General features: G+C 38.8%; 3 long non-coding RNA genes and 1 pseudogene across 8 annotated transcripts; all 4 read left to right on the top strand.

Annotated features, from left to right (window-relative positions):
• The first annotated feature begins 12,870 nt into the window (after positions 1-12,870).
• LOC111748921 (uncharacterized) lies at positions 12,871-65,353 on the top strand. Of its 3 annotated transcripts, XR_010322698.1 has the most exons (5): positions 12,871-17,302; positions 24,324-24,354; positions 27,609-27,689; positions 47,877-47,931; positions 57,361-65,353. It is a non-coding gene; the product is annotated as an uncharacterized LOC111748921 (long non-coding RNA). The 3 variants fall into 3 exon arrangements; XR_010322697.1 differs by having other exon boundaries at positions 12,880-27,689; positions 57,361-57,507; positions 58,651-65,353; XR_010322696.1 differs by having other exon boundaries at positions 12,880-27,689.
• A 34,026-nt stretch (positions 65,354-99,379) lies between these two features.
• LOC135232239 (uncharacterized) lies at positions 99,380-127,030 on the top strand. Its single transcript, XR_010322695.1, has 3 exons — positions 99,380-109,803; positions 116,830-125,018; positions 126,343-127,030. It is a non-coding gene; the product is annotated as an uncharacterized LOC135232239 (long non-coding RNA).
• An 18,840-nt stretch (positions 127,031-145,870) lies between these two features.
• LOC111748926 (uncharacterized) lies at positions 145,871-541,040 on the top strand. 4 transcript variants are annotated; one of them, XR_010322691.1, is made up of 3 exons: positions 146,927-171,266; positions 181,630-181,768; positions 540,828-541,040. It is a non-coding gene; the product is annotated as an uncharacterized LOC111748926 (long non-coding RNA). The 4 variants fall into 4 exon arrangements; XR_010322688.1 differs by lacking the exon at positions 540,828-541,040 and adding an exon at positions 253,019-257,397; XR_010322692.1 differs by lacking the exon at positions 540,828-541,040 and having other exon boundaries at positions 148,560-158,940; positions 159,571-171,266; positions 181,630-184,665.
• On the top strand, positions 531,796-533,201 carry LOC100674114 (large ribosomal subunit protein uL6-like; annotated as a pseudogene).
• Positions 541,041-576,716: the final 35,676 nt, after the last annotated feature.

The following is a 576,716-nucleotide window of genomic DNA, read 5'->3' as shown; positions in this document are numbered from 1 at the left end:
CACCTAAATTCATTAAGTAATTTGCTTAATTCTACTCACCTCGTTAATAGCAAAGTCTGAACTTGAACCCATGCACTCAGCTACTGATGATTCTGCTGTGCCCGCTCAAGTGCTCAAAGCCACAGTCAAGAAGTAGGAAGAGTTAAGTTCTAGAATTTTTAGTGCGTGGGATTGCAAGCAGGTCATTTTGATTCCGTGCTACTGTTTTTTCTAACCCAATATCATAAGTCCAACAATACATCGGAAACACTAGGTACATAGAAGACTTGTTGAAGTACTAGGCTGCTGTCTAAATGAGGCATTTATAGAAACAAAATATTTTAAGCCAAATTTTAGTCCAAAAATTATTTCTCATTTATATCAAGTGTTATAATTTACAAAGTGCTTTCATACGTAATAACTAATTGCATTCTCACAACTATTGAGTTCATAGGCTGTATATCATTATCTGGCTTTACTGCAGAGGATTTATGTTTGAGAAATTTTAGGCAACTTCCATCAAATCACATAGCAGGTAAGTGTCTAAGAATTAGCTCCTTTTCCAGAATATCTCAATATTTATTAATACCTCAACGTATATGTGTCTTCATTAGCAACACCCCACTCAACTGTTAGTAATGTTGTTGTTAGGTGCTGTTGAGTGAGTTCCGACTCATAGCAACAGAACGAAACACTGCTTGGTCCTGAGCCATCCTCACAATTGTTTCTATGTTTTAGCACATTGTTGCAGCCACTGTGTTAATCCATCTCATTGAGGGTCTTCCTCGTTTTTGCTGACCCTTTACTTTACCAAAGATGATGTCCTTCTCCAGAGACTGATCCCTCCTGATAACATGTCCAAAGAAAGTTAGATGAAGCCTCACCGTTCTTTCTTCTAAGGAGCATTCCAACTGTACTTCTTCCAAGACCAATTTATTTTAATTCTGGCAAAACCAAAAACCGAATTCCTTGCCTTTGTGTGGATTCCGACTCATAGTGACCATATAGGACAGAGTAGAACTGTCCCATAGGCATTCTTCTGGCAGCCCATGGTATATTCAATATTCTTCACCAACACCATAATTAAAGGGCATTGATTCTTCTTAGGTTTCCTTGTTCATTATCCATGTATTTGTAATACATGTCTCAAATTTATTAATAACAATAATAACAGCTTTATCGCTTTCACACGTAAGTTGAGCAAATAAATTATCATTCAAATCAGGACACCTTGAGAATAACAAATGCCAAATTAGTTGGAAAGCTGGGATGACAAGAGTAAATTGGGACTAAACCAAAACCATTGCCATCCAGTTGACTTTGACTCATAGTGACCCAATAGGACACAGTGGAATTGCTCCATACAGTTTCCAAGGACCAGCTGGTGGATTTGAACTGTCAAACTTTTGGTTAGCAGCTGAGTTCTTAACCACTGTGCCACCAAAGCTTCAGAAAATGGAACTGTTGCGTTGTTGTTGTTAGGTGCTGTCAGGCCTGTTCCAACTCATAGTGACCCTAAGCACAACAGAATGAAACATTGCCCGGTCCTGAGCCATTCCTACAATCGTTGTGCTTGAGCTCATAGTTGCAGCCACTGTGTCAATCCACCTCATTGAGGGTCTTCCTCTTTTCCACTGACCATGTACTCTGCCAAGCATGATGTCCTTCTCCAGGGACTGAACCCTCCTGACAATATGTCCAAAGTATGTAAGACACAGTCTCGCCATCCTTGCTTCTAAGGAGCATTCTGGTTGTACTCCTCCTGAGACAGATTTGTTCTTTCTTTTGGCAGTCCATGGTATATTCAATATTCTTTGCCAACACCACAATTCAAAGGTGTCAACTTTTCTTCGGTCTCCCTTAATCATTGTCCAGCTTTCACATGCATATGATGCAATTGAAAAGACCATGGCTTGGGTCAGGCGTACCTTACTATTCAGGGTGACATCTTTGCTCTTCAACACTTTGAAGAGGTCCTTTCCAGCAGATTTGCCCAAGGCAATGCATCTTTTGATTTCTTGACTGCTGCTTTCATGGCTGTTGATTGTGGATCCAAGTAAAATGAAATCCTTCACAACTTCAATGTTTTCTTCATTTATCATGATGTTGCTCATTGGTCCAGTTGTGCGGATTTTTGTTTTCTTTATGTTGAGGTGTAATCCATACTGAAGGCTGTGGTCTTTGATCTTCATTAGTAAGTGCTTCAAGTCCTCTTCACTTTCAGCAAGCAAGGTTGTGTCATCTGCATAACGCAGGTTGTTAATGAGTCTTCCTCCAATCCTGATGCCCCGTTCTTCTTCATATAGCCCAGCTTCTCGTATTATTTGTTCAGCATACAGATTAAATAGGTATGGTGAAAGAACACAACCCTGACACACACCTTTCCTGATTTTAAACCAATCAGTATCCCCTTGTTCTGTCCGAACAACTGCCTCTTGATCTATGTAAAGGTTCCTCATGAGCACAATTAAGTGTTCTGGAATTCCCATTCTTCGCAGTGTTATCCATAGTTTGTTATGATCCACAGAGTCGAATGCTTTTGCATAGTCAATAAAACACAGGTAAACATCCTTCTGGTATTCTCTGCTCTCAGACAGGAGGATCCATCTGACATCAGCAATGATATCCCTGGTTCCACGTCCTCTTCTGAAACCAGCCTGAATTTCTGGCAGTTCCCTGTCAATATGCTGCTGCAGCCGTTTTTGAACAATCTTCAGCAAAATTTTGTTTGTGTGTGTTATTAGTGATACTGTTCTATAATTTCCACATTCAGTCGGATCACCTTTCTTGGGAATAGGCATAAATATGGATCTCTTCCAGTCAGTTGGCCAGGAAGCTGCCTTCCATATGTGAGCACGTCCAGCACTGCATCTGTTTGTTGAAAGATCTCAGTTGATATTCCATCAATTCCTGGAGCCTTGTTTTTCGCCAATGCCTTCAGAACAGCTTGGACTTCTTCCTTCAGTACCATCGGTTTGTGATCATATGCCACGTCTTGAAATGGTTGAACATCGACTAATTCTTTTTGGTATAATGACTGTGTATTCCTTCCATCTTCTTTTGATGCTTCCTGTGTCATTTAATATTTTCCGCATGGAATCCTTCACTATTGCAACTCGAGGCTAGAATTTTTTCTTCAGTTCTTTCAGCTTGGGAAATGCTGAGCGTGTTCTTCCCTTTTGGTTTTCCATCTTCAGCTCATCGCACATGTCATTATAATACTTTACTTTGTCTTCTTGAAACGCCCTTTGAAATCTTCTGTTCGATTCTTTTACTTCATCAATTCTTCCTTTTGCTTTAGCTGCTCGATGCTCAAGGGCAGGTTTCAGTCTCCTCTGACATCCATCTTGGTCTTTTCTTTCTTTCCTGTCTTTTCAGTGACCTCTTGCTTTCTTCATGGATGATGTCCTTGATGTCATTCCACAACTCGTCTGGTCTTCAGTCACCAGCATTCAATGTGTCAAATCTATTCTTCAAATGGTCTCTAAGTTCAGGTGGGATATACTCAAGGTCATATTTTGGCTCTCATGGAGTTGGTCTGATTTTCTTCAGTTTCAGCTTGAACTTGCATATGAGCAATTGATGGTCTGTTCCACAGTCGGCACCTGGCCTTGTTCTAACCGATGATACTGAGCTTTTCCATCTTCCTTTTCCACAGATGTTGTCAATTCGATTTCCGTGTGTTCCATCTGGTGAGGTCCATGTGTATAGTCGCCGTTTATGTTGGTGAAAGAAGGTATTTGAAACGAAGGAGTCATTCGTCTTGCAAAATTCTATCATTCAATCTCCAGCATTGTTTCTATCACCAAGGACATATTTTCCAACTACTGATCCTTCTTCTCTGTTTCCAACTTTTGCATTCCAATCGCCAGTAATTATCAATGCATCTTGATCGCATGTTCGATCAATTTCAGACTGCAGCAGCTTATAAAAATCTTCTATTTCTTCATCTTTGGTCCTAGTGGTTGGTGCGTGTATTTGAATAATAGTCGTATTAACTGGTCTTCCTTGTAGGCATATGGATATTATCCTATCAGTGACAGCGTTGTACTTCGGGATAGATCTCAAAACGTTCATTTTGATGATGAATGCAACACCATTCCTCTTTAAGTTGTCATTCCCAGCATAGTAGACTATATGATTGTCTGATTCAAAATGGCCAGTACCAGTCCATTTCAGCTCACTAATGCCTAGGATATTGATGTTTGTGCATTCCATTTCATTTTTGATGATTTCCGGTTGTCCCAGATTCATACTTCCTACATTCCAGGCTCCGATGATTAATGGATGTTTGCAGGTGTTTCTTCTCATTTTGAGTTGTGCCACATCAGTGAATGAAGGTCCCGAAAGCTTTACTGCATCCATGTCATTAAGGTCAACTCTACTTTGAGGAGGCAGCTCTTCCTCAGTCATCTTTTGAGTGCCTTCCAACCTGGGGGGCTCATCTTCCAGCACTATATCAGACAATGTTCCGCTGCTATTCATAAGGTTTTCACTGGCTAATGCTTTTCAGAAGTAGACTGCTGGGTCCTTCTTCCTAGTCTGTCTTAGTGTGAAAGCTCAGCTGATACCTGTTGTCCATGGGTGACCCTGCTGGTATCTGAATACTGGTGGCATAGCTTCCAGCATCACAGCAACACGCAAGCCCCCACAGTATGACAAACTGACAGACATGTGGGGGAAAATTGAGACTAGTCCAGGCAAATTGGGACATATGATCCCTGAACTTAAAATAGCACCTGTGATGTTCTAGGCTGAACTCTAAGCTTTTTATATGACTTAACTCTCAAACCTTATGAAATAGGTGTTATCACCATTTTTTCAGATGAGGATTTTATAATGATTAGCCCATTTATAGATTATTTTTAGTACACTGTGCTCTGCTAAGCCTCTTTACTTGTCTAGTATATGGAAAGGGAGCATAAGGACCAAGAAGATAAGGGTTTGGGAAAAGGCAGACAATGGTTATCAGAATTTAGTTGTCTAAAAAAGTATCTAGCTGCTTTCTGATGCCAATACCAAACGTAAGAAGATATAAGTTTTCAGGAGGCAATGGCCACTCTATATTAAGGAAGCATAGATAACTATCTAGCAGTCTTACTTGTTAACTTTCCACCCTTACACACTTTAGGTCAATCTAGTGATTTTGATATACTTGGTATCCCTTGAAAATTATTTGAAGATCTGTGTACAATTAGCTAGCTGGAACTTTTAGTAGATGATTTTTGTTTGTGTCAAGGTAAATTGTGTGAACCAAAAAACATTAATTTATTAGCACCAATTGGATCAAACCTAGGATAGATTCCAGTTTCATTCTGTGGAAAGATCTTGGGCTTGCCCTGCATCGGCTAAGGCTAACCTTTGTTTTTTCTAAGTGGATGTCATCTGTGTGAAGGCCAGGACAGGTTCTTTAAGTGCATTTCTTTTCTTCTCTGTTCTATCCTCTCTTAGTTTGTTGAGAGAAGGTTGTTGGCAGTCCAATTCACTTATCAGGCCTCATATAAAAACAAAGATTAGAGATTTACAAGTGAAAACAAATATTTCAACAAACAATGCCTGGCATTTTCAATCTGGTCTCTTCACAAACAAGTGGATGCTTTCTCTATTGTGCAAATGACCTCATCAAGGAAAGTAGATTAAGCTCCCGGATCACTGAGAGCCATCTTCCAGCACTTCTCTAACCATGAGCCTATTCTCCTGGTCTATTCTTCCCTTGAAACAACAAGGACAACTCTAAACAACATGTATTCCATCATAATAAAAATGGGTAAATATTTATACGTCAAATGGTTAATTGTAAAAATACTCTTCTTAAAAAAAAAATTTTTTTTTTTTTTAAGTGTGATAAATTACCTTCACAGCTGACTTTTAAGCAACCTCTATTTTGGGCAGGCATTAATGCTAGGACCTCTTTCTTATCTTGTTTAGTTCTTACAACATTCTGCTTTTCTCATTTTATAGATAAGAAAACTATGGATCAGAGAGATTACATAACTTGCCCAAGGACAATAGTAATCTCCTCAAGAGACAAATATGTTGATGTGGTTTCTACCAAAAACAATTTTTTTCTTTGAAAAAACTGTGCAAGAATATTTATACTTCTCTTTAATAATATAATCATTTGGCTTATCATTTTTTGTGTGTTTGTCATATGCCAATCATTATGCTAAGCACCTTTCATGCATTTTCATGTTTTAGTTTTGCCACAACCTTAGGAAAAATGCACTATTATCTTCATTTTACAGATAAGAAAATAGTGGCTAAATAATTTATCCAAGTTCATTAATAAGTAGCAGAGCTGAAATTGAAACCCAGGTCTATCTAACATCAAAGAAATCTTGGTTACGCTAAATTATTACCATTAAAGCAAGTGTAATCCTTTAATAAAGTTTTGATTATGTGCATTATCGATAGGCTTTTACAAGTTTGAGCTTTTTTTTTTTTTTACAAGATTTTTATACAAGTTAGTGTCCTGAAAATTTGTATTTGGGATTCTTAAATATTTTTACCATATAATAATTTTTGATGTCATTTAGGCTCAAAAAATATTTTAGGTATCTAAGGAAATGACTTCAGAAATGTGAGATTTGTCAATATTGTATAGGTTCTAAATAAAACATCTCCTCACTTGGCCGACAGTGCTCATTCCATCCCATTTGAGTTACAAATGGTTTCTATGACCATTAGTTTTGTGGAGTAAGCAATGATTATTATCTCTAGCACTTTTTGGTAGCCCTGCTGGCACAGTGATTAAGAGCTATGGCGAGCTATGGCTGCTAACCAAAAGGTCGGCTGTTCAAATCCACCAGCTGCTCCTTGGAAACCTTATGGGGCAGTTCTACTCTGTCCTATAGGGTCGATATGAGTCAGAATCAACTCCACGGCAATGGGTAGCTCTTATTGTATGTATTATATGGTTCTTTATATGTTTTATCTCATTTAAATCTCACAATAAGCTTGTGAGGCTGGTATTAATATAATTCACATTCTACAATTAATTTCTTCATTAAATTTGGAGGGTCACAACAGCTTATAAATTGAAGTCAGTCGACGTCAGAGCTAGGACTCTTAACCTCCATACTGTAATTTCTCTACAGGACATGCTTATCTCTCAGTCTTGCTGGTTCTTCATAACAAACGAACAGACAAACAAACAAAAAAGCCCAAACTCATTGCCGTAGTGTCAATTTTGACTTATAGTGACCCTGTAGGACAGTGTAGAACTGCCTCAAAGGGTTTCCAAGGCTGTCTTTATGGAAGCAGACTGCCATAACTTTCTCCTGTGGAGTGGCTGGTGGATTCGAACAGCTGACCTTTAGGTTAACATCAAAGTGTTTAACCACTGAGTCGCCAGGGTTCCCCTTCTCCATTACAAGTGGCCCTTAACTTGCCCCCAGCCTCAGCTCCTAGTATCAATTCTGTTCTGCAGCTGGGGAGATTTCAAGTCATCTCTGCTGCTAGAATGGCATTGATCTAGTATCTCAGTTCTCACTCATGGCTTCTGCCTTGTTCCTGAGACCTCCCAACCCTCCCTCACATCTTCACTCCTTTCCCCAGTTACTCTGTCACTGCGGGTCTCCTCTTCTAGTAGCTGGTAGTACCTCATCCTGCCGATGGAGACTTCTGGGAATTGATTGTTGTGAACTCCTACTCACTTCCTTGTCTAGTCTGGGCACTAACTAACTTTTGGCTTCTGTTGGAGTCACCATTTACTGCCTGCAGTTTCTTACTATGGAGCATATTTAGCCCTACTATTGAGCTATGAGTCCGAATTGACTTGATGGCAACAGGTTTTGTTCTGGGGTTTTATTGAGCTATGGGAAAACTTGGTGATGTAGTGGTTAAGAGCTATGGCTGCTAACCAAAAAGTTGGCAGTTCAGATCAACCAGGCGCTCCTTGGAAATCTTAAGGGGTAGTTCTACTCTGTCCTATAGGGTTGCTATGAGTCGGAATGCACTCGACAGAACCGAGTTTGGTTTTGGATTAGTATTGAGCTATAGGAGCCCTAGTGGCACAGTGGTTAAGAGCTCAGCTGCTAACCAAAAGGCTGGCAGTTCGAATCCACCAGCTCCTCCTTGGAAACCCTATGGGGCAGTTCTACTCTGTCCTATAGCGTCACTATGACTTGGAATCAACTCGTCGGCAATGGGTTATTGAGCTATAAGATTCTATTTTCAATGTATAAATTGGAAATCACTGAAGTTGGATACCTTTTTGTGAAAATGGTTGACTCATCACATTGGATGAGTCAGAATGTGTCACAGGAGTTACCATGTTAAAAGTTAATTACTTCTTTGGAATTGACCCTTTGTGGGAGATGACTGTTAACTAGAGTTAACACATCATTAAGTTCTGCTGCCAAAAAACCTGACTGCTGAGAATTTGTTTTAGAAGAATTTTGGCCTTAAATGTATTAGTGATTTTTTTTAAAAAATTGGTAAAGATGACTATGATTTCCTGAAATTATGTTTCTAGGAGAAACCTAAGCACATTTGTAAATCCAAGAAAACAAATGTTCAGATATTTCAGGAAATCCAAACTAAGCTTATCTATTAAAGAACGTTTTTGAAGTGATGATCTTAAAGTTCTTTAATAAAGAGAAATCTTTATTTGTCATCTTTCAGTGTCTCAAAAAAAATCTGTTAAGTGGAAAATAACTGAAGAGGCTCGCTGCTGTAAATCTTGTTCTAATAACCGAGGAATTCAGATTCAGAAATTCAAAGTGATCTCAAGCTGCTTGTGGCACAGGTGCAGAAGGAAGAGAGATAGATAATAAAAATCTATTGTACACTTTTCTGCAAGATTTTTGATCAATAAATCTCAACGTGTTTCTGACCTAGAAATACAGCCTGTGAAGCATGCCAAGGTTGTGTGTTATTAAGAAGTATCATCAGGTCATACAGAAGGAAATTTGTGGAAAACCACCAGGTCCCTTTCAGTGAGTGTTTCAAATGAATCCTGTTGTGCCTGGTCAACACTGATAACTTGTGAAAAGGAAAAGCCATCCATCCTGCTATTATTAAACACTGAGGACCTGGAAAGAGCATATACAGATGAGGGCAGAGATGTTTGTTTTGAGCATAAGGCAGTTATACTTATCTGTAGAAATATACATTAGTTGAGTACTTTCGTTTGTCAGTGTACTTGTTAAATGTAGAGGGCTACAGTAAGGTAGGTCATAAATGTGGGAACCAGGTCAAGAGAAGTTCACACTCCCCATGGATGAATAAGAGAGTAAAAATCTGCACATAATGAGAATATTCATGGGTTTTTTTTTTGACCACCTTTTTTTTTTTGACAACCTTTTTTTTTTTTTACTCTGCTTTAAGTGAAAGTTTACAAATCAAGTCAGTCTCTCATACAAAATATACTCCTAGTTATAATCCTAGTTGCTCTCTGCCTAATGAGACGGCACACTCCTTTCCACTCTCTATTTTTGTGTCTATTCAGCCAGCTTCTGTCCCCCTCTGCCCTCTCATCTCCCCTCCAGACAGGAGCTGCTCACATAGTCTCATGTGTCTACTTGGCCCAAGAAGCTCACTCCTCACCAGTATCATTTTCTATCCCATAGTCCAGCCCAATCCCTGTCTGAAGAGTTGGCTTTGGGAATGGTTCCTGTCTTGTGCTAACAGAAGGTCTGGGGACCATGACCTCCGGGGTCCTTCTAGTCTCAGTCAGGCCATTAAGTCTGGTCTTTTTACAAGAATTTAGGGTCTGCATCCCATTGCTCTCCTGCTCCCTCAGGGGTTCTCTGTTGTGTTCCCTGTCAGGGAAGTCATCCGTTGTAGCTGGGCACCATCTAGTTCTTCTAGTCTCAGGCTAATGTAGTCTCTGATTTATGTGGCCCTTTCTGTCTCCTGGGCTTGTAATTACCTTGTATCTTTGGTGTTCTTCATTTTCCTTTGCTCCAGGTGGGTTGAGACCAATTGATGCATCTTAGATGGCTGCATGCTAGCATTTAAGACCCCAAATGCCACTCTCCAAAGTGGGATGCAGAATATTTTCTTAATAGATTTTACTATGCCAAATGACATAGACGTCTCCTGAAACCGTGGTCCCCAAAGCCCTGCCCCTGCTACTCTGGCCTTCGAAGCATTCAGTTTATTCAGGAATGGTTTAGTCCAGTTGTGCTGACCTCTCCTGTATTGTATGCTGTCTTTCCCTTCACCTAAAATAGTTCTTATCTACTATCTAATTAGTGAATACGCCTCTCCCTCACTCCCCCCTCCCTCTTCCCACCTCTCGTAACCATCAAAGAATATTTTCTTCTCTGTTTAAACTATTTCTCACGTTCTTATAATTGTGGTCTTATACAGTATTTGTCCTTTTGCAACTAACTAATTTCACTCAGCATGATGCCTTCCAGATCCCTCCATGTTATGAAATGTTTCACGGATTTGTCACTGTTCTTTATCGATGCATAGTATTCCATTGTGTGAATATACCATAATTTATTTCTCCATTCATCCATTGATGAACACCTTGGTTGCTTCCAACTTTTTTGAGCAGGGTATTGTTCAGTTTCCAAGTCTGATTTCTTTTCCCTGCTTTTCCTGTTATTGATTTCTACTTTTATGGCTTTATGGTAAGGGAAGATGCTTTGTAATATTTCAGTGTTTTGGATTCTGCTAAGGGTTGCTTTATGACCTAATCTGTGGTCTATTCTAGAGAATGTTCCACGTGCACTAGAAAAGAAAGTACACTAGGCTGCTGTTGGGTAGAGTGTTCTGTATATGTCTATGAGGTCAAGTTGGCTGATTGTGGCATTTAGATCTTCTGTACCTTTATTGAACTTCTTTCTGGATGTTCTGTCCTTCACCAAAAGTTGTGTGTTGAAGTCTCCTACCATAATTGTGGAGCTGTCTATCTCACTTTTCAATGTTGATAGAGTTTGTTTTATGTATCTTGGAGCCCTGTCATTGGGGGTATAAGTATTTAATATGGTTATATCCTCCTGGAATATTGTCCCTTTAATCATTATGTAGTGTCCTTCCTTATCCTTTGTGGTGGATTTAACTTTAAAGTCTATTTTGTCAGAAATAAATATTGCCACTCCTGCTCTTTTTTGCTTATTGTTTGCTTGATATATTTTTTCCATCCTTTGAGTTTTTTTTTTTTTTTTTGAGTTTTTGTTTGTGCCTCTAAGTCTAATGTGTGTCTCTTGTAGGCAACGTATAGACAGATCATGCTTTTTTATCCATTCTGCCACTCTCTGTCTCTTTATTGGTGCATTTAGTCCATTTACATTCAGTGTAATTATGGATAGGTATGAGTTTAGTGCTGTCATTTTGATGTCTTTTGTTGTGTGTTGTTGACAATTTCTTTTTCCCACTTAATTTTTTGTGCTGAGTAGTTTATATGTCTTTTCCTCTTATTTGTTGTTGTCAATTTTGTTTCTGCTGAGTCTCTGTTTTTTTTTTTTTTTTTTGTATTTTATTTTGATGAGTAGGATTGTTAGTCTCCTTTGTGGTTACCTTAATATTCACTCCTATTTTTTGTGTGTTTAAACCTAGCTTTTATTTCTTTATATCACCTTGTCTTCCTCTCCATATGAAAGATCTAAGAGTGCATTTCTTAGTACCTCTTTGTTGTTTTAATGTCTTCTTTTACATAATAACATCACCGTTTCCCTCTTTTGAGCATTTTTTTTTATCTTGATTTATTTTTGTGATCTCCCTATCTGGGTTGACATCTGGTTGCTCTGTCCTGTGTTCCAGTCTTGAGTCGATATCTGATATTATTGATTTTCTAACCAGAGAACCCTTTAGTATTTCTTGTAGTTTTGGTTCAGTTTTTACAAATTCCCTAAACTTCCATTTATCTGGAAATGTCCTAATTTCACCTTCATATGTGAGAGACAGTTTTCCTGGATATATGATTCTTGGCTGGCAATTCTTTTCCTTCAATGCTTTATATAAATCATCCCATTACCTTCTTGCCTGCATGGTTTCTGCCAAGTAGTCCAAGCTTATTTTATCGACTCTCCTTTGTAGGCGACTTTTCGTTTATCCCTAGCTGCTCTTAAAATTCTCTCTTTATCTTTGGTTTTGGCAAGTTTGATTATGTCTTGGTGACTTTCTTTTAAGATCTACCTTACGTGGAGTTCGATGAGCATCTTGGATAGATATCTTCTCATCTTTCACCATATCAGGGAAGTTTTTTGCCAACAAATCTTCAGCAATTCTCTCTGTATTTTCTGTTATCCCTCCCTGTCCTGGTACTCAGATCACTTGTAGGTTATTTCTCTTGATAGAGTCCCACATGATTCTTAGGGTTTCTTCATTTTTTTTAATTCTTTTATCTGATTTTTCTTCAAATATATTAGTGCCAAGTGCTTTATCTTCAATCACCCTAATTCTGCCTTCCACTTGCTCAATTCTGCTCCTCTGACTTTCTATTGATTCAGCTGTGAGGATTTTTGTTTTCTTTATGTTGAGGCATAATTCATACTGAAGGCTTTAGTCTTTGAAGTTCATCAGTAAGTGCAGCAAGTCCTTTTGACCTTCAGCAAGCAAGGTTGTGTCATCTGCATAATACAGATTGTTGATGAGTCTTCTTCCAATTTTGATGCCGTGTTTTTCTTCATATAGTCCAGCTTCTCTGATTAGTTGCTCAGCATACAGACTGAATAGGTACGGTGAAAGGATATAACCCTGACACACATCTTTTCTGACTTTAAACCACGTAGCATCTTGTTCTGTTTGAACAACTGCCTTTTTATCTATGTACAGGTTCCTCATGAACAGAATTAAGTGTTCCAGAATTCTTATTCTTCACAATGTTATCCATAATTTGTTATAATCCACACAGTCTGATGCCTTTGCATAGTCAGAAAACACAGGTAAATATTTTTCTGGTATTCTCTGCTTTCAGCCAGGATCCATCTGACATCAGCAATGATGCTCCTCATTCCATGTCCTCTTCTTAATCTGACTTGAATTTCTGGCTATTCCCTGTAGATGTACTGTTGCAACTGTTTTTGAGCTATCTTCAGCAAAATTTTCCTTGGGTGAGATATTAATGTAATTGTTCAATAGTTTCTGCATTTGGGTGGATCACCTTTCTTTGGAATAGGCCTAAATATGGATCTCTTCTGGTTGGCTGGCCAGGTAGCTGTCTTCCAAATTTTTTTGCATCGACAAGTGAGCACTTCCATCACTACATCAGTTTGTTGAAACCTCTCAGCTGGTATCCTGTCGGTTCCTGGAGCCTTGTTTTACACCAGTGTCTTCAGTGTAGCTTAGGCTTCTTCCTTCAGTACTGCTGGTTCTTGATAATATGCTACCTCCTGAAATGGTTGAACATCCACCAGTTCTTTTGGTACAGTGACTGTGTATTCCTTCTATCTGCTTTCGATGCTTCCTGAGTCGTTCAGTATTTTGCCCATAGAGTCATTTACTATTGAAACTTGAGGCTTGAATTTTTTCTTCAGTTCTTTCAGCTTGAGAAATGCCATTTGGTTTTCTTACTCCAGGTCTTTGCACATGTCATTATAATACTTTACTTTGCCTTCTTGAGATAGCCTTTGAAATTTGCTGTTCAGCTCTTTTACTTCATCATCTCGTCATCATTCTGACTCACAGCCAGTCTAAAACAGTCTAAAATTTACCCCTGACTTTTTTGTAAGAAAATAATTTATGCTGTAGGGAATAAACTCAACCTCGGCACTATGGACAGTTTAGACCAAATAATTTTTTGTTGTGGGTGGCTCTGCTGTTCCTTTTGGGATGTTGAGCATTATCCCTGCCCCTATCAACTAGATGGCATTAGTACACTCCCCACAGTGGTGACAATCGAAAGTGTCTCCAGATATTCTCAAATATCCCTGGAGTGGGGGGAGGGAAAAAATTGCCCAGGTTGAATGAAAAACACAGCTCTTGGAGGACTTGATGAGGCAAAACTGCCTAAAAAAACAGATTTCCTGTGTCTGTAGAGGTTTTTTTTTTCTCCTTGTGGTGTTTTATCTTCAAGTGCCGAGGAACCGATTGAGCATGTGATTTTCAGATGTTAAAGGAGTCCATTTATAGCTAATCAGTTAGCTTTAATGTGATTCGAACAATGCAGGTTCTTGTATCACAAAGGAGTTAAAGACATCAAATGACACACAATTGTACCATTAACTCCACCCTCTACCAGATTATCTGGCAAAGTATGCCATTTAAAGGATTAGGGGCACAAGTTTCCTGGGGGAGCTGCCTTATATTTTGTTCTTATTGGCAATGAAAGAGGAAATGTACCTTGTCCCAAAACACTGGCAGTTCGAATTCACCAACTGCTCCTTGGAAATCCTATGGGGCAGTTCTACTCTGTCCTATAGGGTTGCTCTGAGTTGGAATTCTTTTAAAACACTATCTTACACACATGATTTTCAAACTTTTTTTTTGTTTGTTTGTTTAAGCAGAAGTCTTTTTTTCCTTAACTGTTGCAAAAATTCCTAGCATAAAAGAGACTAAAAAAATTATTGATATTGTTTTTGTAAAGTCAAATTTATAGTATTATAATAAACTTATCCTAAAGTCAACAAATCTTAATAGAGACTTTTCCTATGAACATTGGTGTTTAAAATCAAGAGTTAGGGGAGATAGTTGCCGGGTTACATATGGTAAGTTTTGTCATCCAATTTATTTCTGTATTTTTTTTTTCTCTTTTTGAGCGACACAGTTTCAAGAAAAGTCATAATTCATACTGATGGGGTTTAGTATTCTGAATTTATACTTCTAGATATGAAGACAGAAGCAGTCCTGAGTCTAAAAAAAAAAAAAAAATTAGAGCTATACGATATTATTATATTAGAGCTATATTAACAAGTGATACATTTACAGTAAATTCAAATATCTATGTAAGAATGGTAAAAGAAATTAGCCGCTCAAGTTAACATGTTTATGTTTTCCTATTTTGTATAGGATATATTTCAGTGTGATCCCTGGTGGTGCAGTGGTTAAGACCTTGGCTGCTAACCAGAACGTCAGCAGTTTGAATCCACCAGCTGCTCCTTAGAAACCCAATGGGGCAGTTCTACTCTGTCCTGTAGGGTTGCTATGAGTCCGAATCCACTCCATGGCAATGGGTTCGGTTTTTTTGGTACCCAAAGATCCTTCTGGAGTCTCTAGAATGTTGGTCAAGGAAAGACTGCCCTTGACTCTGTACACTGTGTCCTGTCAGTAGCAGGAGTGCTTTTGGGTGACACTGAAGCTTGGGAAACTCATCTGTCATCAAGGTGGTAGAGAAACTGTTGAAAGAAATACCCTTATGACATTCCAGTGAGCCAATTTGTATCATTGAATTACTGTCAGCATTTCTCAAAAGTGAGCTAAGAAACTACTTCCCAATGATTCAAAGGGTGTGTGACTCTCACTGACCCATAGTGACTAGAGGAGAATTTGCTGGGTAGCTTTGTTGAAAGGCAGCTTAAGTCAGCTCTAAACCCCCACTCGGTGTTGGTCTCTGAAGGTCTCATAGGTATTGCCATGTAGAGGTTTTTCAGGCAGTGTTAGCTGGCTAGTGCTCTCATGTGCTCCAAGGAGTTCTGAAATGAAACAAAATTGGCTTAATACTAAATTGTAAATGAGCTAGTGCTCTGATGTTTGCACTTGCCTTGAAAAACAGGTTTAAAAGATGTGGAAATCTGTCCATCAAGATCACCGAAGAAAGAAATTCAAAAGAATATGTCATTATCTCAGATAGTTCTGCCAATCCCTATCTTTGGAAGTGAACAAAAGCTTGTTTGGCTTTTGTCTGGTCTTCCCCGTTTTTCAAAGCCCAGTTTAAGTTCTGTTTTGTCTAAGAAAGTTTCCTGGGTTGCTTCAGACTGTCTCACCTCCCCTTTACCGCTGCTTCCCCTTCATCTGGCAACTTGCCTGTTATAATGATTGCCTTTGCAATGGTCATTCCTTGTAATCCTTACCAAGAGGTAAGTATTATTACAACATTTTATAGATAAGCTGATACAGGCTAACAGTGGTGTATTTTTAACTGTGGGATTAGCATTACATCACTCCTTCCTACCTAACCTATAAGCCTCACAAGAACTGGAATCGGGTTTCTTATCTCTTGGTATTTCAACTTTCCCCGTATACTCAAAGGAACAAGTTGTTGATGATAATGATTGATGTTACCTTCTATCTACTCCATGAAGGTGAGGGCCTTCTGGGTCAGTGGTAGAATTCTCACCTCTCATGCAGGAGACCTGGATTTGATTCCCAGCCAGCGCACCTCATACTCAGCCAACACCCCAGCTACCAACCGTCTGTTAGTGGAGGTTTGCATGTTGCTATGATGCTATACAGGTTTTAGCGGGGCTTCCAGACTAAGACAGACTAGGAAGAAAGACCTGGTAATCTACTTCTGAAAATCTGAAAATCAACGGTCCAATCCCCAGCCTATCATGGGGACGGTGCAGGACTGGACAGTGTTTTGTTCTATTGTCCGTGGGGTTGCCATGAACAGAGAAGGCTGACTCCACGGCCAAGAACAACAGCAAACTCTGTGAAGACAGGGTTCTTAACTTAAATACATATAAATGCTACGGAGGTCATCTTTTAAGCTGTGACAGCCATATGAAGTCAGGAAAATATATTAAGTGTGAAGAGAAGAAATGCTAAATATGTGGGACTTGACCATTTTGAGAGTCCATCAATGTTGCTTTTGAAACTCAGGAAACTTTGCTCAGCATTTTGTTTAAAAGAGGAAGAAAATGTTTAAAAAGTGAGGCACATTGTGACTATTTGTATATTCTCTGGTTGATTTCCTGCATTACATCTTTGAAAGTTTCCTGATTTTCATAGATATTCTGGTACTGAGTGGTATTTCCTGTTTCAGCCCAGAAAATAGGATTTGATTCTTACGGGAAGCATCAGTACCAGCATCAGCTGCAATGACAAAGATGTTGAAAGGGTGACTAGTACATGGAAACACATTTGAATATTGATCTTAAAATAAACCACACACACTGAGTAAATACATAAATCTTTATGAATAACTATGACCTCATCATAAATTTAAGTCTGATTTTTATTGTCAAGAATGTTCCTTTTAAAGTTAATTCTTGCCTTGAAGAGTTGGCCAAAGATCATTTTTGTATTTTCTGTTCTTGAATACTTGAATTGTTAGATATTGTGTGTGAAAAGGCCATTCAAGGCAGAATCATGGAAATTACAGACGGAAAATTAGGTCATTTTCCTTCTTTTTCAGTACAGGTTGCTTCCTTATAGAATACTCTCAAATGCCTTTGTCCATCCTTGTTTAAAATTACACGAATGGTGAGACCATTACCAGTTCCCCTGGGAGATTATTCCATCGGCTAATGGGCCTTGCTGGCTGCAGGTATGTTTTTTCTCTGATTTTCAACCTCAAATTTCTTTTGCTCAATTTCATCCCATTACCGTTTGGACCACCTATGCAGTTCCTCATAGAAGATTGCAAGGCGTTCTTTTTGTAGGAAAAGGAAGCCTCTGTCAAAGTCCGTTAAAGAAAAAAAAAATCACACGGAGTCTCATGTTGACCGTAGCTACAGAAGATAGTTCAGAAGACTAAATTCTCAGGCTCTAATTGCCTAGTAATAACTAATCTTTTATTTTAAATTCAGTTGAATGATTTTTTTTTCCCCAAATAATTGGGGGAATTCTGGTTTCCTTAAAGGAGTGGGATGTGTGTATGTATGCGTGTTGGAGCTCCATGAATAAAATAAGGAGATATTGAAGATTTCCCCTACTCTTTGGCCTAGTGCTCCTTCTAACTTATTTATTTTGGGCTTATTAGCCCTCACATCCTTTCCCATCATCGAGATAGCGAGAACAACAGGAAGCTATCCACACATACCTCTCCACATTTCAACACGGAATGCTCAGGAGATCAATTATGAGGAACTGGGTCCTTTTACATTTGGAGTGCATAATCCTGCTTTATTATGTGTGTGTATATCGAAATCTCATAATGTGGTATTATGATAGTGGGCATTTCCTAAACATAATCACAAAACTGGATTAGAAAAGGCTCATACATTCGTCTTTAAGTAGGTGGAAGAAATATTGGGCCCCTTCCCTTGGGCACACATGAGGGCTCTCATTCATGGGGAAATGAAATAAGCGATTTGACCGGTTTGGTGTTGGGTTGTCTAGAATTCATTCCCCAGTGAGTTAGACTTGTGTCAGTGTGTCCAGTTCAGACTTGTATTTCTATCCATAACCTGGGCCTTGTGAGTCTGCCACATCTCAGAGTATGAGCTACTCAAGGCACAAGCTATGTCTTAATTGGTGTTCATTACCCAGGGGTAGGCCCAGTGCCTGGCAGATATCAGGGGCTTAATGTATGTTTGGGGATAAGGAATTATGAGACATGTACAAATTAGAAAAAGCAGAGAAGAACAGTCATTTAGTATTTTTAACATTCAATGCTGATAATTTTTAATATCCCTAAATGAAAAAAGTGGTTCAATAATTATGATATGAAATGAATAATAATAATAGAAAAACATAGATAACATTTTATTAAATTTGTTATTTATAATCATGCATGTAAATAAATTTAACATAAAACTAAAATAACTATTATAGAACAAGACATTTTAATTACATAGATACAAATTAATATACAATGCATTAATCCATTTCTCGAGAAAAGGGGAAATTTTTATATTGCAGTGTTCTCTGTTCCATTATTTTAAACTTTTAAACACAACTCCAAGTGGTCACACAGAAAGGCAGGATTGCAGTAACTCAAGATCTCTTTCCTTGTCTTCACAATCGTCATTTATTTTGAATCCACTGTTTTAGATGTAGGAATATGTAATGCCCAGGGGGTTGGAAACACAAACTGTACTCTGGCGAGCTCAAAGGATTCTGAATCATTTTGAACTTTCAAAATGAGTGGGTATAGCTGAGGCTCTGGGCATACAAATAGGAGTCCTTTGACTTAATTTTCCATGTAAAGCCCAATGTTTATTTTAGAATAATCTTTATATATTTGAAGCTTGCATATATTTTATTAAAACTCAATAGTAACTGCAGCAATTGTTTAGAACTCGGACCAACAAAAGGTTTTTGGGGTGGGTGAGTATTTTATTATTGACATTGTTTAGAATTGATAGCTCATGGTGAAGACAAAAAGCAGACTGACTTAGTTGCTTTTATTATTTTTTTTTATGTTCTCTACAGACAATGTATTGCTTGCCACTGGGGCAGACCATGCCCTTCAGCCTGTTCTTGGAACACCATTGTGGAAGAGATTAATTTTGTTTTGAACATAATTTTTGAAAAACAAATGTTTGAAAACTCAAGTTATGCAGTATAGTATACTGTATTTTATGCAAATAACTTATGCCTTCTATGTTTGTTTGCCAACTGCTCCCTCTCCCCTGCCAGATATTTTCATAAGCGCTGCTATGCCATTTTTTTTTAAGTGTTGCTGTAAAGAAAAATTAGCATAGTACTTTCGAAAATACCTGGGGGGGGGGGGGTGGAGTTAGGTGGGGTAGGGAGTGGTTGGCAAATGTAGAAGGGGCACATTATTTGTGTAAAAATATGTTTTTTTGGCTTCTACAATTAATTAATAGGTATTTAATAAATGTTTTTTGAATGTCTAACTAGAGGAGAACATAGAGTTTGGATGAGATCCCTCAGAAAGAGGCAGACAAAAAGTAGCGTGCCAGTAGTAGGGCACGAGGGCAGAGTAGGAAGGGCATCAGCAGTTTGGAAAGGGAAGTGAGCAGTAAATCAAAGAACAAATGTTAAGTTCAGTTGATGATTGTCCTGGGGTGTATGTGAGAAGAAGAGAAGCAAGTCCATTTTTCTAGGCTTAACTTCCCATCTCATACTTTTGATTTCTACCTTTGACCAGAGTTAGCCATACATGCTTTCCCCATTCTGCTGCCCAGTTTCTGGAAGTCCCCTCCCACTCTTCCTTCTGCAGCTTATCTGCTTCTGTCAGGCAATTCCATGATGAAACTGTGTAAAACGGGGAAGCACTAAAGTGTATCTCAGCGTCATCCACCAAACACAGTGCTAGAAGTAGGGAGTACTTTGTATTAAAGTTTTTCTGACCCTCTGCTCAGCCTGAGTTTGCACTTGGTGAGCTGGAGCTGGCAGGGGAAATCACCACCCTTTACAGACTTTTTTGTACACTTCCTCTCCAGGTGGAGCAAGGGTTCCAGTTACTGTCGAGTTGATTCCAACTCACGGTGACCCCATGTGTGTCCAAGTTGAACTTTGCTCCATATGGTTTTCAATGGCTGATCTTTTGGAATTAGATCACCAGGCCTTTCTTCTAAGGCACCCCTTGGTGAATTCAAACCTCCAGCTTCTGGGTTAGCAGCCACGTGGATTAACTCTTTGTACCATCCAGGGACTCCATGGATCAAGGATAGATACGTACAATTTTTGAGCTAGCTCATTCTGTTGTAGTCCTCTCCATCTTACTCAAGAACAATCTAACACAAATACATGAGAATGCTCTGTGACCTGTTTAAATCTCAGTACCTCCATTTCCTACTCACTAATTAAAAAAAAAAGGAAATCAACTTTGATTGTTTTTTGTCACTATTAATATACAATAACAAAGAACTATTTAAGGGGAGGAGCCCTGGTGACACAATGGTTAAGAGCTCAGCTACTAACCAAAAGGTTGGTGGTTCAAAACCACCAGCCACTCCACGGGGGAAAGATGTGACAGCCTATTTTCGTAAAGATTTACAGCCTTGGAACTCTATGGGGCAGTTGTATTCTGTCCTATAGGCTTGCTATGAGTTGGAATCAAGTTGATGGCAACAGGTTTGGTTTGAGTTTATAGTCTGTTGTTTATGGCCTACATGATCTTAATCTTCATAGACAAGTTTTGGAATAATGCCTGGTGTTAGGGGTGGTTCAAATAGAACATGTTGTTGAGGGATGTCACTTTATTCTTTCCAAGTCAGAAAGAGCCAATGGAAGAACAGATCGGGTCATGAAACAACCACCATTATCTAATTGGAGGTGCACTCTGAGACCAAGTGTTTACATCCCAAGCTCACCATTATTGTATTTAATGATTGGAATGTTCACTGTCTTCAGCTCCTGCCACACCTTGTTTGGGTTACTCATGTGCAAAGTGACTTTCAACAAAATGAAGTAAGCGACACTGGGCAAAATTAGATGATATGTGAATTAAAAGTAGTTTTAAAAAACAGAGATCATCAAAAAGTATAATGCAATATCTACCTATTGACATTTAGGTTACCAGGTGTGATGGTTAAGGTTGTGTTTCAACTTGGCTGGGCCATGATTCTCAGTGGTTTGGCAGTTATGTAATGATGTAGTTTGGTAGTTATGTAATGATGTAATCATCCTCCATGATATGACCAGCTGATCAGTTGTAAGGGGATTTTCTTTGGGCATGTGGCCTGCATCCAATATATATATGGACGTCCTGGTAAAGCTCCCTTTCTTGCTCTGGATCTTGCATCTGGTTCATCATCATCTGACCTCAGGTTCTTGGGACTTGAGCCAGTTGCCTGCTGTATTGCCTGCCTATCTTCGTATTCGTAGGCCTCCAAAGCCTGTGAACCAACAGTCTGCTGCCTTACCTGCCGATCTTGGATTTGTCAGCCTTTGTAACCCATGAGCCAGTGGCCTGCCATCTGACCCGCTGATCATGGGTTTGTCAGCGCCTGCAGCTACATTAGTCAGGAGAATCCTTCAGCCTGATGCCAGCCTCTAAAACTGTATGAGCCATTTCCTTGAGATAAATCTCTCTCTCTCTATATATATATATACACGCTTCACTGGTTTTGCTTCCCTAGAGAACTGAGCCTAAGACATCAGACTAGAGTTAGCATGGGTTATTAGGAAAAGAAAGCTGTGATTACCATGGAGACTATTTGGCAATAAGAAATAACAATAATGATGTTTGATTTAAGCCTTTTCTCCTCAGGGCTCACATATGCAATAATTTCTTTTCATAATATACTGAGAGTGTAGGGAGGAACGGGTATCATTATCTCCATTTAATAGAAGGTGAAACTGAGGCACAGAGAAAGGATTTGTATGTGAGCAGAGTGACTCATTGGTAGGATTGGAAATAGAAAAATATCTTCTAGATTTCTGGTCCTGGGGCCTCTGACTATAAATTCCCTTCTGCTGATACTGGGCAGCAAAAAAAAAAACAAAAAACCAAAAATGAAACCTGCTGCCGTCGTGTTGTTTCTGAGTCATAGAGGCCCTATACGACAGAGTAGAACTGCCCCATGGAGTTTCCAAGGAGCACCTGGTGGATTCAAACTGCCAACCTTTTGGTTAGCAGCCTGAACCACTATGCCACCAGGGTTTCCACTGGGCAGCAAAAGGGTACCCCAAGTCCTCAAAAAACAGTAGGAGTTAGCTCATCTCTTGAGCTTTCCAAACAGATGCCGTGCAGAGGTGATGGCTAAATAACATAGGCGTTGGTTGGAGAGCCACAGTTTTCTAAGGTATTTACTTCATTGTTTCTAACTTCATTAGGTCAAGAAAAGAGAAAATTATAATTTCCGTGAGCTTTGTTTTCTTGGCTTAGAAGCCACGAGCCCCAGTTAAAAGGCTCCCTGAATAAGTGGCTCCTCTGTGTTCAGGCGGAGACCACCCCCTGACCCAGAGATGTGCTTTCGCAACATTCAGATGGAGATTTTCAGAGGTCCTAAATAAGACAGACAACACAATCCCATAGTCAAAAGTCAGACCTATTTTAATCTCTGAGTGAGGCTATTACTCTAGGACAAGGCCCTTCTTGTCTGATTCCCTGCTATTTTCAGTGATTCACAAGCCTAAATCTCTTTCATCTGAGAGTACGGAGCTACATCCCTCTTTCAGATTTGTTTGTGAGTTAAAATAGTTCCCATCCTCACTGTTCTTGAAGTGTCTTCTTATAGTCAAACAATTCCTCTGGCTGTGAGCCTAGATGAGCCCCTGGGGAGGGAGAGCCAGGGCCCACTTGGAAGGCAACACCAGGGAAGAATCCAGAGAGTGGCCGGAAGTTGGGTTGCTGCTTGCTGGGATGGTCCCACGGAGGCTCTGAGCCAATAACCCAGCATGGTTGGGGGATTGACTTCTTTTAGAGAAGGCCGGTGCTCTGGACAGCTTCAGCATCACAGTCACGCACGTGCTGGTCTTCTACTATCTGCTGAAGCATACACATGCCAGTGTTTTGGTCCAAGTCCCATCATTCTAGTACCCAGTGGAGTTAGGATGAAAGACTCTCTTAGTTTCTTGCTGACACATGCCCCATATTCAGTCATAACTGGTCCACTTGGATCGACTGTATTCATATTTATGGGTTATTTTTCCAAAGTGAATGCTGAACTATCAAAGACTTTATCCAGTTTTCATATATCCTAGAGTTTTTGAAAGGAACCCTGGTGGCACAATGGTTAAGTGCTGGGCCACTAACTGACAGGTTAGCGCTTTGAACTCATCAGCTGCTCCATAGGAGAAAGATGTGGCAGTCTACTTCCAGAAAGATTATAGCTTTGGTGTTTTTGAGTTTGCTAGTTTTCTGCTTTTTTCTTATATCTATGTCTATGGTTGAATTGGAAACCCTGGTGGCATAGAGGTTAAGAGCTGCGGCTGCCAGCCAAAAGGTCGGCAGTTTGAATCCACCAGGAGTTCCTTGGAAACCCTATGGGGCAGTTCTACTCTGTCCTATAGGGTCGCTATGAGTTGGAATCGACTTGGCGGCAGTGGGTTTGGTTTGGCTTTTGGTTATGGTTGGATTCTCTGAAGTCACTGTTTTTAATTGTTTAATACTTCAATTTGTTGGAGGCAGAGAAGGGTTTGAGAAATGTGGCCTGAGCTAGGCTTCAGAGGATCTGAATAGAGTAATAATGACTTACCATCTATTGAGTGCTTGTTCCTTGCTAGGCACTGTGCAAGAGCATTACATGTACAATGAAGCCAGGACCTGTATAAGGCGGAGGCCTGTCAGGGAAGGGCAACTCAAATATTTCCCACTAAAATGGGTGATAGAAAAGTGATAACCCTGCACCCTGTCAAAGGTAGAAAACTTGCGAGATCCAGAAAAACAAGGCAGTCCTGTAGAATTCTGGCTGTCGCAGGTTTCACAGTATTACCTAACTTAATTGTCATAAGAATCCCATGGGATCATTTACAGATAATAAAATGAAGGTTTAGGGGTGTTAGGTAATATTTGCCAAGTGCCACAATTAGCTTGTGGATACAATCAGGATTTCATCTCAGGTGTTCAAGCTGCTATACACAGTATACATCCAATTTTGTTGCAACTTTGAAAATAAATGTTTGACTCTCCATCCAATGCCAATGTCTTGGTGAAGCTCATAAAATAAAATATTTTCTCTTTTCTTTCTTTACTCTCTCTGTCTCTAAAGAAAAGGTCCCCGAAGTCAGCGAGAAACTCTGGTGAGTTGCCCTTTTCTTTTGTTTATAGGAGGAAATGTGAACTTCATGGTTGTTCCACACATTCTTGCCACTTCCCCAAATCAAAGAAAAAAGCATGGTTCTGATGCATGTTTTCATATCAAAAGGTCAAAACCAAAGGTCCTTTAGCTTGCCACGAGGAAACAGTGGGAAGAGAGCATTGTCACAAAAATACCAGGAGCTGCAAAAAATTTTTAAAAAGTTTTGTGGGGGATAACATTTTGTTTCTGAGTTCTGGTCCAAATCTAATGTTTTCAGAAGTAGCAATTCAGCAGGAGACTGAAGGCGTTTGGATTTTTTTGTTGAGTCAACATCCTACCCACATAATGAAACGAAGAATTGATTACCACTACCCCTCCCCTCATCTCTCCTGACAAGTAAACAAAAAGTAAGCACTGTTTTTGCTGTAGGGTATGTCTACATCCTAGAGCAAGACGGAGAGTTAAGCCAATACTAATCCAAAATTTCAAGTCAAAGAAAAAGTGATTTGCCTTTAATTATCTAATAAAAATGTTATGGAAGCCTGAATTATCTACATACACTCTTCTCTTTGCTTGGTATAAACATAGTGACTTTGTGTTTGGGTCATTTTACTTTACAATTATTCCTCAAGATTTTCTAGTTACTAGAGAAGTTGGAAACCCTGGTGGTATAGTGGTTAAGTGCTATGGCTGCTAACCAAAAGGTCAGTAGTTCAAATCCACCAGGCGCTCCTTGGAAAATCTATGGGAGGCAGTTCTACTCTGTCCCATAGAGTCGATATGAGTCAGAATCAACTCGATATCAATGGGATCTGGTTTGGTTGGTTTTTTTACACAAGCTCAGCTGCTAACCAAAAGATCAGTTCGAATCCACCAGCCACTCTTTGGAAACCCTATGGGGCAGTTCTGCTCTGTCCTATATGATTGTGATGAGGCAGAATCGACAGCAATCGGTTTAGTTTTGATTTTTTAGACTTAGCTCAAGGAGCCCTGGTGGCACAGTGGTTAAGCACTCTACTGCTAACGGAAAGGTCGGCAGTTCAAACCCACTAGCTGCTCTGTGGGAGAGAGATGTGACGATCTGCTTCCTTAAAGATTGCAGCCTTGGAAACTCTTTGGACAGCTCTACTCCGTCCGGTAGGGTCGGTATGAGTTAGAATTGATTCGGCAGGCAATGGGTTTGGTTTGGTTTGGTTTAGACTAAGCCCGTGTGAGGAGAGGTAGCTTCAAGTTCTATTCACAGGGAAGGGCTGGGATCTAAGGTTTGGTTTTTAGGTCACCGCCAATGCTGGGGAAGGATGCAAACAGGTGTTCTCAGTGCCAACTTCACATGAGCATCACCTGCGGAGCTTTTAAAAAAGCAGACTGTTGGCTCTGGCCCCCTCTCAGGCCAACAGGGTCAGGATCTCTGGGAATGGAGCACAGGCAAGGCTGTTTCCTAAAATTCCCTACTGATTCAGAGACAGTAATCTTTGAGAATCAGTGGATTGTATCATCACCCTGGTGGTGGGACATATAACAAAGCTGGAGAATACTTCATTCAACTCACTTGTCTGAATGGTCTGCAGACTTTTGGCTTTTAAGAATATTGAAAAGAGATGAGGCCTTTTTTTAATAGCATTGTGACCTTTCATATCAGTCTAAAAAGAAAATGCCTTTCAGTTCTCCAACCTAGTTATAAAATCAAATTCTAAAACACAAAAGTTCCTTTACGAAACTGAAAAATGAAAAATCTGTATGTTCTTGTAAGTACTGCCGAAGAGAGAACAATGCAGATAAAAAAAGTATTTAAAATTATTCATGAGTTGCTTTCACTAAGTCCTTTGATTTTACACTTGGATAACTATTTACACAGCTACAACCATCTACCATATCCATTTGATGATTTAAAATAGTGGTTCTCATGCATCAAAATTACAGTTGGCTTGGGAAACCACGGATTAAACCATTTGCCGTCAAGTCAGCTCCAACTCATACAGACCCCATGTGTGTCAGAGTAGAATTGTGCTCCATAGGATTTTCAATGGCTGATTTTTTGGAAGTAGATCACCAGCCCTTTCTTCCAAGGCACCTCTGGGTGGACTTAAACTAGCAAACTTCAGTTAGCACTCAATAGCTTCACAATTTGCTCACGGGTGGATTAACGAGTACACACAGGTTTATATTAAGCAAGGTACACATGGGCTTACTTGTGTTTACTCACTAATCTGTAGTGCACAACTTTACACGAGTTTTACCACATCTTAGAAATTCTGCACTACAGATTAGTCAGTAAACACAAGTAAGCCTGTGCATATCTTGTTTATTGGGTAATCCATCTCTGCCTTTGCACCACACAGGGACACCAAAACACAGATTGCTGGGCTGCATTCCAGAGTTCCTGATTTAGTGGGTCAGGGGTAGGACTGAGTAATTTGCATTTCTAACAAGTTCCCAGATGATGCTGATGCTGCTGGTCCTGAGACCACAGAAGACCAAGGAAGAGCTTGAACACCTCTCCCAAAACAGCTCATCATATCTTAAATTGTGGGGAACAAATGTGAATATTACTTTAATATTATTTTTTCACTCCAAAAAGAATTTGAAACAATTCTCTAAAAGTATATATAATATATTAAAATTTTAAAATAAAAAAGGTGAGGTAATTTTGATGAAAAGTAATGACTGAATAAAAAAAAAGCCAAAAAACTAAACCCATTGCCGATGAGTTGATTCCGACCCATAGCGACCCTACAGAACAGAGTAGAACTGACTTGTAGGGTTTCTGAAGAGCGGCTGGTGGATTTGAACTGCCAACTTTTTGGTTAGCAGCAGTAACTCTTAACCACTACATCACCAGGGCTCCAAAGGTTGAATAGTAGAATAAAATTGGGTAGCACATTTATATAGTATATCAATTTTAAGAAAAAGTAAGATAAAGATTAAGTGTATTTCACATTTAACTGAAATATACATTAGAGAGAATCAATTCTATAAAACAAATCATTTTATACTGAGCTTTTTCTAATTTTTGAACTGCTTTGAAACTTGAGAGATAACATTTAACCGCTCTAAAACAAAGTAAAAATGGAAAATTGCCTGGCTCACCCAAGGGATAACTGCCAATGGTGTGAAATCCTGTTCTGCTCTTCCTTATGTATGTATGTAGCTTGCTTTCAAACAGAATGCAGTAACATAGTGAGTGATGACAGGCCTGGTTTATTTAATAAAACTGTGTATAGTATATAACTGAACTGAAAACTTATCTACTTGAAGGCTTGAAACTTCAGACTGATTATCTACATGGGAGCAGAAAGTCGAAAGCAGAAAGTAGTCCTAGCAAATGAAGCAGGTAAGGTGGAGTCTTGGGTCCACCTTGTTTAAAGGGTGGCGGGGGGTAGGTGTCTATGGACTGATGTTGTCAGATAGTCGATTTTTTTGAGAGAAACCATACATTGGATTTTTATACAAAATGTCACGAATATTAAGTATTGGCAACAAATTCAATTAAAAAAATATTACTTGGATCAAACAAAACACTTGTGGGCTCGATTTGAACCTGATCATTTGTAAACTCCAGTCTTCAGGGGTTAATTTAACCTAATTAATTGCCAACTCCTCTTTGCACGCTGGCAAGGTTTCAACCCAGGTGACTAATCAAACCAGAGCCAGACTTTGATTTGTGTGGTTTTTCTTTAGACCAGCAGTTCTCAAAGTGTGACTCAAATCACGTGAGCTTCTTAGAAATGCAAATTACCTGGCCTGTCCTAGACCTACTGAATCAGAAATGCTGGGTACGGAGCCAGAAATCCGTGTTTTAACAAGCCCTTCCAAGGGGTCCTGATGCCCCCTGAAGTTTGAGAAGCACTAATTTACTTGAAGAAAACTTAGGGCAGCCCCATCAAATCAGAACAGATCTGCTGGGCAGGTAAGAAGAGAGCTCCTTATTGGCATCCCAGAGCCAGAGCTCTCTGGTTATGTGACATTCCAAATGGTCCTGGGTGTTATTACTCCACTGATAAATATTTTGACTTGTCTCTCTTAAAAATATATATAATTCCTAAGTAGCATGGGGAATCTCAGCTAAAGAAGAGCTGTCAGTTTAGGGATTGGTATCAATGTCTATTTATTCATTCTTCAGAGGTTGTGGTTGTTGTGAGCTGAAACCATTCAGCCATTTCCTCTCTCAGCCTCACCCACATTTAGAGGACTTTGAGAGCAGCCCTAGCGTAGTCTTTGAAGATCATTAGAATGTGGGTATAGATTACAATAGACCCTTGCAGCTACTCTGTAATGGAAAAATAGCTTCAAATATACAAATGAGAGTCAAGGTATGCTTACAGGAGGGCTGGAAGAAAAAAGAATTCAGTCTTAAATCAGTACCGTATGTTTTCCATTATTCAGATCTTTGGCACCAAATACCAGCTTCAACTAAGCATGCTATTTTCACCAATATATTTGGCCTCTTATTGTTAAAGGGGAGCATTGAATGGTATAAGAAGCACTAGTTGGCACTGAAGGCAGTTGGTTTCTTGTCCTGTGTTTGTCCCTATCCATCTGTGTGCTCTTGGACTGGTCACTTGAAACCCTCTTTTTCTCAGTCTGTAAAATGAAGGACTTGCACCGAATGATCCCCAAGATGTTTTCAGCTCTGAAAACATCCTGTGATATTAAAGGCTTAGTGTCATGTAAGCTATGAGTCTTAGCTGATTCTCCTTCAGTTGTCTGGCTATTTGTGGATTGTGTATTCACATGCATTCCATTTAAGTCACATGGCATGAGCTCATTTACTTAAACTTTTATATAGTAATACTTAGGCATTTATATATTGCTTTTCATCTTCAAAGCACTTCACATACTTATGAACACTCCCAGCAACACTTTGAGGTAAAAAAAAAAAAAAAAGAGGTAGCTAAGTATTATTAAAAACAGAAAGAGAGAGAGGAGAAAGGTGGGAGAGAGAGGAGTGAGGCAGAGAGAGAGAGTGTTGTGGCGAAACCCAAGTGAAATTGGTCACTACAGATTAGTAAATTAGCACAAGTAAACCTGTGCTTACCTTGCCTAGTGGATAATCCACCCCTGAGCAGAGTGAGAACTATTTTGAGGGATTTCATGATTTGCCTCTGGCTAAAGGAAGAGACTATACAGAGCCAGAATAAAAACTGCTTCCCTGCTTCATATTAGACTTTGGTAGCAAAACTTCTTTACCTTAAACATTTTTAGGGTTAAATTAAACTGCTCCTTCCAGCTCTACTCCATGATTATTCTTTATAGGAGGAAGACATTTTGGTGTTGTCTGTGTCCTTTGAAGGTGGAGACCCAAGGGTGGATCATCCAATTGGCAAGGTAAGCACAGTGCTTACCTTGCTTACCAGGTCATCTGTAGTGAACAATTTCATATTTTTTTCACCACATCAAAGATTCCGTTTCTGGGTATGGCCAGTTTTGTCTCTCTCCCAAGCTCAAAGCACCTTCCTACAAAATCGAAGCCTCTGTTCTCCTTTACTATCCCTGACGGGGGGGCAGATTACCCAACAAGCAAGGTACTCATGGGCTTACTTCCTGTTACTGACTAATCTGTCGTGACCAATTTCACATGGGTTTCACCACAGGAGACTCAATCTTGCCTGAGCACAGGCCCAGGTCACAACTGAAGTGTGCTGTTGGTGATGGTATAAGTCCTTTCCTATTTTAATCTGGTCCAACCAAAATTAGAAGTTAGTATACCTATTGGCTAGAGCCCTGGTGGTGCAGTGGTTAAGAGCCAGGCTGCCAATCAAAAAGTCAGCAGTTCGAATCCACCAGCCACTCTTTGGAAACACCATGGGCCAGTTCTACTCTGTCCTATAGGGTCGCAATGAGTCACACTCGAAGGCAATGGGTTTTAAGCACACTGGAAGAGATATATTCATTGTAAGAAAGTGAAGATTTCTACCGAAAAATCAAAACCAAAACCAAACCCATTGCTGTTGAGTCGATGCCAACTCATTGCGACCCTATAGGACAGAGCAGAACTGCCCCATAGGGTTTCCAAAGAAGTGCTGGTGGATTCGAACTGCTGATCTTTGGATTAGCAGCCAAGATCTTAACCACTGCCTGCAGTTAACTTATCAGAGAACAACGTCTTTTAAAGAAATGCCAAACACATGTTGAACTTTGGTAAACTTTGCTCTTTAATAAAAATGTAACTATGAAGAGGGCCTATAACCAGAGTTCAGAGTCCAAACAATGAAACTATTGCTTAAAAATTTAAAGATTAGCATGAGGATTCTTAACACTGACACTGAAAGAACAATGTGGATGGAGTGACCATGCAGAGGAACGGCTGGGAGCAAAGGATGAAGGGGCGGAGAAGGTGGACCAGGTCTTTAGAGGAGACTTGGGGCAACCATGTAAAAATTTCACTTGGGAAGTATCCATCCATTGACCTAGAGCCCTCCAGATAGTCAAAGACTAGAAGGTTGGTACTGAGAGGTAAATGTCAAATGTACCGATATGAATGATTATGTTTCCCTAAATTACAGCTCCTCTACCATACTGCTATACATTTTACTTTAAAAGTTAGTTCAGATTAGATCATTTTTTTTTGATATCTGCTTAATACAAGAATTCATTTCTTTGTAAACTCCCAATTCAGTATATTACAATTTTAGAAGAGTTTCATGATCATAGAAATTTGTGAAATGGCTGCTTAAGCTACAAAGTAGTTATATATAATGTTATATATTCAGATAAAAACAAACGAAAAACCCCTGAAACTAGTTGATTAATATTTAATGATTGGCTGGGAAAAATGCAGCTTTGCCTGACTGTTTTCAAGTTGTACAGTTTTCTCTTAGCAAATATTTTAGATTGCCTGCCCTGGGACTTGTTATACCTTTCTATGCAGTATTGTGAAAACATGCATTTGTCTTAGAAAATACTTTCCTGCTTTTACGTTTATCAGCTCCCCAAATTTTTATTTCCCCAAACTACTAAAATTTGCTGTTGGAGAGAAACATGTTTTAGAGGAGGTGGTTAGAAAGTGGCCTCCTGTTTGTTTCCAGCTGAGCTGATCCTGCCGCCTGCACTTTCGTGAAGTCCCAGCAAGCCCTGGACGTGGTGCTCATCTTTACAGGTTCTAAAATTTGATGGTTTCTGTTAATACAGGGCTGATAAAGCTTTGAAATGACTAACTCACTCATGTTAATCTACTTGTGAGAGGTTGGCTTATAGACACAGAACACTTATTAGTAATTTGTAGTGTGAGGAAAAACAAAAAGAGCCCTGGTGATGCAGCGGCTTCCGCTCAGTTTCTAATAATGTTGTAACTGATAATGTTGTAATTCAATGTAGAAAGACTTTTCAAAACAATTGTGTTGTTAGTATTCATATAATCTAAGAAATGCTACATTTAAGCAATTTACAACTATCTCACATGTTACTCTACGATTAAAATTGATAATAAATGTACAGTTATAACAATTATTGATTCTATAACTCTGATAACTAGAGGAATTGACAGTTTAAAACATGAAGTAAGGGAAATGCTATGTTTCCTGATACATGTTTAGAAATATTACTTAAATCTTAAATTCAGTTTTTAAAAAATTTTAGCCTTTTTAAAATTTTCTTTAAAAACATCACTGTCTTGCAATTATATATCTGATTTTAATAAAATTTTCAGGGTTTAAGTTTGAATTATGGTTTTAAAAAACAGTGACACATTAATATTTTAATTTTTTCAGTTGTTTATGTCACTACTATTGCCATTACATTCAATGATATAAGGGAATTACGATCTAAGAGTAACATTAGTACAAAAAACATTACTAAGTATTCCGCGTGGCCTGGATGAGAGGAGGTCCATGGGGTGGGGGGCAGGGGTGACATTGTGAGCTACTGCACTGGATGATACCAATCTTAGAGTCATCACCAGTTCAGGGCCCATATATTTCAATGGACATGTTTCATTGGGATTTTGCTTGGCAGCATTTTGAGATGCAATACGAACTTAGCCCACACTATTTCTCTACAGTGAGTTTTAAAAGGGAAAAGGAATAAAAATGTCTAAGATTCTACTTATCTTAATACCAAGTAGGCTTTGGAAACTAATTTAACTAACCCGCTTTCCTAATTCTGCTTAACTTCACTGACCCTTTAAATTGTCACTTCTTTTTGTATTAAAAATATTTGAATAGGTAATACAGTTCCATGGTTCAAAAACCAAAAGGTATAGAAACTATTCAGAGATAATCTCTAATCCTTATGCTTTGTCCCCTCGGTCTTCCCATCCTTCTCTTTTTTTCTCTGAATAATATTTTTTGGACACTTTTTCATATTCATTCATAGTTTCCTCATTCTTTTATAACTATACAGCAATTGATTGTAAGGATGTACCGTAATTAATGTAGAAGGCCATTGAAAGAGAGGAAGACCCTCAACAAGGTGGATTGGCACAGTGGCTGCAACAATGGGCTCAAGCCTAACAATGATTATAAGGATGGCACAAGACCGGGCAGTGTTTTGCTCTATTGTACATAGGATCACTGAGTCGAAACCGACTTGATGGCATCTAACAACAATGACACCATAATTAATATAAACAGTCCCCTACTGGTATGTATTTAGGTAGTTTCCAATGTTTTCATCTTATAAACAATGATTTAATGGATAAATTTGTACAAAATGTCATTTTGCAAATAGGCAAATATGTATGTAGAATAAATCCTCCAAAGTGGAATCGCTGTAACATTTCTGCATGCATTTATTGATTTGTTGATATTGCCAAATTTCTATCATAGAAGTCCAAATTTATACTCCTACCAGCAATATGGAAACCCTGGTGGTGTAGTGGTTAAGTGCTATGGCTGCTAACCAAAGGGCAGCCGTTCGAATCCAGCAGGTGCTCCTTGGAAACTCTGTTGGGCAGTTCTACTCTGTTCTATAGGGCCACTATATATATATATATATATATATATATATATATATATATATATATAAACCCCAGTACCATTGAGTCGATTCCGACTCAGAGCGGCCCTATAGGACAGAGTAGAACTGCCACATAGACTTTCCAAGGAGCTCCTGGCAGATTCGAACTGCCGACCATTTGGTTAGCAGCCGTAGCACTACAGGGTTAAAATATATGAGGTGCGTATTTCCCCACAAGTATATTTCCAGATTTTTGCTAATCTCCTATATGCAAAAATAATATCTCAATGTAGGTTTAATTTGCATCTTTCTTATGAGTGAGGCCAGTGTCTATTTATATGTTTGAGTGGAATTTATATTTCCACTTGTTGAACTGTCTGTTTATATACTTTGTCCACTTTTCTGAAGGGTGATTGGTCTTTATTAGTGATTTTTAGGAGCTTTTTATATATTAAAAAAATTAGTTCTTTGAGATTTAAGTTGTAAATATTTTTTGCCAGTTTGTCATTTGTCATGTGTGCACCTATGTGTGTTTCAGAAGTTTTTAAAATGTTGAATTTATCAACTTTTGTGGCTTCTAAATTTTGAGTCATATTTAGAAAAGGTTTCTCTACTCCAAGGCTATAAAGGATTCTATTATGTTTTCTTGTAAATCTTCTATGTTTTTGTTTTTCATGTTTAAATCTTTGATCCCTTTGAAATTTATCTTGGTGTAAAGTGTAAGACAGAGATTAATAAATTATCTTTTGACACTGTCATAGTTATTAAGTACTGCTATAACAGAAATACCACGAGTGGATGGCTTTAACAAACAAATTTATTCTCTCACAGCTTAGGCAGCTAAAAGTCTGAATTCAGGGCACCAGCTTTAGGGGAAGACTTTCTCTCTCCGTTGGCTCTAGGGGAAGGTCCTTGTCTCCAGCATTCCTTGGAGATCTCCATGTGTCTTGGCATAGCAGGTTACAATTCAAGATCAGAAATGACTCAGTCAGTATACAGTTCGTTGGTCAGGACAGCTTCTGAGCCATGCCTGAAGGCAGGCCTCTCTGTCTCTCTTAGCCCTTAGCCCCTCAGCTCCTCAGTCTCTTGGCCTGGCCTGGCCTCTGCATTGCTCAGTCAAGTGTTACAAAGCTCTTTAGGCCCACTGATAAATGCCCACAGGCACTCCACTCTGCCAGTAAGCCTCGGCCTGAAGGCGTGCTCAGCTCTCTCACTCTGTGGGTCGGCACACCCACTTAGCCATCTCCTGCTGGTCTTCTTACCATCTTATGCCATCTCTGGTGTTACAGCTCTCTGTCTCCTGGGCCTGGAAGGTTCTTATCCCAAGGATCCTGGATCCAGAGTATGCACTCCATTCCCAGCTCTTCTTTTGTGGTGGCAGTGAGGTCCTCTCTCTCTCTCTCTCTTTATCTCTTGTAAAGGTATGACTTGAGTAAGCGTAAAAATGTGACTTGAGTCACACTTTCTTGTAGGGTGAGGACTCAAGATACACCTCACTCTAATCCTGACTCATTAACATATAGAGATTAGGATTTATAACACATCACAAAATGAAGGATAATTAGATCACAAAATGGAGGACAATTGCACAGTACTGGAAATCATGGCCTACCCAAGTTGACACATATGTTTCAGCGGTACAGTTCAATCTGTAACAGACAAGATCAGAAAAACTAGTAACAAATATTTCTATCATTTGGAATAAAAATGGAATATATCTATTAGCATGAATGACTCAGATTGGTTGTCTATGGTTATTCAACCAAAAATTCTCTTCACTTTATATTACCTTTATATCTTTCAGTGTTCACAAACTTAAGATTCTAAGTTTGAATCAACAAAGAGGAGTAACTCCTCATAAGTTACTCACAAGTCCAGTTAATCATCATTAGTGTAATTTAGCATGTAAGAGCACATTTAAATGTCTGCAACTAGACACTATGAAGTACTTAGCCTAAGTTCAACATTCAAGATTTTAATAGCATAGTGTGGTGGCAAGACCAGGTCTTCCAGAAGTGAATACAGGATGAAGACTGCCATATAATTTAAATACGGTACAAAGGTCAAAAGAAAAGCATAATCAGTAGATAGATGGTTCTAGTTTACCTGGGAGAGGTTATTGAGGATGTAAATTTTGACATTACTTCTGAAGAGAAAAGGTTAAAGGAGCGAAAAACAGCAGCACGAAAGGGGCTTGGTAACAGCGTGAGCTTCTTGAAGTCCCCGGACAGATTTTTTATTGGAGAGGACAAAAAACAGGTGTGAGATGTTGACAGAGTTTGCCATCACTTTTAAAGGCCTACTTAGGGAAACCAAGTGTGAAAGAGCCCATATGTTCCTAAGATAAGACTGTACAATGAAGTTGTTGCTAGAGTCCTCTGTCTCACCCAAGATAACAGGCACTTGAAGATGACCAGGCCAACAAGAGCGGATGAGAAAGGGCAAGCCTTATGCAATCCCCAATTCCACACCACCCAGTTAACATCAGGAGGGTTGGCTCCAGGGCAGTGTGATCAGTAGTGACCACAGTAAGTAAAAGGAATTTTATGGATTATTACTAGCCTGTGAGTTGCCCTCAGCATATAAGGACAAATTAGTTCGACTGTAGTCATGGCGTAAATTGCTTTTGGGGTTGTCCTAAATATCACCATACAATATGCTGTGTAGATGTCTACATTGGTCATTTAAGGCGCTCTAAAAATATGGAGAAAATTCTGTATGACAAAAGAAATGAAATTTAATTCTGGTCTATCTAAATGTGTAAACTTCGGCAAATCGCTTATTCTTTTTGGTCTTGTGTTCTTTGTTAATCAGCTTTGCTCTAATAGTGAACAACAATAAAACCTCGGTGGCTTACTACAACCAAGAATAAACAAGGTTGTTTTTCACTTTTAGTACATGTGAGAAAATGGGTCAAATGTATGTTTACTCTGTGTATATCCTTCATCCCGAGATATATACTGAAGGGGCATCTCTCCCTGGAACATGTGAGCCTATTATAGAGTGAAAGGAAGAGGGCTGGTAAAACCACATGATGACTGTTGAAGCTTCGGCCTGGCCGTCCATATGCAATGTCCACTCACACTTTGGCTAATGGCCAAAGCAAGGCACATGAACAAGCCCAATGTCAACGGGGTGGAGCCATAAACTCCTCATATAAGAGACACTGCATGTTACATGGCAATAGGTGGGACTCATTAATCCTTTTATAGAAAAGGGCATAAATGTTTGTGATATTAAATCTACCCAGTTTTAATCATAACTCTATCACTGTTTCCTGAGTTGAAAAAGATACTCTCTCTGATCTTTAGTTACTAAATGGGGCTTGGCTTAATCATTTCTATTGCCTTTTCTGTTATGAAGTTCTGTGATTCTGGGAAATAAATACTCATTTCAGCTTGTTGTGAATGCTGCTTCTGAACTGTGATTGCCTAAAAGTAGGACTCCGCTTTCTATTTCTGGTCGTATGAGTACTTAGGAGAAAATGAATGACAAATATAACTGATTACACAGTTAATTAAATTATATCATTTTACGTAGGTAGTAAAGTTAGTCATGGATTTTGGATTAAAACCCAAGCTTATTGAATTCTCCAGCACAAATGGTCTTGTACCTCTAGCTTTACTTTTTCAAATTCACTTTTAATGTTAGAACATATTTATGGGACAGCAACTGAAGGTCATGAGAAATAAAATAGGCTTGGGCTAGCAGAGAAATCATGAAATGGTTTCTTTAAAAAAAATTAACTAAAATTAGAAATGACTAATATTTTGTTTATATAAAAATATATACAATTAACATTCAATAACATTACAAATATACGTTGAAATTGTAAAATAAGACACCTAACATAGGGTAAGTATAGCCTGAGCAGCAATGGTAGATCTTACACACATAAGGTGTCTGCATCTCATTGTCCCTCAAGTGACTTTTTGACACTCTCACTCATTGTTTTAAAAGGAAAATTATCACAAAAAATTAAAACAGCTACATCTATGCATTTTTTAACTTCTGTTCTCTAGAGTCATTTTAGAAGAAATGTTACGAATGATAAGAGGGCTGCTTTATTTTGTTTAGTATTCTCACCTTTGTTTCTTCCCCTCCTACCATGAATAGAACTGACTTGTATAAACAGTGGGATATCGAAGAAATGATAATGTTCAATTTCTGAGGCTAGATCACAAAACATATTGTGTTTTCACCTTGCTCCCTTTGATCACTCAGTTAGGGAAACCAGCTGCCATGTTGTAAGGAGACTTAAGCAGTCCTATGGAGAGGTCCATATGGTGGGGAGTTAAGGATTCCTGCCAATAACCAGGTCTGTGAGTGAGCCATCTTGGAAGTGAATTTTGAGCCCATAAAGCCTTCAGATGAGCGTAACTCTGAAAGATCCTGAGGGAGAACTTCCCAGATTTCTGACCTGCAAAAATTGTGAAAGATAATAAATATTTATTGTTGCTTTAACCTGCTAAATTTGAGGTAATTTGATATGTAGGTACTAATACAGAGTACTAAGATCCCTGAGGATCTTGCCTTAAAATACACATCTATAAGACAAAGCAAATCTTTCCTGGTCTTAACTAACCCCAAGCTGCAATTTTCAAGCAAATGTTATGCCCCTTTGGATCTGCTTCCTTGTTCCATTCATGACTCTCTACCTAGAATCTCATTTCAATATTTCTCATCTGGCAAATTCTTTACCAGACGTAGCTTAAAGAATCCTCCTCTGTCGCTAAAGGTTGACTGCATGGGACTGAAGAATCACAATTAGAAATGACTTAAAAGAGAAGGTTGGTTATTGTTGTCCTTTATGTAAAAGAATACTGGAAGTAGGCAGTTCACTCTGGTGTGATGAATCAATTACAAAAAGTCTTGATGGACACAATTCCTTCTAGCTGATGGCTCTGAACATGGCTCTCTTCCTCATGGTCCAAGATGACAGCCAGAGCACCAGCCTTCACAACTGATTTCCAGGTGACAAATGGAGGTTGGAGGGGGAGGGGTTTAAAGTATGTGCACCAGGTATTTTAAAATAAATTTTGTGGAAGCTGCCACTCGACGTTTCCAGTTACATCTCACTTGTCATGAACTAATCACATAGTCACAGTTCATCTGTAAAGGAGACTGGCAAATAAATTCTATTCTGGTTGGCCCTGGGCCTGGCTAAAATCCTACTGTTGCTAAGGAACAGGTGGTCAGAGTCACTGTGGTATAGATGTGATATTAGAATAGACATCATCCTTGGCCATATCTTGCCTGTGTTCCTTCAGGTTCATTGCATCCTCTACTAGGTTTCCACTACCTGCAAATGCCTCAGTTATGACAATAATTTTCCTTTAGATTAAAGGACATAGTAGATTTTTAACAAATGTGTGTTGAATGATTGTAGAACAAAAATGGTGTGTCAGCTAAGGATTGAGGCTTAACTTCTCACTTCTTTGTACTTCTTAGTGGATTGGTCTCTATTTCTCTAGAATTTTCACAAAGCAGTCCAAAAACATGCCTTGTTTTCAGCTAGTCAGTCATTGATCTTAAATCTTATTTATGGTGAACTTCCTAGGATGCTTGCTTTTGGCCTGGGGAGCTCTTTGATCTTCTCGTAGGCCAAAACGTGGTAGCAAATATTCACTCTGCTAAATCATATTACCTTAGTCATATCTGGTCACAAAAAATATAATTCAGCATTTGAACTTTATATGAAAAAAGAAAGTGCAACACTACAAGATCTACATAAACTGCTAGAGGCATGCTGTTTTGGAAGGCAATGATAGTATATGGGAATCATAAAAATATTCTTTCTCTTTGACCCAATCATTCCCACCCTGCCAATTCACCCTAAAACAAATAACTCGTTAGGAAGAAAACAAAATAAACAAACAAAAACCCTCGTGCGTGAGATATTCCTCGCTGTATTATTTATAGTATGTTAGCTATCAGTTGGAAGCAAATAGCCTAAATATCCAAAAATAGACAATTGGTTTAGTAACGAGTTTTACTTCAATACAGTGTAACATAGAAATAATTATGAAAGCATGGCAAAAGAGTCATGATTGTTCGCTAAGTAAAAAAAAAAAAGAGCCCTGTCACTATGATTACAATCATGTAAAATATGTATTGAGAAAAACCATAATAGAACAGAAATTGGGAATGGTTTGGTAGGGTGGTGAGATTGTGGGTGATTTGTAAAGGAAATTTCCTTTAATGTTCTTTTGTTGTCTTAACATAAACATATAGTAAAAATTCTGAGCAAATGACAACGGAGTCCTGCAACAAGCTAATGTGTAACACCACCTCTTTAAAGGTCCCTCTTGTGCTTTTGGTGGCTGGAACAAGTTTAAACTAAAAAAGTATATGGCCATGACTGTGGCTCTTCTATTCTTATATTTCTCCATCAATCAAATAGGAAATAGTCTCATCATTGGTCATTGTGGAAATGTGTGAATAGAAGTGGGTGTCAGGTCTGGCAACACCATCTGGTGAAGTACAGGTTTTTTGGGAATGATGAGATGAACTATTAGTTAACTTTTGTCCTCTCTTCCGTGGAGATCAAAATACAGGTTGACTTTAGATCTCACAGCTGCAGCCCTACAGTGTGTAGGTAGTATCATAGGCTCAGCACATCTACCCTATTCCCTTTTTTAGCATTGCTTAGAGTAAAACCAAATTATATTTTCCCCAGGATTTAAATGATGAAAAACTAAATTTAATAAGGGTTTTGGATTAATTTGACTAGAATTAGCTCCTTCCTTTTCACTGAAATCATGAGGTTTATACTTGTGAATATCTCATTAAAGGGTGTTTTACTAGAATGAAAGGGACGTTGTTTTGGAATTATTCTGAAAGTTGACAGGATTTTAGAACTCTGCTAGGAATTGAGCAGTTGGTTACCTGACAGCAGGTAGATGACCCTTCAACATGTTCTTCAGTTGTCTGATACTACTTAAGATGCGCATAGGTGAGAAGTGTTACTTATGAAAGCTAGAGCTTCACAGTATGGCTTATTTTAATATAGTACTTATATATAATTATTAAATTATAATAATTACTAAATTATTGTTAAAACATAAATGTTTTAATAACAGTGTTATTGAGATTCAATTTACATATATGAATTCATACCTTTTAGTATACTCACAATTGTGCAAACAGCACCACTATCTAATATTAGAATATTTTCATTACCTCAAAAACATCCCATAGCCATTAATAGTCACTTCTCATTCCGCCCAACTCTTAGCCCCACTTATTTACTTTCTATCTCTACGAAATGTGAACACTGACATAGCCACTGGATTGATAATTAAAATTTGTGTACACATACATATAAACGTATAAAGACTGTGTGAGTGAGGCTCTTTTGGATTGCAAGAGATAGAGACACAGTCAGGCATCTTTAGGTATTAACAATTTATTATAAATATAAAAGTGGAAGTAGGGAAGAACAGGAAATCATCTTTGTAGGCCACAGAGGACTGAAAAGTCACTGGGAGGCATATGGTAAGTCGTCAAGTCGTGGGTGTTGGAATGCGCCTACCTGGCTTTGAATCCTGGTATTTTCATTTACTCCATGTGTGATCTTTGGCAAGTTATTTAATTACTTTGCTCCTTGTACTGGGTTGAATGGTGTCCCCCCAAATTCAAGTCTTTCCCAAAACCTCAGAATGTGACTTTATTTGGAAATAGAGTTGTTGCAGATGTAATTAATTAAGATGAGGTGATACTGGAGTAGCAAAAAAACAAACAAACCCATTGCCATTGAGTCGATTCCGACTCATAGTGACCCTAAAGGACAGAGTAGAATTGCCCCATAGTTGTTTCCAAAGAGCAGCTGGTAGATTTGAACTGCTGACCTTTTGGTTAGCAGCTGAGCTCTTAACCACTGTGCCACCAGGGCTCCATACTGGAGTAAAGTGGGTGGTTGATCCAGTAAAATACGTGTCCTTAGAAGAGAAGAGACACAGAGACATAGGGAGGACACCATGTGATGGCTAAGGCAGGAACTGGAGTGATGTGTCTACGAGCCAAAGGATGCCAAGGATTTCTGGCAATACCAGAGGCTATGAAAAAGCTTGGGAAAGATTCTTCCCTAATGCCTTCAGAGATAGCATGGACCTGCCAACTCCTTTATTTTGGACATCTATACTGCAGAACCACGAGAGAACGAATTTCTGTTGTTTTAAGCCATCTAGTTTGTGGTAATTTGTTACAGAAATTACTACAGTCCTGTATTTTCCAATTTTTTTTTAAGTGGTGATGATGGTAGAACCCACACCATAGGACTGATAGGAGGGTTAGACAAAATAATACACGTAAAGAACATAGAACAATGTGCTGTTTAAATGTTAGCTATTGTTACTAAGGATGTATCTCTACTGGCTCAATGACTTGATTATTTTTTGCAAGCAGCAGACTCTTGGCTCTGTTAGTGGTTTATACATTAAGGTAACCTGGCTTAATCTCAGTGAGCCACAGTTTCTCTGTACCTTCTACTTCATGAGCTCTGTTGCTAACAGTTTCTGCTTTATTGCCTTTTATGTGGTCTTTCTCCTTCCTTATCACTCCACCAACCACCAACTCTTACCTTCTATAATCTCTAGCAGAAAATCTGATAAATTGGACACATTCTAATACAATATAGAGTGTGTATTGAGCACAAGATCCCCCGTTTTTATGAATCAGTCTATGGTAGCAGAATCATATACATTACACCACAGAGCCTGACTGCACGCGTGTGTGTGCGTGCGTACATACATGCATATACTGTCTCTCTCTCTCCCACACACATACACACACAGGGAGAGGTGCGGGCTTGGTGAAAGCTCTTTGGCTTTTGAAAAGAGGGAGGTAAAATTTTCAGGCACTTTGCATAGAATGTCCAATATACAGTTATGGCATAGGAAGATAGTTGTGATATTATGTTAAGAGAAAAGCAGAATACAAACTTAAACATTACATTTAAAATGATAGAGGAAAATTCACAATTAAAAAAAAATGTGACTTAGGCAGTGAGTCAGGGCTGTTATTCTTTTTTAACCTTGCGTTCAACCAAATTTTCTTTAATGTGCAGTACTGGTTTATACAATGTACTTTATATTTTCTAATGTCTAAATAAAAGCATTCCTTAAAATGTACCATGTCTTTATCTATAAACTATACACAAGACAAGCAGAGAGCCGTAGTAATTATTTAGATAATTTAGGCTGGGGATTTTATAAATGAGGAAGAAAAAAGCACTTTAGAAAGGATTTCTCGCGTTGTTTAGTCCTGCACCTCTTTGCCTAACAGACACAATTATATCATCCTCATCTTATTTATTTTCATGAACATGAAGCCCATGTAAAGTCCTTGATCCATCCTGCTTGCTCTGAACATGCTGATGTTTCAAAAGAGAGTTAAAAAAAAAAATCTATGTACTTGGAGAAGTCTGTGACATATGGCTCATAGTTTACTTTCCAGCTGTTTTCTGTTAACCTTGACTCTATGGGAATTTTTTCCCCAAATAATTTCTATATTAAGGCAGGATGCCGGTCAGTGGGGATTGGGTTTTGGATGTGAGTACGTTAAAGCACAGCACATGCAGAGAGAACAGGATTATTTCAACAGATTATAGACGAGTGCCTGTTTATAAATCTTAATTCCTTCTCCTTCTCCCACACTTTTCCTTCAGTCTTTCCTCTTTTGTCTTTCTCAAACTTCTTCAGATGCCCTGTTTTGCCCCCAGCTGACTGACTTTTGTCTCGGGAGTAATCCTAAACCTTTCTGGTTTTAGGTGAGAGGGGAGAGCGGCACCCCTTTAAAGTCACAGGATCATAGAAGCAATTAATTAAAAACAGCAGGTTCTTACCTGATGTCTTCAGGATGACTTTTAATTACGCTAAATGCCCTACTTTTCTTAATGAGGACGTTCTGTAAAGCCTGCACATGGCTTTCCCATACTGCCCTTGCAGACAAACCCCACGTCCAGCAGGGCTGCTGTTGCTTGCCAGACCAATTCCTTTCTCTGCAACAAAGCCTGCCATTGTGTCGTCCATGCAGCCCCACTGATCATTCCCAAAGGGCCTTTTAGAACATGTGCACACTTATTTCCATTCCCTGATGCACTGAACACAATAGTAGCCAGAGAACCATGGTAACTTGCCTTCACCCTGGACTGAGACTCAACGGTGTCTAGCATTCTCTGAAAGCCATATCTGGCAGCTGGACTCTGTGTGTATGTGTGTGTTTGTGTCTGGTGGGGGGAGGGCAATCTCTGGAGCTTTTGTTGGAGGGTAAGGGTGGGATAAAGAGCCGAGGAAGTGACAAGGTGTCAGTGTCCTCATTGCTTCAGCTGTTCAGGGGCCTAATCCCAGCCCACAACTGGATGTCCAAGGGATTGTCGGAAAACTTTCCTCCTGGCTAATTTCCAACTCTTTCCAAATGCACTTGAAAAAGTTCCATGTGATTTTTTTTTCATGTAGCACCTGCTCAAAAAATCTAAAAGCAGCTTTTTTCTTTCTCCATTATACTGTACATCTGTTATTTGGCTGACATGGAAGCTAGCATAACAATTAGATTCATTACTTGCCCAATAAGTTGATTCCAGTTAAGTTTAAAAGACCTCTCAGTGTATCCTTTGAGTGTTTATCCAGTGAGAGAACAAATTGAGAAACCCTGTCTATAAAGGCTTCTTGGGGTTAGATCAGTGACATGTCATTAATATAAGCTTGTTTCATCTCAAGGTGGTAAGGAGATAAAATGAGAAAGCCTGAGTGACGGTTAAGGCAATGAGAGGGGCCCGGGAATCATTTTTATTTTATTTTCTGTAAAAACGTATTTTGGGAAGGTTTTAAAAAAAAAAAGCTCCTAAGTTTTCTGTCTGCAGAACAATTTTAACAAATGGAAACCTTGATGGGGCCACATTGCTTTTTTTTTTTTTTTCCATTTCTTATTTCTTCCTCATGAAGAAAACAAAGAAGTTCCTCTTTAGAACTAAATGTTTTCTTGGAATTAAAAGAAAGTCTACTGTACTATACTCTGGTGGGGTGGAGATGAGTAAAGAAGGGAGGCAATTTGAAAACACTCCTGGAAGCATACCACGTGGTGTAGCCTCAGATGCTGTCTTTGTGTGGGGCTGTGTGGTGGAGTTTCACAGAACAGCTTCTGAAAGACAGAGAGAGCAAATAGACTGGGTAAAGAGGAGCTATGGCTGGAGATGCCAAGCCCCTAAAAGGGATGCTGGTAATGGGGATGAAGAAAGTTTTCATCCCCAGTTGGAAATCTGAATTGACAGGATAAACTTGTAGACGCTAAATACATGTCTGAATTAGGTATGAATTCTGTTGAAAACGTTTGTTTCAAAGCTGGTTAAAAAAAAGAACAAAAATTGGTGAAGGTTTTTTTTTCCCATAGAAATTACATGTATATCCTCTACATAGAGAAACCCTGGTGGCATAGTGGTTAAGATCTATGGCTGCTAACCAAAAGGTCAGCAGTTCGAATCCACCAGGCACTCCTTGGAAATGCTATGGGGCAGCTCTACTCTGTCCTATATAAGGTCGCTATAAATTGGAATCGACTCGATCGCAACAGACTGGTTGGTTGGTTCCTCTATGTATACATGAATACTTTTTAATGCAAAATCATGAGCTTATTAATGAAGGGGAGAAATTTACAAGGAATGGTTTGTTTTGCAGGGTTCTTGGAAAAATCTCCGGTGTATTTTGCCATTGCAGTTATGAAACACTTAGAAATTTGGGAGTTATTTGTGAATTTTTGAAATATTTATCTGACACATTCTTTCACCAAATATCTGTCGAGCGCCTATAAGTCATGTCCAGGTTTATATTCTAACTATCATGGAGCTAAAGTTCTAGTGGTGAGAGATGATATACAAATGAACAAGTAAATATATGGTATGTCAGATGTCGATAAGATGTACAGAGAAAACTTAATTAGGTAAGGAGGGGAGGGTAGAGGGTAGTGTTTTATAAAGGTATCCATGTAGATTTCACATTGGAACAGGCACATGAAGTCAGTGAGCGAACAAGCCATGCAAATATCTGAAGAAAGGGCATTCTAAGCCACAGGAACAGCAAGTACAAAGGCCCTGAGGCAGGAGTATGTCTGGAGTTGTGAGGAACACCTTGGAGACCAGTACGGCTGGAATAGAGTGAGCCAAGGGGAGAGTAGTAGCAGATTGAGATCAGAGAATTTTGTGGGTAGCTGTAGATCTTGTAGGCGTTTTAAAGTCTTTGTAAGAACTTAGGCTTTTACTCTGAGTGCAATGGAGACATTGGATGATCTTAAACAAGGAAACAAAAAATTGATCTTAAACAAGGAAACAAAAAATTGATCTTAAACAAAGGAGTGGCATAATGCGATTTACATTACTTAGATGAGGTCGATTTGGGCCAGGGTGAAGTAGGTGTTGTCTAGATTATTTTGAATAGGATTTACCGATGGATCGGAAGTGGAGAATGAGAGAAAAAGAGGCAAGAATAACTCAGATTTGGGGCTTAAACACAAGGAAGGGAGGAGGAAAGGATGGGAACAGTGGGGAAGCCATAAACTAAAGCTGAACTATAACCTCCGAGGTTAACCAAAAGTTTCTCAGGCACTCTATGAGATGTGGCAGTTTTTCCAAGGAGTGGTGCTGGCCAGATTCTCCGGCACTTCATAAACTGCCAGCCTGGCCCCCTCATGCCGCTGCGGCAATAGCACCCAAAGGACTGACAGTTCTTGAGAAGAAAAGCTGAAACAGCCTTCATACAGGGCTTCGCTTATGATGGAGGAGACCAATTCCATTTTGAATTTTTAGTTACTTTTTTTTTTTTTTTTTTTTACATCTGTGGGTTAGCAGTCCAGAAAGTTTCATTAATATGAAATTTATTTTCTAGTGGAGTCCCTGGGTGGTGTAAGAGGTTAACACATTCAGCTGCTAACCAAAAGTTTGGAAGTTTGAGCCTACCCAGAGGCACCTAGGAAGAAAGTCTTGGCAATCTACTTCTGAAAAACCAACCATTTAAAATCCTACAGAGAACAGCTCTACTCTGACACACATGGAGTCACCATGGTTGGCAGCCTAGTACTTTAACCACTGCGCCACCAGGGCTCTTTATAAATATATTTAATATAAAATGATTTATTTCACTAAATATATCTAAAAAACTATCATTTCAACATCTAATCAATATAAAATTCATACTGAGATATTTTACATTTTCTTTTTCTTACTAAATCTTCAAAAATCACTGTGCATTTAATACTTAGAGTTTTATATTTATTCGGACTAGCCATATTTCAAGTGCTTCATAGCCACATATTGCTGCTGACGTTGCTAGGTGCCCTTGAGTCGATTTCGACTCATAGTGACCCCATGTGACAGAGTAGAACTACCCCATAGGGTCTTCTAGGGTTTAGAGCACCGGGTCCTTCTCCCTCGGAACTACTGGGTGAGTTAGAATCACCAAGCTTTTGGTTAGCAGCCAAGTGCTTAACCGTTTCACCACCAGTCTTCCTTATTGCTAGTGGTTATCATATTGGACAAGGCAGACTTAGCCGTTCACAAATTTGGGGCCAGTTCTTCTGCATTTAGAAACTACAAAGAATAGCAACGACCCAACTCTTCTTAGATCTGGAGAAGTTATCCTTAGGTCATGTATATATAAAAATATACCATCTATAAAGTTTAGATATATAATGTTTAGGTAGAAATCAACAGCACCGCATTGTCCCATCAGAGATATGGCAAATTGGACGGTCTCTAGAAAACAACCCAATAGAAAAAAATCCTTTCCCTCCTTCACCTTTCTATTTTTAGGAATAAAAAAAAAAGGAATGTATACTGTAAATTATAAAGGAGGAAGGATGTGTCATTTCAGGGTTAATGTGTGTATGTGTGTGCGCGCACACATTCGAGCATGCATTTAACACTTGTGTGTTTATTAACACTTGTGTGTTTATGTGTCTCCGTATTCTTTGAAAGATGGGTGGCCTCATTATTTAATGGAAGTCATAATGCCATGGAAGCATCAGTAAAATTTCCGGCCCAAGGATGTAGCAGAGTAGGCCTTCCTGACTGCCATCCCGGGGTGGTGACATCAGGAAAATTATCTATGTTAAATAAAAGCTACAGTACATTCCTGAATTTTATGAGGATATATTCCTTCTGAAAAAGAATGAGTCTTGAAGCTCTATGACCATAATCATTACCTATTAAAAATTATTTGAAGCCAAGGATTTTTTTTTTTTGGCACAGAGGATACTTAATACAATAGAATTATTAGCCTTAAAAATGAACTTAAGACAATACTTAGTCTGAGAGTATGTAAGTATGTAGGATCTAGGAAAGTGGGTGGGATGAGTGAAATGGAAAAACCCAAATGTGAGAAGGCATTCAGAGAGGGAAGGGACACCAAAGGCCATCTTATCCCATTTTGCTATTTTGCTCAAGATCAGTCCTACCCCAGAGAGCCCCTCCCCTCAGGCAGAGGAGCCCTGCAGCTCCCAAGCCTCCCTCTCCCAGCAGGGAAGGCGGTGAGTGGATAAGAGGAAATGCCTCCTAGCTTATTTCCCACCAACTAGAAAGTTACTATGATTCTTTTAGAGCAAATATATTGTACTGAAGCCCATTACTCTTGTTAATTAGGTAAGCAAACTGCCAGGCGAAGAAGTGGAGAGCAAACACTTGGAGCCTACTCTGCACCAGGTACTTTACACATATGCTGTCTCAATTAATCATCACGTTATTTATTTATATTTGCTTTAAAATGTTTTTAATTACAAAGATAATACATGTATACATGATCCATGTAAAAAGAAATTAAATATGACTAAGATTATGGAAAGGAATCCTGGTGGCTCAGAAGGTTAAGCACTTACTGCTAAATGAAAGGTTGGTGGTTCAGATCCACCTAGTGGTTCTGCGGAAGAAAGCCCTGGCAATCCACTTCTGTAAAGATTACAGTCTAGATAACTCTATGGGGCAGTTCTTCTCTGGATTGAGGTTGCTTGAGTCGAAATCAACTTGATGGCACCTAACAACAACAACAATTTTACATATTTGACCACTGAAATTCAGAGGGGTTGAATAACTTGGGAGGGGATAGATGTTGGATTTGAAAGGAAGCTTAATCACCTTATCATAAGAACATAGACAAGCTATTGGTATTTTAATTTGGGGTGAAAGAAAGGTGTGGAATTAGAGCTACTATTTTTATTGTAGAATGGTGACACTGTGGGGTGGGCAAAGGGCAAAGGAGGAATAGGAGCATAACTGACGCACACATAAGACGTGTGGCACTAAATACTGATTGCCTGTCTTCCTGAATCTCGGTTTCATTGGGTGTAAGTCCCAGTAACAATTCTTGCTTGTTTGTGCCCTGATAAGATAACAGAAAGGGTCGTAAAGTAGCATCCATTAATATGGCTAATAATAATGTATTGTGTCTTAAAATCTCTAAGAATGAAGAACGAAAGTGAAGCCTTTGGACAGATATTGAGCAGTGTATAATTGATATCTCAAGGAGGAGAGGGAAAACACCCGTAAGATTGAGGGGTGCAGTGAAGGAAGTTGGGGGTTGTCAAAGATTTGCATCCCATTCCTAATGGCATTGACCCAGCCCCCACCATTTATCCTTTAAGGTATTCACCAAATTTTCATTGAGTGCTTCTCGAGTCAGATACGAAGTAGTGACTGGGGTACCAAGATGATAAGTAGTGATCCTTGTCCTGGGATTAGAAAGACAGCCCCCTGGGCAGCAGGGGCTTTTGTGCTACAGCGTAGTCCTGGGAGGCAGGGGCTGGCTGGACCCAGAGAGCAGGTGCTGTACAATTTAAATCACTGGTCAAGGACACAGGATAGTACGTGCGAGTCATTCACACCATGAAAATCAAGTAAGCTTTAAAAAAAACACAAGTGACCCCTTTTAAAGAAAACAAAACAAAGCAAGACAGAGTATGTAAATAGAGCTTTCAAAAGAGTACAATTGGAGAGTACTTATTTATATTTTAAAGGACATCTTTGCTTTACTTAAAAGAATTCAACAAAGAGTTCCTTTGAATATAGAGCCATCACAATGCTCTGAAACGTATGTTCATAGATGATGAACCACTTGATTGAGAGCCAGATGGGAACAGCCCACCATGTAGGATTCCCTGCTGAGAGAAGGATTTCCATGAAGACAATTTAAGCCAGTGGGGGCTATTGTGATACAATTTGCAAATGGAAAACTTTTGTCAAGTTTCAGGAATTTGTTTCTTCAGTGAAAACGAGTTAGCCTCTAATCAGATACTTATAGATATGAGTATGTATTTATGGCACTCTGGAAGAATTTTGAAAAAAAATTAATGTATACAATTACAGTTTTCTCTACTGTGAGATATAACTACCTCTATAGAATTCTTCATGTATTTAAAAGCCTCTCACATCTTGCAAAAAATACATTTGACCTTTGGAATTTGCATTAGGTGTCTCTGGGTGGTACAAAGGGTTAAGTGCTCGACGACCAACAGAAAGATTAGCAATTGGAACACACCTAGTGGCACCTTGGAAGAAAGGCCTGGTGTGCAGCTTCCAAAAAGTCATAGCCTGGAAAATTCTATGCAGTTCAAGTCTACTTTGCAACACATGGGGTTGCCATGGGTCGGAATTGACTCTGGCAACTGGTTTTAGAGTTTTTCTTGTATTTAATAACCTCTTACATCTTGCAAAAAATATTTTTGACCCTTGGAATTTGCATTAATCCTACCGATTTAAGCTACTCTTTCCAGTTCCTGGCCATGTGTCATAGCTTCATTTTTAAAGAAATACATCAGATCGCAAAGCCTTGCCACTGAACTGGGACAATCGACGTGGTCAATTAGAAAGAGACTCAAGATGACAACAGGAAAACTTGGGTCTCATCCCAGCTCTACTGCAATTTTGGCAATTTATTTATTTCCCCTAAATTAAAACAAGAGTATGGGATTTTATAATTTCTAATGATCTCAGGCAATTTCAAAATTTTAACCTGCCAGTTGCTTTTCAAGATGATTGTGAATTGCTTAATATTTATATATTTAAGCATAGAACCCTCTCCTTTCAAGCACGTTCCTGAGGAAATCCAAATGAAAAAGGGCAAATAGGAACAGAGGTGGAGTTTTCGGGTTTCCTTTTCTTTTCTTTCTTTGTTATTTTGCCTGATTTCTCAATTTCACTCTGATTTCTTTGAGGCTTGGTGTGTGTTGTTCTTGCTGCCATGTATACTTATTGTGAACCCCTTCATTATTTCACTGGAAAACATATTTATCAAGGACCTCCATGCCTTCCACAGCCTCTTTGATGAGACTAGCCGATTTTACCACATTTTCCAAACTGACAGCCGTGCTCCTCAAGGTTCCAGGTCTTTGAATGTGCTGTGTCCTTTCCTGGATGTTCTCTACAACTCCTTCCACCCTTTAAGACCCATCTCAAGTATCACTTCCTCTGCAAAACCGGCCCTAGAGAACTTCCACTTTTGCGTTTGTCACATTGCACTGTAATTGTTTGTTTACACATCTGTTTCCTCAGTCAGACTCAGAGCTCCCTGAGGTTGGAAATCTTGTCTTTTTCAACTTTGCAGTTTCCTGTTGGCTGCAGGGAAGTCCAGAGCCAGATTGGTGGCCCACCCTAAACAAGTATGTGACCCTTCAGGGAAGGAGTTTTCCTGCCTCCACATTTGCCCCCTCCCTTGGCCTTATCTGTCTTATCTACTTCTAATTCCTATTATCTGGCAGCATTGTTTATATCTTCATAAATCATCTGAAAACAAAAATGTTAAACAATTCAGAGAGTTCAATATGGAAAATATTCATTTATGTGTTCCTAGGACTTAACACAGTGCCTGGAAGATACTGAGATGCTAAATAAATGTATGTTTCCTAAATGACACAATAATAACAGAACATTAGAATGTTTCTATGGACTAGGCGCTGTCCTGTGCAGTTTATACGTATTAACTCATTTAACTTTTCCAGTTTTGGAGCAGAAACGATTATCCCCATTATATAGAGAAGGAAAGTAAGGCTCAGGAAGCTTAAGTAAGGAGCGCAGATTACACAGTGTGTAAGTGGCAGAGTCAGCATCCGATAAGAGGTGATGCACAGGAAAAGGCTAATTTATTTACCAGTTGAATCACCTCCAGTACTTCACAGATGAAAGTTGTGCATGTTAATTTAATATGAGAGGACCATGGATCAGGTACAATTTTAGTTTCACATACAGGTTGATGTGTGGTGGTTTTATTCTTAAATTCACAAATGTATATTTTAGAGACGCTTATTGGGGAAAATATCACTGAAGGGCTGCTACATTCCTCTCACGTCTCTGGTGAATACTGAGAACACAAGGCACAGCCTAGCAGCACATATGCCAGCCGGTCTCCTGTGATACACTTGTCGAAGGTATCATGAGAATCCTGTGGACGGTACAAATTCTCTAACCCTCATCTCTAACCCAGGGCTGAGCAACAGAAAAGAAGCGCCTTCAGTTATTTCTTAACGGACTGAATCTTTTCAAGAATCCTGAGTTCCAGGTCCCTAAGCAAAGTGGGTCTTGCTATGAGGGAGAGGCAAGAGGAAGAATTTTGATTCCCTTTCTTGCCCTCTGGGTTAGCTTCCTTGTTTTCCAAAGCCTCATTGCCCTTTCTTCCACTTTGTTGTAGGGGAAAAAAAATCACAAAGTTTAGTAAAGCAAAAAGAAAGTTTTATTCGGCGTATATTCAAAAAGGCAAAAGAGGGAAGCTGACAAGCACGCTGCCACAGCCATGTCTGCCCGAATCCGAGGCAATATTACAGAATAAGCAAGAATGGGAAAATGGGTAAGCACGCTGCCACAGCCATGTCAGCCCGAGTCCAAGGAAGGTTACAGAGTATATGTCAACATTACAAATAGGCAAAACCATTGATAGCTTCAACCTTTTCACAGATTGGCTAGAAACCGTGATCTTACATTTTGAGTCATCTTTCTTAACAATCATTGGAACAGGTTTCAGGAGGGTCTTCATTGGTCTAGTCATTAAATGCTAATAAAAGAAGATAAGAGTGAAAGTCTTGCATTCTGACTTATGGGGAAAATTTTATTTATTTATTTTTTTATGGGAAAGGTTCCCTAAAAGACATTTTCCAAGATTATTCTATTGTCTTTATCTCAGGGCCCAGTTGATGTGTCCTTGTGAGCCCTGTGAGCCCTGTGAGCCCAGCTCCAGCTGGGTCACATTCTCTATGCTCAAGGACAGGAAATAATGACTCCAATATTATTTCCTAAATCAACTTCTAAATCTGACTCCTGTTTCAAGCCAATGTCACTACTACACCAGCTCAGTGCCTCAGTTTCCTTCTCTGTAAAATGAAGATGATAATAGTAATTTTACCTCACAAGGCGGAAACAAGCACAAGATGTGAAGTGAGTCATGTGTGGGAGTGGGTGGTACACCCAAGGAAGGTAAGAGGAGTTGGAGAGGCTGATCTGAAGCTCAAAGGGTAAATGTGAGTAAACCAGATCACATATGAGGGAGGGGAGATAAAAAAAAATAGGCTATTTCAAATAAGATCTCTGACTCCAAAGACAGCAAGGACCCACATTCCAAGGCCGATGCTCTTTATCAAGCAGCAAATGGACAGCGCAACTCCTGTGAGCCTGATGTGAGCCTACCTTGGAGGCTGCCAAGGCAGCTGCTGGTAGTGGGCTGGGGGAGGGGGAAACAGCCATAATCCCCATGGTCAGCTAACAACCAGATTGTTACCCCTACTGTATAAAACCCACAGCCACGGAGTTGATTCTGATTCACAACGACCCTATAGGACAGAGTAGAATTGCCCCATGGGGTTTCCAAGGTTGTAATCTTTAGGGAAGCAGACTGCCACATTTCCTCCCTCTGATGGGCTGGTGGGTTCTAACTGCTGACCTTTCAGTTAGCAGCCAAGTGCTTAACCACTGCACCACCAGGGCTCCTCCCCTGCTGCCTTCCCACTGCCGTGGAGTTGACTCTGATTCATGGCGACCCCATAGGGTTTCTGAAGCTGTAAATCTCTCAGGAAGTAGACTGCCATGTCTTTCTCCCAAGGAGCCACTGTTGGTTTCGAACTGCCAACCTTTCAGTTAGTAGATTGCTTTCACCACTGCCTCTCCAGAGCTTTTCCCCTACTGTATAGACCCTTTGAAAGTGCCACTGGCACAATTTTATCATTATATTGTACAAGTTTGAATTACCCATTGGTTATTTTTCTATGATGAACATAGATTCTAATCTGTGTGTTTGTATATCCAATATTGTACTCTTCAAAAGGGATGGATGGCCCCATCACCCTAAATAAAGAAAGCAGAATGGCCCTGTCACCCTTGGGTGGGGCAATGTTGACTAATTTGTCATAGCCCTGATGAGACTTTCCCTGCAGTAAAAGTCATAAACCCAGGAAGGACCTTGGGACCCATATAATCCCTTTTCTGGTTTCTCAACCGTCTCAGAAAGATAAGCAGATTAAAGCCCAGGAGTGATATGAGGAGTTGAACAAAGGGGTTTAGAGTCTGTTTCCATTTCCAGCCTTGTCATTTACCATTAGCTGACTAACTGACCATGGATTGGTCAATCTTTTAACCTATAAAACACTGAAGTGGTACTTTCTGAGTTCCAGGAAGTTAAAAAAACTTTTAATCTCCCATCCCTGCTATGTAATCAGTGGAAGACACAAACACATGCTTACAAATGGCTTTGCCATGTCTCCACTGAGAAGAATGTTCTAAGTGATCATCTTCAGGCCAAGCAGGCTGTTTGTAGACAAGCCTGACTACATTATCCATCTCAGTGTCAGTCATGAAGGAACTCCAAGGGAAAGATGGATGGTGACAGCCTTAGTCACAGACATAGTTTACCGTGGTTACATTTGTATCAGATGGAAAAGCCTGTCTGACCAAAACCACCTGGGATAAATCCAGTCCCCAGAGATTCATTCCTTTGTGTTAATGAGCTAATCTTCTCAGATAGAACTATCTCTGAGAATATTAACTCACTATTTTTTATAGCCCTATCAATCTTCAGTGTGACTTTGTTGAATGCAGATAATGAGAACATCCCATCTGAGAAAAGCCTGAGTCGGGATCTGACTGCAAAGGGTCTGTCCTCCCTAAGAGTATTCAGAGGAAGCCCTTCATTATTCCAGGGAAAGGAAAGCAAGATTAAGGGGAAAAAATTAGAGAAGAAGAAGAATGGCAAAATTGAGTTATTTCATTAGTTCGTAAAGATAAAGGTAGGATTATTGAGCTAGAGAAGAAGAAATATCTTATAATTATATACTTTTTTTTTAGTTTCCTCCTTCTCCTTCTCTTAGTTAGCTCCTGAAAGATTAAAGACAATTTTTCTAAGGAAACTCCCTGAGTCTCCAGTGACAAAACGCTTTGCTTTGCCCGAAAACATGGACAGAGAAAGTCAATTATGAGCTCTCTCTACTGACAACAAAGACATTTGTTGGGGCCTTTTTCACACATAAATAATTGGAATTTTTTTTCTATTTCAAATAGAGAGCTAAAAAAGAAAACAAACCATTTTTTTCTCAGGGGAACTCTATGACTTACCTCTTGCTCACAAATATGAATCTGAAAAGAAAATAAATATATAGGAATAAAAAGATCAATTGCAAAGACCACTAAAATGGGCACTTCTATAAATGAGCAGCAACTTGTTAACTGGTCTCAGGAGCCTCCATCTGTAGCCAGGTGCCTTGTGGCTCCGCGGGGCCTTACAGGTCCCAGGCTCCCTCAGCACCACCTTCCTGGAAATGTTGCCCGAGGGTCATTTCCACAAAGCAAATAAGTGTCCTAAAGGTGAGAGTTTCTCATAGCTTCTCTTCAGGCAGGTTATCTAGTAAAGTTCTAACCTAACCAGTTGCCATTGAGAGTTGATTCTGACTCATAGACACCCTAGAGGCCATAGTGTTTCCAAGGAGCTTCTGGTGGATTCAAACTGCTGACTTTTTGGTTAGCAGCTGAGCTCTGAACTACTGTGCCACCAGGGCTCCAGCTCTTAACTAGAGTGTTAAGAGTTCTCTGCATTTATCTTTAGAAAATAATGAAATAACTCGATTTTGCCATTCTTCTTCTTCTCTAATCTTTTTCCCTTAACTATCTGGGAAATGAAGTCCAATTAGAGACACCTGAGTGAAGATTACAACCCAGAACAGGAAAGAACAAATCTAATCTTGGATGAGAGAGATAAATAGGTGGGTATGAAGCAGAGGGTGTGTGTGTCCCTGTATGGCTCAAACGAGCACTGAGCTACTAAATGAAAGGTTAGTGGTTTGAACCCACCCAGAGATGACTCAGAAGAAAGTCCTGGTGACCTCCTTCTGAAAGTTCACAACCATTAAAATACCTCTGGAACTCAGCTCTACTCTGAGTCGACTCTCCATGAGTCAGAATTGACAACGATCAACTGATCGATTGGAGCCAAGTGTTCCTCCCAGAGGCTTGCAGCTTGCAGAAGATGATCTGGTCAAGGTTCAGGAAAGTATTGCATGTTTGAAAGTGTGACATGAAAATGACACTGTGATTAGAGGGGACCACCCCTGTCTTCTCCACCATCTGAACCTTGTCTCAAGTTTCCTCTCAGCTTCTCCTTGTCCACTAACCCCACTGACTCTCCAAACTCGTTGCCGTCGAGTTGATTCCAGCTCAGTGACCCTATAGGACAGAGTAGAACTGACCCATAGGGTTTCCAAGGAGTGGCTAGTGGATTCGAACTGCGGACATTTTTGGTTAGCAGCTACACCTGCAGGGCCCTGTGAAGGGATTAGTCTGCCATTATCTGGACATCATTTATTTGGCTCTTCTTAGTATGTGGTACTGCTTATTTTCTTCTTTAACTTTTCATGTATATGTTTTGTTTCACCTGATGAAATCATAAAGCCCACAATAGGAGGGACCTGTCTTATAATCTTGGTACCCTCGCCATGCCTATGATATCTGATTCACTCTTAACTGGGAGTTTTTATCGGAATCTTTTGGTGAGCTGTTTTTCAGAATAGGATTGCCCAGACCATATCACATGGATTCCAATTTAGAATTTTGAGAAAGTTCTCCAGATGATTTGGATGAGCTCTTCCCTGGCTAAGAATTGTTCTATTACATGGTACTATTATTCAGATTGTTGATTGCCACTGACAAACATTATCTCAAGCTTCCTTGCTTTAAGATTTCACAATAGTGTAATTTTTTGTTTTGTCTAACTTTTTGGTTAAAAATAGTAATAGCTAACAATTCCCAAGCACTTTTCAGCAGCTGTCTTAAAGTGCTTAAAGTAAGCAATCTCTGGAGTCCCTGGGTGGCATAAATGGTTAAGCACTTGATTACTAGCCAGAAGGCTGACTGTTTCAACCCACCCAGAGGTGCCTCAGAAGACAGGCCTGGCAATCTGCTTCTGAAAGGTCACAGCCTTGAAAACCGTATGGAGCAGTTTTCTACACACGTGGGGTTGCCATGAGTTGGAATTTATTCCAAGGCAACTAACAACAACTTAATTCCCACAATGAGCCTGAAAGGAAGGTACCATTAGTATCTACCTGTTACAGCTAAGGAAACTGAGCTTGGAACTTTTCAGTAACCTGCTTGCCCAATGTCATGTGCTGATAAATGCCAGAGCCAGGGTTCCAACCTAGGCCCACCTTTCCTCCTGTGTCAAGACGCTGAGCCAGGAGGGCAGATGTGAGGTGAACACTTCAGGTGGCCCCAGTCTAAACACCTGCTGTGGAAAGTTTGCTAGCACTGAGATGTGTATCTATAAAGCTCAGAGCCAGACCAGTGCTGACATGCTGTTTTTCCTGTCCTCTGTAAAAACCCGTTGCTGTCAAGTTGTTTCCAACTCATAATGACCCTATAGGACAGAGTAGAACTGGCCCATCGAGTTTCCAAGGAGCGCCTGATGGATTCGAACTGCCGAACTTTTGGTTAACAGCCATAGCACTTAACCACTATGCCACCAGGGTCTCCTCCTGCCCTTCAGTGGCTTTCAATCCAGGTGGAGAGAGTGGCCTAATATCTATAATATGAGGCAGGTGCTCTAATAAAATAAAGATAAGAGGTAATACCCCGTTTTCACTAAGTTGGTTCTGACTCCCTGTGACCCTATAGGACCAGGTAGAGCTGCCCCATCAGGTCTCTGAGGCTGCAGACTGCCACATCTTTCTCCTGCAGAGCGGCTGGTGGATTCGAGCCACTGACCTTTCGATTACCAGCTGAGCGCTTAACCACTGTGTCACCAGGACTGCTTGATAACAGGTAAACAATGTCAAAAAAAGGGAAAATTTAGAAAGGTGTATATGGGTCATAGGACCTAAAAACAATATCTTCCTTGAACCTGATGTACTCCAATAAGTGCTCTAATGAAACTACCAATACAGTAAATTGGGAGAAATTTGACACTCTAATAACAAGTTTTTGGCCCAGGTATAATGACCTGCAATTAAAAACAGACCAGGTTAAAAGGATATACACTTTGAAAATCCATCTTTTAAAAAAAAAAAAAGGCAGATTTTGTAATTCGATGCTTCATACTTTAGTAAATGAGGCAGCGGCGGTTCAGTGGTAGAACCCTAGCCCTCCATGCCGGAGACCCAGGCACAATTCCTGACCATTGCAGCTCGTGCACAACGACCCCCTGTCTGTCAGGCTTGTGTATTACCAGGACAAATTACCCAACAAGCAAGGTAAGCATAGGCTTACGGCATCAACAAAACAGCGGCACCAGTTCTTGAAAGCAAAGATCCATAGATGCCAAGATACAGGACACAAGGAAAAGTGAGCACCGAGGTGGAAGGGAACTGGCAGGGCACTAAATGAAACTGATACCAGCTCCAGTGCTTGAGAATATGCCGGCCAGAAATAAAGTTCACGCAGGGTCAAGAGAGTGCCCGTGCACAGGGTTGTTTAAGCTATGAGGCTCCTACCACTTCAACACCTTTGTTGACATCTGTCTGCTATGCACTATCATCCTATGTAATTGAAACTCCTTATCCTGGTGGATCTCTTGGGAGTGTACTATTTCCAATAAACAAGAGATGGAGGTGGGCTGCCAAGTATAACTCTTGTTTCATTCACTCAATATGCAATTGGATCCAACATGAGTGGTTACCGGGCAAGGGTGAATTAGATTAATAGACAATAGGTCTCTGATCCGTTTTTAGAGGACTGTCTTATACGTCCACGTCTGCTGATCCAGCAACTCCAGCCAGGAGGGCCAGCAATGCTCTTTACCAGGATACAAACACAAGGTTGTGCTCTCGCACACATCCTGGTGAACAACCAGTGGGAATTCCAGTCCCAGATGACACTCAAAAGCGAGTGTCTTAGTCATCTAGTACTGTTATAACAGAAATACTGCAAGTGGATGGCTTTAACAAAAAAAAATTTATTTTCTCACAGTCTAATAGGCTAGCAGTCCAAATTAAGGCATCAGCTCCAGCAGAAGCCTTTCTCTCTCTCTGTCGGCTCTGGAGGAAGGTCTTTCTTGTCAATCTTCCCCTGGACTAGGAGCTTCTCTGCGCAGGAACCCCAGGCCTAAAGGATGTGCTCTGCTCCTGGTGCTTCTTTCGTGGTGATATGAGGTTCCATCTCTGCTTGCTTTTCTTTGCTTTTTTTCTCTTGAGAGATAAAAGGTGGTACAGGCCACACACTAGGGAAACTCCCTTTACATGGGCTTAGGGATGTGACCTGGGTAAGGGTGGTGTTACAATCCCACCCTGATTCTCTTTAATATAAAATTACAATCACAAAATAGAGGACAACCACACAATACCGGGAATCATGGCCTGGCCAAATTGATACACACATTTTTGGGGGGATATAATTCAGTCCATGAAAAAAAAGGACAGGGGGGTAATTCGAATAAGTTGACCGTTGCAATGAATTCAATCAAGCTGCTTTTTAACTGTATAGAATTTATGTAGAGTTATGTCACAAGTTCTATAAACGATAATACTTATAACTTTAAAATGTTTGTCAAAAGATAAGTGGTAATTTTGGTGAAGGGTAAGACAGTACACAATACTGGGAAGCCAGCACAACCTGTACAAGGCAAGGCCATGGTAGCTCCATAGACACATCCAAACTCCCTGAGGAACTGAATTGCTGGGTTGAGGGCTATGGGGACCATGGATGGTCTCAGGGAACATCTGGCTCAATTGGCATAACGGAGCTTATAAAGAAAATGTTCTACATTCTACTTTGGTGAGTAGCATCTGGGGTCTTAAAAGCCTGTGAGCAGCCATCAAGGATATTTCACTGGTCTCACCTCTTCAGGAGCAAAAAGAATGAAGAAAACTAAAGACAGAAGGGAAAGATTAGTCCAAAGGACTAAGGGACCGCATCTACCATGGCTTCCGCCAGACTGAGTCCAGTACAATCAGATTGTGCCCAGTTACCACCACTGACTGCTCTGACAGGGACTACAATAGAGGGTCCCAGACAGAGGTGGAGAAAAATGTAGAACAAAATTCTAACTCAAAAAGAAAGACCAGGCTTGCTGGCCTGACAGAGACTGGAGAAACCCTGAGAGCATGGCCCCTGGACACCCCTTCAGCTCAGTAATGAGGCCACTCCTGAGGTTTACCCTTCAGACAAAGATTGAACAGGCCCATGGAACAATACAAGACTAAAGGGGCGCACCAGCCCTGGGGCAGGGACTGGAAGGCAAGAGGGAACAGGAAAAACTGGTAATAGGGAACCCAGGGTTGAGATGGGAGAGTGTTGACATGTCATGGGGTTGTTAATCAATGTCATACAACAATGTGTGTACTAATTGTTTGATGAGATACTAGTTTGTTCTGTAAACCTTCATCTAAAGTTCAATCAAAAAATACTGAAAATATGTTTGTCATAAATGTGGATGCAATTTAGCGTGCATTTAATATAATACCAACATGGGTAATAATTTAATGTAATACTAACATGGCAAATGTCCAAAAATACTGGAAATATTAATATTTATCTAACATGAAAGTTTGAATTTATGCATCAAGCAAGTTTCCTTTTTTATTGTCTGTTGTGGGGGACGCAGTGCTTGATATTACTCTAGATATGCTAATAAACAAGGTATTAGTCTCATTAAAAGGACACAAAATTCAATATTTATTGTGCAAAGTATGTTCCTGTTTTGCAACAATAAGTATGTTTCTGAATTTGTCTTCCAAGAAAGCAACAAAGGGCATGAATATACTTGATGAATTCATGAAAGAATCCAAGAAATTAGTGCAGGCTTATCCCAATGAGTTAAATATAACCCTTTACAGAGAAGTACGACAATCTCATTCTCACATGAGAGCTAAGTTTATAGATTCGGGAAAGACAAATTTTACTCATGTAGGCACGTATGATTCCATAATAGAAGATAAAACACAATGCATAGTTCCCAATGTTGAAAATGCTTTACACGTATTCCTGACTAATGATCACCAACTGCACAACAGAATGCTCATTTTCATTCCTAAAGAGACTCAGAAAGCCTCAGCATACAACAAAGATTCAAGAAAGACTCTATTCATTATCCTTATTATGTATGGAAATAGATATTGTTTGGCAGCTTAAATGTGATGAAATCATTGTAGAATTTGTAAAAGCAAAGAATAGAAAGGAACATTTTTAATTATAACGTGTGAGAGATGAGAGATCTATTTAAAAATAAAATATAGTAATTTGTTGCAATATTTGTTTTCTGACCATTAAATTTTCTTTTATGGCATTTTTTCATTTGTTCATTTATAATCATAGCATGTAGCATGAAACAAGCATCAAAATTGAAGTAAGACCCATTTAAAACAAAATTGGTGAAAGAAAATTTTTTGTTCTGGAAGATCAACAGAATTTTATATTGATTGTTGAAACAACTAAGTTCACTGACTTGTTTTCCTTGTCATAGACTATGTCGAATATTCTTTTTGTAGAAAATGTGGTATATAGTAAAAACCTTAGTATCCCACATCCACTAAAAATTTTATAACCCAGTTCATCTCATTGTGCTAAAGTGGCATATTCCACTTCTGTGTTCAATTGCTGATATTATAGTTGCATTTTAAAAAGAAGTTACATCGTGGATAGCTAAGACACACACATACAAGCATATATACACGTGTATATATAGCATGCCTGACTTGAATGGGTGAGTAAGCAGAGGAGGGGATAAACAATTATCAGTGTTTAGGGGCCTTACATGCCTTAATCTGTCCCTGTGTGTTGCTCTCATGCTGAACAGATTTCAGCGGAGCTTCTAAACTAAGATGGACTAGGAAGAAAGGTCTGGCAAGCTACTTCCAAAAATTAGCCAGTGAAAACCCTATGGGTCACAGTAGTCTGATCTGCAACTGATCATGGGGCCAGCATTTTTTTCCATTCTGTATGGGGTTGCCATGAGTTGGGACCTGACTCCATGGCAGCTTACTACAACATACTGTAGTAACTGCTGAGCTGGGGGACCTTCAGTGTCTGCAGTAGCTACGAGGAAACAATGCTTGCCCCACACCCTAGAGCAAATACACTGGTCCTCCCAATTAGTCTGTTTACTTGGAACACTTGAAGCCAAGTTTGCCGGCAGCTAACTAAAGCCTTGTTCGCTTGAGGGCTGTGCACCTCTCTATGAGAGATGTCAATTACCACTTGACAAATTGTATCAACTTCTTGGCCAAATGGCAGGCAGCTGTCAATGTGGACACAAGAAGAGTCACATAATTCAAGAAAAGCAGAGGTATTTGCAAAAGCAAATCTCTTAGGAGCTTAGCAAGCCTGCAAGCATTACAGCTTCCTTCATCTTTCACTTCAGCAGAGTACACGATGCTCAAGAAAGATACAAACTATTTTCAGGTCCCATGACCCATATACACCTTTCTAAATTTTTTTTTTTTGGACATGGTTTACCTCTTTAAAAAGTGGTAAAGCATAAATGTTATTGCATAGAGCACTTTTACTTGTGAAGGTACTTTTAAATTATGTTTGTTACTACATTTACTTTTGTTGCTGTTATGATATTTAACCTTGAATTCAGAATCCAGGAATGAGAAAAGAAACAATCAATTCATGATAGGTATTAAATGTTAACCTAAAATGATTAGTATACAACCAGTGCTTCTCAAAGTGTGGACCAAAATCTGTTTTGTAAAAACAAAACAAAAAAACAAATTCCACTTCTCATCTCTTAGGTGTGGGGCGCACATAGTGACTGCCTTCCAAAGAGTACAGTGCAGAAAAGGAAGGGGGAAGAAAAAGTAACTTTACAGCAGCGAAACCTCACGAACACTACCACAGCCAGGTGATCAAGGTCGACATCAGCAGTCATAAATCATGTTGATAGTATGTAACCTTGATATGATATGATGAAAATGACACTTTACCTTTGTGGTTTTCCTTCCAGTAACCCATAAACCTAATCTAATTATGAGAAAAAAATCAGAAAAAGTCCCATAGTGGGGCATCCTGCAAAATATCTGAGCAGTACTCATAAAAATGTCAATGTCATAAAAAACAAGAGAAGTCTGAGAAATAGTCACAGCCAAGATGACTCTAAGTAGACATGATGACTAAATATAATGTGGCATCCTGGATGGGACCCTGGAACAGAAAAAGGACATTAGACAAATACTAAGGGAATCTGAATAAAGTATAAAACCAAAACACGAAACCCACTGCCCTTGAGTTGGTTCCGACTCATAGCGACCCTGTAGGATAGAGTAGAACTGCCCTGTGGGCTTTCGAAGGAGCGCCTGGCGGATTTGAACTGCCAATGTTTTGGTTAACAGCCATAGCACTTAACCACTATGCCACCAGGGTTTCCCAAATAAAGTATATATATAAAAAAAAACAACCCAGTGCTTCAGTTAATAAAGAAACCCTGGTGGCGTGGTGGTTAAAGCTATGGCCGCTAGCCAAAAGGTTGGCAGTTCAAATCCACCAGGTGCTTCTTGGAAACCCTATGGGGCAGTTCTACTCTGTCCTATAGGGTCGCTATGAGTCGGAATCAATTCAACGGGAACAGGTTTGCTTTTAACGGGTTAGATAATAATATATCATTATCGGTTTATTAATTGTGACAAGTGTACCATAATAATGTAAGATGTTAATGATAGGAGAAACTGGGTGTGGGGTATTTGGGACTCTCTTGTACTATCTCCTCAATTTTTTTGTAAATCTAAAATTGTCTTAAAAATGGCCTATTAAAAAAAAAAAGATTCCTTTCTTCATTCAAGACCAACTGAACTCATATCTCTTGGAGTAGAGTGCAGTTATCTATATTTTTTATTAGCTTGCCATGATTCAGCAGTTTCTTGTAGATCTCTATCCTCTACCTGGGGCCCTGGTGGAGCAATGTTTAAGAGCTCAGCTGCCAACCAAAAGATCAGCAGTTGGAATGTACCAGCTGCTCTTTGGAAACTCTATGGGGCAGTTCTACTCTGTCCTATACGGTTGCTATGAGTTGGGATTGACTAGAAGGCAACGGGTTTGTTGTGGTAGAAGATTAGTCCTGGGCCCTGAGGGTTTGAGGTCTTTAATACCAGTACCAGTTGCCATCAAGTCGACTCTAACTTATGGCATCAGAGTAGGACTCTGCTCTATAGGATTTTCAATGGCTGATTTTTCAGAAGTAGAGTGCCAGGCTTTTCTTTCAAGGTACCTCTGCGTGGACTTGAACCTCCAACCTTTCAGTAGCAGCCAAGTGTGTTAACCATTAACACCACCCAGGGACTCTGAGGTCTGAATTAAAAAAAAAAATTTTTTTTTTTTAGGAGTGTAAAAATAAACAGTAAGTGCATCTGTTTTTAAATTCTCCCTATAGCTTCCCCATTGCAGAATTCATACCAAAGGGCCTCAGATGTGGGTGCCTCATGCAATTAAGTGAATGAAGTATTGAGAACCCAGAGGTTCTGTGTTGTGTGTAGACACTTTGGTCTGCTCACACTCAGCTCAGATCATGGTGCAGAGTGAATGTGGTTCCTTCAGTGTGACTCCAACTGTTCCCCTGTAAGTGACCCCTCTTAGATGGCCTCCTGATGGTGGGCCGTTCACCTGGAGTGATGAAGGCACACTGAAGTGGGAGTCAGGAAACAGGCTCCCTGATCTTGGTCCCACTGCTACTACTGACCCCTATGTCACAAGGACAGCTTCCTCTTAATCCCTTGGACTTGGGTTCCTCACCTAGAACCAAAAGGGTTCTATTAGGTGATATGTGTATTTAGTGATCTTTCAAATCTCTTTTATATCAGATGACCTTAGATATTAGATTATCATTCAAATCTCTTTTAGGTGTGACAATCGATTCTGAGATTTTCCTACAAGGAAGCAGGGAGAGTCTTTGTTCACGAAGCACTGAAAAGTGCCAAAGGAGCCTTGTCTAGAAACATGTATTCCTCACCCTACAGAGAAGAGGCTAGAAAAGTGTGACTTTGTAGTCTGGAGCGTAGCAGCCATCACTGCCAAAGGCAAGCTGAGAAAACCCTCCCTGTGACAGGTCCAATTCCAACTTAGTTCAGGCTCTCTGGGTAAGAGAGAGGCGCAGAGCTAACAATCTTCCCGTTGTCTGTGGGGTGGGTCATGGTCCCGCCTGATCCACACCCTTTCGGCACCACCTTCAACACACAGAGAGCAGCACCCTTGGATGGGGGAGGATACGATTATAGAGCAGACACCAGTTGCTTACATTGGATTTCAGCAGTTAAATTGCTGGGTGTTCTCATAATGTGTTGTTTACTCTAAGGCACTTTATCTGTGTTTATAAACCATCTACTTGGTTTTCCTGCCAACTTCAGTGTGGGATAACTGCAATTAAAAAAAAAAAGAAACCAAGAGCCAAAAGTCTAAAGTTGTCATTTATTAAACAAAAAGAATACCTGACTTTCTAAGCTAACGTATGTTCTAGCTAATGCAATTATTTTTTAAAGCATAACCAAAATGAGAAAATGTCTTCTAATTGCCAAAAAAATTGTACAGTCGATAGACTATAACTGTATAAAATCTTATGGTGAAAATTTCATTAATATTTTCTTTTTACATTGTTACTGCATACACACATTTTTATACAAATAACGTGCACCTTCTATGTTTGTTTGCCAACTCCTTGTTCCCCCCGTGAGGTATTTTTGTAAATACTGCTATGCCAATTTTTTTTTTTACCTGTTGCTGTAAAAAGAAACTAGCATAGCATGCATACAAAAATACCTGGTGTGGGAAGGGAGCAGTTGGCAAAAAAATGTAGAAGGTGCACGTTATTTGTGTAAAATATGGTATATACATGTGTGTATACATGCACATATACATAAATATATTACACAGTCTGTGGAATGTGGGCAATCAAAATTATACTAAAACAAGAAAAAAAAGTTTTGAATGTATTTTACCTGTGAATTTTCAGCATCTACACTTTTGCATTAAAATCTTTCCAAAATCCCATGTTGAACGTTCTTTTTTTTCTCCACAAGTAAGATCAAGTCATTTTTCTCCATGATAGGCTTCTTTAACCTACTTGTTTTTATAAATTAAGTTCAGTGATTTTGTTCTTATTCATGGTCTTCACAATTTATAATCCAGTTTGATCTTCTATTTTATTTCTTAGTTTTTACCCTCGTGTCTGCCTTTGGGAATTATTTTCATATATATATATGTATATATGCTGTTATTCTTGTGTGCCGTTAAGTCAGTTCTGACTCATAGCAACCCTACAGGACAAAGTAGAACTACCCCATAGGGTTTCCTAGGCTGTAATCTTTATGGAGGAACCCTGGTGGTGCAGTGGTTAAGCACTCAGCTGCTAAGCAAAAGGTTGGTGGTTCGAACCTTCCAGCCGCTCCATGGGAGGAAGATGTGGTAGCCTGCTTCTGTAAAGATTTATAGCCTTGGAAGCCCTGTGGGGCAGTTCTACTCTTTTCTATAGGCCATTATCAGTCACAATTGACTCAATGGCAGTGGGTTTGTTTTTTTTGGTTTAATCTTTTTGGGAGCAAATTGCCAGGTCTTTTTTCTGGTGCAGCTACTGGTGGGTTCAAACTGCTGACCTTTCAGTTAGCAGCTGAGCGTTTAACCATTGTGCAATCAGGGCTATGTGATACGTATATAGATATAGATATATAAGTGGAGCCTTGGTGGCACAGTGGTTGAGCACTCAGCTGCTAACCAAGGGGAAAAGGTCAGTGGTTCAGACTCACCAGACATGGGAAAAAGATGTCTGCTTCTGTAATTACAGCCTTGGAAACTCTATAGGACATTTCTACTCGGTCCTACAGGGCTGCTATGAGTTGGAATCGATTAGATGGCAATGGGTTTAGATAGATAAGGATAACCCATTGCTGTCTAGTTGATACCAACTCATAGTGACCTGTAGGACAGAGTAGAGCTGCCTAATAGGGTTTCCAAGAAGCACCTAGTGGTTTCGAACTGCCAACCTTTTCATTAGCAGCTGAGCTCTTAACCACTGCCCCATATCTATATATCTATCTATATATAAATGTGTGTGTATATATATACATGTGAGGGTGGTGTAGGACCGAGGAGTTGTACACAGGGTCACTATGAGTTGGAATTGACTCAATGGCACCTAACAATAATAGCAACATACATACACACATTATATATTTTTCCCTTTCGTACTTTATTTGTATATTACTCATAGACAACTGAACTGAACTGAACCCACTGCTGGCGAGTCGATTCTGACTCATAGCAACCGTACAGAACAGAGTAGAACTGCCCCATAGAGTTTCCAAGGAGCGCCTGGTGGATTCCAACTGCTGACCTCTTGGTTAGCAGCTACAGTATTTAACAACTATGCCACCAGGGTTTCTACTCATAGACAAGGTAGGTGTAATTTATACGCCCAGCAGACTCTTTCTTACATCTCTGTAATGCTAATCTCAATACTTTTCTGCAGTTCCGCTTTGCTCGTTAGCCAGTCCGGTGTTTGGCTGACCTAGATTGTAAGCTCCTCAGAGCAGGGATCTTGTATTATGAATCTGTGAGTGAGTGTATAATCTGCAGATAACATTCTAGAGCTAGGTCAGGGTATGGTCAAGTAGCACAAATAGCCAGAGGTGGGGAAAATAATTAAGCAAACTGAAAGCTGGAGATAAATTTCTTAAGAGGACAAGAGAACCCAAACGTCTTGCAGTATGGCTATAGCCCCAAAGAGAAGTTGCACGTTGTCTATGCAGCCCTGGAGAAAATTTGCCTTGTAAGTAGCATGTCAAGTAGGCTAAACAAGAACATAAGAACTTTCATTGCTGCTTATCTGTGGCTTGTTGGAAACCGGAAAAGAAAAAATCCTCCCGGGGACAGAAAGCCAATAATGTTTGAAAAACATGGTGGTAATACACTGTCCCTCCTGGAAGCTGGTCTGACTATGTTGTGATCCAACCGAACTTCTTTTCTGCCTCAATATTATTGTGACTAATTGCCAAGTCTCTTAGGAGCTTGGAAAATAAGAAGTTAGAAACAGAAATTTAGAGACAGTCCTCTATTTAGTGTCTGCTCACTTCTGGTCACTTTCTTGGGGGCTTTATTAAATCAACTAAATAACTGTTCTCAAAATCCCCCTTAGGTATTTTGGGAACAATATTCATAAATATCAAAAGAAGGCTTCCCCACTCCCCCTTAAAAAACAAAACAAGATAAAAGAATAAAAAGTTCTCAAAAATTGGGAAGAGTAAAGAGTCGAGAAATTAAAAAATATGGTTTATGAAAGAAAGAAGGCCTTATCCATGGAGGTTACTCATGGGGACTGCAGCTTCTGGGAAGCTTCTTTCCAATTATTGCCTCTGGGCTGTTGCTGCAGCCACCCCACGGGAGCTGTGGTGTGGAGTGTGGGCCTACATCAAATTTCCCTGTCATTGAGAGAACGAAGTATAAAAGCGCTATTCACACACTGGGACTGTGATGCCAAGGCAAAGCTAAGTAGCATGGAATTTGACTGTGTAAGTGTTCTGAATCTTGGTCTCTCCGGGGAGTGTCATGCTCACAAAGAATCACAGCACAGGGTGTGGAGGAGCTAACGCTGAGTTGACTCGGGCAGCAGAAGAGCAAGTGACCCCTCACAGTACATGAGACCTCCCAGGGAGGGGTGTTCACAGCCTCTGCTGAGGTCCAGGGAAGTCTTCCGTCTGGAGGAGCAACGGGCAGATTAAAGGATGCTAACTTTTCAGCTTTCCAGGCACGCTTTCTGGGGTGACAGAGTTAGATGAGCTTCACTAAGCAGGTCTGGCAAATCTCCATATGCTAGGCCTTTAGGGCTTTAGACCACTTTTAATGGTGGCCTAAAATAAAATAAAAATAATGTAAGTTATGCCCAGAGCTCTCTGGGAAAATGTTCAGTTATACTTCTGGGTAGTTCCTGGAAGGAAGGGTGAGGAGCTAGCACTTTTTAACCTTTGAGAACAAAATGTGCATTTTCTAGTATTAAATAGACATTAAAATCAAGGAAACCCTGATTTAATATTTTCTTTCCTGTTTATATTGTCTTTATTAATTCTACCTATTGTTCAAAATAGTCCTTAAAAAATCATGAGGAATTTGCACTCTGAAGACGTTACCTGGTGTCTTGGTCATCTAGTGCTGCCATAACAGAAATAACACAAGTGGATGGCTTTAACGAAGAGAAATTTATTTTCTCACAGCCTAGTAGGTTACGAGTCCAAATTCAGGGCGTCGGCTCCAGGGGAAGGCTTTCTCTCTCTGTCAGCTGTAGAGGAAAGTGTTTGTCCTCAATCTTTCCCTGGTCGAGGGGCTTCTCAGGCTCAGGGACCCTGTGTCCAAAGGACGCGCTCTGCTCCTGGTGCTGCTTTCTTGGTAATATGAGGTCCCCAACTCTCTGCTTGTTTCCCTTTCCTTTTATCTCTTGAGAGATAAAAGGTGGTGCAGGCCACATCCCAGGGAAACTCCCTTTACCTTGGATCAGGGAGGTGACCTGAATAAGTGTGGTGTTAAAATCTCACCCTAATCCTCTGAACATAAAATAATAATCAAAATGGAGGACAACCACACATGGCCTAACCAAGTTGATACACACATTTTTGTACATAATATATATGATGTTCTATTCAAAGGGCGTCTCGAGAAGACGAAGTATTATAATGACGTGTGCAAAGAGCTGGAGATGGAAAACCAAAACGGAAGAACACACTCCATGTTTCGCAAGCTGAAAGAACTGAAGAAAAAATTCAAGCCTCGAGTTGCAATAGTGAAGGATTCTATGGGGAAAATATTAAACGACACAGCAAGCATCAAAAGAAGATGGAAGAAATACACACAGTCATTATACTGAAAAGAATTATGTGGCATATGATCAAGAACCGATGGTACTGAAGGAAGAAGTCCAAACTGCTCTGAAGGCATTGGCGAAAAACAAGGCTCCAGGAATTGATGGAATATCAATTGAGATGTTTCAACAAACAGATGCAGCGCTGGAGGTGCTCACTCATCTATGCAAAGAAATATGGAAGATAGCTTCCCGGCCAACTGATTGGAAGAGATCCACATTTATACCTATTCCCCAGAAAGGTGATCCAACCAAATGTGGAAATTATAGAACAATATCATTAATATTATGCACAAGCAAAATTTTGCTGAAGATCGTTCAAAAGTGGCTGCAGCAGTATATCAACAGGGAACTGCCGGAAATTCAGGCCGATTTCAGAAGAGGACGTGGAACCGGGGATATCATTGCTGATGTCAGATGGATCCTGGCTGAAAGCAGAGAATACCAGAAGGATGTTTACCTGTGTTTTATTGACTATGCAAAGACATTTGACTGTGTGGATCATAACAAATTATGGATGACATTGCAAAGAATGGGAATTCCAGAACACTTAATTGTGCTCATTCAGAACCTTTACATAGATCAAGAGGTAGTTGTTTAGACAGAACAAGGGGATACTGATTGGTTTAAAGTCAGGAAAGGTGTGCGTCAAGGTTGTATTCTTTCACCATACCTATTCAATCTGTATGCTGAACAAATAATATGAGAAGCTGGACTATATGAAGAAGAACAGGGCATCAGGATTGGAAGAAGACTCACTAACAACGTGCATTATGCAGATGACACAATCTTGCTTGCTGAAAGTGAAGAGGACCTGAAGCACTTACTAACGAAGATCAAAGACCACAGCCTTCAGTATGGATTACACCTCAACATAAAGAAAATAAAAATCCTCACAACTGGACCAATGAGCAACATCATGATAAATGGAGAAAAGATTGAAGTTGTCAAGGATTTCATTTTACTTGGATCCACAATCAACAGCCATGGAAGCAGCAGTCAAGAAATCAAAAGACGCATTGCATTGGGTAAATCTGCTGCAAAGGACCTCTTTAAAGTGTTGAAGGGCAAAGATGTCACTTTGAAGACTAAGGTGCGCCTGACCCAAGCCATGGTCTTTTCAATTGCATCATATGCATGTGAAAGCTGGACAATGAATGAGGAAGACCAAAGAAGAAGTGACACCTTTGAATTGTGAAGGTGAAGAATATTGAATATACCATGGACTGCCAAAAGAACGAAAAAATCTGTCTTAGAAGTACAGCCAGAATGCTCCTTAGAGGCAAGGATGGTGAGACTGCGTCTCAGATACTTTGGACATGTTGTCAGGAGGGATCAGTCCCTGGAGAAGGACATCATGCTTGGCAGAGTGCATGGTCAATGGAAAAGAGGAAGACCCTCAACAAGGTGGCTTGACACAGTGGCTGCAACAATGAGCTCAGGCATAACAGCGATTGTAAGGATGGCTCAGGACTGGGCAGTGTTTCGGTCTGTTGTGCATAGGGACGCTATGAATTGGAACCTACTCGACGGCACCTAACAACATCAACAATAACTAGAACATCAAAAATGTCAGACAAACGGGAACAGTTTTCCCTTATGATAATAAGGCTTTGTTCTCTCATATCAAATATTGCTAGTTAAAAAAATTTTTCTTGCCAGATATATATAATTGTTTGTTACAAAATTTATTTCTTATAAAACAATCCACAAAGCCCACGACTGATTTGGTATTGCTTTACGTCCTTGAAGAGAAGTCTAAGCCGTTCTAGTTTAAAATTCTCTAAATCTTAACTGTTAAAATTGAGATTAAACACACTCATCTCAAGTGACTATAAATAGAAATTAATAAAATTAGAGATGTTTTAAGATTTAATACCAATAACAGGTCTAAGAAATAGCCATCACAATTCGTATAGCTCAATTTCTGCCCAAGATACTTTGAAATTTTTGACATTTATTACATCCTTCATAATTTGAGGTGGCCCTAGTAGGTCAGATTGTTATCCCTATTGGAAAGTCTATTTGAAATTTATGTCACTAAAAGGTAAATCTTTTTGTCTTTGTTATTTAAAGAAATTCCTTCACAGGTGTTTCTAAAAGAACCAGAAGGAATACTCTTTATCACACAACTTTGCTATTTTCTTTGTGTGCACCTGGTTTTAGATTGGGCAGAATTTAGAAAACTGTAAGCCTGAGAATCTAAACTACACAAGGAGGTTTGAAGTGCTGAAGTGATACTTGCAGGATTGCCACCTGTGTACTAAAGGTATATATTGATGTTTATGTATATGTATAAAAGTATATATGTATGTGTGTATATATATATACACATACATACATATGCTATTACATAAATTTTCTTTATATAATTAGGATTTCTTTTAAACTTCTCTTCACGGATGTGTTGTGAACTTGATTACATATTTCTTCTCTGGGATCCCATGGAGTATAAAGTGTATAAGAGTTGAGCAAGAAGCTTTTTGGGGTCTCTATTTGGTGATGGATCCTTGGGATAAATGCATATTTGGAGTTCCTCAATTGTACAGAACCAGCAAACTTCCCACATTACCTTTACAATTAATATCGACCTTATTCAGGGGTCAAGATGTTATATATCTATGTTCCAGTGGGTCTAGGTTCATGTTCCTGACTAATCTCATCCCTTGGAAACAACTCATTCTTTTTCATCCCCTCAGTATTTATAACCAATCTCCAACTGGATTTAGCCACATTTCAACCGTTGTAGTATGGTTTTGTTCCCACCACTCCCTGAACATGGTTCTTTTCAAAATAACAAACCACCAATATTCTTGTCACCAGTTCCAATAAACACTTGTCAGTCAGTATCTTGGCTGTTGAGAAGTTGTCAGTGCTCTTGATTACTCACTGAATCCCCTTGGCTCCTGTACTTACATTCAGTGTTTGTTTACCTCTTAACCCTACGGATGCTCCTCTGTCTCTAACCCTTTCATATCGGGTTGCCTCCCAAATGTGCCCTTCATTCAAATTTTTCTATCTCAGTTAGTGACAAGATCCATCCATCCAGGAGGTATGATACCACTGTCTGATAGATAAGGCAGCATATTTTGGAGTTAAACATGCCTGGCCCCAAAACCTCTCTTTGCCACTTTGTATATTTTTGTGAAAATTACTTCTCTGACTCTAAGCTTCTTTTGAGGCTGAAGTAATAATAATGTCACGGTGGTATTACGAAGGTTAAACAAGGTCATGGATTTATGCACAACTAGGCCGCACAATGCCTGCTACATAGAAAGCACTTAATACGTTTTGGGTTCTCTTTTCTTAATGCGTTCCTAATTGTTTCAGCCAGCAGCTTGGAGCCATCCTAGGCTCATCTCTCTCTATCAAGAAACTCCATGATACAACAGTTCATGAAGAGCTGTTGATTGAACTTCCTAAATTTTCTAAAATTTATTGTCTGCTATCTATTCTCATGGCCTCGTTTATTGACTGGATCATTGCCAATGCCTCCCTTATCCACTTAAACCAACTCCCACAGTGCAGCTATAATAGGTTTCTAAAATGCAAATCTGATCTTGAATGGGCCAGCTTTAAATCTTTCTGTGGCTCTCAACCCAGTTCACAGCCAAGTCCATCTCTATAGTAGGGTGCATAGAGCACTTCATGGCCAGCCCCTCAACTATGCCTTCAGATTTCACTCCTGCTACTCCCCAACACTTCCCACGTTGTCTATCAGTTTGTCATACTGTGGTGGATTTCGTATTGCTCTGATGCTGGCAGCTATGCCACTGGTATTTCAAATACCAGTAGGGTCACTTGTGGTAGACAGGATTCAGAGAGCTTCCAGACTAAGACAGACTAAGAAGAAAGGCCTGGAAATCTACTTCCAAAAATTAGCCAGTGAAAACTCTGTGGATCATAACAGAATTAATAATCATTGTTTAATTACCAATGATCATGAAGATGGCTCAAAACTGGGCAACGTTTTGTTCTGTTATACACAGGGTTATCCTGAATCAGAGCAGACTCCATGGCAACTAGCAATGACAACTCCCCACCGCAAATTGCACTTGCATTTTTTTGAAAGTCTCTTAGTCCCCAAACCTCCCCATTCTCTTCAGTTTACCTAGTTAAGTCCTAGAATTCCTTCAAAATCAGCTCCGGCTTTAACTCCTAGGGGAAGGCTGCCCTGACGAGCCAGCCTGGTTTAAGTTCTCTTGCTTCCTCCGTGCTTCCCATCGCCTTGTGCTTTTTGTGGCCATAATATGAATTACACCATATTTTTCCTGATTGATTTAATTATCTAACTTTCTCACTAGACTAGTGGGGCAGTGGTTAAGAGCTCGGCTGCTAACCAAAAAGACTGGCAGTTCGAATCCACCAGCTGCTCCTTGGAAACCCTTAGGGGCGGTTTTACTCTGTACTATAGGGTCACTGGAAAACCTGGTGGTGTAGTGTTTAAGTGCTATGGCTGCTAACCAACAAGTCAGCAGTTCGGATCCACCAGGTGCTCCTTGGAAACTCTATAGTGCAGTTCTACTCTGTCCTATAGGGTCACTATGAGTCGGAATCGGCTTGACGGCAATGGGTTTGGTTTGGTTTTTTTATGGGGTCACTATGAGTTGGAAAAAAAAAATTTTTTTTTTAATTTTTTTATGAGTTGGAATTGACTCAACAGCCATGGGGTTTTCACTAGACTAGAAGCCCTTGGGTATGTGTTATACCACCTGGATACAATATATGTTTTATACATAATATGCCTTAATACACGAATGTTCAATGAATGGATAAATGAGTGAATGAGTGAGTAGATGAATGAATGGCTAGATGCAATCTAAATGGGCCATGCTGGCAGGCAACCAGTTCTTTTCAGAGATAGTGTTCAATATCTGTGTCCCCTTTTCTGAACCTGCCTCACTTTTATCTTCCACTTTCTAGTTAGATGTACAGCCTCTGAAACCACTTGGCACCCCATACATGTCTCCACATTAACACGGGCCTATATAGTTCCTAACAAAGGATTGAAATAAATTAATGTCATTGTCTCATGTCACTAGAGTTTAAAGTCTAGTCTTCATAGTGAGTTCTAGGGCCATGGCCTTGTGTGATTTGTCAACTGTGTAATGTGACTGTTATTGTTAACCCTGTTTACTGCTGAAGAAATGTATTCAGAGAGGTGATGTGACTCCCTGAAGCTTACAGACTTACACAATGGCAGAAGTAGGATTCAATTTCCAAATGTCCTGCCACTCCATACCCCTTCTGAGTTAGAAAATAAAGTAGAAAAAGAATCAAATGGTATTCACTTCATTTTTAATCATATAACTGCTGGATTTAAATTATAGTCTAATCTTCAGATCCTTAACTGATATATATATATATATATATATATATATATATATATACACAGTTCTCTTTGGACATTTTGGATTAATGTTACTGGTATTTTATTTAATAATGGCAGAGGAGCCCTAGTGGCACAGCAGTTAAAGTGTTCGGCGGTTAACTGAAAGATTGAGGGCCTGAAACCACCCCGTGGCTCTGCGGGAGGAAGACTAGGTATTCTGCTTCCATAAAGATTTACGGCCTTGGAAACCCTATGGGGCAGTTCTACTCTGCCCTCATAGGGCCGCTATGAATTGAAATTGACTCGACAGCAGTGGGTTTGGTTTTTTAATTTTTTAGTTTGGAACAAATATGAGCCTCTTCCTTCTTACGTATGATCAGTGAGAAGAAAAAAAAAAAAGAAATAGATTATGAAGTTTGACTCATATTTTGTTGTTTTATAGACTATTTTATATTCTTTGTAAAAGTAAGTGAAGTATGTGTTATTTCTTTGATAGTTGCGTTCAAGAGCTGTGATTAACAACAGAAAAAAAAGATATATTGAGATAAAAATGATTGTTTCAACTGAGTTGATGCTGGTTTCTTGTCTGAGAAGTCACTTTTTTTCCTTCCTTCTTTTCTTTCTTTTATTAAACCTTTGTTTGGAATTCCACTCCCCCTTTACCTTTTTTTTTTTTTTGACCATATTGAAAGGAAGCTTCTAGACAAAGACCTACTTTGGGTCATTAATGGTCTTACCCAGACAAGTTCCCACCATACCTTTCACATTCTTTGTGTACTCTAGACAAGTAAAACAGATGGAGAACAATGTTCTGAGCCAAAGAACACAGTGCAGTTGGAAATACTTGCCTCATGTAGCCACAATCGTATTTATTGTTGTTCTAGATAACAGATACTAAAATACTACATAATGGAAGATAGGGTTCCCTAAACACACCAACCTCTTTCTCACATCCACACCTTTAATCCTGCTGAGACCTCTATATGGATTACCCTTTCCCTTTCTCTGGCTTGTGAACTCCTCTTCATCTTTTAAACCTTAGCTCTGCTAGGAAGACCTTTCTGATCCACCCTCACGGGGGTAGTTGCTCCCTGTTTTGAGCAGCACACTTCGGGAGTAGCTCACAGAGATAACCACCACTCTAAATAATAGCCATTTCCTTGCACATCTGTCTTCTCCCCTAGGTCGTGAACTCCTGGGAGCAGTAGTCTGTGATTCTTTCACAACATATTCTCAGAGCCGAGCTCAAGGTGAGCCTGGCACACAGTAGTTTCTCAAATGTTTGTTGAATAAATATTGAATTAATGTGAAGTTCTATCATTAGTCTGAGATGGTGTAATATTTGAAACCATTGACCCAGATGATAAAATCCTGAGCAGCTTAATCAGGTAACATTTAGAAGAATGAACACGGTTCTTTGTATTTACCCAAAGTGTATTGAATGCAGTTGTTTTTAAACTCAGATAACCATTTTGACTTAAACATGTTATCTCTGTAGAGAAAATTGGAGGCATGGAGGCATAGAATAGTATAATGGCTAAGAATGTGACCTTTGGATCAATATAGCTCACTCAGTTCAAATCTTAGTTATGGCATTTATTAGTTTTGTGACATTGACCCTCTCTTGCCTCAGTTTCATTATCTGTAAAATGGGTATGGTAATGCCTACCTTAGAGAGGTAATTAGAAAACGTCAGCAAAACTCTCTTAGTAAGCAGCGAATAAATGGTTCCCAGTACATGTGAGTCATGTGTTTCAGAGGCACAGTTTGCTACAGTACTCTGTGACTGGTTTGAATGTTTTGTTTGTTTTTTACTTTCCCTTGGCATGTTCCTTGTTGTAGGTCCTGGGATCTGACCTTCAGCCTCCCTGTTGGCTCTGAGCCTAGCTTCCCAGACTACATTGAGCTTAAACGCACCAAAGAAACCCATTGCCATAGAGAGTCCGATCCGACTCATAGAGACTCCCAGGGTTTCCAAGGCTGTAAATCTCTATGGAGGCAGGCTGCCGTATCTTTCTCCCACAGAGCCCCTGGTGGTTTCAAACTGCCAACCTCTTGTTTAGCAGCTGCCTGCTTTAACCACTGCACCACCAGTGCTCCTTACATTGAGCCTCATAAAAAAAAAAAAACAAAAAAAAACCAAACCCCTTACCACGGAGTCGATTCTTACTCACAGCAACCCAATAGGACAGAGTAGATTGTCCCATAAGGTTTCCAAGGAGCGCCTGGTGGATTCGAACTGCCAAACTTTTGGTTAGCAGCTGTAGCTACGCCTAGAGCAAAATCACAAAAAGGTAGCATGCGATAATGGAAAGGGCAGAGACCTTAAGCCAGACAGAAAATACAACTCTGAGCCAGCCATCTCACCCCTTGAGTCCCATTTGTTATAGGGAAGACTGAGTAAGAAGGTGAACCTAAAGCATTGGCCCTTTTCAGGTACTCAGCCTTGGCTATGGAAGAAGAGGGCATGATTAAGCTGCTAAACCCAATAGTCTTCAGCATAAAAACAAGCCTTTCATTTCTATAGTCTCCAGTCATCTCTTCTGAGTCACACTAGTTTTAAGGAGATAGAAGGGAAAATAAAATTAAGTGTTGCTAATGTTTAAGACAAAGGGTGCCAACGAGTTTAGAACTTGCATTTATTACCGAGGAGTAACTGGAGGCTTGATTTTGAATGGGTGCTGCTGACCTCGTCTCAGACCTGATTCTTGGCTCTAATTTGGGGTAGAAGAATGGCAGATATGGGGTCCTGGAAAAAACATTGCCCCAGGATGCAGCTGCCCTCTCCTTAGAGACCCAGTGCTTGCTCTCCTGATGGAATTGAGTGACCTACTTTGTCTAACGATTTTGTAAGAACCACGCAGTTTGTTATTCTCTGATTTCCTACATGTGCAGAAATGTCCATAATACTTGGTCATGAGTATTGAAATCAACGTATACTGATAGCGTGTTTTATGAGCATACAGTTGAGTACCTTGGAGGAATGGCAATAATTACACAGAATAACATTATTTGGATGATAACAAGATATTCAATTACTACTGATTTCATTTAATGACATTTAACTCCTTTCTTGGGGATAATTCAGTTGAGGGCACTTGACCGAGGTGCTTGGTTCTTGGCTTATTCTAGTTGTTACAGCGAGGTGCATGCTGAAAAGGCAAAAGAAAACTGACAATAAACAGTATGTGCACTGTGTTTTGTGTGCCTAAAGCAGCGTTAGGAAAGCATCTTGCCGCATTTTCATTAGGGGGTCTCCCATTTTTTTAAATCTGTTGTACATATTAGTAACTAAATATAGAAAGAGGAAATGGATATTGATAAATAAGAAATGCTCTTAATTCTTGAAAAACAATGTTTGCATGCTTCTGGCTTGTATTTCTAGTGACAATTTGCCAGGTTCTTTGTATTTCTAGTGACAACTTGCCAGGTTCTTTGCTGGGTCTGTGTAAGAAGGTCTTGGATGAGACAAACAATAAAATGAGGGCAGTTTATGAACCAAACTCAATGTAGTTCTTTTAGTTTACTCTTTTCCATTGAGTCCTGCAGGAGATATGATAGTGGATTAAGGGAAGAGCATTTAAAAAACATATTTCCCTACTCTTTTCCCTAAAGAAACAGGTTGTTTGGCTACTTTTGTGCCCTGGCTCCTTTCCCTTTCCCCCCTAATTTCACATGCTCGAGTACCGAACATGTGTTTGTTTTTTGTTATTTTTCTGGCATGAAATAACTCTCAGTCTTGATTCAGCTACTCATTTTGTGAACTTAGGCAAGTAACTTCTCTCTGAACTTCAGTTTTCTCATCCATGAGATGGGATGATGACACTCGTGATTATAGGGATTAAGTGAAATAATGTGGAAGCAGAACTGCTTGAAAATTCCAATTGTAAAGGTATTGAATTTTTCCTTCTAGAGTATAGGGACAATGTCTTAATCTTTTTTTTTTTTTTTTTTTTTACCCTCATCACTTAGCAATGAGCAGGTTACACAACAAAAAACCTATTGGTGTCAAGTTGATTCCGACTTATGGTGACCCCATATGTTAGAGTGGAAGTGCTCCATAGGGATTTCAATGGCTGTAAACTTTACTGAAGCGGATCACCAGGCCTTTCTCCCGCAGTACTGCTGAGTGGATTTGAACTGCCAGCCTTTAGGTCAGCAAACAAAAAAAACCAAACCCAGTGCCGTCGAGTCGATTCCAACTCATGTAGGTTAGCAGCTGAGCGCAAACCATTTTTGCCACCCAGGAATGTTGGTTACACAGTAAAAAACCCAAAAACCAAACCTGTTGCTGTCGAGTCGATTCCCTCTCATAGTGACCCTAAAGGACAGAGCAGAACTGCCTGATAGGATTTCCAAGGAGCACCTGGTGGATTTGAACTGCCAACCTTTTTGTTGGCAGCTGTAGCTCTTAACCACTACGTCACCAGGGTTCCTGGTTACACAGTAGAACCACAGAAATGTGTGTGGAAGGAGTTATTGATATTTTCACAGGGGCTTGAGTTCACGTCAAGGTTTCTTTACCGGGTCTGTGAACTCCTTCAGGACCAAGGCTGCCATTTACTGAGCTGTTTTTCACAAATTCTGATGCTGTGCCTGGCATACAGGATTTACCTCCTACGGATTCTAGAATAAATGAGTATGGGCTACGCTCACAACATGCTCTGCTTCTGAGGGAAGTAAAACAATCTAGTGTATCATATATATGTGGCCCTTCTTTGTCCGTGAACGGAGAGACTTTGAACTTCTCTAATGACATGGAAACCTAAACAGGCATTCGTAATGAAAGAGTCATGCATAACATTGGGAATAATAAATAATCCCAAAGACATGGCAGATGTTCTATCATAAGTACTTCAATAAACTTTACAAAACTGTTTCCAGAATAAAGACACATCCTCTAATGACAGGAATTAAAATCTATAATAAAACCAAACAAAGACTTGGAGGAGATCTTTACTGTGGATAAACACATTAGCTACATTGGCCCAGCTGCATTTTCTACAGCTTTGTAAAAGACATATGAGTCAGGGTCACAGCACACGAGAAAACCGCTGTATTCTTAAACCAGGCGCTGCACAGTTCACCTAATCGCAGTTATTTCTAAACTGGTCTAGAGCCAAGAGTACTGGATTCTAGTTCTTGTTCTGCCACTAACTTATAAAAGAGAGGAGAAAAGCAACTCAGTTAACAGCTGTGTGCCTCAATTTCCTAAACTCTAAAATGGTATTATAATATGTTTGTCCTACCTACCTCTAGGTGGCTGTGAGGATTAAGTGAGGGAATACGTAAAATTGTTTGGAAAACAAATAAAAACTCTCTTTATCCAGACATTTTGCAATATAGCAATCGCCAATTAGAAGCTTCTGTGATTCCTTTCATGGAGTCCCTGGGTGGTACAAGCAGTTAGGTACTCAGATACTAGCAGAAAGGTTGGCAATTTGAACCCACCCAGAAATGCCTTGGAAGAAAGGCCTGGCGATCTGCTTCTGAAAAATCACACCCTTGAAAACCCTGTGGAGTACAGTTCTACTCTACACACATGGGGCTGTCACAAATCAGAAACAATTCTAAGGCAATGGTTTTTTTTTTTTTTTGGTATGATTTCTTTCATAATCTTCAGCTATTTCAACAACTGATATACTTTCAACCTCAGTTACTACATTTTCTCCTCTGATAACCACAGTGCTTCAGTGTTATGATATTTATAAATCTATCATGAAGATCACCTTGTCAGTTGATAGTTCATCCTTGCCGAAAGGTGGAACTGTGGCTGTTGAAAACCATTGTAACATTATCTTAGTTTTTTTAGTAATCCTTATTTTTAAGTTTTATTCCTCTGGCAAGGAAACTCTCTATCTTGTTCACTACTTTATCCTTCACTTCTAGCATAATATGTGCCTAATAAATATTTATTAAATAAACAAATGAACAAATTATTATTGAGTGATTTTCCAGTGGAGTATTTTTAGAATAAAAAAATAATTTTCTTTGGAAAATTAATCATCAACTTGGGAAACAATTTATTGTTCTGAGTGGTTGTGATCAGCCATCAGAAGCTCAGCTCCCTAGGTTAAGAACCATGAATTGCTAATTTGCTGGATGCTGGTTGAGCTCAGGGTGTTGGTGGCTCCACGATGAACAGGCCAAGGAGACTTGGAGTTGAAGCCCAAAGGTCAGACGATGTGGTGGCTCATGGGTGGCGAGCTGCTTGGGGACATATGAACTCACAAAAGTTATTATTTTTTCTCTTTTAGTTTTTTCTTATTAATTAATGACAAAGATTTAGGAAGTGTAGTTGTATACTAAATGGAGAGTTTTTGACTGATGAGCCTTCATTTATTCAACAAATTTTTGAGTGTTTCTTATATATCAGGTATTAGCCTAGACGCTCAAGATCAAATGTGACAAAGAAAAAAAAAAAAAGACCAGATTTCTGTTCTTGTGAGTATTGTAAACTGGTGATGCAGACAAACAAACAGGCAAATGCAAACTTTGTGATAAGGGATGTGGGAACACATAATAGAGTCACCTTATAGAGTCCCTGGGTGGCACAAATGGTTAAGCACTTGACTGCTGTCTTAGTTATCCAGTGCTGCTGCAACAGAAATATCACAACTGGATGGCTTTAACAAATAGAAATCTGTTCTCTCACAGTCTAGGAGGCTGAAAGTCTGAATTCAGGGTGCTATCTCCAAGTGGAGGCTTTCTTTCTCTTTCGGTTCTGGGGGAATGTCCTTGTCATCAATCTTCACCTGGTCTAGGAGCTTCTCAGCTCAGGGATCCTGGGTCCAAAGGATGCACTGCCCTCCTAGTTCTTCATCGTTGGTGGCATGAGGTCCCCATCCAGTGTGCTCGATTCTGCCTTTTGTATCTCAAAAGAGATTGATTCAAGGTACAACCTAATCTTGTAGATTGAGTCCTGCTTTATTAACATAACTGCTCTAATACTGCCTCATTAACATTATGTTGTTGTTGTTGTTGTTAGGTGCCAGTGGAGTCCGTTCCAACTCATATTGACCTTATGAACCAAACCCATTGTGGTCCAGTCAATTCTGACTCATAGTGACCCTATAGGACTGAGTAGAACTGCCCCATACGGTTTCCAAGAAGTGGCTGGTGGATTTGAACTGCCGACCTTTTGGTTAGCAGCTGAAATCTTAACCACTATGCCACCAGAGCTCCCATTAACATTTTAGAGGTAGAATTTACAACATGTAGGAAAATCACATCAGATGACAAAATGGTGGACGATCACACAATACTGGGAATTATGTTGATACACATTTCTGGGGGACATAATTCAATCCATTACAACTACTAACTGAAAGGTTGGTCATTTGAACCCACCCAGAGGTGCCTTGGAAGAAAGGACTTGAAATCTGTTTCCGAAAGGTCACACCCTTGAAGACATGTGGGGCACAGTTCTGTTCCACAACACATGGGGTCGCCACGAGTCAGAATTGACTCCATGGCAACTGGTGGTTTATAGAAAGTAGGCTGGGGGAGAGGGCCAAAATAAGCTTTCTAGAGGAGAAAATAAAGAGAAAAGATTGCTAGGTGAAATGAAAAGTGAACAAGAGAGCTGGTCCACAGAGTGGGGGGGTTAAGGCAGGAAATATGCCTGTAGAGGTCATCTGGGGTAGGTCATGCAGGGTCTTGGAAACAATATGAAAGAGTTTGTACTTCATCACAAGACCAGCGGTGAGCCCTAGAAGGAATTTAAGAAGGGGAGTGACACCATCAGATTTAGCTTTTTAGATTCCCCTAACAGGTAGTTTAGATAATGGGTTAAATTAGCATAGTCATCTAGGAAAAGAGGACAATGGTTGGAACTAGGGGGGTGGCAGTGTTGATGGAAACAAGCAGAGGAATTTGTGAAGTTTTAGAAGGTAGAATCTAAGGGTTACTATAAATCCAGGCCAGGGTGGTAGCTGTGGATCTGAGTATGGGCATACATTCTAGAGGAAAAAGACAGGAGGGACCTTGGGGTTAGGGTCTATGAGGCCAGACAAACTAGCAAAAAGCAGGCTGTTGGTCTTTGAAGACAGAGCCTATAGAGGGCTGCCTCATGGGCAGGCGACCCGTGAAGTCACACAGCCCTGTGTTTAGAAGCGCTCTGGGCTTGGTTTAATGCTCTATTGTCACTGCTTTGAAATTCTTAATAATTTTTGAACAAGAGACCCCAAATTTTCATTTTGTACTGGTCTCGCAAATTATATGGCAAGTCTAGACACTTGCGTAGTAGCTAAAACATAGTAGGTATTCATAAAAGTCAACTGAATGAAGGAATTCTTCTATCTGTAGTGAACGCAAGGCGTTGGCTTAGGAGTACCCAGACAAGCAAGAGGTAACAAGCTCTGCAAGACAAGCAGTAACTCAATAGCAGTGAAGTCTGCTGTGTTTTTGGGTAAGTAAAGAAAAGGACTGAAAAGTATATGCCAGCAGCTAAAGTTGAGCACTCGAGGGCAATGGTTTTTTGTTTTTTTTTTTTAAAGTTGAGCAGGAGCGCCTCAGGGATTTGTAGGCTGAATTTGTCTGCCCAGCCAGCTGATTCAGCGTCTTAGATTGTCTTTTCAATTACTTTCAGACATCAGTCTCCATTTAATACTGATTTAGATTACCTGGCAGTGATATTTTTCTTCCTACTGTGTTGACTTTTAATTTTGTTTATAAGTTACTCAGCTCTTCTCTGAATTGTTGATTTTCTTTCGTCTTCTTTTCCATGCCTACCATTATTTCAATGTGTTTAGTTGTCATGCTGTATAATTATTTTTAGATTAAGTCTACTTACTGCTACAATTGCTGAGAGCAAATTATATACTGTACGTCCCATAAGCCTGTGGTTGATTTAGATATTATGGAATTATTTTTAAGCAAAATTTGATGACACTTTCTTCATGTTAACTCTTGATTTTTTTCTCTCCTACATTCTTTCTCCAGTCACCTTAGTGGTAACCTTCATTGACATGTATCCTTCTGAGAAATCTTACTCCTTCTAGGCCCTTTCCACTTCACACTTTGCTGAAGGCCAGTGAAGATTAAACATGGCAAACTAAGAAGCCAAATAATACTTTCATCATGCTTTTAGAATCTGGGAGGCTGGGAACAGTGAAAAGGGTATAGCTTGGCAGTTTCTAAGACCTTGGTTGAATTCTAGTTCTGCCAGTATGAGCTGTGTGAATTTGGGCTAGTTATTTAACTTCTTTGATCCTCAGCCTCCTACCTGCAAAAGCAGGTAATAATGTCTATCTTGCAGGACAATTGAAAAGAGTAATTAGTGTATATAAAATGTTCAGTACTCAGATAAAACTCAATAATGGCAGCTACTATATAAAATATATTGTATATTTTCTTCTGAAAACATTCATAATTATAACTCAAGGAAGACAAAATATTCTCATTTTGCAAAATGTAAAGATATTCTACTTATTTTCTAATATATATATATTTATCCATATATCCATATATATGTATCTATACAAACAAAAAAAAAACCATTGCTGTTGAGTCAAATTCCAACTCATAGTGACCCTATAGGAAAGAGTAGAACTGCCCCATAGGGTTTTCAAGTCAGTAAATCTTTACAGAAGCAGGCTACCGCACCTTTCTCCTGCAGAGTGGCTGGTGGATTTGAATTGCCGACCTTTCAGTTAGCAGTCAAGCTCTTAACCACTGCACCAACAGGGCTCCTTATATGTATCTATATCTTGTATCTATAGCATATATACCAAATATATATATATATTTCCTCTTCCTTCATAAGGAAAGATTTCCCCTCACCTTTTTAATTTAAGAATTTTCCAGTCTGCATACAAACTGACAAAATAGTACAATAAACGGTGATATATCCTTCCTCTAGGTTCATCAGCTGTTAATGTTAATCAATTGCTAATAATTGTTATTAATAAATATTATATAAATACACACACACACACACACGCACTTTTTCGTTGAACCTTCTGAAAGTAAGTTGAAGACGTCAAGACTCTCCTCCGAAATGCTTCAGCATGCACCTCCTAAGCATTAGAACACAGCCTTGTGTAAACAGACTATCATTATCACATCTAAGCATTCAAACAGTAAAAAAAAATCTTTCTGTTAGAAGAAAGTTTTCATTATTTTTGTTCTTTCCCACCCTTTCAGCAAAAGAAGTCATTAGGAATTCTTATTGGCCCTGATGTTAGTTCTACTTCAGAGACAGAGGCTCTTTGAGAGAGAGGGAAGCTTGATTCTTGGAGGTCAGACTTCACGGTAAGTTGTGAAGGTTTGAACCTGTGGAGAAAAGAGCGAGTTCCTACCCTGTTCAAGCTTACCTCTCTGAGCCTTCCAGGTGAAGGCTCTGCTTTACTCAGACTGATTTTCTTACTTCCTCAGCATCTCCTTACTAACTCATTGTGCTCCCTTGGATTTCCCACCACCAGTCCTGACTCTAAGGCCTTTTGCTATTTCACCTGTGAGAACTCTACCACACCCTTTGGGTTTCACCTTGTCTGTGGACTTCCCGGAAACCCTGGTGGCGTAGTGGTTAAGTGCCATGGCTGCTAAGCAAAGGGTCGGCAATTCAAATCTGCCAGGTGCTCCTTGGAAACTCTATGGGACAGTTCTACTCTATCCTATAGGGTCGCTATGAGTTGGAATCGACTCGGCTGCGCTGGGCTTGGTTTTTTGGTTTGGTGGACTTCCCTGAAGACATCAGGTTACACCTGTGTCAGCCTTCTCTGACTTGTTGCCGTACCTATGCATGAATTTATCTTGCACTATCTCACATTGTTGTTCTCATATAATTTTATATGTATTTTATGAAACAAAATTTAAGCTCCATGTGGGCAAGGACAACACTTTGAGAAGATAGCAGGTGCTTGAGAAATACTATTAATTGATGGTTTTAGTTATAGCTGTATGTCTTTGAGCCACAGTGACATTGTGCTGAGTCAATGCCTTTTACTCAATGGGCTCCGGCATTTGTTAATGAAAAAATACGTTTTTACAACTAGCATACTTACCATCAATTGTACTCACAGTTGATTTGTATCATTAACTTGTCTTCGTCAAAGTGTGCAGATCCATCACTTGAATCAATATCAATAAATGCATCTCCGTTTAGGCAGAGGTTTCAAAGCCGGCTAGATACCAGGTATTGTGACATCATTCAGAACGACTCAAATGTTTAAGTAATTGAAATAACAGCCCATTGTCACACGGTTTGCTTTGTTTCAACAGTATTATCGTTCGAGTAGTAGAAATAGTATATTCCTTCAACTGTTTCTCTTTTAGAATTGATATTGTGTAGGATATAACTGATGATACTTTAATTGATTCTGTTGGGCTTTACTGGGTCTGTTAATAAGTTTCCTAATATTGTAGATCTCCCACTATGAGACTGTTCTTTAGTTAGCCACCATATACTTCTTAAAACTTTCAATGAAGCATGGAAATTAGGATCATATTAGATAATCCATATTTTTTTCTAAAATGCCAAATAAACTTTCGGAAGAATATTGAATATACCACGGACTACCAGAAGAACGAACAAATCTGTCTTGAAAGATGTACAGCCAGAATGTTCCTTAGAAGCGAGGATGGTGAGATTTTGTCTCACATACTTTGGACATGTTACCAGGAGGGATCGGTCCCTGGAGAAGGACATCATGCTTGGTAAAGTAGAGGATCAGTGAAAAAGAAGAGGACCCTCAATGAGATGGATTGACGCAGAATCCATTGCAACAATGGATTCGAACATAGCAACAAATGTAAGGATGGCACGGGAGCAGGCAGCTTTTTGTTCTGTTGTACATAGGGTCACCATGAGTCGGAACCAACTCGACGGCACCTAACAGCAACAACAAACTTTCTGTCTCCCAAAACAGCACAGTTTGTTTAGTCATAAAATGATCACATGATCTTGAGGGAGTTTGCTGACTTAAATCTTTAAGTTTACTGTTTTGATGCTTTTTTTTCTTTTTTTTTTTGGCATATTTCCGGAATTCACAAATAACATAATTGCCAGGGTTGAGTGTGCTCCTCTTAGCAGGTCTCAAGGAATGTATGTTCTGCTCTCCAAGAGCCAGAGCTGTGGCTGGTTGATATTTGAGTCACCAAGTGTCATGGAATTGTGTCCCCCAACAGTATGTGTCAACTTGCCTAGCCCATGATTCCCAGTATTGTGTGGTTGTTCTCCATTTTGTGATCTGATGTAAATGTTGTATATGTTTAAATCCTAATCTCTCCCTGTGGGTAATGAGGCAAGATTTAAAAAAAAAAAAAATTAGGTTATATTAATTGGGGTAGGATGCAACACCCTGATCTGATGTAAGGGGAGTTTTCCTGGGCTGTAGCCTGTATCACCTTTTATCTTACAAGAGATAAAAGGAGAAAGAAGGGAGCAGAGGTGGGGACCTTCTACCACCAAGAAAGAAGAGCTGGGAGCAGAGCTGAGAACCTCTCAGACCCAGGAGAAGATTGATGACAAGGACCTTCCCCCAGAGCTGACAGAGAGAGAAAGCCTTCTTCTGGAGCTTGCATCCTGAATTTGGATTTCTAGCCTCCTAAACTGTGACAGGAAACCCTGGTGGCATGCTGATTAAGAGCTATGGCTGCTAACTGAAAGGTCAGTAGTTCGAATCCATCAGGTGCTCCTTGGAAACCGTGTGGGATAGTCCTACCCTGTCCTTAGGGTCTCTATGAGTTGGAATCAACTCGATGGCAACAGGTTTGGTTTTTGGTAAACTGTGAGAGAATAAATTTCTGTTTGTTAAAACTGCCCATTTGTGGTATTTCTATTATAGCAGCACTAGATAACTAGGACACCAAGTGATCACATTTGGAGCTGGCGCACCCTAGCCCTAGACTTACCACACACTTGCTTTCTGTATTGAAGCCGGCTGCTATATTCTGCACACGTAAACTCAATGTTTAAACATACACAAGACTTTCTAGCTTTTTCCACATACCCAACTAAATTCAAATTCCACTGAATTTGGTAGAAACAAAACAAAACAAATACCACAGTCAAATTAGGTAATTTTACCTATGTGACAGTTACAAATAATCAGTTTGACTGAAGTTATCACATTTCAACCAGTTTTGAGAACACATTTTTGTAGAACCTCATTATAATAACTTCAGAAAAGTAAACTGTAATGATGCAATCTATTATAATATGAAGCTTTCTTATCATTTGCTGTTGTTTATATATTTTAAAAATCATTTAGATTCCATCTTTACAGTTTGTTTTAGTACTTGATAAACTATAAATCTGAGCTTTAGAGTTGACACTATTATTAGGTAAATGTCAAGCTTGTTTCTTCATGAATCTTTGTCCTGTATGACTTCATTTTCAGGTCAATGTTAATACTCAGGAATGATGAGAATTCATTTACATATCTCCTTGGGGACTTTAACTTTCATGCTGAAAACTGTTCTTATAACACTTAAATTCATAAATTGTGGTGAGGAGTTTATATGTATGAGCAGTATAGCCCAGTGCTGTAGAGTCGATTCTGACTCCTACCGACCCTATAGGACAGAGTAGAACCGCCCCACAGAGTTTCCAAGGAGCACCTGGCAGATTAGAACTGCCAGCCCTTTGGTTAGCAGCCGTAGCGCTTAACTACTACGATAGCTTTTAAAAATTCTTTGAAATTCTTTGGTGTTGAACTTAGATTCTGACGAGACATACTTGGGTATAGAGAAAATTGGTATAAATGATGTTTAAAATAATAAAAGTTCATTGAAAAATATACTTTAATATAAGATAAAATAACAGAATAAAGGTAATATTTTATTTTCTAAGAAGATTATTTGAAAATCACCCTTTTCCTCTTTCCCTTGCCTTCCTTTATCTTTTCTGATCTTTGCCTTGTCTCCGTAATTGGAAAAAGTCACTTAGTTCTTAAAACAATTTGCTATGTATACTTTTTCAGCTAAGAATGAGAACATGGGGATTGTTATGGTAGCCAAATGATTTCTTTTTTTTCTCTCTCTCTCTCTTTCCTGTCTCATATGTCTAGGAAGATAGTCTTTTCCTTGGCGTAGTTCCTGAAGAGTTTTCTTTAAAACCGTAAACATTTCCTATAGCATAATTCTTTATATTTGCCTTCTCAAATTCATTTACTCTAGCTTCAGAGAAAAAAAAGGAGGGAGGGGTTAAGAACTCTCATTATCTCTATTAAGGGAAAGCATCTTAAATTCTAATTTAAGTCCTATTTTCTAGGTAGCCTGTGAATTTTCTCTTCCTTTCATTCATTTTCACTATTATTTCAATACTTTTGAATTGAGTCACCCAGTCTCACTCAGTCACCCAACCTGCCAATTTGGCAATGATCTTTTTTTTTATTTTATTTTATAGACTTTATGTTTTTTAGAGCAGTTTAAGGTTTACAGAAAAATTGTGCAGAAAGTACAGAAAGTCCTCATGTGCCCCCTCTGCCCCCTGCACATTTTCCCCCTCGTTAATGACATCTTGTGTTTTTGTGGTATATACACTTGTTACAACTGATGAACAAATATTGATAGATTCTATTAACTAAAGTCATATATTACATTAGAGTTTCCTCTGTTTTGTACAGTTCTATGGGTTTTGACAAATGAATAATGTCATGCATCCGCCATTACAGCATCATACAGAATAGCCTCGCTGCCCTAAAAATACCCTGTGCTCCACCTATTCATCCCTCCAGACCTCCGCCTGAAACTCTGGCAACCATTGATCTTTTACTATTGCTATACTTTTGTCTTTTCCAGAATGCTATATAGTTGTGATCGTATAATATGCGGCCTTTTCAGACTGGCTTTTTTCACTTAGCAACGTGCATTTAAGGTTACTCCGTATCTTTTTGTGGTTTGATAGCTCTTTTTTTAAATTGATGAGTAATATCCCACTGTATGGTTGTACCACAGTTGGTTTATCCATTCACATTTTTTTAAAAAAAAAATTTCATTGTGCTTTAGGTAAAAGTTTACATAGCAAATTAAATTTCCAATCAGTGATTCTTACACGAATTGTTTTATGACCTTGGTTTCAATCCCTGAAATGTGCCAGCATTCTCCCTATTTCCTCCCTGGATTCCCCTTTTCCATTAGTCCAGTTTCCCTGTCCCTCTCTGTCCTCTTATCTTTGGTTTCAGGCAAATGTTGCCCTTTTTGTCTCTTGTAGTTGACTCTTCTAAGGAGCACATTCTTTACAGATGTTATTGATTTTATAGCCCTATTATTTGGCTGAAAGACAGCCTCTGGGAGTGTCTATAACTTCAAGTTAGAAAGTTGTGTTAGGGCAATAGTCTCAGGGATTCCTCCAGTCTCTTTCAAACCAGGATAAGTCTGGTCCTTTTTTTTTTAGCTTGAATTTTGTTCTACTTTTTTTACCCATTCTACCCGGGACCTTCTAATGTGATCCCAGAGTGGTCAGTAGTGGTAGCTGGGCACCATCTAGTTCTTCTGGTCTCAGGTTAGAGGAGGCTGTGTGGTTCATGTGAGCCATTAGTCCTTTTGGTTAATTGCATCACTGAATCTTCAGTTTTGTTCATTCTCCTTTTCTCCAGGTGGGAAGAGACCAATAGTTGCTTATTAGATGGCCACTTGCAAGCTTTTGAGACCCCAGATACTACTCAATATCCATTCACCTATTGAAGAACATTTGGTTGCTTCTAATTTTTTGGCAGTTATGAATAAAGCTACCATAAACATAAGTTTTCAATTCATTTGGGTAAATACCTAGAAACATGATTGCTAGATTATATGGTGAGCCTGTGTTTAGCTTTGTAAGAAACTGCCAGACTGTCTTCCAAAGTGGCTGTACCATTTTGCATCCTCATCAGCAGTGAATGAGAATTCCTATTGCTCTACATCCTCGTCAGCATTTGGCGTTGTCAGTGTTTTGGATTTTAGCAATTCCAATAGGTGTGTAGTAGTATCTCATTATTGCTTTAAACTGTAATTGCCTAATGACATATGATGTTAAGCATTTTTTATATTCTTATTTGCCATCTGTATATCTTCTTTAGGAATCCCATGGTGGCACAAATGGTTAAGTACTGGACTACTAATCCAAAGGTTGGCAGTGCAAACTCACCAGAGGCATCTTGGAAGTAAGGCCTGGCAATCTCCTTCTGAATGGTTATAGCCTTGAAAACCCTATGGAGCCATTCTACCCTGCACACATGGGGTCACCATGAGTCCAAATTGACTCAACAGCAACTGACAACATCATACCTTCTTTAGTGAGGTGCTTTTAAAGATATTTTCTACATTTTTCAAATTGACTTGTTTGTTTTCTTATTGTTGAGTTCTCCATATATTCTTCTTCTTCATCATTATTCTCCTCCTCATCATCATTGTAACCTCCACTTTTTAGCACCAATGTACCAGACATAGTTTTAGACCCAATTTATGTGGCATGTGCTGTGCTTACAACAACCTACAAGGTTTTACGGATGACTAAACTGAAGCTAAGATAGTGTGGTAGGTGTAATAATGGTAGAAGTATGTCCACACCTTAATCTTTGGAACCTCTGAATATGTTACCTTACATAGCAAAAAGAATTTTGCAGATGTGATTAAGGGTATACACTTTGAGATGGAGAGACTATCCTGGATTATCTGGGTGGGCCCAATCTAATCACATGAGACTTTAAAACAGAGAACTTTCCTGGCTTGGCTAGAGAGAATGTGACAACAGAGGAAAGTTGCTGGATTTGAAGATAAAGGAAGTGGCCAAGGAGTCAAGGAATGAGAATAGCCTCTAAAAGCTAGAAAAAGCAAGGGGATGGATTCTCTCCTAGAGCCTCTAGAAAAAATTGCAGACCTGCCAGCACCTTGGTTTTTTAGCCCAGTGAGACCTGTGTTAGATTTTTGACCTAAGGGACTGCAATGTAATACGTTTATATTGTTTAAGCCACTAAAGGTGTTTAATTTGTTTGGGTAGCAATAGAAAACTAACACAGATATTCTGCATTATTTGCTTATGGCATACAACCTTTTAAAAGTTGGAGCTGAGATGTCATGGTTAACTTATCTATCTGGCATTCCTCCATGTCATGCTGCCTTCTCTTAGTGATATCTGTGAGAGAACTGATATTTCTCTCAACACATTATTGAGTCTAAGCAAACTCTCCTCCTTGGTTTTTCTTTTGAGCCTCTGGGCTACTAATTCATCTTTGCTCTTAAGTATCTAACATAGCATATACTATTTTTAGTAGAACCCAGTTTATGAATGACGGTAGCAAAATTCACAAAATCTGTGTGAATATTCTGTAATACTCCATTAAGAGAGAATTAAAGGACGAAAAATGGAAACATAAACAAAGCCCATCTCTCCCATGTGGCACTTGCTAACAATAAAAAGGCCTTTGGGTCGGCATTTTTACAATAAAAGATACATTCCCCTTCTACTATAATATGCTTGAGGTTAAAATCACAAATTTAGTATCCAGTTTGCATCACAAGGCTATAGGTAAATTTCATACCCACACACCATCTCACCACTCTCATTATTTCACTGTCTGTCCATTGTTCTATTTACAGAGGAACAGCAAAGAAGGTGATTTTTTAAAAATATTGACTAAACAAAGAGTACTTTAGAAAGGATTCCAGGAACTCCCCATGCTTTCAATGCCATTACTCAGAAGCTACTGTCTGACAAGGCTAAGACTGTAGCTGAAAATAACCCAGCAGTCTCGTTCACCTTGAGAGACTGCATTTCTGTGAATTAAAATTCAAGACAGAAAACAGAGGTGAAGTAGTGGATCGAAGAAAATGATTAGATGAATAAAATTATTGTAAAAATAGTACAGAACACCTTGTTTTGTACAAATATTTAGGGAACAGAGTCCCTTTCCCACCATGGGATTTTCTGACAATTATATCTGAAGATTGAATAAGAAGCTTTAAGGTGAAGTGTTAACAAATAGATAAATAGAAAACAGCTTTTCTTTTCTAAGGAAAAGACTTGTTAGACAGTGGAATGAAATACTAAAGAAAATCTTGAACTACCTATTTAAGAATTCTTTTAAAAGAAGATACGATTTTTTTTTTTTTAATCAGTGATTATTAAAGTAAGGCCAGTTCTGGATTTGGGAGAGTGGCCTAGTTGGATTGACTCAAGATTTTATTTTCGTAGGTCCTGTGATTATTCCTGAAGCCCTGGTGCCATAGTGGTTAAAGAGCTCATCATTCTTGATGATTTGTCATGACTACTGCCATCTTCCTCATCTCTGACCCTGAGAACTGAGAAGGTAGTCTCCTGCAGATGTAGGGGCATGCATACAGCTTTTTAAAGATAAACTCATTAACTCATTGCCATTGAGTTGATTCCAGCTCATAGCGACCCTATAGGACAGAGTAGAACTGCTCCATTGGGTTTCCAAGAAGCGGCTGGAGAATTTGCCGACCTTTTGCTTGGCAGCTAAGCTCTTAACCACTGCACCACCAGGGCTCTTTTTAAAGGTAGTGAAATATGAGAAGCAGCCAACTATCTTATTTTTTAAAAAATAATTTCTGGTAATTTAGTCAAGTTCCAACAGATCATCACATGTTGCTGCTGTTGTTAGCTTCCACTGAGTCCACGTACAACAAAACATGTGCAAGGAAACAAAACGCTGCCTGGTCCTGCCCCACCCCCATGAGTGGCTGCGGATTGGACTGAACCATTGCGTTTTCATTGGCTGATTTTCAGAGGCTGATCACCAGGCCTTTCTTCCTAGTCCATCTTAGTCTGAAAACTCCTCTGAAACCTGTTCAGCATCGTGGTAACACAGAAGCCTCCACTGACGACGGGTGATGGCTGCTCATGAGGTGCATTGGCCAGGAATCAAACCGAGGCTAGCTGCTCACTTTTTCTAATTCACAATTTTTCTAATTTACATGCTTCTAATGAAACATGTGGCATAGTGGTTAAGTGCTATGCCTGCTAACCAAAAGGTCAGCAGTTCTAATCCACCAGGCAGTCCTTGGAAACCCTATGGGGATGTTCTACTCTGTCCTATAGGGTAGCTAGACGTTGGAATCGACTCAACGGCAATGGGTTTATTTATTTTATTTTTTCTTTTGGTAATGAAACATGATGTCATGCAAGAGATTTGCTATGATTTTCCCAATGAGAGTGAAAGCTGTAGTAGTGTTGGTGATTGTGTTCATTTGGATTTACCAAAGTTTAGACTTGAGATTGACCTGAGCTCTCCAAGATGGGGAGTCTTGGGCCATTTGGAATTTAATATTTTACAGCTGGAGCAAAGTGAAAATAAAGCAACACAGAAGCAAATATCTGGTTTAGTTCAAGGCCTTCTTCACTCCCAGTTAACTCTGAATACATTTTTTTTTACTTTGAATAAATGCCTGCTACCATTGGTTTTATCTTGAAAATAATTATTATATATTTTTAAATCAATTTCTACATATTTTCATTTTAATGTTTTCAATCATATTTTCTTATTTTCAGTCTTATGCAAGGTTGACAGTTGCTTGTCTTTGCAAGCTTTAATAAATACAGTAGAGTGCATGCTCAGAAATAAATGTATTCTATTTCTGGGCATTTAAATAGCAGCAACTTCCTTTTTTAAAACAGAGGAGTTGACTTCTTTCCAAACACCCCATGGTGCCAGTGCTACTGACCTATTGCCCTGACTTTTTGCTCTCACCATTGAATGAGCCAATCCAATTAAGCCTCCATGCAGATTCGGGCTGGCTTAAGTGTTGCCATTACTGCTCCCTTCTTACCTGATAGGTAGGAAGGACTCTAGAGTTTATATTCACCGTTTTCGCTGTCCTGTGTACATTCTTCTTTCTTCTGTCAGCTGCACCCTGGTTATGCTTTGGAGTCACCCTTTTCCTAGGCCATGCTGTTCAGATTGAGCAGACCTTACTCTCTGGCCTCTGGGGTGAGCCTAGGCCTCAGATCCGGCCATTCTGGACATTTCTTTTGCCTGGCTATAGTGATTGCTCCAGGAATGGTAATATGGGCTTTTGCTGGAATGATTAGGAAAGAGACATCCTTTCTGCTGGGTGCTAAGCCAGTAGGATATAAGCCTAAAACTGGTGGACAATTTCCCTACCACAAAGGAGAAAGCCTGCTGAGAATAAAGTTCCAGGTCAGAGTTGAGGATGGAGCAGGTTGCTAATATAACTGCCAGAGAATATGGATCCAGACATGAATTTTCCCTGGAGTCTTGAATTATGTGAATCAGAAGTTGTCTTTTTTCGCTTGTGTCTCTTTGAGTTGAATTTCTCACACTTGCAACTTAGTATAATTCTATTTGATAATGAGAGGGTAATAAGTCACACAGGTATTCTAACTGTATTCCAAAGATCTCAAAGTGAATTAGGAATCACATGGAGTTCTTATTCATTTCAGGAAGTAGGATCTGGTGCAGGGTCAGCAATATCCTTTGTCGTGTTGTGGCAGACACTGCTAATCAATCAACATGACGAACTTTGAATCCTGCATGGGGTCTCATCATTGCATTCCAGGAAGTTGGCATGACACATGAAACGATACTGCCTTGTTTCTAGTGTCTTCTTGGTCAGAAAAAAGAAGGCACACCTTGGGCATTAGCAGGTGCCTTCAAGTACCAGTGTGATACTAAGTGGTCAGCTCAATCTGATCTCAGGGACCACGGAAGGCCCTACAGTTTTCTCCTCCCAAATCCTCCCCTGCTTCTACTCTGCCATTCTGTCTCCTGAAAATTTATATCAGGGCTTCGATCTTTTGTCTTAACAATAGAATGATTGTTTATAATATATGAAAAAAACACTTTAATTTTTCTGTCAGGAAACACAAGACAATTATTACAGTGGTCCCCTTTGGTGGAAAAGGTCTGGAGAAAATGGAAGAGTCAGCTTTTTTTTTCATTTTGTCATTTTTTTGTATTTTGGATTTTTAAAATCAATTTAAAATTGAAATACAGTAAGCCGAATTTTCTAACTTTATGATTAAATTATTTTTTAAAAGCAAATTGATAGTCTGTTTTCTTATTTGTATATCTTTGTATTAAAAAGCCTGGGAAATGTCATAGTATCTGCACACATATTATGCTCCAGCTCATTTGCTCAACAAGTAGGGAAGCCTGGGCTCTGTTCCAGGTTGTAAGGCACAGTCAGGATCCAGGCAGACAGTCCCTGGCTTCATGAAGCTTATATTCTAGTGTCCAGTGCTTTTCTAGGAATGGCACCTGGATTTTCCCATTTTATTTTTACAATGCTGGGAGGATGGTTTTATTTTACAGATGAGGAAACTGTAAACGTAGAGGTGCTAAGGGTTTTGCCTGGGTCACACAGTACTAAACAGAAGAGGTGGAATTTGTGTAGAAGCAGCGTGACCACATAGCTTGCAGATGTCTTCAGGAAACATAAATGCCTCCTCCCAAAGTCTGGGAGAAAATGTTTGATTGATGTCTGTTAATGCAACAATGGGTTCAATCATAGCAACAAATGTGAGGATGGGTCAGGACCAAGCAGCGTTTCCTCCTGTTACACACAGGGTTGCTACGAGTCGGAACCGACTTGACGGCACCTAACGACAACAGCAGTGCATAAACATCCTTGGGGAAAACATATTTTACGTTGTTGGTCAATCAATTGAGTTTGACCAAGCAAACTGAGAGCAGATTTTTTTTTAGCATAGAAAGTTAAGAGCAAGAAGGCTGGAACTAGGGGTGCAGGTAGCTGGACGAGGAGGAAGAGGCAGACTCACTGAAGGAGATGATGAAGTAACTGACAGAGCTTAGCACATTTTAGTGTCTGGTACCTTGGCTGTTGGCACCTAACACATTGTATGATTTAGTCCTCACGACAACTCTGTCAGGCTCCAAAGCCGTGTTCTTGCAGCTCTCCTCCAGCTTCTTCGCGATTTTGTCTGGCCTCATTTCTAGGGTAAACTGTCCTAACAGGGCCCCCAAATGAGAAAATGAAGATTCCAAGACATGAAGTCCAGGAGAGTGGCACAATAGAGCCTGCCATCTCTGGGAAGAGCATCATATGAAAAGGACACTTGCTTTTGACATTTTAGAATTACTTGGTAGTAATGTTTCTAGGTGTAAAGTGTGGAGAACTCCAAGTCTGGATTCAGTCTCTTTTCAGTGACTATAGGAAAGAATTCAGCCTGCTGCCTGGGAAAGTGGCTCCTAACTTGAGAGATAGAACAGAGGACTCCCATGGGCCAAGGCTTCCCTGACATGCCCTGCCCCTGGAAGCTGAGAGCACAGGTGTTCCCCCCGCCCTCCTGTTTAATGGGTGTGTGCGTGTGGGAGAGAGAGAGAAAGTGTCTCTCTGTGTGTTACCAGTGTGGTTTTCAGGGATATTGTTCCTCAGGGAGGTATTAGTTCCCTCTTGGGTTGAGAGCTCTGCTGCCAAATTTCCTTTGAAACAGCAGCATGGAGAGCTAGTTGTTTTCTCCTGACCCCAGGTTAGCTGTAGAAAAGTTCTACTTCCACAATTATTTTCAGGAGAAAATTCCAGGCATCTACAGGTCACCCTTAAAAGCCTAACTCTCCTTTATGAATATTATGTTTGGACATGAGACTTAATGTGCCCTCGCTTAACTATTAATTATATCAGAGAGGAATCCAGTCCCCACAGCTATTATTTTCAAGTGCGTTCTTATAGAAATTGGGTTTTTGTGGGTCCCTGGGGGGCACAAGAAGTTTGTGATCAGCTACTAACCTTAAAGGTTGGTGGTTGGAACTCACCTATTGGCACTGTAGAATATCTGCTTCTATAAGAATTACAGCCAAGAAAACCCTAAGAAGCAGTTCTACTCTGTAATACACGGGGTCTTCATGAGTTGAAGCCAACTTGGTGGCGACTAACAACAGTTACTGACATGATGAAAAGTGTTGCTTTAGGAATAATAATCAGGGACAACAGAAAGTTAGGGTTTCCATGTTGCTGTGGGGTAGCATGCTTGGGCAGTGGGTGGGTGGATAGTGAAAGATGGAACTGGAAATATAGAGGGGGGCCATATCATGAAGCTGAGGAGTCATGGGAAGTTGTTAAAGTAGGGCCTATCTTGATCCATGAAGATCAATGAAGAGGTCTTTGCAATAGTCCAAATATAACGAAATGATGAGGGCCTGCACTAGGCTGGCAGCAGGGCTCTGTTCATGTTACTTAGCTCAGAATTGGCATAAACGTTCCGCTGGCTCTGAAGGGAAATAAATGAATGATTCTTCAGACTGGGGAACTGGTAGAGTATATGGCCTCAGGTCTGCTGGCATATAAGTAATAATGCACATCTATAGTACATATGGGAAACCCTGGTGGCGCAGTGGTTAAGTGCTACGGCTGCTAACCAAAAGGTTGGCAGTTCGAGTCTACCAGGTGCTCCTTGGAAACTCTGTGGGGCAGTTCTGCTCTGTTCTGTAGGGTTGCTATGAGTTGGAATCAACTCGACGGCAGTGGTTAGGTTATAGTACCTATGAAGGAGCTCTGGTGGTGCACTGGTTAAAGTGCTTGGCTGTTAACTGAAAGGTCAGTGGTTCAAACCCACCAGCTGCTCCACGGGAGAAAGATGTGGCAGTTTCCTTCCATAAAGATTTCAGCTTTGGAAACCCTATGGGGCAGCTCTGCTCTGTCCTATGGGGTCAATATGAGTCAGAATCATCTTGACGACAGCAGGTGTGGGTTTCGTTTTTGGTATATATACATATTAAGGAGCCCTGGTAGTGCAACGGTTAAGTGCTCTGCTGCTAACTGAAAGGTGGGCAGTTCTAACCCACTAGCTGCTCTGCAGGAGAAAAGACCTGGTGATCTGCTCCCATAAAGATTACAGCCTAGGATACCTAAGGGGCAGTTCTACTCTGTCCCGTGTGGTCGCTATTAGTTCAGAATCAACTCGAGGGCACCTAACAACAACACGTACATATTGGCAACAAATTGGGTTTTGGGGCTGTTAAGCTTTTCTTCTAGTATTGAAAAAGGCCCCTGGACAAACTCTTTTGGGGCTTAGCTCTACTACGCAAATGTCATTTTATAACTAGACTTTGTCCCTTTAATTAACAGACTGTCTCCTAAATTAACTAGAATCTATAGGCCTTTTTTTTAATAGGCCTTAAGATATAAGCAAGGTGATGCAATTTAGTTTTGATCCAGAAATTTGGATTTACATGTAAATGTTTGTGATGAAAGATTATGATTGACTTGTAGCAATATAATTTGGAAACATTGCTCCCTTAGTTGTGTTTGGGGAAATGAGCCCCTTTTGATAGGTACCGTTTACAGGAGAGCCCCAAGGCTCTTTTTTCCAGGTGTCTGGGAGTGACCAGACATAAAGCTCCAACCTGTGTAGTACTTATTACATCTGCTGGAGCCCACTGGCAGGATGGCTTTGACAAGTCTGATCCAGCTCCTCCTGGGCCTCCCTCCCTCCACTGGGTACTCCATCCTACTTGAAACCGTGGGAGTTGTCATTTCATTTTACTGTTTCCTGGAATGGGAATTTTTCATCCTTTTTCTCCTCTTCTGAACCTGAGTGTGTCTGGGTGGAGGTATTAAAGCCAGCTTTATCTGTATACACCTGGGGACTTTATACTTCCTGCATAACAGCCAATTAATTTAGAACAGTAGTTTTCAAAATGTGGTCTTCAGACCACTGACCAAACCAAAAGCAAAACAAAACAAAACGAAAACCCATTGCCGTGGAGTCAGTTCTGACTCCTAGTGACCCTACAGGACAGAGTAGAATTGCCCCATAGGGTTTCCAAGGAGTGACTGGCAGATTCAAACTGCAGGCCTTTTGGTTAGCAGCCAAGCTCTTAATCACTATGCCACCAGGGCTCCTCCAGACCACCAGCACGAGCATTATTTGGGAATTATGATAAATGCACATTCCTGGGCCCCTAACCAGACCACCTTTAATCAGAAACCATGGGGCTGTGGCCCAGCTCTCTGTGTTTTAACCAGCCTTCCAGTTGATACCAAAGTATGCTACAGTTTGAGAACCATGGGGTTGGAGGAAAAACCTTGTTCTGAGTTTTATATTTAAACCAGGGATTTAGTCTTAAACCAGATCTATGGATCTTTGCATGTGTTGTGGCAAGAAATATGGACAATCCAATCATCATGAATTAAGAAGAGTAAATTACAAGCAACCTCAAAGAGGTAACTGTGAATGGATAATTGCATGCAAGGATGAGCGAACACAGCTTACTGGGAATTCCTGCTCTAAGCTGTTTGGGAATATTTCCAACCAGAATTTTGCAGACCATACGGGAATATTCTGCACATTGAAAAAGGATGCACATTTGACGAGCAATGATGCCTTTACTCATCAACAAACACAATCTGTAGCTCCCATAGCTCACAGCAGCCAGCTGTGGCTGGGCAGCCCCGCCGTCTAACCGTGGTGAGTGTGGCAGGGAGGGGAGGCGTGGCCGGAAGCCCCCCCCACCCACGGACTCAGCGTGTGTCAGTTTGCTGATAGCACTCCCCCTCCCCGCTACTGTGTTGTAGTTCCTTTGAGAAAGAGGCTGTTTAAAATGAGAGATTGGCAGAATTCAAATGCCAAAATGCCATTTTTTTCTCCAAAAAATGTTATTGAGGCAGATTTTCCCAGGATTTAAGCTATTCTTTGGCTGCAAATGTACCTTTGGAAGTGGCACCGCAGGGGTCTCTGGGCACAGAAAGTAAACCAGCTGGATATACTTCGTACACCAAACAAACCAAGTCTGAAAATCATACTTTTGTAAATCAAATTACATTTTAAATTCAGCAGAGAAACTGCCGTTTAAAAGGAATTTCCCCGCAGAACTTTTGCCAAGAATGTAATTATTTCATTATTTCTTATTAAAGATTTCCGTACGTAAGAAATCCCCACTTACACAGAACTTTTCTGGATTTGGGGGATTCTGGTTATTTACGTCTTTGTTTCTTCTTTTTGGTTGACAAAGTCTTAACTAAAAAAAAAAAACTTATTTTAGACTCTTTTTGAAAATCGTTCTAAAATGGTTAAAGTTGACTTTTAAAAAATTAGTGGGCAGTGAATATAGTCAGGCCTTTCTTGGCGATTAAAGATTTTGTGGCATGTTTATATCAGCTGATTAGTGATAGACACAGAAGATTAAGTTGAATTTGTTTGTTGTTGTTGTGTGCCATCGAGTCGATTCTGACTTATAGCGACCCTATAGGACACATAGGACACAGTAGAACTTCCCCATAGGGTTTCCAAGGAGCAGCTAGTGGATTCAAACTGCCTACATTTTGGTTAGCAGCCTGAATGAGCTCTTAACCGCTTTTTGTACTGACCCTAAATGGATACACTGAAAATTAGTTACTGGAATAAAGACATCCCTACTCCCTGGTTCTTTTCTTTTTCAAGTTTATATTTTACTTAACATTCAGCAGAGAAAAATATTAGTTTACTTAGGTTTGCATGGAAGGTCCTGCTTGAATTTCAATGGGTTTAACTAATGAGAGCGTATGTACCTTTAGAAAAATCAACAGATAGGTGAACTGAGTTAAAACATCTTTGGGTTTAATATGCAATCATAGGCTCACTGGTAAAAAAAAAAAATAGTTCTTTAAGTCAGGTGGCTTTCGTTTTAATATGTTGTTAAGATTCAGTGAGAAGTAAGCCTCTTTAACATGTGACTTTCGTCATTTCTCTACGGGTGAACAGTTCAGAGCCTCTATCACTAACCTACCCTGGGGTAAATTTAAACTCTGTGAAGTTTAGTATATGCTTACTGTGACTAGTAATGCTTTACTCTTGCTCCCATTGAAGACACAAGATAAACAAGAGACAGGCCCAGCCCTCAGAGAATTCAGAGGCTAGGGTGGGAAAACATCCTGGTGTTCTTGGGTGGGGCGGGGGTGACGGAGCCCAGCCAAGGGAGGCACGGAGGGTAATCCTTAAACCTGTTCACATGGTGGAGGGCTTCAATGGCAATGGGGACTATTATGGCACGCTAGTGTATTTTATTTTACCACAAAAACTGAAATTGATCTTATAAGCAGAAAGTATAATGATATAACACACACACACACACACACACATGTACAGTAAAATCACAAACTCTGAACATCCAGGCCCACAAAAATAACTCCAGGCTATTGAACTAAGCAGGGCTGACTGTTTCCCCATTTTTCTGTGAATGTTACTATACTGCGTGTTAATTCATTTTGTCATCTGTTAGCACTTGTCACCAGACAAGCCATAACAGGTGCCAAAAGTTTAAGGAAAATGAAGACTTGAGAAAATTCTATCCATTAACTGAAAAAAAAAAAAAGTGATTTGGGAAGTGATGATAATTCCTTGATTTCTGTAGCAGCTCAGAGAACCCCAGGGTGTGGTTGGAAGGGTGTGGGAACATCTGGGGTGGAGAGAAATGGACACTGATGTCCCAGACAACTTACTGTCACTCCTAGCCCTGGACGCTTCTCCAGCAGGCACATCTCTGCTGTTGGATGGCAGGGGTGTGGTGGGTAGTATTTCCTATAGTGTAGAGAATGTGCCTCGCTCAGCTTCGTACCTTCCCTAGGGGCGAATATTGCCTGAGAAAATAGCTGCTCGGTAAGTAATCAGCTGTTGAATGGCACCTCAAGCTAGACTTGGTAATATATATACCTATAAAAATAATGTTATAATGATGATGTTTAAAGGAAATAGTGTTAAAATAATAAATCAGATACAAATGGGTTAAAATAGGTTTTGTGGCTTGGTCTTGGAATTTTTCCCTCTATTTACTGCAATAGATATGTGGAGTGGTATATTCTTATTTTAGTAATTCAATTAGCACATATTTATTGTACGACTATCATAGCCCAGAGCCCTGGTGGTACAGTGGTTCAGTATTCTGCTGCTAATCAAAAGGTTGGCAGTTCAAATCCACCAGCCGCTCCTTGTAAACTCTATGGGGCAGTTTTACTCTGTCTTTCAGGGTCGTTATGAGTTGGAATCAACTTGACAGCAGTGGGTATCATATGCCCAGTACTTGCTGGACACTCAGGTCTCAGCTTCCTCTTCTGTTAAATGGAATAAAAAGAGTTCGTAACCTCATAGGGTTGTTTTTATTTTATTTATTTATTTTTTATAATTTTTATTGTGCTTTAAGTGAAAATTTACAAATCAAGTCAGTCTCACACAAAAACTTTTATACATCTTACTACATACTCCCAATTACTCTTCCCCTAATGAGACAGCCGGCTCTCTCCCTCCACTCTCTCTTTTCATGTCCATTTCGCCAGCTTCTAACCCCCTTTACTCTCTCATCTCCCCCTCCAGGCAGGAGATGCCAACATAGTCTCAAGTGTCCACCTTATCCAAGAAGCTTACTCCTCACCAGCATCCCTCTCTAATCCATTGTCCAGTCCAATCCATGTCTGATGAGTTGGCTTCGGGAATGGTTCCTGTCCTGGGCCAATAGGAGGTCTGGGGACCATGACCACCGGGGTACTTCCAGTCTCAGTCAGACCATTAAGTCTGGTCTTTTTATGATCATAGGGTTGTTTTGAAGATTTAATGAGCTGTCCTATGGAAAGAACTTTGAAAAGTGCCTGACACATAGAAAGTGCTTACTAAATATTAGCCATACATCTTAGTATTACCATTCAGCAGTATGACACAGGCATGGTCCTTCCACACATGAAATTTAAACAATGTTCTGGACCAGAACATCTTGGTATCTAGGACCTAACTGTCGTATATAGTTTCTTGGCGATCTGGTCTTTAAGGGACCAGCTACTCTCCTTCAGTTGGGGCCAGACTACCCCATGAGCAGTTGGTGTTTGTGTGGTTTGTCTGAGAGCCCTTTCTACTTTTCCCCTGGGACTGGGGGATGACAGGGCAGGGAAGTGGTAGAGACCTGTCGGCTGCCTCTGGAAACTCTAACCCTGGCCTCGCATCCTGGGCGTTTGCAACTCCCCTGCTGCATGTTTACAACAGGGGAAGGACTGAGGCCCACAGACATGACGCTGCAGGCTTGGCTTACCTATTGTTGGAGGCTCTTAGCTTTGTGACCTGTGGGTCCCTCACTGTCTGGGTGAGTCTCATAAAAGCAAGGCTTGATATAAAGACTTTCTGGAGGAAGCTGGCAAGAGGAAGAAGTTCGATTTCGTCACTTCTCAACATATGTCAAAGTCTTACAGTTTAGCTTCCTCAATTATGAAGTTCCAGAATTATTTTGGGCATTCTTAAGTAAACACACCATCTTCTGAAGCTGTCAAAGATTTGGGATGAAATTTTCACATGCTCCCTGCTACTAAAAAAAAAATTTTTTTTTTTTTAGCCCTGTATAATTCAAATTAGTCCCAAATGACTTGAAGGGTGAAAGAACTACACTTTCATGTTGTTGAAAATCTGGGTAAAAATGAAGCTTATTAATGCTTGAGTAACACCTAGATATCCAGCTCTGACAAGTTTAAGATGAACTGAGATCATGGTAGGTAGGAACTGTCTTTTTACAGAATTCACTTAATCATTTAGAGGCCACTCTTGTCTTTTTTTTGTTGTGGTTGTTCATGATGAACCCTTCAGTTTTCAGGGGACCTCTGTTATTTTGGTCGGGGTTTTCCTAAACGCCCATTATAGGTGTTATCTCATGGTAGAATAATTTCCATCTACTTAGCAACCTCTGTTTCTGGTCCACATGTTGCCAATAAAGACACGGCCTTCCTAGGAAATTAAAAAAAAAAAAAAAAGCAAAAAACCACTTTACCAAACGTAAAGAGATTCAGCTCTCAATTTTGGTAGAGTTTGCAGGATATCGTTTTGTTAAACTTTTAAAGTTTTCATCTTAAAACTTGGACCCCAGGGTTTACCAACAGGAAACATATTTGTTCTGCCCTCTGTTGTCAGTTGTTGTTGTTGTGTGCCATCAGTTCCATTCTGACTCATAGCAACCCTATAGGACAGAGTAGAAGTGCTCTATAGGGTTTCCTAGGCTGTAATCTTTACCGGAGCAGATCGCCAGGCCTTTTCTCCAGCAGAGTAGCTGATGGGTTCCAACTTTCAACTTTCAACTTTTGATTAGCAGCCAAGCACTTAATCATTGCACCACCAGTGCAACTTGTTGTCAATTAAAGCTTCTTAAAAAGTGACTTATCAAGACTGCTATGATAGGGATTGCAGTAGAGGGTCCCAGAAAGAGCTGGAGAAAAATGTAGTACAAAAATCAAACACACACAGACACACACACACACAGACACACAGAGGCCAGATTTACTGGTCTGACAGAGACTGGAGAAACCCCGAGAGTACAGCCCCTCGGACACCCTTTTAACTCAGTAATGAAGTCACTCCTGGAGCCCTGGTGGCACGGTGGTTAAGAACTACAGCTGCTAACCAAAAAGTCAGCAGTTTGAATCCACCAGCGGCTCCTTGGAAACCCTGTGGGGTAGTTCTACTCTGTTCTATAGAGTTGTTAGGAGTTGGAATTGACTTGAGAGCAATGGGTTTGGTTTCTGGTGTTAAAAGTCACTCCTGAATTTCACCCTTCAGTCAAAGATTAGACAGGCCTGCAAACCAAGCAATAATACACATAGCTTAACCATGTTTATGAGACTAAATAGGCACACCAACCCAGGGGCAAGGACAAGAAGGCAGGAGGGGACAGGAAACCTGGACGAATGGAAACGGGGAACCCAAGGTCGAGAAGGGGAAAGTGTTGACCCATAGCGGGGTTAACAACCAATGTCACAAAACAATATGTGTGTTAACTGTTTAATGAGAAAATAATTTGCTCTATAAACTTGCATCTAAAGCACAATTAAAAAAAAAAAGAATTAAAAAAGAAGTGATTGTCATGAGGAAAGCTTATGAAAGTATATATCAATATTTTCTAATGGGGAATACTGGACTTCTTGAAGAACTTCTAAGGTCTTACTTTGGCACTATCTTTAGATAGTGAGTTTAGGTTTAACTGGTTCTGCAGTTAAAGATGGGCCATGAAACTGGTTTTCATCAGCACAGAGATGTGTTAATGTCGTCAACACAAGAACTAAATAAAGCATTTAACTATTTTGAATAATGGTAGGTGTGGGAGTAGCTATAAAGAGTATAAGGTGGATTTGAGATATGTTTTCTTACTGTTATTAGATCTTTAAACCCTGGTCATTAGCATAGTGATCTTTCAGATTTAACATAAGATAGTGCTTAGACATGCAATGAGGAAATGTAGGGGAAAAAGGGGGTATTTAACTACTTAGGGTCTCAGCAGAAAGAAAAATGGGAGTGTGGAGCACACTCGAGTGGAATTTCACTTTTGTGGGTAGACTCATCATTTGATGGAGACAGGCCAGCTATAATGGTGTCCCTGAGACAGTGATCTTTGCACACCTTTGGGAAGTTCTTGAACTCTGTGAACCACTCAACCTAGCAGAATAAGGAAAGAGTACTGCTGCCTCTAATCAAGACTGATGACCTTCATTGAAGGACCGAAATTTAACCTGTTCTGTAATTAAAAGATTGAGAAAGAGCTTGGGAGACTGTACTGTGCAATGAGGAGTCCCTGGATGGTACAGATGGTTAAGCACTCAACTACTAACCATAAAGATTGGTGGTTCAAATTCAACCAGAAGCACCTAGGAAGAAAGGCCTGGCAATCTGTTTCTGAGAGGTTACAGACAAGAAAGAAAACCCTATGGAGTGCAGTTCTACTCTGTAACACATGGAGTCTCCAAGAGTCGGAATCGACTTGATGGCAACTTTTTTTTTACTTGCGCAATGGAATCATTGTAGGCTTTGGGCCTGCCTCGTTCTAGTTCTAGCTGTATGACATCGGGTCAGTTGCTTAACTTCTTTGTCTCCGTTTTCCTCACTGTAGGATGGGAATACATACATAGGGTCGCTGTAAGACGAAATGAGAAACACATAAAGGGCTCAGTCAAGTGCCCTCAACACTCAATGACTGTTGTAGTATCCTTTTCAGTTTTACTGGCATTTTGAGAATAAGAACAAACATGAAATAGCAATTTTAAGAGCAGGGAAGAAAAGTATGTTTACTCTATCAGGAGTAAAAACGAGATGACTAACAGCATCGTACCTAGAATCCACTCAAGATTTTGGTGAGTATCCTTAGAGGAAAATGCCTGTTAGTTTTACTTTCTTAAAAGACAGTTTCATACACCAAAGTCATTTTATTTTCAAGAGTCTCAGGAAATGAGGAAATTAGAAAGGAAATAGCACGTAAGTATGACTATCATTATAAAACAAGTGGCAGTCACGAGTGTGGAAATGCCTTTTTAGCTTCTCTGTGTAGATGAAGACTTTACGAGTACAAAGTGGAAAACTCAATATCATTGCTATTTAATTCTTTGGCATGAAGAAAGACATTGTTATAATTAAGCCATGATTTTTCAATGATACTCTTTCTCTTTCTTAGTTTAAAGAAGGGGACTAGGTAATGGCTAAGAATACTATGATATTTATTTTTTATTTTAACCCTAGCATTTGCAAAGTGCTTTTAAAATTTTTGGAAGCACTTTTGTGCTTTTTTAAATAAATTGACCCCTGAAATAATATAGTAAGGTAGTCAGAGCAGGTATGGTACTATTTTTTACATTCTGTAAATAGGAAATTGAGTCAAAGAAGGTTGAATGATACAGCTAGTGAGGGCTAAGGCTGCAATTCAATAATCCTTATGTTTAGAACTTAAATTTGTTTACATATTTACAGTTTGAAACAGTTTAGCTTGATTTACCCAACAATTCTCTAAGGGAAATCAAATATTTTTTTTGATCTCCATTTTACTCTTTAATCTCAACCATTGTCTCTTTTCACTAAATCATACTGCCTCAATATCAGAAATATGTACGAATCACCTTACATTTTTTTGAAAAATTATGTGTTAACCTTCAAACTTCTACTTTGTCATAAACTTCTACTTGGTTATAAGTTGGACTCAATGGCAGATAACGAAAACAACAAATCTACAAACTAATATTATGGAACCTATATACTATTTCTGGAGACACTGGTGGCTTAGTGGCTAAGTGCTACAGCTGCTAACCAAGAGGTGGGCAGTTCAAATCCGCCAGGCACTCCTTGGACACTATACGGGGCAGTTCTACTCTGTCCTATAGGGCCGCGATGAGTTGGAATCGACTCGACAGCAGTGGGTTTGGTTTTGGTTTGATACACTATTTCTAATGAATAATTCTTACTGTCAAATGGAAGCCAAACCCCAAAAGTGTCACATTTACTGACTAGTTGAGTACACAAAACCAAACCCACTCTTCCAGTCGATTCCGACTGATAGCAACCCTATAGGTCAGAGTAGAACTGCCCCGCAGGGTTTCCAAGGCTGTAAGTCTTTATGGAAGCAGACTGCCACATCTTTCTCCTTCGGAGTGGGAGTTAGAACTGCTGACCTTTCTGTTGGCAACCAAGTGTTTAACCACTGTGCCACCAGGGCTCTTTGACTAGTTGAGTAGATATTATAAAATTCAATCACACATTTGGGCGAAAACTAAAAACTTCAGTCCTCTGTACCTTTGTAAACATCAGATGATTGAAGTATATTCATTTTAATTTTTCATATAGACATGGTTTCATGTGGATATGACCTAAGTGACAAAAGTTTGAAAACTGTCTCTGAGTGTCACATCATGTGTCTGTTGGCTTTGTATGTTCTTATAGCCTCAAATTCCTTTGGAGGAAGCTGTCTTTCATTCTTCAGAGTCTGGGCATTCTTGGGACCTGTTGGAAGTCAAATAATCTGCTGGGTCCTTTTGGTAGCCCCTGGAGCCCTGGTATAACTTTTATAGCCTGAAGCACTTTGGGGTTGGTTACCTTGTATTGTTATTACTGTTCTTATCTTTTTTATGCACATGCCTTGCTTTCCCAATTAAACTGAGGAATGAGGACATATTTTATACCTTGTGTATCTCTTTGAGTTTTTACAACTTTACTTCCATAACCTACACAGAGGAGATACTCAACACAATGGTTACTCTTATAATAGTAACTATAGGTTCCCCCTTGGAGATTCTGATAGTTACCTTTGAATTTTGTTGTTTTAGAAGAATATTGAACATACCATGGACTGCCAGAAGAACAAATCTGTCTTGGAAGAAGTATAGCCAGAATGTTCCTTAGAAGCCAGGATGACGAGACTTGTCTCACGTACTTTGGACATGTTATTAGGAGGCACCAGTCCCTGGAGAAGGACATCATACTTGGTAAAGTAGAGGGTCAGCAAAAAAGAGGATGGCCCTCAATGAGATGGATTTACACAGTGGCTACAACAATGGACTCAAACATAGCAATGATTGTGAGGATGGTGTAGGTCCAGGCAGTATTTTGTTCTGTTGTACATAGAGTTGCTATGAGTTGGAACTAACCTGAAGGTACTTAATGACAACAACAACAACCATTCCCCACGGTGGGAGTGCTGGTTACTTTAGTAAGTTGACACATCAGTGTACATTGACATGGCTGAGCTGGAAAAAAAAAGAAAATTAATTTAGAAAAATCAATTTAAGTTAAAAATCAAAGAGCTTTTACCATTCCTCTGCTTAAGAGTTCTGGTTAAATTCATTAATAGCTTAGCCCTAACAGAAATCAATAATGTAAGTTAGTTGAGTTTTTTTTTTTTTTTTTTCCCGTGTATTTAGTTAGACATTCTAGACAAGGAAATAGAAACTTTAGCCAGAGTCAAGGTACATTGTGTAACTGCAGTATTTTTCATTTGAAAGACAAGGGGAAGAGGAATATCTATTTCCTCAAAGGACCAAGAAACAGTGAGGCCAAGAGAGCCACACATACTTCAAGGACAGGGCCATAAGATTGCACTCAGAAGCCTATGTAAATAGGATCTTAATTACTTCTCAAAACAAGTCATACTTGAATTTGTAATCACATACAGGAAGTTGTTCAGCTCACAGCACTATTTACCATTACCTTCCACAGCATATTACTTCTACTTCTTCATCCCCCTTTCCTCATGCCCTTCTCTAAACTCTGGGTTTATCTGCATTGAAAAGGAAAGAGCATCTTGACTTGAGTCAATGAGTGGTACTTGGGAAGCTAGTCATTCTGGTAAGCTGTGAGAAGACTATAACAGAAATGGAAACTCTCTCTTCATGGGTTAACCTTTGAATCAAGCTTTCTTTCTTCCCTAATCTTTCTTTCTTTTTTTTTTTTTTTTTTCCCTTTCTCAGGCAGAGAGATTTTGCTTTATGAAATCTGTGTGTGTATGTATGTATGTGTGTGTCTGTGTGTGTGAGAAATCAGCACTATTCCAGGGATTTTTAGAGAATGGCAGTAAAGTGAAGAATGGAGACAATTCCTATATATTGAGTAACTTTCTCTTGAAATATATAGGTAATGTATATATTTTTTCAGATAATTGCCTTATTTCACTGAGGCCATTTGCCTACATAGCACATACAATCTTTGCAAACCCAAGGAAATGCCATGAATTAGAATATCCCTTCCAATATTATGTTCATAATGGCATTTAAGGCTGGTTTTATGGACTTCCTTTAAAGGGGTTTTAAGACATGTTTGCATATTGTGTGTACCTCTGAAAACCACATTGTGTTTATAAGCACTGCTTGTTTTGCAGAGTACTAGATTATCTGCCTGCCCCCAAATACCTGTTAGAGTTCACATCACTTTGGTTGGAAATTCTTCATTGGTCTCCAGACACAACTTGCTGAGTAAATTTATGTATCATTTAAACTGGCTTAAATGGTTAACCACTTGGCTACTAACAGAAAGGTTGGTGGTATGAACTTACCCAGAGGCTTCTCAGAAGAAAAGCCTGGTGATCTGCTTCTAAAAGGTCACAGCCATGAAAACCCTGTGGAGTGTAAATCTTCTCTACAGCACGTGGGGTCATCAAGAGTCTGAATTGACTCTACTGGTTTTTAGATTCAGATTCCTTACTTGCAGTTGAAGGAGTGGATAAACTGTAGTTTCTCTAATCTGGTTTTCTAGGGTCTCTCCTTTTTCTCTTCCAATTAGTTTGTGTTCAGTGGTTTTTTTTTTTGTATCCAACTTGCAAAGTGTTACAGATAATTTTAATTATACTACAATCAAAATGTTAGCTCCTAATCTTAGGAAAACAAATTCTGACTGACTAGGATTACCATTAAACTCTTCCTTATCAAGGAATTGTTCCCTATGCAAATCTCTGATAACCCCTCTCCACAGGACTCAAAAAGAGTTCTTAACCTCCACTCGAACTTTGTTTTGTCAGGCCTTTAGATCTTCATTACCTTCTATGTTTCCTCTAGGCAGCCTACCAATAATTGATACAGGGATAGCTTTTTTTTTTTTCTTTAATACTCAGGTAGAATAAGTAGAGCAATGTTTTTCCTACATTCTTATGTCATTTTGACCGGAGAGGCTCACATCTATATTGTAAGAGAAAGATACTTAGTTTTAGGGGAAATAGGGTCAAACCAGACTTCTGTGCCCACCGTTGTAGACCTTTCAGCTTTAGCGTCAGAAATTCTCAGTCAGCTAGTCTCTCTCATTTTGTGGTAGCAGAGCAGTGTCAAGAAAATTCACACACGTAAGTACACACACATACATGTGTAGATGAGTTCATGCTCCTAGCATGAACAAAATGTCACCTGATGGGGGAATTTGGAAGCGGAAGAGGTCAAGAGGACACTGTCAGCTCTTAACTCTAGAAGGCTGGGAGTATGTCCCACTTTATAGTTATTTGTATTTCTACCTGTTAACAACAGGCATTTAGTGAGCATCCGTGTTAGCCAGGGGACTGGGGACTGAGCTCCAGAGGGGGGTGTACAAAGCTAAACTGTGTGCTCATTGAATTCAGTTGCTAGCAATGGAGCTGCCTCTGAGCTCCCCTCCCCTACTCCTGTATACCTCGTATATCAAATGCCATCAAACCTACAGGCTAGACAAAACTTGGTAAATTTAGTCTTGAATAGCACATGATTCTCATCTGAAACTGTAAATACCCTCAGGTTTACTCATAACTTGGCTTTCATACAGATACCACAAGTCCCAGGCTCAATAAAAGGTGAACAAGCTTTGAGGCATGAGCACAGAAAAGTCGTGAAATGGACACGCAGACCAGGACTGTCAATTAAGAAAGCTTCCTCTCATTCTCCAAACTGGAAATGATCGCAAAGAAATGAGCATTTTTCCCTCCCTCCCTCCCCCCTCCCTTCCCCCCTCCCTTCCTCATTTTCTTCTTCTCTTCCTAATAAAAGGTTATAAATATTAGTATAATCTATAGGAACTTCCAGAAGAAAAACATTTCTTTTTTTACCCATAATTGTTCACTTTCTTTATTAATTAGGATGAAACTGTGGAGTATGGAATACATCTTATAAATAGCCTGAGACATCACTCAAAATTTCTCCACTTTGTGATTCACTTCTAGAGAGCAGACAATTCTGAGTAGCTCCAGGCTGAAGCACAGCCTCTCATTCAGTGCTGATTTCCAACGAGGCTTTGATTCTCTCTTTACAGCTATCAGTTGAGCGTTGATACAAACCCATGCTGCCATTGTTTTCCAAACCTTTCAGCCAGGTTTCTGCAGCCAGGAGCAGCTGAAGATTTTACTTAAACTTTTTTTTTTTTCTTTTTTTAAAGTCATTATATGTTTTCTTTATAATGAATGATTTTATCCAACTTTTCAACCAAACCCATTGCCATAGAGTCGATTCTGATTCAGAGAGACCCTATAGGACAAAGTAGAACTGCCCCACAGGGTTTCCAAGGCTGTAAATCTTTACAGAAGCAGACCACCACATCTTTCTCCTGTGGAACAGCTGATGGCTTTGAACCACTGGCCTTTCAGTTAGCAGCCAAGTGTTTAACTACTACGTCACCGGGGCTCCTTCCCTGACTTATTAGGGGAAATCATTTTTGGGGATCTGTTTAGCAACTGGACTTGGTTTGGTTTTTGGTTTATTTAGCATTGTAAGGGTTATCCTTTTTTTGTGAGTTTTACTTGCTTTTTAAGTTAAAGAATTTTACCTTTATTGTCATTTGCCTTTTATTGTTTAAACTTAACATTTGCTCTAATCTTAACTTAGGAACAGAAGTCTAACCTCTTCCACTCATTCGAACATGTCTTTGGAAGATGGACAGGTGTAGGCAGAATTTCACAAAACATGGCCATAGCCGTGAAAACAATCCAAATGAGAATAAAAGTGACTTGACCCAGTTCAAAGCCCTTATTTAAAATTTCCTCAAATTTCACTGTCTTTAGGAAGCCTTTCCCAATTATCTGAAGTAGGAAGCTGGAGGAAAAGATAAAAATAATCTTTCTAGTAATTATCTTTGAGAGTTTTCTTATTTCACTCTTGGCTTATCGGTATATATTCTAAGAGAAATATATTAATTTTTCTCTTCATAATATTTAAGCTTTTGCTATGTAAATACATTTTGATTTTGAATAAAGAACCCAACCAAATTTCACTGGTCTTTCGCAGACAAAGTAATCAAAAGATCCCAACTGTTCTTGTTCCTATGTTACAAGAGCTCCAAGCCTTACACTGATTCTGGTGGCCTATGTTAGCAATCAAGGGTTCCCATTAAACAAACACCAACCAACCAGATACAGCAAATCCATCTCAAGGACTGAAGCAATAGAATGGATGACCATAATAACTTTTAGCCCATAACCAGCCTATGAATGCTTACAAGGGAAATCTAATTCCTCATTCATTCATTCATTCATAAAATCGTTATTGCAAGCCTACTATGTATGGGAATAGACATTCTAGAGCAGGGATTAGCAAACTATGGCCCGTGGGCCACGTCTAGCTAGCTGGCTGATTTTTTATGTCTCACAAACTAAGAATGGCTTTTACATTTTTAAATGGCTGAAAAACTCAAGAGGAGAATAATATTTTGCAAAACATGAAAATTACATTGACATTCAAATTTGTTTTCATAAATAAAGTTTAACGGAACACAGACTTGTTTATTTGTTTATGGCTACTTTCAGGCTACAAAAGCAGAGCTGAACAGTTGCAACAGAGATTTTATGGCTTGCAAAGTCTAAAACATTTACTATCTGATTCTTACAGAAAAAATTTTCTTGATTTCTGTTCTGTTGTTGTGTGCCAGAGAGTCCATGCCAGCTCATAGCAACCCAATAGGTCAGAGTAGAACAACCCTATAGGATTTCTTAGGCTGTAATAAAAAGAGTTGTTTTGAGTCAGAATCGACTTGATGGCAATGGGTTTTTTTTTTTTTTTTTTTGGTTAATTTTTATGGGAGATGATTGCCAGGTCTTGTCTCATGCAGAGCAGCTGGTGGGTTTGAACCGCTGACCTTTTGGTTAACAGCCAAATTCTTAACCATTGCATTACTAGGGCTTCTTTGTAGATGCTGGGAGGTTAGCAACGTGCAAAATAGGAGAAGCTCCTGTACTCATGGAGTTATACTCTAACAGGGGCTTCTAGTAGTGAAAAAAGAAAAGAAATAAAAGAAAAAAGATAATTTCAGACCTTCAACTGCATTAGAAGGACGATTAAATAGGATAATGTGATAGAGAGTAAAGGTAGTTATTTTAGAATGAGTGGTCAGGGGAGGCCTCTGTGACAGTTGAGTGGAGACCTGAATGACAAGGATTCAGCCTTGAAGAGTCTGGAAACAGAAGGTTCTGGTTAGAGGGAGCAGCAAGTGATATGTCTGAGGAACAAGGAAGTGTGGCTGGAGCACAGAGAGAGGAGAATACCGGAAGATGAGGTCAGGGAGGGAACTAATATTAGGAAGCGGCCAGATCACAGAAGGCCTTTTAGGATAAGGCCAGTTTGTATTTTCTCTAAAAGCAAAGACAATTCTCTGAGAGATTTTATATAGAGCAATGACATGGTCTGATTTACATTTTCAAAAAATTAAAAATATGAATATATTTTTTCTTTTTATAAAAATATAGCTAATACCACATTTGCCAATTCAACATTTTTGTACCTACAATTCAGTGATATCAATTATATTAATCATATTGTGCAAACATCACCAATGTGCTCCGTCAAATTTTCCATCCCCATAAACAAACAAACAAACAAACAAACAAACAAACAACTCAATTTGTCCATTGTATGGAAAAGAGATTTTAGTGAAAGTGGAAGTGGAGGCAAGTAGTAAGAGACTATCGCAATTGACCGAGAGAGTTGATAGTGGCTTGACTTAAGGATGTGGATGTAGTGATGGGAAGAATTGGAAGGATTTAGGATTTAGCTTAAAGGTAAGCTGACAGGGCTTGCTGTGGGGGAGGTGAAAGAAAAAGAAAAGAAAATCAAGGATAATATTTAGGTTTTTGCTAAATTAGTGCCATTTCCTAATGTAAATTAAACTCAAAATTATTCATACATATGAACTTCACTACCCCTGTTTCTCAAATGGGATTTTCTCTCTAATGGGCATTTCACATTTGGTTTTTTATTAGAAAGGTAGTTGTGCATGTAGCCTTTCACACTTTACGAGTTGTTTTTATTTTATTTTTTCTTTACTGTTTTTCCTGAATGTTGAAAAAATTGACAGCATCTTCAAAGGCCTATTGACAAAAGGACAGAGAGAGAGCTTTAAACTGAAAGTCCATGTGTTGACCTTCTATCTACAGAGATTGAAGGATAAGGGAGTGGCTGGGGATGGCCAGCTTAACAGCACTTGTGACCATCCGCATCTTGGGGCACTTTTGTCCTACGTAGGTGATCTGTTGTTAATTTGGAGATGTTATCTACATTCTTATTATTGTTTTTAATTCCAACTGATATTTATAACACTGATTCAGTTGTTTCAGTCCAGCTTGGTGCAGATATATAGTTGATGTGCCCAGCCAAACAGCAATAACCTATATTTTCCAAGGTTTTAGAAATGTTATGTTTGCAATAAGGAAACACAATCCTTCCAGTTTTGTCAGCATGATCAAATATGGACAATGTAAATATGCAGAAAATTGTTCTGAAGTTGGAGATATCATCTTACCAACACTATCATTAAAAGTATGAGAGGAAGAAACAGAAAAACCTTTCGTAGATATTTTTCAATCTTTTAGAAAGAACACCAGAACTTTAAATCGCCCCACAGATGATCATTTTAGCTATACTAATGATTTATGTTCCCTGTCAATATACTGCTGCAGCCGTTTTTGAATGATCTTCAGCAAAATTTTGCTTGCATGGGATATTAATGATATTGTTTTATAATTTCCACATTCGGTTGGGTCACCTTTCTTGGGAATAGGCATAAATATGGATCTCTTCCAGTCAGTTGGCCAGGAAGCTATCTTCCATATTTCTTGGCATAGACGAGAGTGAGTACCTCCAGTGCTGCATCTGTTTGTTGAAACATTTCAATTGATATTCCATCAATTCCTGGAGCCTTGTTTTTCACCAATGCCTTTAGAGCATCTTGGACTTCTTCCTTCGGTACCATTGGTTCCTGATCATATGCCACCTCTTGAAATGGTTGAATATCGACTAATTCTTTTTGGTATAATGACTCTGTGTATTCCTTCCATCTTCTTTTGATTCTTCCTGCGTCATTTAAAATTTTTCCCATGGAATCCTTCACTATTGCAACTCGAGGCTTGATTTTTTTCTTCAGTTCTTTCAGCTTGAGAAACGCCGAGCATGTTCTTCCCTTTTGGTTTTCCATCTCCAGCTCTTTGCACATGTCATTATAATACTTTAGTCTTCTCGAGAGACCCTTTGAAATTTTCTGTTCAGTTCTTTTACTTCATCAATTCTTCCTTTTGCTTTAGCTGCTTGGCACTCAAGAGCATGTTTCAGAGTCTCCTCTGACATCCATCTTGGTCTTTTCTTTCTTTCCTGTCTTTTCAGTGACCTCTTGCTTTCTTCATGGATGATGTCCTTGATGTCATTCCACTACTCGTCTGGTCTTTGGTCACTAGTGTTCAATGCATCAAATCTGTTCTTCAGATGGTCTCTAAATTCAGGTGGGATACACTCAAGGTCATATTTTGGCTCTCATGGACTTGCTCTGATTTTCTTCAGTTTCAGCTTGAACTTGCATGTGAGCAATCGATGGTCTGTTCCACAGTTGGCCCCTGGCCTTGTTCTGACTGATGATATTGAGCTTTTCCATCGTCTCTTTCCACAGAGTATATCGACAGAGAAGTGACAGAAATTCAGGCCAATTTCAGAAGAGGACATGGAACCAGGGATATCATTGCTGATGTCAGATGGATCCTGGCTGAAAGCAGACAATACCAGAAGGATGTTTACCTGTGTTTTATTGACTATGCAAAGGCATTCAACTGTGTGGGTCATAACAAACTATGGATGACATTGAGAAGAATGGGAATCCCAGAACACTTAATTGTGCTCATGAGGAAGCTTTACATAGATCAAGAGGCAGTTGTTCAGACAGAACAAGGGGATACTGACTGGTTTAAAGTCAGGTAAGCTGTGCGTCAGGGTTGTATTCTTTCACCATACCTATTTAATGTGTATGCTGAACAAATAATATGAGAAGCTGGACTATATGAAGAAGAACAGGGCAGCAGGATTGGAGGAAGACTCATTAACAACCTGTGTTATGCAGATGACACAATGTTGCTTGCTGAAAGTGAAGAGGACCTGAAGCACTTAATAATGAAGATCAAGGACCACAGCCTTCAGTATGGACTGCACCTCAACATAAAGAAAACAAAAATCCTCACAACGGGACCAATGAGCAACATCATGGTAAATGGAGAAAAGATTGAAGTTGTCAACGATTTCATTTTACTTGGATCCACAATCAACAGCCATGGAAGCAGCAGTCAAGAAATCAAAAGACGCATTGCATTGGGTAAATCTGCTGCAAAGGACCTCTTCAAAGTGTTGAAGAGCAAAGGTGTCACCCTGAAGACTAAGGTGCACCTGACCCAAGCCGTGGTATTTTCAGATACATCATATGCATGTGAAAACTGGACAATGAATAAGGAAGGCCGAAGAAGAGTTGATACTTTTGAATTGTGGTGTTGGCGAAGAATATTGAATATACCACGGACTGCCAAAAGAACGAACAAACCTGTCTTGGAAGAAGTGCGACCAGAATGCTCCTTAGAGGCAAGGATGGCAAAACTGCGTCTTACATATTTTGGACATGCTGTCAGGAGGAATCAGTCCCTGGAGAAGGACATCATGCTTGGCAGAGTACAGGGTCAGCGGAAAAGAGGAAGACTCTCGATGAGATGGACTGACACAGTGGCTGCAACAATGAGCTCAAGCATAACAACGGTTGTAAGGATGGCGCAGGATTGAGCAGTGTTTCGTTCTGTTGTGCATAGGGTCGCTATGAGTCGGAACCGACTTGATGGCACCTAACAACAACAGCAACAACGATTTATGAAGATTACACAACTTTGAACAGTTTTAGTCATTGAGAGGGTTGAGGTCATAGTAATTAGCATCTAACTCAGTAGAACTTAGTTGTGAATTGAATGTGTGATGTGTACGTGTGTGCGTGTATGTGTGAGAGAGAGATGACTCCCTTGTGTTCAGACTTTAGCACTGGTTGGATGGTGATGGTGATATTCTTTACCAAGACACTAAACTCTGGAGGGAAGTTGCTTGGGAGGTGAAGTGCATGACTTCAGTTTGGTGCCTATGCTGAGTTTGGAATGTTCAGAGATAACCATTTGGAAACAACCTAGAAGTGATGAAGATACAGTTGAAAATATAGGTTTGGGAGATCTCATAATCCTGGAAATAATGAAATGGCCCAGAGAAAGTATGCAAAGCAAGAAAGGACATATTTGTTGAGAAGCAACAGCAACAATAAAATATGTTTAAAGCGTGGTCTACGAGTGTCAAATATTGAAAAAAATCCAAATGAAAAAAATGACTAAAAATTTAACCTGGATTTAGTCGTATATAGACTTTGGTGATCTTGGTGAGAGCAATTTTGGTAGACTCATGGGAGAGAAAATGAGATTACAGTGGATAGTAGAGTATGAGTGAGAAGTGAGGTACAAAGTGTGACTGTGAAGAGTGAAAGTATAGTAGGGCACTAGATAGAAGGGAAATTAGGAAAGAGAACCCCCCCCGCCCCGGCCATTTAAACAAGATTTGAGCTTGTTTAAATACTGACAGAAGGAGTAAGAAAAGAAAGCTGAATATATGAGAGAGAGAGAGAGAGTTTAACTATGTATGAATCAGTGCCCCTGAGAACACTGGGATGGAATTCATGGTACATGTTAAAGGATTGACTTTAGATAAAAAAGGATAGATATTGTTATTTTTACAGCATGAGAAGCGAAAAAGAAAGTAAGAAATGAAAGTAAATTTGATAGAATTGATAGCCAAGAATTGAGAAGTTACCATTTTTTTTTTTTTTTTCCAGTGGAGTAGGTGGAAAAGTTATCTGATGAATGTGCAAGGTAAGTGTGGCTGTCAGAGATCTGAGGGGAAGGGACAAGGCTTGAAGTAGTTGTGGAAAATGGCAGTCCGGCTATGAAATTGTGGTAAGACAGCCAGGTTGGAGACTGGTGATCATGGTTTATGGTATCAAATTGCCCAGTTGTTACTTTTCCCCGGCAGCATGCAACACTGAACCAAACCTAGTAACTTGCACAGAAAAAACAAACAGTTGGGTTCATCTAGGTTTAGGGTGTTGACAGGCAGATGCTACGGAAAGGTAATGGGGCAGGGAGAGTTCAGAATATTGGTAAAATAGTAGTCAGAATGTTCAGTCATGAACTCTAAGCAGGATAATTATGGAAGTGAAAACAGGAGGGGGTGTAGGGCAAGGAGCAAGTAGAAGAGGACTGGAGGCCCTAATGAAGTCCAAGCACTCATTTTAGATATAATATGCACAGATAGGAAACCCTGGTGGTGTAGTGGTTAAGTGCTATGGCTGCTAACCAAGATGTCGGCAGTTCGAATCCGCCAGGCACTCCTTGGAAACTCTATGGGGCAGTTCTACTCTGTCCTATAGGGTTGCTATGAGTTGGAATTGACTCGACGGCACTGGGTTTGGTTTGGTTTTGGTTTATGCACTGACAGATATTCAGTTGATTGTATGGTTATATCGATGACTAGTTCCTAGTTCAAACACCAAGACTCTCTGGACCCAAGCCCATCTCTCCTTTCCTCCATTGACAACACCTCTACTTCAACCGAAGGAGTCAGTTTAATAAATCAGAATATGTCACTCTATCTCTGTATCCCACCATGTGTCTGTCAGTTTGTTGTAGTGTAGTGGTTTATGTGTGGCTATTTTTTATTATGCTAGAAGCTATGGCTTCAGTATTTCAGTGCTAGCAGGGCCATCCATGATAGACAGGTTTTAGTGGAGCTTCCAGACTAAGACAGACTGGAAAGAAAGGCCTGGTGACCTACTTCTGAAAATTAGCCAATGAAAACGCTATGGTTCAAAACAAAATATTGTCTGATACAGTGCCAGAAGATGAACACTGTAGGCTGGAAGGCACTCAAAATATACAGTGGCAACAACAAAGGACTCAAGCACACCAGTGATCGTGAAGATGGTGCAGGACAGGGCAACATTTTGTTCCATTGTACACGGAGTCCCCATGAGTCAGAGTTAACTTGACAGCAACTAACAACAACCTATGTATCTCTTGTCATAACAATATATATAAAAAAAAATATAACCTCCCTTAATACCTATTCCATTCCTTTTTTTCTATTCACTTTGTAGTCATCTTTTAAAGCTCAGCTCTCACCTTACTCATGAAGCTTCTAGCTGAGAGGAAGCAAGAAAAAAAAAAACAAAAAACTAAACTGAACTTAGCATTCATTGAATACCTATTATATGCTAGGAAATATACTTTTCATACACAATTCTAATACAGTTTGGGCATTGGCACTCTCTGTCTTACTTTTGAATGTGTTGTCGATGCTGTTGTTAGGTGCTGCTGAATTGGTTCTGACTCATAGCGACCCTTGTACAACAGTATGAAACACTGCTCAGTCCTACACCATGCTCACAATCTTTGTTATGCTTGAGTCCACTGTTGCAGCTACTGTGTCAATCCATCTCATTGAGGGTCTTCCTCTTTTCAGCCAACCCTGTACTTTACCTGTGATGTCCTTCTCCAGGGACTGATCCCTCCAGACAACATGTCCAAAGTATGTAAGACGCAGTCTCACCATTCTTGCTTCTAAGGAACATTCTGGTTGTACTTCCAAGACAGATCTGTTCATTCTTTTGGCAGTCGTTGCTATATTCAATATTCTTTGCCAACATCACAATTCAAAGGCATCAATTCTTTGGTCTTCCTTATTCATTGCCCAGCTTTCGTGTGTACATGATGCAATTGAAAATGCCATGGCTTGGGTAAGGGGCGCAGTAGTCTTTAAGGTGAAATCTTTACTTTTAAACACTTTAAAGAGGTCCTTTGGAGCAGATTTGCCCAATGCAATGGGTCTTTTGATTTCCTAACTGCTGCTTCCATGGCTGTTGATTGTGGATCCAAGTAAAATGAAATCCTTGACAACTTCAATCTTTTCTCCATTTTTCATGATGTTGCTTATTGGTCCAGTTGTGAGGATTTTTGTTTCCTTTACGTTGAGGTGTAATCCATACTGAAGGCTGTGGTCTTCGATCTTCATCAGTAAGTGCTTCAAGTCCTCTTCACTTTCAGCAAGCAAGGTTGTGTCATCTGCATAACAGATGGTTGTTAATGAATCTTCCTCCAATCCTGATGCCCCATTCTTCTTCATATAGTCCAGCTTCTTGGATTATTTGCTCAGCATACAGATTGAATTGGTATGGTGAAAGGATACAACCTTGAGGCACACCTTTCCTGACTTTAAACCATGCAGAATCCCTTTGTACTGTCTGAACAACTGCTCCTTCATCTATGTACAGTTTCCTCATGAGCACAATTAAGTGTTCTGGAATTCCCATTCTTCATAATGTTATCCATAATTTGTTATGATCCGTGCAGTTGAATGCCTTTGCATAGTCAATAAAACAGGTAAATATCCTTCTGGTGTTCTCTGCTTTCAGCCAGGATCCATCTGACATCAGCAATGATATCCCTGGTTCCACATCCTCTTCTGAATTTGGCCAGAATTTCTGGCAGTTCTCTGTCGGTATACTGCTGCAGCCACTTTTGAATGATTTTCAGCAAAATTTTGCTTGCATGTGATATTAATGACATTGATAATTTCCACATTCAGTTGGATCACCTTTCTTGCGAATAGGCATAAGTATAGATCTCTTTCAGTCAGTTGGCCAGGTAGCTGTCTCCCAAATTTCTTGGCATAGATGAGTTGAGCACTTAGAGCACTGCATCTGTTTGTTGAAACATCTCAATTGATATTCCATCATTTCCTGGAACCTTGTTTTTCGCCAATGCCTTCAGTGCAACTTGGACTTCTTCTTTGGGTACCATTGATTGCTGGTCATATGTTAGTTCCTGAAATGGTTGAATGTTGACCAATTATTTTTGGTAAAGTGACTCTGTGTATTCCTTCCATCTTCTTTTGATGCTTCCTGGGTCGTTTAATATTTTCCCCACAGAATCTTTCACTATTGCAACTTGAGGCTTGAATTTTTTCTTCAGTTCTTTCAGCTTGAGAAATGCCGAGCATGTTCTTCCGTTTTGGTTTTCCATCTCTAGGTCTTTGCACATGTCATTATAATACTTACTTTGTCTTCTCGAGAGGCCCTTTGAAATCTTCTGTTCAGTTCTTTTCCTTCATTATTTCTTCCTTTTGCTTTAGCTGCTTGACGTTCAAGAGCAAGTTTCAGACTCTCTTCTGACATCTATTTTGGTCTTTTCTTTCTTTCCTCTCTTTTTAATGACCTCTTTTTTTTTTCATGTATGATGTTCTTGATGTCATTCCACAACTCGTCTGGTCTTCGGACATTAGTGTTCAATGCATCAAATCTATTCTTGAGATGGTCTCTAAATTCAGGTGGGATATACTCAGGGTTGTACTTTGGCTCTTGTGGACTTGTTCTAATTTTCTTCAGTTTCAGCTTGAACTTGCATATGAGCAATTGATGATCTGTTCTGGTCTTGTTCTGACTGATGATATTGAGCTTTTCCATCCTCTCTTTCCATAGATGATGAAGTCCATGTGTATAATCACCGTTTATGTTGGTGAAAAAAGGTATTTGCAATGCATAAGTCGTTGGTCTTGCAAAATTCTATCATGCAGTCTCCAACATCATTTCTATCACTACGGCCATATTTTCCAGCTACTGACCCTTCTTCTTCATTTCCAACTTTCACATTCGCATCACCAGTAATTATCAATGTATCCTGTTTGCATGTTCGCTCAATTTCAGACTGCAGAAGCTGGTAAAAATCTTCAGTTTCTTCCTCTTTGGCCTTAGTGGTTGATGCATAAATTTGAATAATAGTTGTATTAACTGGTCTTCCTTGTAGGTGTAAGGATATTATCCTATCATTAACAGGGTTGTACTTCAGGATAGATCTTGAAATGTTCTTTTTTGACAATGAATGCAATGCCATTCCTCTTCAAGTTGTCATTCCCGGCATAGCAGACTATATGATTGTCTGATCCAAAATGGCTAATACCAGTCCATTTCAGCTCACTAATGCCTAGGATATCGATGTTTATGCATTCCATTTCATTTTGACGATTTCCAATTTTCCTAGATTTATACTTAGTACATTCCAGGTTCCAATTATTAATGGATGTTTGCAGCTGTTTCTTCTCATTTTGAGTCATGCCACATCAGCAAATGAAGGTCCCCCAAACTTGACTCAATCCATATAACTAAGTTCGACTGCACTTTGAGGAGGCTGCTCTTCCTGTCGTCTTTTGAATGTCTTCCAACCTGAGGGGCTCATCTTCCAGCACATATTAGACAATGTTTCGCTGCTATTCATAAGCTTTTCACTGGCTAATTCTTTTCAGAAGTAGACTCCTTCTTCCTAGCATGTCTTAGTCTGGAAGCTTAGCTGAAGCCTGTCTGCCATGGGTGACCCTGCAGGTATCTGAATACTGGTGGCATAGCTTCTAGCATCACAGCAACACGCAAGCCCCCACAGTATGACAAGCTAACAGACACGTGGCGGAATGTGAGTAGCCTTTATTTTCTTTAGCACTATATGGCATTCTTTTATGTCTACCTGTACGGAGAGATTTTTGTGTGTGTGCGCATGTCTTAATCTCATACTTGATAGTGATTTCTTTAATGGTTTAATTATGTATTTTCCAGAATGGATTGGACATGAAACCAAAAAAAATCTCAAACTCACCTCCAGCGAGTCATTCTGACTCATAGCAACTCTATAGGACAGAGTGGAACTGCCCCCACAGGGTTTCCAAGGCTGAAATCTTTACAGAAGCAGACTGCCACATCTTTCTCCTGTGGTGCAGCTGGTGGGTTTGAACCGCCGACCTTTTGGTTAGCAGACAAGTGCTTTAATCATTGTACTACCAGAGCTCCTGGTCTGGATATGGTAGGCATAAATCCTTGAGAATGAAGTTAAAAATACAGATAGTAAACTAAGGAGGATAGAAAAAGGAAAAGTGAATGTCAATCATCATCTTTGTAAATTCATGAGTATGTACCATGGATTTGGAAAAATTGAGAAATAGTGCCCTAGTGGTCCAAAATAATTAGCACATCTAAAAGTGAGTAGTTTACTAATCCCTCAGTAGAGTCAGGTCTGATATATTTTTTATGGGATGTCTTATAGCTGGTGACTACTTCATTTGGAAAACAAATATGATGCAATATTATAATGGATAGAGGCACAGATTTCTTTTTGTCACTTGTGTTTCCATATATTTATGTATATTGATGAATCACAAAATATAAAAAGCATTTAATTTCATCGTTAAAAATCAATAGTGTATAATTAAGGTAGTTTTACAATAAAAGTTTATTATTGTTTAGGAAAAACTGGAATTTAAATTAAAGCAAGTTAAAATTTCTTTAAGAGACTCGATCTCAAACAACAAAGGATCAGGATTTATACCCTGGGTAGGAATGCCAATAGTTCAAATTTCAGTTTAAGGCAGCAGCGGAGCAATTTGTTGGAGTTAAAGCACTGAAGTTGGCTCATTAAAGAAATTTTGTAGCATCTCTTTGAGAAACAGGTATGAAATTTTCTTTAATGAACCACCAAAACTTTCTTACCTTCCTTTTCCAAATTCTCCTACTTCTCCATTTGGAGGAGACTTATATTTATGTTCATAAACTAAACTTCATTTAAAGGCTTTGCCGGCATGATGTTCATTTCATAGACAAATTAATTCAAGCACAGACAAGTTATACATATTTGAGCTTCTGCAAGAAGTTTTTGCCGGAACCAGCAACAGAACGGGAGTTTCCTACGTGCAAATGAGGTAACTATTTCAGAACACCCTTTGCCATCTATTTTATGGGTAAAGGTTCTCAGACTTGTTTTTCAAAGATGGGTGGATCAGTTTTTTTCTTCCCCCTTTTATAATATCATCATCACCTTCTGAAGGAAATCAAAACTGGTCATCATTTTCTTCATCAACCCCTATTATGTTTACTAATGGAATGCTTATTTTAGTGAACTTTTATAAAATAAGTTTTAAATGCTTAGTAGTCTTTTGCTATGGAAAAAAGAGAAGCTTTTCCAGGTTTTCTACCATAAATTTAAAGTGTTAGATATATCATTGAGATGATGAAGCTGAGACAATTTTATAATTCATATGTATATAGTATTCTGAGAGAGGAGAACTAATCTCTGGCTATGCCCTCAGAATAACATCCATAGAAGCTACCAGAACATAATGTTACCATGCATTTGTAAAACAAGTGTTAAAACATGTTTACATATACTTTAACTTGCTTTTTTACTGTTATTTTTCCTATTGCAACAGAAATTCATGCACATTATACAAAAATTAGAAAACACAGACACATATATAGAAAAAAAATACACATTATTCAGTGTTAAACCCTATGAACATCTTGGTGATTATATTTCTAGATCTTTCTGTGTATGTGTGCATATGTGTATGTATGTATATGTAACCATTTCTATCTCTATATATCACATCATATTTACAAATTTAGAACTTCCTTGTATACTTAATAATTATATTTTATACAATATTATGTTCCAAAAAGTATATTTTTCATTTTTGCAACATTATTTTTTAACAGCTGCATAGTACTCCGTCACCTAGGTGTATTCTTTTGTATTTAACCAGTTTCTAAAGGACATTTGATTGTTTCTAGCACTTTGTTATTACAAACACACTGGTAAACATCCTTTTTACATATATCTTTCTGTGCTTTCCTAATTATTTTCTGAGGCTAAATTTCCAGAAAAGAAATAACTAGGTCAAAGGTCTGAGCATTTTTATATTTGATCATTACTGCCAAATTGTTCTCCAAAAAGCCTTTGTAATTACACTTCGACCAATGACACATTACAGCGTCTTTTCCCTCCCTCATTAACAGAAATTAGACCATTATTTTTCATTATTTCTTTTTTCAAAATAATTTTTATTGTGCTTTAAGTGAAAGTTTACAAATCAAGTCACTCTCTCACACAAAAACCCATATACACCTTGCTACACACTCCCAATTACTCTCCCCCTGATAAGACAGCCCACTATCTCCCTCCACTCTCTCTTTTCATGTCCATTTCGCCAGTTTCTAACCCCCTCCACCCTCTCATCTCCCCTCCAGGCAGGAGATGCCAACATAGTCTCAAGTGTCCAGCTGATCCAAGAAGCTCACTCTTCACCAGCATCCCTCTTCAACCCATTGCCCAGTCCAATCCATATGTGAAGAGTTGGCTTCGGGAATGGTTCCTGTCCTGGGCCAACAGAAGGCCTGGGGGCCATGACCACTGGGGTCCTTCTAGTCTCAGTCAGACCATTAAGTCTGGTTTTATGAGAATTTGGGGTCTGCATCCCATTGCTCTCCTGCTCCCTCAGGGGTTCTCTGTTGTGTTCCCTGTCGGGGCAGTCATCGGTTGTAGCTGGGCACCATCTAGTTCTTCTGGTCTCAGGCTGATGTAGTCTCTGGTTCATGTGGCCCTTTCTGTCTCTTGGGCTCGTAATCACCTTGTGTCCTTGGTGTTCTTCATTCTCCTTTGCTCCAGGTGAGTTGAGACCAATTGATGCATATTAGATGGCTGCTTGCTAGCGTTTAAGACCCCAGACGCCATTCTTCAAAGTGGGATGCAGAATGTTTTGCTAATAGATTTTGTTATGCCAGTTGACTTAGGTGACCCCTGAAACCATGGTCCCCAGACCCCTGCCCCTGCTATGTTGGCCTTCGAATCATTCAGTTTATTCAGGAAACTTCTTTGCTTTTGGTTTAGTCCAATTGTGCTGACCTCACCTGTATTGTGTGCTGTCTTTCCCTTCACCTAAAGTAATTCTTATCTACTATCTAATTAGTGAATACCCCTCTCCCACCCTCCCTCCCTCCCCCTCTCATAACCACAAAAGAATGTTTTCTTCTCTGTTTAAACTATTTCTCAAGTTCTTCTAATAGTGGTCTTATACAATATTTGTCCTTTTGCAACTGACTAATTTCACTCAGCATAATGCCTTCCAGGTTCCTCCATGTTATGAAATGTTTCACAGATTCCTCACTGTTCTTTACCGATGCGTAGGATTCCATTGTGTGAATATACCATAATTTATTTATCCATTCATCCGTTGATGGGCACCTTGGTTGCTTCCATGTTTTTGCTGTTGTAGACAGTGCTGCAATAAACATGGGTGTGCACATATCTGTTCGTGTAAAGGCTCTTATTTCTCTAGGATATATTCCAAGGAGCGGGATTGCTGGATCATATGGTAGTTCTATTTCTAGCTTTTTAAGGAAGCGCCAAATTGATTTCCAAAGTGACTGTACCATTTTACATTCCGACCAGCAGTGTAGAAGTGTTCCAATCTCTCCACAGCCTCTCCAACATTTATTATTTTGTGTTTTTTGGATTAATGCCAGCCTTTTTGGAGATGAAATCTCATTGTAGTTTTGATCTGCATTTCTCTAATGGCTAATGATCGTGAACATTTCCTCATATGTCTGTTAGCTACCTGAATGTCTTCTTTAGTTAAGTGTCTATTCATATCTATTGCCCATTTTTAAATTGGGTTATTTGTCTTTTTGCAGTTGAGTTTTTGCAGTATCACATAGATTTTAGAGATTAGGCTCTGACGAGAAATGTTATAGCTAAAAACTTTTTCCCAGTCTGTAGATAGTCTTTTTACTCTTTCGGTGAAGTCTTTGGATGAGCGTGTTTGATTTTTAGGAGCTCCCAGTTATGTAGTTTTTCTTCTACCTTCTTTATAATGTTTTGTATACTGTTTATGCCATGTATTAGGGCTCCTAACATTGTCCCTATTTTTTCTTCCATGATCTTTATCGTTTTAGATTTTATATTTAGGTCTTTGATCCATTTTGAGTCAGTTTTTGTGCACGGAGTGAGGTATGGGTCTTGTTTCATTTTTTTGCAGATGGATATCCAGTTACGCAAGCACCATTTGTTAAAAAGACTGTCTCATTATTTCTTTTTGATACTGAAAATAACTCTGTGAGGTAGTCAGAACAGATTAGGAAGAATGTTGATGGTCACAGATCTAGAGAATAACCAGCCTATCAGTCAAGTTTTCTAATTCCAAGTCTAGCGATCTTTCTTTTGTATCATATGTAGAAACCCTGGTGGCATAGTGGTTAAGAACTATGTCTGCTAACCAAAAGGATGGCAGTTCAGATCTACCAGGCACTCCTTGGCAACTCTATGGGGCAGTTCTCCTCTGTCTTATAGGGTTGCTATGTGTCAGCATTGACTCCACAGCAATGGGTTCATATATATACATATACATATATACATATAGCCATTGTGCTGTTGATGATGGCAATTCCAAGTGCACCATCAGGAAGGAGCCTACATGGGAATTCTTGTACAAGCCACAGCCTGCCTCATGCCTGTGTTGCTGGCAGTGCTCTGGCCTTCTGCCATGGACTGTGGGTGGCACAATTCTAGTGTTCTTAGAAAAGGCAATGTCGGCACACTACTTGTCCAGGCCAGCAGTAAAGTCAATGGGAAGGGAGGGGGTAAGAAGGTTGAAGACAAGGAGGTAGTTGAGGGTGATCAAATTATAGGCCTTGAAATGTATCCCTAAAACCTTTTGATTCTTACCTTATACTCTGAGGGAAATAGTCCAGGTGATTTTTCTGATTTGAAATTTTTATTTAATTCGTTCATTTTTATTGAAAGATTTATGTAGATAGAATTCTGTTTTGTTTTAATTTGTATAAAGCACTGAAAGAGCCAAGTTGTCAAAAGTGAAATAGAGGAAGTATGAAGGAACAATTCCCTCTTGGATAGAAAAACAGTTTTTTTTTTTTTTTTTTTTTTAGTATAAAGAAAACTGTCAAAAAAAGAATAGCAATGAGTGTAATCGTGTGGGTGTTTGCAAAGGTCTCCAAAGTATTTGGGTATAAAATTGTGTAAGAAAACTGTTAGGTAAGATGTGAGTAATATTTGTTAAGAGCTAATAAGCCCAATATGCTGGTAGATGCTGTGGGGTTACTAAGATGAAAGATACCAACTCTGCCCTCAGGAGCATCCATCCTGTAAGACTGCTCCAGAAGGTTGCTTCAGTAAGACTGCTCCAGAAAACCTTCCTGATCACCAGCCTTGGTTCACTCTCTTTTTTCTGATCTTCCACATTGCTCTGTTCTTACCCCATCATTAAGCTTACCTCATAAATAGAAGTCATCTATTTACTTCTCTCTTGTATCCACTAAACTGCAAGTTCCTTGAGGGGAAGGTCTGTGCCCATTCCTTATTTTGCTCAGCATGAGAACCTGTATAGAAGATGGACCATGGAAACATAATAGAAAGACTGAGATTATACCACAGAAAACTTAGCATCATATTTTACCTTTAGGGGTAGAATTTATTGTTTTTAACTATTATTTTCATTGCATCTCAAAAATATTAATCTTTTCAAATTGATTAAAATAAATTTACATAGCATACTATTAAATTTGTCTTATTAATTTTGTAAACTTTGGCAAATTATTTAATTTGTGGCCTCAGTTTTCTCATTTGTTAAAGAAGGTGGTGTTAGGCTAGACCTAGAAGTCTCAACTGATGTTGGGGAGACTTACCTCAGTATTCAGGGATGGGCTAGGACATAATAATATCCTTCATTAGGTTATTTGTGGTTTGAAAAAAACCTTCAATATCATGATATAATTTTATATTTGGAAAATAAAAAGAAAGGTACCATTTCTACAATATTAAACAATAGAAAGAGAAGTCCTGGGAAATGTTAACATGTAGGTTTCTCAGAGTTTGGGAGCCAACTCTCCCCAGAAGGTTGTATAAGAATTTCTGGGGCACATGTGGGAGAGGCCATGTTTTATATTCTTTTATGTTTTTTAATGAGTTGAAAAAAGGTAAGAGACACTATACCAGTCCCAAGAAGCTCTAATAGTGGATTTAATCATGGCTCATATAAGCCTGTGTTTTTCTTTGAATATATTGGAAAAGTTCACCTTTTTTTAACTTATTTAGAGGAAAGGGAAAAGCATGGATCACCTTGATGCTAGGTTGAAAAAGATAAAGAATATAAGAAAACCAGCCAGACTGTGAATTAGAGAAGGGTAAACGTGTAGAATTGTTGTTAACGTCACTGGTGGATAAAAAAACAAAAAAACCAAACCCAGTGCCGTCGAGCAATTCCGACTCATAGCGACCCTATAGGACAGAGTAGAACTGCGCCATAGAGTTTCCAAGGAGCGCCTGGCGGATTTGAACTGCTGAATCTTTGGTTAGCAGCTATAGCACTTAACCACTAGGCCACCAGGGTGGTTGATGGCTTAGTTTAATTGTAGCTCAGAGACTGTGAGAGAGAAATGAAACTCAGCCTAGCACATTTGGGTGGCTGAATGCTCTATTTTCAAGAGACCAGAGGCTGTGTTCTCATGGAGTTTGGGAGTCTTTATCTGAAGGACCCTTTTAAGGGTTAACAATTTACTGTTTGGCATCTGAATGACTTTCTCATACAATGAAATGCTTCTAGGTCACAACTTCATGATTTTCAGATACCTTTACTTTATGGTCACAAGTATCCACAAAACACAACAAAACTCCAAAGTGGTTTAGAAATGCCCAGTAAGAAATTCAAAACAAAATAGAGATTGAAACGTTACCCCATTTCAGGAGTTCATGCACAAGCCAAATCTTCTCACAATCTTCTCTTCTCTGTGGCTATCCTGAGCTGGCTAATGGTAGAGACAGCTGTGTTATTTAAATTCTGTGTAACAGAGGCCTGGTCCATGTTCTTCAACCCATGTAGTACCTTGATGACTTACCTTGATGACTTGGCCACACTTCTGTGTCATCAGAGTCAAAAATAGCCTGACATTCCTCACACCAGTTATGGGCCAACTGGGCTTCATTTATCTCTCCATTTCTCCAATGTGTACCTTGGATATGCAAACATAGAACTGCATGTCCTGTCTTGGGGTATTTTAAGCTCTGATTCTAAGCTATGACATGGTTTTAGATGAAGTATTAAGCTCTGATTCTAAACTACTACAAAGTTTTAGATGAGGTAGGGCATTGTTATATTTTGGACATAATCCACAGATTTGAGGTACCATATCTTAAAATTTCACTTTTAGATTGAAACATACCTTGGGAAGTTGGGATCCTCTGCAAAGGAGACATAAAAATTGTATTAGATGGGCATGAGATCTACTGAGGAATGGCCTGTGACAGGAAGAATCTTTAGACCTCAATGCAGATCTGTAAAAGGAGAGAGAGAAGGAAGTACACTGTTGGAAGGAGCCTCAGATCACAGTGAATGAAGTTCAGAGAAAATCTCAGCCAGGCAATGGAGAGTTCCTGAGCTAAAGTTTCTCATTAGAGAAGTGCTACGTAGCCCTTGTGGTGCAGTGGTTAAGAGCTCTGCTGCTAACCAAAAAGTCAACAGTTCAAATCCACCAGCTGTTCCTTGGAAACCATATGCAGCAGTTCTACTCTATCCTATAGGGTCTCTATGAGTTAGAAGCCGCTCAACGACAATGGGCGTGTCAGGCAGAAACGGCTAGTACCCGCAATGTGCTCTGCCATTGGCTGGGCACAGCCATTGGGAAGCATCCGAAACCCAAAAAACCAGTTGCTGTCGAGTTGATTCCGACTTATAGCAACAGTGTAGGACAGAGTAGAACTGCCCCATAGAGTTTCTAAGGAGCGCCTGGTAGATTCAAACTGCTGACCTTTTGGATAGCAGCCGTAGCACTTTACCACTACGCCACCAGGGTTTCCTTAGGAAGCACAGCCTGGCTTAAATGCTGCAGTTCAACCAGCAGTTTGAAGCTGTAAATCAGCTATGTTCCCTGCAGCAGGTCCTCTTGAAGGGAGATTTTAATGGGGTACCTTCATGGCCACAAAAGTACCGAAGGTGTAACCTTAAATTTCAGATCCTCTGCAGAGCTTTCCAAAGGTTATTGGCATTATTCCTTCTGCCTTTCACTGTCATCTCCAGCCCAACTCAATGTCTTAACAATCAGCTTGGATAACTTGAATAAGAAGGAATAAGAATAGGTGACTCATTTCATTCCTATACCCTCAAGCCCCACAGAGTAAGTTTAGATAGGGAAGCTACACCTATGCCTTAGATCGGGAGGCTCATTTTGTTTGTTTTTGTTTTCTAGCCAATAAAGCCATTCCTTTTTTGTTCTAATTTCGCAAACATGTAAGAGCTGAAATTCTCAACACTGTGTTAAATATGAGGCTCTGGTGGCACAGTGGCTAAGCGTTTGGCTGCTAACCAAAAGGTTGGCAGTTTGAGTCCACTGGCCGCTTCTTGGAAGCCCTCTGGGGCACTTCTACTTCGTCCTATAGGGTCACTATGAGTTGGAATCGACTCGACAACAATGGGTTTGGATTTTTGGGGCTGGTGTTAAATATGGAGGAAACAAGGTAAATTAGACACCTCAGTGGGCTGATACCCTTAGCAGAAATTTTAGTATTATCATAAGTGGAGGAACGTGCTGAACATAAAAAAGACTGTCTGGACCATTCTAGACAAAGTCTGAGCAGAGTCTCCAAGGATAATACAACTTATTCAGATAAAAATGGGCAGAGGCAAGGAGGTTATGAGGAATGGACTTTAAGAAATGGGGTATTATGGGTTGAATTCTGTCCCCCAAAATATGTGTTGTAAATCCTAACCTCTATGCTGTGGTTATAATCCTATTTGGGAACGGTTTGTTTTTGTTATATAAATGAGGTAAGATTAGTGTAGGGTGTGTCTTAAATCAGTCTCTTTTGTGATATAATACACTACCTTCAAGTCAATTCTGACTCATAGCAACCCTATAGGACAGAGTAGAAGTGCCCCTATAGGGCTTCCAAGGCTGTAAATTTCTATGGAGAGCACACTGCCATGTCCTTCTCCCATGGAAAGGCTGGTAGGTTCAAACCATTGATCTTTTGGTAAGCAGCTGAAGTGCTTTAAACACTGTGCCACTGGTGCTCTTTTTTGAGATACAAAAGAGATTAAACAAGCAAGTGAAAGAAACAGAGCTAGGGGAAGAGAGATGCCAAGCCACATGAAGATCACCCAGGAGCAGAAGCTCAGAGAGACAAGGACTTTCCTCCAGAGCTGAAAGAGACAGAAATCCTTCCTCTAGAGCCAGAACTTGGAATTCAGACTTCTGGCCTCCTAAACTGTGAGAAAATGAATTTCTGTTTATTAAAGCCACCCACTTGTGCTCTCTCTGTCATAGCAGCACTAGAGATCTGTGACAAAATTTGGTACCAAAAGTGGAATGCTGCTCTAACAAATATCTAAAATGTGGAAGTGGTTTTGGAATTGGTAATGGGAAGAGGGTGGGAGAGTTTTAAGGTTCCTAAGCTGGAAACCTTGGTGGCATAGTGGTTAAGTGCTACAGCTGCTAACCAAGAGGTTGGCAGTTCGAATCCACCAGGTGCTCCTTGGAAACTCTATGGTGCAGTTCTACTCTGTCCTATAGGGTAGCTATGAGTAGGAATCAACTTGACGGCAGTAGTTTTTTTTAATAGTAAAAGGCTAGGTTGCCTTGAAGAGACTGTTGGTAGAATTATGGACATCAAAGGCAATTCGGGAGATGGCTCAGAAGAAAGTGAGAAGAACTATATAGAAAATCTCTATCATCTTAGAGAATACATATAGCACCAGCAACAGAACATTGCTAGAAATGTGGGTGTTAAATGTGTTTCTGGTGAGGCTTTAAAAGAAAATGATGAACACTTGATTGGACAATGGAAGAAGGGCGACACTTTTTATGCAGTGGCAAAGAGCTTTCCTGAATTACCTTCAAATGTTTGGTGAAAGGTAAAACTTGGAAGTGATGAACTTGAATATCTGGCTGAGGAGATTTCTAAGCAAGATCTTAAAAGGGCCACGTGGTTCCTCCTTGTCACTTATAGTAAAATGTGAAAGGTGCAAAAATGAAAAAAAAAAAAAACTTAAAAGTTTGGGAAGTTCTGTTGTACTAACTAAGGACAGGTGTCCTAGACACCAAGGACATGGCTACACAATCTTTTGTTAAAGAGATTAAGCCTGTGGCTGATGGATCTAACCAATTACCGCAGCAGAAAACCCATCAGCTTTGACTGAAGGGGGTAGAGAAAGAATGAAAGGAGAGAATGCTGTCTGCCTCTTGGAATTCTACAGGCAGTAAACAGGCCAAAGGAGCTACATCTGTTGTCCTCCAAGAAAAAGTAAAGGACCACCCCTGGAACAGCTCAGAGATCAGCAGAACTGTTGGAAGGTCCATGGAAAGCAGAGCTGCCTCAGTCTCAAAGGGTGGGGCCACGGCCTCTGGGGTGTCAAAGGATAGAGCCTCAGTCTCGTAGGTTTCAGTGTCAGATCTTTCCAGCTTGGTTCCTGGGCTGCTATTCCGTTTGGCCAAGAGAATGGGGCCTTTGTCCAAAGCTGAGGGGCTGGGGCTGCCATGCCCAGGGGGCAAAAGAATGGGGCCTGCTGGGGCCAAGGTGTTGGGGTTGCCATTCAGATAGACTAGGAGAATGGGGCTGCCCAAAGCCAAGGGAGCAGAGTTGCTATCTCAGTGGGCCTGGAAGGTGGAGCTGAAGCCTAGGGCCGAAGGTCCTCCACACAGAATCCAGAGAGCATGGCTAACACCCAGAGTCTGGAGGGCAGGGCTGTTGCTTAGATTGTCTCAGAGAACAGAGGATTATTTTCAAGCTTTGAGAAATAATGTAATTTTTTTCTGCTGCGTTTTGGACTTGCTTGGTGCCTGTTATCCCTTCTTTCCCTCTAATTTCTCCCATTTGTAATGAAAATGTATACCTTATGCCTGTTCCACCATTGTGTTTTGGAAGCAGAAAACCTGTGTTCTAGATTTCACAGGTTCTCAGATGAAGAGGAATTTTGCCCCAGGATGGAATATGCCTAATGTCTTACCCATATTTGATTTAGATGATTCAGAAGGTGAAATTTTGGACTTGGAGTTGATTTAAGACTTTTGGGATGATGTGATGAGGTGAATGTGTTTTGCATGTGGCAATGAATAAATTTGGGGGGGCCATAAGGTAGAATGCAATAGATTGAATTGTGTCTCCCTAAAATACTGTAAATCCTAACCTCAATGCCTATGGTTATAATCCTATTTGGGAATGGGCTGTCTTTGTTATGTTAATGAGACAGGATTAGTGTAGGGTGTGTCTTAAATAAGTGAAAGAAGCAGAGATGACGGAAGAGACATGCTAAGCCACATGAAGATCACCCAGGAGCAGAAGCTCAAAGAAACAAGGACCTTACTCCAGAGACAACAGAGCAAGAAAGCCTTCCTCTAGAGCAGGAGTCCTGATTTCAGACTTTTAGCTTCCTAAACTGTGAGAAAATAAATTTCTGTTAGTTAAAGCTATCCACTTGTGGTATTTCTGTTATAGCAGCTCTAGATATCTAAGACATGGGGGTATTCCTGGAGTATGAAGGATAACACTTGTGAGATAAGCATGATCCAGATTTATGTTTGGGAACTTGTATTTAATTGTGTAAACCTTGGTCACATGTACATTTTAGAAGTGTGAAAGAAGAATTTCTGTGGGCAAGACTGGAGAACAGTAGGAAGCCATTGGACATTTATTTCCGTCCATTCACTGATTCATCTGTAAGAGGCAGGAGTCCTGTGGAAAGATTGCCCGACTTACATTCCAAAGACCTGAGTCACAATTTCAGCTTCACTGATTACCATAGTTTAAATCTGTCATATAACTCTAGAAACGTAAGTTTCTGTTTTTCACAAACTACAAGTAAAGCTACTTGCCCTGACTGTTGGACTGTTATGAAGATCAAATGAGATGATACAGGTCTTCCTGAAGGCATTTTGCAAACTCTCAGCACTGTAAAACTAAGGGACTGTTAATAAATACTGTTCAGGAAATAACAGGCACCTGGGGAAACCCAAAGAGCATGGTTTTGTGAGAAGTTGCTCAGGGAAAAATATGCCAGGCTTAATATTGGCCAACAGGAACAAGTCTGGGAAATTACAACATGAGGTAAAGCAAATGGGACTTTTTGTTTTGTTCTTTGAGACCACAATTTCTCAAAAGTCATCCTCATTGTTTACCTTTCCTCACCATTGCTGCTTTGGAGGTGAGAGGCAGTTGTATCAGGGAGCATTAATAAGGCAAGGGAGGTGATGAAAATATACTTAATGCAACAAATATAAACTGAACCACTTTAGTGTGGGGAAGATAGCATGCTAGACATTGGGTTTGTGGATGGGCATATGTGCAGGGATGGAAAATGAATTTGGCTTTATCAGAGAACATTCCTCACTTTCCAGGAGCATTGTGGATTCCCAAGACTTGAAACTAAGCTAACTAGGCTTCCTGACACCAGAAATAGTAAACTTGTTCCTTAGTCTCCCTATATCCATCCGACAACTAAGCTTTAATGAACACAAACCCAGCTTCCTGAAGAACAAAATACATTTATATGAACAGTACAGTAAATATATTTATGATGTCTCCGAGACCTGTCTTATCTATTTGAGAAGCTTGGACCCATACATATTCACCCACACATCACTCAGCAGGAGGTGACTGCCTCACTGTTACTCACACTATAGCGCCTTCTGGGTGCCAAGGCCACAGGGAAAAGGGGCTTGTGGAATTTGGCTCAAAGACTTTTGGTAACTGTAGCACAGTCATCTTCCACATGGATATTTTGGATTTAGGGCTTGAAAGAAAATGAGGTGTTGGAAAATAAGTCCAAAATTAAAAAAGAATATTAAGGTCACCACGAGAGGTAATGCGGATCCTGCACATAATAGAAGCCTGGTTCCTGGATAAGAATACGTGTAAGCACATGCTTCTAGCATTCCATAATATAAGTCACATCACTCACATCTGACCAAGAAAGCAGAGGTTCCAGGAGGTGCATATTTTCAGCATGAAAACAAGGAGCCATTAGTGTTACAAGAACAGCTTAGGGTCAGCTGACTGGCCTGACACACGTTGGCATTTATTGTTCCCCAAGGCCACGTGGCTGCGTCTGGCAGAGGTCTGGGTGGATGTAGACATGCTGAAGCAGCTTCAGCCCACCCCGCTTCGCTATTCTTGGAAGGAACTAAGACTAAACAAGAAAATTTAGCCTCCACTGTACTTTTATTATTGGGGAATGATTTTCCCCTGCAGGGCAGTAAGGTAGAATCACGAGTTAGACTTCTTGCATTCTCTCCTGGTGCTTTCTTCTACAGTGTTCCCTTACCTTCCTCAGGGGCTTCATTTCTAGAAGGACTGGGACCTTGGTTAAAAACAAACAACAAAAATAACCCCAACAAGCTATCAGAGTAGCAATGCTTCCACTCAGGCCCTTAAAAGAAAACAAAAGGCAAACAAACCCATTATTACATTTAGTTATAAAGGGACTTAAACAATAACACGCACCTGTCAATTTATGGAAACCCTGGTGGCCTAGTGGTTAAGTGCTACGGCCACTAACCAAAGGGCGACAGTTCGAATCCGCCAGGTGCTTCTTGGAAGCTCTATGGGGCAGTTCTACTCTGTCCTATAGGGTCGCTATGAGTCAGAATCGACTCAATGGCACTGGGTTTGTTTTTTTATCAATTCTATGGGAAAAGTTTTCACATACATGCATATTTGCCAGGGTCTGTGGTATTTCCTAGAGCTCTGGCTGAGGCAAGGCTACAGTGGTACCATGTAAAAGGTTGCAGGGCTTCGTGGATTTGCATTTATTGAGCTTGGGGAGTCATGAAAAGATAACTTAGGAGTATTGGTAAGGGCATAAAGCAGTTTGGTTCATTCTTAGATGCCTCTGTCTGTTGACTAGACATTCTCCGGCCATTTTGGTCCAGCAGTTGAACTCCCCCCCAAATGCTTGCGAGATAAAGCTGTTAGGTCAGTCGAAGTTGGTTGTGCCTGTGCTGTGGACGACCACAAAAGAGATCTTGTTTCTTTTAAAAGCTAGCAAAGCAAGCATCCAAGGAATGGGATGTATTTTATTTTTTCACCATTATTCTGTGGCATGCTTAGGGAAGGGCAAAAGTCATTAGCAAAATAATTTTCAAACACAAAAGTTTGCTTTAATCAAGGATTAAAATCAGGTTCTAAGTAAAATTTTCCTCTGTCATTAATTCTCAAAACCAGTCTTAAACTATATTTTGTGCATAACTGATGAAAAGCTATGAATATTTCAAGCAGAAAGATTTAAAATATGAGGAACCCTAGTGCTTTGCTAGATCATATACAACTAGTACAGAGTTATATTGTAAGGGAAAACACACACACACTGGATACGGATCAATGTACAGACACGTATTCTTCTGTTCTGCCAGTGGGATACGGTATTTCCATCAGGAATACCCAGAAAACTCTGAAAGTGCAAGTTGTTTGCTCTCTGTATAGTGCTGGTCTAGCTCAGTATTATACAAAAGGCCTTCACAAAGTATCTGGTGCCTACTTCCCATTCCAGCTTATACGAGGCTCCACTGTACTTCAACTCATCATTAGAAATTCCTTATTGTAAGACATGTGGGCTAACTTCTCACTGGGAATTATTCACACTAAATTTATATTAAAAACAGCTTCTCTGAGAGAGTACTCTTTCCAGGCTTAGAAAGATGGATCGATGACAGGCACATTCCCATTATATCTCTTTCTTTTATCTGGTGACCTAAATTCATTTAAATCTCCCCAAACCAAAACAGCTTCCTTTAAAACCCTTGATTTATAATGATCTAAGGAACAAAAGGAAGATGTGTTGGGGGTTCCCAGTAGAATGTGAGGGTGTTTTCCCAGACACTGTTGCATACCGGGGTCTTTAGTTCAACCTCCAGGAAGGAAACAAGAGGTGTGGAGGGTATGAATAAAGTTCCCCATTATTTTTCTTCTTTTATCAGGCTATAACTTTAAATCCCTGTCTTCCTGATCCAAAGCAGGAATGACTACTAAGGATTTCAAATAAGGTACTCGATTTTATCAGGCCCAACGATGGACATGTTTTTTATAAGTGATTGGAGACAGCAGATACCCCCATTTCAAAGGAGCCTGCAGCAGGCCAGAGAGAGTTAGCTCCTAGAACTTTCAGGGAAACATTTATAAACCACACTGATAGCCCACAGTGGGGGCCTTGGTCCTGTACTTTGGACTCTTTATTGCTGTTCTAAAAGGTGAGGCCCCAGACGCAAATATTTGATTTGAACCTGTCTTACTGTAAACACTGCAGCCCTTGGTATGATGGGATCTATGGAATTTATGGCCGTTGTAAATTCTACCTTTTTTTTTGTTGTTATTTTTCAAGAATTATTACTATGGCTGGCATTTTGAGAAAGGTAAGAGGTTGCTGTTGGGTACTGTCAAGTCATTTCTGACTCATAGCAAGCCCATGTAACAAAGTAGGGTTTTGCAGGCTTTTTTAATCTTTATGGGGAAGCCCTGGTGGAGCAGTGATTAAGTGCTACAGCTGCAAACCAAAAGGTCTGCAGCTCCAATCCACCAACTGCTCTTTGGAAATCCTATGCAGGAGTTCTACTCAGTTCTGTAGGGTCGCTATGAGTCAGAACCGACTCGACGACAATGGATAATCTTTATGGGAGCAGAAGACCACATCTTTCTGCCATAGAATGGCTGGTGGGTTCGAACTACCAACCTTTCAGTTAGCAGCCGAGCATTTACTTATTGTGCTATCAAGGCTCCTCAAGTAAAGGGTTAAAAAACAAAAACAGAAACAACTCACTGCCTTTGAGCAACCCTAGGAGAGGGTAGACTTGCCCCATAAGGTTTCCAAGGGAATGGATGGTGAATTTGAACTGCCGACCTTCTGGTTAGCAGCCACTCTCTTAACCACTGTCCTACTAGGACTCTGAGTAAAGGCTTAGGGAATAAAAAGCAGCAGTGGTACATATCAGTCTCAGAACTGTGCAGTTCACATTCAGAAAAGAAGTTAAAGAGAACGTGGAACAATCGTCCGATTAATCCAAATTCCATATCAGCACAGGAAAGGTGGTATTAACGAGTTCAGGAGGTATACATCAAAGCTAACCTCCATCCAATGCAGATTGTTCCTTTTCTTTACATTTTGTTCTCAGTGCATTATGGTTCCTGACCACCCTCCTTGTTGCATTTTATTGTAGCCATTTTTTTTTTTTTTTTTTTTCCTCTTAGTGTAAATTTTGCCTCTCTCACATGGGGTTGCCATGAGTTGGAATCAATTTGATGGCAACTAACAACAACAATGGATTATTTTAAGCATATTCAGGGTAGGTCCATTTGGTGTGAAGGGCAGTTCAGCAAGTAGAAAGCCTGCGGAATCAGCTCAGCTGTTTTCAAATTCTGGTTTTTCTCCTAGCTTTGAAAACTTAGAAAATTAATTAACTTCTCTGAGTTTCTTTATTGCTTAGAGATACTAATACCTACTTTCTAGGTTTGTTTCCAGCATTAAATGAGATAGTGTGTCTAAGGCACATAGCTCAGATTCATTTCCTCAATAAATTTACCTTCTCCTCTTGCATTTCTTTGATATCCTTTTGTCTCAACGCCCTCTGCTCAGCACTTACTATATAATGTTGTTGGTAGGTGTTGTTGAGTCAATTTCGACTTGGCGGTCCATTGTGACAGAGTAGAACTGGCCCACAGGGTTTCCTAGGCTATAATCCTTATGAAACCAGATCATCAGGTCTTTCTCCCTTGGAGTTGCTGGGTGGGTTCAAATTGTCAACCTTTTGGCAATTGCGCCACCAGGGCTCTTTTGCTATACGATACACATTTTAACATGTTAGTTAAATATAATATAAATACATACGCTTTTTGAAAGTGAATTGGAAGGTTTAGAAACTACCTCGTTACCAGTTTGGAGAGACTCAGGCCTCAAAAAGTCCTACTTGCCTTTTCTTGGATAAGGAAGGTTGTTATTTTTGACTGAATACTCCTTTAAATAACTGGCTTACCTCCACGCTTTGCCTGTGTAGATGCAAAGTTAGTATCGTCTAGATGTATGAGTACATTTAAATCGGGTAATAGGTTTATCAAGAGGCAATGGTAAAGTGGGATGTGGACAAAGAAGATAAATGGGGAAACCTGGCAAAATATCAAAAAAAGGGAAAGTGAAAAGCAAAGCCCTAAGAACAAGCTGAATGGAATACGTTCAAAACAATAAAATTCCATTTAAGCAATGAGACTCTTGTAGCATAGAAACGGTGAGGTCAAAGACTCTGGCAAACATGATCAAGATTAGTGCATGTTTGGATGTTGAAGAACATCAACAAATGTGGATTCCCAGGGAATGATAAAGCTGTGGTATAAGAAAGTTTAAAAAATATAATTAACTCCACAGACTAAGAACATATACATGTATGACTGAGTCAGAAGTCATGAAAGACTTGTTGAAACATAGAAGTCAATTAGCAGCAGGGAGAAACAATGCAATTTAACTCATAGATTCAATTCTTGAGATAGGGTCTCACTTGGAAGTTTTTGCATGAGATACGTGTGTGTGTGCGTGCGCACACGTAATGCTTTAATATTGTTATGTATGTAGGGATTGGAATGTTCTTTTATATCAGCTAAATAACTGGAGCCCTGTGGTGCAGTGGTTAAGAATTTGGCTGCTAATTAAAAGGTCAGCAGTTCGAATCTACCAGCCACTCCTTGGAACCCCTATGGGCCAGCTCTACTCTGTCCTATAAGGTCACTATGAGTCGGAATTGACTCTACGGCAATGGGTTTGGTTTGGTATACATGCCACTCTGCTCCTGCTCCCCTCAAGGATATTTTTACAATTAAAATGCTATGTTGTCGTTGTTTATGCCTCTTGGGTCAAATCCTACTTAAGATGATGCCATGTGTTACAGAGTAGAACTGGTCCGTAGGGTTTTCTTGGATGTAATCTTAATGGAAGCAGAACGCCCGGACTTTTCTTCCATGGTACCCTTGGGTGGGTTCAAAACACTAACCTTTAGTTAGCAGTTGAGCACAATCTGTTTGTGCCACCTTGGAATACCATAGATATCCTAAAGATCTTATGACTCCCTAAAATTTGAGAAGAACATTAGAAATATATCCAAACTACTCAACGAGGACGCTCAAGGACTATATGACTGTATTTGTCACAGGACTTCCTTTCCCTTTCTCCCATAACATCTGATATTCATTCACTATTTCAGTTAATTTTAAAGTGTTGGGAAATAAAGTCTGATATGGAAGAAATGGGTATTAAGGTCCTTTTTAAAACAAAACAAAAAAACCGATCTTGTCAAACATTTTCCTGGTCCCTGTTACAATGACCCCCAGTAACGGTTGCTGAGATGCATTTCCAGGGCAGCTACAATGCTATATTGTGGCTCACAGTTACCAGCAGAGGCACCCGTGCTGGCTTATTGGGTGGGAGGCCAGTTAGGTACCCTCCAGTGGCCTCTACTTGGGGTACCACTTCTCAAACACCCAGAGCAAATATTTCCCTTGGTGAAGCCCTTTCTAACTTCCGTTTGCTCTTCTCAAGCAATTTGTACATCTGTCCACTACAAAGCTCATCATATTGTAGCAATTACCTGTAAACATGTCTGCTCCATACAGCACGATAACTGGCACACATTAAAAAGTTGGATGGCTTTAAAAAAACAGCTATGTTTGTAGTAAAATTTTTTTTCCAGTTTGAAATTCAACCAGTCTTCATATATTACCTTCTTTTCTGAAACATTACAACATATATAATAAAAATTACGCAGTTTAGTCCTTAATTATGTATTATATTTCCTGATTTTTATTCTGATTGATTTATTACATCTTCAGCTCTTTAAAGACAGGATAAAATTATACCTTTTCTGAATCCTGTACTTTGCCCAGGACTTAATAAGTACTGTTTGACTGATAAGCCGTGACTTCTAAGCACTGTGCTACACTGTGTGTGTGTGTGTTTAGTGCAGTGCCTATATTATTTATTATATGTATGTATATTATATATTTAGTGTCTAGAACAGTGCTTATTATATATGTGTGTGTGTATATGTATGTATGTATATATATATATTTACACACAATCATGAACAGCTTACTGTCCATGATATTTCTATGAAATAGGGCATTATGTGATTTAGACATGCGAGCAACATATCATATACTTGGCAAAGCTTTTTGTTTCACTACCAAATAGATACTTCTTCACCTCTTGCTGCTGCTATACTAGCACTGGCTTTGCTGAGTTTGGGAGCCATGATGCACTTCACAGTAATATTTTCAAAAGAAAATTAAACTGAGAGATAATGCTACAACACTCGAGACGAGCAATACACAAGATTGGATGCTGCTGCCTACAAGTTAAAGCAAACATTGTTATACAGTAAACTTTTTATTTGTAAATTGGGAAATTTCACATTAAAATAACAATAGAAAGTATAGTACAATACATACATAAGCCAGTAACATAGGCATTTATTATGACTATCAAGACGTACGTGTTATAGGTTATATATGTATTATATCATTATACACCTGGCAGCACAATTGCTTTGCATACAAGAGACATGAGATACATGTGTTGTGTGAGGGAAGCTGTTGCATTTGCTACATCCAGTTATGTCAGCTATGTCCCATTCTCCAGTTGGGATTTCTGAACTCTGTTATAGCCTTATGGGACCACGGACGTATATGCGGTTGGACATTGCCTGAACAGATGTTATTCAGTGTATGACTGTGTGTATATACATATATATATATATACACACACACACATATATGTGAAAAGCCCTGGTGGTGCAGTGGTTAAAGCGCTCAGCTGCTAACTGAAAGTTCGATGGTTCAAACCCACCAGTTGCTTCATGGGAGAAAGATGTGGTAGTCTGCCTCCATAAAGATTTACAGCCTTAGAAACCCTATGAGGCAGTTCTACTTTGTCCTATAGGGTCGCCATGAATAGGAATTGACTCTATGGCAATGCTTTGTTGTTGTTGTTGTTGTTATATATGTATACATAAAACCAGTTGTTGCTGAGTTGGATCAAAAAACAACAACAAGTTGAATCAGCTAGTGGATTTAAACCGCTGACCTTCTGGTTAGCAGCAGAGCTCTCCAGGGTCCCTATGCCACCAGGGCTCCATATATATATAAATATATGTATATATTCTCATTTAATATTCTTACAACAACCAGGTGAGAAAAGCATATTTCATTCTTACTTTGCAGATGAGGAAAACAAGCCCCTTCTGGAGGAAATATAAACTAAATAGTATGTTTCACAGGCAGGATTTGAACCTATGCCAAATTCGAATTCAAAGGATTGCTTTTTCCAGCACACAATCTTATTAGTAAGTCTTCTAGCTTTCTTTCTTCTTTCTTAATATTGACAATTGGCTGCTGACTCCTTTGAGAAGGCAGAAAGAAGTTTAGAGTCGCATAAAACATTCTGACCTCGTGTGATCTGGAAATTATGGACTGCTATGTGCCCCTTTCCACCACCCACCTGTCAGTTTGTCGTACTGTGGTGGCTTGCCTGTTCCTGTGATGCTAGGAGTTATGGCACCAGTATTCCAAATACCAGCAGATCACCCACAGTAGATAGGTTTCAACAGAGCTTCCAGACTAAGATGGATTAGGAAGAAAAGTAATCTACTTCTGAAAATTAGCGAATGAAAACCCTATGGAATAAAATGGAATATTGTCTAATATAGTGCTGGAAGATGAAACTCTGATGTTGGAAGGCACTCAAAAACCACAGTGACCACAATGCAAGCATATCAACAGTCATGAAGATGGAACAGGACTGAGCAACATTTTGTTCTATTGTACATGGGTTGGCCATGAGTCAGAGCCTGTTCAACAACAACTAACAACAACATGTGCCCCTTTAGAAGACAATATATCAGAATTAACATTTTATTAATGGTTTGGGGAGACGCAGTTGGAACAGATTATACTCCAATCTCTATTCCTGTGCAGTTGAAATTGATTAGTACAAGTTCAAAAAGTTTCTTTAAATTGCAGGGAAGAAAGTGTAAGGGGTGGATCTAGAGACTGACATTGATGGAACCTATGGGTGGTGCCTCTGAACTCATTCTCCATATGAAAATTGGGAGCATGGAAAGATAGCACTTTTACCTGGATTAGCCTGGAGTACCCACCCAGCCAGATTCAGAAGAGAGGTGGAAGCATGGTTTCTACCTCTGGGTGTAGAAATATCAAACTATAAAAGCCTTTTTTTTTTCAGAAAATTGTGATTATGTTTGTTATGAAAATAACATGATAAATGAAGAAAATATTGAAGTTGTCAAGGATTTCATTTTACGTGGGTCCATAATCAACACCCATGGAAGCAGCAGTTAAGAAATCAAAGGACGTATTGCATGGGGCAAATCAGCTGCAAAAGACCTCTTTAAAGTGTTAAAAAGCAAAGGTGTCACCTTGAAGATTAAGGTGTGCCTGACCCAAGCCATGGTATTTTCAATCACCTCCCATGCATGTGAAAGCTGGACAATGAATAAGAAGACTAAAGAAGAACTGATGCATTTAAATCATGTTGTTGGTGAAGAGTATTGAATATACCATTGTCATGGATGGATTTTGTGTCCTCCAAAATATGTATCAACTTGGCTAGGCCATGATTCCCAGTTTTGTGTGGTTGACTTCCATTTTGTGATATGACATAACTATCCTCCATTTTGTGATATGTTGTAAATCCTAAACTTTATATGGTTAATGGACCCCTGGTAGCACACTGGTTAATAGTTCAGCTGCTAATCAAAAGGCTGGTAGTTCAAATCCAGCTGTTCCTTGGAAATCCTATGTGGGCAGTTCTACTCTGTCCTATAAGGTTGCTATGAGTCCGAATCAACTTGATGGCAACAGGTTTATATACATATATACACAATTAATGAGGCAGCATCAGTGTGTAGTATATCTTGAGTCACTGCCTTACAACAGGGTGTGACTCAAGTCACACCCTTGCTTGAGTAACACATTTTATCTTACAAGAGATAAAAGGGGAGAGAAGGGAGCAGAGAGGAGAAGGACATCACTACCACTAAGAAAGAAGACCCTGGAGTAGAGTGTGTCTTTTGGACCTGGGGTCCCTGTGCTGAGAACCTACTAAACTTGGAGGAAGATTGATGCCAAGACACATGGAGATCTCCAAGGAACACTGGGCCCACAGATGTTGAAAGGTGACAAGGACCTTGCTCCACAGCTGAAAGAGAAAGAAAGCCTTCCCCTAGAGCTGACACCCTGAATTAGGACTTCTAGCCTCCTAGACTGTGAGAGAATAGATTTCTGTTTGTTAAAGCCATCCACTTGTGGTATTCTGTTACAGCAGCACTAGATAACTAAGACAACCATGGACTTCCAGAAGAACGAAAGAACCTGTCTTAGAAGAAGTACAGCCAGAATGCTTCTTAGAAGCTAGGATGGCGAGACTTTCTCTCACATGATTTGGACATATTATCAGGAGGGACCAGTCCTAGAGAAGACCCTCGACAAGATGGATTGGACACAGTGGCTGCAACAATGGGCTCAAGCATAGCAGCAATTGTGAGGATGGTACAAGACCAGGCAATGTTTTGTTCTGTTGTACACAGGGCTGCTATGAGCCAGGACTCAACAGCACCTAACAACAACATGAGGATAAATGCCAACATACTTCTTTTTTTTTTTGTATCAGTGATTCTGCATAAGCACAGACACAGAATAGCAATTGAATACTTAATAACAGACTTAACAACCTGTTTCGAATATTTGAAGACCAGACATGAAGAACCAGTAGCTGCCTGTCCAGAGTACAGAATATGCGAAAACGGGCGGGGGGAGGGGGGGAGCTCTAAGTTGTTTTTACAGCAATTCATAAAATAAAATTAAAATAAAAAGTCTATGCCCAAGGTTCATGTTTGTTTTTTCTTCCTGTGTCTTTAATTTTTATCTTAAATCTAACAAATGACTAAATGGGCTTGTCCAGAGGCAATGACAAGGTGGGGGGTGAGAAGGAAGTGCAGAAAAGCTGGCAAGGAATCAGCAAAAGGGAAAGCAAAAAGGAAAGTCATAATAAGCAAGCTGAGCTCAACACATTTAAAGCAACAAAGCTGCATTTATGTCAATGTGTATATCAAGAAACAATGAAATCAAAGTTGCAGGCAAAGCTTGTTTGCTAAAGTATAGAAGCTAATCTACTGTTAGCTAAGATGCAACGGATCTGACATGCTCCCTGAACTCTAGCAGAATACTTCATTTTATTTTTTTTAGTTCTAGTTTGTTCTAAAAAACATTAATTGAACACCTGCTATTCAGACACAGCCAGAAGCTGGAGATCTCATGTAAGCTGTGGAGGAACTCCAGTATAACTGGGGAGATGGAGAAGTAAGCAGATATTTTTGCTACAATAAAGTAGGATGCTGTAAGATAAAAATTATTACAAAAATGATTGCTAATAAAAAAAAAAAAAAGCTGGCCAAAATCCACTTTAAAAGATGTCAACGGCCAGATGCAGAATAAGCTAGGATTCTAGAAGCAGCTTAACATAGTTCTGAATCCTAAATCTGCTCTGCTATGACTGAGATAATTGTTTTATTTGTAAAAGACTCATTATTTATAAAATACTGGCACTAAAAATGTACATCATGTAATTCTTTTGAAGCTTAAACACTATTAAATACTCATTAACATTAGTTAATGCACTTCCTTCTCACCCCCACCTTGTCAATGTCTTTAATTAGTTACTGAACTAATACGATATTCCTATGTTTATGTAACACTGTGGCAAATAATTAGATTCAAGCAGCACTTCATAGAATGCTGTGCTTTTATATGTTATGATCTTATGAAATGTGTGTTTAGTTTTTCAAAACATCCAGATATTTGCCCTTCACAGGAAAAATTATTGCTTGTCTTTTTCTCTTTTTATTTAGATGCTTTGACATCATATAGACTTTCATGTCTTTGTTGTCACAATATGATTAGAACTTTCTAAGTTGCTGTCTATGGTGTTGAGTTATTTATGCCCACGTTGGAGGTGACATCACACATTTAGTAACTGCTTCAGAGTTTTTATGAGTTTTGGGTCATATGAAATTTGATGCCAGAGCCTTTATAGCAGATGTGTTCAATAAGACAAGGCTTTACGAGAAATTCTCAACCATATTTTAGTCATCTTCCAGCAATGTGCTTCTTCCTGATACAGTTAATTGCTGGCTTCTCCAGCCTCTAAGGTCAGAATACCTCTGAAAGTCAAGGTCATCTTTCCTCTCCTCAGAACACTGCAACCTCCTGCTGATTCCAAAAGGAATTTGGCATCACAGAGTTTGGTCAAGATCTCATGCTTGCTTGTCATCTCCTCTCAGACTCTTTGGACTTGTCTTTGCTTCTCCTATCTAGTAGAGTCGCCCTTGGCCCCAGCTGGCCTAGTCCTGAGGTCTTCCCCTAACACTCCCACCATCCGCAGGCCAGCACCTTTCGGCTCACTTTCTTTTCTAACCAAGCTTTCTTCTTGCATCCATCTTTGTTTCCAAAAGTTTATCATTTAGTGTCTTTCTTGTGTTTTGTGAGAAATATACCCATTTTTTTTTTTTATACCCATACCTCCCAAATTTGTTAACTTGATTCCATTCTCCTAAACTTCTTAAAGACTCATTTCATTTGAGAAAAACTTTGGTAGTCATCCTTGTACCTTTGGTATGATTCATCATTGGAATCTCCCTGGTTTTCCTTGCTGAAGTGTGTGAGTCTAATGTAAACCCACTAGGACTTTTCATAGCTTCTGAATTATGAAACTCATAAACTTTGAGGCTTACAAAGATGTTGGGGCTCACTTCCTCATTTCAATCATTGTGGAACTAACCCAGTAAAGAACCAAAATTAGGGTGGCTGCCATTAGAATGCATTCTAAACAAAATTGTGAATCATCCTGACTTTGTCCTTGAGCTGCCTTATTCATCACTTTTCCCCTCGTATTTCCCTCTCTCAGATCAACAGGCCCTCCAAACAAGTTTCCCCATTTTATCCTTTTTTCCCCTCTATCGCCCCCCCCACCCCATTCCTCAATATTTCAGATCCTCCTAACACTTTTATTAATCTATAGGGCCTCTTCCTGAAGGTCTCACTAAAATACTAATAGTGGTTTAGTGTTTTTTTTTTTTTTCTGCCAAGCATACTTTTAAAAAACCAAACACACACCCTTTTAAATGGGTGATGAAGTGAGGGACCACTGCTCTCCTTTGAAGAATGGAGATTTTGTGCACATGAGCATCTAGATGGGGAGTGAGTGAGAGGTAAGGCTTAGTGCTTTCCTGTACTCATTGAATATCCAACCCTAATCCCTTATATCTTTTACTGGTTCTATTGTCTAAAGTGCCATATATTTTATTTGTGCTTCCAATAGCACTCTTGATCTAGGCACTCAAGTAACCACCATGACTAAGCAGGAGAGCCACCATCTGTGTACAGCTCTGACTCTTCCCCTAGCACTCCCTAATGATCTATTTGAGAGAGAGCTCTTGACCCTGCATTGCCTAACTACCCAGAGGAAGAATGTTCTCTCCCCTTCACATGACCTTGTTCTCTTCCAGAGAAACAGCTCTGGGAAATTAGGTACAATCGAGAGAGTATGACATTACTGAGGAGACATTATTTAGTTGCTCCCTCAAAGCCCAATGGGCAGTGATCCAGAAACATTTGGGAATAGAGAAGTAACTCATTAGAAGCCAGTCAATGAGTGGCCTAAACTCTTTTACTTTGTGATTTCATATGAGTGCTTAGTTCAGTTGTCTTAACATCAGCCTTGATGTTAACAGGAACTTTAGTATTTTAACAAGATTGTTTAAAGACTCAAAACTTTTCTGGAGCTTTAATAGATGAATTCTGTTATGTCAGGCAAAGTGTAAGAGCAGAGTATCAAAGCAGAGTGCACATACCCTGTGATCTATTGAGGTATGGGGGAAATAATAAAAATAAATAAATGTATCTTTAAATCTTACTAAGTTTTATTTTTGTGAATGCTTTATACAGTTGTTGGCATAGCTATATAATTCATAAATAAAAACAGATATGTTGGAGTATTTATAACTGTTAAAGTTGTGGGATCAGGTAAGTTTAGATTTGGCTATAATACCCACCCCTTCCAATCCATACATTACAATAAAGGCAGGTTCTATAAACCCAAACCCAGTGCCATCGAGTTGATTGCAATTCACAGTAACCCTATAGGACAGAGTAGAACTCCCCGATAGGGTTTCCAAGGCTATGATCTTTACGGAAGCAGACTGCCATATCTTTCTTCCATGGAGTGGCTGGTGGGTTTGAACTGCCAGCCTTTTGGTTAGCAGCCAAGTGCTTTAACCACTGCACCAAGCATGAGATATTCTCTCTCACATAAGCAGCACACCCAAGAAACTGAAGAGAAAGTCCTGTCTCACTCAAAGTCTGATGTTTTTTCTGAATTCCAGCCATCTTCATAAGTGGGAGCTGGGTGCAGCTACTCAGGGAATATAATATTGGTTTAGATAAAAAAAAAAAAAAAAAAATTTTTTTTTTTTTTTTTTAGATAAAGTTGGTCGTGGCTCTAGAAGGAGTACAGATATTTTTTAGGCCAGGTCACTTGCCTTTTTGCATAATCCTTTTAATATTGTGACATTCAGACATCCTACTGGACAGAGCTACAAATGAATCAGATGTAGGTGATTAGAGGAAGCCAAAACCAAAACCAAACCCATTGCCATCGAGTGAATTCCGACTCATAGCGACCCTATAGGACAGAACATAACTGCCCCACAGGGTTTCTAAGGAGCTCCTGGTGGATTTGAATTGCTGACCTTTTGGTTAGCAGCCGTACCACTTAATGACTACGGCACCTGGGTTTCCTAGAGGACCCCAGATAGATGGAAATCAGAGTGAAGAACGTGGTTGTTCATGAGGCTTACCTGTGGTCTGTCCTCCGTAGGACAGGAAAATTGGACTCTGTCTTCCTTTGAATACCCTAAGAGAGGCTCCCCTGTGAAAGATGAGTTTTTCCCCTTGAATTGTCACGGAAGGTGCTATGGGCATATTTCCTGCCTCTCTGTTTCTTTAGAAGTTTGGAAGCCAAGGGGCTCAAGATGGAGGGAAGGGTAGAAACAGAAGCTTTTGCCTCCTGATGGATCAGCTTGTAGAGAAAAGAGCACACTCCATCGTTGAAGGCCTGCATGTCTGTTTTAAATCCCAGCAGGACTTTGTCATTATGTAACACCAAGGGTACTTTTCTGTACAGTCTTGGTGGCCCCAGCCCCTGGAGCTGTGCTCTGCATGGCCTGCATGGCTGAGAATGTCTGCCTAAGTCTCAGTTTTTTTTATTACTTGGTGTGTACTCTTGGATGAGTTGCTTATTCTCTCTTCTAATAAAAGGTACTGGGTTAATAAAATCATATAATAATTTCTACCCCCCTCCGTCATGTTGGGTATATTATCTACCATATAATTGATATTTAGTAGCAATCTCTTTTTTATTCTTTCTTCCTTACTTTTGTCAGTTTAGTCTTGTCTGCAGTGTCCCGTGGTTATCTTCACATTCGAATCTTGCCCTTTTGGACATCCCTGATCAGGAGACTTCTCTGAATCCACTTCCATGTAAATCCTACCCACTTATAGTTCTTTTTCTTCTTCACCAGTATTTTACTTAGAATTGTTCCTGAAATACTAGTTCTGCAGGATTAATGGCTGTACCATGAAATATAAGAGGGGGACATGGTTCTCAGGTCTTCAGTAAACATGGAATACGTTAGGTCTGACAAAGGTGCACAGGTTTCTAGCTCAACACACCTATGACTCTCCAACATGGGGGGCACTGATAGGGATCATACACTGCAGGGTTTTTCAAACTGTCTAAATTGGGACATAAAATCTTCTTTTTGCAGGATAGCTGCTTACAAGCCTATTATTCTACACTTATCCTTGTAGCATTAGAAAGAGGCTTTCATCCTCAGTTCTTCACGTCCAAACAACTGCTGTTTCCTCACATTGGTCTAAGACTGAGTTGACTCTGTTTTCATTTTTTGTGGATTTTTTTACTTTTGTGTGTGGCCTTTCTAGCCACGGTCTCGTAACTCCCACCCAGGTGACTGTGTGATAGGGTAATTGTGGCCTTCCAAGGGGATTGGTCAGTTTTGCTCAGCCCACGGAGTGAGAAAGGTGAGTGCCTCTGGGCAGAGACTGAGGGCCAAGGACAGGTCTATGCCTGACCCATGGATTTGGGACTTCCCTGCCTCCACAACTGTGTGAGCCATTTCCTTTATATGGTTCATGATAGGGAACCCAAAGTCAGGAAGGAGAATATTGAAGTGAGAGGGAGTAGTTGATGTTATGATGATGGAGTGGTATAGCAGCTTAGAAATGTTAGACGTTTGGGACCTCTTTAAACTCCGCTTCATAGGAACCAGCTTTGTGCTGATTTTTATGAAATAAAGTATTCGTTTGTATTTCATTACTCTCAACTAACCTCTCTTTCTCTTTCTGGTTGCTTAAATCAAAAGCCACCCACGTAAGACCATTTCTAACATCCCCTTCTAGAACTGGGAAAATTTCAAATATTCTACCTTCTACGTGACCAGAATAACATAGTTCTACTTTCACTACCTTTAGGACAAAAAGAAAATAGAGAACAATACTCAGAGTAGTTGAGATCAGTTTTCTTCTCTCTCTCTATAAATTCCAGGGTTTTGCATATGCAGTGTGTTATTTTAATTAAATGTTTTGTATCTTTTATGCTTTTGATTATAAAATAGCTCCTTGTTCAAACTAAACTTTTAAAGATATCCAAGAGCATACAGAAGAACACAATATAAAAAATATTTGTAGTACATATGCCGTAGTTCTTTAGCAACAGAGAAGAAATTATGGCACAATATTTGCTGAGAACACAAAGCAAAGTGTGTTTGTGGTGTCTAATTCTCACATATTTCTATTCTAGAAAATGAATGCTGACGTTAAGGAATTTAACCCTTTCTTTGTAATGTTTGCTGATACTTCCATATAAGGAAAGTCTCTTATACAGGCATTAATTAACGAGCTAGTTGCCTGTTAGGACAAGCCCAGAGGTGACATGATTTGCATTTGCTGATCAAGGACTCTTTGGGGCTATAAAGACAGAACCAAGAAGTGACTCAGAAGCCAGGAGGCCGTTCTGCTGTGGACTCGGCCATGCACCATAGCAGCGTTGTGACTCCACAGCCCTGCAGCTGACTTAGCTTTCGGTTTTCACTGCCTCATTGTGTCATGAGTGGAACTGTTGGCAAAACAGAGTTCACACCCCAACTTTTCAGCCTTTCCCCCTTTAATTCTTGCTCTACCAGAAGCCTAGTGTAATGATTCATATGCCCTACTTCCTGGCAAATAATCATTTTCCCACAGCGAGTGATGATTTATGTTGGGAGAGGGGTAAAGAATGTTAATTTGCTTTTTTTCTATTCAGCCTTTCTGCTGACAGAGGGTTGGGTAGAGGTACTTAGTCTCCATTTGCAAGGCCATCTTAAAAGTGTATAGAATTCTTTTTTTTTTTTAATTTTATTTTAACGTTCTTAATGTGTGCCCTTGAATTGATTTTAGACTGCTTCTGTAAAGATTACAGCCTTGGAAACCCTATGGGGCAGTTCTATTCTCTTCTATAGATTCTCTAGGAGTCAGAATTGACTCAAGGGCAACAGATTACAATGAGCTCTAACGATGAGATAATGTATGTAAAGCTCCTGGTACATAGTAGGCCTTTAACGAATGGAAGCTCTAATTATTATTTAAGACTAACTGCCCCTTCTTCTCTGGTATGCCCTTTCAAAGCAACACACGTTATACTTTGTACTATCTTGGAGTTCTACTTTGTCAGACTCAACATGGTTCAAGTTTTCTCAAGCCACTGCTGATTTTTTTTTTTTTTTCCCCTTTGTGATTTCCATCTGACTTGTTTCATTTCCCTAAAACTCTGTCACAAGCCAGGAGATTGTCGCAGAACATGATCTGAAACCTCACTGGCAAGGGAAAGTCCCCTCCAAAAGAGGTTTTTTTTTTTTTTTTCCTCTCGAGTTTTACAGTTCTCTTTCAAATAGGCAGGAAGCCCCTTAGCCTGGTGACTAATTGGACAGAAGTGAAGGACTTACCCTGAATCTCCTATGGACAGTTTGAGGACAGTGGAGGGGTGGGGGTGGGGGGGCGTGATGGTCTGGTTGCTTTTCCTTCTGGTGGCTCCACTGCCACAGCTTCTGCTCCTCCACGTTCTTTCAGCTGCCCTCTGAAGGACCTTTGTTGTTGCCTACCCTCCCTTTTGGTCTCTCTGCGATGCGCCATCTTTCCCCTCTCACTCAGGCCAACTCTCGTGAAACCACCAATGGAAATTTAGAGGCTTTTGTGGTTCTTGGGGGAGAATTGGGGCTCTGCATTTTCTGTGTCCTCACTTCCTTTACAGCTGGTGAGGGATTTCCTAAGCAGCCTTTCCTCTGCCTGGTAGTCTCGGCTAACTCCACCTCCCCTGTGACGGAGACGTGCCACTTAGGAGCCTCTGTGTTCTTTACGTTTAAACACAGACTCAACTTATGTTCAGTCTTGTAATGGGGAAAAAAAAAAAAAAAAATCGGCAATCACTTTGGTCACAATTTTCTATAATTTAAATTCTGTGTACATATTACTGATAAAATATAGTCCATTTGGGCTCATTCCTTTAACCCAAATGTGTGTGCGTTTATATTCTTATTTTTTTGTTTTTTTGAGAGTGCTACTTTGTAGATATTTTGCCACCAGATAACTTTCCCTGTTGAGGATGTGTAGCAACGCGAGTGAACTATCTGCAGTACTTTTTTTTAAAAACACGGATTTGTGTTAAGTGCTTTGAAAATACTTTAAAATAATAGCAAACATCATAAAAGGAATTTTTCAAAAAGAGAAAATACGGCCCCAATCCCACTCTTTTATTGCAATGACTAATTTCACTTTCACATATTTCCTTTCATTTTTTATTCATGTGGCATTCATGCGTTATGTTTTCATCACAGTAAGCTTTATAGTTGATGCTATAAAAATGAAACAAGATGTTGCCTAATATTTATTGAACTGGCCCCTCCCACTTTTCTGATTCTGTGTGAACTGTCCTCCCTCAACTGTACTGGAAAGGTAACTTGAAGGCAGCATCCTCTTTCCTCTGGGGTTTGGTCCCTGATGAGGCCCCTGGATCAAGTTTCCCTTTTGGTGGCTTCTCTTCCTTTTAAGAAAGATAAAGAAGGGCTCCAGCATGCCCAACTTTGTTTACTCCATAAGCACATATTGACTGCCTACTATGTATTGACTGCTGCTCTGTTGACCGGGACCATAGTCTGTACACTTATTTTAACACGTTGAAGATAGGAGGAAAAAGCACAGAGAAAACTTTTATGGCTTTGTGATTCTGTGACTCAGGGCCAGCCAGAAGAAGAAGTCTCTACCATTGTGTTCCACAACATGGAACGAGGTAAATGTGAAGATGAGGAAAATGAGGGAGCATTGTAAGCGATAGCCTGGTTGTGGGGTTGAGTTTGGATTTGGGAATAGGTAAAGTAATGAGCCCCAAGAGTGAGAGAGCTAAACTGAATCTATAACTGTGGGTTGGACTGTTTAGTAGCTAGGGGCAATAAGCTAGTGGTTTTGTTTGTTTATTTGTTTGAAGGGTTTTAAACTGAACTAGCCAGGCTGATTTTCATCGCAAGGAGAGAAAGACAACACTAACAGATTTACGCAAAAACTGAAATTTATTGCTTTTGTATAGCCACAGCAATGGACTCAAATATAATAACATTCATGAAGCTGGCACAGGATGAGGCAATGTTTTGTTCTTTTATACATTAAGATCACCATGAGTCAGAGCCAGCTTGATGCCAACTAACAACAGCAATATCCTCTTAAAATAATACTTGAATCTTTCATGTTTTTAGCTTTCACCCCAGAACCTGTACTCAAACTAAAACTGTTTGTTGTATTGAGATTTATTTTCAATTGGGTTATTGGATTCACTCGTTGTATACTTAGGGGCCCATATATAATTGCTCAAATGATTTTATACTCACCATTGGACTATTTCAGAATTGTCAGTGTTGCACTTCTGGGAGAATGATAAAAACTATAGATCACTTGCTAGAGAGCCAGCAAATTGAACAGCCCAAGAATGAGAAAGTCCTCAATCTTGCAGCTTTTAAGTGCTGGGTCAGCAGAGGAAAGTGATTGAAACAATTATCATGGAGTCACAGGGCTTGGCAGACTTGGGAGATTACATGTTTAAAGAGGGCTTTTTTTCCTCTCTTTTCTGACTCAGGGACCATGTGAATTGATGAATATGAAGACACTAAGAGAACAAAAATAGAAGGAGTTGTTCTGCTCAGACCTCAAACTGAGAAGAATGAAATAATCAACTCTACCTTTCAGCAAATTGTCTCTTATAGGAGGAATAAGACAGCGCATAAGTAACTTTTAGCAAGAAGATGTATGTTTATATTCTGTTTAGGTACTGGTGATTTTGAACACATGCATATGTGTCAATTGCTGACATATGTACATGTATTTCTATAAATAGCCATAGTTTAGAAGCATTTTTTTCGTATTTCTTAAAAGACTTAACACTGTCAGTATGACAAGATTTTAATTTCCTTTTCCTACTAATTTTGATCAACCTGACTCAAACTATTTTCTTTTTTCCTATTCCTGCTTTTGTGAGGGCTATTACTTTTCTCAGAGCCCCCTGGTGGCTCAGTGGTTAAGAGCTTGGCTGTTAACCAAAAGGTTGGCAGTTTGAATCCACCAGCCGCTCCTTGGAAACTTTGTGGGGCAGTTCTACTCTGTCCTACAGGGTCACTATAAGTCAGAATCAACTTGATGGTAACAGGTATTACCTTTTTCTTTCTGTATATTTGTCTATGTATCTTTATTAACTACTTTGTTTAGGCTCTTGGTAAAAGAGATATTATGATATGATATGTAATTTAATTAGCCATTCATTCCTTCAGCAAAGATTTCTGTTTAAGATACAGCGCTGGACAAAGGTAAGAAGGAGTACGGAGTGGTAGTAGAGCAAGGTGACCCATAGGATTAAAATACACTCCCTGTAGTAAGGTGAATAATGGTCCCCCAAAGATGTCCATGCCCTAATCCCTGGAACCTGTGTTATATGTCAAAAGGGACTTTGCAGATATAATTAAGGACCTGGAGATGGGGAGATTATCATGGTGGGTCTGATTAATGACAAGGGTCTTTATAAGAAATAAGCCAGAGATCAGAATGAACATCAGGAGATGTGATGATAGAACCAAAGGTTGGAGCGATGCACTTTGAAGATGGAGGAAGGGGCCACGAGCCAAGGAATGCAGATGGCCTTTAGAAGCTAAAAAAGGCAAGGCAATGGATTACCCCCTGAAGCCTCTGGAAGGAATGCAGCACTGTTCACATTTTGATTTTAGATTTCTGACCTCCAGAACTGGAAGAGAATAAATTTGTGTTGTTCTAAGCCACTTTGTGGTAATTTTTTATAGCGGCCACAGAAAACGAATACACTCTTGTCCTCAAAGAGAGAAAATTCCAGGAGATCCTTTATCCATTATATTAATGTGTTTATTTTTCTGTCTAGGTCATATAAATATAGCCAACCCAATTAACTAATTTGCCAGGCCCTAGCTCCCAATATCATTGTTGTTGTTGTTAGTTGCCATCAAGTCAGTTCTGACTTATGGTGACCCCATATGTGCAGAGTAAAACTGCTCCATAGAGTTTGCAAGTCTGTGATCTTTTGGAATCAGATCACCAGGCCTGTCTTCTGAGGCACCTCTGGGTAGGTCTGAACTGCCAATCTTTCAGCTAGTAGCAAAGTTCTTAACTGTTTGCTACAATTAGTTCTCCTAAAAAATAAGATTCTAAGTTTAGTAATGAATCGAAGGAAAAAATGGACTTGATGACATGCTTAGGGAGCCAAGGGAGCTTGCTATGGTAGGGCCTGGTGTTCTCTGTTGGTTAGAAAGGCTATGCTATGCTTTGATAAGAAACAACCCTCAAACCTCAAAGCAACAGAAGTTTCTTTTTTGCTCTTGCCAAGTCTGCCACATTACTGGGTGACTCTCCAGGGCAGCCTTCTTCCATACAAAGGCTCCGTGTCCCACTCCCATATCAATGTGTGCTTCTGTGTTAGCTAAGGTAGGGCAGGAGAATGCTGGAGGGTCTCAAACCAGTAATTTAATGCCTCTGTATGGAAGTGACACCATATCTCATTGGCCAAAGGAAGTTGCATGGCTACATCTAATTTCAAGGAGATCCACCTGTTGCCATCCAGTGGTTCCAACTTATAGGGTGTAATACTCCCCTGTCCCAGAGGAGGAAAGTCAGACATGTTGGTAAGCAGTACATATGTCTACTCCAAGACCTCAACTTTGTAGGTTAGAAAAGTATTTTAAATAACTTTGGAATTTACGTATCCCTGAAACATATAGTGGTAACTCCACGTGCAAATCCTAGGTACATATCTTCTTCTTTAGAAATGTTTGAAAGCCCTGAATTTTCTCAGTATTGTTGTAGACCCAGATTTCATTTTAATAATCAGTGCTGAGGAAATTATCATGATTAACATAGCAAACTGATTTTTAATACTGTATTCTTTTATTTTAAATAGCTCTAAAAACCACTTGTTGTGCATAGGGTCGCTATGAGTCAGAACTGACTTGACCGCACCTAACAACAACAACAGTAAAAACCATTTCAGGGAACTGGAGAAAATGAATAAGAGAAAGCTCATAATAAAGAAAGCGAGAACCCAAGTGCTGCTGAATGAAGTCCTTAGCAAGGTTTGTAAAGAAATGGAAAATCATATCTAATTATTTCATTGTGCTTATCTTTCCTTAGTCAGAAAGCCTCCCGTGTGCAGTGTTTTTCTATAGGTAGCCCATGGTGATTCAATATCAGTTAATATCTACTTGTAGCGAAGTATTGACAGTAACTTTCTAAATTCACAGGCTTGACATTTTGCAGTGTAATTGGGCATAGAGAAGGAGCTTTCCAGGTTGCTACTAAAAGCAATGCAGAAAGATCTGAAATGGACTTTAACCCTTTGCAAGCGAGGCCAGGATTAAAGCTGATCATTGCTATTCCATAGCAGGTTTCGAGGTTTCGAGAAGAGAAGCCAGGGAACAGATCAGCCCACTTCTCTGACCCACATAAGTCTTCCAAAACTCTGAGAAGGAATTTACTTTCAGCTTTCTACCGATGAAGCAGGGAGCCTGAATGTGTGTCCAGTAGGGACTCTCTCTGAAAATTCTTCTGTTGCTGTCCATCTTACTTCTCAGCAGGTCTCAGGAAATTATCAGGTCCAACGCCCCATAGGAAGCTGGCTTTAGGATTAATTAGGCAGATCTGGGGGAGCTCCTGTGACATTGCAGTTTTTAACGACAGTGATCACAATTCATTTTTTAATACAGGTGGTCCCTGACTTATGACGGGGTTCTGTTCCGATGACTCTGTGGTGAGTTGTTGCTGACTTAAGTTGACCACCTCTTTTTTTTTTTTTTTTTTAAGTTTTCGTTATTATTACCTTTTATCATCAGTGTCTTTATAAATCTGGCAGGGTTTTGAACAGTGAACCATAAAATTGAACATCTGTGAATGAACATCTGATAATGATAACATAAGGAAATTACTCATGGCAACATACTACTAACGATAAGATGTCCAAAAAAAAAAAAATGGTCTTAAGTGTGGTTTGTCGTAAATTGAATTCTTCGCAAGTCAGGGAATACTTGTATAACAAACTGGATATGAATGAATCTGGAGCTAAAAAGGAAATTGACAAAGTACTTTGAATTTATTTTTAAAATATGAAATTTATGAAACAATGTATATTAGTGAGATGCTATCATTTCATTTTATAGAATGCTTCTATAAAATGTGTTAGCATCATCTAATGTGTTAGCAACATCTGAAGTTCTTCCCATAGATTATTTTATTTAAACCTCACAATAAGTTTTTGGGATTAGTATTGTTATTTCCCATTTTACAGATGAGTAAACTGAAATCCAGAGAAATGGAGTGACTTAGCCAAGGGTATACAGCTCATCTCTCATCCTCATATTTATCGTCTACATGGAGCCCAGTAATAGGCTCTTTTAGAAATGTTATCTTGTTTAAGTTTCTAAATAGTCTTATGCTATAGATATCACTATGTTGTAGTGGAAGAGAGGAGTCCCTGGGTAGCTCAAACTCTTAAGCACTCAACTACTGGCTGAAAGGTTGGTGGTTGGAACCCACCAAGAAGTACCTTGGAAGACAGCCCTGGTGATCAGCTTCCAAAAAAATCATAGCCTTGAAAACTCTATGGAGCAGTTCTACTCTGCAAACATGCGTACACCATGAGTCAGAATCGACTTGATGGCACCTAACGACAACAGCAGTTGAAGAGAGGTGTCCTGGGTGGTGCAAACAGTTAACTTGCTCAGCTACTAACTGAAAGGTTAGAGGTTCAAGTCTACCCAGAGATATCTCAGAAGAAAGACCTAGCAATCTGCTTCTAAAAAGTCAGCCATTGAAAATCCTGTGCAGCATAGTTCTACTCTGACACACGCGGGGTCACCATGAGTCTGAGTCAGCAACTGTTTTTTGTTTTGTTTGTAGTTGAAGAGAAAGATGCTTAAGTTTTGAGACGTTAGGTGACATGTCCAAGTTTACACAGCTGGTATGTCTTAAAGCTTGGATTTAAATTTGAGTGCTCTGACTTGAGTCTTATATTTGACCACACCTCATCTGCACCAAATGTTGGTGGAATCGGAACTCACAAACTCAGGTCTACATAGGGCTCTGACCAGAGTTCAGAACCTAATGGTTTGGAGTTAGGTTGTAAGTGCAGGGCTCAAATGGCTGACTTTTCCTGTGTTCTTCTAGGGTCGTTTTGCTATAATTTAAGGCATGTTGCTCCCAGAAATATACCAAAGAATTGCTTTTGATTGTTCATTTCTTTTGTTTTTCCTTCTTACAAGGTAACTAGTGTCCCCAGCAAATAGTGAGTGGTTAGGATCCATGTTCCTAATAAAAGCATTCTGTCCTTAAAGTGGCCTCTAACTGTCTTTTGGTGGAATTACTTATTCATTTAGGCAGTTTATTTTCTTAGGAAGAAGTCAACTGTTTCTACAGGATTTGCTAGCTAGGACCTTTAATTTTAATCATCTCCTTGAAAACATTTTTCCTAATCCACTATGGGCAAGATGATGGATTTCTTTTTACCATTTAACTTTGAATTGCACAGATTTCCTGGGTTGAGATATTATTTATGGATTAAGGAGGTTACTAATCACTGAATCAATACATATACTACTCCTTTTTATTATCTTGTTCAAAATCCACTTGGAGAGGAGTCAAGCCTAGAGACCCTTTGAATTTAATGGAAGCTACATGTGGTCTGAGGAGTCAAATAAGAAACAGGCCACCTCTAACATGAAACCTGCCAAGTATTAAGTCTGAATAGCCATCATTATTATGCATTTAATGTGCATAGAAAACCTGATCTGCAACCTTCCAGAGTGGGCCAGAAATTTGGAATGTACACAATTGTTGGCTCCATCTCAGACCACTCAATAAGGCAAAGAAAATAGCAGCCACCGGAGAATTCATTTAGAGTTTTCTAGACCCTCATGCTGTGCAGACCCTGTGATAAAGGAAAGTCTGCTCTCACTGGACACTGGGACCATTCAACTCAAACCCTTCTGTACCGTTCCTGCCACTACCTCATTTGTTGAGGAAGTTGCCTTCTCTTCATAATTAAAACAACCAACAGTGTTTGAAAATGGGAACACCCACTTCTGGCTTGAAATACATGGTAAAAAATACTTTTTTCTCTTCAATGTATCTCATTCACTTTGGAAAAGTGACTTAATATGATTTATTCTTCGAAGCACTCATCAACAAATATTTTTGGAGTCTTTACTATGCGCTAGGGTTTGGGCCAGGTGCTGGAGATTAAGCTGTGAACAAGTAGACTCTCTGTCCTTGTGGGGGTGTCTGGTGGGAGATTCAGAACAAAAAATAGCCAAGGATAACACAGCATGATAAATGTTATCAAACGGAAAGTACATGATGCTCTAGAAATACCCAGGAGGGGAATTCAACCATTATTTGGGGGCTGGGAAAGGCTTCTTGGAAAAGGCAGAACCTAAAATGAAAGAAAGTCAGGAGTAAGGGCAAAGCTGAAAGTGGGTCCAGGAGGACAGTGTGATACGCTGAGGAAACAGCATGAGCCGAGACTCAAAAATTAAAGAAAATATGGCATATTTGGGGTATTAAAGGTGCTTGGAACCCTGATGATGCAGTGGTTAAGAGCTCAGCTGTTAACCAAAAGGTCAGCAGTTCGAATCCACCAGCCATTCCTTGGAAATTCTATAGGGTAGTTCTACTTGGTCCTATAGGGTCACTATGAGTTGGAATTGACTCGATGGCAATGGACTAAAGATGCTTAGATGTGCTGGAAAGAAAGTTAGTGTTGTGTAGCAGGAATGAGGTTGTGCAGGGACTTGTCAGCCAAGTAAAGAAACTTAGCTCGATATCTAAGAACAGCTGGGTTTATTGAAAGATTTTTATATTTTAGAAAGATCACTGTAAAAGGGTGGTGGTGATATGGTCATTGTTAGAACCTGTCTAACTTCAGGGGGGATAATGACCAGGATTAGCCCCGAGCTGATTCCTGTGATGTGGAGGTCAGTCATACCTGTAGTTTCCAACATTTTACCAATTCTGACACCAGCTGTCCATCCCATGGCACTCTCTACTTCTCTTCTGGGTTCTATAATCCGTTGCAGTGGCCACACAGAACTCACAGACCATACTTACAGTTAAGTGGTTTAATTGTAAAGTTAAGGAAGTAACAGGGTACAAATTCAGACCGGAATCAATAGACTACCAGTCAGGATCAGGAACAGGAAGCAAGCAGGCAAAGTCTCCCTTCTTCAGTACAGGACAGCTCTCTCAGCTGTGCACGTGTCTCTTTCTCTCTGAACAGGTCTCCTCCCTGCTTCCTGAAGACAGGCCTCCTCTCGGCCCCCTCAGTACAGGCTCCTTTTGGCCCTGCCATCTGTCACACCAACTCTGCCACTGGGCCCCTTCTGGGCCCCTTGCTGTCTTCAGTGTCACAGCCTTTGACCCATGTTATAGCTCTTTTAGAATGTCCCTTGCCTTCTCACTCTATTTTTTCTCTCTTCTCTCTTCCTGCTGCTTCTTCCTGCTGTTTCTCTTCCTGCTTCTTTCTGTCTGAAAAACCTCTATGGGGTCATCTGCATATATACATAACTCTGTCAATTTCAAGTCATGTTCCCTCCCGGCAGTGGCCAGAAACTGACCAATTTCCTCTTGGTAGTCCACAGACACTTCATTTTCATAGTGGGCTACAGACACTTCATTTGAATAGTATATTGACCAATCCCTGCAATATGCATACCAATCACAGGGCAGGCTACAGACCAGGACCGGACTAAAAGTATCAAACCAAGTCGTGTACAGATTACCCAGGAGAGGTAACAGATCCTCTGGGGTAGAACACTAAGGCAAAGGTGACTTCTCAGAGTTTAGGGGGAACATCTCTCAAGCTGTTTTTTCAAAGAACCAAGGCAAAAGGCTGCATAAAGGAACTCATTTCACCACAATCACTATGGCTTCAGTGTTGATAATGGCCGGGGGGATTAAAAGCAAATATAGGTAGAGAGACTAATTAGAACAGGACCTCAGGAATACAGTGAGAGATCTGGTGGCCTGAAGTACTCTAGAGGTCATGGAGATCAAGAGGCATAGATTCAGATACATGCAAGAGACAGAGTTGACAGCCATTGGTAATCGATTGTTGACCAGGTCAAGAAGAAAGTTTCTGGTTTAGGTAATTGGGCTGATGGTGGTGCCATTTTCAGAAATCAGGAGCATAGAAGTAAAAACAAGTTTGAAGCGGGAAGATGACAATTCTTGTTTGGGTTATGCAGGGTTTGAGGTGCTTGTAGGAGATCATGAATATGCCCAGTAGGCATTTGGCTATATGAGTCTAATACTCAGAAGAAAGAGCTTGTCTGAAGATAGAAAGTTGGCAGTCACCAGCATGTAGACAGTAATGAATGATATTACCTAGGATGATTACTAAGAGAGGAGGACTGGGGCACAATGTCAACATGTTCTCCGACATGCCCCTTCCTGAATGCACCCGGGTAATGTACATCTTTTCAGAAGTGCCTCTGGCTTCTCAAAGCAACATTCATCACCAAGAGGAACAATTAGGCTTTGTCTTTCATTAGTAACAGAATTCACAGCTCAGAAAGAAAAAGCCAGAAGTGACTTTTCAACCACCCCTCCAACTCCCCAGGTTGTTCTGAGGAATCCCTGAACAACAGTAACTGTGGAATGGCTAAGGGCAGAAACCCACAAAGGAGACTGAGAAGGAAAAGCAGAGGTAGGAAGACAAGCAGATAGTGCTGATTCTACAGAATCTAAGAAAATCAAAAGGAAACTAAGGCCAGGCCCATTTATTAGTGTGTGTAGTAACCACTACTACTACTATTACTATAAGGAATCAGAGTAGGCCAAGGGAAGATAGGAATTGGGGTTAATGGAAATGAAAAATAGGCATTCCGTTTAGTACCTATTGTGATGTGTGTGGTTGTTTGGGATTTAAGGAAGGAAACAGGGAACTTAGGGAATATTGTCAAGAGATATTGCTTATGTTCCCTTAGCCAGGCACACATGGAATGTTTAGTCACTTGACACATATTTATTTAGAACTTACGTGTCAAGCATTTTTCTTAGGGCAGTGGAGGATTAGAACTCATGTGTCAAGCATTTTTCTTAGGGCAGTGAAGGATATACAAGTGGAAAAAGCCATCCCTGGCCCCTGAAAGCATGTAATCTAGTTGGAGATATAACAAATGTACATGTAACAGTTCTCATCAATAGTAGCAATAGCATGTGATGAGTGCTAAGAGCATATATTGAATATTAAGTCTACAGGAGTTGAGGAGGGGAGATATTAGTTTTCACCAAGAGTGCAAAACAGACATAGGGCATAGGGAAGGAAGGGCTGGGCATCTAGTTCTGTGAACTGGCTAGAATATTGCAGGCTTAGAAGTGTTAAGAGGACTACCTGAAAGGAAGATAGAATCTTGGTCTTGTTCTCTGACATTCCGTTTTCTGAACACACCCGGGTAATGTGCATCTTTTCAGAAGTGCCTCTGGCTTCTCAAAGCAACATTCATCACCAGGAGGAACAATTAGCCTTTGTCTTTCATTAGTAACAGAATGCACAGCTCAGAAAGGAAAAGCCAGAAGTGACTTTTCAACCACCCCTCTAACCCCCCCAAGATTGTTCTGAGAAATCCCCGAATTTCTTGTAGGAAGAACATGCAATATATTTAGCAACAAGTTCCTCCTTGCCCTAAAGTATGTCCGTGACGTAAGCTTTGAAAGCTCATGGAAAATACAGGGGGCTTGTGGGTTTTGTTACTTGGCAACTGAGATCTAAGCTGTTAAAATAAGAAATTTGCATAATTTTATAATTCTGAAAACACACAAGTAAAATTTTACTGAAGATCATTCAAAAGTGGTTGCAGCAGTACATAGAGAACTGCCAGAAATTCAAACTGGATTCAGAAGAGGATATGGAACCAGGGATATCATTGCTCATGTCAGATGGATCTTGGCTGAAAGCACAGAATACCGGAAAGATGTTTACCTGTGTTTTATCGACTATGCAAAGGCATTCGACTGTGTAGATCATAACAGATTATGGAAAACATTGTGAAGAATGAGAATTCCAGAACAGTTTATGCTCATGAGGAACCTATACATAGACCAAGAAGCAGTCATTCAAAAGGAACAAGGAGATAGTACATGGTTTAAAATCAGGAAAGGTGAGCATCAGGGTTGTATCCTTTTACCATACCTATTAAATCTCTATGCTGAGCAAATAATCTGAGAAGATGGACTATATGAAGAAGAATGGGGCATCAGGATTGGAGGAAGACTCACTAACAACCTGCAATATGCAGATGACACAACCTTGCTTGCTGAAAGTGAAGAGGACTTGAAGCATTTACTTGATGAAGATCAAAGATCACAGCCTTCAGTGTGGATTACACCTCAGCATAAAGAAAACAAAAACTCTCACAACTGAACTAATAAGCAACATCATGATAAACAGAGAAAGAATTGCAGTTGTCAAGGGTTTCATTTTGCTTGGATCCACAATCAACACCCATGGAAGCAGCAGTCAAGAAATCAAATCTGCTGCAAAAGACCTCTTTAAAGTGTTAAAAAGCAAAGATGTCACCTTGAGGACTACGGTGCACTTGACCAAGCCATTGTGTTTTCGATTGCCTTATATGCATGTGAAAAGTGGACAATGAATAAGGAAGACCTAAGAAGAATCAATGCCTTTGAATTATGGTGTCTGTGAAGAATACTGAATATACCATGGACTGCCAGAAGAATGAACAAATCCATCTCGGAAGAAGTAGGGCCAGAATGCTCATTAGAAGCAAGGATGGAAATATTTCGTCTCACTTACTTTGGACATGTTATCAGGAGAGACCAGTCCCTGGAGAAAGACATCATGCTTGGTAAAGTAAAGGGTCAGCAAAAAAGAGGAAGGTCCTCAGTGAGATGGGTTGACACAGTAGCTGCAACAATGGGTTCACACATACCAACCACTGTGAGGGTGGTGCAGGACTGGGCGGTGTTTCGTTCTGTTGTATGTAGGGTTGCTATGAGTTGGAACAAAACTGCAATGGATGATTTTCTTTTTTCTTTTTCTTTTCTCATGGGGGTAAGGTAGGGGAATAAAAGTATGGTAGTTACAGTATCCCATTGTTTGAAAAGTTCATACTTGTTAGGTTAACCTTACAGCTGTTATATCTTTGTCATTCAAAATGGACATATCATAGGTTACCGGTGGTAGCAAGTCTAGCCAGAGTTTCCAGGAATGCCGCAGACAAGCCAGATACATATTCAGAGAATTAGAAGAATTTTATCAGGGAACTAGAAAGCTTGCTTGCATATGGCGTTAGTAAAAGAGAACATCGGAGAGAAAGTGAAATTGCCCTGAGATCACAGGAGAGACTGTGGAGACTGCTCCACACAAGAGACATTCCTTCTCTCTTGCTGCCCAGCCCCATCTCCCTTGCTGCTTCTCCCTACACCTCTGAGGTACCCCTGAATCCATTCCCTATGCGGGGGAAAATATCAACATGGCGTCCATATTTCCTGAATCATATCTTGGGACTAATTCCTTGCTAAAAGCAAGTGAATTATGAGGAAAATGAACAGAATATTTAACATCTTGGAAAAAGTGGGGTGGAGGATGTGTCTCTGTATGAATCAGACTTGGTTGAAGGACTGTCTTCAAGTGATCTGAAACCCAAAAGTGTATAAGGTACTTTGGACACTTATGGCTTTAATAGTGTGTCTTTCTCCATCTCGGTGCCCATCCCAGTGTTGTTATAAAAAGCTTGGAATTATTTAATAAGAGATCCTTTAGTCACATTTCACGTGGATGAATCAACACAAAGGGGGGCTTCTGGAGTAAAATGTTCTCTTCAATCCCAGGTACCAGTTAATGAAAACCTGGTGCTCTGGGAGGAGCTAATTCTTCAGAGTTTAGAAAATGGAGGCTCTAAATAATGACATTGGGATTTTGGTATTATCTACTTTACAAGAAAATGTTGCATAGGCAGTCCCCAGGTTATGAACTTCCAACTTGTGGACAACTCTTACTTGCCCTTTAACGTTATGTAAATTTGCCTTCACTTTGAAACGATTGAACCAACCCCTACGCACAACAAACTCTTCATCACAATCACCTTCACTTGCTGTATGTGCAGCTTTTAAATCACTGAAAAGGCTTCCAGCCTTTTCTTGCACTAAAATAAGGCTAAATAAGAACCGCATGCACCTGTTTTGACTTACCTACAAATCTGACTTAAAAACTTAAAGACCCAGTTAGGAACCAATTTCTTTTGTAATCCGCAGACTGCTTGTATTCTACTGTTAAACTACCAGTTGCTATTGAGTTCATTCCGACTCATGGTGATCCCATGTGTGTCAGAGTAAAACTGCTCCACAGGATTTTAAATGGCTGATTTTTTTGGAAGTAGATTTTTAGGCCTTTCTTCCATGGTGTCTCTGAGTGAACCGGAACACCCAACCTTTTGGTTAGTAGCTGAGAGTGTTAGCCTTTTGCACCACCCAGGGACTCCTATTTTGCCCTTAGTGAGAACATAATTGTTGAAGGACAGCCCGAGCAAGGAAAGACCCTCACTGTGTGTCCTGGCAGATAATCTGAAGAACTGACACATAGCCCTTTCCAGATTCATGCGTTCAGGGAAACTTACTGAGACAGGCAAGCAGCTGCTCTCCAGTGGCAGCCAGCTGGAGTATTTTCCGCAACCACCTCATAAGGGACCCAAGCTTATATACCATTCTAGTTGGGACCAAGGCTCATTGTTTTTCTCCCACGTCCTTCGGTAGTCAGTGTTCCCAGCGACTGCACATCCAGGCCCAGATATTTTCCTTCTTGTTGCTAAGGCATTCCTCGGCCTTGGCCACTGGCCCAGGCATGCCACTCCCGGCCTTGTACCTTAGCCCGAGTCCATCCCGAATTCATCCCCAGCATGCTTCAGGGAAGAGCAAAGCTGTTTCCATCAGGGAGGGGATGCATATAGCTGAATAGCATTACCCTACAATAGTATAATAGCTAGAAAAGCATTTCTTTCTACATTACTTTATGATGACCCTATAGTAAACTTAGGAGGATGTACTATTACGATAATAATACATGGGCTAGAATATAAGGTTTATTGTTTGTTATTTTCACTGATATATCCCCAACTATCTAGATGGGTTTCTGGCAGATCAGGGACATTTAACATAAGGTATTAAATAAATATTTGTTGAATAGGTGGCTTAACTGAGTATACTACGTATAAACCCCATTTCTGTCAAGTCGAATCTGGCTCATAGTGAGCCTATAGGACAGAGTAGAACTACCCCATAGAGTTTCAATGACTGTAAATCTTACAGAAGCAGATAGACATATCTTTCTCCATGGAGCAACTGGTGGGTTCAAACTGCCAACCTTTTGGTTAGCAGCTAAGTGCTTAACTGCTGTACTACCAGGGTTCCTAATACTGCCCTACGTATTAAAAAAAAAAAAAAAACAAAAACCCATTGCCATCAAGTCAATTCTGACTCATAGTGACCCTATAGGACAGAGTAGAACTGCTCCATAGGGTTTCCAAGGAGCACCTGGTGGATTTGAACTGCTGACCTTTTGGTTAACAGCTGTAACTCTTATGCCACCAGGGTTTACATACTATGTATAGATATACTACGTATAGATATGTATATACTATGTACAGATAGTATAAAATTGAGTTATTTTTCCAATACTTATAAGATTAAATTCTCACTTAAAAATAATCTCACTGGATTACTTTTCTAGACAAAGGTCTCAAATTTTGATGAAATGTAAATGATAAAATTCTAAAAACCAACACATCTATGAATGTAGGTTATTTCTCAAGCATGTTTCACTTTTAATGTTCCATGGTTCTTATAAAGACATGCAAAAGAAGAAATAAACTCACTGACCCTACTTGATTCCTACTTGATATTTTAAGAGAAGACTTTGAAAAATTATGTAAAAGCAGTATTAATTTACCTTTAGTGGTTGTCTAATGTATCACCATATGTAGGAGAAATGTTAATTGTTGACCTCTGAAAAGTTGTAGCTGGTTATCTGTTGAAACAATTCATTAATAAAGAGAACCTACCATTTATTGAACACCTTCTAGGCATTATGCTAATGTTGTCCCAGTGACATAGAGTTGAGAAGACAAACAAAAAAATAGCAACTAATAATTACAAATTGTGAAAAATGACATGAAAGAGCAGAGTCCAGGGTAATAGGAAAAAAAATAGCAGGATGGAGATAGAAGGTGAGTTATTTTAGACAGAGAGGTCAGGGAAGTTCTCATCTGAAAGATGAGAAGGAGTCAGAGGGTAAAGAGCAGGGAGTTAGGCATTTTAGGAGAGGATACAGCATGAGCAACTGAATCACAACTTTAGTGCTTCTTGTATTTATGGATTCAATGTTATGACACCTGGGATTTGCTTTAAAAATATTTCAGTGGGAGGGTGGGAAAGGGGATATAGATAAAACAATATTGGCCATAAGATGATGGCTGTTGAAGCTAAGTGATAAGTATGTAAAGATTCATTATGCTGTACTCTCTTTTTTTGTATGTTTGTAATTTTCCATAATAACATGTTTTAAAAAAAACAAGGTAACAACTCTCGGAAGTTCCTGTGTTTGTAGGTGTAGTCATAGTCTTATTTAGTAAATAGTTTTAGAAAGATCATCCTGTTTCACTATTCACCCTCTTAAAATATTGGAACTGTTGGTCTAAGGAGTGTAGTGTTTAGAATATCTAAGATGGGAGCTCAGCAAAGTCTACAGTTTTCAGGGTAGAGTAATCGCTGTTCTAGAAAAGGAGGATTTTCATACGATTGTATGAATGAGAGAAAAAAGAATATTCAACAAAGTTTGACTGAGTTCAGTTTTTTAAAAATCAACTTTATTGAAGTATAATTTACATGCAATAAAATTCACAGGTTGATGACAATGTGAAACTACACCCTGATCAAGATATAGAATATTTTCCCTCCTCTAGAAAGTTTTCTTGTGCCACTTCATGGTCAGTCCTCTTAACCCATTCCCCACTCCTAAATAACCAATGATATGATTTCCATTGTTATAGATTAAGTTTTGACTGTTCTGGAATTTCATATGATGTAATTCTTTGTGTATTCTTTATGTATTCTTTGTGTAAAGTCTTTCCCCTCAGTATGTCTGTACGATTCATTCAGGTAGTAGCATGTATCAATAATTCACTCCTTTTTTACCACTGAGTAGATTATGCCATTGTATGAATATTCCACAATTTGCTTATCCATTCACCCGTTGATGGACATTGACTTGTTTCCTGGTTTAGGCTATTATACTAAAGCTATTATGAACACTCATGTACAAGTCTTTTGTGTGCATACAGGCTTTCATTTCTCTTGGGTAACAGCATACCTAGGAATGGAATTGCTGAGTCACGTGGTAAGTATCATTAACTTTATAAGAAACTGCCAACCTGTTTCACCATTTTACACTCCCATCAACAATACTTGAAAATTCTAGTTGCTCCCTATACTTGCCAACATTTGGTAATGCTAGTCTTTTGAATTTTAGCCATTCTAGTAGGGATGAAGTGATATTGCATTGTAGATTTTTTTTTTTCACATTCAGAGTATTTTGCTGTGGTTTTAATTTACGTTTACCTGATGACTAATGTTAAACATCTTTTCATGTGCTTATTTGGATATTCATACATCTTTGTGAAGTATCTACTCAAGTCTTCACCCATATTTTTTATGGATTGTCTTATTGAATTAAAGTAGTGCTTTATATATTCTGGATATACTCCTTTGTCAGTTATATATGTTGCAAATATTTTCTCCCAGTCTGATGTTTTATTTTCTTAATGCTTTGTTTTGAAGAAAGAAAAAGGTTTTAATTTTGGTAAATTTAATTTTATCATTTTTCTTTTAGTATTAGTGTTTTTGTTTCCTATATAGGAAATTTTTGTGTACCTCCAAGTCACAAAGATCTTCTATGAAGTTTTATAGTTTTAGCTTTTATGTACAGACTTATTTTCCATTTTAAATTATTTTTTTGTATTGTATGAAATGTCAGTTGTTTTTTTTTTATTTTAATTTTTTCCATGTAGGTATCTATTTGTTCCAGTATTTGTTGAAGTAACTTTCCTTTCCCATTGAGTTACCCTGATGACTTTGTCAAAAATCAACTGACCACATGTATTTTAGTCTATTTCTGGGCTCTCTGTTCTATACACTGTCTTGATTCCTGTAGCTTCTCATATGAAGTCTTGAAATCAAGTAGTGTAAAATCTTCAATTCTGTTTTTCTTTTTTTAATTGTTGTTGAAAATATACACAGCAAAATGTACATCAATTTAACAATTTCTACCTGTACAATTCAGTGACATAGATTATATTCTTCAAGCCGTGCAACCATTATCACCATCGTTTTCTGAATTATTCCTCACCCATTAACATATATTTACTGCCCCTTGAGCCTCCTATCTGACTTTTTGAGTTGCTATTGTTAGTTTGATCCCGTAGAGATAGTTCTTCAAAAGAGTACAATGCTCAAGGCAAACATTCTTTACTAGGTAAGCTAACCTATTGTTTGGTTTAAAGAAGACGTCAGAAGATATTTTTCGTTTAAGGTTTAAAGATTGTTTCAGAGGTTTATTTAGCCTTAATGGCTCCAGAAAATATGGATTCCATGAGAATCTGGAATTCTGTTCTGCATGTTCTCTCTTTTGATCAGGATTCTTCTGTCGAATCTTTAACTAAAATATTCAGTAGTGTTAGCCAAGCATCCCAGTGCTTCTGGTCTCATAGGAAAGGAGGCATTTGTTCATGGTGGGAACTAGGCACACATCCCATTTCCTCCTTCTGTTTGTCTTTTTCAAAATTGTGTTTTTGTTATTATTATTGTTGTTTTTCTAGAGCCTTTGAATTTCCATACACACTATAGAATCAGCTTGCCAATTTCTTTAAAAAAACAGAGCTGTTGGATTTTGATTGAGATTATGTCAAATCTATAGATTAATTTGGGAAGAATAGAAATCCTGTCTTCAAATCTATGAACATGGCATATGTATTTATTTAAATCTTTTGAAATTGCTCTAACAAATGTCTTATAGTTTTCTGTAAAAGGTCTTGCACAGCTTTTGTTAAAGTTATTCATAAATATTGTATGCTTTTGATGCTATTGTAAATAGCATTCATTTGCAATTATACCATACAGTAACTTGGTTGTTCAATTTAGTTTTTAGGTCATTTCTGACTTTATTAAGATTAACCAGTGCCTTTGAAAGCCTAACAAAACATAACACTACCATTTTTATGAATTAGTTCTCACAAAAATATGAATATATTGAGTGTATTTTATAGCTTAGAACCCAGGTACCAAAAGGTAAAATAATTTGAATTAAGTTATACAGTGAGTCCAGTTCTTCCCAGCCTTTCACCATATCTTTTTTGTTAGCTGAAAGAGAAATGGATAGATGTCACCATATTCTTACACTACCTGAAAGTGGGAAGGGGATAATTTTCTCCTCTATACTGAAGATGCCCCTAGAATGGATCATAACTTGAGGGTGATTGGGGTAATAAGGCAGAGCCAATTTGTCATGGTTGTCCAGAGAACATTGAATGTTCCCATGGTGTTTCTTAAAACAGTCACACATCCTGGAGCCCAATCTGGGAAGCCAGTGTGTTTTCTCAGAAAGATGCTGTTCCTCTGGATGGAAGGCCTAATTTTGAGACTTACTAATTGAATAGGTTTGTTTGAGTAACTTGTTCTATAGGGGACTCAAAGTCCTCCCCTAAAATTGATATGATAATAATTCTTGTTTTGCTTACTTTGCATAATTTTTTTTCCTGAAAATCAAATAGTAAGACTGATGAAAACATTTTTTAAAGAGCAAGTCTTTAGTCAAATGTGAGATATCACTATGGTTGGAGTCTTTAGTGAATAGCTGTGCAGTGAAATATAATTACTAGTATAATTGGTTAATTGGTTAAATTTTAGCACAGGAAGAAGTGGGAAAAGGGCCTTTAAAATGTATTGAATATCTGCTGTGTTTGCATATATTGTCTCTTTTAAACTTTACTACAACCCCATGAAGCTGTGGTAGGAATTCTGAGGTAAGAATTGTTATCGTTCCTTTGCAAATAAAAAACTGAGGCTTAGGGAGATTAAGTAGCTTGTTCAAGGTTCCTCAGTTATTAAATGTCTGATTTTGAAACACTGCATATTCCACGGAACAAACTGTCTAATTAAGAAACTGATGAGTGTCGGACATGAGGCTGCAGGGGGAACAGAGAGATACTTGAGCAGGAGATGCAAGTCTTGGACTACTAAATGTAGTCCTTATATAACTACCCTTTGGGCACCACACCCATATAGGGCCTTTAAGGAACATGGCAAACCAGACTCTTAACCCAGCTGTAACCAAACATCCCAGATTATGTTTGAGGTGTTTTCATAGGTTTTACCTTTACTTACCTTACAATGTTTCTACTGCGATTTACTTTTGGAAACTGCAGACAAATAATTTTTTTTTTTTTTTTTAGATCTTTCCGAAGTTGGTTTTTTTTTTTTTTATTGTGCTTTAAGTGAAAGTTTACAAATCAAGTCAGTCTCTCACACAAAAACCCATATACACCTTGCTACACACTCCCAATTACTGTCCCCCTAATGAGACAGCCCGCTCTCTCCCTCCACTCTCTCTTTTCGTGTCTATTTCACCAGCTTCTAACACCTTCCACCCTCTCATCTCCCCCCCAGGCAGGAGGTGCCAACATAGTCTCAAGGGTCCACCTTATCCAAGAAGCTCACTCCTCACCAGCATCCCTCTCCAACCCATTGTCCAGTCCAATCCATGTCTGAAGAGTTGGCTTCAGGGATGGTTCCTGTCCTGGGCCAACAGAAGGTCTGGGAGCCATGACCACTGGAGTCCTTCTAGTCTCAGTCAGGCCATTAACTCTGGTCTTATGAGAATTTGGAGTCTGCACCCCACTGCTCTCCTGCTCCCTCAGGGTTTCTCTGTCGTGTTCCCTGTCAGGGCAGTCATCAGTTGTAGCCGGGCACCATCTAGTTCTTCTGGTCTCAGGATGATGTAGTCTCTGGTTCATGTGGCCCTTTCTGTCTCTTGGGCTCGTAATCACCTTGTGTCTTTGGTGTTCTTCATTCTCCTTTGATCCAGCTGGGTTGAGACCAATTGATGCATCTCTTATATGGCTGCTTGCTAGCGTTTAAGACCCCAGATGCCACTCTTCAAAGTGGGATGCAGAATGTTTTCCTAATAGATTTTATTATGCCAATTGACTTAGATGTCCCCTGAAACCATGGTCCCCAGACCCCTGCCCCTGCTACGCTGGCCTTCGAAGCATTCAGTTTATTCAGGAAACTTCTTTGCTTTTGGTTTAGTCCAATTGTGCTGACCTCCCCTGTATTGTGTGCTGTGTTTCCCTTTACCTAAAGGAGTTCTTATCTACTATCTAATTAGTGAATACCCCTCTCCCACCCTCCTTCCCTCCCTCCCCCCTCTCATAACCACAAAAGAATGTTTTCTTCTCTGTTTAAACTATTTCTCAAGTTCTTGTAATAGTGGTCTTATACAATATTTGTCCTTTTGCAACTGACTAATTTCACTCAGCATAATGCCTTCCAGGTTCCTCCATGTTATGAACTGTTTCACAGATTCCTCACTGTTCTTTAACGATGCGTAGGATTCCATTGTGTGAATATACCGTAATTTATTTATCCATTCATCCGTTGATGGGCACCTTGGTTGCTTCCATGTTTTTGCTGTTGTAGACAGTGCTGCAGTAAACATGGGTGTGCATATATCTGTTCATGTAAAGGCTCTTATTTCTCTGGGATATATTCCAAGGAGTGGGATTGCTGGATCGTATGGTAGTTTTATTTCTAGCTTTTTAAGGAAGCGCCAAATCGATTTCCAAAGTGGTTGTACCATTTGACATTCCCACCAGCAGTGTAGCAGTGTTCCAATCTCTCCACAGCCTCTCCAACATTGATTATTTTGTGTTTTTTGGATTAATGCCAGCCTTGTTGGAGTGAGATGAAATCTCATTGTAGTTTTGATCTGCATTTCTCTAATGGCTAAATATTGTGAACATTTCCTCATATGTCTGTTAGCTACCTGAATGTCTTCTTTAGTGAAGTGTCTATTCATATCTTTTTCCCATTTTTAAATTGGGTTATTTGTCTTTTTGCAGTTGAGTTTTTGCAGTATCATGTAGATTTTAGAGATCAGGCGCTGATGAGAAATGTCATAGCTAAAAACTTTTTCCCAGTCTGTAGGTAGTCTTTTTACTCTTCGTGAAGTCTTCAGATGAGCATAAGTGTTTGATTTTTAGGAGCTCCCAGTTATCTAGTTTTTCTTCTACATTCTTTATAATGTTTTGTATACTGTTTATGCCATGTATTAGGGCTCCTAACATTGTCCCTATTTTTTCTTCCATGATCTTTATTGTTTTAGATTTTATATTTAGGTCTTTGATCCATTTTGAGTTAGTTTTTGTGCATGGAGTGAGGTATGGGTCTTGTTTCATTTTTTTGCAGATGGATATCCAGTTATGCCAGCACCATTTGTTAAAAAGACTCTTTTTCTTATTTAACTGTTTTGGGGCCTTTGTCAAATATCAACTGCTCATATGTGGATGGATTTATGTCTGGATTCCAATTCTGTTCCATTGGTCCATGTATCTGTTGTTGTATCAGTACCAGGCTGTTTTGACTACTGTGATGGTATAATAGGTTCTAAAATCAGGTAAAGTAATGCCTTCCACTTTGTTCTTCTTTTTCAGTAATGCCTTATTTATCCGGGGCCTCTTTTCCTTCCATATGAAGTTGGTGATTTGTTTCTCCATCTCACTAAAGAATGTCGTTGGGATTTGGATCGGAATTACATTAAATGTATAGATCGCTTTTGGTAGAATTGACATTTTTATAATGTTAAGTCTTCCTATCCACGAGCAAGGTGGTTCTTCCACTTATGTAAGTCCCTTTTGGTTTCTTGCAGAAGTGTACTGTAGTTTTCTTTGTATAAGTCTTTTACATCTCTGGTAAGATTTATTGCTAATTATTTTATCGTCTTGGGGGCTACTCTAAATAGCATTGATTTGGATTTCCTCTTCGATGTTCTTTTTGTTGGTGTAGAGGAATCCAACTGATTTTTGTATGTTTATCTTGTATCCCGATACTCTGCTGAACTCTTCTATTAGTTTCAGTGGTTTTCTGGAGGATTCCTTAGGGTTTTCTGTGTACAGGATCATGTCATCTGCAAATAGAGATACTTTTACTTCTTCCATGCCAATCTGGATGCGCTTTATTTCTTTAGCCTAATTGCTCTGGCTAGGACTTCCAGCACAATGTTGAATAAGAGTGGTGATAAAGGGCATCCTTGTCTGGTTCCCGATCTCAGTGGGAATGTTTTCAGGCTTTCTCCGTTTAGGGTGATGTTGGCTGTTGGCTTTGCATAAATGCCCTTTATTATGTGGAGGAATTTTCCTTCTATTCCTATTTTGCTGAGAGTTTTTATCATGAAAGAGTGTTGAACTTTGTCAAATGCCTTTTCTGCATCAATCAATAAAATCATGTGATTCTTGTCTTTTGTTTTATTTCTATGGTGGATTACATTAATTGTTTTTCTAATGTTGAACCATCCCTGCATACCTGGTATGAATCCCACTTGGTCATGGTGAATTTTTTTTTTTGATATGTTGTTGAATTCTATTGGCTAGAATTTTGTTGAGGATTTTTGCATCTACATTCATGAGGGGTATAGATCTATAATTTTATTTTCTTGTGGTGTCTTTACCAGGTTTTGGTATCAGGGACATGGTGGCTTCATAGAATGAATTGGGTGGTATTCCATCCTTTTCTATGCTCTGAAATACCTTTAGTAGTAGTGGTGTTAACTCTTCTCTGAAAGTTTGGTAGAACTCTGCAGTGAAGCCGTCCGGACCAGGGCTTTTTTTTTTGTTGGGAGTTTTTTTTATTACCTTTTCAATCTTTTCCTTTGTTATGGGTCTATTTAGTTGTTCTACCTCTGTTTGTGTTAATTTAGGTAGGTAGTTTGTTCTTAGGAATTCACCCATTTCTTCTAGGTTTTCAAATTTGTTTGAGTATAGTTTTTCATAGTAATCTGATATGATTCTTTTAATTTCAGTTGGGTCCGTTGTAATATCGCCCATCTCATTTCTTATTTGGGTTATTTGCTGCCTCTCCTGTTTTTCTTTTGTCAGTTTGGCCAGTGGTTTATCAATTTTGTTGAGTTTTCAGAAAAACAGCTTTTGGTCTTGTTAATTCTTTCAATTGTTTTTCTGTTTTCTATTTCATTTAGTTTAGCTCTAATTTTTATTTTTTGTTTTCTTCTGGTGCCTGTGGGTTTCTTTTGTTGCTCTCTTTCTATTTGTTCAAGTTGTAGGGATAATTCTTTGATTTTGGCCCTTTCTTCTTTTTGGATGTGTGCATTTATTGATATAAATTGGCCTCTGAGCACCGCTTTTCCTGTGTCCCAAAGGTTCTGATAGGAAGTGTTTTCATTCTCATTGAATTCTCTGAATTTCTTTATTCCATCCTTAATGTCTTCTATAATCCAGTCTTTTTTGAGCAGGGCATTGTTCAGTTTCCAAGTGTTTGATTTCTTTTCGCTGCTTTTCCTGTTATTGATTTCTACTTTTATGGCCTTATGGTCAGAGAAGATGCTTTGTAATATTTCAATGTTTTGGATTCTGCTAAGGCTTGCTTTATGACGTAATATGTGTTCTATTCTAGAGAATGTTCCATGTGCACTAGAAAAGAAAGTATACTTGGTTGCTGTTGGGTGGAGTGTTCTGTATATGGCTAGGAGGTCAAGTTGGTTGATTGTGGCATTTAGATCTTCCATGTCTTTATTGAGCTTCTTTCTGGATGTTCTGTCCTTCACCGAAAGTGGTGTGTTGACGTCTCCTACTATTACTGTGGACCTATCTATCTCACTTTTCAATGCTGATAGGGTTTGTTTCATGTATTTTGCAGCCCTGTCATCGGGTGCATAAATATTTAATATGGTTATATCTTCTTGGTGTATAGTCCCTTTAATCATTATATAGTGTCCTTCCTTATCCTTTCTGATGGATTTAACTTTCAAGTCTATTTTGTCAGAAATAAATATTGCCACTCCTGCTCTTTTTTGATTGTTGTTTGCTTGATATATTTTTTTCCATCCTTTGAGTTTTAGTTTGTTTGTGTCTCTAAGTCTAAGGTGTGTCTCTTGTAGGCAGCATATAGACAGATCTTGTTTTTTAATCCATTCTGCCAGTCTCTGTCTCTTTATTGGTGCATTTAGTCCATTTACATTCAGGGTAATTATGGATAGGTATGAATTTAGTGCTATCGTTTTGATGTCTTTTTTTGTGTGTTGACAGTTTCTTTTTCCCACTTGATTTTATGTGCTGAGTAGATTTTCTTTTTATATTGTCCTTTCCTCATATTTGTTGTTGTTGATTTTGTTTCTGCTGAGTCTGTATTTTTCCCTTGTATTTTATTTTGATGAGTAGAATAGTTTGTCTCCTTTGTGGTTACCTTATTATTTACCCCTGTTTTTCTAAATTTAAAGCTAACTTTTACTTCTTTGTTTTGCTGTATCTTCCTCTCCATATGGAAGGTGTATGATTACATTTTTTAGTCCCTCTTTATTATTTTAATGTTGTCTTCTTTTATATAATAACATTGCCGTTACCTGTTTTGGGCTTTTTTTTTTTTTAAATAATCTTGCTTTGTTTTTTTCAGTTTCTGTGTCTGGGTTGACTTCTGGTTGCTCTGCCCAGTGTTCTAGTCTTGGGTTGATGCCTGATATTATTGATTTTCTAACCGAAGAACTCCCTTTAGCATTCCTTGTAGTTTTGGTTTGGATTTACAAATTCCCTCAACTTGTATTTATCTGGAAATGTCTTAATTTCACCTTCATATTTAAGAGACAATTTTGCTGGATATATGATCCTTGGCAGGCAATTTTTTCCTTCAATTTTTTAAATATGTCATCCCATTACCTTCTTTCCTGCATGGTTTCTGCCAAGTAGTCTGAGCTTATTCTTACTGGCTCTCCTTTCTAGGTGACTGTTTGTTAATCCCTCGCTGCTCTTAAAATTGTCTCTTTATCTTTGGTTTTGGCAAGCTTGATTATAGTATGTCTTAGTGACTTTCTTTTCCGATCTACCTTATGTGGAGTTCAATGAGCATCTTGGATAGATATCTTCTCATCTTTCACAACATCAGGGAAGTTTTCTGCCAACAAATCTTCAACAATTTTCTCTGTTATCCCTCCCTGTTCTGGTACTCCAATCACTCATAGGTTATTTCTCTTGATAGAGTCCCATATGATTCTTAAGGTTTCTTCATTTTTTTTAAATTCTTTTATCTGATTTTTCTTCAAATATGTTAGTGCCAAGTGATTTATCTTCAAGTTCAGAAATTCTAGCTTCTACTTGCTCAATTCTGCTCCTCTGACTTTCTATTGAGTTATCTAATTCTGTAATTTTATTGTTAATCTTCTGAATTTCTGATTGCTCTCTGTCTATGGATTTTTCTAGCTTATTAAACTCTTCATTATGTTCCTGAATAATCTTTCTAATTTCTTCAGTTGCTTTATCTGTGTGTTCCTTGGCTTGTTCTGCGTATTGCCTCATTTCCTTCCTGACATCTTGAAGGGTTCTGTATATTAAACTTTTGTATTCTGCATCTGGTAATTACAGGAATACACTTTCATCTAGAAGATCCCTGGATTCTTTGTTTTGAGAGACTGTTGAGGTGATCATGGTCTGTTTCTTTATGTGACTTGATATTGACTGTTGTCTCCGAGCCATCTGTAAGTTATTGTATTAGTTTATGCTTGCTTACTGTGTCATAGCTGCTTGCTTTGTTTTGTTTTGGTATACCCTTATGGGTTGCTTGAGTGAGCTAGCTCGATTATTTTCGCCTTTGGAGCTCTGGTGTCCTATCCCCAGCTGGCTAGAGCTGTTATCAGGGATATCAGTCTAGGAGTCCATTCAGTTTTCTTGTATGAATTCAGCTCAGATTTCCAGGTAGCTGATATCAAGTGTGTGGTACAGGCTCTGTCCTACAGTCTTAGAGGGGTGGGGTGATTGGCTTACATTTCAGTATCTGATTGCAGCAGGGGGTCACACTCTGACAAGGCAGGGGGATGAGAACAGACCCCCAAGTGTCTCTGAGGAAAACGTGTCTCTGTTCCCTAGAGCGTGCTGGTGGGTGGGTTTTGCAGAGGGACCATGGGCACCCAAAGTTTTTGGTTGTAAGGACTGGGAGGTACTGGTTATCTTTGGACTCTTGTCGCGGGTGGCTGGATGACCTGCATGGAGCTACCAGTCCTTAGGTCCCAGATGTGGGTAGGTGAGGACCTTGTTTAATAGGCAAAGCCAATGCCAAATCAAATGTCAAACACCCACCTTTCCACCACACAGCTGAAATGGTTGGAGTTTGCCAACAAGGGCCTATTCTCCTGAAATAGGCCCACACAGGTCCATGCAGAAGGAAAAGGTGCTCAGTGTTCATGGACAGTTTATGCCTGGACAGGAGCCGCTTCTGTCCTGAGCTTCCCCGGTTAATGGAACTAGCAAATTATCTTTTCCCCCCAGTTGCAAATTTTTCCCTTCCCCAAGGCCAGGAGGATGGCTCTAGATGCTCACCAGGGTCTATCTCAGGCCCATGTATTCAGCCGCTGAAGCCGGCTTGGGGGTGGGGAGGGCACGGTAAAATATACGCAAGTACTTAGCTTTTGCTGAGAGTGCTGTTCTTTTCAGGTTCCAGAGGTGTGAGTGGGCTGTGTGGCTGGCTGCTTCTCCCTGCGGAAACTGCCTCCGAACGCTAGTACCAGCCCACCACCTCTGCCGCCACCGCCGCCGCTGTCGGAATGGTGCCTGAGGGCTCCCCACGATTCAGGTCCGGTAACTCCCCTCCACTTCTAAACAGCCTCTACCTCCCCCAGCCCCTCAGTTTGTTGTCTAAGCTTGCCTTTGATGCTCAGGGCTCCCAGCTTGTCACAAATATACTCGTTTCACTTGTTTTTTTTTCTGGTCTTTGTCATAAAGAGGGCTTGACGGAAGTGTCTGTATATTCCACCATCTTGGCTCTGCTGTAATTTTTTTTTTTTTAGCACCTTTATGTGCTAGGCCCAGTGTTAGATGCTAGGGAGGAAGTCTATGATGTAGCCCTTACCCAGAAGAAGCTTCTTCTTTAGATATGGGCACAGGACATATCTCCAGGCGGATAATTCACAATAAATCCCAGCTACAGGGATTCGGTCCCACATGAATCCATGGGAAGTCATGCTCCGGGAATCAGAGGACTGAGAGCATGAGGAGTGGGCTTTTGTGGGCAGCTGGAATCTCACCTGGCCTTGAATTGGTTGATAGGTTTCAAGGAAGAAGCAAGCAGAGCACATCTTCTGACGGGGAGTTGATGTGATGTGATGTGATATATTCTGTGTTTGAAAGGCAACAGGGAGGGCATGTAACCAGAGACGTGCCTATTGTGTGATAGTTAAGCATGAGGTCTGGAGGGAGACAGCCTGAGTCTGTCTGCTCCACTACTGACTATTTGTGAGGTTCAGGTCAATTTATTAACCCAGCACTCCCCCATGCCCCACACTTTCCTCATCTGTGAAATGAGGGTAAGAACAGTGTTTAGCTCCTAACGTTCTAGTAAGGATATATAGAGAAAATGCACTGAAACGGCATACTGCCTGACACATAATAAGCACTGATTAAAACGACAATAGCTTTTATTGCTAACGGTCTTAGAAGCTTAGCTAAGACAATTTTTTTTTTTTTTTAATTCATCACCTTCCTATCTTATCTTCATTTGTACTTCCTTATACCCCTCCCTTCTGCTTTCAAGAGTATTTTTCTCCCTTTCCAAGGTTAACTCTTCCACCTGGCTTTCATCTCACCAAGTATTTCCCTCCCTCTCTCTTCTCCATGACTTGATATTTGGATCTTTGTGTCATAGCTCCTTCTGCTATTAATTAATTTATTTAAGAAACATTTTTCTTTGAAGAAAGAGGTGGATAAATATAAATCTTCCTGTTACACACCTGCTGTTGTAGAGATAGACTTTTTTCCCCATCTTAAGGTAGAGAAAAAAATCCCATGTTTTAAAATTTGTACACAGTGCAGGTTAAATACCAAAAAAACCCAAACCCATTGCTGTTGAGTCAGTTCTAACCTGTAGCAACCCTATAGGACAGACTAGAACAGCTCCATAAGGTTTCCAGGGAATTCTTGGTAGATTTGAACTGCTGACATTTTGGTTAGCAGCCAAACTCTTAACCACTATGCCACCAGGGCTTCCAGATAAATGCTTAACCACTGCTCCATATGGTTAGGTAGAAGCAAATGACATATTAGGAGTGCATATGTGTGTGTGTGCATTTAGCTTCCAGCCTGAAAATTTGGAAGCTCATATTTGGACAAACATTTTTAAAAACTTGCTCTTCAATTAAGCAATGACCCTAAAATAGAAAAGTCAGATATAGAATAAGGAATCATGAAAATATAAATGCTAAGGAAGATTGATTGTCTATATTCCAAATGCAGGTGATAGCTTTTAAGTAGAATAGAAAAAGGTCATTTCAAATAAGTATTTTTTAAAAGTCAGGTCAAATAAATGGGCAGAAATGTATAATTCACAGTTCTGACATGAAAGGATGATTTAGAGTTCTCCTAGCAACCAAAAAACCAAACCCACTGCCTTCAAGTCGATTCCGACTTATAGCGACCCTGTAGGACAGAGTAGAGCTGCCCCATAGAGTTTCCAAGGAGTGCCTGGCAGATTCGAACTGCCAACCTTTTGGTTAGCAGCCATAGCACTTAACCACTATGCCAACAGGGTTTCCTTCCTAGCAACAGGAGGCTATCAGTCAAGAGTGCAGAGATGCTCAAGCTCTCTGCTTTCAGCCCTTCTCCAACTTCACTGAATCCCTACCATTTCGGACCCACTGCAGACAGGGTGTTAACTTAAATGGTGCCCAGGAACAAAACATACACATGCTAAGTATGGAGAAAAGCCCAAGTTCTTTCCCTTTTTATGAGCTGCCAAATCTTGCCGCTGGTGTTTACATTAACAGGGGAGTGTGATATTAATATTTAGCTCATTCTGCAGAAATATACATTTAAACAGGGGAAAATTTCAGCATGCAGGCCCAGAGCAAAGTCTCTGTCTCTGTGTCTCTCATACAGACACACACACACACGTGTACGCACACACACACGCATACACACACGCACACGCATGCGCACACACAGAATGTTTTCCAGCTCACATGGCTGTGGGCCCTCAATTAAATGCAAAGAGTAACACGTGGCCAACAGGAGAGGCGCTCTCAGAATGGCAGTGTTTACAGCTACAGGGGATGCCCAGAGTGCATAAGGGCTTTGTGAACCCTGCTGGGAATGGAAGTCCCAAAAGGACAGCTGCAGCATGAGAGAATCCTGGTGACCTGGTTTCAGCTATAGATTGTGGACTGCTCTGGCCTTCGCTGCTATCACTACGCCAGCAGCCTGATTGCCCTTTCATGGGCTGCCTGGCAAACAGTGCTGACCCATTTCACCATGACAACCTGGGCGGTGCTACTAAGGGCTGTGAGCAAGGAAATGCTCACTGCTGGCATTTAAAAGATCCTGAAATTAAGTTTACTCTGAGTTTTTGAAAAACACATTTAGAAGACCCAACGAAAGCTGACATTCTTTGACAGCAGGGGAAGAGATGTAGAAGGGAAATATGAGAGAAATATGCTGTTAGCCTTTTCCCTATTTTAAACGATCAGAACACTATCCATTTTATGTTTTACTCAGCCAATAGCACTGTCATAAATATATTTCTAACCAAAGTGAATTGATAAATGGTGAATAAAAAGGCAAAAAGGCTAAGGTATTAACTTCCACTGAGATATATATTCTGGTCTATTAAACCAGAATATATAGAATCAAATAATTTTAAAATCTCATGATAAATAAATGGAAGTGTTTAAAGGTAGATTTATTACGGCCTTGGCTCAACCTTGAACTGTACAGAATTGAGTTTTACCGGAGCACTAGAATAGTGTGCCCCTTGGGGGAAAAATGGATCTGTGATTTGGTAGAGGAATTCCATTTAGTAAGTGCAATTTAGGAAAATCAGGGCCTAGTATGTGCATGTGATCACATTAAAATGCAGCCTCTGCTTTTTTGACAAAAAACATAGCTGTGAATTGGAAGCATTTGCAGGTCTCTTATATTGAAAGCCATGACTGTATCTAGAACACCACTTAGTTGTTGTTGCTGTATCAGCTGAGGAGGTTAAACCTTTGAATATAGTAAGTGATCATTTCTATTTCCTACACAGAGAAAGCAAAACCAAAACAGACCAAAGGGCTGCCCTGGGCCCTGCAGAGTCTTTCCCAGTGACAGACTTACTTAGCCTTGGGCGTAAGAGTTTTTATCTGGGAATGGTGGAATTGCACAGGGTCTTCATTTTTAAAGAGAGGAAGGGGAAAGAGTAGCTTTTCTAGGCTTGGCATCATGGGAACCAGTCCAGTGTAATTTATGGAAACATATCTATATCATTTCATTTTAAACTAAATGAACCATTCACTCTCTTTGTTCCAGAAGTTTTGGGAATTCCCCTTTTCATTGTCTCTTACTCAGCATTTTCCTTCAGTGTCTAAAAATGCTTCCTTTCCTATTACAATGGTCTCAGCCTTCCTTCTAGGTCCTTCCTGCCTCAAAGTCTTCCAGTTTCTATCCTGTGTTAAAGAATTGGCTTCTTCTTGGAAAGGCAACTAGCTCTATTTGCAACTGTGTGTGCCTGATACTTTTCACCCCAGGATCAGCTGTCAGGGAAGGATTTATTAGGATAACTAAATATCTAATGCATTTCTACAGATTAGATCAGGAGATAGAGAGCAAATATCATTTGTAAACAGTAGTAGCGATGGAATCAATCACTCAACTCTTAAGAACAATTAAAGATGAAAATTAATTATGCAAGAGACCAGAAAGCAGTAGCTTTTCATGGCTAAAAGCAGAGTTATACATAGGATAATCAGACATTTTAGCCTGTCTGCTTGCCTGTTGTCTTGGCAGAGTTATAAGTAGTGCCCCATTTTGTGTCCTCATTTGAGTGATGTCTTTTACATGGTCTTCCTTAATAATAATATTTGGATGCTTAAAACGTCTTCCTTCAGTGGCTTCCCACAATTTAACTTGCTGTATATGACTATGGTCTTATCTGCCAGATGACTATTTTTAAGAGCGTGAGATTACCGTTTCTTGGCGGAGAGATGGTAAGGTTGGTGATGGATCTGCATTAATGACACTGGTGTATCCAGGTATGACCAGAACCAAAACTGGAAAGGAGGCAAGGTTCAGATTGCTGTCTTGGTCTCTCTAGGATAATCTTCTATACCTTGGTCTCCTCATTAACATGCTTTCCTTTAACTTCAGTCTGCCCCTACTCCTACTTCTCTCTCTGGGTGGTATAAATGCACTCCACTGATAACCAAAAGTTTGGGGGTTTGAGTCAACCTGGAGCCATGTCAGAAGAAAGGCCTGGCTATCTACTTCTGAAAAACCTCATGGAGCACAGTTCTATTCTGACACGCATGGAGTCACCATGAGTTGGAGTTCTTATTGGCAACTGGTTTACTGCTTTTTCTAGTGCCTCTGTGCCGTTTCCAAGACCTAACAAAAGAAGCTATCAGATCCTCCGGTAGCACCAAAATACAAAGGACTTGAAGAATTTGCTTTTTTAAGGTTACACAAGAGTTGACTCGAGGTAACAGGTTCGGTTTTTTGGCTTAGTTTTACAATTTTAAAAGGGGAAAAGATTTGAAAGACAAAAGGAAAATTTTTTTTGGTGGTATTTCTGGGCACTACTCTTAAAGTCACACCACTCAGACAGCCCCTTCATTTACTCTTATATATTTATCATCAAGGTCAGTGAAGCCAACAGACACCAGGGCCATCAACAGACTCACCAGTGTAAATGATCTGAAACACACGGTAGGAGATAGCCTTTTGGTTTCAAATGTTTTTCATTCCTTGGGTTATGAAACTGTTATATCCTTCTAAAATTGACGTTTATGGCAAAAGCACACACACAGGATGAGTCTACCATTTCATATTTGGAAGGCAGGAAATATTTGAGGGCTGTATAATGCCAGGCCTTTTGATGTAAAAGAATAAATGAACACATGGCATATTTAAGTCACTTCCTTAATTAAACTGGCATATAACCAGCAGTCTAATTGTAAGGCAATTAGTTTTTACTGTGTGGGGATTGAAGTCTTATAATATCAATAAATTCTGATGAATGTTTCCCACAGAAAATTAAAAAAATACAGGGTAGTGCATTTTATTAGATCATTCAAAAATTCTTCTAATTGTTCGATAATAGTTTCCTCCCACCTCTCAATCACTGATTTATTAACTTCTTATGATTTGCAATGCTGGAAGCATTCACTTGTCTACGCCAAAAAATTTGGAAGACAGCTACTTGGCCAGTCAACTGGAAGAGATCCATATTCATTCCCATTCCAAAGAAAGGTGATCCAAAGATATGCAAAAATGATCAAAAAATATCATTAATATCACATGCAAGTAAAATTACCTGCAAGATAATTCAAAAAACAGTTGCAGCAGTACATCGACAGGCAACCACCAGAAATTCAAGCTGGATTCAGCAGAGGATGTAGTACCAGGGATATTATTGCTGATGTCAGATGGATCTTGGCTGAAAGCAAAGAATACCAGAAAGATGTTTGCCTGTGTTTTAGTGGCTATGCAAAGACATTTGACTGTGTGGATCATAACAAATTATGGATAACATTGTGAAGAAAGGGAATTTCAGAATACTTAATTGTGCTTATGAGGAACCTGTACATAGACAAAGAGGCAGTCGCTTGGACAGAGCAAGGGAACAGTGCGTGGTTTAAAATCAGGAAAGGTGTGTGTTAGGGTTGTACCCTTTCACCGTACTTATTCAATCTGTATGCTGAGCAAATAATTTGAGAAGCTGGACTATATGAAGAAGAACTTGGCATCAGGATTGGAGGAAGACTCAGTAACAAGCTGCCATATGCAGATTACGCAACCTTGCTTGCTGAAATCAAACAGGACTTGAAGCACTTAACTGATGAAAATTAAAGACCACAGCCTTCAGTATGGGTTACACCTCAAGATAAAGAAAACGAAAATCCTTACAATTGGACCTATTCGCAACATTACGGTAACAGAGATAAGATCGAAGTTGTCAAAGCTTTCATTTTATGTGAATCCACAATCAATGCCCAATGAAGCAGCAGGCAAGAAATCAAACAGCATATTACATTGGGCAAATCTGCTTTTCAAAAGATCTCTTTAAAGTGTTCAAAATCAAAGATGCCCCCTTTAGGACTAAGACATACATGACCTTAGTCATCGTGTTTTCAATTGCCTCATATGCATGTGAAACCTGAACAATGAATAAGGAAGACTGAAGAAGAATTGATGCCTTTGAATTATGGTATTGGCGAAGAATATTGGATATACCATAGACTACCAGAAAAATGAACAAATCTGTCTTGAAAGAACTACAACCAGTATACTCCTTAGAAGCAAGGATGGCAAGACTTGATCTCAAAGTACTTTGGACGTGTTATCAGGTGGGACCAGTCCCTGGAGAAGGACGTCAATCTTGATAAACCAGAGGGTCAGTGAAAAAGAGGAAAACAAAATGGACTGACACAGTAGCTGCAACAATGGGCTCACACATAACAACAATTGTGAGAATGGCACAGGACAGTGTTGCATTCTGTTGTTCATATGGTTGCTATGAGTTAGAACTGACGCCACGGCACCTAACGACAACAACAACATGGTTAGGACACTTAAAGACTAGTGTAAACATTACCTTTACCAATGCTTTCAGACTTAGAGCCCTGAATTTCTGCACAGCTTTAATGGAACTCATTATCCAGACATGCACCATCTTGTAGACTGAATCACACTTGTGAATTGACCATGAATTCATTGATGCTTATAACTACAAGGCAGTTAATGATGTCAATGATCATCCCATTTCTGAAATATCAGAGCATCCTCTGATAGTAAATATTCACTTGCCTTGATCTGCAAAAGCAAGTTGTTAGATTGGGAGTATTTAGTCCTAATGCACGTTGGATACACGTGAGCATTAAACAACAACAAAAAAAAAACCCAAACCCATTGCCATCAAGTCAATTCCGACTCATAGTGACCCTATAGGACAGAGTAGAACTGCCTCATAGGGCTTCCAAGGAGTGTTTGGTGGATTCAAACTGCTGATCTTTTGGTTAGCAGCTGAATGCTTAACCACTGCGCTACCAGGGCTCCGTATGAGCATTAGGTCCTGGTAAAAATGTATCATCTTCTATTTGGAATTTTCATAAGAAATGGGTTATACCATGTTTTCTGCCTAGTCTATATTAGTCATTTTACAGACAGATAAAATGAGTCTTCCATTCTTTTTTTAAAATCATGGTCACTCCCCTGGTTTTTTCTTAGAGCTCTACTTTTGTTTATAATGATTTTATTAACTTAATCGCTCTCTGAATATTTAATCAATAATGCCGCCCCTCCCCCAAAGGGCACTGTGCTAGGTACTATGCCATGTAAGATATGCCCTGTCTTCCATTAGACTGCTGTCTGGTGGAAGAGCTAAGACTTGCACCCATACACATAATATTCCAGGCAGTGATGACATGCCATATCTGTGATGCAGACTGTGTGCTTTAGAGATCTGAAAATGAAAGGGATTCTGGCTGTAGTGGGGATAATATCTGGTGCTGAGGATAAACTTCCACTTAATAAAGGTTGTGGGGGAGTACTGGGCTAAGAAGCTATAGCCGAAGCAGAAAAATGGAGTTTCAAAGGGTACTCTATAATCAGAAAACAGTCCCAAATCAGTTCACTTAGACTTCAACCTTGAGGAATAGTAGAACGTGAGACTGAAAAACTAGTCGGGAGCCAGATTGTTAGGCTAAAGTGTTTGGTCTTAATTCCATAGGTAGTGGAGAAACAATAGGAGATTTTACGTAGGAGTGTGGGCACTTGGCTTACTTTATGAAAGTGGATCCGGAGGGTAATCTGCAGGATGAACCAGAAGACGGAGGGACAGAGGAGCCACGGATGTCAGTTAGGAAGTTATTGCAACACTCAAGGTATTGCGGGGTAAGAGAAGGAATAGAGGTGGTAGCAGTGTGAGTAAAAGGGGAAGAAGATATGCAACGTGAGGGTGTTATTTTATTTCCCCAGAGAATTGAGTTTGCCTTGATTAGTGAAGTAGTAAAATCAGTTACACGTCTTCTAAGCTTTCCAAAACTGCAGCCACTTATTTTGCAGAAATTGTGCCCGAGATTTACTTATGGACTTTATGAAATGGACTCAGTCAATCTTTTAAAAAACATACATCAAATGCTAGATAATGATTATCATAATGTTAAGTCCAAGATGCTTCCTTTCCTATACTCTCCACTCTCTGCAAACCCAGGGAGCTTTATGGATGCCTCCTGTTCAACATGTAACACTCCTGAGACTGAGGAATCATTTCGGTTTTGAAGATGGGGAAACTGCAGCACAGAAAGTTTAAGAAAACAAGGTGACACGAAACAATTATTTCAATTATACAGATTTTCCTAGCAAGAGACAGATCAGTATGGCTTCAGGTGGCAGCTGCTTAACAATGAACTAGCTTGTCCAGGCTAAGTTTGTGGTGATACAGGCGAGTGGAAAATAATTAAGGCTGAACATACTTGGGAAACTGGGGTTTGTGATCTAATAAGGAACTGTTCTCCAATGCTGAATAATTTAGCAAATTTGGGACAATGGCATTGGACTGTTGCCATGATATACCTGGAATTTTTTTTTTTTTTTTTTGGTCTTCTTGAGCAAATGAAAAAAAAAAAAAAAGACTTATTCTTTGCTTGATTTTGAGCATGTCACAATCTACTTGTTGCATTTGTGGGATTTTCTGTTTAATAAGGATAATCCCTGACTCCCAAAGGGCGAGAGAAAATCAAGAAATCAGAGAGAACATGAAGTCCACCTGAATATAAGTTTTGGCGATAAACATCCCAGCAGGTGACACCAATAAACAATGATTTAATTAAAACAATTACTCTGACTGTGGATTGGTTATGCCTTGTGTATTTATGTATCTACTTGGGAAGATGGAACTTCTGATTTCGCATATGTATATGATGAGGTAGGAACATGGAGAGGGAAGAAAAATTAGAAATTTTACTTAAAAGCAAGATTTTCTGAGTATTGATACTTCAACGATTTCCCCCAAGTTATTTAAAGATCTACACTTCAGGTGTTTGAAATGGAAATCATTCTTTTGGAACCCTATTTTATTGCTCATTTCTGTTTTTACAGAGTTACCCAAGGAAGCTGTACTCTAATAAGTTAAATTTACCCTTTTATCACCAACAACAGAAGAATTACTGGACTTTGAAAGCTGACATAGGTTGAAGAAAGGGGAAAAAAAGCAAATGTTTATACCTCCTTCAGAAATCTGATACTAAATATCTTCCTGCATCTGGAGGAGGGAAGAAAGAGACCATAGAGGCATTTGGTACATAACGTCGAAATAAAACCCTCTATTGTCCACCGAGACAATAGAACTAGTCTATAATAATGTAGTACAAGTAGAGCATAAGTGACCCAAGCCAGCAATGCAATCTTTGTTCCAGTGCAATCTTCCATATCAACCGTCTACAATACCCAGAGGTAAGAGAAAGGCATTTCTCCCATTTCCCATAATTTGCCACCACTTCTCTGTCTCTCTCTCCTTGCTGTGTTAAGCAGTGTAATAAGGCTCTCCTTTGGGATGGCTAAACATGTTTGACAACATGGGAACTGTCCTAAATCTTGGCCAAAATGTCAAACTAAACCCAGACTGTTTTTATAGACATGTGAAATTAGGTTAGCTTCATTATCTGTTTCAAAGTTTATAGGAGATACTTACTTTGATGGTGACAAAAGTCGAAATACTGAGATGTGAGGTACCCACAGTAAAGGAATTACTTGAGAAGGTATCATTTCAGCTTCTGTTCAGAACAACCATCATTTTATGGAAGAAGGAGTTGAAGACACGATACACTACTAAAACGAAGTAAAATATCCAAGAATGTTGGGATGAAGGCAGGAGCACTGATCGAGAGCTCTAAAGCAGACACAGAACCAATTGTTCGCTAACAGATTCAACATTTATCTGGCACTATGCTAGGTAATGGAGCCCTGGTGGCACAGTGGTTAACAGCTTGATGCTAACCACAGAGGTCAGCAGTTCAAATCTACCAGCATCTCCTTGGAAAACCCTGTGTGGCAGTTCCACTCTGTCCTACAGGGTTGCTATGATGAGTCAGAATCAACTTGACAGCAACAGGTTTGATCTGGTTTTGGTATGTTAGGTACTGAAGAGCCCTGGTGGTGCGACAGGGTAAGCGAAAGGCTCGCGATTCAGAACCATCCAGCAACTCTGTGAGAGAAAGACCTGACAATATGCTTCTGCAAAGATTATAACCAAGAAAACCCTAGGGGGCAGTTCTACGCTGTAACACATGGGGCTATTATGAGTCAGAATCAACTCAGTGACACCCAACAACAACAACATGCTAGGTATTGAGTAGGTACTACCACGCTGAATAAGACAGGCTTCCCACCTTCTGCATGGAGGTTACATTCATAGTGAACACTCACTCAAATGCACACACGAGGGGCTGATAAATACCTAAACTTTACTATATCTATCTTGAGCCTAGCCAAAACTGAGCCCCTAAAGCTGCCTGGGAAACCCTGGTGGCGTAGTGGTTAAGTGGTACACTGCTAACCAAAGTGGCGACAGTTTGCATCTACCAGGCGTTCCTTGGAAACTCTGTGGGGCAGTTCTACCCTGTCCTATAGGGTTGCTATGAGTAGGAATCGACTTGATAGCAACGGGTTTGGACTTTTGGTTTTTAAAGCTGCCTCAGTTTGTTCATCATGAATCTTGTTGAGGCCTATGACTTTATAGGCAGGAGTAGAAATCAATTAATTCTGAAAACACATCATGTCTCATTGCAACCATAAAATTAACCTTTTCATTAAAAGAAAATTCCATCTGTTCAAAATATTTTATGAACCATAGAAATTAGTCTATAAAGGTAAAAGAAAAGAGCACTAAGAATTGCAAAAGCAGTCTAAAACAGGACAATTGCATATTAAAAAAAATACTGAAAGGGCTAAGTAGGAGAAAATTTTATGCTGTCATTTTTTTGCTTTGCTTGAGAACAGAAGAGAAAGAAAACACATTGTTCACAGCTCCTTGCTGCTCTACTCCCCTCACACGGGGAAGGTTAGTTCTACATCTTTCTGGGGAGTGTTTGATTTTGGTATGTGTCTCAGTGTCTGTCATATAGAGATATTCAATAATACTTATTAAATGAGTAAATGTTGGCCTCTAATCAGTGCAAGGGATTCCACAACAAACAAAAACATAGACCTTGACCTCACAACCCTTATCATATAGCGTAGGAGACGTAAAATAGATACATAAATATGTGGGGGAAATAATGTTAAGAAGAAAAAGTAGGGTAAATGGACAAAGTTATGGAACGGTAGAGTAGCTGGTTTACATAGGGATATCACTGCACAGAAACCTAAATGATGTGGTGATGTACCAGGCAGATATCTGAGGACAAGACAGAATGAACAGCAAGTGCAAAGGCCCTGGGGCAGGCATATGTTTGGTGTGTTTATAGCTATGAGGCTAGTGTGCCTGGGGCAGAGTAAGCAGGTGCAGAGTGGAAGGAGATGAGCTTAAATGGGTAGGAGGGGGCGAGGAGACAGATCATGGGCCCTTTAGACAATGTTAAAAAGTTGTAATTTTATCCTGTGTGACCGGGGCAGTTTATTCAGTCAAAAACAAAGCTGTGAGGAGGAAACCATCTTTTCAAAGTGATCTTGAACATGGAGAAATTAGGTTTACATTCCATCAAGAAAGTTTAGTTAGATGTGCAAAATAATGTTTGGATTTTAAGACATTTAATCATTGGTAAAGTTTATTAAAGAGCAATAATAAGTCTTATCCCTCGAGATATTTAGGGAAGACCATCTTTATTGGATATAAACTACGAAAACAGGATCAACGTGCTTTTCTCCCTCAGCCATTTAAACTAATTCACGGTCAATTTGACTGACCATGTAATCAAACTGATTCAATAATTAAGACCACCAGAAAAACTGGAGTATGTTCTACTCATCAGTCTACTGTTTTTTACCAGTAGACACTTCTCAAATGGGAAATATCCATTTGACTGTCCCTAGGACAGTCGTTCTGCTGTATTTGGCCCATGGATAGCCTCAGTAGGTTTTTAATTATTTATTCCAGAAAAAAAAAAAAAGCGCCTTTTGTTTTGGGGAGAATACCACCAGGGCTGACTAGGACATGTAGGCAACTTTGGCCAGTATACGATTTGATATTTTTTCAAACTGTTACTTTAAAAATATTAGCTCCATTCTCAGTGGAAACGCAGAGAAGTTAATTGTCTTTTTTAAAAAATATATTATATATAAACCAGGTTCTTACTAATTCACATTCATTGACCAATAAGAACATTTTGCTGGAAAAAAAAAAAAAAGTGAAGCTTTTCCTGTTCTTCTGTGGTTCTTCTTTTCTTTATTGCTTCCTTCTACAAGTTTCCAAACCTTCAGTTGGCTGGAGGCATAGTGAAGTGTCTAAAATTTAGATAACAGAATGAAAGCATTCCTATAAAGAGCACTGCACTGAACACTTCTCATTGCCACAATTTAGCTACCTGTGATCAAGACTTTCAGCTGATAGCCACCACCATATTTTCCCCAAATACTCAACTGCAATACGTTTGCCCTAGTGAGAAACAGGAGTCCTTGGGTGGTTCAAATGGCTAAGTGCTCAACTGCTAGCTGAAAGGTTGGCTATTTGAACTCACCCAGAGGTTCCTTGGAAGTCAGGCCTGGTGATCTGCTTCTGAAAGGCCACACCTGGAAAGCTCTATGGAGCACAACTCTACTGTGCACACATGGGGTCGCTATGAGTTGGAATTGACTCAAAACCCAGAAACCCAAGTAACTAATAAAAACAACAGTGAGGAATAGTTTCTTCCTCTGAAGGGCGTTGGGTATGGGGTCAATGACCACTTATTCCTGTGATATTTTGGTGGTCTTTATTGATTAGTGACAAAGCTGGCGCTGGCTCTGCTCTGTGAACCATGTGAACATGTTGTAAATGATGATGCTACACAGGACTTGCCAAAGGACCATGTAAGGGGCTTCACAGGCCAGCTGATGCTGAGGGACAGGGTGGGTAGGGGCAGCTTGAAGAAGTGTGTGAGATCTAGTCTCAGACTCCTACTCTGCTTCTTGCTGAATGCATCACTGAAGCCACTATGTACTTTTCTCTCCTGTGAATCATTGCTTGAGAGGCCTGCTTTATTTCCTAGCAAAGCACAATGCCCACTTATTTGTTAGTTTTGGTTTCTGTTCATTTTAAATAATAATGATGGGTGCTGTAGTTGCCTTAGGAAACTGGATTAAAGGAGTTAGATGATGTTTGCACTTGTCAACCAAGGCTTTGAAAAAGCAAGATGTCTCCTTTTCCAGAATGGTAACCTTTTTCACTGGGTCAGGGCAGAAGAGCCACAAAGTTCTGCCCATCTGCTTATTCTTCTCCCTTCCCAGGGTCCTCTGAGAGCAAGCTTTGCAAACTTAAGTCTGCTAAGATTAGGGTCATTAACAGAAATTTCTGCCAATAGCAAACCAAAGTTTTGTGTTTCTAAAGTGTGAAATCAGCCCTGGAAAAGGGAAGTGAAGCGTGTCTAGTCTACCTCCAAGAATTTTTGGCAGATTCGTAAACTAGATGAGACAAAGAACGGATAAAAAATTCCCTGTTGCCATGATAAGATCTGGAGTACTTTCACAATTCTAATTTGCTCATTTCCTGTTCTAAGTTATCCATTCTATCTCTCCATACTCCTCCACACACTCATATCCCTTTCATGGGCCTGCCGTTACACACTCAGTACACACATTCAGCATTGAAAGTAATTTGTATTATTTATGCATCTCATCTCTGGATGACATCAGTTAGAAGACTGGTGCCAAGACATAATATCCATCATTGTAGCATCAAGGTTTTTTAAAAATACTATTGCACTATTGCACAGTATCAGTGACAACTGACCCTAAGGAGAATAACACACGTTAGATACGGCTGCAGAGATATAGTATCCGATATGCAGAAAAGAATTTGAAAAGGGGGTGAAGACAGGCAGTATGCATCTCCATATGATCTTGCAGTGGCTAGTGTCTAGTTCACACGTGCAATTAAAATAGGAGTGCTAGGTTCGTACTTGGGACTTGGATGTGGAAAGTGCCCCTTCACTGGTCAGCCTTGAAGGCAGCCTAATAGCTGATAGGGCACTAGTCTCAGAACAGCCCCTCCACCACCATCTAGCTTTTCAACCTCAGAGTGAAACTTAGGGGCTCCATTAGTTGATCTCTGAAGTCCTTTCAAGGTCACTTTCTTCCACTTCTTTGCCAATTGCTACTTCCCAGGAGAGCCCCCTCCCCTAGCCTTTTTCCAGATGTTAATTCCCAAACTGGGTTTCTTATCATATTACGTGGCACGCATTGGCAGCTGGTGAGGTGGGATGGTGGGGAGGGGAGGGAGAGAAAAAGATTGTTTTCTGAAATCAAGTACCCTGAAAGTTTCATCTAGAAGCCAATATTTGCAGCGGAAGCATCTAGATTTACTTGTTTGGAGAGCAGGAGTTAGCTTGTAGCTTCACAGTAGAATCTACTGCAGATGTTCCTGCTGAGCTCCAAAGCTTGGCAATGAGCAGAGAGGGACAGGTTCCCCTCTAAAGCACATTTCCTGTTAATGAAATTGTCCTTATATTGAAAGCCTATTAGGAGTTACCTAATTTAACCTGCATTATAGCTCTATGAAGTAGGTATTCTTATCTCTGTTTTATATATTTGGAAACTGGGGTGCAGGAAGATTAAGTAACTAACCCAAGTTCACCCAGCTAGTAAGTGGAAGAACCAGTTAACAAACCCAAGGCTCTTGGTTTCAAAGTCCATGTTCTTTCCACTACATAAACCGCCTCTTAGTTCAGACTTCTCTGGGTTCGGATGACAGAATAAATCAATAATCCAGTGATCCAAAGCTTCAAGGTACAAAGAGACTAATCTTTCCAGAGAGTGCACAATTTGGATAGTATAGCCACGGGTAGATCTATCTGTTTGTTGTGAAAGAATGTTGACTAATTCCTTCTCTAACCTCCAAGAAATTCTAAGCTAGTCCATCATGCTCCCACCTCTCCTCTGTCATTGGGAAGAAGATGGTGTTGGTATCTGCTCTGTGGTGATATACAGTAAACACAGAACAACTCTGAGGTGAGACCGACTGGAGGGTAACTCCTCTGAGAGTCAGCCCATTAGATATTACATGAATGCAGAAGTACAGACAAGACCCAAGTCCCCACATATCATGGCCCACCCTGAGTCTGAAATCCCCCCTGCCTGAGACAGAGGCACCTGCGAAGCCGATTAACACGGCATATTCTCAGCGTTGGTAGCAAAAGCTGCGCAGTGGGAAAAATAACCATTCTTTCCTAAGCAGATGAAACCTGAGCCTTTTATTTCATGATGCTAATCACCAAGCAAACAGGCTCTTTTATGCTAACATCTGTGTGAGTGTTGCTTCCCACACCCCCCTCCTTCTGCCTGCCTGTTCTCGCTGAAATGTCATGGGGCCACCTTAGCCCTGGAGCGGCCCTCGGGCTCTCCTTGAGCCTACGCCACTTTCTTCAGAGACTTGAGCTTTGAGACTTTCATTTCAAGAAGGCAAATGCTCTTGGGGGCAAGTGAGTCCCCATGGTGTGCAGGATACATGAGCTGCTTTGGCAGCTGCGGAGAGCCTTTCAGTGGTCTCCAGGGCATTTGCTAGGACTTCAGAGTGTCATACCGCTGAGCCTGCCTAGGTAATTCACTGGAAGAACTGGTTGCTTGAGGATGCCTCTTGGTTGGCTTTAAGTTTCTTGCTTGCTTCACATAAGCCAGGTCATTAGACAGTTCCTGTACCCAGATACCAGATTTATATAGTGTGAGCTGAATTCTGACCTTGGCCTTCTCTACCCAACTCCCCCCACTTCCCTATTGCAGCATCTCTTAAAACATAGCCACGTTTTCTTTCTAAAATCCCTAGTAAACCCTGCCAGCTTAACAAATGGGGGAAAGCTACAATATCTTATACACGTTCATACATAGGCTATAAACAGTCCCTGTTCTCTGAGATCCTCCTTACAGCATTCCTACGAGCCCAGAGTAGTTATGCTCCAGGTTTTACAAGAGGAAAAACAGAGACCATTCCTTTTCTTTCCTTCTGCCAAAGAAGAAAAAAATTAAGTGAACTGTAAATGAAGTCAAAGGAGCAGAGGCCTTCTGTCTTTCAGCTCAAGACTTTGTGATTTGCTTAATTATACTTCCCTCCACCCCTCCTCCAAATCTCATAGGCGCAGACTCATTACCCCATTAGGACTTGGCTGGGGAGGCCGAAGGGACAATGAGAACATAGAAGAATCTGGTTGGGCTGCCAGAGTTAACAACTCTCATGTGCAATAAAATCAGACGACATTTTTGATGGACCACATTCTTGTTGCATTTAAACACCCTTGGAAAGCATCCATAGCTGCTGATTTCAAATAAGAAAACATCCTGGAGGGAAGAGGGGCAGAGATGTGTCCTTCAGGCACACCCCTAACATTTGTGGGGCCCAAGGCAATAGTACAAATGGAGGCCCACTTATCATGTGCCTAAATACTTAAAAGTTATGACACAAGCTTGAAAACTCTTAAATAAAAAATAAAATATGTTCTATCCTACCATGATAAATATGCTTTCACTAATAATCTAGAGGCTGGGTTCAAATTTAGAGTTCTTTGACTCCTTCAAGCTCTACTCTGGAACAAGATGACCAGGGACAGCTGATATCTCACTGCCCTGGCCCCTGCTTAGGTCCACCTCCTTCTCTTCACGCCAGCTCCATCCTGCAGTGCATGGAGCCTCTCAGACCCGTGCAGGACACTCTACTCCACACTCCCAAGCTCCATTGACATTTCCATCAACAGCCACCTGTGGCTACCCCTTAGCCACCCCTTGGTCTAGAGGTGTGCTGAGTCTGCACTCAGGTGGAACAGACCCAGGGAAGAGGCCTTACACAGGTCCTGGAAGTTGGCCCAGGCTAGTTGGAAAGAGAATGCCAAGGTCCCCAAAACCCAAATTGTGGTGTAAGGTTGGGGGTGTGGTAGACATTCCTTTGGTCCAGAGGCATAAAGGTGCTATGGCAGGTAGGGCATGCGTGGGGAGGGATGGTAATGAGCAGTTTCTGTCAGCCATCGCGGTTTCCATCACCAGATATGAGAGGTCATTCAGCAGTTTAAAACTAATTGCCATAGGTGCTATTTTCTGTGGATAAACCCCTGCCTTGGAAACCCCATGGGGCAGTTCTACTCTGTCTTATAGGGTCCCTATGCGTCTGAATCGACTCGACTGCAGTGAGTTTGGTTTCTTTTTTTTTTTTTTGGCCCAATGGACTTTTCTTCCTGTGAAGAGAGGCACCACTGAAAGAAGGCCAGGTTAGGCCCTATGAGGTGCAGAGCACAGGGCAGTGGCTCCTCTTGCTTGGATTTACAGGTAGTACGATGTATAAAGTGTGTCTTTTGCAAGAGGACATTTCACCTAGAAAGCAGACACTTGTTACAGTGTCTGCAGGTGGAGGGGAAACTGGCAAGGCACTCTGCTTCTTAATGCTCAACGAGACTCGCTGTCTAGCTGTGATGGTTCTCCGTTCTGGATGCACAGTGGCATCACTTGGAGGAGGTTCCCCATGACCACACACATGTAATTGGTCTGGGATGAGATCCAAATGCAAATATCTTTGGAAAGTTCCCCAGGTGATTCTATGTGCAGCCAAGATTGAGAACCACTGGGTTCCGCCTAACGATTTTGCTTCTCTTCCCCCAGGCGTTAGCTCTTTTTGTCTTCCCCATAAAACTCAAAGCCATTATTGTTTAGGAGAGGTTCATTACCAGAATTAGTACTGTAGTTACCAATCGGCTCTTTGCTTGGAACCAAAAAAAAAGGACCAAAACCATTTCTGTCTAGTCAATTCCGACTCATAGCAACTCTATAGGACAGAGCAGAACTGTTCCATAGGGTTTCCAAAGACTGGCTGGTAGATTTGAACTGCCAGCCTCTTGGTTAGCAGCCAAACTCTTAGCCACTGGGCCACCAGAGTTCCTTGCTTGGAACAGTGAGTATGATTTGTCTGTGTATGCTCTGCCATTGTAGGCAGAACTCCTAACTGGTGTCCCCATTGTGCTTCTTGAGGGGGGTGGAGATTAAAAATATTTGACATTTAATGACCACAATAGCACAAGGAGGAGTCCTGGTGGTGCAGTGGTTAAAGTGCTTGGCTCCTAACTGAAAGGCCTGCTGTTCGAACCCACCAGTTGCTCTGTGGGAGAAAGATGTGGCGGTCTGCTCCTGTAAAGATTTATAGCCTTGGAAACCCTATGGGGCAGTTCCACCTTGTCCTATAGGGTTGCTGTAGTCGTGATGAGTCGGAATCACCTTGGTGGCAGTGGGTTTTGGTTTTTGACAGCACAAGGAGCCTTGGAGGTGCAAAGGTTAAGCACTCAGTTGCTAGCTGAAAGGTCGGTAGTTTGAGCTCACTAGCAGCTCCATGGGGGAAAGAACTGGCGATCTGTTTCCTTAATGATTACAACCTAGAAAACCCTATGGGGCAGTTCTACTCTGTCACATGGGGTCGCTATGAGTCAGAACCTAACAACAGTACAGGAACAAGTCAATCTGGACAATTTCCAGACTGTAAAATACTGGTTGGCTTTACCTTCTCTGTCAGATTAAAGACAAAACCGTTGCCATTGAGTTGATTCCAGCTCGTGACAATGCCACGCGTGTCCGAGTAGAACTGTGTCCTATGGAGTTTTCTTTCAGCAGCTGATCTTTGGGAAGTAGATCACCAGTCCTTTCTTCCAAGGTGCCTCTGGGTAGACTTGAGCTTTGGTTAGCAGCCCAGCACATTAACCGTTTGCACCCCACAGGGACTTCTGCCAGATTAGTCTAGCTAATCCTCACAGGAATTCCTTGGGATGAACATCACTGTGTTCATTTATCAGGTGACTTAGAAGAAGGTAGTGGACCAGGGACTCAAACCCAAGTCTTTTGATTCCAGATTCTGAGTTTTGTCAGCTATGCCAGGCAACTTTTCATATAGCCCTTTTGGTTGGCACGAACTGAGTGTTTAGCTTATAACATTGGCCTAAGCCAGAAAGCTTGTAGGGAGGTATATTATCGGCCTCATAAAAAACACCACCTATAAAATGGATCACCTTGTTTAAGTCCATACCAAGGGAAACCATAGATCAAAGCTTCTACTTGAACGACATTTATTTTTGAGACTGATGCTTGGCTTTTTAATTCTGAAGTTTACGCATAAATTCTGACATACACTCAAAGCTGTGCTTACTTACCCTAAACAACGGGACCACACGAGATTCTTACCCATGTAGAATCCCAGTGATTTCAACGGTATGAGTTCAGTGTGACCCGTGTAAGTATAATGATATTCCAAAATCACAAAACCACAAGGCAGAACAGGATTTTTAACAGCCTTCTTGTTTTTTCTTTTTCTTGTCCACCTCTGTTTCTGGGAAAGTCTGCATTTAAGCCACCCCTGAGACAAAACTCCCCCACTTAGAATACAATTTCTTTCTCCTCAGCAGGGGAGCCTTCTATTCAAAGCTCGGGTCAAGGCCTACCTTCCTGGCAAAGTAATTCATTGTGAATTTTTCTCCTCAACAGAGCAGACCCAGGTTCTGTGGAGCATGAATTTTACACAGTTGGGGAGGGGAAAGAGGCAGGACTTTCAAATAAAGAATAGAAAATCAGGCACAAAAATGAATATCTATTTAGAAGGTGAAAATAAATCACAGTAAGTTACTGGAGCCTTGGAGATTCAGGCCCCTTTTTTCAAAGATCCCCTAAGGCAGCTTTCCAGACATGCTTACAGAGAAATGCTTCCTGGTTGCAGCCTGGCTTTCTCACCCCACCTCAAACACTCCACAAGGACCAGCAAAACCCAGCATGCTCAGAGGCCCGCCATAGATCTGCCTCTGCTCTTCCACAAATATGTGCGGGTTTATTTGTTTGCTGGTGTATTTATGTGCCTCATCATTCCAAAAGGACTTTGGCAGAGCAGCACTAACTGCCTTTGCATACCCCGTACTGTTCCTTATTTCTGCTGTTTCTCACCTCCCCTACCCCTAGCTACACTTTGTGACCTGACAAAATTCCACTTGTTCTTTAATATTTTTCTGGGGCCTTCTATGCCAAAGATTCTCCACTGGGGTGATTTTGGCCTCCTAGGAGACATTGGAGGAGCCCTAGTGGCACAGTGTTTAAGTGTGTGGCTACTAACCAAAAGGCTGGCAGTTCAAACCCACCAGCGGCTCTGCAGGAGAAAGATGTGGCAGTCTGCTTCCATAAAGATTTACAGCCTTGGAAACCCTATGGGGCAGTTCTACTCTGTCCTATAGAGTCCCTCTGAGTCAGAATCGACACAATGGCAGTGGATTTTTTTTTTTTCTTTTTGGCTAGGGGATATTGGCAATGTCTGGAGAAAGTTTTGGTTGTCACAATTCAGGACTGGAGTGAGGTGGGGGTCGCTACTTGACAGGGGTAGAGGCCAAGGATGCTGCTAAATATTCTACAATGCATAGGACAGTCCCTCACAACAAAGAGTTATCGGGTCCCAAATGTCACTGTTGCCGAGGTGGAGATTCCCTCCCTCTGTGCTACCAGAGCCCCACACACAGATTCTGAATTTGCACGGCACACCTGTATCCCCCATTGGATGGTGAGTCCTGCCAGGGCTGTGCTTTTGTCAAGGTGACTATCAGTGAGGATTCTATTAGAGAAACAGAACTAGTGGGATATAAATACATAATCTGTACATGTATTTACATACATACATACATATTTTTTTTTTATACATATAGGCAGGTTTATTGCAAGGCATTGGCTCACATGACTGTGGGGGTTGGGCCAGGAGGAAGCTCAGGGCGGGGGTTCATGCTGCATTTCACAGGCAGAGTTTCTGAGTCCTCAGGGAACCCTTAGTTTTGCTTTGAAGGCCTTTCAATGGATTGGTCGAGGCTCACCCAGATTATCAAGAATAATCTCCTTTATTTAAAGATACCTAATTGTAGATATTAGTCACATCTACAAAATGCCTTCATGGCAATACCTAGATTAGTATTTGATTGAATAACTGGGTTCTATAGCCTAACTGGGAGCCCTAGTGATGACGTGGTTAAGGGCTATGGCTGCTAACCAAAAGGTCGGCAGTTCCAATCAACTCGAATCCACTAGCTGCTCCTTGGAAACCCAATGGGACAGTTCTACTGTGTCCTCTATGGTTGCTATGAGTTGGATTTGACTAATGGCAATAAGTTTGCTTTTTTCTTTTTTATCCTAACCAAAGGAGCCCTGGTGGTGCAATTGGTTAAGTGCTCTACTAATAACTGAAAGGAGAAAAGAAATAATAATCAGCTTCCGTAAAGATTACTAATTAGGAAACTCTATGGGACATTCCTAGTCTGCCCTGTAGGGTTTCTATGAGTCAGAACAGACTTGACAGCACGCAACAGAGACACTCTGACCAAGTTAACACAAAAAAGTAATGACCACAGTCTCCTTACCATTCCCAGAGCCTAGTAGTGCTTGGTACTTGGTGGGTGATCTCTACCAGTTGTTGAATGGATGAAGGAACGTTGACGCTTTTACCTGAACCTTGCAGTGTAGCAAGTTCACCATATGGGCTCTTATTTTAAAGCATTACACATGTGTAAATTTTGTCTCTTCAGCAAGGCTGTAAGCTTCTTGAGGAGAAGATCTTGGCTTTCCTACTCTTTTTCTCTATTTTCCTACAATACTTTCACAGTGTTAAGTATGTATTAAACAGTTGCCATTGAGCCAATTCCAACTTGTGGTGACTCCATCTGTGTCGGAGTAAAACTGTGCTCCATAGGGTTTTAGATGGCTGGTTTTTTGGGCGTAGATCACCAGGCCTTTCTCCTGAGGTACTTTTGAATGGACTTGAACCTCCAACCTTTCTGTTAGCAGCCAAGCGCATTAACCATTTGTACCACCCAGGGACTCCAAGCATGTAATAGATTCCCAATAATCATTTGAGGGATTGATTATCTACCATTTTGTTAAAAGTCTTTAAACGGGTTAAGGTAGTAGATTGATCAAAGTAAGGTGGATTTAATACAGGAAGGTTTCTAATGGAGGTGTGCTCAAAATTGATTTTTGAAGAAGGAAAGAAGAAATCATTCTATTAGTAAGAAGGGACTCCAAATAGGGAATGTGAAATTAGAGGTAAGTGTTTAATGATTCTTTTTAATTCATTAAGAAGGATGAGGGTTTATCATGAATACTTTTGACAAAATTTAATCCACTGAGCATAGGGACATGGTTCGGTTGGCTCAATGAGTTATATTTGGTAAGAATTTCAAAACCAATGTGTGGTCTTAAAAATAATTTGAGTGTAATGATATCTGACTGTCAACAGGCCATTCTTCCAAATGTTTCCATATATAGAGCAAAACAAACCTGATGGACAAGGTACTGCAGTGAATCAGAATTACAGAACCTCCTTAAGGCCCTGAAGGAGACTGGGAGACTTAAGCTGTTTGCCCTCAGCTGCTAACAGAAAGGTTGGAGGTTGGAACCCACCCAGAGGCTCCTGGGAAGACAAGGCCTGGCAGTCTGCTTCTGTAAAGATCATAGCCAAGGAAAGCCTGTGGAGCAGTTCTACTTTGCACACGTGGGGTTGCCATGAGCTGAGGCCTGACCCCACGGCAGCTAACAACAACAATAACAACCTTAATACCTTGACAACTCCCCAAATAATGTTGCTCCAAGGAATGGCAGCTCTGCCTGTTTGCACAGGCCTTTTTGTGAGGGACAGAATCCATTATGGGCTGATACATGAAGGGAATGTTTTAATTTTCACATCCACAATTTCCATTCATTTCTCTTTGTGTGGTATCTAGGAGGGCGATGAGATGCCGTAAAGCAGAATAATCTCCCTTTACGCTGCATCTTTCTCCCAGATGCTTAATTGATGACAATCACAAGAACATGGAGGTTGCAAAGAACTCCTGATGGTTTTAACAATCATGCAGTCACTTGAGCATCTGTTTCGAGCTCAGTGGAATGGTAACAGGCAGGCAGGAGATGAGCATGGCATTTTACAGATTTTTTTTTTTAATTTATTTATTGTACTTCAGATGAAAGTTTACAAATCAAGTCAGTCTCTCATACAAAAAGTTACGCGCACCTTGCTGTATACTCCTAGCTGTTCTCCTCCTAATGACACAGAACATTCCTCCTGTCCACACTATATTCCCCATGTCCATTCAACCAGCTTTTTATAGATTTCTCAGGCTAAACCCAGTTAAGCCAAAATTCAGCATCTTGCCTCTGCAACCGTGGGGGCTTACAGGATATCACAGAAACTGGGGACATCAGTGAGCAGTAATGGAGGAGACATCCAGAGGCTCAGGCTTTCCTTATTTAGACACAGGCTAATTTACTGCCTTATCACCGTCTTATCAATTGTTCCGGTGGACAAGAACCAGTTTTCTCAGTTTAACCTCCAGGCTGCGTGATGAGTAATTATTACATGTTACCGCTATTATTTTGTTATCAGATATCCAGGATGTCTCTCATTTTTTTTTCTCTCCCAATGCACAAAGCACAGTAACTCAGTAAGTATATTTTGATTGGTTGATTTTAATTTTTAAAGTTACAGTGCTTCATCTCAATAAAATTGTGCCTGGACTACTGTCTTCCCACTACTGGCCCGTTTTAACTTGTTCAGGGCTCCACATTACATAAGCGCTAGATAAATATTAAAGAGGATTTTAATAACATTTTCTTTTATGGTTTAGTAATAGACACACCTCTACTACCTTTGTGAGTTTTAGATAATTAAGGAAGCTAGTTATTAGCCTGATTTATCTTAGTTTATAGTTTATTTCAAATATGGAAGAGTAAAGACTTACGTGGATTGTAGGTAGCTGTTCATTTTGTCCATCCCCAGAAATCTTTCTCATCTCTCTTACTGTAATAGACTTCGTACCCTCAGCTATAAGGATAGACAGTAGCAACGCCTGTCCCAGTAGTCCTCTGGCAATAGAGATACAGGTGAAATTTGGGTGTATGAGCCTAGCCGGGCAAGTCAGAATCTTTCCCTGGTTTTGTTACATGGGGTCCAAGAGAAAGGAGCAGCTTCTTCCTTCCTTCGTTGCTTTCCTCCTTCCCTCCCCCCTTCCTCCCTTTCTCCCTTCCTCCCCTCCTTCCTTCCTTTTTTTTTTCTTTTTAAAATTCACACTGATTTTTAATTATGTATTATTTAAAGTACTATTTACAGAGGTATACTTTAGTAACATGGTTTGATTAGATCTAAAGGTTTTTTCTCATTATTATTATTTTTTTTTCTGGTGAAACTATAGACACACACAATACACCACTTCAACAATTTCTACGTGTACAATTCAGTGATATTGGTTACATTTGTCAGGTTGTAACACCTTTCTCAATGGCCTTTTCCAAACTATTTTACCATCATTAACACACACTCACTGCCCGCTAAGCGTCTCATCTACCCTTTTGAGTTGCTGTTGTCAGTTTGATCACATACGGATAATTCTTTAAAAGAGTATAATGCTTAATGCAAACATTCTTTTCTAATTGCACTAAAGTATTATTTGGTTCAAAGATGACTTCAGGGAATAGTTTCCATTCCAGATCTAAACATTTCCTCAGAGTAATAGTTTTGAGGGGTCCACCAGCCTCAATGGCTCCAGGAACAGCCTTTTTCTAATAAACAAAGTGGATGTGAGTCTGGAACCTCCTTTGGCCACATTCCTGGGCTACTCAGAGGGCGCCTTCTTTGTAGTAGAGCATAAGGCAACACTCAGAGGGAAATAAAGCCAAGAGATGGAGGCAAGGAGAAAGGAGAGAATGGGACACACAAATCCTTGGACACTCAACATTTTTTGACATTCCCACACTACTCCCACCTATCCCCCACTCCCTCTAGATTTAGTCATGCTTAAAGTCAGTGTCTCCTTTGTATTATCCAGTTTTGGCAGCCAATAACAATCCTCTTTCCTTTGTTAAAAATAATCAAACCACAAATAAGTTAAAGTCTGTAAGGTTTATTTGAGCAGTTATTCTGTATGCATACAGGGAGGCCGTTTTGTTTTTAAAAACAAACGGTTCACTGCAGGCTACTTACACTGACACTTTCAAAAAGAAGAGGAGGAAACAGAGTAGAAACTTATTTATTGGATAATCTCAATGTAATTGATTGGAATCACAGCCTCCTTTCTGAGATAAGCTAACATCAGGTCACTAGGTTGTTTCTGTGGCCCCCATTCACCTGAAATTGCCTAAACTCAAACTCATTGCACAAGATAAACTTCAAAGGGCTTTATGGCTATCTCAGTTGTTTTATCCTAGAGGACAATTTTATGATTGCCTGTCTCCCAATTATTTCTTTTTATCTGTTCTTGGAAGCATTTCACATTGGTAATTTACCTTCTTGAACGTTCTTAGACACTCGGAGGAGCCCTCGTGGCACAGTGGTTAAGAGTTATGGCTGTTAACCAAAAGGTCAGCAATTTGAATCCACCAGCCACTCCTTGGAAACCCTCTGGGGCAGTTCTACTCTGTCCTACAGGGTCACTATGAGTTGGAATCGACTCTATGGCAATAGGTTTTGTTTTGGTTTTTTTTTGGTTGTACGCTTAGAAGAATTTGTCAATTTGGGCCTCAATTTCCCTCTTTTCATACCTTTATTGTTTTACTTATTAGTTTGAATTGGTTGTTAGTCGCTAACAACTGAATAAATGCTGATTAATATGATCTTTGGAATATTCAGGTAGATTACCAAAACCAGCTCGGTCAATTTTGGACAAAGTTTATATTAACAGGATTTCTTTCCCTAAAGCAACTTTCTAAATTGAATGTAATTAAATACTCAATTTGAAAAAAAAAAAAAGGCCAACTTTTGTGCCTATGAATGTAATGACATTAAATATGTCAATCCATGTAAAGCTCTTAGCACGTGGTCCCAGGTGTTGGTTGACTCTCCTGATTAGCAGCATTATGATTTTTATCATCATCATACTAGGTCTTTACTAAAAAAAAATTTTTTTTTTTTTTTTACTGAAATGGGGCTAAGTTGAGAAACCGGAAGCCACCAACTGGTTAGTCTATATGCTGTGCAAAACATTTGCAGGTGGCATTTTCAGATTTCATTTACATGACTGTAGCATATGGAGTCCAATGTGCTTCATAAGATTTTTGTTGTTTTTGTTGTTGGAAGAAGTCTCTTCTCTGTTAGTATTCTCAGAGCTTTTTCAAAGCCAAAGCCAGTTAAATAAGTGTATTTGGGGGAAGTTGGCAAGATTTATTTTTACATGGCAAAACAATATATTACTTTGGCTCCACAGACAACGGGAGACAAAACGCGGCTTATTGATATGAAGTAAGACAACACCTAAAAGCAGACACAACCCTATCCTTTGTCATGAGCTACAGTCCAGATAACTAAGGTTGATTTTTTTTTTTTTTTAAACAGCAGGATTTTCTGTGACTTCTGGACTAAAATGAAAATTTTAAAGAAATTTAAAAATTATTTTTAAAAAACGTGGGAATTGATCATTGACGCTACCCTCAAACTAAGCCAAAGCTGTTGACATAATACATTGAGAAGCCTGCATGTCTATCCTCTGACGCATGAGGCAATTAAAATCAATTCTGTTGAATAAGTTGGTTGTAAGAGGGTAGGAGACTATAGCTGTCAGGATCTGGGGAAGAGTCAGTAATAAAGACAGCAATCGAGAAATTTCTCTTTAAAAATCAACCATTTTTGCCCCCGAGGATACAAATTGAGAACCTCTTTGTGTTTTCACCCACAATTTTATTTCTGTTCTCACACCCCAGCCTCCTTTACAAGAATATTGAGAAGGTTTTAGCAACAGGCTTTTGGTTGTGGGGGAGGCAGGGGTAAAGTGAAAAGTGTTGTGTATGGCTTTTCATATGCTAATAAGTTGATTCCATGACAACCATTGAAAAAAGAAGGGCTGGAAACAAAAGCTGCAGCCGGAGAGAGGATCAGTGCTCTTTCATGGGCGCTGTAAGAATAACAGCCGAGACTCCCTCCTCTGAAAGGTATCTGATGGCCGCTCGTCAAAGGGCTTTGTTTTAATAGTGCAGAGTCAGTATATAATTAATGCAGAGTTTTACGTGTCCAAATTTCACCCTCAATGATGCTTTCCTTTTAAAAGTTCGTGAATAAGAATCTGAAACCAAGAAGATGTGTCACTGCTGCTAGCAGAGATCTGGAATGGAGTCCATCCAGAGGACTTACAGAGACTACCAGTTCCAATGATCATACACTTCAGTTTTAAGTAAAGAGGTCAAGGGCTTTTATCTTTGAGTACAAGAAGGTGTTTAAAGCTGGGCGAATAGGAGGACAACAGTGGGAAAAGCTTGTTCTCCTCTCCAGGCAGCCTTTGAACATGGTGCAACATGTTATTTCCAGTGACACACTGAAACTGTACAGGACACAGTCACGTTGAAGGATGCCAGACATGAGCAGGCCCTAGGACGCTGATGGCATTCCTGGGCTTCCTAGGCCAAAGAAGAGAAATTCCAGCTGGCCATCTATCCTTCCTAAAACATGAAGTGACATCCAGATGCCAGATTTCCTAACGTCTAGGGCAGCTAAGTTTTTACTTTAACTTCAGTATACATGCACGTCAATTAATTGTTATATCATGCCAACACAATACATGCCTTCTAGCCAATTCTAAAACACTGTAAAGAGATGCATTCAGTAATAATGCTGACTTCACTAATTTTCTGTCCAGCCTTGTTTTTCTCTCATGTGTATTACCCAGTCTTTGATTGAATTATATTAAATTCCTCTTTTTTGTCCCCTTTAAGTAGTTGCCAAAAACTTGCCACGAGTAACTTGTGATACACTGTTTTCTCTGTTTGGACGGACACAAGAGCTTTCATCACAATGGAATGCTTATGGAATTACATATTTCAAAGGACACTAACATGAAGATACAACTTCATTCAGAGTCAGGTCACAATGATGAATAGTAATGCCAAACGATTACTGAAAGAATGTGCAATTTGCTTTTAAAGTATTGGCTTTGGTCTCTATTTCAGTGATTATAGAATATAATTCATGTTTTTTTCTCATAAACTTTATGAACTTATATTAATATTACTTTCATGCTGTTAGTGACTGTAGTAGTGTTGTTTAATGAAAAGAAAAGAGATATTGTAGTCAAGATGAATCAGAATTTGAGATCTGAGAAAATTGTTAACAAAATTGTCTCATAAAATATGCTGGTTTCCTCAAAATAATCTTTCTTCAAAATGCATATTTTACTCAATCTTTAGAGCATGAAATGGATCATCTTCCAATATTTTGGTAAAGATCATTGAAATGTTGATTTATTCAACAAGCTTATAGAAACCAAAAACCAAAAAACCCATTGCCATGGAGTCGATTCCGACTCATAGGGACCCTACAAGACAGAGTAGAACTACCTTGTAGGGTTCCAAGGAGCGCCTGGTAGATTCAAACTACTGTCCTTTTGGTTAGGAGATGTAACCCTTAACCACTATGCCACCAGGGTTCCAACAAGCTTTTATAAGTGTTTATTATGGAGTATAACTGTGCTAAATTCTGAAGATATGACCACTTTTCTTGAAAAGTTCATAGTTTAGCAAACAGATAATTATGTTAATAGAAATTATAGCTTTTTATCGTTTTTCATATCCTATCACTTCTGAAGTTAAGATTTGCTAAAAGAGATACACATGATAAAGGATAAAATTAAAGTAAATGAGGATGAGTAGGTGAAAATAAAATCAAGACAGGGAAAGAAAATAGATGAGAATAGGGATAGCTTGAGTTCTAGATGCAGATTATAAATACAGCATTGTTGGTAGAGGTGAGCAACAAATTTAACCCTGAATTTTTTAGTAGTCAGTCCAAAGAGTATTGTTTACAAAATTCATGGTGTACATAATAAAAAAAACCAACCAGGTGCTCATGACAAGCAAAGCTTATTGGAAGCATCAGAGAAATTTCTGATGGATCTGCATAAAGGATACACAGTGTGATGGAGTGTATATTCTCAACATTATTAAAATAAATGTAATAGCAAATCTCATAAATATTTAGTATACTATTCTTCAGTGTAAACAAAGCAAACTAAGATTTGAAGTGCTTATAGTAGTCACATCTCCTAAAAGGAAAAGCAAATGGCCAGAGTTAGTTTGATCATATATATAGCTACTCTTCCACAACACACATACACACACAGTTTCACACACGCACGCGCGCACCTACAGATATCTCTAACCTCCCAATTACAAACATTAGGACCACAGCTAATTGGCCTGGGGGTGGGAGGGGCACTTGACTCAAGAGTAACCAATGTTTACAGACAATGTTTACAGACAGGCCAGTGGCCTACAAGGTCATCTGACAAAAAAGCATTGCTCAGAGAGGATGACAGACGTTGAGAGAAAACAATTGAATGTTTTCTTTTGGGGCGTTTGAAGATAAGAGATACACAGAGGGAGGCGATTATTTGGAGGTGTGATCAGAAACTGAAGGGCACAGACAGAAATTTAAGTTGTAAAGGCAAAGAGGCAGCTGAGACACTAAATAGGCGCAAAGTGAAAAAGACACACAGAGGAAAGGATGAGTTGATTTTGTAGGGATGGAAATGATATAAGCAATAAACTCCTGCTGCTGAGAAGGGATTTGAGAGAGCTGGTCAGTGAAACTATAGTCGATTCTGAACAATGTGGCAGCTTTCCCCAGGACCTGACTCTGCTACGGTTCTGCTTTTCCTGTGTGTGAGACATGGGTTTGTGCTTATTACTGGAGTTAACCTGAGAGAATTAATGTTTCTTGTCACGGTCGGAAGAAGTCAAGTGGCTGATGTCACAACCCAAAGTGCAACAAAGTAGGAAAAATCCTATAAGGGTGCAAACAGGGTAGTGCAGTTATGCAGCCTGTGAAGGTCTGCTTTGATCCAAGAAAAAAGTTTAGGATATATATATACACACACACACACACACACACACACACATACATACACACAATGGTGGGACCGCATGTTCTTCAGGAAATCATCCAAAGGTGTTTTTACCATGTTTTGTAAATAAGTTCGTTACAAGAATTAAGTAGCAGACTCTCTGGGGTTACACTCCGGTAAGAATCTGAGGTGCAGATGTCTTCTGTAGTTGATTAAGGGCTAATGTGTGCTTCGCCTATCAGTGGACTGAAGAATAGGAAGGATGCCCTTTTGCGGAAGTAAAAAAGCTGTGGACACTTTTCATCTGTCTATTTTTATAGGTATACGGATTTACAGTTTTGGGGCTATGACATTTTTTTCCTAACAAGACAAAAAAAAAAAAAAAAAATTCCCAGTTCCAAAGTCCTTAAACACATGGGCTGATAGGAATCCAGAAATCTAAAGTTCTGTGCTATGAAGCAGAGTACAATGACGTTTATCTGTAAAAATTTCAAAGCATGGTGGCCAGTAATTTTCTCCCATGGGCGTAACAAAATGCCCACTATATCCTCATAGAACACCTTATATGGTATGGCATTATTAGAAAGAAACAATTGAGTTTTGAGAGTTCAGCCCCTCAAAAAGATGGTTTCAGTTTTAGTAATAATGTAGATATTAGGGTGAGTTACTTAGTCCTGATGATCAAGGCCATCAGTACAGGAGAGGCCTGAATGGAGGACAGGGAGAACACGTGAAGGGAACGAAGAACTCATCCGAACTAGAGGAGATTGGGGCATGGCACTGAATAATGACAAATATGGGCTACCTAGAAGATCTATTTTCTGTGTCTCTAGATAGAAGATTAAGTTTGGTATAAAGAGAACATTGGTTTTTCATGTACTAAATGTGTATTGATAGGAAAATTTCTTATCTTTTTTTTAATCTTGAATGTGTTTTATTCATCTGCAGAATAGATGGAATGGCATTTTCCATATTGAGGAATTTTTAAAACAAATAATTAAATAAAATAATTACTGTTAATATCCTGACATAATCCTTAATATAATAAAAAAAAAAAGGTGTTTAATTATTATTTTTCTTTGCCTAACTTTGGAAATATGGATAAAGACAGACAGTTGTGAATGTTAACTAGGATTAACCTAAATTATTCCTTTAGCTAAAGACTGTGAATGGATTTGGTTTTGGTCATTGTAGAATAATTTCCCTCTTGAGATGAATTCTCCATTCTAACAAGTTTCATGTTTTGAATAAAGTGTGGAACTGTGCGTTTAAAGTTCCAACTATGGTTTTTCTTTTTACTTTGGATTGTCTCTATAGATGTAAAGCGAAGGGGAAGATTGAGGCAGCTCCCTAAATAATTCCAGCCAAATCAAATAGGGACTGTTGTGTAGATTTATCACCAGTAACAGAGGTCCTTAGCTTAAATTATCTAGATAATTGCCTCAATTCTTAATCTACATTGTTAACAAATACATAACCTTAGTATCTGAGAAATGTGGGAGATAGTATTTTGGCCAAATCTTAAATTCAAATTATTCTGTGGTTTAGTAGCTTCCTCACTTCATTGGTTTAACAACCTCGTAGAGTTCCTGTGTTCCTTTTTTCTACTACTTGATGTACCCTGTTGTAGAAAAGAATGATGTACTTGTAATCCAAGAACATACACTTATGCTAACTTTCAAAAAAAAAAGATGACTAGCATTTAAAAAATATTTCCTCAGGGACCAAGCTGTTTACATTTCCTTGAGGAAATAAGAATATTCTAGGTGATGGGAGGATTCGGAGATCTCCATTCATGTGTTTCATGGATCTCAATATGGTATTCTAAATTTGATAAAAGACTCAACTATTATATATGTAATCTACACATATATATATATTCAAACACAAGACTATGCAGTTTGTTCAAATGAAAACATTTAACCATATATACCAAGCCAAAAAAACAAAATAAAACCTGCTGCCATCGAGTCTATTCTGACTCATAGTGACCCTGTAGGGCAGAGTAGAACTGCCCCAAAGAGTTTCCAAGGAGTGCTTGGTGGATTCGAACTCCTGACCTTTTGGTTAGCAGCCGTAGCACTTAACCACTACGCCACTGGGGTATATACATAATAATTAAAACTTCTGGGTGAAAATGGAAAATACTATCAAATATTTGGATATTGTGTCTACAGAATATTAATCATGAAATATTTCTAAATATTCAGGTATTTGGAACTATTGTAGCTAGAGCATTTACATGTTAGTATAGAATTGTGATATATTTGTTTTATAGTAGTTGTCTGCCATTAGAAACATGAGGCTATCTCAGGAGAGCAGGCTCTGTGAAAGACTAGGTATGTCTTAGAGTTTTTATAAGGTTTATGTCTTCGACTGGCTTCTCTAGAGGAGAAAAACCAGTGAAGCATATATATATAAATTTAATGGAATGGATCACACACGTGGAGACTGGCAAGTCCCGAAGCTATAGGCCAGGCATCAGGCTGGAGGCTTCTTCTGACTCACATGGTTGTAGGGGCTGACTAACCCAAAATTAGTAGGTCAGATGGCATGCTGCTGGCTCAGGGGGCTATAGGAGCTGGTGAATCCCCAGATCAGACAACAGGCTGCTGGCTCATGTCCCAAGAGCCAAAGATCAGAGAACGATGAGTTAGGTGCAGGATCCAGACAGAACGAGCCTTGCCAGGACATCTGTATATTTCGGATGCAGGTCATACCCCCGAGGAGGCTCCCTTTTCAACTGATTGGTTGCCCACATCAGATTACAAAATGGAGGACAACTACATTATTACATAAATGCCAAATTACATAACTGTCAAACTACATCATTACATAACTGCCAGACCACTGTGAATCATGGCCCAGCCAAGGTAACACACAACCTTAACCATCCATCACAGTCTGGACGCTAACATAGAAAGGTAATTGTAAATACAAAGAAAATATTAGGTTTATTGCAATGAGCCTTACACTATGACTCACAAAATCTGGGGTCCTCAAAAAAATGTTGATAAATTGGAATTAAGAACTACCTTCTTTAGAAGATGTAAATACCATGAAAAATCCAACCACAGATCAATTTTATATGCCATACATATAATCAATACAGGTATAGTATTCAGAATATATAAAGAACTCCTAAAAATCAATAAAAAGATACACAACTCAATAGAAAAATGGAAAAACTACATGAAAATTTATTTCACAGAATAAAAAACTCAAAGGGGTCAATAGACATGTGAAAAAAAAGGAAGCTTAAACTCATTACACCTCAAGGAAGTGCAAGTTGAAACTTCAACCAGATACCATTTTAGACTAAACAGATAGAGAAAAATTAAAAAGTCAGACAATAAAAAATGTAAAGAATATGGAACAATGAGAACTTAGGTATTGTGGATAGTTGGACAGTTGGTGTAAATAGTTTGGAAAATGATTTGGCATTATTTTGTAGAGTTAAAGTGTTCATATCCTATGACCTAGCAATCCACTCCTAGATAAATACTCTGGAGTAATTCCTGCACCTATGCACTAGGAAACAAGGACAAGACTGTTCACAGCTGCAGTGTTTGTCATAGCGAAAGACTGGAAACAACCTAAACGTTCCCTGATACGAGAATATATGCATTTTTAAACCTTCTCATATTATGGCAGTTACACAGCTGTGAAAGTTAATAACATCTACAAATATCAAGGTGAGTAAAAGAAAAAAAGCACCTTTCAGTAGAATACAGAAAGTATGAGTACATTTATAAAACATTTACAAATATGCAACCCATGTAAAAACAATATATTCCTTAGGGACACATATATAGTATGTGTACATATATAAATATCATAAAAATATTAAACAAAGAACAGAATGATAGGCACAAAATTTAGGATAAGGGTATGGGGGACAAGGGTGGGATTGGTCAGAAGTAGTTGAGAATATCAGTGGTGATGTAGTATTAAACATTGTATTATTATTCTTTGTACCCTTACATGTACATCATATATAGTCTTTTGTATGTATGCATAGTTCATAGTTTTAAGAAAGGAAGTGGTGATCTGTAGGCTGATATCAGTTATGGTTTTTAACCAGAGCTTCTCAAAATATTCTACTAATCATCCAATATCCCTGAGGGTCTGTAAGCACAGAATGTCTTTGAATGCTCCAGTGACATTTTAAAATTGAATCATAATTTTTCATCCTATTCATAGTTTTTCAGGGACTGTATCAATATTAAAATAAAGCCGTTACCCTAAACATCGAGTGGAATTGAAATTCTGGGAAGGTGAATCATTTAATCCTATAGCTTTGAGGACTTCCCAATAAACCATACCCCCAAAAAAACCCACTGCCATCAAGTCGATTCCGACTCACAGCGACCCTATAGGACAGAGTAGAACTGCCCCATAGAGTTTCCAAGGAGCACTTCGTGGATTGAAACTGCTGACCTTTTGGTTAGCAGCTGTAGCACTTAACCACTATGCCACCAGGGTCTCTCAATAAACCACAAAGTACTCTGAATCATAAACATAGGTTTGTTGAATTGGAATAGGGGACACTATCTAAAGTTTAATTCTGTGATTGTTATATTGCAACACAAGAAAGCATAGAGCCTTTAAAATGGGAGACAAAAAAAAAATTGGCATAGTTTTGAAGTTATCAGAGAAAGATGAACCTTGCCTTGGGACATACCATTGCATGTCATGTACTACACTGTACTGAATTGTTTGTTTCATTGTCTGCATGCCTTCCTAGAACGGAAGCTCCTGCAGGTCACAGTTATCTGTATTGTTCATTTTTCTACCCTGGCGCTCAGTGAAAAAAGTAACACACAGAAGCCTGTATGGGGAAACCCACTGATTGTCTTAATAACTGGAAGTTTGACAGAAAAGGACAAATCCTCGTGTAGACAGAGTTGCTGGTATTTGGAGCACCAACATACCCCATGAGCTGGATCTTTCCCTTGACTTCTCACTAATCACAACTCCCATTTCCATGTTGGCCTCAGGGGCACAGCTCTGTCCTTTACACGGTTTGAAACAAGAATGGACATGGCCCTTCCCTTAATGCCATGTGCTTGACTGAGATCAGGCAGTAGCCTTTATCAAAACTTCACTGAAGTCTACTGGAAAACAACAGGGACATTTACTACTCAGAAAGTAACATATTGACTAGTTATTGTTCTCCCAGAGTCACCGGTCCAAATTTATGTTTACTGCATTGCCCAACTCTCATTCTACTTCAATGTGGCCATTTTCTTCCCATCCCCCCATAATAATTTCAAGCACTTCTAGGCTCTAGGCTCAAGAGAATATGGTTACAGAAAGAGAACGGAATGGTTACAGAAAGAGAACGGAACGCTTACAGAAAGAACGGAATTCAATTTACCCAGCGTCTAACTTCTGCTTTTAAGTCACCATTTTCACTCCTATGATCTGCATCATTTCAGTGTAGTTAACACAGGGACCACCTTTTCTGTTTACTGGATACCAGCTCCAACGGGATAACCCATAGGGACAAAACTTGGGAGATGGTAGGGACTGGGATAGAGTATAGGTAGAGGGCATTTTCCTCAGAGGAGGCTTAGTAAATGTTTGTGGAATAAATTAATTAAGAACCCAGTGAGAATTGTTGGAGTATACAGTGATGGGAAGAAGATGCAAAAGAAAACTGGGAAATGAAAACAAAGGAAGTAGAAAAAGTTAAGCAAAACAGCTTTTAGAAAGCAAGATAAGATTGATCAAATTGTTTCTGTTGCCAAAAGCTTTGAACCTCAGTTGTGTGTAATTTCACTAACGGAGTATGCCAACCTGCTGAGGAAGCCCATTTTCGAGATTTAACGCAATAGCATTGTTAACTCGAAGGCAGCTCACAGTGTTTGTCACGGGAAGAAAAGACTCTGCCTGTCCATGCAAAATGACTAGTGAGATGGATACATCACTTAAAAAGATTTTTTTTTTCTTTTAAATAGTAAAGGGGAGCTACAGAGAGGCTGCGAAAAGAATCATTCATTTATCCAACAAGCATTTATTGTACGTTTCTATATGGAATACTGTACTGGGTTGTAGGAATACCAGGATTATTTGGATACATTCTCTAATTCCTAGTAATTTACCATCTAAAGAAGATGAAAAAGTAATACAGATTATGTAGGCTATTATAAAGATAATTGGAATGTGTCAGAAAGTACTTGTAGTTAAATGTTATTCATATATAAGAGATTACTATCATACTGGTTTGATAGGTGTTTTCCCCCAATCTGGAGCAGAAAAAAATAAAAATTTATCTTTTGAAAAGTGATGAAAATATTTATTTATTCATTCAATATACTTTCATTAAATGCTTATTATATGTTAAGCATTATTTTGGATTGGAAAACTACTGTAATGTTATTTCACTTTAATTCTTAAACATCTAATGTCTTTCCTTTGTTTTACTTTATTAAGCTAATTACAAAAACAGAGATATGCAATTGATTAGTCACATTATCCAAGCGACCTGTTTAGTTCCATGAAACCCTACTCAACCTACATTAGAGAAAATAAAGAAAAATTCTAGCTTTCCATATGCATGTGAAAATCACAGTACTTCATACTTGTAAGCTTTTCGGGCCAGACAGTGTTAGCAGCTAGAGCTAGAACCCTACCCAGGAACTGTGTCTCCACCTACCAATGGCTGAGCAAAAAACAGGATAGAGAGAGGCCTTCACAGAAAGGTGACATCAGCCTGGGGAAGATCAGCAACAGGTATAAACCAAAAAAACCAAACCCAGTGCCGTCGAGTCGATTCTGACTCATAGTGATCCTATAGCGACCGTATAGGACAGAGTAGAACTGCCCCATAGAGTTTCCTAGGAACACCTGGCGGATTTGAACGCTGACTCTTTGGTTAGCAGCGGTAGCACTTAACCACTACACCACCAGGGTTTCTGCAACAGGTATCCCAACCCCCAGCCCATAGATCCCCAAAATATAATGTTGGTGAAAAAGTAAAAAAAAAAGACAATTTATAGCTTTAGTACAATATACGTGAATAAAAATCACACATGTACAAAACCCGTACAGCTTATTTTTCAGGATAAGGATCTAAAGAAATATATGGAAAGTAGACTAGAAGGACAGAGATTACATATACTTAGTGGGTGTCTATGTCTATGGGGATTAATGCTAAAAGTTTTTAAAAATAAAAGAGGAGATTTGCACAGATAGGAGAAGATAGTATGACCTGAATTTAGGCATATGAACAACTCACATTAGACACCCAGAAATGATATGGTATATTATTATTATTTTTAATTTGTGTATATATGACCTACCCCCTCCTCTTCCCAAAAACAAATCAAAACAAACCAGTTATTGAATGACAGCGACAGTCTTGGGATTCAAAGATGGACAAGGTATTGAGACTTCCCTAGAGGTTAGAGTTTAAGTGACAGCTTTCATTTACATACAAAATTTTCTAAGGAGATGAGATGTTTGTGGGAGGAAAAGGAAAACAAACAAGAAACTTTTCCAGTGTTCAAGGAATCCTGTGTACGAATCCAATGGCTGTCCGTTTAACTTAAGGAGTGTGCTCTAGTCTTCTATTCTTCTGCTACCACATTTCTCCTCTCACTATTACATCTCTCACTTAGCAAAGGAGACGTTTTGCTGGTTCAGTTCATCTTGTTCCTTTCCCAGGAACAGTGAGCCATGCTCACAGTCGTTGTTATGCTTTAGGTTCCCAGAACCTAAAGGGAGAAACAGAACTAGTATTGCTATTTTTGTTGCATAAATATCTTTCGAGAAATCTGCTAGCAAACTGCCCCTGCATGAAGCTGGGTGTGTGTGGGGGGAAGCCAGGAGAGGAAAGAGATGGTCATTTGGGGTGGACCTCCATGGCTCAGGACTTCTCGAGAGCTGGATGCCATCTTGAGGCAACTCATGTTTGGGCTGCGTGTACAGCACAGGCTGCTAAACGGCACTGACTAGAATGGAACTTGGAAAGTACCATTCAGCTCCGCAGTCGACAGATGGTATTTCTTCTGCATTTGTGTGGAAGGGGTTAGGGGGGAGGGGGAGGTGCGGTAACAATAGGCAGCAGTAGCCACTTGGCAGGCTCCCTGCTGCCAAGAATTTGCGTGATGAGTGCTTGCTGCCATCTGGAGAACTTCAGCTCATTGACGAATCGGTGTCCCAGCCTCAGTGCTCTCTGTGCCGCAGTCCCTGCTTGGGGATCTCTCCTCCCAGAGGAAGAAGAAAGCAAAAAGCAAACCAATTAGGTGAACCTGGCTGGGGGGAGCCAGGGTGCGCCATCCCTTAGGGGAAGTCAGGGCAAGCTGGACATGTGGGTCTAATCTAGAAAATGTGTGAAGGGGTCTGGCACTTCAGAGTTGATTAGGTCAGTGGAATCGGTCACCTTTGGAACATAAGTTTGTTTATCTGCCAGTAGTTGGTGGAGGAAATGTGGAACTGGGAAGAAGAAAACTCAAACAAGTACCCCCTTTCCCATGACCTCCAGAGTAGAGTTCAGTGAGGCAAAAGGCTGATTATACACCCTTGCAATTCTGTTTGCAGACCACAGTGCTGTGTATTGTAAACACATGTGTAGACCCTTTAATTAAACACATAACAAGTTTCCAGCTGCTAAGATTTTTTTTGTCTTTAAAGCAAAATGTATTTTCAAAGTGTGAAAAAAAATTCCACTGAAATCTTACTTTTGCATTTAAAATACTTTTCTTCCTTCCCTGTTAACTATCTAGGAACCTAATGGTATGATATTTTTTCTTTTATTAATTAATTGGTATTTCAGTTTTACTGAGATCAAATGATATCTTAAATGCGTTAACATTTTATTGGGAGATCATATCCTGTAGCAAAATAACTAAGTCATCAGCAGCATAAAGGCATACGTTTAACACACTTAACCACATAGCTAGTTTTATATATTCCCTGGTGTGCCAGAATTTCCAGAATCATTGAGGAATATAAGAGGCAAGATTGAGACTAGGGTGAGGAGTGGAGTGCCTATGGTACAACCTTTAAGGAGGCACTCACTCCAGCGTGAGAGTGAGTTCGAGTGAGTGCCTCCTTCAATGTTGCATCCTAGGCACCTCACTTGCTGCACCCAACACCCAGACCTGATGGGCTATTTATCCTTACACAAAATGACTTCATTGTATTGTCCTGAGTTTTAGATTTGAAAATATGGCTGTTGAAACTATAATCTGTGTTGTTGTTAGTTGCGGTTGAGTGGATTCTGACTCATGGTGACCCCCTGTGTGCACAGTAGAACTGCTCCGCAGGGTTTTCAATGGCTGTGATCTTTTGGAAGCTGATTGCCAGGCCTTTCTCCCAAGGCACCTCAGGGTGGATTTGAGCCACCAACAAGCAGTTGAGCCCTTAAGAATTTGAGCCACCCAGGCTGCCTTGGAAAAGTTAAAGATTTAAAAGGAGAAAGCAGACAACTACATTAGTAAAACTGTATACCAAATTTTGCATAAAACTAAGATTACACAGCTTGTGTTGCATTTTTGAGGATGATTACAGCTTTGGCCTATAAGAAAAGTAGTGTATGACCTTTGTGATAGATTCAAAACTTACTTCTAGGCTCTGCGTGACCATTCAGGGCCTAATTCTGGGTATCAGAAGTGATTCCCAGACAAGGGTGATGTAAGGGTGATAAAGTAACAGAACGTCAGTAACCTGGAGGGGAAGCCAGCTCTCAGGTTATTTTCCTGGCTCTGCTGTAACTGCTGGGTTGCCTTGGACAAGTCATTTACTCTCTAAGGAACGTAGTTGTTAGGACTGTAACATTTGAGGGTTGGACTAGATAATTTAGAAGACTTTTTGAACAGCTGTAATATTTTGTAATCCTATTATATCAAAGTAAATTGACTAATGTAAAACCTAGAAAAGCTTTCTACTGTTTCAGAAAGTGCCTGTGGTGATTTACACATATCAGACAGTGAAACCATTAATTTTCAGGGTTTTCTTTGTGGCGCCCACTTGATATTCATCATAAGAACAAAATATTGTGTCTATGTGACCTGTGATTATAGCTCTGAGTCATTCCAGTGGTATGGCATTTTTAGTTTTTGCTGTATCTACACAATGCCCTTTCTATCTTATAAAACTTGAATGTTAAAAAGTTAACTAATGGGTTGTTTGTCTCTAAACCATTAGTTAAAATGTCTCTGTGTTCTGATATTATAGAGAATTAGTCTTTGTAGACTAAGTAATATAGGCATTTAGTTTGATTAATATGCTTGCTTTTCTATCTTCTACTCTATGTACTTATTCTTTTGGGGGAATACTTATTGGAACAGTGTCTAGAAAAAATCTCTTATTAATTTCTACTCTGGTTTTGAACACACATACACATGTGGACATACACACTCATTCTAGAACTACACTTATTTTTTTAAGTATCATAAAAACCCATTACCATCAAGTCCATTCCAACTAGGGTTTTCAAGGCATGGCTGGTGGATTTGAGCTGACAGCCTTTTGCTTAGCAGCTGAGCTCTTAACCATTTCACCACCGGAGCGTTTAAGTATTATAGTGAAACAAAAAATGGGCTTTAAAGGGCTCCAAAGGATTTGTACTTTACATATAAGCTCACCAGTGACTTGAAGACCTAGTTGCTTTCTGATACTCACTTTATTGGTTGGACGGTTACTACTGGAAGAATTTTCAGCAACATCTTGCTACTCAAGTGCACACAGAGAATTAGGAATTCACTCTAGAGCAATTGTGAACCATAACTAGGCAAAGATCTTGAGTAATAGAGTAATTCCCCCTGCCCCCATTAAAAAAAAAAAAAAATTCACTGTCCTGCCATCAATGAGTTAATGGGCCGTAAGATCATCTCATGTCTGTCTTCCTCTAGGAAATGTTGTTAGGTACCGTTGAGTCGGTTCCAACTCATAGCAACCCTATGTACCACAGAACAAAATACTGCCCAGTCCTGAGCCATGCTCACAATCGTTGTTATGCTTGAGTCCATTGTCGCAGCCACTGTATCCATCCGTCTTGTTGAGGGTCTTCCTCTTTTCCACTGACCCTGTACTTTACCAATCATGATGTCTCCTCTAGGGACTGATAACTCCTGACAACATGTTGAAAGTATGTAAGACAAAGTCTCCCCATCCTTGCTTCTAAGGAGCATTCTGGTTGTACTTTTTCCAAGACAGATTTGTTCGTGTAAAAAAAAATTTTTTTTTTTTTTGGCAGTCTGTGGTATATTCGGTGTTCTTCGCCAACACCACAATTCAAAGGCATCAATTCTTCTTTGGCCTTCCTTATTTATTTTCCACCTTTCACATGCATAGGATGCAATTGAAAATACCATGGCTTGGGTCGAGGTGACATCTTTGCTTTTCAACCCCTTAAAGAGTTCCTTTGCAGCAGATTTGCCCAGTGCAATAAGGAGATATTATTGACAGGTTATTCTTAAGCATATTTATTTACTCTCTTATAGTTGTATAAAAAAGAAAATTTTGCAACCTTTCAGTTTTTCTCTTCCATCCCCAACAAAAAACCAAACCCACTACCATCGAGTCGATTCTAACTCATAGGATTTATGCTTGAACTTTTTTAGATTCAGTAAGAAATAAAAAGCCGATTACTACAACTACCATGTATTATATGCTTTCATGTGGAGGTCATGAATATGGAAATCAAGGATATAAAATTTTTAGTTGCTTCTATTTACTTTGTCAGTTTTAAAGTAAGATTATATGCTTATAGGAATGTTGTTTTCCTTTCTGGCTCACTGGGTGACATTTTTTCCTCTTTGATATACAGAGAGCAGAAGTAGGGCAATTTAAACATATCCTTTGAGCCAAGGAAGCTAGCAAGAAATAATCACAATTTTAAGGAAAAATAAGAAATGGTGACAGTGTTCAAATAGATTACATTGTGTTTGGATTCTGTTAATTACTGCTACCAGTCTACAAGCTGTTGCAAAGGTCCCCTGGAGATTATTTCCAATCTATTTATGGAGTCTTCAGAAGACAAGCCATGAGAATGTCTTTTTATAATATTCTCTTTAAACTTTCATTTTCAATAGCTCACAATTAGTTGCCTGGAATGAGGATGTATATTGGGCTAACTATGCAAGAGGTCATAATTTTCTGACCCACTTCCTTCTTGATGTCCAAATACATTTGGAAAGAATTCTTTCCAGAATCTGCTTGTCTGCTATGTTAACTTACAATGACATCTTTTTAACAGTCTTGGCTTCAAAAGTGTCCTGTAGCTTTAAAGTAGCAATTTCCTGTTTGAAAGGATCCATTATCATGCCTACAAGAATGTGGGTGGATTGCAAAAGCTACTCCACACTAATCAGCAACTTGTGGAGAAAGCTTAGAACTGAGATGAGCAGACGGAAAAAAGCTGAGGGAAAATTAGTGCCAAAAAAAGAGATGGGTTGTAAAGGGAAGTTGGGTGTAGCCATCTGCAGAATGGGTTTGACCGGTGGAGCTCATTTAAACAGTTTTCTCCTTCTTCAGGATCCTATAAAAATTTGTTTTCTTTATTAGAAAATCATAACTCATAGTTCCCTTTATTTACAGTTTCCTCTAAGTAAGAAAACAAACAAACAAAAACTATGGTTTTATCCATCAGTTTCCACGGAGCTTTATTTATCAGTTTTCTCAGAGTAGAGTATGGTTTCTCTTTGGTACCATTTGTCCATTTGAGAAGTGCATGGCTTCCTTAATTCCCTAAAATGGGCTTTGTGTGTGCCAGAGGACAGCATGCCACGCTCTTCCATCTGGCATGCAAGTTGCCACTTGGCTGCCACCTGTGTTGCCACCCAGGGCCCCTGCCACTCCTCCCCTGTCCAGTGCTGTTGACTGTAAGTCCCCACAGCCTCTTCTGGCTGCTGTCTCTTCTCCAGTGACAGATGTTGGGGTGGGAAACACTTTGAAAGCCAAGTGTTTTCTATGACCAACATGGCATAGACTCAGCTCATTCCTGCTGGCAAAATACAAGAACATTGACTATGTTTATCTCTAGGTGTGTGATCACTCCGTCCTCTCCCAGCTCTTTCCATGCTATTGAACCCACCTTAATTTGACTCATTGTTCTAACTTTGAGTGTAGTGTGTCTAATGGGATTTAAACTGCTCACTGTGCTTCTCGTTTCCAGTCCTCGATGAAGAAATCTTTGGTCAGTCCTTCATTGGATGATGGGGAGGATTGATTCATGCAATCTTTAGTGGACTGAGCTTAGGGCTTTTCCTAAAGTGCTCCTCTTCCTGGGGCATGCAAATCTCACACTTCCAATTTCTGCAGTCTGAATGTGATTGCCGAGCTGGTAGAAGTTGCCTAGAGACAACTCACCAGGACAGAGGGAAGGTATGAATGAATTTGCTCAATTTAATGATGAAACAAAACTGCAAGATCATAACCTTACGTTATTTCTAGAGCTAGAGGTAGTCTTAGAATCTTTTTAACTTATTTTACAAATGTTGGAATCAAAAGTATCTGGTAGCTTGCTTATTATGCATTATTAATACATTGCTGCTATTCCTATTAATTGATAGTTTATTAAAAACATATGTCATGAAATTTATCATTATAAGTACTTAGAATTTACAGTTTTATTTGTGCATATGCCTTTTTGATCCTGGGAAATCATAGGACCATATGGGGGCTAAGATCCCCTGTTGGGCATGGGGTCAGGGCATTGTACACATTGAGAAAATGTTTTCCTCCTGCTACTTAAAGGATATGGGAATAGTGTTAGAGAAAACATTATTTAATCCATAATTATTCACTTATTCAATATGTATTGAATATTATTGAATATTTGTTGAAACATGCCAGACACTAGGCTAGGTGCTGCGAATACAATGAGCAACAAACCAGATAAGATTCCAGATGCTAACAATGAGTGGCTTATACTTTTATTTAATAGGCAAGTGAATATTATCTTAAGAACATAATTTTTTTTTTCTTTTCTTTAATGTTATCATTACTACAAAGTGTTTGTTAGGTAACCAAGTGTATTAGTTAGAATATATTTGGCTCTGAGTGAAAGGAAAGCCAATTAAATTCAAAATGGTTTAAATAATGAAAGGAATTTATTGGCTCAATAACTAAAAAGTCCAGCTGGAGGGTAGGCTTCCAGCATGGTTTAATCAGGGCTCCAGGTCAGTTGCTCTGTGACTCTATAGCTCTGTCCAGCTCCATGCATGTAGCATTTTAGTCTCCAGGGGCTTCTCTCATAGTTGCAAGATAATGCTGGGAGAAAACAGGGTCTGATGCTTTTGCACACATATCTTAAGAGTATTCCTATTTTAGGATTCTAACCAATCATTGTGGCCAGGAGAATGAAATGTATAATTTGCCTTAAAATTCTCTAAAAAAAAAAAAAAAAAAAAAACAACTCTCTAAGATCTAAAAATTGGAGATAGAGATGGTATCGGTTTTCCTCAAAGCAATTGGGATAGAGGGAGAAGTGCATATACTTGAGCCAAAATCTGAGTACTATTAAAAAGTGGGAGGTAGATAATGGATATCAAATAGAAAATCAAATATTCACTAGATAATCATCAGGGTCTATGATTTTGCTGATTATTACTCATGGGCACTTATTTAACAGAGACAAGATTACAGGTCAAAAATCAGCCAAAGGAAGAAGTAAAGCTGCTGCAGAGGCTTCCCCCCTGCTCCACCGCAGTTTCCCTCCCCTCCCAGCCTGCCAAACTGCAGTTTCTAACTGCGACTTGGCCCTACTGTGCTGTGGCCCTAACCACAGTTTGAATTTGGTGCAGAGATCCTGTGCATACACAAACCAGGATGTTGGCATGAGTGCAGGACCTGAGGAGCCTTGGCCCTGAACTTGACCCCAGACCTGAACATCCCCAGAAAGGAAGATGTTCTCCAGCACACAGCTGCATTGGAGCCCATTTGCAAAGTGAAAGTTCCCTTCCTTTGCAACATAACTCAGCACCTGGATCTCCAAATATGGGCAATAGGAGGGATCGCGGATTCGGATTTTGGGCTCTAATCCCTGCCCCCTGGGGACTTGAGGACATAAAAGCTCCCAGCTCCCTTGGGAGCATGTGGTCTTTTGGCTACTAGGCCCCACATTGCTCCTTGTTTGCGCAAACAATAAATTTCTACTTTCTGTTTCCCTTGCAACTGGTGGTATGGTGTCAGTCTTATTTTGATTGGCTAATAAGGCAGGACAAGAACCCACATTCAGTTACAGAAGCACGAAGAGCAATGTCCAAGAGTTCCAAATGCAAATCTCGTAGTGTCATTGGTGTCAGGACGTATTCTCTCAATATTGATGTGTGACAATATTCAGGGAGATTGCCAACCAAGGAAGCTCGCCTGAGCTTCAGTGTCCATAGTTTTTCCTGGGGCTTGTTCTCGGTTCCCAGGTTGACTGATACAGTGTGACCCAAAGTCCTCACTCTAAGTCATGTTATTGATCTTTCTGGCATGGCCAACCCCCAGTCTAAGACTATACAGGTGTGGCATAAGATCACATTGTTATTATCTGGCTAGTTGAAGGCTTGCAGGAAAACAAAGTTAACCCCCCAGGAGCTGTAGGCTAAAGCCAGATTGACCTCTTTATGGGCAAGGCCAAATCCTTTACTATACACCCACAATGTATAAAATTGTTTCAAAGCAGAGGAAAAAAGATATAAACTTTCCCAATTCACTTTCAAAGTATGTAATGTTAAGCATATGAAAAGTGGCCCAAATGGCACAGAAATCTACAAAAGACCTCATTTATTAATGTGGTTGTTAGGTGCTATTGAGTTGATTTCAACTCACACTGACCCTTTGTGACAGATTAGAACTATTACATAGGGTTTTCTAGGCTGTAGTCTTTATGGAAGCAGATAACCAGGTCTTTCTCCCATGGAGCTGCTGGAAGAGTTCAAACTGCCAACTTTTCGGTTAGCAGCTGAGCCCTTACCCATTGAGCCACCAAACCCCCTTCATTTATTAATAGAGATGTCAAAAGTCTTGCAACTTATATCTGGTAGTATATTAAAAGGAAGAGGCAAGTATATTTCAGCAATATAAGAAAGGTTTATTAGAAATTCTACTAATCATTTTTATCTTATCTATAGATAAAAGTAGAAAAAACACATATCATATTCTTATTGGGGGTCGCAATTATTTTTTCAAACTGAATTTTATTCGGAAGTCAATTGTCCCACATAGTCACTGTTTCCCAAGTAGGAGTGATCCACACCCTCCCTCCTGCCTTAGGCAAGGAGAGAGTGGGCTTGATCAGAATCATATATATATATATATATATATATATATATATATATATATATATATATATATATATATACATACATACATATATATATATAGGAGTGTCGTTTAGTTTGAAAAATCCTCAGAACTGATTTGGCTATAAACTCCTATGGAGTATTTTTGTGCTTCATTCCAGTTCTCTTCCATTCCTGCTTCTTCTTAGTATTTCCCCATTGAGATCACTAAGTAGATAGTTTCAAAAACAAAAACAAACAAAAAACATAAAATTAAGTATTCACGTTTAATTTAAAAACAAACAAAAACAGCAGGAGTCACAACTCTTTCAAAAATCAAGAATAGAAGGATATTTCTATAACAAGATGAAGAATACCCACCAAGCCAATAGCCAACAATAATACTATGGCCTCCCTCCCCCCCCCCAAAAAAACCCGTTGCCATTGAGTTTATTCCAACTCATAGCGACCCTATAGGACAGAGTAGAACTGCCCCATAGGGTTTCCAAGGAGCTCCTGGTGGATTTGAACTGCTGACCTTTTTGTTAGCACCTGATTACTATTTATAATTCAACATTATTCTGGACACACTGACCAATACTGTAAGGAAAGAAAAAATATAAGTATTGGAAGTTATCATTGTTTGTAGATATGACAACAATGTAATTTTAAAAATCAGAAAAGAATCAACTGATATTCTATTGAAAATTAAAATAGAGTAAGAAAAATGGCTGAAAACAAAATAAACAGATGTATAAGGAATGCACTTTTCTTTGTACCAGCCATTAACAGCTGGACAACATAAGGTGACCAACCATCCCAGTTTGTCCCAGGGTTTCCTGGTTTTAGCACTGAAAATCCTGTATCCCAGGAAGTCTCACAGTTCTTGGTAAAGTGGGAATGTTGCTCACCTTAAAATGGGAAGAGTTCACAATAGTAACAAATATAGCAAATACCCATTGATTAAAGCTTACAGGAGCTTTGTGGGGAAAGCTACACAATTTTACTAAGTGTTATAACCAAAAATTTAAGTTAATGGAGAGTTCTATTAATAGCATGACCTTGGATGGGAAACATTCAGCATTGCAAATAGATAAGTTTTCCTGAACAAATTCATAATTTAAATGCAATTCTAATAAAAATGCAAGTAGATTTTTAAAAAATTCAACAAAAAAATTCAATCTTTATTTGGAAGAAAAACAATGAAAGAATAATTTAGGAAGACAATTATAAAACAAAATAATGAAGGAAAGGGGGGATTTGCATTGAGAGATATGAAAATATATTAAAAAGTAAAAAGGTGTATAAAACTATACAGAAAATTTAAGAAAGCAGAAATACTGAAGAGTAGACATCCAAGAAATAGCTCAAGCATAAACATGCTTGGTGTAAAGCTAAGATGGCATTTTAGTTCAGGGGGAAAAAATGACATTGGAATAATTGGTTACAATTTAGAATTAATCAAATTAGATTCCTGCCTTAAACCAAGCCATAAAATCAGTTGCAGTGAAACCATTTAAATATAAAGAAAAAATTTCCTCTCCAAAAAAACAAAAAACAAAAAAAGAACTAGAAGAAAATAGAGGTAAGTAGAATAGGACCATATTTTAAAATGATTAAGTAGAGAAAAGATACAAAGAAAGCACAGAGGTATTTGACTATCTACATAAAAATTAAGAATGTTTGCAGATCCAAAAGAAACAAATGATGTAAATAAACTTAAAGACAAGTGACCAGTTAGGCATCTTTTTTCAAAACATTTTTTGATTATTTTTATATTCTGGATTTATAAATAGCATTTATATCCTACAAGAAAATTATGATCATCCTAATAAAATATAGACAAAAGACATAAACTGGTAATTCACAAAAGAACAACAAATGACCAATACACTTAGGCATACATATTTGATGTTGTTAGTAATGAAAGGAATGGGAAAGAAAGCATCAGTGAGATTATATGGCTCCTATATATTTGACTTGGAGTCCTGGTGGTGCGTTGGTTAAGAGCTTGGCTGCTAACCAGAAGGTCAGCAGTTTGAATCCGCTAGCTGCATCTTGGAAACCCTGTGGGGCAGTTCTACTCTGTCCTATACGGTCACCGTGAGTCGGAATCGACTTGATGGCATTGGGTTTTTTTGTTGTTGTTGTTATATATTTGACTTAGGCATAACTTGTACTTTTGTGCATAATATATTGACATCACTAAACCACTGTTATTGCACTTAATGTGAACACTTACCTGATAAAAGAATAGTTTAAAATGAGGCAGTTCATAGCTACTTGTCTGCCAACATTTTGGTTCTAAAAGTGCTTCTATCTCTGCTGATATAGCAGTTTTTGTGGAATTTTTTGAATATTTGATCATATTTTGCTTTTTTATTTTAAAAAAATGAGTGGAAATGGGATAAGAATTACTTATATTATCAATAAGCAATATATAGCTCAAAATTGAGGTAACCGAGACAAAGACGAAAATCATTTGGCTTTTAGAAAGCATTCAGTATTTGGTCTCAGTGAGTTTCTTGTTGGACTTAAGCCAAACTATTCAATTCAGATTCAGTGTACACTTGTAAAACACATTTTAAAGAAAATATATACCCATTGAGAGGAGTATCTGAAAATCAAAGTATCATGAGGAATTTTATATTTTTTACCCCCTTAAGAATCCTTAATACCATGTTACTTTTTATTCGTCTTTTGAATATTTGAATTTCATATTGCTTGTCAAAAATGCATCATATGTGAAAGCAATGCAGAGGATACCTTTCCAACATATCAAAAGGACAGAAATGAAATAATTTATGTTAATTACGTTTTTACGTTTTAGGCAAATAGGCACTTTAATACCTTGTAGGTGGTGTTTAAAATTGGCACAGCCATCTTGGAGGCAACATGGCAGGATGTACTAGAGGTTTTAAAAGCATTAATTCTGTTTGCTCTACCGATTCTATTTCTAGGTATTTATGTTAAGGAAATAATGGAGGGGTGTAAAATGATTTATGTACAAGGATATCCTTTTCATGGTAGTGTTATTGTGATAGTGAAAAATGGAAACCACCTAAATGTCAACAATAGGAGATTGATGAAGTAGATTATGGTGCAGCCATATGACTAGATACTGTGCCTTAAATGAATACTTCTATGACAGGAAAAAGATTAGTTTTGTATTGATAAAAAATAAGGCCATGACTTTGTAACTTCTCTAAAAATGTATAAAGCCAGAAAAGATATTTAAAAAAATTGATAACATGGATTGTTTGTCTGAGTTGTGTAGTTGCAGGTGATTTTTATTTTTTCCTTTGGGCTTTTCTGTAATTCTGCAGTTCTAAAATTTCCACAGTGATCACATCCTGCATTTGTTATCAGAGAAATACTATTTATAAAAATAATACTTGAAGTAAAGAAGGCAAAAAGCGGAGGTCACTTCTTTTCAGGAGAGCTGGAAACTATTTAACAGTTTCCAAAGTGACAGGGAAAAAACACATTATTTCTTTTTCCCTCTTAAGCTCTGTTTTACATATAATTAATTTTCTCTCTAATATCTAACATTGAGAAGTTGTCATTATAATTATTATACAGACAGTCACCTTGATAAATATTTATAGGGGAATGACAAATTGAGAACATGTCTGTCACACAAAACATGTTCAGCCATTCCTTCTCAAAGACTACACAAGATTTCTAACTATATTCCTTGAAATCATAAATCTTTCCTCCTGTCCACTGATCACAGTAACTTATACTATTGCCCTCTGCTCCTAAAGCCATCACAACCATGTCATGTGTGGGGTGAGTAGAGAGGACAAACTGGAAAGCAGGATAAAGTGCTATGCAAAATGATTGAATGAGAGGACGTTTACTGGGGTAATGGCTGCAAATTTAGGAATTGTATAGAAATGTACGTAAGAAAATTTGTAAAGAAACTATAATATATTTGAAGTGATGAGCAAAGATATTACAGGTATGATAGAAAAACAGGATGAAATAAAAATAAGCAGTTAGGGAATAAGAAATAACTCAAATATTGAAAATATGGTATTAAAAATTAAAGATTTGGAATAAAAGTTTTTGGTGCAATGTCACGGACAGCAGAATTAAAGACAAGATATAATAAGAGAGAATAATTTTATATGATCAATCAAAGAGATCTAAAATCCAGAGGCCTAGCAAGTGAGAAAAGAAAGGAAAGAGAAGAATTTTTAAAGAAATAATGGATTAAAAAATTTCATAATGGAAGAACCTGACTCTGTAGGTTGAAAGTGCTCACTCTCAAACCCAAAGCAAAGGCATCCACACCGAAGTCCACAATAAGCTACTGTGAAGTTGTCCCCAAGGATAAAGAGACACATTGAAAAGAAAAGAGCGTGAATAAGAAACAAACCAACACGAAGAAGGTGAAAAGGAATGGAAGCCTAATTTTTAACAACAACCAAAAGCAGAAGACAATGACTGGAAAAAGGCTTTTACAATTCTGAGGGAAAACGATTTTTAACTTAGAATTTCACATCTAGTCAGATTATTAGTCAAGCTAAGGAAATAGCAGATGCTGTAACAAAGAACCCACTAATTTCGTTGGCTGAAGACAATAGAAGTTAACTTCTTACTCATATTATCAGTCCATTACAGGACAGGGAGGATCCACCAACTACAGTACATGCCTTCCAAGGTAGATTTGGCTGTTGATCTCCAGTCAGCAGAACAAAAAGAAGGTAGAGAGGCCTCATCTGCTTCTTAAAGGCCTCAGCCTGGAAATGTCACACATAACTTCTACTTACACCCCTATTGTAGAAAACTAGTCATATAGTAATATCCGAATGTCAAGGGGGCTGGGGCATGAAGTCCATGGTTGAGTAGTCACATACAGTGATGACTCCAAACTGTGGAAAGGGGAGTACAAATTTTGGTGGACTACTAACAGTTATTAAAACTTAGCCTTTCATTAACTCTTTTTGAGGGAGAAACTGAGAGATGTGCACTATCAAAATAAGAACGATACCAAGAAATGTAAAGATGCCAGATTATGGAAACAGGGGAGCCATCACAGAAGAGCAGTGAAGGAAAGTTCCAAGATGACGGCTATGCAGCTATGCAACAGGACTGGAAGAGAAGCCAGTCTAGATGGGAGAGGGCTGATGGAGGGTTCAGAGGGAGAGTTTTCCGGGAAAAATTTTGAAACTAAGAGAATGTCTATTGCATTTGATCATATGGAAAGTAGTATTGTAAACATTTTATATATGCATTATGTTTAAACTTTTGAGAACAATTAAAGAACTATATAGATGCTGTCTTAGTCATCTAGTGCTGCTATAACGGAAATACCACAAGTGGGTGGCTTTAACAAACAGACACTTATTCTCTCACAGTCTAGTAGGCTATAAGTCCAAATTCAGGCCATCAGCTCCAGGGGAAGGCTTTCTCTGTCGGTTCTGGAGGCAGATCCTTGTTATCAATCTTCCTGTGGTTTAGGAGCTTCTCCGCCTAGGAACCTCTGGTCCAAATGACACATTCTGCATTGCTTTCTTAGTGGTATGAGGTATCCATATCCCTCTGCTTGCTTCTCTTTTATACTTCAAAAGAAATTAGCTCAAGACACAATCTAATCTTGTAGACTGAGTACTGCCTCATTAACATAACTGCATCTAATCCTATCTCATCAACTTCATAAAGACAGGATTTACAACACATAGGAAAATCACATCAAATGACAAAATGGTGGAAAATCACACAATACTGGGAATCATGGCATGGCCAAATTTATAAGCATATTTTTGGGGGTCACAATTCAATCCATGACAGAAACCTAAGCAAATAAAAAATTGAGACATTTATTAATTTCAAAAAAACAATAAAAATATTGTCAATGGAAATATGGAAATGGCCTGTGTAAAATCCCACAATATAATCATAGTATACTACTTGTTTCAGCAACAAATGGTAGTTACATAGTTATAGTGAAGTAATTCTAAAAAGATTTAACCAAAAACTGTATTAATATATTGGGAGATATTGGGAATGCGAAGTGATTGTTAGTCTATGGGGGGGGGGGGGAGTTTGTGTAAAAGAGCAAAATTCTCATCTTTTGTAATTGGAATTCAGCAGATGATGTATATTAATGTATATTATATGAATATTAATTAAAAATGTGGTGGAAGCTGAATGAATGAGCTAAAAATATTTGAAAATGTTTACCTCTGGGAAGCAGGACTTCAATATGGAGAGATTGGGTAGTGGGTGTGAGTTTTCATGATAAGTTTTCTGGAAATATTTGACTTTTAAGAACTATGTGCACATATCACTTTGATAAAATTAAAAATTAATGATTTTTTAAGGGGCAAAACTAGGTCTTCAAAAGAAAACTAAGATCATTGACCATTGATTTATATTTCTAGGCCTATTTCCAGAAGCAAGAGAATTAGTCTCCTTCACATTCTCTTTACGTCAAAGCCTGCATGGTCTCACCCTTCTATCTGGGCTTCAAATCCACAAACTTGTCCCTCTACCAAGTCATCTCAGAGTCATTTGGTACAGCAGTCTACATAAAAGTAACTTAACTGCAATTATTCAGTTGAAGGGATTTTCTTGTTTTGCTCATCTTGGCAATGAAGACATGACTCCTGGACTCTCCCAGAACTGGCTTGGTGCTGAACAGGCCAACCAGTTAATACCATTAAAGAAATAAAATGTCTTTCTGTCCCTCATGCTCCAAGTCCTAATCTTTGGTCTGGCTGGATGTTGATACTGATTGGTGGATGGCTGACTCTTTAGTGTATTGCTTTGATCATCGTAAAATGCAAAGAGCCATGTGATCAACCTAATTATCAGTCATGGACATAGAAAATATTAATAAAGATTTGAGGGCAGGTTTGGAGTGTGTTTATGTGGGGTGTGGTTTAGAGGATGGAATGGGAGGAAAAGAATTTGAGGACATTGGTTGAGGGGAGGCACTGGCAGAGAATTTGGGGCACACAGATACAAGCTCTGTAGTGTCCACTGTTTTGCCTAAGAGTCTTAAAAGGGGAGCAGAGGATCTTTGGAATTTCTTTATACTTGTGATAATAAGAAAGTTAAAAGAAAAGCATATCATTATTTTTGTCTTAGATTTTTATCCACAATGGAGACCGTGATAGCTGGTTTGCAAATCATTTGTTCTCAACTAACGAGACTCCCATCGTTAATGGCTTTAGCAGCTGAAATGGAATATTGTGGGATTTTACACAGGCCATTTGCTCTGCTGAGGGAGAAGCATAGGCTCAGCTCGGTACAAATGTCTAGAGAAGGCTGCCCTGGTACATTTTTCAGACCCCTCACTTATCACTTCTGTTTTTCCTCAGCCCTTCATGATGGAATTCAGAACAGGTTGGAGCTTTGATTCATTCCAAGTCAGAAAAGTTATGAAAGTCTAAGTCCATTTAGAGGTGAAATGATTAGGGAAATATTTGCCACAGTTGAATTTCCCCAACTTCCTCAGTGAAGAAACAAATGGCAAGATATTTTACCGGCCTGATGGACTAGGTTTGCTCTAGTCAGATTCATGTGAAAATGAGTGATCACAGACATGACTTCTCCTGGGCTTTAAGAACTAACCAACCAAAAACCAAACCCAGTGCCGTCAAATTGATTCTGACTCATAGAGACCCTATAGGACAGGGTAGAGCTGCCCTATAGAGTTTCCAAGGAGCACCTGGCGTGTTCGAACTACTGGCCCTTCAGTTAGTGGCCGTAGCACTTAACCACTACACCACCAGGGTTTCCTTTAAGAAGTAAGGAAATTAAATAATCATGTGACGTTATTTAATCCATGACCATCTTGAAATTTTTCTTTGTAATCTGGGTTGCATCTAGTCTCCCCCAAGTTGACTTTTTTTTTTTTTATTGTGGAAAATATATATTTAACAAAAGATTTGCCATTTCAACATTGTTCACATGTATAATTCAGTGATATTAAGTATGCTTATCAGGTTGGTCAACCATCGCCATGATTCGTTTTCTAATTTTGCCATCATCCTGAACAGAAACACAGTGTCCCTTAAGCAAAGAGTTCCCCTTTCTTCTCCCCTTCCACCTGCCCCTGGTAACCACTAATAAACTTGGTCTCTACACAGTTGCCTATTTTATATATTTCATACAAGTGGGATCATGCAATACTTGTCCTTTTATGACTGAATTACTTCACTTAGCACAGTGTTTTAAGGTTCGTTCTTGTAGCATGTCACTTTGATTTTAAGGAGTTAATATTCCATCAAACTCCTTTTCTGCAAACTCCTATTTTTACACACATGACAAGGAATGAAAGGGAAACACTTAATTGGGGGAAAATTAAGTATTTGTGTGGTTATTTATTTATTTATTTTCCTCTTGGAGGTGATGACATAACATTTGTAGAGTCTTCTAAGGTTAGGTCATTTAAGAAGAACCAGTAATATGTTCCAAGCTTTATTCATTTTCTTAATAATTATAGGCTACTCTATGTTACACCTTTGAGATTTCTCCTACAGGTACTGATGTCATTTGCTACCTAATGATCTGTAACAACAGAGCTGAGCTAACAATCATACGGTGAAGGGCACTTGCCATATTTACTATACAAGTACGTGTCCTTTGTTTCAAGCTTATTTTTCCCTTAACTATTAGAGTTCCCATGTCTGTTTCAACTTCAGAAACTACATAACATATTCTCACGCAATTATATAAACTTCAGGTTACAAATAATTTTTTTCAATTATTTTGACTGTTCTATTAATTAGATAGGCAAAACCTTTTTTTTTTTTTTTTTAAAGCAACAGAAATTTATTCTTTCACAATTCTGAAGGCTAGTAGTCCAAATAGAGGGTGCTGACAGAGCCATTTTTCTTCTAAAGACTCTAAAGGAAGATCCTTGCTTGTCTCTTGCAGCTCCTGGTAACCTCAGCTGTTCCTTGGTTTATGGCAGTGTAGCTCCAATCTCCACCTTATCTTCACGTGACTGCCTTCTTTCTGTGTCTCTCCTTTTCTTATAAGGACACCAGTCATATTGGATTAGGACCCACACTACTCTAGTATGACCTCATGTCAACTAATTTTTTTTTTTTAATTATTTATTTATTGTGTTTTAAGTGAAAGTTGGAAACCCTGGTAGCATAGTGGTTAAGAGTTACGGCTGCTAACCAAAAGTCAGCGGTTTGAATCCACCAGGCACTCCTTGGAAACCATATGGGGCAGTTCTACCCTGTCCTATAGGGTTGCCATGAGGCAGAATTGACTCGATGGCTACGGGGTTTTTTTTTTTTAAGTGAAAGTTTACAAATCAAGCCAGTCTCTTATACAAAAAGTTATACACACCTTGCTACGTACTCCTAACTGCTCTCTCCCTAATGAAATAGCACATTTCTCCTCTCCACCCTGTATTCCCGGTGTCCCATTCAGCCAGCCCCTGTGTCCTTCTTCCTTCTCATCTTGCGTCCAGACAGGAGCTGCCCACATAGCCAAGAAGCTCACTTCTCACCAGTATCGTTGCCTAGCTTATAGTTCAGTCCAGTCCCTGTCTGAAGAGTTGAAAGACAGCCAAAACTTTGTTGCACTATCCCATGGTTTCTAATATGTGTGTGTGTGATGTGTATATACATATAAAACCAAAAAACCCACGCCTTCGAGTCGATTCGGACTCATAGCGACCCTATAGCACAGAGTAGAACTGCTCCATGGTGTTTCCAAGGAGTGCCTGGCAGATTCGAATTGCTGACCCTTTGGTTAGGAGCCATAGCACTTACCCGCTACGCCACCAGGGTTTCCATATATATATATATATATATGAGACCTGGTGGTGCAGAGGTTAAGAGCTTGTCTGCTAACCAAAAAAAAAATCCACAGTTTGAATCCACCAGCCCTGTATATATACTAATGGTGGGGAGTGAATGACCTTTAGACCCTGAAAGAACTAGTGGAGAGATATTCAGATATTTTAAATTGGAGGTGTGTAAAAGTTATTCTACTTTTCCCACTCTTATCCCCCCTTCTCTCTCTCTCTGTCTGTATATATAATTTCCACTCCCTCCATTGTGTCCTATACTACAGATATCTGATAAAATGCGAAGAGAGAAACAATGCTGGGAACCTATAGGGTACAGAACTAGAATTGTAAAATACCCTTCTTTTCTCACCAAGGAATTATTAACTTTTGCTTCTTCTGAGACAAACTCTTCTTGGTTTTCCTTTAAACAAAGTAAAAATGAATGGTTATCTACAATTCTTTTCATGTGGGACTCAAACTTTCTCCCTCCTTGGCCTTATCTGGTTTCAACTCCTCTTTAGAACGAACATTCTATATTTTTTTAGTCCACAAATACAAAGCTCTTACTCTTAAGATTTGCCCAAGGGCAATTGGGTCTGAGTCTCAGAGCAGTGCTGTAATGTATTGGTGTAAATAAGAGCATCCTTGGTGAGTCACCCCACCTCCCACAGACCCACGTGCAAGCAAGCGCAGGTAGTTTCAGAGCCCCGTGCAGAGTAGAGGGCCCAAACCAGGCCCCGACAGAGCTCAGTGAATCCGGCAAACACTATCGGTTATTGAAACTGCATGTTATTTTGAACTGTAGCATTTTAGTGTTTGACTATTCCTTTTCGCTACTATGAGTAATTTAATAAGGGTTAATTTTTACAGACTAAGATACTGAAGAGTCTTTGTATTTATGAATGACCTCTTTAAAATACGCTCCACCTTTAAACCAAGCAATTATCTTTTTTTCTAAAGGTAATTTTAAAAGACAGAGATTTTAATGTCCATTTTAACATTTGCACTTTATTATGAGTACCATTTCAGAAATAATTACTTCCAAAATAAGGAAATAATGAGTAAAACAAAAAGTGGTAATTCTAGAATTATTTTTTATTTACCAATTTGTTAAGAGTTCGTACCACTGAGTATTTCCACTCTTTGCGTATAGAATGTTAAATCCAATTTCAAGTTGTAGGGTGTCCCTAAAATATATATTTGGTTGGAGGGGCTATTAAAACTTAATTCCAACAATAATTAAATATTTCATTAAAAATTATGGATCATTGTACTTTTTCATCAAAACACATTGGGATTGCTTTTTTCTCTATTAATTTATGGGTAACAATTTTTGAGATTGCAATCTGTGTTGGCTGGAGTGAGGGTCTCATCTGAGGCTCAACTAGAGAAGGATTCACATCTGAGCCCCCATATTTAGTATTCAGTTGCTTGTAGGCTGTCTGATTGAGGGCCTCATTTCCTTGCTGCTGCTGGCTGAAAGCTGCCCTCAGTTCCTTGCCTTATGGGCCTCATGGGTTTAATATTAATATTAAATATTAGATCAAACATGGCTGCTTGCTTCCTCAAACCTAGGAAAGGAGAGTCTCTTAGCAAGACAGACATTACAGTCTTATGTAATATAAACTCATTCATATAATCATGTACATCTTGTCACCTTTGTTGTATCCTATTGGTAAGAAGCAAGTCATAGGTTCCAGCCATATTCAAGGGGAGGAGATCACACAAGGTTGTGAACACCAGGAGGCATGACTGTGATACTTTAGGATAGAGTCCGTCCACCATAAGGATAAAGGAAAGTCAGGAAATAAAGGTTATTTTTTAATGAACAAATAGGTAAATATTAATGTTTATTTCACTTAAGTCTAAAAAGCATCCAATATCTTATCTCTTGCTGGTTCCCAACGTAAACTTTCCACTGTGTTATATAGGTTAGTGATTTTCCAGTTGCCATTGAATCAACTCTGTCTCATGGTGACCCCATGTACACCACAGTATAACTGTACTCCATAGAGTTTTCAATGGCTAATTTTTCTGGAGTAGGTTGCCAGATCTTTCTTCAGAGGTTCTTCAGGGTGGACTCTAACTTGCAACATTTTGGTTAGCAGCTAAGTGTATTAACTGCACCACCCAGGGACTCCTGGTTAGTGATAAAAAAAAAAAAAGAAAACCCTTTCTGTTGAGTTGATTTCCAACTTATAGCGACCCTATAGGGATAAACCCAACCCAGTACCTCGAGTCGATTCTGGCTCATAGAGACCCTATAGGACAGAGTAGAACTGCCCCATTCAGTTTCCAAGGAGTGCCTGGTGAATTTGAACTGCCGACCCTTTGGTTAGCAGCCGTAGCACTTAACCACTACGCCACCAGGGTTTCCATATAGGGATAGTACCTTGAATTTACAAATAGACACTGTCCAGCTCTAAGTAGGCAATTTGATATACAGTGCTTCAGTATTTCAAGCCCTCCCTGTTAGACTGTATGTGATGTAGCCGTGGAGAGTGAGTCTCTAGTGAGAGGAAATGTGGTATGTTTTTGGAGATAATCTGGTGACTAGAAAAGAGAAGGACCATATAGGAAAGGATTTACCATATAGAAATTTTAAGCAGAGTTTGATAGATATGAGGTCCTATCGGGGTGTGGAAGGGAGAAAGAGAACAAATTACAGAAATGACAGGAGGAAAGTGGTGGATCCAACAGTCAAAGCCAACAATTTGACCCCAGAGCCTACACTCTTAATCAGTACTGAAGTCCATGGTGCTCTCGGTGGAGGGGATCTTAGAGGTTGTTCAGTCCTACCTCACAGCTTTCAGATGTGGAAGTTGAGGGTGTCAGCCAGAACCAAAAGTTAAAACAAAATAAACTTCAAAATATTGTTTTAACATTTCCTTGGATTCTTTTCCTTCTAATTCTTATTTTATAGGAGGAGAGACCTCAGAATAGCATTGATTATCTTTTATGGTTTTTGGAGGCATCCCACACAGTTGAAAGGGACTGAGTGTATGAAGAACACTCCTTCAGGCCTCTTCTGCCAGGGGGATTAGGATATAAAGTCATTTTGTGAAAGCAATGTCTTAGCAGCAACACTGTGTCTCTGGAAAGCAGGGACAGAGTAGAACTGCTCCACAGGGTTTCCAAGGAGCAGCTGGTTAGCAGCCGTAGCTCACCATTGCTCTTAACCGCTGCGCCACCAGGGATCCATATATGTATATATTCTTTTCCGTACAAGGTAGCGAAGAAGGCTTGTACTGAAAGTGAGGCTTTTGAAAGCAATATGGAATGAGGATCAGTGGCGAAGTTTAAATAAATCTAATCAAGCATTCTTGTCTGCTAACATCAAAGGGAAGCCAAACGTGGGATATTTGTGAAAATTCAGCAGGCAGAAGGCTTTATGATATCATATGACAGTTTGCTTGAGTATATAGCATTTTTAAGTGTTAGGAATTTCTAATGAAGCCAGAAGAAGCCTTGGAGGGAAAATAGGTACTACCTGAATCTAATCACTAAAGAGTTTCAGGTATGTTGTAATAGTAATCCAATCAGGTTGCTACACTATCAACTGTGAAGTGTTTGATATTCAAAACAATTATCTGATTATGTCTTTATTGGTTTGAACCAATTAATCACTGTCTCATTAATTTCCACTAGATCAACAAGTTCAGAGGTTTGGTGGTAGAGACCAGGTACAGAACAGAAGATGGTAGGGTTACTGAGAGAACACATTTGAATTGCAATGCAAGTGTTTGCCATTTAATCTTCCTTCAGACCCAAGCAGTTCATATCTACCTCCTTGCAGACCTCCAACTACTAATACTATTGACCTCAAGGTTCTTTGCTGTTGTTAGCTGCGTGTTGAGTTCGCCTGCTTTGCACCAGCCCCATGATCAGTTGCAGATTCGAGCTATTGGGATCGATAGGGTTTCCATTTCCAGGCCTTTCTTCCCAGTCGGTCTTAGTATGGAGGATCTTCCGAAACCTGTTCAGCCTCACAGCAACAACAAGCATCCACTGACAGACTGGTAGTGGCTGTGCTTGAGGTACCCTGTCTGGGAATTGAACCTGGGTCTGTTCTACCACTGAACCACCACTGCCCTCTGAGAGTTATTGAGGTGAAGTGATGTGCCTTGGCCACAAGTCCAGGTGGCTGCAAAGGCAGGGCTTCTACCAGGGCACCTTGATAGCTTGCTTGCTGCATCACAACTCTTAGCTCCCAATCCGGTTCACGTGCCTCGACTTCACAAGAAGCAACGGAAGTTAAAATGAGATCATCACGTGCACCTGAGGAGAAAAATGAACTTCGGTACTTTTATATTTCATTCATGTCTAGATATTGATCCTTTTAGTCTTAGAGTTCTGCAACTTCTCTAAAATTTACGAGGCTGACTTGATGCTACAAGATTTAATGATTGCTTAAAGTATATTTAGAAATCCTTAGATGAACACTGCTGCATAAAATTAAAGTGTTCTTAACACAGAGTAGCTGAATGGTGCAGGGGGAGAGGTTTGGATTTGATGTGTGTCATCTGGGAACCCGGAGGCAGGTTATTTTGGGAGATTACATATACCTGTTGTAACAGCAGGACCAGAGAGAGCGTCGGCTCTGGCACAAAATCTTCTTAGTAACAAGCCCAGCGGTCAGCCCAACCCAGACCTCTCCTCCAGCTAATTGTAGGTAAATTTTACCTTTTTTTGTCCTTTATTAAGTATCTTTGTGTATTAAGATAATAATATGTCATCTGGCCATAGCACTTTGTAGTTAACAAAACGTTCATAGAGATTAGCTCTTTTGAGAGTCTCAGAGTCAGTGAGGTAGACATGTCAGTATCACCACCCTCTTTTGATGAATAAGTACAGCCAGTTATTAGAAATACAACATCAGAAAATGAAGTTCCTTACCAGAACAAGGCAGCTTCCCTACTTAAGGTTTCAGCCCTGAGCAGAGGCAACACTGATGTCATCCTTCTAGGGCATGCTGGGGCATCACCACTGAATGGGAGGTTAGCAGTCCGGGGAGGATTACTGAGAGGGATTCAGGTTATGCTGGTCATAAGTGCCAGGAAATTAGATCGCTCCCTTTAATTTTATCACCATGTGTTATAGGGTTTTATGGGAGAATTGCTTCACTCCTCTGGGCTGCATGTCTTTGTCTTACCTCATCCAGGTGATTCTGTGCACTGGTGCTGAGGGAGAAAGGCACCAGGCACAAGTTCTCAGAGCTGTTGTATATGGTTGTGCAGGCTGTTCACTGCACCATCCTAGGGGTGCCACTCACATCAAAGATGTTATGGACGTTCATATTTATTATGATATCGTTCCAACAGACTGAAGCATGGTGTTGAGGAAGAGGTGCTTTTTCTAATTTACACAGCAGTTCAAGGCAAGCAGCAACCCTAAAATCAGGACAAGTTTATGAAAAAAGGTAGGATTGAGACAAAAAAGAATTATTATTAACGTTCTTTATTTCATGGTCAATTCACTTAGAAGGCAATTAATAAGTCTTTAAAGACAAAGAGACAGTAAATTCTGTGGTATTTATATGTCCCATCAGATAATAGTATGAATATAGAAGTCTCAGGTATCAGGCCCAATTTAAAAAAAAAAAAAAAGATTAATTATGAAATGAGTCTACACAGCTACAGGTATCAAAAAATTTAGGAAAAGTGGAATTCTTTCCCACGTAAATTTCACAGGTCACTGAAGGGCCTGTTTCAAAATTTCATAGGCCATTGGAAGAACTCATCCAAAAGATGTTTCTACTTTTTACCATTTCAATAATCTAAAAGGAATGTCTCTTATATCCAACATTTCCTCAAATTATATCACAGTGAAAAATGAATCTTTTCAAAAAGGAGTAATGGTTTAAAGTATTTTAGTGAGTTTGAATGGGATTTGTTTGAACTGAATCTTGACTAATAGGAGTTTGGAGTCAAAATTGAATGTAAAGTTATAAATCAGTAAACCAAAACTACTTAGAGTGAGAAAAAAAAAAAAGATGAAATAAAATGAGTTTAGCACATTGAAAGCAACAACAAAAAATGTAACAAAAGAGTAGCTATCAAGCATGTTTCTCCAAAATTCTATAAAATTCCTACTTTCAAATAATTGTTCTTGTTGTTGTTAGGTGCCGTGGAGTTGGTTCTGACTCATAGCGACCCTGTGCACAGCAGAACGAAACACCGCCCAGTCCTGAGCCATCCTTGTAATCGTTGTTATGCTTGAGCTCATTGTTGCAGCCACTGTGTCAATCCACCTTGTTGAGGGTCTTCCTCTTTTCCACTGACCCTGTACTCTGCCAAGCGTGATGTCCTTCTCCAGGGACTGATCCCTCCTGACAAACAATTTATTTTCAATAATATTTCCACTCAATTCCTTATATCACGTGTAAAGCATTGTGGGTACCCTGTTGCAATAACTGTCATTTTTCATAATCACATTTACAAAACTGTGATCTCTGTCTTCAATTGCTCTTAACCACGCCCTTCTCAGAGCCCCTGTAACTTTGCTTTCAGGTTTCATGAAACATCTTGATGTCTTAAAAGCCAAATGTACTATTTTATTTTCTTCTCAGTCTTGACACTGTTCTAACACCATTGATGACCCTCTCAGCTTGGAAGCTCCTGACTTCAGAGTTACTCTGCTTTTTTAGCCATCCTCATACCTTTCTGATTTCTCCTGCCCTGTACACTTTGCTGGACTCTTCCATCTCCCCATTTTGTATTCTATCTATGTTGTTGTTGTTAGGTGCCATCAAGTCAATTCCAACTCATAGTGATGTTATGCACGACAGAATGAAAGGCTGCCTGGTCCTGAACCATCCTCACAATCATTGTGATGCTTCAGCCCATTGTTGCAGCCACTGTATCAATCCATCTCATTGAGGGTCTTCCTTTTTTTTGCTGACCCTCTACTTTACCAAGCATGAAGTCCTTCTCCAGGGACTGGTCCCTTTTGATAACATGTTTCAAGTACATAAGACGAAGTCTCGCCATCCTCTCTTATAAGGAGCATTCTAGTTGTACTTCTCCCAAGACAGATTTGTTCATTCTTCTGGCAGCCCATGGTACCTGCAATATTCTTTGCCAACACTATAATTCAAAGGCATCAATTCTTCTTCAGTCTTCCTTATTCATTGTCCAGTTTTCCCATGAATGTGAGGTGATTAAAAATACCATGGGTTAGGTCAGGCATACCTTAGTCCTCAAAGTGACATCTTTGCTTTTGAACACTTTTGAGAGGTCTTTGCAGCAAATTTGCGCAATGCAATAAGTCGTTCAATATCTTGACTGCTGCTTCCATGGGTGTTGTTGTGGATCCGAGTAAAACGAAATCCTTGACAACTTCAGGCTTTTCTCCATTTATCATGATGTTACTTATTGGTCCAGTTGTTAGGTTTTTGTTTTCTTTTTGTTGAGGTATAACCCATGCTGAAGGCTGTAGTCTTGATCTTCATCATAAGTGCTTCAAGTCTTATTCACTTTCAGCAAGCAAGGTTATGTCATCTGCATATCTCAGGTTGTTAATGTGTCTTCCACCAATCTTGATGCCATGTTCTTCAGATAGTCCAGCTTCTCAAATTATTCGCTCAGGATACAGATTGAATAACTGTGGTGAAAGGATGCAACCCCGACACACACCTTTTCTGATTTTAAACTGCGTAGTATCCCTTTGTTCTGTTTGAATGACTGCCTCTTGGTCCAAGTACAAGTTCTGGATGAGCACAATTAAGTCTTCAGAATTCCCAGTCTTCTCCATGTTATCCATAATTTGTTATGATCCTCACAGTTGAATGCCTTTTCATAGTCAATAAAACATACATAAACATCTTTCTGGTATTCTCTATTTTCAGCCAAGGTCCCTCTGCCATCAGCAATGATTTCCCTTGTTCCATGTCCTCTTCTGAATCCCACTTAAATTTCTGGGAGTTTCCTGACAATGTACTGCTGCAACTGCTTTTGAATTGTCTTCAGAAAAATTTTACTTGTGTGTGATGTTAATGATATTGTTCGATAATTTCTGCATTCTGTTGGAGCACCTATCTTTGGAATGGGCACAAATACAGGTCTCTTGCAGTTGTTCGACCAGGTAGCTGTCTTCCAAATTTCTTGGCAAAGATGATTGAGTGCTTCCAGCTTTGCATCCATTTGTTGAAACATCTCAGTTGGTATTCCATCAATTCCTACAGCCTTGTTTTTCGCCAGTGCCTTCAGTGCAGCTTGGACTTCCTCCTTCAATACCATAGGTCCTTGATCATATGCTACCTCCTGAAATGGTTGAATATCAACCAATTATTTTTGGTACAGTGACTCTGTGTATTCCGTCCATCTTCTTTTTGAAGTTTCCTGTGTTGTTTAACATTTTTGCCGTAGAATCCTTCAAAACTGCAACTTGAGGCTTGAATTTTTTCTTCAATTCTTTCAGCTTAAGAAATGCCAAGGATGTTCTTCCCTTTTGGTTTTCTAACTCCAGGTTTTTGCAAATTTTAATAGAATACCTTGTCTTTTCCAGCAGCCCTTGAAATCTTCTGTTCATCTCTTTTACTTGATCACTTCTTCCATTCACTTTAGCTACTCTATGTTCAAGAGCAAGTTTTAGAGCCTCTTCTGGCAGCCGTTTTGGTCTTTTCCTTTTTTCCTGTCTTTTTTGTGACCTTTTGCTTTCTTCATGGGTGATGTCCTTGAACACTAATGAACACCAATCATTGAATACTAATGACTAAAGACCAGAAGATTTGTGGGATGCTTTTAAGGACATCCTACATGAAAAAAAGCAAAAGGTCTTTAAAAAGAGAGGAAAGAAGAAGGCTCTATCTATACACCTATATTTTTCATGTGCATTTCTTAAAGGTCTTTACCCTAATGTGTTGACATTTATTCTTCCAAGTTTCTTTTTTGAACTCTTTCTTCATCCCTATGTTATTGGTCATGTGAACATATGGTTTTGCTTGACCAGGCAGCAATAAGCTTATGATCCATCCTGTATTCCTTTCTCTCAGATGTTTCCTAAATCCGTTCCATTTTTCCATTTCATAGTTACAGAACCTTGAGCTTGTTGCCCTCTGCCAAATTCTTGGCAATCACCCTGACAAATCGGCTGCTTTTATACAGCAAATATAATTTTCTTCATCTCATATGACCTCTTTTGTAGTAGTTTTCAATTACCTGTCACATCAAATTTAGGTGACTTCTCAAGAGATTGCCATCTTCACATTACTCTCTTCCTTCTTACCTCATTACCCTCTGCTCTTTGTAAGGTAATTATATGTCCTGCTTCACCTGGGATAGTCCAGGTTTATGCCTGTTGACCCAGAGCAATTGTTAACTATGTCCCTTTCACTCTCAGAAGTACCCCATTTGGATAATAAATCATAGGGTCATCCTGTCTGTATGGGACCTTGGTCATGACTGTTGTTCAAATCTACTTTGTGGTTCTTTGCCTGTGAGTTGCCCCCATGATTGTTGCTAACGACACACACCATTCTCCCTGTTGTATGTACACATTTTTTTCTTGTTATGTCATTATTATGGCTCTCAAATCTATCAAATTCTGCTCAAGATCACATACGTTAAAGCTCTTGCCCTCTTTCAAGAGTGGCCAGATTCTTTCCAGAAACTTCAGTACTGTATATTTAAACATTTATTGCACAGTTCATTAAGGTTGCACCCACACAACAGCAAGGACTTGAAAGTGTTAATTTCACTTCTTATTAATTTTGCCTTATAGAGCCAGGCTCTATTTTTTTAAATTGGGGCTATAACCACTACTTATTTATGACTCACTATTAAATGATTTTGTACAAAATCCTTAAAAAAAGAAAAATTCTGACTAGAAACACTATAAAAACAAAATAAAAAATAAGATTTGATCTTATTTGGTCAAATTCTGACCTAATGGATATAAATATTTGGGAGTCATTTTTAAGTCATGTCTTGATCAATTTGTAATGTTTCCTGGTATATTAATATATATGAAATAATATAGATTCTAACTCTTTTTTTTTCATTTCTTTTGTAAAACATTACCTTTGTAGTTAAAGTATTATAAAACTAAATTGCATTTTTGTCATTTCTAAATAAATAAAGGCATCTGGAATTTTCCCTTATACCAAACTTTGGGATTTTAGCTCCTTTAGCTTTTCCACAATGGTTTGAAGGTCAAACATAATCTACAAGCGCTCTTGCTTTCCTCTTGGGTTCTTGCCTTTACAAAATAGCATTGTTACCGAGTATTGGGTAGGATCATACTGATTTATCATTATCTGCAAAGTGGAATTCAGGACAAATGTTAACGGGTGTTAGGGAGAAACAGATGACTGAAACCAACAGCTTCTGACTCTTTTCTTGCTCCTAAAGGAATTCTGCTGGGCCTTATCAGGGTTGCTGGGAGAAAACAGCTGAGGATTGAGCACAGTGAACTAATTTCCTCTCATCCTTCAATAGGCACTATTTGCTGAAAAGGAATGTAAGCATTCTTATGGTAAAAGGAGTTCAAAAAGAAGCCCTAAATCCTTACAATTAATAAACCAATAAACCAAAACATGAAACTGCACAGCTATTTGCATGGCTGATAAGAAAAAGGAAAAGAATTTCAGATACCTTTTTGAAGAAAAGAACAACAAAACAAGTGTGTTAAAAAGTATAGCCATATTAAATGCTATAACACTAACCCAAATGCTACACAATAGAAAAAATATAAAAAAAAAAAAAATTTTTTTTTTTTTTTTTTTTTTAAATACAGAAGGCACCAAAGAAAAGAAGGTAATCATAAACTTCTCTTGGTAGAGAATGCCTGTAAGAGTGATGATTTGTGTTGTTATTTCCCTTACTTCCTGAGTCACTGCCTAGAGCTTCTGAAAAAAAGAAAAAAAAAAGTTTTTTTTTTTTTTTTTTAATAACTTTTCTTGTATCTTTCACGTTTCTCTGTTCATCAGGGCACAGCAGAAAGTTTTGTTTTCTGAGTTACTGATTTCTTACACACTGCAGCTATGGTTCCATGTTTTTCAGTTGTTATCTCTTACACTGAACTCTCAGCAGCCCATCCCAAACCAAAAACCAAGCCACACCCATTGCAGTCGAATTGATTCTGACTCATAGTGACCCTACAGGACAGAGTTGAGCTGCCCCCTGAGGTTTCCAAGGGGTGCCTGGTTGTTTATTTGTAAAGTTATCTTTTATTTCATGAAGCTGACACAGCTGATTAGCCATCAGTGTTAGATGTTTCAGGTTGTTTTCTGGAGTAATGATGGGTTGACACTGCCTACTCATATTTTCCAACATAGTTTTCTAGCAATCATGGGCAATAATTTAAGTCAGGGTTTTCCAGGGCTGGGTGCAGTTTATGGTCAGGGAATAAACCAAAAACCAAACCGGTTGCCATTGAGTTGATCCCAACTAGTGGAGACTCGACGTGTGTCAGAGTAGAACTGTGCTCCATGGGATTTTCGACGACTGACTTTTCAGAAGTAGATTGCCAGGTCTTTTTTCTGAGTCACCTCGGTGGGCTCAGACCTCCAATCAAGTGCGTTAACTATTTGCACTATTCAGGGACTCCTGGGTAGAGAATAGAGGAGTGTGTTTTAAATTTTGCTGCATATCAGAATCACCTAGGGAGATTTTTAAAAATCTTGGTAACTAGGCTATACCTCTTACCAATTAAATCTAAATTTCTGGGTTGGGGACTCAGCCATTAGGTTTGTTGTTGTTAACATGTGTTCATGAAGGGTATTGGTCTGTAATTTTGTTTTGTTTTTTAAAAAAATCACCTTTATTGAGGAATAATTAACATGCATTAAGTTTTGACATGTGTATACACCTGTGACACCATCACAATAATCAAGACAATGAACATATCACTGCTTCTTCATGCCCGTTTGTAATCTCTTCCTCCTGCCCTTCTCTACTATCCCCAGGCAACCTCTGATTACTTTGTGTCAGCATAGATTAGTCTGTATTTTTCTAGAATTGAATATAAATAGAATCATACAATATATACAGGTATGCATCACTTAATGTCCTTGATGTGTTCGGTAAAATAGGATGTTATGTGATGTGGGCTTGGTGTGAACACCATGGTTGCTGTCTCTTGGCCCACTTGCCACCAGCTCCTTTTCGTTCCTTCCTCCCTGCCTGCTTCCCCCGCCCCACCCACCTATCTCACCTCCACCTCGTCCACATCCACCTTTTCCCTGGCCACCTTTCCTTTTCTTCCTTCCGCCATTGCCACAGCCCGGACCGCTCCGTGGCTGCCACCTCAGGAGGAGCCACAGCCTTGGCCCAGGAATCACACACAGGGCACCCAGGGACAGGCAGCCATGGATGGGTGCAGGGATGGACCCCTTTCCCCTGATGCCCCAGTGCCAGGGTGGATGCAGGACCTGGAGAACTAGTGAGAAACGGATAGGATCTCTGTACCTAGCAAAATCTGTATGCTAGGTCCCATTCTCCAAATGGGATTTTTAAACTCTATTATAACCTTGAAACCCTGGTGGTGTAGTGGTTAAGTGCTATGGCTGCTAACCAAAGGGTTGGCAGTTCAAATCCACCAGGCGCTCCTTGGAAACTCTATGGGGCAATTCTACTCTGTCCTATATGGTCGCTATAGAATCACTATGAGTCGGAATCGACTCGATGGCAGTGGGTTTGGACTGAGTTTTTTATTATAACGTTTATGGGACCACAGACATATATGCAGTCAAATGTTGCCCGAAGGGACATTAAGCCATACTTAGCTCTACTCTTTGTAGTCTGGCTTCTTTCACCAGAAAGAGGTTGTATGCATTAATAGTTCATTCCTTTTTATTGCTGAGTAGCATTCCATTGTATGATAATTGTTTATCCATTCATTTGTTGATGGACTTTTGAGTTGTGGCTATTACAAATAAAGCTGCTATGAGCATTTATGTACAAGTCTTTATACAGAAATGTTTTCATTTTTCTTGGGTAAATATCTGGGTAAATTTCCTTCTTACACTGCTAGGGCCTCCATACATTTTGAATAGACATAATCAAAGTAGACATTCCTGTCTTGTTCCTGATATGAGGAGGGAAAGCATTCAATATTTCACCATTTCAGTATGATGATAACTGTAGGATTTTTTGTTTTGCTTGTTTTTTTTGTACATATCTTTTATCTGGTTGAGGAAGTCACATTCCTCAAGCTTGCTGAGGGTTTTCATCAGGAATGGATGTTGGATTTTGTCAAATCATTTTTTTTCTTCATCTATTGAGATGATGATTTTTTTTTCTTTTATAGTTTGTTTATATGATGAATTACCTTGATTGTTTTTGAATGTTAAATCAACTTTGCATTCCTGGAATAAACCCCAGTTGGCCATATTGCAGTATCTTTTTATATATTGTGGGTTTCACTTTGCTAAAGTGTTGTTAAAAACTTTTTATATTTATGTTTAAGAAAGATACTGGTCTGTGGTTTCTTTTTTTTTTTAATTTTCTTATCTGGTTTTGGTATTGGGGTGATGCTGTACTTGTAGAATGAGTTGCAAAGTAGTCTCCCCTCTCACTTTTTCCTCTAAGAGTTTGTATAGAGTAGGAGTTTGTATTTCTTCCTTCAAAGTCTGGTAGAATTCTCCTGTGAAGTCATCAAAGCCCAAGGTTTTCTTAGTGGGAGGGAAGGGATCTAAACTACAACTTGAACTTTCATGTTGTTGTTGTTGTTAGGTGCTGTCGAGTCGGTTCTGACTCATACCGACCCTGTGCACAACAGAACGAAACACTGCCCGGTCCTGCGCCATCCTTACAATCGTTGTTATGCTTGAGCCCATTGTTGCAGCCACTGTGTCAGTCCCCCTCATTGAGGGTCTTCCTCTTTTCCGCTGACCCTGTACTCTGCCAAGCATGATGTCCTTCTCCAGGGACTGATCCCTCCTGACAACATGTCCAAAGTAGTAAGACGCAGTTTCGCTGTCCTTGCTTCCAAGGAGCATTCTGGTTGTACTTCCTCCAAGACAGACTTGTTCTTTCTTTTGGCAGTCCATGGCGTATTCAATATTCTTCGCCAACACCACAATTCAAAGGTGTCAAGTCTTTTTCGGACTTCCTTATTCATTGCCCAGCTTTTATGTGCATATGATGTGATTGAAAATACCATGGCTTGGGTCGGGCACACCTTAGTCTTCAAGATGACATCTTTGCTCTTTGACACTTTAAAGAGGTCCTTTGCAGCAGATTTGTCCAATGCAATGTGTCTTGCTGCTTCCATGGCTGTTGATTGTGGATCCAAGTAAAATGAAATCCTTCACAGTTTCAATTTTTTCTCCGTTTATCATGATGTTGCTCATTGGTCCAGTTGTGAGGATTTTTGTTTTCTTTATGTTGAGGTGCAATCCACACTGAAGGCTGTGGTCTTTGATTTTCATCAGTAAGTGCTTCAAGCAAGCAAGGTTTTGTCATCTGCATAACGCATGTTGTTAACGAGTCTTCCACCAATCCTGATGCCCTGTTCTTCGTATAGTCCAGCTTCTCGTATAAAGCTGAACTTTCATCCTAAACTATAAACTTTCATTTGTGTCTTTCAAGGTATTTGTTCATTTCATCGAAGTTGCTGAATTTATCAGTATAAAGTTGATCACAATATTTCCTTATTATCATCTTAATGTCTGTAGAATCCGTAGTGATATCTCTTCTCTCGTTTCTATTGCTAATGTGTGTCACTCTTTTTTATTCCTGATCAGTCTGGTGAGAGGTTCATCAACTATATTGATTTTTTCAAAGATCCATCTTTTAGTTATTGTCTTCTCTATTGTTTTTCTCTTTTCTATTTCTTTGCTATCTGTTCTAATCTTTATTATTTCTTTTCTTTTGCTTACTTTTGGCTTTCATTTACTCCTCTTTTTATAGACTGAAGACTTTTCTTCTTCTCTAATATAGGCGTTCTACCAGTGTCTGTCAGTTTTTCGTACGGTGGTGGCTTGCACGTTGCTGTGATACCGGAAGCTATGCCACTGGTTTTTCAAATACCAGCAGGGAATCCCGTGGTGGACAAGATAGAGCAGAGCTTCCAGAATAAGACAGACTAGGAAGAAGAACCTGACTGTCTACTTCTGAAAAAACTGGCCAGTGAAAACCTTATGAATAGCAGCTGAACATTGTCTGATACAGTGCCAGAAGATGAGCCTCTCAGGTTGGAAGGCACTTAAAACATGACTGAGGAAGAGCTACCTCCTCAAAGTAGAGTTGACCTTAATGACGTGGATGGAGTCCAGCTTTCGGGACCTTCATTTGCTGATGCGGCACAACTCAAAATGAGAAGAAACAGCTGCAAACATCTGTTAATAATTGGAATGTGGAAAGTATGAAGTATGAATCTAGGAAAATTGGAAGTCTACAAAAAAGAAATGGAATGCATAAAGATAGGCATTAGTGAGCTGAAACGGACTGGTATTGGCCATTTTGAATCAAACAATCATATTGTTTACTATGCCAGGAATGACAAATTGAAGAGGAATGACAACTTATCCATAATCAAAAAGAACATTTCAAGATATATCTTGAAGTACAATGCTGTCAGTGATAGGATAATATCCATATGCCTATAAGGAAGACCAGTTAATATGAATATTATTCAAATTTACACACCAACCACTAATGACAAAGATGAGTAAACTGAAGATTTTTAACAACTTCTATAATCTGAAATTGATTGAATGTACAATCAAGGTGCATTGATAATTGCTGGTGATTGGAATACAAAAGTTGGAAACAAAGGAGGATCTGTAATTAGAAAACATGGCTTTAGTGATAGAAATGACACGAGAGATAGCATGATAGAATTTTGCAAGACCAATGACTTCTTCATTGCAGAACCTTATATCAACAATATAAATGGAGACTATACATGTGGACTTCACCTGATGGAAAATGCAGGAATCAAATTGACTACATCTGTGGACAGAGACCATGGGAAAGCTCAATATCATTAGTCAGAACAAGGCCAGCCCCAGCCTACATCTTATTGCAACCTCATGAGACGTCCCAAGCAAAAACTGCCCAGCCAAGTCCTTCCTACATTCATAATCTTCAAAATACTGCACATAATAAAGTGGTTTTAAGGCATCCAGTTTTGTGGTAATTTATTATGCAAGAAATCAGGAAATTTGTATGAAATCCATCTTGTCCGTCTATCCGTCCGTCCGTCCATCCATCTATTTCTGGTATAATTTGTAGGTTCTAAGGTCTATACCATTTAGGATCACATACAGTCTTCAAAACCATTTAGTACACCAATTTTTGCCTAATTTTATTTTGTCTTCTAGGTCTTACATACGTTTAATCTAAAAACAACCACTCTGATTTAATTGTTTTGTTAAACTGAGTATTCACAGTTTAAGTACACTAAGAAGGACAGCTGCTGCCAGGAAGGAAGGAAAAATGTTTAAATGGGCCTGAGACTTAGGACCAGGTCTTCTGGCTCCAGCCACCTGTTTCAACTGAGCTAAAATAGCCTGTGTGCAGAGATTTTTGGAAGCCGTCATTAGGAAAGAAAATAAACTATACTCATTTTGAAAACTTGATTTTATGGAGAGAGAAAAAATCCTAAGGTCCAATTTAGAGCATAGTTAAGAAAGCAATTTGCAAGTGATTTAGGATTTCTTAGTGGAGAATTTTATATCCAAACATTTGGCATTGGCTATTGGAAGAATAAGGAGCCCTGGTAGTGCAGTGGTTAAAGTGCTCAGCTGGCAACCAAAAGGTTGGTGTTTCAAACCCACCAGCCACTCTGTGGGAGAAAGATGTGGCAGTCTGCTTCCATAAAGATTTATAACCTTGGAAACTTTATGGGGCAGTTCTACTCTGTCCTATAGGGTCACCCAGAGTCAGAATCAACTCGACAGCAGTGGGTTTCATTTGATTTATTGCAAGAATATGAAACTGTATTGAGGAAGAAGCTTGGTGAGGGTTGATTTCATGAAGCTGTGTTGTTGAAAGAATGTAGTCTGTGTAAGTCAATAAGCATAGGGATGGCATATTAATCTGCTTTTCGGGGGTGTGTCCTCTTCCAAGCAAGGCATGGGATATAGGGCTGCATATAAAACTGGATAAATTTGTATGAAAATGTTGCTATAACCAACTTATTGTTACTACAGTACACTATGAATTTAGACATTATTTGTCCCTTTTTTCTTTTATTATAATTAAACTGAATTAAAAATGGAGAAGTCTGGGAAAGGAGGATGAGTGTCTGTATTAATAAGAGAGATACTTTCTCATTTATCTGAGAAAGGGAAGGAAATCAAGTATGAGATGGCATTGCCAATTTAATTTTTCATTAAAACACCTTGTAAGTGCTTTAAGGACAAGGCAGGCACTTTCTGTTACTAGGTGGTGTTGCTTCAATTGCTTTGCCTTCCATTTTGAATTTGAATTCTTTAAGTTATATAACTGGTTTATTGAATGGGCTAGACCTGATAGTGTACAAATTTGGAAAAACTATTTTCCCCCTTAATTTTCCTTCCCAGGACCCAGAGATTCCACTGCTTTTGTGGTTACTTTTAGGTATTAGAAAAGTTTTTTGTTTTTTTTTTGTTCTAAACTATGAAAAAGCTTAATGGCAAAAAAGAATTTAAGTTACCATTCAATTCAAAGACATACACATTCTCCCTAGCTAAGGCCTGATTCAGGCATTGGCTCTGCTCTTCCAGGCATGAGAGGGAAAAGAGGGAAGACCTGTCTACCTGGCCCTTGTGCTCTACTCCAGCTGTCACGACCCTCTTTAGAGCAGATGACCAATGCTTGCTCTTTTGTCAGGTGTGTTGGTAGGTTTTTGGAGAGACCCCTCTGTAATGTCCACACTGTAATTCTCTTATACATGTGAGACTTTCCCCTGTTCACTTCTTCTAAACCTTCCTCCTCTTCTGCCACCCAGTGGGCAACTCTCTTGATTGGGATCCTTTCAAGATGGCCAGAACCTGTCAACCTTCTGTAGCTTCCAGTTAGTGTAAAGGAAAACTCTAGAAGTCAAAGTTACCCCACCACTGCTGTCTATCCTCATCCTCTGTTATAATTTCCTCCCGCCAGCCTCCCATCTTCAGACTATCCTAAAGAGAGGCAGCCATCAATCTTTATCTTCCATGTATAGCACCCAGATCTCAGAGACACATGGTAACATGGTTCTCCCAAGAACTTTCCCAAGGGACAGGCACCTGAGATTCTGTAGCTCAGCAAATGTCTAGCTGGAGGCTGGGATGCCAGTTTCCTCTTCTGGAATATCACTCCAATCTGTATGAGAGCTTCCTTCAGGGCCCTAGTCTCTTGGCTTAAGGTATGTATGGGTGTAAGAGAGGAAGTGTCCCATAAGAAGAAGAGAGAAAGCATCAAGGCGCTCTCCATTTCTACTAACTTCAAGAAAAATCTCTACTGCATCTTCAGCTCCTGAGTGATGGACCCAGTAGTTGGAGAACCAGTCTGGGCACCTCTTAGTAAGTCCTGTGGGTATGTGTCCAGCATATCTTTTTAGAATGGAGAGGAGGGTAATAGTAAACCTTTGCCTTTAGATTTGAGGTTTTAGTCAAACTTCTGAGATGATAGGAAAATCTTCACTCCATATCTTGGTCCATTTAGACTTGGGCATATATAAGCAATGGATAATGAATAATGCAATTGAAGATCTGTCCTCCGACTTTTGCTTTGAAATGATTTTTATATAAATCCAGCGTATAATAATCTCTACTCTACTCTTTTCAATATGGATCCCTTATTATTTGAATTCTGTGAGATTCTCCTTTCAACTTATCATTGCAAGAATAGGACCCCTTCTTTCCTCTTTCCTTGCCTTACTCCGTTTACTCTTGATTTTCTTCTTTCCTTCCTTCTTCCTTCCCTCCCTCCCTTCCTTCTTTCTTCTCCCTTCTCCCCGATCTGTGTCCCATCTCTGCTTTCTCTATTCTCTCATTACCTGACACTTCCAGTAGTAACTGAGGAACTTCACAATAAGATATAGAGTAAATTATAAGTGAGAAAAGAGAACTCAAACTAGAAAAGGGACTTAACATAAAACCAGAAACAAAACTAATATAAAAACACATTCATAAAAGCCTACGCAGTTGCTACAAAAGAATTATGAATTTGGCACTAATTGGCACCCTAGCAACCAAAAGGAAAGAGAAAGCTAGTTGAAGACTTATACAACTTACAGAGTCCATAACATAAAAACAGACTAATTGGACAGGAAAAGCTTAACTATTGCTTGTAATAAGGACAGACAGGAATTTCTCCTGAGGGTGTAAAGTTATCAAAAAAAAAAAAAAAAAAAACAACTACCTCTTAGTAAACCTAAAAATGACTTTCGTGGGCCTGTTTCTTAGAGCATCCCTTGGTGTAGGCAGATGGCATCTTGTCAAAGCTCAATTCGGTAGCAGCAACTTGATGAGCCCTAGTCACAGCTCTGCCTCTTATCTGTTAAGTAGCAAGAGAACTTCTACACAGGTAGGAAAGTGACATAAAAGGCTCAGGAGAGGAAGTGAAGGCAAACAGTTTTGGCATCCTATTTGGACCGTAGACAAACACATAGATCCCATCAACATTAAACATAAGCCAGTGAAGAGCCAATTCCACAAGGAGAGGAATCGAATGTAGCCTATGAAGTTAATTGAGTTCCAGAGAAGATAAATTGTTGTAGTATACCCTCCTCCACAATCTTTAATCAGGACCAGGATGCCAGTGCAATAAACAATTCTCTGAATATAGTTGGCCCTGAGGAGGTGTGAAAAGGACAGGCCCAGCTTATAGCATACCAATAGCTGTATGGGAGAAAAGACATGATGAACTGCTCCTGTAAAGATGAACCAAAACCAAAAATCCATTGCCAACAAGTCGATTCCGACTCATAGCAATTCTATAACACAGAGTAGAACTGCCCCCATAGGATTTCCGAGGAGCAGCTGGTGAATTTGAGCTGCCAACCTTTTGGTTTACAGCTAAGCTCTTAACCACTATGCCACCAGGGTAGAAAACCTAGGTGACAGCTCTACTCTGTCACATGGGGCCACTATGAGTCAAAATTGATTTAGTGGCATCAGACAACAACAACTCAAATACCATTTTGCATCATTAAATGGTAGAAAATATAAAACGACTGTGAATAACTAGAATCAACTATACAATAAAAGTGAACGACTGGAAAAGTGATCATGTGTTTAGATGTTGTGGCAAAGTCAAGCTGTCAAAAAGTTTTTAAATGCTTATTCTTAATTTTTGTACTTACCTCCTTAAAGATCTATATCAAAGAGTTTGCAGACATCTTGCAATTTCTGGCCCATACTTGGAGGAGCACTGCTCCAAGGCACTTCAAGCCATTCAAAGTCAAATTCTAGTTAGTGCTTGATCAAGCTGGGATGCTGTTTGGCTTAACATTTTCTGACAGTTTTAACTCACCTTCCTGTTCATTTAGAAAGCATTATGCTGGCTAGCAGATAAGAAGTCCCAGGGCAGCCACAGCTCCAACATGTACCAGCTTGTTATCTTAAGAAGTTATTTAACTTCTTCGTGCCTCAGTTTCCTTGTGTATACAGTGGGGCTAATAATAGTCCCCTATAAGATGGCTGTGAAGATTAAATGACATGTTCTCTGAAAATCTCTGAGAGCAGTGCCTGGTTCATATTAAATAACATATATTAGCTATCATTGTTAATTCATAAACTACATAAATTTTGATGAGAACCATGCATAGTGACCCTATAGGACGGAGTAGAATTTCCCCATAGGGTTCCCAAGGAGCAGCTGGTGGATTCAAACTGCGGACCTTTTGGTTAGCAGCTGAGCTCTTAACCACTGTGCTACCAGGGCTCCATGAGAATATTAGTCTACTGGAAAGTCATAGAAATTTTGGGGAGAGCATTGACCAATGGGTGTTTACACCAATCTGGTCTAAATCTTAAAGGGTCTAGATACTCCAGTAGCCATTTTGGTTGGTCTAGGTTGGATTCTTCCTCACCCCATCCTTCTTGGGTGAGAAAGTTTTGATGTGGTCATTCTGGTGCAGCCATTTTGATGCAGCTGTTTTGAATAGACTAAAACAAATAACCACTGCTGTTGTTAGCTGCCGTTGTGTGGAGTATGACTTATAGTCAGTATGACTCAAGTACAATAAAACAGTATGTTGCCTAGTCCTGTACCGTCTTCATTGTTGCAGCCACTGTGTATTTTACGTGCCTTCCAACCTAGGAGGCTCATCTTCCAGCACTATATTGAACAATATTCTGTTGTGAAAATAAGATTTCTACTGGCTAATTTTCAGAAGTAGATCACCAGACCTTCCTTCTTAGTCTGTCCATCATGGGTGATCCCAGCTGGTGTTTAAAATACCAATGTTTCATCTTCCAGCATCATAGCAGCATGCAAACCATCACAGTATGACAAACTGACAGATGGGTGGTAAAAAACACATCATTAAACTCCCCCCCGTTTTTTTTTTCCTAAATGTACTGACGTGATGGGAACATCATGATTCCCTGCTATTCATCCTCCCATCCCTGAATTCCACTCCTTCCTTCCTAAGACAAAGCAGCTGTAGAAAAATATCCTGTTTGGGTCTCTACGGCTATGCTACATGGCTTAAATTTGTTTCCTTAGGCCATTTATTTCTTCAATCTGTCTTTACAACGTTTCCTCTAGCTTGTTTCTCATCTACCTCCCCCTTATCAATACTTTAGTGTCTGTTTAAGAACTCTGACATTATTCACCCACTCTCAGCATCTTGTCCGGAGACCCTGGTGCATCAGCATCTGACAGGGCTTTGAACTGGTTCATTCCAGTTTGAACCCCTGCTGAGAATTTGCATTTCTAACAAGTTTCCTGCTGGGAATTCATATTTCTACCCCAGAAACACTGAATCAGAATTTACAATTTAACAAGATCCCCAGGTGACTCTTATGTATAACTTCCTGGGAGCTTGTTTGAAACCCTGCAACATCATTCTCATTTTGCACACCTGCCAGAGAAGCTGTCCTTATTTGTGTCCCTGTTGAGCTAGTCCTCACTGTTGCAGCGATTCTGACTCACAGTGACCCTACAGGACAGAGTAGACCTGGCCCAATAGGGTTTCCAAGGAGCACCTGGTGGATTTGAACAGCTGACCTTTTAGCAGCTGAACAGTGGTTAAGAGCTATGACTGCTAACCAAAAGGCTGACAGTTCGAATCCACCAGGTGCTCCTTGGAAACTCTGTGGGGCAGTTCTACTCTGTCCTATACAGTTGCTAGGAGTTGGAATTGACTCGATGGCAACTTTTTTTTTTTCCTTTTTTTTCTGGTATTGGGCTAGTCAGTGAGGGAACCAGTGTGTGGAGCCAGCCTCAGGGGTGAGAAGTAAATCTCAATGCAATGAGTACAAGAATTTAAAAGTAGTTCGTAGTATCAAAGTTCAGTTGCCCCAACGCTGTTTATGAATTATGGTGATGAACCATTTCAAAAAAGCTACATAATGGTATGGTAGCAATGATAATGATTCTAGTTAAATTAAAAAAAAAAAATCATGACTAGATTCTGACTCGTAGTGACTCTATAGGACAGAATAGAACTGTCCTAGAGGGTTTCCGAGGAGCAGTTGGTGGATTCGAACTGCTGACCTTTTGATTAGCAGCCTGAGCTCTAAACCAGTGTGCCACCAGGGCCCCAGCTAATATTTATTGGGCATCTATTCTAAGCGTTTTATGTATGTATTAACTCACTTAATTGTTACAGCAATCTTGGGAAGTAGGTGTTGTTTTCCCGTTTTTACATATACCTGAACTCGAAGATCTCTAAAATTTTGTTCCAGGTTTGTGAAACAAGGGGGCTGGATTTCTGCGGTCGCTCTTAACTGGAACAGAGTGACCTGGCCAGGGAATGCAGTTGGGTCATCATCTAAAGCAGTGACCCTCAAACATTAGCCAGAATCAGAATCACCTGTAGGGCTTGTTACAAACAGACTGACAAGCTCCGGGCCAGGACCTACGATTTAGTAGGCCCAGGCAGTACCTGAGACTTTGCATTTCTACCCATTTCCCAGGTGATGCTGATGCCACAGTGGGTTAAGCCGAATAACGAAAGGTTGTAATGTCAGTTAGGACCAGGGAGAGCTGAAAGCAGGAATCTGTGGCTATGGAGTCACTCCTAACATAAATATGTAAAGTGCAAGGCCAGTGATCATATATAGCTATTCTATTTATTCCACTAGAATGAGAAGAATATATTTTACTTCTTTGTAAAATCTAAAGATTGCATTCATTTTTGTCATGCGAATCCTGCTTTAAAAATAAATTGTCTTTAATTATTATTAAGTAATCAGATTTTTCTTTTTTATTTGCTCTCTTGAAATATGCTGTAGTTTTCCTTAGAGGTAAAATAATACTGATTTGGCTGAAAGGCTCCATCTGCTTCCCCATCCCCCTCCCAAGCATATACACATACACACATTTTTAAGAAAGTTTTTTTTAAGTTAAGGAACGAGAAATAAAACGATCTTATTGGCTAATTTAATTTTTTTTTTTTTCCAAAGGGAATTCCCAGTAAAATAAACTCTGCCTCAGATTTCAGTGGCAAATCAGCCATGGGATTAATGGATTAGCGTGAAAAGCTTTCTCAAAGAGAAAAAGAAAATCCATTCTTTTTTCCCTCTGGGTGAATGTGGCTGTGATTTCAATGACCCTGACAGTACCAACATGAAACAGCCACCACACAAAATAGATGGTAACAGCTGTACTCTAACACAGTGTAGACAGAGACTGAAGGTGCAGTGCAGACTCCCAGAGGCTCCTTGTCTTTATCCTGATGTGATTCTCTTTATTGTCGGTGGTAAGCATGTCCTTCTTGCGAGGCTTCACTTTAATATGTTTGCAATATTTGAAAGGCACTGTGCTATCGTGCAAAGAGCTATGGGCTTTTGGATTAAGTAGAACTGGGTTTAAGTTCTGGATCTTGCATTTGGGCAAGTTCTTCAGAAGCCATTAAAATAGTAGAGTTAAATGACAAAACCTGTCTTATTGGGTTACTGTGAAGGTTAACAAATGAAGTGTCAGTAAGGAAGTAGTATCATCATTGCCAAAAAGAATTCATAAAGCAAGCATTCAGCTTCCAAAAAGATATTTGTAAATTCATTCACGAATACATTTTTTCATTTATTATTTACTTATTAATTTTTATTGAACACTCAAGATGTTCAATGGCACTGGGTTTTTTGAAGATGTGCAAGGCACCAGCTTCCTTGACAAGATGTCATGATGAAATATTTTAGATGGTTATAAAAATACAGGTATAATATTACCTCATTTTGTTTTTAGTTTTTGTAAGTTAGAGAGAGGTAAGGAGTGTGTCTAAGGAGTCCTAGCGGTGCAGTGATTAAGTGCTTGACTGCTAAGCAAAAAGTCTGCCATTCATACACCCAGTGGCTCTAGGGCAGAAAAGACCTGGGGATCAGTCTCCTTTGGTAAAGATCACAGCCTAGGAAACCTATGAAGTAGTTCTACTCTGCGCTGTAATGTCAATGAGTTAAAATCAACTCAACAGCACAAAACAACAATATATTTATAAAGGATGCTTCTCAAGTATTTTTTTGAGTTAATATGGTTACAGAACCTCAATATTATCTCATGAATCAGTTGCATTTTTTTTATTTCTTGCCACAATTAATTGATCAATATCCCACTACTTATTAATTTTTAAAAGAACAAAGATTAAATTGTAATAAAGCGTTATCAAAATAATAAGAAATGATATAAAATCTCACTTACAAAAAAATAAATTTTCTTTTTTAATCTTAGAAACTGTACTCAAGCTCCTAAGTTAAATAGTTCGTGTATTTGCTCTCCTAGTATAAGGAGTTTTAATAATTTAGTTTTATTTCAGTTTTTTCTGATCCTGGCCTCACTGTACCTCACACTGACTCTAATTATTACCCAGGTTAATGTGCCAATAGGCTTGTCCATTCTAAGAATATTTACCATTCACTGATAATATCATTTGCCATGTCTGAGTGATTATGGGAAAGAATCCAAAGTAGACAGAAGACAAAATCATGTCAGAGCTTTCCACTATCACCAACTGTGACAAATGGGAGGTTGTCCTTTGGTTAAAAATATCTTTGCTGTTTCCCAAAGATGTCAAATGTCAGTTGCCCTGAGATCACAAATATAAAAACAATCTGAATTTAATAAAAGCATTTTCTTAGATATAACTCAAGTGGGTATCCAGACTTACAGAATATTTCAGTATATTGAGATGCAACAAGGGGTTGGGATGCCTTGCCAGAGTTGTAGATTATTGAGATGATATATAATTAATTACCAATAGCTGGGATATTTCTACACACTCATGATATTGGAAACCTGAGTTGCAGCTGCTTTCTCAATGCTGCAAAGGCCTCCTAATTTATGTTCATAGTATTTTTTTAAATGATATTTTATTGAATTTTTGGTGACAGTTTACACAAGTTAGGCTCCCATCTGACATTTTCCACACAAATTGTTCAGTGACATCAGTTACATTTATCACAATGCGTCAGCATTCTCTTTGTTCCCTTTCTAGTACTCTATTTTCCCTGCCTTGTTATCTTCTCATCTTTCCTTTTAAGCAATTGTTGACCTTTTGGTCTCACACTGATGGTTTTTAAGTAGGGCACTGATATTATGAGTAATATCCTTTATTTTGTGTGCCATTCTGCTGTTTTGCTAAAAGGCGATCTCAGGGAATAGGCTCAGTTCTAGGTTTAAAGAGTGTCTCAGGGTGATAGTATCAGGGAGTCCTCTGTTCTCTACTGTTCTAGTTTGTTTGGCTTTTTTTTTTTTTTAAATAAGAATTCGAGTTCTGCTCCTTTTTCTCTCATTCTACCTGGGACTAACTATTGCGACCTAGGCCAGAATAATCAGTGGTGGTAACCGGCATCATCTAGTTCTTCTGGTCTCAGCGTAGGTGAGGCGATAGCTTGTGTAGACTTGTTTCTTCTCTGAGCTTTTGGTTACCTTTTTATTGTTTTGCTCCTGGTGAGTAGAGACTGTTAGTTGTGCCTTAGATGGCTGCTCACAAGCTTTTAAGACCTCAGATGCTACTCACTTCACTGGGATGCAGATTGGGAATTTTGTGAACTATGTTATGCCAATTGACTGAGTTGTCCCATGAGATTATGGTCCTAAGATTTCAAATCCAGAAAACCAATCTTGGAAGGTGTTTGATTATGCCTGAAGAGATTTTGTATTAGTGTCTTCAATGAACATATTTACCTGCAGCCATAATATTTGTATTTACACATGCTTATAGGATTTCATTTTACTTGGATCCACAATCAATGTCCATGAAAGCAGCAGTCAAAAAATCAAACCAAGTATTGCATTGGACAACTTTGCTGCAAAAGGCCTCTTTAAGGTATTAAAAAGCAAAGATGTCACTTTAAGGAGTAAGGTGTGCCTGATCCATGTCACGGTATTTTCAATCGCCTCATATGCATGCAAAGCTGGACAATGAATAAGGAAGGCCAAGAAGAATAGATGCCTTTGAATTATGGTGTTGGTGAAGAATAGTGAAAATACGATCGACTTCCAGAAGAACAAACAAACCTGCCTTGTAAGAAGTACAGCTAGAATTCCCCTTAGAAGCAAGGATGGCGAGACTTTGTCTCACACACTCTGGACATGTTATCAGGAGGGACCAGTCCCTGGAGAAGGACATAGTACTTGGTAAAGTAGAGGGTCAGTGAAAAACGGGAAGATCCTCAATGAGATGGATTGATACAGTGGCTGCAACAATGGGGTCTAACATAGGAATGATTGTGAGTGCGGCACAGGACTGGGCAATGTTTTGTCCTGTTGTACATAGGGTCTCCATGAGTTGGAACAGACTCAACAGCACCTAACAACAATGACAACATACATACTTCTATCTGTTCTCACCTATGTACACACCTGTACCTATCCATATACCAGTATACCTCTACCCAAATTTATGTGTTCAAACACTCATATTTACTTTGGTTGTACTGTGCTCACTACATCCACATTTGATGCTACTTTTCCTATCACCAAAACTAACAAGCCTGTGTGGTCTAAAGCATACTTTCTCCTCCCCTGCTACTCTCTCTGGTAACCACCAAGAACTTTGGCTTCTCTATATTTATCTACTATTCTGTTCTTATAAAAGAGGGATCATACACTATTTGTCCTTGTATGCTTGTCTTATTTCACTTAGCATTATACCCTTCAGGTCCATCCATGTTATAATATGTTTCACAGACTCATCATTATTCTTTATGGTTGTGTAGTATCCCATGGCCAGTCTGCACCACCTTAAAAAATCAGGCTACGGCTTCCTTAGATTAGCTCCCTTTCTGTGTTTCCTGCTTGAGGTGTTGCCCGGCCCCATCCCAACATGGCTGCGATGGACAAGTGCTCCCGATGTTAGTGGGTAGGTTCTCCCAGCTTCTGTGCCATCTCTGCTCTTTCTCTCTCCCATTTCTGGACTCCTGTCAACTCTTGAACACCCCAGCTGCCATTCAGAGTTCTGAGATCTTAGTCTGTACTTGTTTTTATTCATTGTTCAGTGATTAGTTGCTGGGGGAGTAAATGGGAGCATTCATTTACTTCGCCATCTTGCTCTGCCCTCTATGTTTGTAGTTTGAGACCTAAGAAGGCCTGATAACAGCTCACGCTTTTTTCCCAGCCTGAAACCCGATTATACCTCAAAGACTTGTACAAGCAAAAATAATTATTTCTTTTCCAAACTTGATTCAAATCATTATCACAGCTGTCAGACTTGAAGTGAAAAAAATTGCTTAACGTATTATTATAAAAAGGAAAACAAAATGTAATAAATACTATTTACCTTCCAGACCCCATATCTCTATCTTTGGAAAAAAAAATTAGAGAAAAGGTATGATTTTTATCAACTTAAACTGGTTTTACCGCTGATCTGACTAGTCAATTCAATTTTTTTTTTTTTTAGATTAAAAAGAGGGGAAAATATGTTCCTTTTAATGCCTGTGTACTTGCGGTTGCTAAAATGTGGTTTCACTTAAAATGGGATGTAAGTGCTCAGTTAAGTCACTCATGGTGGTCAAACGTGGCTAGTGAGGTGGGCATCCCTGCCTTGGAGCTGAGGGGTGTAGTCAACAAGACAGCAGTGGCGGTTCGAAGAGTGGGTGCTGAAAAAGCTCAAAGCTCACACCTATCATCATGCAATTTTATTCCACAAACATATTTTGTGTCCTCTGGGCCAGGCATCATATGATACTGGGAATATAGAACCACCGAGGCAAATCGATACCCTCAAAGAGTTCAAAACAGAGTGGGGACAGTCAGATAGATGTCAACACTCTGATACAGGGTCCTTTGGGATCCTCAGATTGGGGGTTCCTAAGGATTCTGGGGTGAGAGGAAAGTTGTATAAAAAGAATACTGAGGCTGAGAGAAGTCATATAACCAAAAAGTGACAGAGCTGGGATTTGAAGCCCATACTATATTAACTCCTCTAGAGATGGGGGGAACTTACTGAAGCTGTAGGGTGAAGATAGATTGAGAAGATCTTAAAAAAAAAAAAAAAAAAATGAGGTGACCTATTAGATGTTGAGTGGCTATGAGAGCAAGTCTGGGATTTGTGTTTTGTAGAGATCTGGCTTGGACAACTAGGAAATTGGTGATATCGTTTACCAAGAAAGAGAAATGGTAGAGAAGAAAACAGAACAGGCATGTTAATGATCTCAGTTTTAGACCTGTTGTACTACTACTGCTTATCAGTCTAACTAATGTTTGGATCCCACAGGAGAGAAGCCTGAACAGGCAAATGAGCTTTGGAAGTCCTCAGCATGCAGGCTGTGGTTGAAGCTGTATATGAGGATGGAATTTCTTCAGGAGAGTGTGGAGCAAGAAAAGCGGTTTGAGACCAGGATCCTGGGTAACACAGGGATGGGGAAAGGAAAAAGAAACAAATAAAAAAAACAAAACCCAGTTTGCTATCAAGTTGATTCCAGCTCATGGCTATTCTATGTGTGTCAGAGTAGAACTGTGCTGTACTCCACAGGGTTTTCAATGGCTGACTTTTTAGAAGTAGATCACCAGGCCTTTCTTCCAAGACTTCTCTGGGTGAACTTGAACTTCCAAACCTTCAGTTAGCAACTGAACACACTAGCCATTTATACCACCCGGGGCTCTGGGAAAAGGAAACCCAAAACTAAAACCCATTGCCATCGAGTTGATTCCTACTCACGGTGACCTTATAACGACCCTATAAGACAGAGTAGAACTGCCCTGTAGAGTTTCCAGGGAGCTCCTGGTGGATTCAAACTGCTGACCTCTTGGTTAGCAGCTGCAGCACTTAACTACTACACCACCAGGGTTTCTGGGAAAAGGAAAAGCGATCAAAAATAAGTTAGAGAAGAAATGACCTGCAAAGGAGAGAGAAAACTAAAAATATTTGGTGTTATAAAAAAAAATTATGGTGTTTTAGTGTCAAGAATGGGGATGGTTGGTAAGAACAGCTAATGGTTACACTTTACACACATTATTATCCCCAGTATATGGCTGTAACTTGGTGATAATGTCACCTACCTCATGGGGTTGTTGCGAGGGCCAAAGGTGCTAGTGTGTATAAAGTGTAAATATTTGCTGTTATTACCAACCATCCCCATTCTTGACACTAACACCATACTTTTTTTTTTTTTTTTAATAACACCATAGATGACATTAGTATCTCCATTTTATAGCTGTAACTTGGAGTCCTGGTGGCACAGTGGTTAAGAGCTCCACTGCTAATAAAAAGACTGGCAGTTTGAATCCACCAGCTGTTCCTTGGAAATCCTAGAGAACAGTTCTGCTCTGTCTTATAGGGTTGTTATGAGTCAGAATTGACTTGATGACAATGAACTTGGTTTTTTTGTTTTTATAGCTGTAAAGTAACCAGGGTTACGCAGCTAGAAAATAGCAAAGCTGAGATTTGAATCAAGGCAGTCTGGTTCTAGAGACCATGCACTTATGCACTGAATGTTTGGTCTGTCAAGTTTTCAAAGAAGCTATAAAATGTGATGGTCTCTATCCTACTTTTTGCTTTTTATACTTACTTTTCGCTTTTGAGGTCACTGTTATAATTCTTTTAAGTCTGATTTCTCCTGTGTAAATTCCAGAGGGAGTGCTTTGTTGAAGTGCCCATTGCCTTGGGGACAGGTCTACTCTTGTTATTTACTGGTATAAGCTTGAACAGAGGTGCTTAACATGGTGTCTGATCGATAACAAATGATTGTTGAATGAAAAAATGAAGGTATCTCACCAGGACACCTACCTGTGTTGTTTTCAACACAGCTCTTAAGTATTCATACTATACCGTACCATACCATGCTATGCCGTTCCATACCATACTGTATTAAAGTAACCAGTATCCCAGATGACCTGTGATAATCCTTGTCTCCTGGTATTCATGCCCCTGTATAATCCCCTCCCCTCAAATAGGCGCTAGAATTAGTGTCTTGCTTATAAGGAATAGACTAAGGCAGAAATAATGGTGTGTGTGACTAGGAAATTAAGTCATAAAAGTCAGTGTGAGATCCTTTTCTTGGATCAGTCTTTCTGCGGGAAGCCATGTGATGAGCAGTCCTGTGGAGAGGTACAAATTAGTACAAACTAAATCTTGTGCCAAGAGCCATATGAGTGAGTTTGGAATTGAACCCTCTAGCCCCAGTCAAGTCTTCAGAAGTTACAGCCCCAGCCGACAGCTTTATGTAGGGTGACCAGTTGGCTTGGTTTTCCAGAGACTGTCCCAATTTTAGCACTGACAGTCCTATAGCCTGGGAATCCTGTCTATCAAGGGCAAACCATGATGGTTGACCACTCTAGCTTAATTGCAACCTTACGAGAGCCTGTGAGCTAGAACCTCTTAGAGAAGCTGTCCCCTGACCTTTAGAAACTGTGTGAGATATTAAGTATGTGTGTGTGTGCATGTGTGTGGTAATATGAAACTCAGTGACAGAAAACTCAATGACAGGTATACATACCATTGCATACTAAAACCAGAAGCCGCTTCCTATCCCCACCAAAAGGGTGTTGAAAAAAGAAAACACAAGAGGTCAGGCTGTAATTTTCTTCACAAACTCTGCTTTGTCAATTCGTCCTGATCCTACTTTCCTATATGGCAGAACATTTTTTTTTTTTTTTTCCCTTGCACTTTAATTTTCATTTCAGCAGCAGTGGAGAAATGTTAGCTGAATGCCTTCTCCTCGGAGTAGCAGGAATATCCTACCTAAAAATTAATGGAATTATTGTTTGTGAACAACTCAAAACGACAAAGAAATCTTTAAACCAAATTAAAAAAATAAAGTGTTGATGCCTTGTCTTCAATCTTTTACCTCTGCTTTTTTTTTTTCAGTATAGTGCATGGGCAACAACCTGAAGAAATGGCGCCATGTTAGCCAGAGTTAGCGTCGAGCATCAAGCAAGATGCTATATTTGTAACATTTACAGGCATGTCTATAGTTTAGGAATAGAAAAAAATAATTAAGATTCTGCTTAATAAGTAGGATTCCACATGCAGTAATAAATTTGACTTCTTAGTATCAATGCCATTTCTTCCTTTCTTTTTTTTTCTGCTGGGCCTGTAACATTTGGAGATTATACATTATTTTAGCTGGAGCTTTGGCTTCTGGTATATAAAATGATTTGATGATACTAAAGTTTAAAAAAGGAGCCTGGTGGTACAGTGGTTAAGTGCTCAGCTGATAACCAAAACGTCTGTGGTTCGAACCCACCAGCCACACAGTGGGAGAAAGTTGTGGCAGTCTGCTTCCATAAAGATTACAGCCTGGGGAACCCTATGGGGCAATTCTACCCTGTCCTACAGGGTTGCTACGAGTTGGAATTGACTCAAAGGCCAAAGGTTTGGTTTAAACCTCAAAAATTTTGTCTAAATATTATGAAGATAAAATATTTGTACTAGTAACACAAATGTATTATGTTGCTGCAAAATATTAATGTATCCCATATAACTGACTTTCCAAATAAGCTCAGGCCAAACACTTTCATTTAATATAAAATACTTTGTGTATATATTTTTCTATAATTTCATTTTATCAAGAGGAACAAAACTGAAAATTGTCTACTTGTGTGAACTTTATTCCATTATGAAACCTTGTGCCTTTAGAAACTCTTATTTAAGATGGTTGTCATGAGGACTGAGCAGAAAGCCAAATGCTTTTGGAGAAAGGACAGGGGAGATGAAGAGCAAGACCTGAGTCTTTCTGGCAGTTGGAGGAATACATGGAGCCTGAGGCTGGAGAGTTTTGGAGTTGGATTTCATAAGGGTGCTTTGAAGAGGAGATATCCACTGGAAAAGGCTCAAATATAAATCCCCAAAAGCTAATATTGCAAGTTAGAAAATAAACCAGCATAGACAAAAAAATCTAATCAGTTGTACGTTATCTAGAATCAAATATTGAACACAATTTATTGTAAAAGTCTTTATTTTGAAAGTTTCAATAAAAATTAGTGGTGATATGTAAGATTCTACAAAGGAAGTATTATGCAGATAAGAACTTAAATAAACATTCTTGTATATAAAACTTAAAAACTTTCTGATAAAAAGGAATATTCTCCCCCTTCCAGTATTCCCCTGTTTTCCACCATCTCCCAGCAAAGGATGTTGGATCTGTTGCTGGTCTGATCACGCACAGATGCTGCTGCATTCCTTCCTGTCACTGTTTTGAGTTAAAAGCTCAGCCTCTTGATTATTCTCTTTCTATCATCTTTACACAGGGAGCAGTAATTATTTGACTTGTTTTTATCTCTTACAGCCTCTTGGTTTCTTTTTCAAGTCTCTTCTGATCATTTTTCCATTGTCTATGCTTCTTTACCCTTGTCTTAAAAAGTATTCACTTCCTGTTCCCTGAAACTTCCAGTTTCCGCACAGTTAATCATTCCCTGTGGAACGTGCCCATTGTAACCTTCATTGCCTCTGACCTGCAGCATCCCAGATGCTTCCTGTGAGACATAGCCAGATGCTGACTTTTAAGCTACAGGAACTGGAAGTGCTGTTCTTTTTTTCTAGAGTTTAAAATGCTAAAGTAGTGTAAAAATACTCTATGTTCTGGTAGGCCAGAAGAGATAATGGGGTCAAAGGAGACATTTTCTTTTCTTCTTTTTTTTAATGATGATGGAAGGGTCTTATACATGTTTAAAGATAATTGGAAAGGAGAAGCTATAGAAGAAGAGAGCCAGAGGCTAACCCAACCCTTCAGTAGCTTGGGTAAACCACCCTACCCTATAGAGCTTCATCAGGCAGAAACTCAGAAACCTGGACTTTCATAGAGCTGAGTCTGGTTGATCCAGTTTTGCCAACCACAGATACTCACTAAGAAAATATGTTGTCATTCTGGTTCACATATTGCTTGGGGATGCATTGGGTAATTAAAAAGATTAGTCCAAGAAGTATAATCTAACTGCTTTAAGTGTAGAGGATGCATGCAGGAGTTCTAGGAAACAGAGATCAGATGAAGATTTAGAAAGGAGAATAGACAAGGTTGTTGATGAAAATTAAAAGCAATGCTTACTGAATGAATTAGTTGAAAAAATGGAATGTATTGTCTAAAATCAAAGTTTCAGAATTAAACTAGTCTTGCCCCTTATTAAGATGGGTAATTGATGACTGCTTGCTTCTACTCTATGCTTTCACCTTATTTTTCACAATAAATGTTTAACCTTATGACTTCCTGTAGGCGTCCCTTTCTTTACATATTAGAAAGGCAGTGGGGAGGTTTCCTATCTTTTTCTAAAACATATGCCTGGATATACTTAGCTTAAGAAGTTAAAATGCAAAGGACATTGGGTTATGGGTGACCCATGTTTGGATCAATAGAACTTGAAAAAGAGTGAAGCCACTTTCTTCTTTGTGAACAAGACTAATACTCAGTATTTTTCATTATGCCATCTAGGCAGCCCTTTATGCCTTTAAGGATATTCTTCCTGTGTTATTCTTATGCAGGAGTACCTTGCTTTATCTGGATAGATATGTTCCTAAAAATTGTGCTTTAGTAAATTAAATGTGTTCGGTAAATAAATTAGATTTTTTTGGTAAATAAAATTATTCACAGCTAGTAAGAGAGCTAAACCTTTCATAAACCCATGGGTCATTTTAAATGGATCTAATGAGGATGTGTGTATTTTTGTGGATCAGGCTTTGTCAAATGGGAGTGAGAATACACTTATGGTAGACAAAATCCTGCCATAAACAGAATATTGGAGAACTTTTATTTGAAAAAAAAAAAAAAATTATTTGAAGTTGCCTCCAAATTCACTTTAATGGGCCAAGTCCTCATCACCAGTAATAGATCCTGAAGGCCAGGTCTCTTTCATCCTGGTACAACTCCGCTAAGCTGTTGGAGGATAAAGAATAGCAAGATGCCCCAGGGCTAGACTGAACTGGAGACAGATACAGTCCAGAGCACAGAACAGTCTTGGACATTATGGTCTGAATGTAGACAATAAACAACCATAGCCCACACAGCATTTTGAAGCTCAGTCATGAGAATAACTCTTGGGCCAAAAGTTCAGGTGATCCAATAATTTAAGGGACTGAGTGTCAAACAGGGTCAGGTTCTGCAAATATCAGATATACCCACAGGTCTAAGAATAATTTTTAATGGAACTACTTGGCTTTACCCACTTCTGCAAACATATATTAGATAATAACTGTAGCAGATTGCGGAGGTGGTGGGCACTGCAGAAATTCAAATGGAAAAAAGGGTTTAAATAGTTGTTTGAATTGTACAGTCTCTAAATGTGACTTTTAATGTGTCTCTTAGTGAAGTTAGTTATCATTTACTTTAGTAGTTTTATTGATAAAGTTTATGAGCACAATTGTAGTTGATTTTTCTGTTATTGCCTCTGCATCAACTCCTTTATCAGTTTTTCTAATGGCTCCTCTTTTTCTGTGCTTTTATCCTTAGAATTAGTACCACCTTCTTTCAAACAAAATGTTGATATTTCTGTTGTCAGTGCCCTCTCTTTTGGACATAATTTATCTTTTTCACCCTCAGACATGTAGTATCTTTCATAAAACCGTTTGACAGAAATACCATTATCTTTTTCATATACTCATACAGACTTTTAGTGATATCTTGGTTTGGCCATTCGTTTGGTTTCCTTGTCTTTAAAGGATAACAACTAACATTTTTGCACACTGCACACTCACATTCACTAGTATATTTGCTTTTGACAACTATCTCAAAGGGGTGTATTACAGAAACTGATGTTCAGAGAAGGTCATACGATTCTAAGTGGGTGGGCCAAGAACCAATACATCCATTTAATAGGGAATCATATAGGCTATTCCTTCAAGTAATCTCAACACATTCCCATAGTCAGTTTGCAACAAGTAGATTGAGAGTGGGACAACAGGTAACTTAAAGAAGAAAAAGCAGCAGCAATAGCAGTATCTCAAGCTACCACCCAGCTCCCTGGGAAAATGCCAATTGATTATAAGGCATTATGGAATTCAGCCCCCAAACACTTCCCAATTTTTATTAGAAGTTCTTATTTAAACAGTCCAAGATTGCGAAGAAGAGATTGGATGTCCTGTAAGGTTATACGGTTGCAGTGAGTTGGAATCGACTTAACGGCAAAGGGCTAACAGAAGGGATGGTTGGGTCTGACTTGTGGTATTTGACAGTTAATGCACATGTACACACACACACATACAAACGCGTGCATGCAGACATGCAAATAAATTTAGTGAAAAAAATTAAAGATATCGGTTATTTTTAGCCCCTTGCCTTACATGCATCAAATCCTATTCCAGCAAACAATAAATTGAAAAAAAAAAATGTTACAGTGGATTAATCCAGGGTAAATTTTTTTTTTTTTAAATATTAGTCAAGTCATATGCAACCAGTATCAAAAGAGCAGAGCAAAAGAACAGCTAGAATGTACTCCCTGGTATATGAAGGTTTACAATGCAGAATGAGCGATGTCTGCTTAATTCATTATGAAATGAATTCCCAAGAAATTATCTCCTTAAATACCCCTACCTTGTGACTGTTGATTTTGGTCATAGTAGAGTTGGTTATGAAATACTTAGTGGTATCTAGCCCAGAAGTAAATAGCACATGACAGCATGTGCTCATTAGTCAACAATGTTGAATATTTGAGGTACGTTTTGGGGGAAAGGGAGCTCCAATGGCTATATCTACAGGATGTAGTTTCGGTTCAGGCAAAACAGCGAACTTCATGCCTAGGTGTCTTCTTTGGTGAAACCTCATTATTGTGGTTGCCATTTTTTCTTGGCACCCATTGCCAACCAGAGTTCCAGGCAGGCTGATAACACGTTTATCTTCCTAACTCATAAAGACTACCAATAAATGTATGAAATCACAAAGTATCCTTCAAGGGTGAGAGATTCTGAAAATGAGCAATCAGGTAATAAAAATGTCAAAAGAAAATTAATGTTTTTCTTTAAGCATGCGAAATAGCAGTAGCCTACATGGAGAAATTCCATTGCCCTCTGGATGAAAGATTCTGGGTTTTGTTATTTCTTTTCTGATCTCTGAAAAGGAAAATCTCTCTTGAACTTCTGATGCCTAGAAGCCTGTAAGCATATAAGAGTTACCATTGTTAAACATGAAGGCAGGAACTATGCTATATTCCTCATGGGACTAAATAAGACTGGCTCATGGACTTTAGGGACTAATCGAAAATATAATGAAATGCCACTATGCACCCTCCTGTATGTGGAGCAGTTGGAACTCTCATGCGCTGTTGATGGGAATATAAAGTGGTAACAACACATTGAAAAATAACTCAGCAATTTCTAATAAAATGAAAAGATATTTACTTATGACCAACCCATTCCACTTCGAGATATATATGCCAAAGAAATGAATGCAAATATTCATAAAAAGACTTATACAAGAAGGTTCATGGCAGTTTTAGTCATAATATACTCCAAAAGGAAACAATACAAATGTCCACCAACAGGAGAGTGGATAAACAACCTGTACTACATCCATGCAATGCAATATTATTCAGCAAAAAAAAAAAAAAAAGATAACTACTACACTCAAAAAACGTTATGTTGACTAAAAGAATCCTCACACAAACGAATACAAGATGTGCATTCTATTGACACAAAATTCAAGGATAGGTAAAACTTAACCATGGTGATAGAATTCAGAATATTGCTTGCCTGTGGAGGTGGTAGAGGGAGATATGTGGAGGAGTATTATTGATTGTAAAAAGCCTTCAGAAACTTTCTGGAATTGTCATAATATTCCATATCTTGAGCAGGCTACGTGGGTGTATGACATATGTAAAATTTTATCAACATATATGCCTAAGGTTTATAATTTTACTGTATGTAAATTATACCTCAATAAAGTACTGTAAGCATAAACTAAAAAAAAAAAAAACCTCAAAGGAGATGTTAAGGGAATAAATGATTGTAAGTGTTGTAAGGGCAACCTGAAGAAGTGGTAGAGGTGGTGAGGACACGTTAGTTTAATCTACACTAGGACTTTTGTGTTTTAGTTTTGTGGAGTGTGTACATCATTGCTATAAGGGGTGAAAGGATACAAAGTAAGGATAGTAGGTGGTAGAGTATGTATTCTTATTCCCAGCCTAGGCAAAGAATGTGAAGAACGCAGCTCGGTTTTAGTACCTTGAGGGCCACAAAATTTCAATACATTAAGAGGCAGCACCTTTAGCAATGACGCTTCCTCTAGAAGTAGAAGTAACGGTGGACACAGGGGATGCTCGTGGGTATTATGTTGTCCAGTAGAAGTCTCGTAGATGATATACTATGCCTAGTGGATTAGGGCTTGTTTCAGAAATTATGCAGGCCCCTTACTGGGGCTGCTCCTCAAATATACCTTTATATTTGAGGGCTTTATTTTATAGAAGGCTAAAATTGTACATGAAAAAGTGAGGGGTATGAATCAGAGACATTTGAGTATAAAAAGAATTGTGACTTCAGTTGTACTCACAAACTGTGAGCCTGGGGATTTTGGGTTACGTTAGAAAGAAGATGGGGTGTGTATATTTGTACATGAGTGTGTGCTTTCGGTCGCTTGGTCAAAGTTAATGAGCTGTTACAATCTGTAAGCAGTTAGAAACTAACTTTTAGGTTCCAGACTTTCAAAGTATTATAGGGAAAGGTTCCAGACTTTCAAAGTATTATAGGATTTTAAAAAGTCTGGTAATAGCTGCCAAGGGATTGAATCTCCATGGCAGAAAATGTCTATGCTTAGTTGGAGAGGATGCCTGAGTGGAGGAAGACTTCCCAATATTCCATGAGCCATCTAGAATGCTAGGCCTGAGAGGTTCCCACCTGTAGAGGGTCCTAATAGCACTTTGCCAAGATAAAAGCAGAAGTCATTAAAAAGCCTATTTCTCCATCCACAGGAATGGTTCACAACTAAGAGGTGGCATGTACCCATGAGCTCAATTTACCTTCCCAAAGCAAGAGGGCAGGGAATTTGCCTGAGTGTGAGTTTTCTGGAAAACCTGGTGGCATAGTGGTTAAGTGCTATGGCAGTTAACCAAAGGGTCAGCAGTTCGAATCCACCAGGCGCTCCTTGGAAACTCTATGGGGCAGTTCTACTCTGTCCTATAGGGTTGCTATGAGTTGGAATCAACTCAAGGGCCCTGGGTTTGATTTTTTGGTTTTGGTGGGTTTTCTGTCTGAACACTCATGTAACAAAGCTAAAACAACACATGAAAGCCTGGCTTGGCATCAGATTGCAGGGATAAGTGGCAATTTCCATGGTGTTATTTTCAAAACTTTAAAACTACTTACAGTATAATAGAGAAGTCATAGAGAAGCAAAGCACTTTTTATTTCAATTTTATATTCAGAAAATATTTCTGTTCAAGAAGGCTGTTGTTTCATTATACTTTCATCATTAAAAAAAAAAAAATTAGCATACAAATAAATTTTGTTAAAGCAATCAAAAACTTGAAGACAGTGTGATGTAACAGAAAGAACATGGGCATATGTAGCCAAACAGATCTGGGTTTGAAATTTGTCTTCACCGGTTGCTAGTAACTCATTTAATCAGCATAAACTAGGTTATTCTGTGTAGCCCTTGGATCTCAGTAGTTTACAATAGCTATGATTTAGTTCTTATATTACATGTTTTACTGGGTTGGCCGTGGCTCTTCAGATTGTTTTCTTTATTCCAGAACCCCAAATGAAGAAGCAGCCCCGTATCTTCCACATCACTGGCCTCATGAGAGAGGAGGGGGAAAAAATCTTGTGATGCTTCTGTTAATTGGTCTAAACAAGCCACATGGCCATGCCTAAGCCAATAGGGAAAATTACATGGCCATGTAGGCAGGGACATTGAAAGGACCAGAGATCTCAACCTCATCTCTAAAACAAGGCTAATAATCCCTACCCCATACAGCAGTTCCCAGTAAGCTGATGTAAGTTATCTGACATTCAATATGTTCTTAACAAATGTAGCTCTCTTTTTTTCCCTTTGTTTGTAATGGCTGTGGACGAGTCAGGAAACAAGAAGAGCTCAGGGTTCAGTGCTAACTCCACTCCAGACCCAAGTCATCCATGTGGGGATTTTGACAGGATGTTGCATCCTCAAAACTAGTATTTACTTTGATGCTCTCTTCCCCCTGTCCTTCAACAAGTGTTTTGGGTGTGCCTTTTTATGCTTAGTGGAGGGCTTGGCATTTATTAGGCTCATTTAAAAAAAATACTGAGTACTACTCTGTACCAGCACTGTTGTGGCCCCTAGGAGTAGAGCTTTGAGCAAGAAAGGGACAGCTGCTTTTCACATAGTGTTCACATTTTAATTCTGGTAAGTTAATGAACACAATAATTTCAGAAAGTGATATATGTTTGAAGAAAGAACAACAGGATGATACAATAGTGATGGAGAATAGAGCTTTATTTAGGTTGATGGACAGGAAAGTCCTCTCTGAAGAATTCCCTTCGAACTAAGACCAGAATGACAAGAAAGAACCCACCTTATGAAGACTGAGACAGAATATTCTGTACACCAGGGACGCCAAGTGCAAAGGGCCTAAGTCAAAACAAGCTCACTATGTTTAAGAAATAGCGAGAAGATTTGTGTGACTGGAAGGTAGTGAGTGAGGAGAGAAAGGTAAAAGATGAGCTTAGAAAGATAGGCAGGGGTCAGATCCTGTGTGGTCATATAGGCTATGATAAGAAGTTTCAATTATATATAAGTTTTAATAGGAAGTTATTAGAATGCCTTTAGAGACCATAATGAATGTGCTGGTATAAAAACTATATGATAATTAGAGTAATAATAGCAATGTCAGATTTACATTTTACAATAGGAGGATATTAGAATGTTTAAAGAGACTGCAGTAAATGCGCTGGTATAAAAGCTAATGATAATTATAGTAATAATAACAAAAAATAATGAAAAGAGGTTTTGGTTTTCTTCTTTCTACAACTCTCACCCTCCTCTTCATGTGATATGATAACAAGATCAAAATGTGATCCATCAGGCTGCCAGGAGACAGCAACAAATATCAGAAGAGAAAGTTGTATGGGGCCCTAAAGCACGGGCCAGGTCTGGCCAGGTAGCATACGAGGGGCTAGTTTCATTAGTCTCCAAGAGAGGGAGCCTGGAGAAGGAATGGGATGCTGGGATGGAAAGATGGAGATGACTGGTCGTTTTTGGGCATTTTAGGATTGAAGTGCCTGTGCAAAATCCAGGTGGATTTTTCCATCAAGGCTATAGTAGAATAGTCTCAAACTTATGCTGTTGTTAGGTGCCATCAAGTTGGTTTCAACTCATTACCACCCCATGTATACCAGAACAAAAAACTGCCTGATCTCTCATCATTCTCACAATTGTTGTTATGCTTCAGCCCATTTGTGCAGCCACTGTGTCAATCCATCCCATTGAAGGCCTCCCTGTCTTTTGCTGACCCTCTACTTTACCAAGCATGATGTCCCTCTTCAGGGAGTGGTCCCTACTGATGACATGTCCAAAGTACGTGAGTTGAAGTCTCATTATCCTTGCTTCTAAGGAGCATTCTGCTGTACTTCTTCCAAGACAGATTTTTTTCATTCATCTGAAAATTGTATGTTCAATATTCTTCATCATCAACATAACTCAAAGACATCAGTTCTTCCATCTTCCTTATTCATTGGCCAGCTTTCACATGCATATGAGACAATTGAAAATACCATTGTTTGGGTCAGGCACACCTTAGTCCTCAAAGTGACAAACTTATGAAGGATCTGAAACAGAATGATTGATTTGGGAGACCAGCATATACCCATAGTCTCAGCATATACATTTTGCAGGTTGTAGATTAACTGTGGTTAAGAAAATTATCGTCTGAACCATAGTAAACAATAGACTACAATACTACACCCCCATGCATCTATCAGTTTGTCATACTGTGGGAACTTGCATCTTGCTGTGATGCCAGAAGCAATGCCACCAGTATTCAAACACCAGCAGTGTCACCCATGGTGGACAGGTTTCAGCTGAGCTTCCAGATAAGACAGACTAGGAAGAATGAGCTGGAAGTCTACTTCTGAAAAAAAAAAATCAGCCAGTGAAAACCTTATGAATAGCAGCAGAACATTGTCTGATATAGTGCTGGAAGATGAGCGCCTCGGGTTAGAGGGCACTCAAAATATGACTGGGGAAGAGCTGTCTCCTCAAAGTAGAGTTGACCTTAATGACATGGATGGAGTCAAGTTTTCGGAGCTTTCTTTTGCTGATGTGGCAAGATTCAAAATGAGAAGAAACAGCTACAAACATCCATTAATAATCAGAACATGGAATGTATGAAGTATGAATCTAGGAAAATTGGAAATTGTAACAAATGAAATGGGACACATAGAGACCAATATCATAGACATTAGTGTGCTGAAATGGACTAGTATTGGACTTTTTGAATCAGACAACCATATGGTCCACTATGCTGGGAATGACATCTTGAAGAGGAATGGCATTGCATTCATCATCAAAAAGAACATTTCAAGATCTATTCTGAAGTACAGTGTGTTAGTGATGGGATAATATCCATACACCAACAAAGAAGACTAGTTAATAGACTATTATTCAAATTTATGAAGCAACCACTAAGGCCAAAGATGAAGAAATTGAAGATTTTTACCAGCTTCTGAAGTCTGAAATTGATTGAACATGCAATCAGGATGCATTGATATTTACTGGAGTTTGGAATGGAGCCCTGGCGGCATAGTGCTTAAGGGCTTGGCTGCTAACCAAAAGGTCAACAGTTCAAATCCACCAGCCTGCTCCTTGGAAACCTTATGGGGCAGTTCTACTCTGTCCTGTAGGGTCGCTATGAGTTGGAATTGACTCAGTGGCAATGTGTTTGGGTATTTTGGGTGATTGGAATGTGAAAGTTGGAAACAAAGGAGAAGGAACAGTAATTGGAAAATACAGCCTTGGTGATAGAAATGATGCTGGAGATCACATGATAAAATTTTTGCAAGATCAATGACTTTTTCATTGCAAATACCTTTTTTCAACAACACAAATGTCAACCATACATGTGGACCTCACCAGATGAAATATACAGGAATCAAATCAACTACATCTGTGGAAAGAGAAGATGGAAAAACTCAATATCATCAGTCAGAACAAAGCCAGGGCTGACTGTGGAACAGACCATCAGTTATTCATATGTAAGTTCGGGTTGAAGCTAAAGAAAATCAGAACAAGTCCAAGAGAACCAAAGTATGACCTTGAGTATATCCCACCTGAATTTAGAGACCATCTCAAGAATAGATTTGACCAGACGAGTTGTGGAGTGACATCAAAGGCATCACACAAGAAGAAAGCAAGAGGTCATTAAAAAGACAAGGAAGATCAAAACGGGTGTCAGAAGAGACTCAAACTTACTCTTGAACGTTGAGTAACTAAAGCTAATAGAAGAACTGATGAAGCAAAAACGCTGAACAGAAGATTTCAAAGGGCAGCTTGAGAAGACACAGTAAAGTATTATAATGACATGTGCAAAGACCTGGAGTTAGAAAATCAAAAGGGAAGAACATGCTTGGCATTTCTCAAGCTGAAAGAACTGAAGAAAAAATTGAAGCCTGCGATATTGAGGGATTCTGTGGGTAAAATACTAAATGACATAGAAAGCATCAAAAGAAGGTAGAAGAGATACACAGAATTACTTTATCAAAAAGAATTGGTTGATGCTCAATCATTTCAGGAGATAGCATATGATCAAGAACCAATGGTACTGAAAGAAGAAGTTCAAGCTTCATTGAAGGCATTGGGGGAAAAACAAGGTTCCAGGAATTGACTGAATGTCAGTTGATATTTCAAGAAATGGATGCAGCGCTGGAAATGCTCATTCATTTATGCCAAGAAATTTGGAAGACAGCTACCTGGCCAACCAACTGGAAGAGATCCATATTTATGCCTATTCCTAAGAAAGATGACCCAAGTGAGTGCGGAAATCATCGAACAATACCATTAATGTCACACAAAAGTAAAATTTTGCTGAAGGTCATTCAAAAGCAGTTGCAGCAGTACATCTACAGGGAACTGCCAGAAATTCAAGCCGGATTCAGAAAAGGACATGGAACGAGGGATATCATTGCTGATGTGAGGTGGATCACGGCTGAGAGCTGAGAATACCAGAAAGGTGTTTACCTGTGTTTTATTAACTACGCCAAGGCATTCAACTATGCTGATCATAACAAAATTATGGCTAACATTGTGAAGAGTTGAAATCCCAGAACACTTAATTGTGCTCTTGAGGAACCTGTACATAGATCAAGAGGCAGTAATTCGAACTGAACAAGGGGTACCACGTGGTTTAAAGTCAAGAAAGGTATGTGTCAGCATCGTATCCTTTCACCATACCTATTTAATCTGCATGCTGAGCAAATAATCTGAGAAATTGGGGTATATGAAGAACAGGGCATAAAGACTGGAGGAAGACTCATTAACAACCTGTGTTATGCAGATGACACAACCTTGCTTACTGAAAATGAGGAGGACTTGAAGCACTTTCTGACGAAGATCAGACTACAGCCTTCAGTACTGATTACACCTCAACACAAAGAAAACAGAAATCCTCACAAATGGACCAATAAGCAACATCATGATAAAAGGAGAAAAGACTGACATTGTCAAGGATTTTATTTTACTTGGATCCACAATCAACACCCATGGAAGCAGCAATCAAGAAAACAGACAACACATTTCATTGGGCAAATCTGCTGCAAAAGATTTCTTTAAAGTGTTCAAAAGCAAAGAGGTCCCTTTAACGGCTAAGGTGTACCTGACCCAAGTCGTGGTGTTTTCAATCACCTCTTATGCATGGGAAAGCTGGTTAGTGAGTACGAGAAGATCAAAGAAGAATTGATGCCTTTGAATTATGGTGTTGGAGGAGAATATAGGATATACCATGGACTGCCAAAAGGACAAAAAAAATCTGTCTTGGAAGAAGTACAACCAGAATGCTCAATAGAAGCAAAGATGGAGAGACTATGTCTCATATTTTAGACGTGTTGTCAGGAGGAATCAGTCCCTGGAGAAGGACATTATGCTCAGTAAAGTAAAGGGTCAGCGAAAAAGAGGAAGACCCTCAATGAGATGGATTGACACAGTGTCTGCAATGATGGGGTCAAGCACAATTGTGAGGATGGCACAGGACTTGACAGCGTTTTGTTCTGTTGTACATAGGATCACTATGAGTCGGAACTGACTTGAGGGCACCTAACAACAACAACATTTCAAAATAGACCTAGCAAGAGAGTACCTCATTAAAGAATGCAATAATAGTATAAAGAAAAACTATATATTTTTAAGTGTTTTTCTAATAGCAATCCCAGAATTTATTTCATGTTTGGAGTTTATTCCTATTGTACCTGAAACAATCATTTGGGAAAACTCTTCCCAAGGCATTTCACATGTTGATTCCAAATGCATTTTTTTTGGGGGGGGGGGTGTGTTGTTTTCTTTATTTTTGTGTGTTTTTGGAAAGGAAATATTAGATTTACTTCTGACTTGGATTTTCTCAGAACTACCTTCCTACAGTCTTCAGACACATGCATCACTCTGAAGTTAACTATTTCCTACCAAACACATAGCACATGTTCACACAGACAAGAATGAAGTAAAAACAACAAAACTATTTAAGGTAAACATGTCTGTGGTTGAGATTTCAGTTCCTCACGGAGGGTCTAGGCTTTTTGTGTGGTTAATTTGATCCCATCTGAGTGAGTGGGCCTTTTAAAACTAAAATATTGGCTAAACTGATCTAAGAAAAATATTTTGAGAAAAAATTAAGACTAAATCTGATTATTGATTCATCAATTTAAGAATTTGATCAAATACAATATAACCATTCACACAAAAATTCATCATAGAAGGCAGCAGATGCAGTAGACATGATTGATATTGAGTTACTTATCCTTACATCAAAAAAAAAAAATTCTGGAGATGTATTGAAAAATTAATGACTGAAGACATGTGAAGGATGCTTTCACTCTTATTGTGACTTGAGTGTTATGTTAAAATTGCAAAGTTATGACTAGTTCTTTGAAACTGGCAGAATAAAGATGGTGTGTCTTGTATGTATTATGAAAACTGTAAATCTTGTCAAAGGAAAAGCATCTCCTCTGCATAGAACACTCAAGTGTATTGGGAACGTGGTTTCTTTTCTCCTCCACGCTTTAGTGTCAAGCAATGCATACTTTGTGGAAAAAGACATCATGCTCGGGAAATTAGACGGTCAGTGAAAAAGAGGAACACCCTCAACGACATGGATTGACACTGTGGCTGCAGCAATGGACTCAGGCTTAACAATGATTGTGAAGATGGTCCAGGACTGGGCAGTGTCTCCTGTTGCACGTAGGGTCATTATGAGTTGGAACTGACTTGAAGACACCTAACCACAGAATTCCAAAATCAAGGTCTTTCTTGGGATGTAGAGATATAAGCTTTTTAAAAATTTGTGTTAAATCATATTGACCAAAAGAAAACTGCCATATCCAAAAAGGGAGAGTAAAAAAGGGGTTAAAAAAAAGGGGGGGAATTCAAAAAATATAAATTTGTGAGCCCAACCAAAGACCTAATAAACCATCATCCATAGGGGTGGGCCCAGGAATCTATCTCTCTCTCTCTATATATACTTTTTTTTTAATTTTATTGTGTTTTAGGTGAAAATATATAGTGCAAATTAGTTTCTCATTCAAAAATTTATACACCAATTGTTTTGTGACATTGGTTGTAATCCCTACAGTGTATTAGTACTCTCTCCCTTTCCCTTTACATCCCAGGTTCTATGTCCATTCGTCCAGATTTCTTGGCCCTTCCTGCCTTCTTATCTTTGCTTTTGGGCAGGTATTGTCCATTTGGTTTCATATACTTGATTGAAGTAAGAATAGTGTGTGTTATTGTTTATTTTATAGGACTGTCTAATCTTTGGCTGAAAGGTGGACTTCGGGAGTGGCTTCAGTTCTGAGTTATCAGGTTATCTGGGTCCATAGTCTTGGAGGTGTCTTCGGTCTCTGGTAGACCAGTAAATCTGGTCTTTTTTTTGTGAATTTGAATTTTGTTCTACATTTTTCTTTTGCTCTTTCCAGAGCCCTCTATCACAATCCCTGTCAGAGAGGTTGCTGGTGGTAGCCGGGCACCATTTAGTTCTTCTAGGCACAGGCTGGTGGAGGCTGTGGTTTATGTGGTCCGTTAGTCCTTTGGGCTAATATTTTCCTGGTGTCTATGGTTTTCTTCATTCTCCTTTGCTCCAAACTTGATGAGACCAATAGATGTATTTTACATGGCCTCTTTTAAGACTCCAGACATTACACACCAAAATAGGATGTAGAACACTGTTATGCCAATTGACCTAAATGTCCCCTGAGACCATGGTCTCCAGCCTTCAGCCCCAGTAACTTGGTCCCTCAAGATATTTGCATGTGTCTAGGAAGTTTCTATGACTTTGCCTTGGTCAAGATGTGCTGACTTCCCCTATATTGTATGTTGTCTTTCCCTTTACCAAAGTCAACACTTGTCTACTATCTAATTAGTGTTTTCTCCTCCCCAACTCTCCCATCCCTTGTAACCATCAAAGATTGTTTTTTTCCCTGTGTGTAAACCTTTTCTTGGGTTTTTGTAATAGTGGTCTCATACAATATTTATCCTTTTGTGATTGACTTATTTCACTCAGCATAATGCCATCCAGGTTCATCCATGTTGTGAGATGTTTCATGGATTCATCATTTTCCTTTATCTTTGCATAGTATTCCATTGTTTGTATGTACTGTACTTTGTTTATTTTTATCCATCCTGTTTATGAGCACTTAGGTTGTTTCCATCTTTTTGCTATTGTAAATAATGCTGCAATGAACGTGGCTGTGTATATGTCTATTTGTGTGATGCCTCTTATTTCTTTAGGATATGCTACTAATAGGGGGATTGCTGGATACTATGGTATTTCTATATCTAGCTTTTTAAGATGGCACCATATAGTTTTCCACAGTGGTTGTACCATTTCTCATTCCCACCAGCTGTGCATAAGAGTTCCAATCTCCCTGAAGCCTCTCCAATGTTTGTTATTTTCTGTTTTTTTAATTTGTGCCAGTAGTGTCAGTGTGAGATCATATCTCAATGTAGTTTTGATTTACAGGGTTGCTATCGACGGCAGGGGGTTTTGGGAATGGCAAATGATAGTGAGCATTTCCTCATGTGTCTGTAAGCTGCCTGAGTGTCTTCTTGGTGAAGTGTCTGTTCATGTTTTTGCCTACTTTTTAATTGGGTTATTTGTCTGTTTGTTATTGAGGTGCTGAAGTATTGTATAGATTTTAGAGTTTAGGCCCTTGTCAGAAATGTCTTAGCCAAAAATTTTTTCCAAGTCTGTATTTTCTCCTTTTACTCTCTTGGTGGAATCTTTTGATGAGCGTAAGTGTTTAATTTTTAGGAACTCCTAGTTATCTAGTTTATCTTCTGGTGTTTGTGCATTGTGAGTTATGGTTTATATTCTAGGTATGGCATGTATTAGAGCACTTAGTGTTGTTCCCATGTTTTTCTTCCATGGTCTTTATAGTTTTAGATTTTATATTTAGTTCTTTGGCCCATTTTGTGTTAATTTTTGGGTATAGTGTGACATATGGATCCTGTTTAATTTTTTTTTTTTTTTTACAGACGGATATCAAGTTTTGCCAACTCCATTTGTTAAAAAGACTGTTTTCCTCTTTTAACAGACTTTGGCTCTTTGTCAAAGATCTACCAGAGGTGGATAGATTTATGTCTGAGTTCTCAGTTCTGATCTGTTGGTTTATGTGTCTGACGTTGTACCAGTACCAGGCTGTTCTGAGACCCATAGAGGTATAGTAGGTTCTGAGATCAGGAAGTGTGAGGCCTCTTACTTTGTTCTGTTTCTACAATAATGCTTTGCTTATCCAAGGCCTCTTTCCTTTCCATATAAGTAGTGATTAGTTTTTCCATCTTGTTAAAGAATGCTGTTGGTATTTAGATTGGGATTGCCTAATATCTGTAGATCACTTTGAGTAGAATTGACATTTCACAATGTTGAGTCTTCCTTTCTGTGAGCATGGTGTATTTTTCCATTTATGCAGGTCTATTTTGGTTTCTTTCAATAGTGTTTTGTAGGTTTCTGTGTATAGGTCTTTTACTGCCCTCATTGGATCTATTCCTAAGTATTTCATCTTTTTAGTGCTATTATAGGTGTCATTGTTTTCTTGATTTCCTTTTTGATGTTCTTTTTGTTGGTGTATAGGAATCCAGCTGATTTTTGTATATTGATCTTGTATCCTGCTACTCTCCTGAATCTTTCTGTTAGTTCCCATAGTTTTTTTGTGTGGAATCTTTGGTGTTCTCTATATATAGAATCATATCATCTGTCGATAGGGATAGTTTTACTTCTTCCTTTTCAATTTGGATGCTTTTATTTCCTTTTCTTGCCTTATTGCTCTAGCTAGGACTTCCAGCACAATGTTAAAAAGGAGTGGTGATAAAGGGCATCCTTGTCTTTTCCTGTTCTCACGCGGAATGCTTCTAGCCTCCCTCTGTTGAGAACGGTGTTAGCTGTTGGTTTTGTATACATGTTCTTTATTATGTTGAGGATTTCCCTTCTGTTCCTATTTTATTGTGAGTTTTTTTTTTTTTTAAATCAGAAATGGATGTTGGACTTTATCAAATGCCTTTTCTGTGTTGACTGAGTGATTACGTGATTCTTTTGTTCTGTTTATGTGGTGGATTACGTTGATTGATCTTCTAATGTCAAGCCATCCTTGCCTACTGGTATGAATCCTACTTGGTGGTGGTGTATTATTTTTTGATATGATGCTGAATTCTATTAGCTAGAATTTTGTTGAGAATTTTTGCATCTGTATTTATGACAGATATTGGTCTGTAATTTTGTTGTTGTTGTTGTTGTGTCTTTGCCTGGCTTTGGTATCAGGGATATACTGGCTTCATAGAAAGAATTTGAAACTGTTCTTTCCTTTTCTATGCTCTGAACTAGTTTGAGTAATGCTAGTGTGAGCTCTTCTCTGAGTATTTAATATGATTCTCCAGTAAAGCTGCCCATATCAGGACTTTTTGTTTATTTGTTTTTTTATTACCTCTTCCATCTCTTCTCTTGTTATGGATCTGTTTAGATTTTTTATCTCAGTTTGTGTTAGTTTGGGTAGGTAGTGTGTTTATAGAAATTTGTCTATTTCCTTTAGGTTCTTAAATAGGAATGTTTATTTTTTATGAGCATTCCAGATAATGCTGAAGTATAGTCAGGATTGGGAAGTACTTACAGGAACTCAGATCTCTTTTCTGGGAATTAATTTCAATATCTGTTAGGATACCTTACAGCAGTAGATATGGGAGCCAAACAGTGTCCCTGGCTGGTGGCAAGGGATAAGGGAGCAGGCATTTCCCTCTTTCCTCTTTTCTTTTATATGACCATAAGTGCAGCTGTGGTAGGTACATCTCAGCTGGTTGCCACACCTAGGTTGCCCCACTTAGAACTGTCAGCTGTCAGAATTCATGGGAAACATGGGGATTCTTTTCATGTAATTCATTATTTTAGAGTTGAGGAAACATTTGTAGAGATATTAAGTTATTTAGCAAGGTCACATAGATAGTTCCAGAAAGATTTGGGAATAAAACTACTCAGGTTTTCTGACACTTTATTCTGTTCTTTTCTCATTTAGGAAAAAAAAAAAAAAAAAAGACTCTTTACAATCAGACTTCAGTCTTAAAGTCTGATTGTGAATAGCCAATTTTTGACCTTGTTTTTCATCACTTTACTCTCTACATGCTATTAACTCTTCCTCAAAACACAGGGTCTTTCATAATATAGTAGACATCAATTGTAATGTCAGCTTAGAGCCCCCTTCTTCCTTCTTTTTGGTAAAAATCCTTGACTTTCCCTTGAGGAACCACTTATTCTCACTCACATCTAGCTTTGGAGGGGCTCTGTTCCCAAGTCTGAGGAATGGCATGACCCAGACCAGGATGAGTGGAGACTGAGTGTTTGGTTCAGGAAAGGGATCCAGGCCAGTGAGAGTCAGTCTGGGTATTTTGTTGGAACCACCTAGAAAGAGCCACTTTCTCCACTGTGGTACCCATGAGCAGAAGATAAGCTATTGCTGCTGGTGGCAGGATTTGGCAGCAGTTGGGCAGAACTTGCCAGAGAATAAAGCCAACCGAGAAGAAAAATAGTTACATGAAGAAGAGAGACTGATTGCTGATGCGCAATGAGGGTATCTGGATCTAATCGTGCTGTTTCCAGATCTATCTTTGAATTTTTCAGTTATACAGTCAATAAGTTACCTTTTGGCTTAAGCCAGACTGATTTTGTTTTTGCAACTTGGACATAGAAGAGAGCCTACTAAAATAACTTGGTTCTGTCACTTTGCGGGCACTTTACCATCTGACTGTAATGCCAGTCCCCATTTCTCTTACAGAAGGCTATCACTAGGGCAGACATGAAAAAGTTACATGACATTGTTATATTTATCATTGACATATTGCCTGGTTATCGATGGGCCTGCCTTGGTGTTCACTAGCTTAAGCATGTGAGGAAGTCTTTTTCATGATGGAGTAGAACACTGGTCTAGGCCCCTGAGATGTCATTGAACAAACAAAGTACATATCCCTGCTCTTGAGGAGTTTACATTTTTTTTTTTTTCTTTGCAGAAAGAGGTAGTTGAAAAACAAAAAACTAGACATGTAAATTATTCTGTGGGTTAAAATGTGGTAAGGCTATGCTAAAAAAATAAAATCTGAGTTAGGTATTGAAATGCTGGGGATGGGAAAAGTTGCAGTTCAAAATAGGCCTCATTAGAAAGGAATAGTTGAGCAAACACTTGCTGTGGTTCAGCAAGTGGCTATCAGGGGAAAGAGTATTTGAGGCTTTTGGAACAACTAGTGCCAAGGGCAAAAGTGAGTGTGTCTGTATTCCAGGAATAGCAAGAAGACCAGCATGGCTGTAGCAGAGCTAACAAGGGAGAGAGAAAGTCAGGAAGATACAGAGGTCGGATAATATACCATCTTGTAGGCATCTATGAGGACTTTGTTTTTTACTCCCAGTGAAATGGAGAGCAAGTAAAGTTTATTTATTTTTTTTTAGCAGATAAATGAGATGATCTGATTTGCATTAAGAAAAATGCTTTTGGTGGCTTTGTTGAGAATAAACTAGCTGATGAGTGTGGAAGCAGGGAGACCAGTTAGGAGCCTGTAGTAGGTAATGTCCATGGGTGCTCAGCTCCACTCTAAACTCTCCTCTGCACCATTGGGGCTAGAAGCTTGCAAACTACTATTCCCAGACTCCCCTACCAGCTAGCTTCTTGTTAGGATCTACCAATGGAAGGTACGGTTGGAGACCAAACATTGGATGAAGGGGAAAGCCATTTTCTGTGTTTCTGGTGGCATGACTAGTACTGGTGGCAGTACGAGTAGAGGGTGATTGAGCACCTGGAAGGATAGAAAAGCTATCAACTCATACAGAGCGAACTGCAAGTGGAACATGTTTGGGCCAATGGGGTAAGTGGGTTGGGTGGAAGGCAGAAGTTCAATTTTGGGCATGGTATGTTTGAGATGCTGATTAGATACCTAAGTGGAGATGTCACTATGGACATGTGAGTCTAGAATTCAAGAATGAGGTCTACACTGCAGATATACATTTGGAAGTTAGTGGTGGCATTCAAACCACGAGACTGAGTGAGATCACTGAACAGAGAAATGAATAGCGTGACTTGATCCCTGAGGCTCTACAACATTCATATGTCAGGAAGAGGACTAGAAACCAACATAAGAGATTGAAAAACAGTGACCAGAGAAGTAGGAGGCAGACCATCAGGGAGGAGGCAGTCACCAACCTTGTCAAATCTGCTGATGGGCCAAATAGGATGAGGCCTGAGAATTGACAGCTGCATTGATGTAGCAATATGGAGGTCATTGGTGACCTTGACAAAAATAGTTTTTATAGAGTGTTGGGGGTTCAAATCTTGGCATCAGTTTACTGATTCACTCAAAAATATTTACTAAGCATCTACTTTGTGCTAAGCACTGGGATGGACATATCAGGGACTGGGATAGATCTATCAGGGACTTTAGATGAGCAAGAAAGACATTGCTTCTGTTCTCTTGGAGCAGAGAAGTGAGAGGATCTGATTTGCGTTATAATGTTCTACTACAATCATAGGCTATGATTTCGTGCAGAGATAAACTTCAAAACAAGCCCCTATTATGTGTGTGTGCGCATTCATACACACACACAGTTGAAGAAACGAAGAAAGCAAGAAATACACAAGTTCAGGGAAGTTTACTTTGAGGGCTGTAGGACACAGTAGAACAGGACGTGCCTCTATGAGCTAGGACTTGTTAAATGCCATTTATCTTATGAGTTGAAGCATTTTTAAAAAGGTATTATCTACTCTCTCTATGTTTTTATTTGGGGAAGTATTTAACCAGATGCCATAATTTGATTTTAATCTGATTTTATCTTTATGGTATTTAGTTTAATTGCTGGTTTGATCAGGCACCTAGAATATGAATTGCTGGAAAAATAACACGTTGCGTTCTCATAAGCAGGATTGTTTCCATGGATTCTCTCTCCTGAATACAAGTGGCTATTCATGACTCTTCAGAGACTAGGACTTGCAAAACAGTGTTTTGTTCATTTAAATATTGTTTGATAGAAATCATGTGAAGTTGTATATGAAACCCTAATATTTTCTTGGATAATGTTTGGCATAGGGTCCTATGCAGATTAAAACAATTGAAACTGAAATAAAATTTAAATAGTAGACAAACTAATGTGTGTTTCATTATATGGCTCCTAAGTATGAGTCTCCTATAATTCTCAATAGCAAAGTAATCACAAGAAGATAACAAAAATGTAAAGGTAGCTTGAAATTATTTCTGTGTAAATAAGAGATCTTTTACAAAGAGAAACGTTTTTCTCACAAATATATTTAAAGTGCATCAAGCTTTTGAGCTTTCTTCTATGTGAAAACAGGTAGTTCTATAAAAGCACTGTTATCTATAAAGAAACGCTCTTTAAACCATGGCAAAGTCATACTATGATAAAGCTCATATATTTTGTTAGTTCAGGCAATGAGCTTGTCTTGCAAAGAACTTTCCTTTGCAAGAACCAGCATGATCCATTTTGAACTCACTCTAGGAATATTAGTAATAAAGAGCTGAATACAAATTACTCCTACATTCAGACGATCCGAAACTAAAGCATGACCATTTCAAGAGAGAGATTCTTTTTCCTTTTATAAGAGAATGGATGAAGAAGTGAGAATAGAAAGCAGGTGAATATTTTGAAAACCATTTATAATAAAAAAAAAAAATAGAAACGACTTATTCCACTATCTAACATAACCGCAATAAGATACAAGCTCCAAGTGGTATCAGCACAAAAATTTGTTGATAAAATCAGAAAGGGCTGATGCACTTCGTGGCCTGGACTCGACTCAGAGGACTTGGAAATAACCAGATACACGGTGCCACATGGTCAAGAAGTTTCCCATTTTTTCCCAGATGAAGTCCAGCAATCAAGTCTAACGAATGAGTGGCTGGAATTAAACATGTTGGATTTTTTTTTTTTCTTCATTCTGTTAACTTTTCTGTTGGGATTTGTTTTCTCATCTTCTCTTCTCTATTCTTGAAATGAAGAAGTTGTTTCCAGAAATGTTAGGCATACCTGAAGCTCATTTCCGCCTCTACATGCAATTCCAATCTAGATAGTTTACTCACTAATGAGGCATAATATAATTCTGCTTGTCAGGATTAGATTTGTGAGGAAAAATCACAGAAATATCATCCCCTTTTACTATTTTCATCAATGTGGTTATTAATTCAGGCTTGGCAGGGCGTCCTGCAATGTCAGAGCTTTCTCAGGACGGAGACTGGCTCTGTGCTCTCTTCCGTGGGTGTCCACTCAGCTGACAAGATGGCTGTAAATTAGGATTTGAAGAGGACTTTTCATTATTTAAATGGGAGAGAGCGATTTTCTCTGGTTGCCAGTGACTGCTTAGGAAGCAAAACCTATTCTCTTGTGATAATAAACACTGTGAGAGCAGTTTCCAAATTTTGTTTCTCAGAATCAAGAGACTCCGATGAAGTGAGGTGGGGAGGGAAAAGGAGAGACTCAAATGCTCGTTCTGGCTCCTCACTTCCGAATTCTAAAGTAGCTCTGCTTTAAGCTCTTTTAAAGAATATGTTACATTTGAAAACAAAACCACAAAATGGATTTGCTGCTTTGAAAATTTGTTTGATGGCTGAAGAGGAAAGCATATTCAATGAAGATAGCGTGGTGAGGAGTGGGGGTCTGAATCCAGATGTGGTAGAATCCTCTAATTGTTCCTACAGATCCATCCTTCCCTTTTTCATTTTACTGATAGAACCCTGATCTCTCTCCGCCCCTTCTATTTTAGTTAGGCACAAGAAGCCATGTTTCCCAGATTCCCTTGAGCTAACCCCTTAGCTATATAACTAAATCCTGACCAAAAGGTTTTAGCAGAAGTGATGTGTGTGCATTCTGTGTCAATTATTTAAAAAACAAAAGCAATTGGGTTGTCCTCTTTTCTTTCTTTTCCCCTTCCCAATGGCTCGCACAGCCATCTTAGTCTTTGAGAAGAGAGCTATGAGTGAAAGATGTCAGAGCCACTCTGTCAGACTCAAACCATTCCTTTTGAACTACATGATATGAGTGAAAAATAAAATTCCATGTTGTTTGAGCCCCTAGGTTTTTTAGGTTTATTTATTGATTGATTGATTACAGCAGTTCAGCCTTCACCCAAAATAATATAACAAAGGCCATGCAAAGACAGTCGTGAAACCAGTGTCATTAGAAAGGCCGGTTTTTCAGAATTTAATCTTGAGTGTAATTGAGCTCAAGCTCGTGATTACCATGAAATAACATGGTACGGAGGTATATCACACCAATCAGTGCTATATAAACTATATATAAGCTAGAATAGATGAATTCTAGTCATTATCGTCCTTATCATTTGAGACAGCAAAGAAGTAGGGCTGGATTATAGGCATAAACATATGTAAACAAACATGGGCAGAATGAAGAAATGGAGAGTATTATGACATATATGCCAAGTGGTTAGTGCACGCTGAGGGGAAAGCACAAAATGAAGAGCAATTTCAGCGAAGTGGCAGCTGGGGGAAATTTTCTCATTATTTATCATTTTGTTCTTTTGAGGTATCTTTCCTATAAGCAGCTTCTGAGCCATTACAAAATTCCAACCGTTATCCTACCGACACCATGGTGCTTTGTATGTTCTAATGCTTTACAGGCTATTACTATGGCCTCTCACCCAGGATTTCCCAATCTTTTGATAAACCTGCCCTTGGATGTCCTGCCGTTATTTCAAACTCAAAACATTAAAACCTGAACTTTCTTTGTTTTTATAGAGTTTGCTTCCCCTTGTCTATTACTTGTTTGCCAATGTTACCTTTTTCTTGCTGTCTTTCTGTGATTTTCTTTCTCCTTCATTTGTCTAGCCAGCGTCACCATGTCCTTTTCTTCTGTTAAATGGTTCTTAGTTTTACCCTCTGCCCTCCATTCTTCTGGCCACCCTCTTAGTTCATGAGAACACATCATACCCAGATTATAACCTACAGTCTTCTATTTGGCCAAATGACTTGATCATGTTGTTATTTTTGTTATGTGCCGTTGAGTCTCTTCTGACTCATAGTGACCTTCTGTGTAACATAAAAACACATCGCCCGGTCCTGTGCCATCCTTACAGTTGTCACTATGTTTGAGCCTGTTGTTGCAGCCACTGTGTCAGTCTATCTCATTGAGGGTCTTTCTCTTTTTTGCTGACCCTCTACCAAGCATGATGTCCTTCCTTCTCCAGGGATTGGTCCCACCTGATAACATGTCCAAAGTAAGTGAGACAAAGTCTGGCCATCCTCAATTCTAAGGAGCATTCTGGCTATACTACTTTCAAGACTTGATCATAATCAAATTCTATTTGTTCTTCCATGTGAAGATCAAAGAAATCCCCCTACAACTTCTTTTAGTGGTTCACTTTCTTTTTTAAAAACTCATAGTACTTGGCTCTCATTTGCTTATTGCTTATGGCCCGTATTTTTCCTGCCTTGCCAGAACCTCCATAACATGATCCTAATGAGAAGCAGTCTGGGGCAGTAGTTAAGAGCACAGGCTTTGGTGTCTTACTGACCAGGCTTCAAATCCTACCTTCACCGCTTATACAGGGTTTGTGTATGATTATTTTGTCTTAATTTACTATCTATAAAATGATGATAATGTCCATTTGGTAAAGTTTTAGAGACTTTAACATCTGTGAGATATATAGATAGCACATAACACACAGCCAGCACTCTATTCATGTACTTGTTATTTTCATCCATCCAGCATCCTCTCTGCTCCCGTCTTCTGCATTAGGTTTCTCACTCTCCTCCAAAGCATTATCCCTATTCTTTCCTCAGAACGTCTCGCTCATTCACTCTTAATTCCCATTTGAAGGTCTGCTTCCCTCACAGTCTTCTCTGAATGTTCATCATTTCTCTGATTGCTTGCTGAGTTTTTATTTTAGCTACTGCATGAAATACTTGAGAGGCAGGAATCATTCTTTGACTTCTTTCTTACTCTCTCTCCAGCAGCAGGCTAGTGTTAATTACATATCATATGCTCAACGTAGGGGCCCTGGTGGCACAGTGGTTAGGTGTTTGGCTGCTAACCAAAAGGTGTTCAATTCAAATCCACCGGCCATTCCTTGGAAACCCTACGGGGCAATTCCACTCTGTCCTATAAGGTCGCTATGAATCATAATTGATGGCAATGAGCTTTTTTTTTTAATTTGCTCAACACATATTAAAAGAAGCATTAGAATTGATGGCTTAAAGATATTATAAAATAACAAACTCTTCAAATATTCTATTATATAGAAAATTTTGGAAGGCATATCCCAAGATTGCCTTGATATTTTTATGGCCTCACTTTCCTCCTTTCTTAGAGCCCTGCTGACACAGTGGTTAAGTGTTTGGTTGCTAACCAAAAAGTCTTCAGTTCAAATCCACCAGCCGCTACTTGGAAACCCTAAGGGGCAGTTCTACTCTGTCCTATAGGGTCGCTATGAGTGGAAATTGACTCGGTGGCAATAGATTGCTTCGTTCTTATACAATTTCCTATATGACATGACTAAACCCAAGAGAGATTCATAATACGGTAGTGAAGCAGCTAATGGAAGTGCTGTTAGGTGAATGGGATCAAGAGAGGAGTCTGAAGCTGAGTGTTGAAGAGAGAAGAGGGCAAAAGGAAGAATCAAAGATGTGAAATTGAGAGAAAGCAATGAAGGTAAGGGAAAGGACACTAGACCTTACTGAGCAAATACTAGGCACTACACTGAATCCTTTATGTAGACATTTTGGGGGATCATTATTCTGCCTACTCCATTTGGTGTGGAACTCAGTGTTTGTTGGCCTGAAATTTTGTATATTTCATTCTCATTCTTGAAAGGTAGATTTGCTGAGTATAGAATTCCAGTTTTCACTTATTTCCTTAAGTACCTTGATGATATCATTTACGATCTTTTGCTTTTCTCTGTTGTTGAGAAGTCAACTATTCTTTTCAGGCAACATATCTATTTTCTCTATTTTTGTTATTATTTTTGTGTATATGTGTGTTAGGTTTCCTAGAAAAAGCTTCTCTATGATGTGTTTAGGTCTGGATTTTTTTTTTTTTTCTTCTGTTTTGGAGTCATTGAGATCCTTCAATCTATGGATAGAAAATACTGAAAACTTTCTATCGTTACCTCTTACATTACCTTTGCTTCATTATTTCTCACTTCTGGGACCCCAATTCAACACATGAGACATCTTACTATTATATTCTGTGAGTCCCTTTTCTGTATTTTTCAAAAGCATTTTTATATCTCCATGATACATTATGGATTGTTTCTTTTGACTTACTTCTCAGTTAAAACATTCATTCTTCTGCTGTGCGTAATCTGCAGAAAATCACATCTACTCAGTTCTTAATTAGGATAATGTATTTTTCAATTCTAAAACATTTATTTGGTTCTTTTTCATATCTGCTGTGCCACATTTTTAGTTTTAGCTCCTTGCTGAAAAGTTCAAGCTCTGCTTTTGTTTATCTGACAGATGAATGTAGTTATTTTGTTGTCTACGTCTGATAATTTCAATATCTGAAGCCTCTGTGTGTTTGTTTCTGTTGTCTGTTATTTCTACAGGTTATTAGTCAAATGTTTTGTTTCTTTGAATACCTGGTTTTCTTTCTGTGCTGTAGTTTGTGTTTGAAAAATTATGTGTTGCAGTGATTTAATAACTAAGGTGGTAGTATCTCCCTTGAGAGACGGTTATCATTTCTTTCTCTAAGGCACCTGGGAGCACTATATTTCTAGGTCACCCTTGATCCTACTTCAAGGCCTGGGGTTCTCCAGCACTGCAGGTCCATGGGAGGGCTGACCAAATTCTGGGCTCCCTCACTCTGAGGGAATTAGGCTCCAGGTTAGACTCAGAGTGTTTTATTAGAGTCGCCACTTCTGGTATATTCTCAGTTTTTGTTTTTCACTTTCTAGCTCCTAAGGCGCCCAAAATCTCAGCTAAGTTTTGCTACTGTTTTATTTTTCCTAGATCAGCAGATAGCATCAGAGTAAAAGTGGCTTTGAGCCTTGGCCTTACTTCTCTGGGATTTCCTTTTCTAGATTAAGGCCCAATTATTCCTTAGTATCTTCATATATCTTTGATATTTTTAAGAAGGAATTATTATTATTACTATTTTAAACATTTTGTCCAGCTGTTTTACTTGTCCTTAACAGGAGTGTGGGTCTGAATTACTTTGGTTATAATTATTACAAGGAAATTTGTCATTGCATTTCACAGATGTGGAAGTTGAAGTTCATAGAGATATATCTATCTGGTAGACCAGAATTTGAATCCAATTTGGTCTTATTCTAGAATCCTTTCTCATTTTGCTCTATCATATAGATTGAAAAATGGTTTTCATAAAATTCGGCTATAAGGTGAAAGTATTGAGTAAAAATGATAGAATTAGTTTTCTTGTTTACCTCCTTAGTTATCTGCATTTCCCTCATTTTAACCTTGGTTGACAATACCCACTTCTCTAACAACATTGGTTGCTAAAGAGATAAAAGAAAGATTGATGAAGGCTGTTGGCTGTTGCTGACTCTACCTATATATCGTACATCAAAAACAAAACAGAATTTGTTTTGTTTTGTTTTCATCATGCACCTAGATGGTTAAAATATGGAATCTATCTTCAAAAGGTTCAGAACACTTAACTAATGTGATCTCATTAATCCTCACAACATGATCTCGATGTCTGTTTTATACAGGGTGTAATTTACCGGTAGGAAGTAAACAAGTTCACTAAAATATTATTGAAAAAACCTCCTGTATTTGGATCCACTGACAGTTATGCACATGCCTGGGCTGCCCCTCTGTATTGACAACTTTGTAGTTTGTCTAGCGTGACTTTCAAAAGCAGAAACATTTTTTATGTGTTATGTGAATACTTTATAAGACTCAAGGTATCTTGTGTTTAAAGAGATGGTGTTAGGTTAGTGGTTAAAATGTTGAGATGGAAGTTTCTCCAGGTCTGATACAAAGTGAAATATAGAAATGGAGGCAACTCACCCATAAACTCATGTCAACACCACAGCATTTTTTTTCTTTAAATAAATGCAGAAAATTGTGATGATAGTTCTTCTGCTTCAGTTATTTTGACAATTACCCCAATCCTATACTGCCACTCTGTAGTAATAAACAAGTGGCTAACTCGCTTGTTTATGCCGTACTTTGCAAGGGACGACTTAGAAGCTTTAATATTGTTTCTCATAACTATCCCAGGGAGAATAGACACCCAGTCAAAGACTGAGAGAATTTGCCCAAGGTCAAGGTTTTTCATACTCCTAGAAAAAGTCAATAGAAATATTCTTCTGAAGGCTAAAAACTCCCACACCCTTTTTGTTCAAAGCTTGCTTACGTGCCTGGTTTCTACACACCAGAAATGAAGCATGCCTGAGTTGGACCTTTATCTCTGGCCCCCCCGAACTTCTGACAGAAAAGGTCACATATCTAAGGCATGCAAAAGCAGGAAGCTCAAATTGCCTTTTTGCCACATCCTGGTAGCAACAGAGTGTACTTTTTGTTAGAAAGGCTGAGAAGATCACAATGGGGCAACATGTTAACTTCATCATGCTTATGCAGCAAGAAAAAAATTACTTCTGGACTGGTTGAGAACAGTTCTAACAAAGTCAATGTAACAACTCTGAGGAACATAGCATTAAACATATTAGCCAAACATTTTATACAGTTGATGAACAGTAAATTGGATGCTCTTTGCTATTGGTGGGAGTGATGGGCTATGCCAGAACAAGGCCTCGTGGTAAGGCGGGGGTTTAAATATAAATTATGGTGACTCATGCTTGCACTGTCATCTTACCAGGCAATGCTTCTTTTGTTTCTGTTGTTAGGACTATGAGATGTTTCTATTTCTCAGAGATGTCTTTGTTGCTACAGGGCATTTCTGAGTTCAAATAACAAAGCTTCCAATGGCCACCTAAAGATGCACACCCAGGGAAAAGACAACTTCATATCAAGACAAGGCCTTGGGAATCGCTGTGTGTTTGCACATTAATAAGGGGGAGCAGGTGAACACCAACAAATGGAATCACAGAGGGTGGCTAGTGAGATTGCTAGGGGCTGTGCAGGCACCACACAATTTGCTATTAAGTAAGAGCTAGTGGAGCGATGCTTTCGATTCTACCAGGCACAAATGATCCACAGGAAGCTACAAGCTGGAATTATTCATTTCCTTCTATCATAACACTGGGATTATGATTCCCAGTATTATGTGGTTGTCCTCCATTTTGTGATCTGATGTAATTATCCTCCATTATGTGATGTGTTGTAAATCATAATCTCTACCTGTGGTTGTAATCCTATTTGTGAATGGGTTGTGCTCATTATATTAATGAAGCAGGTTTAGATTATGTTAATGAGGATTAGGTTATGTGTGCTATGTTAATGAGGCAGGATTAGGGTGCATCTTGATTCAATCTTTTTTGAGATACAAAAGAGATTAAACAAGCAAGCAAGCCGGCAGAGATTGGGGAAGATTAATGTCAAACCACATGAGATTGCCCAGGAGCAGAAGAAGAGACAAGGACCTTCCTCCAGAGCTGAAAGAGAGAGAAAGCCTTCCCCTAGGAACAAAACCCTGAATTTCTACTTCTAACCTCCTAAACATTGAGAAAATAAATTTTTGTTTGTTTAAGCCATCCACTTGTGTTATTTCTGTTATAGCAGCACTAGATAACTAAGGCCGCTTCCCTCTTTATATTATTTCAAGTTGCATTATAATTCGCAGTCAGGGATGACATTATTAAATAGTTGTTGTTATTAGGTCCCGTCGAGTTGGTTCCGACTCTTAGCGACCCTATGCACAACAGAACGAAACACTGCCCAGTCCTGAGCCATCCTCACAATCATTGCTATGCTTGAGCTCATTGTTGCACCATTATGTCAATCTACCTCGTTGAGGGTGTTCCTCTTTTCCGCTGCCCTGTACTCTGCCAAGCATGATGTCCTTCTCCAGAGACTGATCCCTCCTGACAACATGTCCAAAGTATGTAAGACGCAGTCTCGCCATCATTGCTTCTAAGGAGCATTCTGGCTGTACTTCTTCTAAGACAGATTTGTTCATTCTTTTGGCAGTCCATGGTATATTCAATATTCTTTGCCAACACCACAATTCAAAGGCAACAATTCTTCTTCAGTCTTCCTTATTTATTGTCCAGCTTTCACACGCATATGATGTGATTGAAAATACCATGGCTTGGGTCAGGCACACCTTAGTCTTCAAGGTGATGTCTTTGCTTTTCAACAATTTAAAGAGGTCCTTTGGAGCAGATTTGCCCAATGCAATGTGTCTTTTGATTTCTTGACTGCTGCTTCCATGGCTGTTGATTGTGGATCCAAGTAAAATGAAATCCTTGACAACTTCAATCTTATCTCCGTTTATCATGGTGTTGTTCATTAGTCTAGTTGTGAGGATTTTTGTTTTATGTTGAAGTGTAATCCACACTGAAGGCTGTGGTCTTTGATCTTCATTAGTAAGTGCTCCAAGTCCTCTTCACTTTCGGCAAGCAAGGTTGTGTCATCTGCATAACACAGGTTGTTAATGAGTCTTCCTCCAATCTTAATGCCCCGTTCTTCTTCATAGAGTCCAGCTTCTCATATTATTTGTTCAGCATACAGATTGAATAGGTATGATGAAAGGATACAACCTTGACACACAACTTTCTGACTTTAAACCAGTCAGTATCCTCTTCTTCTGTCCGAACAACTGCTTCTTGATCTATGTAAAGGTGCCTCATGAGCACAATTAAGTGTTCTGGAATTCCCATTCTTTGCAGTGTTATCCATAATTTGTTATGATTCACACAGTCAAATGCCTTTGCATAGTCAATAAAACACAGGTAAACATCCTTCTGGTATTCTCTGCTTTCAGCTAGGATCCATCTGACATCAGCAATGATACACCTGGTTCCACGTCCTCTTCTGAAACCAGCCTGAATTTCTGGCAGTTCCCTGTTGATATACTGCTGCACCCATTTTTGAATGACCTTCAGCAAAATTTTCCTTGCGTGTGATATTAATGATATTTTTCTATAATTTTCACATTCCGTTGGATCACCTTTCTTGGAAATAGGCATAAATATGGATCTCTTCCAGTCAGTTGGCCAGGAAGCTGTCTTCCATATTTCTTGGGATAGATGAGTGAGCACCTCCAGCACTGCATCAGTTTGTTGAAACATCTCAATTGATATGCCATCAATTCCTGGAGCCTTGTTTTTCGCCGATGCCTTCAGAACAGCTTGGACTTCTTCGCTCAGTACCATTGGTTACTGATCATATGCTACCTCTTGAAATGTTTAAATGTCAACTAATTCTTTTTGGTACAATGACTCTGTGTATTCCTTCCATCTTCTTTTGATGTTTCCTGCATCGTTTAATATTTTCCCCATAGAATCTTTCACTATTGCAACTCGAGGCTTGAATTTTTTCTTCAGTTCTTTCAGCTTGAGAAGCACCGAGTGTGTTCTTCCCTTTTGGTTTTCTATCTCCAGCTCTTTGCACATGTCGTTATAATTCTTTACTATGTCTTCTCGAGCTACCCTTTGAAATCTCCTGTTCGGTTCTTTTGCTTCATCATTTCTTCCTTTTGCTTTCACCGCTTGACATTCGTAAGTTTCAGAGTCTCTGACATCCATCTTGGTCTTTTCTTTCTTTCCTGCCTCTTCAATGACCTTTTGCTTTCTTCATGTATGATGTCCTTGATGTCATTCCACAACTCGTCTGGTCTTCGGTCACTAGTGTTCAATTCATCATATATATTCTTCAAATGGTCTCTAAATTCAGGTGGGATATACTCAAGGTCATATTTTGGCTCTCATGGACTTGTTCTGATTTTCTTCAGTTTCAGCTCGAAATTGCATATGAGCAATTGATGTTCTGTTTCACAGCCACCCTTGGCCTTTTTCTGACTGATGATATTGAGCTTTTCCACAGTCTCTTTCCACAGGTGTAGTCAATTTGATTTCTGTGTTCCATCTGGAGAGGTCCACGTGTATAGTATCTGTTTATATTGGCGAAAGAAGGTATTTGCAATGAAGAAGTCGTTGGTCTTGCAAAATTCTATCACCCAATCTCCAGCATTGTTTCTATCACCAAGGCCATATTTTCCAACTACGCATCCTTCTTCTTTGTTTCCATTTCGTATTCCAATCACCAGCGATTATCAATACATCCTGATTGCATTTTCAATCAATTTCAGACTGATGAAGCTAACAAAAATCTTTTTCTTTATCTTTGGCCTTAGTGGTTAGTACATAAATTTGACTAATAGTTGTATTTAGTGGTCTTCCTTGTAGGTGCATGGGTATTCTATCACTGACAGTGTTGTACTTCAGGATAGATCTTGAAATGTTCTTTTTGACAATGAATGCAACACCATTCCTGTTTAAGTTGTTTGCAGCATAGTAGACTATATGATTATCTGATTCAAAATGGGCAATACCAGTCCATTTCAGCTCACTAATGCCTAAGATATCGATGTTTATGCGTTCCCCTTCATTTTTGACAATTTCTAATTTTCCCAGATTCATACTTTGTCCATTCCAGGTTCTCATTATTAATGGATGTTTTCAGTTATTTCTTCTCATTTTAAGCCATGCCACATCAGCTGATGAAGGTCCCGAAAGCTTTACTCCATCCATGTCATTAAAGTCGACTCTACTTTGAGGAGGCAGCTCTTCCCCAGTCATCTTTTGAGTGCCTTCCAACCTGAGGGGCTCATCTTCCAGGACTACATTAGACAATGTTCCGCTGCTATTCATAAGGTTTTCACTGGCTAATGCTTTTCAGAAGTAGGCTGCCGGATCCTTCTTCCTAGCCTGTTTTAGTCTGGAAGCTCAGCTGAAACCTGTCTTCCGTGAGTGATCCTGCTGGTATCTGAACACAGGTGACATAGCTTCCAGCATCATGGCAACAGACAAGCCCCCACAGTATGACAAACTGACAGACACATGGGAGTTATTAAATAGAAGTACTATTATTTCAGCATAAAGAAGTATAACAGTAAGAAGTTACTATTTTGATTTTAATACAGTTCTATGTCAGAATAATATCATCGAAGCTACAGAAGTTAAGAATTCGGGCCATGGATTAAAACGGCCTGCATTCAAGTTCATCTCTATTACTTACTAGCCCTAGGACCATGGGCGAGTTAAACACTGGCCCTTTCTAAGCTTAGTTTTCTCAGCTATAAAATGGGGGTAATATAACGTGCTCCTCATTGTCATAATGTAATCTTTGGTAGGTAAGTAATTTAGTGTTTTAAGTAAAGTGGATAGAAAAAAATCTCTGTCAAAAAATAATTTTGCCCAAGTAGTTCTAGTTTCTGTCTTTTAAGTAACAGCTCTTCTGGTACTTTTAAAATATCCTCTGCTTTACACGTATTTTGACGTGAGCACATTTCAGAGACCTCCATGTAATCACATAAGGTATTTGTCCTGTTCCCAGGGCCTGAATTTTGTCCTCCCTTCTGTCCTATTGAGAAGCCTTAGTTCTGAGTGAGAACTCCTTCAGGAGAGACACTCAGTCACTGGAGATAGAGGTGCATTTTGGCAGGGAAATATGGTAGGTTCTTTCAGTTGGCTTTCTGCAAGTCGGCATGAGAAAGGTGTAACTCCAAGCGTGTGCTGTGGTATCAGGAGGAGGAGATGAAGCCATAGGGTAGACGGGGGCTGCACATCAGGAATTTTAATAGAAATTTAGAGAAATTTAAGAGTCCCTGGGTGGTAAAAAAATCTAACTCACTTGGCTTCTAACTGTTGGAGGTTCATGTCATCTAGAGGCACTTTAGAAGAAAGGCCTGGGGATGACCATCTGAAAACTCACCATTGAAAATCTTGTGAAGTACAGCTCTACTTTGACACATGTGGGGTCGCCATGAATTGGAGTCAACTCAAAGGCAACTTTTTTTTTTTTTTAAAGAAGTTTAACTAACTGCCCATCCTCTAATAACAATGTGGATATACTATGGGAGAAAACTGAAAATTCATGTAAAGACTTTACAGAAATTTAGTCTTTCATGTGAGATTAGTATAAAACTATTCTCCCCTGATATTAAAGTAATATGAAGATGTTACAGAGAAACAGGTTTAGCTGCTACACAGCCTCCTGGATATGTTTGTCTGCTCTTAGTTTCTCTGGGAATTTATGAGCCTCATATTAAGGAAGTAAATAGCTTTCTCCCCCCCCCCACCCCCGGTGGAAAAGAGATAACATTTTTGCCTTCAATTGAGGTTTTTAAAAATCTATTCAGGTAAATTTTTACTAATAAATGGTACCCCAATGTGTCTGTCAGTTTGTCGTACTGTGGGGGCTTATGTGTTGCTGTGATGCAAGAAGCTATGCCCGGTATTCAGATAACAGCAGGGTCACCCATGGAGGACAGGTTTCAGCTGAGCTTCCAGACTAAAACAGGCTAGAAAGAAGGACCCGGCAGTCTACTTCTGAAAAGAATTAACCAGTGAAAACCTTAGGAATAGCAGCAGAACATTGTCTGATATAGTGCTGGAAGATGAGTCCCCCAGGTTGGAAGGCACTCAAAAGATGACTGGGGAAGAGCTGCCTCCTCAAAGTAGAGTCGACCTTAATGACATGGATGGAGTAAAGCTTTCGGGACCTTCATTTGCTGATGTGGCATGACTCAAAATGAGAAGAAACAGCTGCAAACATCCATTAATAATCAGAACCTGGAATGTACAAAGTATGAATCTAGGAAAATTGGAAATCATCAAAAATGAAATGGAACGCATAAATATCGATATCCTAGGCATTAGTGAGCTGAAATGGACTGGTATTGGCCATTTTGAATTGGACAATCATATAGTCTACTATGCTGGGAATGACAACTTGAAGAGGAATTGTGTTGCATTCATTGTCAAAAAGAACTTTTCAAGATCCATCCTGAAGTACAAAGTTGTCAGTGATAGGATAATATCCATACACCTACAAGGAAGACCAGTTAATACTACTACTATTCAAATTTACGCACCAACCACTAGGGCCAAAGATGAAGAAACAGAAGATTTTTATCAGCTGCTGCAGTCTGAAATGGATTGAACATGCAATCAAGATGCATTGATAATTACTGGTGATTGGAATGTGAAAGTTGGAAACAAAGAAGAAGGATCAGTAGTTGTAAATATGGCCTTGGTGATAGAAACGGTGCCAGAGATTGGATGATAGAATTTTGCAAGACCAACGACTTCTTCGTTCTAAATACCTTCTTTCTCCAACATAAACAGTGCCTATACACATGGACCTCACCAGACGGAACACACAGAAATCAAATTGACTACACCTGTGGACAGAGACTATGGAAAAGCTCAATATTGTCATTAAGAACAAGGCCAGGGGCCGACTGTGGAACAGACCATCAATTGCTCATATGCAAGTTCAAGCTGAAACTGAAGAAAATCAAAGCAAGTCCACAAGAGCCAAAATATGACCTTGAGTATATCTCACGTAAATTTAGAGACCATCTGAAGAATAGATTTGATGCATGGAACACAAGTGACCGAAGACCAGATGAGTTGTGGAATGACATCAAGGACATCATCCATGAAGAAAGCAAGAGGTCACTGAAAAGACAGGAAAGAAAGAAAAGACCAAGGTGGATGTCAGAGGGGACTCTGAAACTTGCTCTTGAGCATCGAGCAGCTAAAGCAAAAGGAAGAATTGATGAAGCAAAAGAACCGAACAGAAGATTTCAAAGGGCCTCTCGAGAAGACAAAGTAAAGTATAATAATGACGTGTGCAAAGAGCTGGATGGAGACAGAAAACCAAAAGGGAGGAGGAACACGCTCGGCATTTCTCAAGCTGAAAGAACTGAAAAAAAAAAAAAAAAAAATTCAAGCCTCGAGTTGCAATAGTGAAAGATTCCATTGGGAAAATATTAAATGATGCAGGAAGCATCAAAAGAAGATGGAAGGAATACACAGAGTCATTATACCAAAAAGAATTAGTCGATGTTCAACCATTTCAAGAGGTGGCATATGATCAGGAACCAATGGTACTGAAGGAAGAAGTCCAAGCTGCTCTGAAGGCGCTGGCAAAAAACAAGGCTCCAGGAATTGATGGAATATCAGTTGAGATGTTTCAACAAACAGATGCAGTGCTGGAGGTGCTCACTCGTCTATGCCAAGAAATATGGGAGACAGCTTCCTGGCCAACTGATTGGAAGAGATCCATATTTATGCCTATTTCCAAGAAAGGTGATCCATCGGAATGTGGAAATTATAGAAAAATATCATTAATATCACACGCAAGGAAAATTTTGCTGAAGGTCATTCAAAAATGGGTGCAGCAGTATATCAACAGGGAACTGCCAGAAATTCAGGCTGGTTTCAGAAGAGGACATGGAACCAGCGATATCATCGCTGATGTCAGATGGATCCTAGCTGAAAGCAGAGAATACCAGAAGGATGTTTACCTGTGTTTTATTGATTATGCAAAGGCATTTGACTGTGTGAATCATAACAAATTATGGATAACACTGCGAAGAATGGGAATTCCAGAACACTTAATTGTGCTCATGAGGAACCTTTACATAGATCAAGAAGCAGTTGTTCGGACAGAAGAAGGGGATACTGACTGGTTTAAAGTCAGGAAAGGTGTGCTTCATGGTTGTATTCTTTCACCATACCTATTCAATCTGTATGCTGAACAAATAATATGAGAAGCTGGACTCTATGAAGAGGAACGGGGCATTAAGACTGGAGGAAGACTCATTAACAACCTGCGTTATGCAGATGACACAACCTTGCTTGCTGAAAGTGAAGAGGACTTGGAGCACTTACTAATGAAGATCAAAGACCACAGCCTTCAGTATGGATTACACCTCAACATTAAGAAAACAAAAATCCTCACAACTGGACCAATGAGCAACATCATGATAAACGGAGAAAAGATTGAAGTTGTCAAGGATTTCATTTTACTTGGATCCACAATCAACAGCCATGGAAGCAGCAGTCAAGAAATGAAAAGATGCATTGCATTGGGCAAATCTGCTGGAAAGGACCTCTTGAATGTGTTGAAGAGCAAAGATGTCACCCTGAATAGTAAGATGCACCTGACCCAGGCCATGGTATTTTCAGTTGCATCAGATGCATGAGAAAGCTGGACAATGAATAAGGGAGACCGAAGAAGAGTTGACACCTTTGAATTGCTGTGTTGGTGAGGAATATTGAATATACCATGGACTGCCAAAAGAATGAACAAATCTGTCTTAGAAGAAGTACAGCCAGAATGCTCCTTAGAAGTAAGGATGGCGAGACTGCGTCTAACATACTTTGGACATGTTGTCCGGAGGGTTCAGTCCCCGGAGAAGGACATGATACTTGGTAAAGTAAAGGGTCAGCGGAAAAGAAGAAGACCACTGTCAAGAAGGTGGATAGACACAGTGGCTGGAACAATGAGATCAAGCATAACAATGATTGTAAGGATGGCGCAGGACTGGGCAGTGTTTCGTTCTGTTGTGCATGGGGTCGCTATGGGTTGGAACTGACTCGACGGCACCTAACAAGAACAACAGCAATAAATGGTTGTGATGCTTATAAATTTAGTGGCTATAATACTGTATATTATTTCCTTCCTCTTTCTCCTTTTTTATAACCAGACCAAGAATTAACATTACCTGTTGTTTATAGGAAATATATAATTAACCATGTAAGGCTAAAGAAGCCATTTATTGTCCTTTATGGTGGTGCAAAAGATTTATCTGAAAAGTTGGCTGTTTGAACCTATTCAGTAGGTCTGTGGAAGAAAGTCCTGGCGATCTGCTTCCATAAAGATTACAGCCCAGAAAACCCTGTGGGGCAATTCTGCTCTGTGATGTGGAGTTGCCATGAGGTGGAATTGACTCCACGGCACCTAATAAGAACAACGTGATGTAGTTCATAGATTTTAGAAAAACAGATAGTTTAATGAAGAAAAACTTGTCCATTTTTAAGGATACACAATTATAAGTGGGCACTACAAGTATTTTCCTCTGTTTAATTTTTTTGGGAGGTGGTAGAAAAAAATAAAAACTGACAAATAAGTCAGCTCCTTTAAACTGACACCTTGGATTATATTTCAACAATAAGATTTTCTTACATTTGAACCATAACCTTACTGAAATATTTTTAAACAATTGGGAATCTTCAGAAACTATAAAAAAAATAAAGGACTGATTTTAAAGGCTGTGTATAAATTGTCTAAAGAAGGGGTCTAGCATATGGGTCGTTTTTGTTCTGTCCAAGAGCTAAGAATGGCTTTTACCTTTTAAAGAGTTGTTAGAAAAACAAACCAACAAAGAACAATATACTACAGAGACTATATCTGGCCCACAAAGCCTAGAATATTTGCTGTCTGGCTTTTTAACAGGAAAAGTTACCTATCCCAGATTAAAAGGATTACACAGTATATTTTTCTTTAATTCCTACTAATACTCCTTATCTTCCCTGTCCTTGCCCTTTCTACAATCAGCGCTATTTGATTGTCCCGCCCTTTCATAAAATATGGCTTGGATTAAGAGACAAGCAAACAAGCAAATGAACAAACACATACAATATTGTATTACTCATAGAAACAACCCGTGACTTTTCCTGGTTGTTTCACATTTTATTCTAGTAACATTTTAAACCCAATCTCTAACCTTTATGCTAAACTAGAATTAATCTACCCTGATCTTGGATAGAATCTTATTCTCCAGGGCCATAATTAATACATGATGTTATTCAAGCATATTTCTCATTAATGGGTAGTAAAGAAAAGCAAGAAGACTGTAGTTTGGAATATTGGTTAGTCCTCAAAAAACATAAACACTAGTTGTGAAGAAATCTAGTTTTATAGTGAGAAAGAATACAAGAGAGAAGCTCAAGAATTAACCAGGTAGAGAAAAAGACTTTTGCTTTTTAAAAGTGGAGATAACGAAGGCGCGATCTAGTGTGTTTAGGAAATTGTAATCTGCTACTTTTATTTTACTGCTTTTTCCTTAATGGAAACTGGAAATGGATGTGTGAAAAACACAACGCTTTTCCTGCACGAAAACACAAAACTAGTTCTCAGTTATGTACTTTATTACATACGTGGCCTGTGGTGATTTACACCTCATGGTCCAGGACATGGGGTCCTGCTGACACGCGGGCTCAGACAACTGACCGTCGTTCACACCATTTCATGTAGTGGAATTCTTTCCGTTAACCAAAGAAAGACAAACGGTCCAGGGAAAAGCAATAGCTACAGAGAATAGGATCTAGAGCTAGGGCATTTTGAAACAAATAATAAAAATTTAAAGTCAGGTGAAATTGTAAACTGTTGTCAGGCTCCCTGAAATCTGTTAAAAGTTTCCTCTTGAGGTTTGCTGAGGATTTTCTTCCTTGTTTTAAAAGATCTAAAAATAATTTCATGTATATGTATTATTAAGTAATAGGGTTTATTCAGGAATTGGTTAAATTTCAGTTGAAATATGGAACTTTCCAATTATGTGCTCATGATGACATCGGTCTTAGCTTAGAAAATGAAAAAGAAAGGATGAGAGTAACAGTTTTTACATATACAGGCAGAGTTAGGGCAGGTCCCTTAAAATTCCCTTAGGACTTTATAGGAATTGAATAACCAACCACAAAGCCATTCCTGAAATATTTACTCTTGTTCAGCTCTGAAGGGCTCCTGGCTGTGACATGAACTTGGAGAAATGCATAGCTGTGTTTCCTTGCTAAGCAGCCCCTTCCCATGGTGCTGGCTGTGGCTCAGCACTGACCTTTGATGGAGGGTGACACCCACTTCTGGCTGCCAGCTAACAACATCCTTGATCCTTCTTTTAAAGAAAGCAAATCTCAGGGAATGTGTAACCAGGCAAAGGAAGTCAAGAAGAAAGACAGAGATTGTAACAACACGAAAAAACAAAGCCATTTTTTATCTTTAGGAAAAATATCAGAAAAGCTACAGATTCTGATCCATCCCATCTACTACCAGATAAACATTATATTTGGGATATTGTTACAGAATGTGTGTATAACAATTCAACCATATGATGTCTTTAATGAACGCTGCCACAGTACAACAGGCAAAGCACTAGGCCTTTAGTCAGGAGATCTGAGTCTGAGTCATTTAGTAGTTATTTAAATGTGGGCGGTGAAAATGATAGCACAAACGTCTGAGGGTGTATGGGATACTGTCTGCTATCTTTCAGCTTCTTGCTTACCTTTCTATGTCCCCTTCTCTTACAGGCGCCACTACACTTCCTAGACCCCCATGCTGGCTGATTTTTTGTTAGGTTTTGACATCGGTAGGCACTGGTGGAAGATTGGAATTTTGGAAGTGAAGGGGAGAAGTTTGGTAGTGAAAGGAAAAAGGAAAAGCTTGGCCACCACCCTCATAATCTCTGTCACTACACACACACAGACACACAAGCACACATGAATCCACACTCACACACATGCACACACGTACACACACACAGCTTCTGGCAGCCTCTCCAGCAGGCCCAGATTATGACTGTGTACTCAGGCAGCGGTTAGAATAATGCTTGCCACATAGTACGTGCTCAATGCTTGTTAGCTACTATTATTATTTTCTATGAACAAAAATATTCCAGCATCGGATTAATGTGCGAAGGCTCTACGCTTCCCTCTGTCTTTCCCATGAGATTCATTACATAGGCGCTCACCCAAAAACCAAATCCATTGCTGTTGAGTTGATTCCAACTCCCAGCAACCCTACAGGACAGAGTAGAACTATCCCCTAGCGTTTCCAAGAAGCAGCTGGTGGATTTGAACTGCTGACTTTTTGGTTAGCAGCCTAGCTCTTAACCACTGCACAATCAGGGCTCCATAAAGGCACTAAAGAGCCCTTTATTAAAGAAGCCTGTTTAACTTTAGTTATTACAACATTTTCTAGTCCTTTTTTACCACCATTTATTTTTCCCCCAAACACACCACTTATCATCCTATAGAAGTGGTGTTTTATGGAAGATATTTTAGAAAATGCTGGCTTGATGGGAAAGGGCACATTTGTGAAGCCCTCAAACAGAAGTGGGTTTGATCCTGGAACTGCTTGTTCACTTGTGTGAACTGAATAGACTTCTAAGCTTAGTGAATCTCTTTTTTCGTTCTTCTGTAACATTTAGTTGCTGTGGTAGACAAACCTTAGGGTGGTAAAATACTATTCTCTTGACTAGGTAGTGTTATATGGAAAAGGTTATAAGTTGTCATTCCCAAGATTATATTTTGTTACATGATACTCTGTCTTAGCAGACAACAGAGAGAAAGTAAGAGATTGATTCTCTTGCAGGCCTTGAAGAAGCAAGATGCTATCGAGTTAATGGCCTAAGGAGAAGGGCTTGTGGCAGGGGACTGTGGGTGGCTTCTAGGGCCTCAGGGTCTCAGTGATATAGTAGCTTGGAAATGAATTCTGCCAAGACCTACTTGAGTTTGGTAGAGGACCCAGAGCTCTAGAAAGGTATGCACTCTGGTTGACACCTGGATGCCCTTAATTAATAATCCAATATTTATTCCTTTTTAATGTCCCTTGTTGCTCTGTTTGTGTTGATTTGGCCTAACTCAGAACCACCAGTCAACTGAAGACAGAGAGAGCCTGATGAATTCAAATTGTGTTAGCTTCTGGAAGTCAACACATGGCGATGATGGTGGTGAGAGGCCCTCCCTGAGACTGACAAGCTGTGCTTTTGAATCTCTAAGTTAACACACAAGCTAATGGGACCTAGGTTTCAGGGTATAACTAAGGTATGTCCAATTCTTCTTTCAAAGACTAACTCCAGAATGAAACAGAAGCAAACCCAAAAGGAAATAAAATTAAATAAATTGAGAAATATTTTTAGCTTGTTTTAGGTGAACTTAAGATAACACATTTGAATGGCCCTGCTGTGATAATTCTGAAAGAGGAAGTAAGAAAGGGTGACTGACACACATCATCTGAAGAGCATGACACTTTTCATTTTCACAACTAGAAGAAGGATGTGCAAGATTCTCAGTATTTTGTGTTTGGATGTTAACAGGATCAGTACCAACCACTCCCTTTTCCCTTCCCTGAGTTCAGAATCTATTGACAGAGACACACACTCAAAAGATCCAGGCAGCTGAAAAGCAAAATACCAATGTTCTTACCAAGGTTGCTGTTGGGGAAGATGGTCTTGGGTGGGCCAGTGAAGTGGGCTTTCAAGTACTTCAGTAACTTGTAGCCAACTACAGGCCTCCCTTCATGGAGTCCTGCCTGGGAAACACTTCCACCAGGGGGGAGCAGAACAGGCTGGCAGATCCTGCAGAAACAGTATACTCAGCTACTTCTCCAAAACTCACTAACAGGGTACTCCTTTTCCCAAGGCAAGAGCTCAATAGTGCTGGGACTGGGGTAAGGTGAGAGAGGCAGGGTTATGCCAGTGCAGGATCAGAATCTGTCTTTATTTAAAATCTTGATATTTTGTTCTTCATAGTTTTTGCATTAATGTCAATTTTTTACAATACTGCCTTAAGTATTAGTTACTTTAAATATTGATTGTTTTTGGTGCCTCCTTAAAATTTGTGCTTGATATGAGTGCTTCTCTAGCCTTACTCTAGCTCCAAACCCTTGAGAGGCTCAAGGGATAGCACTCATGGAAGCTCTTCCAGAGTGAAACATCTGGAGTAGGGACTATAGTCCTACCAGGCTTGATGTGTAGTAGCTGTGTAAAGCATACTATAATACAGTTGTGCTAAGATAGTGAAGGAGTCTGAAAAGATTCTTTTTTAAGCAATATGTTGGAATGCTTTTGCTATAAAAGGAAAAGCAAAAAGCAAAGGAGGTGTCAGAGATACTAGAAAGTGACTGTAGTATCTACTGAATATACCAGAAATAAATTGGTTCTGATAATCCTCAGAACCAAGTTGTTCTTTGAAACAAATACTTTCTCTGCCTTGCTTTTTCCTTAATCAAGATTCAGAAAATATCTGAATATAAAAACACTATGAAAAATGTAAACATTCAGTTCAATTTGTGGAATTTAATGCATGAGTGTATTCAGCTAAGATCTTCAGACATGCCTGTCAGAAGGATGGCCTGTTCTTTGACAAGTGTGTGCCTGCCTTTGGAATTCACAACACATTCCAGGAAAATCATACCCTAACTGATTGTTTATTCAGAGATTGCATATTTGTACCTCATTTTTCAACTCTTTATTTTGTTTACATTGAAGCAAAACATTCTCACACAGCAAGAGACTAGATACTCTTTCTTAATAGAGGGAGGCTTCTCTCTTCAAGGTCAAGGACACGATGTCTACAAAGTAAAGTATCACAAGATCACAGACTAACCCTTCAGGCTCCAGGACTGTGTCTCTGACCTTTGCCAAGGGCACAGTGCCACCAGACATGTCACGGATACGCAAAAGATAGAGTCTACCTTGAATAGACTTGTTAGCTTGTTTTCTGATGCCAGTAAAAAAGTTCTCATCATAAATCATTTTGGTTGACTTCAGAAAGCTGTGCTCAAAAGATGGAATAGGCCGGTATCAAAATCTTTACCTACCCCTTGAGGAAATTTTTAAACTTTGAACCAAAACTATGCCCTGAAATCATCTTTTAACTTTTTTTTTTTATTATAGTTCAGTCTAATTAGAAAAGAATGACTGCATTAAGCATTATTCTCTTTTAAAGAATTACCTATATGTAATAAAATTGACAACAGCAACTCAAAAGGATAGATGAGAAACTTAGACAGGCTGTGAGTTTGTGTTAACGATGGTGAAATTGTTTGAAAAAGTTGTCAAGAAAGGTGGCACAACTTGAAAAATCTAACCAAAGTCACTGAATTCTGCATGTAGAAATTGTTGAAGTGGTGTATGTTTTGTTGTGTATATTTTTATAATGATAAAAAAAAAATCTTTACCCAATTAACTGCGACATCTTAAATTCTCATAGCCATCCTTATTTTAATGGAAAACCTTTCACGTTTGGACACAACCTGTACAAATCACTGGACAAAGCTAACCAATTTTATACCTCTGTAAGCTTTGATAATTCAAAAACATTATTTCAAGTTTATAGTTTTTTTTTTTTTTATAGCTTACCTCTAAGTAAGATGTAATAGTGTAGCTATTGGACCAGATTCAGTCAATTACAAAATTTAGTGACTTGAAAGAATTATTCTAAGTCTACAGATTAGTTCTGGATAACTTTCTCTTACTGAACACCTAGACTTGAGCTAGCCAATGTAGTACCCATGAGCCATATTTGGCTACTGAACACTTGAAATATGGCTAGTCTGAACTAAGATGTACAGTAAGTATAAAATATACATTTTAAAGATTTAGTTGAAGTGATCATATTTTGTATATAATAGGCTAAATAGAATATGCTATCAAAGTTAATTTTGTTTCTTTATATTTTTTTGAATGTGGCTACAAGAATATTTAAAATTACATCTGTAGCTCACATTGTATTTCTATCGGATCGTGCTGGTCTAGATGCTGTGGAAGTAAACATCATGGAGGAAGACTCTCATACACTCTGCACATTTATATTTTTCTTTGAAGTATCCCAGAAGCAGCATTAATTTACATAAAACCCTTATGAGGAAGATAGAAAATTATTAACATTTCAAGAAAAATAACTTCAAAGGATATTGTCACCATGACTATGATTCATAAGTCAAAGAAAACGTTGGGTTCATGCTTCAGAGAGCAAAGCATTCAGGGTCAGCTATTTCCCTTATAACTAACTCTTCCTCAGGTCCAGTTTGAAAATAAAATAATCTTGGGTTGAGGTGGAGTGGTTGTAGATTTAGGAAGTTAGGTGCAGATAGTCATTTTTGTAAAGTACCTAGTAGCTGTTGTTGCTGTTGGGTGCTGTCTAGTCAATTCTGACTCATAGCAACCTCATGTGACAAAACAGAACTGCCCCACACGGTTTTCTTGGCTGTAATCTTTACAGAAAAATATCTCTAGGTCTTTCTCCCACAAAGCTGCTAGATGTGTTTGAACTGCCAACCTTTCAGTTTGCAGCCTAGTGCTTAACCATTTACGCTACCAGGGCTCATTTAGTAGAGTGTTGGACCTCACAAATGTTTACTAAATTGAGATAAGGGGATGTGAACTTTGCTTAAAAGCCTCATAGTGCAAATTCCAGCTGGCTCTGTGGAGGAGCCACTGTGCAATCTTGGAATTCAAACCTTGCCACAGTGGCAATGGTTCGTGTTCCACAAATTATCGTGTCACTGGGAAAATGGTAGGTGTGGGAAGTCTGGGAAATAGTATAAAAATGTAGAGTTCTGAGAGATTTAGAAGTGATGGAAAGTCAGAAGTCCAAGCACATCAGGAAAGCATTCCAAATGTGTGCTGTTATCAGAGTTCAAAATAGTCAGGCAGTGAGGATTCCAGCGGACAAGCTTCAGGTTAATAGAAGAGTGGTTACAGAAGGTGAGTGTACACACATTGTTGTGACGTCTGACAGAAGAGTAGGTAATGGTGCCATGGTTTAAGTGAAGCAAAGCTTGGCTCAGCTAGTCGCCTCTGGACTATGTTCTGGCTGGGCAGTGACTGGTTCCAGGTCAAGTATAGGTCTGAGCATTTAGGCGCCAATGGAAGCTGACTTCACTTGCTTGTAGATAGGGTGAGAATAGTAGCTGAACTTAGATTCTGACAAACCTTCCATGGCTTTGGAGTTTTGCCATATACAATGAGAGCCAGGCTTCTTTAGTTGCTCAGTTGTGGTTCTGGATTGGAGGAAAAAGACCAGAAATGAGGGCTTCAAATTTTTTATGGCTCTTCTCACCAGTGATTAAGAAGAGCCAAATTCTCTTTTCCTGACGTTACCACAGATACTAGGCACAAGCTACTAGATCTAGAGGTACGGCTAAACTTTTCTGTTTATGCTTTTTGCACACTTTGTGAACAGAAATAAAACGTTTGGTATATGGAAAGCTATGTAGATTACTGGCATTCACTAGAATAATCTGCCATATAAGCTTAATTAAAAAGGGCTTGTCTCAAAATGACTATAGGATATCAAACTTGAAAGCAGTTCTCTTTAACCTTGATATTGTAATGTGTATACGATGCCCAGCAGAATCAATGCCTTTATGTACCTGGTCAGGTGACCCTAATCTGGGCTGTAATAATGGCTTTGGCCCCTCACCTCTTTTGAGGAAGTGGCGAATTAACAGTTAAAGCAGCAGCTTCTTAAAAGATGTGATTACGCTGTCGCTCTGTGGGAACATGTGGTCTTCTGTGTTATTATTGATTTGAAATCAAAGCGGTGACTAATATGAAGCCTAACAGCTGCTCTGTGACCATTATTAATGATTTAATGTGGAAGTTCAAATCACAAGTGGCAACTTTTTTTTCCCTTCCAAGAACCTGAGTCATACCTTCTTTCTAAACAACTTCTGAACAGACTTAAAAAAGATGGGCTTGTCTTTACCCCAGATGTGGTGAATCTATAAAAAGATCCAGCTCTCAGATTTGACAATTTAATACTTTTCTCCAGTACTGGATTTACATAGAAAACGGACATCTTCAAATTCTTGGTTACAAAACATCTGAACAAGCACAAATACTTCTATAACCCATAATTGCCAGTTTGGACCATTTAAAAAAAAAAAGCACCGTTTTTTGTGGATCAAAGGCTTGGATTTCAAGCACTCCATCCCTTCTCCTCCCCCCCACCAAATCCAGCAATCTTATAAATACAACATCGATTCTCATGCACTATAATTATTGTGGTCAATTATGCTAAACCAAGCACATAGTTTTTCCTCAAACATTTTCATGAGAAAGGAAAAAGTTGCCTTCATGACTCTGTTTCAGAGATGGACTAACAAGTTCTGGGCATGTGAGAGCTGACTCACTTTTTTGCTTCCATGTTTAAGACGTGTCCATGTTTAGGAGATCCTAACTAAATTACCTCTCTACTACCTTGATTGGAGGGAGCCCTGGTGGCAAAATGGTTAAGCGCTCCACTGCCAATCAAAAGATTGGAGGGTTTGAGCCCACCCAGTGGCTCCCAGGGAGAAAAGACCTGTCATTCTGCTCCTGTAAAGATTAACCAAAAAACCAAACCCACTGTCATGGAGTGGATTCTGACTCATAGCAACCCCATAGGGTTTCCAAGGCTGTAAACCTCTGGAAGCTGACTGCCACATCTTCCTCCCATGGAGCAGCTTGGTGGTTTCAAACCTCCGACCTTTCAGTTAGCAGTAGATCACTTTAACTGTTAAGCCACCAGGACTCCTTCCTGTAAAGATTACAGCCTAGAAAACCCTGTGAGGCATTTCTACTCTCTCACATGGGGTTGCTAGGAATGAAATCTACTCAATAGCACCTAACAATAACAATACCTTGAGTGGTACCAGATGAGAAGAAGAGACTAAAAAGTAGGTCAGAGTCTTTAAATCCTGAGGATATCTTTATAATGAGTGGACCTTTTGCTTACCAAATAGTTTATGACCAGATGCCTTCTAATGTAATGCGGTTTTTTAAAAACAGATTTATTGAGTTATAATATACACCCCATAAAATTCACCCATTGTCAGTGCGCACCTCAATGATTTTTAGTAAATGTGTATAGCTGTATAACCATTAGACCACAATCAGGGTTTAAAACATTTCCACTGCCCCTAACAGTTTTCTTGTGCCCCTTCGGAGTTAAGCTCCACCTGTTTTTTATCCTCCAGCCCTAGGTAACTACTGATTGGCTTTTCGTCTGCCATGTTTTTTGAGGTTCATCTGTATTGTAGCATGTTTCAGTAGTGCTATGCTTTTATTACTGAATAATATCCCATTGTATGGATATGCCACATTTTTAAACCCATTTACCAGTTGATAGGCATTTAGATTATTTCCAGCTTTTGGGTATTATGAATAATGCCGCTCTGAAGATTTATGTACGTGTCTTTCTGTGGACGTATGTTTTCATTTCTCTTGCACAGATTCCCAGTAATTGAATTGCTGTGGTGTGTATAAGTTTATGTTTAAATTTTTAAGAAACTCCAAATGTTTTGCAAAGGGGTTGTGCCATTTCACATTCTCACCAACAATTTATGAGGGTTCCTATTTTTTAACACCTTTACTGCCACTTGGTGTTGTCTTCCTTTTTGTGCTTTTTGTTGACATTTTCCTCATGACAAATGATGTTGAGCATCTTTTCGTGTGCTTGATTAATCACTTGGGTACCTTCTTTGGTGCCATGACTATTAAAATCTTTTGGTTATTTTAAAATTGGGATTTTTCTCTTATTACCGAGTTGTAAGTATTCTTTATGTACTCTGGATACAAGTCCTTTAGCAGATATATGATTTGCAAATATTTTCATCCAATCTGTGGCTTGTTTTTTCATTTTCAGAAATAAAGTACAAATGTTTTTAATTTGGTTGAAGTGCAAAAGTTTTAAATTTTGAAGGAGTCCAATTTATCATTTTTTTTCTTTTTTGAGTCATAATTTTAGTGCTTCCTTAAGAACTCTTTCCTTAACTGAGGGCCATGAAGATTTTCTTCTATGTTTTCTCCTGGAAGCTTTATAGTTTATCTGTTACACTTATGTCTATGATCAATTTTGAGTAAATTTTTTGAGGATTGAGGTAACAGTTTAAGTTTTTGGGTTTTATTTTATTTGGAGGTCAATAATTTTTCTATATTTGTTGAGATGATAATGTGATTTTTGTTCTTTGTTCTACTAATATGGTACCAAAAAAACAAACAAACAAACAAACTGTTGCTGTTGAGTCTATCCTGATTTATTTGGTGGGTTCATGTGCTTCAGAGTAGAACTGTGCTCCACAGGGCTTTCAATGATGGATTTTTCAGAAGTAGATTTGCCAGGTCTTTCTTGTGAAGTGCCTCTTGCTGGACTCAAACCACCAGTCTTTTGGTTAGCAGTGGAGCATATTAACTACTTATACCGCTCAGAGACTCCAGTAACATAATATATTATGGTAACTAAGTTGTACACCGTGGCCAAATGAGATTCATCCCAGGAATACATGTTTGGCTTAACATTGAAAATCAACTATATATTGCTGGATTTGGTTTGCTCATGTTTTGTTAATGATATTTTGTGTCTATATTTTCCTTTTACAGCAGGAGGACTTTTTTTTTTTTAATTTTTATTGTGCTTTAAGCGAAAGTTTACAAATCAAAGTCAGTCTCTCACACAAAAACTTACATACACCTTGCTACATACTCCCAATTGCTCTCACCCTAATGAGACAGTCTGCTCCCTTCCTCCACTCTCTCTTTTCATGTCTATTTCACCAGCTTCTAACCCTGTTCACCCTCTCATCTCCCCTCCAGGCAGGAGATGCCAACACACTCTCAAGCGTCCACCTGATCCAAGAAGCTCACTCCTCACCAGCATCCCTCTCCATCCAATTGTCCAGTCCAATCCCTGTCTGAAGAGTTGGCTTTGGGACCGGTTCCTATCCTGGGCCAACAGAAGGCCTGGGGGCCGTGACCACCAGGGTCTGTCTCGTCTCAGTCAGACCATTAAGTTTGGTCTTTTTACGAGAATTTGGGGTCTGCATCCCACTGCTCTCCTGCTCCCTCAGGGGTTCTCTGTTGTGTTCCCTGTCAGGGCAGTCATCAGTTATAGCGAGGCACCATCTAGTTCTTCTGGCCTCAGGCTGATGTAGTCTCTGGTTTATGTGGCCCTGTCTGTCTCTTGGGCTCGTAATTACCTTGTGTCCTTGGTGTTCTTCATTCTCCTTTGATCCAAGTGGGTTGAGACCAATTGATCCATCTTAGATGGCTGATTGCTAGCAGTTAAGACCCCAGACGCCACTCTCCAAAGTAGGATGCAGAATGTTTTCCTAATAGATTTTATTATGCCAATTGACTTAGATGTCTGCAGGACTTTTATGAGGATGGAGTCCTACAAATCAAGTACAACTCTGATAGATTGAGCAGCAGATTCAAATCTGTTCCATACTCTATCACAACAGACAATAGGCAGCATCATCGCCTTAACGATTTGAATATATCTAGACCAAGAATATATATTTGAATATATATAGACCAAGAGGCTGTCTTTTGAACAGAACAAGGGGATATTGCATAGTTTAAAGTCAGGAAATGTGTGTGTCAGGGTTATATCCTTTCACCATATACTTACTCAATCCATATGCTGAGCAAATAATCCAAGAAGCTGGACTATATGAAGAAGAACGGGGCATCAGAATTGGAGGAAGACTCATTAATAACCTGTGTTATAGAAATGAAACAACTTTGCTTGCTGAGAGTGCAGAGGACTTGAAGCACTTACTGATGAAGATCAAAGACTTCAGCCTTCAGTATGGATTACACCTCAACATAAAGAAAAAAAAATTCTCACAACTGGACCAATGAGCAACATCATGATAAACGGAGAAAAGATTGACGTTGTCAAGGATTTTATTTAACTTGGATGCACAGTCAACACCCATGGAAGCAGCAGTCAAAAAATCAAAAGATGCATTGCCTTGGACAAATCTGCTACAAAAAAAAAAAAAGACCTCTTCAAATTGTTAACAAGCAAAGATGTCACTTTAAGGACTAAAATGCTCCTGACCCAAATCATGGTGTTTTCAATTGCCTCATATGCATGTGAAACCTGGACAATGAATAAGGAAGATCAAAGAAGAATTGATGCCTCTGAATTATGGTGTTGGTGCAGAATACTGAATATACCGTGGACTGCCAAAAGAACGAACAAATCTGTCTTGGAGGAAGTACAGCCAGAATTCTCCTTAGAAGCAAGGATGGGGAGACTTTGTTTCACATACTTTGGACATGTTATCGGGAGGGACCAGTCCCTGGAGAAGGACATCATGCTTTGTAAAGTAGAGGATCAGTGAAAACGAAGAAGACCTTCAATAAGATGGCCTGACACAGTGGCTGCAAAGGCGGGCTCAAGCATAACAACGATTATAGAATTGTGCAGGACCAGGCAGTGTTTCATTCTGTTGTACATGAGGTCTCTATGAGTCAGAACTGACTTGGCAACACCTAACGACATATCTATATATCACCTATGGTGCCCTTGACTATGCAAATGGTTAACATGCTCAACTGCCAACTGAAAGGTTGGAGTTTTGAGTCTACCCAGAGGCACCTTGGGAGAAAGTTCTGGTGATTTACTTCTGAAACAACAGCCATTGAAAACCCCACGGAGCACAGTTCTGCGCTAATGCACATGAGGTCGCTATGAGCTGATGTTGGTGTCAACTCAATGGCAACTGGTTTGTATATATCTACCCAGTGCTATCGAGTCGATGAGTCGGAATATATATATTTACATATACAATATCTAGGAACATGTTTAATTCGTTTCCTTTTACCTGCTCCTTGTTTATTCTCTGACCTCCCCGTCTCTCTTTCTACATAGCTAATTAATTCCCAGATTTTATCGTCTTTCAAGTTCAGCTACTTTCTTCAGTCTTACCACCAATACCTTGGTGCACCCCCTTGTAATTTGTGCCCTGGATTATGGCACCAGTTTTTTTTTTTTTTTTTTTTTTAATTGTTCTTCCTGTTTCTCAAAGTGTAAAGCACAAATCATCAGCATCAGAATCCCCTGGGAGGCCCATAAACACAGGGACCCAGACCAGACAAAGTGAAACAGCATGATAGGTAATTGTTAAGAACACTAACGTCAGAGAATTTCTGCTAGTCTTCTTCCAGTTCCATCCTCATCTTTTTACCAGAGTGATCTTTTTATAGTGCAAATTCGATGATGATACTCTCCCGCTTAAAATTCTTCAGGGCTTCTCCATAAGCCATAAGGACACAGTTCAAAATCCTAAGTATGACGTATAAAGCCCTTTCAGATGTGGTTTCGGCTCCCCACTGCACAACTTCACCCCTTGACATTTTGATTCTCATTTCATGTTCCAATGAAAATGTATCTACCTCTGAACTCTCTTAGTGGACCATATGATTTCTGTTCTCTATTCTTTTCTCAGCCTGTTCCTTCTGTTCAGAACAACCTCGTACCTTTCTCTTCCTCTCTGGTGAACTCCTTCTGTCTCTAGCTAACTCCTTTTGTAACTAATATCCCCTGGAAAACCTTCCCTTATCCCTCCCTCACAGCTAAATAAATCTCCCTCTCCTCCCCTCCCAGGCTGGGTGCTCCACCTAATTTCCTGTTTGCTTATCTCAATCTTAGCACACTTCGCATTGTTCTACAATTTTTCCATTATGTTGTCTATTTTTTCTCAATAGACAGTAAATTTTTTAGGTAAAGGACTGTATCTTAATTTTTCTTTGTATTTCTAGTGCCTATCATAATGTGTGGCACATTCAAAAAACAAAAAAATAAAAAAACAAAACTGCCTTCAAGTTGATTCTGACTCTTAGTGACCCTATGAGAAAGAGTAGAACTACCCTACAAGGTTTCCAAGGAGAGGCTGGTGGATTTGAACTGCTGACCTTTTGGTTAGGAGTCGATTGCTTAACCACCATGCCACCGAGTGGTACCTTATAACTGCTTAATTGTAATAGAACATTGTAAGTGTTTAATGAATATTGATTTAATATAACCTGTGTTTCAAAAGTCATCAAATAGTCTGATGTTTAAGAAAGCCAGTCTACTTTGTTGTGTTATGGATGATCAGAGATAAGTATTTTTTAAATGTTCATGTTCAGAAAAGACCAGCAGATGAATTCTGGACCAAACCATTTTTTTAGCCCATACTAGAAGGATACTGGACTAGGTGCTTTATATTCATTTTCTCTTATCCTTAAAACATCCTTGTGCAAGAAAGTACATTGATGTCCTATTTTATAAAAAAGAAAACTAAGACATTGTCTAAGAGATTTGATTGAGGCCACATAGCTATTTTCAGTAGAAAAGAGAACAGGTCATTTCTAAACTTAGCATGAAAAGAAATCATAGCTTCAAGGAACAGATTCAACATCTGTTCAATGAATACCTACTATGGGTCAGGTGATATGGTAGGAACTGTGAATCTAGAGGAGAAAGTAGAGACAACATTTCCTGCCATCACAGAGCTTATATTCTAAGTAGTTAGAACTATCACAAAAGAAACTACTGTAACCAACATTTATTAAAAAAAAAAAAAAAATTGAGAAGTTGACTCACTTGAGATAGTGGATACAGGAAAAGAAAAAAAACTGAGTCATGCAGACATGAGAGTGCTTTTTTTTTTTCCCTTCAATTTTTCCTAAGTGCTAGCTGGGAAATAAGAACAGATTTTCATGTATGTGTGGCTTTGCAGACAACCTGGAGATCATAACCTGGCCCTAGGGTAACCAAATGTCTGTGAAGTTTTATTGTACCCATATGTACAATGGCGTGCTTAAGGAAGAGTCAGAGGGTGGGGGAAAATTGGAATGGGGCAAAAAGGTGGTAAAAACATAGAAATTGCAGTGGAGAAAAGAAGGAACTTGGATGTAGTCATTGGCAAAAGCACCACCTGAGGATCACCTCCCTGCATCCTGAAGGCAGGGACCTGCCTCTCCTGATTGCTATTGTATAACTTAGGACCTAGCAGAGGCCTGGCACATGGCTGGTGTTCACCAAGTGTACTGGAAATATAACTTAATGAAGGAAGTCTAACCATTAATACAAAACACGAGTTGGCTGCTATTGTATTCTGGCCATGGTGCTAGGTCTTTGTGTCTGCTTTTAAGGGATACACAGAATATTTGGGAGGGAAACATAGTCACATTATTGAAAGAAAACACAATAAATACTGTAACAGAGAGATGAAAAAAGTACTATGGGAGCATTGGAAGGAATTACCTATTCTTCCTCTGGACTTGAAGAAGGCTTCATGGCATTTGATCTAGGGAGGATATTCCAGGCATGGTCTGGAGACAGCCTGGCTTTTTCAGGGAATGATGAGAATGTTACTGTAGCTAGAAGTAAAGCACATGGATAAAAGAGGGACACATGTGGAGCCTTGCAGGCCAGGCTAAAATTTTGTAGTATATCCTGGGGTACCTGGAATGCAGTAGGGGCCCACATTAGTCCAATCTCTGCTCTGCCACCAGAGCTATCTTCTTAAAAATGTGATTTTGATATTGGCAATATACTTCCTTCAAAGCTACAAAGCACTCTTAGTCATCCTAACTGTAGCCATGCTAGATATACTCTGAGCCAGAGCCCCTCAGCTAAGCCACTTTCAAATTTCTGACCCATAGACATCTTGAGATATTGTTTGTTATATTAAGCCATTAACTTTTGAGTGTAATTTGTTATGCAGCAATAGATAATCAATGGATCCATTGATCATATAAAGTTAGAGCTTGAAGGGACTTTAGAGGTTAAATAGTTGGGTTCAACATATTCTATGAAGCCAGAGAAGAACCTTGGAGTCCCTCTCCACTTCTGTCAGTCTGAGTTGGCACACGTGTTGAGATTTCTGTACTATTCCTGATTCCAAAAGATGCAAGTCCTGGTTCAAGGTCATAACTAGTTGATGATTAGTATCTCATTTTCTGAGTGCAAGTCCATAGTTCTTGCCACTATATTGTGCTACTTTCCAGAAAAATAACTTAAATTAACCTCTTTAATTTATATGTTACCTACCCCTTGTTAAACTTAAGAATTCAGCTTGTTAAAAAGTACTCATCTAGGAGCAAAATGGCACACTGCTTAAAATAGTAGAAGACAGCCTGACTGCTAATTGTAGGCTGAATAATGGCTCCCAAAGATATCTATGTCCTAATCTCTGGAACTTATGAATGCTATATTATGTGGCAAAAGAGATTTTGCAGATGCAATTAAGTTAAGGATATTGAGATGGGGAGTTTAGCCTGGGTGATACAGGTGCAAACTAAATATGATCAAGTGTCCTTATAAGAAAGAAGCAGAGAGAGATTTGACTACAGAAAAGGAGAAGGTGATGTGATGACAGAACAGGAGGAGAAAGGCTGAGACTAGGCAGGGCTATGAACCAAGGAATGAAGATAGCATCCATCCTGGAGAAGGCAAGGAAACAAATCCTCTTCTAGAGCTCCCAGGGGAAACTAGCCCTACTAACCCACTGATGTTAGTCTGCTGAGACTGATTTTGAACTTCTGATGTCCAGAACTTAAGAAAATAAGTTTGGGTTATTTTAAGTCACCAAATTTGGGATAATTTGTTACAGCAGCCATAGGAGACTAATACAATAATCTTAGTTCCAACACGTCCTGTTAGTTTGTGCAAGACAATCTTTCTAAGCCTCTATGTTTCCTCTGGAAAATGGGAAGAATAACGTGCCTATTTCTTAGAGTTGTTGTAAGTTTGAATGAGATCATTCATGTAAGATGTTCAGCATACTAAATGTCACGTGGCAAGTTCTTTATCAATGTTAGCTATGAATTTTTTTAATGAATTTGGTCTAAACAGACGGCAACATTTTCTTTTTCCTTTGAAAACTTGAGTACAGGAAACTCTCTCTCCTGGAATATAGAAAGGGCTGACTATTTCTTAATTATTCTGTTGTTAGTATTATATTGGAAATCTTAAAGTCCAGTTGCTTCTTCTCTGATCTAGACAAACACTCTATCTTCCATTTGCAGGGGAGAGTTTATAGAGATTAGCATTTCTCAAGAGTGTTGCCTGCAAGGTAGGGTAAAGGTAAACAGATGGGATGGCTGGAAAATAACCCAGAATAGAGAACTAAATAGGATTTTGAAAGGAGTTCTTTCCTTATTACCTGCTTTCAGAGAACCTCACACAAAACAGGTGACTTGTTTTCCTTTTTATAAAGATCTCCAGAGAGGAAGTGTCCTCAACCTTTCTCGATAATTTCCCTTGTTACTTATGAAGCTTGTCCTTTGCTGTCAAAGAAAACCATTCTGATGGCTGCACATTCCTAACAAAAAAATAGAATGGTTCTCTTTTTGAAAGCTGCTTGACACAATGCTGCCTAAAAGAGTCTATTGAAAAAACAGCTATGTGTTAGTTGGTTCTAATGCCGTCATGGCTAATGACCGTATGGAGCAATATAGCAATATAAACTACTTCTTTTCTTTATCCTGGATGAAATTTCAAAAATTTCCTCTTAATTTTTAAGTGAAAAATTTACAATAGTCTTATGTACTCATATTATTCATCCTTAAAACTCAGTTTTCTGTGGATGCTTGTTGTCTTAGTCATCTAGTGCTGCTATAACAGAAATACCACAAGTGGGTGGCTTTAACAAAGTTTATTTTCTCACAGTAAGGTACGCTAAAAGTCCAAATTCAGGGCATCAGCTCCAGGGGAAGGACTTCTCTCTCTGTTGGCCTTCTCATCAATTTTCCCCCAGACTAGGAGCTTCTCCATGGAGGGACCCTGAATTCAAAGGATGTGGTATGCTCCTGGCACTGCTTTCTTGGTAGTATGAGGTCCCCGCTCTCTGCTAGCTTCCTCTTGAGAGATAAAAGGTGGTGCAGGCCACACCCCAGGGAAACTCTCTTTACATTGGATCAGGGATATGACCTGGTAAGGGTGTTACAATCCTACCCTAGTCCCCTTTAACATAAAATTACAGTCACAAAATGGAGGACAACCACAGAATACTGGGAATCATGGCCTAACCAAGTTAATACACACATTTTTTGGAGGACGTAATTCAATCCATGACACTTGTATTTTCTATTTTTGTACTGATTATCATGTATATTCTCTTGTTTATATGTACTGATCACATTTGCATTAACTAAGTGCTCTATGAATTGTATCAAGAGCTTTAGGGGACAGGAATAACATCTACATAGTTCTTTCGTATAGAGCTTGATGGAACATCTTGTGCTTCATGATTGTTTTATGATCGTAGAGATGCCATTATAAAATGAGGCCAAAAAAGCCTTTTTAAAACAGGGTCTGATACTGTTAGATTTTCTTTGGGTGTTTCTCCATTTACAAAGCAAAGAACTGAGCAATGATTGTTTTATCATCATGACATGTAACTGGCATATATGAAGTCTGTGCTTTTCTAAGACCTTGCAAAACCCTAGTTTTGTTGATCAGAGATTACTTGTGGAATGAATCTGGCTCATTGATTTCACTTCTAATGCTAGACTCAGGCTCACCAAAAGGTCTAAAGATCTAGTTCTCTTCTATCTCAGAACATTTCTCAACCCTGGCCATTGGCCCATAGTCACTTAATCCTGGTTTGTCCATCACCATGGTTAAGCAGTACATTAGAGAGCAGAGCGTATCTTTCTTAATTTGGCCTGGATTGGTTGATGCTTGTTGAGGCAGTAAGGTGGGATATCTGACCTAGGAACAAAGTCAGTTTGAAGTCAGCTGACTGGGATGTCATTCTAATGACAGCGACTAATACAGTGACTCAACTACCGGAATTGGTAATGGAGGCAGATCTCTTCTAATTGAAGTAGCCTTGCTTGGCCAACAAAGATTGAGGTAGTGCTCACCTCTCTCTTTAGGAGGCCTCACTGTCTCACTCTTGTCATCTAATGTTGGCAGTTTAACAGTAGGTCTTCTGTGACAATTTTAAAGCTACTACCCGTAAATAAAAAGCCGGCAAAAAAATTGTGTTCCTTCATTTAGATGCCCCATTATCCAAAGCAAGTGAGAACTGAAAAAGTCATTTGCAAAGGTGATGTTTGACTTCTCTCTAGATAAGAGGCTGTGCCAACCTTTTGCTTTTGTGAGGAATCAAAATTTGGTATGTAACCTGAAATCCTCCAGCTTATTGAACTCAGTTCATAGGTTGTAGGGGTGAAGATGAAACTTTGATTTATCCCCACTGTGGTTATGGATAGATACTGCGCAAAGCTGCTCCAGTCCAAATCTTACAGATTTTGATGCATTTTATCTGTTTACACAAGATCAACAATACTCCCCTTCTCCCACAGTAAACACTGAATCCTGTTTATAACAGAGAAGTAGATAGAATCTATGGGTAGCATACGCAGAGTGCTCCAGGCTCATTTTTTCCTTTTTCCAGGGACACTGAGAATGAGCCTTTGCACTGTTTTGCCCACATCCCTAAGTCATAATTAATTTAGAGTCCTTTCTCTCCTTAGATAGGCTTGACACAGGCAACTGCTTTTCTGTCACATTGATTTTTCTGTCCGTGTGGATTCAAAGCCAGGGTTGAATCCTCCTAACAGGGCAAGTTCTCTGACAGGGAAGTTTTGCAACCTAATTTACAGCTGGAGTCAAGCTTGTCAGTGAGTGCCAGAGGGGAACTGTCGCAATCCTCTGGTTAAGTATGCATTTAATAGTGTTGATCCAAGCAAGTTTGTGATTTCTTCACTGTCTTCAACAAATATGTTATTTGTAATACCTATCTTCTCTAATCTAGGTGTTTGAAAAATGCCTCTAACGTGTGTAGGCTAGAATGTGTTTTGTTTTTCTGTAAGTATACTCATTTAATAAGGGCAGTCTCTGAGAAACTATAAAAAATTCTTTGCCATCTTTGCAAAGCATCTCTCTCTGTAGTGACCATGACTTAATTCTGAAGGAAAACAAGGTAATCTTTTCAAATAAACATTCTCAAGGGTATTTAGAAGAAACCCAATTGCAGGTATGCATAGCCCTTCTAGGGCTTGAAAATAAATAGATTGAGGGTTATGGAAGTACAATTACAGTAAGCTTGAGTGTAAGCATTCGGTATTTTCACATGATTAACAACAATAAGCTAAATTGCAAGCAAAGATTGTGTGTGTGTGTGTGTGTGTTAAAAAATTGATTCAGGTTCTGTTTCTCAATGTCATTACTGGAGAATAAGGCACAAAGGGGTTAAAACTTTTAGCAGATAAGCAACTTGATACAGGGCACTGGCAGTATTTCAACATGAGCCTATTAGGTTTCACTGAGCTAACTTGCCTCTGGAGACAGTGAATATAAAATCAAAAAAATTTGATCATTAAATAAAACACTGGCACCAAAACAGATCAATTGGTTGCATAAAACTTGTTCGTGAATATTCCTGGCTTCAAGGAAGTTGATATCCAATAGAATGAGAAAATGCAAAATATGATTTGAATAAACACAAAATTACTTGGATATCATTAGTTAATAATTAAATGAACACAGATTCATGTATGCTGGAACCTATCATATTATTTACGACATTATTTTACATATAGCTATATATGTACTATTATATCTATATCTATATATATATTTTTAATGTATTTCTTTCTCTCTCTGGTCTGTGTGGGCTTCTAAAGGACAAGGACCTCTTCTTATTTTGAACCAAGTCCCAGGACTTAGGGCAGATAGATATTGGCATAAATGAGTAGAAAAATGATTGAGTGAATGAATTTGGTCTTGAGTGTGACATTCTTATCTCCCATTGCTTGTGGGCCTGATGTTTCCTATTTAATTTACTTTTCATTTGTTGTTTAAGATGTCTGCACATTCAAGCATCTTTTCGAACATGCTCTACCTATATGTGGCAGAAATACATCATTACTTTGTTAAGAAGTCTCATAGCAGTGCTGTCCAATATGAATATAACGTGACCCACATTTGTGTAATTTTACATTTTCTAATAAAATTTTTTTAACAAAACTAGAAGAGTAAAAGGTAAAATTGATTTAAACATTATAGTTTATTTAAAACAATTTATCAAGAATATTGCCATTTTTGAGAACCCAAATGTAAATCCATTCACCTATGATCACCTGATCTTCAACAAGGGCCCAAAGTCCATCAAATGAGGAAAAGACATTCTTTTTAACAAATGGTGCTGGCAAAACTGGATGTCCATCTGCAAAAAAATGAAGCAGGACCCATACCTCACACCATAGACAAAAAACTAATTCAAAATGGATCAAAGACCTAAATATAAAACCAAAAACTATAAAGATAATAGAAGAAAAAATGGGATCAACCCTAGAGGCCCTAATACATGGCATTAACAGGACACAAACCGTAACTAATGACACAAAAACTCCAGCAGATAAGCTAGATAACTGGGATCTTCTAAAAATTAAACACTGATGCTCATCAAAAGACTTTACCAAAACAGAACCTACAGACTGGGAAAAAAATTTTGGCTATTACAAATCCGACAAAAGTCTAATCTCGAAAATATACAGGAAAATTCAACGTCTCTACAACAAAAAGATAAAAAATCCAATTAAGGCAAAGGAAACGAACAGATGCTTTACCAAAGAAGACGTTCAACTGGCTAACAGACACATGAGGAAATGCTCGCGATCACTAGACATTAAAAAAAAAAAAAAAAAACCTGTTGCCATGGAGTTGATTCTGACTCACAGAGACCCTATAGGACAGAATAAAACTTCCCTATAGGGTTTCCAAGGAGTGCCTGGTGGATTTGAACTACCTACCTTTCGGTTAGCAGCCAAACTCTCAACCGCTATGCCATCAGGGTTTCCCACTAGCCATTAGACAAATGCAAATCAAAACCACAATAAGAAACCATCTCACCTTGGCATTACTGGCATGAATCAAAAAAACAGAAAATAACAAATGTTGGAGATGCTGCAGGGAGATTGGAACTCTTATGCACTGCTGGTTGGAATCCAAAATGATACATCCATTTTGGAAAATGATATGGTGCTTCCTTAGAAAGCTAGAGATAGAAATATCATGTGATCCAGCAATCCCACTCCTAGGAATATATCCTAGAGGAATAAGAGTCGTCACATGAATAGACGTGCACACCCACGTTCATTGCAGCATTATTCACAATAGCAAAAAGGTGGAAACAACCTAGATGCCCATCAACAGATGAATGGATGAACAAACTATGGTACATACACACAATGGAGTACCATGCAACAATGAAGAACAATGATGCATCTATGAAGCATTTCACAACATGGATGAATCTGGAGGGCATTATGCTGAGTGAAACAAGTCAGTCACAAAAGGACAGATATTGTATGAGACCACTACTATAAAAACTCATGAAAAGCTTATATACAAAAGAAACAATCTTTGATGGTTATAAAGGAGGAGAGAGGTGGGGATGGAAAAACACTAAATAGACAATAGGTGAGTGGTAACTTTGGTGAAGGGTAAGACAGTACACAATACTGGGGAAGCCAGCACAGCTTTTGCAAGGCAAGGTCGTAGAAGCTCTATAGACACATCCAAACTCCCTGAGGGACCAAGCTACTGGGCTATGGGCTGTGGGGACCATGGTCTCAGGGAACATCTAGCTCAGCTGGCGTAAGTTTATAAAGAAAGTGTTCTACATTCTACTTTGGTGAGTAGCATCTGGGGTCTTAAAAGCCTGTGAGCGCCCATCAAAGATACTCCACTGTCTCACCCCTTCGGGAGCAAGGGATAATGACGATAACAAAAGACACAAGGGAAAGATTAGTCCAAAGGACTAATGGCCCACAATGGCCACCATAGACTGAGTCTAGCTAGATGGTGTTCGGCTACCACAAATGACTGCTCTGACAGAGATCACAATAGAGGGTCCCAGACAGAGCTGGAGAAAAATGTAGAACAAAATTCTAACTCACAAAATAAGACCAGACTTACTGGGCTGACAGAGACTGGAGAAACTCCAAGAGTATGGCCCCCAGACACCCTTTTAACTCAGTAATGAAGCCATTCCTGAGGTTCAGAATTCATCCAAGGATTAGACAGACCCATAAAGCAAAATGAGACTAAGGGGGCACGCCAGCCAGGGGCAATGACTAGAAGGCAGGAGGAGACAGGAAAGCTGGTAATAGGGAACCCAGGGTAGCGAAGGGAGAGTGTTGACATGTCATGGCGTTGTTAACCAATGTTATAAAACAGTATGTGTACTGTTTAATGAGAAGCTAGTTTGTTCTTAAACCTTAATCTAAAGTACAATTAAGAGAAAAAAAAAAGGAAGAATTTAGAGGCTGTTAGAACTCTAATGGATTATAGGAGAATTTTTGCATTACTCCAGAGAGGCTAGGTGCTGTGAATTGTGCAAATTGAAAAGATAAATGTTTGGATTGCTGAAATCAGAAGCTATCCTTAGGTCCTCTTCTTTTTTATGTCTGCTTAACAGTGTTTATTGTAACCACAAAGGGGATTATATTTGGAAACGTTTTGTTATTTTTGAGCATTCTTTCACCTTGCCATCCTCAATTCAGTAGAGCTCAGTTTTAGTATTATAGAATTTTGCCAAAGATTTTAAGTGCAATCAATCCAAAAGCATTTATTAAATACTCATATACACAGAGTACTCTGCTAGATTCTTTAGAGATTGGATTACATGCATGATACAAACTCTCAAGTGGTTCTTAATTCCAAAAACTGAACTACAAAATAGTTCAGGGATTAACTCAGGCCTTGAGCAGACTGAGGTAACATTTGTAGTACTTCGTGCTTGCACAGCAATTCTTTTGGCTTAACACCAAGGGTATTTCGGAGTGTCTCAAATTGAAAAAAAAAAAAAAGGATATTGCCATTTTAACATGTAAATATAAAATATTAGTAAGATATATCATATTTTTACACACTAAGTTTTTGAAATCCAATGTGTATTTTACCCTTAATTCTCATTTCAATTCAGACTACAATTTAGATCATCACATTTCAAGTGCTCATATAGACTAATGGCCACCATATTGGGCATCACTGCTCTATAGTTTATATGTAGATGTAGGGAACATTTCCCCCCGCCTAGTTAATGCTTTTATGCCCACTTTCAACCTTCCCATCCCCAGTGGTACACACGTAAACTGGGGTGATCAACGTTTTGGTTTGCCTGGGACGGAGGGTTTTCCTGAGACACAGGACTTTCAATGCTAAAGCCAGGACAGCCCTGGTAAAACCAGAATGGTTGTTCATCCCTCATGTAACCCAGGCCTATCCAATTAACATATTTTATCCTCTTGACCACAATGATGCATTTAGGCATAGGTCACGTAAACCTGGGTGCCATTCATGGGATTTTCTGGGAACCATTGGGAAAAAGAACCTCATTTTCTACTACAGTTAATAATCTAGGGTTTCAGCTACCCCTCTTACCATCATGAAGTGAGAGCCTGGTTGAATGTAATACTTAATTTGGATGAAAACAGAGCCGGAGAGAAACTGAGTCCTGGTGACATCTTTTCAGTTCCTAGATCCAGCCTTGTGTGAAGCTGAATCTTCAGTGAGCTAATAAATCCTTTATACCTTCCTCATTTTATTTTTTCTTAAATCATTCAGTTTGTATTTCTATCATTTGAAACTTGAACAATTCTCACTAATAAATAATCAAGGAGGATTGCAAGAACTCTAGTTGGAATTCTTCACACTCAAAGGAAGCATCATCAGAGATTGTTTACTTTTCTTCTGCACAGCTCCCTAGAGCTAGTGTGGTGTGTGTCCTGGCTAGGAACAGTGGTGAAGAAAGTCGAGGGCAGTGAAATAGCCGCATGCTGGCAATGCTAAATTGGGGGGACTTTTTAAAATTATGCAGCAGTGGAGACCTGCTGTCTTTTCCTCCACTGTCTCTTCCTCTCTTCTCTCCAATCATTGTGCTTTGCTCATATTGCGGGCATTTTGCTTCATCCTGATGACTCTCATGATAGATAGTAAACCTCCTTCTAGGTATTGAAACAATCTGTAGTTCACTAGATTCCAACCTGTAGGCTAGGGACCCTTGGGATGTTGCAGAGTTGCAAAGTCAGACATCTGAAAACCCATGCATCTACTTATCTTTTCTTAATCAGTGGATACTAAAAGTGCAATCATTGTCATGTGGAAGGATTATAACACTTTTTGACAGTTTCAGGAGAGGAGTAAGAATTTGATAGATGTTATTGAGCTACTAATATGTAATCTGGCCTGGCTAAGTGCCCTGTTTGAATTTGCCAGCAGCTCCTTGGAAAGCCTATGGGGCAGTTCTACTCTGTCTTACGGGGTCGCTATGTGTTGAAATTGACTCGACGGCAATGGGTTTGGTTTTTTGAAGGGAAGTGCCCTATGTAATGTACTTAATATATGTTATAGCATAATATATAGTCTTCACAGCAATCTTACAAAGCTGGCATTATTAGCCCTGTTGTTTTAAAACAGAAAAATGAAATTTTACACAAGCATACAAATTTTTCATTGTATTAATTTATACACTATTCATTTAACATGCTTCATCTTTAAACTACTATATTCTCAAGGAACGTAACATCTCGATGAGAAAATAGGACTATTACACCATGGGTGAAGCATATAAAGTGCCTGGAGAAAGGAGAGGAAGGGCTCATGACAGCTGGACTAGTGGTGGAGCCTGGGGCACTGGTGGGGGGATGGGATGGGTGGGGAGATGGGGGTGGGGCGATTGGAAAAGATTCCTGAAAGCATAATGCCTGAGCTGAACCTGACACATTAATGTTTATCTGCTCTATTGCAAATTTCATCACTTTTTTCATGAAATAGTTCCAATATTTTGCAATGACAAATTTTAGTTTTTTTTTTTTTTTTTTTTGCATCACGGCAAAATAAATGACAGAACTCTGACTTGGGTGGCAAAAGTGTTGTAACCTTAACCCTGGATTTGCTACTAAGGCCCTTGGGCAAAGTCTTAAACATTTGGGGCTAGAGTCTCCTTACTTGTGAAGTAAGCAGGCCAACCAGTTCATCCATAATATCACTCCTTCTAAACTTAAAACACTATGATTTCTTCAAATGGCTCCTTCCATTTCCACCTTAATTGACCTGCTTTTAAGAGTCATCACCTGGAGACCACAGTTCGGAAACCAAGCATTACAGTTAGGTATAAAGGGTAGCTCAGCTTACTAGGAAAAAATTTCATCTCACTTTGTTTTTACCAATATAAAAAAATTACCCCATTTATAGCTATAGGGTGTCTCCACTTAAGTATAGCCTAGGACAGAGGAGAGAAGATGTAGCCAATCAAGTTAATGGAGGTAGACAGACAGTGTTTCATCAGATTGCCCTGATCCAGCATTATTAGATTCACAGTTGAAGAGTAGTGAATTTCAGCAGATATTTAATTCATATCCTGAATGGTTCTTTTACAGAAGCAGAAACAAAATAAGACAGAAACAAAAATGAAAGTCCCATGCTTTAGTGTACATATAGTTTGAAAACAGATCAAATTATTCACCTAGACTCTGAATTTTCCAAGAAATCAGTTTTCTTGTTGTGTTTGGGAAGTTTTATGTTTGCAGTAATGAAACCAGCAATGAAACAAGACAGAGAGAGATTGAAGTCACTATCTGTTGCATTCCCCTAGGGTTTAGTTTAGTGTAGGTGTTCACCTTGAAGATAGAAATAATTTTTAAGGTTATATGAAAAATGGTAGAGTGGAAGGGAACAAATATTTAATGATGGTATTCGTATGCTTATCTGCCCATACTTGATATTTTGGTTTTAGAAAATTTATTTTTTATATTAGTTTCAATTTTTTTTTTATTTAAATGAGACTATCTGATGTCTTAGGACGTGGTACAAGTGGTTAAGCACTTGGCAGCTAACCGAAAGGTTGGTGGTTTGAATCCACCAGTTCCTCCGAAGGAGAAAGATGTGGCAGTTTGCTTGCACTAAGATTTCAGCCTTTGAAACCCTATGGAGCAGTTCAGTTCTACTCTGTCCTATGAGGTCACTATGGGTCAGAATCAACTCGACCGACAGCAATGGGTTTTTGGTTGGAGTATGTCATGTTTTATGAAAAAACACGCCAGCTGAGAGCTGCAAATGGTTTAGTAATCTACATTGTCCTTAAAATCCATAGAAGACTCAATTTGGCCTTTATAAAATGGATGTTTTTCCTGACTACAGATTGGAATTAATGTTTTACTTCTTCGCAGCTAAGTATGTGTCAGTCTTGTCTACATGGTAACTCAGCAGAGGGGTCCCTACACTGGCTGTTGTGATGTTCATCCAGAGTCAACTGTTTCTCAAAAGGACACCATTGCAGGACTAAGCCCCAAACACATTCTCAATGTGGCACACCGGGAAAGTTGTCCAGCTCATGATGTCAGATCACAGACCTTGCTATACTCATCCAAAGCCAATGCATCTGTCTTAGTTACCTAGTGCTGCTATAGCAGAAATACCACAAGCGGATGGCTTTAACAAAGTGAAATTTATTCTCTTACAGTTTAGGAGGCTAGAAGTCTGAATCCAGGGCACCAGCTCCAGGAAAAGGATTTCTGTCTCTGTCAGCTCTGGTGGAAGGTCCTTTTCATCAGTCTTCCCTTGGTCTAGGAGCTTCTCAGTGGAGGGACCCTGGGTCCAAAGGATGGTTCTTCATTCTTGGTGTCATGAGGCCCCCATCCAGTTTGCTTGATTCTCTCTTTTATAACTCAAAAGAGACTGACTAAAGATACAACCTAATTTTGTAGACTGAATCCTGCCTCATTAACATAACTGCCTGTAACCCTGCCTCATTAACATCATAGAGGTAGGATTTACAACACATAGGAAAAAGAGATTGACTCAAGATGCAACCTAATCTTGTAGATTGAGTCCTGCCTCATTAACATACCTGCTTCTAATCCTGCCTCATTAACTTTATAGAGAGGTAAGGTTTACAACACATAAGAAGATCACATCAGGTAACAAAATGGTGGACAATCACACAGTACTGGGAATCATGGCCTAGCCAAGTTGACACACACTTTAATCCGTAACAGCATCCAACATCTGTTTTCACTAACTATTGGAAAATGGCAGTATCATATTTTCCATCTAACCTTTGGCTCTTTAAATGTGGCTAGTCCACCCTCACACTGCATTGTGATTGGCACATAAAAGCCAATGGAAGATGTTATCAAGTGTTAACAGCTATAGTCACAGACGAATTCCTACTCTGTATGCCTGCTACTCCTGCCACTGCTACTACCACTCTCATTTGTGAAGCTACTGGTTTTTAAGAACTCAGTCCTTCACTGTGCAGAAGCAAGTGCATCTTTCAGGCATAACTTCTTCTCCATATCTTGCATCCCTCTTTCAGTTCCTTCTCCTCCACACTCACAACTTGGCTTCACTTTGCTCAGGCTGTGACTATTTCTGCAAGGGGACTAATTTCTATCTGGCTGCAAAGCAGGGAAAACTAGTTTTGCAAAACTATTCTGTCATGTATTTTAGTCTCTTCAAGTTTGGAATTAATCTGTATATTAATAACTTGCAAAGTCTTTGAAGCAGGGCCTTTACACAAAGCTACACCACAGACTGTGTGCACAGTTCTAGTTCATTATCACTTCAGTGTCATCCACCTTGTCCACATCTAACCCATAAGGCAGCGCATAACCTGCAGTTAGAAATTTAGCATCCTTTCTTCCTTGGTGTGAAGTAAAATACGAGATTGGTGTGTGAAAAACATGGCTTGGAGATATGGTAGTATAAGATGTGGTAGTGAACCCCACTGCAAATCTTTTCAAACACTTGTCTCTTCTGTTGTTGTTAGTTGCCATCAAGTTGGGAACCTGGGAGAATAGATAGCCCCTAGTGTTGTTCCTATTTTTTCCTTCTATGATCTTTATTGTTTTAGGTTTTTACCTTTACTTCTTTGATCCATTTTGAGTTACTTTTGGTCTATGGTGTCAGGTTTGGGTCCTGTTTCGTTTTTTAACAGATGGACATCAAGTTTTGCCTGCACCATTTGTTAAAAAAAGACTGTTTTCCCCATTTAATGGAGTTTGATCCTTTGTCAAAGATCAGCAGAACTGAGAACCTAGATATAAATCTATCCGTGGATAGATTTATATCTAGGTTCTCAGTTCTGTTCCATTGGTCTATGTGTCTGTCATTGTACCAGTGCCAGGCTGTTTTGACTACCATGGCTGTACAGTAGGTTCTCAGATCAGGTAGTGTGAGACCTCCTACTTTGTTCTTTTTCTTCAATAAAGCTTTGATTATCTGGGGCCTCTTTCCTTTCCGTATTAAGTTAGTGATTAGTTTTCCATCTTATTAAAGAATGCTTTTGGTATTTGGATTGGAATTGCATTGTATCTGTAGATCAGTTTGGGTAGAAATGACATTTTCGTAATGTTGAGTCTTCCTATCCATGAGCATGGTATGTTTTTCCATTTATGTAGGTCTCTTTGATTTCTTTCCATAGTGTTTTGTAGTTTTCTTTCTGTAGATGTTTTACGTCCCTGATTAGATTTATTCCTCTTTTTAAGGGCTATTATAAATGATATTGTTTTCTTCATTTCCTTTTCAAAGTTCTCTTTGTTGGTATGTAGGAATCCAACTGATTTTTGTATGTTGATCTTGTATCCTGCTACTCTGCTGAATCTTTCTATTAGTTCCAGTAGTTTTCTTGTGGAATCTTTGGGGTTCTGTATATATAAACCAAACCAAAACAAAACCCATTGCTGTCAAGTTGATTCTGACTCATAGTGACCCAGTAGGACAGAGTAGAAATGCCCTGTAGGGTTTCTAAGGAGTGGCTCGTGGATTCAAATTGCTGACCTTTTGGTTAGCAGTGGTAGCTCTTAGTCACCGCACCACTGGGCTTCTTCTCTATGTATAGGATCATATTATCTGCAAATAGGGGTACTTTTACTTCTTCCTTTCCTATTTGGATGGCCTTTATTTCTTTTTCTTGCCTTATTGCTCTAGCTGGTCTTCCACCACAATGCTAAGTAGGAGTGGTGATAAAGCACATCCTTGTCTTATTCTTGTTCTCAGGGGGAATGCTTCTAGCCTCTCTCTGTTGAGAATGATGTTAGTTGTCGGTTTTGTACACATGTTCTTTATTATGTTGAAGATTTTCCTTTTGTTCCTTTTTATTGATAATTTCTTTTTTAATCAGAAATGGATGTTGGACTTTATCAAATGCCTTTTCTGTGTTGATTGAGATGATCATGTGATTCTTTTGTTGTTTTTATTTGGTGGATTACATTGATTAATTTTTTAATATCGAACCATTCTTGCATACCTGGTATGAAGCTCAGTTGGTTGTGGTGTATTATTATTATTATTGATATGGTGCTGAATTCTATTGGCTGGGATTTTATTGAGAACTTTTTTTAGCCTACATTCATGAGAGATATTGGTCTCTAATTTTCTTTCTTTCTCTCTTTCTTTTTTTTTTTTTTGATGTCTTCGCCTGGCTTTGGTGTCACGGTATGCTAGCTTCATAGAATGAATTTGTGAGTATTCCTTTGTTTTCTACGTTCTGAAATAGTTTGAGTAATAATGATTATAATCTTTATGGAAGCAGATCACCAGGTCTTTCTTTTGTGGTACCTCTGGGTGGATTTGAAACACCAACCTGTTAACTTAGTGGTCGAGCTTGAACTGTTTGCACCACCCAGGAACCTTTTATCTCTTCTACCTTTTGTCTATTCTCTCCTGAGTGTTCTTCACTTTCCAGCATGCCATTTCTACATAACAGGAGAAGGAATCATATCAGACCTGACTCTAAGCACCATGCTATTTCAATCTCTCATCTAGAGCCTCATTGTATAGTGTAAGAGTCAAGCTTGTCCTGAGCTTTGCTTAACCAGTGTCCAGCCCCTGTCATCACTGCTCTGCTTTCCAGCAAGTGACCTTGACCTATCCCTTAAGAAACTTGACAAGAGAGGGCCGAAACCCTTCCTGTTTTGTCTTTCATTTGTTTATTAGATATAAACTTTAGACATATTAGCTGCAAAGTAATATTCTTTCCAGTGTGGGTCATAAAGAAATGTAACATCTAGTTCCTGTTCCAAAAGGCTTACCTCTGTTTTCATACCTCTTGCCCTCCCAAGTCACAATCTAGCGTGCAAACTGCAGAAGGTATTTCCTCCCTCTGGAAACCTCTACTGAATTATAAAATCTGGATAAAATGGAATTTAGGACTCTCAGAGCCCCAACCCCTTTCCCAGATTTTTTTTTTTCATTCCCTAAATCATAACTCATATGACAACCAAATGATATTGCTTGGTGTCAAGTGAACCTTCCTGCTTGCATAACTCACAGAAGACCCGCTCTCTACACCCAGCACCCTTGCACTCCCTACCATCCCGGAGGGACATATGTTCCTTCTATTTCAAACACACATTTCAAATGTCTGCCTTTCAACAGGATACAATTCTCTTTTGTCTGGGGACACAGAAAAAGTGATGGAAATGATGAGGAACTGTAAAGTCTGAAGGATCTCATTCTGTACTTGGTCTCTCCTGCTTACTAACCATTTCCCTTTGGGAAATTTGCTGGAGGTCTCTAAGCCTCAGTTTCCTCATCTGAAAAATGGAGATAGTAATACTGTAAAAAGGTTATGTTTTTTTGATAAGGTAGTTTGCATAAATGGCCTAGTACAGTATCTAACACTCAGGGGGTACTCCACAAATGCTAGCTAGCATCTCTTGGAAAACTCCATTATTAAATTCTGCCATATATAGCTGTTTGCAGACTTATCTCCTATATTCAATTCTAGTGCTTAAGAATAAGCACTATAGCTTATTAATGTAGGTGTTTCTAGCTGCCCAACACAGTGCTTTGCACCTAGTAGATGCTCAGGCAATATTTAATGGATCAAACTATTACTGTAAAAATGCAAATGACTATAGTCCAGTGAACAGCCGGGCTCAGTAGGGTGTAAAGCATGCTTCAGTGGGGTGAACTGCCCAGGTTCTTTAAGGCCTTTGCCAAGCTCAGCAAGGTTCTTGAGGGTGGGGTGGTTGTAGGGAGAGAGTGGCAGGCTCCATGTTCAGGCTCATGTGATTTAGGGCCACAGGATGCCCTCTCCCTGGGGTCACCTACAAGATGAATCAGGAGAGGAAAGAACAGAGATGGGGCCAGCTGCTCCCAGCTTCTTAGACATTGTAAACAAAGGGAGAGAGATTCAGTTGTCCCTGATTAATCTTGGATGATTTATTCTTTGGACACCATTTAAAGAGATCATTTTAAAGTAAATTAATTGAACTCCCATGACCTTTTACCCTTTTTATATCATCAAAAGAAACTAGATCTTGGACTTTTAAAAAAAAAATGCTTGATTTATTTTCTGTGATTTATAAACTACCAAGGAATCTCAGTCTTTTTGAAATTGTAAGTAAAATCTCCAAATTTTCAGCAATGATAAATTCAAACATCCCAAGTTTGAAACTTTCTAATTTTAGTGAAGGAGTGTTGAGTAACAGGTGTTCTAGTCATAGATAAAGGATAAAAACTATGTAAGGCACACAAAGATAGGAAATTTTGGTTGTCATCAAAACAGCCATTTCACCTTCTACCGTGCTGGCCCTGGTAATATTCCTAGTTCACCCTTCTCCAAATTGACTTGGTAAATCCTGATATGTATAAGCCATTGTTTTTCAAAATGCACATAAAATAATGTGTTGTAAAATTTAATGGTTGAAATCATGATTTTGGTTTTTGATCAATGGAATAGAATAGTACAGAGAATCAAACAGAATAGAAAATATCTGAACACATTGCATATTAAGGATAAATTTTATTTTATGAAACTTTCATTTGTGTTTTATATATGTCTATGAAATATATTTTTGTGTGTACTGAGTTGGAATGTACAATGCATGTTTTGCTGTTTGGAGGCAGAATTGGCCTGGCCTGTTGGTGTTTTGTTTACAAATTGCCCTGTAATATATCTCTAGTCAATGAGACATCAAGGAAAGTCTGTTGGGGAAGTCAGAGTGTGGTTAGAATTTATGGGAAATAATTCTTTATTCAAAAACATGACTCACAGTCATGCTATGACCCTTTTCTTTCATGGAATGTTGTCCTGTTTGCATGTGCTTCCTGGAATGGTGGAAGCCATCTTGTAACCTCAAAAGGAGCTCACATGAGAGTGCGTTGACCACAGCAGAGAGGGAAGATAGAAGGAACCTGAGTCCTAAACTGTGATGCTACATAGCTCTGGAACTATTTCACCTCTAGGTTTGTTATCTGAGATAATAAATCTCCCTACTGTTTAAGCTACTTGAGTTGGTTTTTTGTTATTCTCAACTCAAATAATTCTAAAAGATAATGAATACTTATTTTAGGAAAGGCAAGTAAATCAACCACTCTTGTCCCAATCTGGTGGTTGAAAAACTTGGGAAGGTACTCTGGGCCTGAATTCTAGGCCTCAGGCATTCATTCATACTGCTCCTGTACAGGCCTAGAGGTAAGAGTACAGTCTCAGGAGTAGACTGATGGGGCTCAGATCTATGTTTGCTACTTCTTAGCTGGGTTACGTGGGAAAGTAATGATTTTACGCAGTGTCCTGGAATATTAATCTGGTGTCATTGTCCAGAATGGATTAAGAACTGGGAGAAACTGGAGGCAGTAGAACCAGTCAGAAAGACTGTTGAAACAATCTGGTAATGAGCCATGAGTGCATATGCTCTGGAGGCAGAAAAGAAAATACAGAGGAAGGGAAGGAATCAGAAGATATTAGGAAAGTGGACTTGATGATAGGCTGGATATAGGGGATGGGGCCAAGGAAGGAATTAAGCCTAGTTGTATGATTTTGGCGCTGGATGTTTCGAGTGAGGAAGGGATGGTGTATGTGGTGGGGTGTGGATAGGGAGTGGGCAGTGGAAGGTACTTCTCGGGGTCTTCGTTATGGGGTAACACATGTAGTTTCCTCATCAACTCCCCCCCCCCCGCCCATTTTATGGATGGTGAGCCAAAATTCAGAGATGTTAAGGAGCTTCTCCTGAGTCATATAATCCATGACACAGACAAAATTTGATCCCAAGCACTTTTTACTTCAAATCTCTTCTTTATACCACAGTGTCACACATAACCAGGACAAGAAATAGGGAAATCATGAAGAAGTAGAAGATTTTAGAAGAAGACAGAGAGTTCAAATTTAGATCCATGATAAAGATAGAAAATAAATAAAGGAGGGACAATGTATAGGGCTTAAAGAGAGGACTTTTTTAAAAAAATGATGAACCTTTTAAAAGGAGTACTAGAAGAAAGAATGGTTGGGAGGAGAATCAGGACAGAATTAGGGAAAAAATGTAGGGAATTCCGAGAGAGGTATGTGCAGCAAGTGACGGGGGTTCCTAAGAACACAGCTTGAAGGTAAAGGAAGTTGGCCCTTTCCTGACTCATGGCACAGACAGTGATCGCCTACATTTTCCACCTCTGATATTTTCTGGAAAGCTGCTTTCCCACTTATAGTGCATGCTGCTGCAAGGCAAGGGCCCGTAAAGTGGTTTAAAATGGAAGAAATGGGTGTGTGCTGCAAATTACTATTTTTACAGGGTATTGCATGAGCTGGTGCTGAATCAATATTTTTGGTAAGTAAAATATGCATTTTGATAAAGATTATTTGGGACCCATATGTCCCTCTGGACTCTAAAGGTAGAGTTGGTGGGAGGAGGCAAGAAAAAAATTCATACTACCTACCAAAAATTCAGACACACTCAATGATTCAGCATGCATTCCATTAATGAAAATTCACGGTATCAACAAAAAATTCAAAGTAGAAAACAACACTTTTATGAACAGCAGGACATATAGCACCTACCTACATTTTCTACCTCTCAGTTCATTGGGAAGCTACTATACCGCTGACAGTACGTGCTGCCAGAAGGTGCAGACTCGTGTAACTGTTTGAAATGGAAGAAGTAGAAGTGTGCCACAAATTACTGTTTTTACAGGATATTGTATGAGCTGTTGCATCCTGAAGGTGTGATTGTGCAAAGCTTTTGTCTCTTTTGGCTTTTGTATAACAAGACAAGTCTTCTGAGTATATTTCCTGGTTCCTTTGCATTATTCAGAAATTGTGTTTTTCATGATGATTCCATATTCGTGTGAGTACCACCTTTTTAGGTGCCATACATTGTATGCACCTGTCAAGGGATCTAGAAGGTCATGCAGAGTATAGAGGGACATATATGACCTACGTAACTCTATGACCCAGAGTCTAGTGTGATAAGTGTGTCCCCCATACCCTACCCCCAGAGTCCAGAGGGACATATGTGCCCCCAGATAATATTTATCAAATTTCATATTTCATAACAAAATTTCAGAAATGGTCCTTGATTCAGCATGCCTTCTATTAATGAAAACATATGGTTTCCACAAAAATTAAAAAAAAAAATAATTCATACATGAAAGGGATAATTGGGTCTTGAAGGGATTAGGGACTGAAGGGAGATTACTGAATACGATAAATGGATTTCTGGTGACTTTCGAGCAGGAAATATAATACTTTCAAGATTGGCAAATATAAGTGCTAGATTGTAGGCTATAAGAAATAGTGGAAGGGTAGTGTGGACCATTGATGTTAATTTGTGGGAATAAATGAAAAGACACAATGAAAAACAAAGATTTTATAAGAAAAAGAAGATATTTTCTTGTTTTACGCAGAAAGAAAGAAGGAAAATTTGAAGATGCTTTAGAAAAGGAGACTAATTGAGGGGCCAGGAGTCTAAAGAGAGATAGTCAGGAGATGAAAGAGAGAGAGAGAGAAAGTAAAGGAGAGAGAGAAAACCCACAGAAGGCAAGAAAGGATGAGCTTTGGTAGAAAGAAGAGCCACACCATCCATTTGGGGTAGGAAAGGATTAGACAATGAGTAGAGAGTAATCTGCATGTAAACTGCTTTGCAATCAAAAAGAAGTGAGTAAAAAGGTGAGTAAGTAGCACTTAGTGGCTTGGGAAAAATTACAGACCATGACTTTTTCCAGCAAAACCTATAATGACTTCAGGAGAAGGTAAGAGGGACCGCTTTGGACGGAATTCAGAATTTGCGTCAGTGATGTGAGAAACCGGTACAAAGGTGTCAGTGAAAGCTTGTATTGGAGTGGTGGTGGAGTCCATTCTCCTGAAGAATGTTCTGAATGGCACTCTTAGTGGAAAGAGCTCAGAATTCTAGTTATGGCTCTGCTCTAACTAGTTAGAAAGTCTTCTTACTGTAATGACCTTAGTTTCGTATATCTATATAATGGAATACTCACATTGGCCATAATTTCCTATAGGTTTGCTATGGAAATTCAATAAAATGACACAGATGATGATGATGATAAATAGCAGTAATAGTAATAGAATAGCATCAAAAAATTATTTGGCTCTTTTTATGGTGGTCCAGACATTGTTCTGGCCTTCTACACATACTAACTTATTTAAACCCCACCCCCCCCATCAGGTCTATGAGGTTCTTATAGTGAATTTAATTGCCTAAGTTTATATAACTAAGTGACAAAGCCAGAGTCAACCTAAAGAGTCTGGCTTCAGATAAAGGATTTTGAAAATATAAAGCACTATATTTTGCAAAGTATCATCACAAGAGAAATAAACTATTACCACCGTAGGACATGGCCTGAGAATTTTCAACTGAGGACGTATTTTGAATTTAAACTTTTTTTTTTAGTCCCCGTAGGTTCTTGGTAACATTGTGCTTCCATAGTTTTATTTGTTTTTCCACTTAGAAAATTCCACCTTCCATCTTCATGTAGTTTCTTAAGGAAGATAAACCTCTGGTGTTGTTTTTGACATTTCTTTCTGTGAGCAGCTGCATCATTGCTCAGGGAAAAATTTATCTTGTCCGATAAATTGCTCAAAAGAAGTAGGGATGGCAGCTGCTGCCTCAGGCTGCCTGGCTGACCTTGAGCCAATAGGTGTATCAGGCAAAGATGATTGAATTGAAAGGAGTACAGCTATTTAAAGGCTATATTGTAAATTCTTCACTATATCGTAAAAATGAGGAGTCAGATTTTGGCTGTGTTTCCTCAGAGTGTTACTTTAATGACTTCTGCGTAAAGACTTGTTGAGCTAGATTCCAGCAAATTGTGTTAGATGGCAATATTTTACACCAAGAGCTGTAGAGCACAAACTTAGGATTTTCAGGCTGTTAATTATAAGCTTGGAAACCTTGGTGGTGTAGTGGTTAAGTGCTACAGCTGTTAACCAAGAGGTCAGCAGTTCAAATCCGCCAGGTACGCCTTGGAAACTCTATGGGGCAGTTCTGCTCTGTCCTATAGGGTCTCTAGGAGTCGAAATTGACTTGATGGCCATGGATTTTGGAATCATAAGCTCATAAGGCTGCTCTAAACAGCCCACTGTGCCCAGTAGGAAACCATTGCTTTCAATACTGTAACAGCTGTAGAAGCTTATTTGTAATACCTTCAAACCCAATTGGCTGCAGTACAGAATTGCTGTGGCTACCTGGGACTTTGATCAAAAGAAAAGATAAGAAAGTTAAGTCAGGGTAGCATCCCCTGTGAGCATCATTAAGAAGATAAGGGAATGCAACTTAACGGACGTGCTACCCAAGCCCACTGCCATTGAGTCAATTCCAACTCATACAGGCCCTATAGGACAGAGTAGAACTGCCCCATAGGGTTTCCATGGTGTGCCTGGTGGATTCAAACTGCTGACCTTTTGGTTAGCAGCCGTAGCTCTTAACCATTGTGCCACCTGGGTTTCCATCAATGGACACACTGTATTTGCCTGGGGGCTCAGCTGCATTGACACAGGGCAGATTTGGAACTGGTCATGATGGAGTCAACAAGTAATAAGCCAGTGCTCTGGATTCACGGGCTTTGTAACTCATGTATGGTGTTGTTGGAAGATTTTCTTTTCAGTTTCCATATATCCTATCATACTCAGCCACAATCCAAGATCAATATTCTACAGGGTGAACACTAGTGTTTTGAGACTCTGAAAAAAAGCACACTTTATTTTTCACCTTGTTTGTGTGGTTTTAAGAGAAGCTTCATTTTTTTTTTTTTTTTCAGTATAAAACAGAAGTTATTGATTCAGAGCCACAGGAACTAGAGGGTCAACAGTATAAACAGTTGTGAAATCCATGCAGCAAGGCCAGGGGTGTCAGCACATTCCCACATAGCAGTCTCAGAGACCGGTTAGGTACCTCGTGCTGTGTCTTCAGTGATAAAACAGTTCAGGTCCAACTGAAAGAAAGTCGGCTGCAACCTTAAAGGGCTTCAGCAGTCTGAAAACACAGCCCCAACTTTTATGTGACAATGCTGGTTTTCTGGTTCAGTTTTAGCTTGCTTCTAAATACAGTTGTTTAAAAATTATTTTGCCATATTTTTTTCCTACAGCCTAGGCTACATTTTTTGTCAAAAAAAGGAATATTGTATCAGACTTAAAAAAAAAAAAAGTATCTCTAATGTTATACCATAAACATACAAAAGACATTGTCTTAGTTATCTAGTGCTGCTATAACAGAAATACCACAAATGGATAGCTTTAACAAACAGAAGTTTACTCTGTTACAGTTTAGGATGCTAGAAGTTCAAATTCAGGGTGCCAGCTCCAGGGGAAGGCTTTCTGTCTCTGTTGGCTCTGGGGGAAAGAAGGTCATTGCCATCAATTTTTCCATTCTAGGAGCTTCTCAGCACAGGAACCTCGGATTCAAAGGACACATTCTGCTCCTAGATCTTCTTTCTTGGTGGTAGTAGGTCCCCCTCTCTGCTCATTTCTTTCTCCTTTTATCTCTTGTAAGATAGAAGGTGATGCAGGCCACATCCCAGGGAAACTCCCCTTACTTTGTGACCTGAGTAAGGGTGTTGCATCTCATCCTAATCCTTTTTGACATAACCTAATCTTGCCTCATTAACCATAGGCAGAGGCTAGGATTTACACCACATAGAAAAAGTATGTCAGATCACAAAATGGTGAACAACCACGTAATACAGGGAATCATGGCCTAGCCAAGTTGATACTTATTTTGGGGGGATACATTTCAATTCATAACAGAGATGATCCTAGCTCTCTCAGATCTTACAGAATTGACAGGAATTCTTTGGGTTTGCTCCTTTTGATATTTCAAGAGGTCTGACGACTTTTTAAAAATATCTACTTGAAGACATTTACAGGTCAAATTTTATTTTAATGAATCTAACAAGACCTTAAATTTGTTAAAATTAACATTGTTACTAATTTAGAAATAAATACTACTGTGAACCAGTAATATATGGTTTAAGATGTATTTCCCTAATGTTAACTATTTGAATACCATCTTCACAATTTTTGCCATATCAGGATACAATTCTGTTGCTATTTACATAGTTATATGTTAAGAACTTCCAATAGACCTTTTGTCAAAACCTGCCACATTTAAAGAATGTCTTACATTGTATTCGGGTGTAACTAAAGATCATAATACCTATAGAAAAGTCTGTATTACAGTTACTGACTGTGGCATGTCTGGCATCTCGAGACTGGAAATGGTATCTACTGAGATGCATTTAATGAACCTGGCAAGTACTGCCACTATGGACCACTTATTGGGATGTGAGCAGTTTCTTCATTGGGAATAATTCTACAGAGTTGTTTTCCATTTTCCCCCAGTATAGTAGGTAGGTAGAACATAAATTTTAAAGTTAGACCTAGGTTTGAATCCTGTCTTTGCCACTTGTTAGCTTTATGAACTCAGATAATTTCCTAACCTCCCTCAGCCTCAGTTTTCTCATCTGCAAGTAAGATGCATTGTGCTGGGGTGGCAAGGATTGGGGGTGGAGTGATTTTGCTCCTTTCCTGGCAGTAAGGGTGGCATCAAATCAGGAATATGTGAACAATTTGGAAGAAACATGTGATTTTACTTTATGCTTCCCTGGTGTTGTAGTTTCATTAAAAAGAAAAAAAAAAATTAGATGAAAATTTATTTTTGTAAATGTTTGCTGTTTTATATATAATATTTACTTAGGAACACCATGCATTTTCATTCTCTGATATTCAGACTAAGCTTGCTTTATAATGCATTCTGAAATTTGCATTCTATTCTCCCCCATTTAGACTTTTACAGTAAAAAAAAAAAAAAAAAGAGTAGAAGTGGTAACTAGAAGATTACGCTTCTCGGCCTGTCTCCATGCACTGTATACCAGACCACAGATCCAGACTAGACAGGCTTGAGATTGCTCCAGCCCTAAAATGAACCCTCTGAAATTTTTCAGACCTATATTCATTTGCATAAAATCTAAATAACCCCATATTTATATAATAGTCTGTCTTTTTCCCCATACTTGCTACTTTTGCTTTTCAACATTGTTTTTTATTATTGTAAGTTCCCAGTGAAGGCCAAGGCTTATCTAGATTCTCATCATCTCCTCAATCTTTTAAAAATATTCATCTGACTGTGGCACCCCCTGTTTAAAACTCTTTATCAGCTTCCCATTAAAAAAATTTTTTTCTTTTTTTTTTTTTTACATCGGGTAAAATACCGAATTTTCTTATGGCCTTCTAAGGATCTGCACTGAATCAATCTTATTGGAGGCCACCGTCCTCTGGGTCTCTGATCTCCAGACAAACTGGCTTCTTTCAGTTTTTGTCAGCTCTTTCCCATCTCAGGCTCTCACAAGTACTGGTCTCCCCATCTGGGATGCTCTCTGCGTGGCTGACTTCCTCTCAATTAAATGTCATATCTTCAGATATGGCTTCCCCAACCATCCTATTGAAATAGATCCCTTCCTTTCTTCCACAAGCCCCATCCCCATTTTCTGTATGTCAGCAACCACTTTGTTTCCTTAATAATTCTTATCATACTTTATTTATTCTCTTGTTTCTTGTCTGTCTTCTCTACTTGGCCATGAGCTCTATGAGGTCATGAGCCACATGCTTGTCTTATTCATGGTTATATGGCACATAATAAGGACTCAGTAACTATTTGTTGATGAACAAATGGGCTTGGGAAAAAGAGTGATGATAAATGTGACACTCACTTGTCAACGTTGGTGTAGGGGAATAGAAAGAGTAAAAATTGAGGAGACGGATTGAGTCCAGGTAATAGAGGGCCTCAGTAGTACTCTGTAGTAGCTCATGATCAGTGAAGTGTTTTTGAGCAGGAGACTAATGCCATCTGGCTTGCATTTGAGAAAGATTGATCTGGCAGAAAAATAGCAGGTTTGATTGTAGTAGAAAATTTAGCTCTGGAGAGGCCAGTAACAAGAGATGGAGGACTGAAACTAAGTTAATGCTCACATGGAAAGCATTTTGAATAAGGAATAGAGTTGATTCAAAACTTTGGTATGCTAAAGCAGGTAGGCGAGAGGAAACAGATATCTTTATTTTGTTGGCTAATTCATTCGAAATACATATTTTGAGAAGATTCTTAGGGAAAACGAAATAACATATTATTTCCTATCCCTACTCCGCAGTCCTCAGGTTATTTTCAGAGATACATCTGATGTAGTAGAGCACTATTTCAGTATTTTTGTTCTACAAAGGGCCCTCTGGTCATGTCTGAGTTAAGAATGTTAAGCAGGTGTTTTGTTGGTTAGTTTTTAGAGCCTGTAATACACCTCAATACAGAGATACATTGATTAAAATCTAGTTGACTTTTTAACTTTTTTTTTTTTTTGCAAAAGGGGTACCTGGTTGTTCCTTTGGGAAAAACTTTCTCAATAGGTAGAATAGGATTTTGAATCAGCACTCCTGGGCTTGAGTCCTGACTCTGCCCTGCCCTAGCTAGATACAATTTGACAAGACATTTAACCATTTGAAACCCTGTTTCGTGATCTATAATATAGACATGAATAATAAACTAACAGTAAATCCTTTAAACCCACTCACTGCTTTAGAAATCCTAATGAACAGGATCCACAGGCATTCTCCATCTTCATCTTGTTCAACATATCTGTATACCAACATTTTAGCTTCCGTTTCACCCAGAAAGATGTGAAAGGGAATTAACAGATATGAAAAATGGAGGAGAGAGAAAAGGAAATACTAGAACACATTAACCAGGCAGCTGAGAGGTGGAGCCTTCGTGAGCAAAAGGCAGAGCCTCACCTAGCTTGACCAGGACCAGAGAATGATGAACTAGGAGCTTGTGGGCTGCACATCTTCCTTTATATTGAAAAATCATTGAGAGATTTTCAGTACCAGACACAAAATATTAGTTTGTGAGGGTATGGTGGGTGGGAAAGAATCTTTGTAACATCATTGTAATTGACAATATTATCACTGTGAGGCAGTGATTTCTAAACTCTCTTGGGTCAGAAACATTTTGGAGTTTCTGAGGAAATGATGGATTCTCACTCTAGAAAAACTCCCACGTACATCTTTACTCCCAATTTTGCTTACAAATCAGAGGCTTCATAGCCCACCTGAAGCCTATCTAGGGAGGGGGCCTATGGAATAAAAGGCCTGGGCATAAAGCAGCAACTTAATTTTCTCTGTTTACACTCAAGTCTGTTTTCCGTTTTATTTTTCAACAGCATTGTCCCTTTGGGTCATAAACAGCCATGAAGGACCTGACGTTGTGCTAGGAAATTCTTCAAACTTTAACTTCTTTCAGTAATCCTACTGGATAAAGGATTTTTTAAATTTGTTTATGTAACATTGACTAAGTGACCAAGTTTTGAATTGCTCATTGATAAACACTGGAAGCACGGCTATAGGTTCTACCAGGAGAGCATTAGCCATTTTATGCCTTTCACCAAAGAGTGAAGAGGCATCCATTGGGGAAAGCTACCCTTCTCTACCAATTGTAACATTTAGCACCACTCAGGGAGGGCCCACACAGCAGACAGGAGGAAAGATAACCCATAGGGCACCCTCACATAGGGCATCCCTTACAGTACTTCAGATCACCATTAAACAAAATGAGAGAGTATATGTGCATTTAAAAATACAGGAGATTTGCTAGTCAAATATTCAAATTGGAAGAAGAACAACAAAAAGACTAAGTTTCATTGAGATCAGGCATATTTCCCAAAGATTTGCTTTTCTAGGTCATTAGAATTCCACTTCTGACCTAGAAAAGAGATGCATACATCTATGTTTATTCTGGGATTTCTTACGATAATAGATATTTAACTTTGGTACCACCTGCCATCAATCCCCGGGAAGAGAGTTGTTTCTAGAATATCAAAATGTACACAGATATTCTTTAAATAAGCTAAGTACATAAATGGTTCAAATGCTAAAATTAAGGGAATTTTGGTGTATAATTAATGCCAATACTTGAAACAGAGATGCATATAATTGAAAAAGCATGTTTATTTGAGAAAAACAAAGTATTTGTCAGTAAAGTCCTCTGAGATGTTCAGTTGAAAGACACTGTAGAAATATAAAATATCATTATTATTATTGTCATCATTAATAGCTAGCTTTTCTTGAAGTTGTTTTATTGGTATCAACTTTTTGGTCTTGATAGCAATTAGAGGAATTACAAACTGCTGATTCATGTTAACTCTGAACCCTGGAAATAAAAAGAAAAAACAACCAAGCATTCTTCAAAAAAAAAAAAAAACTCTTAAGAGACACTATTTTTCCATGCCTCAAGGATACTTTCATTTTTTTTTTTTCCTCTAAATACACCCTTTGATAAAAGTTAATAACCCAGAAAGGCAATTTGGTTATATCAGAGAAAAACAGAAATTATGCTAGGTCCCATAATGGCAGATAACTCCAGGTATCTTGGGGTAATGGCCAGGAGTTTAGGCTGCATTACTATTTAATTTTCAGCAAATTGTATCAAAAGAAATGACATTATCTTGTCCAAAGCCAGAAAACCCAGTGAGTCTGAAATTAGTTCTTTGTTATCTGTCCATATGGTTAGGAAATGTGATTTCATACTATCTGGGTGGTGTTCTGGAAAGCAAACTTGCTTTTACTGCAAAAAACAAAAACAAAACGGGGAAAAAAAAAAAAGATTCCAAACAATCGTATAGTTATTTTACCACACATTGGTATTTGCTCTGTTTTCTATCTTTTTGTGGACATAGACATTTTGAATGACAACGTTCAGATAAAATGATAGTTTCCTGAGAGAATGATTACACCTCCAAGTGAAAATCCAGCTTGGAAAAAAGGAAATGGCTAGCAACTTAGAGCAGAGAACATGCTTTTTAAAGGAATTTTTTTCTTTAAAAATTTCTTTTTTCCTAAACAAACACCTCTTGTTCATTAAACTGATAAAAATATATTGGGAAAAATAAAAAGTAATTATAGAAAATATTATAAGCCATCTTTCATGAGCTTACTTGTTAACACGTTTGGATGAATGATTTTACTACTCAGCTGCTGAATCACACATCTTGGCAACTGAGATCCAGTAAGGAAAAAAAAAAAGCTCCTGGGAGTAGAACATATTGATGAACTAAAATGACATTGTAAAATGTTTTTGGGGGGGGCAAAAAAACTTTGATTCAAAACTTGTTTTATGAAAATTTTCAAAAATAAACTGAAACATTTCATGCCTTAGAAAATAGTCAGTCTAGTCAACAATTTGATTATTAAAAGGTCATTAGTATTGAATGATCACCCTTTTAAAAATAAATTTAATGTTCAAGATTTTTGATCTATAGTAGCAGTGTTTTTCAAATTTAGTATTTTGATATATTCTTCGTGGTGTGCAAGTTCTATGAGAACACGTTTTCTTATTTTGTGTTTTCATCTGACTGAATTAAAAAGTGTGTACCTATCGTATGCCAGGTCACCTGAAGATTGCCACAGTCTCAGGGTCTTTCTCTGTGTTACAGTCTCATCAATGCTCAGAGATCACCTCAGGCATTAGTATACAGCTCCTAATGTCCTTAGCACAGCCTAGTGTCAAACTTGGCCCAATCAGACATTGAGATGAATTCCTTTCACCGCTTATAAAGACAAAACTTTTCTCCTGCAGTGATGACTTGCAACAGAAAGATAATTTTATGGACTGGAAACCCTGGTGGCATAGTGGTTAAGAGCTACATCTGCTAACCCAAAGTTCAGCAGTTCAAACTCACCAGGTGCTCCTTGGAAACCATATGGGGCAGTTCTACCCTGTCCTATAGGTCGAGTCGGAGTTGCCTCAACAGCAACAAGTTTTTATAGACTATGACTTTAATTTCTTATAGTACTTAAGAAATTGAGACTTAGATTTGACATAAAAATGGGATTGGCTACCGATTTTCATGGGGTAATGAGGGAAACAACAGGAGTAGACTAACTCCTTCTTTCCTTCTTTCCTCCCTTCCTCCCTCCCTTCCTTCCCTTCTGTCCTTTCTTCCCTCTGTCCTTCCTTCCTCCTTTCTCTTTCTTTTTCATCTTCCTCCTGAAAGTTGAGAACAGCAAGCTAAAACCCAGGTATTAATTAGATTCTAGATAATCAAGATATTACTAAAATTTAAACTCAAATTAAGATGACAGCATACATAAATGTGAAGAGCGTTTTATTTTTCCTTAAAGGTTTTAATTTGAAGCATCAAGAATAGTTTGAGTTTCAGCATGTTTGGGCCACATTCTTTTTCTCCTGACTGACTTGGATAGTACACAAGTGAAGACTCAGCGGTTTATATGCAATTAGTGTTCATTATTTTTCAAAAACCCAGGTGTTCCTTGCAAGGACTCCCACTGGAAGATTTAACACTCTAAAGAGCCAAATTCAGTGTAGTTGAATAAATAGCTTTCGAGAGTACACAGTGCACAAGACACTACTAAGCTCTGGAGGTAAAAATTAAGTTGGACCTTGTTTCGGTATTGAGGAACTTAGAATCTGCTGTGGGGTACTAACACAGAGAAAGTGGAAGGTGAAAATACATTCCATTTAGAAATTGAAAAATATATTTATATGTTTTATGTCATGCTACTAGAGTTCTGTTTTATTACTTTTATTTAAAGCCTTCTGGCATTTTTTACTACAGTTTTGAGCTTATGAGGGAGATATTTCTCTTTTACTAGTTCCACAACTTGAGAGAAAAGACATCGTTATTATATATGATATTTTTGCAAGATGAAAATATGCTCAGGCTGGGACTAATGGTAATAGTGAAAGCAAAATAAGTAAAAAGTGAAACTGATGAGAGAGAGCTGAATCCAACATAGGCACATTACATAGCTAGTGTTGAATGACAAATGATAACGACTTTGGGTCGCTTTCAGCGCTCTGAGCAGGGGCTGCGAACCTATGGAGCCAGGTGAAAGCAGTAAAGGCTCAGAAGCCTATGGGTAGGGTGAGTCATTAAGGGGACTTTCCTAAAACTTCATTTATCTCTTCCTTAAAAAAATAAATAAACCCCCAAAACCACAGATTAAAACAAAACAAAAATGCCATGAGCTAAACTTACTTAAAATAGCATGTTCCTTAGTCATTTTGCTTTGACTTAAAAAAACAAGTTTTCAATATTAATGAAAGGAGTATTTCATTCTCACTGAAGAGAATGGTGCACACGATGTAGTAAAGCAGCTTATTCTGAGCCAAAAACAAACAAAAAACTGCCTTTCTGCTGCTTTGCTGCTTCTGCTTGAGCAATTAGATGTGACTAAGCCGTTGGTCCCTAAGTGGCACAAATCCTCTCAACCGCTAACCTAAAGGTTGGGGGTTTAAGCCCACCCAGAGGTACCCGGGAAGGAAAGACCTGGCAACCTGCTGTCATTAAGATATTGTTGGTAGTTGCCATAGAGTTAAATCCAACTCATTGTGACCCCCATGTGTGTCCGAGTAGAACTGTGCTCCATAGGCTTTGCAAGGCTCTGACCTTTCGGAAGCAGATCGCCAAGCCTGTTTTCCAAGGTACCCTGGCTGGATTAAAACCTTTTGGCTAGTAGTCTAGCACTTAGCCGTTTGTGCCACCCAGGGATTCCCTCTTAAGGTTACAGCCAAGAAAACCCTAGGGAGCAATTCTACTCTATAACACATGGGGTCACCATGAATCAGAATCAACTCCATGGCAACTAACAACTATAACAATAAGGACAAGAACGTTTGTGAGGTTGGTGGTAGAGTGAGAGTGATGGGTCAGGTGTCACCTGGAGGTTTCCTCTGACTCATGTTTGCAAGAGCTAATGAACCCAGAATTGGCAGGTCAGACGACAGGCTACTGGCTCACGGGGCTGCAGAGCTGGCAAATCCCAAAGTCTGCAGGTCAGATGACAAGCTGTTGGCTCAAGTCCTACAACCAGAGGTCAGATGATGATGAGCCAGAAACAGGATCCAGAGCAAGCAAGCAAGCTTTGCTAAAATGTCCATATAGACATATTGGGTGAAGGCTACCCCCAGAGGAAACTCCCCTTAACAACTGGTCAGCATACCACATCAGATCACATCTTGGCTGTGATTACATTATATTACTTACGGGAGATCACAAAATGGAGGATAATTACATCAGATCACAAAAATGGAGAATAATTACATAATACTGAGAATCATGGCCTAGCCAAGTTGACACATAACATTAACCATCACAATGGGTGCTAGTGTCATGAAAAAAAAAAAGTTTCTGTGGTAAATAAGTTAAAAAGTGTTAGGATAAATAAACAGACCTCTTTACTGTAGAACTTCATTGAAAGTTAAATGTGCTGATGTTCAGTGTAGTTTGTCCAGAGGGAATCATGGCCTGCAGCATTTCCCAAGTCTGTTCAACCATAAAACTAATTTGCAAGAGCTCATGGAGAAATAGCTCCTTCGGACACACTTTTAGAAAATTCTTCTTTAGTATTGCACATGTGGAAAACAATTACTGTGCTTTTTTAAAAAAGAAAAGAAACGAGGCCAAATCAATTACCTCCTATAAGCCCACATGGTGTTAGGTGCTTGATACATCTCTCCTCATTCTATCTCGATCTCTGTAATGCAAGTATTATTACTCTTCCCCTGGCATGCAACCCCCCCACCCTTCCCAATTTGTGGATTAGGAACCCAAGGATTTGAGAAATTAAATATATTGTCCTGGTAAACTGGTGACATTTAACCCGGGATTAAGAACTATTTAGAGCTTTTATGAACGTGCATTTTGGAAAATTTGAATTGCAGTTGAAAACTAGTTTAAATAAAAATGGGTTGCATCAAAAGCAAACTGATCAGATTCATTGCTAAATCCAGTGGACACCTATGTTTGAGGCTCCAATAGTGTAATGGTGAAGAAAACGTGACCCTTTCTCTGTAGGAATTTATGGTTTAGTGGGAAGGACTGACCCTTGGACAGGTCACCTCAATGCAACATGGTAAATGATTAAGAGAGGCACACGAAACTCTTTCTTCATGATCCTCTGACTCCTGGAAGTACAGTAAACCGGAGTCCTCATCCTTACCTTTTTACACGTCGGAATGCTTTAAGCCTGAATCCCAAGGTTACTTTCCCTACGAAGCATTGTCCAGGCACACAGGCTACAATTGCTGCCTACAATATGCTTTCACACCACTTTGCTTTCCTTCTATCAAAACCCATAATTGCAAAGTCTGAGTTGCATTGAGTCTTGGTGTATCATCTCCCTCCAGACTCCCTGCCTCCACCCTTTCCCCATTGGGAGTTTCTGGAGGGATAATGCTGTCTTAGACATTCTTAAAACCACCGCTGCCTGAAACAGTACTTTGACCATAGCAGGGCCTTAATACGTGTTTTTCTTTGTATATTCATTGCTTGTTTTTGAAATAAAATGGACTTTTTTTAATGTCAAATTTTACCATTCTTTTAAAATAACGGATAACTTGAACTATAACATCAAGAAAATGCTTGGAGTCAAAAAGGAGGAGAATGTTTTTCCAGGACTCATTTATTTTATTTTATTTTTTACTTCCTTCTGTTTTATCATTAAGTCATAGAATATGAGGAAAAGGCAGAGGAAACTGGGGATGAATTCCTAACTCATTAGGAAACCCACAAAAGCCATCTCATGAGCTAACAATTCAGTTAGATTACCAGGCAATTTTAGCAATTACAAAGAGAAAATGAAAGACTAGAAGGAGGCCTCTTACAGAGCTGTTAGCACCAGGCTTTTTTTGAGGCCTTGAGTAAAAGACAAATCCCAGGAGCATCTAAACTCAAACCTAGGGGACACATGATTAGTTTAAGAACTAATCAGTAATAATTAAACTATCAAGAGTATAAGTATTTACCTTTGCCAGATTTTGTCCAGACTTTGTGACAGAGAGAAATATATAAAAGGATCCTTCTTATTTGTTTATGATTTGAAATTCACTGGTTACTTAAAAAAAAAAAAACTAAAAGTGAGGAATCAAACATAATACATGTGCATCTTGAACATTTAGGATGATGGGAAACCTAGTTATTTCTTCATAAATTATCAATTCGGCATGTAGAAAATGTAAAATATATTACCTCATAAGTTTAGCCTTTAAAAATTGAAAGTATAAACAATTGTCTCAAGATAAGTACTGGAATAAATAACTAATTTTTTTTTTTTTTTTTTTAAGAAAATATCTACAGACTAGTCAGGTTAGTCGAATCAGTTAACACTTTTTGGATCTACTTAAGCCAAATTTTAAATTTAGGTATTTCCTGAGAAAATTATTTAAAGCAGGGGTCAGCGAACATTTTCTGTAAACGATTAGATAGTAAATATTTTAGGTTTTGCAGGCAATAAGGTCTCTAAAATAATTATTTAACTCTCCTGTTATAGTACAAAGGAGCCCTGGTAGAACAGTGGTAAAGTGCTCAGCTGCTAACCAAAAGATTGGTTTGAACCTACCAGCTGCTCAGTGGGAAAGATGTGGCAGTCTGCTTCTGTAAAGATTTACAGCCTTGGAAGCCCTACGGGGGAATTCTACTGTCTCCTATAATCTTGCTATGAGTGGGAATCGACTCGACAGAAATGAGTTTGGTTTTCATGGGTTGTAAAAAGCAGTCATAGATTATTTGTAAACAAATGAGCCTAGCTGAGTCCAATAAAATTTTATCTACAAAAGCAGGCAGCAGACCTAATTTAAAGCATTCGTATTACTATAAATCAGGATTATTTATGGGAAATGACCGAATATAGGAGTGAACATCTGTGGTGGTTAAGGCTGTGTATCAACTTGGCTGGGCCATGATTCTCAGTGGCTTGGCAGTTATGTAATGATGTAGTTTGGCAGTTATGTAATGATGTAATTGGGTAGTTATGTAATAATGTAGTCATCCTCCATGATGTGATCCAATGTGATCAGCCAATCAGTTGTAAGGTGAGTTTCCTTGGGGCTGTGGCCTGCATCCAATATATATATGGACATTCTGGCAAAATTTGCTTGCTTGGTCTGGATTCTTCATCTGGTTTGTCATCATCTGACCTCTGGTTCTTGGGACTTGAGCGAGTGTCCTGCTGTACTGCCTGCTATTCTTGGGATTTGCCAGCCTCTGAAGTCCATGAGCCAGCAGCCTGACATCTGAACTGGTGATGGATTTTGGGTTTGTCATCCCCTGTAGCTATGTGAGTCAGAAGCAGCTTCCAGCCTGACACCTGACCTGTGGACTTGGGATTGCCAGCCTCTACAATCACATGAGCCATTTTCTTGAGATAAGTCTCTCTCTATATACACTTCGCTGGTTTTGCTTCCCTAGAAAACCCAGCCTAAGACAGTATCTACTGTTTTGTACACCCAGAACAGCAGTCCCCTTCTTTAGAGTAATACCTAACCCCACACTCACACTATGATGTTGAAGTTTTAGCTTTCTTTCTTTCTTTTGATTGGGAATCTTCCCTCCTCAGTCAAAATCTTCCTTTGATTAAGCGAGTCAATCAATTTGTCTTTTGGCCTAAGCTGATGAGTTGGACTTCTTTCTCTTGCTCCTGGGAGGGTTCTGCCAATATAAATGAGTAAGTATTACTGAGTTGGATATGAGTCTGGAAGGGAAGCTGGGACAGTGGTTACCCCACTGGCTTGGGTGGTTAGTCCAAGCTGAAGGCCCCAGACATTTCCTCAGGGATCCATGTGAAATATTCCTGAGGTTGCACAACTGGTTGAAGCAGATGACTATCCCAAATGGGTATAATTGCAGGTGGGCAATCATCCTTCTCCTGTAGAATACCCAGGAGAGCTCTCCAAGTAGTGCCATTCCTGGGGAGATATTTGGCCTCCAAACCCTAAGCACAAGCCATAGGTGGTAAACTGGGCTTGATCACTTCTCCATGCAGTGCTGTGCAATGAAGACATGCTGACCTGGCCATTCTCCAAGTGTTGTAAACATCCTGATCCCTCTGGGACCCTTCTGTAAGAGGGAATATTTTGTTTTTCATGGTAGAGATTGGTCTCCTTTCACAATTCAGAGCAGTATGGTCTCTGGAAAACTTTCAGCAGAAATGAGCAAGAGACACCCCAGATGGGCCTGTTTCTTCTTGTCATTTGAATCCCTGGCTGCTCTTGACTGCTGTGAGAGTCTCTCCCATCCTCTCTCCCGTGGCTAGTGTATTTCTGTTTAAGGTAAAACTTTAAACAACCCGAATCCCTCTGATTTCAGGGGAACAGTCTGACTGAGTTATGGTAACTAAGGGGGGCCCTAAGTAGGATATTCTTGGTCAACATTTCCCTCTTTTTAAATGCACATACCTCAGCATGTTGTATGTTTACTGAAACAACCCTGTGGTTTTTCAAACTGCAGTTAAGTTGATGTTGACTATTTTACTGGGCACTCCCACTGAAAACAAAAGCTCTGGGCTGATGGCATAGAAACAAGTGAGTAATGTGCATCCAACACAGGGTAACTAAACACAAGTCAAAATAAAAGCTGGAAAGAACTCTATTTGTAGATCCTACTGTATAACCCTGGTGGCGTAGTGGCTAAGTGCTACAACTGCCAACCAAAGGGTCAGCAGTTCGAATCTGCCAGGCGCTCCTTGGAAACTCTATGAGGCAGTTCTACTCTGTCCTATAGGGTCACTATGAGTCAGAATTGACTCGACAGCAATGGGTTTTTACTGTATGATTGGGGCAGTTCTGCTCTGTCCTATAGGGTCGCTATGTCGACGGCACTGGGTTTTTGTACTATATGATTATTTAAACTTGTTCCAATTAATGAGATCTGTCAGTGGCAATTGGTTTAGTGGTTAAAAAAAAAAAAGAGGGTGACATACCTGCTTCACTGAACCTGAATATGAATTCCACCATATCACAACAAATAATTTATTAAGGGATTATTAAGCATGAGTATTATGATATGAAATTTTATGTAATCCTTACAACAATCCTCTGAGGTAGATATTGATCCCATTTGGTGAGAAAAACAGAGGCTTAGAGAGGTCAAATAACATGCCTGTGGTCACACTAGTGGTAAATGATGGAGCCAGGACAAAAATTCAGGTCCTTCTGACTTCCAAACCTGTGCTCCGCACCAGTACACTAGACTGTAGACAATCTGTTCAAGCATTAGAAACAGTGCTTTTACATGAGAGAAATAGAAGGATTTTCAATTCACTTGTCTTTTTCAGTGGGATCCATCTAAGGCCAGAGTTACTTTCTCCCAGAACCATGAAGTTTGCACCTTTGCTGGATACATTTGCAAATATACAATACACGATGTATCTGAGAGCCCTAAAGCGATGTTCTGTCCTCTAAAGCAGCGGGTCTCAACTAGGGACAATTTTGGTCTCTCTTGGGATATTTGCAATGTCAGGGGAACTTAAAGAAAAAGAATAAAAGAGTGAAGTTAAACTAATTAAGTTATAAATTTTATTAGAAACAAACAGGCAAATATTGACTGGTATACCATTTCTTTACGTGATCAATATCGATTTAATCAAACAACCTTCACCACTTCTAAGTCCTGGAAAAGTATGGACATGGAAGACTATTTAAACTGAGTTTTTACTGTCACAAGTATGGAGGTGGGAAGGCGTGCTATTGACATCTAGTGGGTAGAGGCCAGGGACGTTGCTAAATATCCTACAATGCACCAGACAGCTGCCTCTCAATAAAGAATTATCGAGCCTAAAACGTCAGTAGTGTCAAGGTTGAGAAAAGTTCTAGAATGCTTTGGGAATTAATGGAGAAACCTCAGAAAGATTGAGAACTTGGCCAAGGAGAGCTATAAATCTCATAACCATAGAGAATTCTGTCCTCTCTCCAGAGGCTTTCACATGCCAACCAACCCCTGAGCTCATGTCTTCAGCAGACCTGGTCCGTGGTGTCAGTGAATGTCATGAAAAAGCTAAACTGGTAAAATGGAGATCCAAAATCTCAGATAAGACTACCTTGGCAGTCATGCTTCATGTTTCTTTTCCATGTTCCTTGGCAGCCATGTTCTTTTTTTTATCTTACAGTGAACATTTTTTCTCCCAAATCAGCCACTTCCGAAACTATGCCTCTTCTTTTGAAACACAGCATATGCTTGTTTAAACGCTCCATGTGGCCGGAGTTCCAAACATAGGGCTTTTCACATTTGTTTCTCATCATTTTTGACAATTAGCCTCCCTTATTTTAATAAACATCTCACTCTTAAAGAATAGTTCTTAAGTACCATTTATCTTTTCCTGGGTGGAGTAAAAATTTCCCATGAACAAGCATTTCACATTTTTCTTTGTAAAGTGTTTTTCCAAGTGTTTAACTCTGTGGGCAAACCTACAGGGCAGACAAGAAAATATGCAGAGAGAGTCGAAAGTCTCCTCTAAGCTGCTAATGCTAATGCTTTGGTTTCCACATTAAGGAAAACCCCCTGCCCCTGGGAACAGTCATGCCTTAACAATAGGGATAGGGTTTCACTTCAGTATAGACAAATAACATTCTTGTTGGACATTAACTAGGAAACAGAAAGATATTTTAGCCTAGCATATCTCCATGGTACTTGAGTTCAATAAATTTTCACCAACTCACCAATCTCAGAGTTTAAAAAAAAAAAAAAAAGAGTAAAGTTAAAATAATTAAGTTATAAATTTTATTAGAAACAAATAGACAAATGCTGGCTAATATACCACTTCTTTAAGTGATCAATATCCATTTAATCAAATAACCTTCATTATTTCTAAGTCCTGGAAAAATATGAGCATGGCTGATGATTTTAATTGAGTTTTAAAAATCAAATCATGTCTAGGATCGCTCTTAGGTTATGAATTCACATTAGAGGTACTTCTATGGTGATGTTAAAGAGGCTGCTTATAAGGCAGAAGGAAATTGGCTTCATGACACTCATTAAAAATACTTAAGACCTACATATAGAAGATAAACCCTCTTCACTTCTCCCCACTTTATTCTGATTCCATCAGACCAAACAATGAAATGAGCCATTCTTCTTCCCAGTGCTACACTGCTTCTATCTTAGAGAGTTTTTTTTTTTTTTTTGTCTTCCTTCTTTTTCAGTGTTGCCACTGCTGGTCATATTAACTTGATCTCATTGGACACAGAGCAATACTTACCTAGGGCCTTGCCGGCAGAGTTAGCCCAGACAATATGGAGTGGAAGAAATGTCTTTAAGCTTATACTTAGACTGAGAAGTAATCTTTTTGGCCCCATTTCCCCAACAACTTTGAAACAGGATTCCTACATTTATCTTATTTTCTCATTAAATCAAGGGGGGTGTGTGTGTGTAAATTAAACAACGTACAATCAAGTATGTGATAAAGAAGTTCTCCAAGGAACTTCTCAATTGGAAAGTGACTACTTTCTCAGTCTCCATTGCAAAGCTTCATTTTGTTGTTTATCTACAATCAAAATGAGGAGATTTAAGCACAGATCTAATATTTCTACCTTCATCAGAGTGTGGATTTTACAAAGAAGTATTTTACCGTCTGGACTTTTTGGTTTGCGATTTTGTTTAGTTTATGTAGCAGGCTGCCTTTCCCAGGAGAAATGAAGTCTTCACACTCTGGTTGGCAAAGTCCTTGAGTCTCTCTGCTGTGCTCCCCTTGGGGGATGGAAGTGGTTCAGGTTCGTCTGCAGTAACTTCTGTCTCTGATCAGCATATTTCTGTTCCAGGAGAAAATGCCAGTTGGCAGCTTGATATGAGCGGTCTGGGCAATTAGCAGGCTCCTATTCAGTCCTTGAGCTTACTGACTGCTGTGACTGCAGACTAGACATTTTACCTGGATGAGGTGGGAACTCAGATACATGAAGTAATTGGCTTGGAACCAGTGGCAACACCAAGAGTGGTTGGGGCCATTACTTTAGTCTCCAATGCCAATCTCCATAAATCCTCCAAAAATACCAAATAAATGTAAATCTAAGCAAAAATAAAAAGTGGGCTTGCTAAGCATGCAAATCCAAGACAAAGAGCTAGTCCTCTTCTTTCGAATAGTTGTTTGCCTTAGCTGCCCCTACAAATAGCTTGGGAGAAAATAGTCCTACTATTAAAAAAAAAAAGAAGAATTATGTATGGTGTTTAGCTTGTTTACTGATATTTCTATAGTCACATGGAGCTTCCTTGGATTGTATAGTTACTGAGCAAAAATATTTATCAAAGTGAAAAACTTACTGAAGTTTTATTGCCTCTGGAGTTATAAGAATCTGAGAAAGGACTCTAGAAAAAAAAAAAAGAAAGGGGATCTTAAATAACCAGAAAAGACGTTTAAGATTAGTGTAGATTATTAACATATGGTTGGTAAGCATGTAGAAAAAGAAGCAGTGATTGCTGGGAAATTGCATGGATTCACTGAAAGTAAATAATACCAAAGAGACATCATTCCCTATTTAAATGAGCTTTGCAGAACGGTAGATAAGAAAAATGCTAGAGGCATAGTGCTTCCTCGTAGTCGAACATTTGATAGAGTCTCAGTTGAGGGGGCTGTTTTGAAATGGAATGATCACGTAGAAAACCAGCCTGGCTCTCCAACTTACCAATTCTATAAGCTTGTACAAATTATGTAGCTTTTCTGAAACTAAGTTTCTTCATCTGTAAAATAGACATTATTGATTTATGTATTTTTAGTTTCATTGCAAAAATTACTAAATGCTTAAGAACAAGGTTAAAAACTGTGGTCTGGGTAAAAATCCAGTTAGTTAGAGTCACAGCGAGAAAGTTCTAGGCTCAAAGACTATTGATTAATGGATCAATATCAACTAATTGAGGGTCCGAGTAGTTGTCCAATAAAATTCAGAATTTTATTTTTTCAACATTTTAATGATGAAATTTTATAGAAATATGGAGGTGATAATTATTAAAGCTACACATAAATTTGGAAAAATGACTTTCAATTATAGAATTAAATTATCAAAATAAGCTAGGCTAAAATACAATGCCAGGTTTATTGCAAATACATATAAAGTTCTACCATTAAGTTACAAAGTATGGGTAACATTATTACAGAATGGGAAGCCTATTACAATAATAATTCAAGAGGAAAAGCACCAAGGAGATTTAATACAACATAAGCCAAGTGGGATAAAAATTCGGATGACTTTAGGAGTTCCCTTCTTTTGAACTTGTGCAGATATTTCATTTATTTAAATTAAGTAAAATTTCAGTGAATTTTCTATCCTTGTCTTTGAAGGACTCACAGACTAGGTAGGTACAGTATCATGAGACCCATGCTGTGACAAAGATATGTAAGAGGGACTGTTGAAGTAGAGAAAAAGATAAAATGAATGAGTTTTTTTGCAGGTGTGCATAGGTATGGGCGTACCTGTATATGTCAGTGAAGGCTAAAGAGGTAAGGTTATGCTGAGTTGGGACCTAAGGAATGAATTGGAGACTTCTAGTTGGACAAGATAGGGAAGGGATTCACAGAGCAGAAGTTATGGCATGAAAGTACATGGCATGTGTTAGGGACATTAAAAAGTTTTGTATGGCCAACACATAGATTTCTGTATGCTGAATGAGCCTGTTTATGAAAAACTATTAATTTAATAACTTGTTTGAACTTCACCTTGCAGGTGATGAGAAAATATATCATGGATTTTCAGTTGGTGGTAATATCCGATTCGTATTTGAGAAAAGCAACTCTAAGGTCTCAGTGCTGCACTGACTGAAGTTGAATGAGACTGGAACCAGGGAAACGTGTTTAGAAATAGGTTTTTCAGGAGTCTTTGGTTGCAAGGGATAGAAATCAAATTTGATCTAGTTTGAGTGTGGCAGAGAATTGATTAATCAGAAATAGAACTGGCTTTAGCAATGACTCTTGTAAGGGTAAATGACCTGAGTGCCACCTGGATTTTCTTTTTCTATCTCTTGTCTTTTCTTCTTTCTGTGTTTGTTTCATTCTCTCTCATAAGACTCTTTATTAGGCTGAGTCTATAATGGCAGGTAGCTGTCTATCTAGAGAATTTAATAAATAATCTTGTATAAAGACTCTGTTGACCAGGCTTGGACCATGTACTCAAACCACTGAGATAAAGGGATGGGATGGTTTGATATGTTTAAGGAGAACCTACCTATCCAATGCCCATTTCCAAGTTCTTAATTGGTAACAGAACACTGAATTTGTTTAGAGATGCAATGGACTCAACCTCATACAACTGATCATGATTAATTTAAGCTAAGAATTAAAATCTTGTGCTATATTTTTGCAACTGTTTTGCAACTGTAAACTCTCTTTCATTGCAATGAGACTCCAAGGAAAGCATACTGTTAGAGTTTATGAAAAGCCATTTTCTCTTTTGATAAAAAGGGTTGGACTTGGTTAGGGCCCTCTTTCCTTCTTCTGCTTTCTTCTTCCCCTTAGCAGAGAGATAATGCTTTGAGCTACAGTAGCCAACTAGTGATCATGAGTAATTATGCATATATATAATGCCAAAGAAATTGCAAATACATAGGCCCTAACCTTTTATTTTATATTTATTGGACTTTAGATGAAGGTTTACAGAACAAACTCGTTTCTCATCGAACAGTTAGGGCACACATTGTTGTAGGCCATTGGTTAACAACCCCGCGACGTGTCAACATTCTCCCTTCTCAACCCTGGGTTACCTATTACCAGCTGTTCTGTTCCCTCCTGCCTTCCAGTCCCTGCCCCAGAGCTGGTATGCCCCTTTACTCTTGTTTTATTCCATGGGACTGTTCAATCTTTGGTGGAAGGGTGAACCTCAGGAGTAGCCTCATTACTGAGCTGAAAGGACATCCGGGGGCCATATTTTCAGGGTTTCTCCAGTCTCTGTCAGGCCAGCAAACCTGGTCTTTCTTTTTGAGTTAGAATTTTTTCTACATTTTTCTCCAGCTCTGTCCAGGACCCTCTACTGTGATCCATGTTAGAGCTGTCAGTGGTGGTAGCTGGGCACCAGCTAGTTGTACTGGACTGAGTCTGGTGGAGGCCATGGTAGATGTGGTCCATTAGTGGCCCTAACCTTTTAAACTGCTATAACCAATGCCAACAACTACCTACCTCCAGAATTCATTATATGAGAAAACACATAAACAAAAAACAACCATTTTTACTTAAGCTATTGTTAGACGATTTTTAGCTATGTATAGCCAAATACATTTCTAAGTGTTTTATAGTTGTTGTCATTAGGTGCTGTCAAGTTGGTTCCAGGTCATAGCGACCTTTGTATAACAGAATTAAACACTGTCAGGTCTTGCACCATACTAACAATCGTTGTTATGCTTAAGCCCATTGTTGCAGCCATTGTGTCAATCTGTCTCATTGAGGGTCTTCCTTTTTTTCGCTGACCTTCTACTTTACCAAGCATGATGTTCTTCTCCAGGGGCTGATCCTTCCTGATAACATATACAAAGTATGTGAGAGACGGTCTCGCCATTCTTGATTCTAAGGAGTACTACGGTTATACTTCTTCCAAGAAGAATTGTTCATTCTTTTGGCAGTCCATGGCATATTCAATATTCTTTGCGAACACTGCAATTCAAAGGCATCAATTCTTCTTCAGCCATCCTTATTCATCATTTAGATTTTGCATGCATATGAGGTGATTGAAAATATCATGGCTTGGGTCAGGCATATCTTGGTCCTCAAAGTGACATCTTTGCTTTTCAACCCCTTAAAGAGGTCCTTTGCAGCAGATTTGCCCAGTGCAATGGATTTTTTGATTTCTTGACTGCTCTCTTCCATTGATATTGATTGTGAATCCAAGTAAAATGAAATCCTTGACAACTTCGATCTTTTCTCCATTTATCATACTGGTTACTGCTCCAGTTGTGAGGATTTTTGTTTGCTTTATGTTGAGGTGCAATCCATACTGAAGGTTGTGGTCTTTGATCTTCATCAGTAAGTGCTTCAAGTCCTCTTCACTTTCAGCAAGCAAGGTTGTATCAGGTTGTTAATGAGTCTTCCTCCAATCCTGATGTCCCGTTCTTCTTGAGATAGTCCAGCGTCTCAGATTATTTGCTCAGCATACATTGGTATGGTGAAAGGATACAACCCTGACGCAAACCTTTCCTGACTTTAAATCAAGCAGTATCCATTGTTCTGCTTGAACAACTGCCTCTTGTTCTATGTACAGATTCCTCACGAGCACAAGTAAATGCTCTGTAATTCCTATTCTTTTCAATATTATCTACAATTCGTTATGATCCACAGAGTGGAGTGCCTTTGCACAGTCAGTAAAACACAGGTAAACATCTTTCTGGTATTCTCTGCTTTCAGCCAGGATCCATCTGATATGAGCATGATATCCCTGGTTCCAAGTCCTCTTCTGAATCTGACTTGAATTTCTGGGAGTTCTGTTGATATACTTCAGCAAAATTTTGCTTACATGTGATGTTAATGATATCATTTGATAATTTCTGCATTTGGTTGGAGCATCTCTCTAGGGAATAGGCATAAATACGGACCTCTTCCAGTCGGTTGGCCAGGTAGCTGTCTTCCAAAGTTCTTGGCATAGATGAGGGAGCACTTCCAGCACTGCATGTTTTTTTGAAACATATCAATTGGTATTCCGTGAATTCCTGGAGCCTTGTTTTTTGCCAATGCCTTCAGTGCAGCTTGGACTTCTTCCTTGAGTACCCTTGGTTCCTGATCATACACATCTCCCAAAATGGTTGAACATCGAACAAAATACAGCGACTCTGTATATTTCTTCTACCATCTTTTTATGCTTCCTGTGTCATTTAGTATTTTCCTCTAGAATCCTTCAATATTACAACTCGAGGCTTGAACTTTTTGTTCAGTCCTTTCAGCTTCAGAAATGCTGAGTGTGTTCTTTCCTTTTGGTTTCCTATCACCGGTCTTTGAACATGTCATTATAATAATTTATCTATCTTCTTGAGCCTTCCTTTGAAATCTTCTGTTCTGCTCTTTTAGTTCATCATTTTTTCCCACGCATCTGTTAGTTTGTTGTACTGTAGGGGCTTGTGTGTTGCTGTGATGCTAGAAGCTATGCCACCAGTATTCAAATATCAGCAGGGTCACCTATGGTGGACAGGTTTCAGCTGAGCCTCCAGACTAAGACAGACTAGGAAGAAGGACCTGGTAGCCTACTTCTGAAAAGAATTAGCCAGTGAAAGCCTTATGAATAGCAGTGGAACATTGTCTGGTATAGTGCCAGAAGATGAGCCCCTCAGGTTAGAAGGTACTCAAAATATGACTGGGGAAGAGTTGCCTCCTCAAAGTAGAATCAACCTAATGACATCAGTGGAGTCAAGCATTCAGGACCTCCATTTGCTGATGTGGCAAGAGAAGAAATGAGAAGAAATAGCTGCAAACATCCATTAATAATCGGAACCTGGAATGTAGGAAGTATGAATCCAGGAAAATTGGAAATCATCAAAAATGAAAAGGAACCCATAAATATCATTATCCTAGGCATTAGTGAGGTGAAATGAACTGGTATTGGCCATTTTGAATCGGACCATCATATCTACTCTGCGGGGAATGACAGACAACTTGAGTAATGGCGTTGCACTTAGTGTCGTAAAGAATGTTTCAAGATCTATCCTGAAGTACAACTGTCAGTGACAGGATGATATCCATATGCCTACAAAGGAGACCAGTTAATATGACTGCTATTCAAATTTTACATACTAACCACTAAGGCCAAAGATGAAGAAATTGAAGAGTTTTACTAACTTCTGCAGTCTGAAATTGATCAAATATGCAATGAGGATGCATTTATAATTACTGGTGATTAGAACGCTAAAGTTGGAAACAAAGAAGAAGGATCGGTAGCTGGAAAATATGGCTTTGGTGATAGAAACAACACTGGTGAAATTTCAGTTAACAGTAATAGAATAATAAAACTAACTCAAGGAAGATCAAACTCAAGGAGACTGCGTCATAGAATTTTGCAAGACCAAGGACTTATTCATTGCAAATACCTGTTTTCAACAACATAAACTGTGACTATACACTGGCTGGATGGAATATACAGGAATCAAATCGACTACATCGGTGGAAAGAGATGTTGGAAAAGCTCAATATCATCAGTCAGAACAAGGCCAGGGGCCAGCTGTGGAACAGACCATCAATTGCGCATATGTAATTTCAAGTTGAAACTGAAGAAAATTAGAACAAGTCCACAAGAGCCAGGAGTATATCCCACCTGAATTTAGAGACCATCTCAAGAATAGATTTGATGCTTTGACCACAGTCCAGATGAGTTGTGGAATGACATCAAGGAGCTCATACCTGAAGAAAGCAAGAGGTCATCAAAAAGATAGGAAAGAAAGAAAAGGCCAAAATGAATATCAGAAGAGACCCTGAAACTTGCTCTTGAATGTGTTATATAGTATCTCTACTCAAAACTTTGTGTCCATAGAGGTGAAGTCAAGCAAGAAACTGGGAGTTATTATTTAGAACATGTGTCTACTAGTATAGGGGAGGAGGATCAGTATCCCCAAAACAGAAAAGGAGTGCAGCACAGAGATAGCCACTATGGGAATTATTATAAATGAAATAAAAACCCCAATTTGAATTTACTACGGGGATGTTTTAAAGAGTCAATGCCTTAGCCCAAGCATGGGATCTGGACTAAGACAGTGGCAGTAGGACTGGAGAGAAAAGAGAGTTTATGAGAGACATGCAAGAGGGAAAATCAAAAGGCCTAAATTCACTTTAGGTTTATAGCAGCTAATGCTGAGGATCATATTGAAGCAGAGGACAGTAATGGCTAAAAACCATGAACAGGTGAAATTTTAGTTAACAGTAATAGACGCGTAGGATCAAACTTCGAAAATTTTAAAGGACCGAGCTGTCTGTATCTACTGATCTCTCTATTCATCTATCATTCATCTAGATTGCTATGTATCAAGTTGTTAACCTTTCTTCCAAATCTTGCTTTTAACAGAATAGACATAATTTATGAAGAAGATTGCATTATATCGAGATAAAATAATTGAAAAATAAGTAATAAAAAACACAGGGAAAGTAAACACAGAACAATAAGAAGGAATTATGCACAAAAAGTACATACCATGAAGTCCTGTACACATTTGGGTGGAACAGTGGGGATGGTTGAGTGAGGTATGCAGAGAAGAGGTTCCCAAACAATGATTTATACATTCTAGCAGTCAACAAGTCAACAAAGGAGACTTGGTGGCACACTGGTTCAGCTGCTAGTTGAAAGACCAGAGGTTCAAATCCACCAGCAGCTCCATGGGAGAAAAGACCTGAAGATCTGCTTCTGTAAAGATCATAGTTTAGGCAACCCTATCGGGCAATTCTCTTCTGTCCTGTAGGTTACTCTGAGTTGGAGTCGACTCTATGGGACGTGATAACAGCAACAAGACACAGTCAACAAGAAATATATGGCTTACAATGTTCACAATGTCCATGCTATAGAAATAAACCAGATACGTACAAGAAATATAGCAATTCCTTATATACAACCAGTGAGGTTTTTCCTGGGCATCCTCAGAAATGCTTTCATTTAAATAGACTTACAATACTTTTGAGGACAGGTTTTTAAAGAAGTATTTCTTATAATATTTCTCAGTATAGGGTGGTATCAAGTACAACAGCAAGTACAATTCAATGTCAACTATGCTCTGGGATTGGAACCAGATAGACTAACAGTCCTATTCTATGCCTTAGTGAACAAACATATCTGATATGCTGTGTTCAGTTCTGAGGACCGTATTTTACAAGATACAATTACCAATGGCACAGCACTTTGTACATATTGTACTTACTGAATGAATAAGTAATTGAATGAATGCATGAGTGGTAGTATGACCTAGACATAAATTACTTGGACAAGAGAGGCCTTTTGTTTTCCTCTGCATACTATTGCATGTCAATTGCTTGTTTTATGTATCTTTTGGTTTTGATTTATACATCTTTTGATTTACCATGATTCTGCACATGAGGGTAGGAGTTTTGTCTTTCTATCCCCAATAATGCACAGTGCCTGGCACAGAGTGGTGGTGACATAATGGTTTGTTGAAGATATGAATGAATAAGTGAACACATTTCAAATATTGAAAGAACTGTGTGAGGAAAAGGAATAGGACTGATCTATAATCTTACCAACTTCTGTAGTCTAAAATTGATCAAACATGCAATCAGGATGCATTGATAATTACTGGTGAATTGAATGCAAAAGATAGAAACAAAGAAGATGGAAAATATGACCTTGGTGATAGAAATAATGCTGGTGAAATTTTAGTCAACAGTAATAGAAGAATAGGATCAAACTCAAGGAACGGAGATCACGTGATAGAATTTTGCAAGGCCAATGACTTACTGCAAATGCCTTTATTCAACAACATAAATGGCAACTATACACGTGGGCCTGGAAAAAGAACAAACAGATCTGACTTCGAAGAAATATAGCCAAAATTCTCCTTAGAAGCTAGGATGGCAAGACTTTATCTCATGTACTTGGTACATGTTATCAGGGGGGACCAGTCCCTGGAGAAGGAGAGAGGCAAAAAAAAAAAAAAAAGGAAGACATTCAATGAAATGGATTGACACAGTGGCTGCAACAATGGGCTTAAGCACAGTAAGAATTGTGAGGATGGCACAGGGCCAGGCATGTTTTGTTCTGTTTTAGACAGGGTCGCTATGAGTCAAAACTGTCTCGACGGAACCGAACAACAACAATACAATTTTATCTCAGTGTAATTTTATCTCTGAGTGAGGAAGAACTATGAGCTGCCCCAAAGTTTTAAGGTATGGTGTTTTATCACAGAACAACCACCAGGGAGAGATGTTTAAAGGGAATTTGGGTTATTTCTGTGAGAGGTCAAATTATCTTCTCCCAGGTACAGTAAAGGGAACTAAGGAGCTTATGTACTTTCATCACCTTTAATACTGTTAAATAGGACAATTGCAATGCTGACTTCCATTCAATGCTATCTACCTGTATAGTAGGGCATACCACATTTGCTTTGTGGCGGTGCTCCAGAGGAATTACCCCATTTCCTTGCCACCTCTGATTATTTGATCCTCCAGATGGAAGACTTTATGAAAACAAAGAAGAAAAAGCTTACATTTTCATCTTTAGGTACAGCATACATTTTTGGTTAAAGGTCTAGCCTTTGGAATCAGATGACCTTAGTTCAAATTCTGATTTTACCACTTACAAACTGTGTTTCCTTGGTCCAATTACTTAAATTTTTGTGCCTCAGTTTTCTCACCAGTGAAGGGACAGTAATAATAATATCCATATCATAGGGTTATTGGGAAGATTAAATAAGTTAATTCATGCAAAACACTTAATTATCATTCAAAAACTATTATCTAATATTATTATTGCTTATTGATGTTTTTCTTTTATTGACTTTTTCCATGTTTCATATAGACTATCCATAGTTACAAAATACAATCAGAAGATATTGTTGCATATCTAGAATGTTTCAGACATTGTTAGACTTTGAGAAGAATATTAGCTTTGCACTCAAGGAGCTTATAGTATAATTTGGAGGCAAAGTACAGAATTCACAAGAAATGAAATTATTGTGAGCTGCTGTTAAGTCAACCAGAACTAATGGCAACCCCATGCACAATGGAATAAAATGCTGCCAGCTCCTGCACCATTCCCCTGATTAGTTGCAGATTGGACCATTGTGATCAACAAGGTTTTTAACTGGCTAATTATCAGAGGTAGATTACCAGGCCTGTCTTCCTATACCATCTTAGTCTGGAAGCTCCACTTAAACCTGTTCAGCATCATAGCAACATGCAAGCCTTCGCTGACGGATGGTGGTTGCACATGAGGGGCACATGAGGGGCATTGCCTGGGAATTGAACCCAGGTCTCCCACATGGAAGGAATTCTGCCACTTAATTACCAATACTTCTCAATAGAAGTAGGAACATATAAAAATAGAAATAGGAATATGTACAATGACATAAGCAATATCACATGGTCCAAAAAAGAAAAACCAAACCTATTGCTCTAGATTCATTCTAACTCATAGCCACCCTACAGGACAGAGTAGAACTGCCCCATATGGTTTCCAAGGAACAGCTGGTAGATTTGAAGTGCCAACTTCTTTTTTTTTTTGGTTAACAGCTGTAGCTCTTAACCATTATGCCACCAGGGTTTCCATCACGTGGTATTAAACTGATTAATTTGCTAATCAATAGGTTACCAGCATGTGGTATTACTTGCATCATTTATATATATTGGTGTATACACACACACATATGCACATAATGGTTTTTTAAAAAAATGTTTCCTGAATGAATTTGTGAAAAATATGGTGAAATATAAGAATCCTTATTTTGATATTCCATTACAGTATATTCTAAAAGGGAAGACTTAAAAGAAAAATCAAATGGGAAAAGTAGAACAGCTAGAGATTTAACTAGACCTAAAGTCTCCAAAGGTATAAAGCATTACAGATTATGAGTCATTAATAAATGAGTAAAACACAAAGCAGTCTTCCAGCATTTGTGCAGAATTACACTTGGAAACAGATAGAATGAAAATGTGGAATGAGTTTATGTATGTATCTGATCCTGAGCCAGAAATAGACTCCAAGCATATCCACAGAGTTGGTTGCACATGTGATTGTCCTGGAAAACCCAGCCATAATTCTATTTCCCCAAGTTGCTGAGCCCCAACTGAAATGTTCTTGGAAACATAAATATGCAGAACACTGTAGAAATCATAATGATTTATATGACTTTTTTTTTCTAGAAAAAAATGCTTTAATCTTTGTAGTGAATAGGATTAATATTCTCAAGATTTGTTCACCATATTCTGATTAAAATTCTAATAGTATTAAGAATCATTTACCTTTCCTCTAAAGCATTTTAATAGCTTCCACCTTACTCAAAACCACAGTTTATTTTATATGCAAAGGAAACGGAAAGAAATTAGAAACAGCCAGGCATTATGGAAGTTAAAATGGAGAGTCCAGCCACAGAATTCCAAGTATTTTAATGGACATTCTTTGGTTTTTCTTGCATTCTAAGGAAAAAATTGCTACCTTTGCAATCTTAAATCACATTCAGTTGTAAAATCTATTATATTTACAACTAGAGGTTCACTAAGCCTTTAGGTGGAGGAAGCTTTTGAAATCTCACCCCATACGGAGATCTCTTCCAGCCCGGCTGACTGTTGCTCATTCAGCCTCTAGCCAAGCCCTTCCAGTGGCAAGTACCTCACTACTATACAAATCAGCCCATTCCGTTGATGAATACAGCTGAGGGCAAAAAGATTCTTCTTTATATAATTCCCATGTCATTTGGCCTCTTCAGCCTGTAAGTATTTGTAAAATTATGTTTCTATTTGGTATGGATTGAATTATGTTCCCCCAAAATATGTGTTGTAAATCCTAGCCTCTATGCGTGTGTTTATGATCCTATTTGAGAATGAGTTTTCTTTGTTATGTCAATGAGGCAGAGTAGTGTAGGATGTATTTTCAGTCAATCTCTTTTGAGAGGTAAAAGGGATTAAACTTGTGAGCAGATTAAGGAAGCATAGGAGAGATGGGGTGAGGTAGATGCCAGGTATGTGGAGATATCCAAGGAAGCAGGAACTGAAGCAACAAGTACCTTCCTCCAGAGCTAACAGAGAGAGAGAGAAAGGCTTCCCCTGGAGCCAGGTCTTTGGGTTTTTAGCCTGCTAAACTGTCAGAAAATAAATTTCTGTTCATTAAGACACCATTCAAACCCAAATCATAATGCTACTGAGTCCTTATGGGCTCTTATAAAAACATGCCTTTTTTTAGAAGGCATTTTTCATCCCCCTAGGGTACTGTTTCACATGTGTTTTCATATAGATCCAGTCCGGTCCTTCACTCCTGCCCCTTTTTCCACCTCTTGTTATTGGCTTGAGCTCTAATGGTCCTTACAAGGTGTCCACTCTGCCAGACACAGCTCTCTGCTACTAATGGCCACCACTTTGGAGCTCGTTGTTGTCGTTAGGTGTTGTCAAGTTGGTTCTGATTCATAGTGACCTCATGTATAATGGACCAAAATATTGCCCAGTCCTATACCAACCTCAGGGCCCAGGTGACACAGTGGTTAAGAGCTTGACTGCTAACTAAAAGGTCAGCAGTTGGAAACCCTATAGGGCAGTTTTACTCTGTACTATAGGGTAGCTTTCAGTCAGAATCTTCTCGATGGCAACGGATTTCAATAGAGGCCATTCCCAAAATAGCAGGTATGTTTGAACCTGTTATTGTAGCCACTGTGTCAGTCCGTCTCATTGAAGGCCTTCCTCTTTTTCACTGACCCTCTACTTTACCAAGCATGATGACCTTCTCAGGGATTGGAACCCCTGATGATATGTCCGAAGTAAGCTAGATGAAGTCTTGCCATCCCACTTCTAAGGAGCATTCTGGTTACACTTCTTTCAAGGCACATTTGTTTATTCTTCTGGCAGTTCATGATATATTCAATACTCTTTTGCAGAATCATAATTGAAATATGTCAGTTCTTCTTTGGTCTTCCTTCTTCATCGTCCACCTTTCTCATGCATATGAGGTGATTGAAAACACTATGGCTTAGGTCAGGCACACTTTAGTCCTTGAAGTGAGATCTTCATTCCTAAGATTTTAGAGAAGTCTTTTGGAGCAGATTTATCCGTTGCAATACATCATTTGATTTCTTGACTGCTTCTTCCGTGGGCATTGATTGTTGATCCATATAAAATGAAATCCTTGACAACATCAATATTTTTTCCATTTATCATGATGTTAATTATTGGTCCAGTTGTGAGGGTTTTCATTTTCTTTATATTGAGGTGTAATGCGTACTGAAGGCTGTGGTCTTTGATCTTCATCTGTAAGTGCTTCAAGTCCTCTTCACTTTTAGCAAGCAAGGTTGTGTCATCTGCATATCACAGACTGTTAATGAATCTTCCTCCAATCCTAATTCTTCTTCGTATAGTCCAGCTTTTGGGATTATTTTCTCAGCATACAAATGGGATGAGTATGGTGAGAGGATACAACCCTGGCACACACCTTTTTCAATTTTAAACCACTGTTCTGTTGTAATGACTTCCTTTTCGTCTACATTGTATAGGTTCCTCATGAGCACAATTAAATGCCCTGGAATTCCCATTCTTTGCAATAAAAAAAAAAATCCAGAATTTGTTATGATCCACACAGTTGAATACCTTTGTGTGATCAATAAAACACAGGTAAATATCTTTCTGGTATTCTCTGATTTCAGCCAAGATCCATCTGACATTAGCAACGTCAAAGTTCCTTGTCCTTTTCTAAATCTGACTTTAATGTCTGGCTGTTCCCTGCTGATGTATAGCTGCAGCTGTTTTTGAATTACTTTTAGCAAAAACTTGCTAGCATGTGATATTAATGATATTGTTTGATTATTTCCACATTCTATTGGGTCACCTTTCTTTGGAACGTGCACGTATATGGATCTTTTCTAGTTCGTATGGCCCAGTAGCTGTTTTCCAAATTTCTTAACATAGACAAGTAAGTGCTTCCAGTGTTGCATTTGTTTGTTGAAGCATCTCAACTGGTATTCCATCAATTCCTGGACCATTATTTTTTACCAATGCCTTCAGTGTAGCTTGGACTTCTTCCTTCAATACCAATACTTCATCATATGCTACCTCCTGAAATGGCTGAACGTCAACCAATTCTTTGTGGTACAGTGACTGTATATTCCTTCCATCTTCTTATGATGCTTCCTGTGTCATTCAATTTTTTGCCCATGGAATCCTTCAATATTGTAACTGGGGGCTGGAATATTTTCTTCAGGTCTTTCGGCTTAAGAAATGCCAAGCATGTTCTTCCCTTTTGGTTTTCTAGTTCCAGGTCTTTGCACATGTTATCATAATACTTTATCTTCTAGAGCTACCCTTTGAAATCTTCTGTTCAGCTCTTTTATTCAACATTTCCTCTGTTGACTTTAGCTACTCAACATTCAAGAGCAAGTTTAAGAGTCTCTTCTGACACCCATTTTGGTCTCTTCTTTCTTTCCTGTCTTTTTAACTACCAGTTGCTTTTTTCATGTGTGATGTCCTTGAAGTCATTCCAAAACTTGTCCGGTCTTCATTCACTGGTGTTCAACACATCAGATATATTCTTGAGATGGTCTCTAAATTCATGTGGGATATACTCAAGGTCATACTTTGTCTCTCATGGACTTGTTTTAATTTTCTTTAGCTTTCACTTGAACTTGCGTGTGATAAGTTGATTGTCTGTTCTGCAGTCATACCCTGGCCTTGTTTATACTGATGATATTGAGCTTCTCCATCAACTCTTTCTACAGATGTAGTCAATTTGATCCCTGTGTATTTCATTAAGCAAGATCCACATGTATAGTCATAGTTTATGTTGTTGAAAAAAGTATTCCTGATGAATAAATCATTGGTCTTGTAGAATTCTATAATGTAATCTCTCACACTCTTTCTATCAATGAGGCCATATTTTCCAAATACTAATCTTTCTTCTTTGTTTCCATCTTTTGCAACCAAATAACCAGTAGTTATCAATGCCTTTTGATTGCATGTTTAATCAATTTCAGACTATAGAAGTTGGTGAAATCTTCAATTTCTTCATGTTTTCATTAGTGCTTGGTGGGTAAGTTGGAATAACAATCATTTTAACTGGTTTTCCTTGTAGAGTATGAATACTACCCTATTACTGACAGTGTTGTACTTCAGGATAGATCTTGAAATCTTCATTTTGATGATGAATATAATGTTGTTCCTCTTCAATTTTTAATTCCTGGCATAGGCCTTAAAATTTTCTGATTCAACATAAACCAATAACAGTCCATTTCAGCTCACTAAAGCCTAGGATATTGATCTTCAAGTGTTCCATTTCATTCTTGATGACTTCCAATTTTTCTTGATTCATAATTTGTATATTTGACATTCTAATTACTAATGGATGTTTGTAGCTTTTTATTCTCATTTTGAGTCATGCCACATCAGCAAATGAAGATCTCAAAACCTTCACTCCATCCATGTCATTAAGGTCAACTCTGCTTTGAGAAGGTAGCTCTTCCCTACTTGTGTTTTGGCTACCTTCCAACCTGAGGGGCTCATTTTCTGGCACTATATCATATAATGTTCCACTGCTGCCCATCAGGCTTTCACTGGCTTTTTTTTTTTTTTTTTTTGGAAGTAGATCTCCAAGTTCTTCTTTCTTGTCTGTTTTACTCTGGAAACTTCACTAAAACCTGTTCACCATGGGTGAACCTGATGGTATTTGAAATACCGGCAACATAGCTTTTAGCATCATAACAACATGCAAGGTACCACAGTACAACAAACTAAGAGACAGGTGATAGACTCTGGAGCTACCATTCTTCCTTTGGCTGCTCTCTCCCAAACCCCCTTCCTGCTCCGCCAAGGGAAAAAAAAAAAAAAAACATTGTTGGTGAGTCGATTCCAACTTGCGGTGACCCTATAGGACAGACTAGAACTGCCCCATAAGGTTTCCAAGGCTTTAAATATTTACAGAAGTGGACTGCCACATTTTTTTTTTTTTTTTTTTGCCTGTAGCATATCATGGGTTTGAAGTGCCAACCTTTTATTTAGTAGCTGAGTTCTTAACCACCTCAGCACTAGGGCTCCCTCCCTCCCAAGGGTAGAACAAAATCTTCCTATAATTCTCTATAGTACAGGCAGTAACTTTCATACAGATTTATGAAAGGTTTGGGATTATCTGCTGTTAGATGTGGTTGCTTTTGAAGCCTGCAGGCCGTGAGGGTCTCACAAAACTCTACCCTTTACAGCCCCTTGCTTTCTTTTGTCTCCACTAGAGAGAGTGTTCTTGGGCCAGAAAGTCACCAGGTCAAGAGAGAGGAAAAATATTTACCTTTCATGCTAATCTCAGATCTACATAGCTCTATCCCCAAATCTGCCTTTTCCTAAGATAATTGGCCTGGGAGAGTCTCTGGATGATGCCAATGGTTAACATGCTTGGCTGCTAACTGAAATGTTGGAGGTTTGAGTCTACCCAGAGGTGCCTGGAAAGAAAGGCCTGGTAATTTACTTCTGGAAAATTGACCCCTGAAAACCTTATGGAGCACAGTTCTACTTTCACACATAGAGTTACAATGAGTCAGAATCTACTCCAAGACAACTGATAATTACCCCATGGAATTCAAGGACAATTATATTAATACGTAGTAGTCCAATATCAGTAATTCCCTAAGGTTTGGGTTACTCAATTTTAAGTAATGTTCAGTAAATAACATTCTCTGAAGAAAGGTTTTATTGCAACTATCAGAAAGGAACTGTAGTTAACCTAAACAAGAAAGAAATATGCTATAATGAAATAATAATTAAAAAACAAACAAACCTGTTGCTGTAGAGTCTATTCAGACTCGTAGCCCGCTATAGGACAGAGTAGAACTGCTCCATAAGGTTTCCAAGGAACGGCTGGTGGACTTGAACTGCCATCCTTTTGGTTAGCAGCCTGAGCTCTTAACCACTGCACCACCAAACATGGCTCTAAAATCATGTTTAAAAAACAGTCAGTGACCTGTGGAGGTTAGGCTACAGGGAGAAACCAGGTTTAACCACAACAAGGGTCTGGTTAGGAAGCCACCCACGGCACATCTACCTCTGAACGCTGTGTCAACCATCCTTGCCGGGCTCTGTGTTGCCTTTACCTTTGTACCCTAAACAAGTGTGGTCCAAAAGAAGTTTCTGCAATGATGGAAATATATTTTCTTTGTCCAATATGGTAGCCACTAGCCACATGACTGTTGCACACTTGAAAGCTAGGTAGTGTGACTAAAGAATTAGATTTTTTATTTTATTTTTAATTAAAATAAATTGAAATAGTCACATGTGGCTAGTAGATACCACAGTGGATAGCACAGCTCTAATCTATCAGAGCTATTATCTTGGGATTGTCAGTAAAAATTTTTCTGGGACCCACTTTTCCAAGTATGAAAATGCCAATCCCACTTCCTTGGTTCTTAGATTTCTGTATCTGGCCTATGGACTTTGTATAGGTCAATGGTTTAGTATACATAGCATCCTCCCAACAAGCATTGTTCACCAATCATTGCACTAGGATGGCTGTGATAGGCCTTCCCATCATTTCATAAAGTCAGAAACACCAGAGTGATGGGGGCATGATAAGACCAGTGGATCTATACATGTCCATAGGACCTGAGTTAAAGGTTATGACTCTGAAGCCAGACTTTCTTAGGTTAGAATTTGAGCTCCTCCACACACCAGCTTGGTGACCTTAAATAAGCTACGTAACTGAGGTACCTGTGCCTCAGTTTCCTCATCCTTAACAATGATACGATGAGAGTACTAATTCAAAGAATAAATGAATAAATTCACATAAAATATAGAAGAGCATCTGGTACATATTAAGTTCTCAGTGAATGCTGGCATTTATTGTCATCATTATTGTCATTGCTATGGACACCCAAATGATTATTTGCAATATAAAAGAAAAATTTTATAGATGATACAGTGAATACATATTATTTTTCCTTTGAAAACATGAATAGCTATGTCTACCAAACTACTTTGAGTCATAAACTCAAAAAGTTAAAAATACCAAAAGATACTGTTGAGTTCAACAGCCTGACTCTAGATAAGACTACCTTAACCTTTTTAAATAGTTAAAAACCAATCCTGTATTGAAAAAAATCTCTTTATCTAGAAACAAGTAGCAAGTTGTATGATGAAATTCTACTTTGTATGTGGAAAGATTACCATAAAATTTGTAAGTCTGAAGATTTAGGGTAGAGACTCTGGAAACATACAGCATGTAGGAAATGATGCCAATGAGACTAATCTGACTCCGGAAAACACGTTAGTGACTTCAGAAATTATTCCTGTCATTATGTTGAGGGTTATTGTTTTTTATAAAAACAGAAAGTAAAAATGCACAAAAGAATTCCAGCACTCAGATGAATACATAGAGCATTGCAGTGGTAAAAGAAACTATGCGTGCCTTGTGTTTAGACGTTTATTTCAGCCTTGAACTCTGCATAGAACTCACTGTGGGCCTTAAATGGCCAACATTTAGCACAGTACAGTCCTGTCTTAAGCAAGATTTTTTTTTTTTCCTTTGAAAAAGGGAAGACAGTGAAAAAAAAAAAAATACATACTCCTCCTAATCCCTCCAAAATAATTTCCTTTTCTAAAAATACTTTTAAAAAATAGAAGAAAGGACCCTGTGCTTCTTTTGTGTCTGTAGAACACACTGCATTATCTAGCCTTCCCAGTTTTCCATCTGGTTTTAAAAACAAACAACAGATTTTAGTACTCCATCATCTTTTAGGTGAGAATGAAAGAGTTATGACTTATTCTACAGACGAGAGAAACCAACCTGAAGAGCTTACTTCTTTACATGAGATCAATAAAATTGCCCCCATGTGCATGTGCATATAAATTTTGCTAGACTTTTTACACATATGTTTCTCAAATGCCACTAGCTCATAGAAAATAATGAATCCCCTAGTTTTCTAGGAACCAGATCAATAATATATGGAATCTTTATCAGTTGAGAGTCAAGTACTTTGAAGTATTCATACATACCAGCTGGAAGAAACATACCATTCCTGAACTTAAACCTAAACATGTGCGCTGCATGATATTACTACTGAATTGTATATATTAAGGCTCACAATTTCCTGGATGTGACTAAATGTGTTTATTCAATTTCTAGGGTAATAGAAAGTTAGCAAAAAAGAGAAATGATATCTAAACTGATGCTTTAATATTTTTTTGTAATTGATTTCTTAAAAGAAAAGGATTTACTGTATATTTTTAAATAGAATGTCTGTTTTCAGTTGATTTTTTGAGAGTAAAGATGGATTTCTCTCCATACACATGAAACTATTGGTCAGAGTGAACAGTTTTTATTTATGCAAAGGCAACATGTTCATATGTCAATGAATCTACAAGATTTGAACTAGTACCATGTTTTACCCAACCACATGCATACTTCTGAATCTGAAATATGTCATGAATTGAATTGTGTCCCCACAAAAGATCTGTCAACTTAGCTGAACCGTGATTCTCAGTATTGTATGATTGATTGTCCACCATTTTATGTGATTTTCCTATATGTTGTAAATCTTACCACTATGATGTAATAAGATGGATTAGTGGCAATTATATTGATGAGGTCTACAAGATTACGTAGTGTCTTAAGCCAATCTCTTTTGAGATATAAAAGAGAAGTGAGCAGAGAGACATGTGGACCTCATACCACCAAGAAAGCAGTGCCGGAAGAAGAGCGTGTCCTTTGGACCTGAGTTTCCTGTGCTGAGATGCTCCTAGACCAAGGGAAGACTGATGACGAGGACCTTTCTCCAGAGCCAACAGAGAGAGAAAGCCTTCCCCTGGAGCTGATACCTGGAATTTGGACTTGTAGCCTACTAGACTGTGAGAGAATAAACTTCTGTTTGTTAAAGGCATCCACTTGTGGTATTTCTGTTATAGCAGCACTAGATAACCAAGACAACTTACATCGTGTTTTTCACAATCCTCTTTTGAGGTGAAGTCCAGAAAAATCTACACCGTAATACAGAATTTTCTACTTTGAAATAGTTGCTACTAGAGTCAACAAAGAGTGCTCTAGGTAGGGATCAGTTTGTCCTTGTCCAGGGGGACAAAGAGCCAAAGGAGAGAGTTGAGAAAAACCTAATGAGCCTTTGTTTCTCTATCTTCTTCCACTGAGCTTCCCATTTCTCTTTATGTTAGAAACATATGGCTGTTTCATCTCATTAAAAACAACAATAAAAACAAACCTGTAGCCATCAAGTAAATTCTGACTTATAGCGACCCTAGAGAACAGAGTAGAGCTGCCCCATGGGGTTTCCAAGGAGCAGTTGGTGGATTCAAACTGTCATCCTTTTGGTTACCAGCAGATGTCTTAACCACTGCACCACCTGTGGTCCCTAAAAAAATAAAAAAATTTTTTTTTTTTTAAGGAGGGTATCATTAAATGTCATTGGATAGTGCGGTGAGACTCCAGCAACTAGGGGTCCTTTTCCCTATAGGCTTCTCTAGACATAAACCCCAGACATGAACCTTTCAAAGAAAAGTAGTCCTAAGTGAAATCACCCCATTCAGTTAACTAGCATGTCTTTTCTTCTTCCCTCTTCTTTCCCATTTTCACAAATACCACCTTGCTTAGAACAATCTCTTGTTACAGAAGGAAGGGAAAAATAATAAGATACCGAGATTCAAAAAACTTTACCTCAGATTAATAATTCAAACTGAGTTAATATTCTTTGATAAATAAGTAAGAAAATTTCAGAGATTAATGAAGGCCGCTAGAGCCATTTCCTCTTGTTTTATAAATAAATTATTCAGGAGATATTCTCAAGGAGAATAATATAAGCATATATTCTGCTAAAACACCAGGCACCTGGTAGATATCCAACCACCAGAGAATCTTCTGAGTAAACAACAACCTTAGAGCCTAGGAGGACTAAGTCTAAGTAGCGTTGAAAACATAATATCAGATTTTCTTCTTAAGATGTGTGTATGCAATGTTTTAACAATTAGTTGGAGCTGGTTATGTGGCTATTTTCTTTATAAAACCATAAATAACTTTTTGCTTGAATACCTAATTGATGAATTCTTCTCCTTTGAAATCTCACATGTTTATACACACACATGCAAGCACAAACACATGTCACACACACAATTTAGTATGGTACTAATGTCACACTTGAGTGTGAATGACTAATTTTGGCAATCGTTTTGTCGTTTGATCATGAGTGATGTTTAAATCCAGGGATTTTTTTGGACATAAGCATTTAATCTGCTGGTTTACCCATAGCAGTTCTTGAGTAGAAATGAAAAGCAGTGTAGTCCTTCAAAAAATAGTTCTAAGTGTCTGACCCACTCCAGGAATATCCCCCTACTCCAAAGGAAATATGGTTAAAACATTAAATCCATTCTTTATAAGGTCACCTGAGGTTGATTCTTTCCCTCTCCTTTACCCTCTCCGCCCATGAAAACCTCTGGTGCCCGCTGCCCCATGCTGGGGACCGGTAGACAAAAGCATGGTGGTGAATCAAAGTTGCAGTTCAAGCCCTCAAAGAGACTTTCTATTAAAATGGACAACAGATGTGAACAAAGAAAAGAAATAGATCAAAGATGTGAACTCCATCTGTGAGGATATTTGCAAACACAAAGCATGTAGGTTTTTGTTATTTTTACCTTTTCATCAATGTAAGTAAGCTTCTGGGTGGAGGAGGAAATAACTCAAAAAATAAAATAAAGAAAGGAGTAGGCAGTTATGGGATAGAAAGAGCCGTATCTACGGAATGGAATAAAATTCACAAACAAGCCACCACACACACATTTTTGAGCACCTTATTTATGCAGACGCTGGTGTGGCCACTGAGGGCCCAGGCAGTGTAACATGCCGTAACCTCCACTTTGAGAAGCTCAGAGTCCTGATGAATAATCCAAATTTAAAAAATAACTGTCATTTGAGACAGATACAAGAGCTCCAGAAGATATAAAAGAAGATTATTCTTTTTATATGTAGTTACAAACCACTGAGGTCCTTTTTAAGAAATATGAATTATTTTTATAATTAAATAATAATCTTCTGAGCAATGTTTAGGTGATGCCTAATAATTGAAACAATTTGGAGACAGCACAAACAATTGTTGACCTTCGTGATTTACTCTACTCTTGTGCTGGGGAGTATGAAGCAATTCTGTAGAAGAAGCAGTGAAGGCCACAGAGGATGAATTTGTACTTTGTAGGTATTCAGCACTTTCCTGGATTGCTGCTTCCAGGCTTCCTACAAGTTTGAAATTTCACAACATCTCCAAGTCCTTACGGACCAATTAACACTCACACCACAATTCACTATGTCTTTTATTTGTTTCTTTGACATACCATCCCCATTTAACTACTCACAAATTAGTACTACTTAGTCAGCCTTTACAATTCTTTGGGTGTAATTTGGAGGTCTCTTCTTTTTTTGAAAAGACAGTGTGGTTATTGGATACTTGTTTACATAGCTTTCTAAAGAAGTGTAAAGGCCAGTGAGGACTGTCAACTAAATCTCAGAATGGCCCTGTGGCAATGAAGGAGGGAGAGGAAAAGAGTACTTGTTGTTTTGTGAAGGCCATAAAGCGGTTACCAGGAAATTCGCAGGCGAAAACTTGACCATCAGTTTTCAAAAAATGAGGTAATGAGCAAGATGAGGAAAACCATCCGGGTTGTCCTTACTTTAAAAGCTTGCTTTTCATTTCAAGAAACATCACAATAAGAGATACTAAGTATTTGGATATTTTAGTATCTTGAAAATACACTAAGGTCTGTGGAATAATTTTGCAAGTCACTTTTTTTGATAAGGGTATTTGTGTAAGGAAAAAGAAGGCTGTAGTTCAGACTTCCCTGGACAATTATCTCAATGGCTGGGCCACACGAATCAAAGCCTGTTCCGAATTCTAAATCGGAAAACAAACTAGTTATTCTTAAACGTTTAGCTAACATATATAGTTAGCCTATTGTATTATATAGGGTCCTTATGAGTCAGGATCAACTCGATGGCAACAGGTTTTTTTTTTTTTTTTATTGTATGACTCAATAAAGCTGTATTTTTATGTGCTGAGTTTTTTTTTTTTATAGTGGATATTCACACAAGTTTTGTTCAATGAAAAGCATTGTTTTGTTGTATTAAATGATTATAATGTTTGCTTCAAAATTTTATTTGCTTGAAGTTAAACCACTAAATGGAAGATAAATTTATTTTTGATTTTTTTTATTCTGAGTAGTCAGGGTGAATAAAAACAGAGATACCTAAACAAATATAAGAATCAAAAAACAATATTTTGTAGCCATAATTTATTTCTATGAAAAAGTATTTTCCATTTAAAAATAATCTGTTTTGTGACACAGTTTCTGGGAATATATTATGGTAAAAGGTATGAGTGTCTCCTTAAGTAATGTATCTTCGTGGGTAAATACGTTAATTAATTGGAAAGGGTAACATTCTACGCTGATGAAATAAAAAAGGACATAAAGTAATAACAAATCAATAGCACTTCAGAATGAACAAATTATTTTCACAGTGAGTGAATGGATTCATGGACAAAATAAATTTCAAAAGGAGAATTCAGAACATAGGGAACAGGCAACTATTTAAGATCAGTAGGCTTATTAGGGAAACCCTGGTGGCGTGGTAGTTAAGTGCTATGACTGCTAACCAAAAGGTCGGCAGTTTGAATCTGCCAGGTCCTCCTTGGAAACTCTACGGGGCAGTTCTACTCCGTCCCGTAGGATCGCTGTGAGTCGGAATCGACTCGATGGCAGTGGGGTTGTTGTTTTGTTGGGCTTATTAGAGGAAGTAAAGAATAGAAATTCAACTTAAAAACATAGTAATTTTAATTACTTATGATAAGGTGAAGAAGAGCATATATAAATGAGAAATATAAAAAAGAGCCAACCGTTTTTTTCAATTTACATCTTCCCACCACATATATAAATATAAATTCTATGTGCCTGCAGGTAATAAAATTGTCTAAAGTAAGTAACCTGTCTTTTTATCTTCTTGGTCTGATGAATATAGGAATATGTCAGGGAAAAGGACATTAGTTTGAGAGAAAGAAGCAAAATTTTGAAATAATACCCAACTGGATAATCAGGATTTGAAAAATGAAGGGCTAATTGTACTATGGGGGCTTGCGTGTTGTTGTGATAATGGAAGCTTTGCAACTGGTATTTCAAATACCAGCAGGGTCACCCTTGGTGAACAGGTTTCAGTACAGCTTCCAGACTAAAACAGACTAGGAAGAAGGACCTGGCAGTCTACTTCTGAAAAGAATTAGCCAGTGAAAACCTTATGAATAGCAATGGAACACTGTCTAATGTAGTGCCGGAAGATGAGCCCCTCAGGTTGGAAGGCACTCAAAATATGACAGGGGAAGAGCTCCTCCTCAGAGTCAATCTTAATGATGTGGGTGGAGCCAAGATTTTGAGACCTTCTTTTGCTGATGTGGCATGACTCAAAATGAGAACAGCTGAAAACATCCATTAATAATCAAACGATGATGGAAATCACCGAGAATGAAATGGAAACCACAAAGATTGATATCCTAGACATTATTGTTGTCAGGTACCCTCGAGTTGGTTCTGACTCATAGTGACCCTATGCACAACAGAACGAAACACTGTCCGGTCCTGAGCCATCCTGACAATCATTGTTATGCTTGAGCTCATTGTTGCAGCCACTGTGTCAATCTACCTCATTGAGGGTCTTCCTCTTTTCCACTGACCCTGTACTTCTCCAAGCATGATGTCCTCTCCAGGGACTCGTCCCTCCTGACAACATGTCCAAAGTATGTAAGATGCAGTCTTGCCATCCTTGCCTCTAAGGAGGATTCTGGTTGTACTTCTTCTAAGACAGATTTGTTCGTTCTTTTGGTAGTCCATGGTATATTCTATAGTCTTCGCCAACATCACAATTCAAAGGTGTCAATTCTTCTTCGGTCTTCCTTATTCATTGTCCAGGTTTCACATACAAATGACGCGATTCAAAATACCATGGCTTGGGTCAGGCACACCTTAGTCTTCAAGGTGACCTCTTTGTTCTTCAGCACTTTAAAGAGGTCCTTTGCAGCAGATTTACCCAATGCAATGCGCCTTTTGATTTCTTGACTGCTGCTTCCATGGCTGTTGATTGTGGATCCAAGTAAAATGAAATCCTTGACAAATTCAAACTTTTCTCTGTTTATCATGATGTTGCTCATTGGTCCAGTTGTGAGGGTTTTTGTTTTCTTTATGTTGAGGTGGAATCCATACTGAAGGCTGTGGTCTTTGATCTTCATTAGTAAGTGCTTCAAGTCCTCTTCACTTTCAGCAAGCAAGGTTGTGTCATCTGCATAACGCAGGTTGTTAATGAGTCTTCCTCCAATCCTGATGCCCTGTTCTTCTTCATATAGTCCAGCTTCTCTTATTATTTGCTCAGCATAGAGATTGAATAGGTATGGTGGAAGAATACAACCTTGAGGCACACCTTTCCTGACTTTAAACCAATCAGTATTCCCTTGTTCTGTCTGAACAACTGCCTTTTGATCTATGTAAGGGTTCCTCATGAGCACAATTAAGTGTCCTGGAATTCCCATTCTTTGCAATGTTATCCATAATTTGTTTTGATCCACACAGTCAAATGCCTTTGCGTAGTCAATAAAACACAGGTAAACATTCTTCTAGTATTGTCTGCTTTCAGCCAGGATCCATCTGACATCCTAGGCATTAGTCAGCTGAAATGGATTAGTATTGGTCATTTCCAATCAGATAATCATATGGTCTACTATGCTGGGAATACCAAATTGAAGAGGAATGGCATGGTATTCATTATCGAAAAGAACATTTCAAAATCTATTTTGAAGTACAATGCTGTCAGTGATAGGATCATATCCATACACCTACAAGGAAGACCAGTTAATATGACTATTATTCAAATTTACACAACAACCACTTAGGCCAAAGATGAAGAGATTCAAGACTTTTACCAACTTCTGCAATCTGAAATTACTCAAACATGCAGTCAAGATGCCTTGATAATTACTGGTGATTGCAACTTGAAAGCTAGAAACAAAGAAGAAGGGTTGGTAGTTAGAAAATATGGCCTTAGTGATAGAAACAGTGCTAGAGATCACATGATAGAATTTTTCAAGACCAACAACTTCTTCACTGCAAATGCCTTTTTTTCAGCAACATAAATGGTGAGTATACACGTGGACCTCACCAGATGGAATACAGAGGAGTGAAATTGACTACATCTGTGGAAAGAGACAATGGAAAAAGCTCAACATCGTCAGTCAGAACAAGGTCAGGGACCCACTGTGGAACAGATCATCAACTGCTCATATGCAAGTTCAAGTTGAAGTTGAAGACAATTAGAACAAATCCAGAAGAGTCAAAGTAAGACCTTGAGTATATTCAGTCAGAATTTAAAGACCATGATGAGACAAGTTGTGGAATGACATCAAAGACTTCATACATGAAGAAAGCAAAAGGTCATTAAAAAGACAGGAAAGAAAGAAAAGAGCAAAATGGATGTCAGAGGAGACTCTGAAACTTGCTCTTAAATGCCAAGTGGCTAAAATGAAAGGAAGAAATGATGAAGTAAAAGAGCTGAACAGAAGATTTCAAAGGGCAGCTCGAGAAAACAAAGTAAAATGTTATAATGAAATGTCCAAAGACCTGAAGGTAGAAAACCAAAAGGGAAGAAAACACTCTTCATTTCTCAAGCTGAAGAAAAAATTCAAGCCTCGAGTTGGAATATTGAAGGATTCTACATGAAAAATATTAAACGACACAGGAAGTATCAAAAGAAGATGGAAGGAATATACAGAGTCACTGTACCAAAAAGGACTGGTCAAAGCTTAACCATCTCAGGAAGCAGCATATGATGAAGAACCAATGGTACTAAAGGAAGAGTTTCAAGCTGCACTGAAAGTATTGGTGAAAAACAATGTTCCAAGAATTGATGGAATACTACCTGAGATGTTCATTATTTTATAGTAAACTAATTTTCTTTTAGCTTTCCTGTATGTTGTGGTTAGGGCATCATGTTGCTTTTTTTGAAATAAGGTATACATGTTACAGTCAAGTCGATTAGTGACCTTAAAATCAGGAAAGGTATGGGTCAGGGCTGTACCCTTTCACCATACTTATTCAATCTGTATGCTGAGCAAATAATCCTAGAAGCTGGACTATATGAAGAAGAATGAAGCATCAGGATTGGAGGAACACTCATTAACAACCTGCGATATGCAGATGACATAACCTTGCTTGCTAAAGGCCATGAGAACTTGAAGCGCTTACTGATGAAGATCAAAGACCACAGTGTTCAGTACTCATTATACCTCAACATAAAGAAAACAAAAATCCTCACAACTGGACCAATGAGCAACATCATGATAAACTGAGAAAAGATTGAATTTGTCAAGGATTTCATTTTACTTGGATCCCAATCAATGCCCGTGGAAGCAGCAGTCAAGAAATCAAGTGATGTATTACGCTGGGCAAATCTTCTGCAAAAGACCTCTTTGGAGCATTAAAAATCAAAGATGTCATTTTAAGGGTTAAGGTGTGCTTGACCCAGTCCACGGTGTTTTCAGTTACCTCATATGCATTTGAAAGCTGAGCAATGAACAAGGAAGAATAAAGAAGAATTGAGGCTTTCAAATTATGGAATTGGCGAAGAATATTGAATATGCAATGGACTGTCAGAAAAACAAACGAATCTGTCTTGGAAGAAGTTCAGCCGGAATGCTCATTAGAAGTAAGGATGGTTAAAGTTCATCTCATATACTTTGGACATGTTATCTGGAGGGATCAGTCCCTGGAGAAGGACGTCTTCTTGGTAAATAATCAGCAAAAAAGAAGGAGACCCTCAACGAGGTGGATTGACACAGTGGCTACAACAATTGGCTCAAGCATAACAATGATTGCGAGGATGGTGTAGGACGGGAGTGTTTCTTTCTGTTGTATACAGGGTCTCTATGAGTCGGAACTGACACTACGGCACCTAACAACAACAACTGTACATAGCTTACATTCTTATAATTTGTTAATCATTATACAACATTATACAATAACAACCGTAGATATAGAAGCCCTGGCGCACAACAATTAAGCACTCAGCTGCTGTCTGAGAGGCTGGAGGTTCAACCCACTTAGCGGGGGAAAAAGACTCTGGTGATCTGCTCCCGTAAATATTAAAAAAATATTACAGCCTAGAAAACCCTATGTGACAGTTTTAGTTTTTGTCATATAAGGCCTTGATGAGTCAGAACTGACTCAACGGCACCTAACAACAACAACAGTAATTGTACACAGATTCAAAGGGAATTTGGAGTAATAGGAAAAACAAAATTTTAAGGACCATGAGAAAAGGCTTAATAGCCTTAGTAGTAGATTGGATATCAATGAAGTGGGATGGTTTTGTGCCTGACTCCCATATAGTCATAAATGAAGCAAAGCGCAGAAAAGCAAAGTGAATTGCTTTTCCTGTTAGGAAATATCATGGGTCCAATTCCTGGGTTCGGCATATGGTCCCTCAATAAGGTGGGCTTTCTTACTCTCCAATCCCACTCTTCTGCCATGTCCTACCTTGCACTTTACCCTTTAGAAGCACCAAAGTGTTTGTGGTTTCCTCATTCCTCCCAGACGCATCCTTTAGCAGACACGTATACCATGCTGCTCCTCAAGCAGTTTCCTCTCCATGGAAACATTTCCCATGGTTCCTTGCTGTTCATTCATTTTTTAGAATATACAGTTCAGGCATCATCTTCTCTAGGAATATTTCCCTGATCCCCTATTTGGAGTTAGTTGCGTCTGTATGTACTCTGACTAAAATCCTGTGCAGTTATAACATAAAGATACCATCTGTTTCCTTACCTGTCTCTGTCAGTAGACTTTCATCATCTTCATCCCCTAGTTTGGCACAGTGCTCAATACATACCTGATGAGATGAACTGAATAGAATTGAAAGCCAGACTAGATCAGTGCTATTCAACGTATGATCTAAAGACAGGTACGAGACAGCAAGTTGTGTGTTTCTTGCTCTGCAATGAGCTAAGCATAGGAATTGAGAGTTGGCATTTAGAAATTTTATTGCAATTTAATGTTGTCATGACATTCAAGCCAGTGACTCATCTCACTGGACAGGGTATAGACCAACCCGACTGCTGTTGAACTTGCGTGGTGAGTTGTATGTGCATGAGCTGCGTACTAATCATGCCGGTGAGACCCCAGTGTGTAACCTGTGAGGTTTTCAAGTAAGTTTGACATCTGTAACCCAAAATTCTGTAGAAATATGAGAAAATGTAAGCATTAGTTTATTCTTATAACATAATTTGTTAACCATTGTATTTGAATCAACCCTGTTTTCTTAATTTATAATTTAATATTATTAGCTAAATAGTAGAAATATAATGCTATTTATTTGAATTTTAATTAGTGTATGATAAAAAATATTTTTTTATGATAAAATAAGCTTCAATGGATTATTTTTGGTAAAAAAAAAGCATCTTTCTAAATATGGATACAGAAACAAATGAAATGATAATGAGAGTGATTCCAAATAAATAGATATTAGAAGAGTTTGTAGTACTTTTACTTAGAATTATGATCCCTCATATACTAAGTTCAGTTTTGCAGGCATAATTTAAAGTACTAAAATCATAGCCAGTTATTTGTTAATAGGTACCAGCTAATGAAGAAAAGAAATCTTTAAAAATTAAAGATCATTTATGTTATGAGCCGGAATCAACTCGATAGCAACGGGTTTTGGTTTCTGGTTTTGGTTACATACTAAACATAAAATAATTCAAGCCAAAAGGATTCTAAAAGGAAGGTTATGAAATTTAAAAGCTGTCAGAAGCAGACATTCAATATTTCACATATAAACATTAGCGATTTTGGTTTTTTGGTAAAGTAGCATGTTGGGTTACTAAAAATAAGAACTCATATACAGTTGCTGAAGCAGTAGTGAAAGATTGAATCAAAGGCGTTTTCTTGAAATGTTAAGAAAATCTGTGGCAAAGAAGAAGCACCCTTTCCCAATATTATCATAATTCGGTGTCTTCGGGATCTGGTTCATTCTGTGGAAGACCTATGCATAAAATAAACAAAACTAGTAGGGCATTTTTTTGTTGCAACCTGATAAATGCACATATTAGTGTAGCAATTCTTTTCCTTTATATGCAGTATGAACATGCTAATGACATGAAGAAAGAATCCTTTTATTGACCTTCCTTGCTGATGATGAATGCTTGCTGTGTATGAACTGAGGAAAACGATGAAGGATTATATTATCAACAAATTTGGTTTGGAATCTAAGTCACGTGCAGGAGCATGCTTTGATGACGCGACTGCTCTGAAAGGAGTTTGTTCTGGAGTAGAGACACGGATTAAGGAGCTTGGGCTGAAACGTAAATAACGCAGTGCTTCCTACTGGGTGCTCTATGTTGCTAACAGAAAGTTTGGTGGTCTGAACCCATCCAATGATCCCATGGAAGAAAGGCTGGGCTACCTACTTTGGTAAGATTAACCCATTCCCATGGAGCTGTTTCCAACTTGTGGAGACCCCACGTTAGAGTTTTCTTGGCTATAATCTTTACAGAAACAATTCACCAGGCCCTTCTTTTGTGGAGCCATTGGGTGGGTTAAAAGTGCAAATCTTTACATTAGTTGCTGATTGCAAACAACTTGTCCACCCATTACCAAAAAAAAAAAAAAAAAAAAAATCCCAAAAACCAAACCCATTGCCATCAGTTCTGACTCGTAATGACCCTATAGGACAGAGTAAAACTGCCCCATATGGTTTCCAAGGAGTGCCTCGTGGATTCAAACTGCCGACCTTTTGATTAGCAGCTTTAGCTCTTAACCACTAAGCCACCGATTAGAGTCGTTAAAAACACTGCGCAACACAGTTCTACTCTGAAACATGAGACCGCCATGAGTAGAATCAACTCCCTGGCAATGAGGTTTTCTTTCTTTAAGACAGTTTTGCTATTAGAATAGAAAAGACAGCTGAACTAGATAATGTCACTAGTAATGTAGTAAAAACAAGTGAATTGTGTAAAGGCTAATGTGTTAAATTAGAGAATATTCTCTTTATTACAAGATAATATAGAAGCTGATCACAAACTACTGCTATTTCATGCTGAGATGAGAGGGTTGAAAGGGGGAAATTTTCCATCAATAATGTTTAAGCTATGACACAGGAGATTTCTGCTTCTGCAAGAAAAGAAGCAGTTTGCAACCAACTGTTTAAATATGTGTATTGGTCACCCAAACTTTCTTGTCTTTCTGATGTATTTGGTATTTTTAATGATATTGATACTTGCATGCATGCAAGGAAGGAATTCGATGTTTTCTGGTGCCAGATTAGATTGAAAAGCAAAAGTTAGAAGCTTGAAAGAATGGAGCTCCTCTACCAACCAACCAGCTGCCTTTGAGTCGATTGCAACTCATGGCAACCTCACGTGTTTCAGCATCGAACTGCACTCCATAGGGTTTGAAATGGCCGTGACCTTTCAGAAGCAGATCTTCATTCAGTCCTTTCTCCTGAGGCATCCCTGGGTGAATTTGAACCACCAGCCTTTTGGTTAGTAGCTGAGTGCTTAACCGTTTGTATCATCCAGGGACTCCTAGAGCTTCTCTAGACTGTCATAATATATTTCACAATTAAACAAAAATCATTAATAAAGTGGGTGATAATATTGACATCATACTTTGTGAAAAGTTATCACTAAACACATGGTAAATTTGATAGAATGTTATTTTTTCTGGTGATTCTAATGGAAAAATCAGGGTTAAAATTTTATGCCTTTGTTTCTTTCGTTTTGTTGTTCCAGTAATGTATTTTTATTGCATTTTACAAAAGTATAGGATCTTGTCGAAACACGGATTCTGATTTAGTAGGTCTGAGGTGAGGCCAGAGATTCTGCATTCCTAACAAGCTCATGTGTGATCTTGCTGCTGCTGGTCTGTAAATAACAGCTCCTGTCATTCTTTAGATAACATTTTCAGTTATTAAAGCCACTATCCACTAACCTCTTGTTTGACGAGAAAAAGATCTCCAATTATAGGTAAACATTTAAAAAGTACATAACAACCTCATAGGTATGAGGCAATATCCCTGCAGTGACCACTGAGCTTCACAGGAGGGGTTTGTTCTAACCACATGTAGTAGTGACTTCTGGTGAGTTCTGAGCCCGGAGAGAGTATACCTTGGTCTGAGTGGTGAGTAACCTCAAGGATTGCTCAAAGGAAAAAAGAGGCCAATGGAACATTGCAAGTTGTCAATAGGAAACCCTGGTGGCGTAGTGGTTAAGTGCTACAACTGCTAACCAAAGGGTCAGCAATTCGAATCTGCCAGGAGCTCCTTGGAAACTCTATGTGGCAGTTCTACTCTGTCCTATAGGGTCACTAGGAGTCGGAATCGACTCGATGGCACTGGGTTTGGTTTTTGGTTTGCGGATTTAAGCTATGCTATTTTTAAGTGGAGATATGCCACACTCTTTAGTAGAATACTTGCCCTAAGTTTTGGATGCAGCTTGAATCAATAGGAGTAGGAGCCCTGCGCCCCACACTCTGCATTTCCACTGAAGGTAACCAGGCCAGGTTTTTTTTTTTTTCCCCTGTAAAATCCTTGGCATCAAAGTTAAAAGTATCACTGCAAAATATGGAAATACAAGGCTCTGTTGGTGGTGCATTACTGACTTTTTGAGGCAAATGTGTGATAAAAGCCAGAAACATAATGATTTCTTCATTAACAGTCCATTATCTAGTGAATGAGTGAGATTATGATGCTGAACTAACAAAAATATGTCCCGTAAGGTCTATGTAGCTCACAGGTTATGCAATATCCACATTAAGGATTTTCAGTTAGGCGCAGATATACAGCCAAGAATGAAAGCAGAAGTACACAAGCGCAGCAACTTGATAGTTTAAAGAATAGTGTTTATTGATTGCTGAACACAGTACATAGTGCGACATAAGCAGAAAGCTATGTGGATACATCATGTCTCTGAATATGAACAAAGAAGTAAATGTAAATACGAAAGCCATCCTGATACATTATCATCCTGATTCTTCCAAAGAACTGTGATTTCTCAGTGGTATGTCAATTTCTGCATGTTACCTTGTTCTATAAAAGGCACCATTGTCATTTCCCCTTCATGTTGATTTGCAGTAGCATTTATTATAGAGAACCGAGAAGGCAAACCCCAAACAAATACTAGAGAGTGAGAGACAGAAAACTTCAGTTTTATTTTTAATCTCATTTAGAACAGCTGAGGAAAAAACTGTGAGGTATCAATTTACTTACCTTTTCAAAAAAGCTTTTTCACATGTGTGTACATCTTAAAGCTAAACATGATGGTCATATTAATGAATTGCAGTGCTTTACAATAACGACCAACTCTCAAAGCAAATTGAAGGGTAAATTATGGCATGAAAATTCATATAAGTATGTGTAATTTTTGGAAAAACTTATTTGATGTGCTGTTATTTCAAGATTGCTTTAAAAATAATAGTAATGATAACAACAATAATAAAAAGCATTCTTTACCTTTATTTAGAAATGCTGGTGGCACAGTGGTTTAGAGCTACAGCTGCTAACCAAAAGGTCGGCAGTTCGAATCCACCAGGTGCTCCTTGGAAACCGTATGGGTCTGTTCTACTCCGCCCTACAGGGTTGCTATGAATCAGAATTGACTTGATGGCAATGGGCTTGTTTTTTTTGGCTTATTACCTTTATTTACCTGATAACTGTAAAGTATATCAAGAATCCTCATTCAGTGTACAACCAAATACCTCATGGGATTTTGGTTTCTTGGTTTGGAGGTTTAAGGTCATGGTTTCATGGGACACCCCAGTTAATTAGCCTAATATTATGTTTAGTGCTTCTGTTCTACCTCCTACTTGGTTGCATAGTGCCTGGGGTCTCAAAAACTTACAAGTGGCCATCCAAGTTACAATAATTTGTCCCTATTTGCCTGGAGCAACAGAGGAAGAAGGAATGTCAGGAATAGGAGGAAGAAATGGAATGTGTAGCTACCTGCCTCTAGGAACAAGTACCTCTTTGCCATGAGACCAGAAGAATTGGATGGTGCCCAGTTACCATTATTAAACATTTCAATCAAGGATTCTATAGAAGAATTCCAATCAAAAGAGGAAAAACGCAAAACAGAATTTCAAAAATTCTCACGGAATCCCGACTTTCTGAATCCACGGGTGCTGGATGAACCCCTGAAAGTATTGCCTTAAGAGAATCTTTAAACCTAAAACCAAAACCATCTCCTGAAATCTTAAACAATATTTTAGCTTAACTAGTAAGAAATGTCTGCCCTGAGCATTGTGCTTTTTCAGAACTATCTATATGGGATCAGATTGACAGCAGCGACTCAAAAGATTAGATAGGGACCTTAGTGGGCAGTGAGTATATGCTAATGAGGGATAAACAATTCGAAAAAGGAGGGTAAGAATGGTTGCACAACTTGAAGAATGTAGTCAATGTTACCGAATTGTACATGTAGAAATTGTTGAACTGATGGATGTTCTGCTGTGTATATTCTCAAAAAAAAGAAAAAGTATCCTCATTTGTTATGGATTGAATTGTGTCTCCCAAAAATATGTGTCAACTCGGCTAGGCCATGATTCCTAGTATTGTGTGGTTGTTCTCCATTTTGTGATCTGATGTAATTTCTCTGTGTGTTATAAATCCTAATCCCTGACTGTGGTTAATTAGGCAAGATTAGGTTATGCAAAAGAGGATTAGGGTGGGATGGAACACCCTTACTCAGGTCACAGCCCTGATCTGATATAAGGGGAGTTTATATTATATCTTACAAGCGATAAAAGAAGAGAGAAGAGAGAAGAGAGCAGAGAGAGAGAAACCTCATATCACTAAGTAAGAAGTGCCAGGAGGAGTCTCTGGCCTTTGGATCTGGGGTCCTTGCACTGAGAAGCTCCTAGACCAGGGGGAGATTGATGACAAGGACTCTCTCCCAGAGCTGACAGAGAGAGAAAACCTTCCCTTGGAGTTGACACCCTGAATTCGGACTTCTAGCCTCCTAGACTGTGAGAGAAAAAATTTTGGTTTGTTAAAGTCATCTACTTGTGGTATTTCTGTTACAGCAGCACTAGATAACTAAGGTACCATTCAACAGTATAACATTGATTGAAATTTCCAAGATGGAAATATGGCATTATTTTTCCAAACCAAAAACCAAACCTGTTGCTGTCGAGTTGATTCTGACTTCTCCCAAAATGTCATTTTGAATTTTTTTCCAAAATATTTAAGGTGAAATTCTTTTTTGTTCCCATCATTGCCTATTCTTTCCAATGACAGTAAAATCTGATTATTAGCAAAAGTGATAGAGTACTTTCTGGCAATCACTGTCACAGATTCGTGTTGGAAGTCACAGAACAAGCAAGATTAGTAAAGAAAGAAAGTATAACAATCAGCCTCTTACCTTGACATTATGAATATACATAAAATGTTCTGAAATAGAAGAGGCTAGAAGAAAATTGAAGAATTGTGAACAGGTGAAAAGAATATCTTTTAAGACTTTTACTTTCATGAAGCTATACATAAAAAAATAAAATACATAAAGCAAGGTAGAATTCAGAAATATTACAATTTAATCTAAGATTTAAAATCTTTGAAGAAAAAAATAATTCGTTGGATTGGGTGAATAATTATAATAGGCTATTTCCGTACACCAAGCCATATACCTCTTTTATGTGTATGTGTATGTGTGTGTATGTTCTTTCACATAGTTAAGTAATGTACTCCTTGTTTTTAAATAGTCTATAGGTATTTTCATAATTTAATATTAAAATATAGCTTTCAGAAATCTCTAAATTTTAGCAGGATAATCCTTGATCTCTGAAAAGAATTGCCCTCATTTACAATGTTTCAATTTCAGGCTGCTGTGCATACATCAATTTTTATTTGTTGGTGTGCACTGACATATCCTTAAGTCATTACTAATGCAATCATTATTTTAGGAAATGATGGTACAGCTTTGTGAGAATATCATTCTGTGGTGAAAAACTTAAAGCTTAGTAATGTTTTGCTTCGACTTTTCTTCCACCCTGACCTTAAAAATCTCCATTCTTATTAACCTAGTACCTTTGGTGTGATAATTGCCATGAAAAAGACAGTAGAGGAAAAGACCATCATGAGTAATTAAGACAGATGATAGCACGGGGGAGTATGTGTCTCCTACAATGTAGGAATATGCCAACAAATGTTTTATTCACCAGTTAATTGACCCTTGGTATATGAAGATTTCTAAAAGTGGAACTGAGGTTAATTGAGGATAGACTTTTAGATACAAGTTCTGTAAAAATGTTTCTCATGCCCCAACTCTGCTAATTTTATAATTTTTTAAATAGTATTTGTGCCAATTGGGGATAAATTCTAGTCTATTTTTTTTCTGAAGCTTTGCTATAAACTAGGTGCTAAATGAAAAAATTGGACCACTACAATACATCATAATTTTTCTCCTTGATAATTATTTTTTTAGTTACTGTGGTATATGTACTTATTTTGAATGAAATAGTAAACATGAATAAGCATTCCATATAATAAAGCTGCCTTAATTTGAGACATGATATACATCTGTAGTTAACATTTTAAACATTTTGAACAGATCCACCCCAATATTTGAGAGCAGGGACAAGAATAAAAACGAAGAGCCATGAACTATTTGTGTCCGTATTTAAAAGGTATAAACCAAGCTATCTAACTGTTAATTAAATTTGTTCAGTCCTCCTACCTTGTCAAATATACTTTCATACCAAAAAATAATTTGTGCAAGGCTATAACTTTTACATACTGAAAGTCGAGAAGATCTTGAAGACAACTGAATTTAATTATTATTGTCTATGTGTGGTATTCTGTTGATGAACCAACTATTTTTAATGAATAGTAATACAACCCTGGGTTGGGTTTTAATATAAATACGTAAGTTATTTATTTCTGAATTTTATAATTTTTTCTTTGATTTTAGCTTCAATCGTTATAATCAAAACATTTGTATTATTTTGTGTATTGACAATAATTATCTAAGGATTAAAGTATATATATTTGCATTAATTTTATCAAAATATAAATTAAAGTAAGTGTAAAAAATTAAAATTAGTTTTATATATGTTTTCAAGAAAATTTTTTCTAAAATATTCAAATTTGTCTACTAAAATTGCAAGGCAAAGGCAAATTTTAATTAATCCATATGAAAAATTTTAATGAGATTATTTAAATAAAGCAGATTACTTTAAAAAAATACGTCTTAATAAATATTTTTCATTAAAAAATTATTCTAGATTTCAAATCCATCTAGTTGCCAAAGTAAAGGTTTCATGCCTTAGCCAAACTAACTTCTTAACAAACATATATGCAAATTAGAAAGCAAAATATGAATTGTTTGTTAATGCAAAATGCTTATCAGTTGCCATGTGCAGCTTTCTTGTATATCCTGCTAATCTGTGAGTACCTTCAGAACCATGAGTTGGGACACCAAAGAGAAGCATGAAAATGGATGCTCTTGGCACTATTGGGAAATGGTACTTCATTATGCAGATATTTTTTAATTGCATTCATGCCATCTGAGAGGAAGGATTTGACAAGTTAATTCATTTGTCTTATCTCTTAAGTGGCCTGCCTCCCAAATCCTCCCTGTACTCTGAAGCAGTGTCTGTCTCTATCATCAACAGTAGCACAGCCTACAAATTTTGAGCACTGTTGCCTTTTGTTTTAAGGACACAGGGCAAGGGATTTGGTGAAGTGTGTTTCTGGACTTGAATGTTTCGGGTTTCCGGTGGACCTCAGGTTCTAGAACTGAGCTCCAGATCCTGAGTGACATGGGCACCCATGTTTTCTTTAATTAGAAAAACAAAAACAAAAACTAAATGTTTGTGATAGAGGATCTTTTAAAATATAGGACCCAAAGCAGGAGCCATTCTTACCCAGGCTTAAGGGCAGGATTTCGGTTTCTGTTTTTTAGTTTTTTATACGATGCAGAGGTCTTAGAAGTCGATCTGGGAATTCAATATGAAGCCATATTCAGTCGTGAAATATTTCAGTGAGGGGAAGTTCAACTATATTTGGATTTCCTTAAAAAAAAAAAAAAAAAAGCCATTTCAGTCTACTTTATAAGTATATGTTAGATTCTTTGCATCTATCTAAAGTATAAGCTATGTTTTGGAGGTGGATGGGGTTTGTGCATAGAGCGTAGACATTTATAATAAATACTTCTAAATCAATATCAATCCTCTTCCCACTATAGACTACCTTATGTGATCTTGAGAAAAGCTTCCTAAAAGAACTCAATGTGTTTTACAAGGTATTTTGTAAAGTCATATTTAGATTTAATTATTGATAATGATCATGATGCTAATTATATCTATAAATTATGATAATTCTGTTAAGAAAAAAGCCACATTTTTCTATAAAGGACAAAAGGAAAGAAAAAGAAACCTGCTAACAAGGCAAATGGCAACAGTCTGAAAAGTCTGGCAACTTATAAATCTGCTGAATACATCCTGCTGCTTTATAGTGTGGCCACCTGCCAAATAGCTCTGCATTGTATCCTCAATAGGTTTGATAAGAGGAAGTGAAAAGGTGCTCTACTGTATTTCTGTGGCTTAATTAATAAACACTTGTCAAAAAACCTTTAATTGTTTAAACTGGATATCCTGTCTAATGGAATGTGCAGGCTTGTCACCTAACAAGATGAAAGGTCGTTCAATTTGTTGTTGTTAGGTGCCTTCGAGTCAATTCCGACTCAGAGTGACTCTACGTACAACAGAACGAAACACCATCCGGTCCTGCGCCACCCTCACAATTGTTGTTTTGCTTGAGCCCATTGTTACAGCCAGTGTATTGATCCATCTGTTTGAGGGTCTTCCTCCTTTTCACTGGCCATCTATTTTACCAAGAATGATGTCCTTCTCCAGGGAATGATCCCTCCCGATAATGTGTCCAAAGTATGTGAGATGTAGTCTCATCATCCTTGCTTCTGAGAAGCATTCTGGTTGTACTTCTTTCAAGACAGACTCATTTGTTCATTTGGCAGTCCATGGTATATTCAATATTCTTTGCCAACACCACAATTCAAAGGTGCCAGTTCTTCTTTGGTCTTCTTTATTCATTGTCCAGCTTTCCATGCATATGAGGTGATTGAAAATACCATGGCTTGGGTCAGGCACACGGTCGTCCTCAAGGTGACATCTTTGCTTTTTAACTCTTTAAAGAGGTCTTTTGCAGCTGATTTGCCCAATGCAATGTGTCTTTTGATATTTTGACTGCTGCTTCCATTGCTGTTGATTGCGGATCCAAGTAAAATGAAATTCTTCACAACTTGAAACTTTTCTCCATTTGTCGTGATGTTGCTTATTGGTCTAGTTTTGAGAATTTTTGTTTTCTTTATGTTGAGGTGTAATCCATATTGGAGGCTGTGGTTTTTGGTCTTTATCAGTAAGTGCTTCAAGTCCTCTTCACTTTCAGCAAGCAAGGTTGAGTCATCTGCATATTGCATATTGCAGGTTGTTGTTGAGTGTTCCTCCAACCCTGATACCCCTGTTCTTCATACAGTTCAGTTTCTCAGATTATTTGTTCAGCATACAGATTGAATAAATATGGTGAAAGAATACAACTCTGATGCACACCTTTTCTGACTTGAAATCCTGTAGTATCTCCTTGTTCTGTTCGAATGACTGCCTCTTGACCTATCTATGTACAGGTTCCTCATGAGCACAATTAAGGGTTCTGGAATTCTCATTCTTTCCAATGTTATCCATAATTTGTTATGATCCACACAGTTGAATGCCTTTGCACAGTCAGTAAAACACAGGTAGACATCTTTCTAGTATTGTCTGCTTTCCCCCGGAATCCATCTGACATTAGCAATGATATCCCTCGTTCCACATCCTCTTCTGAATCCAGCTTGAATTTCTGGCAGTTCCCTGTTGATATACTGCTACAGCCAGTTTTGAATGACCTTCAGTAAAATTTTACTTATGTGTGATATTAATGATATTGCTCTATAATTTCCATATTCAGTTGGATGGTCTTTCTTGAGAATAGGCATAACAAAGAAGTCTTGCAAAATTTCATCATGAGATCTCCAGCATCCTTTCTATCACCAAGGCCGTATTTTCCAATAGCCAATCCTTTTTCTTTGTCTCTAACTTTCGCACTCTAATCCCCAGTAATTATCAATGCATCCCAATTGCATGTTCGATCAATTTCAGACTGCAGAAGTTGGTAAAAAACAAAAAACTTCAATTTCTTCGTTTTTGGCCTTAGTGGTTGCTGCATAAATTTGAATAATAGTTGTATTAACTGGTCTTCCTTGTAGGTGTATGGATATTATCCTAACACTGACAGCATTGTACTTCAGGATAGATCTTGAAATGTTCTTTTAGACGATGAATGTAACTCCATTCCTCTTCAATTGTCATTCCCAGCATAGCAGTCCATATGATTGTCTGATTCAAAACGGCCAATACTAATCCATTTTATCTCACTAATGCCTAGGATATCGGTCTTTATGCTTTCTATTTCATTTCTGATGATTTTCAATTTTCCTAGATTCATACTTCGTACATTCCATGTTCTGATTTTTAGTTGATGTTTGTAGCTGTTTCTTCTCATATTAAGTTGTGCCACATCATGAAATGAAGGTCCAGAAAGCTTGACTCCGTTCACATCATTAAGGTTGACTCCACTTTGATGAGGCAGCTCTTCCCCAGTCATCTTTTGAGTGCCTTCCAACCTGAGGGGCTCACCTCCCAGCACTATATTAGACAATGTTCTGCTGCTATTTATAACGTTTTCACTGGCTAATTCATTTCAGAAGTAGACTGCTGGGCCTTTCTTCCTACTCTGCGTTAGTCTGGAAGCTTAGCTGAAACCTGTCCACCATGAGTGACCCTGCTGGTGTTTGAATCCTGGTGGCATAACTTCCAGCATCACTGCAATACTTAAGCCCCCATAGTACGACAAACTGACAGACACATGGAGGTAGTTCCAATTAGACATTTTTAAATACCTGCTCTAAGAAAAGCTTTTATTTGTTAATAATATGCTTACCAACCAAACCCATTGCCATAAAGTTGATTCTGACTCGTGTGCTTAGGATCCATATTTTAGATAAAGGGCAAATAAAGTACAAGCCCCAGAGGACTAAATCAATAATATAGAGCAAAAGCATAAACTCCTCCTCTGTTCCATATTAAAAAATTTATGATTTTGGGTTTAAACCAAATGAATTTCTCAAGCATAATGGTTCCATCAGAGTCCAGTGCTCCCATCACTTCTTATGTCAATTACATATATAATTGTCCAAGTATACAAAATAAAACACATCATTATGGTTTTGTTCTTATATTCATAAATTAAAAGGATTCCAGAATTAGGTGTTATAGGAATAAAAATCAAGAGAAATAATATAAAATATCCAAAAGAAATATATAACTTAGAATCATGGAATAATTGTGATGGGTGTTACCTTAGAGATTTTCTCATCCAACCCTCAATTATAGACATAAGGTAAATGAAAGCTTTATGATTTCCAGTCAGTTCTGTTCCTAGTGTAATTTGTAATCTTTGCTGTTCATTAGAAACATCCAGAGAGCATGTTAAAATGCTGATCTCAGATCCCAGTGATTCAGTGTGTTTGGAGGGGAGTACCAGAAAGGCATGCAGGCATATGGTCCATGAACTCCATTTTCAGAAATCCAGCAAGACTCCATGTAACTCCTCTGCATATAAGATAGTACTGAATATCACCAAGACTAGGAGGAAGATGGTTGACCAGGAAAATGATAGATATTCAAGGAAACTACCACAACCGTGGGAAATAAGCATGCAGAGCTGTGAGCCCAAATATAACACAAGTGTTTCCATTTGGATCCTTGAGATGGGCCACTTCCATTCTTAATTTTCACTCATCATTATTTCTTAATCCCTCCTTTATTGACATGTGTGTATACACACATAAGTGTGTTTTAAAAGATGGAACTATTTTGCTTTTTTATCTTCTCTTTGCCTGTCTTTCCTCACTCACTCCTAAAACTTCTCACACAAAGGTTTTGTGTAAGCAAAGCACTATAGAGCAAATATACTCCCAGAAATTATGTCTGTTAATGTCTTGTTATCAACAAATCTCAGCATATTCAAGTATCGTCGACCTTATATGCTGAAATTCAGTAAACACCAGTCACATTCTGGCAATCTCAAAAGATCATTCAAAAGGCAGAGATACATACTTGGAAAGACATTGGTGAGTGCTGAGGCAAATGACCAGGACTGGAATTACTTGTAGATGGAGTGAGTGAATGCTCCCACATAGGACTTTAGAAAAGCTAATGAGGGCTTCTGACCACATATGTACCCTCTAGCGCATTTGTTAATGCTTAAAGTTTATTAGTTTGAGTTGAGGTGGTTCTCTTGTTAAAACCCAAATAGTCTTGGGAGAAAGAACATGCTGTCATTATTAGTATTACCGTTGATAATAAGATGTCTGCTAGGTAATCAATGAGAGACCAGTTGTCATCAAGTCAATTCTGACTCATGGCGACCCCATGGGTGTCAGAGTAGAATTGCATTTTATAGGGTTTTCAATGGTTGATTTTTCAGAAGTGGATCTCCAACCATTTTTTCAAAGATGCCTCTGGGTGAACTCAAACCTCCAACCATTTGTTTAGCAGTCTAGCACATTAACCATTTTCACAACGCAGGGATTCAGTTAATCAATAATAGGTAGTCCATAAGTATGTGTCTAGTGAATGAATAAATCAATAACTAAATGTTTGGGCAATAGAACTTATCAAATGTGTAGACAACTAAGGATGAAATCCAAGGAGCAGGATTGGGTGAGTTTCTTTGGCTCCATGCTGCAGCCTAAGGGAGTGGTTGTTTTAGGATGGAGGGACTGGAGGAAGGGCTCAGCAGCATGACATAGAGGAGGTGGTGTGCTGCTCTTATCACTTGCTCTGCTGGCAAAGAATTAACAGCATGCATCTGGATAAAGATGTAGAGTAATGAACGAAATCAGTTGGGGGTCAGCAAATGTATATTATCTCTAGAAAAATATTACCCACAAGCAGGCACCTGCATGGCTTCTAGTAGGAGCTCTAGGTGAATGTAATTAATGGGGGTGGCGTAATCAATGAAAGCAAAGCTGCTTCCATTCTGATAGCTGCTTCTGTGATTGATTTATATCATCACTTCTCTCTGTGAGCAGAGAGAGGAGTTAATATTATTTTTGAAGGGTAACAGAGAATGACAACAACAAGAGCAGTCATGCTTAGGTTTTCCTTTTTGTAAAAGTATCCCAGTGATCAAATGGCCACAGTAAGTGATATTTCTATGCTTGGTCACCAATAAAGAACCAATTTTTCATGCATAAAATATGAGTAGATATTTTCCTTATAGGTTTCTCGAGATAATGGAATTAGGTACTATCTGTAATGTTAGCATAGTCCTTGGCTAAAAATTATGGCTTAGTAAATGGTTTCTATGGTTAGCACTGGTGGTGCAGTGGTTAAGAGCTTGGCTGCTAACTAAAAGGTCAGCAGTTTGAATCCAGCAGTCCCTCTTTTGAAACCCTATGGGGCAGCTGTACTCTGTCCTATAGCATTGCTACGAGTTGGAATGACTAGATGCAACAGGTTTTTTGGTTAGAATATAATATGTGTGTTGATAAAATTAAACAATAGCAACAGCAATGATGATTGCCCACATTCCACGATGCTCCATTAAGTTCTTTACATAATAAGTGAAGGGAACATGCTCAGGATTCTCTATATGGACAGGGTATTCAGGACTTCAAAATGTAGGTTAATAAAATGTTCACATTTTAAATAAAGAAGAGAACAAACAGGTTGTTGTTTACTTCAGGAAAGTGCTATCTTAATTAATAAGCATACAGGGAAAGTTGAATCTAGGTATGGAATTCAGTCTTCGGGTGGAATTGCATCTTAAAATCCACTGGACAAAAGAAGCTGAAGTCTGCCTTTGTTGTTGGTAGATGAGTTGGTTCTAACTCATTAGCAACCCTACATACAACAGAACAAAACACTGTCTGATCTTGGGCCATCCTCATGATCACTGCTATGTTTAAGCCCATTGTTGCAGCCACTGCGTCAACCCATCTCGTCAAGGGTCTTCCTCTTTTTCGCTAACCCTCTACCTTACCAAAGCATGATGGCCTTCTCCAAGGCCTGGTCCCTCCCGATAACATTTCCAAATTATGTGAGATGAAGTCTCCTCATCCTTGCTTCCCAGGAGCACTCAGGCTGTACTTCTTCCCAGACAGACTTGTTTGTTCTTCTGGCAGTCCACGGTATATTCAATATTCTTCCCAACATCAAAATTCAAAGTCATCAATTCTTGTTTGGTCTTCTTATTCATTGTCCAGCTTTCACATGCATATGAGATGATTGAAAATACCATGGTTTGGGTCAGGTGCAGCTTAGTCCTCAAAGTGACATCTCTGCTTTTTGACACTTTAAAGAGGTCTTTTGCAGCTGATTTCCCCAATGCAATATGCCATTTGATTTCTTGACTGCTGCTTTTGGTAGACAATGAAAACAATTTCTGTTCATCTTTAGGAACTTGTATAAATGCTTATACATTTGACTAGATGTTTGAAATTAAGACTAATTTTTCTTCTAAAAACAATTCTTAAGTAAATAAATGTAAATGGCTAAACTATTAAACAAACCCAAAGAAATTATGTAAGATTTACTTTTAGCAGAGTTTATTTTTTGTTTTCTACCCCTGCAAACACTAATTAGAAATTTTTACTTCTAAGTATACTCTAAGTATACTTTTTTCTCTCATAAACCTTACTTCTGTGGAACATATCCATAGAAAATCATTACTGTATAATTCCAAGTGCTGGGAAAATTTTTACTGCATTGGTTGTGGTGGGAAGAGGTATCAACTTGGAATCAGAAAGCCTGTATTTTCATTATCCTTCTACATGTAATACTAAAGACACTAGACATGCTTCTTTACATTGGGACTCGATTTTCTTATTTCTAAAATGAAGTATACTGTCCCTGCTTACTTTGAAGAAACAAATTAGATCATGAATGTGGACTGTGTTGAAAAACCTGTAAAAAATGGTGCAAATGAAAAGTATATATTAGAGTTGTTATGTTTGCTCAGCTTCTGCTGCTACAGAAACTACGATACCTAATTAGGCAGACTCATGTGACCTAACATTCAGGTCCTGATTCCCTCACACCTAACAAATGTGACACCAAGAGCAATACCAGCTGGGGCTCTCTTGCTTTGCATTATTTCATACATCGTTTCATTCACATCTTCCTCCTTACATATCAAAATCTGACCTACTCTTCAAAGCCCAGTCTATGAACCCTTCCTTCTCTGTTCTAGCCTTAGTTATCTCATTTTTCTCTAAATCCCCTTTATATTAGTTAGTGTAACTTTAGGACTAAATTGTTCATCCATTGCTTTATATCCAAACAGACTTCGGATTCTGAGAGCAAGGTCTATATCTGATGTAGGTTTTTATATTGAACAGGATCTCGCAGAGTACTTAGGACAGAACAGGCAGTCTGTCCTGATGAGCAGGCATTTGTTGATGGATGAAAATACGTTATTGGATTTGCAATTTTACCCAGCATAGAACTTTTGATAGCATCCAGAGAATCAAGGGCCTGTTGGGACAATTAGGAAGAAGTGTAAAAGGTAAGTTGAGAAAACTAGATTTGGACATTATAAATGAGAGAGAACTGAAATAAAGCATTAATTAAAATCTACAGGTCAAACTCAAGGAAACATATTTAATAGGAAATTCCTAACTTGGAAATTATGTATAATTTTATTAAACTGCAATTTAAATCAGTTGTCTAGCAATTTTTTCATCAAAGATGCAACAAGGTATGTGGAAAGGATGAAGGGAAGAGAGCTATTATTTCACATGCTTATTATGTGCCATGCCTGAGAAAAATCTTTTATGTAAACTCTCCAATTTAAGAGAAAAGATGTGTCAAAAGTTATCTGTCAAGTTCTGGATAATGCAAGAATGAAAACAACTCAAAAGATGACACTGAGATTAAGAAAATGGGGCAATTCTATATTTAAATTTTATGTATTTTTTCTCCTTCAACATTAGGAGTTTTAATGGAGGAAACCCTGGTAGCATAGCGGTTAAGTGCTACGGCTGCTAACTAAAATGTCGGCAGTTCAAATCCACCAGGTGCTCCTTGGAAACTCTATGGGGCAGTTCTACTCTGTCCTCTAAAATCACCATAAGTTGGACTTGATGGCAACGGACTTGGTTTTTTCTTTTTTAAATGGAGGACAAACACATTTGCCAAAGCTCATTAACGGAAAGCCCGAGAATGCTAGAAAGAATAGCTAGTGTCAGACTCTAGGAAGCGCTTTCTGTAACATAATGTTGGTGCAAAAATTGAAGGGAAGGTGCACACTCTGATATTTTTAAGTAAACAGAAATCATGCTGAGTTCTTTTACCTTTTTTCATCAAAAAGATGGAAGAAAATGAATTGAGACAGTTTTAAAGAGAGTTATTTGAATAATAGAGTGAGAAAACACAATGAAAGTGAAGTTAAAAGTCATGAATTTTTTGGGGGGGGGGAAGAGAAAATTCTAATACATATTCTTTTATTTTCCTTCCAAGAAAAAAAAATGTGAATTCTCGTGAATCTTTGACTACATATCACCTTTCAGGGGCTATGAGTTCTGGTGAAGAGTGATTGATTGAATGGCATTTTTCTATTATCTTTAGATAAGTAAGAATGGACCAAAACTGTAATTGTTTTCAGAAGTTAGAAGTAACCAAGAGCACATTTTAATAAAGAATGCAAAAGAAAAAGTATGTTGAAGCTGGGAAGGAAAGATATAGATGTGATAATTTGAAATCAGATGGGATGTTTTTAAAAGTTATTCTGTGATAGGGGAAAACTCCACTGGTTCTGATCCTTACACAGTCAATGCTATCACTGGGTTAGATAATACACAGGTAAATTCCTGCTCTTTTCATACGTCAGTTCCACCCAATCTCAGGATTGGTTTTTACTTGTACTATAAATCAGTAGAGTAAAATACATATTAATAAATATCTTGAACTTTCTTTTACTCTTGGAGATTTGAGCCAGCTTCAGAAAAAAAAAAAAGCATAAGCCTGTCTAAACTTGGTGGATATCTCTTCTATTTCCTTGAGTAAATTTTTCTAAATTGCCAAATAGAAAAATTCTAATTTATTAATGCCTGAGTGAATAATTCACTCCCAGACACTGAATGGTCCAAAACCAACAAGCCAGTTTGTGTATTTAGTTATATGAACTTTTGAACGTACTGCCTCATAAATTGAATACTTTGTTGAACCTAAAAAAAAAAAGGGTTGACCATTAAGGGCCCCATCATTAATTATCTCCCATTGCAGACATCATGTTTCCCCTTTATTCTTTAGGGTTTTTTCCCTCCTTATGGCACTGTAAATATATATATATATATGTATATATATATATATTTACACACGTTTATTATATATGTATCTATATACACACACATATGTTTATATACAATATGTATATATTATATATTATATATAATATGTGTATAATATATCTGTGTATTTTTTTCCTATTATGTTTCTATGTGGTACACCTCAGGAGGTATTTATTGACTGAATTTTGCTATGGTCTCTGTAAGTTTTCCTAGGATATTCTCCTTTCTCTGTAAAGATGTTGTTATTTCTTTGTAATATAAAACTGTGGTAGGCATTAATATTTTCAACTCTACCAATGAGGAAACTGAGATTCAGGCAGGTTGATATATGGACAAGACCATTTCAATCCTTTAGACATGCTGTATTTTGTAATTCCCACTCTAGGATCAAGACTAATACAGATGTTTCCTTTGGCCTATAAACCATTTTCTCTGCCTCTGGTCATTCCCTTTGCTCACGATCATTCAGCCGGCCTGATAGTATTCACCCTGGCTTCTATCTTAGAGAGGCCTTGCTTGGTTTCTCAGTCTAAATTGGGTTCTCGTTATATTCTCTTGATTACTAATACACGTGTCATCTACTGTCCTGTAAGCTCCATGAGAGACGTGTTCACGTCTCTTTCACTCACGCCTGCATTACCAGCGCCCACCACAGAAGTAGACAGAGTGGGCACTTGGTAAACATTGTTGAAAGAATGAGTGAAGCTGAGATTTAAAACCAAGCCTACATGACTCTGAAGCCATAGATTTACCCATTTCAGGAGTGGTTGCAGTGTTCCCATGACCAATCGCCACACATGGGTGTTTAGCATCCTTGGTAGTGCAAACTGTGAACACACTCACTTGCTAGCCAAAAAGTTGGAGGTTTGAGTCTACCCAGAGGTGCCTCAGAAGAAAGGCCTGGTGATCTACTTCTAATAATCAGCCATTGGAACCCCTATCGAGTGCAGTTCTACCCTGACACACATGGGGTTACCATGACTCAGAATGACCTTGATGGCCACTGCTTTCGTTTTGTTTTTGTGGCCACACATGCTATATCCTGTGTCCTGTAACCTACACCATCATATTGAAACTAGATTGAAGCTCACTGAGAGCAGTTTCCATATCTTACAATTACAGTAAGCGAAGTGTATAGTTGGTTGCTTCTCAATAAATATTTACTAATTGATGGTGAACGGATCCCTGTTCTTTTAAACGTTTAACCTGTTACAAAGCACTCTCTATCTCACTAAAGCCGTATTCCTATTCACTGTTTCCTGGCACGCTTTGCCCTTCTATTATAACGACTGACAACGAATGGTTCATAGTCAGAAAAGGCTATGTCTGGTGTTAATATTTCATTTTTTGCCTCCTTTATTCCCAGACAGTCGGAATGATCAAGCTTTCAAGTGCTTGAAAAGGTGAACTGCACCATGTCTGGGGTAGGCTCCATATTTCTATCATGCACCACACAGTTCTAAAAGCAATACAGAAATTCAGGGCACTAGGATTGAAAAATGAACACTTTCCACGTTTAAAAGGGAAAGAGGTACTTATTTTTGGAGTAAGTAGATTCTTCATCCCATTTATAAGATCCAGGACCCCGACGGGGTACAACGCAGATTTAATATTATTCCGCATGTGGGTCTTTGTTGTTTTTTCTCTCCCCTCATGCTCTCTCCTCCTTGTGTTCTTAGGAGATTCGTACTAACTTCAGAGCTGTAGACATGTCATTGATCCCAGATTTATATACGCGAGCTAAGAGCAGGAATGCTAAAATAATTTCTTTCTCAGGCTTTAAAGATAGATGGTAGGTCAAGACATTTCAGTTCAGAGCCAAACATACTAAGGCACATAGCAGCATGGCAGTCATTTGAATTTTGAGTGCCAAAAGTGCTTGTTCAGCACTAACAAGAAATAGGAGAACAGCATCAGGGTAATCTCATATTATTATTAAATTAAAAGGAAGAGAAAAAAGAAAAACAGAGCAATGCCAAGGTTATGATATGCACTGACAAGACCAAAAAAAAAAAAAAAAAAAAGGGTTTTCCTGACACTTCATCTTCTGTTTGCAGGCGTATGAAAGAATAAAAATAAGCCCCGTGGCATGAGTTATAGATGAAGTATCTGCCTTTAGCTTGGAATTTCCTGGCATTTTTCAGCTTGTGACATAGACTTGATGTGATTAAACAATGGCTTTTCTCCAAATTTAAAGTTCTTTTTTTTTTTTAAGGCTGAATCTAATATTCTCTAACTTTTTTTTTTAAATGGGAGCAGATGCCTCTGTTCTGTGAGGGGACTACCAGGCTTTCTGAGAAATAAATGAAGAGTGGAGGCCTGTGACCGTTTGGCCAGAGGCTTTAAAAAAAAAAAAAAAAGCCATGTTTGCTTTTCAGGATTGTCTATTACCTCCCCAGCTCCCTAGAGGCAGAGCCCACATTTTTTCCACAGGATGAGGCTGAGGAAGAGGATAGTTTCCCTTGGATTGGATTTCCCTTGGACTCATTGGTGTAGGACCCTGAGGAAGCACAGCCTTGGAACCAACCTCACCCAGAGAGCTACAGCCAGCACTCTCCCCAAGGGAATGAGAAAGAGAATTAGGGGCACCTCTGGTGGGAAGTACAAGGTTGTCAAAACTTAACTATGGTTATTTCATTTTTCCTAAAGTGAAAAGTGAGCTAGAAAAATGGGGCTAGGAGAACTTTGAGGAGTGAACTGCTCTGGTGGCCTCTTGGGTGTGCCTGAGTCTGTGTTCTAGGACACAGGCAGCCAGGATTCTCTGCATCCCTTGTATTTTTGTGGGGTGGGATCAAGTAGCGATGGGACACAGGGGGTGGCCCCTGGTAAGCACAGCTCCCTAGCCCTGTAGTAGTGGTTGTCGTTATCACAGAAGGATAAAGACTGGACTAGGACACATGGGCCTGAGCAACAAACAAGAAGTAGTGAGGGAGCAAGAATAGAACTGGAGAGACAAACCCTACCCCGGGCTGGATTAAGGTGTGTGAGGGCCCTAAGCACTGATAGTCTGCGGTGGCCCTTCTCCGCTTATCATGCATTTGAATGTGATATGTGAGTTATATATATATATGTATATATATATATATGTATGTATGTGTGTCTTAGCTTTCCATGATATAACTTCTTTTTAAATGACATTAATTTAAAAGTATAGTATTAGTAATTGAATGCAAAAATGGCATATGTCATTTTAGTGCAATGAGATGAACTGGATTATAAAATTTTTAGTGGATGTGGGGTACTAAGATTTTTACTATATACCACATTTTCTACAAAAAGAATATTCCACATATTCTACAACACAGAAAATGAGTCAGCGGACTTAGTCGTTTCAACAGGCAATGTAAAATTGATCTCCTACAATGAAAAATCGACTTTCACCAATTTTGCTTTAAAAACCTCGTACTTCAGTTTTGATGTTTGTTTTGTAACAAATGCTATAATTATAAATGAACAAATGAAAAGATGTCGTAAAAGAAAATTTAATGATCAGAAAACAGATTACTATATTTTTAGATAGATCTTTCGTCTCTAACATGTTATAATTAAAAACATTTCTTTCTACTCTTTGCTCTTACAAATTCTTCAGTGATTCCATCACAGCTGAGGTGCTGAACAATATCTACTTCCATGCGTAATAAGGACAATGAATCAAGTCTTTCTTGAATCATTGTTGTATGCTGAGGGTTTTTGAGTATTTTTAGGGACAAAAATGAGCATTCTGTTGTGTAATTTGTGATCATTAAAGTTAGGAATATGCATAAAGCAATTTCAACATTGGGAAATATGCCTTGTATTTTATTTTCTATTATGAAATCACACATGCCTACATGAGTAAAATTTGTCTTTCCTGACTCTGTAAACTTAGTTCTCACGTAAGAATGAAATTGTTGCACTTCTCCATAAAGGCTTATATTTAAGTCATCAGGATAAGCCTGCATTCATTTCTTGGATGCTTCATGTAATCTTCATCAGGTATATCCACATTGTTTAAGAAGGAAAATCTATTTGAAAGAACTTCATACACTTTTGCTCTTCTTTTCATCCAAGATTCAATTGTGTCAATGATGGCGTAGTACGTGGTTATGCAAAATTGATCTCTAGTACTCAATGATACTTCTACAGCACTTCTGTCATTTATTTGTTTCTAAAGTTTCTACAACAGTGAACTGCTTGCTAATTAGTATTTGTTTTGTGTATTTTCAAAATTTTCTCTTAAATTATGTAAATACCCTGTTAATGACAGGTAGAGATCAGTGCATGCCTTTAAATTTACTTCTGAATCTTGAAGAGTATGACTCGCCCAATGAAAATGCTGCAATGTATTATCCTACATAATCAACATAAATACATTCTCTAGTGTTTACATTTTTTTTGGTGATGTTTTCAGCTTCTCTTTTGGTATCTCCTTTTTGTGCCTGATTGTCAGTAATATTTTCTAAGATATCTAGAATCTGAGTGTATGATTTCAGGATTGCACTTGTTACAGTGTGCAATTCCCAAAGTGTATTAGAAAGTTGTTGGTGTTGTTAGGTGCCATCCAGTCTGTTCTGACTCATAGTGACCCCACGTACAACAGAACAAAACACTGCCTAGTCCTGTGCCATCTTCACAATCGTTGTTATGCTTAAGCCCACTGTTGCAGCAACTGTGTCAATCCATCTCATTGAGGATCTTCCTCTTCTTCACTGACTTTCTTACTTTACCAAGCATGATGTCCTTCTCCAGGGACTGATCCTTCCTGACAACATGTCCAAAGTATGTGAGACATAGTCTTGCCATCCTTGCTTCTAAGCAGCATTCTGGTTGTACTTCTCCCAAGACAAATTTGTTAGTTCTTTTGGCGGTCCGTGGTATGTTCAATATTCTTCTCCAACACCACAATTCAAAGGCATCAATTCTTCTTGCGTCTTCCTTATTTTTCGCCCAGCTTTCACGTGCATAAGAGGCAATTGAAAGCACTATGGCTTGGGTCAGGGGCACCTTAACCTTCAAGGTGGCATCTTTGCTTTGAAACACTTTAAAGAGGTCTTTCAGCAGATTTGCCCAATGCAATGCATCTTTTGATTTCTCGACTGCTGCTTCCATGGCTGTTGATTGTGAATCCAAGTAAAATGAAAACCTTGACAACTTCAATCTTGTCTCCATTTATCGTGATGTTTCTTTTTTGGTCCAGTAGTGAGGATTTTTGTTTTCTTTATGTTGAGGTGTAATCCATATTGAAGGCTGTGGTCTTTGATCTTCATCAATAAGTGCTTCAAGTCCTCTTGACTTTCAGCAGGCCAGGTTGTGTCATCTGCATAATGCAGGTTGTTAGTGAGTCTTCCTCCAATTCTGATGCCCCGTTCTTCTTCATATAGTCCAGCTTTTTGGATTATTTGCTCAGCATACAGATTGAATAGGTATGGCAAAAGGATACAACCCTGATGCACACCTTTCCTGACTTTAAACCACGCAGTATCTCCTTGTTCTGCCCAAACAACTGCCTCTTGATCTATGTCAAGGTTCCTCATGAGCACAATTGAGTGTCCTGGAATTCCCATTCTTTGTAATGTTATCCATAACTTGTTATGATCTACACAGTTGAATGCCTTTGCATAGTCGATAAAACATAGGTGAACATCCCTCTGGTAGTCTCTGCTTTCAGCCAGGATCCATTTGATATCAGCAATGATATCCCTGGTTCCATGTCCTCTTCTGAATCCAGCTTGAATTTCTGGCAGCTCCCTGTCGATATACTGCTGCAGCCACTTTTGAATGATCTTCAGCAAAATTTTACTTGTGTGTGATATTAATGATATTGTTCAATAGTTTCCACATTCAGCGGGATCATCTTTCTTGGGAATAGGCATAAATACAGATCTCTTCCAGTTGGTTGGCCAGGTAGCTGTCTTCCAAATTTCTTGGTATAGATGAGTGAGTACTTCTAGCTCTGCATCCTTTTTTTGAAACATCTCAATTGGTATTCCATCAATTCCTGGAGCCTTGTTTTTCACCAGTGCCTTCAGTACAACTTAGACTTCTTCCTTCAGTATCGTTGTTTACTGATCATATGCTATCCCCTGAAAAGGCTGAGGTTCGACCAATTTTTTTTGGTACAGTGACTCTGTATATTCCTTCCATTTTCTTTTCTTTTTTTGGTGGTTTTATTTATTTATTTATTTTATTAATTACAAAGAGCTTTCATTTTGATTGTCATAACAACCTCATGAGTAACTATTATCCTCATACATCATATAAGGAAATCAAGCTCCAAGACATACTAGCACACAGTCAGAAGCCTTGAGCAGACCCCAGTGCACTCTGAGTGAATATTTGGAAATTCCTGAGAGTCCCATTTTGACACCCATTTGTAAAAATTAAGGATTTTGAACAGCTCAGAGACCAGAATTATATTACAGCAGGCTAAGGTTCTCTGTCCTTTCCCCACTATTGCTAAATAGATCGAATTCTCTAAACAGATTACTTGGACTTACCTCCCTTGGCAATACAGACTCAGGAGTGTTCTCTAAGCTTTTCCTCATTTCAAGTCTTAAGAAGATCATATCTATTGTGTTGAAGTTCCCTGAGGCCATGGCATGGTTCTTATTAGTGGACATTTGTAGCCCAAAGTAACTTTTTCAAAATAATGCCAACCAGGATGCCTTATTATTATTATTTTTTTTTATTAATTTTTATTAAGCTTCAAGTGAACGTTTACAAATCCAATCAGTCTGTCACATATAAGTTTACATACATCTTACTCCGTACTCCCACCTGCTCTTCCCCTATTGAGTCAGCCCTTTCAGTCTCTCCTTTCGTGACAATTTTGCCAGCTTCCCTCTCTCTCTATCCTCCCATCCCCCCTCCAGACAAGAGCTGCCAACACACTCTCAAGTGTCCACCTGATATAATTAGCTCACTCTTCATCAGCGTCTCTCTCCCACCCGCTGACCAGTCCCTTTCATGTCTGATGAGTTGTCTTCGGGGATGGTTCCTGTCCTGTGCCGAAAGAAGGTCTGGGGAGCATGGCTGCCGGGATTCCTCCAGTCTCAGTCAGACCATTAAGTATGGTCTTTTTATGAGAATTTGTGGTCTGCATCCCACTGATCTACTGTTCCCTCAGGAGTTCTCTGTTGTGCTCCCTGTCAGGGCAGTCATCGATTGTGGCCGGGCACCAACTAGTTCTTCTGGTCTCAGGATGATGTAGGTCTCTGGTTCATGTGGCCCTTTCTGTCTCTTGGGCTCCTAGTTGTCGTGTGACCTTGGTGTTCTTCATTTTCCTTTGCTCCAGGTGGGTTGAGACCAATTGATGCATCTTAGATGGCCGCTTGTTAGCATTTAAGACCCCAGATGCCACTCTTCAAAGTGGGATGCAGAATGTTTTCATAATAGAATTATTTTGTCAATTGACTTAGAAGTCCCCGCAAACCATGTTCCCCAGACCCCCGCCCCTGCTCCGCTGACCTTTGAAGCATTCATTTTATCCCGGAAACTTCTTTGCTTTTGGTCCAGTCCAATTGAGCTGACCTTCCATGTATTGAGTGTTGTCTTTCCCTTCACCCAAAGCAGTTCTTATCTACTGATTAATCAATAAAAAACCCTCTCCCACCCTCCCTCCCTCCCCCCCTCGTAACCACAAAAGTATGTGTTCTTCTCAGTTTATACTATTTCTCAAGATCTTATAATAGTGGTCTTATACAATATTTGTCCTTTTGCCTCTGACTCATTTTGCTCAGCATAATGCCTTCCAGATTCCTCCATGTTATGAAATGTTTCAGAGATTCGTCACTGTTCTTTATCGATGCGTAGTATTCCATTGTGTGAATATACCACAATTTATTTACCCATTCATTCGTTGATGGACACCTTGGTTGCTTCCAGCTTTTTGCTATTGTAAACAGAGCTGCAATAAACATGGGTGTGCATATATCTGTTTGTGTGAAGGCTCTTGTATCTCTAGGGTATATTCCGAGGAGTGGGATTTCTGGGTTGTATGGTAGTTCTATTTCTAACTGTTTAAGATAACGCCAGATAGATTTCCAAAGTGGTTGTACCATTTTACATTCCCACCAGCAGTGTATAAGAGTTCCAATCTCTCCGCAGCCTCTCTAACATTTATTATTTTGTGTTTTTTGGATTAATGCCAGCCTTGTTGGAGTGAGATGGAATCTCATCGTAGTTTTAATTTGCATTTCTCTAATGGCTAATGATCGAGAGCATTTTCTCATGTATCTGTTAGCTGCCTGAATATCTTCTTTAGTGAAATGTGTGTTCATATCCTTTGCCCACTTCTTGACTGGGTTGTTTGTCTTTTTGTGGTTGAGTTTTGACAGAATCATGTAGATTTTAGAGATCAGGCGCTGGTCGGAGATGTCATAGCTGAAAATTCTTTCCCAGTCTGTAGGTAGTCTTTTTACTCTTTTGGTGAAGTCTTTAGATGAGCACAGGTGTTTGATTTTTAGGAGCTCCCAGTTATCGGGTTTCTCTTCAACATTTTTGGTAATGTTTTGTATTCTGTTTATGCCTTGTATTAGGGCTCCTAGGGTTGTCCCTATTTTTCTTCCAAGATCTTTATCGTTTTAGTCTTTACGTTTAGGTCTTTGATCCACTTGGAGTTAGTTTTTGTGCATGGTGTGAGGTATGGGTCCTGTTTCATTTTTTTGCAAATGGATATCCAGTTATGCCAGCACCATTTGTTAAAAAGGCTATCTTTTCCCCAGTTAATTGACACTGGTCCTTTGTCAAATATCAGCTGCTCATACGTGGATGGATCTATGTCTGGGTTCTCAATTCTGTTCCATTGGTCTATGTGTCTGTTGTTGTACCAGTACCAGGCTGTTTTGACTACTGTGGCTGTATAATAGGTTCTGAAGTCAGGTAAGGTGAGGCCTCCCACTTTCTTCTTCTTTTTCAGTAGTGCTTTGCTTATCCGGGGCTTCTTTCCCTTCCATATGAAATTGGTGATTTGTTTCTCTATCCCCTTAAAATATGTCATTGGAATTTGGATCGGAAGTGCGTTAAATGTATAGATGGCTTTTGGTAGAATAGACATTTTTACTATGTTAAGTCTTCCTATCCATGAGCAAGGTATGTTTTTCCACTTAAGTATGTCCTTTTGAATTTCTTGTAGTAGAGCTTTGTAGTTTTCTTTGTATAGGTCTTTTACATCCTTGGTAAGATTTATTCCTAAGTATTTTATCTTCTTGGGGGCTACTGTGAATGGTATTGATTTGGTTATTTCCTCTTCGGTGTTCTTTTTGTTGATGTAGAGGAATCCAAGTGATTTTTGTATGTTTATCTTATAACCTAAGACTCTGCCAAACTCTTCTATTAGTTTCAGTAGTTTTCTGGAGGATTCCTTAGGGTTTTCTGTGTATATAATCATGTCATCTGCAAATAGTGATAACTTTACTTCCTCCTTGCCAGTCCGGATACCCTTTATTTCTTTGTCTAGCCTAATTGCCCTGGCTAGGACTTCCAGCACGATGTTGAATAAGAGCAGTGATAAAGGGCATCCTTGTCTGGTTCCCGTTCTCAAGGGAAATGCCTTCAGGTTCTCTCCATTTAGAGTGATATTGGCTGTTGGCTTTGCATAGATGCCCTTTATTATGTTGAGGAATTTTCCTTCAATTCCTATTTTGCTAAGAGTTTTTATCATAAATGGGTGTTAGACTTTGTCAAATGCCTTTTCTGCATCAATTGATAAGATCATGTGGTTTTTATCTTTTGTTTTATTTATGTGATGGATTACATTAATGGTTTTTCTGATATTAAACCAGCCTTGCATACCTGGTATAAATCCCACTTGATCGTGGTGAATTATTTTTTTGATGTGTTGTTGGATTCTATTGGCTAGAATTTTGTTGAGGATTTTTGCATCTATGTTCATGAGGGATATAGGTCTATAATTTTCTTTTTTTGTAATGTCTTTACCTGGTTTTGGTATCAGGGAGATGGTGGCTTCATAGAATGACTTGGGTAGTATTCCGTCATTTTCTATGCTTTGAAATACCTTCAGTAGTAGTGGTGTTAACTCTTCTCTGAAAGTTTGGTAGAACTCTGCAGTGAAGCCGTCTGGGCCAGGGCTTTTTTTGTTGGAAGTTTTTTGATTACCGTTTCAATCTCTTTTTTTGCTATGGGTCTATTTAGTTGTTCTACTTCTGAATGTGTTAGTTTAGGTAGGTAGTGTTTTTCCAGGAATTCATCCATTTCTTCTAGGTTTTCAAATTTGTTAGGGTACAATTTTTCGTAGTAATCTGAAATGATTCTTTTAATTTCATTTGGTTTTGTTGTGATGTGGTCCTTCTCGTTTCTTATTTGGGTTATTTGTTTCCTTTCCTGTATTTCTTTAGTCAGTCTAGCCAATGGTTTATCAGTTTTGTTAATTTTTTCAAAGAACCAGCTTTTGGCTTTGTTAATTCTTTTTCTGTTCTCTAATTCATTTAGTTCATCTCTAATTTTTATTATTTGTTTTCTTCTGGTGCCTGATGGGTTCTTTTGTTGCTCACTTTCTATTTGTTCAAGTTGTAGGGACAGTTCTCTGATTTTGGCTCTTTCTTCTTTTTGTATGTGTGCATTTATCGATATAAATTGGCCTCTGAGCACTGCTTTTGCTGTGTCCCAGAGGTTTTGATAGGAAGTATTTTCATTCTCGTTGCATTCTATGAATTTCCTTATTCCCTCCTTAATGTCTTCTATAACCCAGTCTTTTTTCAGGAGGGTATTGTTCAGTTTCCAAGTCTTTGATTTCTTTTCCCTAGTTTTTCTGGTATTGATTTCTAGTTTTATTGCCTTGTGGTCCGAGAAGATGCTTTGTAATATTTCGATGTTTTGGACTCTGCAAAGGTTTGTTTTATGACCTAATATGTGGTCTATTTTAGAGAATGTTCCATGTGCGCTAGAAAAGAAAGTATACTTTGCAGCAGTTGGGTGGAGAGTTCTGTATAAGTCAATGAGGTCAAGTTGGTTGATTGTTGTAAGTAGGTCTTCCGTGTCTCTATTGAGCTTCTTACTGGATGTCCTGTCCTTGTCCGAAAGTGGTGTGTTGAAGTCTCCTACTATAATTGTGGAGATGTCTATCTCACTTTTCAATTCTGTTAAAATTTGATTTATGTATCTTACAGCCCTGTCATTAGGTGCATAAATATTTAATATGGTTATGTCTTCCTGATCAATTTTCCCTTTTATTATTATGTAATGTCCTTCTTTATCCTTTGTGGTGGATTTAAGTCTAAAGTCTATTTTGTCAGAAATTAATATTGCTACTTCTCTTCTTTTTTGCTTATTGTTTGCTTGATATATTTTTTTCCATCCTTTGAGTTGTAGTTTGTTTGTGTCTCTAAGTCTAAGGTGTTTCTCTTGTAGGCAGCATATAGATGGATCGTGTTTCTTTATCCAGTCTGTGACTCTCTGTCTCTTTATTGGTGCATTTAGTCCATTTACATTCAGCGTAATTATAGATAAATAAGTTTTTAATGTTGTCATTTTGATGCCTTTTCATGTGTGTTGTTGGCAATTTCATTTTTCCACATACTTTTTTGTGCTGAGACATTTTTCTTAGTAAATTGTGAGATCCTCATTTTCATAGTGTTTGACTTTATGTTAGTTGAGTCGTTACGTTTTTCTTGGCTTTTATCTTTATTTATGGAGTTGTTATACCTTTTTGTGGTTACCTTATTATTTACCCCTATTTTTCTAAGTAAAAACCTAACTTGTATCGTTCTATATCTCCTTGTATCACTCTCCATCTGGCAGTTCAGTGCCTCCTGTATTTAGTCCCTCTTTTTGATTATTGTGATCTTTTACTTATTGACTTCCATGATTCCCTGTTATGTGTATTATTTTATTTTTTTAATTAATCTTAATTTGTTTGTTTTTGTGATTTCCCTATTTGAGTTGATATCAGGACATTCTGTTTTGTGACCTTGTATTTTGCTGGTATCTGATATTATTGGTTTTCTGACCAAACAATATCCTTTAGTATTTCTTGTAGCTTTGGTTTGGTTTTTGCAAATTCTCTAAACTTGTGTTTATCTGTAAATATCTTAATTTCGCCTTCATATTTCAGAGAGAGTTTTGCTGGATGTATGATCCTTGGCTGGCAGTTTTTCTCCTTCAGTGCTGTGTATATGTCGTCCCACTCCCTTCTTGCCTGCATGGTTTCTGCTGAGTAGTCTGAACTTATTTTTATTGATTCTCCCTTGAAGGAAACCTTTCTTTTCTCCCTGGCTGCTTTTAAAATTTTCTGTTTATGTTTGGTTTTGGCAAGTTTGATGATAATATGTCTTGGTGTTTTTCTTTTTGGATCAATCTTAAATGGGGTTCGATGAGCATCTTGGATAGATATCCTTTCATCTTCCATGATGTCAGGGAAGTTTTGTGTCAGGAGTTCTTCAACTATTTTCTCTGTGTTTTCTGTCCCCCCTCCCTGTTCTGGGACTCCAATCACCCGCAAGTTAACCTTCTTGATAGAGTCCCTCATGATTCTTAGGGTTTCTTCATTTTTTTTAATTCTTTTTTCTGATTTTTTTTCAGGTATGTTGGTGTTAGTTCCCTCGTCCTCCAGATTTCCCAGTCTGCATTCTAATTGCTCGAGTCTGCTCCTCTGACTTCCTATTGCGTTGTCTAATTCTGTAATTTTGTTGTTAATCTTTTGGATTTCTACATGCTGTCTCTCTATGGATTCTTGCAACTTATTAATTTTTCCACTATGTTCTTGAATAATCTTTTTGAGTTCTTCAACTGTTTTATCCGTGTGTTCCTTGGCTTTTTCTGCAGTTTGCCTTATTTCGTTTGTGATGTCTTGAAGCATTCTGTAAACTAGTTTTTTATATTCTGTATCTGATAATTCCAGGATTGTATCTTCATTTGGGAAAGATTTTGATTCTTTTGTTTGGGGGCTTGGAGAAGCTGTCATGGTCTGCTTCTTTATGTGGTTTGATATGGACTGCTGTCTCTGAGCCATCACTGGGAAACTAGTTTTTCCAGAAAATCCGCTGACTGGTACACTGGCTCCAGGCTCTGAAAACAATCACTGCCTCCCCGTATTAGTTCGTTCTCCTTCTCTAAATCTGTGTTTGTTGTTCAGAGTTTGTAGATTGTTATGTATGTGATCGATTCACTTGTTTTTCTGAGTCTTTGGTGCAAGAGGGATCCGCGGTAGCGTTCACCTAGTCTGCCATCTTGGCCCTGCCTCCTCCATTTTCTTTTGATGCTTCCTACGTGGTTTAATATTTTTTCCCATAAAATCCTTCAATATTGCAACTCAAGGCTTGAATTTTTTCTGCTGTTATTTCAGCTTGAGAAATGCTGAGCATGTTCTTCCCTTTTGGTTTTCCATCTCCAGGTCTTTGTTATAATACTTCACTTTGTCTTCTTGAGCCACCCTTTGAAATCTTCTGTTCAACTCTTTTACTTCATTTCTTCCTTTCACTTTAACTACTTGAATTTCAAAAGTAACTTTCAGAGTCTCTTCTGACATTTATTTTTGTCTTTCCTTTCTTTCCTCTCTTTTTAATGGCCTCTTGCTTCCTTCATGTACAATGTCCTTGATGTCATTCCACAACTCATCTGGTCTTTGGACATTAGTGTTCAACACTTCAAATCTCTTCTTGAGATGGTCTCTAAAATCAGGTCGGATATACTCAAGGTCATACTTTGGCTCTCGTGGACTTGTTCTAATTTTCTTCAATTTCAACTTGAACTTGCGTATGAGCAGTTGATGGTTTGTTCTGCAGTTGGTCCCTGGCCTTGTTCTAACTGATGACTTTTTGCTTTTCCTTCATCTTTTTCCACATATGTCGTCAATTTGATTCCTGCGTATCCCATCCAGTGAGGTCCAAGTGTATAGTCGCAGTTTATGTTGGTGAAAAAAGGTATATGCAATGAAGAAGTCATTGGTAGAGGAGGCAAAAAATGCTTAGAGTAAATAAATAGAAAAAAAAATCAGCTTCTTCCAGACAACTATCTACTGTGCCACATCCTATAAGAGTAAATGAATGTGCAGCACATGATATGAAAATGGCATATTTATTATGTCCTACAGTTTTCAGTTGCATGCCTCTATAATCCCCTGACTTATTGGCAGCATTGTCATAGGACTGTCCCTCTGCACTTAGAAAAGTCAGTTTCACAAACTTCACATAAATAGTGAAGTACTCGATCTGCAATTTCTTCACTGGCATGACTTTTTGAGCTAGTAAATATGATAAACCACTTGACAGGTTTTACATCTGTAGAAGATATGTATCTTAAAAGAATATTTAGTTGAACTGTATGAGAAAGGTCAGGAGTGAAATCTATAGACAAACTGAAATATCAAGCTGTACGTATTTCACTGAAAATTGTTGATTGAACTTTATTGCTTATTAAGTTTATTAATTCTTCACACCTTCTTTTAGACATACTTGATGTGTTACCCTTTTCTCTTGCCATATTTTGAGATGTGACCTGCTAAAAATAGATCAAACTGAGCAACTAGTTCAAGTAAACACTAAAATTTTCCATTTTGTGGGGATTTAAACACTTCATTTCTTCCTCGAAAAGGCAGTCTAATGTTTAAAAAAAATAGCAGCTGTTATATAATGACAGCAACAACGAGTTGCAAAATGGCTTTCCAGGCCCGGCATTCTTCATTAATCTGTGTTTCCAGTTCATGAGTTAAGCCAAAACCATGTCTTCAATTTAAATATGACAACGTAGAATCTCTGTGAATTGAACTGTTTTCATGTTTATCAATCATATTTGAGTTGCGCCAGTTGCTCAACCCATCTGTAGCTAATCAAGAATTAAATGATTTAGGACTGACTAGTTTGGGAACAAAATAATACACAGAGCCGACTGATGCAGAATATAGTAGCCACTCCCTCCACAGATCTCCATGAGTGTTTTTTGTCTTGAAATAATACTTAAAAACTTGCACACTCACTTTCCATCTTTTGATGCTGCGTCTTCACTGTTCATTGGACTACTGCTGATACCCAGTGAGGGCGAGAGCAATTCCAAAGAGCATAATACAAATACAAGTGTGTGCTCAGTCTGATGGAAAGTTTTGGTTCACTTTTTGCAGGACCAGATACATCATAAGTCATGAGATTATAGTGCCGCTGGAACGTTCTTAGTGGTTTGATGAGAGAGTATGGAATGTGAGGTTGTATCCGATCAGTCCAAAATGAAACTGAAAATATAATTATTGTATGCAAAATTTATAAAGCAGTATCAATTTCAATTAGTGCCGTGCCAGTTCCCTTCCACTGCAGCACACACTTTGTGTCCTGTCTGCTTGGGATCTATGGGTCTTTGTGTCGGACAACTGATACCTCTGTTTTGTTGATGTCCTAAGCTTGTGCTTACCTTGCTTATTGGGTATCCATTCCTGATTCTTTCCCAGTTCTCTCTTCTGTAAAACTCATTGCCATTGAGTTGATTCCAATTCATAGCAACCCTATAGGACAGAGTAGAACTGCCCCATAGGGTTTCCAAGGAATAGCTGGTGGATTTGAACAGCCGACCTTTTGGTTAGCAGGCATAGCTCTTAACTACTACACCACTATGGATCCTATTCTGTAGGGAAGAGTGAAAAAAGGAGCTCAGAAATTCTCCTTGATTTCCTTCCAACTGAAGTAGTCTTGAACATAGGCCATGGAGGCAACTGATGTGGTCCAAATGGCTCTGGAAGATACCCTGTCCCTAAATTGTCCTAGTTCTGAAATATCACCACTTAGATATGTATTTAGAAGCCCTGGTGGTGAAATGGTTAAGAGCTTGGCTATTAATCAAAAGATTAGTGATTTAAACTCACCAGGGGCTCCACATGAGAAAAGACCCAGCAATCTGCTCCCATAAAGATTTCAGCCCAGGAAACCCTATGTGGCAGTTGTACTCTGTTATATAGGGTCACTATGAGTGGCACACAACAACAACCGAGATGTATCTGAAACAGCAAATAAATCTTGGAAGTAGCACTAGTGGCACAATTATTGAAGCACTCAGCTGCTAACTGAAAGGTTAGCAGTTCTAACCTCCAGCCCGTCTGTGGGAGAGAAGACCTGGTGATCCACTTCCATTAAGGTTACCATTTAGGAAACCCTATGGGGAAGTTCCACTCTGTCCTGTAGGGTTGCTATGAGTCAGAATCAACTTGACAGCATGCAACAACAACAAATAAATCTTACTGGTGAGGGTTGAAGTAGGAGGTTTCTCATCTTAGGGTACATTCGATTCATAAAATTATTTTCTCTACATCTAGATCATCTCCTCAAAGGGAAGCAAACTATGAATCGATGGAAAGATTGGAGATTTGTTACAGTTGCCTAAGCTGGGAACTCCAAGAGTTCTTCCTCCTGTGTTGGAATCATGGACACATCACCAATCTTTTTAGTCCTCAGTTTTATTTTGTGTAAATATGTATGGGCAAGTGACTGAACTGGATAATCTTTAAGGTTCTTTCTTGGCCTGACATTTCTATGATGCTCTGTTGGGGAAGTGATCCTTGAGAAGAAGGCATAGTACAGAAGATTATGGCTGGTAGGGAGTTTGGAAAGGAGCCCTGGTGGCACAATGGTTAAACACTTGGCTGCTAACCAAAAGGTTGGTCATTTGAATCCATCCAGGAGCTCTGCAGGAGAAAGATCTGGTGACCTGCTTCCATAAGGATTACAGCCAAGAAAACTCTATTGAGCAGTTCTATTCCGTTCCATGGGGTAACGAATCAACTCAATGGCATTCCGTTCCATGGGGTAACGAATCAACTCAATGGCACCCAACGACAATAGCAGGAATAGTTTGGAATACTTGGTTTTCTATGGCTAAAAACCACATTTCCCCAAACATTTTTGGTTTTTTGATTACAGTCTATACTTATTTATCTATTAGACATGTTCCTTTGGATTTGTTGTTATTTACAAGAACATGTAATTTACAGTTTGGTGTGTGTTTAAATCACGAGTGTTTGTGCTATTTGCTCATTATCCTGTTGTGGATCTTCTAACACCATCTCTACTGATGATGTAAAATTTTACTAGTTATTTCACAGATTCTTGTCTTCACAGGCTGTAATAGCTCCAGCTAAATACATATTAAGACACATTTAAACCTTACATTAAAAAAACAAGGAATTAAAAATCATTTTGCACTGAAATAAACTTTCTTTTTTGACGATTGGTTTCGTTGCCCACTCACTTTTCTGAATACCTATAAAATATCCGTTTGGTAAAGAAATTATATACAAAAAAAGTCACTTCAAGAACTGCAGACTGCTTTTAGAATTTAAGTACCAAAGGTCATGTGGTCCTTGAAACTTACAGTTCAAATAGCATAGCGTAAATGTTGTGTTAAAAGCTGCTAAAATTTATTTAAGCCTGTGCTCTGACATCTAACCTGTAAGAGTATCTGTAGGCCCCTCAAATATGAAATCTGGAAGTCCACCGTAGAAGCCCAATCCAAAAACACCATCACAGATAATCTTTGACTCCGTAAAATGTCAATGACATTAAAGAATTAGCCATGAAAAGAGAAACGAAATAGTCTCTAAAAAATGACAGGCCTGAAAGAGCTATAGATTCAGTCCCAAAGGGACTAAAGTGGGAGGTAGAAATGTTTTACCGAACAGCAGAGTAACTTAATAATGTGATACCAAAGGTGACATTAGTCAGAATTAGTCACTCTTTCTAATATTCACAAAATACATTTCTTGGGGCCTATTACAGCAATTGCCAACATTCTCACCTATAATACATTCGGCTGTGGGCATACTTAACTCTCTAATTCTCTGTTCACTCTCCAAGGGCAGGGCACGTGGTACTTCATTTCTCACCCCTCCTTGTCATGTACAACATGTGGAGGGTTCTCCATAAATATTGGTTCAAATATTAAAATGCCAATTATTGAAACAACTTATGCTTTTTAGTCTCTGAACTTGTTATTCTGCATGACTACTTGAAATTTTCACCCAGAATTGTAGTAATCACTTCTACCTTGACATGGCAAAATAGAACTCTTGTTATCTCCCTCTTCTGAGACTGTTTCTTGCTTACTTTGATAGTTGGCCTAACTATCCACCAAGTTTCTCAGTCCAAATCCCTAGGAGCCATCCTTACTTCCTTTTTGTCATTTATTTCCTCTCTTCCAATGCTTCAACATCACCAACAATACTTACATCAAAACCATCTACTCTTCTTCATCTCCAATGCTACTGTCTTAGTTCAAGACAGGACTGGTGCTTGATTGACTACTGTGACAGGATTTCTCTGCTTTCACTCTGGTCTGTGTTCCATCCCAAGTGATTCTCCACATAGCAGCCAGAGTAATCTTTTGAAAAGTCGGATCTGAGCACGCCATGTTTATGCTATCCTTCCAGTGAATTACTATTGTGCTTAGAATAATCAGTTGCCTTTGAGTCAGTTTGCTTTCTTTGTCTGTCCACTCTGGAGGGAGGTCCTTTTCTTTTCAGAGCTTCTGCTCCTGGATGATGTTCAGGTGGCTTGGCAGCTCTCTTCCCCCATCTCTGCTACTTAATTTGCTTGTTTAATCTCTTTTATGTCTCAAAAGAGATTGACTCAAGATACACCCTAGTCTTGCCTTATTAGCAAAACAAACATAACCTAATCCTCATTAACATAACCTAATCCTGCCTCATTAACATAACAAACATAACCTGTTCACAAATGGGATTATAACCACAGGCAGAGGTTAGAATTTACAACACATATTTCTGGGGGACACAGTTCAATCCTTAACAGAGCCCTATTCATGGTGACCTCATATATGTCAGAGTAGAACTGTGCTCCACAGAGTTTTCAATGGCTGGTTTTTAGGAAGTGGATCACTAGGCCTTTCTTCTGAGATGCCTCTGGATAGACTTGAATGAACAACCTTTTGGTTAGCTGCCAAGTGTGTTAACAATTTGCACCTCCGGGGACTCTATAATAGGACTCCACAGATAATTGGTGACTGGGTAGATGAATCTGCTTTCACATTTCCAGCTCCATTCCTGAACTCTACCTTTAGTGAGAAGCATGTAGTGATCCTGTTATATGGGAAATTGATAAAGGTGGTGAGGAAGACAAAAAATGCCTAAAAAGTGGCCTCAATTCTCCTACCTGCCTACCCTATCCACTACCAGACACCAGCGCAAGTGGGAAGTAGCCTACATGATGATGCAAGGGAAGTCTGAGCACCCCTTTCTCACTCGACTTTCCTAGGTATTGTGGATTGTTTAATAATATTAGGGCGACAGAAATTTTTCTTTTAGATAAGTTAGAAGTAAAAAGTGGAATAGTCCATGGCCTCATCTACCCTAAGGCCAGAACTAGACAGTGCCCAGTTACCACTACAATCTTTCTAATCAGGGCCACAATTGATGGACCCTGATAGATGGGAGAAAAATGCAGAACAGAACTTCAAATTCTTTAAAAAATCCAGAATTACTGGACCAGTTGAGACTAGAGGACCCCTCGAGACTATTGCCCTGAGATACTCTTTAAGCCTTGAACCAAAATTATCCCCAAGGTCACCTTTTAGCTTGATAACAGATTGGCTCACACAATAAAGACTATCACTCATGAGTACTATTGTACTTTAAAAAAATCATCTATATGAGATAAAATGGTAAATAACTACTTAAAAAAAAAAATAAGTGAGGAGGTAAGGGGCCAGGAAAACTAGGTTACTGGCAACAGAACATCCAGAATGGAAACAATGAGAACGTTCACACATTGTGAAGAATGTAACTAACATCACTGAACAATTTGTATAAGGATTGTTGAATGGGAACCTAATCTGCTGCGTAAACTTTCACTGAAACACAACAAAATATTATTAAAAAAAAAAAAGTAGAACAGCAAGTTCACGTCCATGCTCAGAACTAATCTCTCTATGTCTTAACGGACTCACCAGTCGCATTTGTCTTGCCCACCATCAGACTCCTTTGTAGGCTGACCTTGTTTCAAGGGCTCTGAATAATGGACAATGATCTTGGTTTATAAGGATGAGTTTCTCTGACCTTCATATACACATAGCAAGGGCCTTCAGATGACACCTAGATCTATGAGTTTTGAGGCATACCAAGACCTTACCTCTGATCTTGAACAGCTTAAAATATACTTGGGAAGGCAGAGCATATACACAAGAAAAAAGAAATAATTATTTAAGAAAAAGGTATAAGAAAAGTAACCAAATAACACTTGTATGGGAAAGTATCAAATGAGGGATAAAGACGTGTGATGACTTCAGAAATGAAAAATCATTGTAAGTAAAGGGTTAGAGAGGTCTTCGTGCATGTTTAATTAAGTTATGCAAAACCATAAGGGGATATAATGAGGAGAAGGAGAATCATAGAAGTAATTCCAAGCCAAACCAAACCAATTGCTGATGAGTCAATTTCGACTCTGACCCTATGGAACAGAGTAGAACTGCCCCAGGGGGTTTCCAAGGAACTGCTGGCCGATTTGAACTGTTAACATTTTGGTCAGCAGCTGATCTCTTAACTAATTTTTTTGCAAAGTACTGTGAAATCCAAAGTTGAACCATGTTAAATTAGCACAATTAACATAGTTAAATTAAAAAAAAATGACTAAAGGGTACAATATTCCTTAACCATTGAATATTAAGATTTCTATAAGAAAAAAAATGGCTCTCGGTCTTATTTAAAATTTACATTCATCTCTGTTATTCAGAGCCCAGTTTTCTAGGTATAGAGTATCTAGTCCCCTTACTCTTATTTTCACCTAAATGACCATTCTCTTGCCTTTTAGCAACTCAGAGAAAGAGATCATTGGCCTTCTCATTTTTATTTCACTTTATTTTAATTTTAGCAGCTCTAATAAAAATCTTGGAAGGAGAAAAATTTGAAACGAATTTTTTAAACAAGATTTTTGGATTATCTGGTGATTTTCACTGTCTATTTTTGTGTTTATACTCTTGTGGTAAAAAGGTTAAGCACTTAGCTGCTAACCAAAAGTTGGCGGTTGGAACCTACCAGTCACTCCACCGGAAAAAAAACTTGGTGATCTGCTCTTGTAAAGATTATAGCCTAGGAAATACTATAGGGTAGTTCTACTCTGCCACATGGGATCTCTCTGATTCAGAATTGACTCAACGGCACCCAGTAACAACAACATGCTCTTGGAAGTTTCTGGAATGCATTATGGGTATTCCTTGATAGCTTGCATCATTAAGATATCTGGACCTCTCCTAAGGGCTCCCTTTCAAAGTTGCACTCTTTCAGGTCATTAGGGAACACTGTTATATTAGCATGGCACTTTTCAGGACTTTAACATAGTTTCCAAAGGTAAATTCTTGTGACTTCAGAAAATGAAAAGCAGATCTAGAACAAAAGAATTTGGTTATTATAAGCACTCTTTAGAAAAGGACAATGGAAACCTGCTCTTTGATTATTTAGATAAATTTGAGATCTTTCAGTTTTCATTTGTTCTCAGTTCTTCAGTAGGGAAATTTTTGTGAATGATTAGTGGGAAGAGAGTTTCTAGGGTTGCCCCTGAAGAAGACATTTGCTGGTTGAGCAGTTGTTACAGACAAACTCTTTATCAGAAAGACTGAATATTGTACTGCCTTTTTTTTTATTTTCCTCAGTCTAGTCAAAAAGGGAGAACAATCCATTGAGAAGTACATAGTCAACTTATACTAGAGAAATTAAAGAAGTGCTTATGGAAATGCCATGGGCATTTTATGGATTGTGAACTCTTTCAATTTTCTGATATAAAATTTATATCATAGCCATGAAAGTTTTGAAGGCCTCGGAGGGGAAGGGAACTCACTTCTTCTTTAAAATTATGCCTGAAACTGATTAGCCTCATGCAACTCCCCTCCATGTAGGGGAAAATTCTTATAAACTCTAGGGTCTTACAGTTGAATCAAGTCCATCCTGACTTAGATATCTCTTTAATGATCCCCAAATTCTAAAGTAGAAAGACTATGGAGAGTAAACAAGAGGGGGCCCAGTGTCTATATGTCTCCTAACACATTATTTCAGTTGATTCTCCAAAAGTATGGAAAGGAAAACTCTCTGAAGCCCCTGCTGGAAAAGTATGACTGAGATCTATTCTGACAGTACCCATTGCCATTGAGTCAATAAAGACTCATAGTGACTGCCCTATGGGATTCCAAGGTTGTAAATCTTTAGGAAAGCAGGCTGTCACATCTTTCTCCCAGGGAGCTGCTGGTGGGTTCAAACTGCTGACTTTTTGGTTTGCAGTCGAGCGCTTAACCTCTGTGCCACCATGACTCCTTTAAGTAAACAAAATTGAATAATTATATGGAATGGATGAATAATGTTAACAGTTACTAGTTTCCATTATTCATTCCATATAATATAAATTTATTTATTTATTTATTTACATATAATTATATTCCCATTTCTTACCACTTCCTGGAAATATTTCAAGCAAAAACTTTATTCATGTAATAAGAACACCATTTTATCTTCATGGGCTTTTCTTTTCCTTTGTGTGGTGTTTCATATGTAAAATATACTTTGCAAATAAAAAATAAGCTTGGCACTACAAGGCCATTTACATTAAACAGGAGCTCAGTAAAAATATTGATCAACTATGAGATTTTATTCCTATTTTAATATGAAATGTGACTACCAATACATACATACGTACACACTCACATGTGTATATATACATATAAGATTAATTTTTTCTTTCCCACTCTGTCCTATAGTGGTAAAAATAAGGTAGACTTCAATTCAGAATATAGAAAGGAATGTTTGTTAATTTAAAACTTTACTTGCTAATTTTGGAATTGAAAGATATAAGCATATATTTTGCCTTAAAGCACAGGATCATTGTATAGTCTCAATCCACGAAACATGGATTCATATCTTGAAGTGACTGGAAGGTGGAGGAAAGGAACTGTTTGATGTAGGACTTTGGGAAACTGTTGTTACCCCTCTTAATATTTCTGTATTATAAGACCCTCAGAGATCTTTCGGTTCAGGGCTTCCTGCCTAGTGGCAGGCCAATGTCTGGGTGGAAGGTGGGGCATTGTTTATGTTATTTGTATAAAAAGAACATTTTAGCCCCCAAATATTCCAAACTTCTAGGGTTAATATAGTTTTATTATGAGTAAGAATAAATAGAAGTCCGATTTTACTCTCTTTTTTTTCATTTTGTTCCTCCAAAAACAAAAACCCAGTGCCGTTGAGTCGATTCCGACTCATAGCGACCCTATAGGACAGAGTAGAACTGCCCCCTAGAGTTTCAAGGAGCGCCTGGTGGATTTGAACTGCCGACCCTTGGGTTAGCAGCTGTAGCACTTAGCCACTACACCACCAAGGTTTCCATTTTGTCCCTAATCTCTTTAACTCTGTGAGGTCATCAGGAGTAAATAGCAAATGTTGCTGTTGTTGTGTTGCAAGGTACAGATAGTTCTTATTTCAGAGATGAGGACACTGTGACTCACAGAAACTAAGCAAATGATCACAGCTATAAAGGCAAAGCTACGGTTCAAATATATGTCTCTCTAACTTCAAAACTTATGCTCCCTTCTATTGCATGATGTTACCTTAGAGTCTTTCACGTTCTTCAGTTAATCCCATTGCTTGAATATTTAATCATCTTTTAACATCTTTCTGAATGCTCTCCTAATTCTCTAAGGCCTGCTTGAGGATGGAACCCAGGTATGTTTAGAACTCTGTAATAAAGGGCAGGCCTACCTCTGAAGGAAGTTACTACCTGGGGCAGAGAATATCACATACCATATTCTCCAGCTGTTTTCAATAAAATGTGGTTAAAAATGAATATCAAGGATGGGCAAAAAGTGGAACACCAAGGGAATGGAGGTCCAGATGTGATGACCTTTGGCCAGAGGAATAAGGAAGACCAAAGAAGAACTGACACCTTTGAATTACGGTGTTGGTGAAGAATATTGAATATACCATAGACAGCCAAAAGAACGAACAAATCTGTCTTGGAAGAAACATAGCCAGAATGCTCCTTAGAAGCAAGGATGGTGAGACTTCATTTCACATACTTTGGACATGTTATCAGGAGGGATCAGACCCTGAAGAAGGACATCATGCTTGGCAAAGTAGAGTGTCAGTGAATAAGAGGAAGACCCTCAATAAGATGGATTGACACAGTGGCTGCAAAGATGAGCTCAAGCAGAGCAACGATTGTGGGGGTGGCGCAGGACCAGGCAGTGTTTTGTTCTATTGCGCATAGAGTCTCTATGAGTCAGAACCCACTCTATGGCACCTAACGACAACAGCATGGCCAGAGGAGTGTGAGAGCTTTAGCCTTAACCATTGCATTTATAACTGAATAAATAGTCTGAAATGTCCAGGCTGGGCCTAGAGGGGATTGTGACATCTCTAGGTTTGTCTGATGATGTTGGCAAATGGGCCCAAGCTGATTTGCTTGTGTGTTTATTCGTCTTATTGTTTATAATGAGAGGCTGGAGGTACCAGCAGTAAAGTCTGGAGTTGTGATGGCATTTCATCCCATTCCCCGGATGCCCAGTAAGCATGAGCTGAGGGGTCAAGCTTAAGAAGGTGGAAGGTCTCTGTGAAATCATAAGAGGGATGGATAAAGGGATTTACAGTGACTATGACATTTTTTTATGACACAGTACAGGCAGGATGATAGCCCCACCTTTGTAGGGTCCTGTCTCTTCTACTTCTTAAATTCACACGAAATATGGCCCAAAGAAAACACAGTCTCTTTCACGACCTTTCTCTTCTCTTAGTTTCTAAGATATGTTTGTATTATTTAAAATGCATTTCCTTATTTATATACATCATGGGCCTGACCCAAATCAAACCAACACTTTCTAAAAGTCTTCTTGTCAAAAGTACCACATATACCCTTTCTTTTTGCTGGGTCCTCCTCCCTCTTACACTGAACTTCTTTCTGTTCCTACACTCTTGTGCAATCTAGGGTTACAGTCCTGACACAGCAGTTAGGTTAATGCTTGGGTAGTGACAGCCTGGAAAGAAAGGCTGAGTGTCAGGGATGTTCATCTGACAGGCATAAGGAGCAGAGAAAGAAAAGAAGCTCACAGGCCAATCTCGACAATTATTTCTCTTTCAAAGTAAAGAAACAGGGCCTAATTCTGGACACCCAGGCTTCTCTCCAGGTTCCTAGTAGGCTAGTAAACAGCTCAAGGGCTAAAATAACATGTAAACTACGGCCAAAAAGTATCTCCCATGGTTCTCCTTTCACCCCTCAGTTAACACTACAAGCAAAACTTCAGTGCAGAGAAAAAGTACGTACTAGGGAATTTGAAATTTATTAAAAATTCAGTAAAAAGATTCTGGGTCATTTCTACACTGCAGAGAAGTACCTAGTATTTTCTGGCCACAGGTTGACATTGGTGATATAAGCAAAATCACAAAGTCATGAGACTTCGAGTACTTTGCTCCAATGTATTATACAGCCTCTTTCTCTGCTTCCCTCTGTCTTCCACATTCCTTTCAGAAGAGAAAGTATTTTCATCTTTCATTTAGTGCTTTTAAGACACTCAGACTATTAGCCTTGTCTGCTTTCTGTCCTGTGCCTATGTAAGTAGGAGTTGATACTGTATCAGAATATATTAATGAAGAAAGCACTGCCAAGTCTGTAGTTCTTGCTTTTGATTGCTTTTTTTTTTGTGACTCATTGATTCAAAATCTCTCCTTTGCACTTCCCTGTGTAGACCAGCCTATTTTTTAATCATTTGTTTTGAACTTTAAATATTTAATAGAGTACAGCTTCAATCATCTCATTACAAATTCTGTTGGTTGTTCGAGCTCATCCAGCCTATGTCCTGTTGATCCAGCATTTATATCCCCACTATGTCCACAAAGGATTTGATGCAGCTTATAATAAATGACACAGATTCAATAGAGAACCTAAAATAAGGATAAGGAGAAAAAGTTGGAATGGGACAGAGTATGTATGTGTGGACACCTAAGTCGTGTGTTTCCCTTTTCATTTGCAGACACCATATGGAATCCCCTGTTATATTTTTAAAACACATCCCTCCAAACTGGGCTCAAAGGAAGGACATATACTTAGAGTATACTTGATAAGGACTTCAGAAACGTAGGTAAGATATTCATGGTTAGACAATGGCAAATACTTGTAGAATAAAAATGAGATGGCTGTTTATTTCAGTTATATTTCATGTTAAAAAAATTATATCTTTCTTTTCTTCTATAAGGCAAAATGCTTAACTAAAAGTATGTTCTGAGGAATATCAGTTCTGCCAGATATTTACTAGGAGCTAGATTTTCAGAGTTTCATGGTCAAACTCATGGAAGCACTGTTTAACAAATCTTTTCATGTTTGTTCACTGCTGGAATTCTCAACACTTTAATGAGCTAATAGGTTCTGTGACTCTACAAGTTGGCGTGGGGGGTGGGACAGATAGCTCATACAGACTTTCCTTTTATTGTAGGGTCAATTTTAGGGCCAGTGAAATCACTTTGAGAAATGCGAATTAGCTCATTGGAGAGCCACTTATTATGTGTGACTCATCTAGGCAGATTATAGGATCAAGACAACTAAGAGAAGAACCATGTTTTCCCATTGAAATCACTGGCTAAGCACAGACAAGACCATTCATGACTAAATCTAGATGTGATTTATGTTTAAATTAAAAGGTTTACCAAATGTTATCAAGAACAAATGCCTCTTAAATATGAGGTACTGATTTTGTGCTCATAACAACTCTGTAGAAACTCAAGCTTTTAAACTCAAACTTGTACAACTGCCTTGAAGGACTTGTTGTTCCTTCTTTAGGAGATTTAGGGAACACAGAGGGTGGCTGAAAATATTTCCAGACAGTTATAGCAGAACAGATGAATTAGCATGATGCTAAGTAACAGAATTTAGGACTTATCTCTACTACATAGAAATACCATAGAAATGTCTGTCAGTTTGTCTTACTGTGGTGGCTTGCATTTGCTGAGATGCTGGAGTCTATGCCACCAGTATTTCAAATATCAGCAGGGTCACCCATGGTGGACAGATTTCAGCAAAGCTTCCAGACTAAGACAGACTAGGAAGAAGGACCTGGCTATCTATTCTAAAAAAATTGGCCGGTGAAAACCTTATGAATAGCAGCAGAACATCATCTGATATTGTGCCAGAAGATAAGTCCCTCAGGTTGGAAGGGACTCAGAAGATGACTGCGGAAGAGCTACCTCCTCAAAGTGGAGTTGATCTTAATGACATGGATGGGGTAAATCTTTTGGGACCTTCATTTGCTAATATGAAATGCCTCAAAATGAGAAGAAGCAGCTGCAAACATCCATTAATAGGCAGAACATGGAATGTATGAAGTATGAATCTAGGAAATTGGGAGTTGTCAAAAATCAACTGGAACACTTGAAGATAGATATCCTAGGCATTAGTGAGGCAAAATAGATTGGTATGGGCCATTTTGAATCAGACAATCATATAGTCTACTATGCTGGGGATGAGAAATTGAAAATGAATGGTGTCACATTCATTGTCAAAAAGGAACATTTCAAGATATGTCCCAAAGTACAATGCCGTTATTCATAGGATAATTTCCATACACCTACAAGGAAGACCAGTTAGTATGAATATTATTCAAATTTACAAACCAACCACTAATGCCAAAGATGAAGAAATTGAAGATTTTTATCAACCTCTGCAGCCTGAAATTGATCAAACATGCAATCAAGATGCATTGATAATACTGGTAACTGGAATGCAAAATTTGGAAACAAAAAAAGAAGGATCAGTAGTTGGAATATAAGGCTTTGGTGACAGAAATGACTCTGGAGATTGCATGATAGAATCTTGTAAGACCAACTACCTATTCATTTGAAATACCTTGTAAACAATGACTGTGCGCATGGACCTCGCCTGATGGAATATACAAGAAGCAAATCGACTACATCTGTGAAAAGAAACAATGGGGAAACATCAGTCAGAACAAAGCCAGGGGATGACTGAGGTACAGACCATCAATTGCTCCTATACAAGTTCAAGTTGAAGCTGAAGAAAATTAAAACAAGTCCATGAGAGCCAAAGTAAGATCTTGAATATATCCCAGATGAATTTAGAAACTATCTGAAGAACAGAGTTGACACATTAAACACTAATGATCGAAGACCAGAGGATATTTAGGATGAAATCAGTGATGTCCCTCTTGATAACAGAGTATGTGAGATGAGGTTTCACCATGCTGGCTTCTAAGGAGCACTCTGGCTGTATGCATTCCAGGACAGATTTGTTTGGTTTTCTGGCAGTCCATGGTATGTTCAATATTCTTCACCAACACCATAATTCAAAGGTGTCACTTCTTCTGTCTTCTTTATTTATCGTCCAGCTTTCACATGCATACGAAAAGAATAGTAATTGAGAAAAATTAAACAAATCAGAAAATCTGCTTTTTAAAACAATGCAAGAAGGGAGAATGCCACAGGCTTCCTCTCCCATCTCTGAAGGTAGGACTTGGAGAGTCATGAACATTGGTCAGTTTGGAGAAACTTTTATAATTTGAGCTAGGAACATCAGTGGGAGTCCTCTCTTATAGCCCTTTCAGTAGAAAGACTTAGAGAAAGGCAACATACCTCATAGATAGTTTTACAGGCCCTGGGTACACAACCAGAAAGTTGCTATATTGTCTATATTGTCAACATCTCTAGTTTCTCATTATAGCTTTGGATTTATATCCTCTCTCAGGTCATAAAATATAATGTAAACATAAGATAGTTTGTAGGGAAACATGATCCACATATACAATTAAGTTTCTACGATGTAAAGACCTGTAAAAACAAAAAAAGACCTGTAGACTTCCTTAAAACAGGTCTTTGACTTTACTATAAGAAAAATTAAGGTAATATGAAAACTAGGCTTTACAAACAAATTCACAATTAAGTAAAATTAAGACCATTTCCAAAAATCATATCTAAATAATGTCATTCTTAAAGCCATTTAGACCTTGTCTTATGCTTTTCCAGAGGTTAATGTTGTGAACAATTACAGGTACCACAGTTTAATTATGAATCACTAAGAAGACTATTTGGGATATAATCATTGTTTATTCATTTATTTTTTAACACTGGCTAAAGGAGAAAAAGGAAAGGAAAAGATGTTAATTTTTTTGCACTAAAAACAATTGTGATAAAAATTATGATTAAAGATCAAAATTCTGTTTGATGTCTTTCATAGAAATTAAGAGAACAATTCAATGTTCTTATTGGTCTTTCTAAATGTGAGGTCTTAGAAGACTGGGATGGGAGAGAAGACTCTTAGCATCTAATGAATTAAGTTTCTATAAATTTCACACTTGACCAAGTGAGTGTATTTTATGTAGCTACCGCTCTATTCAGGGAATACTCAAATTGATGGACAGTTTGATCTTAAATGTAAGCCTAAAATCAAGGATGTAAAGACAATTATAAAATGAAGCTGGGTTATGGAGGGCCTGGAATGCCAGAACCAACCTGAACTTCTTGGTATATGATTTGAGAGCATAGGGATATGATCACACCAGTTGTTTTTAGGGAAAGTGGGTTCTATATGGGAGAGTGGGAGACAAGAGGCAGAGGTACAGCCAGTGGACTACTGGTGTTAGCTGGTAAGCCCTTGGACAAGTGAGCTAGGAAGTGGTAGTGGGAGAATGGGAGAGAACTGGAGTGTGTGCTTTGCTTTTTTTTTTCTGCTTATCAATATCTTAGAAATTAAAGTTTCAGTTTTCAGTGCATTTTAGCCATTTATTGACACATTCACTGGTTCTTAGGGCTAGAAGTGAGATTCAAGTGACTTTTGATCAGGTGGCTTTCAGTGATGTGAAGTTTGTTTATCCATATTTTCTAGATGCGGCAATTAGAAACCAGGTAGACTATGACTGAGTTAGGTTCGAAACACACAGTAAGTAGTGGACTGGGAACTAGAAGTCAGTTGAAAGTAGGCTTCAGGCACATTGTCTTTCCCCAGCAAAGGGGTTATTATGGATGCAAGCAATGGTCTTAGGCTGATTTTTAAAATGTGTGACTATCAATGGCTGATATTTTATTACAAAAATGTGAAATGTAAAATTCAAACCATAGCATGCTCAAGGCAGCTGCATTTTTCTATTCCAATGCAATGTTTCTGTATAACAAAAGGACAGCTTTTACTTCAAACGCTTTTTAGCAGCTTAGAGATATTTTAAAAATAGTAGCCCCAACTAAAAAAAAAATCCTAATTATTTCTAAGTTATTTTTTCCTCAAGAGGAGAAAGCAAGTAAGACAGCTCAATCTTATTTCAGGAATGAATGTATGAAATAACTTCTGAATTTCTCCAATGGTTCTTTGAAATTCTTTCATAGTATTACGAACTCAATATCCTGTTTTAGCAACACTTATTTAACTAGTCACATTTTAGTTTTATGAGGGAGCAGTGAATATAAAAGACATAAAAACTACAGCCAAGCCATTGACATCTGACCTTTAATCATCTCCTGATTCTTTAGCACCATGCCACCTCCTCATCTACACACACAGTGTGTATCAGCCCTCTTCTTAATTGTGTGCTTAAGAAATGGCTTATTTCCCTCACCCTGGTTGCTTGTTTTTTTTTTTTCTTTTACTTTTATATTATTTTCCGATGTTTCCCCTGAAAACTGACACTTCCTTTGTGATTAAAATTCAAGTTGGAGCCTAAGAAAGACAAAGGTATGGAAAAATGGTGTATTAAATTGCCACAAGACCAAGAAAGAGCTAACAAGTTTTTCTTTCAATTTTGAAAGTTCATTATCACAAATAACATAGTTCTTAATTTTTACTAATCTATACATAATTATCTGACTGGAACGGGAAAGAATATATCAGGAAATAAAAATATATAACTGGAATCAGCATGGACCTGCCACTTATCATTTGACAGAAATGAACCGGGTGAACAAGAATGTTGGAGGATCTAGCTATGGCTAGATCGTATGGCTCACATGGCTCACTAGGGGCAGAACTGGGACAAGAACAGTCCTGGGGCTCAGCATCGTTTGCTTACAACTATGCCCCCAAACATGCCATCATCTTCAGAAAGTGAATCTTGTTCTTTAAATATGCAGAGATTGAACAAGAATGTCCTCCCATTCATGGCAAAACCTGGAACTAGATTCCATCCTTGAAGCAAGTTTCTTGATTGCTGCCCCTAATTCAGAATCTTACACTGATGTGTGGCCCCAAAGCAGTCTTCCTCTGCCTGTTTTTTTTTTTTTTTTTTCTTTTCATGGAATTAGAAAGAACATAAAAGGCTGGAAACCTGACCCAGCTCAGTCAATAAAAAGGCTTTTGTCTGTGAACCTGACCACAAATGGTTCATTAACAACTGACTGAATGATTTTTGTCAGGCACCCCCCCTCCACCACCACTTTAATAGAAATAAACAATTTGGAAAAAAAAAAAAAAATCTGTAGTGTAAGGTGAATCAACTCCCACCTCAACACAGTGCTGTCTACTGCAGGTAAGGTGTTTATTTCCTCCAGACAAAAGTTGTCTTAGTTCTTTCATAAGTATTCCCTTAATTAAATCTACTGTTTGTTTTTGTCAAAAATGCTACAGGAAAATTTCTTTACAAAATGTTTTTGATGTATCCTAAATTAATAGCTCAATTAATTAAAAAAAAAAAAAAACTAATTTTGTATTTCTAGTAAATGAATGGAGCCCTGGTGACACACTTGTTAAGGTTTAGGGCTGTTAACCAAAAGGTCAGCAGTTTGAATGCAACAGCAGCTGCTTCTTGGAAACCCTGGGGGGCAGTTCTACTCTGTCCTATCATAGGGTTGGTATGAGTCAGAATAGACTCAACAGTAACAGTGTTTTATTTACTTACTTATTTTAATCTTTAGTTAGCATTGAAGAATAAATGATAAAAATCCAAGACTGAATTACTAATTCAACACTGCCTGAAATTAGGATTAAAAAAAAACCAAATCAAATCCACTGCCGTCGAGTCGATTCCGACTCAAAGTGACTCTACGGGACAGAGTAGAACTGCCAGATAGAGTTTCCAAGGACAGCCTGGTGGATTCGAACTGCAGACCTCTTTTTAGCAGCCGATAGGATGTAATTATTCATCTACTAAAAAAACCAAACCAAACCAAACACCCAAACCCATTGCTGTCACAGGGTTTCCAAGGAGTGGCTGGTGGATTCAAACTGCCAACCTTTTGGTTAACAGTCAGCTCTTATCCACTGTGTCACCAGGGACCCTACTAAAGATAAGTATTAACATTTTTTACAAAGTGTTTACTATGTGTCATTGTATTTCATTTCCAAAGTATTCTTCCCTAAAAATCATCTGTAATGTTTGACCTTTTAATAACTGACTTCAATTCAAATAAGAAAAAGCAGTGGCATTGTACTGTATTCAACATTTATTAATATAGCATTTAAACTTAAGGTAAATGCCAGATCCAAAAATTCTGACAATAAAAATTCACCCTAATCAGCCTTCGCCTCTGTCATTTATAAGAATTGCATGAAAACTGGGACATCTTTTATGTTAAATATTCTGAAATATAGCAAGTAGCACCCATCTGTCAAGTTAAAGGTGTTTTCTCCATATTTACTTTTTATTTTTTATAAAAGGTGTGGTTCCTCTGCCTCTTCAGCTCCCAGGTGTGAGAGGATCAAGAAACAAAAACATGAATCATAACTAAGGGCTTGGAATTCTAAAGACAATCTCATGGCGGGGGGGGGGATATGTACATACAGGAAACCCTGGTGGCCTAGTGGTTAAGAGCTACAGCTGCTAACCAAAAGGCTGGCAGTTCAAATCCACCAGGTGTTGCTTGGAAGCCCTGTGGAGAAGTTCTACTCTGTCCTACAGGGTCGCTATGGCTATGAGCTAGAATTGACTCGATGGCAATTATATATATATCTATATGTATAAATTACAGTTGGTTGTGGTGGTAGTAGTGGCATGATATTTATATTTGGGTTAAACTCGTGCCTGTATAATCCCCACAAACATTTCAGTATTAATCTTCAACTCCCTTTATAGTTGCCTATATTCTTTTAAGATTCTATTTCACTTGGTAAAAACAAGGTTTAAGCCCTCAACCTCCTAAAAGCAGCCTGGGCAAATGAATCAGATGAAAGGCGTGATTAACAGGCTCTTTTTCTAGTTCTGCTCTAACAAGCATTTCCTGGAAACCGGCCCACAGATTATGGGACTATTTTTAGTAGCTCACCTCCTAGTAAACGCAGCTATTAGATATCCAGATATCCCTGCCCCTTTCAGATGCAGTAAAATAGAACATAAAAGAGTGTAATTGAATGATTACAGCTAAGGGCTGCAATCAGGAGCCATGGGGTCTCTCTCCTGAGTGTTTGGTGAGACCGCCTCAGACAGCCTTTTCCCTCCCCACTAGGGGTGAAATCTGTGCTCAGAACAAGGGCCGTGAGCAGTGAAGATGTAAGTTAACTTCGAAAAAGAGCACTAATGGGAATTTCTGTTCACACATGTAGGGTAGGGAGGAAGGGAAAGGGAATTCACATCTTTGGACTACTGTGTGCCTCCCCGCCCCCACCCCACCCCACCCCGTATTGTCCTGAGGTAGGTGGGTATCATTATTCCCATGTTCCCAATGAGCAACGTTTACCAGTCGACAGAGTTCAATAATTTCCCAAGGCCACGGGGCTAATGAGTGGCAAAGCCTAGTTTAAACCCACGCCATGCTCTCTCCATTAGACTCTGCTCTTTGAGGGGAAACTGGGAAGCAGGTCTTAACTAAAGTGGCCTTGTAATTTATTGTTTGAACCCGGACATGTATGAGAGGGAAAGAGGGTGCTATTAACATGGTAACCTGAGTTGGTCCTGGGCAAACCAGAATATGTGGTCAGCCTGCATCTAACTCCCCATCACTCCGACCTGCAGAGCCAAGCATGAAGTTGAATTCCCTGAGCAGACCTCTTTTCCCACAGCCCAGAGTTTGGATAGCTTACACTGGAACCCTGGTTTAGGACTTTTAGGCACAGAAATTAGAGTTTAAAATAAACTCAAGACTAGGCTTAAAGTGTAAAATTTATATATATAATATATATATACATTTAAGTCACAGAGGACAATTATACAGAAGGTGTCATTTATAACTGCACCCCCAACTCCTTAGGGACAGTGGAACTATGTCATGGGACTGGCAGTCATTTGCATATGAGCATTCTGAGACTATGTAAAAACTCTAACATTTTTACTCTATGCCAGGCACTGTGCAAAATACTTTGCATACATTATCACTTTTAATTTTCCCAAAACCTCTATGAGAGAAATATATATATTATTATTATTTTTTTACAGATGGGGAAATTCAGACACAGACAACTTTTATAATTTGCTCAAGAGCACACAGCTAGTCAGTGACTCAGCTGGAATTCAGCCCCCGGGGACTGCTGGCTCCAGAGTCTGCACTTTTCATTATGACTCTGTGCCATGTGTGCTTGTAGATCTTAGAACTACTAGGGCCACAAAACAGTTTCACAGGGTTTCTGACCTGACAAAACTTTTTAATAATCGAAGAGAGACTCCTTTACGTTACCATATCTTAACAGCTCAGTGTTTGTCAGAAGCCATCCTGTGTGTATTTTTAAAAATAGTTTAAGTGTCAAATGAATGACACAGGCCACTCTAATCTATCAATTAATGGGTAAGTAGGTGGGTAAGAGACAAACTGGCATGCATGTAGTGTTGGAACACATTGCTATTTATCTTAAGTATCAATCTCTTCTCCCGGTAGCATGGAAAGCCTCCAAAGGGCTGCTGTACAGCTCTTTAAAGCCCCAGCACACAGCACAGTACCTCCCATTGTCCTGACAATGGGACACAACATGTTCTTCGTGATGACTGGAGTTGCCAGTTGAACAGAAGAGCATTAAAAGCAGTGGTAGTAACTGGGGGTTGCAGTGAAGACCTGGAAAGCTTTATGGGAATATAGGGTTTGAACTGGGCTTTGAAGGATAGGAAATGAGGTTTTGGAAAGGGAAAAGAGAGACACAAAGGGTATTCCAGGTGGAAGAAGCAAATTAAATAAATGAACTCAGATAGGAATTTTGAGGGAAAAGCAGAGATCGACCTGTCTGCATTGAAATGTGTTAAGGAATATCGGATTAGAACGGCAGGTTTATGGAGTCTTTAATGTCAAGGTGGGAGATACCAATCCGCCCATGTTTCATAAAATAAGTGCAACCCCCTGACCTGCTGTCACAGGGCAAGGACACTACTTTTGGAGTCACATGGAGGCCAAGTGATCCATGAGGGAGCATGAGGCCTGCTGGACCAGGAACTTTGCCTTCTGCTTGGGCACAAGGGCACAGCGGCCATTGGACAAAGAACCTTGTCATAGCTGGTGCCTAGTTTTGATCTGATTTGAGAAGAAGCTGGAAGTCTTCAGGGAGTTCTGAGAAGGGAAGAATTATAGTCAAATTAAATTTGATGAAGGTGATTAAGAAAAAAAAGATGTAGGTAATACTTTTTCATAAAGGCCTCATCGTCTGGGAGGGAGAAGGAAGGGTGGGACTCACAGGGAAAATAGGTAGTTGAGGAGTATAAGGAAAACTGTTTCAAAGCTCTTCCCAGGGACCTGCCTAGTATCTGTTCTATCTGCCTCAGCACTGTGGACTGTCTTAGTCAGCAGGCACCAGAGCAGACAGCAACGATGAAAAATGGATTTTCAATGGCTGTTTATCTCATTAGCCAATATTAGCTCTGCCTTTTCTCATATGCTGAAAGCTTTTATTTTAGAAGTTTTTTTTTAAATTCAAGCTATAAAGCTTAAGCTTACAAAACTTTACAAGTTTATGAAGGGCAAAAGCTACGTTTAACATACAAATCTATAGCATCTAACATGAGAAAACAGTTCGCTGAGTTTAAGATTATCTCCCTGTCAATAAAACACTGAAAGCATCGTGGACTCCGAAAGACTCGACATTAGGAGTTTGGAAAGGTAGCATTTAAGGTATGGTGTGAAGGTCAGAGTCTCAGTGCTTGAAATCAGACTGACTGACAGTGGTACTTACTCACAGGTCTTTAGATATTCCTGAGAAGGGACAGTTACTTTGTGATGGCTTTCTGGGGTTAAACCATTTTACAACCAAAGCTTTGTTGAACATTTTACATATAATTTTTTGTTTGTTTTGTTTTGTTTTTAATACCAGTTCATGTGTTGTTAGAACTGATGATTCATCCATATAGAAGGCACCTTTCCATTTAAACCTTGAATAATGACCATGATGCTAAAGGCAAATAGAAATAATCTGTAAGTGGGGAAGAATTCTCACAAACTCTTCGCATGTTTTTGTTTTTGGGCAGGGGCTTTTTCAAGAACCTAAGCTCGATGATATGTGTAAAATAAGGGCAACAGTTAAAAGAAGCCTATACTTTAAAAGGATACATTTGGAGATGACAGCACAGGGAGGCATCAGAAAATGTACCTGTCCAAGAGTCAGTTTTAAGGGAAAGTGGATATCCACTTCTTAATGACCCTTGAGGGCATCAGTATCATTGGATTCTATATTAACTCTCATCGACTAGTTTATGCCACAGTAGCAAAATACACCAATCTCTCAGAACCTTAAAACGGCAATGGTTTATTTCTTGGTCAATTGTGGATTGGCTGGGGGCTGTTGTTCCATCATCATAGTCCTCACTGCAGATAGAGCAGCCCCTACCAGGAAACTTGTTAGTGACCAGAACAGAGTGAGAAAGGGTGGCAAAGCACAAAATGACTCTTCAGGCTTCTGCATGGAAGTGGCCAGGCTTTCTGCTTGTTACTGGCCATTGTAAATCACAAACCAAGCCTCGCTTCAAAGGAGCAGGGAAGCATAGTCCTGCCTCAGTGAAGTACAGCAGGTGTTGGTAACCAGTAGAACAATCTACCCCAAAACCCATTAAATAATTGATTCTTATAAAGTTAAGTAATATTCAACAAACATTTACTAGATTCTTTTTAAGTATCAGACTATATGAAATACTATTTAATAAAGCAAAGACATGCCTAATATATCCATGAAGGTTTTGTGCTTTAAGGAATACATTTTATTTATCTGGACAAAGCATTTGTATGAGTTAGATCATTTCCTGAAGACAAAGTAAAAGTACAGTGTGGCCTGTATTAGTTTTCTATTTCTGTGTAACAAATTACCAAAAACAGCTGCTTAAAACACCCATTTATTAGCTAACTGTTTCTTTTGGTCAGAAGTCGGGGCACAGTGTAGCTGGATACTCCACTCAGGGCCTCGCTGGGCTGAAATTCAAGTGTTGACTGATGCTGCAGTTCTCTTCTGGGGCTCAGGGTCTTTTCTAAGCTCACTGCTTGTTGACTGAAGGCATTTCCTTTTGGTAGTAGGACTGAAGTCCTCATTATCTTGCTAGTTGTCTGCCAGAAACTGCTCTCAGCTCCTTGAGGCCACCCTCAGTTCCTTGCCACATGGCTACCACAGGGCAGTTCACAATACGCACGTTTGCTTTCCTCTAGGCCAGCTGGAGCTGTTTCTCTGACTTCTCTTCTTCTGGCAGCTGGAGAAAACTCTCTGCCTGTAAAGTGCTTATGAGATTAGGTCTGGCCCACCCAGGTAATCTCCCCATTTTAAGGTCAGCTGAATTGGGACCTTAGTTACATCTGCAAAATCCCATCACAGCAGTAACTAGGTTACTGTTTGATTGAATTAGTGAGATAGGATGTGTCTACCATGGGCTGGGAATCTTGGACGCCCCCTAGAAATCTGCCTATACATGGCCCCATGGCAGAATAGTAGGTGTTAGTATGAGTCGCCTATGGGAGAATTGATGAGATGGAGCCTGTTCCAGAATTTCGTGGATCTCCTGAGTAAGAACAGAGATTATGAGAAGGTATATCTTTTTTTTTTTTTTTTATATCTACTAATTGAGGGCATTCATGACGAGTTTGCTGAGTGCCTGATAAAATCCTGGTTGTATCCTTCTAAGCAGGCTTCTCTAAGAGTAACGCTGAACTAAATCCCTCAAATCCTAAGAACACTCAGGGCCCTGGCAGGAAAAAGATAATACTTTCAAACTGGGTAATTGGGGAGAGTTTAGTGACAGACTTTTTTTTTCACAAAGGTATGAGCAGCCTTTAGAGACTCCAAAAAGGATAGTGCAATACCTCCCTAGGCCAGAAGAGGCAACTGGAGAGTGGTGTTGGGACCCTAGAGTGTGTAAGTGTGGAAAGGGAGAGGGTTACCTGACAGAAACTATGGCTTTTGATAGAAGATGCATTCAATCCACTGAAACCAGGGTGGAGAGGTAGTAGGATGTAGTGTGATTAATTTTGTGTGTGGCCTTTCTAGCCATGGGCTTGTAACTCCCACCCAGGTTATTGTGTGGTAGGGTAATTGTGGCCTACCAAAGGAAATGGTCAATTTTGCCTTAAAAAACAGCCAATTCCAGAGCAAAGAAAGGAGCCCACCACCAAGAAAGGAGAGACCAGCAGCAGGAGATGGCATGGTGGGCCTCCTGGCTCATGGAGCGAGGAAGCTGAGTGCCTTTGGGCAGAGACTAAAGGCCAGGGAGAGGTGAGCCTTTGAGCACAGTTGGGAAAAGACTACCTTGATGAAAGAACTGTATCTTGAGCGTTCCTGAGCCTGAATTGTAGTTGTTACTTCTCTAATAAACCTCAAAATCGTTGAGCGTGCTCTGTTCTGTGTGGCCATTGCAATGGATAATCGAACGTAGCAGAAATGTAGAGAGTGCTGTGGGAGGGTTGGTTGGCGTTAGAATTAGTAAAGATGGCAGAGGAGGCTTGCCTGGTCTCTACCTCATGGTAGTCAGCCTTGCGCTGTTGATCTTGGTTCTCCTTCCCCCTTGTGGGATTGGAGGAGGTCAGACACCGTTTTTACATAAGGGAGTAAATAACCTGAACTCCTCCTCCTACCCTCCTACTCTAGCCAAAAAGGGGACGAGAACCTGTTGATCCAGTCCTCAGAGGTCAGCCTCCTGGGGCAAGAACAGGGTGGAAAAGAGTCGAGAGGAGATCTAGAGGGGAAAATAAGAAATACTCAGCACAGTTCCCAAAGACATATAGACACTTCTTGGGCTGTGTTCAGGGTCATAGGCTCTGCTGTGACTCAGAGATGAAGCTGTTTCTTCCTATCTGTGCTCCATAGAATGTTTTAGCTAGCTTAGTGATAACTCTCATTGTATTATGTATAATCATTAATATGTACATTTGCCTTCCTGCTGTTTTATGAACTTCCTGAGAGCAAGAGTAGTGTCGTATTATCTTTATACCCACAGAACCTATGTGCTCGAACCATGGTAGGTGATCGACAACTGGTTACATTAGATCAATGGTAAGCTCTTACTGCAGTCCTATAAATAAATTGAGTACTAGGGGCATAACAAATGCAAAAGACTATAATTGCTCTCTAAGACATTCTATTACACACGGGAAGATAGAGTTAGAAGGTGCACTTACCACTGTTACAGCAAATCTCTTTGCTGTACCATTTTTTTTTTTACCATTTTTCAGCAAATCTGAAAACTTGATATCCACTTTCATTTTTTTTTTTTCTCCAGTGGTCATCAGTTTCAGGTTATACTACACGTTCCATCCAATGAGCACTAAAATCCGTCAACATGGAAGGAGAAACAGCAAATACAAGGCAAATGAGACAGCTCAGAGCTGCTAGTAATCGAACCTTAATTGGCTGTCTATTGAGTTCAACGGCCGTGGGATACCCTGCCTTCCCGCCGTTGTCATGTGTGCTTCTGGCTGCCTAACAGGGAATGTACTGTGCTTAGTCGATGGAAAAACTGTTTTCTTCTATTTTACTTTTTGACATTTTCAAAGGGCTAGGTAAGGATAAATGTGGTCAGCTTGATTTATGATCATCATTTTGGTTCACACTGAATCATATGCTGAAGAATCACAGGGACTGACAATCGGGGAAAAATGTAAATGTCATAATTTCGTTAATTGTTTTAGCATGTGTTTTCCACATGTCTGAAAGCAAATGTAATTGAGGGTTATGGTTTCTGCGGCCAAAAATAGGTTGTGACTAATAACGGAGGAAAATATCATGGGATGTCATGTGGTAGAGGAGCTTTTATGTTTTTTTTTCCTACCAAAGTGAAGGTTTTCCAGTTTTAAGTATGTTTCTGGAGTATGAAAAGAAGAGGTAGTCAAACTAAATTCTTGGATTGGTATTCTTTATCAGATTAAAACCACACACACACACACACACACACATAAAATGCACTTTTAAATTCTGTGGCTATCCCATTCCATCCTGAAGTTTTCTATTTCAAATATTAGATTAAAAAAAAAAAATCAACTGTTTCCATTTTTTAAACATTTCAATGATGATAAGGGTCTTTCTCAAGCAAACAAATCTCAGGAAATTCAAATACTAGTATGAAACCTTAATCCCCCTTCACCTTGTTGTTCCAAGGCATAATAACTCTATTGAGAGCTCATGAAATGAGTGGGTGATCTGACCTCAAGGCTTCATATACTATTTCTTATTTTTATGACAGGAATTTCACAGTTTTGAGACAAGGTTAGAAAACAGTTTATTTCCCCCCTTAAGCAAGTGATCAGGTTGCTGCTTGAACAAAGCAAAAGACTGAGGTCACATGGCTAGGCTAGAAGCTCTCCTGAAATCTTCCTGGTTTGAGATGGACTGCAAATGCTATTAGTATATTTGCTGGTATTTCAGGCTTCTACGAATTGCACGGTAACTAGGTCTTTGAACAGCCAGCATCAGGTAGCCAGAATTCTAAAAGACTTTCCCATATTATGCAGGCCCTTTTGCTAGTTTTGAGGTGTTTTCTCATTGTTTTGTACTACTAGTTTGTCAGTCCCTCACCCCACATGTTTGGGACTCACAAATATTTTTGTCACTTTTAAGACTGACTGCATACAAGTGAGCATCCACATGTCCAGTAGGTCATAGGAAGCTGCTGGTGATGTATATCCCACGTTCCTCACTCACCTCACCCCTGTGACCCTATCGCTGCTGACTAGTCCCACAGCTGCTGTAGGAGCAAACTGAAAGTCTGTTTTGCCCGTGGCTGGTGGAAAGGTGTCAAAGTGTTGCTGTCAGGCAAGAAAATCAAATCACAGAGAGCAGAAGAAGAGAGAAAAGCTAGAATAGTGGTTCTAGCTTCTTTAGGGAGCTGGGTAAGGCTATAAATGGCTTGAAATGTTATACAGATATTTGAATGATTCTACAATTATTTTTTTTTCTGAAAAGAGTCTAAAACGTACATTATATTCTCAAAAGATTTGGGCAGCAAAAGCTTTAAGAGTGATTATTCTTAAAAAGGCAGATTTAGTTAACTACTTAAAGAATAGGAGAAAAGGAGAAATGAAGGACTATAAGACATACAAATGTAGGCTAAATAAGAAGAAAATAGGGACAACAGAAAGAAAAGCATTTTATCCCTTTTGTCAGTTACTTAAGATTTGTCCTGGTGAAATGGTATGTGGGAACGCCATGTATATCAGATGTGTTGTATACAACAACAACAACAACAACAACAACAAAAACTTACCATTAAGTCGATTCCTGCTCATAGCGACCCTATAGGACAGCGTAGAACTGCCCTTTAGGGTTTCCAAGGAGTGCCTGGTGGATTCGAACTGCCAACCTTTTGGTTAGCAGCTGTCGCTCTTAACCACTGTGCCACCAGGGTTACCAGGTTGCCTCAAAGGTGGTGCTAAGACCTCAGGCAGTTACAAGACTACTAGGATGAGGACCCCAGCCAGTGGCAGTAATCCCTCCGCAGGTGCTACATCCATCTGGTTCCACTGAGTCATACATACTAGGCACTTACAGTGTTGACCATAGTGAAAGCTGTTTATTACTTACCGAAAACAGCTTACTTTTATTTACAGATAACATCAACCAGAGTAACCTTCCAGAAATCAAAGACCAAAATAACCATCCAGAATCCCTTGCCTGTTGGTCCTTTCTCCTCCAAAACCCCAGGCTTCCCTGAGCCAGGGGCCATTGCATTGTCTCCCACTTCTACTGGCACCAGTTTGTTGGTATCAAACCAGTCCAGGGAAATATCAGATTCCCTTCCTTGATCAGTCCAGATCCCAGCTGCTCCACACAGTTCTTTCTCTCATCCAGGTGCTGGCCACAAGCTAGGGAGCCCACATGACTCTGCATATTTCAGACCAGCTGGCCCTGATTTTGGGGTTCCTCTACCCTTTTTTTTGTTTTTTTCTACCCTTAAGGGAACCAACCGTAAGCTAGAGAGTCCACACGACTCTTCTCATTTCAGACCTGCTGGCCCCACTACCCCTTCCAAAAATCCGTTGCCATCAAGTCGTTTCTGATTCATAACAACCCCATAGCACAGAGTAGAGCTGCCCCATAGGGTTTCCAAGGCTGAGGTCTTTACGGAAGCTGACTGCCACATCTTTCTCCTGAGAAGTGGCTGGTAGGTTCAAACCTCCAGCCTTTTGCTTAGCAGCCTATTGGTTTAACCACTGTCTCAGTTATCTAGTGCTACTATAATAGACATCACAAGTGAATGGCTTTAACGAAGAGAAATTTATTCTCTCACATTCTAGTAGGCTACAAGTCCAAATTCAGGGTGCCAGCTCCATGAGTAGGCTTGCTCTGTTGGCTCTGGAGGAAGGTCCCTGTCATCTATCTTCAGAGCCAATGCACTGGGGCCTCAATGCATAGTCATGACTGGTACCTCATTGCATATGAATAATTGATTGAATAAATTAATATGTATGACTGAATAAATAATGGCCCTCTCCCTCCAGAAGTGTTTTGCCAGATTTGGTCTTTGGGGCCCCCACCACGTTTGCACATACATATTTAAGTGTTGCTGAATATTGTACATAATAAAGGCACCTCTATTCCAAAAGTATTTTCAGGAACCCAAAGACACATATTTTTATAATCTAGAGGATAAAGTTATACCCCAAAATGTTATTTCTGAGAATTATGATTATGGCTGATTTAAAATTTTATTCTTATCTGTATTTTATGTGCTTTTATAATAAATATACCTTATTTATATAATAAAAAGACTGATAATTTAAAATTATTTTCATATATGTAAGAAATCAGTTATCAGGTTGTTAAATCCCTCAGGAACAACTGCATTTCTACTGAACAAAGAGCATCCGAAAAAGGACATGATCAAGAAACTTAATATTTGATACTAATTTATAATGAGCACTGGGTTTTTGTTTTAGTGTCACTGCAGTGAAAGCGATTTGTTCAAAGTAATGGAATGACTTGATGAAATCAATAAATACAACCTAATTCTAACAGTGAGTAATTTTAACCTAAAATCTTAATATTTGTTTAACTAAATGCCTTTTATTTCTCTAAAGTATACATTGGCATCCAATACTACATTTCCTAGAGGTAGGCACAATGAAATGAAGGCCTGAGCCATATACAGGGTAAATTTTCCTTGGAAAAATTTCTAGGTAAAATTAGCTAGGTAGTGATCTTCAAGTCGCCCTTTGTGTAGAAGCTGAGCAGTTTTCTTTCCAGGCAAGGGTCTTGGTTAGGCTTCTTTATCTTCACAAAGAAATCTGCAAACTGAGCTCTACCTTCTTCTCCTGAATTCTAAAGTGTGGCTACTCTTTTCAGTCAAGAAACTCAGGATACTTAAGACTATCCTGCTAGACTCCAAACTCTCCCTCTAGATTTTAGGCTCTCTGTAGAGAATCCAGTCTTGAACTGCCCCTGATACCTCTTTCCAAAGGTCTGCTGAGGAAGTGACTACTTGGAAAGTTGTATGGCTATTCTCCTGGGCATTCAAAGTTCTTTCCACGAGTCAGGTAGATCATTGCAAAGCATTACCACTTGGAGAGCAGTGTCTTGGCCCCATTCAGAATTACTTTTCCCAAAGTAATAACGGTATATCTTCAGCTTTTATCAAAGGACACTATGAAAACTGTACCTGCTGCCTGACTATGTTTCTACGTATCATCTATTATTTTGGCCAGTGAATACAGTGCAGAATCTTACTTGAGAAATTTCTATCCAAACTGGCATAAGGAAACATCTCCCCCCTCCCCGCCTTTGATGAAATGATTTGTTTCTTTTTTCTAATAGTAAGAATATTTGTGGGCAAGGATGAAGTTGGGTGTTCCCTGGGGAAGATGGCTTTGTATTGAAATTCCTCCAGGATTGTCAGACTCTGAGGCAGACTTACTCTGGTCAAATGTTCAATAGACTGAAATTCCTGATCTGGACGGCCAATGTCCCCTATCCAGGGTCTGCTTTTCTGGCCATCTTTAATTTTGCTTAGGAAATACAAGAAGCAGAGCCAGGAGAGATGGAAAATTTTAAATTTCTTACAGGGCCCTGAACCTTATGCATTATTCTAGCCAAAAACCATAAATCTCATTCTAATTCAAGCCCAAATATTTTTCTTTCTCCAGGATGGTGCTGGATAAACTCTGCAAGCTTCTGTGGCTTTAGATTTCTCTTACGCCATCACCTTTCTAGTCATATAGTAGTTCCGCAGAAAGAATACAAGATCACTTTTAGAATTCTTTAGTCAACCCAATAACATCATAGATTTGCCTTGTTATGGTTAACTTCAGTTCACCTTAATTGAAGTTTTAGATGTTCCAAGTCTTTAGTGTATGTGTGTGTATTTAAAAAAATCAAATTTACTATTTCTCCCAGCTGACCAATCACATTGATTGTCATGGATTTTAGTAACTTAACACTTATAGAGAAAATTTCTTTCAGAATTAGGGGTTGGGAAGTGCACATCAATATTTTCTTCATTATTACTAAAAAGATTATATAACTCATCTTTTGTTGCTTCAACTGCAAAAAAAAAAAACAAGGAATTTAATTTTGTACGTGAACTACATAGGCCCTTAAAACTAAAACAAAACAAACCAATTGCTATCAAGTCAGTTCCAACTCATGGTGACTCCATGTGTATCAGAATAGAACTATAATCCATAGGGTTTCAATGACTGTGAAATTTTGGAAGTAGATCACCAGGCTTTTCTTATATGGTGTCTCTGAGTAGATTTGAACCACTGAACTTTTGGTTAGCAGCCGAGTGCTTAACTGTTTACACCACTCAGGGACTTCATCATAGGCCCTTAGAACCTCCACATTTGTGATTATTTCAGTTTTACCTTAAACATCTATTCTTAGTTATATTTTTAAGGAGCCCTTGTGACACAGTGGTTAAGCACCGGGTTGCTAACTGAAAGGTAGGCAGTTCAAACCCACCAGTGGCTTCTGGGGAGAAAAGACCTGGCGATCTGGTCCCGTAAAGATTACACCTTGCCATTGAGTTGATTCTGATTCATAGCAACCCTATAGGACAGAGTAGAACTGCCCCATAGTGTTTCTAAGGAGCAGCTGGTAGATTCAAACTGCTTAGGAAACCCTGTGAGGCAGTTCTACTCTGTCCTATAGGGTCACTATGAGTTGGAATCAACTCGACAGCACACAACAATAAAAACAAGTGCTGTTTCTAGAACTATAATCTCATTCATACTTTTTTTGTTGTCGTTATTCTTGTAAATCCTCTATGGACAGAGATGAGGCAAAGAATCCACCAGACAGACAAACAAACAAGCCACCTGTTTTTCCAACCCTTCCGCTTAGTACGTAGATTTCCCTACTTTTCTTTTGGGTAAAACCAGAAATCCCTATTTACACAAGCTTCCCATTGGTAAGATTACAGATACCATAAACTTTATAGTAAAATACAATTTAAATTAGAAGAAAACTATTAGAAGTCAAATTCTGCCTTCTAGAATGATCAGTGAACGGAGCATTCTGGCTCACTAAATATTTTGTTTAGCTGAGAGTTATTTTTACTGTTAGGCATAAATCATGTATATGTATATTGTGTGTATGTATATAATATTCAAAGTACTAATATCTACACAAATTTGTGCAGTCCTTTCAGGTAACCTAATATCATTGGTAAGTGCTGGATGGGAAATAATCTTCTGGACATTTTACGTTCTGGTTTCAATTTCAGATAATCAAAGGCTTAAAATATGCAGCCCAATTTGCATATGATATGTTATGTTATGCACAAAATAAGCAAATAAAAGTTACTGTGCCTGTCTACATAAATTCTTACACTGTTTAGTTGTCAATTGCACATGAAATAGGATGAAGTTCTCATGATCCATACATGTCAATGTCAGCTTCCTCTTGCTGTTTCCATTTCTCTGAGTCTCAAGTTGCAGACTTTTTCAAGAGCCTCTTGAAGAAGGCATTAGAAATAGATAATTCATTATGTCTTTTCCCACGTATAAATTTGTGAAACCAGGAAGGGTCTCATGACCTAATACTGTCAACAAAAAAACAAAAAACACCACATATTTGATCCCATTTTTTTCCTCATCACAGGGAGCTGGGGAGAGAATTTTGCTCCAACAGTGAGGAACAAAAGGCAGCTTTTGTTTTTGAAGTTTACATATACAAAGGTTTTTTTTTTTTTTTCTTCCTGGAAGACTGTAGTCAAAACACAAAACGTACAGTGGGTGAAGTGGATGGGCAAGTTTGGGTCATGTGAATTACAAATTCAGTAAAGTTTAATTTTGGAAATAGTTTCATGGATGCAATAAATAAATTGCAACTGAAATGAATTACAACTTGTATTAATGGAACGATAATATCAATGAACAACATTACAGGTATCTCTTTTTTCAGAGTTAGGACTGGAAGTTATAGCCAGATGATATTCACGCTGATGACTATCCTTAAGAAGTTTGGAACCCATCCCAATTCCTTGTACTCACTTTTCCAGCTGGCAAAATGCATATTTTTACATTTGACTACAAGGACAGGCTTTGGGAAGAAAGAAATGACACAATGGTGATGATGTTGGTAAAAGAGGGTTATGTGTGGACAGCATGGCCACAATTGTCTATGCCTAAAAGCAGGACATAGCCCACCTCTCCCAATTATAAGCTATGTAATCTTTTTTTTTTTTTTTTTTTGCAGTGTTTTAGCAGAAATAGAAGCTACATAATTTTGACAAAGATTTTTTTTAAACATTAATGTTTTTCCCAATGTGAAAAATAAAATCTTCAGAATATTAAATTTGCATGAACTCATAAGCTTTATTTTCAGTACATGAAGCTGGAAATGTCTGGTCTGGTCTGAAAGTCAGACAAGAGTTCCAAAGAGTTCTTAAGAATTCTGAAGTATGATAGAGGCGGAAAGGTTTTTGTAGCAGCAGACAGCCCTGATTGTCTAGCTTAGGCTTCTGTTTCTGGGAGATTCAACTAATTAACTTGGATTTCAGCTCCTGGGAAAGCTAGGCATTTATATGAAATGAAAACTAAAGTTTGGGTTTGTTGGTGTGGGGTTCAGCACAAGCAACTTCATTTTAGGCCTAGTTTAGTCAGGTTATCACCAATTAAGCTTTAGACTTTTAAACAGCAGAAAAAAGAACCACTTCTTTCCCTTGAGTCATTGACCAGCTATACCAGTACAGAGTCAGAATGCTCAATGTTTGTCTACTGCTGAAAACTCCTCTAGGATCTAAGCCCGTTTACTAAAACTATCTAGGGAAACATCGCTAAGCAAAGGAACTCCAAAAATCATCACCACACCATCCTCATCAATGTGTTCAGGAGCCTATCTGCATTTGCTAAAGCATCTGTCTTCCCAGGCCATCCTGGCACTGGAAAAAATAGAAAACACCTGGATAACTCAGAGGGCACAGACAAGCACAGATACAGACAACCTCTCCCTTGTAACTCCCTGAGACAGGAGCCATTTTTACATTGCTTTCTATACCCGTAATGACCTGACTAAACCTTCAGGGAATACTGATTAAAAAGGTAAGAGGAACCTTCATGGGGTACTGCCTGAGGAAGGATCTGTGAGCATTTGCCCCAGACCGACACAGACTGTGAGGCCATCACCACTTCTGAAAAAGCAGGAGTCCACTAAAGACTTCAACAAACCCCCACACTGACCCACAGAATGAGCTGTGACACAGTGCAACATTTCCCCTCCCCAAAAAAGAGTTGCAAGATAGAGATAATTATTCTTCCAGTATCCCACTGCATAGTTTGGAGTAGGAAGGGAATAGATTCCTTTTATAGACACCGTACCTTCCCAATAAATGCTCAATAAAACTGAGGATTTATTATGTTCAAAGCACTATGTTAGACCATCTGAGTGGTATGAAGTTGTACGACAGTCCTTTTTCTCATGGAACATATAATTTATTAATTTATTAGCAGATGTAAAAGGGCCAACTTATCTTTAATTCCATGTAAAATGGAGGTAAGTGGCGAAGGGTGGTTAGAAATTCAAATGGGGATGGAATGCGAGCACAGGAAATCTTGAGGAAGTGAGTAGTATTTGAACAAAGTCTTGAAAGATAATAAAAATTAAAGAGAGAAATAGGAGAGGGAATAAAAAGTAAGTAAGTTTCCAGATGGAGGGAACAGTATAAACAAAATATTTTATTCTACCCAAAATCAATTTTTGCTTCCTTGGGGGTCATAGGAACCCACTGAGGATACAAATGGTAAGCAATGGATCAGAGTGGGGAGAAATGAGAGGCAGTAGAGAGAGAAAACTCAGAGTTAAGAGCAGCCAAGGTAGGTATAACCCGCTGTGCCCTGCCCTTATTTCCTAGGCTCATACCATTTCCAGGAAAGCAAATTCTGTAGTTTCCAGCTGCAAACCCTGAAACTCTCTGCCTGAGTTTTTTTGGCTGCCAGGATCTGCATGGCCTTCTGGCAGAGCAGACCAAAAGGATCTTGAATTTAACAACCCCTGGATGGGGGCAGGCAGGCAGGCAGTAGGGGAATCAACTCTAAGGCAATTTTTTTTTTTTTGGTTGGAGCAGGCCTAGAATGAATTGCCAGGCTCCCTTTTCCCTTGGTTTGAGTAATTCTGAGGCATGTTTAACATTGTATACCAGAGTTCCCCAGCAAGACTGAGCCCCAGTCATCCTTGCAGGACCCTGCCTGGCAAAGCACTCCTTATTGGCTTCCTATCACTGTCTCACTTCCCATTCCCCTATTGACTCTTCCTGAGATTACTTCCCAAAAAAGCCACTTGCACTCACATCCTTGTCTCAGGTCAGCTTCTGAGAGAATCATGTCTATGATAATAGATAGAGTTCAAGAAGAGATAGACAGCAGTGTAAAAATGTTACAGGAAAGGCAAATTGGGTGCATTTAAGGACCAAACAGACTCTAATCACATACCTAATAACTACACTGTAAGTGTTCAGAGAGCCTTTGTAGGCTAGTCAAAGTTACCTGGTTTATTACCTTGTCCAAGTGAGAAAAAAAAAAAAGAGAGAGAGACACTCGTTTACCCACCTCTACTCCCTATGACTCAGCTTCAGGGCTGTCCCCTTTCCCACTGCATAGTTTGGAGTAGGAAGGGAATAGATTCCTTTTATAGACACCGTACCTTCTCCAAAAGTTCTTTTATGTCCCCCTCTAGCTTCCTATAGACTATGGGTTGAGGTGGGGAGCTTTTTAGTATTGGTTCAGCTAAATGAGGAAGCTCATTTGAGTTGGGCTGGTCCCATATCTGGCAGTCCTCGAAATACATAATTGGGGGTTCTTAGCTATGGATAAGAGTTGATCCCTTTGAATTGTGGCGTTGGCGAAGAGTATTGAATATACCATGGACTGCCAAAAGAATGAACAAATCTGTCTTGGCGGAAGTACAACCAGAATGCTCCTTAGAGTGCTCACATACTTTGGGCATGTTACCAGAAGGGATTAGTCCCTGGAGAAGGACATCAAGCTTGGTAGAGGGTCAGCACAAAAGAGGAAGACCCTCAATGAGATGGACTGACACAGTGACTGCAACAATGGGCTCAAGCATAGCAACAATTGTGAGGATGGTGCAGGACTGGGCAGTGTTCTGTTGTGCATAGGGTTGCTATGAGTTGGAACTGACTCAAAGGCACCTAACAACAACAAAGCTACGGATCACTATGGCCTAGTCCTGTTTTACATTGTGTCTCCATGAGCTGGGGGCTGACTCTGTGGCAGCTAATAACAATAGCAACAGCCTCTTTAAAGGAGCCCTTCAGTGGTGCAAACAGTTAATGAGTGTCATGAGTTGAATTGTGTCCCCCCCAAAATCTGTCAACTTGGCTAGGCCATGATTCCCAATATTGTGTGATTGTCCACCATTTTGTCATCCGATGTGGTTTTCCTGTGTGTTATAGATCCTATCTCTATGATGTTAATGAGATGGGAATCCTGACAGTTATGTTAATGAGGCAGGACTCAATCTACAAGATTGTGTTTTAAGCCAATCTCATTTGAGATATAAAAGAGAGAAGCCAGCAGAGAGACATGGGGACCTCATGCCACCAAGAAAGCAGCACTAGGAGCAGAGTGAGTCCTTTGGACCCAGCGTCCCTGTGTAGAGAAGCTCCTAATTCAGGGCAAGATTGATGAGAAGGAGCTTCCTCCAGAGCAGACAGAGAGAGAAAGCCCTCCTCTGGAGCTGGTGCCCTGAATTTGGACTTCTATCCTACCAGACTGTAAGAGAATAAATTTCTCTTTGTTAAAGTCATCCACTTGTTGTATTTCTGTTATACTGGCACTAGATAACCAAGCCAATGATCTAGACTGCTAACTTAAAGGTTGCTGGTTTGAGTTTACCCAGAAGCACCTTGGAAGAAAGGCCTGGAGATCTACTTTAAAAAAAATCAGTCATTGATTACCCTATGGAGCATAGTTCTACTCTGAAATACATGGGGTTGCCATGAGTTGGAATTGACTCAATGGCAAATCATTAGCTCCTTAGAACAACAGGAAAGATGAACTGAGTATTGTCATCATTTGAATGTATACTATGTCCTAGCCTCTAGTATAGTTTCTTCCACGTGGTAACACATACTTCTACGATTGGGAGAGCAAACACACAAAATAATAAGTTCGCAGGGATTTAAATAACAATGTTAATCAGCTTGAGTCTATGGATTTGTAAATAACACCTACACTATAGAAAATGCTAATTGAAACTTGAGCAATACAGCTAAAAATGGCCGTAACAGAAAATTTTTGGCTTTAGATGCTTATACTACAAAAGCGAACAGGATATAAACTCATGAACTAAATATTCAATTTGGGATCAGAAGAATGAATAGTAAGTTGATAACTTAATTCTTTAACAGTCTCTTTATTCATGGTAAAAGGTAGAGGGCAAACAAAACACGTGGAAAGAACAATATTTTGAAGTCCAGGTGTAACTATAAGATCATTTAACTATTTTTATTTCATTATCACAGTCACATAATCACAGTCCCTTGATTTTCATCTGTTGGGTTGCCTTTTTTTTTTTTTTTTTTGAGAAGGATCTCTTAAATGTACTGCAATATTTCCAGGTAAGGCTTCATAATTCAACCTATTAACCCAATGAAATCATAGTGGTTGTGCCATGTTTGTGTGGTAGTCAGCATGCTGTCTTAGGAACAGAGGCCTCCCCATATTGCCTTTGCCCAACTTCAAATATGCCATAGATAGTAATATCAGTTCAGCAATACAGGTCCTTCTTCCCATTTGCTGTGGAATGTTGATTTTACTCTAGGTCAGTGGTTTTAGAGTTATTTTTTTCTTCCTGTGGAGCATTTGGCAATTTATGAAAAAATTTTTGGTTGTCACAACTAGGGGGAAGAGTTGCTACTGGCGTTTAGCAGACAGAGGTTAGTTCTGCTGCCAAGCATCCTTACAATGCGCAGGAGGGACCCCTACAAAAGGGAATTGTCTGGCACAAAATGTCAGTAGTGCAGAGATTGAGAAAGCTTACTCTAGATTTTTTCAGTTTACATGATAAATTTTATTGCAATTATATAATCTTTATACTTCCCACTAGCACGGAAATGCAGCAAACTACAAAGCTATTCATTTAAGAAATATTTAAAGTTTGCTTAATGGAGTACAAAGAGAAAGAAGGTATAGTTGCTAAATTTCTATTTTATTCAATAACAGCAATGTCTTCTCATTTATAAGCAATTATTTGACACATCTGCCTGGCTATACCACAGGTATTCCATACGGTCACGTTCAATGAGAGGTTAACTATTATATCTTATTTTTATCAACGACAGCGATAGACCATTTTCTCATCTCCTTTAATTTCCTTTGGTGTGTCTGAGTCTTGAGTAGCTATTAAGATAAAGCAATCCAAAATTGTTAAGTACTTGGTAGTATTTATTATAGCAGTAAAATTGCAGCAAGATGACTTCTCTAGTTTTGAGCTGAGTAATGTTTGAATCAGATTTTTTTTAAAGTTACCATTATCACGCACACAAAAATCATAACAAGCACCAGGTTGCAAGCATATTTAGATTATCCCTATTCAAGAGAATAAACATTTACTGCCAACTGTGAAAAGGGCAGATTTAATGACTGATGGAAAAATCACACTGCTTTGTCACTTCACATAAATAATAATTCATCAAAGAAACATGTGCTCATAAGTTCAGTCTGGTTTAAATTTAAACCACGATGCATTCTTGGGAAATAGCTGAAGTACCTGAGCCGCCTTTAAAAATCTCGAGCACATTATCTAAGCATATAAATAAGACTCCATAGGTCATGTAATTTAATTAATTGTATCAAAAACAGCAAGAATATTTCATGCTCAAGGATGAATAGAGGCTGCCTATACTTTGAAGCCCTGGTGGCTCAGTGGTTAAGTGCCATGGCTGCTGACCAAAAGATCTGCAGTTTGAATTCAGAAGCCGCTCCTTGGAAACCCTATGTGGCAGTTCCACTCTGTCCTATAGGGTCGCTATGAGTTGGCATCGACTCCATGGCAACAGGTTTGTTTGTTTGTTTGTTAAAATTTACCTTGAGAAAAACACATCTGGGTGCTCAGAAATGTTTGATGAATAGTTCAGATTTATGATTTGAGTTCACTCTTGCAATAGATGTTCAACAAACTGGTTAAGCTAATAATAAAGATCAGTTGTTTATCAGACACTTTAAGAAAATAACAAGAATTGGTTGACCAACTTTCTGTGATAATCATTGTTCAGTGCGAAAGGATAGAATGGGATATTTTCTCTGGTTAAGACTTCTACCCTTGGGCCACCCCAGTCCAAAGACCCTCTATGTTACTGATGATTTGACAGCATCTGACAAGCTGGTGTGTGTACCTGGCAGCCAAGTGTCTTGGTGTGGGTGAGACGGGAGCTAACAGATTTGACATGTGGCAATATTACTCCCAGATGCTCCCTAAAGGGAAAAAACAACTTTCTTTCAGTGACCTGCCCTTTCAAGATAAGTCCTATGGCATATGCGCTATGTTAGCTCTCTGAGAGGAAGCAATGCATCATGGGTGCCCTTCTGCCAGAAAAAATAAGCATTTCCAATGGGTTCTGCTCAATTCCTTAGTAAAAACCAGTGGCCTGTGTCTGGAGGTCACTCAAAGCAAATCAAAGGCAGAAATGTTCAGATGTTGAGGAGATAAGGAAGAAAGAACACACTGAGGATGTACGTGCTGTTGATTTTAAACTGAAGAGAAACCTAACCAGACTGAGCCATGCCCATGTCAGTCAAGGCCCTTGCTACAAAAGTATGTATGGAAAAATCCAACCAAAAGTTGCTGTCCATTATGCCAGTGTTTCCTATCCAGAGGAGTCCTGGTGGCGCAATGGTTAAGAGCTCGGCTGCTCACCAAAAGGTTGGCAGTTCCAATCCACCAGCTGCTCCTTGGAAACCGGATGGAGCAGTTCTACTCTGTCCGGTAGGGTCTCTATGACTGACAATTGACCCAACAGCAATGAATTTGCTTTTTTATTTTTTTGGTTTGGGATAATATCCATAGCCTGTCAGGTCTCAAACTGTTTCATGCCAAGTGGAAACAAATATCAGTCTGAGAATGTTTTTAGGAGGTTTTTTTCTGGTACTCAATATGAGTTGCATTAAGAAAGCTTTCTCAATTTGTCATTTCCACAGATTTTGTAGCATTCTTCACATTTTTAAACCCTAGAATGCAAGGGGTTTCTTCATAAATGATTTCATGTTTCTCTATTACCTATCCTATAAATGACATGCAAAACATAGAACTACACCCACCGTATCTGTTGGTAATGGAATAACTCAGGAAAAGCACAACAAGTATTGGACAGACACAGTTTCAACTAGCCAAGTTTCAGGGTAATAAGACCTAGTTGTGGTTCTATAGTTCTCGAATGCTCTCTGTCCTGTACTCACTATCTGATAGTTAAGTTTGATTCATTCATCTCTTCTTATGACATAAATTTATTCATTTTATTCTATTAGATGAAAGTATCACTGTTTAGCTGCCAAAAATTAATCAGATTAATGTGTTTCTATTTCCCATTGTATTATAGGCTTCTATCTTCTCTTACTACTCTAAAGTACAGGAAATAAGTAACTTTACTCCATAAGAAATATTTTCTATTGCAGTTGTGGCTAGAGATAGTCTCAGACAACCTGATAACATTTCCAATACTCCAAACTCATTATTTCAGGCTATGTAAGCGTTCCTTTTTATTTTGACAATAGAAATTAAAAAAAAAAAAGTATGTGTAATTCCTACGATTTTAAAAACATAAGCAATTTAACCCAAGCAGTATTGCTTTTTCATTGTTATATATTAAAGTGTCATTGGTCTGTGACAAATTTAAAAAGACATTTATAATTTTCTTTCATGAATGAAATATGATGGATTTAGTTTGACTATAGTACTTTATTGTATTAATTTTCACTTTGAAGTTTGGATCAGGTATCTGTCTATTGTCTTTCACTCCAAATCTATCCTTCCTTGTTTTGTGAAAATGAAACTGTACCCTGTGAACATTTTTGTAAACTGCACCCTGTAAACATTTCTCCTGTGCCAGTTGGCGTGCTGGTTGTCTTTGTCAATAGAGAGCAGCAGAGGGACACTTCAAGGTGATAGTGGAAGTGTGCTTCCTTCCTAGCTCTGCTTCCTCCATTTTGTAATTTAATGTGGGAGTCTAGCAGCCGCCGCAGACCAGCTCCAGCCACACCTTCAGGCCACACTTTCTTCAACCAGGGGCTGCTTCTGAGCAGCTCTAGGAACAACAGTTACAGTAGCTCTGGCTAAACTCTTAGATTACACTTTCTTCAAGGTGAAGCTCAGTCTTGAGAGGACCATTTCCTAAGTCCTGAGTCCTTTTATTATCCACTTCCCCCCAGTCTAGGGGTGGTAGCTGCTTTTCTGCATCTGCAATTTCTGAGCTGCTTAGAGTTCTCTTTTAGTCCTTTTAGTAGCTAACCACCTTTTATAAGGTAACAATTCTTTATATGAAATTTTTCCTATTCAAATGACTCGTGTGGTTTCTGTCTCTTGATGAGCCCTGACTGATATAAAGTTGCTTAAAATATTTTTTTTGTATGTGAATACTTAGCCCATATTAAAGAAAAAAAAAAGTTACCGTTGAGTTGATTCCAACTCATAGTGAACCTATAGGACAGATTAGAACTGCTCCCTAGGGTTTTCAAGGAGGAGCTAATGGATTCAAACTGCCGACCTTTTGGTTAGCAACCAAGCTCTTAACCACTATGCACCCTAGCCCACACTAATAACATTTTAAACTTCCTGAGGAAGGAATCCTTGCTTCTGCTTTTTGTTTCTTATTTTTTTATTTTAATCCCCTTCAAGACTTTCATACAGTGTTTCACACTTACTAAATGCTTCTGACCATCAATGATAAAAAGACACAGACATCAAGAATCTCATTATCTGGTAGAAGAGAAAAATATACAAATAAGTAACTCATATTAGTGTTTGACAAGTACAGCTATAGAAGAATGTAGAGGACATAGCAGGAGCATCTTCACATTAGATGGGGCTGGGGGTGGGGATCAAATAGACCTTACAGGGTAATTGTCATTGATTTGAGTCTTAAATGATGAAAAGAGGGATTGTCTACATAGGTTAGGGAGGAAAAGGCAGTGTCGACAAAAAAGTAGTTATGAAATATCAAGAAAATGTAAAACAAAACAAGCGAAACTCGAGGAGTTTCAAGTAGTTGAGCACTGTTCTAACTTAAGGGATGTGTGTGTGGTGGGGTAGGTGGTACTGTGGAGAGGAGGTAACATTAAGGATAGTACAAAATGAGGTTGAAGATGTAGGATCAGAAAGACCTTTGTATGTCATGCTAAAAAGTTTAGATTTTATTTTGTAAGCAACTACCAACAGAAAACTCATAGGATATGAGGACTTTTAAAGAAAAAGTTAATTAATCATTAGATGTGTGGAATGCTAGATCCTGGGTGGTACAAATGGTTTGTGCTCAACTACTGACCTAAAGGTTAGCAGTTCAAACCCACGGAGTGGTGCCACAAAAGAAAGCTCGATGGTCTGCTTCCAGAAAAAGTATAGCCAGTAAAACCCTATGGAGCACTTCTATTCTGTAACCAGCTCGATGGCAATGAGTTTGGTTTTACGTGGAATGTAGACTCGACGGCACTGGGTTTGGGTTTCTGGGTATACTATTGAAGGATTCAAATAAATTAAACTCCTTTGTCTTGCCCTGGAGTTAAAAGAGGTCAAGTTGCCATAGGTGAAATATTTAAGTATTAGGAAGTAACAGGAAACACTAAAATGAACGATAAAAAACAAAATGTACATTGGAGTTTGAAGGCAGGAGAGGTTGTGGCATAATTAGGAAGAGAGTAGAACTTGAGCTGAGTCCTGGATTTCAGGGTTTCAGGAAAAGAGCAAAATGAGCAACCCTGTATAAAAAGAGACTCACGACCACAGAGGGTTTTTGGCAGCAGGAGGCAGCCTAAGCTGAGGCAGAGTAATGAAAGAGAAGGTTGAAGATGTAAAATAGAACTTCTGGAATGACAAACTTGCCTCTAACTTCCCCCTTCCACAGCAGCCCACTTACCTGGTCCTTGCTGAGTCCAGAGGCAGTTCCAGATTCCTTCTCAATCTGCGGAATTCTTGTTCAAAGAGCCTTTTCCAACTGGGAATTTATTCTTTGGGGTACAATGAAAAGGTTTGACTGGTGGATTGTTGATTACAAAGATTTTTCTGATGCATGTTGTCGCAGATAGTGACTTGAAGGGGGCATCTCAGAGGTAGAACCACAAGCTGTTGAAATGTTCTTTTATATGTAAATTACTTCAGGTGTTCAGAAGCTACGTGTTACAGCTGTTAGTTTGGAAGATGTAAGGATTATTTCTATTGAATTTACATTGATGCTATCTCCAAAAGAAACAGAGCCATAACACACCAAACGTCATAAATCAGAATGTCATGCCGAGAAAGCATTGTTTCATATTTCCATTTCTCCCTTAGGATATGGCTGGCCTCAGACATAGGAACTCAGAAATCTCCCTGCCTGCCTCTTTGCCACTAAGAAAACAGACACTGGTTACCCAAGCCCCTGATTAAGAAAGAAGCTGGACAAAACATGCTGAAAAATGTTCAAGATTGTGGGTGCCCTTGCCAAAACCCAGTGGAAGAGTCTCTAGAGAAATAGAGGTCACAGGAATTTAAAGATTTGATTATTTTTTAAAGTTTTTACTACCTTCCCAGTAAATATTGCCTTAATTCTTCATTCTTAGCAGCAAATTGTCATTTAATACCCAATAATTCCCTTATTAAAGCCTAGAGAGTTATTATTTTCAGGGATGGGTGAGTTTAACTACTTTGCTCTCTCCCACAACTTTGCAAAGTATGTTAGGGGACAAAGTTCTTTTCATTTTTTTTTTTCCTGAGTCTATTCCTCTTTTATTGTGAAACATAAAACCATAACTACTGTGAATCATATGAACCAGAAGAGAAAAATACCTCATGGTAAAATGATTGCTCAGTGAAGACAACCTAAGACCTAAGTTTTAGGATTGACTCTGTGAAGGAAAGGCCGATTAATGCTGTGGCACTCAAAGAGTCATTTAACCTCTTTGTCTCGTCTTTTTAATTAGTAAATTCGGATAGTACAAATTTTCTCTGATTACTCATAGGACTGTTGTCAGCATGAAATGAGATACTGGATGTTAAGAATGGGTTTCAAAAGTATAGTGTTACAAAAACAAAAAATTCTTCTCTGTTATCATGATTAAAGTTACCTTTGTGATCAAGAAATCTAGACGGTGGTGTTGAGAAATATTTGCCTAATGAAATGAGGTGGGTGCCTCGCAGTATGTGCAATGAACAGTATGTTTTAGTTCTCCACGAGCATGTAAAGTGCTATATCAGCCAGCAGACCAATGGTCTCCTGCATTGTTTCATCTTCATTTTAATTTCTTCATTCATTTATTCACATCCATTCAACAAATATTCATTTAATGCCCACTATGCGTTTTTTTTTTTGCATTATGCACCAGGAGGAAACCCTGGTGACATAGTGGTTAAGTATTATGGCTGCTAACCAAGAAGTCAGCAGTTCAAATCCACCGGGCGCTCCTTGGAAACTCTATGGGGCAGTTCTACTGTGTCCTATAGGGCCGCTATGAGTTGGAATCGACTCGATGGCAGTGGGTTTGGTTTGGTTTTTTTGAGGCACCAAAAGCCCTGGTGGTGCAGTGGTTAAGAGTTTGGCTGCTAACCAAAAGGTCAGCAGTTCAAATTCACTAGCCGCTCCTTGGAAACCCTATGGGGCAGTTCTACTCTGTCCTATAGGTTTGCTATGAGTCAGAATCGACTTGTCTGCAATGGGTATGCACCAGGCACTGTTCTAGGTACTGGAGATACTGCAGAAACAAAATTGACAATATGTATACCCTCATGTAACTTATATTCTAATTGGAGGAGACAAAAAGCAAACAAATAAGCAGTTTGTCAAATGGCGTTAGATGCTATGGAGAAAAATAAAACAAAGAAGGGAAATGTTGGATGGGGTCACCACACTACAGCCAAATGTGGCCTGCTCCCTGATTTTTTTTAGAGTTTTATTGGAACACAGCCACAGCCATCTACTAACATATTGTCTATTTCGCTTTGAGCTAAGTAGTTAGGATATGGAGACCATATGGCCCACAAAGCCCAAAATATTTATTCTATGATTCCTTACAGAAAAAGTTTGTCAACTCCTGTTATAGACCATTGTAGACCATTTTAAGGACTTTAACTTTTGCACTAAGTGAAATGGGATGCCAGTGGAGGGTTGGGGAGTAACATGATGTGACTTAGGTTTTAAAAGGATTTCCCAGGAGACTGTACTTAGAACAGACCCTGGGGGCAGAAGTGTAAGCATGGGGATCAGTTAGGAAGTGGTTGCAGTGATGTAGAGGAGAGCGGATCACCTGAAGGTACTTAGGATTAGAATAAGGTCAGATGAGTAGTTTGGTTTTTGAATATATTTTGAAGGTTCAATGGTGAAGAATTTTGGCCTGAACAACTTGAAGGATGGCATTGCTATCTATTGCTGGGGGGAGGCTATGAGAGGAGCAGGTTTGGGATGGAAAGTAGGAGTTAGATTTGGATGTAGTAAGTTTGAGATATCGTATAGTCATCAAAGTGTACATACCAAAAAGTCAGGTGACAATACAAGCCCAGAATTCAGGAGAGAGGTCTCCATCAGTAACAAAAATCTCAGTTATCTGCATATGCTGCTATTGTTGTTAGCTGTCATTGAGTCAGTTCCAATTTAGGGTGACCCCATGTGTGCAGAGTAGAACTGCTCCTTAGAGTTTTCAAGAATATGACCTTTTGAAAGTAAATCACCAAGCCTGTCTTCCGAGGTGCCTCTGGGTAAGTCCAAATCACCAATCTTACAGCTAGTAGTCAAACTCTTAACCGTTTGTACCACCGAAAGACTCCTTTCCATGTGTAGTTGTGGATTAATGTCATGAGACAGAATAAGATCATCGAGGGAGGACTTCCTCAGCTTTATTGCGCCGTTTAATTTTGTCAGCTAGAGCCCAGATGGCCTCTGTGTTTGCTGGGCAGATGAAGATAGAGCTTTATGTTGTGGGGGCATCGTGTGTTCCGTCCATATTTCTTCATAGCTGTTTGTGTCATTGTCCTGATCCTACATCTAGTTTGAAGGAAATGGGAAAGTGAGAATTTGGAAATTAAAAAAAAAAAAAGATATATTGTGTTTAGCTTTAAAAGGCAAAAATCCTGCAAAAGTGTCTCTGCTTTAAGAGGATAGGATAATTTATTCTAGGTATACTCTTTCTCAGAATGAGGAAGCAAAAGGATAAGAGAAATAACTTATGTAAAACCTATGATGTTTGAGGGACTTCAAAAACAATAGTTCATTCCACAGCTCTGCCCTTGAAATTGCAGAATTGGGCTGGAATTACTCCAATATTTCTATCAATTCTTTTTTCTACTAGATGGAAATTCAATGAGGACAGCTTCTGACTCTGTTTCAATGTCTCTTACAACAGAGAGAAATTGAAAATAAAATCCAAAGTAGCACAAACACATTCCTGACTTTAAAAAGAGTTCACATTCAGGTCACTTCTAAATTAACATTCTATTTAATCAGAATATGTTGCTCCATCCCACTAACTGGTCTTTTCTCTCCAAGGGTGAATAAAATTCCATAAAGCATCAACATAAAGATTATCAGTCACAAAAATTCCCTGTACTGTAATGATTATTTAACATGAGCATTTTTGCAAACAGGGACTATGCAAGCTCAAGGGACACAGTGTAAATTGTTCAGCTCTCCAGGTTAAAATGCATAGAATTACATATAGTTAATAATAGAAAGAGAGGCAATCCAAAGACTGAGTCATGAATCTGGAATCACTCCCTATTATCTAGAGCCAGCTTTGTCAACTGCAGCACTATTGACACTTTTGGCCTGATAATTCTTTTTTCGTACTTTGTACATTGTAGGCCTTTCTGTACATTGTAGGAGGTTTAGCAGCATTCCAGTCCTCTAACCACTAGATGCCAATAGCTGCTCCCAACAACCCAAACATTTCCTCAGAGATTGCCAAATGCTCCCTGGGTATTGGAAATCACTGACCTGTAAGTTAAGTTCTATGTCCTTAGCCTGGCATTGGAAATCTCTTATGGTTTACCCCAAATGTTTCCAACCCCCCAAATCTGCCTTAAGATGCCTGGTCTATTTACTGTACCCACTAAATATTTTGCTATTTTTTGAGTTAGTGCTTTTGTAACCCACCCCCCCACCCCCCGCATTGGAATTTCCTCGTTTTCTTCTAGGCAAATTCTATCAATGCTTATAAAACTCAACAAAGTCCTTCATGTATCAGGAAATTCTAGCACCAAGTCATAGAAATTGGATGGAGCTAATCTAGTTCTTATTTTGCAGCTGAGGACACTAAGGCCAGAGGAGTCAATGTCTACCAAGGTCATGGGGTTACACAGATAGGAGGGAGTAGAAGCCCAGAGCCCTGCCTCTGAATCCACTGTGCTTTCTAGTCTGCCTGCTTCTCAGGTGTCTCTGATGTTTCTGGTCCCTTTCTACTTTCACCCTTCTCTAAAACTCCTAGTTCTTATCATTCACTTTAGTAATTAGAATATTTCCACACAGTGACATAAACACGTTGTCATTTAATAAGCATATGGAGTATAAGGTTACTTATAAAAGAAAGAACAGAGGGAATTAATCAGTCAACTTCCTAGCTTTATCACAATTCAGTAATAGAAACTGTCTATTTATGGAGGAGGAGTTTGTTTTATTTTTAAAATTAAAACTTAAGAAAATTTGCTACATCAACACTATCCAATAGAAATATAATGTAAATTTAAGTTTTCAGTGGCCATATTAAAAAAAAAAAGGTAAAAAGAAATAGGTGAATCTAATTTTAATAATTTATTTTATTTAGCCCTTTATATTGAAAATATCATGTTAACATGCAATCATCATAAAATTATAAATGAGGTATTTTACGTTTTTTTTCTGTACCCAGTCTTTGAAATCTAGTGTGTATATTACTCTTGCCCACACCTGTATAGACCAGCCACATTTCGATGCTCAGTGTGCTAGTGGCTGCTTTATTGTACAGTGTGGCCTTACATGTAGGGGTACTACTGTGTTTAAACTATTTGGTCACCAAATGAAACTCAGTCATCTCCCCACACACCTGCTGCTCCCAGCTCCCCATCTGGAATAATGCCATCAGTATCCATATGAGCTAGATGCCTCTGTAAGAGCTTGGTTGGGTCCTCATCTTGGTTTTTTTCCATACTCACATCCAAAAGGTCAATTTTTGCCAGAAAAGTATCTTGAATCTCTTCCTCTTCTATAATCCCACTGTTACCATCCCTGTTCACGTTCTGAAAGGCTTCCCACTCCACTTCCACATCTACAGCCTCTCACTCTTTCCACCATTCGCTACGCTATAGTCCATGTGATACTTAAACACAGGTCTGACTGTGTTATTTCCCAAACCTTCCATGAATTTCAGGATTCAATTCCAACCCTCTGGCCCAATTTTCAATGAAACAACCAAATGCTATGCAAAAATTCTTCCAACTTTCTTTTTCCCAGCTTCCATACACACATCTTGTTTCTAGAGCTATCATATTACTTTCTATTCCCAGAAGGTTCTGTGTACTCACTTCACTTTTTCTTGTGGCTTTGTTCTTTCAGTCTCAGCTGCCCTTTACCCCTTTTACACTTCCCTTGCTTGCTGAGGTCTTACTTAGTGTTTAAAATTCAAGTCAGGCAGAAAGTCCTCTGGAAAGCCCTTCCGAATTGTTTTCCCTCTTTCCCCTCTGTCTCTTCTGTGCCCCCATGTGTCTTGATGTGCGTGTGTGTTGGAAGGACACTGGTGATCAACTTTTAATGCACTGGGAAATAAATTTCTTCATCCTTTCTGTGCCCCTTTTTTCAGCTCTATTAATGTTAACAAAACAAATTATTCCTTCTACTAAATGAATTAGTTGAGGTGAGATTGTTCATTTATTCAGCAGACAAGTTTCTCTTCAAAATAAATAAATAAAAACCCCATTGCTGTTGAGTTGATTCCGACTACTCATAGCGTCCCTATGGACAGAGTAGAACTGCCTTATAGGTTTCCCAAGGAGCAGCTGGTGGATTCAAACTGCTGACCTTTTGGTTACCAGCCATAGCACTTAACCACTGTGTCACCAGGACTCCAGCTAAAAGTAAAAAGGCACCAAAATTGCCTTCACTACATGCCACCACAAAAAAGGAACTCCATTCCTTTTTCTTTGTATAGAAAGAATAGCAGTTCTCACACTGTATTATAGATAGCTGTTGTGTGTCTGTTTTTGCCAGTGGGTTTTAAACCCCTTGAGGGCGGAGTTTATGTTTTATGTATCTTCATAACCTAGGAGTTAGAACCCAGAAATGGGACTGGCTCACAATAGGGCCTCCACAAATGTTTCTCTTTAGTTGAAGTTTCTGCTTCTGTTTTGTGAAATTCAAAAGGAGCCGTGGACTATGGCCACCTCTTCAATATTTACATTCACAACACATCCTCCACTCTCAGAGTTGGAGGCTTAACACAGCCACGTCCCATTCTTGCACCTCTACAAGCACATATACAAGAATGGAATGTGGACGTGTATTTGCATGTTGTCATGGACTGAATTGTGTCCTCCCAAAATATGTGTCAACTTGGTTAGGCCATGATTCCTAGTATCGTGTGGTTGTCCTCCATTTTGTGATCATAATTTTATGTTAAGAGGATTAGGGTGGGATTGTACCACCACCCTTACTCAGGTCAGCTCCCTGAACCAATGTAAAGGGAGTTTCCCTGGGGTGTTGCCTGTACCACTTTTTATCTCTTAAGAGATAAAAGAAAAGGGAAGAAAGCAGAGAGTTGGGGATCTCATACCACCAAGAAAGCAGCACCAGGGGCAGAGCATGTCCTTTGGACCCGGGGTCCGTGTGCCTGAGAAGCTCGTTAACCATGGGAAGATTGAGGACAAGGACCTTCTTCCAGAGCTGACAGAGAGAGAAGGCCTTCCCTTGGAGCTGACACCTTGAATTTGGACTTTCAGTCTACTTTACTGTGAGGAAATAAATTTCTCTTTGTTAAAGCCATGCACTTATGGTATTTCTGTTATGGCAGCACCAGATGACTAAGACATATGTACACGGGTACAGACAGAGGCAAAAAAAAAAAAAAACCTGTTGCCATCAAGTCAATTCTGACTCATGGCAACCTATAGGACAGTAGAACTGCCCCATAGAGTTTCCAAGGAGCGCCTGGTGGATTCGAACCACCGACCTTTATGGTTAGCAGCCGTAGCTTTTAACCGCTACACCACCAGAGTTTCCACAGATGGAGGCAACTTGGTATAAATGAATCCAACCTTAATAACCTTATGTAACCCTGGCAGCGTCTAGAAACTATTAAGGTTTCCAACATCCATTTCAACGAGTATAGTGAACCGTATCTTTTAACAAATCTTTTGAACAAAGTTATTGAAAAATGAAACTATTTTTTAGAGTTTTATCTTTTCTAAATTTCCAGGCCCAAATTTTGGTGCTGGCTAATGGACAGTGAACAGAAAAGTTAAATAGAAAGTAGGAAGTAGAAGAAAAATATCACAATCATATATCCCTGACTAGGTTTTTTTAATTTAGGTATTACATTTTAGTCACAATTTTTGTTTTTCAGCAAAAATGATGGTATTTTTATCATTTAATTAAAGTTAATGCTCTTATTATATATTGTGTTTGGGAGCCGTCAGTGCCAGGTAGTATATCTTTAAGGAGAAATAGGAATAAGTGGGTTGCAGTTTGCTGCCAGGCAGTTCACGGATGGGGCACGTTGATGACATCTAGTTGGTTACGTTAGCTAGAGTGAAAACAAAACACAAACACAAAATTTTCAACTTTGAAATACTTCGAAATACATTCCTGTGGCCAGAACTAAAATGGGCCATTTGAGGTTTTCTTTAAATAGAAATTCTTGTAATATTTGAGCAACTGGTGCAATAGATGTCAATGCATGGCCCTCATGTTATTTTTAAGGGTAAAAGCTAAAATGCAGGTTTTTTAAACGAAGAAAGAAAATTGCTCTAATATTTAATTAAAAATGACTTTTATACACTGTTGTTGTTGTTGCCATTGAGTCAATTTCCACTCATGGCAACCTCATGTGTGCAGACTAGAACTGTGCTCCATAGGATTTTTAAAGATCACTAGGTCTATCTTCCAAGGCACCTCTGGGTGGGTTCAAACTGCTAACCTTTTGGCTGGTAGTCGAGTGCTTATCCATTTGCACCACCAAGGAACTCTTTTACATACTAGGTATATAAATTTATGTAATATTTACATTAATTTTTCTTTTATTTAGGGATATTTTGTATTTCAAGAATTAAACATTACGTATCTATTATCTTATGCTTGAAATTAGTAAAAGTCAGGAATGGATTTGTAAAGGATTTTGTCAGTTTGAATATTGGATTCTCTTTTTTTAATTTAATTTGTTTATTTTTTTGTGATAAGGACATATAACAAAACATTTGCCACTTCAGCATTTTTTGCGTGTACAGTTCAGCGACATTAACTACATCTGTCATGTTGTACGGTCATCACCGTTACTAGATTCTCTTTTGACGTGCTAGCATTTTTAAGATTCTTATTTTTTCTTAGCCACCTACAACCCAGACACAACATCACACTTGACCCAAATTGAAGACTCAGTCCTTTCAAAAGATTCAGGGAAGGTTGTTTCTTATCTGCGTATTGATGTAAGTGGTGCTTCACCGAAGTAGTCATTTCTCCTGTTGTGACACCAATTCTGGGTAATTCCAGTCACCTACTCTTGGCTGAGCAAAAAGACACACAAAGACACAAACTGGGTGGGGCTACCTGGTTCAAGGACTTTTCTTTACCATGTCCAAAGGGGTATCGTTGTTGGTTTCTTGGTTAGTTTATTTTTTCCCCCAGAAATTGTAAAGGCCAGAAAAGGGAGAGAAGGAGGAACATAGTACTAACAATTTTTAAATTCGTATGTCGTGTCAGGCTTCACATCAGGTTCTTTACATGAATTATTTTGATTTTTAAAAATGTTATGAGTTAGGTATTATTTTTAGCCCTTAACCTTCAATTGTGAAGGTGAGGAAATGTGGCTTAGAAAGGTTTAGTCATTTGCCTAATGTCCCAGAGCTAGCACACCTTAGACGTGGGATTCCGTTCATTTTTCCTATGACCTCTTACCATGGCAGAAGTGAATCTCACATAACAAACTGAACAATGTGTGGTTTACTCAGGGTTAACTTAAGTAAACTTAAGTAGAAATACATAGTGTGTGCTGGAGCCAGCTTGTACCAGCTCACAAGAGCTGATTGTTACATTTTCAAGTGCTGGTCATTACACACAGCCATTATTAAGGGTAAATTTTACAAATGTAAATTTTAATAAATTATGTTAAAATGAAGGTAATAAAAATTCAAAACTCATCACTTTCTAATTGTTTTTCTATGTTTTACCATCATTGTGTTCTGAGTTTGTACCCCCCAAAGTAAATAAAAAACCAGTTGCTGACAAGTCAATTCCTGCTCCTGGCTTCCCCACGTGCATCAGAGTAGACTGCTTTATAGAGTTTTTAGTGGCTGATTTTTCAGAAGTAGATCGCCAGGCCTTTCTTTCAAGGCAATTGTGGATAGTCTCCAACCTCTGACAGTTAACAGCTGAGCATGTTATTTATTTGCATCACCCGGGGACTCCGCCTGTTGTACCAGGATAGTGGAAATACTATGCGATGGCATGCTACTGCACATTTCTTCCCAACTCCGCATTCGTAGCTTCGTGTCTCGGTAGCTTGAAATACCACTGTAGGAGTCCTTGACACCATGAAGATCATCAAACGCTACAAATCAGTTTCCTCTTCCCAGGAGAGCCAGTTGTTAATATTTACCAGCACACCACTGCACACACTTCTCACAAGTAATACGCGTACTTCAATTCTTTTATGCTTTCTATTTATGTGAATTTACAAGCATTGGACAAATAATTACTTTTTTTTACTTACTGTGTGCCAGACTGTGCAGAACATACTTCTACAAGCATTATCTCATTTAAATCTCTTAAAATAGCTATAAAGTCGATACTATTACTCACGTTTTATGGGTAAAAGCCTGAAGTTTTACAGATTTAAGTAATTTTCCTGAAGTCTCACAGCTAGTAAGCAGTGGAGGTCAGACTTGACTCCACATTTTGTGAATCTATATTTCACAGCACCATACATGCAGTAACTTCTGGCCCTGGGGATAGCCCAGGGCAGTGGTATAGTCAAGGGAAAACTTTGTTTTTCTTTTAAGACATGCTTTGTCTTTGTTTCCCTGCTACCATGTCCATTTGAATGAATGATCAGCACTTTATTTGAGTGGGACGTGACAGTTGGTATTGCAGAATAAGAAAATGAAGGCTAAAATAGAGGATAAGAGAAATGGATGGAAGAAACGACAAGGCAGTGGCAATCCAGATTAGCTATCTGGTACAAGGAAGATATTTATAACATCCTGTGCTACAGACTGGGCAACACAGTCACCCCATTCTAAGCACACAGTGTTCCACTGAGCAACTTAGTTACTGAGGACAAAAAGAGTTGGTGTTACCTATTCTTGAGTTGATTATGCTATGAGATGATCGCCTGATACTGTGTAATAGAGCGAGTCAAAATTTTTCAAAGAGAAAATTTTAGGAATTTTCCAAAGGAGAATCTTAGTCTTCATTTTCAGTAAACGATTTCGTGTATTAGTAACATAAAGCCCAGAACCTCGATGGTTTAATATAACATAGGTTGGCTTCTTGCTCACACGATAATCTGATGCTTCAGCATCTCTCCTTGGGGGCTTTCCAAATGTCTCAGGGGTCCCGCTGCTTCTATTTTGCAATGAGCCCATTTCAGAGCGCTTTCACGTCCAGTAAAGGGTAAAGAATTCACATCTCTTCGTAACTGCCTGAGGCTGGCCACGCATTCACATTCTTATCAGTGAGAGCCGGGTCTCGTGGCCACGACCTAACTACAAGGGTGACTGGGAGATGTAAGGCAGCACATGGACAGTTGGTGGCAGGGACAGTCTCCTCCATGTTGCCTATGGCCCACAAAAGTTTTCTTTTGTTTCACCTACTCTTGCTACGTTCTCTAGTCAAAGTAAATTTCTTTCTGCCAAAACACACCTGAAGAAATGCAGCATGACTCGTCAAGAACATAGCTGTTCTTTTTCCTAACGGCAAGGTTTAGACAATGAAATTTGAAGTCAGGTTGACAGAGAATAGTCAGTGTAGTTGTTGAGCTGCTTCACTTGCTGAGTCTTCTCTAATAAAAAGGCTGTCAGGTTTCTCATTATATTTGCTCCCTGGCATTTAAATCAGAGAACTCGAGAAGAATATTAGAGCAATCTATCACGGCATTTTTATATTTTAGCCAATAAACCACTCAGTTTCTAAAGCTTAACTTCCTTCTTTGTGTATTTTATGTAAATTTATTGGTTCTTTAATTGGTAACATTGAAAAATACTTTACTGCTGTATTTAACATTTACTTCTTTTAACTGGGCTCCTGAGCATTGTCTCTTTAGAACACGTAAGACCCAGTGTAACATTCACCCTTATTAATGTGCCCTTATTAAATTAATGTGCAATCTTCAACAGCTACTCCTCTCGGATAGCTAAGTAATCATTAAGTATGAATGTAGGGTTTAGGTGACCCATTTCTAATCTCTGCCTCAAATTCCATGCCAAACACAGTTAAAGGATAGAGAACAGTTTTTCAGGGACTGAGGGGGCTCTTGGCACACAGGACTTTCAAAACTAAAACTGGAAAAGCCCCATGCATACCAGGAAGAGTTGGTCACCCTATGAGTGTTCCTCCTTGAAATACAGATTTGGTTCCTTTTAATTGGCTTTGTGTTTTTGTCTCAGGCTCTGCTCCCTGTCTTCCTTATGGAAAAGAACCATGAGATGTGGTATACTAGGCACATAGAAGAGGAAGAAAACTCCAAAATTGCATTCAAATGGATTCATTATAACTGTGTCTGAGAGACGGGAGGTATCACCCTGGGAGAGAAGGGTCAACATACAACAGACAGAGCGGAGGAAGGATTCAGCCTTCCCAATCAGGTCTTTATACCTAGAGTTTCTCCCTTGATTTCAAATGAAGATAATTTAAGGAATTATTCTCCACCACTTATTCCGATTTGGCTTTCAAACTAGTAAACCCCACTCTGGCACAGCAAAGAAGGAAAACAAATAACAACACAGAAAGAAACTTTTGACCTGGCAACCAAAGCTCATACCATCCAAACTTCTTCTCTGCTTTCCTTTTGATGGTGGCTGGCATATTTCAATTTTCTTTTCCAATTCCCTCAACAGATGAGGTGAAAAGGTGAAACTGCTAGCATGGCATTTAAAAGTTATGACTTTGGCAACTTAAGAAAAACTAGCTTTGCTTTTTAAAATGCCCTCTTTCCTCCCCATGTTTTAGTAAAGTTATGTATTACCCTAAAATATTATGTACCTTAGAGGGAACTTAAGCTTTTGTTGTTGTTTATCGGCCTTCCCTGACCCTGCTCTATAGAAAATCATTGACGTATTATTCTCCCTATGCAAAGATGTGGTACCAAATTATAAAGATAGAATATGATAAGAAGTTACATGTCAGGCCCTGCTCCCTGTCCCGCTTATGGGAAACAACCACGAGATGTAGTGTACTAGGCACATAGGAAGAGAGTTTAATTCACCTTCAAACGGTGAACAGAGGAGGAAAGAAAAGCAGGTTTTTAAAGTGGCTTGTAGCCTCTCAGGTGTAGTTAAGTCAGACTGAGAATAAAGTCAACCCAGAGGAAAGCAGAGTTGAGACAGGTGGGAATAGAATGGGAAATAGTGACAGAGTGGGAGTGCTGCGAGAGCCACAGAGACCTAGTCATGATGACATCATTTGTGACCCTGGATCTAGCTTTGTCTACTCTACCTCTGAACTACTGAGATAATGTGAGCCCTTATTTCCCTTTTGTCCTTAAGCCAGTTTGCTTTAAAACAAAGGATTTCTGACCGAAGCGCTTTCTCAGGGAACGTTGGATTTTAATTATCTGTTTACATTTTTATGGCACCCCAGGACTGGGGCACTGTGAAATCATATAATTTCAATTTTGCTTTTTTGCAAGGCAAATACTTATGTATTTATTTTCTCAATCAAAGAACGTGAATGTTTATTGAGCCTTTAGGAGAGGTGGGGATAAAGAGGAAGCCTAAGCAGATGAAGGGCAGAGACTCTGGGGGTGGACACCACTTCTACCTCCCCACGATCTTCCCATGCTTCAGTTACCTAAGTGGTAAGAAGGTTGTTTCCAGGATTACATTGGGTTGATGTTTGTAAAATGTAAAATGCTGAGAATGGGGGAGGGGAGGGGAAACCATTGCCTTTGAGTCGATTCCAACTCATAGCGACCCTATAGCAGGTACACTATAATTTTCAGCTATCATTATAATTGATGTTAATATTATCGATATTGTTATATTTGATCCAAACCCACCGCCGTTGAGTTGATTCCAACTCACAGTGATCCTATAGGACAGAGTAGAACTGCCAGACAGAGTTTCCAAGGAGCACCTGGTGGATTTGAACTGCCGACCTCTTGGTTAGCAGCTGTAGCACTCAATCACTATGCCTCCAGGGTTTCCTTATTTTTGATATGTACCAATATATTGTTTTAGGATATACGCAGGAAAGTATAGAAGATACTAGGAGTTGCCAGTGTGGTTTGTAAACTAAACAAGCTTTTTAAAAAATGTTAACCATTTTTAAGTGTACAATTCAGTGACACTAATTACACTCAACATATTATGCTACATTCACCACTATCCATTTCCAAAAGTTCTTTGCTGCAAACAAAAACTTAGTACCCTTTCAGCAATAACTCCCATTTCCTTCTCCTCCTAGCCTTGGTAACCACTAATAAACTTCTGTCTGAATGGATTTGTCTATTCTAGGTATTGCATATAAGCGAGATCATGCAATACCTGTACTTTTGTGTCTGACTTATTTCATTCAGCACAATGTTTTTAAGGTTCATCCATGTCATAGTCTATATCAGAACTTCATTTCTCTTATGGCTGAATAATATTGTATTATATGGATATACCATTTTTTGTTTATCCATTCATCTGTTGGTATACATTTGGGTCGTTCCCACCTTTTGGCCTTCTGTGAATAATTCTGTAACGAACATTGGTGGACACGTATCTGTTTGAGCTGTGCTTTCAAGTCTCTTGGATATATACTTAGGAGTGGAATTGCAGAATCATACAGTAATATTAGGAGCCCTGGAAAGCAGTAGTTAAGAGCTATGACTGCTAACCAAAAGGTTGGTAGTTCAAATCCAACACGTACTCTTTGGAAACCCTATGGGTGGTTCCACTCTGTCTTATAGGCTCATTATGAGTCAGAATTGACTCAATGGCAATGGGTTTGGTTTTGGTGGGGGGTGGTTTATGGTAATAGTATGTTTAATATTTTGAGGAATCATCAAACTATTTTTCATAGTGGCTGCACCACTTTTACACATCCACCAGCAATGCATGTTGTTCTTGTTGTTGTTAGGTGCCATCGAGTCGGTTCCAACTCATAGGGACCCAATGTACAACCGAACGAAATACTGCCTGGGCCAGCGCCATCCTCACAATCACTGCTATGCCCGAGCCCATTGTTGTAGCCACTGTGTCAATCCATCTCCTTGAGAGTCTTCCTCCTTTTTGTTGATCCTCTATTTATCAAGCATGAGGTCCTTCTCCAGGGACACCTTCCCAAGAACATGTCCAAAGTATATGAGACAAAGTCTCTCCATCCTCTCTTCCAAGAAGTACTCTGGCTGTACTTATTCCAAGACAGATTTGTTCTATCTTCTGAAAGCTCATGGTATATTCAATATTCTTCACCAACACCACAATTCAAAAGGCATCGGTTCTTCTTCTGTCTTCCTTATTCATTGTCCAGCTTTCATATGCATATGAGGTGATTGAAAACACCATGGCTTGGGTTAGGCACACTTTAGTCTTCAAGGTGACATCTTTGCTTTTTAACACTTTGAAGATGTATTTTGCAGCAGATTTGCCAATACAGTACATCATTCGATTTTCAGACTGCTGCTTCCATGGGTGTTGGTTATGGATCCAAGTAAAATGAAATCCTTGACAACTTCAGTATTTTCTCCATTTATCATGATGTTGCTTATTGGTTCAGTTGTGAGGATTTTTGTTTCCTTTATGTTGAGGGTAATCCATACTGAAGGCTGAGGTCTTTGATCTTCATCAGTAAGCACTTCGAGTCCTCTTCACTTTCAGCAAGCAAGGTTGTGTCATATGCATATCGCAGGTTTTTAATAAGTCTTCCACCAATACTAATGCCACGTTCTTCATATAGTCCAGCTTCTTGGATTATTAGCTGAGCATACAGATTGAATAAGTATGGTGAAATGGTGACGCACACCTTTCTTGATTTTAAATCACTCAGTATCCCCTTGTTCTGTTCAAATGACTGCCTCTTGGTCTCTGTACAGTTTCCTCATGAGAACAATTACGTGTCCTGGAATTCCCATTCTCCACAATGTTGTCCATAATTTGCTTTGATGCAAAGTTGAATGCCTTTGCATGGTCAATAAAATGCAGGTAAACATTTTTCTGGTATTCTCTGCTTTCAGCTGGGATCCATATGACACCAGCGATGATATCCCTGGTTCCACATTCTTTTCTGAACCCATCTTGAGTTTCTAGCAGTTTCCTGTCCATGCATTGCTGCAGCTGCTTTTGAAAGATCTTCAGCAAGATTTTACTTGTGTAAGATGTTAATGATATTGCTTGATAATTTCCACATTTCATTGAATCACCTTTCTTTGGAATGGGCGCAAATATGGATCTCTTCTAGTCGGTTGGCTAGGGGACTGTCTTCCAAATTTCTTGGCATAGACAAGTAAGCACCTTCAGAGCTGCATCCCTTTGTTGAAACACCTCAACTGATATTCCATCAATCCCTTGAGCCTTGTTTTACGCCAATGCCTTCAGTGCAGTTTGCACCTTTTCCTTCAGTGCTATCAGTTCTTGATCATATGCTACCTCCTGAAAAGGTTGAACGTCAATCGATTATTTTGGTTAGTTAGTGACTCTCTGCATCTTCTTTTGATGCTTCCTGTATTCAGTATTTTACCCACGGAATTCTTCAGTATTGCAACTCAAGGCTTGAATTTTTTTCTTCAGCTCTTTCAGCTTGAGAAATGCCGAGCGTGTTCTTCCCTTTTAGTTTTCTAACTCCAGGTCTTTGAATATCTCATTATAATACTTTGTCTTCTCAGGCTGCCTTTTAAAATCTTCTGTTCAGCTCTTTTACTTCATCATTTCTTCCTTTCCCTTTCACTACTCTACATTCAAGAGCAAGTTTCAGAGTCTCTTCTGACATCCATTTTGATCTTTTCTTTCTTCTCATCTTTTTATGACCTTTTGCTTTCTTCAGGTATGATATCTTTGATGTCATTCCACAACTCATGTGTTCTTCGACCATTAGTGTTCGGTGTATCAAGTATATTCTTGGGATGGTCTCTAACTTCATTTGGGATAACTAAAGATTGTGTTTTGGCTCTCATGGACTTACTCTAATTTTCTTCAGCTTCAACATGAACTTGCATATGAGCAATTAATGGTCTGTTCCACAGTCAGCCCCTGGCCTTGTTCTGACTAATTATATTGAGATTCTCCATTGTCTTTCTCCACAGATGTAGTCGATCTGATTTCTGTGTATTCCATCTGGCGAGATCCACGTGTGTAGTCACCCTTTATGTTGTTGAAAAAAGGTATTTGCAATGAAAAAGTCATTGGTCTCACAAAATTCTATCAGGCAATCTCCAGAGTCATTTCTATCACCAAGGCCATATTTTCCAACCACTTAGCCTTCTTTGTTTCTTTCGCATTTCAATCCTCAATAATTATTAATGTATCTTGATTGCATGCTTGATCAATTTCATATTGCACAAGTTGGTAAAATTCTTCAATTTCTTCACCTTTGTCCTTAGTAGTTGGAGAGTAAATTTGAATAATAGTCGTATACTCTGGTCTTCCTTGTAGGTGTATGGATATTGCCCTATCACTGACAGTGTTGTACTTCAGGATAGATCTTGAAATACTCTTTTCGAAGATGAATACACCACCATTTCTCTTCAATTGTCATTCTCAACATGGTAGACCATATGATTGTCTAATTCAAAATGGGCAATACCAGTCTACTTCAGCTCACTAATGCCTAGGATATTGATCTTTATGCATTCCATTTCATTTTTGATGATTTCCAATTTTCCTAGATTCATACTTTGAACATTCCAATTATTAATGAATGTTTTCAACTGTTTCTTCTCATTTTGAGTCAAGCCACATCAGGAAATGAAGGTCTGGAATACTTTACTCCACCCATGACATTAAGATTGACTCTACTTTGAGGATTCAGTTCTTCCACAGTCATATTTTGAGTGCTTTCAGCCTGAGGGGCTCATCTTCTGCCACTGATTCTGACAGTGTTCCACTTTTATTCTTAAGGTTTTCACTGGCAGATTTTTTCAAAAGTAGATCACGAAGTCCTTCTTCCCAGTCTGCCTTAGTCTGCAGACTCTGCTGAAACCTGTCCACCATGGGTGACCCTGTTGATATTTGAAATGCTGGTGGCATAGCTTCCAGCATCACAGGAATATGCTAGCCAGTACGGTACTGCAAACTGGATAGAGGAGGGTGGTGACAGACCAAGCAACACTTGAGGGTTCCGATTTCTCTACATCTTTGCCCTCACTTGTTAGTTTCCATTTTTCTGATAGTAGCCATCCTAGTAGGTGTAGGATGGTAACTCGTTGTGTTTTTCATTTGTATTTTTCTAATGACTAATGATGTTGAATATATTTTCATGAAATTATTGCCCATTTTTATATCTTCTTTGGAGAAATGTCTATTCAAGTCCTTTCTTTCTTTGAATTAGGTTGTTTGTCTTTTTGTTGTTGAGTTATATGAGTTTTTTATATACTCAGGATATTAAACCCTTATCAGATATATGGTTCCCAAATCTTTTCTACCATTCTTCACTTTCTTAATAAAGTCATTTGATGCACAAATTTTTTTTTCATTTTGATAAAGTACAATTTATCTATTTTTTCTCTTATTTGGTTGTGCTTTTGGTTTTATATCTAGGAGTACATTGTCAAAAACAGGGTCTTGGAGTTTTATTCCTTTTTTTTTTTTTTTTCCCTAAAATTTTTATTGTTGTAGTTCTTTAGGTCAATTATCCATTTTGTGTTAATTTCATATATGGCGTGAGGTATTGGTCCAACTTCATTCTTTGCATGTGGTGATGCAGCACACACATGCATCTTTAGTGGGTCCTAGTAATAACTATGATAATTTAAAAAAATAGCTTTCTAAAATATATTTATGTATGAGCTGTGCATGTAAAAAATGTTAAACAAGCAACACATAATCCTTGCTATTTTAAAATAAGCACATGCTCTTATTTCTCTATTTTACATAAAATGTAGCACATTGATATCCATTGTTTAATAGCATTTTGTCATGTTATGAATATTAAGTAATATTACTTAATATTCATAACATGACAAAAAGGTGTCTCAATTTTTTTTTTTTTTTAATCAGCACATTCTATCTGATTGGATGTGACATAATTTGTATGACCTGTGTGCTATGGATGAACATATCGGTTGTAGCTGAATTCATGCTATTGTAGACAATAATGCACTTTCTATGCACATCATTTTACACATGTACAAATAAAGCTCTCAGAAGTGATGTTGCTGTGTCTAAGAGTATATGTATTTGTAATATGGAGTCCAACTCCATGGCAATGAGTTTGTTTGTTTGTTCTGGTTTGTGCTTCATAGGGCATTCTACCAGTAGTGTATGAGGATGCTTGTTGATAGTATTTCTAACAGTGTCAATCAAAATTTCAAATACTTTACATTTTACAGGTGGAAAATGGTAGCATATTGTAGATTTAATCTGAATTTCTCTTATTGCAAGCAAAGTTGAGCATCTTTTCGTATGAACAGCTATTGTATTTAATTTTCTGTGAACTCTTTATTAACATATTCTGGCCATTTTCTACTGGTTTATTGGTCTTTTCCTTTTCTAGGAACTCTATAAATTTGGGAGATTAGCATTTAGTCTATGATAGAATGGCAAACAGTTTTTTGTTTTCTTGTGGATTTTTTAAAAAATTGTTATGTAGTGGGGTTTTTTTTTTAAATCTTCAAATTTATAAATCTTTCCTATTGTAGTTTATGGATTTCAAGTCAACTAGAAGGGTCTTTATCTCTCTCTAGGGTTAAGTAAGTTATGAGTGAAAAATCTACTTGGTGGCATATAACAACAACAAATTTTTTTACATTAAAATCTTTATGCATTAGGACTTGAACCTGATGTGAACTGTGGAGAACAGATCCATCCCAATATCATCTATTGAATCACTACTTTTATTATATAATGAATTGCATTTGTATTTAGGGTTATTTCTGGACTATTTTATTTTGTTAGTCTTCCTTTGCTCGTGTGTCAGTATGAAATTGTTTTAAATATTACATCTTCATAATCTATTTAAATATTTAATTGGTGTAACTCTTGTCGACTGTTCTCTTTTAGAGTTTTTCTGGTCATTCTGGTTTGTTTAATGTTTTATGTAAACTTTAAAATCATCTATTTGTACCTTTCCCATAAAAAGTTGATATTTTTATTGGAATCATATTAAATTTAGAAATTAACTTTGGGAAAATCAATATCTTGTCCTACTGGAGAACACAATATGTCTTTCTATTTGCTTAAGTCTTCTTTGGAGTCTTTCCAAGTTTTAAAATTTTGCTTCGTATATGTGTAAAACATTTCTTGTTAAGTTTATTCTTAGGGTTATTTATTTATTTACTTTTTGCTCTTGCAAATGGGGGTAGGGTCTTCTTTGGTTTTTTGAGTATACAGTTGTACATGTGCAAATAGTTTTATTTGATTCTTTGTATGTCGATTAACCTTTATTTAAAAAAATTGTATATTTCTAAATCCTTTCTCTTTTCTGTATTAATCAGTACCTACAGTACAGTGTTAAATAATTCAGAAGTTGAGGGAATCTTTGTCTTGTTTCTAATCATTAGAAGATTATATATAAATGAACTGGCTAAACAGTCTCTGTAAGATTGTGTTTGATGCTAGAATTTGAAGTCTGCAGAGAGGGCAGTTGGGAAGAGCAGAAAGATGTTACATAGGGAGAAGAAGGATAAGCTGGAATCCACAAGCATGATCTGGAACCCATGAGAATGGACTGAAACACATGTAAATTCTTGCTGCCTCTGACCCGATGAGATGAGTTTCCTCAGTAGAAGCTGGCACAGAGCTAAACACATACCTGGCCCAGGAGCTGAAGAAACTGATGGAGATTCTAGGAGAAGACAGAGTGGTTGCAATCTGGCTATGGCACCATGCAGAGGAGTTGAGCAACTAAATCAACACAATGTGTGTGAGCTACATAGTGGCTGCTGCTTCCTTTGTGCCTTCCAAATCTTGCAGAAGAATTTCCCTGTGGCCAATCCTTACTGTAAACTTACAGGGAAGGGAATTCTGGGAAATTAGTTCAGAGTAGCCAGCGTGACAAATTATGAAGCTACTCCACTAACTTAGGGGGCATGTCCTAATATTTCTCCATTAAGCATGAGATTTTCTACTTTATTAATTAAAAAAAAAAAAAAGAAGGTCTTTTGGTCAAAAGTCTCATTAGCATTTATTTAAATAATAATAAGCTATTAATCTTTGACCTTTTAATATGATAAAATATGTAAATAGATTTGCAACATTGAACCATTCTTGGTTTCTTAAAATTAACCTCATTTATCATGTAAATTATTGTTTTTAATATGCTGCTAAACTCTGCTGATACATTACTTAAAAGTTTTCACTTATAAGTGAAATTTTCCCATAGATTTTTTATTTTGGGGGGAGTCAATTTTAGGGAATTTTATTAACCATTTCATTTAGGTTTTCAAATTTGTTTACATAGAGTTGATCAAAGTAGTTTTATATTTGTCTTAATATTTTCTAATTCTATGGTTATTTTCCACATATTATTGCTTATTTTTTATTCATAATCCCTCCCCCCTTTTTTCTTTGCTTGATTAAGTTAGCTAGGGATTTTTATCTTCCCCCTCCCTCCTGTTTTTGGTTTGGTTTTCATTATGTCTGCTTGGGATTTATTTATTAATATATTAGTTCCACTATTTTTCCTTTTTTTTTTTTAATAGCTTCATTTATTCTTAATAGTTTAGTCTCTGAGTTTTCCTTTATTTTTTTCAACTTTTTGGATTGAACGTTTATTTTTGTTTTTCTTTTTTTCTTTTTTGTTGAGGAAATATGTAAAGCTATATATTTTCTTCTGAATATTGCTTTACTGTATCCCATAGGTTCTATTATGTAGTGTTTTAATTATCTTGTTTTCTAAAACTACAGAAATTTTAGTTCACATTTCCTCCTAAGAAAAATTTTTAAACATCTAGGTAGAAAGCCTTTTGGCTTTCTGATTTTGCTTTTTGTTTCCATTGTTTTTGAAGAATGTTGTCTGCATGTTTCTACTTCTGTCAAATTATTTTTTAATTTGTTTTCTAATACATTAATTTTTATCACCATTCCATGGATCCTTGAGAAAAAGATATAGTCTCTATTTTCAGAATGAAATTTGAATTATATCAATCACATATAGCATTTTAATTATGCAGTTTAGGTTTTACATAATTTTTCTTATTTTTTGTTCCAGCGATCTATTGTTAAAAAGAAGTAACTTAAAGACTCTTCTTATTAGATTTTCAAAATTTTTTCTGTTTTCTACTGTAATTTCTGTTTCATGGATGTTGCTGGTATGTTATTTGGTAGAATGTCATACCTTCACCTTAAATTATACTCTTTAGCATAATAAAGTGCCATTATTTATCTTGTTAATTATTTTTGGCCCAAATTCTCCTTTGGCATTTATTAAGATTTTGTCCCTTGCTTCTTTTGCTTTCATTTGGCAAATAAATATTTGCCAATTCTTTCTTTTTTTTACCTTTCTGAATCACTTTTAGGATTATTTCTTTTCCATCACTTAATCAGGTACCTCTTCTCAATTCTAACAGATAAATAAGTTAACAAGTGCAATTTGTTTTTTATAGACATATCCACGAAGAATATCTCACTCCAACCAGCCTTTTTATGTACATTAGACTCATATGAGGACAGCTTAAAACACAGGCTACTGCGCCCCATGGCTGGAGTTTTTAATTTAGTACAAGGGGGGCATTTCTAACAAGTCATAGGTGGTGCTGATGCTGCTGGTCCAGGGATCAGATTTTGAGAACCACTAGTGCAATAAAGTGGCTAACCCTGTAGCTCTATACCAAATTCAAAGATACCTCTGCATCCTGAAACATCAGCAGATTATAGAATAAGAGCCAGAGTTCATTTTGCCTAAATCCACTTGGATCAGAGGACCAGAGCCAAACAAATTTGTGTGTGTGTTTACTCCTAATCTTGAGAAGAATTATTTCTTCTTTAAGAGCTCATAAGGTAGTCTTTAGCTCACACTAGATTATAAATGTCATACTGCAGGCAGGGCTGGCTTCATGGGCGTGTTACCTGTGCTGTCACGATTGCTTTAATACTCTGCTGAAGTCTTAATTTCTGAATAAGATGCCCCCACATTTTCATTTTGCATGGAGCTCTGAATATGTAGCCAGTCTTGCCATCAAGAACTCTGTTTAGAGGTGGGACCAAGGTGGCAGAGTAGTCAGACGATTCCTGTGGTCCCTCTTACAACAAAGACCCAAGAAAACAAATGAATTAATTATATATGACAACCTAGGAGCTCTGAACATCAAAGACAAAGCTGAGGAATTAGACTGAGTGGCTGGGGGAGGGAGAGACGGTTCAGAAGTAGCCAGGAGTTGCCAAACCTGACCTGGCCAGGATCGGCACCCTGCAGGCTTGATCAGCTAGCTCTAGAGGGGTGAGGCAAGCAGTGGAACTCAGGATGCGTCTTCCACATTGGGAGAGACCGGGTGGTAGAGAGTCTGATCAAGTCTCCAGAACTGTGAGGAATGGTGCTTAACTGCCATAAGTACAAACGTCTAACCTACCAGGCAGATCAAAAAAAAAAAAAAAAAGAAGAAAAAAAAACCCTCTTTCAAGAAGTACCTCTCTCCCATTTACCTGCCCCCTCCCTGCTCTGTTCTGAGTCCCTGTACAGGTTCAGTGATTGCTTTGCTACCTGAGCCACAAGTAGGACCTGTCTTGAACCCTTAGCCATTCTTTGGAGAGGGAACAAATTAACAGGAAAAAATAATCTGCCAGCTCCCCTAAGCCAGGAACTCAGGGTAGTCACAGCCCCTTTGCCTAGGCACAGGCATAAGGGGTCCACAGACTTTGAGTGCCTTTCACCCCTGTACAGACCTGCGTGGGCTCATTTCAGTGTAGACCCTCATTAGCACAGTATAACAGGGTATATACCTGAAGCCTGTTTTCATCTGTATCAGCTATAAGGGGAAGTGGCAGATTCGTGACATTTGACACTGTCTGCCCATTAAGTAGGATCCTCACCTACCCACATCAGGGGCCTGAGGACTGGTGGCTCCACCCAGTCCACTGAGCCACCTATGACAGGGGCCCAAAAATAAGCGGTGATTCCCAGTTCTTTCAGCCAACAGCACTGGGTGCTCGTAGCCCAGATGCAAAACCCACCTACCTATGTGCTTTAGGGAACAGGGACATGCCTTCCACCCAGACACTCAGGGACAGCAGCCAGCCCCCTGCCTTAATCAACACATGACCCCCCACTGTAGCCAGATACCTGTGCCTACTCCAATCACTGCTGCCCATCTAGGATTCTAAGTGGGAACCTGCACAACACACTCAGCGACCGATGACCTGGATACCTGAGCAGAATCCACATAAGAGGGGTATTCACGAATTAGATAGTAGACAAGCATTATCTTAGGTGAAGGGAAGGATAACACACAATACAGGGGTAGTGACACCACTGGAGTAAACCAAAAGCTAAGGAGTTTCCTGAACACAACCAAACACTTTGAGAGACAGTGTAGCAGGGGTTGGGGTCTAGGGACCATGGTTTCAGGGGACATCTAGGTCAATTGGCATAACAAAGTATCTGCATCCCACTTTGGTGAGTGGCATCTGGGGTCTTAAAAGCAATTGAGTGGCCATCTAAGATACATCAATTGGTCCCAAATCACCTGGAGCAAAGAAGAATGAAGAACACCAAAGACACAAGGAAAATATTAGCCCAAGACACAAAAAGGGCCACATAAACCAGAGACTCTATTAGCTTGAGACCAGAAGAACTAGATGGTGCCTGGCTACCACCAATGACTGACCTGACAGGGAACACAAGAGAGTCCCTAACAGAGCAGGAAAAAAGTGGGGTGTGGAACTCAAATTCTAGAACAAAGACCAGACTTAATGGTCTGACCAAGACTGGAGGAACCCCAGAAGACATGGGCCCCGGACTCTCTGTTACCTGAGAACTGAAACCATTCCCAAAGTCAACTCTTCAGACAGAGAATAGGCTGGACTATAAAACAAAAAATGGTGCTCATGAAGAGTGTGCTTCTTAGTTCAAGTAGATACACGAGACTAAATGGGCAGCTCCTGTCAAGAGGTGAGATGAGAAGGCAGAAAGGGATAGGAGCTGTTTGAATGGACATGAGAAATCTGGGGTGGAAAGGAGGAATGTGTGGTAGCATCATAGGCATAGCAACTAGGGCCACATAAAAACGTGTGTATAAATTTTTGTATGAGAAACTAACTTGAGCTGTAACCTTGACCTAAAGCACAATAAAAATAAAATAAAAACAAAAACAAACAAACAGAAGAGCCAGATTGGGTCCAAAATATAAAAGCAAACAGCTGCAAAATCAAAATGAATATTTAATTCAATGTCTCAAAACTTACCGTTGTGTTCCCTTGTCAAATGTGGCTCAATCCAACTCATAGACTTACCCGTTAATACTATAGAGTTTACGTCACAAGATCAAAATGAATAATTTATTCTTAAGAAAACTCAACATTATTAAAAAAAAAAAAATGAACTCTGTTTATTTCACTGCAGATTCACAGTGCCTAGAAGACTGCCAGGCATTTATTAGGTACTCAATAAATATCTGTTAATTGAATGAAAGAATATTGTACACATTCTCTTAAAAGAAATGGTATTAATTATTTGGATGTGTAACTGTGGTTCCTAAACTTTAATGTATATAAAAACTTCCTGGGTTAATTTGGTCTTGTTAAAATATACAATTTAGGCTCCAGTCCCAACAATTCAAAATTCAGACTGTGTGAGGCAAGGCCTAATGAAGTTGTATTTTTAAAGAAGCATCTCCTGTAATGCTAATGCAGGTCTTCCTTGATCTACACTTAAAAGAAAATCTCTAGAGGAACAGTGCTACATCATTTTAATCTTGCTGAACGTCACTCTCATAGTTTTCACCTACAGCTCACTACCACCAGGCTCAGGAGTGAGGCCCATTCACCTAGTTTACTCTTACTTGTTCTTCAAGATTGAACTCAGGAATTATTTCTACAACTAAATTTTTCTTGACATTGCATTCTCTAGTTGCTTCAGTTATTCTTCCTCTATGCTTACTTCACTTAGTGAACATCTTTTTTTTTATTATTATTATGCTTCTTAGCATTTGTTCTCCCATCTGCTGGTAATAGCACCCTGATTTTCATCTGGGTACCACCTGTTCTCCCACTCTCAATCCCTGTACTTCAGGTAGAGTTGATTGCTTCCCTGAATCAGGGTGGGAACTTGGCTCATGCCTGGTCAATTAGAATATCACATTTCCTGGCCATGGCAATTTGTTCAAGAATGAGCAAATGACCTAATCACAGGCCACGAAATGTCATAGCATTTTGCCTGAAATTTTGGGAGAAGAATATATTTTTAGTTACAGTATTGATAAAGCTGTGAGAAAATGGAAGCCATCTTGCTCCTATACGGACCTGAAAATAATGCCAACAGTTGGAAAAGAACAGAGCCCAGAGATGAAAAGACCAGGATTTTTTAATATTATTTGAACCCTAAATCCAGCTGTGCATGAAATTAGCTCTGTCCTTGAGCTTTTTAGTTACCGAAGTCATAAATTCTCTTTTTCCTCAATCTATTTTGAGTTAGGTTTTCTATCACTTGGTAACCAAAACAATTCTAGTTAATACACATAAAACCCAGCAAACTGATAGATACTCTAACACACATTCCATTGAATTATAACTGTATATTCCATTTTTTTTTCTTCGTATCCACTCTATTCATAGTACTGTCTTCCCTTATTTTTCTGTGAGCAACTTTAGAGCAAGGAATATAGTCTTTTAATTTTATATACTCAGCATTGATTATAAAAGTAAACTGCAAATATTAGGTACACAAATAATGTTTGTTGGATGAAAAAAAAAAATTCAGTGCTCTTTTTACCCAGTGAATTTTTTGAGCCTGATGAGTAATTAAGGCACCTGCCATTTTCATGACTTAGCTGTGTTCTCTCCCTTTCTTCCTGGATATGTTTGCTTTTTACCATCTTTTGTCATTCTCATTGGTAAGGAAATCTTCTTTACGTTTTTGTTTCTACCTTCAAAAGCTGGTCCTTTTCTCTTTGATTTGTGCCACAAAGCCACCTGTGTTATTATTCAGTTTTTTAGTCTTTGATTACATTACGTATTTTTTCAACGCAATTCAGAATCATCCTGACTGTTTTCTATAAGCATTTCTACCCACTTACCAGTTCTCATACTGAATTTACTTCCTGACACATCTGGGAATGGATATTTACAATCTCTCTTTAATGTATTACCAAGACTGCCTCTCTACCAAACCTAGAAGAAAATTGAGTAAAAGTATTCCCTTTGAGTCTTTCCAAAAATGAGGAAAACAGACTACCTCTCATTCAGCAATCATTTAGTTATTGAAATTATATCAATGGGCATATGTGTCTGATTCTGAGCTAGGAGTTGCAAGGGTACAAAGAGGAAAACCACAAAGTCCTTGCCCTTTGGGAACTATGGTGGAGGCCCATAACCCATTGCAATTGAGTTGATTCTGACTCATAGCCACCCTATAGAACAGAGTAGAACATAGGGTTCCCAAGGAGCACCTGGTGGTTTTGAACTGCTGACCTTTTGGTTAGGAGCCTTACTTCTTAACCACTATGCCACCAGTGTTTCCCAGAACTACCCCATAGGGGTTCCAAGGACCACCTGATAGATTCAAACTGCCAAACTTTTAGTTAGCAGCCGTAGTTCTTAGCTACTACACCACCAGGATGGAGATGGGGAATAGAATGAATAGAACACAAGGCAAATTGCTACATGTGTGTAAGAACTCAGTGAGGAAGTAGGGAGAGAAAAGTTATTACATTTGATTCAGGTCTCAAGGATGACTCAGTCTGCGTCTTGAAGGACGGGTGAGAATTTTAAAGGAGGAAACACGAAACCCAGTGGAGGAAACAGTAAGACAGTAAAGGTATGTAAGTCTCTGTTCTTGATTCCATGTTCCATTTTGCCACAATGGGTACATAGCATAGCTATTAGAATGAAATGCATAGAGAGACATGGTGGGAAGTGAGACCAGAACAGGTGGTGTGTTCATTTTCTATTGCAGCTTTAACAAGTTAACAAGTTGTTGTTGTTAGGTGCTGTTGAGTTGATTCTGACTCACAGGGACCCTATGAATGAAACACTGCCCAGTCCTGTGCCATCCTCGTAACAGTCGTTTTGCTTGAGCCTACTGTTGTAACCACTGTGTCAGTCCATCTCCTCTTTTTCACTGACCCTGTACTTTACCAAGCATGATGTTCTTCTACAGGGATTAATCCATTCTGACAACATGTCCAAAGTATATGAGACATCACCATCCTTGTTTCCGAGGAGCATTCTGATTGCACTTCTGCCAAAACAGATTTGTTCATTCTTTTGGCAGTCCACGGTATATTCAATATTCTTCTCCACCATCACTAATCAAAGGCATCAATTCTTCTTCGGTCTTCCTTATTCATCATCCAGCTTTCACATGCATATGAGACAATTGAAAACACCTTAGGTCAGGTGCGCCTTAGTCTTCAAGGTGACATCTTTGCTTTTCAACACTTTAAAGATGTCTTTTGCAACATATTTGTCCAATGCAATGTGTCTTTTGATTTTCTGACTGCTGCTTCAATGGATGTTGATTGCAGATCCAAATAAAATGAAATCCTTGACAACTTACAATCTTTTCTCCATTTATCATGATGTTGCTTATTGGTCCAGTTGTGAAGACTTTTGTTCTCTTTATGTTGAGGTGTAATTCATGCTGAAGTTCGTGGCCTTTGATCTTCATCAGTAAGTGCTTCAAGTCCTCTTCACTTTCAGCAAGGAAGGTTGTGTCATCTGCATATCTCAGGTTGTTAAAGAGTCTTCGTCCAATCCTAATGCCCTATTCTTCTTCATATAGTCCACCTTCTCGAATTATTTGCTCTACATACAGATTGAATAGGTATGGTGAAAGGATACAACCCTGACACATACCTTTCCTGATTTTAAACCATGCAGTGTTCCCTTGTTCTGTTCAAAGAACTGCCTCTTGGTCTATGTAAAGGTTCCTCATTAGCACAATTAAGTGTTCTGGAATTCTCATTCTTTACAATATCATCTATAATTTGTTGTGATCCACACAGTTAAATACATTTGCATAGTCAATAAAACACAGATAATCATCTTTCTGGTATTCTCCGCTTTCAGCAAGGATCCATCTGACATCAGCAATGATATCCCTTGTTCCACATCCTCTTCTGAATCTGGCTTGAATTTCTGGCAGTTCCCTGTTGATATACTGCTGCAGACACTTTCGAATGATGTTCAGCAAATTTTTACTTACATGTGAATAATGATATTGTTCAGTAATTTCCACATATGGTTGAATCACCTTCCTTGGAAAGAGACAGGAATATGGATCTCTTCAAGTCAGTTGGCCAAGTAGCTGTTTTCCAAATTTCTTAGCGTAGATGAGTCAGCACATCCGGTGCTGCAACTGTTTTCTGAAACATCTCAATTGATATTCCGTCAATTCCTGGAGCCTTGTTTTTCACCAATGCCTTCAGTGCAGCTTGGATTTCTTCCTTCACTACCCCTACGCATACTGTGGGGGCTTGTGTGTGCATGTTGCTGTGATGCTGGAAGCTATGCCATAGGTATTCAAATACCAGCAGGGTCACCTATGCTGGATAGGTTTCAGCTGAACTTCTAGACTGAAAGACTAGAAAGAAGGACCCAGTGGTCTACTTCTGAAAAGAATTAGGCAGTGAAAACCTTAGGAATAGCAGCAGAATACTATCTGATATAGTGCCAGAAGATGAGCCCCTGAGGTTGGGAGGCACTCAAAATACCACTGGGGAACGGCTGCCTCCTCAAAGTAGAGTTGACCTTAATGACATGAAAAGAGTCATGCTTTTAGGACCTTCATTTGCTGATATGGCACGACTCTGAATGAGAAGAAACAGCTGCAAACATGCATTAATAATCGGAAGCTGGAATGTATGAAGTATGAATCTAGGAAAATTGGAAATCATCAAAATGAAATGGAACACATAAACAGAGATATCCTAGGCATCAGTGAGCTGAAATGGGCTGGTATTGGCCATTTTGAATCAGACATTCATAGGTCTACTATGCTGGAAATGACAGATTGAAAAGGAATGGCATTTCATCAGTCCTCAAAAAGAACATATCAAGATCTGTCCTGAAGTACAATGCTGTCAGTGATAGGACAATATCCATACATCTACAAGGAAGACCCAGTTAATAGAACCATTGTTCAAATTTATGCACCAACACTAAGGCCAAAGATGAAGAAATTGAAGATTTTTAGCAACTTCTGCAATCTGAAATTTATCAAATGTGCAATCAGGATGCATTGATAATTAGCGGTGGTTGGAGGGTGAAAGTTGGAAACAAAGAAGAAGGATTGCTGGTTGAAAATACGGCCTTACTGATAGAAAGGATGCTGGAGATCAAATGATAGAATTTTGCAAGACCAATGACTTCTTCATGGCAAATATCTTTTTTCAACAACATAAATGGTGACTATATGCATGGGCTTGACCAGATGGAATACACAGGAATTAAATTGACCACATGTGTGGAAAGAGATGTATCATCAATCAGAACAGGGCCAAGGGCTGACTGTGGAACAGACCATCAATTGCTTATATGCAAGTTCAAGTTGAAACTAAAGAAAAGTGGAACAAGTCCATGAAAGCCAAAGTAGAACCTTGAGTATATCCCACCTTAATTTAGAGACGATCTCAAGAATAGATTTGACGCATTGAACGCTAATGAACGAAGACCAGACTAGTTGTGAGATGACATCAAAGACATTGTCCATGAAGAAAGCAAGAGGTCATTAAAAAGACAGGAAAGAAAGAAAAGACCAAAATGAATGTCAGAAGAGACTGTGAAACTTGCTCTTGAAGGTTGAGTAGCTAAAGTCAAAGGAAGAAACCATGAAGTCAAAGAGCCGAACAAAAGGTTCAAAAAGGCAGCTTGAGAAGACAAAGTAAAATATTATAATAACACGTGCAAAGAGCTGGAGATAGAAGACCAAAAGAGAAGAACACTCTCAGCATTTCTCAAGCTGAAAGAACTGAAGAAAAAAAACAAGCACCAAGTTGCAGTATTGAAGAATTCTATGGGGAAAATATTAAACAATGCAGGAAGCATCAAAAGAAGGTGGAAGGAATACACAGAGTCACTGAACAAAAAGAATTGGTTGACTACAAACTTAGTAGCTTAAAACAACACAAATTTATTATCTTACAGTTATGTAGGTAAAACAGTTCATAAAGGTCTTAATAACTTAAAATCAAGATGTCTACAGGGCTGTACTTCTTTCCAAAGGCTCTAGGGGAGAATCAGCCATTTCTTTGCCTTTCTCATCTCCTAGGGGCTCCTCTTCTGCTATCTTCAAAGCCTGAAACACTGCAAGCTCTCTGAGCAATTTTCTGTAATCATATTTCCCTCTGACCTCAGATGGGAAAGGTTCTCTGTGTTTAAGAATCCATGTGATTAAATTGGGTCCATTTGGATAATCCAAGCTATTCTCACAATAGCGAGGTTCTTAATAACATCTACAACATTCCTCTGGCCATGTAAGGTAACAGTCACAGGTTCTGGAGATTAGGGCATGAACATCTTTTTTTGTAGAGGAGGGGATCAGACAATCATATGATTTACTATGCCAAGAATGACAACTTGAAGAGGAATGGTGTCACATTCATTGTCAAAAACAACACTTCGAGATCTATCCTGAAGTACAATGCTGTCAGTGATAAGATAATATTCATACACCTGCAAGGAAGACCAGCTGATGACTATTATTCAAATTTATGCACCAACCACTAAGGCCAAAGATGAAGAAACTAAATATTTTTACCATCTTCTGCAGTCTGAAATTGATCAAACATGCAGGTAAGATACATTGATAGTTACTGGTGACTGGAATGTGAAAGTAGGGAACAATGAAAGATTGGTAGTTGGAAAATAAGGCCGTGGTGAAAGAAAGGATACTGGTCATCACATGATAGAATTTTGCAGGACCAACGAATTCTTCATGGCAAATATCTTTTTTCAACAACATAAACAGTAACTAGACATGTGGACCTTGTAAGATGGAATACACAGGAATCAAATCAACTACATCTGTAGAAAGAGACTAGGAATAAGCTCAATGTCATCAGTCAGAACAAGGCCAGGGACCGACTGCAGAACAGGGCATCAATTGCTCATATGCAAGTTCAAGTTGAAGCTGCAGAAAATTAGACCAAGTCCATGAAAGCCAAAGTAAAAACTTAAGTATGCCTTACCTGAATTTAGAGACCATCTCAAGAAAAGATTTGATGTGTTGAACACTAATGATGGAAGACCAAATGAGTTGTAGAATGACATCAAGGACATCACACATGAAGAAGGCAAGAGGTCATTAAAAAGACAGCAAATAGAGAAAAGACCTAAATGGATGTCAGAAAAGACTCTGAAAGTTGCTCTTGAACGTAAAGTAGCTAAAGTGAAGGGGAGAAATGATGAAGTAAAAGAGCTGAACAGAAGATTTCAAAGGGTGGCTCGAGAAGACAAAGTATTGTAATGAAATGTTCAAAGACCTGGAGTTAGAAAACCAAAACGGAAGAATACTTTTGGTATTTCTCAAGCCAAAAGAACTAAAGAAAGAATTCAAGCCTCAAGTTACAATATTGAAAGATTCTAAGGGGAAAATATTAAAAGATGCAGGAAACATCAAAAGAAGATGGAAGGAATATAGAGTCACTCTACCAAAAAGAATTGGTCAATGTTCAAACATTTCAGAAGTTAGCACATGACTAATAACCGATGGTATGTTTAATAGGATTAATGAGGTATGGATTGTTTTCGTCGATTTGGGTTAGTGTGGAAGAAGCCCAAGCTGCACTGAAATCATTGGCAAAAAACAAGGCTCCAGGAATTGATGGAATATCAATTGAGATGTTTCAGAAAATGGATGCAGAGCTGGAAACACTCGTCTAAGCCAAGGAATTTGGAAGACAGCTACTTGGCCAACCAGCTGGAAGAGATTCATATCTGTTCCCAATCCTAAGAAAGGTGACCCAAAAGAATGAAAATTATTGAAAAATATCGTTAATATCACACTCAAATAAAGTTTTGCTGAAGATCATTCAAAAGTGGTTGCAGCAGTATATCAACAAGGAACTGCCAGAAATTCAAGCCGATTCAAAAGAAGACATGGAACACAGAATATCATTGCTGATGTCAGATGGATTATGGCTGAAAGCAGAGAATATCATAAAGATGTTTACCTGTGTTTTATGGCCTATGCAAAGGCATTACTCTGTGTGGATTATAACAAATTATGAATAATGTTGTGAAGAATTGGAATTCCAGAGGAACCTGTATTCATGGGGAACCTGTACTTAGATCAAGAGACAGTTGTTTGAACAAAACAAGAGGATACTGTGTGGTTTAGAGTTAAGAATGATGGTCATCAGGGTTGTATCCTTTCACTGTACTTATACAATCTATATGCTGTGAGTAAATGATCCCAGACTATATGAAGAAGAATGGGACATCAGGATTGGAGGAAGATTCATTAACAACCCGAGATATGGAGATGACACAGCCTTGCTTGCTGAAAGTGAAGAGGACTTGAAGCACTTACTGATGAAGATCAAAGACCACATCCTTCAGTATGGATTACGCCTCAACATAAAGAAAACAAAAATCCCCACAACTGGAACAATGAGCAACATCATGATAAATGGAGAAAAGATTGAAGTTGTCAAGGATTTCATTTTACTTGGATCCACAATCAACACCCATGGAAGCAGAAATCAGGAAATCAAAAGATGCATTTCATTGGACAAATCTGCAGCAAAAAACCTCTCTAATGTATGAAAAAGCAAAGATGTCACTTTAAGACTACAGGGAGCTTGACCCAAGCCATGGTGTTTTCAATTGCCTCATATGCATGTGAAAGCTGGATAACAAATAAAGAAAACTGAGGAAGAATTGATGTCTTTTAATTATGGTGTTGGTGAAGAATATTGAATATACCATGGACTGCCAGAAAAACGAACAAATCTGTCTTGGAAGAAGTACAGCCAGAATGTTCATTAGAAGCAAGGATGGCAAGACTTCATCTCACATACTTTGTGGAGGGATCACTCCCTGGAAAAGGACATCATGCTCGGTAAAATAGAGGGTCAGTGAAAAAGAGAAAGACCTTCAAGGAGATGCATTGACACAGTGGTTGCAACAATGAGCTCAGGCAGAACTACTGTGAGGATGGTGCAGGACCGGGCAGTGTTTCATTATGTTGTACATAAGGCCACTATGAATTGGAACCAACTCGACAGCACCTAACAGCAACAACAATGTACTAGATACTGTTTAGCCACTGGAAAAAAAGAGTTAACAAAACCTGTAAAAACCTTTGTCATCATGGCCCTTATAGTCTAAATAGGGGTGATGGGCAATATGCAAGATCACTAAATGAACCAAGGGGCATTTTAGACAATCATGGTGCTAAGAAAAATAATAAAGCTGGAAACGGCAGTAGAAAATGTTAGCAGAATTGACATTTTTGGTGGTGAAAGTCACAGAAGTTGACTTTCGAATCAAGATATGTAGGCAGTGAGGTTGTTGTGGCTCTTAGCTGCCATGGTGTCTGCATGCACAGGTTGCTATCTGCTGTGCAAACCCATGTACAGAGTAAGGAAGTGCTGACTGGTCCGTCTCTATCCCCATGGTAGGTTGTAGACTGGATAAGTTGTGATCTACAGGGTCTTCATTGGCTGAAGGTTTGGAAGTAGACTGCCATGCTTTTCTTCCTTATCTGTCTTAGTCCTGAAGCTCCTTTGAAACCTGTTCAGCATTACATACCCAGAGCCGTACAGTCGATTCCGACTTATAGCGACCAATCACATTACATAGCAATATGTAAGTCTCCACTGACAGACAGGTGGTCGCATGCTTGAGGTGCGTTAGCTGGGAATCAAACCAGGGATGTGCATGGAAGGCAAGAATTCGAACACTGAACCGTCAGTGCCTCCTTAGGATCTTATTAACCTGAGTTTTCAAAGTTGGAATCTGAAGCTGAAGGGCTCCAGTTTCCTGGTATCAGTTCTTCTGGCGCCTGGTGTGCTTTCTCTTCTAACGTAGCTGCTAGACACTATCAGAAATACTGGAAAGGGCTGTGGTTGAGACAAACATGGTTGAGATGCCAACTCTGCCCTCGAGCAGCTTACGGTGAAGGAAGACAGAGCACAGATAATTACAGTCTAATGTACAAAATAACTAATAAAGTACTATGTGGGATCAGTAAAAATGGAGAAATACTTAAGTTCTGTTGACCACTCAGGAATGGTAAAGAGCAGAGGAGCATTCAATCCTATAGAATCCTAAAAACAGTTCCTCAGGGAACTAGCTGCTCACAGCTACTTTTTTCTTCATTTTATTATTACGAATACAAAGTAAGAACCAAAAGCAAATAAGGGAAAAGACAAGCTTCCCAATCACATCTTGTGATATCTGTATTATTTGAAGCGTGTGAGCAGAGAGAGGCCCAATTTTTTTCTACTTTTGGTTAGTGCCCCTCTAAGCACGGCAGCCACCACACTCGCGCTGGAGGCCAGAAGCTGCCATTTGGAAACACAGGAGCCTTGTGTGGCATCTTATTCCTTATGCCCTTCCCTGTCAGTCAGACTCCAGCCACCTGGTTTCACTCTATTATGGTTTTGTTCCTTGTAATAAAGTGGATTTTCTTTCTTCGAGAATGCATATAAAGATACAAAGAAAATAAAACCAGGTGTCCATTTGCAAGGCTCCAGCAAGCAAGCATGAAGATGAAGTGTCTTGACCTCGCCTGTAGTTTCTGAAAGATGAGGAAAATGCTGCTGCTGATGTGAATAGCTGAGGACAGACAAAGATTCTTAGGGAAGTTGAACAGGACCATGATTCCCTCCTGACAGCTCTCACTCTTGTCCTCCATGACTGATCTTGAGACCAAAAGTCACAGGTGTAATTCCGCACCTGCAGCCTACGAGAGCCAGCTCAGGCAAGGAGCTCTCTCATAGTTGAAGCTAACTAATATTAATCCAATACATCCTTTCATTGACAGGCAGGTGGGAGGCTCTGTCACTATCAGGACCATTATACTAAGAGCAAGTTTAGACTTCTTGAACAGATATACATGTACCAAAGAGCCCCAGGCGTTGCATATAGGCTGTTCATAGACAGTATATCTTCAGACATTTCTTCAGGTCTACAATGAGATGTTCAGGAATTGGGTGAATGACAAATGCTACCCAGCACCTAAGGGCAGAATGCTGAATCAGGAGCATGATTTATTCAAGGAACTTGAACTCTACCTTTGGGCCTCTGGGCCACTTGTGAGATTGTACTTCCTGCCATCTATACCCTGAGACATGCTAACAACAGGTTTGTAGAATTCAGAACTCTTTTGGGATTTACTCCCATGGACACTCATCTGCTTTCTGGTGATTTTTATGGGCCCAGTGAGGAGAAGGAACAGAGGTAATTCAGTCGGCTATGGGTAAAGGCCCCCAGGTGTCTGTCAGTTTTTCGTACCAAGGGGGCTTGTGATGCTGGAAGCTATGCCACTGGTATTCAGATACCGGCAGGGTCACCCATGGAAGACAGGTTTCAGCTGAACTTCCAGACTAAGGCAGGCTAGGAAGAAGGACCTGGCAGTCTACTTCTGAGAAGCATTAGCCAGTGAAAACCTTATGAAAGCAGCAGAACATTGTCTGGTATCGTGCTGGAAGATGAGTCCCCCAGGTTGGAAGGCACTCAAAAGATGACTGGGGAAGAGCTGTCTCCTCAAAGTAGAGTCGACCTTCATGACGTGGATGGAGTAAAGCCTTTGGGACCTTCATTTGCTGATGTGGCAAGACTCAAAATGAGAAGAAACACCTGCAAACATCCATTAATAATCGGAACCTGGAATGTAGGAAGTAAGAATCTAGGAAAATTGGAAGTCATCAAAAATGAAATGGAATCCATAAACATCGATATCCTAGGCATTAGTGAGCTGAAATGGACTGGTACTGGCCATTTTGAATCAGACAATCATATAGTCTACTATGCTGGGAATGACAACTTGAAGACGAATGGTGTTGCATTCATCATCAAAAAGAACGTTTCAAGATCTATCCTGAAGTACGACACTGTCAGTGATAGAATAATATCTATACACCTACGAGGAAGACCTGTTAATACGACTATTATTCAAATTTACACACCAACTGCTACGGCCAAGATGAAGAAATAGAAGATTTTTATCATCTGCTGCAGTCTGAAATTGATTGAACATGGAATCAGGATGCATTGATAATTACTGGTGATTGGAATGCAAAAGCTGGAAACAAAGAAGAAGGATCAGTAGTTGGAAACTATGGCCTTGGTGATAGAAAAAATGCCAGAGATCAAATGATAAGATTTTGCAAGACCAACAACTTCTTCACTGCAAATACTTTCTTTCGCCAACATAAACGGCGACGATACACATGGACCTCGCCAGATGAACACACAGAAATCAAATTGACTACATTTGTGGAAAGGGACAATGGAAAAGCTCAATATCATCAGTCAGAACAAGGCCAGGGGCCGACTGTGGAACATACCATAAGTTGCTCATATGCAAGTTCAAGCTGAAACTGAAGAAAATCAGAAGAAGTCCACGAGAGCCAAAATATGACCTTGAGTACATCCCACCTGAATTTAGAGACCATCTGAAGAATAGACTTGACGCATTGAACTAGTGACTGAAACCAGACAAGTTGTGGAATGACATTGAGGACAAGTTTTTAATTAGTTACAAATATTTTCTTTAATGGTTTGTGCTTTCAGTGTTGTATCTAAAAACTCATAATCAAATTCATATAGATTACATAGATTTTCTCCTAGAAATTGTACAGTTTTGCATTTTACATTTAGATCAATGATCCACTTTGTGTTAATTTTTAGTAAATCTGTAAGGCCTGTGTCTAGATGCATTTATTTTTATATGCAGACATACAGTTATTCCAGCACCATTTGTTGAAAAGACTATCCTTTCTCTATTGAGTTGTATTTGTGCCTTTGTCAAAGATCAGTTGACTATACTTTTGTGGGTGTATTTCTGGACACTCTACTCTGTTACACTGACATATTTGTTTATTCCTTTACCAATGCTGCACTCTCTTTTTCACTGTTGTTTTATAGTAAGTCTTGAATTTGGGTAGTGTCAGTTCTCCAACTTTGTTCTTTCTTCTTCAGTATTGTGTTGGCTCTTCTGGGTCATTTGTCTCTCCATATAAACTCTAGAATTAATTTAGAATAGCCACAAAATAACTTGCTTGTATTTTAACTGTGATTGCCTTGACTGTATAGATTAAGTTAGGAAGAACTGACATCTTAACAATATTAAGTCTTCCTATCAGTATGATGGAATGTCTCCACATTTAGATATTTGACTTTTTTTTCATCAGAGCTTTCCTCATATAAATCTCATACATATTTTGTTAGATTTATATCTAATTATTTTCTTTTTTTTGGAAACCCTGGTGGCATAGTGGTTAAGTGCTACGGCTGGTTTACCAAAGGTTTGGCAGTTCAAATCCTCCAGGAACTCCTTGGAAACTCTATGGGGCAATTCTACTCTGTCCTATAGGGTCGCTATGAGTCGGAATTGACTCGACGGCACTGGGTTTGGTTTTTGGTATTTTCTTTTTTAAGGTACCCTGGTGGCATAGTGGTTAAAGTGCTTGGCTGCTAACTGAGAATTCAGTGGTTTGAACACACCAGTGGCTCCATGGGAGAAAAATGCAATAATCTGCTTCAGTAAAGATTTACAGCCTTGGAAGCCCTGTGAGGCAGTTCTACTCTGTCCTAGAGGGTCGCTTTGAGCTGGAATTGGCTTGACAGCAATGGGTATGGGTATGGATGTTTTATTTTTCTAAGCTAATGTAAATGGTGTTGTATTTTAATTTAAAATTCTAATTGTTCACTGCTGGCATATAGGAAAACAATTGACTTTTGTATATTAACTTTTAAGATTCAATGTCATTATAATTAGTTCTAAGAGGTTTTCTTTTTTGTCCTTTTCTCCATAGATGATTATGGAACGAAGACAATTTTATTTTTTCCTACCCTAGTGGCATAGTGGTTAACAGTTCAGTTGCTAACCAAAAGGTAGGCAGTTTGAATCCACCAGGCGCTCCTTGGAAACCCTATGGGGCAGTTCTACTATGTCCTATAGGATTGCTATGAGTCGGAATCCACTCAATGGCAACGAGTTTGGTTGGTTTTGGCTTTCTCAATCTATACATATTTTCATTTCTTTTTTTTGTCTTACTGCATTAACTAGGACTTCAGTTATAGTGTTGAATAGGAGTGGTGAGAGAGAACATCCTTGCTTTGTTCCCAGTTTTAGAGAGAAAGCATCTAGTTTTTCACCATTAAGGGTGATGTTAACTGTAGATTTTCTTGTATATATGCTTCATCAAATTGAGGAAGTAAAACTCCTCTATTTCTAATTTGCTGAAAGTTTTTAGCATTATCAACTGAGAATGCAAAGTCCTTATGAAAAAATAAACACAGGTCATATATGGAAAAAAGTAAAAAAAATCGGTATTATATACAGTAATAATATTACAGTAATAATATAAGCCATACCTGTTAAAATAAGTATTCGTACAAATATGATAAGCTCACTATTTGAAGAAAAATACTTAGATTTGTTAATCAGTAGAATCTATGTTTTAGACAAGTTGTTAATGACAGCAACAAGCAAATACAAGTATTTTAATGATTAAACAAGATTTCACAATGAAGCTGTTATTACCGTATTTTTGATCATATGACATAGCATTGCAGTGTGTAAAAACAAAAACTATAGAAAATTAAAAGACAAATCGATAGAAAAGTAATAATTATGAGAGATTTTAATATACTTTTCAGCCTTTGGACCCCTGGTTGTGCATTGATTAAAGTGCTCGGCTGTTAATAAAAATTTTGGCAGTTTGAGCCCACCAGCCTCTCTGAGGGATAAGGTGTGGCACTCTGCTTCTGTGAAGATTTGTAGACTTGGAAACCTTATGGGGCAGTTCTACTATGCCGTATAGTATCACTATGCGTTGGAATCAACTGGGTGGCAGTAGGTTTGTTGTTTGATTTTCAGCCTTTGAAAGAGCAAGTTGAGAAGTTAAAAAATAAGGATATAAAAGATCTGAATAATATAATTAATATGATTAATTATGCATATTGCAAACTCTATACCCTGAAAACAGAGAGTACATGTTCTTTTCAAACACTCATTAAATATGGTTGAAAAAAACTGAAATTGATGAAGAAGATAAGTTTGGAAAATTCATAATTCAATATTCTAGAAATTGATGTGAGAATCTAAGTCTCTGGGCCCATTACAACCTGAGAAATAGCCTTGCCCATGTTGTCGTCTTGGATGTCTTCATTATTATAACGTACTAAAACAGGCATTTCACAGTTATCCTAACTAAACAGTCACCCACCAGCTGGGCCAGGAAGAGGATATTAATTACACTTATTTTCAAGTTGTCTTCTGTTTGTTCTTTTAACTCTACCACCTTGGGTGTTCTTTTATTTGAATGTGGTGCCTCTTCTTCATGGTGCTGGTTTTCCTAGCATATTCAGTGATTCTTGATGATTAATATTTGTACACGATAATCAATATTTAATTTTTTACCAGCATATGTTTGATTTAGAGTAGCCTTCTCTGGAATTGTATGGGAGGGATGGGCATGTGGTCTGGCTGGTTGTGGGGGTCCCTTCAGAGTATCGGAGCTCCTCATTCCTTCTCCGATCTTAAATTAGATAGGGATTCTTTCCTTTTCTTCCCAGTGCAGTATTTATGCCAAAAACACACTTCAGAAAGTCCTACACTCATGACTTTAGCATGGGACAAGATGAAGTCTATTACTCTACTTTTTTTTCCTCCCTGGTTTCCCTATGCAGGTCGAAGTTTCTTTAGGCTTTGCTCTGTTTCTCTACTCCCATTACTAGTGCTGAAAACCCTATTGGGGAGATCACTCACTTTAAATAGGACCTAGATTTTATTTGGAGGGAGTTAAGGGGAGGGTATTTGGGGGAATCATAGCTGTTGCCTGTTGCTTAGTTTAAGTGAGCATAAAAGCGCCCAAACTGGCCTAGTTATTCTGAATAAACTACTTCAGTTATGCTGATTATTTCTTAAGGTCTTGTTTTTATGTTTACTGACTTTGAGTTTTGATTGTATGTGAAATTGTTTTTAACAATAATTGTCCCCTCTGTGTGCGTTGGGCTGTTGTTTTCTCTGACATTATGATTTCATTTGCTTCTTGTCTGCTAGTATTTCCTCAAAATTTCCCAGGAGTTGGTGGCGTACTTTCTGTTTTTCGCTTTTGTTGTGGATTTGTTTCTTTAAAAACATTAAAATAGTATGTGCTTAGTCCCCATCTTGTTCTAATCTTTGTGACAGTATGTCTAATTTTAATAATCTAAATAACCAAATAAAGCAAGCTCATTGAGTTGCATAAAATTTTGGAGAAAAGTATTTTCTAGCTGTGCCCCAAAATTTTAGATGTGCAGTGTATTTGGAACCTGTAACTTCCCTTTACATGATTGCATTATATAATGGATTGAATTGTGTCCCATAAAAACGTGTGTCAACTTGGCTAGGCCATGATTCCCAGTATTATCTGGTTGTCCTCCATTTTGTAATCTGATGTGATTATCCTATGTGTTATAAATCCTAACCTCTATGATGTTAATAAGGCAGGGTTAGAGACAGTTTTTATGTTAACAAGGCAAGACATAATCTACAGGATTAGGTTTTATCTTGAGTCAACCTCTTTTGAGATATAAAAGAGAGAAGCAAGCAGAGAGGAGAGAGACCTTATACCACCAAGAAAGAAAAGCCAGGAGTGGAGCATATCCTTTGCACCCAGGGTCCCTGTGCTAAGGAGCACCTCGACCAGGGGAAGATTGATGCCAAGAGCCAACAGAGAGAAAGCATTCCCCTGGTGCTGGCACCCTGAACTCAGAATTCTGGCCTCCTAGACTGTGAGAGAATGAATTTCTGTTCATTGAAGCCATTCACTTGTGATATTTCTGTTATTGCACCACTAGATAACTAAGACACATTATAAAAGCACTTTTATCTGATTTCTTGATTGGTATAATGAAAAATTTGGTTAAAATAGGTAATTATAAAAGTGATACATTGTACATTTTATTTCAGTGCAAATATGTGCATGTACATTCTTGCGCCAATCTTTTTATTAGGGCCAATTTATTTTTTGGGTATATATACTGTTTGTGATTCCAATTCATCTTTTGTGCATAGACCACACCACAAGCCATCTCTTATGTTTTCCAGTTATAGTTTCTCTAAAGTGGATAAAAACTTAAAGCAATCTGAGTGGAAGAATCTTCTAGATCTTTATTATTTCTATCGTTTCATTCCAGTCACACCAATTTTGCAATAGTCATTTTAACAATTTGCCTTATCACATCCTTCTAAATAGTTTTTATTGAAACAGTCCTCTCATTGCATTCTTATTTCATTGGCTTTTGTGATAATTATATTATGTAGTTACAATAATAAGTACAGTAGCGTAAACAGCTTGAAAATTAACATACGTAATTCTTACAAGCATACAATTTAACTGGTGGGTATAGGAGTGCATGGACACAAAATGGGATTTCAGTTGTGAGTGTTCAGTGACTGTGGACACCAGGCTTTGAAAAGGGAAGAGAGCTTTGGTTGTTCTGTTAGGCTAAATGGACATTTGTCAAGAGAGATTCTATTGTGAGTAGGTTATCATCCATTCACCAAGAACTTATAGGCATTCTGCTAGGCTCCCACTATATAAAGATCAGTATAATGAGTAAGAGCAAACAAATGAAATATAATAAAAAAACTCAGAGACGGGTCAATGTATTCACGTATGAAAAGAGTTTACCATGAATAATGGGGAGAAGACTAATTGTTTAGTAACTGATATTGGGAAAATTGATTCACTACACAGAGAAAAATTAAACTGAATCCCTACCTATCACCACATTGAAGAGTGGACTCCAGATGGATTAAATACCTAAATGTCAAAAACAAAATTAGAGAGTTAACAAGAGAAAATATAGAAGAATTGTAATTGAGAGATGAGGTGGGGAAGACTTCCTTAAAAATTTTTTCAAAAGTATAAGCCATAAGGTAAAATATTATTTTTACATCAAAATTAAGCACTTTTGTTCTTAAGGATTTAATGAACAAAATTAATAGACAGGTGGCAAAGTGAGAGAATATATTTTAAATATATAAACCTGGGAAAAGACTAATATGGAGAATAAACAATTCCTGAAAATCGCAAACAAGGCAACAATCTCAATAGAAAAAGGGGCAGTGATAATAGAGAAGAACTCCAAGAGGCTGAGAAGTCTATAAAGTAATTCTTAAACACGTTGGTAAAGAAAGAAATGAAAATAAATATGAAGTATCATTTTACAGTGCCAGACAAGCAAACATTTAAAAGGTAATGCCAAGTTTTAGAGAGATGTGGGTATATTGACATCCTCATGCACTGCTAGTAGGAGGATTGGAAGATTCAGCCATTTTGGAAAGAGTAATTTTGAACTACTTTGTCAAACTAAGTGTGTGAGTATCCCATAACACAACTGTTCACCTCCCAGGTGCCTCTCTCTTTGTTTATCTACACACATATACCCCCCAACATACATACATTATAAATTGTATATATACATTATGTATGTGTGCATATATATATATATACACATTGTATATGTATTTTGTTATTGTTATGTGCTGTTGAGTAGATTCCAACTTACAGAGACACTGTAGGTCTGAGTGTAACTGTTCCATAGAGTTTCCTAAGTTATAATCTTTATGGAAGCAGATCACCAGGTCTTTTCTCACGTAGAGTGGCTGGTGGGTTCAGATCACTGACTTTTGATTATCAGCCAAGCACTTAATCATTGCACCACCAGGGCTCTATATGTTTAATATATGTATGCATACATTAGGAGTCCTGGTAGCTCAATGGTTAAGTGCTTGGCTGCTGACTGAAAGGTCTTTGATTGGAACCTATCAGCCATTCCCTGGGAGAAAAGACCTGACCATATGCTCCCATAAAGATTATAGCCTAGGAAGCCTTGTGGGGCACTTCTACTCTGCTCTTAGCATCACTATAAGTCAGAATCAACTCAACTGCACACAACAATAATACATACATTATGTGTGTGTGTATATATATATATAAAATATACATGTATTTTATATATATACATGTATATTATATAGAGAGAGATAGAGAGAGCCCTGGTGATGAAGTGGGTAGGGCCTGAGGCTGCTAACCAAAAGATCTGCAGCTCGAATCCACCAGCTACTCCTTAAAAACCCTATGGTACAGTTCTACTCTGTCCTATAGGGTCCCTATGAGTTGGAATCGACTTGACAGCACACAACTATATCTATATATACATATATATAGATATATATAAAAAACCAAACCCAGTGCCATTGAGCTGATTCGTATGTATGTATACACACACACACACACACACACACACACACATACCCTAAAGAAATTCTCCCAACTTTATAAGAAGACTTGTAAATAAATGCTTGTTGCAGCATTACTGTAGTGATGGATATTTGGAGACAACCAATATATGCCCTTGAGAGAATGTATAGGTAAATTGTTGGAGTTTCCCATTGGAGAAGAGTATGCACCAGTTAGAAGCAACTGATTAAATGTGCACGTAGCATCACAAACGGATTTTAAAAATATCGTGCTGAGTAAACAAATTGAAATACAGACTTATATAATGCAGTACCACTTATAAAATTAAAAGAAATGCTCATTATCAATAAGCAACATTTTACAAAAACACATACAAATACAAGGGTGTGCTGCAATGTATTAAATTGGCTGGGATGGCAGACAGGAATTAGAGCGTTATATAGAGATTAAAGGGATTATGTGAGTAAATAAGTAAAACTAGGTTGTGGGTGGTCTTGTGAGGACTAAGTATGATAAAGTGAAATAAACTCAGAAAGAGAATTAACTCAGCAATCTACACTTTGGGTCCAAAATATTTAGAAGAAAAGAAACCCCAATAAAACAAAAATTCCATCCTCTGAGAACTCACGGAATGGTTTTGTAGTCAATATCTTTTTAGTTACCACTGGGTTAACAGCATACCAGCCACTTTTTGTGCTTCTGGATGTCTGAGATAAGGCATTATTCTGATTCTAATTTATTTAGCATCAAGATGGGTCACTTTTGAAATGCATGAAACTCAGCAGACTGGAGCTGGAGCCTCATTGTTGTGTAGGTTGAGCATCCTATTAGGTGATGCTTCCTGGATGTGTTAGTTCTGTAAACTTTTGCCTTTTTCCCTTTATTTCTGTGAGATAAGGCTCGAAAGCATAATTATGGCTTTTCTGTGTGATAGGGAGCCCTCATGGGTTTGTTTTGGTTTTTCTGCGTCATATTTGGAAAACCAGAGGTTCCCCATGTAACCTAATGGAAAGAGGCCCACAGTAAATTATTTATATAGCTCTCATTGGAATATTGTCATACCACAGATGAGTGGCACCACAGTGCCACTCGCCTCATTGGTGACTTCTATTGCCAGATTACATTTCTCAAAATCCATATCACCAATCAAAAATTTAAACACATTCAATTAGTTAGCATGCATTCTAATACTGAAAACACATGCCACCAAAAAAAAGAGAAAAGGGATAAAAAGAATTAGTAATGAAAGGGATATAGTAGAATACAGCAAGGATCACCAAGGCCATATTTTCCAACTACTGTTCCTTCTTCTCTATTTCCAACTTTCATATTTCAGTCACCAGTGATTACCGATGCATCTTGATTTCATTGGACAAATCTGCTGCAAAAGACTTCTTTAAAGTGTTAAAAAGCAAAGATGTCCCTTCAAGGACTAAGGTGCACCTGACCCAAGCCATGGTGTTTTCAATCACCTTATATGCATGCAAAAGCTGGACAATGAATAAGGAAGACTGAAGAAGAACTGATGCCTTTGAAATATGGTGTTGACAAAGAATATTTAATATACAATGGACTGCCAGAAGAACGAACAAATCTGTCTTGGAAAAAGTACAGCCAAAGTGCTCCTTAGAAGCAAGGATGGCGAGACTTTGTCTTACATACTTTGGACATGTTATTAGGAGGAACCAATCCCAGGAGAAGGACATCATGCTTGGTAAAGCAGAGGATCAGTGAAAAAGAAGACCCTCAAGGAGAAGGATTGATACAGCGGCTGCAACAATGGGCTCAAGCATAACAATTGTGAGGATGGCTCGGGACCTGGCAATGTTTCGTTCTGTTGTACCAAGGGTCACTATGAGTTGGAGCTGACTCAACAGCACCTAACAACAACAACAACAGCAAAGATCAATAGAGAAGGCAGCACAGTGTGCTAAAGGAGAACTTGGAAGAAATGCTTAACCCTGAGAAGACTGAACTGAGTCCTGAAAGATGACTCTCAGTTAGGTGAGGCAGATGAAAACTGACATAAAATGAAGGAAAAAAATAAAAAGAAAAAAAACAACCAGACAATGCTTCAGAAATAAAGACTATTTATAAATTTCAACATATTTGCATTTATAGTTTAGGTTCATGTAAATTAACTTAGTAGAGACTTAATATCCTGATCTTAGATTGCACCATTACAATGTATTTGCTGAGGGTTTATCATATATGTAAAAATGATGTTTAAAATATTAAAATATTTATGGCAAATCAAAATATTCAAATTTCACTCTATTAGAATTTAATTTGGCTGTGAATAAAATATTTGAAAAAAAACCAAAAACCTGTTTTTTTCTTATCTCACGTATAAGAAGTCTAGCAGTGTTCTGTCCAGGGCTGTTATAGCATCACCAAATGTCACCAGTGACCCAGGGCCCTTCTCTTGTTCTGCTCAGGCTTTTTGAATGCTTGTTTATATCCTGGAGCTCCAGCCCTTACCTTTGTGCTCCAGGCAACAAGCCAAATAAAGAGAAAAAGGCCACTATCTAGCCAAGCCAGCTCACCCTACTTACTACCTTTTAGGCATGTGCCATCATATCTCTGTCTGATTTATAGGCAATATAGTTTCTCAGCTTGGCGACTTGCCATTCCCATTCCCAACAGAAAGCAGAGTTCTGTTTTAAGGAAAAATTGGAGATTGAATGTTGGATAGGTAACTAGTAGTCCCCCATGGCTCCTTCGTCTCTTGGTACATAGTAAGTACTTCATAAGTGCTAATGGAATGAAAATTTTAAATCCTCCAAAATTATCCTTTCATCAGAAAATCATAGAGAAATGAAATAAGCTGTATCATGCGCTTTCATTTTTCATTAATTCATATAAATTAGTATAAAATGTGAACTGTAAAGGAATACTGTTGAATTATTTTGTATGTATCAATAGTTTTTAAAATTACATTAATGAATTAGAAAAACCTTCTTATGGAACAATAGATACAATTTTATTAGACATATAAAAATATACAGATATTAAACCCCTTGCTGTTGAGTTGATTCCAACTCATGAGTAGCCCAGGTAGTACTTATATGTAAACCAATTCTCCTAAGTTATTCTAGCATATTTAAAAGGATCTATATTCTTAAGAAGTTTAAATATCTCTTTGGTCTTATTATATTATTAATTTTCTAATAAAATTTTCTTTATTGAAATTAAAAATTAAATTTCAGTCTGGGCTCTGAATAACCACATAAATGTAAGTAGATGAACACTGTCTCATAGAAGTTTTATCTGAATAAACATATCCACTCCCAGCCCCACAAATATAAAATGCATATATTTTAGTTACCTAAAATATAATATGTGCTTTCAGGATTAATTGTTGATTGTTTTTTACCTATTTCACGATATATTTTTTTAACTTTTTTTTAGAGCAGGATAGATTTTTAAAGACACTGACTTAAATATGTTGCAGTGCTATTACTTACTTTTGCGTGTGGCCTTTCTAGCCATGGTCTTGTAATTCCCACCTAGGTGACGGTATGATAGGGTAATTGTGGCCTACCAAGAGGATTGGTCAGTTTTGCCTTGAAAAACAGCCAATTCCAGAGCAAAGAGGAGGATCCTACTACTACCACCAAGGGAGAACATCCAGGAGTGGAGAGCACATCTTTTGGACCTAGTATTCCCGCCCTGAGAGGCTCCTGGAAGCAGGAGACAGAGCAAGTTGTAACCCTGAAGCCAGTGAGAAGCAGTGGCAGGAGAGACCTAGCAGCAGAGACCCTGCAGCAGGAGATGGCTTGGTGGGCTTCCTGGCCCACGGAGAGAGAAAGCTGAGTACCTCTGGGGAGAGGCCTAGGGCCAGGGAGAAGTGTGCCTATGAGCACACCTGGGAGGAGGCTGCCCTGATGGACGAACTGTATCCTGAGTGTTCCTGAGCCTGAACTGTAACTGTTACTTACCTAATAAACCCTTTAATCATGAGAATTGACTGTGAGTTCTGTGTGGCCATTGCAATGAAGTATCAGACCCAGTAGAGAGTGCTGTGGGAGGGATGGTTGGTGTCAGAGTTGGTGAAAATGGCTGAAAGAGAAGGCATGTCTGACCTCCATCTCATAAGAATCAGCCTTGGACTGTTGATCTTGGTTCTCCTTCCCCCTTGTGGGGTTGGAGGAGGTCAGACACTGCCCTCAAGACGTTTTTACACATGTACATCTTAACAGTCTCAGAAAAGAGTCTGCTTAATACAGTGATTCATTTTCTTGTTGACATTTTAGAAGTGAATTAAACTAAAAGGCAGAAATATAATAATTAAAAAAAAAAAAAGGCATCAGGTTAAAAGCAAAAAGGATCAAGCTCAGCAGCTCAATTATGGAAAAGAGAGGACTCAACAACTGCAGAAATGACATTTTCTAGGTTTGAAAAGGGGTCATGAATGGGTCAACTTTACTCCTGCCCTGGGAGAGTTCCCATTGCTAGTGTTGCTGGCTCAGGTAGAAGGGTCTCCAGGGCAATGGGATCCCATGGTAACCAGGAGGATGAAAACAATTCAGCTCTCTGTTTCCAAAGCCCATTTGCCAGGCTGTGAAAAACTAGGATGTGTCAACTATGATTCAGTCCTTGCTATTAATAGCTGGCAGTTATGTTGTAAATTATGCTGTAAATACCACCGTCCATCCTACACATTCATTGGTTCTCATTCTTTGTCCCTAATAACCAACCATTGTCCCTTTTAACCAACCACACCCCAGTGAATATGGGAATCTGTTATGTAGGAACTGTGATTGTTGTTAGTTGCCACCGAGTCAGCTCCGACTCATGATGACCTTACGTACAGCAGAATAAAATGTTGCCTGGTCCCGCACCAGATGTAAGAAACGGTCACTGTAATTAGAATATTGCTAAAATCAAATAATATGACACATAGTTTTAATTTAGAAAGAAATGAAATTGTTATCTAAAAAGTTTCTAATTTCTCAAATTTGGGAAGGGCAACCATCTGATTTAAATATTGAACAATAGAATATGGATATTAGCTTTTGATGATGACAGGCATTTTATTGTTTTACTTTTACTTTGTAATGTATTTCATATTGGGAATAATATTTGACTCTAAGTAAAATTCTAGTGTTTTGAGCCTGAATTGCTTTGATTCAGCTCTTGGGCTTATAAAACAGCATATTAGTACCCCCTCTAGGGCTTTCTTTGAAAATCAGTTGGCATAACAGAAGCTACCTTGGAATGACAATAATTGAACAAATGAAACAGTTCCTTATCGGTCTATAATTCAGACCAATATGATTACACTACTTTATGAGATTAGCTCTGTACATAATTTATGGAAGCAACTATGATTTGAGATGATAAAACAAATATAAGATAAGGACTCTATGGTATTTTCCTTCACCATTTGCCCCAGAATTCTGGAAGTAAAATGATATCTAAAAATCCAACTTCATGATTGAGTTTGGCTAATATGTGGAGCAAAGATTCACATGAGGGTTTTCTATTATTTTTCAAGAGGAAGTTACATATTCCAAAACATAACCCTCATAGCATTATCCTAGAAAATGGTGATAGAATTTAGTCCTATGTTTCACAGAGTCAAGTTCCACAATAATGTATCCAAATGGATATTGAAGAGGCTCACATAGAGAAGTTCAATGATGTATTTGCTGAATAATATCTGTGGCATCCAAGATTAACCTGTAACTTTTTTAAATGCCTCTGATGGGGTCTTCAATACCCTGTATATGATTTGGCAATGTGAATGTTCCAGACCTAAGGGCTAACCTTCAAATATTTATCTGGCAGCCAATTGTTCCAAGGAGCCAAGTTAGTGAGAATTTCAAAAGAATCAGTACTTAACCTTATTTGAACAGGAATTATTTTGGATACTTGTCATCCAAATAAGTCAGCTCTAATTAGGACAGTACTCATTTAGGGGGACAGTACCATCATTTGTGTGGCCTGTTTTCTGTGCTGCTTAATTAAGGTTCTCACTTAGAAAATTCTCTTCCATAACAATCAGCTTTAACCTAAATTTGGGAGGGAGAGAGAATAAAGATCTGTAACTCAAATGCACCCAGAAAATTATTTTCCCAAGGGCACTGAACCCTGTGTGGATTGTGCACATTGCAGGATTCCTGCAGGTATGCTGTGCTCTGGTCACTCGTTGTCTTTAGGCTGGGTTGTCTAGAGAAGCATAACCAATATAGCATGTGTATACATACATATATACAGAGAGAGAGAAAGAGAGATTTATATCAAGAAAATGTCTCACATGGTTGTAGTGGTTGGAAAGTCACAAGTTTCTAGGTCAGGTGTCATGCTGTAGGCTTCTCCAGACTCACAGAGATGCTGGTCAGGTCAGACGGCAGGGTGTGGTGGCTGGCTGACAAATCCAAGATTGGCAAGTAAGACAGCAAGCTGCTGGCTCAAGTCCCAAGGACTAAAAAAAAAAAAGGACTAGAGATCAGATAATGATGAGCCGAATGCAGAATCCAGAGCAGTGCAAAAGCCAGCGAACTTTGCCAGAAAGATCATATATACTGGCTGTAGGCCACATACCCAGGGAAATTTCCTTTCAGCTGATTGGCTGCTCATAGCAGATCTCATAATGGAGGTAATCACATTATATCAGATCTCAACATGGAGGTGATTACATCATTACGTAACTGCCAATCTACGTCATAACTGCCAAGCCACTGAGAATCATGGCCCAGCCAAGTTGACATACAACCTTAACCATCACGTTCACGTTTCTATGTATTAAGACTACCCACGCTATAGGATGAGGTGCTGTGTATATGCGAAGGAGTCCCTGAGTGGTGCAAAAAGTTAACCAAAAGGTTATTAATCAAAATAACCTACAAGTTATTAACCAAAATGTTGCTGGTTCAAATCCACCTGGACATGTCTCAGAAAAAAGTCCCAGTGATCTGCTTCCGAAATATCATAGCTTTGAAAACCCCATGAAGCACAGTACTACTCTGTAACACATGGGGTCATCCTGAGTTAGAATTGACTCAACAGCAAGTCTTTTTTGGGGGAGGAGGGGGAGTGGGGAGGAGAGTAAGGGAGCTCTGAAATTTCTGATCCCAACCCAGACAATGTATCTCCTTTTCTCCTATTTTTTTTTAACATTTACATAAGACTCACTGACAATATTTTCTATCAGCTTAACTTATTTTTCCATCTTTCTTACAGCTACAGTATGTATAAACATAAATGCTCATGTCTGTTTAAAGTTAAGATAGATCTAGGTATATAAAATTAGTAGAGGGTGTCAATGTCAATATTTCAAAATAAAAACTTGCCCATGCAACCCTTGAACTTGTATTTAAAGAGTTTAATCTCTTCTGAGAGATTTGTTTTAATCTTTTTACCCCCCTCCCAAGAAACTAGGAAATATACCTTATTAGACAAAAACTCTGTGCATAGTATATCATAAATGTCATACAATTGACAAGAATCACAATAAGAAAGTTCTAATAGGAGGCACTGCATCCTTTTGATGTTCTCTCAAAAATACACTGCAACGTCATTGTATGAAGGAAGACTCTGTCCACACTGAGTGCTGGAGTTCTGTGACACTGCCTTCTGTTTGCTGGCTTTGCTCATCCAGCCTCATAAGCGTGGTTGGTTGCTCCTTTATCAAGGTCAGCAGAGCTAACCTTTTATCTATAGCTATTTGAGTGCCTTTTCCAAAATGGTATCCTCATTCAACAGCTCTTCCTCTTGGGCAGTGGTTCCCAAAGTGTGGTACCCAGATAAGTAGCATTAGTATCACCTGGAACTTGTTAGGAATGTGAATTTCAGGGCCTCACCCCAGATCCTATGAATCGGTTACTCTGGAGGAGGGCAGCAGAAGACAACAGTGATCTGGATCTGTGTTTTAACAAGCCCTTCAGGTGATTCTGATACTCACTAAAGTTTGAGAACCACTGACCTACTGGTTGCCCTCCCATTCTGGCTGGTGGTTAGAATTCTTCAGAAACATCCACACGTGTAACAATGCTTTGCTGGAGTCCTGACTCCCTTTTCTTTAGGCATAGCCTCACTTAACCTTGAGTAGCCTCCGCAAACAACCAGAATTATGTGTTTCTTTTAAAAGAAACACCCAGTTCACCTTTTCTTTGTACTCTTTATCATTCAAGTAATTCATATAATACATAATGTGGTGAAATAGAAAATAAGCTTTATTAACCGTAGAATAAGCCCTTTACAAAAACTGAAACGACAGAGCAGTGAGTGAAAAAAATCCTCGTTACATAAATGTAAGTATTATGGACAACTCACCATAAATGCACATAATTATACTCTATTCCTTTTAGGAGACACATAACCCATTCTTTGTTTATAGATAATCAATCTAACCAATCCCTACTGATAAACATATATGTTGCTCCAATTTCTAGCGGTTGAAAACCATGCTGCATCAAGCATGTGTTTACACATCTCTGCTTGTGTGTATATTTCTATAATATGAATTCCTAGATGGTAAATTGCTGACCCAAGGGAGTACATACATGAAATTTCACGAGGTGGTATAACACAGAGGTTAAGACCACAAGCTCTGGTGCACGAGTATCTGCGTTTAAATCTCATCTCTGCTTACTAGATATGACCATATTATTAGATACATTATATAGCGTCTCTATTATTCAATTTCCTCATTTGTAAAATGAAGACAATGAAGTACTTACCTCACAGATGTACATAAATTGTAAAAATTAAATGTTAATGTACATTAAATACTTATACTGATACAAAGCATATAATAAGCACCTGCCATAATTATGATTATTGATAAAACTTGCCAAATTGACCTCTAAAATGATGAACCAATTTATTCTCTCTTTAAGAACATTTGTGAGAGCCTATTTACCTATACTATGGACAACAATGAATAGATAATATTTTTAATCTTATCCCATTGGATAGATAATAAGTAATCCCTATTTTTTGTTTTAATTAGCATTATTTCACTACGAGAGTGATTTAGAGTTTTTAGAATGTATCAAGTCTTTTATTTTTCTTCTGTGGATTGCCTATTTATTCTCTTACAGTATTTACTCATCATTTGACTAATGGGTGCTGTTGTTGTTAAAAAAAAAAAAAGCACAATGGGTGCTGTTGTTGTTAGGTGCCGTTAAATCCATTTCAACTCATAGTGACTGACCCCATATGACAGAATAGAGCTGCCTCATGGAGTTTTCTAGGCTGTGATCTTTACAGAAGCAGACCATCAGATCTTTCTCCTGTGGAGTCTCTGGGTGGGTTTGAACCGCCAACCATTCTGTTAGCAGCTGACTGCTTAACCATTGTGCCACAAGGCCTCCTGTATTCAAAATTTCAAATGTCTTATAACTACCTCTTAACGTTTTCCTGCCATCTTTAGTCAGAGAAACAGAGAATTTTATATAACCAACCGGGTATTCTTTTGTTTATGGCTCCTGGGTTTTATTTATTTAAAAATTCTCATGTGTTTTCCTCTAGTACTTATGTGGAAACATTCCTTCATTTACAATTCAACTCTTCTAAGTTGGGTTTTGAACATCTCAACATCTCAAGAAAGATTCTTTCTTATATTCAGGCAACCAACGTCAATGCTGTCACAAAAATTCCCTGAAATTTTCCTAGCTTACTTGGGATAGAAACCCTTATCACAAGATTAAATGAATAGTTCATTTTTAAGGAATAAACTGACCTTAAGCATCAAACAGTAAATTCATTTGGAAATCTCAAAATAAGAAAAACACCTGAAAACATCCTTTAATAATTGGAACCTGGAATGTATGAAGTATGAATCTAAGAAAATTGGAAATCTTCAAAAATGAAATGGAACACATATTTTTCTTCCATTTTATTTATGTCTTTGTTGTATTGTGGTGGCTTGTGTGTTGCTGTGATGTTATGCCAATGGTATTTCAAATTCAAGCAGGGTCGCCCATGGTGGATAGGTTTCAGTTGAGCTTCTAGGCTAAGATAGACTAGGAAGAAGGACCTGGCAGTCTACTTATGAAAAAATTAGCCAGTGTAAACCTTCTGAATAGCAGTGAATCATTGATATAGTGCCAGAAGATGAGCCCCTCAGGTTGGAACGCACTTAAAGCAAGACTGGGGAAAATCTGCCTCCTCAAAGTAGAATTAACCTTATTGATGTGGAGTCAAGGTTTGGGAGCTTCATTTGCTAGTACGGCACAACTCAAAATGAGAAGAAACAGCTGCAAGCATACATTAATAATCAGAATGCAGAATGTACAAAGAACGAATCTAGGAAAATTGGAAATCATCAAAAATGAAATGGAATGCATAAACATCCATATCCCAGCATTAGTGAGCTGAAATAGACTGATATTGGCCATTTTGAATCAGACAATCATATAGTCTACTATGCTGGGAATGACACCTTGAAGAGGAATGGTGTTGCATTCATCATCAAAAAGAACATTTCAAGATCTATCCTAAAGTGCAATGCTGTCAGTGATAATATCCATGAGCCTACAAGGAAGATAAGTTAATACGACTATTATTCAAATTTATGCACTAAATACCAGGGCCAAAGATGAAGAAATTGAAGATTTTTATCAGCTGCTGCAGTCTGAAATTGATTGAACATGGAATCAGGATGCATTGATAATTACTGGTGATTGGAATGTAAAAGTTGGAAACAAAGAAGAAGGATCAGTAGTTGGAAAATATGGCCTTGGTGACAGAAACAATGCTGGAGATCGAATAATAGAATTTTGCAAGACCAACGACTTCTTCATTGCAAACACGTTTCTTCACCAACATAAACGATGACTATACACATGAACCTTGCCAGATGGAACACACAGGAATCAAATCAACTACATCCATGGAAAGAGATGATGGAAAAGCTCAATATCATCAGTCAGAACAAGGCCAGGGACCGACTGTGGAACAGACTATCAATAGCTCATATGCAAGTTCAAGCTGAAGTTGAAGAAAATCAGAGCAAGTCCACAAGAGCCAAAATACGACCTTGAATCTATACCACCTGAATTTAGAGACCATCTGAAGAATAGATTTGATGCATTGAACACTAATGACTGAAGACTAGACGAGTTATGGAATGACATCAAGAGAGTCATACATGAAGAAAGCAATAGGTCATTGAAAAGAGAGGAAAGAAAGAAAAGGCCAAGACGGATGTCAAAGGACACTCTGAAATTTGCTCTCGAATGTTGAGCAGGTAAAGCAAAAGGAAGAAATGATGAGGTAAAGATACTGAATAGATTCCAAAGGACAGCTTGAGAAGTCAAAGTAAAGTATTATAATGGCACGTCCAAAGAGCTGGAGGTAGAAAACCAAAAGGGAAGAACATGCTCAGTGTTTCTCAAGCTGAAAGAACTAAAGAAACTATTCTAGCCTTGAGTTACAATAGTGAAGGATTCTATGGGAAAAATATTAAATGGTGCAGGAAGCATCAAAAGAAGACGAAAGGAATACACAGAGTCATTATGCCAAAAAGAGTTAGTCGATGTTCAACCGTTTCAAGAGGTAGCATATGATCAGGAACTGATGGTACTGAAGGAAGAAGTCCAAGCTGCACTGAAGGCATTGGCAAAAAAAAAAAAAAAGGCTCCAGGAATTGACGGAATATCAATTGAGATGTTTCAACAAACAGATGCAGTGCTGGAAGTGCTCACTCATCTATGTCAAGAAATATGGAAGACAGCTATCTGGCCAACCGACAGGAAGAGATCCATATTTATGCCTATTCCCAAGAAAGGTGATCCAACCAAACACAGAAATTATCAAACAATATCATTAATATCACACACAAGCAAAATTTTGCTGAAGGTCATTCAAAAATGGCTGCAGCAGTATATTGACAGGGAACTGCCAGAAATTCAGGCCAGATTCAGAAGAGGGGTAGAACCAGGGATATCATTGCTGATGTCAGATGGATCCTGGCTGAAAGCAGAGAATACCAGAAAAGATGTCTACCCGTGTTTTATTGACTATGCAAAGGTATTTGACTGTGTGAATCATAACAAATTATGGATAACATTGCGAAGAATGGGAATTCCAGAACACTTAATTGTGCTCATGAGGAACCTGTACACAGATCAAGAGGCAGTTGTTTGAATACAACAAGGGGATACTGAGTGATTTAAAGTTAGGAAAGGTATGCATCAGGGTTGTATTCTTTCACCATCTGTATGTTGAGCAAATAATCCAAGAAGCTGAACTATATGAAGAAGAACAGGGCATCAGGATTGCAGGAAAACTCATTAACAACCTGTGTTATGCAGATGACACAACCTTGCTTGCTGAAAGTGAAGAGGACTTGAAGCACTTACTAATGAAAATCAAAGACCACAGCCTTCAGTGTAGGTTGCACCTCAACATAAAGAAAACAAAAATCCTCACAACTGGATCAATAAGCCAACTCATGATAAACGGAGAAAAGGTTGAAGTTGTCAAGGATTTCATTTTACTCTGATCCACAATCAACACCCACGGAAGCATCAGTCAAGAGATCAAAAGATGCATTGCATTGGGCAAATCTGCTGCAAAGGACCTCTTTAAAGTGTTGAAAAGCAAAGATGTCACCTTGAAGATTAAGGTACGCCTGACCCAAGCCATGGTATTTTCAATCACATCATATACATGTGAAAGCTGCACAGTGAATCAGGAAGACTGAAGAGGAATTGATGACTTTGAATTGTGGTGTTGGTGAAGAACATTGAATATACCATGAACTGCCAAAAGAACGAAAAAATCTGTCTTAGAAGTACAACCAGAATGTTCCTTAGAAGCAAGGATGGCAGGACTGCTTCTTACATACTTTGGACATGTTTTCAGGAGGGATCAGTCCCTGGAGAAGGACATCATGCTTGGTAAAGTACAAGGTCAGCAGAAAAGAGGAAGACCCTCTATGAGGTGGATTGACACAGTAGCTGCAACAACGGGCTTAAGCATAGCAATGACTATAAGGATGCTGCAGGACCGGGCAGTGTTTCGTCAGTTGTGCATAGGGTCACTACGAGTCGAAACTGCCTCGACGGCACCCTAACAACAACAATAACAATGACAAAAGCCAAATCTGTGTATTTTCTGGCCTTTACCCATCTGACAAAATAGATAAAATGCATTCCTAGGATCTCTTCCAGGGGTCCCATATATGTTCATTATTTCCACAGACCATGGGCATCCTACTCATTGATGGAGCCTCCCCAGCTTGGCCCTTTCTCTTTCCTTTTTCCTTTCATTGATGCTAATACTTTTGTTTCACTGAAAAGTCACTTCTAGGCTCACTTGGGATTCTTTTTCATCACCATCCAAATCCCCTTCTTGATTGCATATTTTTATTAACTTATTCATTAATTAAAAGTTGCATTACTAATCAATTATTAAGGACTTATCTGTGACAATGAAAAATACAGACACAGATACCTGTCCTCTCTTTTTTCCTTATAGTGCCTAGAAGACAGTGTGTGTATGTGTGTGTGTATGTAGGAGGGTATATAGATAATTGGTTGACAGTTTTAATTGATTTGGATGCAGTTGTTTTCATTTCTTAGCACTCTCTTTTAAATGCAAATAATGGCGTTAGGGATAATGTATTGTTAAACCATTATCGATCATTAACAACACATTATCAATTAACGAGAAAAATATTATTATGTCCTTTACTCTCTTCCCTATTCACACATTTTCATTGCCTCCCCATACCTACAAGAAGGGTGATTGAAAGGTGATTCTATCTCAATAATGAGTAAGGTAGAAGTTCCTATCAGTTCAGCAGGATGGGGTCTCAGATTTAAGTCAGTTTGAAAAAAATAAAGAATTGCAAAGCAAAATTGTCATTATTTGCTCATGATATACTTCTCTACAAAGAAAATCCTAGATAATGGACAGGAAAATTATTAAAATAGATAAGTGTGTTCTGCAAAATTAATGATTAGTACTGAAAAATCAGTTATGATGATATACTAGAAACAAAAAATTAAAGGTATTTTTAAACACTATTTAAAATAGCAACAAAAACATATATAGAACCTAGTAATAAATGTAGCAGAAGAGATGCAAAACTTCATAAAGAAATGGATGTTTTTATTGAAAGATATTAAAAAATTGTAAACAAAGGAATTACATGTCTTGTATAAACCTGTTGCCATCCTTCGAGTGGATTCTGACTCATAGCACCCTATAGGATAGAGTAGAACTACTCCATAGGGTTTCCCAGGAACAGCTGGTAGATTCAAACTGCCAGCCTCTTGGCTAGCAGCAGGGCTCTTAACCACCGTGCCACCAGGGCTCTGTGTCATGTATAGGAAGACTAAATATTGCCTATGTGTACATTTTCTCATAATTTCGTGTACAAATTCAATACTGATTCAATCAAAACCTCAATAGTGTTTCTGTGGAGATTAAAATATTGACTTCAAATTAAAATAACTTCGTAAAAAAACAATATGATAAGGATATACCCTGTCAGGTACCAAGACTTTAGTTAACTTTAATAATCCAGATATAATAATTAGGTTTACTATTGGTACAAAAATAGATACATAAGTTAATGAGAGAGAATAAACATGTAAGAAATGGAAGAAACCATGCATTTATGGAAACTTGGTCTGTAATAAAAGAAACATTTAAAAATTGGGGAGGGGACAATAGACTGTTTACATAGAAATGGTATGGGAACAATTGATTATCCATATGGAAAAAATAAAATGATTCCTCTTTGTCTTGGTTTGCTAGTGCTTCCACAACAAAATACTACAAAGTAGCTGCCTTTAAAGAACAGAAATTTATTTTCTCAGATTTCTGGAGGCTAAAAGTTCAAATGAGGATCTCAGCTATGTCAATTTCTTCTGCGGACCACTCTTCTAGTTCCTGGTGTGGTGTCTGTCAGCAATCTTTGGTGTCCCTTTGCTGCTCGTACACAGCTCTTCACATGACATCTGTCTTCACCCTGTGTGTGTATGGCTCTGTGTATATTCTGTTCTTCTTATAAGACATCATTCAGAAGTGTTTAGGTTTAGGACCCACCCTACTCTGGTATGACCTAATTGGCAAAACAAAAGAAAATTCCTATTTCCAAACAGGTTGTATTTAAAACAGAGTTAGGATTTCTACATAACTTTTTTAGGGACACGATTCAAACCATAGCACTACTTCACAGAATGCAGAAAAATAAATTCAAGGGAGGAAACAATGTGAAAAGGCATAAATTTAATACATTTAGGAGAAGATATTGTTGTGACGATGAGTTAGAGAAAAATGTCCCAAACAAAATATGAAAAGTATACATAATAAAGAAAAAGAATACTATTGACTATACAGGATCTTCAAAATGTTTGTACTACAAAGGACACCGTCAACACAGTAAAAAGACAAGCCATATGAGCATATATTTCCACACTTAATACCATTAAACAATTAATTCAAATTATATAAAGAGCTTTTACAAATCAATAAAAAAGGATCAGCACAATAGAAAAGGGTAAAAGATGTGAACAGGCAATTCACTGGAAAGGGAATCTAAATCACATAAAAAAATTAATCATCTAGAAAATGCAAATTTAAAACTGTGAAATATAATCTCACAACACTAGAGCCTCCCATAATAAAAAGTCTGGTAACACCAAGTATTGTTGGACATAGGAATGATGAGAAATCTTAGATTTGTTTGGTGGAATTGTGAATTGATTATTTTGAAGAGCAATTCACAATTTTAGGTAACAATGAAGGTTGGTGTAAACTATGACTCAGGAATATCACTCATACATGTGAAAAATGTGCAGTGTGTTCTACATAAGCATTTTATGCATTGGGAAAAATTTGGAAACAATGCCCATCAATAGGTGAGTGTATGTGTTCAGAGGTCCCAAGACTATCTTCAGATTCAGTGACTTGCTAGAAAGAATTTCAGAATGTAACAAAGCTGTTATGTCACGGTTACAGTCTAATATAGCAAAAAGATACCTATTAAAGTCAGCAGTGGAAAATGGTGCATAGGGTAGAGTCCAGGATCGATCAAGCATAGCTTTCAGTTGTTCTTTCCCTGTGGAATTGAACAGATAATGCTTATTTCCCCCAGCAATAGCGTTTGACAATATGGACAAAGTATTGCCATTCAGGAAAGATCATCCCAACCTTTGTGTCTATAGGGTTTTTATTGGAGAGCAGTCACATAGATATGAGTGATCATAGTCACCAGCCCCTCTAAAGGTCCAAGGGCCCAAGTTCCCCACCATAAATCACATTGCTAGCAGAGTATCTGGCATGGGCCAAGGCCTCCAGATAAACAAGGACACTCTCATCAAGTGTGATATTCCAAAGGCTTATTGGTTAACTTTCAGGAGATAGCAAAGGGCCAAATATTTCTTTGGCATGTGTAGGATGTAGACAACCCAGATCTGAGTTAATACTTTACTGCACAGTATATACATAAATTGTAGTATATTCATACAGAAGATGAAATATGTAAGTATCAGTATAGATAAATCTTACAAACTTAGTGTTGAGAGAGAAAGTTGGAGGAAGGGATATACAGTGCAAATCCACTTACATAAAGCTTAAAACTATGTAAAACAATGTTCTTAATTATGTATGAATACATGCAAATGTAGAAACTATTAAAGTCTTAATGAAAGTAATACCAGATACAGGCTAGTTTTAACTCTGGGAAGAGAAACTGGGAATGTCTTCTGGGAAGTGTACTTTAGGGATATTGACTATATCTGAAATATTTTATTTCTCGGGCTGGGTGGTGAGTACATGACTGTATGCTATATTATTATCTAAGGATGACATATGCCTAAAATATTTCAAATTTTAAAAAGTCAAATGAGGTGGGAAAGAAAGTAAATTTCTCATATAACTGGATTTGTCTATTAAGTAATTACTGAAGCTATTTGTTACAAAAAAATTGGTCTGGTATTAATTTACTATGAAGTTCTGAGAAGTCAAATCTATTTTAGGCCTTTATCATAATACTGGGTCCAGCTTAAAGACAGATAGCAATAGGGCAGGTCCAAGGCTACCCAAGTTAATCTAGTTGCTTTCTTTCATGTATCTTCTTCCTCTGAACTTCCTTGGAAATAGAGACTAAGCCTCATATTTTTTTTTCTTCAGGTGGATTGTAAGTACTCAATAGATGGATATTGAATGGGTAAATGCATAATTGAAAAATTAATAAGAGAATTTATCTGGAGGTACCCACTCAAAGTAGAGTCCTGAGGGAAAGGCCATTGTAAGAGAAGTTGGTGATGAGTATTTTGGGGTATTTTTTCTGGGTCTTACTGTTGCAGGAGGAGGAGGCATTAAGGATCTGGAAGCAGGAGCTGTTTATGAGTATAGAAATAGGTGCTAGAATAGGGGTGAAGAGGGAGACTCTTAGACAAGTTTCATCAGCCTCACAAGTGTTATGGCGTTAGTCCTGGCATACACCAAAAATGAAAGAGCTAATAAATAAGACAGTTACATTGGTGCTGCCAAATCATAGAAATTAAAGGAGCATTATATGGTGGTAATTGTCCTAGGATTTAATTTTAAATCTACTTAGAGAGAACCTTCTAGACTAAAACCCCCAGTGAATTACAACTGGCTCAGAGCCTAATTGGCAGATGCTCGTGGAGAGGGAAATTTCCATTTTACAATGGAACCTTTTGTGATGGCTTTCTAGTTTGAAGTTCTGGAAAAGAGTTCACTTCATTTCTACTAATGCCTGAGTAGGGGGCAATGAAGTGCGATTTTTGGGTTACTGGAAAAGCAGAGATATATAGCACCAGTCAACCTAGGTGGGGTAGGGGGAGATCTTATCTTAAAAGCTGAAGCCAGAGAGAACACATTTCTGCTGGTCACAGAAGACATAACGTCAGTGAGTCATGGGCGGTTCTACCAACCAAGAGTGGCACCATTCCCTCTGTTGAGTGATGATGTGCTGTAGTTTTAACTAGTTGGGCATTTATGAAAGCGATAAATTATAAAACAATATACAGTGACACAAATGATACCTAAATTGTGTTTCTTAAGCTGTAATAGTGTGTGTATATGTGTGACAGTGCTCCATAGGTAACCATCTCATGCAGGATTCCTTTTCAAAGTGCATAATATAAATAGCTAAAGATATAAAATGTCCAGAATTTTACATCAGGAAGAAGAGAAAGAAAATTAATGGTACTGCTCTGTAAGAGTTACCATGAATTCATCACTTACAAAAGCCTGGCTCTCTGCTGAGGGTTTTCCATAGATTCTCACATTTAATCCTCACGATAACCCTGTACAGTGGTATTGTTGTTTCAATTTTACCACTGATAAAACTGAGGCCCAGAGAGGAAAATTGACTTACCCAAGGTCATGCCCCAGTAGTACCGTACAGCTCAAGAAGGTAGGCTCCTAACCATGTGCAACACTGTCTGTGCTTAATCAAGATGATCAAACTAAGAAACATTCCAATCTGAACAGAATTTGTTTTTTAGGAAGAGCTGGAGGACTTTTATGTAAAGATATAAATGTAACCCTTCAAACAGTCTTGAATTAAAAAAAAAAAAAAATCTAATGAATATCATTGACGATTACGTTGAAAAGATCTTGGCATACTCTAAATTAGTAAGAAGCTTACTGGGGAGCCAGGCAAAGGGCTCTCCACATCATGAGCAAGTTCAATAAGGCAGTTCTGATAGGAGAAATAGACAGCAAAGATTAAGCTCTTGGGTTCCATGGGGAGTAGCCATGGGAGACCTTAGGCTTAATTAGCTAAGAGAAGAAACATATATCTTAAAGAAGGCCCTGCCCTCCCTTCCTAGTTTGTCTGATCAACTTACCCTCAATGTTTTTATTTCTCCCATTCCTAAGGTTGCCTTGCCATCATTATTTTTTCATGGTGGTACAGGTTTGACAAAGAAATGATAGTCCAAAAAAGCTGAAACTCCCTCTTTTCTGCCATTTTCATAATTTTGATATTTATTGATTTACCAAAAAACCAGCAGCTATTTATTAAGTCCCTACCATTTGCCAGGGAGTCCTCTGAGTACTTGCGTATCAAGGGGAATAAGACAAAGTTCCTATCCATGTGGAGCATGTGTCTAATGGGGAAGACAGAAAACAAACAAAAGATGAGCTCTAGATAGTAACAAGTGGGATGAAGAAAATAAAGCACTTCTCTGTTTTGGAGAAATCCGAGCAGAGACTGCATCTTGTGCGGCATTAAATCACACAGTAAGCTGGAGAAAGGTGTTCTAGGTAGAAGGGACAGCCCAGTAAAAATCAAGGCAGGAATAAACTTCACAAGTTTAATGTATATAATAATATGGTATTTATCACATTATATCATGATTATTTACTTACATGGCTGTCTCCTTAAGTAGAATGTTAAGGACTATTTCTTTTTCATCTTTTATTCTTAGAGGCTAGCACAGAGTTTGGGATATATTTGGGACCCAATGTATATTTAAGAAATGGATGCGTGAACAAAAAAAAAAAAAATTTTTTTCTAAAAGCTGTCAGCATGAAGTTTTGTTAGTTATTTAAAGATTAAATGAATAAACTTCTTATAAGAATATTTACTGAGATGCACTACATTTTTCATATGTTTTGGTCTTTTTTGTTCAATATGCTAAGTGATAGTGAATGTATCCATACTCATAGAAAAAAAAAATTCTGCCAATAATTTTGTTATATATTTTCATTTATTAAGTAAGCTTAAAGTATTAAATCTACTTCATTTAAGTATTTAATATCATATTAGAGTCATTTAGGTTTTCTAATTTAAAAATTCTGAAGTTTATATCACAGGATTAGTTTGAATAAAATGTGCGAAAGTGAAACTTTATGTCTAATAGAAATTTTATTGTGGTATTTCAGAATTAAATTTTAAAGTATTTTTGGTATTAAGCATCACTGAAATAATTCAATTATAACATCAAAGGTAGATATTCTGAAAGTGTGCATATTTGTATCTCAACATTCAATTTTGATATCCTTAGGGTCACTATGAGTCGGAATCGACTTACTGGCAAGGGGTTTGGTTTGGGTTTTTTTTTTTTTTTCCAGTGTATTTGAGAGTACCAGTACTCTCTGGAATGAAAATAAAATAAATATGGAGCTTATTATGTTTTACAGTGTACTGTTTGGAATTCTAGAAGTAGTTGGGGATTTTTCTTTTGCTGCATCTCTTGTAAGAATGAAGACCATTCTCCGCAACCAGGCTGTCAATGTTCCAGAAAATGTTGACATCACTCTGACGGGATGTACGGTTATTGTGAAGGTCCCTGGATGGAACTTACAGAGGGACTTCAATCACATCCATGAAGAACTCAGTCTCCTGGGAAAACAAAAGAAGAGGCTTCAAGTTGACAAATGATAGGTGTAATGGATTGAATTTTGCCCTCTAAAAATATGTGGCAACTTGGTTAGGCCGTGTGTGGTTGTCCTCCATTTTGTGATTTTCCTATGTTACAAATCGTAACCTTTGCCTGTGGTTAAAAAGGATTAGGGTGGGATGTAACACCCTTACCAGTTCACATCCCTGATCCAGTGTAATGGGAGTTTCCCTGGGGTGTGGCCTGCACCACCTTTTGTGTCTCAAGAGAGAAAAAGGAAAGTGAAGCAAGCAGAGAGTTGGGAACCTCATACCACCAAGAAAGCAGCACTGAGAGCAGAGTGCGTTCTTTGGACCTGAGGTTCCTGCACTGAGATGTTCCCAGATCAGGGGAAGATTGATGACAAGGACCTTTCTCCAGAGCCTGACACAGAAAGCCTTCCCCTGGAGCTGACAACCTGAATTTGGACTTGTAGCCTACTAGACAGTGAGAGAATAAATTTCTTCTTGTTAAAGCCATCCACTTGTGATATCTCTGTTATAGCAGCACTAGATGACTAAGACAGTGAGGAAATAAAAAGGAACTGGCAATAGTTCACACTATCTGTAGTCACATACGGAACATGATCAAGGGTGTTACATCGGGCTTCTGTTACAAGATGAGGTCTGTGTATATTCATTTCCCCATCAATGTCTTTGTTTAGGAGAGTGGTTCTCTTGAAGTATAAAACTTCTTGGGTGAAAAATACATCCATAGGGTTTGGATGAGGCCAGGTGTTGCTTGTTCAGTATTGCAAACTCAGAAAGATAGGTTAATTCTTGAAAGAAATGACATTGAACATGTATTGAATTCAGCTGCTTTAATTTAGCAAGCCACAACAGTTAAAAACAAGGATACCCACAAAATTTTGCATGGTATCTATATCTCTGAAAAAGGAACCATTCCACAGGCTGATGAGTAAGATCTAAGAGTTGTCCAGCTATGGAAACAAGGCCAGATGATGCCTAAGACCTATGGGTGATATTTTTAAGGTGCAATAAAATTCATATTCAAAAAAAAAATAAATAAAAGTAGTTGGGTTTGGCTTGATTGCCTTGTGTGCTCATAGTTTCCACATGGAAACACAAATATTAGTAATTCCATATTATCAACAATATTATTGTTAGATCGGTAAAAACAAGAAATGAAAACTATCAGAATTGAGCAGACATCTCCACGAGATATAAATTTACTGATTAATGATAGACTGAGGTGTTTGTTTACTTCTGCTTTGCCTCTGTGATACTACAGACTGGCCAGCTCACCAGAACACACAATGATATGCATAAATCTGAGATTTCGATGTTAAGTCAGCTTAATTATTTTTCTTCGGTTTCTAAGTCATGCTTTGTTAATTGCATCCTGAAATATTTGCTGTACAGTCCTTTCCTATATCATGGAGCCTGACAGAATGAGCATCTATGACCATCCTTCTCATGGGGAGAACTTTCCTTGAGAACCAGGACCCAAAGACAAGAAGTCTGCTTCAAGTTCCCTTCCTTGCCTCTCCTCAACCCTCTTAGCAGAGACTGACAATAAGGAAAGAGCCAATCACAGAGATAAGTTTTCTACTGTAAAGATATTCAAATTTTAAGAGTCTCACTCAAGACGTTAATTCTAATTTTTCTGTTATTTTTTTCCTTAAGCTCTCTCTTTCCATTAAAAAAAAAAAAGAATGCATATCAAGAAGAGTGAATTTTGGCGAGAAGCTGTTACTGTAGTAGAATGTCAGTCAGATGACTGAGACACAAATGGTTTTTAGAAACCCTTCAGATACATCTTGTAGTAATAAGCTCCTTGGGGAGCATCCTCAATTAGAGTTAAGTTCTGTTACTGTGCTTAAGTTCTGTACTGTTTCCATGCATCTACATGCAGAATTTTATGCTCCTTAATTCCTCTGGGCCTTGGATCCTAGTTTTATCTATTGTACAATATGGTACATGGAAAACTCATTATGGTTTTACAGGCTTCTACTGCTAGTAATTATTTTAGTGGTTTTATAGGTAAAGATGCAGGGACACAATCCTCTCTATAGATAAAAATTACTTTTTCATATTCCCAAATCTTTAGAGGGATTGATTTGTATTATTTGTTTTTTGGTATGTGATTGTAGAATAACTGCTCAGGATTCATGAGGAAAAAAAAAAAAAACAAACAACGTTGTGTTCACTGACATTAATTTGGAAGGAAATTTTTGTGCTTATGTTACATTTTTGTAGAACTGAATAACCTAGCAAGAAAAAAGTCATAAGATAAGCTTAATAAACCCTCATATTGATGCAAAGTTAGCATTGGCCACTTGGCAATTGGATAAAAATTCAGCTCACAAAACAGCATTTTGGCTGCAATCAATGGTTATGAAAACTACAAGCAGTTTGTGCAAACCCTGCTGGATTTGGCAACGCTGGGAGTCAGCTGTGATTCCTGAGCATAATAAACGCATTGGTTTGAATTCTCCTGTCTGTTGTATGTGAGGTTTGTCTGGGACTCATTCAGATTCAAGATGCACTTTAAAATAGAACTAAGAAAGGGGATTGATGGGAAGAAGAAACTCTTCCATTTCAAATCCTTTTATTGGAGTATGGGCCTACTAGGTGATTGCTACAATGGCCATAAATAATTTTCAGAAATGAAAATAACATCCCTTGAATCCCTTCAGATTTCATCCACAGAAACTACTAAGGCCTTACCAGATTCAACATCAGATGAAATCTCAGTCCTTTATGGAAAGGGAATCATCTATCTTCCTATTTCTAAAGCAGACTAGAGATTACTCATTTACTTCTCTGCAATTATAGCCATCTGATCCTTTGCAATCTTGGAAGGGGTGAGATGCTAACATGACTGTAACACAAATCCATACTGAAGAGCCCAGTAGTTAAATTAACCATTTACATACTGTCTTGGTCATCTAATGCTGCTCTAACAGAAATTACCACAAGTGGATGGCTTTAACAAAGAGAAATTTATTCTCTCGCAATCTAGGAGCCTAGAAATCTGAATTCAGGGTGCCAGCTCCAGCAGAAGGCTTTATCTTTCTGTTGGCTCTGGGGGAAGGTCTTTGTCATCAGTCTTCCCCAGGTTTAGGAGCTTCTTAATACAGAGACCCTGGGTCCAAACGACATGCTCCCTCCTGGTTCTTAATTCTTAGTGGCATGAGGTCCCCATCTCTCTGTTAGCTTCTCTCTTCTTCTATCTCTTGTTTAAGATAAAAGGTGATGCAGGCCATATACCAGGGAAATTCCTCTTACCTTGGATCTGGGCTGTGACCTGAGTAAGGGTGTTGCAGACCACCCTAATCCTCTTTAACATAACCTAATCTTGCCTCATTAACCACAGGAAGGGATTAGGATTTACAATACATGGGATAATTACATCAGATCACAAAATGGAGGACAATCACACAATACTGGGGATCATGGCCTAGCCAAGTTGACACACATTTTTGGGGACACAATTCAATCCCTAACACATACCTTAAAGGGTTACCTATCAGCTGATTCGTATCAATGATAACTTTCAAATATGGTTAATACTTTGGTGTTTGGGCAAAGAATGGAAATAAGAAATGCATTATATTGTAAACTTCTAGGCTTTGAATAAGGAGTCCTGGTGGTACAAATGGTTAAGTGCTTGGCTGCTAACTGAAAGGTTGTCTGTTTGAATCCATCCATCGGCTTCACAGGAGAAAGACCTGATGAGCTGCTCCCATAAAAATTACAACCTAGAAAGGTCAGCTCAACTGGACTGGACCAAAAGCAAAGAAGTTTCCGGGATAAAATGAATGCTTCCAAGGTCAGTGGAGCAAAGGTCGGGGTTTGGAGACTATGGCTTAAGGGGACTTCTAAGTCAATTGGCAAAATAATTCTATTATGAAAACATTCTGCATCCCACTTTGAAATGTGGTGTCTGGGGTCTTAAATGCTAACAAGCGGCCATCTAAGATGCATCAGTTGGTCTCAACCCACCTGGATCAAACGAGAATGAAGAACAAGGTCACACGATACCTACGAGCCCAAGAGACAGAAGGGGCCACATGAACCAGAGACTTACATCATCCTGAGACCAGAAGAACTAGATGGTGCCCGGCCACAACCAATGACTGCCCTGACAGGAGCACAACAGAGAACCCCTGAGGGAGCAGGAGATCAGTGGGATGCAGACCCCAAATTCTCATAAAAAAGACCAGACTTAATGGTCTGACTGAGACTAGAGGAATCCCAGCGGTCATGGTCCCCAAACCTTCTGTTGGCCCAGGACAGGAACCATTCCCGAAGATAACTCATCAGACACGGAAGGGACTGGACAATGGGTAGGAGAGAGATGCCGATGAAGAGTGAGCTACTTGTATCAGGTGGACACTTGAGACTGTGTTGGCATCTCCTGTCTGGAGAGGAGATGGGAGGGTAGAGAGGGTTAGAAACTGGCAAAATTGTCACGAAAGGAGAGATTGGAAGGGCTGACTTATTAGGGGGAGAGTAAGTGGGAGTATGGAGTAAGGTGTATATAAGCTTATATGTGACAGACTGACTTGATATGTAAACGTTCACTTAAAGCTCAATAAAAACTATTAAAAAAAAAAATTACAACCTAGAAAGCTCTATGGGGTAGTTCTACTCTGTCACATGGGGTGGCTACGAGTTAGAATAGACTTGAGAGCACCCAGCAACAACAAGGCTTTGAATATAGGGAACAGTAATGACAGGGCTAGATTTCTTAGTGATCTTACCAATAGAACATATACAGCTCTGCTGGGACCTTCGCCTAAGGAGGCCTTTCTAGTCATATGAAAAGGTCATTATTTTCCACTAAAGAGAGTTAGGAAAATCTAAGACAAATATACCAGATTTTAGCCTGAAGCTCTGAAGGTAAGAAATGGCACTGCTCCTTCCTGTGCCTCCCCCACTTTCAGAGACTCTCTTTACCTCTTTTGCATTTCAGGAGCCAAGTTCCGGAGCGAAGAAGTAGAGGATGATGAAAATACACCCAGAGCTGGAGCACCATGGTTCTGCCTCTAGGATCTTGATTTTTTTAAGCTTATTGAATTAAAATAAATTTGAATAAGAATAAGCCTTTCTGGGATGTGTCTAGTCACTTAGTGCAGCCATAACAAAAAATACCACCAGTGGTTGGCTTTAAAGAAGAGGAATTTATTTTCTCACAGTTCATGAGGCTAGAAGTCCAAATTTAGGATGTGGTTCTAGGATGAGGTCCTTCCTTGTCGGTAGCCCCTGGAGTTCTTTAGCATTCCTTGGAGTTCCTTGATGTCTGTATTCCTTTTCTCCCTGTGTGTCTTTGTGTCTTTTCTGCTTTTTTTATAACTTAGAAGTGATTAGGTTTAAGACCAACCCTACACTGATATGATTTCATTAACATAACAACAACAACAAAAAACCCTGTAAAAATGCCATGGTGCCATCTGAGAACCTCATCTAACTTCAGGAGGGGGAGAGAGACTTACCATTAAAAATCCAAGACTGATTCCTATAAGGTATGTTTGACCTCCGCATTCCAACCTTTCCACGAATTCTGACACCAGCCATCCCTCCCACGATACTCTCTACTTCTCTGCTGGGTTCGTTAATTCATTGCAGAGTTTATTAGGGAAGTAACAGCTTACAACTTGCGGTCAGAATCAATAGGCTACAACTTGGGATCAGGATCTAGAAGCATATAGACAAAGTCTTCCTTCTTCAATGCAGTACAGCTCTCTCAGTTTCTCTGGCCATGCAGGACTTCTCCTAGCCCCCTAAGGACAGTGGCTCCCCTTGGCCCCCCAAGGACAGGCTCCTTCAGCCCCCTCAGAACAGGCATCCTCTCTCAGCCCTTGGCCCTTGGACTCTGTTGGGCCTGCCCTCTGTCCTTCTGGGGCAAGTGTAACAAAGCTCTGCCAGGAAGCCTCCTGCCCGAAGATGCTCTGCTCTCTTGCTCTGTGGGTTGGCAAGCCCACTGTAGCCTCCTTGCTCCACGGGCCAGGAAGCCCCCTGCGCTGTCTGCACCATTCTTTTGATTCTGCTGCTGTCATTTTTCTGCTGCTGCTTCTCGCCGTCTCATACCATGTCCAGTGTTATAACTCTCTCTCTCTGTATCCTAAGTCTTGGAGGTTCCCAGTGCAGGCACCCCAGGTCCAAAGGACGTGTTCCACTTCTGGCTCTTGTTCTTTCCTTTTTTTATTGTACTTTAGATGAAGGTTTATAGAACAAACTAGTTTCTCATTAAATAGTACATATATTGCTTTATGACATTGGTTAACAATCCCACAACATGTCAACCCTCTCCTTTCTCAACCCTGGGTTCCCTATTACAAGCTTTCTTTTTCCCTCCTGCCTTCTCATCCTTGCCCCTGGGCTGGTGTGCCCCTTTAATCTCCTTTTGTTTTATGGGCCTGTCCAATCTTTGGCTGAAGGGTGAACCTCAGGAGTGACCTCGTTACTGAGCTGAAAGGGTGTACGGAGGCCATACTCTCAGGGTGTCCAGTCTCTGTCAGGCCAGCAAGTCGGGTCTTTCTTTTCAAGTTAGCTCTGTCTGGGACCGATTGTGATCCCTGTTAGCCACCTCTACTTTCTTAATGATAGTGAGATCTCTCCCCTTCTGGCTTCTGGGATGACTTTTTTAAGCCTAGTGAGATGACAAAACTGACCAATCTCCTCATTAGTGTTCCATACACCTTATTTTGCATAGTCTCACTCAATCATTCTGTGGGAATTACAAGACGATGCATGGCTTAAAGTGCAATACTAAGTAATTCGCTGTACTGCAACCTCCTATTTCCCAACAGGGTTATATTTAAAGGTACAAGGCTGAGAATTTCAGCACATATTTTGGGGGGAATCACAGTTCAATGTATAACAGTGTATAAACAAGCTGGAGTAACAGGAAAGATATTCATAAGTGGAGAGTAGCTTATATAATGAGATAGTCAAGAATGCCTGCCCATATTAATTTTTGCTCAAAATTATGCTATAAAATTGGGGTGGGGGGAAGGTCTTGAGTTATAGATAAATGACACATTGTCAAAGCAAACAAATTGAACCTGTATCCATTAAACACCAAAGTATTCCATATAGAACTATATTATAGGAAACAATGTTCAGAGAGAATTTTTGCTGTGTTTGTGAGTGATGCAATCGTGTCTGTTTCTGATGAGTGTGGTTGTGGTTGCCCAGAGGTCTATACTCAAATAGTTCCCTGGAAATTAAAAATATTGAACTGAAATTACCATTTTTCAGCAGGATCCCCAGAAACAAATTCTGTTATTGCCATCTAGCAGCCAGTGTCCCTGTTCAAGCTTCTGCATAAATTTGCAAACATCATACAGTTGCCTCCTTTGTTAATTATAGAGCCTCAAAGTGCTGGAATGGGGTGGCACTTAATAACACACGTTCTAAAAGCATGGTAACTTAGGCAGTAAAAACACTGCCTGACAGACACCATTGTAGTGGGAACTTCACAGTGGGAGGTCCATAATAATCAGAATAGATTTAATGTATGTATTTATGCCAACTCTAAAAAGGTTGTGAATGACAGCTAGAGAGATAATATGCTAACCCTACCAACAGGGGGGAAAAAGAACTGAAATAAGTAGCAGAGCACGTTCTCACAAATTTCTCTCTTAAAGGATGATCTAACACCATGCGTACATCAATAAAATTGGCTATTTGTTTTCAACTCTAGTGTTCTTTGCTTATGAACCATGAGAAAAATTATTCTCATTTCAAACTAAATTTTAATTGAATTCCAGAACATCAATACGGTTGAATATGTAAAACCTCATCCCAACTGTTTAACTTTCTTGACCATATAGATTCAATTTATAGTTTTTTTTTGTTAAATCATTTTTATCCCTCCTACCCTCGAAGCAAGGAACCCTGGTAGCACAGTGGTTAAGTGCTCAGCTTCTAACCCAAAATCCATCAACTGCTCCACAGCAGAAAGATGTGATAGTCTACTCCCCTAAAGATTACAGCCCTGGAACCCCTATGGGGCAGTTCTACTCTGTTCTATAGGGCTGCTATGAATTGGAATTAAGGCACATAGCAACGACATAACGACATAATATATGGTAATCCTCAAGCAATGCTTACGTGTTCTACAAATAAATGCTGTTACTGTTAGGTGCCATTGAATTGATTTCAGCTCTTAGTGATGCCCCGTGACGGTTAAGAACTATCTTAAAAATCAATACTCGTGCCAGTATCTTTCCACCAGCTGTGTTGTCTGCACTACTTCTACTTCAAAGTTTTGAGATTACATTTTGTTTTCTTCCAAGAGGCTTCTCAAGACAGCTACTTGTCTCTGCCATATTACTTTACCACAAATACATGTACAAGTCCTTCCTTAATTTTCCATAGTGTGATCATATACAGAATGTTAACATTTTAACAGCTTTATTGAGGTATAGTTTATATACCATAAAATTCAGGCATTTTAAGTATATAATTTAATGAGTTTTAGAATATTTACAGAGTTGTGCAAACATCACCACAATCTAATTCTATAACATTTCCATCATCCTAAAAGAAAACCTCCTTTCCATTTACAAATATTTTCTATTCTCACCCCAAACCTAGGCAACTGCTAATCTGCTTCCTGTTTCTCTGTATTTTCTTCTTCTGGACATTTTATATAAATAGAACCATATAATATGTATTTGTGTGTGTGTGTCTGGTTTCCTTTACTTAGCTTAATGTTTTCAAGGTTCATCACTGTTGCAGCAGGTATTAGTATTTTATTTCTTTTAATTAGTGAAAATTATTCCATTGTATGGATATATGACATTTTGTATATTTGTTCACAGGATGTCACATTTTTAAAAAACTTCACTGAACCAGGGCTTCCAGTTATGCTACATCAGACTAACTGGCACCAAACTTGCCTCCCCACTACAAACACCTGGAAAATAAGAACAAGTGCAAGAAACTACTATTTTCAGACATTGGACAATAGTCATCACTGTAATACCCAAGGTAGGAAAACTAATGAGATAAGCTTTGTGATGGCCCTTGCTTTCTGCCTGGATACTTTTCAGACTGTGACCAGGGAAGAGGGTCTTAAATTCAGCACAGAAGTCTCTTTGAGTTGAAAAAATAGGGTTCATAGTAAAAGAAGTTGGGGCAGCTGGAATTTATAGGAAATTGGAAAGGAGAAGGCTATACAGAAAAAGAGGTACAGTAATCTGCCTAAAGGTCTTGAAAATTTTGCTAAAGAGTAAGCACGTGTAGCGTAAAACTCTAGAGGCAAGGAAAAAAGTGCCTGGAAGCTGCAAATGAAATGTTTCATATAAGACTGTGATATGTTCAACTTCTGACCAGCCAGAGTTGAGACAATTCACTAAGCACCTCACATACTCAGTAAAGACTCATAAAAGGTCATGACATAGGAATAGCGCTAAACTAATGTTCTTCTAAAGGTTTTTCTGGACCTTCCTAACAAAACCTAAAAACAAACTTTGAGAGGATCAAGCTTAGCTGCAAATATACTAACGGCCAGCCAAAACAAAATTCAACAGTATTTAAATGAATATAACTGAATCTAGACATTCAACAATGTAATTCACAATGATATGCATCCAATTAACAATTATTACATGTGTAAAGAATGGAGCCCTGGTGGTACAATGGTCAAAAGGTAGGTGGTTTGAACCCACCAGCTGTTCCATGGAAGAAAGATGTGACAGTCTGCTTCCATAAAGATTTACAGTCTTGAAAACCTCATGTGGCAGTTCTACTCTGTCCTATGGGATTACTATGAGTCAGAATTGACTCAATGGCAGTAGGTTTGGTTTTCTTTTTTTAAGACATGTAAAGAGTAGAAAAATGTGATCCCTGACCAAGAGAAAAATTAGTCAGTAGAAATAGAACCAGGAATGTCAGAGATGACGAAATTAGTGAACAAGGATTTTGAAATAATTATTGGGAATATCTCAAGGATTTAGAGAAGCCCCTAAAGTAATGAGGACTAAATATTAGATTAGAAATTACAAAAGAAAATATTGGTGAATTGAAGATATAGCAAAAGCAAGTATAAAAACTGAAGCACAAAGAAAAAAAAAAAAAACACCAAAAAAAAAAAATGATAGTGATCTTTAGAACAACTTCAAACTGTCTAACAGTTGTGTAATTACAATGTCAGAAGGAAGGGACAGAGATATATTTGGGGAAATAACTGCCAGAAAAATTTTCAAATTCAGTGATAATTTTAAACACACGAATCGAAGAAGCTGAAAGAAGTCCAAGCAAAATAAACATAAACATAATTCTATATACAATAAACACCTACTAAGATATATAATAATTAATTTGCTGGAAACCAGTAATAAAGAGAAAAAAGACACAGGACATACAAGGGAACAGTGATAACATCTTTGTAAAAAGTATTGAAAGAAATAATCTGATGTCTGGGAAGAAGCATTTGCAAGCCAGCAAAAAATATAGAACAATATCTTTAAAGAAGTGGTAAGAAGAAAATGTCAGCCTAGAATACTATAGCCAGCAAAACTATCCTTCATAAATGGAAGCAAAGAAAGAGACATATGGGGGTGGGGATGGAGGGGATTTTATGGATTAAGCCAATGTCTAGTCACTTCTGACTCATCACTACTCTATACGGTAGAGTAGGCCTGTCTCATAGTGTTCCCAAGGAGTGGCTGATGACTTTTTGGTTAGCAGCCAAGTTCTTAACCACTGTGACACCAGGGCTCCAATAAACCAACGGTGTGGGAGAAATGCAATGCCAAATATTAATCTTAAAAAAGGCAGGAAAACATGAAGACAGGAACAAAGAGCAGATGAAGCAAATAATAAACATATAGCAAAATGGTAAAGTATCATAATGAAATGCACAAAGAGCTGGGAATAGAGCACCAAAAGGGAAGAACATGCTCTGCATTTCTCAAGCTGAAAGAACTGAAGAAAAGATTCAAGACTTGAGTTACAGTATTGAAGGATTCTGTGGAAAAAATATTAAATGACGTCAAGAACATTAAACGAAGATAGAAGGGATACACAGAGTCACTATATCAAAAAGAATTGGTCGATGTTCAACCATTTCAGGAGGTAACATATGATCAAGAACTGATGGTACTGAAGGAAGAAGTCCAAGCTGCACTGAAGGCATTACCAAAAAATGAGGCCCCAGGAATTGACAGAATAACAACTGAGATGCTTCAACAAACTGAAGCAATGCTGGAAGTGCTCGCTCGTCTATGCCAAGAAATTTGGAAGACAGCTACTTGGGAAGAGATCCATATTTTTTCCTAGTCCCAATAAAGGTGATCCAACGAATGCAGAAATTATCAGTGTTATTAATATCCCAGGCAAGTAAAGTTTTGCTAAAGATCCTTCAAAAGTGATTCCAGCAGTACATTGACAGAGAACTGCCAGAAATTCAAGCTGGGTTCAGAAGAGGATATGGAACCAGGGATATCATTACTGTGGTCAGATGGATCCTGGCTGAAAGGACAGAAAAGAGAAAGATGTTTATCTGTGGTTGATTGACTATGTAAAGGCATTTGGCTATGTGGATCATAACAAAACATGGATAACATTGTGAAGAATGGGAATTCCAGAACATTTAATTGTGCTCATGAGGAACCTGTACTTGGATCATGAAGCAGTCATTCAAACCAACCAAAGGGATACTGCATGGTTTAAAGTCAGAAAAGGTGTACGTAAGGATTGTATCCTTTCAGCACACTTATTCAATCTGTATGCTGAGCAAATAATCTGAGAAGATAGAATATATGAAGAAGAATAGGGTATCAAGTTTGGAGGAAGACTCATTAACCCGTGATATGCAGATAATACAACCTAGTTTGCTGAAAGTGAAGAGATCTTGAAGTATTTACTAAAGAAGATCAAAGACCACAGCCTTAAGTGTAGATTACACCTCAACATAAAGCAAACAAAAATCATCGCAACTGAGCCAATAAGCAACATCATGATAAATAAAAGATTGAAGTTGTCAAGGATTTCATTTTACTTGGATCCACAATCAGCACTCATGAAAGCAGCAGTCAAGAAATCAAAAGATGCATTGTATTGGGCAAATGTGGTGCAAAAGTCCCCTTTCAAGTGTTGAAAAGCAAAGATGTCACCTTGAAGACTAGGTGTACCTGACCCAAGCCATGGTGTTTTCAACGGCCTCATAGGCATGCAAAAGCTGGACGATGAACAAGGAAGACTAAAGAAGAATTGTTGCCTTTGAATTGTGGTGTTAATGAAGAATATTGAATATACCATGGACTGCCAGAAGAACAAAAAAATCTGTCTTAGAAGAAGTACAACCAAAATGTTCCTCAGAAGCAAGGACGACGAGAGTAAGTCTCATGCACTTTGGACAAGTTATCAGGAGGGATCAGTCCTGGGGAAGAACATCACACTTAGTAAAGTAGAGGGTCAGCAAACAAGAGGAAGACACTCAGTGGGATGTACTGACACCGCAGCCGCAACAATGGACTCAAATATTACCATGATTGTAAGGATGCTGCAGAGCCAGGCTGTGTTTGTTCTGTTGTTCACAGGGTCGCTATGAGTTGGAATCAACTTGATGGCACATAACTACAATAACAACAGCAAGATGATAGACCTAAATCCAACTGTATTGATAATTATATCAAATGTAAATGGTCTCATCACTCAAAAGACATAGTTTATCAAACTAGATAAAAAAAAAAATCAGGCCCAATTATATTCTGTCTAAAAGAAACCCACTTTCAATATAAAGACACAGAAAAGTTAAAAGTAAGTGATGGGAAAAGATATACCGTACAAACACCAGTCATAATAAAGGTGGAATGGCTGTATTCATATCAGACAAGATAGACTTCAGAACAAGGAATATTTCCAAAAACAAAGAAAAAAACTTGATAAAATTTACTTCATAAAAAAGCATAATTCTTCTAAATATTATGCACCTAATAACAACTTCAAAGATATTTGTATGATGTTTTTCTCATAATTAGACTGGGATTATTGGTTTGGCAGAAGAAGACCATAGAGATAGGGGGCCATTTTTGTCATATCATACAAAGGATACATGCTACTGAAATGACTTATCACTGTTGATGTTAACCGTGATCATCTGGCCGAGGTTAACAGGTTTCCTCTCTGTAAAGTTCTCCCTCATCCACTTTCCGTACTGCACTCTGGAAGGAAGTCACTAAGCAAAGCTCACACTTAGAAGGAGTGAGCAGTTATGCTATATCTCCTTGAGGGCCAAGTACCTACATGTTATTTGGAAGTCTTCTACATGAGGGCTTTGTCTCTTCTCCCTACTTATGAGCAGTTATGCTATATCTCCTTGAGGGCCAAGTACCTACATATTATTTGGAAGTCTTCTACATGAGGGCTTTGTCTCTTCTCCCTACTTATATTCAATCATTTATTTATATGAGTATGGACTCATGTATATTTAGTTTATACAGTTAAATTGACATAAGCAGAAACCTGATGTTATGGATTAAACTGTGTCCTCCAAATATATGTGTTGTAAATCCTAACCTTTATACCTGTGGTTATAATCCTATCTGGGAATGAGTTTTCTGTTATGTTAATGAGGCAGGATTAGTGTAGGCTGTGTCTTGAGTCAATCTCTTACAAGAGATAAGAGAAACAGAGATGGAAGAAGAGAGATGCCCAGCCACATGCAGATTGCCCAGGAGCAGAAGCTTAGATGAGTCAAAGACCTTCCTCTGAGCCGACAAAGAAAGCCTTCGTTTAGAGCCAGCACCCTGAATTCAGACATCTAGCCTCCTAAAACGTGAGAAAATAAATTTCTGTTTGTTAAAGCCATCCACTTGTGGTACTTCTCTTACAGCAACACTAGGTAATTAAGATACCTGAGAAGTGATTGCAATAGGTGCTTGTGTTCTATTTTACTGTTCTTGGAATCACGAAACTAAAGGTGAAGAAGCCTAAGCTAGCCTGCTGGGGGATGAGAGGCCTTATAGAGAACTGGGGCACTCCATTCCACAGTCAGCCAGCCCTATACCTATATGCAGTTGATTGTAAACACATCAGTGAGCCTCAGCCCTAATCTTAGCACAGGTCAGCAGAACTGCCCTTCTGAGCCAAGGCCAAATTGCTGATCTAAGGGACCATGAGCTAATAAATGGCTGTTGCTTTAATCCAGTAAGTTTTGGAGTGATTCCTTACACAGAAAAAGCTAATCTATACAACATCTAACCTAGCAGGTATCCTCTCCACTTTCATATCACTAAAAAATTTGGTGTGTACCTACATCCAAATTATTGAATAGATTCTGACCAAACGCGTCTAATGCACACATTTACCAAGCTTCTTTGTTCAACTAGCTATTAAACATTCAATCTATTTTACATAGAGCCCACATTCACAGAAGAAAAAAAAAAATGTAATGGAATAAGGGTATTAGACTCTAATTTTCATATATCTCTGCTTTCTAATTAGTCTGTTTCCTAATATCATAATATTATTTTGTGTTTAGAATGTTTAAAGTATCTGAAAAACAATTATCCTCAAAAAGAAAGTTAAACAACTCTTTTCTGAGATTATAGTCAAATTGTTTCATGTAAGGGAAAAATGAGGGAAATTAGTGGACAGTTGAAAAATTTCTTCAAATCTTTTTTCTGATATTGATGACTGTTATAAACCTTCTAAATATTGAAGCCTTTTTTTTTTCTCATTTTAAATCCTTATTTTTGTTTTCTTCTTGAGGTCCCTAACTATTTCCTTCAGTCTGAAATAAAAGTGCTAAAACATTGAGTGTAAGGGTTGGGGAAGAGAATGAAAAATCATTTCCTGCATGATTGTAGCAGGAAATACCAGAAATCTCATCCAAAATATTCTTTTCCCTGCAGATTTCACTCCACTTCACTTATTATCTTTATTTTTGCTTTTCAAAAGCAACATGTTATATTCTTTAGTGCATTTATTCCTTTTAAATTCATTACAATTGATACCCTTAAAAAAGTAATAAAATCTTAGAACAACTTTGGGGTAAGGCATGACCAGCAGTGAAAAGAATATTCAGTTGGGAATGAGTTAGCCCTCGTAGGATTTTTTTCATATACCAGTTTATAGCTCTGTGTCTTTGGGCAACTCATCTTTCAGAATTTCTCCTTCCTTATTTTTTTTTTTATATATAACTTGACAATGATAATGATACCTACCTTATTGGACTATTGGAAACCCTGGTGGCATAGTGGTTAAGTGCTACGGCTGCTAACCAAAGGGCCAGCAGTTTGAATCCACCAGGCTCTCCTTAGAAACTCTATGGGGCAGTTCTACCCTGTCCTATAGGGTCCGTATGAGTGAGAACCGACTTGACGGCAATGGGTTTGGGTTTTTTTTTTTTTTGTTATTGGACAATAGTGGGGACTAAATGAGATGATATATGTAAAGTGTGTAGTGTATTGTGATCAATCAGTAAATAATAGCTACTATTTTTTTATGGCTATAAAACAAACATGAATAACTAATATTTAATGAGCACTTATTACGTGCCAGATACTATGCCAAAGGCTTAACTTCAATGTCATGGTAAGTCTTAGTATCAGGAACCAAGGCTGTTCTAATTTGTTGTTCTGCCATAAGTAACTTCCATTTCCGTCAAAGATGGCTGCTGGAGATTTGATTATAACATCTCCACTCATAATAATAACTAAAAAATGAGACACTTGTCTTTCCCCTTTAAGAACACTTGGAACTTCCTCTTCCTCTTCCATCACATAGGCCAGAATTTAGTCATGTGGTCATGCCTGGCTGCAAAGGATGCTGTAAAATGCAATCTTTATTCTGAGTGGCCATGCGCCCATTTAAACATTTAAAGTTCCATTAATGACAGGAGACTGGATATTGGGAGGTAAATTAGAATTCTCTACTATAGATGTTTCATACATTAATTCTTTGATGCTTTGATGTGAATGTGTTTTTCATTATTTTATTTTAGTAGGTGAGGTGGAAGTAGAACTAAGGAAGGGTACCACTGCAAAACTACCCAATTCCAAGTTTTGCCTAGGGCTAGCCCAGGGAAGGTGTCAGATTAAAAACTGATTTCTTAACTTAACAGCCTGAATGTTATCACACTATAGTTACTTTTTCTTCTTTTTACTTACTTATTTTTTTAAAATTAGACAAGAATTAACTTCTAAAGATACCAACACTTCCATTAAGTTCAAATATAATTTATGTTTCTATTTGAGAGTCTACACAAAATTGACTTTTTGAATAAAAGCATGTCATCTATCTGTAAAAAACAAAATCAAACCTCTTCTCATGGTGGATCAGGTAAATAGATTTGTAAGGCAGCCTCAGGGAAGACTAGAGGAAATGGCATAACAACTAATTTTTACTTTCAATAACAGCCACGCTTAAAATGTTAGTTCATTTTTTACACTTGTTTTTATTGTTCTAAGCTCTTCATTTTTTGTTGCCTAGAACTTTCTAACTTCCTGATAGCAGGATTTAGCTTTCCCATCCTAGTTTATTTCTTTTGTAATATAGGATTGTAAGCACTACAGACATGGTGCTGCATTAACAACAACAACAACAAAAAATTAACAAGACCTCATAAATTATGCCTATAAGAAAAAAAATCTTAAGAATTCATATTATGTGCTTTAAATATCTGTTGTTAGCTTCCTAGGGCTGCTTTAATAAATTACCACAGACTTAGTGGCTTAAAATAACAGGAATTCATCCTCTCAGTTCTGGAGGTCAGATGCCTGAAATTAAGGTGTTGGCAGGATTGGTTCCTTTTGGAAGCTCTGAAATCCTTGGTGTTACTTGGCTTGTGGCTGCATCACTCCAGTTTTTGTCTCTATTATCTCATCACCTTCTCCTGTATGTGCATCTAACTCCTTTTGCCTATATGTTTTAAGGACACTTGTGATGGCATTTGGAGCCCTGGTGACACGCTGTTTAAGCATTAAGCTGCTAATCAAAAGATGGGCAGTTCAAATCCACCAGCCGCTCCTTGGAAACCCTATGGGGCAGTTCTACTCTGTCTTGTAGGGTCGCTATGAGTTGGAATCAACTCAATGGCAATGGGTTTGGTTTTTGTTTTTTTGGCAAGGGCATTTAGGATCTGCTTGAATAATCCAGGGTAATCTAATCTCGGGATCTTTAGTTACATCTGTAAAGAGACTGTTTCCAAGTAAAGTAACATTTGCAAGTTCTAGGGAATGGGATTTGATATTTTTGCATGGCCGTTATTCATCCTACTACAGTATCTTATAAATGAGTTATTATATTAAAGTTATGATATTAAAATACTCAATAGTAACACAGCTCAGCTCTTTACATTCAATGTAACAAAGTTTTAATTTGTTAGACTTCACCACATTATAAAAATTTTGAATGTGTTTTTTATAGAATAAATAAAATTCTTTGTGTTGAGGCACATTATGTGTATATTATCTGACAGCTACTTCCAGGACCAGAAGAAGACTGCCAAGAACTGAGCTGCAAAACCATAAGCTCTCCTCGCTGTGGCTACTTTTTCCCTTCTCTTTCAAATATTTTATCAAGGCTTAGGTCGCTGTAAATAATAGAAAGAAGTAAAACTCATATTGCCAAGGACTTCACAGTCTCCACTTGGCACTCACCAGCCCTGGATACTTAGACTGTCTCTCTTGCTGAAAGGGTAAACCTCCCCTCACTGAATTCAAGGAATTTGCTTTGCTGGGAGTTGCTGGATGACGTATGTGTCATCAGTGCACACTAAAGAAGTCCTCCTATAGACTGTCTGCAAATAGGAGCCAGTTCCTGAGTTGAAGGATGATCAGGCTGATGAACTTACTCAAGTAACCATGCATTTTAGCACAAAACAAATGCAAATGAAACACTGTTATAGTTGTTATAAAACAGCTGGCTATTTGATTAAATTTGTTTTCATTTTCCCCTATTAGTTTATGTGTGTAGACCCAGCTGATGCCTAATCCTATGTTGGCGAATGTTTTGCCTGCAAAAATCTGGGAGGTGTGGGTGGCAGACAAGATTTTTCATATGCATATTATTTTCAGTCTAATTTCTTTCTTCTCAAAAGTCATTAATTTTCCTATATCTCTTCTCTTAAAATCCTTATATTTCAATTCAAAGTGATGGCGAACATGTAGTTTTTGAACAGGGATTATCATTTTTGTGGCAACAAGTTTGATTGGTCCAAAAAAGGAAGAAGCAAAGAGTTCAATGAGAAAGATGTGGTAATTCAGGCAAGAGATGGCCCAGGATAACCCAGTCTTTTCACTGCAGACTGAGGGGAAGGGGCACATAACGGAGATAAAGTGGAAGAAAAACTTAAAATACGATAAGGGTAAAGAGAAATTACATGGTGGGAGGAATAAGTGACTTCGTATTTTTTTAGTTCATTTGTCCATGTCACAGGCCATAACTGATACTGGCTGCCTTCTGCCAAGGGTCTGAATCACGTTAAAGTGCCAGACTTGGGATACCCAAATGTAGTAGCTGCTTATAGTTCTCTTTTTTCTTATAAACAGTTTAATGGAAATATCCCAACTTAAAAAGAGCAGAAACCAATAGTATTATTACTCAAGAATTCAATCCAGTAAGGTTTACTATTTCAGTGATGTTCTATGAATAGATTTCCTTAAAGATCAGGAAACCAGGGTGATGACAGTAAGATAAAATGGATAAAATGTTAAGATTTTCTGTGATTCAAAGTGAAACCAATGCTATTAGCTGTAAAAGGTTTGGGGGCATCCGGATGGCGATGAAGCCATCTCACAAAGTGCTTTCCAAGGCGAAATGCAAGATTTAAGTACACATGTGCGTCACTTAACGTTCACAGGGTGCTCTGTGAAATAGAACATTATGTGATTTGGACGTTATGCAAACACCTGAGTGTGTGTGTGTGTGTTGGTGGGGGGCACTTAGCTCCCAGGCACACTGGCCAGGGGCTGCTGTGAGGGACGTGGCAAGGGCAGCTTCCACTGCGGACGCCTCAGATGAGTGCTCTACCGGTCCTGCCCAGCTGTCTCTGCCTTATTTGCTAAGCCAGCTGTAGGGAAGATCAGCTCATCCATGAAAACCTGCCTGGGGAGGAATGGTGAAGACCAAGGTGGCTGAGGGTACCCAAGCCAGAGATGGGGCTTCTGGGGCATCTACTTTTCCATTGGTGCTCTCCAGGACCTGTGTGGGCAAAACTTAGGGCACAGTAGGTAAGAGCTTGGCTGCTATCCAAAAGGTCGGCAGTTCCAGTCCACCAGCTGCAACTTGGAAACCCTATGGGCAGTTCTACTGTGTCCTATAGGGTCGCTATAAGTCAGACTGCGCTCTACCTCAAGAGGTTTGGGTTTTTTTGGTTTTAGACCTGTCAAGTCATGGAAGCTGAGGGAGACCGGGATTGGGAGTTTGGGCCTGGGCCTCTATTCTCGCTGACTAGGTAACTTCAGGGCCACACACAGCAGGCAGGCAGAAGTGGGGCTCCGACCTCAAGATGGGGCCTGGCGTCCTGCCACTCATACCTGGGTGCCCTGGTTCATGGATCCATATAGAGTCAGATGTTGCCTGAAAGAACGTTAAGCGACACATTCCCATATTGGCCTGGCACATAAAGAATTTATTGACACAAATCCCTTCTCATTACTCATTTATTTGCACACATTCCATATTTCTTGTGATACAGTGAGAGATTGCAATTTTTGGTTTGCCTTCATATCAAAGGAAGGCCTGGTAAATTGATTTGGTTATTCTGCCAGCAACCTCCTTCTAGAAGCCCCACTTGAAAATTCAATTCCTGTACAGAACAATTCACGAGTCTAGCCTGATTGCTGAAAGTATTATTTCCAGAGAACAGGTGGAAGTGATCTGTGAGAATAACATCTTGTTCTATATGCTGTTTTTTAGAATCGGCATGACATTAAATAAAGACATGCTTTTTGAGTAGCAAATTCTAAAAAATAAGGCTCAGAGCACTAAAATAAGAATCCGGAATATTAGATTTTAATTCTGGCCCTGGGTCTTACTAATTATAATCCTAAACGAATTAAATTATTCTTTATACTATACTCACAACATGAAGATAATAATTAATATATATTATCCATAAAAAATCAAACCCATTGCCATCAAGTTGATTCTGACTTGTAGTGACCCTACAGGACAGTGTAGAAGTGCCCAGTAGGATTTCCAAGGAGTGGTTGGTGGATTTGAACTGCCGACTTTTTTGTTAGCAGCTGAGTTCTTACGAACAGAACAAGGGGATACTGTGTGGTTTAGAGTCAGGAAAGGGATGTGGCAAAATTGTATCCTTTTACCGTGCTTACTCAATCTGTGCGCTGAGCAAATAATCCAAGAAGCTGGACTATATGAAGAAGAACGGAACATCAGGATTGGGGCAAGACTCATTAACAACCTGCATTATGCAGAGGATACAACCTTGCTTGCTCTAAGTGAAGAAGACTTGAAGCACTTATTGATGAAGATTAAAGACCACAGCCTTCAGTATGGATTATGTGTCAACAACAACGACAAAAAAAATCCTCACAACTGGACCGATAAGCAACATCCTGATAAATCGAGAAAAGACTGAAGTTGTCAAGGATTTCATTTTACTTGGATCCACAATCAATGCCCATGGAAGCAGCAGTCACGAAATCAAATAATGCATTGCATTGGGCAAATCTGCTACAAAAGACCTCTTTAAAGTGTTAAAAAGCAAAGATGTCACTTTAAGAACTAGAGTGCACCTGTCCCAAGTCATGGTGTTTTCAATTGCCTCATATGTATGTGAAAGCTGGACAATGAATAAGGAAGACCAAAGAAAAATTGATGCCTTCGAATTATGGTGTTGGCAAAGAGTATTTAATATACCATGAACTGTCAAAAGAATGAACAAATCTGTTTTGGAAGAAGTACAGCCAGAATGCTCATTTGAACCAAGGACAGTGAGACTTCTTCTCACATACTTGGACATGTTATCAGGAGGGACCAGTCCCTGGAGAAGGACATCATGCTTGGTAAAATAGAGCGTCAGTGAAAAAGAGGAAGACCCTCAATGAGATGGATTGACACAGTGGCTGCAACAATGGGCTCAAGCATTGCAAGAATTGTGCAGGACTAGGCGGTGTTTTGTTCTGTTGTACATGGGGTGGCTATGAATCAGAATTGACTGGAGGGTACCTAACCAACAACAGCAATTACTTTATACAGGAATCACCAGGTGGCATGAACAGTTAAGCACTCGGATGCCAGCCAAAAGGCTGGCAGTTTGAACCTACCCAGACGTACATTGGAAGACAGGCCTGGTGATCTGCTTCTGAAAAGCTATAGCCTTGACAATCCTATGGAGCAGTTCTACTCTGCAAACATGGTGTCATCATGAGTCAGGAGTCAACTAGATGGTAACTAATGACAATAGTCACAACAACAATTACTTTATAGAATACCTGGGAAGAGCATGTGTATGTGTATGTGCACTTGGAAAACCATAAGAATTATACAAAGATAAGATATTATTTTTCACTGTATTGATGAGAATAATTCAGTACTTGTGTGAGGAAGGAAAAAAAAATATATCAAGACACACATATATGAGAACAGTATTGTTTATTTTCCTTTCTCCTGGCCTCTACTACATGAACGTAAGGCTATGACTTCATTTAAGTAGTTCCATCTGGAATAAAAAGTAAAGAAAAGTTGAGGAAGTAATATCATGCCTTTTCAATCTTCCAGACCACATATCCCTAGGGTTCATGCTCTGGTATGCCTGGGAATAGTTTACAACATTCTATACTTAAAAAAAAAGAAAAAGAAAACCCTTCTCCAACAATACAAATTCCTCTGGAAGAGGCATCCAGAGCTAATGTTCACTATGTTCAGAAAAACACCTTATGTGTGCCTGTATTACTAGAGCGGCCAGCAGGAACTCTGCTCTGCTGGAGCATTTATAGGGAACACAAGCAAAAGAGATGTTAATTACAGAGCACTCACAGAGCTTCAAAACAGTGAATTCATTTCCCCCAGGTCGGACATTGAGAAAACGGTGGAATAAAAGTAACTCATGGCCCCCCTAGGTAGAAATTTTACCTGTATTGGACAAAAAAACAAATAAATTTCCCACAGAAAGGGCCTTTCTCCTTTGGTGGTCTCCTCTAAACAGTGTTTCAGTCCATTCTGAAGGCACTTTTCTGAGCATTAGTTGTGTCTATAGGCCTTCAAAACATTTTGAGTGGAAAAAGAGGTTTTAGTCATTTATCCAGATATGTGGTCTACATAATACTAGGCATGTTTTTGATAGTTTGTAGGTGGTTTTTTTAGGTGGTGGAAAAATGTCCTGGATGCCTTCAGTAGGGTAAACAAACAAACAAACAAAAAAAAACCACAGTGCCAAGGAGCACGTGGTGGATTCGAACTGCTAACCCTTTGGTTAACAGCCGTAGCACTTAACCACTACGCCACCAGGGTAATATACACACATGTGTATATTACCACATCTATCGAATCCACCAGGCGCTCCTTGGAAACTCTATGGGACAGTTCTACTCCGTCCTATAGGGTTGCTATGAGTCGGAATCGACTCGATGACACTGGGTTTTTTTTTTTTTTTTTTAATGGCCTGTTGAGGAGGAGAGAAAACAAAATGGAAAAAAAGGAAAAGAAGAAAGAGAAGGGGAAAAAGAAAAGGAGAAAATTATGTGTCATCATCAAATGCCACCAAATGGCTCTCTATGGAGTCGAGGCAGCCTGTGCTACCTGGTGTTGACAGATCTGTGTCACACAGATCTGTGGAAATGACCCTAAATCTAGAATGCTGCTCTAGTAGGATCTACCTGCCCTGAATGTATGAACTATGTTTACTACTTAGTAATTGGATGGAGAATAAAGCTAATATTCTTATTAAATGTAGCATTTCTTCAGCTGATAACTAATGCCAGGACTCCCACTGTTTCAAACCAAGAATGTGCCTCAAATAAAAAAAACAGGGGAATCAGACAGCAGGAAATGGTGCTAGTCAGCTAAGAAGCTCTAATGTGAATATAGTTAATCATGATTAATTGAACATTTTAAAAGTAAGCAAATATTCTCTAAAAGATCAATAATGTTTTCCTCCATTTATATTCAGCATATAGTTTAATGTGATCTTTTTTCTAGAATTCCACTTTTTGGTAATACACACTCACATACATATGTATATATATATATATATATATGTGTGTGTATATATATATATATATATACACAAATACATATATCTGTTGTTGTTGTTAGGTGCCCTTGAGTCAGTTCCTACTCATAATGACACTATGTACAATAGAACAAAACACTGCCCTGTCCTGAACCATCCTCATGATCATTGTCATGCTTGAGTCTATTGCTACAGCCACTATGTCAATCCGTCTTGTTGAGGGTCTTCCTTTCCTTCACTGACCCTCCACTTTACCAAGCATAATCTCCTTCTCCAGGGACTAGTCACTCCTGATAACATGTCCAGAGTATGTGAGACTAAGTCTTGCCATTCTTGCTTCTAAAAAGCATTCTGGCTGTGCTATGGGGCAGTTCTACTTTATCCTATAGGGTCACTATGAGTCGGAATCAACTCGATGGCAATGGGTTTGGTTTGTTGTTTTTAAGAGAACTTTGGTTCAGCCCTGCAAAATATTGCCACTTAGCTGGCACTGTAACTGAGTCTTCAAGAAGTCATTTCACCATTTTATCAAGCCAGCTGCTTCAGACAGATAGGGAACATGGTAAGAACAACAAATTCCATGAGCATAGGCCCATTGTCAACTTTACTTCCTGTGAAATAATTCCCTTGATCAGAAGCAATGCTGTGAGGAATACCATGGCAGTAGATAAGGTATTCTATATGTCTATGGATGGTAGTTGGAGCAAAAGCAGTGTGTGCAGAGAAGGAATATCTGCATCCAGAGTAACTGTCTATTCCAGTAAGAACAAAGCATTATACCTTCCATGGTAGAAGTGGTATATTGTAATCAACTTGCCGCCAGGTGCCTGGCTGATCACTCTGGGGACTGGTGCCGAATCATGGAGTCAGTCTTTGTCAGTGCTGGTGGCAGATCGAGCACTCAGAAGTGGCTGTAGCAAGATTGGCCTTGGTAAATGGAAGTCTGTGCTGCTGAGCCCCTGCATAACTCCCATCCCTGCCTCCATGACCACTTCGTTTGTGAATCCACTAGGCAATGACATGTGTAGCTAGGAAAAGAGGGTGACTAATATTCATAGAATGAGTCAACCTATCCACTTGGTCATTAAAATACTCTTCTGCTAAGGTCCTCTTTTAGTGAGGATTCACGTGGGACAAAAGTATCTTCATGTTTTTGCCCATTCAGAGACATCTATCCACATAGATCTTCCTCAGACTACCTTGTTGCCAATTTTCCAGTTACATTTCTCCCAAGACTATTCAGCCAAACTTTTGGCCCCATCCCATGATACGGTATACCAATCACACATCTGGCCATTTATTCTTCCAAGTAAAATGAACAACTAAGTGCACCGAAGTTCTGCCTAGTGGGATGATTTCCCTTCACCATTATTCTTCAAGAATGTCCCAGATATGGTCCGCAGTGTTACAGCTGTCCAGTTTCGAGTGAAACCTATATATCATGCAGAACCATCTGAAAACCAAGACCATTTTCTCTTCCTTAGTCAACTGATTGTAGAGAGCTCCTCATGAGGTCATATGTGGGCACTGGGAAATAGAAAATAATGTAGAAGGAGTGGAGACCATGGGCATTTGGGCCACTTCATGTAACTTTCTTGTGCCTTTAGGGCCTGCTCAGCTCTGATTTTCTATATACTACTTTCTGTTGGTGAGTACTTCTACGTTCATCCAACTTTATGGTTATGTGGGCCAGAAAAAACCCAGTTCAATCTATGGTAACTTAGTGGCCCATGGTTAAGCATCCAGTATGTACTAAGTCCAAAGACCAAACCGAAGGCTGTTTTTCCTGAAAAGTAGAGTAGTTATCCACAGAGGACAGCAGGGCTTTGCTCCAGAATCCTAAGGATCTGTGCTATGATTCACCAATAGGGGCCCTGGCAAGGGTTCCAAACAGCTGCTCTATCTACCACTGACACTTCAAACACCATTGGCTCTGCTGGATCATGTGGCCCAAGTGGTAGAGTAGCTTGCATGGCAACCTGGGCCTGTTGCAGAATCTTCTCTTATCCTGGGTCCCACTCAAACATAGCTTTTTAGGTTGCTTGGTAAATGGGGGCAAAGTAGCATGCCCAAATGAGAAAATGTTGCCTCTAACATTCAAAGAGGCCCACGAGGCATTGTGCCTCCTTTATAGTTGTAGGAGGGGCCCAGGTGCAGCAACTTATCTTTCATCTTAGAAAGGATATCTTGAAATGCCCCACACCATTGGATCCCCAGAAATTTCACTGGGGTGGAAGGCCCCTGAATTTTTGGTGGATTTATTTCCCAACTTTTGACATGTAAATATCTTACAAATAAGTCTAGAATAGCTGCTACTCCTTGCTCAATAGGCCCAATCAGCATGACACCATCAATGTAAGGGAGCAGTAAGGAAGGGAAAGTTTATGACTTAGGGCTATAGAGTTGATATACTCCTGAAGTATGAAAGTTAAGGTGCATTGTTGGTCTTGCCAGCTGAAAACAAACTCCGTCTGGTGGTCTTTACTAACAGAAACTGAGAGAAAAGCATTTTCTAAATCAATGGGTACCAGCTATCAGGGGATTAATATGCTCAAGCAATGAAACCACATCTGGAACAGCAGCTGCTATCAGAGTCTGGAGTCACCATCTGGTTAAGTTTATGTCATTCTCCAAGATTCACCTGTTTTCTGCACAGACCAAATAGGTGGGGTGAATGGGGATATGGTGGGAAATATTACCCCTGCATACTTCAAGTCCTTGCTAGTGGCACTAGTCTGCTATACCCAAACGAAACCCACTGGTGTCGTGTTGATTCTGACTCATAGCAACCCTATAGGACAGAGTAGAACTGCCCCATAGAGTTTCCAAGGAGCACCTGGTGGATTCCAACTGCTGACTTCTTGGTTAGCAGCCATAGCACTTAACCACTACGCCACCAGGGTTTCCTAATCTGCTATGAATGTGGAATTGTTTTGGGGTTACTATTTTCCTAGGTAGAAGAAGTTCTAGTGGTTTTCACTTGGCTTTTTATACTGGAATAGCACTTGTTGCACAATTCAGGGAACCAACGTGGGAATTCTGCTAGTCGATGAGTACATCTATTCCAGTTATGCATTAAAGGACTGATGAGATAACCTCGAGATGAGTTCAGGGACACACTGGACCCACTATGAGATGGATTGAGCTAAAATTCCTCTGATCACCTGACTTCCATAAGCTCCTACTCTGACTGGTAGACCACAGTGACATTTTGGATCTCCTGGGATAAGTGTCAGTTCAGGGCCAGTGTTGAGTACCAAAACCATAAAACCAAACCCTTTGCTGTCAAGTCGATTCTGACTCACAGTGACCCTATAGTCGTTCCCCCAATGCATAGTCATTCTGGTAAAAGGCTGTAGTGTAGGATGCTTTGATAAGGCTCAGGGAAAGATTAATAGCTTAAATTTTTGGCAGTGTAGTGGGTTCCTTCCTTAAGGGAACCTGGCTTCCCCTTCAGCCAAGGGGTTGTGGGTCTGTAAACTGGCTCAAGTGTGGTAATTTATTGAGGGACCATGACTCTCTGTTTTGGTGGTTCAAATTAGATTTATATTCACTTGACCTGAAACTCTTCTGCTTATATAGATATCAAATAATACTTTAGTAGACTTCCTATCTTTTTTACTTCTAGGAACGCCATGATCAACTAGTAAGCACCAAGGTCTCTGAAAGTAAGACTATTTGGATTTCTGCTTTGACTGCTGTCTGTTGTGGTAACCATGCTTACCTTGTTTTGGGGGATTAAATGCTGCCACTTGGCTCCTCCAACCGAGGATTCGTTTATTCCCATTGCTTTTAGGTTTCTAAATTCAGTGGCAGCAGTCCCCACTGCAATCAATGTCTGACCTACAGAGAAGATCAATCACAGTGCTCTTCACAAATTTATTGCTCACAATTGTGGTAAAATGTGTGTCCTCTGGCCACTACCCAGATGAATGGGCAGGTTGTACATAATAAATCCACTCTAAGCTTTTGGATACTTTCCTCTACAGTATACCAAGACAGTTCTGGCATTTTGACTTTAGTGTACACCACCTTTAGATCCATGTTTTAGCCAACAAACCAAATAAGCAGTTAGGGCCTTTTCTGGCCCTTTGAAGTACAACACTGAATTCTGAATCTCTGCTTAGTGGGCTCATATCAATAAATTCAGCCTGATCCAATTTTATGTTTCTTACACCATTATCCCAAATCCTTAATACTCATTTCCACACACAGTTCTCAGGTTTCTATTTGTATAAATTAGAAAAATCCTGTAGTTCTTTTAGAGTGTAGTGTAGCTTCTCATGAGTCATACTTTATGCCTCACCTCTCTAGGGCCACAAACCATTATATTCCCTAAGATATTTTTGTCCTCTTGGAGGCAATGTCATCCTGATTGAGAATTCATGTACTATTTGTTGAAAACAATAGTGAACAAGACAGATGAAGTTTCTGTCCTTAGAGACTGGACAGTTTAGTGGGCTAGACAGATACACAAATAGACACATATATCACGATGAGTGCTACAAAATGGGTAGCCAAGAATAGGTAACTTACTCTAACTGGCAAAGCCATCTCCCCCACACCACACAAGGAAGGACAGACTTCCCTCAAATGATTGTCTGGTGGGATGTTTTGAGGAATAGAACCACTGAGACTCTAGTTTGTGTTAGTTTGGTTTTGAATAGCTTCAAAAAAAAAATTATTATTTGCAATAAGATGACTACATTCAATTTAAGATTTTCTCCAGGAGTTTAGGGGCCACTGTAGACTTTCATGGCCGAGAAAAGGCTGCCTGTACTGGCCAGCACATAGAAGGCTGCATGGAGCAATTAACCGTACTCCTACTGAGAGACGATCAAAGACTCTTGATTCTAGGAAACCAGATGTGGAACTTGCAGTAGAAATGTCAGCCTAGGGCTATTTTAAAAGGGATTAGTGCTCAAGAGGGCCTCTGCCAGAGGGCAAGACATCTGTAGCAGAAAGAACTAAAGGTAAATGAATGGATACAGAAGCCAAAAAGGAAGCAGCTGTTGGAAGGAGAGGCCCTGCCTAAAGTGAGAAGGCTGAATTGAGAGGGGCCAGCAGAAGAACCAGTAAGACAAGAGTGTCCACAAGAGGCTTTAAGTATCTGCTATAGCCAGAAGAAACCAATGCCAGATAACATCAGTGCCATTGAAATAGACTTGTCCCTTGTTCCTTTCCATTCCCTCTTCCTCTTTCAATAGCCCAGTTAGTGGGAGGAAGAAAGAGAATGGGAGGCGTAAGATAGGAAAACAAAGAGGAAAGTAACCAACGCTAGCCGGCTGTAGCCCCAAAACAGGAAGAAGAAAGAACATTCAACATTAAAAAATTTGGGAGTTTTTTTTTTTACCTTGTCTTGGACTTTCTAGAAATGACTGGAGTGGAGCCCTGGTGGTTCAGTGGTTAAGATGTCGGCTGGTAACCGAAAGTTTGGCAGTTCAAATTCACCAGCTGCTCCTTGGAAATCCTATGGAACTCTCTGTTCTGTAGTGTGTCTTATGAGTCGGAATCGCCTCAATGGCAATGGGTAGAAATGACTGGAGGACTTTTTATTACCTGAGTGTGAGCAGTGAATTATGAGACCGGGGCAGGAAAAAGCTAGTTCGAAGAGGCCATGTGGGGAGAGCATAACATTGTTTTTGATTGTGCTCTATGAGTCCCATTTGTTCAAAGTGTCGGTTACACTTGGACACTGCGTTAAAAGTCAGCAAGCCTGCTAGGAATGACCTGCTGGGGTAGGAACAAGGTAACCCTACACTTCAAAAGCTCTATCAACCAGGTCAAGTGAGGAATGTGGCAGAGACACAGCAGGAACCATAGACAGACTAAATCCACAGAGTGAGGCTCTGAGCTGAGGAAAAATAGAATACAGGTCAAAGGAGTCAAACATCATCTTCAGACAGAGCTAAATGTGCACTCCAGGATAGGGCTGAGCCAAACACTGCAGCTGGAACCTTCTAGAACCTGAGCAATGCTACATGAATCATCAGACTCTTCCCATCATCCATGGGGTCACACTAATCCCCTTCCCACATACTCTAGATTCTATATCTGCAGACGAGATTGAACAATAATCATTACTTAAAGAAACTGTTTAATTAATTTTACCAGACTAATTTATAAACCAGATTGCAATTTGGTTATTTCAGATTCCACATGAGGAAAATCAGAGTATTTATAAGCAATATAAATAAATGCAGATTTCCTTTGACCTTGTGATTATAGTTAAGTGAATTCAGTGATACCTCCCCTATGTATTGACACTATACGTTTACACTATACATTTATACACTTAGTCTAGGCACATAAATAGCATAATTAAAATATGGGCTGCACTGTTGTACTTATTAAACTGTTACCTCCTTTTGCCAGGGATGGGTACATTGTACATCAATGATTAGAAGCAGGGACAGTCTTGATCCTAGTTCTCATTTTAAGTGTTGTCCTTTCCATGAAGATCATGTTTTTCCTTACACTGTCTAGTATCCAGTGGCGCTCAATGCCTGTTGAAAGAACAAACGAGGCATATTCTATTACAATAACATGTTTAAAACACAATGGTTTCAGGCCTCTTCACATGCCCTCTGCACTTCCTGAAATCTAGTTCCCAGTAGACTAAGCTACACATTTTTAATACAGCATCTGTTTTTACTCTTTCTGAAACTCTTTTTTACTTCATCGATCTTTGTCTCTGAACATTTGCAGTCTTGTGCTTTGCATTAGGGTACTGAATGAGAGACGTTTCTCTCTGTCTAGTCATGAAAATCTTTTATGCATTCACTTAGAGCCCTGCATTAATCTTTGCTAAGATCAGTTTTCTTAAGTGTCACGAACTACTGGAATTTCAGTTTGTGCTTCCCTTTGCATCTTACTTCATTGGGAACTTTTCTAAAAAAAAAAAAAAAAAAAAAGCTTCTCTAGACAGTATGACTGCAAGATCTGTGATTTCAGAAGTCTTGTCTTCTTTCTGATACTCTGAATGTCGACCACAATGACCATTTGATGCACCTATCTTTGGGGAGCCCTAAGGCAGTCATGACTTTTTGGTCTGTTAAGATACTTGGACCTCAGTAAGTTCCCACAATTTCTGTTTGGTCTCAGGCCGCTGAAAAGCACTATAATCTTCTCTTCATAATTAAAAAAAAAAAAATGTAGGCATGAATAAATTTTGGCCAGTGGGTGACTATAACAACTCTCTCTGGAGAGAATATTTCTTTGTTTTTCTTAAAACAAAACAAACAAACAAAAAAACACCCATTTTTTCCCACAACTTTGGTGCAATGAATAAAATACCCAAGTTTAACATATAAAATTTTGTGATTCACGTTTTACCTAGTGCCAGGCAAACAGGAAAACCCCTTAAGACTTTTTTTTTCCTTTTTGCTCACAAATATAAAACATTTATTTGTCATCTTGAAATGTAGACTCTGTTAGAAAGTGCAAGTGAAAGCTGTATTGACCTGGAGAGTCACCCATCTGGGAAGTCAGAAGTCTGTCCTCAGTTAATGACTTAAGGAAGCTCACTTGTGCTCTCTGGATTTCCAGTGTCCTTTCTTGTGGGTTAAAGTTGTTGAACTAGATTACTTCCAGGGCCTTTCCTAACTTAGCTATGTCTACTAATGTTAGATATCACCTAGCACAAGGATTGGCCAAGTAAGGCCTGTCGGGGAAATCCGATCTGCCCACCTGATTGTGCAAACAGTTTTAGTGGAACACTGTGAGGCTCACTCGTTTATGTGTTGTTTCTGTCTGGTTTTGCTATAATGGCAAAGCTGAGTAGTTGCAATTGTGACCATGTGGCCCAAAAGCCTAAGATATTTACTATTTGGCCATTTACAGAAAAGCTTTGCTGACCTATAAACTAGCACATCATATTTGAATTGAAACAATGCTAACCATTTAAGAGGCTAATCTTCAACAATTTTTAAGCCAGCAGGCATTTCATTGTCTTAACAATGCTATAGTTTTTAAAACTGAAGTATAATATACATATAGAAAAGTGTAACAATCATTAAATTTTCATACCGTGCAACTAGATCCCAGATAAAAACAGAAGAACCTCCTCCCCCAACACTCTGGAAGCCCCTTTGTGCTGCTTTTCAGTCACTGCTCTCCCCAAGGTTAAACAATATCCAGATCTCTAACACAACACTGTTTAGAACTTCATAAAAATGGAATTTTACAGCATGTACAGGAGCCCTAGTGGTGCAATGGCTAAGCTTCTGGCTGCTGACAGAAATGTTGGTGGTTCGAAGTCACCCACTGGCTCCAAGGGGGAAAGACCTGTCCATCTGCTCCCTGCTCCCATAAAGGTTTACAGCCTAGAAAACCCTACAGGACAGTTCTATACTGTCACATGGGGTCAGTGTAAGTCGAAAGCAACAGCAGCTAACAACAACAACAGCATGTACTCTTTTGTGTATCTCTTCTCTTACTGAATATTATGTTTGTAAAATGCATGCATTGGTATGCTGATAAACCAGCTCTCTGGATAAAAATATCCCTACTTTATAGCATTTGTCAGATCACATGTTATAAACACACTTGCCGTGGTTGATTTTAAGGTAGCAACTTGACATCACTGAACCTGGAGTCAGGGAGAGATGCTAGTAATTGGTTCTTGTCAGTAGTTGTGAGCTAGCTCCAGCATGCCCCTGAATTAGCTTATTGAGTGTAGTTGCACATTGTTTATTATCTTTTGTGTTTAGTGTTCTGTTATGTAAATATAATGTTATTTATTTATTCATTCTATTCTTGACAGTCATGTGGATAATTTCCTATTTGGGGCTTTTGTGAATGGTGATGCCATCAATATTCTAGTACATGTGTTTTGGTAACTGCACGGATGTATGTATTTCATTTGGGTGTATACCTGGAAGTGGTATTGCAGAGTCATAGGTATGCATATGTTCACTTTTAGTACATGCTGCCAAAGAGTTTTAAGAAGTTGTTCTGTTTTTTACTTCCATTAGCAGTGTATGACAGTCTGGTTACCCCACCCCACTGCAAAAAGTTAGCATTTTTTGTTTTTCATATTAGTCATTGATTTCACATTGTGCTTTTAATTTGAATTTCTTTGGTGACCCATAAGGATGTTTCTTTTCATATGTTCACTGGCCATTTGATAGCCCCTTTTGGGAAGTCTTTTATCTAATTTTTTGGGGGGTCAGGGCTTTCTTCCATTTGTTATTTATTTAAAAATATACTATGGACATGAGTTTGTTTCTTTTTGTTGTTGAATATAGGTATTGCAATTATATTTGCAACTCTGTGAGTTGCCTTTTCACAGCTTTAATGGTGCCTTTTTGCAACAAAAGGCAACACTGGTGGTGTGCTACAGCTGCTAACCAAAGGGTCAGCAGTATGAATCCACCAAGGACTTGGAAACCCTATGGGGCAGTTCTACTCTGTCCTATAAGGTTGCTATGAGTCGAAATCAACTCAACAGGAATGGGTTTGGTTCTTGGTTTTTTGCAACACAAAACCTTTAAATTTTAATATAGTCGAAATATCATTGCTTCCTTTACAGTTATTGCATCTTGTGCATGTTTAAGAAATCTTTGACTACTCCAAGGACATAGATAAACATTTTACATTTATATCTGCACTAGCCTTGAAATTGACTTCTGTCTGAGTTATGAGTAGCAATCCAGATTCTTTCCCCATTTATTAAAAGGGCTATTTCTTCACCACTGCCTTGCAATATTTCCCTTATAAAAAATTAGGCAGATTGACTTGAGGATAGGGGCCAAGATGGTGGACTAGGTAGACGCTACCTCGGATCCCTCTTGCAACAAAGACTCAGAAAAACAAGTGAATCGATCACCTACATAACAACCTACAAACCCTGAACAACAAACACAGATTCAGAGATGGAAAACGAACAAATACGGGGAAGCAGTGACTGTTTTCAGAGCCTGGAGCCAGCGTCCCAGTCAGTGGATTTTCTGGAAAAACAAGCTTCCCAGTGATGGCTCTGAGACAGCAGTCGATATCAAACCACATAAAGAAGCAGACCATGACAGCTTCTCCAAGCCCCCAAACAAAAGAATCAAAATCTTTCCCAAATGAAGATACAATCCTGGAATTATCAGATACAGAATATAAAAAACTAATTTACAGAATGCTTCAAGACATCACAAACGAAATAAGGCAAACTGCAGAAAAAGCCAAGGAACACACTGATAAAACAGTTGAAGAACTCAAAAAGATTATTCAAGAACATAGTGGAAAAATTAATAAGTTGCAAGAATCCATAGAGAGACGGCATGTAGAAATCCAAAAGATTAACAATAAAATTACAGAATTAGACAACGCAAAAGAAGTCAGAGGAGCAGACTTGAGCAATTAGAATGCAGACTGGGAAATCTGGAGGACCAGGGAATTAACACCAACATAGCTGAAAAAAAATCAGATAAAAGAATTTAAAAAAATGAAGAAACCCTAAGAATCATGTGGAACTCTATCAAGAAGGATAACTTGAGTGTGATTGGAGTCCCAGAACAGGGAGGGAGGACAGAGACACAGAGAAAATAGTTGAAGATCTGCTGACAGAAGACTTCCTTGACATCATGAAAGAGGAAAGGATATCTATCCAAGATGCTCATCAAACCCCATTTAAGATTGATCCAAAAAGAAAAACACCAAGACGTATTATCATCAAACTTGCCAAAACCAAAGATAAAGAGAAAATTTTAAAAGCAGCCAGGGAGAAAAGAAAGGTCTACTTCAAGGGAGAATCAATAAGAATAAGTTCAGACTACTCAGTAGGAACCATGCAGGCAAGAAGGGAATGGGATGACATATACAGAGCACTGAAGGAGAAAAACTGCCAGCCAAGGATCATATATCCAGCAAAACTCTCTCTCAAATATGAAGGCAAAATTAAGATATTTACAGATAAACACAAGTTTAGAGAATTTGCAAAAACCAAACCAAAGCTACAAGAAATACTAAAGGATATTGTTTGGTCAGAAAACCAATAATATCAGATACCAGCACAACACAAGGTCACAAAACAGAACATCCTGATATCAACTCAAACAGGGAAATCACAAAAACAAATTAAGATTAATTAAAAAAAAAAATGCTCATAACAGGGAATCATTGAAGTCAATATGTAAAAGATCACAATAATCAAAAAGAGGGACTAAATACAGGTGGCATAGAACAGCCATATGGAGACTGATACAAGGCGATATAGAACAATACAAGTTAGGTTTTTACTTAGAAAAATAGGGGTAAATATTAAGGTAACCACAAAGAGGTATACCAACTCCATAACTCAAGATAAAAGCCAAGAAAAACGTAACGACTCAACAAACATAAAGTCATACGAAATGAGGATCTCACAATTTACTAAGAAAAACGTCTCAGCACAAAAAAGTATGTGGAAAAATGAAATTGTCAACAAAACACATAAAAAGGCATCAAAATGACAACACTGAACACTTATTTATCTATAATTACGCTGAATGTAAATGGACTAAATTCACCAATAAAGAGACAGAGAGTCTCAGACTGGATAAAGAAACACGATCTGTCTATATGCTACCTACAAGAGACACACCTTAGACTTAGAGACACAAACAAACTAAAACTCAAAGGATGGAAAAAAATATATCAAGCAAACAATAAGTAAAAAAGAAGAGGAGTAGCAATATTAATTTCTGACAAAATAGACTTTAGACTTAAATACACCACAAAGGATAAAGAAGGACACTATATAATGATAAAAGGGACAATTGATCAGGAAGACATAACCATATTAAATATTTATGCACCCAATGACAGGGCTGTAAGATACATAAATCAAATTTTAACAGAACTGAAAAGTGAGATATACACCTCCACAATTATAATAGGAGACTTCAACACACCACTTTCGGAGAAGGACTGGACATCCAGTAAGAAGCTCAATAGAGACACGGAAGACCTAATTACAACAATCAACCAACTTGACCTCATTGACTTATACAGAACTCTCCACCCAACTGCTGCAAAGTATACTTTTTTTTCTAGCACACATGGAACATTCCCTAGAATAGTCCACATATTAGGTCATAAAACAAACCTTTGCAGAATCCAAAACATCGAAATATTACAAAGCATCTTCTCAGACCACAAGGCAATGAAGCTAGAAATCAATAACAGAAAAACTAGGGAAAAGAAATCAAATACTTGGAAACTGAACAATACCCTCCTGAAAAAAGACTGGGTTATAGAAGACATTAAGGAGGGAATAAGGAAATTCATAGAATGCAACGAGAATGAAAATACTTCCTATCAAAACCTCTGGGACACAGCAAAAGCGTGCTCAGAGGTCAATTTATATCGATAAATGCACACATACAAAAAGAAGAAAGAGCCAAAATCAGAGAACTGTCCCTACAACCTGAACAAACAGAAAGTGAGCAAAAAAAGAATCCATCAGGCACCAGAAGAAAACAAATAATAAAAATTAGAGCTGAACTAAATGAATTAGAGAACAGAAAAACAATTGAAAGAATTAACAAAGCCAAAAGCTGGTTCTTTGAAAAAATTAACAAAATTGATAAACCATTGGCCAGACTGACTAAAGAAATACAGGCAAGGAAACAAATAACCCGAATAAGAAATGAGAAGGGCCACATCACAACAGACCCAACTGAAATTAAAAGAATCATATCAGATTATTATGAAAAATTGTACTCTAATAAATTTGCAAACCTAGAAGAAATGGACGAATTCCTGGAAAAACACTACCTACCTAAACTAACACAATCAGAAGTAGAACAACTAAATAGACCCATAACAAAAAAAGAGATTGAAACGGTAATCAAAAAACTTCCAACAAAAAAAGCCCTGGCCTGGACAGCTTCACTGCAGAGTTCTACCAAACTTTCAGAGAAGAGTTAACACCACTACTACTAAAGGTATTTCAAAGCGTAGAAAATGATGGAGTACTACCCAACTCATTCTATGAAGCCACCATCTCCCTGATACCAAAACCAGGTAAAGACATTACAAAAAAGAAAATTACAGACCTATATCCCTCATGAACATAGATGCAAAAATCCTCAACAAAATTCTAGCCAATAGAATTCAACAACATATCAAAAAAATAATTCACCACGATCAAGTGGGATTTATACCAGGCACGCATAAAAAAAAAAAAAAATTTATGCAAGGCTGGTTTAATATCAGAAAAACCATTAATGTAATCCACCACATAAATAAAACAAAAGACAAAAACCACATGATCTTATCTAGTGATGCAGAAAAGGCATTTGACAAAGTCCAACACTCATTTATGGTAAAAACTCTCACCAAAATAGGAATTGAAGGAAAATTCCTCAACATAATAAAGGGCATCTATGCAAACAGCCAACATCACTCTAAATGGAGAGAATCTGAAAGCGTTTCTCTTGAGAATGGGAACTAGACAAGGATGCCCTTTATCACTGCTCTTATTCAACATTGTGCTGGAAGTCCTAGCCAGGGCAATTAGGCTAGACAAAGAAATAAAGGGCATCCGGATTGGCAAGGAGGAAGTAAAATTATCTCTATTTGCAGATGACATGATCTTATACACAGAAAACCCCAACGAATCCTCCAGAAAACTACTGAAACTAATAGAAGAGTTTGGCAGAGTCTCAGGTTATAAGATAAACATACAAAAATCACCTGGATTCCTCTACATCAACAAAAAGAACATCAAAGAGGAAATAACCAAATCAATACCATTCACAGTAGCCACCAAGAAGATAAAATACTTAGGAATAAATCTTACCAGGGATGTAAAAGACCTATACAAAGAAAACTACAAAGCTCTACTACAAGAAATTAAAAAGGACCTACTTAAGTGGAAAAACATACCTTGCTCATGGAGAGGAAGACTTAACATAGTAAAAATGTCTATTCTACCAAAAGCCATCTATACATATAACGCACTTCCAATCCAAATACCAAAGTCATATTTTAAGGGGATAGAGAAACAAATCACCAATTTCATACGGAAGGGAAAGAACGCCCGGATAAGCAAAGCATTACTGAAAAAGAAGAAGAAAGTGGGAGGCCTCACTCTACCTGATTTCAGAACCTATTATACAGCTACAGTAGTCAAAACAGCCTGGTACTGGTACAACAACAGGCACATAGACCAATGGAACAGAATTGAGAACCCAGATATAAATCCATCCACGTATGAGCAGCTGATATTTGACAAAGGCCCAGTGTCAGTTAATTGGGGAAAAGATAGTCTTTTTAACAAATGGTGCTGGCATAACTGGATATCCATCTGCAAAAAAAAAAATGAAACAGGACCCATACCTCACACCAAGCACAAAAACTAACTCCAAGTGGATCAAAGACCTAAACATAAAGACTAAAACGATAAAGATCATGGAAGAAAAAATAGGGACAACCTTAGGAGCCCTAATACAAGACATAAACAAAATACAAAACATTACCAAAAATGACGAAGAGAAACTAGATAACTGGGAGCTCCTAAAAATCAAACACCAATGCTCATTCTGCATCCCACTTTGAAATGTGGCGTCTGGGGTCTTAAATGCTAACAAGCGGCCATCTAAGATGCAGCAATTGGTCTCAACCCACCTGGAGCAAAGGAAAATGAAGAACAACAAGGCCACACGACAACTAAGAGCCCAAGAGACAGAAAGGGCCACATGAACCAGAGACCTACATCATCCTGAGACCAGAAGAACTAGTTGGTCCCTGGCCACAATCGATGACTGCCCTGACAGGGAGCACAATAGAGAACCCCTGAGGGAGCAGAAGATCAGTGGGATGCAGACCCCAAATTCTCATAAAAAGACCATACTTAATGGTCTGACTGAGACTAGAGGAATCCCAGCGATCATGGTCCCCAAACCTTCTGTTGGCCCAGGACAGGAACCATTCCCGAAGACAACTCATCAGACATGAAAGGGACTGGACAGTGGGTAGGAGAGAGATGCTGATGAAGAGTGAGCTAATCGTATCAGGTGGACACTTGAGACTGTGTTGGCATCTCCTGTCTGGAGGGGGGATGGGAGGATAGAGAGAGTTGGAAGCGGGCAAAATTGTCACGAAAGGAGAGACTGGAAGTGCTGACTCATTGGGGGAGAGCAAGTGGGAGTACGGAGTAAGATGTACGTAAACTTATATGTGACAGACTGACTTGATTTGTAAACGTTCACTTGAAGCTCAATAAAAGTTAATAAAAAAAAAAAAAATTAGGCTGTTTCTGGACCGTCTCTTCTTTTCCACAGGTGAGTTATCTATCCTTGTCTCAGTGCCACACTATCTTAATTACTACAGCTTTATAACAGGATTTATATCTCATAGTTTAAGTGTAGTTTTGTTCAAGATTGACTTGGTTATTCTTGGCCTTTTTAATTTTTAAAATTAATTGTGTTAAATTTCATAAAAATAACTTCCAGGATTTTGATTAGGATTCTCTTGTATTCACGAATGAAGCTGGGAAGAATTGCACCTTTACATTATTAAGGCTTGCAATCCATAAACATCATATATTCTTCCATTTATTTCAGACTTGTTTGGTTTAAGAAGTATTTTGAAAAATTTCAGTACAGAGGACTTGAATACCTTTTATTAGATTCATAGCTACTTGAAGTTTTTTTATTTTTTTGTTACTTGAAGTTTTTTGATACTATTATAATTATTACTTTAATTTTGTTTTCTATTTGTTGGTTACTGATATTAGAGGTACAAGCTTCTTGTTTGTTTGTTTTTTAATATGTTTAATCTTGTATCTAGTTCATTGACACTATCAGTTTATCTCTAAATTCTTTGGATTTTCCAGGTATGTAATAATGTTCTCTGCAAACAACGAATGCTTCTGTCTTTCTTTCCAATCCTTATGTTTTGTCTTTCTTTGTTTGCCTACTTGCACTGACTAGGTCCTCCAGTACAATTTGAACAGAAGTGATGGTATTGAACATCCTTGCCCATATCTAAACTCAGGGTAAAGTGTTTTCAATACTCCAGCACTGAGATTCTTTGTAGTACTTTTAATTCTTTTTCCCTTTCCTTCTTTACGTGAGCACAAACTGAGCTATGGTCCATTATCCAAACTGTGTATTATTTGAACATATATAGCATTTTCGGGAAACCGTGGTGATGTAGTAGATAAGAGCTATGTCTGCTAACCAAAAGGTTGGCAGTTTGAATCCACCAGGTGCTCCTTGGAAGCTCTATGGGGCAGTTCTACTCTGCCCTATAAGATCACCATAAGTTGGAATCGACTTGAGGGCAAAGTGTCTGGTTTTGGTTTTTGGTATAGCATTTTCTGTATTGTTTATTCCCTTATTCAACTGACATACATTTTTACAACGTGTCAGGAGTTTTGCAGTTTTAGTAATAAGATACACAGTTATTTCCTTATCTACGTAAAAGTAATAGATGGATTCCTAATCTGAATATCCATGAAACTAACATTGAGAAGCTATGATAGAGTGTTGAGACTTCTATTTTTAATACAATCTAATAAACTTTCTAGGCCCCTGTGTGGCACAAAAGGTTTGCTCTCAGCAATTAGCCCTAACAAAAGCAACAACAATTTACTTCAAGTTTGATAGTTTGAGCCCACCAGCGCTGCCTCAGAAGAAAGGCCTAACTGTAACACATGAGGTTTTTTTTTTTTTTTTTTTAACACATGAGGTTGCCATGGGTCTGAATCAACTTGAAGGCAATGAGTTTGGGGTTTGGTTTGGTAGCACCCTTTCTAAGAGAAACAGTAAAGAAGATTCTGGGGATGAGCACTAGTTTCCAGGACGCAGCAAGTAAAAATCTGTCCTCCTGTCTTGGGCCCTAGGTGAACAAGGAAATTGCCCTAATGTAGAAAAGCCTTCATGAATTTATGTTTCTTTTAAAAATGAGGAGAAATGATTCACAAAGATACTTTTATGCCATTCAAGCATCCCCTCTAATCAAAACACAGAGGTACTTATCTCAGGTTCTTACAGAAGGAGTAGAAAACAAATGCAGTTAACAAGCCTTGAGGTAGCCAGCCCCTAAAATGGCTTCTAACAATCCTGACCTACTGGTATTCATGCCTTTGTTTACGCTATTTATGCTGATATGACCTGTGTAATCAATAGGATATTGCAGAAACGAAGTTTTGTGACTTCCAAAGCTAAGTTGTGAGACATGTGGCTTCCACCTTGCTCTGTCTTATACCACTTGCTCTAAGTGAAGCCAGCTGCTGTGTTATTAGAACACTCAAGCAGCCCTATGGAGAAGTTAATGTGCTGAGGAACCGAGACCTCACCTGCTAACAGCCAGTACCAATATGTTAGCCACGTGAGTGAACCATCTTGGAAGTGGATGCTCCAGACCCAGTCAAATTTTCAGATGACTGCACCCCCGATTGACATCTTGACTGCAACTTCATGAGAGATTCTGAACTAGAACCACCCAGCTAAGCTGTTCCCAGATTTCTGACCCACAGAAATTGTATGAGGTAAGTGGTTATTGTTTTCAGTTGCTATGTTTTAGAATAATTTGTTTTAGAGCAATAAATAACTCTCCACTTAGAAATATCCACATTTAAGACATTAATGTTGACCTGGGAAAAAACAATTTTGGGAAGTAATACCAAGGTTACCCTTGAAAATTCCAAAAATAGTCATTTATGACCTTGGACCATGAAGGAAAATGGTGGGGACACCAAGGCCATACCATGTGTCAGAAGAAGCAATGGCAGATTAAGGCTGTCAAGCAGGTAATGATGAGACTATGACTAAGTGATATAAAAGATTTCTGCTGGTCTTCAAAGAGAAAGAGTAAACACTCATTATTTTGCCCACAGAAAGCAAAAGATTTTCAAGAAGTTAGAGGTGTACTCAGAATCAAATAAAATTACCTTTACCCTTACAATAGTTACCAACGACTTTTAATTTTAACTAGCTTATGTGACTCAGACAGCAGTCATGAACCACAACAAATGATATGATCTAAACCGGCATGTCATTCTTGTCCAGAAAAATAAACAACACATGTCACATGGAAGATATTTATCAATTGCTAAATCATTTGATTAAAAAAATGGCATAGATTTTGGAAGAGATTATTATAGGATAAATTTAGCTTGATCAGAGCTAACAGAGCCATGTTCTGCTCAAGAGAAGACTTTAAAAGAAGTTCAGTTTTATCAAGTTGACTCAGTAACGTTGGTGTAATCATAAAATATTTGAAAGCAGCTGTTACAACATATCTTTAATCCCCTGGAAGCCTCTTCCCGCTCGAAAGGCCACATGTCATCTAGGAACTCTTTTCTTCCACTGAAGTTATTCTAAAAACATATATCCTGGCAGACACATCAAAATGCCCAAATGTACTTTGTCAACATAGGGTTAACAATTAGTTGAATTAAAACTAGAACTTTATAACAGCCAATTCAGGGGAATTTATTACTTAAAATCCAAAGGTACCAAAACAGAAGTAGCCTTTCATGCTTGCCAAAAACATACACACTTCTATCTAGTGAGATATTTACAAAGCGACAGCCTAGGGTACTGATGGACTGGCATAATATTACAGTAGGAATCAACAAAAATAGATTTCTTTGCAGTATAGGTAAAAGTAGCAACTCCCCTAAAGCCACACAGTATCAACACTTTAGGTCATATATGAAGGCTTTTCAGAGTGACAAAAATGAAAGAATAGCCTTTCTTCCCCCTGCGTGTGAAAATGTCGGAAGAGGTTTACCTGATATTTCTATAGTCAAGAACGCAATAGTCTCTGTAAATGACATCTCTGCTGTTTCTTGGGTAAGGGCTTAGGGGATGTGGTTTAATATTGTGGCTGAGTTTTCTGAGTTGTGTTGAGTACTTTGTTTTTCTTTGTGTTTTTGCAGATGTTTGTTATAGTGTAGTTTAAAATCAGGAGAGGTGTGTGTCTGGGTTGTATCCTTTCACCATACTTATTCCATCTGTATACTGAGCAAATAATTGAGAATCTGGACTATATGAAGAGGAATGGCATCAGTATTGGAGGAAGACTCGTTAACAACCTGCGATGTGCAGATGACACAATCTTGCTTGCTGAAAACAAAGACGACTTGAAGTGCTTACTGATAAAGACCAAAGATCACAGCCTGCAGTATGTATTACACCTCAACATAAAGAAAACAAAATTCCTCACAACTGGATCAATTAGCAACATCACAATAAATGGAGAAAATATTGAAGATGTCAAGGGTTTCATTTTACTTGGCCACACAATGAATTCTGATAGAAGCGACAGTCAAGAAATAAAGCAGCACATTGCATTGGGCAAATCTGCTGCAAAGAACCTCTCTGAAGTATTAAAAAACAAGGATGTCACCTTAAGGAATATGTTGAGCCTGTCCCAAGCCATAGCATTTTCAATCACTTCATAGGCATGTGAAAGCTGGACAATGAATAAGGAAGACCAAAAAAGAATTGATGCCTTTGAATTCTTGTGTTGGTGAAGAATATTGTATATATACCAGAGACTGCCAAAAGGATGAACAAATATGTATTGGAAGAAGTACAGCCAGAGTGCTCCTTAGAAATGAGGATGGTGAGACATCATACTTTGGACATGTTATCAGGAGGGACCAGTCCCTGGAGAAGGACATCATGCTTGGTATAGCAGAGGGTCAGCAAAAAATAGGAAGACCTTCAACAAGATGGATTGACACAGTGACTGCAACAATTGGCTCAAACATAGCAACAATTGTGAGGATGGCGCAGGACCGGGTAATGTTTTGGTCTATTGCATATAGGGCCGCTATAAGTCAGCATTGACTGGATGGCACTTAATAACAACAACAACCTGTAGTAATTAAAGATGGAGTTTACCTGGTGTAGTGTTGGTATCCAACAAACGATTTTTGGGAAACTTGTTAATCTGTAGTCAATTTCTCATTATTGTTCGAAGAAAAAAAATCTTTGAGTTAAGCCAATTTGACGGTGTATCCACTCAAGGGGCCCTGGGAAAGTGGGGGGCCTACAGCAGTTGTTCTAATTTTAGTGCACATCAGAATTATCTGTGAGCTTGTTACAATATGTATGCTAAGGCCCTCCTCAGGCCCATTCCATCAGCCTCTCTCCTGGGATGTGTCCTGTGCGTACATTATTTTCAATAGGTCCCCATATAATTCTGAAATACACCGAGGTTTGAGAACCACTGGAAAGTGTGGAGAAAAGGGAAGCCAGGGAACAGAACCATTGATCAGCACTCCATATTTCCCAAGAAAAGGTTTCTCCCTGCTGGGTTCCAGGCATTTGATGCCATAGGAAACCTAGTCTCCCCTCCTGCCCAGAGCAAGGCGCATCTTCTCATTGAAGGGAATGAGAAGCAATATCACAGACCAGTATCTTAAAAAAAAAAAAAAAAAAAAAATCCCTTGACTTACTTTTAGCATCATCTTTCAGTTAAGAGTTGTATGCTGTGTACCTTTCAAAGAAGGAATAAGTCTGTTAATCACAGTCATCAAATTTCTTTTAATAGATTCTATAATCGAACAGGTGGTATATACATTCCAAACACGAAAGCAACAGATTTCCTCACCTAGACTCACAGACATCCTCCGGCTCATAGAGAATTGTCATTTTTGTGATTTCACTCACATGAGCTGCCATCTCTCAGACTGTGGCTTGCTTTTTGTAAAACTTGATGACCCAATCCTCTTTTTTTTCCCGTCTGATTCTTTGACTATAGCTTTGCTCTTTATTGCTGTGTTATTGATTTTAGCTACCATCGGGCAGGCCCCTGACTCATGGTGACCCCATGCACAATGGAATGAAACATTGCCCAGCTATGTGTCAGTTGGACCTTTGTGACCCACAGGATTTTCAGTGGCTAATTTTCAAAAGTAGGTCTCCAGCTGGTTTTTCCTAGTCCATCTTAGTTTGGAATCTCCCTGAAACCTGTTCATCATCACAGCGACATGCAAGCTTCCACTGACAGATGGGTGGTGCCTGGTCGTGAGGTGCACTGGCTGGAAATAGAACCTTGGCAAGGAAGGTGAGAATTCTACTGCTGAATCACTACTGCCCCCAGATTTGCTCTCTAGTCATTGAATAACAATGAAAAGAGATTAACTTCCATCTCTCAAATGTGAAAACATGTAGGACTTGATTGAAGGAAACAACTGAAACCCACCCACTAATGCCTCTGCTGTCTTCTGACAGCTCTGGCAGCGTAGCATCGGGATGCTTCTGATGACCGTGCAAGCCCATAGCAAGGGAGTGATTGCAGATCTAAGAGCTAACATTTATTTAGTCCTCTGCAAAAGTAAAACCAAACCAAACCTGTTGCCCTCCAGTCGATTCCAACCCATAGTGGCTCCACAGGGCTTCCAAGGAGCTGCTGGTGAATTAGAACTGCTGACCTTTTGGTTAGCAGCCATAGCACTTAACCACTGTGCCACTGCTGTTGTGTTTCCTTCCCCTCATTGTTACAAAAAGCACAGCTCCTATCCAGCTGCTTTGTTAATATCATGGCTCACAGATGAAATAACAAAGCCCCTCTGGAAATGAGCGCAGGCGCTTCTATAGGATCGGGTCTTTGAGTGTGTGCATTT

Source organism: Loxodonta africana, chromosome 1 (genome assembly GCF_030014295.1).
Source record: "Loxodonta africana isolate mLoxAfr1 chromosome 1, mLoxAfr1.hap2, whole genome shotgun sequence".
Classification (NCBI taxonomy): Eukaryota; Metazoa; Chordata; class Mammalia; order Proboscidea; family Elephantidae; genus Loxodonta; species Loxodonta africana.
This window is presented reverse-complemented; position numbering and strand designations above follow the sequence as displayed.